Source organism: Stigmatopora nigra, chromosome 18 (genome assembly GCF_051989575.1).
Source record: "Stigmatopora nigra isolate UIUO_SnigA chromosome 18, RoL_Snig_1.1, whole genome shotgun sequence".
Taxonomy (NCBI): Eukaryota; Metazoa; Chordata; class Actinopteri; order Syngnathiformes; family Syngnathidae; genus Stigmatopora; species Stigmatopora nigra.
The window spans coordinates 10243973-10686796 of record NC_135525.1 but is presented as its reverse complement, the minus strand read 5'-3'; the positions used below and the strand labels follow the sequence as shown (position 1 = coordinate 10686796).

The window sequence follows — 442824 nt, the reverse complement described above, 5'->3', positions numbered from 1 at the left end:
GGCCTTGTGTTTGTCACAATTAGATCATGTGATAAACTTGTTCTACTCTCTATTTCATAGTGTCCAGAGTAGCCACAATCCTTCCAACGTCATTGTAGCTTCTCTTTCCTTTTCTGTGGCTATCTTTACGTTCCCCTCGCTGCCCTTTAACTGCCGGTGCACCAGTTTAGCCGTCCCAAGAGATTTAGAGTGGATGTTCCAAAATATTCCATTCCCACATCTTGAGCACGCTCCATGACTGGAATGTGCCATCAATTAAGCATCATCCCGAGCGTTGTTATTGTTGTTTTTATTTTATTTTTTTGTCCATCTCCCTTTTGGCCTCCGCCCAGTCCCGCCCTCGCCGTCTGTCTATGTAAACAACTTAATCACACTCAGAGGTTTGCGGGTTACGAGTCGCACCGCGGCTGTCAATCATCTGAAGTTGGGCTTCTTTGGAGGAAAATATTTTTTCTTAAAAAAGAAGAAGAGGGTTTTTCTCAGTCTTGTTTGAGTAAAGTCCATCTACCTGTTAAGCAAACGCCAGCAGATGTTTGCCGGCTTCTTCACGCAGATGCGCTTAATCCAAGATGATTGGTGGTAATTATAGGCTGCAAGATGATAGCGGACAACTGACTGACTGACTGCTCCATCGTTCAAGTGACAAGACTGAACGGCTGTATAATGGGAGCACCTGGTAGGCCCCCCCGCTGGGAGGACTAAACAGGGACGGATTTGTGGGTGACATCACAAACTTGGTCCGAACAAAGAAGCTACAGTATACAAATGAAATTATTTCTAATTAAGTCTTTCGTAGCTCAGCCGATCTGGGAACCTTATTTTTTAAATGCTAACATGAAGTTCAACTGAAAGGACTACTATGTTTTCACACATTAATTTAATAATAGAATCAAAGTGTATTCAAAAAAATGAAGACCGACCCCATATAGTAATTGTGCATTTAAAAGTGTTTTTGTTACTGCAAAGGTGAAACCAATAACGTATCAAAAGATTAGAATTTTGGCAGTTATTTGATAGAAACCGGTTGTCAAGACTCGTTGACTTTATTGTGTGATGAGTAGAAAGATGGGTTAAGTTCGAACTTTATTTCATCCTGTAATTGGAAAATTTCTTGGTTGTAGTTGCAAGACAGACACAAGACACACAAGACTTTGTAGACCTAGTTCAAAAAACTGGAGCCACTTATGTAGTCCTTTTGTGGAAATAGGATTCAGGTTGTAATTAGCTAAAATGGTACCCTAACCCAGTTTTAAATACTTAAAAACATTTTTCGATTCCATCCAGAAGTCTTGAGTCTCCACTCCCGGATATTTTACATCTCTCCATCGTGCAACAGGTGCACAAAATGTCACCGTGGTGGTCTACATTTGCCCCAGTGATGGCAAAACCCCTCCCGGCGGCCCACTTGTTGCCGTCACTTTGTAATAAAGTCTGCAGTGGCTGATTTAAAGGACCATTAGAGTTACGAGGGGCCGACCGGCGGAACCATGTCGGCGGGCGCAGATGGCGGCGGGATTCTCGTAAATGTTAGCGAGGAAACGATGAGCAAACTTTGTGTGGCCAATATCTCGCATCAATGGACTGGAAAATAAAAGAAAAACAAAAGAGTTACGCCGTGGCAGTGACAAAAAAGTGAGAACTGACACCACCGTCTCGGATTTGACTCTTGAGTTTTTTTTCCAGGCGGCCATTGTGGAAGGTTGCGGGGCGACCAGGCATGCTGGGATATGCCAGAGTTCGGGGATGGCCACGGGGGAGGGGGGTTATGTAGGGATGTCGGTGGCGTCAGTTGCTAGGATACGTGTGGCAGTGGCTAGCTAGCTATAAATAGGCATAACAGTAGGATGAGCTACTTGAAGCTGGAAAAATTTTAAAAAACAAAAAACTTAAAATTATTATAGTTTCCATTACTCATTGTAAAGTTGATGTGTATTTTATTGTATTATGTTTAGTGTACATTTCAATAACATGTCGTAAATGAGGGCAGTGAGATGTATATTTTATTGTATTATGTTTAGTGTACATTTCAATAACATGTAGTAAATGAATGCGGATCGGTAGTTGAGTGGTTGGTGTGTCTGCCTCGCAGGTCTTGGGTTTTGGGTTCAAATCCAGGTAGGTCATGTGTGGAGTTTGAAGGTTTTATGTGGTTTTTCTACAGGTTCTCCAGTTTCTTACCAGATGGTAGGTTGCTTGGACAATCTAAATTGCCTCTAGGCAGATTTGTGAGTGTGAATGGTTATTTTTTTTCATGGTGTCCTGTGATTGGCTGACCACCAGTTCAGGGTGCCTGAAGCAGTTCGGAAAAAAATGAATGAATCAATGTAGTTAGTGTTGGAATGCATAATATCTTCATGTAAAGTATTTCTATGAAAGAGCAGATTTTGCTGGACTGGAAACCTTCATTTTCTCACCAGCCCTTTCCACACTGTTACTAAAATAAGCAAATCCAACCTAATTACAACATCATACCCGGATTATACTCATAAATGTGCAACGCTGTCTTTGACAGCGCTCTGCAAACGTGATGAATCGGCGACAAAGACAATATCAGCAATGCGCGACGGGCTGCTTTCACGGTAAATGAATTGGCCGTCATAAAAAGCCATTTCCTGCCGTAGCCAAGGAAAGGATGGCGCAGAAGGAAGGGGGCGGCGGCATGGCTCTAATGGGATCAGCCGGTGCAAAGAATGGATCTGGATGCTTCAATCTGACTGGTTAATGTGATTTTTCCAAGTCTGGCCCATCTCCGGGAGCCGCCCCAAACCGGCTCCGCCGCCGTAAAGCACCTGCATCACTTTTCATTTGGGAACCAAGCTCCGCCCACACTTGACCTTCCCCAATTGGGGACAAGTGCTCAAGTAAACACGATAATCAGGTTCCTGGGCTCATTGACGACTCGGAGAAGTCAATCGTTAGCCGCTGTCCGCTCTGATTAAAGTCTCGGTAATATCCTACAAAATGTCGTACCGGCCAGCTGTTAATTCAACGGGACGTTTCATTGGTGGGCGAACCTGGGGGTGATGAAGTCGCTTTTCCAAGAACATTCACCCCTGAGAAACAACTTAAGGGCCTGATTCCAAACTTAAAGTTGTTGATTTTTTTTTCTTCTTGTATAGGAGAGTCCAGGTGTGTCTGGTGGTGGGCGGAGTCTCAGTCATTTATAGCTTTTTGCAATATATTCATGTTAATGAAGATGTATATGTAAATATGTAAGATTATAGGGCTAATTTGCATCTTTAGCCCTTTGTGTAGCTTGAAGATAAACAATGACAAATACTAGACCTCAGTCTCAGTCTGTAGAAGGTCCTCACCTTGTGGAATTCCTGTGTGTGGCTCCAGTTTTTTTTAACTAGGTCTACAATGTCTTCTGTGTCTTGTATCTGTATTGCAATTTCAACCAAGAAATACAAAAAAAGAGTTCTAAATTAGCCAAAGCACCTTCATACCTGAATATAAATACTGATTAACATTTTGCAGGGAACTACACAGTCACCTCTAGAGCCAGCCCTTGTTGATGTGTTGGCATTTTTTGGTACAAAATCTTGCTGAGGAGGAGGAGCTTTTTGTTGGAAGATTTTGTAAACTAAGGTGGCATCTGAATACTTATTAGTATTGTCCCATGTCTGGCATTTGTATTTTTGAAAAATAATAAAATGCAGAGTGTTTTGGTGGGTTGTGAAGTACATTTTTAGTAGAAATAGCAGCAGTTGGTAAGTCAGGTTTCCGTCCAATTTCATTTCCATCGACAGACGAGCCCAGTCAAAGCGTGGCGTGCGAGCGTCGGGTGAAAAGGCAGCTCGGGGGCTTGCAGACACATTTTTCAGCAGGGTGGTTTCTGCCGGGGTAATCGGATCAGGGCCTCTGTAAGTCTCCCAGAAGAGACCATCCCGCCTCGTTTGTGCCTTCAAAGGGGAACTTTGATGGCGGCTGCTTAGGAGCTTTAGACAAAAACAAAGAGGAAAAGGCCAAAGAAAAAAGGGATGGATAACTCAATTTTCTAAGAAGACGCATTAGGAACTGGAGTGACGCCTGTTTACGTTGTCTCGGGACCGGATAAAATCATTTTGATGGGTGGTGGGTAACTCAATCGTAGACGCTGTAGTGTCAAGTTTGAGATCGTGAGCAAACTAAACGCAAAACTGTTTGCAAGATCACCTGACTGCAGGAAGTGCAAATGTCGTAATGTGGCCACCATCTATTTCGAGCCGGGAAGCGTGTGACACCCCGGCGGGGATCAAACAAATGCGGAAGCACCAATGACCGCCGCCGGTCACCTAGCGACAAGCCCGGCCGTTTATACGCCGGTTGCACCGGCCAACGTTGTCACATCATTAAAAAATTTGTTTTAGACCTCGAAGGGGCGGACCTACATCCATCAGTGAGCTCATCGGAGTCGGCGTTTGTGCTACGTAAGGCAACTGTGCCAGGTTTGATGAGCTGACAGTCATGGGAGGTCCTATCATTAATGTCTGACCCCACAGGTGGACTTAACCTTTCAGTAAATGAATTTAAAACCAAATCTTCACAGATTTTTCTGTCACCAATGTATCTGAAAACTTAATTTTTTAGTGTATGGGCATTTTGGTTATTTTCAGTTTTGCAGTAACAAAACAACCATTCCTGGATATATTATTAACTTCTTTAGATTCATATAGTATCTCAGAAAGACCATTTTTATTAAGATTTTCCTTTCAAAGTAAAACATGTGTACTCCTTATTAAAATCATGAATGTGGAGGTGAAAATTGTGAATCAGAGAGCGGCTTATATGCGAGAAATATTAAAACTTAACGATTTTAAGGCCTTTTTAAGGCTATACAAGGGTTGGCTTAGAAAATACGGTACTTGAAGTATCTCAATGATGGCAGCATGTAAAAGCAAGGTACTGTTTTAAAAATAGCATCCGCGTGATGTGCCCGCATCGCTTCGGCTAAAATTAGCACCACTCACCTCCATGGCCTTTGTGGGCGTGACACGCCCCCGCAACATGATCAATTATCACAATGCCCGCGAGGCGACTTTCGGCACCTGAGCGTAACGGGGCTCGTAATTAAAATAGCTCCGTGTTCCCATGCGAGGTGGGCAAGGGATCGGGTAACTAGCTAGGCCTCGGCCCTGGGAGAAGGGTTGCCGTGAGGTGGGAGAGGCGGACCTCCGGGCAACTCGCGTTGGCCAGCTGTCGTATGAAACGGGACACCCGAGCCGAGCCCCCTTGTGAGCGCTCGTCGACCTGTGTTGCGCTTACCTGACACGCTCTCGATGGGAAATACGACCTGAGGGGTCAAACGTGTGGCGTCCTATCAGTGAGACAGACTCACTGCAGGGAAGGCTATTAGCTTAAGCGCTTTGGACTGTAGCTAAATATTTTTGTTGTTGTAATGGTTGAACTTTAGATGGAAAATGCGCTTTTAAATAGCTGTGCACTGCATTTTTTTACATTAAGACTTGTATTTAAAAAGATTGTGTACTTGTAGATGTCTTCTACTGTGAGACACTCATCTTTGAAAAAAAATAATGGCAACTTTTCAGAAGGATGACACATTGTTGAAGTGATTTGTGACTTTGAAAGGATTTAAGAACCTTGTTTTAACTCATATTTGCCATTAAAAAAGCAATGTTTTTTGATGAATGCCTACAAATTTAGCTGATTTTAAATGGATTAAATTGTTGGCTGTTTATAACGTAGAAGTTCCTGACTATAAGACAACACCACATTTTAAGAATGTATCAGCTGATATAAAACTACCAAAAATGTTAAAACATCTTTGAAACATCTGTCAAATTTTGTGATTCATTACAGAATAGGTACATAAATAAAAGCTGGTCCTAAATTTGAACTATATATAATATTTGTCCTCAATAATGACGGATGGGTTATGCATTCTGGCGAAAAACCTCGCATCAACCTAATCGACAAATCCGATTGGTCGTTGTACGCATGAGCTTCCCGAGAGCTCCCTTCTATCACTCCTGTGATGAATAATTGCATGTTTTAATTCTTTTTTGCATTTATATTCAATATTAATGAGCTCTTTTTGGCCCCTAAGCTACTTTTTGTATTTGTAAAAGTTGTGTGTTATGTGTGTGAGTGTAATGAGGTAAACATGTCCCGCTTGTCATTTATTCATGAGAAGCACACACGGACGGTGGGTGCAGTCAATAGGAACAAGTTGATGATGTTTTATTTAAAATCATTCTTTATTTTTTTAACAGATAATTTATTATTATTTGTTTCTGTCTGCCCTGAATTTAACAAACAACAAATGATTCAACTTTTACCAAAATAACACTGCAGTTCATAACAAGCCAAGCCCTTCTCACAAAATTCCATTAAAAAAGTGAATATAATAATTTACAATTATAGTAAAAATTAATAAGAATTAGACTCAAATGATGAAATGTTTGACTTTTAGGTCTTGAATACTGTTTTATTGTCTTGTACAAAATTGTATTGTAGTTAGTATTTGTAAATATTGATAATTGTTTGAAGCCATGTAGCTGTCCTTTAAGGTGTCCAAGGCCTTTCCGTCCAAGACCTTTCCATCCTAGGCCTTTCCGTCCAAGGACTTTCCTTCCAAGGACTTTCCTTCCAAGGACTTTCCTTCCAAGGACTTTCCTTCCAAGGACTTTCCTTCCAAGGACTTTCCTTCCAAGGACTTTCCTTCCAAGGACTTTCCTTCCAAGACCTTTCCATCCTAGGCCTTTCCGTCCAAGAACTTTCCTTCCAAGGACTTTCCTTCCAAGGACTTTCCGTCCAAGACCTTTCCGTCCAAGGCTTTCCGTCCAAGGAGTTACATCAAAGACACCCGGTTCCTGAAAATAGCCAGCGTAAAAAGCCTTAAAAATAAAATGGCTTCCCTTTCAAGTCTCTTTTGTTGACGTTTTCCAGACCAATCTCAGGCCTGGAATCAACCCCATGCTCCGTTTAACACACATTGAAGTTGGCCTCCCATTTTGCCCATGCCGTGACAAAATTCCAAGCGACACGGGTCCAACTCCCTACGGACATTCAACGCCCCGTTCTGGAAGCTTTGAGTCACCCAGCGTCTGGACGAAGTTCCCACAAAAGCCAAAACACAACGAAAACTTCTCTCTGTTTCCCCAGTATTAAGTACAGCTGCAGCACAGACAACAACTGTATCAAAAACCCACAGCTTGTAATTAATCGGGCGTTTGTTATTGTGGTCGGAGAATATTTCGACCCCATTGCCTCACGGAATAAGACGTACCAACTGACTACGAGAAACAGCTGTTAGCAAGAAACAGTGCAATTTCTAAGCCGCAACACAATAACAGACAATATTGGTTCAACGAAAACCCACTCTAAGGAATGACCGCATTGTATTCTACTCACATTTTTGGGATTTTTGACCAGGATCAATAACAAAAACTAATATACATCTGAAGACTACGATTAAAGACCTGAATTCTGAATTTCAGCACCAATTCCAAAGATTAATTAGCAATTTTAAGGAAACCAATGATGACTGAATCGAGGGTACGGCTTATATGCGCACAAATTACATTTTGATGGCTATGAATGAAATTCAAGAAGAAGAAAAAACTTTATTTTGCATAAAACAGGAACACAATTGTACTCCCTATTAAAACCATGAATATGGAGGTGAAAATTGTCAATCAGAGGGCAGCTTATACGAGAAAAATTGTAAAATTCAACAATTTTGTGATGGGAACTGCCTCTTATTTTCCGTTCCCGAAATCCTATTACCACCACAATCGCCACTTTCTCCTCGAACCTTCGCCATTTACCAACGGGAAGCGCCTGGGTGGGCGTTGTCAGACGTTCTCTCTCCAACGCCTGATTTATTTGCTTCTAATTAGCATTATTTGACAGCAAAAGTCACTCTCTGGCACGAGTGCGCCGACTCGGCTGTTTTGATTAGCTTGCCTGTTGGAGGTATTTGCTCAGACGTGGTTGGACGAGGGGGGGATTATGAGAGAAAACATACTTGCCATCCAGTCTTTGGGGGTGCTTGTGGTCGCATTCCTAGTTCGTGACCCCCCCAACCCCACCATGTCATCGTCATGTTAGGGGGGCTGTGATGGCCCACCCGTCTTGTGCGCTAAGACCCAACTCAGTGTTTTGCATGTGCGGAGATAAACATGGGGGATTTTGATGGCTTATACTGAAAGAGGGGGTCCGAGGGGGAGGTTAATTGTACACAGGTGACCTGGCACAGGTGCATGGGTGGGTGTGGATGAGTAAAGAGGGCAGATGGTTGAAGTTGGGGAGGTTAAACAAAGTATTCAAATGATGGTCTGCACTCGTGTTTGTTTCTCTTATTCCCTATAGGGATCACATTTTATTCCTCTTTATGGTTGTGATACTCAAAGAATAACCAGAGAATATCAAAGATAAGAGTGAAAGATCAGTATTCCAGGATGAACATCGTTTTTCTCAAATCAAAGGTAAGAATATCAGGTTAAGTAAACAAATAACTGTTTGAAAAGGACTATTTCAATGTCATAAGGGATTATGTGTAATGTCAATCAAAGCTTGCTTTTCTTTGGGGATATTTTGTTTTTAAACATGAAAAGGTGAGTGCAATTATGCAATGTTTTTGATTTTGACTTTCAACCCAATACTTTAATCTGGAATAAAAGAGAAAAAAATGAAAGAAATGCTGGTTTTAGTAGCAGTCTTTAATTAAATCAATATTACCTTTGCCATTATTCATTTCTACTATCTATTATTTGATATTACACTATCGTTGACTGTTTTTAATGTGCTTTATTTGTAATGCTAACTAAACATATATGTATATGTATACTATGAAGACCCGAATAATAGTAGGCACTGGAATAATAGTAGGGAGTGGAAAATTCCAAATGAATTAATAATAGTAGGCACCGGAATACTACTACTACTACTATTACTACTAATATTCATTATTTTTGGATTTTTCCACTGCCTACTATTATTCCGGTGCCTACTATTATTAATTCATTTGGAATTTTCCACTCCCTACTATTATTCGGGTCTTCATAGTATACATATACATATGTATATGTGTGTTTATGTATATATGTATATATGTATGTATGTGTTTATGTATATATGTATGTATACATGTATTTATGTATATATATACATGTATATACATGTATGTATATGTATATATATACATGTATATACATGTATGTATATGTATATGTGTGTGGTAGTACTTGACAATGTTGAGGGGTCCCTTTTTCCCCAAAGTTAGCTGGACAGGTCAAGGGTTACAAAATGGACAGTCAGCCACCTTTCACACGGACACGGGAAACGTGCCGGTTCCCACTGCGGCTTCCATCAGTGAAAAATAACACGCCACCGCTGTTATTTATTTGATCTCGATCAGGTGTCTGCTGGGAGGGGGCGCTCTGAGCAAATATTGATTCGCACGGCGTCAGCGTGTCCCAGGATGTCGGGACATTCTTGTGGCCAACACCTCCGTAATTCCACCACAGTTTGACCGTGAGGGGTTTTTTATGAAAGCAAGCTGGCGAGTCTCGGGGGGGCTTTTGAAAGAGGACACTTCAGCGCTATCATACAATTCGAAGCCCACTTATGAAATATTCATCGTCTAAAGGATCCCGGCATAATTGATCACCTGCTTGAAGCCAAGATGAACAACAACCAGCCCGCCATGTGTTTTTCATACTTCATCATCAGGTTTATTTGCAATAAATGTGGCAGGCAGAGAGACATAGGGCGGGGGTGCTAGAATCCAGAAGCTAAGCAGTTCCACTCTACCAACCGTTAATTCCAAAACTCCCCCCGAAAGGATACCCCTACTGATGAAAGCCGCTCAGTAAATCCAGACTCAAATATTTACGCCGACAAAGCCGCGCTAAGTCATTTTCTTGGCAAAACAACCCAGCGCCTCTTTCTGAACTTCCTGTTTGCCAGCCAGACTCGGCGAGGGAAAACAGTGACCCGAATCAACACAGGTAAAAAGCCAGCCATGAATGATTCACGTCCTTCGACCTCCCGCCTCCGCCATTTCGAACCTCTACAGAGTCGAGTTTTAAAATTCACTAAAGTACAGAACGCACATGTCAATTATTCATCGGCGAGGACCGAAGCTGACAAAGTGCCCCGGTTCAACGTCCCCCCCAAAGCCCTCAACCCAACTCTACTCTCAAGCTTGTTCCGGTATATTTTTCTCTTGATAAAAGCAGCTATCAACAATTATTTTTCATCTCATTTATTGGGAGACATTTGTAGTTCTATGGAGTGATTACTTAAGTTGACATCTGAGATTTTAAGCCACTGTAGTCCAAAGTCTTTGAAGCTTCTTGTACTTCTTCAACATGTTCACTCATTCGGTGAACTGAAAACGAAAGGTCAAGATTTATTGGTCAGAAATACAGTCAACTGAATTTTAAGGATCTGGAAAGTTGGTCATTGCCCTGCAAAAGAACGCTAAAACCAATTGAAACCATTTATAAAGAAGCTTTGAAAGTATTGGACCGAAATCCTGGACCTCACTTCTTGGACCAAAATTCGTAATTAGCCCAAATAGCATCACAGAGGCCACAAAACGTACCAAGTTTCGACTACAAAAATCGTTATAACGCCCCTCCACATTTAAAGTCTGCTTTAAATCACAGCTTTTTCTTCGGGAGTTGACCAAAATAAAAAAACAACCAGAACAAGACGACTTTTACAGGAATTTGGACATCATTTCCAGAACATCTCATGAACCCATCAGCCCATTAACTCCAGTTCGTCACTTGAATTCACTGTACAGCTCACAATGCCGCCATTGTAGTCCTAAGGAAAGACTCCTGGTTACCCCAATGTGTCACAAGTTTACCCCTGGCTCGTCAATGAACCTGACTCAGACATGTTAAACCCACAAATCAACGGCCGGACAATACGGCAGCCGCTTCCCGCCGTCCTCCTTCCAGGAAAGTCAAAACTTGGGACATTAGCCAGCGTCTTGTCACGGAACAAGTGGCGGTGAGCAGGGCAGGAGTCCTTCCACCTCGCACGGCAGGCCCTTTTTTTGATTCATGGTCTGGCCTAACGCCGCCAGGCAGGCATAAATACCCGCGTAACTGCGGCAAACTCCCCCAGCAGATAATCATCTTGTAATTGGCTCAATATTTTCTGCCGTTTGCCGGCCAAGCAAAGGCCAGCTCGCCCATGCTTGAACCCCGACGCATATTTTCCAGGTCAGCGGAGGAGGTCGCGTCTGACATTTCGAGTAACGCCAAAGGGGAAGCCCGCCGATGTTTTTTTACCTCTGGCGTAATCGTGCGGGAAACGGAGAAAAGTCATTCATCAAACGGCAACTCGTTTCAATGGAAATTCATTCATTTCTATGAGAAAAGGGCAAGAGATCTTAAACCCACAGTGGCAGGACAGTCTTTTTTTGATGTAAAAAAAACTAGCCGACCGCTACTTTTCCATACTTTTTTCCTGAAGCTCTTTGTGGTAAAAATGCTTGACAATTTTCATGTTGTTAAGTCAAACTTCATTTAGTGGTTTATTTTTATGAAGGCCTGAAAATGGAGAAAAGCCGAAAAACTTAAGTTATGCGGTTACAGGTTCTTTAGAAGTGAAGTATTTTAATAGTGTGGAAAATAAGGTCATAGCCATTAAAACACCCAGAGGATCTTTTATCGTCAAATTTGCTACTATAATTTTTCAGCCATACAACTATTAATTTAATTATTGATTGTTTATTTTGTAGTATTTATTGATTCTATAGCTGTTTTTTTATTTGTGTACTTTCCTACTTGTTCATATTGTTGACTGCATATTATGTTGTCTACTTATTTATTCATGACTTATTGATTATTTGTCTGTTTGTTATTGATAATTGTTCACTTTGTATTGCAGCTTAAAATCTCATTATACTTGTATAATGACAAGTATTCAATTCAATAAGTACAATAAGTACAAAAACAATAATTTAAGAGGTAAAACTTGCTTTGCACAACCCATAAATTCATTGTGTTTTTTCCTCTCAACTTGCAAGTTTTTAGTGTTTTTTCTTGATTTTTTAAATATGTTTTACAGTGTAAAGGGATCTTGGCTTGACTTCCCAAACGCATTTGTGTTTTTCGTGGTCTGCTTATCTACTTTGGAACATTTTCACCAAATGTGTCCAGTGGCATCTTTGTGCAAATATTGCTTTTTAAACAATATTTTTCCCCCTTCTCTTGAAAAGCTGATTTTGTCATTTTGGCTCGTTGCCACGGCAATCCATCTCAACTAGAACCCCGCTTGGAAAACTTCCATTTTGCCCTCAAGTATTAGACACCCTGTCGTAGACTATGTGGGAAGGAGAAAAAAATTATCTGACTTTTTTTGGGAAGATATGGATTATAAATGAACTGTGAGATAGAATATTATATCACACGCCGCCCCCCAACGGCAGAAACAACATCTTGTAAAAATAAATACTCACCTTGCCCTCTAGTTTAACCTTATTTTTCATCCTGGTCAGAAGAAACCGCCAGCATAGAGCAAAGTAAAAATTTTATAGAGTTGGCTTTAGACGCTGCGTCTTTATACATTTATTTATACAACAGGATCTGGCTCTTATTTTTTTTTCCACTTCACAGTACTTTGCCACTCCGTCCCCAGTTTATGGCGCAAAGGGGGGAGTGAAAAAAAGCTTTATCTTTACGGCAATGTGCTGGGTGAATTATTCAGCTGGACGCCGTATCAGTGTGAGGAAGATGGCTGAGGGCGAGAAAGGGGAAGGCAGCTACATATGTCATAACTCAGCTTATTGTTTAAGGAGATTGTTTTCTGGACGGAGTGGAGGCCAGAAAAACTAAATGCTAAGAAAAAATATATATATATATTTGAGAAATCATATATATAAATACATGCGTATATATATGCATGTATATGTGTATATGTGTATATGTATACATGTATATATGTATGTGTACATGTATTTATGTATATGTATATAGGTATGTATACATGTATTTATGTGTGTACAAATGTATTCATGTATGTATATATGTGTATTTATGTATATATAGGTATATATGTATATATATGTGTATATGTATGTGTATATATGTATATATAGGTGTATATATGTATATATAGGTGTATACATGTGTATACATGTGTATACATGTGTATACATGTGTATACATGTGTATACACGTGTATACATGTGTATACACGCGTATACACGTGTATACACGCGTATACACGTGTATACATGTGTATACACATGTATACATGTGTATACACGTGTATACATGTGTATACACGTGTATACATGTGTATACACGTGTATACATGTGTATACATGTGTATATATATATGTATTTGTGTATATGTGTAATCAATATTTAGCAATGATAAATAAATAATCAATAAATAGTAATAGATAAACTAGTGGTCAACATAATAAATAAGCCCTTCGAGTCCTAGTAATAATTCCTGATTAGATCGTAGGTGCAGAAGCCGAGTTGAGTATGGAAGAAACTGTTCGAGTTTATCTTGGCTGTTATGGCTCTGTATCACCTTCCAGAGGGCAGCAGGTTGAAGCCGGGATGCGTATTTTGTCATCATAGCCCCGGAGGTCCGCATTTGTATTCCGAGCTACTGCGCGATTACGTAGCCCGGCGCACTCGGGCTCGGCCGAGCGCCGAGCCATATTTCCCAACCCCGGCATTACTTTTTCATACTTCTCTGACCCACTTTGCGGCGATGACACTGGAGGAGGATTAGCTTCACTGACACTTCCTCTCATTGCCAAGTCAGCTTTTAGCCAGCTTAAGCGGCTCGCGGGAAGATAAGATACCTTAACGTTTAATAGCAAAGCTTATTTTTAACGTATTGTGCTTTCAGGGAAGTTGGCTTACATGGTCAATATGGCGTCATTAGGACCACCAGCGCCACCCAATCATTTTTCTCCCCTTCCTCCCTCTCGTGTTGAGTTAATCTGCGGGTGTTAAAATGCTACACATAAGCCCGATTTGAATACATCATGTAAAAACGATGACGTCTACAATAGAGCTTTGGGATGGCGGAAAAAGGGGGAGGCGGCGTTCTTACTATGTGATAATTAGCTAATGGCTTTTGTCTTTTTTTAAAATGGTTACCATGGACACCCGCTTTAAAACGGGTGAGCGCCAATGGAAGGAACGTTAGCACGATAACTGAGCCGTAAGCCGGAAAAATTGTTTCAATGGCAAAAAGACAATCCTATCATGTTATTGGTTGCTTCTTAGGCGCCATTTTCTTTCACTGGAAATCCCTTTTGTCTTTTGTTTGTCCTTCTGTCTTTGGGTTTTAGTATTAATGTTTTTTCTTGGGCAGAACTGGACTCTGAAGACCGGAAAAATGGACGAATACCGACTGGACAGATAATTGTCTTTCTTTCCCGGGTGTTTTTATGGCCGTAATTTGGAAATCTACAAGAAAGAAGCTTTCAGCTTGAATTAATTGAAGCGTTTGATGAGTTTCTCCTTCCTCCCTGTTTTTTTGGCAGTCTGGGAAAAACTGGGCACGCACCATTGAATTCTTTTGGCGGCAGTTATTTGACTGTCAAAGCGTACGGACTCCGTCAGCCAGCCTTTCAAAACCGTTACCGACTGTCAAAACAAATCAAGAAGATGTTTCTGCGACGGCTTTGGACTCGGGAATGTGTGTGCCAAGTATTCAAAGGAAAATATACTTTGCTTCGTTATGTGTATGTTGTATTTTTCTTGAATACTCAGGGTTGATGGAAAGCTAACTTGTAGCGAGTTTGCTTATTATGATGCGTTTAAAGAAGCTATCTTTCAATTTAAAATGGGATTTTGACAATATTTTAAGGAGGGTCGGTTAAGGAATGTGACTAAATCGCTCCCAAGTTTAAAACTTTAAATTTTTGTTTGGTTAGAAAACAGTAGTGGTTTCAAAAGGTCTTAAAAATTGAGTCTTATGTTATCTAGAGACTTTTTAAACATTATATTTGTCCCATTGCTTTTATTATCCAATCTAATTACTATTTTTTTCCCTTTCTTTTACAGCGTCCAATCCCATAGGTGGTTCTTAGCCGTGAAACTTCATCTAAGTATGAAAACTGAGAACCCCGAGTCCAATATATGACGGTAAATGTTTTAAAACCAAGTTTTACGAGACGTCTAAAGAGCGCCATGCTCCGATTTCCACCCAAAGCGACCAGTGATTTTTTTGGCGGCACTCGTTTTCCCGCATTTCTCCCAGGCTCGGAAATACAAAGCGCCTGGCAACATCCGGCGTTTTGGCGCCAACCCCAAGCCAGAGCGTTGCTAACGGGATTAGCAACTATAAATGCTCTCCACTTAGCCCCACTCAATTTAAACCTAAAGTTTTCCCTGTCCAATTGATTTATTAAGATTTTGCTACATTGCTTTATTCTTTCAAAATGACATCTCTATACGTCCAATTTTTGGATGGCAAACATTAAATGTGATCATGTTTCAATTATTGTCTTACGGTAAGAATGTTATTTCTCATCACATGATTGCTAATGTTGTTTTTCTCATTTATCTTCAAAATTTAGAAAATATTCATTTAAAAATATTTTTCACAGTAAAAAGCTTGTATGTAGCTTTAATTTTTATTATTTTTATCTAAGATAAAAATAATGAATACCAAATGGGACTACTAATTTAATTTTGGGGCATTATTTTCTCCCAATAATTATGGTTTAATTTTTAACCACAGTTTTCCATTTTGTAAGTATACAATTATTGCTAATTACCATTTAGAATATCAGTTTTTAATCTGAAACCCAACATGAATTCCCCAAATTTCTGCTTTTTTCATTCCTCAAAATGAACCAATATTTTTCAGTCATTCCCATCATACTATTTCAACCAAAAAACATGATTTTTGTCTTAAAATATGTTTCTCATTTCCCTCCATCTGACAAGTACTGCAGTTGAAGAGTTAACAACTCTGTTATTAACAATAAACAGCACGAAAAACTGGCGTGTTGAGTCTCCGGAGATGTTTTGCCATCCCAGTCAGGAAGCGTTTAAATTCCCGTTACACGACACCACCGGGACGGAAAGTCGCAGTGAAGAAAAACGGTCCAAACTGGAGCCAAGCAGTCCCTGGCGTCTCAAATGGGACCCCCAAACCGAAACCCCTCCAAGCCCTACATTGTGGAAAAACACCCGCTCTTCTTCCTCCCTAGACTGTAACGTTGTAACTCCATCCCAGAGGGTGACTAAGAAGTGGAACAGAGGACGTCGGAGTCTGACAACGTCCTAATGTTTTAACCCGTCTAGCTAGAGACGATTGACGTCAGGAATAAAATGGCATGACGGGGGCCTGAGCACAAAAGAAGCAGTGTAGTGCATGAATAATGAATATTAAAACCCCTCTCGGTATCCCAGATGGATTCATATTTACCCAGAAAAAACTAACTGCAACTATAACCAATCAACGCATTCCAATCCAAGATCCAATGCCACATCTATCCCAAAATGAAAAACTAATAGGCAGAGTATGGATTAGGTTTTTGTCGAGTCAATGATGATGACAAAGCCTATGTCCGATTATCATTATTATTATTTTGCCAATACAGATGTCATACCTATTTTTGTAGAGCAGTGAGACTAATAATGTTACCTGAAAATCATATTTTTGGGACTTTAAGGAATCTCTGCTGGTATCTCCTCGAGAAATGCATCATGAAAAACGAAGTAAGGTGCGTACATATTAAAACAAAACAATCCATTACATCAACAATGGCTGGCTCTAGAGGTGACTGTGCAGTTCCCTTAAAAAACAGTTCCAAATTAGCCAAAGCACCTTCTGTCTTTTTTGTATCAATTGCCGCAATTTCCATGGCAAAGCTCCTCCTCCACTGCAAGACTTTGTACCAAAAAGTTCAACAATGGCTGGCTCTAGAGGTGACTGTGTAGTTCCCTTCAAAAAGAGTGCCAAATTAGCCAAAGCATCTTCATACCTGGATCTCAATACCAATTAGCCTACATGAACTCCCCTCTCTGAACCTCTTGGCCAATCATCTTCAAGCCTAAGACCAACAAAATTGCTATCACAACACAGTCTAAAACTGTGCTACGTTTACATGTGTCGAATACATGTCATCTTCTATCTTCAATTTGACTTAGCCTTGGGCTACAATCTTACATATTCACCTATATATCTTCATTAGCATGAATCTGAATATGTTCATATGTTCTGTCCCCTATTAAATAAATTGAACTCAAACCCCAAACACTGAACCTCAAACCTACGACCAAAAAGATACATCTCCTACCTTTCTGCACTCTGATTGGTCACCCATGACTTAATGAAAGCTGAATGAAGCACAACTAACCAATTAAGACAATTCATCCATATTGCTTAAAGCCGCTCACATTCTCCACATTGTCCCCGAAGATCCTAAATGAGGCGTTTACCATTCCGGGAATGGACGGCATCCATCAGAAGCGAGCATTTCGCTACCCCTTTCTCCAACGCCATCGTTTTCAAAAGCGCATTAACGTCAAGATAGAACTCCGGCGGGAGTTCACGGCGGCGTAAAAAATGACGTCGCGCTTGAATGACGGCTGCCGGCGTGGAAAAACAGTTTTCTTGTCCACGCTGCAATTAGAAGAAGGAATGCTTGGGGGGCCATCGGCAATTGGAAGAAAAGCCACAAAAGCCAAATGAGAAAATGAACATTAGCAATGCATTCTAATTCAACTCGCCTGTTCACAAATATGCATCTCATTTAGAAAGATATTGACACCAGCATTTTTGCCATAATGACATAATGAAGTCTGGGAAAAATGTTCATTTATTTCAACTGCACATATGATTGAAAGTATATTCTTTTTTTAACTAGGTCTACAATGTATTGTGTGTCTTATTTAGCAAATCTTATCAATCTTGTGTAATTTTTACAATCATATCAATTGAAAAGGCTTCCAACTAACAAACAAAAAGCAGCTACGTAAACATACGTCAACAAACCAAACATACGTCAACAAACCAAATAAAAAACACCGCCAAGTCAAAATCCTCCATCATCTCCTGAAATTCAACAACCCGCTATCTCCTCTCCACGATTTATAGACCTCCCAACACCGGAAATTCTCATTCCCAGCTGACTATAATTAGATAAGAGCCATTTATTATCATTTGCCTTTCCGTGTAATGGATGCCCAACCCCCCCTTGCCATTGTGTCATTGTATAAACACACCAGAGAAGTTATCAATGTTGTCAATGAAAACAGTTCTCGTCTAGTATTCAAAGGGGGCGTGGCCTCCTCTAGAGGAATTGGAATCCATTGCTCTCTTTAAGGATTCACCTGCACCTTGATTTATGGACCTTCCGAGACAGGCTGGCGTAATTAGCCTGTATTTGTAAAGATAAATCCCTCGATCCTAGCTTAGCCCCGCCCATCCTCGCAGCCGTTACGCTCCATGACGGCGCGCGGGGGTGAAACATTGCGCTAAAGGCGCACGCCGACCCTTCCCCTGACATGTCATTTGTTACCGTCACACTGTTTTCAGGCAGAGCTAACTGTTATTTTGCACTTTCCTTGCCTTCTAATGGCCGTCGTTTCGAGACCACCGGGAGCTGCACTCCAATGTTTTTGGGGGAAATTTGTTTCCAAATGCTTGGCTATGTTGATCAAAAAGTAGAGTTAAATTGGGTAACAAAAAATAATAACAAACAAAATAAACTGACACCAGAAAATAAGTTTTACTAATTAAATTATTACGTTTGTCAGGATGCTTATTTCCATTTAATATTAGGAATTTTACAGATTTGATTTTGTGATTGGATCCCACCATATTATTGGTTAACAAATGCATTTTTTAAAATGTTTGACTTATTAGAGGCAACACGATAATAATGTTTAATAACTGTTTCAGACTTTGTTATTCTTTAGGTACAACATTTCTCCAAAGTTCAACGTGTGTTAAATATGGAAGAAAACAAGATTCTCTCGCAAAAACAAGAACGTCCAATAAGAGAGAGTAAATGCAAAGCACTTAACACGAGCGGTGAACATCGACTTGTCACACGGGAAGTGAGTGCCATCATTAATGGACGCTGTCTTGTCTTCCCGGTGAATAATGCAGCTCTGTTAATTGGCCGGGTTAAAAATGGATGAGGTTTGGTAGATAGTACTTCATGGATTTTAAAAAACAACAACAAATGCAGGCAACTTGTTAGAAAACATCACAGTTTTGGCTCATCCTCCTTATCGTCAATGTTCCAAAATACAGTCCAAACAACAGGTAACACCCAAAGTAATTAAAAATGACATTGTTAAAGATTTCATTTTTTCTAGTATTTGAAATATATTGCTTATGTCATGGTTATTTACTATTACCAATGTTTTTTGAGACTAATGCTATATTACTCTGTCCTTAGACAAAGACACCACCGGATTGTTTGTCTCGATACGAGTGACAAGATTTAATGTTGCTTGAAAGCTAGAAGAGAAAATACAAGTGTGGAAAAGATGGAACACCCACGCAAGGATGGGGGAAATAGGGATTTGACTGTTGAGGTGATTTAACCCCTGTTCTTGAGGTGTCTGCTTTTCACATAAAAGCGGGCCATAAAAACAACGGGAAGGAAAAAGTCTGGGGTCAACACCTTCACACCAGGAAACATTTGAATCAATAAGTCGGGTGTGTGTTCCAAAAATGTGTGAGAAGGCAGTGTTCTTTTTTTCAGGTGCAAATGTCAAAACTTTTGATACAGTGGTGTTTCAACATTCAAATTGGGCGTATTCTTATGCATTTTGTTGTTGTTTATTAATTGCAGGTCGGCACAGTTGTCAATTGGTCAGTGTATCTGCCTCACAGTTCTGAGATAGAGGACTCAATGCCTAGAAGGAACCTGACCTTCCAGAGTGGAGTTGGATGTTCTCCCCGTGCTCGCCCGGGTTTTCTTCAGGTATGTTGCTTTGCTAAAAAACATCAGTGTAAAGTACCTAAACTATATTAACTATCTAAAGTATCTAAACTATATACTATCTAAAATATATAAACTATATAAAGTATCTAAACTATATACTATCTAAAATATATAAACTATATAAAGTATCTAAACTATATACTATCTAAAATATATAAACTATATAAAGTATCTAAATGGACTATACCAACAAAACCATCTACACCAACAAAACCAACAACTACATCACCAACTGCACCAACTGCACCACCTGCACCACCTACACCACCTACACCAACTACAACTTGAACAAAACCATATACACCAACAAAACCAACAGCTACACCAACTAAACCAACAACTACACCAACTAAACCAACAACCACACCAACTAAACCAACAACTACACCAACTAAACCAACAACTACACAAACTAGACCAACAACAACACCAACTAAACCAACAACTACACCAACTAAACCACCTGTACCAACCACACCAACTAAACCATCTACACCAACTAAATCAACAACTACACCAACTATATCAACTAAACCATCTCCAATAACAAAACCAACAACTACACCACCTACACCAACTAACCAATATTCAGCACGATCCAACCTTTTCCGCTTCCCTTTGAAACACCTAAAAGCCTGAGTGATCCAATATATTTCAACACCCGCTTCAGCCTCAAAGCGCGGCCCATCTGCTCGCCTGTGCTCACACCGTACAAGGCCCCGGCAGGTGACGCGCAGCCCGTGATAGAGGTCACGGGGTGCCGTCCCAGTCGTTAGTAGGGCGCTCACGGCGGATGTAACGTGATCACCCGCGAGCGCTCTGGCCGCCTTCGCATCGGCAAAGTGATAATGGCGGGGTTGCCATCGTGAAAGCCAGTGGCTCACCTCCCGGGGAAGGTGCCGCCCGCCGACTCCTTGACCTCCGTCGCCCCCTTAGACATCCTTACATTCCCCGAGCAGCTGAACCTGCGAGGCCCCACGCGGGTCCGTCCAGCGTAGTGCCTGTCGGCAGCTGCCCTATGGCATGTGGGGAATGTGACCCCCCCCCACCCCAACTCCCCCTATGGGGGGAGGAGGGGGACAGGTAGCAGGTGCTTGCTCCACCTGGATCGCGAGCACCTGACACACTCGGAGCTAAAATAAGAACTGTTGTTAGGCCACTTGACTTTTTGGATGACAAACTTGGTTTTGGTGTGGCAACAGTAATGTTTTTTTCATCAATTATTATTGATAAATAAATGAATAAATATATAAATACATATATAAAGATATAAATACATATATAAATATATAAATACATATATAAATACATATATATAAATTAATAAATATATAAATAAATGGATAAAAAATACCAAAAAATATATATAAATGAAATTGATTGTTGATTTTTTTCGGTATACTCTGACGAAAAGGAACAATTTAATTATTGTGTGAAAACTTCTGTGATGGTTTAACATGGGTCTAAGTGGCCTAACTCGACGAGGGGGTCCTGGCGAACGTGCCAACCCGGGGGCCGAGCGCAGATGGCCGCCGAGATTTCCTCCTCCAGTTACATTGTTTCTAGGATTCCGTTGTTTGTTCACTTTGGGGATTTGTGTGTACATAAGTCGTGGACCTGTGCGACCCCGACCCGCCGATTCCCGCCTCAGCTCCGGTGCGCTGAGCAGCTGTTGCGCTTTTTACGAGGTATTAGCCTATATATTAACCCCGGCTTTTATTTTGGGATTCATATTTCCAAAGGGCGGGGCTAACTTTTTCCTCATCGTTGGATCGTTTCAAAAAACTTCGATTTTGTCATTGATATTTTTAATCATTTACAATTACACACAATTGAGATTAAATGGAATTAGCGGCCATATTTTAGATTGCCCTATTTTCACGACTATAAGGCGCAATGCATTTAAAGGCGCACCCTCAATGAATGACACATTTGAATATTTTTTCCACATATTTAAGCACACTGGATTATAAGTCACCCTGTCTATTTTGGAGTACATTTAAGACTTTTAAGTGCGCTTTATAGTCGTGAAAATACGGTAATCTAAAATATGGCCGCTAATTCTATTTAATCTCACCTGTGCTCTGGTTTTTGTTCCTAGATTTTAGGCTAGAGGGAGATTACTTTCCAAGTGAGTGGTGAAGCTAATGGTGGCTAAGTTCTCGTAGCATGGGCTCATCTTCATCATCATCATCATCATCCTCATCCTCTTCTCTTTAGATGAGGATTTGCATGTTAATGAAAGAAGCACGTTTGCTCTGTCGCTTGACCGCAATCGAGAAGATAGATGAAGCGTGGCGGGCAGATTAGGGGAGAGGTTTTTTTCCTTTTCCACTCACCACACACGGGCGACCAATCACCATCACTTTGGGAAAGGCAAAGAATTTGAGATAGAAGTTATGGTGTGTTTTTGATGTTGTTGTGTAGTTGTTTTAGAAGAGGAATGTTGGAGGATCGGAAGAGGAATTTGTTGGTGGGGTTATTGTGTGGTCATTCATTATGGGATGTAATGAGGCATGTCTGTTTGGGGACGGGATTGGAAATGATTGATGTGCTTCATTTGGAAAAGATGTGCTTGAAATACTGATGAATTATTACGGTAGGTATTTTCTTCATTAATAGAGTATAGTTATTTTTGGGAGAAAACTGGTCTTTTAATGAGCATTTTTAATTTGTTTTATAGGCCTAAAAATTTTTACTATTAGAAAATAAATTTTAAAAAAGCATTTTTTATTTTTTATAGTCCTAAAAATGTGTACTATTAGAAAATAATAGCAAAAATTAATACATAAAATAAATAAAACCTAAAGGTAAGGATTGGATTGGACTTTAACTTTTAATTTTCTTTTATTCTAAAATTAAATTCCCAGATTGAATTGTCACAAACAAACCTTCCTGAAAAAGAAAATATTGCCCTGTTTCAGCCATTTAAAACTTTTTTTCGCAATAAAATTCTGAACAATTGAAGGAATTCGTAAAAAAAACTTTGCAATTTTCACATACAAACTTTCAGCCCCAAAACAGCAATGTTTACCTACTTTTTTCCCCAATAAACTGCTAAAGATAATTAAATTTTTGCTGATTTTTCCTCAATCACATCACTTTAATTCATAGGTTTGAAAATAAGCAATCCAGGCTAACAGCCGAGCGGCACGCGCTGGAAAAAAAAATCCCACTTTTATGATGAATTGCGGCGTTTTGCTTCATTGCTTTTGGGCGTGCGAGCGTCTGTTTAGGGGCGCTGCCTGGAAATTCCCACAAGCCCCGCAAGAGCGAAGCGAATGGAGAAAGAGGGGGGTGCCGGAGAGAAGGAGGCCTGTTGGAACTGCCACGTCCCATTAAGAGCTTAGGAGGCGTTAAAATATGGTCGCCCGCTTCCCATCGGGGAGGGAATGGCGCCGGTGATAAACAAAAAAATCCTGCAAGGGATGCTCACTTCCAGTTTAGGACCAGAAAACTTTTTGCGCATCAAAATTTCAATTTTAAGACCAATAATATTTGATTTTTGTCCAGTTTTCATAACCTCGATTTTTACGGTACACAAAAATAATAATAAATTGAAAGATGCACGATTAACATGGCTTTCTAAGACCACTACTTCCCATGTAAAGAAGGGGGCGGAGTCAAAAGGATAGCCTATCAAAGCAGAGCACTCCACCAAATGAACTCCTTGCTTGTTTTAACACTTATTTATTCTTCTTTGCCATTCAAGGCCACTTCTCTTCTAAATGGGCAAGCACGGAAAAGGAGGGGTGCCGTAGGCCGTCCCCGGAGGCGGGCTCACGAATTCCGGGGAATTTTGGACTGGTCTTGGGATAGATGGGACTCTGGTGGGTTGAAGCCACGCCCATTCCATGCCATCTGACAAAGGATGAATAGGTAAACAGAAGGGTGAGAGAGAGTGATGGCCAAAAGAGAATATTCACAAAGAGGGAAGTGTGTGTGTGTCTTTGAGTGTGTGTGTGTGGTTTTGTGGAATTTGGAACGTAAAAGTTTAGGCTTACTAATAAGAGTTAATGCTGCGCAAAGCGTAAATGATTCCTCTTGAGACACTGGGTTGCCATTTCATTACTGCTTGGCCGTAATCCCAATACATATATTGGCTCAGTGGAGTTAATGGTCATGAGTGGTGCTTGGTGTATAGGCCTCGTTTCTCCTGCAGGGCGGCAGTAGGGAGGATTTTTAGCGGTTGTTGCGCGGGAATTAATTGGTGGAAAATTTGGACTTTGGGATTTGATGGTAGTATCTTGTTTTTGGGGGTTTATTTGGTATTTATTTTAGGATGTGATGGCAAAATAAGTTATTTTTCTCCTATTGATGTACTTTTTGTTATTTTTTTAATGAGTAGTCTTTGAATATTTGAACTTTTTTATTGATATTTATTACTTAGAAACACTCAAATATTTTTCATAATTTAAAATGAAAACCTATACAGGTTTCTAAGTAGGTAGTCAGGGTTTTTGAATGTGGGTGCTAAGCCAAGATGGAGGATTCAGCAAGATCCAGCAAGATTCAGCCAGCAAGATTCAGCCAGCCTTCCTCCTTTCCAATAATAAACTCCCCGAAGGCCACGTGTTGCCGAGATTTGGTGGGAGACAAGACCGCGGCGGATATTGCCTTACCTCTGGAGACAGACGAGCCGCTAATGACAAATGGACGCTTGAAGTGGCTGGAAAAAGATCCGTTTAACGCCGCAGACATTCCCGCTTTCCTGGAAGGCCTTCGCGCCAGCCCGACCGATGACTCGTAGGAATGTCGGAATTTGCCCGGTTTCTCACGACTCGCCGAGATAGAAAGCGCGGTTTCACGAAAAAATTTTGGCGGATGAGAAACTGGGGTTTGATTGGCAGCCGGAGAAACTCGGTTGGGATCACGGTTGATGTTATTTACTGTAATTGGTTGGAGTCGTTTTCTACAACGCCAGGTGGATTATTTTTAATTTTTTTCCTTTAGCAAACGACAGTTTGAGCTGCAAGGTAAAAAAAAAAAAGGCGGGGCAAGTGGGACTAAGTCGCGATGATGTGCGACAAAGTAGTTTACAATAAAATATAAAACTTTCCATAAGCCTCTCAGTTCAGAGGTGGAAGGAAGGGCCTTTGGGTGTCAGGACAAAGGCGAGTTAAAGCCAAATTAGCCATGCAAATCCGCCACTGCACGGCGGGATTACGCTTGAAATGAAACTTTTGGGATGAGGAGGGCTCTCATTAGGATTTTTATACCCTGGGAAGACCCTGGAGAGCAGTTGAGAGCGGCCTGGCGTGGAATGGGAGGGGCAACCCCAGCGCCCCGGCCGGCTATTACGGCTCCCGCTAGGGCGTTTAGCGCGTACACAAAGAGAAGATGCCACTCAGGGTGCGGAAAAACTAAACAATGTCATTTTAGAATGTCTCTCGGTGGACGCTGTAATTGCGCCGCAATATGCTGGAGGTAGATGGCTTTTATATACTATAAAAGAGCTTCAGAGTTTACAAAAGTAGACTCACCAGAAAGTCCAATTGACTTGAATTTATCTCAGGATTTTTGTTAAATAAAGTGCTGTATTTTCTGGAATATAAGTCGCACTTTTTGCATAGTTTGGAAATGAAATGTGACTAATTTTCTTTTCGCTCTGACAACCAGATTAGATTAGATTAGATAACTTTATAACGTATTCGTGAAATTTCATTGTGACAGTAGCATGAGGGTGAGAATACAGACACAGCAAAAGAAATTTTTGACATAAATATATAGGTAATAAATAAGATAAATAATGTTGTTTTATATATAATATAATATTTAAACAACAAAACTAAATAGGCTAATAGACTAAATAGGCACCTGTGAATGTAACATACACACACACATGGTAAATATAAATACATATATATATATTTTTTCAATATATATATGTATGTATTTACATGTACATGCATGTATATATATGTATGTATGTATATCTATATATGTAAATGTTATATATGTATGTTACATTAGCAGGTGCCTATTTTGTCTGTTGTTTCCTATTGGAATATTACTTGAACATGTTGAACATGTTTCTTCTTTGTTTCTGATAAATTAAAAAAAACGCCAACTTTGTAATGAATGTAGTTCTTGTCTATAAAATCAAAGGTCTTATGTTGCCATTGGAAATAAAAACAGAGAGCAAGACATTTCTTGCAAGCGGTCCAAACTACCCCACTTTTGTTTTTACACGCCATGTGGACTTGTATCCACTTTGTCAATCAGAAGTAATGCATGTTGTCATTGCATCACTTTGCAAACACCCCTATTTTTTGGGGGGGTAAACCCGACGGTCGCCCCCCTCAAGTTCTGCCCCTGCTCAAAAAACTTATGTTTTGTGAACAAGCAAATGTTTGTGCGCAGAACCGTCGGCTTCGTCTTATTAAAACGTCGTCGTCCGGCACGAGTGCATATTTATGTGGCGTTAAGCGGCGCCCCTGGATACTTGGCCCAGTCGGACGCGCTGTCACCTGAAGATAAGCTTTATTACTACACCGCGTGTAAGACGGTTGTGTGCATATGCATGTGTTTATGTGTGTATTTGTGTGTGTTTGTGTTTGAGATGGATGGTCCTCCATTATGATGATGTCCTGGCAAAATTATGTATTCCAGGCTCGCACACCTATTTATTAGCTATTTATTTATGTCTAAAATGTCTTTTTCTGTGTCTGTATTCTCACCCTCTTCCCAAATACAGGATGAATTAAGTTAACTAATCTAAAAAAAACACAATGATGACATTCCTTTTAAAGCATAATCATTTTTACACACTTATTTATTTACTAAGTTATTTATGACCTATTTATTTATGTCTAAAATGTATTTTTCTGTGTCTGTATTCCCGAATACAGGCTGACTAAAGTAATCTAATCTAATGGGTGAACATAAAAAGTCAAATGAAAAAACTGATAATCAATCAATTCTTGTTTAATACATAATGAACAAACATATGTAATAAACCTGCATTGTTTTCTTTGCCAGGAAAAATGACGACTTGGCGTCTTGATTGATAAGCGCACGCAATTAGCGTCCTCGACGTCGAACAACGTGAAGAAAAGCCGCTGCTGTTTGACATTTTAATCTCAGCGCGTATTAATGATACGTTGTGATAAAGCCAGACACTTCCACTATTGATTTTTTTCCCTTTGCTAAATAAATCAAACACTTCCGTTCAAGTGACAGCTTTAGCATACGTCTACTTGCTGGGGAAGATTTATTTATCCTCATTTAACGCACACTAATGAACTCACTCCCTTGACATGTTTGTAATATTTTCAGGATTAATTTAAAACTCAAAATTTAACGGACAAAGTAACAAAATTAAGATGTTGTAGTTGGTTAAGTTGCTTAAAAGAGTTGCTTGATTTTTCCTTTTATTTTGGCAGGAATATTCTTAGTTTATAATATATTTATCGATATTTAGTGCACTGTAATCAACTCAATGGATATGTTATTCATTTTTTAAGTTTTGCCATGAGAGGTTCAAAATAGTGAAATAATTAACTTATATTGACGTTTTGTTGGGAAGTTTTTGGACAAAAAGTAGGTGTCTCTAAAAGGATAACCAAGTTGTCCTCTGTGATTTACAACAGTTTTAATTGTCTTTTCTTGTGAAAGAAATCAAACTAGAGTTATTTGAGGAATTCCAAAGTGCAACTCCCCGAGTCTGTTTACAGCAGGAGGAAACCGCAGTCAAGGACGGCCAACCGATAGCAAGCGGGAGAAACCGAAGGACGACGAAGAGGAGGAGAGGCCAAAACGATAGCTGGGAAACTTGCAAAGATAAAGCAAAACAACCATGTCAGATGGACAAGTCAGGGCCTCGTCTGTTCATTTCCATAAAACCAAAAACTCGGGTAGTTATCCATTGATAATGTTAACTTCATTCATCCCGTATTTGGGAAGAGGGTGAGAATACAGACACAGAAAAAGACATTTTAGACCTAAACAAATAGATAACAAATAGGTTCGTTTTGGCCCAATTGCTTCCATCCTCTGACTCATGCCACCATATCTTGTCAATCACCTTCACACCGGTTGTCCTTTTTGTTTTTCCCGGCAGAAGGGCGTTGGGGAAAGGCGTAAAGGCAGCTGAAACCGGTCGCTTCGTTTAACTGGAGCTCGGGACGGACAAACCATGAATCTTTCCGTGTCTGGACAAGGACAACTTGTTTGGTCTTTTGTAAAATATGAGCGACACTTGCGTGTCGGGCGCCAAGCTCTCGGCCAGCTCATCTCGACCGTGTTAACTTTTATTAGCGGAGGGAGGGGGCGCTATCGCCGTTAATAAAGGTAAGTACTGGCGTCACATCAGACTGACTGTGGCGCCAGTTTGGAAGAAGACAAAGTCCAAGCGCCGTAATGAGGTCATCAGACGGCGGTGCAGCTGCTACGCGTCTTGCAGCTGCTCACACCAACAAAAAAAAAAATGTTTATAAGCGGCCATGTTTGTCTTCTCCGAGACATCCCGTATTAGACAAGTGTTGGTTGTCTTATGGGTTTGTTTATGTGATGGGTAAATGAACAAGGTCTTGGTTTGGAAGGACATGGTCAACTAGTGGTTGATTCTTGTTAGCTGTTTGGAGGTCTCTGGGTTTTTTGACTGTTTTTTGTATGTGGTTTTTCACTGGGTGAACTGCATTGCTGCCATGTGTGGAAGACGTGTATTTATTTGAAGGGCTAGTTTTTAGGTTGTTGGGTTTTTTGGAAAATTGTAGATTCGAAAATATCGTATTTTTTGGCTGGGTAAACTGGATTGCTGCCATTTTTGGAAGATGTTAGTTTTTTTTGAAGGTCTATTTTAGGTTGTTGGGTTTTTTAGAAAATTTTAGGTTCAAAAAAGTCATTATTTTTTGGGTAAGAACAACATAGAACATAGAATACAAAGGGTGTAGTTGTTCAAGTAGAAGTATCGACCTGTACAGAAAATTATCAAATATTTTATTATATCACCCATAGCTGCACTTTTATTTATTTTTACACATTCCATTATTTACATAAAAAATATTAACATTAAAAAAATAAATTAACACATTTTCTGGCCTTTTTTATGAATTTAAACCCAAACCGAAATAACATTTTAAAGTCAAATATGTATCTTCTTATTCTTAAGATGTGTTCCTAATGTACATACTTATTTGTCATTATTACAAAAGTCTTCTGAAATCCCACAAAACAAAAAACCTCAAAAACTACATTAAAAACTACAAAGTACCAATCATTGTCCTGTCCTAAAATATCAACCAAAGCACCAATTTCTTCCAAGAACGTTACCCAGTCCTCGCCTCATGTTTGGACTCATTAGTCCATTTCTTTCCCCCAGCACCCCCGTGATAGGACACGCTCGATCATTCCTGCCGCCGTCTGTTTACAAAGTTCATCTGCACACTTTCCTCCCTTTTTCTGTCCTTTCCCACCAGAGTGTTTAGCCAATTAAAGTCTCCAGATTGATTGAAAAATGCCAAGGAGTGGAAAATGTCCCAAATTCAATATCACTGGAGGTTAGCGTCCAATCAGGGACAGATAAGGTTGGAAGTCTTCCCAATGGAAAATGTCACTTTCTCATGGAAACGGTAAGCCAGTAATAATAAATGATAATGATAATAATCAATAAATGAAACTCAAACTGTATATGCACACTAAAAACTTTGTTCAGTGTTTTTTTTGTATTTTTCTAAGTGTATTGTGTACAACGTTTCTTTCAGTGTCCCGTACTGACTTGGTGTGACATCATTTCCTCAACGCATCCAAAGCACGAAAAAGCATGCGAGCAGTTCAACAGGCTAATCTAGAGAAATATAGGTGAGCCGTGGCCTAATTTCAAGCCTAACTATCCATTTCCTGCATCCATTACGGCACACATTGGACTTCATTCTTCTCCTCCAAAGCCACTTATTACCTGTCATTTATGCCGCAATACTGACCTTTTTTTTTTCACTTTAACTTGTGTGTGTGTGTACTTTTTGTTCCTCTTGAGTGTGTGTGTGTGTAACTTCTCATGTCCAAAAACATCCAGTCAAAAACATTTAAAGTCTTATGCCATAGGTAAAAAAAATATATATATAAAAATAAAAAACAGCTTTCAAAATATTATTCATGAGAGAGTTTAATATCTAAGAGAGTTTAATATCTAAGAGAGAGTTTAATAGCTAAGTACTGTTTAATATCTAAGTACTGTTTAATATCCAAGTACTGTTTAATATCTAAGTACTGTTAAATATCTAAGTACTGTTGAAACCAGTTCTCAAAATTATATTTCTGAGAGTGTAATATCTAAATATCTACTGTTTTCAATAGTACTTAGATATTAAACAGTACATAGATATTAAACAGTACTTAAATATTAAACAGTACTTAGATATTAACCAGTACTTAGATATTAAATTCTCTCTCTTAGATATTAAATTCTCTTAGATATTCAACTCTCTCATAAATATAATTTTGAGAGTTGTTTTCGTACACAAGGCCCTCATTGATATCTGTTAAAAAGGTCAATAACCTTATTTTCCTGTTATTTATTGACATTATTGCAAAAAGTGTCCGGAGTATTAATTACACACACTCAAATCCACATGGAATATCTCTTTCTGGACCTCTCCGGATTCCGCCCGTATCACGTTTTGGTCGGCAATTCCACCGTTTAAATCTCACCCCACGTGTGGCGACCAGTCATCCCGCCCTGTAAAATCCATTCCCTAAACTTTGGGAATGTTCATCTCTTCCCGCCTCCTCACTTTTCCGCCCCGACTTGGCGGTGATGACTTTTCCATGTGCTAACGACGTCTAAAGTCTCGCGACGGAAGGGAAAATGCCGTAATTTGAGGTATTTGAAGCATGGATTGGAATCCGCGACAGAAACACTCCCAATCGAAAAGGGCCGCCGAAAACATTCCCAACTGGCGGTGAAAATATTTGGCAGGCAGAAGCACCATTCCAGCCAGGCAGTTAGCGGACGAGAAGCGGGACATGAAAGAAGCCCTTCATGGATGGAACTGGCTCGAGTTTCCCAGTGGTCAACCCTACAAATACACAAATACACAACCCACAACATAGAAAAGTGTGTGTGTGCAGGATGTCCATAAAGAGATGGTGTCAGGATTGGTGCTTTCTTGTAAACAACGATGGAATTCCGCCCCATGAGAACAAGCCTTGGTCAAGAAAATAGAATTGTAAACAATAAAACAAAATGAAGTGTGCATGTGTGTGTGTGTGCAAAAATGTAAAAAACTATGTACATCAATTTTAAACATATACATTTCCCTAGAGTGCAAAATGTTGGAGTTTATGGTCTTAGTTATTAAAAATTAAGTCCATGAGAACAGTTTTCTTCCATAATATGATGCTGAATAAATTTATTTATTTTATTTTGAAAGTCTCAATTTGTTTTATTTAATTAAATGCTTTTATTGTCATAGTATCATGATATTTTAAAGGTTTCACCACAAAGTGCACCAATAACAACAACAAACAGGTAAAAATAATTAATATTTAAGTAATAATTAAGTAGTCATTTAAGGTGTGTGGCATTTGAGATCAATTTTATATTTTATCTGATTAAAATTGAATTGAATGCTTATTAATATTTTGTCGAAAAATGTGTCATCCATCAACTCAGAAGTTTTCCTGATAAATAGGTGAGTTTTTTTTTAAGATATATTATATTATGTGTATTGTGACAAGCTCAGATTTAATGTCCATTAAAGTAGTTTTGCATTGTGAAACTCTGGCACAAATAGGAACAAAAGGATTTGTAAAAAAAAAATTGAAACATGCCGCTTGTGTTAGAAGACAGGCAAGTAGGAATGTTTCAAGATATTTTACGATGTGGTTTTCTGGTCATTCCTAAAGTTTAAAAGTCAATTGGGTTCACTTTGAATGGAACCGGAGATTCACGGCAATGTAAAGTGGATTTATAGCGGGTTGAGAAGTACACAGCCGGATTAGGTTATGGGTTATGATTAGGTCAATGGGACATTATTCCTCCCGTGAAACCATAAATGTCCGGCAGAGCGGAGGAAACTCTTCACCGGCCCCGGAATTGTCTCTCCGTGTCTGCTTTTGCCATCATTGATTCAGACGGGGATGGATGGAGGGATTTCTTTTGCCCTCTTGGCGGACAAACCTCCAACAACTTGAGCCTTTGCACTTTTCCCCCAGGATTTTCTGAATAAATACGTCACCTGGCCTAACGATTGATCTGTCTAACGTTAAAGGGAGAAAAATATTAACTGCTTTTACGGTGATGTTAAATTTGCTGCCGTGAAATGTTGAAGATTACAAATGACCTTGGATGATGTAATTTTAAATATAACCTCAAAAAATTGCCATGAAAATGTTATTTTGCCGTAGATTTGAGTTATTTGCCCACATTTCTGCCATTCTGGTTGTAACATCACAATGTGAAATCACAATCAGATTCTGGTTGACATCACAATGTGACATCACAACCAGATTCTAGTTGTGACATCACAATCAGATTTTGGTTGTGACATCACAAACCGATTCTGATTGTGACCACCATATGTCATCACCACCAGATTCTGGTTGCGACATCACAATATGACATCACAACCAGATTGTGGTTGTGACATCACAATATGACATCACAACCAGATTGTGGTTGTGACATCACAATATGACATCACATCCAGATTCTGACTGTGACATGACAATGTGACATCACAATCGGATTCTGGTTGTGACCTCACGACCGGATTCTGGTTGACATGACCATGTGACATCACAACCAGATTCTAGTTGTATTCTGGTTGTGACATTACAACCAGATTCTGGTTGTATTCTGGTTGTGACATTACAACCAAATTCTGGTTGTATTCTGGTTGTGACATTACAACCAGATTCTGGTTGTATTCTGGTTGTGACATTACAACCAGATTCTGGTTGTATTCTGGTTGTGACATCACAAATAATATAGCATGCTACTAAACTACATTTTCTAGCCAACTCTATCCAATTAGGATCATTATTAAGACATTTCACTCACTTTAATGGGTATACTTGTATCCAAAACATACAATCTTATCTTTTTAAAGTCACTTGCTGTATTATTGTTGGGTTTAACAGGGGTTATTTTGCGCATCCCTCTACTGGGAGGAAAAGATTCCACAAAGATAGCCCAAGATTTATTATTCAAGTGCGACTGAGCCAGCCATATTTACTCTCACCTAGCCGGCCGGAGAGCTACCGCCGCGGCACTCTGGCGATTTACGACGGGGGTGACACAGCTTATTATTCTCGCCGGCTGGAGGGATTTGGATGTGGCATTTTTGGAGCGTACACATTTTTCTTTATGACACAGCAGCTGAGGCGCCGTGTGTGGGTCCACACGTCGGTTGGAGACCGAAGAAAAACTCCACTCCTGTCCCAAAGCATACTTTTGGCATTTGGGGAGTCCATTTACTAGTCTGTCTCCTCCTGTGTGTTTGGATGAGGCCTCTGGTGGAAAGGGGCTTCCCAAAGTGATGGATGAGCCGTGACCAATTGGGGCTTAGCCTCGGAGATAACACCTAAACACTGATAAACGTCAGGGGACTAACTGAGAATACCTGCTGTCCAATTGGCGTCAGCCTGCCAGCTTAAAATACACTGCTGTTCTGTACTCGTCGGCAACACGTTAGCTGCTTTTTTCTACACGTATATAATAATAATAGGGGTAAAAATGCACTGGCTAACTACGATTGCAGCTTTGGGTTTGCGTCCTATCTTGGGTTCTGTCTTTTCTTGGCTAAACTGAGGATTTAGATACATTTTTTTCCAAATCCAAAAGCCTCTGCAAGGATGAGTAGTTATGGATTTAAAGTTAATAGGGTGTTCTGTTGAAGTAAGTAGCTGTTATATATATACCAACTTTTATGTTTCTCCTGTATCTTATATATAAATATAGCGCATCATCAAGTCCCACTACCTACACTGTCATTTTTTACTCTTAAGTGTCCCCTAGGTGAATAAATATGTGCCATGTTGCATTTCTATAGTTTAAAAATGTATATATTTAATCTTTTAATAGGAAGAATTGCAAAAATAAGGGGAAAATTGGTTGAGGTTGACAGGTAAGTGTTATATCGCAATACCATGACTATTCTATTGTCTTATAATTGGATACACAGGTAAGTGGTCAAAAGGTACTCCAAAATTAATACTTTTTAGCAATATTACAGTTATAATGTTTTCAGATGCCCAATCAAAACAACACTGGTATTGTAAGTCAAGTCTGGAGTTTATCCTTTCAAAGTAGGCATTAGTTTTAATACTTGTATTTCAAGTCAGTGCACAACATGGGGTGGACACATGTCCTAAAGAAGATGCTTTAATAATAGTTCTTATTCTTTTTGGGAATGGTTCAATACATTAGCCTCGTGCTTGACTAGTAACAGGGTGCCTGCAATCCGGCCGGAGACTCGTTGGACAACACTAGAGGCGCCCTTGAAAATCAATTACAAACATTGGCGCATCTGTTTCTGTTGGGGAGTTATGTGGGTTGGCGGGCGGCGCTGTCTGTTTCCTGCTCCGCCGCCATTCCGACGCTGGTTCCTATGGGATTAGAGATGGCACCGCCAACCTCCGGGACAGTGCTCGTAAATCAGGGTGGTTGAAACGGGGGGATTGACAGATGAAGGCATGGTGAAGCTCTGTTTTTTTTTGGAGTGTTTGGGAGAGGGGGGTCTCTTTGCAGGTACTTATGTATCCTCAGTTTTCACTCAGCTCTTGACCATCCATGTAGGAAGGAATATGATTTAAAAAAAAGGAGCCACCATACTATATTATCATTTCATTTTAACTTAAAATATAACCATGAAACAAAATTACAATGCGTTTCAGGTCTTTGTTTGAAATGTGACTACTTATTCATGTTGACTACTACTTATTTTGTATGTTGTTATTTATTTATTATCATAATTGATTGCTTACTGTTTATAATTATTTTTTTGTTATTATTATTGATAATGTATCTGTTTTGTTGTTGCTATTTGTTTGCACTTCCTTACTTATGTTGTTGACTACTCATGTTGACAATTTTTTAATTTATGTTTTATTACTTATTTATTGATTTTGTTATTGTTTTTATTTGTGCACTTCCTTACTTATGTTGACTACTTTTTGATTTATTTATTACTTATTTTTTGATTATTTATTTGTCTGTTTCTTGTTGCTATTTTTCCACATCCCTACTTATGTTGTTGAATACTTATTATGTTTACTTCATTATGTACTATTTATCACTCATTTATTGAATATTTCTTTATTTGTGACTGATTTTTTATCTGTCTATTGTTTTTATTGTGCACTTTGTGGTGATGTTTTAAATGTCATTATACTTGTATAATGACAATAAAAGCATTCAATTTAATTGAATATAGTAACTCCTTATTTTAAATGTATTATTCAGCAGTGGGATGTCACATGCCCCGGATGTACCTTTCGCAGAAACACCCCTTGACCAAGATGGCGACTTACTGCATGTGAAGGAGACTAAGTTACAAACCTGCTGTTTTCAGCTCACGATCATGTTTAAAACGCAATGTAGCCGGCTCAATGGTAAGTTTTATTGAACGCGGACTACACTTTGCATTTTGTTACGTTGTCAAAACGACGGATTCTTCAAAACAATCAACGTTACGATGACAGCTAAGTAGCTAAGCTACCCTTCTATGGTTACCTAAACAGCTATCTAATATCTATATGTGACCTTTATTATTAGATCGCCCTATTCTACTGCTATCTATGCACATTAAATACACTTTGGCTTGTAACACGAGTCGTATTATATGCTGTTTGCAACGTATATAGCATTAAATAAGCTTATTTTGATAGCAATGTAGGTACTCTAGGGAAATGTCCATGCATGAAAACAAGGTGACATGTCAGAGAGAAAGCAATAACAGTTATAATATTGTGTCTTGTAGGTTTATTTGGATTAAGAATAAAACAGAAACTTGTGGAATGTGGTTCCCGGTGCAATCAGACAGCCTGTGGTGTTGTTTTAATTCGCAAAAGAGCAACACCAAAGTGGATAACTTATCAACATCTCAACTTCCTCAAACGTCAGGTAACTTTATTTTTTTTTATTTATAAGACTGAGTATTTTTGTATTATACTCTGCCAATGTTGTTTTTATTATGGTTATTCATCTAATTTATCCTGTTATTGTGTCATTTCACTATTAATTTATGCATTGATTTTCAATTTTATTCATTTTTCTGAAATATTTGTATCTTTTCCTCATCTAAACTTTATTTTTCAGTATGTTTCAAAGAACCTGGGTGAGCTTCACCAGCGAGCTGCCCCCAAACAAGTAACAACACTCCCCGATGTGGACGAAAACCATGTTGACGAGATACGGGTCCAAAGAATCCCGACCATCAAAGCCGAAGATGAACACTTATCCACCTTAGACGTCGTTTCAGAACCACCCAAAATCACCACCACAAAATCAGATGAGACTCCTCACGTTCATGTCGAGACGGACGAGGCCAAAGATGCCCGTCTTGACCGGCAATGGAAGCTTCTAAAAGTAGAAGCGGCAGAATTGCCTGATATTTACGGCCGACTCGCCAAAATCAAACTCACAGGTGCACAAGGGTTTGTAAAAAGTCACATGCTTGGAAATGTTCACCACTTGACGTCCATTTTCTGTCCTTGTTTTAGCGCTGGTGGTCACCACAGCGGCGGCCGGCTATGCCATGGCACCGGTGCCTTTTGATCCGGTTATCTTCCTTGCGGCGTGCCTGGGGACGGGGCTTGCTTCCAGTGCCGCCAATTCTATTAATCAGGTGAGCTTTTCTAATTGAATGTCATACAAGTATTATGTGATTTAAAGCTTCACCACCAAGTGCACAAATAACAACAAACAAACTTAGTCATAAATAAAGAATAAAGTCATAAAAGGAATAAGTAGTCACATCATAAGTTGTCCACAACATATAAAGGTAAGTGCACAAATAACAACAAACAATAATAAATAATCAATAAATGATAACAATAGATAATAAATCAATAATCAAAAAATAAACAAGTAGTCATAAGTAGTCCATACAAGTAATCCATATAAGTAGGAAAGTGCACAAATAATTACAGACAATAAATCTACATGGAAACATTAAATACTAAATACATAATTAATAAATAGTCAATAAATAAACAAGTAGTCATATAATAACTTCACAATTTAAGTAGGGAAGTGCACAAATAACAAAAAATAAATAGACAAATACATAATAAATAATAACTAGACAATAAGTCTGATTATTAATATTATAATTATTATTATTATTACATGAATAATCAAGTAGTCATATAATATGTAGTCCATATTATAAGTAGGAAAGTGCACACTTCACAACAAACACAGCAAATAATCAATACATAGTAACATTAAATAATAAATAAATAGTCAATAAATATATAAAAAGTACACATAATATTTCACTACATATGGAGGTAAGTGCACAAATAAAAACAAACAAATAGTAGTCAATATAATTATGGTAATAGCCAAGAAAGGTGAGTAATGGAACGAGCTAAGCTTAATTTTGAGGGCTGGGCATTAAGGACCTATAATTAAATATGATTGGTTAGCTATGGTATTTTTTGTTCTGGTACTTGCCCACAATGCCAAAAAGGTAGGAGACCGCCACCGCTGTTGTTTCCAACCATCAAAGAAGTGTCCTTAAAAATGCCAACAAGGGTGACGTCACCCGCTAATACTACGTTATGTCACCATACTCTGCAATGTACTCTGTGATTTTTAAGGGTTTGGTGTAATATGTGACCTCAGACACGTACTGCCAACTTGTGCTTCTTGGCCTTTAATTACTTTTAAAGGCTTGTCTTTGTCCAGCATTTGTTTTGTTCTTTAAAGTGGTTTTGGGCTGAATTTGTTGTTGTTTTTTGTCATACTGTAGACATTGTTAAAGTGAGATGTGCCTTTTACTAGGTTTCTAATTTATAGTTATTTTTATGAGTTTAATTACTGTATTTTCTCGCATATATGCCGTTTTTTCAGCTCAAAAAATTATGACACTGGCTTATATGGTCATTTATTTCAATATAGAGAAAAGATAAACAAATAATATGCTAAAAAAATGTATTTTTTAGTGGGGAAATAAGTAAAATAATCAAAATAATAAAGTATTTCTACCATTGGTAAAGTATTGTGAGAATTTGCAGTGGAAAGGCATTGAAAAGATGACTTTTATTCCTATTTTTTCAACCATTTTTCAATCTTTAATAATACCAGGCCCACAGTGCCTCTCTGTTCCCGGGTGGAAAGAACCACACAACTCCGGTATGAAGTTTCCACCCGCGTTTTAGCCGCCGCAGGTGTTCCGGCTGTCGTCACCTTTCAGTCTGGCAACTACGCCAACTAATTGGATAATTGAGTCGTACCAGAGTTTGGAGCCGGCGGATAATAGACCTCCCCCGGGGTGGGGGGGACGCGTGAAGGCAACCCCGCCGCCACGCAATTCCAAACCAAGTCTGAGTTTGCTTTGCGTCAGAACCAGCCCGTGTCGTGTCATTTCTGTTTTCTTTTGTGTCCGAGTGCCGTCTCCTGCCGAGAGGCTGGCACGTTGGAGCGAGGGTTCGCCTCCCGCCATGAGCCAAGCCCCCCGTGACCCCCCATTCCGCTCCAAACTGCATCTTGTTCAGGCATTCATTATTTAACCTCCTGCTTGTCTACATTTTTGGGGTAGGGCTCATCTTAGGGAGTTGTTCTAATAGAGCGTGTTCTGTGTGTTTTCCAAATTGGAGGTCTTGATTATTTTTCATGGCAAAGATTTGTCTATACAACAGAAATATCTTTGGCCTCGAAGGTCATCTCATAATAATACAAATGGTGACAGTGTTTACTGTAGAAGCCAGCTCTCAAAATTATATTCATGAGAGTGAGTTTAATACCTAAGAGAGAGAGTTTAATATCTAAGAGAGAGTTTAATATCCAAGTACTGTTTAATATCTAAGTACTGTTGAAACCAGCTCTAAAAATTATATTCATGAGAGAGTTTAATATCTAAATATCTATTGTTTTCAACAGTACTTCTAGTAATAATACAGTATTTAGATATTAAACTCAAGAATATAATTTTGAGAGCTGGTTTCAACAGCACTTAGATATTAAACAGTACTTAGATATTCAACAGGACCTAAATATTAAACAGTACTTACATATTACACAATACTTAGAAATTAAACTCCCTCTCTTAGATATTAAACTCTCTCATGAATATAATTATGAGAGCTGGCTTCAACAGTAAACTCTCTGTCACCAAAAGACCGGCAACCAAACGTCCGACCACCATATTATTGTGGAAACCTGTATCTAGTTTTAGTACTTGCAAAAGTAGATTGCAATCCATCACCGATTCCTCCAAAAGGCAATACCCAAACCATTGTATTGCTTCTAGCGGGGTATTTGTCATCTCTACATAGGGTTTGGGAGGGGGATTGAGCAAGTAAAGGTCAAGCACGTGACTCATTTGGCAAATCTGAAGCGTTGGCTTCCTTAACGCAGATGCTGTACTCAGGATGCCATTATCCTCAGGCTTAGCTGAAACAAAAGCACTCTGATCTTTGACTCCGGCACCTTTGACGCCACCACTTGGGAGGACACAAGGAGAGGCCCTTAAATTTGTTTTAATTGCCACGCAAAGAAGAAACCCCCCCCATGATGACCCACTCCCATCACAGATGAATCTTTAACGAGGCTGCCTTGTTTTAGGTTTAATTTATTTAAAGCCTTTTTTGTCTGGTGTCCATTCGTACTCCCAAAAATCTCCCGCAGCTTCAGATGGCAGACAGATGGATTTGTCTGATAAAGACAAACTACGTCCGCCAAACAAGCGCCTGCCTGCGGTTAGAGAAAAAGTTAACTGCATTTGCATATGAGTATGTTGGCTGTTAATTGTACAGCTTTGGCAACGTGTTGAGGGGTGAACAATTGAAAGTAGTAGCTGTTTATATGGTTGTTTTTACAATGGAATTTTTAGGATCTGCCAAAAATGTAGTGTCAAGTCTGTAAATTTAAAAGTGTGTACTGTATATACTGTTGATAGGCTTAAGGGGAATATTTGTTGCAGTTTATTTATAACAAAAAGCATACTTAAACTATGTTTGTTCTTCTTTTCAGTGTAAAAGGTATTGAATAAATTGCAGAGAATAATCTGAGGGAATAAATAGGTTCAATTTAACTGAATAAATATTCAGATTTGGTCTGGAAATGGAAATACTAGAACTTGGACCTGAAATTGACGAACCTGACTGCGCATTCCCTCCTGTTGAAAGTATAAAAATGCCCAGAAATCAAGTGGAATTTATTGGGGTGTGTTTGTTCTTGCTGTCTGTGCAACAATACAGGTGATTTATGCCAAATTAGTGTTGTACTTTGTACTCTTTGTCAGAGTTTTAACAGGCATTGTGTATAGCTTGAATTTAGTTTTATGTTATACATTAAAAAGTAACTAACGACATGTTTACAGGTCAACGATTTTGATATTTCTGGTTTTTAACCCTTTGCATGAATCAGGAATGATAAGATATTTAACAATAAACCAAAAAATATATATATATGGCCAATTTAGTTTAATGATGCCATTTCTTTTTAGAAATCTTTGCTATTTTATGGTGTCGGACCTTAGTGTAGTCTAACGAATCTTTGAACAAAAAGTTTTGGCTTGTCTCTACATGCTCCAATCTTGTTCAAACTTGTCTTACAGTACTGCCTTTAAAAAAATCTATTTAACTCCTCCTGCAGAACAAAAACACAGTGTCAGACACACTATAAATTTCACCAAGAGTTTAGGTCATCTTGATAATCACCACGTCTTTTCGTCATGCTCCAATTATAGAATTACCCCTTCTTTATTTACATATGCATTACATTTTCACCTCTTCCCATGTGCAAAAAAATACAACCTGACATAATTAGGGGTCTTTTTTTTTCTTCCTGTTCTCACACATTTGGCTGCAATTCAACAGTCATTACCTGCCCGCCTACATGCCTCTATTGCTAAGCTAATATGTGGTCTTTCATACGTATTCTGTCCCTTTTCCGACTACAAAAGTAGGCACTTAATCTCACAAATGTGGCCAACTAATAATTGCACGACTGGGTAATAACTAGGTAACTGGAATAGCGTATCTATAGCCACCCACCGTGATTTAGACATGTCTGAAAGGAATAGGTTGAGTTGGATAGGGGTATGTTGTCTTAGATTTATTTAGTTTGGGGACGATGATAATTTTTTTTAGATGAAATTCCTCGAAATCTGAAATTTTCTGACCTCTTGACCGCCAATGTTGGCCACGGCGACACTTGGCGGAATGACGTTGGCATCAGTTCAGCTGGCTTGCTCTCAGTTTTTTAGTGTGAGAGTGCAGGAGAGTGAAGTACTTGAATATCCTCATGTTAGTCAGAGCTTTAATACGAAGTTTGCTCAGGATTGGCTGTTTGATTGGTGAAAATGTAGCTGGGAAAATGGAGATTTTTAGGGCGTAAATGGCTAAATTTGGAACATTATTCTTTTATTTTTTTCAATTTGATCAAGGAGAGCTTTGTTTTACATGTAGTCAATCACATAAAGGCAAGATTTAAGAGTGAGGCTTAAAATAATAGTTTCTATTTTTGTGTTATGGTGTCCACCGTGGGGAATAAATTATGTCGGAGATTGTTACGCATACAAAGCATGTCTTTTCATTACTTATGGCAGTTCTAATGCACTAAGAATAGTTTGGTGGCATACAAAGTTGAATTTCAATGTCTATTAAAAAAATGACTACCTACCTTATTAGTTTAGTCATGATTATTGCGTATTACAGCTTAATTTCAACCTCAAATTACCATGTTTAGCAAAATGGCCGAGTCCTAACTTGCATAATTTTAACCATTTCTAGGTTGAAACCCACATTAAAGAGTTATGACTTAGTATATAGTATAAAAAGAAATATGATCTAATGAGGATTTGCCTATAGCTTATTTTGTGAGACTTAAGAAGCAGAGTTGTTCATTTTTAAGAATAACTAATGCTTTTTTACACTGTCTAGCCGTCAAAAACGCTAGAGTAAACACTTGGAAACTAGCAAGTTTTACTTAATACCATGAGGATTATAACTGTGACGGATTTTAAATCATAACTTGTGATATTCAGTCGAAATACAAACAGTACTTTTAAAAAAATATTGGTGGAATGTCTTGTCATTTGGACTATTGGGCTGGATTAGTGGAATGTGGTTTGGCGTCTTTGGGAAGCGCAAAGTCGACAGTTGATGCTGCTGAGGCGCTCAATTTTTCACTCCAGCCCAAACATGCTTGCTCTGCCAGGGAGACAAATTAATACACCCAAATTGTACTTATTCTGGTCTGGTTTGGACCCGTACAGTATTACTCTCTAGACTACTGTATGTGTTTTTAATAGAAATGAACATTATTGATAGCGAGATACAGTTTAAATCGCTCTCAAATGTCTCAGAGTAGAGTTGAATGTTAAAATATTTTAGAATTTAGCTGTATCTTGCTTTACAGATTTAAGAAATTGAAAATGAACCAATGGGGATGCAGATACTGTAGAATCAGGAATGCACTTTATACTGTTAATCATAAAGTGGAGATGGCGTCTCTGAACCAGATCGAATGTTGTAGTAATTTCTGCTGACAAATTTGGTGGCTTTAAAGGAAAAAATCCACCCGTGGAATTATTTTTATGCGGCGCAAGACTGTCCAGACACAATGATTTATCCACGCGTTTTATGGTTAATGAAGCCGATGACAGGAGATGGTGCAAAAACTGCTTTTACAGTTGGCGTCTCAAAATGAGCTACTAAGCATTTGTCAAAAATGATTCTTTTCAAGGTAAGTCTTTTGGATTCATAACTATATTTTAGTGACCCTTTGGGATGGCGGACTAGATCAGTTTTTCTTTTAGTGACACACAGATCAGGCATCTTAAAATGTATGGAATCCCGTGACTGGACGTTTGGTTGCCGGTTAAATGTACTTGGATATTATATATCTGAGAGAGAGAGTTTAATATCTAAGTAGTGTTTAATATCTAAGTACCGTTTAATATCTAAGTACTGTTGAAACCAGCTCTCAAAATTATATTCATGAGAGTGTAATATCTAAATATCTACTGTTTTCAACAGTACTTAGATATTAAACAGTACTCAGATATTAAAGTACTTAGATATTAAACACTACTTGGATATTAAACACTACTTAGTAATTAAACACTACTTGGATATTAAACACTACTTAGATATTATACTCTCTCTCTTAGATATTAAACTCTCATGAATATAATTTTGAGAGCTGGTTTCAACAGTATACTCTCACTATTTGACCATGAAATCCTGGTGTGTGTTGAATTAAAACTTTGCCTGTTTGATGTTCATTTGTCAGAAATGTTGGGTAAAGGTTCTAAATAAAATGTCATGGCATGTAAACACGCTAAGGGTCTTCGAACTTGAGCAACAAGCTATTGTTAGTAAACAAAAAAACCTTTGAGACGGCAGACATTTTGTTTTGAAAGACGATGAAAGGCAAATTATGTGTCAAATATGTCATTTCCATACACTGCTTGGATTGTTACGCTATGCTGTAATTAACTAGCCTGACTTTTGCCAAGTTTACGAGTCAATCTGGTCTTCTGTGGTTACATTCCCACTCTGTTCTGATCTGGATTGACACATTTAAGAGTCCCAAATGGAAAATCCTTCTGGAATTGACTCCTAATAAATGTTTTACGCTTTGTCTATAACCAAAGACTACAATGACGTTATCCCAAAAGCTTTTTCTCTGTTTCCATTGGTACATTTTCTTCAAAAGTACCCTCATCAAATATCATCACATAGAGTTTGGAAGTCAAGTGAGCAGATTCCTCATCACCCCAGTTAAAGTTTGGCGACGCCAGCTTGTGGTCATTTCCAAAACATCCGTATTATCTTCAAAGAGTTTGTGTCAAGTGTGTGTGTAGGAAAAGGCTGTCTGTCATGCAGCCTGTTATCAGTGGACCTCTTCAGCTTTTGCTCTTGGATGGCGTTCAGCTGTAATAGCTCAAAGGATCTTCTGATCTTCTTTTAACTTCCCAACTCGTCTGTTTTCTGTCTCCGTTCGTGACGTGATTGTCCTTATGCTTGTCTTGCACGTGTTGGGGTGGGTGTGTTTCTTAAGAGAATAGCTACAGTGCGTTTGATGATGCCACTTTTGATAGTTTATATACAATGCAATTCTTTTTGTAGCATTTTAAGTAGGATCCCCATCCCTGATTTTTTTCAGGGGAACGCTAATAGGTAAAAGAATGATTAAGACTTTAAAACGAATGTATTCATTTTTTGTTTTAGGTTAGATAACTTTATTCATATCGTATTTGGGAAATTTCATTGTCATAGGAGCAAGAGGGTGAGAATACAGACACAGAAAAAGACATTTTAGACATAAATAAATGGGTAATAAATAAGTTAATATATACATGTGTATTGCTGAAACATATATATTCATATATAATAACAACAAAATAATACTTGGGTATATTGGGAAAAAACTTAAACATTATACTACATATTTATATTTGCACTAGAAAAGTATCTCTTATGTTATTGAAATTGAAATTTTCAACAGGCAAATAGAGCAAATTTTTCAATGTTGTCACACACAAAAAGTGGCAGAAACAGCTGATGCGAACCAGATGATCTCGACCAGCTTCAAGGACTAAATACAACGAGAACAATATTAAACAATCATTAGAAAAGACCAACAACAGTGGATGATAGTGAGGTACATCTACACATTTATCCACAAGACGAACAATTCACCATATGTCCCGCATAAGGCCGACTTCATTGCCTCTCCACTTAGATCTTTCTCTCCCGACGCATTTCCTGACCCAGGAAATAGAATTAACACCTCCACCCCGACTTCCAGGTCCCACGGCCGCTTAAACGCAGCTGTGCACTCCAAACTCTTGAAGCAGAACATTGAAAGCGCCACCATGGTGGGTGTGCCATGTATTTCAGCGCACCCGCCATTTCCGCCATAGCTGCGGTGGTCCTCCTACATTCCGAGCATCGTCCAACTCTCTGCCAATTTCCCCATCGTACCCTCCCTGATTCCAATCGTCTGGTTCGTCGTTTTCACCGAAAAGTCATTTTTTAAACAACATATTCACACTTGATCTGTTTTCTTCATTAGTCCAGGCCCTGTATGAGCAAAGCACACACACATATACAAACATATGGAGACGCACATGCTATAGCTAGTTCCTGTATTTAAGCTTCCCATGTGTTTGTGTTTTAGTCACACATTGCCAATCTCAAGGGAGTACTTTGAAGCATTCTCCAGAGCGGACCATAAAATGGGAGTATAAGTCATTTTTCCACAGAGTTGGATCCCACAAGACTCGAACACATCACCAACATCACCTCCCACCCAACCGCCTTCACCTACCACCAACACCCATTTAAAACTTGAGTGTAGGGTGAGCGCTAAGTGCTCTGTTACTCCTTTAAAATTTTGGAAAATTTGCCTCAGAAGACCCGTTTAACAGCACAGGTTGAAATTTGGTAGGCGTGGCTATTGATAACAAAAAAGTCTTAAGATCTTAAACCCCTAAGATGACACTGGAAGTCTTCTACTATTTTTGATCAAAGTACCCATAAACATGTAGTAGACAGCTGGTATTAAAGTTGTCGTATTTTGGGAAGTTTTAATAGATGATGTAAATTACGAAACTATTAATTTGGAGGATTCTGGACTTTTTCAAGGGTTCTTCAAAGGAATGAATACTCCGACTGCTCACAATTTTGTTCAGTAGAGACCTTGTATTGTGTAAAAAAACATGTTACGTTTGTGAACTTCATGTAATTTGGATTTTTGTCTTTTCGCAGTACTTTGAAGTACCATTTGACTCCAACATGAACCGAACCAAGAACCGTCCACTTGTCCGAGGACAGATCAGGTACATTCCTTAGCTTTTACCCTTCATTTAGCGACCAATCTACGCCAAATGTGACTTTATTGTACTGTAAAAATGCTTGCATTGTGGTGAAAGATGAAAAAAACATTGCAAATTGAAGTTTTTGCTTCCCAACGTTTGTTTAAAAGTGGCATTGGCATCAACTGAATGGAAAATGGTAGTTTTTTTGGCTACATTGTAAATATAACGATCAGAGAACTGATGTCAATTCAAGCCAATGGTAATTCGGCTCTTTTTGCAGTATAAACAAGAAACCAAAAAGGCAGTAATAATTTTGTCAGTAGCCACAAATTTGCTCTTTTTAGCCCTGCAAAAAACTTACTCGACACAGAATTAGCAGAATCTTTCCTTTGGCACTGGAAACTTTGCTTCAAACTGACCTTGCGGCACTTCTGGTTTTCACTAAAAACAACATGAACGCGTGAAGACAAAATTAGCATGGGATTTTTTGCTCTTTATACAACAGCCCAAGTAACTCTGAACCATCCCCAAGACTCTGTATGATAAAGTTAAACCAAGTCCTGATGTCCTGAGTCCTCGGTGGTTTCCGGCCTGCTACCAAAAGCTTTTTTTTTCAACATTAATCACCTGATATCTTCATCAAAGCAACCTCAAGCTGTAATTTGTTCCGGGTTCTTTCCCTGAAGCCTATTTCTCCACACCCGCCTTACTTCACTCAGGCCACATAAAACAACACTAATTACTTCAATGCATCTGCCACCATTTAAAAAAAGTTTTTTATTTTTTAACAACAAAGCAACATTGTTTGATCGAAGATGTTAATCAGTTCTACAGTATTTTCTTGCATTTACGCCATATTTGTCACTAAAAATATTATGTCTGGATCCTGGGTACGGCTTATATGCGCATAAATTAGACTTGACATGCACAAAACGGCATTTTTACTGACTATTGTCGTTAAATTTTGCCTGACACCATTTTTTTTCTCCATTATCATCATCTTTAGCCCTCTCCACGCCGTCACCTTCGCACTGGCGTGTGGCGTGCCGGGTGTGGCGCTATTGACCTGCGCCATCAACCCCCTGACGGGCTTCCTGGGCGCCCTTAACATTGTGCTGTACACATGTTGCTACACACCGCTCAAAAGGCTCACCATCGCCAACACCTGGGCTGGTGCTGTGGTAGGCGCCATACCGCCCGTCATGGGTTGGACGGCTGCTACCGGATGCCTGGATCCAGGTACGCCATCATACTCTTGTGCAACATGAAATTTAATGTGAAAACCTAACGGCAGCAAACATCTTTCTGTTTAAAAGTAGTCAGATTTTGGTCAATTTGGATCATTTAAAAGAAAAAAATGGGTAAGTGTCAATTAGCAATAGTTTTTGAAGAGACAGTACCTTACTGGAATGTTTAAGCAACACAAAGTTTTAGTTTTGGGGGATTTTTGGTGAGCTCAGTGGAGAAAAGTGGTATTGCATCAAATTTAATGTGAAGTGCTAATGGCAGCAAAAATTTTGTTAAAAAATAGTCAGATTTTGGTCAATTTTGATCATTTAAAAGAAAAAAATGGTAAAGTGTCCATTAGCGATAGTTTTTAAGAAGACCAGAATGTTTAAGCAACACCAAGTTTCAGTTTTGGGTGATTTTGGCGCCCCCAGTGGACAAAAGTGGTAGTACTTCACACATGGGAGATTACAGCAACTACAATTTAGCCATTTTTTTTTAATCTCCGATGCAAATATTTTCTAGCGGGACAGTCGGTAGCCTTCGATCAAACGATAAGCTCCGCCTCTTCCTGCTCTTAGGGGCGCTGGTTTTGGGCGGCTTTCTCTACAGCTGGCAGTTCCCGCACTTCAACGCCCTCAGCTGGAACCTGAGGGAGGACTACTCCCGCGGTGGCTACCGCATGATGTCGGTAACACACCCGGCCATGTGCCGACGGGTCGCCCTACGGCATAGCGCCGCCTTGCTAGGCCTGGCCGCCTCCGCGCCCGCGTTGGGTGTCACCACTTGGACCTTCCCGCTAGTGTCGCTGCCCATCAACGCGTACATCACGCTCTTGGCCTTCCGGTTCTACCGGCAAGGTGACCGCAGTAGCGCCCGCAAATTGTTTTTTTGCAGCCTATGGCATCTGCCCATGCTCCTCCTACTCGCGCTAACTTGCAAGAAGCCCCTCGATAGCGGTGAAGCTAGCGATAGCTAACACTATCGGGTGTGACGGACATATACATTTTACATATACATACACGTTTTAAAGGCCTATCACTTTACTGTATTTGTAAAAATCAACACTTAGTGAAAACTGTACAGAGAATAGTTGATGTTATTATATCATGATGAACCTTGTTTCGTCTTGTGAAGTTCATTAAAAACAATAAACTAAATCCAACGGTAAATATGGAATGTTTTTTTTGATATGTAGCAAAACAAGTACGGTAATCCCTCAAAAATTGTGGGCCGCATTAATGTCAACAGTTTTAGATATAATATTTAGGTTTTTTATTTTTATTAATGGATTTTAAGGAACTGAATATTCATTTTTTTATAGATCTAAAACAATAATTATTTGAGCTTTTTTTTAAATATATTTTTTAATTTGACAAAATTATTTTTGAACTAAATACACAGACAACTTGATTAAAAAATAACAATGATTGATTTAAAAGGACGTAAATTCACAATAAGAGAAAACGCAATAATCGAGGGACTACTGTAGTTCTTCAAATATCAACCCTCCCTTCTAATTTTTATTTTTTTGTTTTTAATAATCCCAATTTAACAACAACACTACTACTAGCCCCCCGGACACCTGTTGGTCACCACGAGCGCCCCTTTCTTCCCCTTCAGACCTACTTTTTGGTGTTTGGTTACATCGCTATCGCCGTCCATAAAAGGTTAGAGTTCGGATGTGGTTACGGGGAGTGTTTGGGGGCGCTCACCCCAAGAGTTGTCCCAGGGATTTGGTCCAAGGCCGCTTGGAACCGCGGCGTCCTCGTAAAAAGCGCCCGGCCGGGGATTGGATCCACGTTTTTTTATCCGAGAGCGAGCCAGCTGTTTTTCGTACCAAGACGAAATTGTCAAATGCAAACGGTTGGTTTAAACGCTAAAGTGTATTTTCTTATTTTCATAGGGATGGAACATAATATACACACTCTTAAGTTGGCTTTTATGGGCCACATGCTAATTGGAATGTTAGCATCCCGTGGAGAAACAAGGAATCGTAAAATATTTGATAATCTATAACGCCCATCACATTAAAATGGAACCGTGGAGGAAATAGTGTAAGTTAAATGAGGCCTGGTAAGTTTTTTTTTATTAGTATAGTTTTAGTGATGTTATGTTTATATATAAATTGTATATACACAAAAGGGGTATTGTTAAAATATGATTATTGGGTATAAGATTTTAAGGAGCTTGTCTTTTTGTTATTTTGATTTACTTGTTTTTCTTTTTGTTTTGTTTTAGGTTGACTTTTGACAATTGGAATTAGTTAAATTGGAGTTTCAAATGTGCAATGTTTTCAGATGTCAGATTTTTGAACGTTACATAGATGTTAATTTTATATTTTTAACCAAATTGCTCTGTGGGTGTTAATTCTTTGAGAGTAAAATGGTAAAATAATGTTTTTTAAAACTTTTTAGAATCCCCAGAGGGCAGACAAAAACTAAATTTGAATTGAATAATGTCAATGTTATTTGATTTGTTTTAGGCTAATTTCAAGAAAACTTTTTTTTAATGTTAATAGAAATTCTGGGTTGAAAATGCGGTTTAGGATTTACATGGGCAATGGGGGAAATAATACTATATTGTATAGAGTACTTACCATTTAGCAATATTTAACTTTGTTTTAAGACTGCAATATCAAATTGATTAAGTTATGTTTTTGTGTTAAAATATTTATGCATTTCTCTGAGGATTGGTATTTAAATGATCTGTCGCTATTCTTTACGCTGACTTTAAAGATCAACATGCACATAGAAATAGTTTTATTTTATGTATTAATTTACTCATGTTTGTCATTGTTTCAAAAAGACGCTAAAGTATTTTTTTTTGACAGTTTTTCTTATTTATTTGAAGTTACTTAATTTGGGATTTTATATATCTAATGCTTTATAGGTAAACTATAACTAATTGTCCAATACAAATAAAATGGTTGAAAAAAGATAATATCCAAGATTCTAATTTAAAAATTAAATAGATAGAAATTATAACTTGCGCATGTACTGCATATATATCTATATATATATACAATTTTACTCTTTCTGTACACACACATACAATGAATAACATTTAATTCTAAAGTGAATACACATTAAACTATAATTAATTTGTTTTATGCAGTCGTCTTAATCCGTAATCTGTATGGATTAAGATTAAAGAATAAAACAAATTAATTTCAACACTAGATTTCAAAACCAGTTAATTCCCACACATTACAATTAGTTTGACATCAAATTAATAGTTTTAACTGAATAAATTATACTAAAGTGACATCAATTTTAAATTGGGTTTATTCCATTGGGATAAAGAATGTTACACTAAACTAAAAAACAAAAACACTAACTTCCAAAACTATTTTCTTATACAATGTACAATACTACAAAAGGTAAGAATGTTATATATGTACTTACTAAATTCTTACTAACAACTTTTATTGCCTTTTTAAATAAATCTTGTCTCCTCTTTTTGCCCGTTTGAGGACAGCCCGTCTCATGCCACGCCCCCCTTTCCTCTCATTGGCTCTCCTTTTCCTCCTTTCAAGACCAATCCATGCGAGAAACGTGATTGGCCACTGATCCTGTCAAACACTCCCCCTCTGCCTTATAAAGCTCCGTGCACTAAGTCCAACTACTGCCATGAGAGGTGAACCTGCCCAGTAAACACGCACAACCCAGCCTCTAACCTTCCCTTCAAAAAAAAAAAACAATTTCAACCTCAACAAGATGCCTGATAAACTCTCCCAATGAGCCTCAACTATTGGATTTATTCTCCTAAATCTTTTTCGTGAGACTTTTCCCTTGCTTTAAGTCGTTTTTTCAGGTGAGAGCCATGAGCACCGTTCTGCCTGGAGGATTAGCGGAGTGACGGGAGGCGACATGCCCCGTTGGGACATGCCTGTGAGCGGGGAGGTTTATGGAATATAGTCCGTCGCGTTTTAGCCCGTGTCGCCGCTTCCCCGGCTCCGTTAAGAAGAAAACGCTCCTTCTTAGCATCATGCTTGTTATCTGGCTTTTTTTGGTATACTCGTGCGTGGGTCCATGCTCCACGGGAGTGTTGATCGAGCGTTCGAAAGAAGCGAGCGCTCCCCCCGACGTGCTTTCCGGGCTCCGGTGGGAAGACGTGGACTACTACGAGGAGCCGGTAGCCGTCCGCGGAGTCGCTTCCAGGGACTTGCTACTCAGTGACGAGCCCGAGTCCCCCCGGGCGTCGGAGCCAAGCGCACTGTCGAGTTTCTCCAACGGCGCCGGGAGCAAGAAGCTGCCGCAGGCTATTATCATCGGAGTGAAGAAGGGAGGCACCCGTGCGCTGCTCGAGTTCTTGCGGGTGCATCCGGACATTAGGGCCGTGGGGGCTGAACCGCACTTTTTCGACCGCAACTATGACAATGGCTTGGAGTGGTACAGGTGAGACTTTTTTAAGGGTTTTTTTTTCTTGAAACTAAAATAGAATGTTTATGGATCTTTTACTGTTTTATAGTGAATTTGAAAAACTAACTATTTGGGACAGTTTTACCATTTTAACAAGTATTAACCTCAATGTAATTTTCATACACTATTTTAACACAGTTTTCGCTTAATGCAAATTAAATTACTTTTATGACAATTGAAATTCAGTTTTTGCCAAGTTTGTTGCAAGAGATTTTCTTCAAGTATTTACCAAATTCTACACTTAGTTAACTACTCATTATTATGATTGCTTTACTGTTTAACTTTGAAATACAGTGCCCACTTAATGTATAAAATATACTTTATTACATGCGCACAAAATGCATTTTTTTTCTCCTGGTGCAGTGTGCACTGATCTCTGTTGGACGCCGCGCAACACTGCAGTTTCTCTGCTTGCTTTTCTGCAAAACACTCGCAGGATTTTTGGTTTCTTGTAAGAGTTTTGGATTAAATAAGCATTTTGCTTTGAAAATAAGCTATTTATTCAACTGTAATTATAATTTTCCAATTGTTTCCAAATATGAAAATTGTTCTTATTTGGATGGCTAATTATTTACACTTACACAATATATATTTTTTGTAGATAGAGTTCTCCTTTTTTGTAGTTGACACTTTATTAACAAGAAACCAAAAATAAACCCCTAAAATTCAAAGTTTAATTGCAATCTACTCATATTCAAGTATTAAGTCTGCATTAGTGTAGTGTGCAATGTAAACAAAATTATTTTAACCATGCTACTTTATTACACAGTGTTAGTTGCTAAATTTTCTGCCTCACAACTCCAAAGTTCACGGTTCGAATCCCAGCTATGACTTTTTTTAAGTAATTTGCATTTTCAGCCTGTGCAAAAGTATCCTTAAACCTACAAAATATATATGAGAGTTTAATTGCAGAATAATTGTTTATATGTGCTGGTTAGTGTACATTAATCCACAGGTGGCGCTGGAATTTGCTTAAAACCCAACCCGTTTGTGCACAAAGTAGACGCAAAACCCTGATTGGCCTTGTCCTGTAAATCGGCTGCCGTCCCTCCGTGATCAACTGCATGCAAAGCAGGCTGCATTTGTTCTGTGCTTCCATTTTGCACCTGTTGGCGGGATTGCACTGTGTGGCCTGCTAGCTTTAGCATGCTATTGCTAAGCAAAATAACTTATTGATAGGTTATCATTACTCTGCATTTAGTTATAGTCATCTTAATTGGGCCAACACAGCTGTTTTAAAAACTGACAAATTTAATTAAAAGTTCACCAGGACAACTGAAAGCTTTATTTTTTTTATTATGTTCTTTTAAAAACATGTATTTTAAGTACCAGTTGAGTAATATGAAGCCCATATAGAGTACTTACTTATCAACATTAAAGTGGAATTAGTCCACAAATAGTTTAACTAATGTTAAGAGAGGGGGAAAAAATAATGGTTTGAAACTTAGTGGGACGTTTTTGTCCCAAAATCCCAAAGGGCACCTCCCCCTTCTTTGCCGTCCCCCGTCCTGCATCCGGGACAGTCCTGGATGGCTGCTCAGTCCTTTATTCATCCTCGGCGGGGTGCACTTTAGTTTCCTGGCAGGTGACCCCCATCCACTGTCTGCCGGCCGTGACCTTCCTTCCTTCCCCGTCCCCTCCCCAAAAAAAGGCCGGCGGATTCTTTTGTTGACAATTGTAGCGTTTCCCAAAAGCGCCAAAACGTCACGCTTATTCCCGCGGCGCCATTTTGCCAACACCGAGGCCGTCGGTCCGGAAACATGCCAGAATAACGTGGTAAAAAGTTACTAAAAACACACAAGGCTACCTGAACCGAAGCCAATATTGTGACAAAATCCTTCAAAAATACCCACATTCTTCAACGATCCAATTGGATCGAAGCATCACTAGCTTGAATAGCCCAAAAAACATGTTAGCCTAAACTTCAACAGACCTGAAGTTGACCCAGTACCAGATAAAAACTGCAATACCATCATGTATATTGTTAAACAGTTCCACAGGTTAGTCCCCTCCCCTTAAAACCCCCCCACAGTCCCTTCTCCCAAGTCCGGGGTCCCTCAAATTCACAGTCCTCCAGTGTGCATGTCACGCTTGACCCATCCAATGTGGACTGACGCTCCCCGTGGGCCTGGCTGACCAGAAGTGTGCCCCCCTAAAGCCCTCTTTGGTCAGCTCCATACCCCCCTTCCTCCCTTCCTGCTGCCTAAGCTGCCATTACAAGTGGTTAATTGTCAAAACAGGGGACCCCTCTTGAGCCCCAGATCCCACACTGATCGGGACATTTTGGCACACACTCGCGTTAGCACAAACTTAATCAAAATTTGGGGCTACCTTCCTTGCAAATTAACATTTTTTAACCAGATCGTCGCTGTAGTAAACAGTCACTTGCTAGTGGTAAACAAACATGCGTTAAGTTGCTAATGAACATCAACAATGGCGGGGATCATTCTCCAGAAGAAGATCAAGTGTTGAACGTGAGTGGTATGGCGGTAACGCCACCCTTGTTGTCCCAGAGGTGGCCATTAGGCTGCGGGAAAAGGGCGACCGCCTCCGGGAGATGCTTACCGAGGCTCTCCTGAGGTTTACATTAGCCGGGCGGTAAAAGCGCAGAGCTCATTAGAAGACCCGGAATACACCGCTTGGCTTGCTAACAACAAGCAGGTAGCCTTCATCAACAGCAAACCGGCCGGCTTTCTGGTTCAGCATGCTCACTTTGTCATAGACTCAGACTGGTTCTGTCCATTAGAGCATTAAAGTAATCTATACTCCTTATAAAGGGTGATTTATGTGTGTATGTTAAGCTTCTCTCGCTACGTTTGTCCAAACCGTACAAAGTATACAGTTGAATTTTTTTCTGGAGGTCAGAACCAGCTGTCAGATCCTAATAGATATAATTTCTTCACCTTCTCCAATTGTGTAAACTCAATATTTTATTTATTAAACACCAATTTTCCCAAAAATATACCTTTTTAACATCCCAACAATTCTCTCTCGGCTCCACCCCCTACTTATCCTCACACAAAATATTTCTCCTAAAATTCCCACATAAAAGACCAAAAGAAGACAAAAGTCAACAGGGAGAAAAAAAAAAACTATTGTTGGCCACCTGTCTACCGATAGTTCCGGTCGGTGCAAAACAAAGCAGCCTCGACCCCCAGTGTGCTTCCTCTATGTGTGTGTGTGTGGTATAGGGGGTGAGGTGCCATGTGTTTTTTCATCTTTTATTCATCTTCACTGCAGCGAGATCAAGGCGTCTCCTGTCTCCTGTCTCGTGGTGCATGTCAGCTGTCAGGAACACACTACGCTAACACACCGTGCACACACACAGTCACCTGCAGCACCTCTGCACGACTCACCGCTTTTGTGGCTTCCGCCGATAGCTATCGCCAAGCTAAACCTTTCCTTCCATGACAGTCAGTTTTTTTTTTAATGTATTTATTTATTTTTTTTAATCTCACACCGTGACGCTGTAAAATGTATACGCTGACACTGCATCCAGAAGTTGAATAATGAGATGATTCAAGTTGTAAGTACTTTTGTTGAATCAGTTTTGGTTTGAAAGTTTCAGGTTATGAATTTTTAGTTTGCTAATGAGTGACTTAAGTTAGGAAATCCCTCAAAAATGTAATGCATTTCCTTAACTAGTATTCCTTACCTTTTTTGCACTGGCTGAAACTGCAAACTACTAAAAAAAAGTCATAGCTGGGATTCGAACTGGGAACTTTGGAGTTGTAAGGCAGACAATTTAGCTATTAACACTGTCCCATGGTTATAAAAATTTTGTTCATATTACTCAATACACTAATGCAGATTTTATTTATAAATTTGAGTAGACTGCAACTAAACAAAATGAATTTTGGGGGCTTATTTAGTATTTTATTTTGAAATATCCCCTTAATAGGCAATTAAAAAAACACAAATGCAAGTTTTGTATCTTGTGCTGACCCCGCCCATCTTTCAAACTTTTAAAGTCAATGTTTGCCCACCCCTGTGCTAGCTAGTTTTTTCGAATTAGCATTTTTGCGCTTTGGATTTACGAAGGCTTTTATATGAAGGCGCCTGCTGCCTAGCTTGCGTTTTTTTGTGCCTAAGTGTCACTTTATAAAATATACAGCAGAAGACTTCAACGATGGCGAACGCACGCGATAAAACTCCCCGAAATGGACGCCCACGTCGACTCTTAAAAGCCCGACGAACGTTCCCCTTTCAAACGTGAGCACATGCCCGACACGTCTATCAACAATCGCCTGCCGTTTAACATACTTAAAGGGTCCTTGAGCAGTCAAAAAAAAGATCTTTGTGTCTCCCACTCCATGTTAATGTGAAGGATCTGGATGAGGTTGAGAGGCCCTTGAGAAGAAAGGCTGCCTTTCAGCGCTGGTTTCCTCCTTCTCCTCTTGAGAGACGTCACTTTGCCGTCGGGAAACCTCCGGGAAACCTTGGCCATCAATGGAGGCCGCCATCAATGTGGAGTGGCGCTCCACTGGCTTTTTGGATCCCACTTTGGGTGTTAATAGACCACCCGTCTTCTTATATGTGATCCATTCAGGTGTAGGTTCTTGACATGGATGGTTCTCTTAAGAAGAAATATGTATATGTACAGGGTGTCTCAAATAATGTACTCACTTTTAGAATGACCAGAAAACCTTTAGTGAGTACATTTTATTCTAAAAGTGAGTACATTTTCTTGAGACATTCTGTATATGTGTAGGTATATGTACAGGTATATGTATAGGATTATGTATAGGTATAGGATTATGTATAGGTATAGGATTATGTATAGGTATAGGATTAGTTATAGGGTTAGGTATAGGTATAGGGTTAGGTATAGGGTTAGGTATAAGGTTAGGTATAGAGTTAGGCATAGGTAGAGGTAGAGGTATTTCAGCAACACTTGTTTATGAATTAACTTATGTGTTACCTATTTTTTTATGTTTAAAATGTATTTTTCTGTGTCTGTATTCTCACCCTCTTGCTACTGTGACATCAAAATCTCCCAAATACGAGATAAATAAAGTTATTTAATATAATTTATTGGTAAATTGCACAATAGGAAGTTTTAATACAAGAATTTGTAGTAAAATATGGGAACATAATGCCTATAATATATCAATGTGGCTTGTCAGGTAAATTTGAATTCCAGTCTTACGTCATGAAAAACAAACAAAACAAAGTATCATCCTTCCCTTTCTTGCTTTCTTATTTGCCTTCATTCAAATCCAACAAAAACCATCCACGATTTGACATTCAAAATCTTTGCCCATCCAAACCCAAGCGGCAACCTTTTGTATCAAACACAAGACGACCCACGGCGCTCTATTATCGGCCAATCAAACGCCACAGGACGACGTCAGACCAAAATAACCCATTTCCCCTCTGTTTATCTCAACCTGGTTCGCGCTGGGTGGCGAGGGTGACGGCCTCGCATTCACAAAAGCATAGTTTTTAGTTTCTTACCCCAACTTTTTACCCCACTTCTACAACCGGCCCTTTTTCGGGCGTTCCAGTCCAAGCGTTACCCTCTTGAAAGGTCTCTCCGGGTTTTTGATAAGCGCCTGAGACCTTTTTTCGCCGCTACGCACAATGGAGGCGCTTTGAAAAGGCGGTAAAAGAAACACAAGAGCCGAGTGACAGCGTCTTTTAAGAGCATCGGCTCATAAATCACAAGGGAGGAGAATAGCCATTGTTTTGTCCAAGAGCCAAAGTCCGCCCGCTCTTTTTCCGAGCTTTTCTGGCAACACAAGGAAGTCAGGGGTGAAGATTTTTTTTGTTTTATTGGCAGGAGGGGGCCTCTTCTTGTGGAATTTGGTTTTTTTTTGAACTGTTTTACCATTCAAGCGTCCGATTGTTTGACGCTTGTGCGAGCGCCGAGGCTTGAGGGATTCGCTCCGCTCGGATCAGCATAATCGCTAACTCAAGTTCGAGTGGGATTAAACTTTTTCGTTTGACATTTCCAATGCTAGCGTCGCACTAAAAAAAGAACAAGATATAGACAAATCCCTCTGTAAAATCAAGGGAATGTTTTATTTTGCTTTTTATTGTGGGTTTTCATATATCTGGAAGAAAAAAAATGTTTTTTAATGCACAAGTAATGATCAATTCTGAAAAAACTGAATTTCGCTGATACCTTAACAATGAGAATTCCCATCATTATCAATGTTTGGGTGGTTTTTAGGTCCTTGAATGGTTATCATACATCCGTAAAATTGGGTTTTTATAAGTTTGGGTGACCATTTCAAAGCAGACAAAATAGATTTTTCGGGTTCTCCTATAAGTGGATTGGATGAGATTAGTTTAGATAACTTCATAACGTATTTGGGAAATTTTGTTGTCACAGTAGTAAGAGGGTGAGAATACAGACACAGAAAACGACATTTTAGACAAATAGGTCATAAGTAAGGTAATAAATAAAAACATGAAGAAATATATAAATAGATAAGTGTGTTGCTGAAATATATCTATGTAAGTACAATTATACATACACAGATGTACATGTATATAAGTGCTTATATAATGCTAGCAAGAGCTAATGCTATAATTAGCATTTACGGTAAATGTCTTGACTTTCAGGGTAAGTTAGTCTTTCACCAATCGATCTTTACAAAGGGAATCTTACAAAAGCCAAAAGCTAATCGGTTTAACCTGACAACTAATTACTTTTTGACTCCCCTAATCGGCTAAGTAAAGTCATCGATCGCCAACTCAGTCCATCTACTTGATTACACTTCTTAACCTTCATTTTTGTTTTGGTGTTCCTGGCAGGGATCTGATGCCAAAGACCTTGGAAGGCCAGATCACCATGGAGAAAACCCCCAGTTACTTTGTCACCAAAGAAGCACCCGCCCGGATTTCCGCCATGTCTCGGGACACCAAACTAATCGTAGTAGTACGGGACCCGGTCACTAGGGCCATCTCGGACTACACCCAAACATTATCCAAGAAACCGGACATCCCGTCTTTTGAGAGTCTAACCTTTAAGAACGCCACCACAGGTTTGATTGACACATCGTGGAGTGCCATCCAGATCGGGATCTACGCCAAACACCTGGACAACTGGTTGCAGTACTTCCCCATGGAGCAAATCCTGTTCGTTAGCGGTGAGAGGCTAATTAGCGACCCGGCTGGCGAGCTAGGCCGAGTCCAGGACTTTTTAGGACTCAAACGGATCATCACCGATAAACATTTCTACTTCAACCAGACCAAGGGCTTCCCTTGCCTTAAGAAGGCCGAGGGTAGTAGCAAACCGCACTGCCTGGGAAAAACCAAAGGGCGTACACACCCGGATATTCGTCCACAAGTAGTACGCCGCCTTAGAGACTTCTACCGGCCCTTTAACATGAAGTTCTACCAGATGACGGCTCACAACTTTGGCTGGGATTGACGTGGGTGGGCGGGACAACAAAAACAAACGGAAAAAACTTCGTATTTTTATTATTATTACTATTATTATTATTATTGTCGTTGTTGTCAAATCACAGATCATTGAACGGCGAAATGTGGAGATACTGCTATATATATATATGTAAAATGTACAGAAATCTATTTTATAATAATTTATTTTTATTTCAAAGCAATTAATTCACTAAGCTGCCTAACCAGATTTGTTCATAACACCCGGCTCACCCGTTTTTTTATTATTTTATTTGTTGTTAAACATTCCTCGCGCTGAATTTTTAAAAGTTACGACTAAATTGTACGAAATTCGGCTTACGATATGCTCACATTTTGGTTAAAATCACGAAAAATGCTATCGTTTCTTTTGCTAGTATCGCTACTAGCATTTAAATTGGCCAGTGGCCCAAGTCTTGTTAGCATCATTGCTATCCTAACTAACACTACTAATGATACATAGTACAGCTACTAGTGACTAGTTTCCGTCGGATCGTAGAATAACATCTAACGATTTTTATCACTAGTATCTCTACTAACAGTCGTATCACTGGTATTGTTGTTTTTGCTAGTATCGCATTTGTTTTTTCATAGAAACTAGCCGCTAATGCTAACTTCCCGAATAGCAACGTGTATCAATTGGACTACTATTTGTATTTAAAGACTTATTTCCAACCATCCTTCACTTGCAAAAGCCTTTTTCTGTCAAAAAATAATATTTACAGTACATATGCTTGTGTCACCGCCATTTTTTTGTTCTTACTTGAATTTTTTTGATGTAGAAGGGAGCTTGAGCTATGTTATTTGGCGCTTTTTGTTTGACCGTCCATTTGCAGAACGTGAGGCCTGAATGTAGCAAAAAAAAAAATGCTCTGATTTTGTGCCTCTTAAAATGCTCAAATTCCATTGACGATCTGTTAAGTTGCTTTTTTTCTGGGTGCAATGTTTGACGAAGCATTTACGCTGCTCATGTTCGGGTTCGAGTTTCTCGAAAAAGGGGGAGGGGCCCATCGGGGACCGCCGCAATCATGCAAAACATGAGATTAAAAAAAAAAAGTGACCGTCCACTGGCAAGCTCATCTGTTTATATATGGTTGAGTTTTATTCAACCTAACTTTGTCTTACTACATCAACACATGTGACAAGATGGCGCTAAAGACTTATTCTTGTTTTGGGACGGTGTGAATTTTACACATCATGTAAAGAGTGAAAGTCAATGGCTGTTTCTAGACAATTAAATACTAAACATTCATAATATTTCTTTGTATGAAGAAATAAATAAGTATATATTTTGCCAAAATATTGTGATGTCTCTTGGACTAACTTAGGGGCAATTTAGAGAGTTAGCCAGTTAGCTTAGCATGCCTGATTTTGGGATGAGTACCTGGAGAAAAGCCTGGGGAAAACATGCAAACTCCTCATAAAGAGATCCAACATGGGATTGAACCCTCGACTTCAGGACTGTGGGGCCAATAAATTGACCACTTAACAACTGTGCTGCATAGACAAAAGTCAATAGAAAAAACGCAACAGCAAAAATGCCACAGCAAAAATGCAACAACAAAAATGCCACAGCAAAAATACAACAGGAAAAATGCAACAGCAAAACTACAAGAAAAATGCAACAGCAAAACTACAACACGAAAAATGGCACAGCAATAATGCAACAGCAATAATGCAACAGCAATAATGCAACAGCAATAATGCCACAGCAAAAATGCAACAGAAAAAATACACCAGAAAAAATGCCACAGCAATAATGCCACAGCAAAAATGCCACAGCAATAATGCAACAGCAAAAATTCAACAGCACAAATGCAACAACAAAAATGCCACAGCAAAAATACAACAGGAAAAATGCAACAGCAAAACTGCAACAGCAAAACTACAACAAGAAAAATGCAACAGCAAAACTACAACACGAAAAATGTCACAGCAATAATGCAACAGCAAAATTGCCACAGCAAAAATGCTACAGCAAAACTACAACACGAAAAATGTCACAGCAATAATGCCACAGCAAAAATGCCACAGCAAAAATGCAACAGAAAAACATGTAAACAGCAAAAATATAAACAGGATTAGCACTTGTCTGAGAAAAAACCCCATCACGGATGTATACAATCTTGTATAATTGCCCAGCTGTAGCGCTGAAAGATGCGAGGAAAACAAACAAAGCGCCCGACTCGCACCTGCCGACCCTCCGCTTGATTCAACAGATATGGCGACAGAGGGGGGGAAGGCCGGGAAACAAAACAACATGGCGGTGAAGGACCAAAATGTGATGATGTGACGACAACCTCCCCCGAGGCTGTTATGGATACGAGCACTTCAGGAACGGGAATGGACACCTGGCATCGCTTGGCACGCGAGCCCACCGATTCACAAGTCGAGACCCCCGATCTGGCGTTTGATCGCATTAGCGTCAAGATCTTAACACGCAAAATTGCACAACACTGAGTAGTTGTAATGGTGGCCAACATGGCAGAAAAGATGGAGGGTGAGGGGCTGTTGTTGGGGATTGAGAGGGGGGTCTTTTAATAATTTAGTCGCCTTGGCTGGCGTCTTTTAAGGGCGGGCGAGACACACGCAAGCTTGGTTAGATGACTAATAGATCAATGATGCTTTTTTGGGGGGTGTTTTTTTATACAGTGTACTGCTGATGTGTTTACATTCCACATTTTGGGCTTATTTGATGCACCTAAAAAGGGATGTAGTGCATTTTTAGTTTGTCTGGGGGAAGATAAACATTATTTAGTATGGTAATAATGATAAAATGCAAACATTACAGTGTACAGTTATGTAACAACATTATTCTAAGAGAAAAGGTACAAATAGTTACCTATAAGTGCAGTACTTAAGTCTAAATTTAACATTTAATTAAAAAATAGCTTTTTTTAATGACTGTGTATACTTAGTACTACTATCATTTCATCCCGGCCCCTGAACTAAATAATTCACTGTCTAATGCATCTTATTTTGTTGTATTCGAGCATCACAGTCTTATTTTGAAAATCAATACACAGTGACGTCATCCACTTGCGCGTCAATGACGCACTTGACTATTGGCGATTCATACACGTGCGTGATCAGCTATGAGAATTTTAAGTTAACCAGAAGAAAGTTAAAGAAGATATTTTCAAGGAAAAACAACAAACAAAGTCTCAAACTTCCAACAAAAAGTAAGTGACACTATTCCTGCCTAATTATAGACTCATCGCAACAGGTGATCCACAAGATAACGGCATCTTTTTATGTGATATCATCAACTATCGGACGCAGAGTAATACTAGACAAACATTTTCGCTAATTCAGACAAAGTACTGTGTTTAAAGACTCATCTTTGCATTTATTTGAACAGAAAACATTACTTAAACTTGCAGTAATTATGGTTCATCACTTTCTAGTTGTAGATCGCATTACTATGTTGAAATATTGAGGATAAACGGACTTGCTATGAAGGACATCGTTTTGGAGATCTGGGCGAAAAAAGGTACGTATTTCCTCATTTTGACTACTTCCTTAACGATATAAAGTGATGAAATAGCGGAAAACAGTAGTAATATGATAGAATAAATAATTGACCATGGGATCTAATTCAATTGATGACTCATGATGATGATAACATAGCAAATGTTCCCCTTTTTTTGCCAGATATCTTCAAAAAATGGATGTGCATGAATTTTTTCAAACAATAACAAAGTTACAAGTACAAGGAAAAAAATAAACAAACTCAAGCATTCCATTGACTACATGATGGTAAGTGGATATTTTAGTGTAAAAGTACACTTATGTCTGTCTCTAAACAGTGCAGGAAAATATTTTTTTGCATAAAAATAGTAATTTCTGCTAAAAAAGTGGGCAGCTTTGTTTTAGTTGGTTATACAATAGACTTTATTTCCTTTGGATGTGATAAAAGTACACAAAGTAATATTGAAGGTTAATAATAATTGCATTGTGGCCCTCAAGTGTTTTGCTAACTACTTATTGATGCTGAATACTTATTGTATAAGTATAAGTATTGACTAATATTTCATATTGACTACTTATGTTGTTTATTTATTCCTTATTTATTGAGTTATCTCATTATACATGTAAAATGACAAATTGATTCAATTCAATTTAATTATACCTTATTTTCAGATTATACAGTAAGTATAAAAAATACATGTATCTTATTTTAGTGACAATTTTATTTAAATGGATGACTTGATGATAACATATTTCCCCTTTTTCTGACAGATATATATATTATATATTCCAAAAAGATGAAAATGAGGATTCATGATGTGCATAATTTATGCCAAATAATAACAAAACTGCAAATAAATAAATGGAAAACAAATACAAGCATCCGACTGACTACATAACGGTAAGTGAATATTTTTATACTAAATAATATTAGTGTTTTTAAATGGCCCACAAAAACATTTTTGTACATAAAAATAGTCCCTTGCGCAACTAAGGTAGGTTTATATTTATTTTTGATGTGAAAAATGCATATGCAGTAATATTATATCTAATAATAATTAAAATATGGCCCTAAAGTTGTGCCACCCACTTATTCATATTGACTACTTATCTATGTTTAATACATATTATATTGACTATTTACTCCTTATTAATTAATTATACATTATTTTTGTCTTTCAATTCAATTCCAATCAATTATACCCTATTTTCATATTGTACACTAAATATTCATTGTAGTATTTTTGCTTGTACTATAAAATTCCCCCCAAAACACCATTTTATCTTGAAATACTTCATCCATTTCTGGTATGTTTTTGTTCCAAGAAAAAGGTAAGTTTTAAGCCACTCCCTCCATCTGACTTGCGCTCATAAATCCCGCCCCTTACCCCAGGTGTTCCACTCGGATGAAAGAGAATACGTTTAAAATGGCCGACAGATGTTTATTGCCTAACAGATGCTACAAACCGACACTGTTTACCAATTAATTAGTGTCCCAAGGAAGGGAAAATGCTACAGTAAAACTGAATATTATCTTTAATAGGCTTTTGTAAGAGTTTAAGCAAAAAACCTTGCCATGTAATACTCGGGCGTGTTTGTTTGTTTACGTTCAAGTGCCACTTGAAATGTTCCTTGATGGTGTGGACTCGAAGGCGCTTAGAAAAGTAAAACACCCCCCCGTTACTCCCCTGCTGCGCCACTAAAATGGTGACGGCGTGCGGCCATCAATAATTCACGCGGCGAGAGCATCCGGACGCCGCCATCATCGGCTAACGCCGCGGGCTGGCGGGTCTGCAGAGCCATGGCAGCAATTTCCTGGGATGAAAATGAGTAAAAAACTCTTGCCTAGATAGCAGGAGATCAGTTAGCGTTAGCTTGGAATCGAACACCTTTGTGATTTTTTCTTGTGGAGATGTTCACTAAGAACATATGAGGACTTTTTATTGGTTGTTTTGCTCATTGGAATGAATGTAAATGTTAGTGAAGTGGACAAGTTGGTCACTGTTTAAAGCATAGGTCTCAAAGTGGTGGCATGGGGGCCAAATCTGGACCGTCATATTATTATGTGCGTATTATGTGTGTATTATATTACATTATGTGCGGCCTGAGAAAATTGCTGACTTTGTTTTAGGATCATGATTATAGATGTATATTATATTATATATCCTGATTTTCCACTTTTTAATATCAATAATTGCTATTTTAATCCATATTTTCATTTATTTTTAGTTCAAAAAGCATTTCGTAAAATCTATACAAATATTTTCTGATTACTATAATATTTAATCATCATTAAAAAATATTTTGGGTCATTTTGGAATAAATTATACCGTTTTCTTTATACATAGATTTGATCAAAGCTTAAAATGCTTTCACCGTTGTTTTGCTTTTCTGCAGGTTAAAAGCTAGTTCAACTTTATTATTTTTTGCAGTTCGCTAGGATTCAGTGGCTTGCTTGAAAATGTATCATCATGCATATTTTACAGCCTAGCGCTCTTACAAGGTGCGAGTGGCCGAGAAGTGGTCGCCACCTGTCCTCTCTATGCTTGCTTTAAAAGAAACCAACGCAAGTTTAGCCGTATATGGCGCAAGGGAATTGCTAGTATGACTCTACCGTTTTTGCCCATTAGCGGTGGCGCCCCCTGGGATGGATTTGGAGAGAAGGGAAGAGAAGAGCTTGTGATAATTAGAAATATTAGCACCATGTCGCGGGGGTTATTGGACAGTTTCTCCTGCCATGCCATTTTTTTTTTCCGATGCTGACATGTTGCACCCTGCTAGCCAATTAATGACTTGTCTGATAAGAGGCTTCATGTTGTTAGCTTGTTTGGGGATAGTTACCGTTAAACATTCGTATTTTTTACAACTCTGGTTCTTTAAAAAGCCCAAAAAATACAATTCAGAGCTGTAAAATAATAAAGTAGCATGAACTTAAGAAACGTATCTTTATTTTTCTATAAAAATTTACAAAAAATGATTAAAGTCGCAAGATTTTGGGTACCTGACATTAGCATGTAGCACGTATTATTCATCAAAAGAGAGGAATTTGGTAAAAAGCCAGAGTGCATCCTGGGAGAAGAGATAGTCTGAACCCCGGCGTTGCTTTTTCCCCGATGAAAATTTGATGACGCTAAATCTAGACAGACTTTTAGTGTCGGTCGGCATTACGCCGCCGGCCTGAACGCTCATCAATGATTTAGACGGGAGAGAGATCCCGCCATCGCCGCCAACGATGTCTGCCACAAAGTATAGGGACGAATAAATGGATCAGGTGAAAGTAAATACACCTGCTCAATAAAGTTTCGGATCTAGAATAAAGGATTTCGTAGCAGATAAACACACACTGGCGTACCCATCCGACACTTTGACTTCCGGCGAAAGCGCTATGGGTGGTGCCAGAGCCAATATGGAAATTAGCGAGCTGGGCGAGCCTCATAAGAGCAAGGACGAACCTCACATCCGCCGGCTTTACGGCGTCGTTAGGAAATGACACTTGGGTCTGCTTAAGTGTTGTTAATGTTGGATCTGCGTGATGGATTCATTATGCTCATGAGCTCTAATTAAAGTGGCAGGGTGCTTTAAGAGCGACTCCATATTGCGTTACTGCATTTTTTTCCCTGATAAGATTCGAGTCCAATCGCTTCAAGGTGCAGTTTTCATCTTCATCCGTCATTTGATTGCGAGGATGGTATATTTATACTTGATGGCTAACGTTTATGCTCAAGGGTGCGAGAAATGAAGGTTATGAGAATGTCGTGTATGGTGGTAATTGGTAGAAATGTTTTTATTCTTTTAGTTTATTGTGAAAGCGTTTTAGGGACTGCTTTAGAAAATACTGCAAAGAGCTAAAATCTTGTTTTATGATGGACATGCCTACCAAATGTGATGTTGCTCAGTGAAATTAGTTTAGGGACTGCTTTGAAAATGAGTCTTAAAAAGAGTTAAAATCTGAAACGGGAAGAGCCAAAGAGCCACAATTTGTGTCAAAAGTAGCTTAAAAAATCCTAATTATTTTTCAAAATATAATATATTTGTTTTGAAAGGGCCTTGAGGAATTTGAATGTGTTTTAAGAGAGAATAAAGGTAAAAAAAAAAACATAAAACTAAAGAGCCACATCAGATACAAAATATGATAAGTAAAGAGCCGGATTCATTTTGGCCAAGGAGTCGCATGCCTCTAAAGAGCCACTTGTTCACCACCCCTGCACTGGATTTCTGCACCCCCCTAAGCGCTCACCAATTTTTAGTTTACAATTTGAAACTTGCTGGAAGGACTGAATTTCTGACTCCTGATCATAGCTGGCAAAAACACTCCAATAAATGCAATTGAGCCTTGGATTCTTGACAATGGAAAAACATGAGTATTCCAAGAGCGTTTTTCTGGGGCCCTAAAGATGAAAAATTTCAAAAGGTAGGTCTCATTTAAAATATTGTAATTAGTCATGCAATTTTGGCATTTGAAGACAGAAGAAGAAGAAAAGCTTGCTTTAAAGTCATCCAAAAAACAAGTCCAGACTTCAATTCAAAGCTTGAACTCCAAACGTCAACGAATAGCGGAATCAAACTTGAAGGATTCAATCATCACCGCCAACGGGCATTTTTGGGAATTCCCACTCGGAAGCAACAAACCACAACACCTGCCTACGACTCCCGCTTGTGACCATTTAATGACAGCGCAACTTTCCCCGCCATTCGACAAAAAAACCCTGTCTCCAATCGCTCGATTCAACTTCAATCAAAGCTAGCAAACATCTCCCGTTGGCGTCTTCATTCATCCCACCTGTCATCTTTACGATACCCTCTCAGCCACTTAAAAAAAGACCTGGGATTCCCCGCATTCCTACATTCAACCCTCTCACTTCCCACCCGCATTCCCTCAGGCAAAATCCAATCCGGATACTCCTCTTGGCTTCCAACCCGCGTAAAACCAGCCTTCGTAAATCGTCCACAAGTTCAACGGCCGTGTTATTTCAACTTTTCCAACGTACGGGGGTAAGCCCAGTCAGCCTAGCCGGCCCCCCTGGCCCATAAAGTCATAAACCCCCCGCGTAGGGTCTAATCAAGAAGGCTGAGGTCAGAGTCTAGGGATCGTACGCCCAGTGGAGACCAGGCCACGACTGGATAAACGTACGCCGGTCAGACTGGAGACAGCTGGAATGACGACAGGATGCGAAACCCGAACTGAGCAAAGGAATGTTTGGAAAAGGTGAAGCGGGAGGGAACCATCACATAGTCCCAAACTACAATAATAAAATATTCTTACCTTATTACCCCGGGACGTTTTTTGCTCTTAGTTACTCCAATTTGGAACATTTGGATTGAGATGGGGTTTATTTGGATGGATTTCTGTTGGGATTAGGTTTTTGCTAAATGATGGATTTCAATGTTGCTACCAAGTCACCTAAAAATATTCAATTGAGTCAAGTTTTTAATGGAAAATGGAATTATGGTAGATCCCTGTCAGGAGTAAGAAAATGAAGAAGAACAAAAAACTGTAGTGACGCCTCTCTGAAATTGTTTTGAATTGCATTTCCATTGGAACTTTTAAATTGCAAGTTTAATTCATTCCATGAGCCGGCGAGTAATTCAATTTACTTGAATGTCAAACAAAGATTCCCTGTTGAAATGTCAATAATCTCTTCCAGCCCCCTAAACTCGACTACCATTTTCATGTCTTGTTACACAAAAAAAAAAAATGCCATTTAACTAACAAATGTAGAAAAAAATCAAGCTAAAGTGCTCGATCTGCGAGGCGTATTTCCTCACCACTCCTCCACCGTACTCCCCACATACAAAATAAAGCCTACATGGTGTGAAAACAAAATACCAGAAGAATTGCCGAAACATTATCGTCAAAACTCCAACACATGCTACCCGGTTTTATGTTGACAGGAAGCCGGAAAACGGGAAATGCTTTAAACGCGGCCCCTTGAAATCAAGCGGATTAGAAACCATATGTGAGGGTCTCTAATCTCATTTGGAAGCGCCCCCGGCCGGGTTCTCTCTCGCAGCCTGTGTTTTACATTAGTCCCAATCAAAGGAGCTCCCAACCACGGCGAGGTGGCTACGTGGGTCGCGGGATCGGCCCAGCCTTCCGCTTTAATCACCTGAATTCCATGTCTTAAAAACTCCAGAGAGGCAATTCAACATCGTTCAAGTCCAATTCGTTCAAAATGTCACGTTTTAAGGGAACTCTACGCAGGGAAACTGACACCAACGTTACTCCTCTGGGGGGAGGAGTCGACAGGAGCTTCACCAGATAAACAAAACTGCGAGACGTTCCCCTCGGAAATCAATCGCAAGTCACCGGAGCTTTAGCGGGAGATCTGAGTCTTGGTCTGTCCGTCGTCAAAGGGATAAATCTTGCTCTCCGAGATGAACCGTTTTTGTAGCCGGGGGGCGCTGAGCTTACCAATGAGGTGGAAAACCAGAAGCTTTATTTTTGAAAGCTAAATGTTTGGACAGGAATGGTCTTTGAAAGAGAGAATGGACTTCAATTGCACAACCAGTGAACCCTAAAGAGTCCAGTACGAGTTATTTATCCAGGCTTTACCCACACAAAAGTTTGCTTAAAGGGTTTTAAAGACCTAACGTTTACTGTAAGGACTTTTGCAATTGTCACCCAGTAGAAAATATTAATTTTTAGTCACTAAACTACCTCGTGTACTGCTAACCACTTTTAAAAAACTTAAAATATTAAAAATATGGAATGGAGATTAAGAGCAAAAGATAAAAACTATAATTTGGATAAGTCATTTTAAACTAAAATGACAGTTTCAAGGTGCAACATGAAATTTGGTAGGTGTGTCCAACAATCCTGAAAATACACAACTAGTCATTAATTTTAACAATCAGTGAATGCAAACTTCACCCAGACTTTTTGTCTTATTGCCAAAAAATTTAAGGGCGGATCGCAAATTACTCACAATGACGAATACATTGTAGACGATATGAGTTCCCGTTTTTTTTAAGTGAACACCTCGGCATAACTGAAATGAACTTTGATTAATTTAATAAGGGGACAGCACATATTAATGAGCATATTTATATTCATGTTAATGAACTTATATATTTAAGATTATAGCCCAGGGCTAATTTCCATCTTTAGTCCCTTGTGTAGCTTGAAGATAGACGATGCCATATTTTAGACACACTTGTAACAGTTTTAGACAGCGTTTTGATTGTAATTTTGTTGGTCTATCAGCCAGGCTTTAAGATGATTGGTCAAGAGGTTCATAGATGAGAGTTTAAGGATGCTAATTGGTATTTAGATCCAGGTATGAAACTGCTTTGACTAATTAAGCATAATTTTTTTAGGGAACTACACAGTCACCTCTAGAGCCAGCCATTGTTGAACTTTTTGGTACAAAATCTTGCAGTGGAGGAGGAGCTTTTGTCTTGGATGATTTTTTAAACTAAGATGGCATCTGCATATTTAACAGTATTGTTTCAGTTCAGGCTTTTGTGTACTTTTAATATCTATTTGACAGTAGTGGTTTGTTTTTGGCTTTCTATCCAATACTTTAAGAAATCCAAAAAACTGTTGGCAGCTTTAATGTCTTATCAGTCATCTTTATCCTCCTCCATGTCAACATCTCAAGATGTTCCAAGAGGATGCTCATATCTCCAGTAAACCCCCTGCTGATATTTCCTCAGTCTTATCCTCTCACCTCAAGGAAGTACTTTTACCCAATGGCATCTAAAGTGTCACCACTATTCTCTTCTCGGCTTGTTCTTGGGGCGATGACACGTTCTTCCAGCTTGGACGCCCTCCTTCCCCTCTGCTATGGGACTTTCAGAAGAAAAAAAAATGTCCTCCTTCTTTCTCACACCCTGTCAGATGTCTGGGAAACACTTTGCGAGAAATATACCAGAAAGTCGCCAACGGTGTCTCTCCCGGGGCGGAAATGTATCTTTTCCCGAATCGCTGAAGATGTTCTGGATGAGATGGAACAGCTTGGGATCTCTATAAAAAGAAGCTTTAAGTTGAAAGTTAGGGAAGTTTAAAAGAGCATCCAAGAAGCATGATAAAGAAACTTAGATGTTTTGTACTTGGAGTTGAAAAGACAACTTTTGAATCTGCTCTGTTCTACATGTACAATTTTGAGAAGGATTTTTAAGGAGATATCTTGTGTAGCATCTGAGAAAGTTTGCATTAGTGGATAAGGAGAGAGAAATGAAAGTTTTAGGCCATTAAAAAGTCAAATTTAGGGATTTTTATTTCGCATTCTGGTTTGTTATGGTTTAATATTTTGAATGCTGTTTGATTTTGGGTCCCACTGACTCCTATTTTTAATTTTTCCTGTTTTTCTTCATCCAAAAAGTAACTTTGCGTCTCTGTAAGTCAGTCTAAACCAGGGGTGGGCAAACTTTTGGGCCTGGGGGCAGCACAAGATATGATACATATAAAAAAGTGCATCCGTTAACAGTACATATGAAACAGAAACAGAAAAAGAGGGACTAAAGTATTAACATACTCATCACATTAAGTAAAAAGTATAAAGTACAAAGTAAAGTAAGTAAAGTAATGTATTAAGAAATATTAAGATGTCATTTAAAAATTTTAAAACTGTTTCCCTATTAGAAAGAGTTATATTGTTGTTCTAATTGAAAAATATCAACCATGTAGAATCCTTCAACTCTCAAGGAATTTTTTTTACTGCCAAGGGATTTTCCAAGCCCTTCAGCAAAGTGCGAGAATTCGACAGTAAAAAAAAAAAAACTGTCTTTGCTCCTGAACAGCTGACGCTGGTAATGATCCTAAACAAGCCTTTCTTCCCATCTCACCCCCTGCGGCCTTTTCACATCTTGTTTTTTAACCCTAAACAGGAAGCTATACTCTCTCTCTCTACGACTATAGAGTTTCGTATCTTCTCCTTAAATATTCCATTCGTGTTTTTTAAAGCCAATCTGGTTTGAAACGAAGACTCCGAATGTCTAAAATAGATTGTTTTGTATTCAGTTTTAAAACCAGACGTCGTCTCGGGGTAATCTTCCCGATCTGTAAGGATAAGAGTAATCTGTCGCTTTTACCCGCATGTGAAACCCGGGCCGAGCTACCGAGTTATCGGCTCATCTTCTCCGTGTTTGGGTTTGTCGGCGGTAGCCGTGCTGGATTTGTAACTTTTACGTTTAGTGTAATCTTCTTGCTTTCCCGCGAGGACCTCCGTTAAAGTCTTGGGTCTCCATTTAGATTCTGTCAGACCAATTTATCGGGATATCTCGGTGGAATGTTTTATGTTTGGCATCCCAAAGGTTTTAGTTGAAGTCCAGAAATATATATGGGTCTAGATTTTCCTTGGTTCTTGCTAAGATGTTTATTCTTGGAATTTGTGTATTTTGTATCTATTAGTAATGTTTCTTTATTGTAGTCAAAATAATCTGGGATTGATTTAGGAATTAAGTCATAAGAAAACATGTTCCTTTTTGAAACACAGTGAATCGAGAAAGGGTAATTCAGTTTTTTTATTATTTCATTTTATTATACATTTGCCTGAAACAAAGTTTAAGCTTATTAAATAACTTCGCGCGCCTTAACTATTCAACAACCAGGTTAAAAATTAAAATAGACACTCACTCTTACGTAAATAAGATAAAATTGACTACGACTGTGTGCTACTCTAAGTATATTGTACATGAAATAGAGTTTAAACTTTATTCAACTCAAATGCGGCTTAGAAAAATGAATTAATAATTAAAAAACAACAATTTGGATCTAAAATATTACCGACTATCAGTGTAGAAATATACAAGAATTATTAAAATTAATTACAAACAATAAAATCGGCATTCTACAATGACTTGATGTAATTAAACATCTCCCAAAAAATCCACCTTTTTATATATCAATGCATGTTTATATTATCTGTCCACCAATAAGACAAGACTAGCAATTTTACTTGTTTTTCCCAAGAATAACAAAAAGCACAAATCAAGTAATTTATAATATTTATTTATAGACCTTCATTCAAGCGACCTAAAAATAATAATGCGTCTCCACTTCGCCGCTATATCGGATCAAAGCTTCTTTAAAATTCATAGCAGTAGTTGTAGAAAAGTGTCAAGTACAATAAGGATTTTGGGATGCCAGATTGGACTTTGTGCTGAGTTTTTAACGAAAACCCGACTCGCCTCAATAACGGTAGTATTGCATCACATCCGTCTTTGGCGTCTGCTCACCATCACGGTCTCGTCTCCATTTCTGACCCCGTCCAGGTGCTTCGTCACCCCCGAGCCCCGTCTCCAGAGGTGCTTGAACTGGTTAGCGACCCCCTTTCCCAGTCACGAAGTGACTGGTTTTCATTAAAAGCAAAGTGGGGAAATTTCAGAGGACAACACGGCGGACTGGACTCTGTCAAAGGCCGTCAGTCGTAAAGTTTTCGGTGGGCGGGAGGGTGGGATCTAATAGGCTAGTAAGTGTGTGACTTGGAAGCACGCTAACGTGGAGCATGCGGCGGGGGTAATTTATAGTGCGGTGGACTTAAGTTGACCCGTTGAGATTTCGAACTTCTTTGAGGTAACTTTGACTAAAGCGCCACACGGCTCAAAAGTTTAATCCCTGTTTTGAAGACCATTGGCTGACTTGTTTTGAAAGTTGACAGTGCCAGAAGTGTTAAAAACGGCTATTGCAGCCTATGCCACGTTAGGCTAATGTTTTTGGTCCGTTTTTCTTTGGTTTGTGTATTTTATTAAGCCTACAAAAACAATGCTAATTGCTACATCTTCTCCATTGCTGTGTGGACTTGAGGGGATTCCAATTAGAGGTGTAAATTGTGTAAAGTGTGTGTGGGATTTTTGTGGGTATTCCGGTTAAAACTCATAGAAATAGAATGTTAAGCAAATTTGGAATTTTAACATTTCCGTCTATAGTTGTCTATTAGTGCCCTGTGATTGGCTGACCCCCAGTCCGGGTTGTAACCCGCCTCATACTGATAGTTACCTAGCATAGGCTCCAACACCCCCTGCGATCCTTGTGAGGATAAGCAAGATGGAAAACAGATGAGTTAGAAGTCAAACATTTAGCAAAAAGTAGCGTTTTCAATGCAATTATTTCATAGGGATTTTGTTGTAATTTTAATGTTAGTTGCAAAATTTGTCCATAGTTCGTTGTCAGTTTACCCGCCCAGTTTGGATTAGCGCCACCACTGGTGAGCATTACACCATGCCTCAGTTTAAAAAAACGACATCCATGCAATCAGCAGACATTAAGATATTACTCGATCCAGTTCAAAAATATGAGAAAGCCATGCGACTCTCAAAGTAGGTTAAATGAATAAAATATGCACTCTCGCAGCGCCATGACCATAAAAATTTAATTGACAAGTTAACAGAAAATAATGTGCCGGACTAGCGTCTTTGTACTGGAAAGTTACATTTTATGCCGAAAAATCTTAAAAGGGCCTTTAATTCGGTTGAATGTTACCTCACAGGTTAGTGGAGAGCCGTTTGAATCCACAGAAAGAGCCACACATGGCTCCCTGACCTGCAAACGAACGACCTAACAGGTCGATGTCATTGATTATTTTGTGCTAACGGACCGATTTGCGTCAAAAAAGGAAACCTGTTCCCAGATAACTGTTCGCAGAGCTTTCCTTGGCCGCTACGAAATTCTCCACTCAGCAAATACGCCGTAATAAAGCTGTCATCGTTCCTTTTTTTGCTACAAAATTATATGCGTGTAACTAGAGCATCTCAGGAATCTTGGCATGGGGTTTTCCTACTTTGGGTAATTTGTCGGTCATTCATTTTTTACGAAAATCGCAAATATTTGAGTAAACTGATTTTTTCTTCGTTGCTAGCAACATTTTTGTGTCTTAATAGACATTTTTCAACCATTTTTAACCATTACAATCCATCATTTAGAGCATAATGTGTAATATAAACAATGTATGTTGCTACATAACATTCACACAATGATTGACAGCTATGAGTTAACACCATGAGTCATTTTTTAATGCCCTTAGACCTCTTGTAAAATGCTATATGGCTCTAATTTATGCTTATTGATCTGACATTTGACTCACAACATCCTTAGCAGTGTAGCATACAATCGTTTCTCTGTATAGAACCCGAATTTGAGGCTATAGAAGCACCTTCTAAATAGTAGTATCAATTACAAGCAATGCTCCGCATTTTGTACACCCTTTTTGGCGTATGCTTCTTACACGCCGGCTGAACTGCGGCACCCCAGGCTAACTGTGCGCACGCGTGTCATCTGGTAATATATCATCGGGGCCTGAACGGGCCCCTGAGCCAGAAGTTAATGAAGTGAAATGAGACTTATTAGGCAAACAGCTTTAAAGTCAATGACAAGGAAATGTAGTATGGGATGAAATTATTCATGACAGTTGAGTACAAAGGTGAACAAAAAGAAAGACTTGCTTTTGTAGAACTTGTTTTTAATATCATTTTTAATATTTTAAAATGACAAGTCAATAAAAAGGCAGCTTTGTTTTATTTTTAAGGTTCTGTGGATTAAGTCAAAGTGGAAATATTACTCTAGGATGATCATGTTTGTCTATTTTAAAATTTCACGTACTATATTATTTAGTATTTTTGTGCATATTATAGGAACCTCATATAAGTCACACCCTTAAAATGGTTGAATCTGACAATTTCTCTCATATAAGCCTCCCCCTGATTCACAATTTTTACCTGTATTCATGGTTTTAATATTTAAATAGTTTTAATCCACATTCATGTTTTTGTTTAGCATTTTATCTATATATCTTCTCTCTATTTTGAAATAAATGACCGTATCTGCCACATTACCTTGCCTGTTATGCCTTTGTCACCTTCCAATTTCATAAATGTTGTCTAATTTATGCGCATATAAGCCTTACCCTTGATTCAGTCATCATTTTTTTATCGACAAATACGGCCTATATGCGAGAAAATACATTAAGTCAAAGTGAGACTACTATTTTTGTCCATTTTAAAACCCACCAACTATTTTTATACAAAACAATCCATAAAACATGAACATTAACACCCTTAATCAACATTTTTAGGGTTTGCTAATTAGCAGTACCAACGAACATATTTATTTTTAGCTCAACACCTTGGTCATAATGCTAATTACTTCCAGTCCTCATCAGGTAAATTCCCATCCCTTCTCCTTAAATGAATTAGCTAAATTGTCAGCCAGCTGCACGCCTGCTGCTCACAGGTCAAATCCGAAAAAAAGGGCCGGCATTATTCATCAATGTCTCCCATTTAGAATGGCCTTTCCAATTTCCCACCCTCCTGCTTTCTTGTCAACATTGAGCGCCATCGTTCTTCTACCTCAAAAAGATGCCCATCAATTAAAATCTCAAATTCCACAAGCTGGACTTTGAAGCTTGATATGTTTACTTGCCTGAAAGCTGTCCAACCCCGGCTGGACTCACTATACTATCTTCCTTTTTACCTTTTTTAGGACCTCCCTTAACCCTTCACGCCACGGGACATTCACCCCGAATTGACCCCAGAGCTGCATTTGCTTAAGGGGTCATGAAAGAGAGGTCACCCGGCCTCGGGCCCAAGTCCTCAAAGGGACTCGGTCGGGTCCCTGAACGTAGGACGACCCCAATTTTTGCGCTAAAATAATCTTGGAGTTCAGAGCAAGAATTGGATTTGACAGTGTCATCATTATAATCTGACAGAAAGGTTAAATCTACACTTGAAAACAACAAATAGCGCCATTTCTTCAATGAGTCAATCAATCAAATGATTTGACTCGACTAGTTAGTCCCTAGGCACTTTTGCACCAAGGCTAGTTAGCTTTTTTTTGGTCTAGAGTGAAGTACAAAGTAGCTTTTTTACTTTGGTGCGGTTCCTTTTCATGTTGTCATTTTTGGAAGAAGTCTAGACCTCGAATTTGACAACAAAACCACAAGTGCCAAAAAAAAATCGGGGTAACATACAGAAGCACAAAGAAAAAATATCTTTTCCTTCATCTTAGTGCTAAACATTTCAAATATATGGGTATTTTAATGGTTATTTTTTTGGCAGTTTTTATGTCTGCCTAAATATTGAGCAGACATTCAGTCTCCTAATTTATGCCACGTTGAACAGTGTTAGCCAAAGTACTGTTGGCCAAATAACGCTTGACAAACTGTAGTTTTTTTTGGGTATTCACTGTATTTGTCGCTTAAAAAATGACTGAATTGAGGGTACGGCTTATATGCGCATAAATTAGACTTTATATGCACAAAACTGCAAGGTGAAAAAGATGAAATGCCATAACGCAAGACAATGCGGCCATTTATTTCAAAATAGAGAAAAGATAAACAGATAAAATGCTAAACAAAATTGATTTTGACGTCTATAAATGAAATTCATATTTACGAACCTGCTACCTGGTTGTACTGCTCACTTAACTTCCTTTTTAAATTAATACAGCCAATAGGAATGTGAAATCCACCAATCAATTTAAACAATATCTTATAAATACCACATGCAATGATTTTTCTCAAGATTTTCCCTTCAAAAGACATTTTTGTACTCCCTATTAAAAACATGAACATAGAGGTGAAAATTATGAATCAGGGGGCGGCTTATACGAGAGAAATTGTAAAATACAATGATTTTTAAGGCAATTTTAAGGGCAATATGCAAGAAAATACTGTTTCTGATTACCCTAAAATTGACATTTTCTCTTGGGACTTTAATTGGTCTTCCCATCACCCCTCAGGCAGTCGTCTGAAGACCCCAACGGCGGCTCGGCTGGCGGTAGGGTGGGGGGGACTCAACCGTGTCCGTGTCTGACGGGGAGGGATTGCGCTTAGGGAACATGTCTGAATCACCATGTGTTTTAATTTAATGCTTAATTATTCAAGACCGCCAACCAATCCAGTCAATTAGTTGCCGGTTACGCTGATTAATTAGTTTCATTATCTTACATATGGCTTGGTGTCACGTGACAAATTCCCAGTGGGCGGTCGTTAAATATGTTTGACAGGGGACTAGTAGTAGAGTCTTTGGCAGGGGTATGGGTGTCTTTTTTTTGTAGACCTCCGGGGTGGAAGGGGGCTAGAGATAAGACACCCAGAGCAGAGAGTTGTGATTTCCTCGTTGGCCCGTGTCGATAACCCCGGCAGACCTTTTTTACGTTCGCCGTCTCAGCTGTTTACCAAGCAGGCACATTCCTGAATTTATGTCTGAGATTAAGAAAAATAGTGCAGCAATTCCAAGTACTAATTTTAGGTAACTCTGGCGAAAATATATTAAAAAAATAGACACTTGAGACCTTTAAACCTTGATAGAGAAAGTGAGTATTTTTGGGAATTAGAATGAAATGAAATGGCACAACAACAACAACAACAACAAACAATTAATTTTGGTTAAAAATGTGGGACTTTTTTTTGTAGAAGTAGATCAATTTTCTGGTGTGAACTGACATTTTTGATATGAGTCACCATACATCGTTGGCTTTATTAAATTAGATTATATTTATGAAGGTAAATGCATCATTTAAAGTAAAGGATAGCTCCAAGAATTGGCTATTTCAAGACCCGTGGTCCAAAATAAACCCCCCAAAAATGTACCACAAGAACCACTGCCTAACAGTCACCTGAAAAACTAAAGTTCGTCTGCCATTTTTTTCTAGCAAGGCCCACCTTTTGAAATTTAGTACATTTGAGCTACATATCAAACACTAGAGGATTTCCTTCTTAGACAGAAGTATATCTTGCAAGCAAGACAGACAAATGAGATCCGGTCCAAAACAAAAAACCTCCCAATCCATCCATCTTTATTTCTTGAATGCATCAAGACAAGCTTCCCAAAGTAAACACTAACTAATTGTTTGGATCACATCGAGATCCCTATCTCTACACCCCCCTCCAACCCTCCCGTTTCCAGGCAAGTTTCTCTACACCGATCTGGATCTCTAGAGGACACTTAGCTAACACCCGACCGTATCCAAACCCGGCTCTCCATCACCCCCGCCTTTGGAATATGGCGTGACCTTTTAATCCAGTGAGCGAGGCTCACAATTAACACAAACACAGATAAAGGACAACTTCCATAAGCTTTAGCACCCTGTTTTAATTGTACACTTATCTTTTAATTGGCTGCTTACTTACACACATACACACACATAGAAGTTGACTTTGAAAAAAATAAAATAAAATCTTGCCGACCCAGGTGACGAGACATACGAACATCTGGTAGACGGGAAGTAAAAGCTGGATCTGCCTTTTTTGAAGTCGGTAGAGTAAATAATGCGGCTGATGCTGTAATGGGTTCCCCCGCAGACCTCCATGGAACACATACACTTTTTTTTCGGGAAGTCCTTGATGTGTTTCTGTTAACCTTCCCCTAGGGTAGGGGGAGCAGCAGCGTTTTGGGGGAAAAAGATTGCTTGTCTTCGGGTTTTGCCTGTGGGGTTTTTGCTGTGGGCTTCAGGCTCGGAATTTGTTTGTAGCTTGGGGAAAGACACTTGAAATGAGTAGGAATGACGGACATTTTGAATGGGGGGGTTCGTTAGGGGTATTCTGAGGGAGTTTAGAAGTTGGAGCAGAAAAAATGAGTCGGTTTTGAGAACGAATACTGCAGTCGTTCGAATAAGAAAAACAAATTGAATAGAATTTTGCTGTGTGGTTGATTTGTTTTGTTTGAATTGCCTTGTAATAGTTTGTTTTGAACGTTTTAAAATGGCTAATTTTGTTGATTTAGGAGGACACATTGACCTCTGTTGGTACCAGGGAAAATAATGCATGTGTAGTTCAAAAGAAGTATTTTTTTCTCTGTTTAACATCTGTTAAAACACATTTTTATTATCGATTAATAGATATATTTTTTGATTCCTTCATTGCTATATACATCCTGCAGATACTTCTTCGATACTAGAGTACTCTGGGTACTGCACAATTTCGATTCAAGGCTCAAAATAACTTATCTCATGTTATGCTGATACAGAAATCGTCCTACAATATTCTATATTAAAACAAAACTAGCCCAATATAGTCAAAGCGTAATGTTTTAACAGATACTTTCCGACTGTAAAATGCTACGTTGCTACATTTCAAATAGTGTCGTCTTTTCAAAATGACATTTCGATTGTTACCGAGAGTATAACGATAACCTTTTGGGAAGCAAAGTGTCTTGGTAAATCACCATTTTGACACATTGTCACACCAAGTTGTCAACCCTCCGCGGGTTCAAGAGCCTCGCCAATCGCCAAGCCGCCAACTGCCCGTCACTCTGACCCGTGCCAGTGTTCTAGCGGGCACTTGGCGGAATAAAAGTGTTCGGTGTTCTGGCATTAGGGGGTTGCCGCTGTCACTAAAGCCGACAAAACTGACAAAACTGACGGTCCAAGCTTCATACATCTCCGACGTTATGATTATGTATGAAAACACAGCTGCCTTATGTTTTTTTTTTCAGTTTTTCAAAGTATGACTGTCACTCAAAAGGCGGAGTAAGAAGAAAAATAGGTCGACAAGTACAGTGAGTGTTTTTTTTGGCGTTTTAAACCGATGCTCTAGGGGTTGCTTAAGCAGCTGGGAGAGATCCATGTGGGGATTTTACTGTCTGTCTTTGTGCTTGTTTTGCTGTTGCTATGATGGTAAACAAGCAAGTAGGAGTTGAATATAAATTCTCAGCTTTTTTGACTGAAGTTTACGTTCTTTCTGGTTAAAAATGATGCATTTTACTGTAAATTAAGTTATCTTTGTTTCAGGGTCATATAGTGACGAGCTTATTCTTGTGTATTGTCCTTAATAAAATAATTAGATTAGTACAGTTGAATATTTCATACTGAGTCAGTACATTTTTGAGGAAATTGACATCACTTACCTCATAATTTTTATATCTACGATCTGTGTGTCCTGATTGGATATTTTTGCATGATAGTAGAGTTTAGTGCACTAAATGTATAGTACGATAGGTACTGTAGTACATTCTTTCTCCGTATTTTAGGCGTTTAATGAGATTTTTACGAATGCCTTCGCCCAAATCGAATACGAGATTTTGAAGCTCACCCAGTGGACGCCATTTCCCCTCCAAATCATGTAATTTGACCCGGATCTCCCATTCCATTAGCTAGCGTCCTCCCCACGGGGATGCTAATGCTTCCCCCGACACTTGAACTCTAACCCTCGGCCAATAACGGCCAGGTTGGTTTTATAGCCGCACGTGCAATTGGAGTGGTCTCGCTTTATGGAATTTCACTTTATGCCTCCAAGCCTGCAGGTATGAAAGAATCTGTCTCGTAATATATATGAAATATATGGTTGTCATGCCGACTAGGAAGGAAAAATGGTCAAAATAAAAACAAACTATCAGCAATGATGGTTTTATCAAGTTTTTTGGTGTTGGCTGTAAGACATTTCATTGAATTAGCCCTGTAATCAAGAAAAATTAATGCATTTACGCACTATTAAAGATGTCATATTAAAAAAAACACCTTTAGTTTCATGGGCCCAACAATATGGATGGAAGCAATTAAGAGGACATTTTTTTGTTTTGTTTATTGGTCGCCCATCAAAATACATTTGTTTCATTGTGAATGACCCTAGCATGCTAATCTTGTTGTGAATATTTTTATTTACATTCCAGTGGAGGGTGGCCTGTCTGCTTCATAGTTCTGTAAGTGAGGGTTTAATCTCTCCATGCTGTTGTGTGGCTTTTCTTTGGGTAGTCCGGTCTGCTGCAGTGTCCCCAAAAGATGTAGTTTTGACTGGATACTAAGTTGTGGTTTGATAAGAGCGTGATTGGTTGTTTGTGCCCTGTGATTAGCTGGCAATCGATTCAGTTCTAACTTACTTACTTGACCACAATGTGCTCTTGCACCCCAGCGAGCCTTGCAAGACTAAACTATAGATTTATAATACAAAGGAAATTGCCTAGCGTGGTATTTTGCATATTTAAAGGGGTGCTTAACTCGCCTAGAATATAAGGATGTTAGTACTAGTTGACATGGTATACGAATAAAATCTGTAAATAGTTTTTAATAAACACCTAATTTCAGATTTAACATGGTTTCTATTCCAAAAATAACAGTAAATCCCATCATTAGAAAAGTTCATGAATTTAGCACAACGTTGTTCACCAATAGCTACTGATATTGAAAAAAATAATTTAACAAAATAACTACATTCCATCATTAGAAAAGTAATAACTACTAATATAGGAAAAAAAATACGTCTTAAAGGACCAACAGGTAGATGCAGGAACAGGTATGTCAAATCTAAACGAACCAGGCACATTGAACACATCACGGATCAAAACAGAGACGCACCTTCCACCGACAAACGCTCGCCGATCCCCCTTTTTTTATTTCCCGAAGCCGATAATGAGTCCTGTGCTATGATTGACACCGCCACGTTCGGACCGAAGACTTTGAAGAGCCATCTCATGCATAATCCCGCACTAGCAGCATCAAACTCTTCACCGGCTCTGAAAAGGAATGAGTAATGCCCAACCATTCCGACGTAAGGAGCTGCCGAGGCTTTAGAGGAGATATGAAAGGACCAATGGAGGAAGTCAAGGGTCCTGAAGGGGCCCGAGACAGCATGAGTCAAAACTTGAAAGCTCAGCCAGGAGCTGAAAAATGCTCAAGAAGACTTATTGGTTGCATCCATAACAAACCTTCATTGCCATTTGCCGCTTTTCTCCAAAAAGGGCCTCCAGCTTTCGTTCTAGTGTACGAGACCACTGACTGGGAAGAAAGCGGAAAAAGACGAACGGGTTTCTGGCATTGCCGTTTCCAAGACGTGAGCGCTCAACATGAATTATTGCCGCTTTCCCGGAACGCTCTTGCAAAGATGTTTCGGGATTCTTTAAGTCCAAGGAAGAAGCTGGAGTCACGGATAAGATAGTCAAGGAGGATGGACAGACAAAAAAAAAACATGGAGACAAGACAAGAGATGTTCCTTGAAAGTGTTTTCTATTCAGATCTCAAAGCAACAGTCCAAATTGTTATTATAATTTGTGATATTCCTAAAAATTGTGACCGGACGTTTGGTTGCTGGACAAATATACTTAGATATTAAACAGTACTTAGATATTAAACTTTCTCTTAAAAATTAAACTCTCATGAATGTAATTTAGAGAGCTGGTTTCAACAGTATTTGGATATTAAACAGTACTTGGATATCAAACAGTACTTGGATATCAAACAGTACTTGGATATCAAACAGTACTAAGTACTGTTTGATATCCAAGTACTATTTAATATCCAAGTACTACTTGGATATTAAATAGTACTTGGATATTAAACAGTACTTGGATATCAATCAGTACTTGGATATCAATCAGTACTTGGATATCAATCAGTACTTGGATATCAATCAGTACTTGGATATCAATCAGTACTTGGATATCAATCAGTACTTGGATATCAAACAGTACTTAGACATTAAACAGTACTTAGATATGCAACAGTACTTGCAAAAACGCTATTCAGGATTCTTAGAAAAAGTACTTTTGTGTAGGAAACTAATGAAAAAAAAATGTGACAGTCTATTTTCACTCTTAGAAGCCCATTTATTTCCCAAAAGAACGACGTTACTTGGCCTCATTTTATGGAGAAGCGCCATCGATTGGCTAAAAAGTTCCTCAAATGATCACAGTTTCCATCAAAAAATGGACTTCATCACTTCAATCACAGTTTCCATCAAAAAATGGACTTCATCACTTTCAAAACGATGGACTAGAATCAATTGACCTTTTGACATCCCAAAGATGACCTCACATTTCCAAGTTGATTCAACGCTGGCAACTTCAACTCCATTTCAAAACAAAAACAAAGAAACTTGGACCGTTTTTCCCCGCCAATCCCTTCTTTGATCAAACCTTCCAAGTCCTAAAACGTGGCAGAAGAAAAAAAAAAAGTCATATTTTTATGAAGCTCCTTCATAACTATTAACTGGGCGATGACACCGCTGGATATTCGGATTGATTTACCTCCTCCTCCGGGAGATGGCTTGGCCCGGACCAAAGATTCATTGAGGACCCTTAATGGCTCCTCCTGCCTCAGCAGTACTTCAAAGCCCAGATCTAGCCACTCCATACTTCATATCATAACAGTAATGCTCTTATTTATGAGCTGGCCGCCCAAAAAGTACCAGAATTAGACGGATCGGAGACCTCGTTTTTCAAGAACGCCGGATGAAAGAAATCAATAAAGTGCACAACTATAAAAGTCTCATGGAACTTCTGAAGGAGATTTTTTGGGGAAGCCAACAGGAACTAAAGAACATGGAATATGATACTAATATGATGTAAAAAAAAATCTCCAAAAGTGCATTCTAAGAAAAAACATGGTTGTAAATTAAGTGCAAGCCTTACAACGACATTGAGTTTTTTTCTGAGAAGTAAAATGACAAGAAGTACCATATTTTTGCATTATTAAGTGCAACTAAGTATTTAATTTTCTATATATACATATCATAGTGGCAAATTCATGACAGCAATAGTTTAATTTTTTATATATACATAATATTGGCTAATTTCTGACAACAACATTCTTTAATTTTCTATATATACATAAAATATTGGCTAATTTCTGATGGTAGTTTATGTATAACCACTAACCACGACTACTACAGTCCCATCTAGTGTATGTGTAACACTATTACTACTACTACTACTGCATTTTATAATCCAGTGCCCCTTATATACGAATCCAAATTTAAGACAGGCCATTCAAAGTGCACTTCATAATCCAGTGCGCTTTATAGTCCAGACATACAGTACATTCATTTTTTCCCTCCATTTTTTTCCTCATTTTTAAACGTTTTTTGGTTAAAAGACGCCTTGAAGAAGTTCCCTGTCATGCTCAGCACAATCCAAAAGTAAGACGAAGAAAAATATATATATTTAAACACAGATGTACCTCAAAGAAAATACACTCCATTGAGGATTTACACTGGACGATTTCCGGCCTGGTGGCGACCAGTACATTGTGTCGCTTGGGCGTAGAGATTCCACCAGGCCACCAACGCTTCATCATCACCGCCAATTTGGTTAGCAGGAAGAGCGGCGGCGGATGTGAGCCGAGGTTACAAACCGGAGGACATCAACCCTGGTGATAACGTCCTGTTGTTGTTATTCTTATGTGTCCTTGGCCCAGCAAGGAGGACAAGAAGAAGGAGGAGGAAGAGTACAATGAGCTCCACTGATGTTGTTTGTTCATCGTGAGAGAAAGCAGGCCCATTAAAACAAGAAAAGGACAATCAAAGACAGATGAGGCTTCAATTTGTGCACAGGCAAGCAGGTTGAAGCACCCTGAAACGCCACATGGAAAAGTTGCCGGCCATTCATTCACATTTTTTTTGCGTTTTTGTTTCCCCGCATTTCAATTTAGCTTTCTCGTTAATCACCATCTCACTTAGTTTTTTGTATCTTTCATTTCTTTGACTTGCTATTCCTCATAGAAGAATTCCTTAAGTGGATTTCACCACTATTGCCGTTAATGTAGTTGTTCTCCATGTCAATTTCCCATGTTAGTCACTGCCTTGCAAATTAGTTACATTTTGAATTAGACTAATACATATTTTTATCAACATTTTATCCAATTCCAACAATTACACATCTTAAAACCTTTTGTCTTCCCAGATTTCCACTTCAAAATAGATTTAAAATCCAAACAATCTGACAAAAACTGCTAACTAAAAACCTGAAACACTTAATATCAATCTCTTCTAGCAATACATACTTTTACCGACATATTTTATGTGATTCCAACAATTCCACTTATCTCAAAGCCCAGATTCCAACCTCAAAATAGATTTAAAATCCAAACTAATAGCTAACTCCCCCCCAAAAACTTCTTTCAGTCCTTAGCAATAAACCAATAAACTCTAAATGAATTAAGCGTTATGAGATGTTTTTCGGTGTTGACAAGGAGATGAGCTACCGCTAATCAACCTGGAGGCTGTAGACTCCTCCCCTCGGGCAAACAGGATGCAACAAGTCGGCTGAATCGAGACGAGGGAGGGTAGAAGAGGAAGAGACGCTGGATGCTTAGGCCGCCAAAGGCATGAGACCAAACTGGAAGCAGATGTAGAACATGTACAAAACGTGTGTGTGTGTGTGTGTGTGTGAACATCCAGCAGTGCACTAGATGTGAAGTGCTTTAGGTTCAATGCGGACTCCACATGAGTCAAACACATCCGACCGTCCTGGGCTTTGTCGTCCTCGTAACGCGCCGTCTTCTATATCCCGTCATATAACCTCCACATGAAACATGGGTGTCAAACTGTGTCTGGTTCGCTGGACACATTCATGCCAATTAGATCTCCCGGTTATTTTTAGACCAAAAAGTGGACTTACTTGCCAATATTGTCGCAGGACATATCGGGATAAATCTGCAAAAGGTTACACGGATTCCACACAAGTTTCCATGAGTGTTATTTTGTGTTACGTCGTACCTTTGTTTTCAGGCATTGGCTGGAATTCCCACTACATACACATGCATTGTCTCTCACTGGTCACTTGGGGGGTGCCGCTTCTAGTTGTTGCCAGCTAGGAATTATCTACTTGACCGTCATTTTAAAAGGTGGGCCAAGACCCCTCTAGTTGAACACCATATGCTTCGTCCTTCTTCTGTTCTTTAGCTAAATCATAAATGGATTATGTAAAATGTCAAATATCCTAGTGGAGCCTTCCAATTATCAGCCAGTTGCTTTTTCATGCTGTTATTTTAACATAAATAGTATTAGTGGTAGTAATAAGTATTGATTAGGTCTTGGGGAAGAATTTGTGTTGAATATGGTGACTACTACAGAAGAAACTGTCCTTGAGTATGTTTGTCCTGGCTGTTTTGGCTCTGTAGCGCCTTCTAGAGGGCAGGAGGTTTAAGTCATGGAAGCTGGGATGATTATTGTATATTTATGAAGCACTCTACCCCTTTAAGGCACTGGGATTTGTTGGACAGAGTGGGTAGGGGACAGTTGATGATTCAATTCCATGTTGGAAAATTATTAGTAGTTTTTTTTGTCCGTTTATTTTGCAATGAAATCTCTCTCCATGCTTGTCCTTATTAGTTTCAGATCTGCAAATATATCGACGCCCACAAGCTTCTTCTGAAGGGCGTAACCGCATTCAATGGTTATAGTTAATTTGTGTTTTTCAATACGTCATTTGCGTCTGTCCCTCACCACCAGACGCAACCTCACCCCGGCGACTGGGAGAAATATTTCAACCTAGACCACCATCAAAAGAAAAGTGCAGTTTAGTCATAATCAAACAACCACGCTGCCCCTATTATATAAATAAAGCATGACAAATATACTCTCTAGCTAATGCCGGCTATTTCGTGGACCCGACCGATTCATTATGGCGGCAGTAAGAGTCGCGTTTGTCTTGGTTTTTACCCGCCAAAGAGACTCCCAAGTACAACAAACAAATGGGACAAAAGGCCGCTCGGAAAATAGAGACTAATGAGTAACTGCAAGGCAAACAGTGTAGCAACGCGTTGCTTGTTTGCCTCGTGGCGTTTGGATGTCAACGCGCTTTCATCAGACTATGAGTGGCCATTTGTCAATGCCACAACAAACGCTCTCGTGGTAGAATTTGATATATTAATGCCGTAAACAATAAGGGAAAAGACCGAGATTTGTCCTACGAGTTTTGGTCTGGCTAGAAAGACGAGAAATTACACTGAGAAGAAAAACTCTTACTAAACAAGGAGTTGATTTGTGTTCAAAACCGCACATTTGTTTACATTTTGACATTGATATCTTAGCAAGAGACATTATTTTAAGCCTAGACTTTGTATATTTGTAAAGAAAGATCATTTCTGTGGAAGTTAATGCAGGAAAAAATACAACTGGTTTTAAAATACAACGCTTTGATAGATTGTATTCGGTAATGGCGGCTTGACAACATCTGCTTCAATTCTTTGCCAAGATAAATCAAACACTGTCATTTCATCAGCAATGGTAGTGTTTGGAGACGCTAATTTACATCGGGAAATGCCGTAAAACCTTGCTGTATTTGTGTAATTAGACACAAGAAATGCCAAGAGATTTTAAAGGTAAACAAAAGGTTTTATGATTGTACACTATGAACAAAAACTGTAGTAATCATACACAAAAGTGATTTATCAAAGACATTGTCATCATTGTTTCCATTGTAGTTCTTTCTAAGGGTTAGGTGTCCTGGTGGTCTTGGTTCCAACCGGATAAACCAGTTTATCTTGGGCCATCTGGTCTTGGGGCAAGACAATTCCAGTTCTTGGCTAAACTGGACTATAGTTCTTGTCAGGATTAGTCCAAATGAGAGGTGGATAGGTTTCCTTCTTCTTTTATAACTGAAATATTTTTCTATATAATTCACATTGCCCAACATGCACCTGTTTCCAACTCGCCATCCTGTACAGATCTTTAAAGCCAACACTTTCAAATTTAAAGGGTTTAAACTAGTGAGTCTTCTTCACCTAAATGCTTAAATTTAACCCTTTGACTTGCAGCATGCCTGCCGTACTCTGCTTGGGATTTTATGCGGTCCAGACATGCTTGACCTATGGACACGTGTCGCTAAACAATAAACAAACACTCGGGTCAGAGCCCCTAATAAAACCGTTGACAAGTCATCTTTTTGGGGAAGGTGAAACCTGAATGTAACTTTTGAAGGCTAATGTTTTTTTGGTCTACATTTGATTGGTTCAAAAAGTTGATGTGTGATTCCTCAACTGTTGACATTTAAATATTGTTTTACATTAACGGAGTAAGTACTTAAAGGGAATGAACTTAAAAAGGGGGAAAATGGTCAGTTTAGATTTGTTGCATGGGACTTTTGACAGTTTTTAGATCAAGTTTTTTTGGTGGAAGGTTGTTTTTGCAGGTTGGTCAAAGGATTGTTCAGTAAACTTGTCTTTTTTGGCAGAGTGAAGTTTTTTTGTGAGTGTGTGATGTGTATTTTATCTTGTTTTTAGTAAGTTGGAGTAATTGCTTTGTAGGCAAACTTCGTTTCTTCTGGAATTTGTATTCAGGAATCCTTTCCAGTCGATTTAAGTGAATTGATGGTTGATGGACGCAATCATTTCTTCCAAAAAAACCTTTATCCATAAATTTATGCTTCAGTGGAGAACATTTTGCAGTCAATTTGGTTTTAAGACACAGTAAAGTTTAAATTTGTTGTTGAGAAATACTTTTTGTTCTGCATACGCCACCTTAAAATCCTTCATTCTACACCATCAACAACATTTGGAGACTTCTGACTGGAAGAAAGGTCATTCAAAATTAAATATCTGTAATCCAAGACCTTCCCAGAACTTGACTCATTGCTCACACCAACGACCAATCCTGGAAATATACGCATCCACAAAGAAATGTATTATTTAATCCATTTTTTGTAGCATTCCAAAACAACCTAGGCACCAATCCCCCTCCAAAAAAGAAGCCATCTGGATCTTTTTCGATATGTTTGCATCATGAGAATTGATTGGACTGTAGCGGAATGATTTCACGGGATGTCGAACTAAGAAAAGCAAACTGCAATAAATCAGTTGCGGTGGCAGCAGAAGAAATATGGCCGCTACGACCAAACTCTCGAGTTGTCAATCACTTGCATGACAACCATTACTACGCATTTTAGCCAGGCCTCTTAAAAAAAATCTTGGAATTCCGAGAGAACACAACAACACACAAAAAAAAAAAGATTGAAAGGAAAGCCTTTCCGTCATTTGATGTGGGGTAGTTGGGCGGGGGTCTCTCATCCTTTTCCCATGGACAAAGACATGTTTGTAGTCTAGCTAGGGTTCATCCATCGTAGGACAGTACCTTAACAGGACAAATCCGAACTTCTGCTTCCCGAACTTTAGCAAAACTTCCCTAAATTCAAGAAACCGCAATCCGAAAATCTTCAATCTCCAGCACCCCTCGTTAAGGACATTTCCCCCCAAACCTATTTGACGAAAAATCTCCTGAAAACTCTTGGATCCCCCTCCTGATACGTCGCCTAGGCGGCTGGCCAAAGAAGGCCTCCTGAAAGGCTTCCCTGAAAAGAAACCGCCATTCCCGGCCTCGCAAGATTTAAAGGGGGAACGAGTCGAAGGGTCGGCACGGTCAGCCTCAGCATAAATGCCCGCTATTGTCTCTTGTGAGGAGATGCTCTCAGCAGGGAGTCCATAAAAACCCGCCGGCAACACTAACACTCGCAAGCTCCGGGGGCTCCCCAAGGGAGGGGGGGACCTACCGCCTGGGAGAAACAGCTGAGGTGGGGGACCCCCCTTTTAGCTTCTTCTCTGCATTTTTCCTGGTCTGTTAAGTTTATCATCCCCAGACATATGCGTAAGGGAGGTCAACCTTTTGAATCGTACACCCCCCAAAAGGCCGAAAACCCCCGAAATGAAAACAGAAGCGTCATTGTAGCCACCGGACGGCGCTTTTAATTCCTCTGCTGGAAATAATTGGGCATGCCTTTTTACCTAGGCAAGTCTATATGTCTTCGCGGACTAGTCGACAAGAAGGGGGGGTCCGTGTCTTACCGGATCTTTTGTGGAACGTTCACGCCTGCCTCGTCTCCAAGCCGTGAGATGGGCAAACATGAAATCCGAGTGGAAAAGGACCACAAAAGGTTGCGGGAGGATAACTAGGAAAGGGGTGCCCGCCAGTGAGGGGGATGGAAAGGGGACGGTTTGTCCCTTGCACTCCAGGCTTCAGAAAGTAGCAAAACCCCGCAGATTGGTGTGAATGGACTCCTTATGAGGACCTGGCTGTTATTCCACAGCCGGATTAAGAGGCTGCCAACTCCTGTATGGCTCTGTCCTCGGGTTTTGTTTTTTATCTCTCACTCTCACGGGATGGACATTCTTTTACGTTTTTATTACGGACATGGATCAGATCGTCCTTGGCGAGGACTCTTTGGGGTATTGGAAGTGAAGTATTTAGGAGTTAATGACCACTTATCCCCTGATATTAAAGAAGTACCTGGTTTAAGGGGTCCAAATCTGGATTAGTTTTAAGAGATAATGCTTTACACTTTGGTATTCTGTCTTGTGCCAACTTTTCTTAGTTTTCACTATCGTCAGGTTCCAAACTGGACTCAAACCAGGATTACAGGTCATCAGATTTCCAGATTACAGTCAGTGGCCTTCTAGTTATTCACCCCAGATTCAGATCAGAACAGGTAAACTCCCAAAACCACTTTATGCCAACACAAAACCGCCCAACTTGAAGAACCAGGTGCGAAAAGGCAACCCTACCAAGAGTTGTCAACCCAGAGAACCCTACAAAATCCAACAGATGTCCCACAATCCACCCTCATCTTTGAACAAAAACATACCTAGAATCTGAGGAATGCAAAGCTGCAACGTAATCTTCCCCATGTTTGATCAACTTGTCAAAATAACAGATTCCAGGAACAACAAATCACTGTAGCGCAATCAGATCACTTCTATTTCCTTATCCCGTCACAACCAGGATTTAATTTAGTGTCCTCAAGTCCATTTTAACCCCTGTCAATTGACGAAAATCATCCTTAACGAAAGGTATCTTCACTCATCTGTTTTGTCTTTTGAATGCCGATGCGACCCATCTCCCGGAAGCCAGACTCGAGCCAGGAAGAATTCGGCTAAGCTCGGAAACCCGCGTGGATGTCAAGACCCTCCCCATACCACCCTCCTACCACCCCACTCCTTCTCTACCCTGTCGCTGGCTAACTTCTCATTCAGGAAGATTTACTGTAATCTGCTTGATCAAAGACAGCATTGCAATCCCATTCCGCTAATCCGCTTTGATGGCGACTCGCGCTCATGTAATAACACCGCTATCCTTTTTTTTTGGGGTGGTGTCAGAATCTGGTACTGGAAAACAGTCAAATATGAAACTATTTCAACTTCTTGAATCTTATTAAGAACATTATTCATCGCAACAACAACCAGCTGGGTTTTCATATTAGGAAATGTTTGATGTGAAATGTATCATAGTTAATATACAATATTAGAGAATCAGGGTTAGACTAAAGTTCATTCATTTTAAGTATAAGTCAAGTCCTTTTCTTTTAAAAAGTATATTTGAGTTACAGATTAGCAAGGTTGCAAGAAAATTTAAAAAAACACTTGTCCAAGTGTGTATCTGCAAAAAATATTTGGCTCTGACAGCACAGGTTGGAATCTTGTGGAGTATGCAACCCCTAGTGGTACATAAGAGAATTGCATGTAAGTAAAAAAATGTACACAGATATAATCATTAAAATCATAAATTCTTTGATTTTTAAAAAATATGTAGAATGTTTAAAGTATAGTATCATGATAGTAATTCCAAGTATATATATTTTTTCTATTATCTAATTCATGGTATTCCAAATTAAATAGAAAATAGCATTTAAAACAATTCGGAATTTATCTTAAAACCGTTTTAGGACAAACTGTGGTAACATAAACAAGCCCGCTTTACACCAAGTACTTCATGTTCCTGTATTTTTACAAACGCAAGCCCTGATGAGTCGCAATCGGTGTATTGCACAAACAAGCCCGGACATCAGAAAGCCCCAGTTGTCCACGCACGACATCACTTTGGATGGCGCCAACTAGTAGTACTCGTGAGCGTGGCGCTCATTTCAAAACGAGGAGGATAGGGTTGGTTGTCTTCTCTTGACAGCGTCCGTCCGGCAAGCTGCGGCGGCGCGATAAGCCGGGCTGGCGTTTTTCGCCAGCGCAGTTAGCGTCTCTGACTTGGCCCATTATCATGAGAAAGAAGCAGGGAATTAGCCCGGAACGCTGATTCATGTTCGAAATTAGGATTAGCAATCTGGGCCAGTCAAATCCCTTTGAAGGCCAGCCAATGAAACGACAACAGATAAGGACAGAGTACCAAGGTAGTACGTACGTATTTTTTTTTCATGTCGTGGAAATATTAAGCTTCATTTTTAAAGTTGATGTCTGTAAATAATAGTCACGGAATTTTAAAATGCAGTAGGGTGGATAAGTGGTTCGGGCATCCGCCTTGCAGTTTGGTGGTCTAGGGTTTGATCCCTGGTGGACTTTGGATAATTGAAATATAATATATATAATAATACTAATATATAATGTATATAATAATAATATATGTATATAATGTATATAATAATAATATATGTATATAATGTATATAATAATAACATATAATGAGTATAATGTATATAATAATAATATACAATGTGTATAATGTATATAATAATATACAATGTGTATAATGTATATAATATTATATAATGTGTATAATGTATATAATAATATATGTGTATAATGTATATAATAATATATAATGTGTATAATGTATATAATAATATATAATGTGTATAATGTATATGATAATATATAATGTGTATATATATATATATATATATATATGTATATAAAAATAATGCACATTGTTTGTTTGGGCTAGACTCCAGCACCCCCGTGAGCTCCGTGCGAATAAGCGATTTAACATGATGAATGTATATTAACAATACATATTGAATTAATTGGAATATATTCTATAGTTCTTTTTTTCAGTGTTTTTATAGGTTTCGTCCTCATCGACCTCTGATTGGTCGACTGACAGGAAACGTAAAATGTTGATGGTAAATACAATATGCACGCATATTGACATTGAGAAATCTTATTTGATAACATCCTCCTGAAGCAACATGGGTAAGTGCGAAAACTCATTAAAAAATGTTTTTTCTACTTTGTATTATACAAAAAAATACTAATCCATTATCCAATAATGACATTATTGAACTGGAAGTCGACCAACTCGTAGTCAAGCAACCAACACATGCACTCCTCCTTGAATCATCCCACCAAATAAGTGTCTCCCATTTGGCATCGCCATTTAGAATTATGATTTTTGGACAATTCCCAGCCTCTTTGAAAAATGACTTCAATGCCTCTGTTTATTGTTGGCAACAAAAAGCAATTTCTTATGCTCTCTCTTTTGTAATTTCTTTCCCTTCTCAAGCAACTTTCCCTGCCACGTGTCGTAATCATCTCAAGGAGGCAAATATGCGCACCGAGGGAGCATTTTAATTCCGCAAAAAAAATAACCGGCGTCATCGGGAGGGAGTATCCACTAAAGTCTTGCGGTTCTTCATTAAGCCCAGAGAAGCTTAGTTGCCGTTAGCCCCTCCCTTTTACTGAAACACACATTTAAGCACACACACACTTCCACACTCGCTTACCTTATCATTGAGCAGCAGTGGTTATTACACAGCATCTGTCTCTGCTGATTAAAGCAAAGGAACACACACACACATTCTGGGATGCCAGTCACGAAAAGCAAGGGAATGCTGCCATTGCAAATCATTCCCTTTTATAATATTTGCACCGTCACCGACTTTACGCCATCTACAGTAAAAAAATAATAATCGCTTCACTTACAGTGTTGATTTTAAAGTTGGTTGTCAGCTTGTAAAATGATACTAAAACCAATTGAATGTATTTGTAAGTTTGTTATGGAAGTATTGGACAAAAAGACAAAAATACACCAAGAAATAGTTGAGATATAAACATAATAATAGTAAATACATTTAAAAAATATGCTTGTTAAAAATGGTAATGCAATCTTAGTTCAAAAAATCTTACATAGTCAAGATTTTGTCCAAAAATATTCCAATTTGTTAACAATAGCTGGCTCTATAGGTGAATGTGTAGTTGCCTTAAATAACTATTATAAAATAAATCAAACTCTAAAGAAAAAATCTAATATTAAATATTAGTGTTGTACCAATAGAAGTTTACTGTGTAAGTTGACGCTGTAGTATACTGAAGTTTTTATTTTTTTGTCAATTGACAGTACTTTATTTTCTGAAAACTTAGTCATTAGAAGCCACGTTATGGTTGGCAAAATGACCGTGTCATTTTAAAATCATTATATTTTATTCTTTCATCTGATTTTAATATGGTTGTAAACGCGGGTCAAAACCTTCAAAACCTCACAACCCATATGTGAAATACATTTTCCAGATGAGACATGCAGTCATGTACCGTTAAATGTTGTTTTTATGAGCCAGATTTGGTGACTTTGGCGTCCAAAGGACTGCTCAAAAATGATTTTTTAACCAGTCATTTTGCATACCTGCCAACTTATACGTTTTTTGATGATTTTAAATTGTGTAATCAGTAAAACAACTTTTCTACAGGATTTTTTTAAGTATATTTTTTTGTAAAACCGATGTAGGAGAAAATTTCTACTTTAACGTGCACCCCTATCTGAGTAAATATGTATTATATATAATATATATTTTTAGTGTTTAATATATTCCTGAGTATATTAATTTAGTATTTAGTAAAATACATATTTTTAGTGTTTAATATATTCCTGAATATATTAATTTAGTGTTTAGTATGATAAATATTGTTAGTGTTTAATATATTCCTGAATACATTAATGTAGTGTTTAGTAAAATACATATTTTTAGTGTTTAATAATGGGAATTGCAATCATCAATAAGCGTAGCAATTGGCCGAGATTGACAGGTAGAATTTGGAGTAAATAGCCTTACAAATTAGGGCGAAACAAGATGATAATACTTCTGTATGAGATAATAAGCGACATATGGATTTTCCGTCACGCTGTCAAAGCCTAGCACGCCATGCTAAACTTTCCAATGGGAATGTCGCCACCTGGTTTCCAATCCTTTAGCGATCGCCCCCCAGGCTACATGTCGCTCACACTGGGTTCGATTGGTTATTTAACATCTACGCCCGATGAAGCCAAGTTGCCAATCGGGCCACCCCCGCGTAACCCTTATTTGGCGCTCCTCCTTCGCCCCCGACCCGACACGATCCATCACAGGACGTACAAAGGGACAAAGGAAGCGCTGTACCGCCAGAGGCCAGGCCTTCTTTTTTTGGGGGGGCGGGTAAGGTGTTACGGTGCAACTCCCCCATTCTCTGCACTCCACACAAGGGTTAATGACGGCGTGAATGAGCCGCCATTGTGGCTGGGTGGAGAGAGCATCTATTGTGGTTGTAGACAATGGACCTTTAAAAAAAAGTTCAGGGTTTTACCTCTCACTGCTCAAAGGGAACCTAGTGCTTGTTTTGTTTTTTTCATGTGCAATGGGCTGTGCTAGCACTTCAGTTTGGTTCAATGGGGACCTTTGATTGGGCGGTACTAAAGGGGCGGGGGGGAGGGGGAGTGCATCCGGGCATCAATCTTTAACCTGCACACCGACTAAACTGACAGACAAAACCCAACTCTGGTTTGTGTTAATACTCATTTTTAGGGATTGTTAATTTTTATGGGCGAGTTGAGAACAAGTGGCATGATTTTGCTGACTCAGATTTGATAAATGTATTGGATTGGATGAGTTTATTCATCCTGTATTGTTACAGTAGCAAGAGGGTGAGAATACAGACACAGAAAAAGATTTAAGGGGTAAATAGATAGGTAATAAGTAAGTTTATAAATATTTACATGAATAAATATATATATAAATGAATAGGCATGTTGCTGAAATATATATATATATATATATACACAAAAATATATATTTATATATATACATACAAAGAAATATATATACATACATACACATGGAAATATATATACATACATACACATAGAAATATATACATATACATACATACACAGAAATATATATATATATATATACATTCATACACATGGAAATATATACATACATACACAGAAATATATACATATACATACATACACAGAAATATATATGTATATATATATATATATATATATATATATATATATATATATATATATATATATATATATATATATATATATATATATATATACATTCATACACATGGAAATATATACATATACATACATACACATAGAAATATATACATATACATACATACACAGAATTTTATATATATATATATATACATACATACACATGGAAATATATACATATACATACATACACAGAAATATATACATATACATACATACACAGAAATATATATACACATACACAGAAATGTATGTATATATATATATATACATACATACACTTGGATGTATTGAGGAAAAAAATAGCACATACTAATCTCCAATCCAAAATTCGGATTAATTCTTATAGTTCTAATCCGTAAAAAAATAATCATAAGTAATTCATTGACATGTCTCAATTGTGAAGTACTTGACTTTTATTCTTTGTTCTGCAAATTCTGTTTCAGGAGTCTAAATGTATAATATCATTTTTTAGCAATATACCTATGGGTGCTGTTCCATCTTAAATGCTCAATAAAACATTTGGTCCACACATTTGCTTCACGCTGTTAGCACTACTTTATAATTAGGGTCTAAAAATCTTGAATGTTCATTGTGGTCTTTTACAGAAAGAAGCAACATATTTGAAAGAAACGGACCTTTGTGTGGCCTCATTGAATTTTTACGACTTCAGTCGCCCAATTTTCCTGCTGACATCTACAGTCCTGCCATTTAATTTCTAGTAAGTGAAAATTATTCCTACTTTTTTAATGGTCATATGTTCAGGTATTTTTTATTCCTGTAGGAATAACATAACGCTAAAGCTATTTGGCCACCTTATGTAAAGAAAAACAAACACTAATATACTTATTATAAGTCTCACAACAATGACATAACTCAATAAATCATAACATAAGCACTTCGCCTCCATAAATTAAATGAATACACATTACCACAATGCTAATCTACAACGTAAAATACGAAATCTGCATTTTAAAGTTGTATAAACCGAATTAAACTGCATTAATACGATAAAATAACACACTGTAGTATTTTTCCATTGATTAACCCAATCATTTCCTTTCATTAACACTTGAAAACAATTGTTTTGGAACCTCCAATGACCCGGCAGGTGACTTTTAATACGTAAAAAAAGATCCGTTGTCTCCATTGTGTTGGCGTTACGCGCTCTAATTGAGACTCCATCTTTAGACTTTACAGTGAAAGTTTTCGGTCAATAGGATATTTAACCCCCCCTGTTAAGCCCCCCTAGCCAGCAAGCTCCATAGCACCCCCTCTGTGACAAAGATAGTGTTTTTACAACACCTCATTAATGACAGCGTGATGTCACTTTCAAAGGAAAAGTGGAAAGTCAGAAGGGGATCTTGTGGTTTTTGGTACACCAATACCTTCTTTTCCTCTTAGTAGTATTAGCATGTAAATGTCCAGAGTAGTTTTAACGAGCTTGACGAGAGATATAAAGTCACATTTTCATTTGACTAAGTTGTTAATCGGAATGGGCACATCTGTTTTCGTCTTTAAATGTGACGTATAACCAAGACTGTTGATTGTTAAATAGTACATTAGTTATCAAGTGGTATTTAATTATATTTAATTTGATTGTGTACAGTCTTCCCTTGATTATCGTAATTATACTTCTTGGCGATTTTATTTTGCGATTAATTATTACGGTTTATTTTTTTGTAAATTCATAAAACTGAAAATACACACTGAAACTCGTAAGTGGACTTTTGCAACTAGGACTAAAGGCACTTAAGTACAAAAATAAGTTGTTATAAAACTTTGTGATTTTCCGGTTAGGTTAGGGCTACATTTTTCGCAATATTCGAGTGATTACTGTATTCTTGAAGTAATAGTTTTTATATATTTTGCAGTGCTTTTGTTGAAAGGGTGCTCTTCATAGGTTGTAAATATTTTGTCACGTTTTGAGGCTTGAATATTGCTTATAGAAATAATGAGTTGGTGGAAGGATTAAATTTCGTATGTTGCTACTTTAGATTGTTTTCATATTTGTGTACTATTCTTTAAAGTTGCTGTTCTTCAATGAAAGGTTACCCAGGTATTACTTGAAGTATTGTTATATTTCTGTATCTGTAGCCCGGATGATAGGGTCTTAAAGTACTTTACGATTAAATCTTGTTATTGTTGAGAAATTCAGTTTTGTTTAAAAAATAAATGGGGTTTGGATTTTGGAATTTTTTAAATTCACATATTCATCTATCTGAATGATTTCTTACAAAATTTAGGTTATAAAACAGCCAGGGTCATTCGCTAAATCTGTTTTTGTTAGTATCATTTGTTATGGATTTGTTGTAAGTTGGCCATTTACGAAAAACGATACATAGAGTTGTCTTTGTATATATTTTTTTTGTTGTGCAATTGTGAACATTCGCTTTGGTTTCTCGGATCAATTGTGCAAATTGTGGTGGCGCCCTTGGGCTTTTCTTTGAAGTCAGCGCGTTTTTGAGATCCAAACCATGTATGGAGACCTTTACATTGTCTCCTCTTGGAGGTCACCATGAGTGGAAGTGAAACCCAGCTGCTTTTTACGCCACATGATGACGAAACGGCATCGGAACTGTGCCTGTGCCGGTCCACCTGCCGCCTCTGTAACTCCACCCCGGGGGGTTTCGGCGCCGGGATCTCCCGCTGGGTGGCGTCACGGCAACCAAAAGCAATCCCCCCCGCCGACTTGGGCCAAGCTGTTACATGTCAGCGCGTTTTGGCGGCTTCATTAGCATATAAAGAGAAGAGAGGCAGCATCATCTGGGACATTAGTGCGCCCGAGGTGTTCTAAAATGACCCTTTGGGTAATTTAGGGTGGTCTCTGGACGGCAACAATGTGCTCGCTACACTTTGTTATTTGTCCATGAGGGTGCGAAAGTAGCCTAGATTGGATTTGGGATATCAGGAGATTATAGAAAGAAATTTGAGATTAAACTGCTGGAAAGCTTTGGAATGAGGATTTGTTGTTTGGGAAATGGATTCAGTAAAAAATGGCAAGTGAAGATGGGTTTTTTGACAATGATTTGGATATTGTGGGAGTAAGAAGGTTAATTGAGAAGTTTTAAATAGATTCGATAAATTGGGATGCGTAAAAATACTGAAAAAGGAACTTTTAAGAAGCCTAAAAATTAAATTTTTATGATAAGTGGTTCAGAAAATGGATGCAATCCTAAAACTAAACACGTGGCCCTCTATTAGAAAATCTAATTTCATATTTTGAGCTTATTTTAACCATTTTAAGTATGCCACACCCACCCAGACAGTTTAATCGTTTAACTAGTCATTAGAGGTTCAAAGGTCAAATATTCTGAAGGCACTTTGGTCCATTGTAATCACATTTTAGCGTTAAAACATCGTTAAAAGCTAATTCCTGACAAACTTACTGTTGCCTGTTGATGGACAGATGAAACTGAGGTTATTAACTAAAATAAATGCGCCAATATTAATACTAAATGTAGTACTGAATCAACTTCAACTTATGAACACTTTCAACTTATGAACAATTTCAACTTATGAACAATTTCAACTTATGAACACTTTCAACTTATGAACACTTTCAACTTATGAACAACAACTCAGAACCTAACTCGTTCGTAACTAGAGGAGCGTCTGTACTTTATCTTGCAACTCTTGTAAAACAACACCCAAAAACTTTTAATCGTTAAAACAACACCTCTGACACGTATTTTTTTTACACTTTGGCAGATAATTTACCCAAAACCGCAAGTGTTGGAATGTTAAAATAGCACTTGTAAAACTGCATCTCCAGATGTTTTAGCGCTTGTGAGGATCACTTTTCCACCACATCAGGTGGCGTCCAGATGCGGGGTTACTTCGGACCGACTCGGGGGTGACTTACAACGCGTCATTAAATAAAAAATAAGGGCTAAGAAGAAAAATAACTTTGCAGAAGGAGTCCAATAAGATGGACTTCCTCTCAGCGTGGCATTAATGTTGTGGCAGCTCGTTGCGGAGGGGAGTTGACGCATTAGCCCGGCGGGAGGGGGGTCGGAGGGTCGGGGGACGGGGGTGTCGCCCGCCACGCGTTCTGTTCTGGATCAGCGAGGGCGTGAAGTGGCAGCTTTGGGTCAATCCGGGTCTTTTGACTTATTGCCAGCTGCCAAAAAGAGGAAAACATGGTAGAAATATTTGTTTCTCCTATTGTGATGATTTTGAGTGGATGGGAAATTGAGTATTTTGTCTGAATTGAAAGTAATGGCTTTTTTGGAGGAATTTTTTGGATAATATATCAGAGATTTGGAGAAATTTTGTGATTTTGGCCAAAAAAAAATGACATGTTAAGGATTAAAATTGGTTTAGCCTGATGACTAGGTATGAAAATACAATCGTAAAATATAATAGGACTCTTATGTCTGTTGTTGCTAAACTAAATCTGTTAAAAACTTTCATCCGTGGCTTTTGCTCATTTACTGTGTCATACTTTACAGCAACATTTCCTGATTTTCAGCAAAAAAAATGAGAAAAACTTTCATTTTTTTGCCAAAAATCAACATTCATTCATCTGTGACCTTCACTCATTTACTTTGTCATACTTTACAGCAACATTTCTTCAAAAAATGACAAAAACATTCTCATTTTTCTGCCAAAAATCAGGTAATATTGCCATAAACAGCACCAAGCAAACTAGCAAAACCCACAAATGAACATTTTCAACCGATTTCATTTGTCAACAAGAGTCCTATTATATTTTACGATTATAGTTTCATACTTAGTCATCAAGCTCCACCCATTTTAATACTTAAAGTGTATTTTTTTCCTGATGATTCCGCCTTCTGAACACTGTGTTCTCCCCAAATGTAAAACCGAGGCTTCCAAGGGCGTCCTCTCTGACACGCCTAATAGAAATAATGTCTCTCTAATGGACTGGGGGGCCGACTATATTAGGTTGCCCCCAGAAACCAACCCCAATAGCCCCCCCTGACTCCCACCTCATCTCCCTTTCTTTAAACAGCAGTCATAAAAGTCCCTGAAGCGTATAGGAATATGTTGACCATATGGCCTTTCACTGCGTGCCGTTGATTTACTGCAGAGAACAACCGTGTTTTCAATGCGTCAAACTAAGTGGCTAACGTGTCACCCCCCCAAAAAAAACGCCATTCAGATGACAAACAATACACTTTCCTTCTTTTTTTAATTAAAACTGTAAAAGCTCGTTAAAGCAGTTCGTCTTGATTCCTTGCAGCAGCAAAACAACGAACAAGGATGCGCAAAAAAAATAACTACGAAAGAAATTACCTTAAAAAAATAGTTAGTAACAATTAGATATTTAAGTATGAGTAGTAGGCGGGGGAAAACGTGAATGGGTTGTCAGCCAATCAGAGAGTACAATGAAATAATCAATAAAAATGCAATAACGAATGGAATCGACCATTGGGAGATTAAATTAAAATAATCTGAAATTTAGCCCGGATTACTGCTAATACTGAAATTATTTTAAATTGTAGATTATTTGGATAGGGAAAAAAGCAGCTTTATCTCTAAAAAATAGATTATTAATGTATTCATTATAAATAGACTGCATAAAAATAGGCCATTGAAATCTACCCAGCAACTGATTAATATGTAAATAATGCCTTAAAAAACAGGTAAAACAGACTTTTGATGGGATTTATTATGTATAATAATTCCTCATCTCAACCGCTTATCCTCACAAGGGTCACGGGGGTCCCGGAGCCTATCCCAGCTAACAAGGACAACCCTAAACCGGTTGCCAGCTAATCGCCAGATGAAACAAATTCCAGGAACGAATCCTTCACCAAATCTCGCACATCTAACGAACATTGACGCAAGCTCAGCAGCTGTCAATCATTTCTTTGATGCTGACCTTGACTGGGTAGGGAGGGGGGGGGGACACTACCTTAAAATGCTGCCGGCATGGAAAAAATGTCCAAATCGTCAGCTGCGTACGCTAAATTACTTCATATCATCGGGGAGGGGGAACTTGGCGCTTGGCGACTTGTGATGGAGTTCCAGATTAAAAATGCGCTAACGCTAACGTGCTAAGGAGAAAATGATCTGGTGCTACGCAAATGGGCTTAGCCCCAGGGTTCTTCCAGCCGTGGAGATGGCGAGCAGATGGCGGACTTCTCATGCCGTGTGCCATTTGCATTTCATGAGCCTTAATTGTGTCTGCTGACCGCCACAAAACACCCCCAAAAACGCCGCCCCAACCCCCTCACTCCCACTCAAAGACCCACACACGCCGGCCAAGCTCGTTTTTGTGTCCCAGTGCATCAGGCAATCATAGATAATGGCATGCCTTCTGTTTATTGAGTATAAATGGAATATTAGATTAAATTTGTGTATTGGTTCGTCTAAATTTGATCAGATTTGTACAAATATAAACATTTAAAGTTTAAATCGTTTTAGTTCATTGAATATGATCATATATCAACAAAAAGTGTAAGTATGTAAAAACAGTTTTTTGAAACATTAGGTTTGCGTGTCATAAAAGTAAAATTAATCTGAAATTAGTCTGTACATGTTGTCAATGGTAGTATTTATATTATCATTTTTAATAGAAAATAAGTTCAACAGTAGGTTCTGTATCATACATTTTTTAAATAGCTAAATTTGCATTATTGTCATTTTTTAAATGAATTCCCATACTTGTTTGCATATTTTTAAAGTACTTCATTTTGAAAATGAATCAGAAATCAGGTTTAGCATTTTTTGCATGACTATATTTAATCTTAGCTATTATCGTTGATTTATGAAATTTCTAGTCTTTCATTGTGGTTTAATTGCCATTTTTAATGAAATAACAGGGATGCCAAATGAGACATAAGTAGGAGACGGCAGCAAGTCTCGCTTTCAGACCAGACTAATCAATCACGTGACAAGTTAATGACGTATTGTGACATTACGGAGTCCTTCAAATCTCAAGAGACTCATCCGTCTTTCCAAGTGTAGTGCTCCAATGTTAGCAATTGACCACACGAGGGCAGTGCAAGCTTTTAAAAGGTCTAGTCCTCTTTGATGCACCACACAGCTATAGCCACCAGATGGGGATGTTACTCAGGGCTAGAAATTAGCATGTATAGTCGTAACAAAACGGTACACAGATACAATATCATATTATTATGTATTGTATGTTGTCATTTGTTTAAATGTCTCATTTTCATAATACATAAGTCATCAGATGTTGTCAATATATTTAAACCACGTGTGATCCTACTTTATCGTAAATTTAGATACGAAATCCCCTTTTTTATATCTGGGAAAATGTGATAAACCCACAAAAACCAAAAATTTTGGGTGGTCAGAGAAGGTCCTCTTTATTGGTTACGCTATAAGTCACAGTTAGCTTTTGGTAACACGGCTAGCGCTACACACTTGTGTAAACATCAGACGTTACGCGCATACGTAAAGCACGTGCGGCAAAAAAATGGCCGGGCAGTCGTCATCAGAGCGTCTCTTCTAACTGAACCCGCGTTGGACAATATACAATACGTTTATTTGTATACAAGATGGCCGCCGCTTGGTGTTTTTTAGCGTGCCGGCCGGCAGCTAAGTTGTTCAGGACATGATCTGATTAGGACAAAGCTAATTGGTTGAAAATTGGCTTTTATTTTCAGGTTTGCTGCCATGGTAGTGTGTGGGTGTTGGTGTATGACTGTATCTGTTTTAATCCCACATGCATCAAGTCATTAGTGCGACTTCAGTCCCTTTTCTCAGCAAAATACATCAGCGCTAGCTAGCTATTCTTGACTTCTCATTTTCAATGACGTTAAGGTGTTGGCATGTTGTTGTTAGGCGCAAATTTACCGGTGTTTTTTGCAGTTTTCGGCCAGTCTAGTTCTTTGTCAACTTCGTTTGCGTCTATTTTGCATTTATGGTTAACAGTCATTCGTACAAAGTAGGTGTAGCTGCTATGTAAAAAAAAAAGAAGACGATTAAAAACAAACAAAACAGAGCAAAGCTGCCAAAGCACAAGCCGTAGAGTATATCTTTGTATTTTTCGTACTATTCTAGTCAACGCCCATAAATCCGAATGACCCAATTGGATGGAAATCCAATGTCCACGAGTGGCGTAATGGGAGAGGAATGATAAATATTTATAGTAGAACAATAGCACCATCTTTTGTTTTTGTCGAAAAGAAATATAAAAAGCTACAACGTAGAAAAAAAAACCCGAAAAAGGACCAGATCTATCTATCTATCTATCACTTATTGTTGTTTTGCGACCTGGCTAGCTTACAACTCTTTGTTTTTTTTGCAACTAAACACGCACACACATGAAACAACTTGCTAATCTAGTTCTTTTTAAACATGCACTTTGGTTAATGTAGGCATCTTGTTAATCCTTTGGCAAACAAAACCAACAAACGGGCAAATACAAACAAATATGGAGGCACTTAAACAAGCTAACCAAGCTCACGTGACAGAGCAAAACAACAACTATGTACACATATGTAAAAGTGTTACATTATAAATAGGTTTTAAACCATAGGTACTATATACATCTTGAAACGGAGACGCGGTCGATTTGCATTGGGTGGTGGAGAGGCGTCGGCGAGTTGGCGGTGTAGCTGGAGGTGGCGATGGAGGAGGCGCGGTGCCGGCGGCGGCCAGGGAGGGCCGTTGCCGCTTATTCTCGCTTCCGTAAGATGACGTAGATGAGGCCGCTGATCAGGGCCAGCGGGAAGGCCACCCACGCCAGGATGTAGGAATAGCCGAAGGTGTCTGTGTCGGGAACCCATTCCGGACTCATCACCGTGTAGATGATGGCGCCGCTCATTACGAACAGACCTGGGGGAAGTTGGTAGAATGGTTGGGAAGGAATGATAGCTAAGGTTTGAGTCTGATGTTGTGTATAGTGGATGATAGTTTGGATTGCAGTTTTTTGGTAGTCTTAGCTTGGGGTTGTAGTCTTTGTATACTGAAATTTGGGGGGGAATATAGGATACTTGTGTGTGATTGGTTAGAATAATTGCATTGTTTGAGTCAGGTGTGGTTCGGATTGGGGTTTAGTGGATGATAGTTTGGATTGTAGTTTTTGGGTGGTCTTGGCTTTGGGTTGTAGTTTTTGTAAATAGAAATTTGGGGGGGAAATCTAGGGTACTTGTGTCTGATTGGTTCAAATAATCGCATTGTTTGTGTCTGTGGTTTGGGTTTAGTGAATGGTAGTTCGGATTGTGTTTTTTTGTAGTCTTAACTTTGGGTTGTAGTCTTCTTCGTAAACTAAAATTTGGTTGTGAAGGCTAATGTTCAGATGCTATTTTTGCTTTTTAGCAAAACTACTCTTGGTTCATTGCAGTTTTTTAAACTAAAGTACAATCTGCCTTCTTTATACCTACTACTACTATTTTTTTTTACAAGACCAAGACTGTACAGTCTCCCAAAACTCTCCTACAATACTTTTCAAGACCCAGACTGTGCAATCTGCAAAGATATTCCCACAAATCAAGTTAAGTCAAGGCTACTTGATGAGATATTAATATTATTTAAACAACACAGGCTATAACATTTACTACTGAAGACAATATCCATAGCTATAAGTTTAGTTTCTGAGTCCTAATAATTTTTATAGTAAAGATTCGCTTATTCTATCAGCACCATTGAAGACCCAACTCAATATTTTCCTCCCAAGTCATCATACTCACTGGCAAGAATCTGGAAAGTTCCGGTGATGAAGAAACGCCCTCCCTTCTGCAGGGTGAAGAGCTGACAGAAGAAGAGGATGAGTGCCAAGCAACTGAAGATGATGGACAGGATCATGAGGGCCTGGACCGCCTGGATCCACTCTGGACATTAAAATAAGCAAGAGGAGACATAATCAATAACGGGCGGAATAAACGCCCGTCATTAAGCCGTAACGAGGGCGGCTAGCAATGTTTACTTCAGGGAGCTTGTAATGGATCCATAATGATGCGACTAGTCAGGGTATCTTGTTCTGATTCCATCCCCCATCCCCCTCAGCTCGCTACTACAGCCAATCCTCGCATCAGGACCGGCGACGAAAGATCGATCCAGACTCCGCCAAGACCCTGGGGTCCATTAACCCATTATCTGCTTTCTGATGCCTGGAATATCTAGGCCTTCATAACATGGAGTACACATTCCGTCCTCATTTAATACCAAAAATTTCACACAATCGTAATTAACAATCATTTCATACGATCCCTTAAACTACGAATCTAAGCCTGGATTTATGCCCAATCAAAATGGCCGACTATTTGTGTCTTTGAAGGCTAAGACTTGGCTATTTTTTCGTGATTAAAATACTCGCTAAATTCAAGAAATCTGGCTTTAAGACCTAACTATTAAAAAAAACAACAACAAACCGCAGACCCAAACGAAATAATCAAATTATTTATAACAATGTTGTGTTTTTTTGTTCCGAACAAAGCCTCTAGTGTTTTTTTTTTTTTTTTGCGGTATCCTTCTTCCTCTCAAGCAAGATAAAACTGACACACTCAAACTATTAATGGCGCTCCGGCCATCTCGCCAAGGGATTGAATTTTTAGCAAAATATGACGTAACCCTGATAAAATGATAGCTTGGGTGGAATGTTCCATCGGTTGGCCTTTTTAAATACGGATGCTACGCCAGGCCAGCCTTTTTCCTTCCTCCACTGTCAACACGGGACGTTTCCCCCCCTCCCGGTGTCATAAAAACATACAAATCAATCACGCCGTTGAGCATCACTCAGAAGCCAAACAGGAAAAGAATAGTTGATAAGAGCCTAGCCTGCAGTTTTCGAAACATTGTGTAAAAAGGTAACATTCTATCAAAGCTCTGATTTTTAATTGTTCGATTTATATGCAACATATTTAAGTCTTAGGAGCTGTTTTTATCACAAGAACTATTTATAATGTGCTAACGTTTAATTTTATTTTCGGAATTCTACAAAATTTTAACTAGTTCTACAATGTCTGTGTCTGAACCAAGAAATGTCCCAAGGATAAAATAAAGTTAAAACCTATTCTAACTCAAACAACGTAAATGCTAATGTTCTAACTAATATGCCCATTACAGGTTAGGACAACTTTTTACATATTTTCGGCTATATTTTAACAGACGTTTTATTACCTTGTTCCCTTACCAAATGGCTCAATGTCAACAATGATAACCCACTTTTAATTATTGAACCATTTTTCTTAATTTGCATTAATTCCTCTCAAAAAAATTCGACTAGATAATAATTTCTGAATTTCCATGCCCACAAACAAATAACTAGCCCAATTTTCTTTAAAAAAAAACCTTCAACTAGATCACCCAACCCACAATCAAACAACCCCACCTACAAACTATCTCCCTGTCATCTGCAACACATTTTCTTATTCAACCATTTTTCTTAACTTGCATTAATTCCTCCAAAAAATCCGACTAGATGATAATATCTGAATTTCCACACCAAAAATAACAATCCCAATTTTCTTCAAAAAAAACCCTCTAAACTTAATCACCCCACCCCCCCAATCAACCCCACCAACCCCAATCCACCAACCCTCCCACAAACTATCTCCCCATCATCTCCAACCCACGCCTTCCTAAATAAACCCTCTGCGTCACAATCTCTCGTAAAAACAAATCAAACTCCCCATCAAAACACTCAAGCCCAATGCACCTCTGACATCACTACCCCCCTCTCAACCCCCCCCCCCAACTCCTAGCACGTTCTTCAACATCCCACAAATCTTGTCACATGCACACAAGCTATAAAAATCCCTTCAAGAGCAGCTGCCGCCTCCCTAAATTGCGGCCGTAGACACGGCGAGCTAAGATGGGACACTGCGCTCTGACACTGGGCGTGACCCACGCGCATTTTCAGCGCCACAAACACATACTAGCGTGCTTTAAATACCCCCCTCCCTCCCTGGCGTATGCAGACATCCACCCCCCCCTCAATGGCCGATCCGGTCACTAGGCTGTTTCTGCACACGGGACCTCAATATGGACATCACGCCACCGACTATTTTTACAGGCGGAGGCCTTTCCGTCATCCATTGGCGCATTCCCTCCCTTAGATGGCGCCAGAGAGGCAACCCCGACACGCCCTCGCGATTGGCAAGTCATCCTATACACTATAAGTCCCTTTGCTTTTTAGTTCTAATCACTATTGCAGTAATATTTATCATATCGGTGAATTCCTTAATCGTAGCTATTGCCCGATCCACAAAATTGTCAAATAATATCAATATTTAAAAACTCTAATGCCATATTTTTATTCCTAATGTCATCATTATGTCAATTTAGAGGTAGTTGTCAAATATGTCTTGAAAATTTTATATTACGATTTCTAATAGGTTTTGCAATGTTAATTTCACTATGCATTATCATTAATAATGATGTTCATATTAATCTTAAAATGTTATTGGACTTCTTCATAAATCCTTTCATTTTTTTCCGTTCCCAAACATTCACCATCATAAACCTTGTTGATCTACTCAGGCCACTCCCACTGCATTACCGGTCGTAATAGCTAAGTTGCATCAGCACTGCTTTATTAAAATATGGATAAATATCCACATAATTATCCCATTATTAATAATCAGGACTCATAATAAAACCCCAACCCCATGCCTATAAAATAATAAATAATCCACCTTGCCACTCCCAGTCATATCATTGCAGATATTTACATATTTTGCAGAACCACACAAATAACAGCAACAATTTTAATATTAATAACCATACATAACAATAATATTGATCCCTTAAAGTAACGCACCTCCTTGAACAATCAAAAAATTCCCCAAAATCAACTTTATTAGCCTAAAAAATTACCAAAACATTCCCAAAACCCAAAAATATGATCATAAATCTCCCAAAAATGATATAAATTAACGAAACTCACCTCCCGTAGAGGCGCCATCGCAACGTTGAATTCCACTAATGATAGTGCAGTTGGTCCACAAATCCGAAGTCCCGATATCATTGGATGTCCACACCTGTAGAACACAAAAAAAACCCCAAAAAAACAAACCAAAAACACCATGATACATTAATTGTTTACATCAATTAAGCATACCCTGCAGAACCCCCACACCCACTACACATATTTAGTACACAGGGTGTAAAAAAAAGCCCACCCAGGGTGACTCACGCTGACTATGGTGGAGACGAAGAGGAGCACCAAAGCGGCGATGTGCAGGAGGACGATGGCCAGTAGAAGAAGCAGCATCTTGGCAAAAAGAGTCTGGAGCAAGACCAAGAGAACGAGGATGAAGAAGAGGAAGAAGAGGAATAGGAATCAGGGCGCGTGCTCGCAAGTTAGCGTGCACGAGCGAGCGGGACATGGGTGTGTCACTGCAGCACGCTTCGGACAAACCCTCTCACTTGTTACGCTCTCAAAACACTCCAAAAAACATGACTTTTAACCCTTTAAACGTCAACATTTCCACCTTATTTTCAGTCCTAATCCACTTTCACTCCACTTTTGTTTTTAAAGAAGAAGAAAAGGAAGTTGTACTTACTTGGAGCGTGAGCGTGTATTCCCGTCGGAAGAAAAAAAAAAGAAGGGTAATAAGTTTTGTCCAAACGAGGAGTGGAAGGAAGGAAGGAAAAGGAAGGAAAGGAGCGTTGTCCTCAAGCGGCGGTGTGACGGCGCGCTGACAGCCGCTGGTCTCTTATAAAGTCTCTCATTATGGGATAGAAGAGACCCGCCCCGGCCGGCGGTCCGGCCCCTCTTCCACATATGTATAGACGTACGCTGCGTAATGGGGCGCCGTTGCCCTGGTAACCAGCCTTGTGTGTATGTCTGTCTAATCTGTTTTGCTTTACTTGGAGACATATGCATGCCTAACATATATAATAGTATGTATATATGTGTATATGTATACATGTAGTGCATGTGTAGGTATATATATATATGCCTACACACATAAACATACATACACATTTATACACATGTATACACATGTATACACATTTATACACATGTATACACATACATACACATGTATATACATGTGTACCTATACATACACATGAATACACTTGTATACACTTGTATACACATGTATGCACTTGTATACACTTGTATACATGTGTATACAAGTGTATACAAGTGTATACATGTGTATACAAGTGTATATACACTTGTATACAATTCTATACACTTGTATACACTTGTATACACTTGTATACACATGTATACACTTCTATACACTTCTATACACTTGTATACAATTCTATACACTTGTATACAATTCTATACACTTGTATACAATTCTATACACTTGTATACAATTCTATACACTGTATACACATGTATACACATGTATACACTTGTATACACTTGTATACACCTGTTTACACTTGTATACACCTGCATACACTTGTATACACCTGTATACGCATGTATACTCTTGTATACACTTGTATACACTTGAATACACATGTATACACTTGTATACACTTGTATACACTTGTATACACTTGATGAGTTTGCTCATCTTTCAATTGCAATCCCAATCCACTTTTTGTTGTTACTACAAGCGGCAAATATTTTTCCTACTAAATCTGCTCAGGGTCAAGTTATTCCACTTCCACTATAAAATGATGGTGACTCATTTATACTTCTAATACCAGCATATCTTAGCAACCCTCAAGTAGCCTCTGCAAACGTGTCGCATAACATAAAAGCATTTTTACAAGGCCGAGGGGGGTTCCATCTGAGTTCCACGCTACTCGCTGTTGCCATGGCGCCCTGGGAAACAAAAATAACCCAAAAAGTTGGGTCATGAGCTCGTGACTCACTGCCAATGTTAGCATAGCGCTAGATGTGTAGGGCTCTCCCTGTTAGCTTAACATAACTCATTCAGGAATAGCCAACGCGGGTAAAAATGTCTTGCAATACCACCAACAAACTGCGGGAAATGTAGAAGAAGCCATAAATATTTCTTGCGAATTTTGGGCTAGCCGGGTTCCCCCGTAAAGACAGGAAGCGCCTAACGTGTGTCATGGCACGTGTTTCCTGTCACTACTCGTAACAACGAACACACCCGTGTTCCTCTTTAGCCACTGAGACGTGCCGATACCCGCACTTTGTCAGCTACTTATGTCAAGATGGAGGCTAGCATGTTTCTTGAAGTGGCTGCAGACGTCGTGCTAGGCGAGAATGATAGTGCAACGGGCTGAAGGCGCGTAGATCCTGGCTAATGAAATTGTTTTTCCATGCCTTATATGTCCGTGTTTGGGTTGACATGACACGGGAAGGTTCGTTGTCGTTGGAGCATCTGGCAACATTTGGTTGACGCGTGGAGATGTTTTTTTTTTTTGTTATTGTTGTCGTTTAAAGCCCTCAGGGGGAGGCGGTAATAGATGTTGGCTTGGGGGGTGGTGTCATCCACACATTTGGGGGTAACGTTGGAATGATAGTCTTTTCGAACACCGATTTTTGGGGGCATCTGATAGGTGTAAAAGTTAATGACAGCCAAATAACTACTTTTTTATTTTAAAAAAGCGTTGTGTATGTGTATATATATTTAAATATTTGTGTATATATACATACTTATATGTATATATATTTTTAACTAGGTCTACAATGTCTTCTGTGTCTGTATTGCTACTGCAACCAAGGATATTTCCCAAATACGGGATGATACATGTATACATGTAAAGATGTATACGTCTATACATCTATAAATTTATACATCTATACATGTATACATGTATACATGTATACATGTATACATGTATACATGTATACATGTATACATGTATACATGTATACATGTATACATGTATACATGTATACATGTATACATGTATACATGTATACATGTATACATGTATACATCTATACATGTATACTAGTATACATGTATACATGTATACATGTATACATCTATACATGTATACTAGTATACATCTATACATCTATATCTACATATATATAAAGTATGCATGTATATCTATATCTCTATCTATATTTATATCTATAGCTACCTATCTATATCTATATATCTAGTTAGTAGATATTTTTTATATAGTTGTTTTCTCAATTCCAATTCCAAAAAAGCAGCACTCCAAATATCATAGCATAAACTTATATTCTAAAAAAATGTAGTCACCTGTAGCTAGCTTTGGCATCAATGCCCTGTAAACGAATATAATATCGATACCACACGGAAACTTAATAATTCATAAACTGGCACCTGTATATAAGGCACAGTTTGTGAGAGACTTTAATAGTCAATCTATTGCGGTCTTGTTTTTTTGAAGCAGCTGATAGAGGTATGTCATTCAAAATGAATAGAAGTATCGATTGGTAACAGTAGTCTTCTTGCTTTGGCAAGGTGCTTGAGCCTAGCGGTCCTTACATTTCCCAACCGAGAACCGAGATAACTCGTATTATTTACTATAAAGCGGTTGGTTTTTGAAGATTAGTGTCAAAGTATGAGGAAGTATTCTTCTCCCATGTAAAAGGCCGTTGGGAAGTGGGAAACCGCAGGCTTATCTTGGAGTTTGAAGGCTTCCTCACCACGTCTGCGTTTTTGCGGCTTCTCGAGAGGCTCCTTCCACACATGTGGCAGGCCTCCAACAGCCACAGGAAGTTCCCATGAACGTTCCCAAACGCTTGCCCTCCCGAGTCTGACGTTAACTACTACGAAGATCGACCACAAGGTCCCCCTGTCCAATGCTAGCGGCTAATTCCCCTGTGAAACTACTCCTTTACAACTTTGAGTTAAAATATCTCCAAATATAACTTCATAAATACTAACCTTACATGTGTTAACCATGAAAACTCTTACCAGATGCCTTAAAATATCTTGCAAAAGTTCCTAATTCGAGTAAATTTGACAAATTTCGAGCTTTGACATAGACTGAATGTCTGTATTTATACATACATGACTTAGTTTTCATCGTATTTTTGCTCGGAACAATTGAACTGAGTACTTATTCCAAAAAGTGAAGCTAACAACTGGCAATTGCAAAGTGAAAAGCTCCACCCGGGCGACCCTTTCTCTTGTTTTTCCCCCCTCTCGAGTCTCCCCCGTCGGAATGTAGCGATGCAAAATAACACGGGGCTGTTAAAAATAACCCGTCAATATGTTTGGAGCGCCACGAGGATTCCAGCGTACATTCCGCATGTGTGCAAGGGGAGGAGGCCCTCCTGGTCTTGGATGCCTATTTGCATCCCACCTAAAAGGGGAAACTGACACCCATTCCTCCGAGTAGACTTTCTTTAAGTAATATTTGGGAATTTCTACTCATTTTATAAGGTTGAGCGATTTGAACAGGCCTTTGTGAACATTGCATTGAGTTTCCTATAAGTAAATCAAATATTAAATTCAATATCTTGGCATTGTCAAGCTATCAGTTCTCTGGTTCATGTTTGCTATGGTGAAATTTCTGCAGGTCGATATCACAAGTATGAGATACTAAATATTGTGAAATAAGCCCTTTTGTGCTTTCGTTCTAGATGAAACATGTCAACTTTGGCCAATATTAATGATATTAATCCCCCTTTTTAAGTGATAATATATTTAACTAATGTAACACGCCATATTTACTCTCATAGGGTGCTTTTTGGATGCACTAAATTCAAGATTTTGTAGATGTCGCTGTATGACGCGGATAGCTTGACTTTCTGGGTACATTGCTTGCTGGCATGCTCTATTAATATACTGACAGCTGAATTTTTAAAGTGTAACAATATTAGTAGCCAACAATGACGTTTTTAGCTACTACCAGTGACCAAGATGATCCAAATTAGAGCCAAAATGGGTAAAACCAGATCAATTGTACAAAAAAATATTTTTAAAACATTGTCTTCCCAAACAAAAGTTGTTATACTACCTACACAATTGGAACTCATCCCCAAAAAATACTAATATTGGAAATTGGTCCTAATTTTATCACCCAAATCATATTCCAAATTTTACAACCTAGAAAAACAAACCCAAAACTTCAAATTCCCATAACATATAATATAGCAAATCCTTCTAATAAATCAAACAGACATTTCTTCCTGCCAAAAATATTAAATGAATATAGCTTTAATCTAACTTAGCAGGTACATCAACACCACTATATTTTTTACTGCATACTTACGCTAATACCCTGCAATCATCTATTTAGAAACAAACCAGAATTAAACTGTATTTTTATCTGTTCAGCTCTGGAATGTACTAGGTGTGTACCCTAACCCATAGTACACACCTATATTAAACACACACATTGTGTATCTCCTGTATTGTGTGTCAAACCCATTGCTCTTTATACATATTAAGACCGAGGTTGTAAAACATTACACCCAAACCAAAGTACAAGTATAGAAAAAAATATTCGCACAATAAAACCCACATACACAAATACACACCCTGCGTTTAATCAGTGTAGTAGATCACTTTGTTCAGCGTCACCAGCAAACGCCATCGATCTTAAAAGCATCAGTATGCCGCCATCGTCTACAAGCCTACCTCCGCAGTCGGGGCGGTGGCGGCAACTCCATCGCAGCGCCTCAGTCAGGCGGGCGGGGCTTATTGCGGTGTCTCCCTTGGAGGCAAAGCGCTGAGTCATTTTTAAAAGCAGCTGATAAAGGTGTATGTGTCAACACCCGTGTGTGTCGGCCTTGACCGTGGATCGGATTAAGGTGATAAATGAGAACCAGTCGTCATAATATATGAGAGTTTTATGTGTGTATACGAGAATATCAGGGACATAATTTAGCATTAATTTTTATACATGATTGCTAAGCTCCCATACACTATTTTTTTGTTTTTTTCCTCAGTTGAAAAACGCTAGTGTGTAAAAATGAGCTCTCACACATTGTATGCAATTCTCTCACATGATACTTAAAGGTTTTGACCATACATGTCTGTAGTATTTGGGATATTGTTGCAGTTGTTGTGTGTACAAAAGGGGTAGTGTTTTAGTAGTGTGGCAAATTAATCTTTTCATAGTAGCATTTGACTGATTGAGAGTATTAAATGATTATTTTGTACTCAAAATAAGACATCCAGGTTGGTCAGGACTCAAATATTGATTGCTAACGTTGGTATTTTACATTATTTTTACATCTTTATTGCATCCATTGTCGTCACACATATTGATGTAATGGAAAATATTGAAGTGATAAGCCGTAACTAACGTAAACATTGGTAATAAACATAAACAACTGAGTAAAACTGTTATTTTTACTTCCGTAGTAGTTCTTTACTTCAAATCAATGTCAATAGTCACATGCTATTATTTTATTGTATCAAGCAGTTAGTTCCCGAGCCTGGTAATTCACTCGAAAATTATAGCGTGACATTTGTTTAAGTGTATCCCGTGAGTCTGGGCACACTTGGAAAGGTCTTGCGCATGCTCATGCACTTTTCCTGGTCCAGAAAAAGCGAGTTGGCCTTGATGGCAAGGTCATGTTCCAATGTTACTTTTGTCCTGAGCAGATTTTGAAGGCTGCTCTCAGCTTCCAGCAGCCTCTCTTGTAGGCGGCGAATGGTATCCTCGATCTCCCGTACTTCGTCTACCAGCCTGAGGATGTGCCAGAGTGTAGAATAAAGCTCAAAATGAAAAATATCTGACGTAAAACTTAAATACTTGATACCTGTGGTGCGGTGTGTCCCGGCAGAGCTCCAGATTGGGCCTTCTGGTACGTTCCTCCAGTCTGGTTTGAGCCACTTTTAATGGGTTTTCTTTGTCTCGCAGGGCTTTCTTCAGGGATTCTATGAGCATCTCCGTCTGGAAGGTCTCCTGCAGGGTCTGAGAGAGGTCAACATAAATGAGGTAAGCAGATTATAACAAAGATCGGTACTTTTAGAGGCAATGTGATGTGTTCAGATGACCTTACATTTTCTTAATGTTCTAAAATCTAGTTAGTCAAAGTCTGTCGTCTTACAAGTTAAAACAATGGAGTAATGTTCTGGAAAAAAGAAAACACATACTTTTTCTGAAATAATATTGTAGTACTACTAAAGTATGACTTTAGCTGGTAGCTAGCTAGTTTGAAACCGTGAATGGACGTTTTGGTAGCCGGATGTTTTGGTAGCCGGATGTTTTGGTAGCCCGGACTTTTGGTAGCCCGGACTTTTGGTAGCCCGGACGTTTGGTAGCCCGGACGTTTGGTAGCCCGGACTTTTGGTAGCCCGGACATTTTGGTAGCCCGGACATTTTGGTAGCCCGGACGTTTTGGTAGCCCGGACGTTTGGTCGCCCTGGTGAATATAATTTTGAGAGCTGGTTTCAACAGTAATCATGTCAACTTGTCAAACGTCCAGGGACCAAATGTCCCGAGTACCCTTCAAAACTAGTACATGATATCTTTCGGTTACGGACCTTGCCTAGATGAGTCTGTAGGCTGTTACGGGCATCAGTGGTCTGCGCCACACGCCCGGTAAAGGACACGTTGACGTTATTGAATTGACTCCACATATCGCTGGAGGTGGCATTGAGCAAGGCATCGATCTCGTCACGCAGTTTGCGTGAGGCGGCTCGTTGTCCCTGCGAGTGTAGCACGTTGTCATCGGTGAACTTGGACCACGACTCCGGCAGAGAGAGCCTAGACGGGATGAACGTAAATATTTGACAAACTCCAAAACACCAGTTTTGAGAGGCGCCACTCACGAAGGGTCGAGTCTGTCGATTCCACGGAAAAACCCAACTCCGTTGGATGCGTTTGTCAGCTGATGGCAGCGGTCGTCTATCCTCTGTGCCGTAACCTTGTCGCTTAAATCCCGTTCCAGCTCGTGTTGTGCCGCCCGGTTCAACCTGTTTAGCATCTCCCCGCCCCACAAAAGACATCAACACTTCAAAATGGCCGCTTCTAACTCGACGGCTATAATAGCACTTACGCTAACTGTGCTGTAGCCTTCTCCAGGTGTTGCTTCATCTTCCCCTGGCAGGTCTTTATCACCCCCACTTCCTATTGAATCATTACGGTTCATTGCTGGCTACACGGCTTTAGTTTTTGAAGCATTTTTGACCTTTAGGAGGTCCTTTTCGACATCATCGTGGACTAAGTCGATGGACATGCGCTTCTCCCGGTGGTACAGACACTCTTGGGCCACCTGAGGACAAGTTAGCAAACATAAATACTGTTGTCCTGATCATTAATATTACATTATATCAGCATTGTATTGCATTAACCATTCATAAAGTGTGTTGGAACGCAAATGAATTTGACAACCCAAACTATTGACAGGTTAGCAATCTATGCTACATGCTAGCAATGTTAGATGACGATAAACATAATTTATGAGTTATCAAGATCCAGATTGTTAGTTTTTGAAACGGATGGATGAGCAATTTTTGATTACTATGGTTTGCGGCATAGGTAACAATCAGCGGAATCACAACAATCCCTAAAACTTTATCATCTCTCTGACGTTATTGGCCGCCAACTCTCACCTGAAGTGGCCTCTCAGTCTCCGCCAAGGCCCTCTCCAACCTCCTCCTAACCTCTCCCAGGGCCGCCGTCTCTCCCACGACGTTATCCACCTCGTGGCTCAATTCCGACCGCCAGAAGGCAATATCATTGGCACGTTGCCCAATATCCTTACTGGTATTCTCTTGTGTACGACGGGTCAACTGTTCCTTGTCCTGAATCAACCTCAAGGTGTCCCGCCTCAGCCTCTCGGCGCTGTTGCGCGAAGCCTCGGACTGACGATAGTTGCCCTGGTTGGACTTGAACCAGTCGTCGGGTGTGTAGCGGGTGCTCAGAGCGCTCCTGTTGGAAGGGTAGAACATAACATCTGTACGGATTAGATCTGGGATCCCTCGTTGTAAACTGGGGACGGCGCCGCTATTTTTGTAATAGCCGTTTGTCCTCCATTGGTTGGACGATTGACTGGCGGGTCGTGGATTTCGGTAGCCGGGCGCTATGGTGGAGATGGCGGGCAAGAAGTGGCTGGTCTTTGGTCGAATATATGAGGATGTCAGTTCCATTCTCGGAGTTGCACCACTTGTTCCCTTGGCTCACCTGCAAATGAGCTCAAGTCCACCACAAGGTGACGGCGCATGCATAATACATTGACGTATTCCGAGTCGTTCATTGGCCGGGTTAGCCAATGGCGGTGGCAAACGGGCCGTCCAAGATTTCTGTTGACACAATGCTGGTTGCCGCGGGTTACCGACACCCTCCCCTAGTAGGCAGCGACCATGCTGAGCAGGTGTTTTTTACTTTGTCAATAAAAGAAGGCAAAGAGACTCCAAGTGTAAAATGACACAATGGCAGACTTTGAGAAACTAGAACATGGTTCAAATTTCGATTTTGAAGTACATTTTATTGAGGACATCATTTCTAAATGTTTAGATTTTAAGTTACATGATATGCTTACAGGGGAAATACATTGCCAAGATCCTGATTTTGATGTCATTTTTAGTGTAAAATTGAATTAGAATATTTTGGTATTCTTTCATGGACGGATTAAACTTTTATTCATTTAATCAAACTTAGCTGGGCACTTAGCCAAGTAGTTGATTTGACCTTGTAAAAAGCTACTATAATATCTATTAAACTGGAATGTTTTTATCAGTTGCAGAAGACAAGTTTTTAATGATGAAAGTGCTTAAATTCAATCAAAAACAGCCAGCACATGACTGACCAGGTCACTGATATCCTTTTTGTACACCAGAAAACAATAATGTAATAATAACAATCAAGTAATGTGATTTTTTTTCTTAAGTACATATTTTCTATGGTATTTCCGTTACTACATTTGATAACGAAAATGTATCAATTACCTATCACAAGTTAGCCAAAGCACAAAGTGAAACAATGTCTCTTATCCAGGAATAGCTTATATCTGACGTCATATTTAATTAAATTTGCTAGCACGAGCTAGACGGACAGCCGGATTGTTCGTTTTCTGATTGTAGATATCTTTAGTCACTTGTTGTACATTTGTTGATGTTATTGCAGGCGGTGTTGGTTGAGTATTTTTACTCAATGATGGTCAAATAACTTGAGTTTAGGGTGTAGAAAATATGTTAATATGACTAATATTCACTCAAGTGATGTTGTGGAAAGATATAATTTGTGTTGTTGTATTATTGTTAGTTATTTACTAGGGTTTAGGTTGGTTTGATGGTTGTATATCTGGGTTTTTTTTTTTTTGTTTCTTGTTTTTGCTTTAACTGGAATGACAAGCAATCTGAGCTGGGAAGCAAAGCACCTTGCTGTCAGTTTAGATTACACTCACCTGTTGAATGATTCATACTTTAGGAAGAGAACTCACTATTGTAATCTGTGTTGAGTTACAAACACTGTGAGGGAAATGAGGATCCTTTACATTGACAGAAAATGGCCTTAGAAAAACTCCACTTGTTTCGTATGAGTATCAAAAGTAACATTTGTAACATGGGGGTTGTATTTTTGGGCTAAAACTACTCTGTTCCAGGACATCTTTGATTATAAATCCAAAAAGATCCATGTCCAGATTAATGTTTCATAGCGTTGGAGGCCAAACAACCAGCAAGATATTTGCTAGTATGAGCAAAATAGGTAATTCTGATGTAATATAATTTCAGGAAATGACGAATGAGACTTTTTAAGTATAAGCTTCGCAAAGGGCCATATTTTTATTAAATAGTTGCATTAAAGGACAAGGGAGACATTGTAGTGGCCGTTTAAGTAGGCTGTTCTAGTTTCCGAAGATAAAGAAACGTAAATTTAACGTTATTCATGGTGCAAAAAGCTTTAAGAGATCGTTTAATTTGTAAGTTAAGCAGGACAGATTCGTTTAAAACCTCCTTTATTGTCCCCAAGCTTAGGAATCTATGAGAAAGCTCACATAAAAGACAGCTATCTTGCTAACGTATTGCAAATTTGGCACACTGACAAGCGAGTAAATACATAAATAAATAAATAAATGTCCCAAAGTCATATGTTAGCATCTGTCCATCATGTACCCCCCCTCCCTACCCCGTCATCCCTTACGGTCATGGCCTCTCCTCCGCTCTGCTGCGCTCGACACAGTGCCTCCGATGGAATGTGATGACCACGGAGTGGACAAAGCCCACCATTCATGGCCCCTCGGCCCACTCTGGACACCCTTAACTGGGAGCCTTGATTTCAGAGTTGGTAAATGGACAGAAAGGATGGTCTACGCCCCAATATAGCTCATTCTTAAGCAGCCAATAAATGGTTAAAATTCTTTAAGACCATTGAAAGGCCGTTTTTTTTAAGGATAGGGTTCTCCATCTACTTCCTGACTGGTACTGGAATATAATTTAGTATGTGCAGTTTCTATCTGACTGCCTACAAACTTGTTAGCGACTAATACTTTGACATGGGATATTGACACTCTTGTTGGGTGTAATGCTAAAATTTGTGTACTTTATTTGTACTAGTGTGGATGTTTGATAGGAAACAAGAGTTAAAAATCATATTTGGCATGTTTTTAAAGAAAAGTTTTACGTAGAATTCCCCTTTTCATGCAGGAATTAGGTGTTTTTCTTTACATATTAGTTACTTTAGTAACTTTAGATACTTACTCTTAGTTACCAATTATTATTTACTATTACAATATTATTATTAACTCATTGGCAGCCATTGTTAGCGCTAAGTTTCCAATCCACTTTGACTAGAAGAGTTAATGTACCATCAATAGCATGATTAAATATTTTTTTAAACTAAATATTACTTGAGGTTGTAACTAGTGTGTATTTTGTCATTGATCTTTATTTAATTTAGTTTTTTTATGAAGTTATTGGTGAAAAAATGACAAAATAGAGAATTCTGGGGTTTCCAGGTCAGGCAAAATAACTTATTTAATTTTTTTTATGCTAAAATTGTCATCCACTGTTGTATTTTGGTAGTTTAGGTTGTTAAGATTAAGTGAAGATGAATTTCAGGACCAAATGTTGTTCTTCAAATTTAGCTTTGCAGATTCTGTTGTGCACAAAAACCTCTTTGTGAGGGAGGACAGTGGCCTTGAGCAACTATTAAAGACAGGCGGCAGCCAGCGGAACCCTTGGGCAAGGTGATTAAAGACCCCGAAGAACAAAAAAAGCTAGTAAAAGCTTTAGGACGGAGCAGATTCTCGTCCTAGCGTGACCAGTCGCCACGCAACCGCTGGCTGGGGTTTGACAAGCGCAAAGTGCAGTAGGGGGTCACTATGAGAACGCCATCCTTCTGTCAAGGTCAGACTCGACTAGTTGCACTTGTTTAAAGTCTTTCAATGGCAAGGCTTTGGAAAGAGTTGTAGGGGTGTGGCAATGTAGGAGTCCTTGGGTTTTGAGGTCCTGGAAAGATAACTGGTCCCCATAGTTTCTGCTGAGGTAGTAGTGTATAGTGGTTGTCTGTGTTTTTGTCCCAATCAGGAGTTGTCTTTGCCTTTTTCACTTAAGTTTTTCCACCAAGGAAAGCTGGCGCTCGGACGTTTGGTGGCGGGTCTTTTGGTGACAGAGTTTACTGTTGAAACCAGCTCTCAAAATTATATTATTGAAAGAGAGTTTAATATCTAAGAGAGAGTTTAATATCTAAGAGAGAGTTTAAAATCTTAGTACTGTTTAATATCCAAGTACTGTCTAATATCCAAGTACTGTCTAATATCCAAGTACTGTCTAATATCCAAGTACTGTTTAATATCCAAATACTGTTTAATATCTAAGTAGTGTTTAATATCTAAGTACTGTTGAAAACAGTAGATATTTAGATATTAAACCCTCATGAATATAATTTTGAGAGCTGTTTTCAACAGTACTTCGATGTTAAACGGTACTTCGATATTAAACAGTACTTAGATATTAAACAGTACTTAGATATTAAACAGGACTTAGATATTAAACAGGACTTGGATATTAAATAGGACTTGGATATTAAACAGGACTTAGATATTAAACAGGACTTAGATATTAAACAGTACTTAGATATCAAATAGTACTTCTTGTAGTTATCTATGTTTTGATTGGTCATGCCAGACAAATAGATAATGTTATTCCATATATTCCAATATTCCATAGCAACAAATGACTCTGGGCATTCATTTTAGTTATCATCTTTTGTCCTCTTCATCTCAACCCTTCAAAAATGATTTGTCAAAACACGCCAAACGTCGGAATTGGACTCCCAGGCCCATGCCTAATCCGGCACCCCGTCGTTTCTAAACGAGTGGAACCCGATCCTGAGCTACGCGTGACACGTCAAACGACACAAACAGCTGCTCCAGAGGCATTTCTGCGTGCCTTTGGGTACAATCTGCACCAGCCCGCCTTGCCAAAAGGCCAAAGTGCGGACTGGAGGGTGTCGGATGCGCCTAGACACGCCCGGCTGCCATTTAACGGCTTCTGAACGCACGGCCGAATTGAGCCATCCACCAAATTCCTTCATCCCAAACAAAAGCCAGAAGGGCGGGAGAATCAGACCCTGCGAATCTTCCCGAAGCGGAGGAGAGGCATTTAAAAACCAAGGCCTTTTTGTTTCTACAGGCATTTTCCAAACCCCGTGGCCAAACACCCCCGGCGGCGAACATGCCGACCGACCACCTCGCTCGTACAAGTGCTCAGATTGTCCCTGGGCTTCCCAATTTTTGGGACCCGAAGAGAACGAATCCTTTGTCAAAATGCGACCCGCCTGTGGTATGTTTGCCGGATGAAGGGTGCACTTGATGAGCCGCAAGCCCTAAATTTGGCCTTAGGTCCACAACACCATGGACTAGTCGTTAATACTTCCATGCTGTCATCTCCAAAAACCTGAAAAATGTGGATTTCATTGAAATTGACCGTCATTGTGAAGGATTTGACTTTGAAAGGTTAATGTCAAGTAAAAGGTGTATTGATGTACAACAGTTGGTGACTTTGGAATGATAGTAGACCCTATTTTGGACATAAATCCATCCGGGAAAGTGTCTGAAAATACTAAACTAGATTGTAATTAGTCGCTCTTTCTCTGGTAACTTGAGGGGAAACCCACAAAAATAAAAATAATCTCCAAATAAAGGTATACTGTGTGATTTTTGAGGTCTGACAGCATGCTAACCATTGTTTTTCCATTGTCTTTTGTTGCCATTTTGTTCTTCTGTCAACGTGGATTAGTTTGCTAGATTTTTAAGCATCAATTCTGGTGCTTGTTATTTTAAGAGGATTGAAATCTTGTAAGTAATATTTACTTTTGTATTCTTAAGCATAGTTTAATATCTAAGTACTGTTTAATATCTAAGTACTGTTTAATATCTAAGTACTGTTTAATATCTTAGTACTGTTTAATATCTAAGTACTGTTTAATATCTAAGTACTGTTTAATATCTAAGTACTGTTTAATATCTAAGTACTGTTTAATATCTAAGTACTGTTTAATATCTAAGTACTGTTTAATATCTAAGTACTGTTTAATATCTAAGTACTGTTGAAAACAGTAGATATTTAGATATTTAACTCATGAATATAATTTTTAGAGCTGGTTTCAAGGACATAGATATTAAACAGTACTTAGAAATTAAACCGTACTTAGATATTAGACGGTACTCTCTGGTCACCATTTGATTTTGGGTGTGCTTACTTTAATTTCAGTAATAAATAAAGACCATGTTTTGTATTGTTTTTGAAGCACTGAGTGAGCGAGTTAGCCAGCCACTGACCAAGAGACAACCCACAGCAGCTGGGAATGCCTGTTGACCTCAAAGCGCCTCAGCCAAGGTCAGCAAAGAAATCTAGAACTCGTTAGACTGGCACAGTCCCAGTTTTCTCCGCAGCCAAACCAGCAGAAGTCTTTTCCACCACTACCCTTGTCGTCATCATCAACTTCCGGGGAAATCCTTCACGTAAACACCCGAAAATATCACAAAAACCAACCATACTTGGACGAAAAGACAAGACTCACCAGACCAGATGTCCTAATTTCACACCCTGATACTCATCATCCCGCCTTCTCCAGCAAAACCCTCGTAAAACCTGTAATACCTTCTCAAGCGTATCAAGGACAAGACTTCAACGAAAACTTGAATCCGGATTCAAAACAACGAACCAGAACATTTTCAAGTCATCACATGTACAAAAATCATCGCTCATGATGAAATAATTAGCTCAAAACTGCTTTACAACCACCATTGCTGAAGATATTACCCACCACGAACATCTAAAGCTGACGGTAACACCGAGAGAGGTAATGCGGGTAATTGCATGTCATTTTATAGGCCGTACATCATGTCAGGCTAGGTTTTTTTCCCCCATTTTTACGAGCTCATTTATTCCTTCGCTTCAGGCCAGTCGCCGCAATGTTAGCGTTTATTGTCCCGCCGGTGCCACAAGCCCACCTCTGTCCGCTCATCCGCCCTCGCTTTTTCGTGCCCCGTCGCTCGGCTCGGACGTGGGGGTGGAACCAACGGATCGTTGCCGTGTGACGTCATCGCTGCGGATTTGCTAGCGGGGGTTGTCACAAGGGCGTTGGTACTAGGAGAAAATAATGTGCCGAGGATAAGGATGGAAGTTAAAAGGGAGCTCCCCAACGCCCTCTATGGATTGGAGTTGGTGCTTGTTGTTACGATGTTTTTTGCCGTTGTGCGGCAAAAGGGTGCTGTTGCTTTTACGATGTTTTTAAAGACAAAATTGCCAGTTTTGAAACTATACTATGTCGTTTTTGAAGAGAAAAAGCTTTACTATACTATGTTGTTTTTGAAGCCAAAAAGCCTTACTATACTATGTCGTTTTTTCAGAGAAAAAAACGCCTTACTATACTATGTCGTCTTCTTAAACTAAAAGCCTTACTATACTATGTCGTTTTTTAAGCCAAAAAGCCTTACTATAATATGTTGTTTTTTTTAAGAAAAAACACCTTACTATACTATGTCGTCTTTTTTAACTAAAAAGCCTGACTATACTATTTCGTTTTTTAAGCCAAAAAGCCTTACTATACTATATCATTTAAAAAAAAAAAGCCTTATTATACTATGTCGTTTTTTTAAAGAAAAAATGCCTGACTATACTATGTTGTCTTTTTAACTAAAAAGCCTTACTATACTATGTCGTTTTTTAAAGAAAAAAACCTTACTATACTATGTCGTTTTTTAAGCCAAAAAGCCTTACTAAACTATGTCATTTTTTTAAAGAAAAAATGCCTTACTATACTATATCGGCTTTTTACTATGTCGTTTTTTAAAGAAAAAAAGCCTTACTATATTGTGTCGTCTTTTTAAGTAAAAAGCCTTAGAGAAGACCTGTTAATGGATTTCACCCCATTATTTATACTCTCTTTATTTGAGAGCTGTGAGTGGATTTGAACCCTCTCCTGGTTTGAATTTCTCCATCTCAAGTTCTGAGCAGTATCTTTGCCACTGGACCACAGTGACTTCTGAACTTCACAATTTGGAAGTTATATTTATCCTTTTCCTTACTTCAACAAAGAATTTGAGAATGGCAAACAGTGGAATTGAACCCACTCCTTACTTGAATTTGTGTCCACCTTGGCTTCTGACCCGTTGTCTTAGCCACTAGACCACTGTGACTTCTGAATTGTAGAAATTGGAGGTTATATTTATCCTTTTCTTTACTTCAACAAACAATTTGAGAATTTTTTAGAGTAGAATGTACAATGTTCATCTTCTTTTCCAATGGAGTAAAGGTAATGAAGAGGACAAATATTTGAATATTTCTTGTGATCATCATAGGTACAAAAATGCTGTATCTGAAACAAGTTCAAATCAGGAGTGAGTTCCAATCCAGCACTTAAAGCACTAAACTTATTTTCCAAAGGAGTTGAGGTAATAAAGCTGATCAATCTGACCTGATTTTTTATCCTTCTAGTTGTTGCTGTGGTCCAGTGGCAAAGACATTGGGTCACATCAAGAGGTGGAAACAAGTTCCAATCAAGAGTGAGTTCAAATCCACCACTTACATCTTTAAAATCCTTTTCCAATGTTATTGAAGTAACGGAGGGGAGAAATATAACTTCCAATCATTTCATTTCAGAAGTACCTGTGGTCCAGTGGCAAAGACTTTGGGTCAGATCCAGATGTGGAAACAGATTCATATCAGGAGTGAGTTCAATTCCACTCTTTGCATTTCTCAATTTGTTTATTAAGTTAATGAAAAGGGTAAATATAACCTCCAATTTCGTTTTTTTAAGAAAATAAGCCTTATTATAGTATGTTGTTTTTTTAAAGAAAAAAAGCCTTACTATTCTATGTCGTTTTTTAAAGAAAAAAAGCCTTACTATTCTATGTCGTTTTTTAAAGAAAAAAAGCCTTACTATACTATGTCGGTTTTTAACGAAAAAAAGCCTTACTATAAAATGTCGTTTTTTAACGAAAAAAAAGCCTTACTATACTATGTCGTTTTTTAAGCCAAAAAGCCTTACTATACTATGTCGTTTTTTTAAGAAAATAAGCCTTATTACACTATGTCGTTTTTTAAAAGAAAAAACGCCTTACTATTCTATGTCGTTTTTTAAAGAAAAAAAGCCTTACTATACTATGTCGTTTTTGGTGATAAAAAGCCTTTATACTATGTCGTTTTTTAACAAAAAAAAGGTAGTAAGTAATAGTTATGCTTTTTATCGCCAAAAACGACATAGTATAGTAAGGCTTTTTTCTTCAAAAAAACGACATAGTATAGTAAGGCTTTTTTCTTCAAAAAAACGACATAGTATAGTAAGGCTTTTTATCACCAAAAACGACATAGTATAGTAAGGCTTTTTTCTTAAAAAAAACGACATAGTATAGTAAGGCTTTTTTCTTCAAAAAAGGACACAGTATAGTAAGGCTTTTTTCTTCAAAAAAACGACATAGTATAGTAAGGCTTTTTATCACCAAAAACGACATAGTATAGTAAGACTTTTTTCTTCTAAAAACGACATAGTATAGTAAGGCTTTTTATCACCAAAAACGACATAGTATAGTAAGGCTTTTTTCTTCAAAAAACGACATAGTATAGTAAGGCTTTTTTCTTAAAAAAAACGACATAGTATAGTAAGGCTTTTTTCTTAAAAAAAACGACATAGTATAGTAAGGCTTTTTTCTTCGAAAAACGACATAGTATAGTAAGGCTTTTTTCTTCAAAAAACGACATAGTATAGTAAGGCTTTTTTCTTCAAAAAAACGACATAGTATAGTAAGGCTTTTTATCACCAAAAACGACATAGTATAGTAAGGCTTTTTTCTTCAAAAAAAACGACATAGTATAGTAAGGCTTTTTTCTTCAAAAAACGACATAGTATAGTAAGGCTTTTTTCTTCAAAAAAACGACATAGTATAGTAAGGCTTTTTTCTTCAAAAAACGACATAGTATAGTAAGGCTTTTTTCTTCAAAAAACGACATAGTATAGTAAGGCTTTTTTCTTCAAAAAAACGACATAGTATAGTAAGGCTTTTTTCTTCAAAAAACGACATAGTATAGTAAGGCTTTTTTCTTCAAAAAACGACATAGTATAGTAAGGCTTTTTTCTTCAAAAAACGACATAGTATAGTAAGGCTTTTTTCTTCAAAAAACGACATAGTATAGTAAGGCTTTTTTCTTCAAAAAAACGACATAGTATAGTAAGGCTTTTTTCTTCAAAAAAACGACATAGTATAGTAAGGCTTTTTATCACCAAAAACGACATAGTATAGTAAGGCTTTTTTCTTCAAAAAAAACGACATAGTATAGTAAGGCTTTTTTCTTCAAAAAAACAACATAGTATAGTAAGGCTTTTTATCACCAAAAACGACATAGTATAGTAAGGCTTTTTTCTTTAAAAAAAACGACATAGTATAGTAAGGCTTTTTTCTTCAAAAAACGACATAGTATAGTAAGGCTTTTTTCTTCAAAAAACGACATAGTATAGTAAGGCTTTTTTCTTCAAAAAAACGACATAGTATAGTAAGGCTTTTTTCTTAAAAGAAAACGACATAGTATAGTAAGGCTTTTTTCTTCAAAAAACGACATAGTATAGTAAGGCTTTTTTCTTAAAAAAAACGACATAGTATAGTAAGGCTTTTTTCTTAAAAAAATCGACATAGTATAGTAAGGCTTTTTATCACCAAAAACGACATAGTATAGTAAGGCTTTTTTCTTCAAAAAAACGACATAGTATAGTAAGGCTTTTTTTCTTCAAAAAACGACATAGTATAGTAAGGCTTTTTTCTTCAAAAAACGACATAGTATAGTAAGGCTTTTTTCTTCAAAAAACGACACAGTATAGTAAGGCTTTTTTCTTCAAAAAAACGACATAGTATAGTAAGGCTTTTTATCACCAAAAACGACATAGTATAGTAAGACTTTTTTCTTCTAAAAACGACATAGTATAGTAAGGCTTTTTATCACCAAAAACGACATAGTATAGTAAGGCTTTTTTCTTAAAAAAAACGACATAGTATAGTAAGGCTTTTTTCTTAAAAAAAACGACATAGTATAGTAAGGCTTTTTTCTTCGAAAAACGACATAGTATAGTAAGGCTTTTTTCTTCAAAAAACAACATAGTATAGTAAGGCTTTTTATCACCAAAAACGACATAGTATAGTAAGGCTTTTTTCTTCAAAAAAAACGACATAGTATAGTAAGGCTTTTTTCTTCAAAAAACGACATAGTATAGTAAGGCTTTTTTCTTCAAAAAAACGACATAGTATAGTAAGGCTTTTTTCTTCAAAAAACGACATAGTATAGTAAGGCTTTTTTCTTAAAAAAACGACATAGTATAGTAAGGCTTTTTTCTTCAAAAAAACGACATAGTATAGTAAGGCTTTTTTCTTCAAAAAACGACATAGTATAGTAAGGCTTTTTTCTTCAAAAAACGACATAGTATAGTAAGGCTTTTTTCTTCAAAAAACGACATAGTATAATAAGGCTTTTTTCTTCAAAAAACGACATAGTATAGTAAGGCTTTTTTCTTCAAAAAAACGACATAGTATAGTAAGGCTTTTTTCTTCAAAAAACGACATAGTATAGTAAGGCTTTTTTCTTCAAAAAATCGACATAGTATAGTAAGGCTTTTTATCACCAAAAACGACATAGTATAGTAAGGCTTTTTTCTTCAAAAAAACGACATAGTATAGTAAGGCTTTTTTCTTCAAAAAACGACATAGTATAGTAAGGCTTTTTTCTTCAAAAAACGACATAGTATAGTAAGGCTTTTTTCTTCAAAAAACGACATAGTATAGTAAGGCTTTTTTCTTCAAAAAAACGACATAGTATAGTAAGGCTTTTTTCTTCAAAAAAACGACATAGTATAGTAAGGCTTTTTATCACCAAAAACGACATAGTATAGTAAGGCTTTTTTCTTCAAAAAAAACGACATAGTATAGTAAGGCTTTTTTCTTCAAAAAACGACATAGTATAGTAAGGCTTTTTTCTTCAAAAAAACGACATAGTATAGTAAGGCTTTTTTCTTCAAAAAACGACATAGTATAGTAAGGCTTTTTTCTTAAAAAAACGACATAGTATAGTAAGGCTTTTTTCTTAAAAAAAACGACATAGTATAGTAAGGCTTTTTTCTTCAAAAAACGACATAGTATAGTAAGGCTTTTTTCTTCAAAAAACGACATAGTATAGTAAGGCTTTTTTCTTCAAAAAACGACATAGTATAGTAAGGCTTTTTTCTTCAAAAAACGACATAGTATAGTAAGGCTTTTTTCTTCAAAAAACGACATAGTATAGTAAGGCTTTTTTCTTCAAAAAACGACATAGTATAGTAAGGCTTTTTTCTTCAAAAAACGACATAGTATAGTAAGGCTTTTTTCTTAAAAAAAACGACATATTATAGTAAGGCTTTTTTCTTCAAAAAACGACATAGTATAGTAAGGCTTTTTTCTTCAAAAAACGACATAGTATAGTAAGGCTTTTTTCTTCAAAAAACGACATAGTATAGTAAGGCTTTTTTCTTCAAAAAACGACATAGTATAGTAAGGCTTTTTTCTTCAAAAAACGACACAGTATAGTAAGGCTTTTTTCTTCAAAAAAACGACATAGTATAGTAAGGCTTTTTATCACCAAAAACGACATAGTATAGTAAGACTTTTTTCTTCTAAAAACGACATAGTATAGTAAGGCTTTTTATCACCAAAAACGACATAGTATAGTAAGGCTTTTTTCTTCAAAAAAACAACATAGTATAGTAAGGCTTTTTTCTTCAAAAAAACGACATAGTATAGTAAGGCTTTTTTCTTCAAAAAAACGACATAGTATAGTAAGGCTTTTTATCACCAAAAACGACATAGTATAGTAAGGCTTTTTTCTTCAAAAAACGACATAGTATAGTAAGGCTTTTTTCTTCAAAAAACGACATAGTATAGTAAGGCTTTTTTCTTCAAAAAAACGACATAGTATATTAAGGCTTTTTTCTTCAAAAAAACGACAAAAAACGTCGTTTTTTAAGAAAAAAGCCTTACTATACTATGTCGTTTTTGGTGATAAAAAGCCTTACTATACTATGTCGTTTTTGGTGATAAAAAGCCTTACTATACTATGTCGTTTTTTTGAAGAAAAAAGTCTTACTATACTATGTCGTTTTTGGTGATAAAAAGCCTTACTATACTATGTCGTTTTTTTGAAGAAAAAAGCCTTACTATACTATGTCGTATTTTTGAAGAAAAAAGCCTTACTATACTATGTCGTTTTTTGAAGAAAAAAGCCTTACTATACTATGTCGTTTTTTTGAAGAAAAAAGCCTTACTATACTATGTCGTTTTTTGAAGAAAAAAGCCTTACTATACTATGTCGTTTTTTTGAAGAAAAAAGCCTTACTATACTATGTCGTTTTTGGTGATAAAAAGCCTTACTATACTATGTCGTTTTTTTGAAGAAAAAAGCCTTACTATACTATGTCGTTTTTTGAAGAAAAAAGCCTTACTATACTATGTCGTTTTTTTGAAGAAAAAAGCCTTACTATACTATGTCGTTTTTTGAAGAAAAAAGCCTTACTATACTATGTCGTTTTTTTGAAGAAAAAAGCCTTACTATACTATGTCGTTTTTGGTGATAAAAAGCCTTACTATACTATGTCGTTTTTTTGAAGAAAAAAGCCTTACTATACTATGTCGTTTTTTGAAGAAAAAAGCCTTACTATACTATGTCGTTTTTTTGAAGAAAAAAGCCTTACTATACTATGTCGTTTTTTGAAGAAAAAAGCCTTACTATACTATGTCGTTTTTTTGAAGAAAAAAGCCTTACTATACTATGTCGTTTTTTGAAGAAAAAAGCCTAACTATACTATGTCGTTTTTGGTGATAAAAAGCCTTACTATACTATGTCGTTTTTTTGAAGAAAAAAGCCTTACTATACTATGTCGTTTTTTGAAGAAAAAAGCCTTACTATACTATGTCGTTTTTTTGAAGAAAAAAGCCTTACTATACTATGTCGTTTTTTGAAGAAAAAAGCCTTACTATACTATGTCGTTTTTTTGAAGAAAAAAGCCTTACTATACTATGTCGTTTTTGGTGATAAAAAGCCTTACTATACTATGTCGTTTTTTTTAAGAAAAAAGCCTTACTATACTATGTCGTTTTTTGAAGAAAAAAGCCTTACTATACTATGTCGTTTTTTTGAAGAAAAAAGCCTTACTATACTATGTCGTTTTTTGAAGAAAAAAGCCTTACTATACTATGTCGTTTTTTTGAAGAAAAAAGCCTTACTATACTATGTCGTTTTTTGAAGAAAAAAGCCTAACTATACTATGTCGTTTTTGGTGATAAAAAGCCTTACTATACTATGTCGTTTTTTTGAAGAAAAAAGCCTTACTATACTATGTCGTTTTTTGAAGAAAAAAGCCTTACTATACTATGTCGTTTTTGGTGATAAAAAGCCTTACTATACTATGTCGTTTTTGGTGATAAAAAGCCTTACTATACTATGTCGTTTTTGGTGATAAAAAGCCTTACTATACTATGTCGTTTTTTTGAAGAAAAAAGTCTTACTATACTATGTCGTTTTTGGTGATAAAAAGCCTTACTATACTATGTCGTTTTTTTGAAGAAAAAAGCCTTACTATACTATGTCGTATTTTTGAAGAAAAAAGCCTTACTATACTATGTCGTTTTTTTTGAAGAAAAAAGCCTTACTATACTATGTCATTTTTTGAGAAAAAAAAAGCCTTACTATACTATGTCGTTTTTTGAGAAAAAAAGCCTTACTATACTATGTCGTTTTTTGAGAAAAAAAGCCTTACTATACTATGTCGTTTTTGACAAGAAAAGGCCTAACTATACTATGTCGTCTTTTAAGAAAAAAAGCCTTACTATACTATGTCGTTTTTTAAGAAAAAAAAGCCTTGCTATACTATGTCGTTTTTTGAAGACAAAAAACACTTAAATCCACGTTGATGTTTGATATTTTTTATGATGATGATAGGAATTCCTTGTCCTGGTGTGTGGGTCGTGGACTGGAGTGACCGTGGCGTGACTGTTTCCACCCAAGGCGAGGTCACCAAATTCTGACACGGTGTATCCCGTCAGGGCAGCGTTTCCTGCTGTCAACGGACGAGGACCCTCTTCCTTCCTCTGATAGGTCGGTTGCCGTCACAAGGATGCTTACATACTGCATGCATTGTCTTATCCTATCGACTTGTATCCAGAAATGATAGTGTGTAACACAAATTATCAACATATAAGATGATAAAATTCATACATTTGGTGATAAGACAATGGAAATAAGATGTTTTTTTGTAAAGGAAGCATGACAAAACAATGCATTTTTACATCCAAAATGGGAAAAATTTTAATAGGAATAATAATGTATGGTTTCAAGGTATTCAATATAATTTTTCCTTTGTATCCTGACACATAGGTAATTAATGGAAGTCTGGTCAATGAAATTCCGATGGAGACTTTCCAAGGGTAAGGCCATACAGCCCATTTTATAATCTGGTGTTTGGTGCCACTGTTTGGCCAAAACAGTTAATGCAGCCAAACACCAGCCATATTATATTCCAACTCTATCTTTTCCCCCTACTGCTCTACCTGTTAGTGGATTTGACCCCACTACTGTCAATGTCCCTATTTGAGAGCTGTTAGTGGATTTGACCCCACTTCTGATACTCTCTTTATTTGAAAGTTGTGAGTGGATTTGAACCCACTCCGACTCTACCCCTTCCCCCTACTACTCCCCCTGTTAGTGGATTTGACCCCACTTTTTATTGGAGAGCTGTGAGTGGATTTGAACCCACTCCTGATTTGAACTTCACCATCTCAAGTTCTGAGCTTTGTGTGGGATTCGAACCCACTCCTGGTTTGAACTTCACCATCTCAAGTATCTCAAGTTCTGAGCAGTATCTTTGCCACTGGACCACAGTGACTTCTGAACTTTACAATTTGGAAGTTATATTTATCCTTTTCCTTACTTCAACAAAGAATTTGATAAATGTTAAGAGTGGAATTGAACCCACTCCTGATTTGAACTTGTGTCCACATTGGCTTCTGACCCATTGTCTTTGCCACTAGACCACAGTGACTTCTGAACTTTACAATTTGGAAGTTATATTTATCCTTTTCATTACTTCAACAAAGAATTTGATAAATGGCAAACTGGAATTGAACCCACTCCTGATTTGAACTTGTGTCCACCTTGGCTTCTGACCCATTGTCTTTGCCACTAGACCACAGTGACTTCTGAACTTTGCAATTTGGAAGTTATATTTATCCTTTCATTCCACTCTTTGCAATTTTCAAATTGTTTGTTGAGGAAATGAAAAGAATAAATATAACTTCCAAATTGGAAAGTTCAGAAGTCACTGTGGTCTAGTGGCAAAGACAATGGGTCAGATGCCAAGGTGGACACAAGTTTGAATCAGGAGTGGGTTCAATTCCACTGTTTGCCATTTCTCAAATTCTTTGTTGAAGTAAGGAAAAGGATAAATATAACTTCCAAATTGTAAAGTTCAGAAGTCACTGTGGTCTAGTGGCAAAGACAATGGGTCAGAAGCCAATGTGGACACAAGTTCAAATCAGGAGTGGGTTCAATTCCACTCATAACATTTCTCAAATTCTTTGTTGAAGTAAGGAAAAGGATAAATATAACTTCCAAATTGGGAAGTTCAGAAGTCACTGTGGTCCAGTGGCAAAGATACTGCTCAGAACTTGAGATGGTGAAGTTCAAACCAGGAGTGGGTTCGAATCCCACACAGAGCTCAGAACTTGAGATTGTGAAGTTCAATTCAGCAGTGGGTTCGAATCCCACACAAAGCTCAGAACTTGAGATGGTGAAGTTCAAACCAGGAGTGGGTTCGAATCCCACACAGAGCTCAGAACTTGAGATTGTGAAGTTCAATTCAGCAGTGGGTTTGAATCCCACACAAAGCTCAGAACTTGAGATGGTAAAGTTCAAACCAGGAGTGGGTTCGAATCCCACACAGAGCTCAGAACTTGAGATGGTAAAGTTCAAACCAGGAGTGGGTTCGAATCCCACACAAAGCTCAGAACTTGAGATGGTAAAGTTCAAACCAGGAGTGGGTTCAAATCCACTCACAGCTCTCCAATAAAGAGAGTATCAAAAGTGGGGTCAAATCCACTAACAGGGGGAGTAGTAGGGGGAAGGGGTAGAGCCGGAGTGGGTTCAAATCCACTCTCAAACAGTGTCACAATTGGGGTCAAATCCACTAACAGCTCTCAAGTAAAGAGAGTATCAGGAGTGGGGTCAAATCCACTAACAGGTAGAGTAGTAGGGGGAAGGGGTAGAGAATCAGTGGGTTCAAATCCACTCACAGCTCGCAAATAAAGTGTCACAAGTGGGGTCAAATCCACTAACAGGTAGAGTAGAAGGGGTAGAGAATCAGAGTGGGTTCAAATCCACTCACAGCTCACAGATAGAGTGTCACAAGTGGGGTCAAATCCACTAACAGGTAGAGTAGGAGGAGGAAGAGGGAGGTCGAGTAAGAGGGGGGAGGGGTTAGGAGGAGAAATAGGGGGGGTTGAGTTAGAGGGGGGGTAGGCTAGGAGGAGGAAGGGGGGATAAAGTGAGAGGGTGGAGAGGATAGGGTAGGAAGAGGTAGAGTAGGGGATAGAGGGATAGCAGGTGGAGTAAGAGGGTAGAGAGGATGTAGTGGGAGGGCTGGTAGAGTAGGATGGGGAAGGTAGAAGAGGGGATGGGGAGAGACAGTAGGAGATGGAGGGTAGTGGGTAAGTAGGAGAGGGAAAGGGACAGGTAGAGTAGGAGAGGGGAAGGGGAGGGAGAGTAAGAGAGGGGCAGGGTAGGAGAGGGAAAGGGAGAGGTAAAGTAGGGGAGGGAAAGTAAGAGAGGGGTAAGGTAGGAGAGGGAAAGGGAGAGGTAAAGTAGGGGAGGGAAAGTAAGAGAAGGGTAAGGTAGGAGAGGGAAGGCAGTAGCAAAGTAGGAGAGTGTAGGGGCAAGTAGAGTAGGAGAGGGGAGGGAGAGTAAGAGAAGGGTAGGGCAGGAGAGGGAAGGGAGAGGTAAAGTAGGAGAGTGTAGGGGGAGGGAGAGCAGGGGAAGGGTGGTAGAGTAGGAGGGGAAAGGGGAAGAGAGGGTATAGTAGGAGAGAAAGAGAGTGTGGTGGATGAAAAAAATTACTTTGAATTTAGTGGAGTATTAATATTTTTGTTATATTATTCTATAAATATATTAATATTCCACTAAATCTTAAGTGTAACTCTTCAGCCACCAACTTCTCTTATTCTCTCAATCTAGCTATCCCTACCCTCCCCTACTCTGCCACTGCCTTCCCTCTCCTACCTTGTCACTCTCCTACTGTGCCACACCCTTCCCTCTCCTACTCAACCTCACCCTTCCCTCTCCTACTCAACCTCACCCTTCCCTCTCCTACTCAACCTCACCCTTCCCTCTCCTACTCTGCCACTCTCCTACTCTACCCATCTCTTTCCCTCTCCTACTCTGCCACTGCCTTCCCTCTCCTACCCTGCCACTTTCCTACTCTGCCACTGCCTTCCCTCTCCTACTATCCCTCCCCATCCTCTCTCCTCTGCCACTGCCTTTCCTCTCCTACTGTACCTGTCACTTTCCCTCTCCTACTCTGCCACTGCCTTCCCTCTCCTACTCTCCCTCCCCATCCCCTCCTCAACCATCCCTCCCACTACCTCTACCTACTCTTCCCTTTTCTACTTTCCCTTACTCTCTCCTATCCTCCCTCCCCCTTCTACTCTGCCTACTCCATCCCATCCACCCACTTACTCTTCCTCCTCTACCTCCTCCTTCTCTATCCCCTCCCCCTCTTACACTACCTCCTCCTACTATGTCCTCTCCACCCACTTACTCTACCTTCTCTACCTCCTCCTATTCTATCCCCTCCCACCTCTTACTCTACCTCCTTCTACTCTGTCCTCTCCCCCTCTTACTCTCCCTCCTCTACATCCTCCTACCCTATCCTCTCCCACCCTCTTACTCTACCCCCTCCCCCTCCTCCTACTCTATCCCCCCTTCTACTCTACCTGTTAGTGGATTTGACCCCACTTGTGACACTCTATTTGAGAGTTGTGAGTGGATTTGAACCCACTCTGATCCTCTACCCCTTCCCCCTTCTACTCTACCTGTTAGTGGATTTGACCCCACTTGTGACACTCTATTTGAGAGCTGTGAGTGGATTTGAACCCACTGATTCTCTACCCCTTCCCCCTACTACTCTACCTGTTAGTGGATTTGACCCCACTCCTGATACTCTCCTTACTTGAGAGCTGTTAGTGGATTTGACCCCACTTGTGACACTCTGTTTGAGAGTGGATTTGAACCCACTCCGACTCTAGCCCTTCCCCCTACTACTCCCCCTGTTAGTGGATTTGACCCCACTTTTGATACTCTCTTTATTGGAGAGCTGTGAGTGGATTTGAACCCACTCCTGATTTGAACTTCACCATCTCAAGTTCTGAGCTTTGTGTGGGATTCGAACCCACTCCTGGTTTGAACTTCACCATCTCAAGTTCTGAGCTTTGTGTGGGATTCGAACCCACTCCTGGTTTGAACTTCACCATCTCAAGTTCTGAGCTTTGTGTGGGATTCGAACCCACTCCTGGTTTGAACTTCACCATCTCAAGTTCTGAGCTTTGTGTGGGATTCGAACCCACTCCTGGTTTGAACTTCACCATCTCAAGTTCTGAGCTTTGTGTGGGATTCGAACCCACTGCTGAATTGAACTTCACCATCTCAAGTTCTGAGCTTTGTGTGGGATTCGAACCCACTCCTGGTTTGAACTTTACCATCTCAAGTTCTGAGCAGCATCTTTGCCACTGGACCACAGTGACTTGTGAACTTTACAATTTGGAAGTTATATTTATCCTTTTCCTTACTTCAACAAAGAATTTAAGAATTGCAAAGAGTGGAATTGAACCCACTCCTGATTTGAACTTGTGTCCACCCTGGCTTCCAATCCATTGTCTTTGCCACTAGACCATAGTGACTTCTGAACTTTACAATTTGGAAGTTATATTTATCCTTTTCCTTACTTCAACAAAGAATTTGAGAAATGTTAAGAGTAGAATTGAACCCACTCCTGATTTGAACTTGTTCCAACGCTTGGAATCGGAACCAATGTCTATGCCACTGGACCACAGCAACAACTGAAAGAAGATGGTTGGAAGTTATATTTCTGCTCTTAATTACCTCATTAACATCGGAAAATGACTTTAAAGATGTAAGTAGTAGATTTGAACTCACTCTTGATTGGAACTTGTTTCCACCTCAAAATCTGACCAAATATCTTTGCCACTGGACCACAGCAACAACTAGAATGAGACAGCCTCAGAAGTCAGATTTATCCTCTTCATTACCTTAACACCATTGGAAAAGAAGATGAGCACTCTGAGTGCTGGATTGGAATTCGCTCCTGATTCGAACTTGTTTCCACCAAAGATTCAAATACAGCATTTTTGGACCTATAATGATCGCAAGAAGAAATTATCGAAAGTCATATTTGTCCACTTATTACCTCAACTCCATTGGTAAACAAGACAAAGTGCTGGATTTGAACTCACTCCTGATTTAAACCAGTTTCCATTTCAGGTTCTGTCCCAATGTATTTGCCACTGGAACACAGCAACACATAAAAGAAGAAGAATCAGAAGTCAGATTTATTCTCTTCGTTACCTCAACTCCATTGGTAAACAAGACGAGCACTTTATGCTGGATTGGAACTCACTCCTGATTTGAACTTGTTTCCACCAAAGATTCAGGACCTATGATGATCACAAGAAGATATTATCAAAAGTCATATTTGTCCATTTATTACCTCAACTCCATTGGTAAACAAGACAAGGGCTCCTCATGCTGGATTGGAACTCACTCCTGATTTGGACCTGTTCTCAATTTAGATTCTAATCCAACGTCCTTACTATACTATGTAGTTTTTTGAGGAAAAAATGCCTTACTATACTACTTCGTTTTTTAGAGGAAATATGGCCTTACTATAGTATGTCATTTTTCAGAAAAATGCCTTACTATACCATGTTGTTTTATTTTAGAAGAAAAAGCCTTACTATACTATGTCGTTTTTTTAAAAACATTTTCTAAGACAACTAAACAAATTATCATTTATTTTAAACAGGCCCAAACTAAGGAGGCATCACCACTAGACGGCGCCAGTTTACCACTGATGACAAGCATTGTAAGTACTTAATATATCCTTCAAAAACTCGTTTTTTTACAGTTCTTCCATCGTAAGGTAATTATGAATGTCTCAAAACCAATTTTTTTATCTAAATGAAGACCCAATGTCGACAAAAAAATTTCTCACATCGCCATTTATTGACAAAGAAGTGTCAAATAGTGTTATTGTGCTTTAAAAAGGACCAAAAAAAACGAAGGATGGCACATATAAGAAAAAATACCTCTACACAGCTGTTGGAATATTTTAATAGACTCATTTTTTTGCAGCTTTTTTTGTCATAATCACCAAAAATCAAGTCCATGCCGTTTTCAGGTGGCATCTCACAGCAATTGGATGCAATAATTATTCGTTGTTTTGTCATTGCAGCAATTTCACAAGCATTTTTTGATGGAAAAACCAGCATTTTTTGGCACACAAAAAATTCCAAAAAACAGACAGAAATGGAACTGCAGGAAAATGATCTGTTGCTAAAAAATAAACGGATTAAATTACAACACCCGGTACGCAACATTAGGTACACCTTCGTAATTTTCGTAAATTTTTACATTTGGGTTGTCACAAATATTGGCAAAAATATCCGAACTAAAACCATATAAGATATGTAATGATGTTAACATACAATACCAATTATTTTCCATTGTTAAAAATATATATGCTATTGTGATATAGTATAAAATATAATCATTATTATTGTTTTTTTCTAAAATAGTCAAATGTGCAAACTACAACCTCTTGAATAGAAAAATAATAGCTCATATATTCAAAATAAAAGATTGGTGGCTGTAGCATGCATCTCTCTAAATATTTTATGTATTAGTAATGTTATCTATAAAGTGAATCCAAAATATTATTAGATCAAATATTTATATGCAAACTCCACCTTAAAATACAAGTTCACATTTCCCCAGAGTTGATATATTTTTTTCCTATAGTCCTATTACAAAGCAATTGTTTTCGAATGCGGGTGTACCTAAAATTGTGGCTGGTGAGTATACACACACAAACATACCCACATACACACAAACATACCCACACATACACCCACACACAAACACACCCACACACTCACACAAACTTACCCACACATACCCACAAACATACCCACACACTCACACAAACTTACCCACACATACACACAAACATACCCACACACATACCCACGCACACAAACATACACATACCCACACACATACCCAGGCACACAAACATACCCCACACACACCCACATACCCACACACCCACGCCCACCCACACAAACATACCCACACCCACCCACACAAACATACCCACACACCCACCCACATACCCACACACCCACCCACATACCCACACACCCACCCACATACCCACACACCCACCCACATACCCACACATACACAAACATACCCACACACCCACACACTCACAAACATACCCACACATATACAAACATACCCACACACACACAAACATACACCCACACAAACATACCCACACACACTCTCACACAAACATACCCACACGCACACCCACTCACACAGGTAGACACCCATCTCTTGATTCCCCGTTTAGTCCTGAAGCGAATACCGTCACAATGACGTCCCTTTAAGAGAGGAACTTCCCACTGGAGGCCATTTTGCTTAGCTAACATTATATATGAGGCCACCACCAAATCCCATACATATTCTTCTTCATCCTATCTTCAACATTCTGTCTTCAAAAGTCCTCAAGATGCAACTCATTTTAAGTGCAATCCGACCCATTAAGACTAAAGTGCTTCTCTTCATTTGGGTCACGGCCAACCCCATCTTAGCCAAGAGATAGCGGACATTTTGACAGTTTGACGGCTAAATCTAGGGCACAAATTGCATGGACAATCCCACAAGAGGACAATTTAGAGTCTTCAATGTTCTTTAGTTTCCAACATGGCAGTTTTCAAACCACAGACGGCTTCGAATGGGTTGACGGGAGGTCCTTCAGTGGAATTAAGTTCACTTATTGGTCCTAAACTCGGATCTCATCGTCTTCATCCTCGTCCATGAAAGAGAAGTCATCATCCCCACGGGGCGAGCTATACTTGGCGCTGTCCGTATCGTTGTGATGGAGGTAGGGTGTCTTTTCCTCGGTGGTAGAACCTGAACTGGACACGGACGAGCTATCCAAGTCCTGGTTCGTGTTCCTAGTGTCAAACTCAGGGCTGTACGGAGCTACCATCACTTTCTGTTGGTAGATCATCATTCGGGGTGGTCTGGCGGGTGGACGCCGTTCCTCGGGAACTGAATCGTCATCGATTAGCGGGATGTGCGCGGGGGAACCGTGGCCTTCGCTACCCTTACCCTCCTCAAAACCCAAGTCGTCATCCTCTGGGCTTTTCTTCTCCATCACGCTTAGAATGTCCCCCAACATGGAGGGACCCAAATCCACATGGAAGGACATCATGGACTCGGCATGCTTCATCCCGCCAACGCCGCCGCCCTTGGGCAAGGATGGCGGCAGATCGGATAGGTCGCCGAAGTTGCGTTCGTCGAATTCCGTGTCGAAGGTAGCCATAGCCACCGGGACGTTAAGGGACCCCCGCATGGGGACGATAGGCCCCCGCATTCTGGCCTCGTTCTCATGGCGATTAAGATAAGGCAAGGAAATGGCGTTTTTTACAAAGTTGGCCGATCCAGAAGTGGCGCCGTACTCGTAACTGTCTCCTCGGTTGACGGAGTGCGAGCGTTTGCTGCCGCGGAAAGTGCGGGCTAGAAGCGAGGACTTGGATCCCAGGGTGGAAGGTGGAGGGGGTGGAGCCTCGCCTGAGCGAGTGCTGAGGAAGGAAGTGTCGCCAAAGGCATCGCCGCCACGACCTACGTGCATGGTGTGCCGGAAGTCGCCTAGCGGGGCGCTGATCATCTCCGCCGTCAGGTCGGCGCGGGAACGCCGTTTGGATTGGGTGGAATGGACCAGTTGTTTAAGGATAGGCATGATTGACACTTGGCTTTTTATCCCAGTGAATCAAGTTGTTTTCTTTCCCAGTCCGTAAATCCTCCAATTAGTACTTTGTAGACGTCTTTGGTCAAAAACCATCCACTTGCTTGGTCATTTCAGTGGCCATTTTGGTTCTTATAGTTGGAATGACATGCCCAAGTTGAATCAGTCTGTGGAAAAACAAGAAAATGTCAGATTACTAAGTATTCAAAACAGCTGTTTGTACATAGTATGTAGCATTTTCTCTCAGCTGGGGGTGCCGGATTGTTATTTGAAGAACTTCCTGAATTCTTAACATTCTTAGTGGTTTCCTAACAGCTGAAAGGCTGCTTGATTGGAAAAAAAGCAGAGTAGTTTCATTGTGGATGGCTTAATTGCAAAATTCCAATGTGTTTCACTCATCAAACTTTAATCACAACAATTCTCATTGTCAAAACAGTGAATTTGTCACTACGCAACAACCCAAAAGATGAATTTTAAGACCAGATTCCGTCCACCGCTACTTTCCTTGAAGAGCTATTCCCTCTGACATCATTAACGCTTCTGAAAACGACAACGCCAGACTCAATTTGTCCAAATATGGACCATTGTTACTCCATAACCAAGTCCTCTACGTGTCACTGAGTCTGTAATGATGTTACATAACCCTGCAAAGAACTCCTTTGTCTCCATTTCTTTACAAAAAGCGCTAACAGGTGGCCCTGCTTGGTTCCCATTGGTTGTTACGTAACTGCAAGACTGGAAACTGAACACTGGAAAGAGAAAAACACAAAAAAATGAAGCAGAACGACATTTTTTGGGATCGTCTTACAGTCTGGGTCGAGTCGTTTCGGTTTCTGGTTTCACCTGCGAAACTTCAAAGCTCACGAGATTGTTTTGACAAATCAAAGGTGGCTATGATCCATAAAAAAAAAAATAGCGGCTAATAGCAAATAGCGGTTAAAGCGAGATTAGCTGGTCAGTGACTCCGAGATCATAAAGTACTCACTGGAGAGATTTTTTAAGAGCCACTTGTGTATGCTGCTAATGTGCTATTTTACAAGTGTTACTAATGGGATCAAGACTTCTTGACACTAAGGGTCTTAAGACAGATACACAAAGTATGGTTTCGCGCCAGAAAACTTTGAAGTTTGAAGTTGACAACTTAACTATATTTGATAAAAAAACAACGCTATTTAAACGGACTCACGATTAAGCCTCGACACTTTTGGTTCCAGCCAGAAGGGCAATCTAGTAGTTGAGCTATGATCCAGAAAAAAAGCAGCTTTTACGAATACGCTTTAGTCGAATTAGCAGGCCAGTGAGTCCTGAATCATAAAAAAAGCACACCGCCGGAGAGAGAGACGTTAACACCCGCTTGTGTGTGCTAGAAATGTACTAAGTGTTACTGACGTTGTGTTTTTAGACCGCAGGCTCCAGCCCACATATGCATAACTCTGCTGCGAATCAATGGGGGGAGCATCATGAGATATTATGACAACATTAGCATGATTGTTTTACAGCCATATGGTGGAGACTTGCTTGATGAAAAGCTAAAACTGTAAGTAAAGCAACTTTACACTAATGTAAATGAGATCTATACACACATATATACATATATAAATATATATATAAACACACACATATACATACATCTATATATGTATATATATACATATACATACATGTATATATGTATATATGTATATATATACATATACATACATGTATATATGTATATATATACATATACATACATGTATATATATATATACATATAGATACATGTATATATACATACATGTATATATGTATATACACATACATTATAGATGTATATATACATACATGTATATATGTATATATACATACATGTATGTATGTGTATATACATATACATACATGTATTTATTTAACAATATTACATTTTCAGTATTTTTTTAAAATAATTTATTTTACGGTATAACACTTGTAGTATTTTTGAAATAATTGATTTAACGATATTATATTTTTACTATTTTTAAAATAATTTAATTAACGATACTACATTTGTAGTAGTTTGTTAAATAATTGATTTATCGATATTACATTTTTAGTATTCTTTTTAATGTAATTTATTTAACAATATTACATTTTTAGTTAAGTTATTATAGCTGACAAAAAGGGCTTTTTTACGCATTTTTGGGGGTCCTGATCCCATTGAAATACACTGATGCTCAACTACTGTAAAATATTTTGGGTCGAGTCTCCTTTCTGATTTATTATGTTTGAGAACTCATCAATAATTGCCGATTGTAGTCCCTCTAATTGTCATTTCATTGTTGCTAAACGAGAGTAATTCCTTTACGTAACCGGGCACCCGCTGTACCACATGACACCAACTCAAGCGGAGACGGGCAGAGACGGGGGGGCGTTTCATGAATGATTAAGGGCATCGTGGTGTCACCTCGGCTCGCCCTGGATGACATCACAACTCTCATCCAACGTCGTTACATAACCTCATTTTTTACTTTTCCCACCGCCAATCTTCACCCGACAGTTTCCAGTCTACTGAAACTCTACCACCATTTTATTTTCGTCTCTATTAAATTTTTCATCTCCATCTTTTATTAACAACTAACCACCCAAATGGTTGACAATCGTACAACGGTCAAAAGGCAAAGTCACAGTAGACTCTCTTGTCTTTGTCATCTCCCTTGAAATAATAGACATTTATACCAAGTTACTGCCAAGACAACCTTGGCTTTATTTAACCTCTAGAAAAAAATAACACAATTGAGCCTATTGTTCGTAGCGTTGGTTGAGAACATTGACATGCAAATGAACTACAACGACAATAGCAATCTTCTCTGACAAAGAACTTATCATTTTCTCACTGTGTAATCCATTTCTACGTTTCTAACCCATTGAAGTGCTAATTTACATCCAAAAACTGACATAAAATGTGTTAAAATAGATGCTATATAGCTCAGAGTTAGCATTTGACTAGCCTAGCTTTTGACTCCAAGGATTTTGTGACCAAAGAAGTACTTGACGAATATTTGTAGGTTGGTTGCTAATGAATGAAAACCTGTTCTTCCCGTTGGGTTTCATTTCCGGTCGAGTGCTCAGTCAGATAATTATGACACCTAGGTGTGTACTAGAAGAAGTAGACAAAGGACATAGTGCATCACAACTTGGTTTTCAGAGGTGAACTGGTCTAGCATGTATGGAGGAATGATTCGTTCATGTTTAAATGCATGCCAAATTTCCTGTTGCTGTCACAGCAAATCAAAGGTATGTTTTGATTTGTAGAGCCTAACCCCGATTGGCACTAAGTACAAAGATCTGCAAATAAATACCCAGGACCAAGTTACTCTAGATTACTTATTGGGGGAACACCCTACTTTCAAAATCTGACCCTAGAAACCCAGACTGAAAACCCCAAACATCCAATCCGACATTAACAGCATCTGAAACTCTTACCTTTGGCTTTCAAATGACAAAGTTGGCATCCCAGACTCACTTTAAGACTCTAAGTTCAAAACCTATCTTAAAAATCTGACTACCAAGCTCACTTCTAAAGTCTTGACTGGTTTAAAATATTGACAACCTCTTTCAAAGTACCCAAATTACTACCTTACAACCACCATACATCAGAAAACCCCATTCTCAAAAACCCAAACCAGATCTTACTACATCAACCCCGACTTAAAACCCTAAATTCTAAATGTAAAATGTAAAAAAAACATTAAATTCAAACCAACTATCCGACCCTAAAACCCTAGTTTTAACCCATCTTACCCTTTCCAAACCTTACAGTACCTGACACCAATAATTCTAACTACAATCAGTCTTCGCTAGACAAACGGCATATATTTCTATAGGTCATTGTTTTTTCCCACAAATAAACCCAACATGCCCAGGCCTGGTTGCCCCCCCCCCCCCCCCCCCCCCACCTCGATCACGTTAGGCCCAACATTGCAAAAAAAGGCATGTCCGCTGGCCCACTATCCTCCATTTGACTGCTAAACTCTTGTTTTTGGCCGCTTTCCCGAACGCTCCGTGCAACAAAATCATCACCTGACAAGCTTGGAAATTATTTCTGTGCGCTTACAGCCAAGCTGGCCTTTTATGAAGCGTTTACTCGTGCATGACTGGACAAAGTGTTTGAGGGTGGTAGGCAGGCTGACTGGCTGACTGACTGACTGACTGGGTTGGTGGGTTTTGGCGGACATGTGGCCAGTCAAAAAAACAAACCCAACACAAGAAGGCTATTTGCTGGATGTAAAAAAAAAAAATGCAACAGAAGATACAAATGTATTCCAATGAAAAAGTGGAGTAAACTTTTCTACACCGCACCAGTTTCAGAAGAAACAGTTATTTCAACGAAAAAGTGGAATAAACTTTTCTACGCAGCACAACTTTAAGAAGAAGCAAATTTATTCCAATGGAGAAGTGGAATAAACTTTTCTACACTGCACCGGATTCAGAAGAAACAAATTTATTCCAATGGGAATGTGGAATTAACCTTTCTACACTGCACCGGTTTCAGAAGAAACTAATTTATTCCAATGAAAAAGTGGAATACATTTCTCTAAACTACACCGGTTTCAGAAGAAACAAATGTATTCTAATGAGAAAGTGGAATAAAATATTCTACACTGCACCAGTTAAAGAAGAAAAAATGTTTCCAATGAAAGAGTGGAATAAACTTTTCTACACTGCACCGGATTCAGAAGAAACAATTTCATTCCAATGAAAAAGTGGAATAAACTACAACGGTTTCAGAAGAAACGAATGTTTTCCAATAAAAAAGTGGAATAAACTTTTCTACACTGCTCCAGTTTCAGTAGAAACAAATGTATCCTAATGAAAAAGTGGAATAAACCTGGACATAATCTTCAACAAAGCAACATTTAACATTATAAAATCCCACCCCCAACAGTAAGATCTTATTCTCATATCATCAACATTTCAACGCAATGGAAACCATTACTTGTAAGCCCTGATATGGTAGCAAAACTCCCTTTCATTGAGAATAATGTTCAACTTGAGAGCTTCCAGCGTATTAGCAACCTTGACCGTGCTCGCTATGGACGCCAGAAATGGGAAAAGAAGAGCTCAGACGCAAGGGGAGGTGGCGTTGAACCTCATTACGGTCTCGGCAAAGGGATTATAGCAAGTGCGGGCAGCACACCGGCTCTCTTGCTGCGACTCTTTTGATAAATGGGGAGCATTCATGCGAGGGCCCTGTGGGCCAAGTCATTGAATTAACTATCTGAGCCACTGGAACGGCAAAACAAAGGATAATGGATTTCAATACGGAGGGTGGCGGGGTGCACTTAGTAGTTGCTTAAGAAGACAGAGTGAGCACACTCACTTTTAAAGTTTGGCTATCCGACGTGGAATAACAAGGAAACGTGATTCAGCCTGACATTTACGGACAGATCGTAAATCGGGTAAAGACTGAAGAAGCCTAGTTCTGAGAATTTTGAGGTTTTTGCATAAGATAACGTTGGGAAACACTTGGAAAGTAGCGACTCTTTATAAGGAAAAGTGCAAAGTCTGTTAACGGAAATGAAGGGATGAGTTCAAGGGTCGTTGGGTTTGTTAAAGTTTACCTGGAAAACTTTTAAACGGAGGTAGAAGTAGGAAAAAAGAAGGGTAAGACCATGTAGGAACACCCAAGGAAATGGGAAAATACTGTAAGTCAAGTTAGGTGAACGGTAAAAGGAAAATAGAATGTTTTAACTAGATATATTTTGCTGGGATGCTAATTATCAAGTCAATACAACAACAGTTTCTAGGTGTGGATGTCACTCAACACTCCTTGACACCAAACATGTCAAAGAAAGTAAACAACAAGAACAATAAAACCCAAAAACACAATACAGCCCAAAAGCTTTAACACTACTGACTAAATTAAGTTAGCATAACATACAAAGCATTTCAGAGGACGTACGATGGACAAGGTGTGCCGACTGAAGACATATTTGTCTAGACAAAATGTTCCTAATTTACCTTACGCTAATAAACCAACCAGACAAGGTATTACGGTAATGAAGTCAAAGAATAGAAGGTAAGATTTTAATTAGCATTGTGGTTGAAAGTTTTCTAGCTTTGAATAATTGGTTAACCAAATAATTCAGAGTTAGACCTGAAAAACTAGTCGCCAACAAATGTTCCAAGTAATTATTGTTGAAAATACTGCAAACTGAACATCATACAGTTGTCAGTTGGTTAAATACTCAATGCTAATCACAAATAATCCTTCCAAAGTACTCCAAAATTCTGTAAAAACTAGAACTTTCTCACTAAAAGTGGTAGAGAATCTGACTACATTATAAGATACTTTTCCTACTATTTTTAGACTAATTCCAGAAATAAATCCATCATCAAGACCATACAAAACGTCAACAAAAGCCACATTAATTCAATGAATTTTCACTGGAATCTCGAGCTAGTCACATGAATAGTATTTAATGTCTAGCACAAGAAGTTTCTGTTATTACGCTAATGTTAATACTTTTTAAAATGAGTAATTGGCTTTCTAAGAAGAATGATTACAAAAATAAAAATCTAAAGTAATAAAATGCTAGAAAAATGTATCTCCTAATATGTTGTTCTTTTGTTCCCAGGTTTCGGCACCAAGTAGCGAGTTCCAAGTACATGAAAATACACAAAATTATCAGGTAAATTGCCTCTATTTGTATTTTATTGTAAAACTATACTTATTATTTTATTTTCTGTCTATGTGTTGCTGAAACATTGATGTTCAAATATTTGTTGTTAAATACAGAAGCTGTTCTAAATACTAATTTACTTTATTTACTTTAAATTAGCATAGGCGTGGCAATAGCTTAAAGTCTATTTTATTTTATGAAATGTTCACAAGTTAACAGTTAAATCTGCTAAACCAGGGTGATTTTACACATAAAAAATAAATTACAAATATTTTTGATAACATTTTCTGCATATTAATCCAAAATAACCCAATAATTTAGACCTACCTTTGAGATATTCTAAATGATTAAAACCATTAGCATTTAGTGCGATTGTGGTATTTTTTGTGTAAAGTATTCTTGATTTAAGAGAATTTTCCTCATGCATTAACATAATTATATTTCTGGGCTATTTTCCAAATATTTATTTTTAGAATTAGTGATAATAATTAGAAGGTCTGGGCTTTGAGCCAATCCAAATGGCTTTTTAGATTTAAACCCAACTAAGATTTGATCTGTGAGGACTTTTATACAACTTTTTAATAGCAAATATGTTGTATTCTTCCATTTTTAATCAGTAAACCCCGAGTTAAGCAGTTGTACATGTCTGGTTGTGATCTCACAGCTCAAAAAAAACTGCTTGTACGCAGAGTATTACAAGTTATATAATAACTTTTGGAAAGCGAGCCATCCAGTCCATCTGTCCTTGATTAAATCATTTTATGCTGTTGGACTAAAAAAAAAACTACTGTACTTTACGAGACACTACCACATAAATCATGACCGTAAAAACTCACTAAAACATAAATCTGTCAAATAACTAATTGAATCTACCAATAAACTCCATCCACTTTATATTAAAATATAAAAATAGTGATACTTTTAATGCATATGCTTCATTTAAAGAACTCTTTTCATTGGCCGGTTGATACAGGTATTATTCCTTGATGTCATTACTCAAAAAATTTAGTATTTAATCCTTTTTTTTACATTTTTAATACTTTTAATGATATTCATGTACCATGGGGAGAAAATAATAAGGGTGAAAGGGGGTGGGGGCTTATGGATGGTTCTATTGTTGTTTTCACTCGGCCAGAGAAGCCATTTAACAATCGGACAATTCCAAGTGACGTTTAACGATCGAGAAAAAGCTGACAATGAGGTCATCGGCGTCATACTTTTACGGGCAAATAAAAATACTTAAAACAAGTCAAAAGAACTTACCTTTGGGCTAAAGTTCCTAAAGTTGTACGGTGTAAATCCTACAAGTTGTGACTGTAACAGAGTAAAGCAAAACCAAAGAAAGGAAGGTTGAGGGCGCGGTGGTTGTTGTTGTTGCCGGGGTTCGCCGTGCTTTTCTGCCTGTGTTGTTCCGCTTCTCCGTCGGCTTGTGGAGCGTCCCCCCCTTCCCGGTCCTCCCTCGGTCCTCCCTCACCCTCGACCCCGCCTCCCTCCCCGTTGTTGTTTTAAAGACACACCGCCAATCCCATAAGGTCAATTTAGTTTTAGGGCAGTAGAGGGAGCTATCCTGATAGTTAGTTTTTAACCCTTTGGAGGCAAGTGACTATACCTTATGACTTTGTGTGATTAAGTCCCTTCATTTTTCAGTTCTGCTTGTCCTCATGAGGATTGTGGGGGGTGCTGGAGCTTACCCCAACTGACTTCAGGCACCCTGAAATGAGACGGACAATTAATCATAAGGTAAGGGCAGTTTAGAGTGTTCAAATGAACAAAATGTATTTTTTGGAGGATGTGGGAGGAATTCCTGCACCCTAAAAAAACCCACATAAGTCCAAATTAATATTATCCTAAAAGTAAAAGGATTTAGAAATTATTATTATGGTGGTTTTTCCATTTTTGAGATGTAATTACTGTAAATTTGACAATGTATTGTATAATTGTAGAGCATATTCATTAAATTATCGTATTTTTACGACTATAAGGTGCATTGCATTTAAAGGCGCAACCTCAATGAATGACACATTTAATTTTATAAGGCGCCCTGTCTATTTTGGAGGAAATTTAAGACTTTTTAGTGTGCCTTATAGTTGTGAAAATACTGTACTTACTTTGGCAGCTTGAGTGGTTAGCGCTCTGAGGTCCTGGGTTCAAATCCAGGTTGGTCCACCTTTGTTTGCATGTTCTACCTGGGCTGGTATGGGTTTTGTCTGGATACTCTGGTTTCCTCCCACATTCCTGCGATCGGGATAGGCTCCAGCAACCCTAGTGAAGACAAAGCAGTTTAGAAAATGAATAAATTCAGTATTTTTTGTATTATTCGAAACTTACCGACAGCAAAATAATAAATAAATAAATTTTCTTTCAAAAAATGTAAGCAAATTTCAATTCATTCACAATTCCGAATGAACATTGAAAAATAATTTATTTCCGAAATGTACTGTGATCATATATTCATTCTTCTGCATGGTAAAGCTTTTTAATCGCCGACGAAACAAAATCACCCCACAGGAAAAATTCCAAAAACCCAAAAAATTGACAATTAGATGACACTGTTGGAACAAACTAGCTGTCCACTTTTTTTAACGGTATTATTAAGAATGTCCGGGGCTAGGGAGGGGGAGGAGCTTATTCTCACACACACACACACACACTATATGATTTGTAAAGCTCGGAAGTTGCTGTGCTTACACGAACAAAGCAATGGCGGCGGAATGGGCGGCACAATCGTTCAATGACATCATCATTTGGGGCGGGGCCACCCAAAAAAAAAGCCATTGATTCCAAATTGGGATATTCACCAAAAAAAACATCTAGTTATTGTCCATAGTTCGCTACCAGATGTCCACCTGCATGAAATTTAGATTTGATATACAAATTCATGTCTTTCAGAAATATGATTGGTCGATGTGCTCCTCGATTGGTCCTTCACACCCACAAAAAAACGACATCAATCAACAGCAACCCCGGGAAAAACAATTTTAGCCACCATCAAATGCCGAGTAAGCGCCGACTAATCCTCTAGGTATGTATATAATATAGCGTTATATTATATATCTACATATACGTATGTTTTTTATGTATATGTTTTTCAAGGAGTGACCTTGTAGTACCATTTGAGTGTGGAACCAAAATAATGGAAAAATGATAAGTCATGCAGAAAATAAACATAATAGTAATAATTTTGCTCAAAAGTAAAGATAAATTATGTAAAAAAATGTGTAAAGGTGTTCTTAAAGTTGTCAAAAACTGAGAAAAAACGTAAGAGGAGTGAAAATAGGATTTTTTGGATGAATAAAATGGTAACAAAAGATGTTTGGCCATCCTAAAAATGTGGGAAATGCTCAAATAAGTCCTATAAAATGATATAAAAATGCTGAAAAAAAGTGTAGTGAGATGTATCGTTGCCGTGTCTTCAAAAGCGTCAAAAAGTCTTTAAGTTGACAAAGGCGTTCGTAAAAGTGTGGGAATTATCCTCCCCAAAAAATCAAGTAAAACGCAAAAATCACGCCAAAAAATCCATGCGGATATTTCCGTAAAATGTCCTTTTTTTTCTTAATAACTTGCCGTTTAAATTGCGTGAAAATTAAACCAAATTTGAAAGTCATGCAAACAAAACACCCACAAAAAAAATCACATTACTTTCCCTCAGAAAGTCTCAAGTTGAAGGCGTGGCTAAATTATGGGAGAACGCCATTGGTGGGCGGAGCCCCAAAAAAAAACAATAAACGTGGGGTGGAAATTTCCAGAAATTTCCAAAGTTCCTTTCCGCTATTCTCACACAAATGAAGAAAACCCAGCGATTGGGGCCCTTGAGCCAGGTGCTAGGCTACTAGGTGGCCTGTAGAGGGCGGCATGCTGGCCTGGGGGATTGGCGCTTTGCTGGGACGGGGTAGGAGTCCGACTTCCTTTGGGCCTAAACAGGCTACCCTGACCGGTTGGCTGTCCTTGTGCCTGTTGTTGGGGTTGTGGCTGTTGCTGTGGATGCTGCTCCAGCACCCCCTGAGGGCTTGGCGAGCTGAGTTGCGGGGGTAACGGCGGGAGAGGCGGCAGCTGTGCCGGAGAGGCGCACTGTTCCGCCTCGCCCGGTTCCGATTCGGCGTAGCTGTAGGCTTGCGCCCGGGAAATGCCTTTTTGCTGGCGGCGCCATGAGTTGTAATAAGTAGGGTCGCTAATGTAGTGGTTCACGAAGGAATGAGTCTTCTGCCGGTTGGCGTCTACTTCGTATTCGTTGTCGCTGCCCTGGAAGAGAAAAAAATGGGTTTAGAATATGAATTAATAAATAAAATCGGATCCAAAAGGTCTTGGCGATGGAGGGATGAAGGATTAGCTACGGTACAGCTAGCCATGAATGGATTGTTGGAGTCCATGTTTGAAACGTATCCAAATGATGACACAAACATGCACACTTGGGGTGCTTTCACACTAACGGGAGGAGGAAATAGGATGACTTTGCATTCTGGGTAGACATTTTTTTGTTACTGCAGAAGCTATTAAGGTAGCAACCTGCACGGCAACAGATTAGATTGGAGTTTAGCACTTGAGCAGAATGAAGTGGTTAAGTGACCTTGTTTATATTGTTGGCCTTGATTTATCTATTATCATGATTTGACATATTATTTTTCAGCGCCATTTTTTTAATTATGTTCCTGAAGAATTGCCTCACTTTTTTGCAGGCTAAAAAAATAGATTGGATTGAAATAGTGGTCATTTTTCTTCAAATATTTCTTCCCTCATTCCTTGCGAGCAGTCATAAAAGAGGGTGACGTCATCTAACTTGTCTACACGCCAAAATCAAGATGGCGACCCGTGAAAGCACCCTTGAAACACATCACAATGGACAACGATATCAACAGCAATCAGAGATGGTTAAAAGCATGATGGATTACAATGACTGAAGCGCCAAACAAGATGGCTTCCGATGCTGTAAAAAGACTGAATCGCTATTGGATGAGAAGGAACTGGTCCAGACACGAATGGTATCAAACGAATAAGAGCAGGCAGCTGACAGGGACCTCACCAAATGCAGTGGAAGTGTATGTAGACCACCTGTTCCATAAGAAAACACCAGCGCCTCCTATAGGTGAACAAAACAGCGGGTTTTTACAGCATATCAACCACGAGAAGAAGAAAAACACGGGGTGCTCAACCAACTACAGTTCCTAGTCAGAAAAATGAAATAGTTTGGCTCAAATGAACAATTTAATGTTCGTTATTTAATATCCGCAAAAAAGTTTTGTCCAAAGACTTTTTATCAGATTAAATTCTGCTGAAAATTTCACTTTTTTAACCAACCACAATCTCGTTAGCGGCTAATTAGCGGTTTACCATAAACACGTGAATCAAGAGATCCAATGGCTGTCAATAGGAAAAACATTGTTGTTGTTTTTGTGTACATTGTTGCCATGTAAAACCAAGACAAACAGTATTGAGATATCTATCCAGACCGCTAAAGTCTTGACAGTATTATCAAGATGTGCTAATTCCTTCTTTTAGCAACGTCCAAGTTCATTTAAGTCAGTTAAAAATTGATTCATTCGAGGGTGTTGTGATAGATACGTTGTTAGCTAAAGATTTAAGGTTTGATAAATCGAGTTACGGCCATGTTTGTTGACTCAATCCATACGATTGTTCAATTTCTGGGAAGAATGTTGCTTAAGGGCTAACAAAAATAGCTAAATTTCTCTCGCCAATTCCACAAAACTGTAAGAAAATGTTCCTTTTGTTTTAAAAAGGGTCATTTACAGGGCAAGGGTTGTTTTCCCAAATTTGGATACCCCCATCCCGTCTGTTGTAGTCATTACAGGACAGCTTGATGTAGCCACTAGCCCCTCCCCCTAACCTCATGTCATCATCAAATCACCCGAGTGGCTCAGTCCTTTGTTTTGGCAAGTTATGGATGATAGGTCAAGTGGGGGGTTGTAGTTATACTGGTAAGCAAGCACAGCAGGGGGTGCCCCAGAAGACACCATATTTGGGTATTTCGGTAATAATACTTCACCCTAGGATGGATTTTAGCGAGTTATTTGAAAAGGGGGAGGGACTATTTGGTTGATGGTGGCATAAACATGACATAATCTGTATTAAAGTCATTCTGTGGGTGATCTACTGTGTGTGACTCAGAAGTGAGATCATTTTTATTGGTTGGGGAAAGCTTTGGAGTATAAAATAAGAGCCTAAAAAGTACCCAATGGAAGGAAAGAAGTGACATTGAATGGACCAAAATCTTGGATAGAACAAAAGTGGAGAAACTGTTGGAAATATTTAAAGGTTTTTGGGAAGGAGAGTGGAAAAAATACGGGAGTTTTATTGAATTGCCAAAGGTTATTTATGCATCGGTTCATTGGGGTGAGATGGGTTGGGTGGGGGAGTGGTTAAGGGAAGATGAGAGAATATATTTGAGGGGGCTGTGGAGTTCATAAAAGGAATTCTGCTTAGTCGGCAGACCCTTAAAAAGATGGTTGGTGGATGGCCTTGAATGAAAATCAAGGTAATGTTCAAGTTTTCCAAAACAACGAACGTTTTTTCACTCTGAAAAGCAGACCATAAGACGTTTGGACACATGGATGAAGACGGAAAAGACAGAGGGTGACGTTGACGAGAGTGTGGAAGACATCTGGGAATCAAATCTTCCAGTGAGGCATGGGAATGAGGCGAGAGAAGTTCGTCCTGGAGTTGATGGTCTCGTTCGTCAATGGCCCCAACGAATGAGGAAAGATGGAAATGGTCCATGAAAGTTCTTGCAGTCCCGTGTTAAAAGTATTTGAAGAGTTTTGGAATTAAGTTGAATGTTTTTTATTGTTAGTTGGGTCATGTTTTGACAGTGTACCTGAGAGTCCGAGATTTCCGAGGGTTTTTCGGTTAAGCTGCTGCTCTCCACGGGGATCAAGTCGTTGTACTTTGTGCTCACGTCCTCGTCTGAGTAATTGAGGCTACCTGGACTGGGCCTTGGGGGGGACCTACATTCCATAAAAATAATTGAAAAAAAATCCATTATATGATCAGGAATTTAAAAAAAAATGTAACAATACCATTGGAAATGAGCAAGATGTAAACCGTTTAACTCCAAAACAACGAATGTATTTCAATACGTTAAAATAAGAATAGAAAATGCTATTTAATGTTGGAATGCAATGACTTAACTACACAATAGCTTTATTACCAACCCTTTAATGTATTAATTTGTATTTTTAAACTACATTTAAATATTTTATCCCTTCATTTTGTTCATAGAAAGTCAGATACCAGCTATAAGAAAAGCCTCTTTTATACTCATTCCGGTGGTCTGGCTAAACAAACATAACCCCCCCACCTTCTTGGTGTCCTCTAACACATGTTGACTTTTCCCAGCTGTATGTAGAGCCGCCTCACAATTAAACCGAAAATCAACTTTAAAGTGTTCTTCCAAAAGATGCTACCTGGTGTAGACACCATTCTTCCGGCAGAAGGAGTTTTTCACAGACAACCGGCGGTTGTTGAGCTCCAGGGCCGGGAAACGTCCTTCGTCCAGGCTCACCATGTCACCGTGGGTCAACGCGTTGCAGTTGGTGTTGTTTCCTGCACAAAGGTATAGCGACACTGTGTGACCACAGGCCCAGGTGGTTCCACCTTGTTAGAATTATTTGTTGGAGAAATTGAATCTAGTGCAAATCTGAAGAAATACACTTATTAAAAAGCATTTCATTATCTGCAATTGGGAATATTAACAATAATGGCAATTACTATTGGGAATATTAACAATAATGGTGATTAGTATTGGGAATATTAACAATAATGGCAATTGCTATTGGGAATATTAACAATGATGGCAATTGCTATTGGGAATATTAACAATAATAGCAATTACTATTGGGAATATTACCAATTACTATTGGGAATATTAACAATTACTATTGGGAATATTAACAATTACTATTGGGAATATTAACAATAATAGCAATTACTATTGGGAATATTACCAATTACTATTGGGAATATTAACAATAATAGCAATTACTATTGGGAATATTATCAATTACTATTGGGAATATTAACAATAATAGCAATTACTATTGGGAATATTAACAATAATAGCAATTACTATTGGGAATATTAACAATAATAGCAATTGCTATTGGGAATATTAACAATAATAGCAATTACTATTGGGAATATTACCAATTACTATTGGGAATATTAACAATAATGCAATTAATATTGGGAATATTAGCAATAATGCATTTTTCTTTTAAATTAATCAATGTTATATTATGTGCTAACTAATTTACTATTACAGACATTTTCTAGTTATTTTCATATTTTTTTAAGGTTGTAAAACAAACTAATTCTAAATGTAATTTTATAGTCAATATTACAAAAAAGTGTAAATAACTATTTTCCAGGGCCAATTTTGTATCGTCTTACAAAATCAGTTTGTCCATTTTAAAAAGCTAATTTAACCCTCGAGACCAAGTTTAAACAACAGTTTAGTTGAGCAGGTCACAAGGTCACAGTCGCCTGCGGTGAGTTAAGGTCAACTGGTGGTTATTAGCAAGTATGGTGGGGGGACTGTTGCCCCCCGATGAAAAAAACCCAAGTCTGACATAGAAGCATTTGTCAGCAGTGAGAATGGACGCCCTTGTTTTTGTCCACCGTCACTCAAACAAGAGTGACCGCAGCAGCCTCTCGAAAAGTGCTGAGGCAGGCAACGAAAAAAAAAAAAAAAACACCATTGTCAACGTTCAAGTCCCGCCCGACCGACCTTGCGCTTTTTCACCAACATCTGTTTTGGAAAGCATTTAACTGCTCGTTAAATGAAAACAACATGATTTACGAGGACACAAATATTGGATCCATCCCCCTGGTGGACAAAGAAAGCAAGTGATAAATAATAACATGCAGCAGCCACTCACCCGACTCCGACTTCTTCGCATATTTTTTGCTTTGTCCTCGGATGATGAGGATGAAGACTAGTAGAAGGATGAAGATGAGTCCTACCAAGGCCACGACTACCAGGAACCACCATTCCTCGTAGAATGGCGCCACCTTTTGAGCTGTGAATATATCAACATATGAAAACAACGAAGCAGCAGAAGATGGAATTTCCAAACTTAGCATTCTACTTTACGTACATTGAAAATATTTGTATTTTTATTCAAGTATGTACATCGAAATTGTACATGGAGAACTATAGTGCACAGCAGTAACTTGGTATTGAAGTACTCAGTACTTTTTTAAGGCTTAGGAAAACTATATTGAAATTTTGACGTTTTGTAAAATATGGGAATATTTCTACCTTGTTACCGGTGCAGACTATTAACTGGAAAATGCCATTTTTTGGCTAAAATGACATGCATACGGAAGAAAAAAGTATATATATTTATAGATGCTAACCAGATATGGAAGGAGTAGGCAGACTTGGTGAGCCATAACCATAGTCGTTGACCCCGATGACCCTGAAGTCGTAGCTGACCCCTTGCTTCAAGATGTCCATGTTGAACGTATGTGACGTCACTTCCTTGGGGATGTCCTTGATTAGAATGTCCCATAGACCTTCATCTGGAAAAATTAGACAAATAATGTCCTTGTGTATAGGATATTTAGGACAGTGAATAAATAAGGTGGGTAAAAAAGTAGGTACTTTCTACTGTTTTCTTCATCTGTCATCTTTCAGTGAATTTTTTCAGGTTAATTTGTTCTATTTGGGATAACTTTTATGAAAAGTACTGTTATATTTACATGAATTTAGGAGAATTGAGTGTGCTGGTGTTTGTATGACCGCCCTCAAGTCAGTTTAAAAATACGAAAACCAAGTTATTGCAGTATATATGCATCATACCTGTCAAGTTTTAATCGTATTTTATATGTTGATCATTCCAAATTGTGTACGCTGTACTACTACTCTTGTACTGGATTTTTTTAAGGAGTTTTTTGTAGAACCGATCTAGTTTTACCCAATTTCGGCTCTAATCTGGATCGTCTTATTCACTGCGAGCAACGAAAACTTCATCGTCAACTGCTAGCAATGAAAATGTACTTTTTCATACAACGACATCCACAGAATCTTAAATTTAGTGCACCGACTAATTGAGCACCCTGTACACTTTGTAGAAAATTATAGACTTATACGTGCGCCCGCCCTATGTGAGTATGTACATTTTTTTTAAATTTGCTTAATAAGGGAATTGCAATGATTAATGAGGGGAACAATTTGCCAAAGTTGACAGGTATGATACATGTACTATGTATATATGTATACTATATATGTATGTACATTTTAATATGCACCAGCTTCTAAAAATAGACCTGTTCTTTCGGCTTTTGAAATACTTCAAATCCTCAGGTGAAAACTCTCAGGTGAAAACTCTTATTATGTACTGTAAATCAGAGCCAACGTTCCGTAAAAAAAAAAAATTAGGCCGACATGCCGACACATTTGAGAAAATAGGACGGTAACTAAAGATTTACTCCCTTGTTTAATTTCACACTTAATAGGTGAACAGGGACTCAAGTGCTTCTAATTGTATACAAACATTAAAAAGTCTGTTTTATATAACGCGGCCTTATTTGAGCTCAACTGTGAGCAGTCTATCCATTTCAAAGCTCCAGCGGGTATTAAAAGAAGAAAGGTATGTGCCCGTATTTTACCTTTGGAAGGGATGCCAAAAAAGCATTAATTACACGCTTCTACTTCTGCTTGTAAACAACGCGCTTGTTCTTAATAGGCCACGCGTGGACTTGAAGGAAACACACTATAGCTCATTTTTAACAATGCAATAAACACTTGGTAACCCCGCCCTCCCCTTCAATGGCGTAGAAATGCAATATTTTATGATGTGTTCAAATTGGGTGTCGTTTTGTTACAGTAAACATGTCGGGAAACAGGGTTTTTCGTCAAAAGTTGGTGTACGGCTACCCAGAACAACTACCAGATAACGTAATGTAAAAAAAATATATGTAATATAAGGATTTGAACCTAATTTGATGATTTTTACTCCTGATTGTTCCTCCAAAAAGTAGCTAGCTTTATGTTGATGTGTTGCCAAAGAGTCTCACTCCAAATCAAACAACTTCTGGTTCACAAATGTTAAAAATAGGCAACAAAATTGTTTTAATCTGGAGAAATTACAACTTTAATCCAGCGGGATTACAACGTATGATTTAGATCTCTTGATAATAGGGTTTGTCTTTTCTCTTATAGGGATTGGAGCAACTCCGCTGTTTGTGTCAGAAGGAAACAAACATCTGGTTGTTGACGATTTTTTTGGAACCATGACACCAATGTACTGTTTCGCCAATTGTTCTCAAGGTTAGTTTGGTTCTATAAAAACAAATATAGACTTGTAATCCTGATAAAACTTGAGTTTTTTTTGTATAAGTACCATCTGTGCCAGTCCAATCACTGGCTGCATTCCATTTATCTTTCCACAAACTTCCCTCTCTTCCTCAACAATGTATCTTCATCATCATAAAACTGGAATCTGACAAATCCATTACGGCCCAAAACTATTGACGACTCTCGCCTCGATCCATCCAAATATCCGATACCATCAAACCATTTGTCACCCTGCCGCGCTCTGTCAATCAAGCGCTGACGGCGATTGTCCGGACTGATCAATAAGCTGTTAAAAGAGTCCCTCGACTGGCTGGCGAGCGGCAGATGGCGTCCATTAAATACCGAGTCCCCCCATCCAAAGCTTTCCACTAAAATCTATCCCCACTCACCAGCAGGTCTGGCTTCAATGACGTAGCGTGTAATGGGAGCTCGTCCCGGGTCACCGCTGGTCCAGTGGATGGTCAGAGCTGAGCCATAGCGAGTGATGAAGGGGTCTCCAGGGGGTCCTGGAGCTCCTGGGAAGCCACAACATCGAGCATTTGAAGCAGCCACTCTTAAAGAAACCCGAATCCACAGAGTACACTACCTTCCCCAGGTCCAGTGGTGATGTTAGCCTCCACCTCAGGCCCATACGCAAAAGTCCTGGCACGGATTCGGAAGTTATACGTGACGCCATCAGCTAGGTCTTTCAGTTTTAACCAGAGGGGTCCGCCTCCCTTCACGTCCACTGCCACGGTCCGACTGACCCCTGGAGGGGAGGACGGGGAGTGGAGACAGTCGGCACAGGCCACGGAAGACTCTGCACAAACATTTAAAAGGTTATTTTAGACACGGCTATGAAGTTAAGGGAGTCAAGACCGGACTAGAATGCTTTGTGGGGGGTGACCAACCATGGGCTTGAGTTAGGAAGGCGGGGATTTACCTTCCACGGATGTGCTGGGTTCGTAGATGAGACGGTAGCCCTCGATAATGCCGTTGGGGAGGGTTGGTTCGCCCCATGAGACGTTGACGGAGGAGGTGGTGAGCTCGCTGAAGTGGATGAAGCTAGGAGCACTGGGAGCTAAAACACAAAGAAGACACTTATGTTCGTGACCGGACATTTGGTCGCCTGGATGTTTGGTCTCCCAGACGTTTGGTCGCCAAAGTGAATATAATTTTGAGAGCTGGTTTCAACAGTAGATATTATTATTTTCCTGCATTTAGTCTTTGGATGGCCTGAAATTGAAGAACCCGTTTTCAGTTTAGACATAGTCGCCATCTTTTCAGTTCTTGCTAGCAGTATAGGACTTTTTGTTTATCTTTATCAAAAACAACAGGTATTGGAGACCTTGTGCCTTCTTGTTTTGATGGTAGGGGAAGTGTTTTGTAAACTCTGACGTCCCCGACTCTTTTGCTATTGCCGGGAAAAATTTAATAGTGGGACAGAAATAAGCGTTTCTGCAGTTTTTTGAAGTGCCTGAACTTTAAGTCGGGAAAAATCCACCATTTCTAATTTTGGAAGAAGCTAGAGTAACTGGATTCCTGGTAACATTCATCCCAGGTCTAGACCTGAACCATTTGGGTCTCATACCTGCTTGCTGAGTCCGTCCTCGGATGGCAGGGCTGCGAGGTCCATCACCAGCGGCGTTGAAGGGCGCCACACTGATCATGTAGCCGGTGTAGCCGGTAAGGTTCTTCAGTTTAACGCCTCCTTCGGGCATGAAGAGGGTCCGCAGACGCTCTGTTTCATTTTTGCGTTGGGTTTCCCAAAAGTAGACCTTGATGGAATGAGGTAGATGAAGATATGAGGTCTTTTTCGTGTAGTATTTTTTCATTCTTCACCTTTTTGGAACGAATGACTAACCTTGTAGCCTTGGATGTCGCCATTTTGAGCACTGATTGGAGGCGGGTCCCAAGTGATGTCCAGCTGGGTGGCAGTGGATGATTGGACCACCACGTTCTGGGGGGGCGCTGTGGGAACTGAATGGGTAATATTCCGTTATTATGACAAGAATGGCAGCAAAGGATCAACTGTATATCAAATTTAGGCGCCCCAGTCCGGATTGAATGGTCTGCAAAGACGTACCTGCTTCTCCGACAAAGACCTCATGGGGTGGGCTGTTGGGACCCTCCCCTACGGCGTTGTAGACGCTCATGCGAATCTCGTAGCGCTTGTGCTTGCTCAGCTCTGTGGCAGAAAGGGCAGATTTCATGGATCAAATTCCACTTTAGGAAAAACTTTTTGGGACTTGTGTGTTTTGCTTTAAACTTACTGTCCAGCTCAAATTGTGTAAGAGTTGTGTCGCTCAGATTGCGGACGCTGTACGGGGCTAGAAAACGGAAAAAAGTCTTGGTAATACAAACTCATTCAGTGGTTGCTCATTTCTTATGAGAGCAACAATGCAATCGTTATAATAATTATGCATGTAAGTATAAAATATGTATTAATTCATCTTTAATAAGTTGATATTTTATACGTCATATATATAATCCAAATTAATTTATCTTTGAGGTTTAGAATCATGTCAAACGGAAAAAAATAAGTATATACATATATACACATACATATAAATATACATATACCTATATATACACACACATATACATATACCTATATATACACACACATATACATATACATATACCTATATATACAAATAGATATATATATACCTATATATACAAATAGATATATATATATACCTATATATACAAATAGATATATATATATACCTATATATATACATATAGATATATATACCTGTATATACATACATATATATATATATATATATATATATATATATATATATATATATATATATATATATATATATATATATATATATATATATATATATATATATATATATATATATATATATATATATATATATATATATATATATATATATATATATATATATATATATATATATATATATATATATATATATATATATATATATATATATATATATATATATATATATATATATATATATATATATATATATATATATATATATATATATATATATATATATATATATATATATATATATATATATATATATATATATATATATATATATATATATATATATATATATATATATATATATATATATATATATATATATATATATATATATATATATATATATATATATATATATATATATATATATATATATATATATATATATATATATATATATATATATATATATATATATATATATATATATATATATATATATATATATATATATATATATATATATATATATATATATATATATATATATATATATATATATATATATATATATATATATATATATATATATATATATATATACCTATATATACATATAGATATAGATACCTATATATACATATACATACATATATACGTATATAACTTGTAGTAGAATTATGTTCAAAAATCGTTTTAAAATTGTAAATCCAAAAACCAAATGCAAACCTTGTGCCCCCTAGAGGCTGCTATTAAAAAGCACAGGCATTCATTCATCACGCTGATTGTGATCTCACCAGTGAGGTCGGCCCACGCCGACATGCTATTGACCCCACCCCGGAGACGGTCGTATAGCAACTCCCGGTAGCGGATGCGGAAGCCCAGCAGGATGCCGTTGATCTGCTCCTCGGCGGGAGGCTGCCACGAAAAAATGGATGATGATGATGACGACGACCAGGTATGGAAAAAGCACATCACATTCAACATCAGCCATTTTGTACTCCAAAAAAGTTAATCAGTTTCCCAATAAAATTGTCTGAGATTGACTACAAATGTCCAAAAAACTCATTAAATCCCATTTTTCATATTTTTTTCCGCATCTCAACACCATTGCCATTGGACTAAGTATAAAAATAAAATAGTAATATTTTAAAATCACCCAAAAATTAATAATACATTTAAATAAACCTCTCCCCAAACAAATATAATTATGATACTACCAATTTTCTACCTTCACACAAAAAACTACAATAATAAATACTGCATATCCATTCATTTTTCGTACATGGGGGGTGCTGGAGCTTATCCCAGTCAACAGTAGACACACCTTGAATTGGACATAGTGATACAGACCCAATCATAACATCATTTAAGCCCAAAAAAATATCAAAATAAAATTCCAGGTAGGTCACATGCTTGCTTACCTTCCAGCGAATCAGCACTGACGTGGTAGTATGGGGCGTGACCGAGAAGATAACAGGTGCTTCGTCTGGTGCTGATATGTTAAGAAAAAAATAATAAAATAAGCGAGGATTAGAAAAGATGGAGTGGCATTTGTTTCGCATGGTGGCTGGCATTTGGCGAATGGAGCTACTACCATCTTGCAGAGTGGTGATAGCATCGCTCTCTTCGCTATACTCGCTGTCTCCGATGTCATTGGTTGCTTTCACCCGGAACTGATAAGACGTGAACGGCTTCAACCTTGGAGAAAATAAATAAGTAATTATTATTTTTATTTTTAATTACACAGTAAGTGAAATCTATGAATGAAGATTATATGGATTCAAACTTTTGCAATTGGTTACTGTGTATTGTGTTGTTATTCTTAAATACATTTTTAATTGATTATGTACTGTAATACCTTGACATATGAGTGCCCAACCACTAGATTATTTAGTATTTGTTACTTTGTGAGTAGGTAGTAAATCAGAATTAACATATTTTCCCGACTATAAGGCACACTTAAAAGTTTTAAATAGTCTACAAAATAGAGAGGGCGACTTATAATCCAGTGTGCTTTAAATATGGATAAAAATTTAAAATGTGTCATTCATTGAGGGTGCGCCTTTAAATGCATTGCACCTTATAGTCGTGAAAATACGATTATAATTTTGGTGTTTTTGCAGAGGGTGGGAATGAATTAATTTGTATTTAATTCATTTCTATGGGAAAAGTTGATTTGTGATACAAATAAATTGTGTCCTGAAACACATTAAGCTTGTATCTCAAGGTATTTAATACTATTATGTACATTCAATGAAAACAGGTGGATTGAAAGGTTAGTATTTAGAATCTGACTGCACAGATTTCTGATTTTATTTACAGAATTCTGGAATCTGTGAAAGGCTTTACCTTATTTGGTAAAAAAAACAATACGTATTTTTCCTTCTTTGAACCCCCAGAGACATTTGTTTTGTAAGCATTTACCGTGACACAACGTAAGAGGTAGCGTCGTGGTTGACGGAGGCCGAATGCACGGTCCAGTTGTTGTCGGGGAGCTGGCGCAGCTGAACCGTGTAGTAGCGCACGGGCGACAGACCGTCGCTGCCGGGTTCCCACGATAGGACCACGCGTCTGGCGCGTACGTCTTTCTGAGGAACGCCGGGACGGCTGGTGGGTTGCGGGCGAGCTGGGGGTAAAAATAAGAAAAACCCCAATGACTGTCAATGTAGGCAGGACCAAATTTAGTTCCTATGCTAGTGATTTAACAGACTAAATAAAAGTGGGAAAGAAGCATTGGGGTTTTAATAGGTTTATTTGCTACCTTAAAGCATGACTACTTATTTATCTATTTCTATTTATAGAGTATTTATTTATCATGACTATATATTGATGATCTATGTTTGTTTGTTTGTTACATCTATATATTGATTATTTATGTTTGTGTATTGCATCTATATATTGATTATCGTTGTTTTTTTGTTGCGTCTATATATTGATTATGTTTGTTGCATCTATATATTGATTATCGTTTTGTGTATTGTATCTATATATTGATTATCTATGTTTGTTGCATCTATATATTGATTATCGTTGTTTTTGTTGCATCTATATATTGATTATCTATGTTTTTTGTTTGTTTTTTGCATCCATAGACTCAACAACTTGGCGTTGTACATCTCCAAAACCATGGAACTCAAACCTTGGACTTCAGACAAACTACTTATGTATTTATATCTTATTTATTAATGATTTATATGTCTGTTTGTTGTTGTTATTGGTGCACATTGTGGTGAAAGCTTTAAATCTCATTATACTTTTATAATGACAATAAAAGCATTCTATTCAATGCAAGCCAAATATTGATATTCAATTTTTAGTACCTCGTTTTTCAGTGGTGACCACCAAAGCCTCGGCGGCGCGGCCCCAGCCCTTGCGGGTCTGCGCCGTGATGCGGAATACGTAGACGCACTCGGGTTTGAGCCCGCTGACGGGGTACTGTCGGGTGCTGGGATTGAGAACGTCAACTGTGGCGCTGTTGCCGTTGGATGAGTTCAGGTGGTATGTGATTTGGTAGGCTTGACGGTGGGAGGACAGAGAATTGAGGAATTAAAAATACCCCAAAATATAAGGAATATGTTTGCTTACCAAGTATGATTCCATTGGGCTGGGATGGGGACTGCCAAATAAGACGCACTGAAGTCGTGCGCACCTCTGGGAATAGGATGCCCATCGGTGGTCCTGGCACTGGGGGCGGGGTATTTGTCGTTAGAGGGGGTACTTGAAAATGTATAGTGGTGAATATACAGCTATTTAAAATTACTCATCAGAGTATGTTTACCCCTGTTAAATTCTTCAAGAGACCGTTTTTTGGACACTTACTAATTAACTACAATTTGTTGCCTGGATTATTTTCTTCAAAAAAAGCCCTTTTCTCTAAAATGGGCGATTTTGTGTAATTTATACAAATAAAAAATAATTTATCAATGATGATTCATAAAAAAAATCTAAAAATGGTTGCGTTTCTTATGTGAATTTAGTTAGAATTTGAATTAATACATTTACAATGAACTGAAATACAAACTGATTACGGCAGCAAGTAAGTTTTTAATCTTTTTTTATAGTATTTAACTTAATGTGTTTACCAGTCATAAATGGATTGAACCTTTTGCAACATTAGTTAATTAAATCATGAACCGAATCACAAATCAATCAAAAATGTCTACCGTCATCCAGGGTCCTCTCGAAGATTGGCGGTGTACTGGGCCGCCCATCTCCCACGCGGGTGAATGCCAAAACCTGGATCTCGTACAAAACGTATTTCCCCAAGCCCGCTAACAGAACACTGTGGGTGGCATTTCCCTCTACGGTCCAAAATCGGGTGCTGCTGTCAGAGTCTTTCTCTTTGTACGCCACCTGAAATAGGAAAAGACCATGATTGGGGACTCAAAACAATTGTTGTCACCATGATAAACGACATTCAGTTCTTGTCCAATCACGGAAAAGCCTGGAAAAGTGATGAGCCAGATGCCCAAGACAATTAAAGTAGGACAAAAGCCAACCTTGTAACCCAAAATGAGTCCATTCCGATCCGGTTCGGGTACTTCGGACCAGCGTACCAAGATGCTGCTGGAGGTGGTGGCGAAAGCGGAGACGTTGATTGGCCCGCAAGACGGCACTTTAAGAAGAAAAAAAATATATTTATTTACAAAATTGATCACTAGAAGACGAGATTGGTAAGTTAGCATTTTAAGATCAATTTGCTTTAGCAACAGACTACCTTAACATTTCTCTGTAAGCATTTTATTTGGAAATATTCGACACACAAATATGAAATTTTGTCTGAAAATCTTAGTTCAAGGACAATAATTAAGAATTTTACTGTTATGCAGGCCTTTTCAGTAGATAATTTTGCCTTAAATTCCATTTTTTGTAGCCTTTACAAGTCTATCAGTTCATATCTCTTCAGCAGTTATCGACTTTCAAATGTTCCTCTCAAACTTTAAAAATGTTCTTTAGAATCTCCACCCTAAGCCAATCGGACACTCATTCAATGCATCTTTTAACCTTTATCAGCCATGAGCTGTTTCGCTCCAAGCCTCCATCAGTCAATCGTCTTAAAGACCGACCTACTATCCCATTTAAAAAAAGCCCGAAAACAAATGTAAAGCATCGGAAATCAACACGTCACCCACGCTAATGTCGAAATGCAACACAATCTCACCTGACTCCCGGGTTCGACCCCTGATGGGATGGCTCCAAGGTCCCAGCCCGATGCCGTTGAGGGCTTGGACCCTCACCTCGTACTCTGTCCACTCTTCCAGGTCCTCAATGGTGAACTCTCGTTCCAGGCGGTCGGGTACAGCTTGGATGAGTGGACGACCCGAGGAACCCGCCTTGGAGTATTGGACCCTGTACCCCACCTGTTCTGCATTCCCGTTATACTCCCACTCGGGTAGAGGCTAGAAAAAAGGAGACCATAAAATCAAAGTCACTACATTGTATGCCAATTGATGTTGTACAATGGTTGGCTCTAGAGGTGAATGTGTAGTTCCAACACTAAGCTCCTCCTCCACTGCAAGATTTTCGACCAAAAAATGCCAAAACATCAACAAGGGCTGGCTCTAGAAGTGAATGTGTAGTTCCAACACAAAGCTCCACCTCCACGGCAAGATTTTCTCCCAAAAAATTCCAATACATCAACAATGGCTGGCTCTAGAGGTGACTGTGTAGTTCCCTTAAAAAAAGTCCTAAATTAATAAAAGCACCTTCTGTCTTTTTGTATGGATTAGCGCAATTTTCATCGCAAAGCTCCTCCTCCACTGCAAGATTTTGGACAAAAAAATTCAATGCCTGGCTCTAGAGGTGACTGTGTAGTTCCCTTCAAAAACAATGTAAATTAGCCAAAGGTGCCTGATTTTTTTACTTCCACATTTTACCAAGCTGTATAAAAAAATAGATCCATTACATCTTGGTCCAGACTAAAGAAAGCGAACTATGAACTTTCCTGGTGTGATTACACCCCAAAACAGATCATTTTGCAAGTAAAATTAGCAAAAAATATACCATCCATCTCAACCAGAGGCTGGTCTCGCTAGCGGTCCGTAGTGTGATGTTGGCGGGTGCCATGTCCGGAGAGGCAGGGAGAGTTTGGATTTTCCTGGAGGGTTGGCTGGGTGGGCTGCTCCCTACGATGTTCACCTGACGCATACGGAACCTGTACGTTGAATTGAAATGATAAAATTATAAATCCTATTCTAGTCTTTTCATTGGGTTTAATTGACTGTCCTTACCTATAGTAGGTGAAGGGATTGAGTCCTGGAATTTCAAGGAAACGAGCATCGGGTAGATTGGATACCTGGTGGACCATCAGCCAATCTTCGTGGTCTCCCACAGCGCCCACCTGAGGCCACATGTATGAACATCATATCTCCCAAGAAGGGGAGGAGTGGACAGGGGGCCCTAAGCTCACCTGGGCCTCTACTTGCCAGCGAGAAATGGAAGTCTTGCCATCGTAACCCGGCTTGAAAAGCAGGGTGACGGAGCGCGGACCAATGTTGGAGATGGCGATGTTAGTGGGCGGGCCTGGAAGCTCTAAGAGTAAGCAGAAAGAGGAAAATCAACTCTTCCTATTCAGAACGGTAATATATTTCATCTGTTACTTGTCAAATGTAGTGAGATTTTTTATCATTGCATTTTTCTCAAACTTGGTAGATCGGTGATATTGATTGGTCGACTCGATTTGGCTAAAGTTAAAAATCCGGGACTAACCTGGTGGGACGCCTGAGGAAATGGTAGAGGAGGACAGTAGGCCTTGTCCTTTGGACGTCATGGCGGCTACTTCGATGGTGTAGGTAGTCAGTGCGGTCAGTCCGGTGACGCGGTACTCAAGGGTAAGGCTGGGTAGGTAGTGGGTGACACGCGTGTTGGTGCGGTTGAATTCCTCCCATGAGATGCGGTAGCCTGTGGACAACAACACATGTTCACATTTAGTAAAATAGGTTTGGCATTAAAAGATGGATGAGGATTACAGTTGGGATGTTCCAAAGCTAATTTTATTTTATATATACAATATGATTTATTTCAAGATATGTTTTGCTGATACAAACCAATCTGGTATCTGAATTTTTAGCCAAAAATAATGTAACCAGTCAATAAAAAACTATATTTTTTGTACTTTAGTGCTTGTAATACTACTTCAAAAATGGTGTTTACAATTATTATATGACGCTCTGTTACTATAAAAATGGAAAATCACAATCGTACTAAAAAGTATTTAAGTAATGAACAATAGAATTTTTTTAACAGTACAACGAAAGTTGAAAACATTTGTGCTTCCGTGAGTGTGCGCTAACATACTTGTGAGTGTGCGCTAACATATTTGAGTGAGTGTGCGATAACATACCTGTGTGAGGGTGCGCCAACATACCTGTATGAGTGTGCGCTAACATACCTGTGTGAATATGCGCTAACATACCTGTGAGAATACCATTCTTCTCATTCGGTTCACTCCAGCTGACTTTGAGGGACGTGTCAAGAATTTCAGTGAAGCTCAAGTGGCCAACGGCACCAGGCGCTAATGTGGAAAAGATAAGCTAAGTCGTGTCGTCGTAAAAAAATAATAAAATGAAGGCCACCATGTGTGCTTACTGCTCTCGTGTGTCCTCAGGAGCTTGGGGGGACTACGAGGACCGTCGCCTGGCGTGGTGAAGCAAAGCGCTGAGGTGAAGTAGTCGCTGAACTTCTTTAGTCCCGTCACAAAGCCCACGTGAATGCCGTCCTGGAAGCTGGGGCGAGCCGTCACCATTGTGGATTCACGCTCTTTGCCTGGCTCCCATGCAAGCAACTATAGGTGAGAAATATGTTGTTATTATAGAAGAAAACTTAAGATATCCCATGAGGGAAAATCAGGGGTCAAAGCAAGGATATGCCATGTTTTTTGGACTATAAGTCGCAACTGAATATAAGTGCAGGAGCAAAAAAATGCTAAATGAAAGGGGAAAATATATATATATATGTGTTTATGTAAACTATTTAAGTGGTAAGGAAGTATAAGTTGTATTTTGCAGAGACTAAATAGGCAGCTGTTGTAAACTAGAACCGTTTTTTGGGGGGAAAACTGTAGCCAAAAAAACGCAACAAACGCTGTTGGAGGTCAGAGTGAAAAAATATAAAAGACATAGTCGCTACTAATTATAAAAAAGGGTAACTTGTAAAAATATAGCAGTCAGAAGAAGACATTATAGTAACGCTATATGAATATGTATAATGCAAGGGAGGACTAATATTAGTACAAGATAATATTATACTATTATATGGTTGCAGTAGCAGGACACAGAAGACATTGTAGACCTAGTAAAAAATAACGGAGCCACAAACAGGAAAATTAACCGTTATAAATTTAGAGCATGAATGTGTTGTTTAGTTATAAATTCTTCATCAGGAATGGACAACATATTTTATATTATACGTAGAGTATTGGGATATACATATATATAATCCTAATTCTATTTTTGTACCGGAGGGCTGGTAATCGGTATTCTCGGCACACCCGAATGACGACCCGAGCCGATTTAATAGCCAACCTTGTAGCCTTGGTTGATGCCGTTGATGAACTGCGGGTTGGGCGCCGTCCACGTAAAGCGAATAGCCGTGGAGTTGACGGCCTCGGCTTGCACGTTGCCCGGGGCGATGGTCGGCACTGGTGACATGGGATGGCGAAAACATCGATCAAATGAGATAGTGAGCTAGAGAGAAGGATGGATGAGTGGGCCTATGGTTACCTCCCTGTAGGGTCCATTCGGTGACCTTGCGGCTGAAGGCTCCCAGGCCCGCCCCGTTGAAGGCGGCCACTTCGATCTCATAGTTGGTCCAAATGATGAGCTCCTCCAGGAGAAGGGTGGTCACGTCTGGGCTGGAGATGTTCTTGATTTGGTAGTCCACCGGTAGGCCCGTCAGACGGTACCTGACGAAAATACGAATACAAACGTTGGCTGTTATTTCTGAGTAAAATTTGATTTTTTTTGTTTTTGTAGTAGTAGTAGTAGTAGTAGTATCAAAGACTATGGGAAGATGGTTTGTTTTTAAAGTAGTGATTGACACAAATACAAGAAGTTATTTTTTCGTAAAATTTGATTTTTTTTCATTTTTGGAGTAGTAGTATTAAAATACTACAGTCAGATGGTTTATTTGTAAAGTAGTGACTGACGCAAATACAAATACAATGTAAAATGTGTTTTTTTTTGTTTTTGTAGTAGTAGTATTTAAAGACTACAGTCAGGTGTTTTTAAAGTAGTGATTGACGCAAATACAAATACATTGGCTGTTCTTTCTGAGTAAATTTAGATTTTTTTTGTAGTAGTAGTAGTAGGAGTAGTATTAAAATACTGCAGTCAAATGGTTTGTTTTTAAAGTAGTGATACCTTAGAGATTAATTCATATTTTTAGGAGTATAATGTCACACCAGCCAAAGAATACACAATATGTATAGGTTGAAAATATTTAGAGTATAAATCAATTTTTTTTTAGGATTTTAGAATGTTTAAGAATTTTTGTATACCAATACAAAAACATATTTTAAAGTAACAACTGTAAAATGAATAATAAAAAGCCAAGTAGGCGTCTGTTGATGTTTTTTGCAGATAAGAAAAACAACGTAACAGGCTGTCGGTAGGCAGAGAACGAAAAAAAAAATGTATACAAGTCGGATTTGGGAAAAAATGGAAGATAAATGAAAGTTCTTACCGGACCGTGTAGCCTCGCAAAATGCCGTTCTGGTGGCTCTCAGGTGGCGGTTGCCATTGGATCATGATGGATTGGTTGGTGCGGCCACTGGCGATAACGTTCTGGGGAGGGGCACTAGGGGGCTCCTCTGGCAGGGACACACTATACACAAAAAAACCCAAACATTTGCATCAAGGAAAACAAGTTTGATCAAAAGTAACGACACACAAATCGCATGTGAACTCACCGCTCTGTTTCTTTGCTGAATTGGCCTTTGCCTACGTCGTTGACGGCGCACAATCGGAACTGGTAGGAGCGTGCCGGGATCAGGCCGCTGACCGTCACTGCTGAGGACTCGGGTTCGATGCTAGCTAGCAGGGTGGCCCAGGGAGCGTCTGCAAAGTACAAAACGTAAATCGTTAAATTTAAAAAATGAGGACTGAAAATTGTTTTCACTTTTTGTACCTACTTATATGAGCACTTATTTATAATTTTTTTAGATTAGAACTTTATTTTATCCTGTATTCTTTGGTTGTAGTATCAAGTACAGACACAGAAGACATTGTAGACCTAGTTAAAAAAAACTGGAGCCAAACACAGAAAGTACACAACTAGATATCTTTGTTAACTACTTATGTTGCGGACTACTTATGTTGAGTACCTATTTATTCATGTTTTATTTGTGTACTTCATAGTAAAGCTTTAAATATCTTTATAATTGTATAATAAAATAAAACATAAAACATCAATTCAAATATACTTATTTTCTGAAATATAAATTACTCAAAAGTACTATAATTTTTCTTTCTAGGGTAACAAAGTACTCATGATATAACTTCTTATATCCTGTAGTAAATATATTGTTGAAATAATTTTGGTGAGCAACTTTTGAAAAAAAATGTATGGTCTAAAACGAAATATACAATTTTAAAAAAGTAATACTTTATAAATAATATCCTATTTGAACTACAATGTTGATTACAAAAGTAAAAATATGAATAATGTTTACAATAGCCTAATTCAGTGAGTGGATAATCTGAAAAAAAATATATAGAAATGTTTCAAAATAGATACTTTTTACCACCCCAAAAACGTACTTTATACACCCAGCCCACCCACATACACAAAAATCTATATATTAAAAAATTCCCTCCTCTGCCCTGAAGAATAAAATAATTTTTCTGACGACACGCCCGATCCAACGGCGTTGGCGTCCCCGCTGCGCGAACATCAGCAAGAATATTCAACATCTCTCACGCAACCATTTTTTCTGCTTTTGTATGGAGACACTTTGTTCCCCCGCCGAATCTAAGAAGTGATGGACGGACACCCTTAACGACTGCCACTGATCTTAAATTCTTTTTTAAACTTCTTGCCCGAGTACACGGCTGACGACACGGGATCGGCGTGTCTTGAAATCGTTAAAAAAGAAACAGAAGACCTGGTCTTATGTATAAATACATTTCTGGACTACCAACTGAAAATGGACACAAAATGATGACCTACTGTTCTCGGAGACCTCCAGGACGTAGCGAAGGAGTGGACTGTTTCCGTCGAAAGCTTTGGCCCAGGTCAGTTCGATGGCCCGCCTCTCGGTGGTGCTCAATATTGCCGAGGGGTTCTCCGGTGCGTGGGGCAGCTGCCTATGAGGAACCGTGTCCACAAATGTTAACGAGCAAAAAATTTGGTGGCCGGTCTTTTGGTCCCTTTTGGTTGCCGGTCTAATAGTGACAGAGAGTTTACTGTTGAAACTAACTCTCAAAATTATATTTATGAGAGTTTAATATCTATATCTAAGAGAGAGTTTTTTGTCTAAGAGAGAGTTTTTTGTCTAAGAGAGAGAGTTTAATATCTAAGTACTGTTTAATATCTAAGAACTGTTTAATATCTAAGAACTGTTTAATATCTAAGTACTGTTTAATATCTAAGTACTGTTTAATATCTAAGTACTGTTTAGTATCTAAGTACTGTTTAATATCTAAGTACTGTTGAAAACAGTAGATATTTATATATTAAACTCTCTCATGAATATAATTTTGAGAGTTGGTTTCAACAGTACTTAGATATTAAACAGTACTTATATATTAAACACTACTCAGATATTAAACAGTCCTCAGATATTAAACAGTACTTATATATTAAACAATACTTACATATTAAACAGTACTTAGATATTAAACAGTACTTTGATATTAAACACTACTTAGATATTAATCACTACTTAGATATTAAACACTACTTAGATATTAAACAGTACTTAGATATTAAACTCTCTCTCTTGGGTATTAAACTCTCTCATGAATATAATCTGAGAGCTGGTTTCAACAGTAAACTCTGTCACCAAAAGACCGGCGACCAAACGTCCAAGCATCCATTTTACGCAATGTTTTTGTCTTTCTACAAAACAGATCCTCTGAAAATGAATATTTCCAACTCAGGACATCCCTGACAATAACATGAAGAAAATTCTCAAGCAGCGTGTGATCAATGCCAACTGTTCATCACATCACCAAGTGTAATCTGACACTCTGATTGGACGCCAAAGTGGAAATGAGACAGCCTGTACGTGTGAGCAAAAGTTTTTGTTTACCTGACACGTAGGTAAGCGGAACGGGAATCATTCCCTCCCACCGAGTTGACACGGCAGGTGTACGTGCCGATATCGCCTGACCACGTTTGCGAGATATGTAGCGTGCCGTCGGCGTCTTGTTGCATGCGTGGGATGGACTGCACGTTGATGGCCACGCCATCTTTTTCCCAAACGTGTCTGAGAAAATAAAATAAATAAAAACATGATTGATTCAGAGTGACTGTTAGAAAAAAATATGCCTGCGTGGGTCAGGAAGGTCACAAATAACGTCAAGACATCCTCGGAATGATAATTAGTTGGCATATACTGCATTGCAAACAAGTTACGGAACAGATATTTTCTTAAGTTGCACGGTTTTTTATTCAGTAGGTTCTGAAGCGGCTTTTGTGTGGACTGGACCGGAAGGTCGCCTGCTGAATAAAAGCCGTTTTTCAATGTGTCCACTTACCTGACATTCACGCTGGGATCGTACGTGACGCCACAGGTCAACGCGGCTTTGGTGCCTTTGATGATACTTTGGTCCTGCGGGGGCGCTGTGATCCGGGTACGAGCTGGGGAGGAGGTGTTAGAGGAAGAGGGGTGATGGGAAAGTTGGGGGGAGGGATGTAGTGGGAGATGGGAGAGACTTACCCCAGACTACTAGGTCGGCTGAAGCTTCGTCAATGCCGCGGGAATTGCTGGCCATGCACGTGTAGGTGCCGGCGTCGGAAATGTGGGAGGGGGAGATGAGAAGGCTGCCGGATTCCAGAAGGGTGAAGCGGGGTAGTTGTACTGAACCGCTTGCTAGGACGCGTTCGCCTAGGAAGGGGGGGAATGTGGAAATATGTAAAGACGTAAGGGAGTGGTTTCGAAATGGACTTTTGTTAACTTTCGGGGAAGTATTGCGTGATGTTACAAATGGAAAACACATTTTAAACTTATGTGAGAAAATATTTTTGATTCAGAGTCCGATAAGTTGATTGGCCACAGTAAATTCTATCACAAGAAATATATACTTTGTATTATATATATATACACATATATATATATGTATATATATACACACATATATATATACAAATGTATATACACATATATACACACATGTACACACATATACATATATATACACATATACACATATATATACATATGCATATATACTTACATATATACATATATATACATACATATATACATATGCATATATACTTACATATATACATATATATACATATACACATATATACATATGCATATATACTTACATATATACATATATATACATACATATATACATATATATACATACATACATATATACATATATATACATACATACATATATACATATATATACATACATATATACATATATATACATACATACATATATACATATATATACATACATACATATATACATATATATACATACATACATATACATACATATATATATTCTCTCATTTTTATTCTCTTTTAAAAATACTGAATTCATCAGCACCCATTAAAAACACAAATTCTATTTAAAAACAAATTTGACAGATTCCATTTTTTGTAGCAATTTCAAATTTTGGCTCTTATTGTCCAACTTGTTTGCCACCCCTGTAGTAGCAAAAAAACAAATATAGATCATAAAATCGTACAATCCTGGTTAAGGTTTTGAGGTGATCCGGAATGGCTACTGTTTGTTGAATCCTGACCCAACATGGAGTCAAATACAAGGTAAAGTTTGGTCTTACTAAGCTATAAGAAGAACACAACTAATTATCTTTTGGCTCAGACGGCAAGCTCGTGCCCGAAGAGGCGACAGTAGTTCACCACGAAAAGCAGCGAGAAGCAGATCACCCCAAGAAAGCGGTACAATGTTTTTCTCATTGTAATGCAAAACAAGAAAATCCCGCCACGGGATAAACCTGAGGATTCTATCCAGCTTTAGCCGGTAAGCCGCCGCAAACTATCCTCCCGTTTGTAATAGATAACGTAGGTTCTAATCCCGAGGTGTGCGTGTGTACGAGGCCGACCTTTCTGCCAGGTGATGGCTGGCCTGGGGGCGCCGGACGTCTCGCAGTGGAGGATGACGGACATCCCGTCGATCACCGTGCTGTCCGATGGGCCGGCGGTGATGTTGGGAGCGATACCTGTAGGGCAGGTAAGAAAAAATGGGAAGGTAAGTAATGTGGAACTACAGTAATCCCACAAATATTGCGGTTAATGTAGACCAGAAAAGACCGTGATGAACGGAAAACCACAGAGTAGGATCACCCCTATTTAAATATACATAAATGAATATATATGTTTTTTTTATACTTCAATGTGGAGGACAGGGGAGTGGCTTCCGGCTTGCGAGTTTCAATGTGGATTTTCACATTTTTATGAGTTTAATTTATGAATTTAATTTAGATTTTAAAGTCGTGAAGCTGTGATATTTGAGGGATTATAGACTGAATATAAGACGATGTTTTTTTGCATTGAAATAAGAATGGAAAAGTGTTCGTCTTGAAATTGAGGTCTGGACATTATACCAATTTGAAACACTAGTGGACGCCAGTGAGTTTTAAAGTGAATGCAGAACACTTACCAGAAGCTAAACTCGAATTTTTGTTGTTTTATCAAAGTAAATTGGTAATTATGCATTTAGGAATGTGATTGCATTTTATTTAACATATTTAAATGTTCGCAAATTATTTTTTTTGATTTTTGCATGATTTGATTGAGTCAAAATAGCTCGAATATATTTTTGAATTATTTGTTTGAGATGTGCTTTTATCACTTATTGTTTTCAAATTTAATTTGGTGTTTAAAAAGTCTTTTTTTTCAAACTAAAATCTTTAAAAAGAGAGCTACAGTAAGTGAACAGTTTTTGAATTCTACTCTCGTTTTGGATGTCTTAGTTTTTGCCCTTGGCTTTAATGCCAAAACAAACAAAATCTGACTATTTGAATTGAGAGATTTCAAAGTGAATAAAACAGAAGCGAGACATTGAAATTGATCAAACGCAAGTAGTGACGGATGTAAGTTTTGTCATTGTTTTTTGTTTTTGTTTGTGTGGTAAGAGTTGGATGGGCGTAAGACATTTTAAGTTTTTTGGACAACTCACTGGTGACGGCAAGGTACGTGTTGGTCTGGACTTCGCCGGCCGCGTTCCGGGCGAAGCACTGGAACATGCCGGTGTCGTCGGGTAGAAGGCCGTTGACTTGCAGGCTGCCGCCCGTCAGAACGCGGTAGCGTGGCGTTTTGGTTGGGTCGATGGGTGTGGCGTCTTTGTACCATACGATGTCCGGTTGGGGGACACCTGGATGAGTTAGGGGCAAAATTTAGAGGCATGGAAGAGTAAATATCAAAGTTTGTTTCTGCTGGATCATATACAAGTATTAAAAAATACTTACAGGGTTTTTTTGGGGTTCTTTGGAGTCTTTTTTGTGGTAATTTTAGTAGTAATGTAGGTAATGTAGTATGGATCGTAGTATGGGTCGTAGTATGGGTCGTAGTATGGATCGTAGTATGGATCGTAGTATGGATCGGAGTATGGATCGTAGTATGGATCGTAGTATGGATCATAGTATGGATCGTAGTATAGATTGTAGTATGTAGTATGGATCGTAGTATGGATCGTAGTATGGATCGTAGTATGGATCGTAGTATGGATCGTAGTATGGATCGTAGTATGGATCGTAGTATGGATCGTAGTATGGATCGTAGTATGGATCGTAGTATGGATCGTAGTATGGATCGTAGTATGGATCGTAGTATGGATCGTAGTATGGATCGTAGTATGGATCGTAGTATGGATCGTAGTATGGATCGTAGTATGGATCGTAGTATGGATCGTAGTATGGATCGTAGTATGGATCGTAGTATGGATCGTAGTATGGATCGTAGTATACATCGTAGTGTAGATCGTAGTGTAGATCGTAGTGTAGATCATAGTATAAATTGTAGTATAAATTGTAATATAAATAATTTTCAGTCCAACGGACTTGGCAATGGTTTCCAATTTCATCCCATTACCTCTAATATGTAGTACTTTATAGTTTTTGGCTCGGGGTAACGTTATTCCAAAAGTACTTGAACCAAACTCCACCAACAAGTTTACAAACCTATTTTAGAAGAAAAAGAAACAGTTTCAAACCTTCTAACCCTCGTTCTTACCTCGAGCTTGACAGGGAATGTCCACCACCTTCTCCATTTCTGCCGTGATGTGCTTCTCGGGTTCTTTGATGAACTGCGGCGGCTCTGCGAGAAGACGGAAGGACGGCAAGAATCAGCCTCGCTGATGTAATTCGCAATCTCGCCACCGCAATCGACACCATATCAAACGAGAAGTGACAGCTTTAATTGGAAGGGTGAGTTGAAAAAGACGGACTCGGCCCAGGGGGGCATCCAAAACAACGAAATAAGACGCCGCAAAAAACTCGGGTAAGAAGATGATATTAGGTATTCAGACTGGGTTTTTTGGGCCGTAACCTTCAAAAACGGGAATGCGGGAGACCGGCATTCGTAGGCGGCTTTCAAAAGGGGAAAAAAAAGTTGGCTCTTTGAATGTCGTGGCAACCTTGACGCCATCAAAGCGCTTTAAAGCGACTCGGGCATTTAAATGTTTTTGCCAGGGGAGGCCTGGGCTAATGGCGGCTTTGCGGGCGACACCTTTTTGTCAGGGTTTTGGATGCGCTTCAGAACCGTGACGCTGATTAACAGCAGGGGGGATGTTGGCTGGAAAAATGGCAATGGCTAGCAATGGAAACGCAATGGGGGTACTGGATTGAAGTTTGACCTCTGGCTATTCAGATTTTTGGACTACAAAACGGGATCGGTTTCCAGCAACAACAACAAAAGGTAGACAAAGTTTGGCAGCTAACTGGCGATATTTGCTGAAATTGTTCAAAATCAGTGTCCAATAGTTTGATGGTATTCTAAATGATTCAAAATACTGGCTGTACTAGTGTATTTTTCGCATATAAGCCGTATTTGTTGCTAAAAAAAATTATGACTGAATCGAGGGTACGGCTATATATATATGTTTGTATCTGTATATATGTATGTATACATGCGGATATGTATATGTATGTATATATAGGTATGTATATATGTACATATAGGGATGTATATATGTATGTATACATGCGGATATGTATATGTATGTATATATAGGTATGTATATATGTACATATAGGGATGTATATATGTATATATAGGTATGTATATATGTATATAGGTATGTATATATTTATATGTATATATATGTATATATATATATGTATATATGTATATATAGGTATGTATATATATGTATATGTATATATATGTATATATGTATATATAGGTATGTATATATGTATATTTAGGTATGTATATATGTATATAGGTATGTATATGTATATATGTTTGTATATGTATGTATATGTATAGATGCATATATGTATATGTATGTATGGTTTATGTATATATGCGTATATGTATATATATATGTATGTATATGTATATGTATATGTATATGTATATATATATATATATATATATATATATATATATATATATATATATATATATATATATATATATATATATATATATATATATATATATATATATATATATATATATATATATATATATATATATATATATATATATATATATATATATATATATATATATATATATATATATATATATATATATATATATATATATATATATATATATATATATATATATATATATATATATATATATATATATATATATATATATATATATATATATATATATATATATATATATATATATATATATATATATATATATATATATATATATATATATATATATATATATATATATATATATATATATATATATATATATATATATATATATATATATATATATATATATATATATATATATATATATATATATATATATATATATATATATATATATATATATATATATATATATATATATATATATATATATATATATATATATATATATATATATATATATATATGTGTATATATAACATAATGTTATCCAATCCAATAAAACACTAAGTAAAATTAATTTTGATGCTTATATATCAAATTCAAGAAACTATCTTCATAAAACTTCGAAAAACAATGATTTTTTTTCTTAGGTTTTAGTCACCTGACATCTTTCGGAAAAACGCAGGGGTGGGATTTAAAAAAGGGCGTGGCTTACCAAGCACGTGCAGGTAGGCGCCAGCGTTGACGGACGGCACGCTGCTACTCCGGAGCATCGCCTCGCATTCGTAGAAGCCAGCGTCGGCTACCAGGGGGCTGAGGATGGTTAGCCTGCGGTTGAAGTCGCTTAAGCCGCTGCTCACCGCCACGCCGTTTTTCCGCCAGGTGATGCTCAGCTTGATCAGGGGCCTGTGGAGGGAAATTACATATTTGTGGATGTTTGTCTATCCTCACCAGTTTCTCCCGGTGTCTTGTTTACCTAGCGTTGGCGACGCACTCCATGGTGACCTCCGATGTTCCCGAGACGACGCTAGTGTTCCTTGGCGGGATAATGATGGTGGGCGCAATTGGGTCTGCCGGGCCTCCGACATCTGCAATAAGATGAGTGGTTAACATTCTTTACAGGCATCATAGTACATTTTGTTGGAATTAACTTTTGTTTCCTTCCCCAGGAGTTTTTCTGAGTCTGAAATTATGGAAATACAGTAATCCCTCGAATATTGCAGATTCACTACATCTTTTTTCCGGGGTAAGATTTTTTTTTTAATATATATTTTTTGGAAGTTCATGAAAATGTTAAAATCCATGTTGTAACTTGCAAGCAGAAGCCACGCCCCTGTCCTCCACTTGCTGCTAGGACTTACAAAATGAACTAAAAAATATATGTACCGTATTTTCACAACTATAAGCCGCACTTAAAAGTCTTAAATTTACTCCAAAATAGACAGAGCGCCTTATAATCCAGTGTGCTTTATATATGGTAAAAAATAAAATGTGTCATTCGTTGAGGTTGCGCCTTTAAATGCATTGCACCTTATAGTCGTGAAAAAAACGGTATATTTTTAGTTTAAAATAGGGGTGACCTGACTTTTCGGTTTTTCGTTTGTGGCGGCCATGTCTGGTCTACATTATTTGCGATAATTGAGGGATTACTCTATCGTATTATACTACTACAGGGACTACTACAGTTTTGTACATTACATTATAAGGCCAAACTAAATACAAACTTATGAAGTTTTTCCTATTTTGTGAGTGTACAAAAGAAAGCAATCAGTCGAGAATGTTGGTCCGAAAAAAACTGAAGCCTAAAACCGCTACTCTACCTTAAAAATCGGATAATATGACATTTTTTTATGAAGCTATGATAATCATCTACAGGGACAGTAGAGCTAAAAAAAATGAGTGCCAATGAGAACTCTCCACAGATCCCAGACTGGGGAATAATAAAAAAATAGTGGTGACTGAATAGTGCCCAGTATAATCCCGCCTGCAGACTTCTGACACGAGTTTGCTTCTGGGAACGGCAAATTGTCAGCTCTTCTCTGCTAAACCGGCGTTCCTGTCAGGAGGTTTGGAAACTTGGCAGTCGTAGTGAAATGTCCTTCCTCCGAGGAAGGAAGAAGAAGCAACCCGAGCTGTCGTAGTTTTAGGGCATAATGGGCTGAGTACTACGTTTGTGCGGGGCCGTGTATTTTGGTTGTGTAGTCACTCACTTTCTACGGAGAGTGTGATTGGCTGGCTGGTTTTATTCTCGCCGTTTTTATCGTTGACCGCCTGAACGTAGTAGCGGCCGGCGTCTGGTGCCACGGTGGAAAGGATGACCAATGTGTTGTCCAGTGTGATTGCTCTAAAAAAAAACAAGGCGGAGCAAAGAGAGTATAAGATTAGATATATTAGTCGTAAAAGTTCCCAAAAATGAAAACAATGATATCAAAATAGTTGCAGTTTAAAAGGGAAAACACTTAAGACAGAAAAATGTGACTCAAAATTGATATTTTACACTGAATTAGTAATTATTTGTGTTTGTAGCTTTAACTAGATCTACATAGTCTTTTGCTGTGTCTGTGCTAATGCTAAAAAAACTGTAGTTCAAAAAGGGAAACACTCAATACAGAAAAATGTGACTCAAAATTGATGTTTTATACTAAACTAGTCATATTTGGTGTTTCTAGGTTTAACTAGGTCTACATTGTCTTTTGCTGTGTCTGTACAAATGCTAAAAAACTGAAAATCCACAATAGAGGAGGAATAAAAGTTAATCTAAATCAAAATACTACTTCCTAAACTCTTTAAAAATACCTCACCTCACTAAATATGCATATAACTATGATATTTAATAAATACCCTTCTTCATAATTGTACAAAAGTATTTTTGTAGAGGAACAACGACGTAGTATGGAGTGATCCTACTTTGCGGCTTTTTAATTATCCACCATATTTGATGGATTACTGCAAGCAAAAAGAAATATTTGTTAAGCCAAAAAATGCAAAGACATTCATAAATGCTTGTGAATAATAGACAAGTTTTAAAAATCCTGGTCGCATAATAAACATGTCTAAAATAAAAATGCTATTTCGAAATATATCAATTTAGGCTACCCAAAGACACTTCAGATTTAAAAACCAAAAAAAAGAATAATGTGTGTTTAGAACTAAATGAATTGTGATGTTTTGATCCAAAGGCGAAGACTACATTAAACATTTTGAACGCCATAATTGCGCTCTTCAAGCAACATTAGTCATATCGATCCGGAGTTTGTAAACAATGCTTCGGCACACGGCACATATCGACGCCCTCTTTCTTGCATCAGTGTTATGAAACATAATCTTGTAGCAGAGGGATTTAATTGGTGGGACTGCCGGATTTCCTGGAAAATGGCCACTTTTTGGCTGAAAAACAAGCAATGGATTAACTGAGGTGGACTCAATCGGGTCATTAATCAAGCAGTTTTTTAACAATGCCTAAAAAAATGTAAGCCTTTTTTAAGTGTATTCCTAATTTTACTTTCCTATTTGACTTTTTGAAACATTCTCTAAAACTCTGAAAACGAGTCAGTGCAGAACAAATCCTTCATAAAACTGTTAAAAAGCTGAGTAGTGGAAAATCACAAATGCAGGAAAAGTACTACTACATTCTTCCTGGCAGGTTTTTTTTTTTCAGATAAAACTGGAACTCAACAAAGAATGTCAAACTTTTTAAAGTCTTTTAAAATCCCCCAAAAACGTCAAAAAACTGAAGTTTGACGAACCTGCAATAATCAAAACGGCTCAAATTTAACACCATCAACTTTTCTGGTTTAGTTTGGACCAGAAAAATCACAAATGCGGGAAAAGTACTACATTCTTCCAGGCAGGTTTTTTTTTCAGATAAAACTGGAACTCAACAGAGATTGTCAAACTTTTTTTGGTCTTTTAAAATCCCCAAAAACGTCAAAAAACTGAAATTTGACGAACATGCAATAATCAAAACGGCTCAAGTTTAGCACCATCAACTTTTCTGGTTAAATTCGGACCAAAAAATGCCGCTATAAAGTCAAAAAAGTGAAAATATTATACATATAAGCCATCCCTAGTTACCAGTTTGGAAGTATTGTCCCCCCCGATCTCGAGACAATCCTAACGCTGGAGCGCCACTGTGGCGACTGCTTATGATCTATTGTAAATATTTAATGCAGTCTCTCTGGCGCGGCAGCTGCGACATCCCGCGCAAATCTATAAATTATGGATTTCTTCAACGTTGTGAGAAGAAAGGAAGTGTGGAGGGCGAGTCCCAGGTGACTCTTGAAGACCTTTTGGAAGATAGGTAGACTAAATTGAGGACTTGACTTCTCTACCTGGCCGTTGAGGGTCTTGGGACGGGATGAGTACCACAAGTGAGTACTTAGTAGTCCTGGCTAGGGACATTTTTGAAGTACTATTAGTAGGAGTTCTTCAAAAGTATGGATAGCAAAAACGTCTTTGTTTTTGAGGCATTGGGTCGGATCCAGATCCTGAGAATTGATTGGTGTAGAAGTAGATGGTTGGAGAGGAAGTTGGGATTCAGGTACTGTATTTTCTGGAATATTGACTGTCTGTACGTATAAGAAGTACCCTTAAAATTGCATTAAAAATCATCGAATTTTACATTTTCTCTCGTTTAAGATACATTTTATAACGGTGTAGTTTTCACCAAGTCTCTAAGTCTAATGGATACACATTACAAAGGTATCAAGGCTGATATTTTAATGATTGACAGCAAGACTTGGGATCAACCTTAACAACAGTGTGTTAAAAAGTGAGTTTTTTCAGGTTTTATGCAAAATTTGTTATTTTTTTCGTTGAATTACATTCATAGACATCTAAATAAATTTTGTTTAGCATTATATATCTTTATAATTTTGAAATAAATGACCGTATCGGCTGTATTTTCTTGCGTTATAACGTTTTGTCTTTGTAACATTGCAGTTTTGTGTATGTTTAGTCTAATTTATGCGCATATAAGCCGTACCCTCGATTCAGTTATATTTTTTTAGAGTTACAAATACATATGCAAGAAAGTATAATATATTTGAATGGCTTCTTTTAAGTATCTGATGGGGTGACTCAGTTCAACGGACCTTGATGTTGATGTTCCGTAAGAACTAGCTTTTCAGCTAGATAAAGTTACTAAGGAAAAAAAATCGTATATTTTTTGTGTAGTATCCTGTTCAGTAGGAGGCGGCTTGTGACTTTTCACCCAAAACGCAAAACCAGGATTCTAGCAACAGCATTTTCCGCATTTTCGATAATTCTATACCCTCACCCTGCCTATCATTTCTGGGGACGTTGAACCCGAATTACCTTGGGAGTTTTTCGTCTGGCAGTACTGCAGAATGCGAGTTCTCTGGCTTGAAATGAAATTACTCTGAAAATTTCCTGAAGCCGATTAAATGTGACGGTGCTGATGCTTTTGTTTCTCGCTTCTGGCGAGAACAGGTATTTGGGCCAAAAAAAAAAAAAATGGGGGAAAATCGAAGCTGAGTGGTCCAAATTGCTTGGCGGGTATTGGTCTGCCAAGGTGAGGTTCCCCCTACGGAATGCCGCTCCTTCAGGATGAATGATGGCGCCAACAGGAAACGGAATGCGAGGGAATGTTGCTGAATATCAAAGACGAGGAATAAATACAAATTTATATTTTTTGGGGCTTATTTTCGTTCTTTTCCAGGTCAAATCGGAAGAATCTCAGACTCCTTGACAGCAGGGGGCAGTAGAGCTTTTCTCTGACTCCCAATAGAAGCAAGTGATTTAATCGTAAGTATTTTTCGACTACAAAAACTTCTATTTTACTTTACACAATCAAAAACTGGTTTTTAACAAGCACAAATATACTAATTATCATATGCTAATCAAAAATATGCTAAATTAAGCGATTTAGTGAGACTACAATGTGATATGTTTGCTTCTAAATATAATATAAATCTCTCGAATATGTTTTTTCCTTGCAATGCAATTCATTAAAAATGATATGAACAACTCCCAACATTTTACCGCCTTCTTTCCACTTGGGATTCTTTTCAATTATAAAACAATTCATTCAAACAACATGAGACACTCCATGAAATGATGAATTTCAATCTGGCTGTGACAGGATTCACCATGAATATGATCTGTTAAAATAACTCCCAATAGGTTGTCAATTTCACTTTGATTACAAAGAAAACTCTAAAAAAAAGACCCATTTTAACGCAATATGAGTATGAATAATGCAATATTTCACTATGTAAGACACAATAAAAGCCATTAAAATGACTACCAATCAACTATGCAATATCATTTACATTCTAATGACGACAATGTGTTTCACTCCTATTTAAATATGATATTACAGCTGCAATATAATACACGCTAAACCATATTCGAACCAAAACCCAAGTTTTTGGCCTCTATCATGTACCGTATTTTCACGACTGTAAGGCGCACCGCATTATAAGGCGCACCCTCAATGAATGACATTTTTCCCATGTATAAGGCGCACTGGATTATAAGGCGCATTGTCTAATTTGGAGCAAATTTAAGACTTTTAAGTGCGCCTTATAGTGGTGAAAATACGGTAATTGCTATAGACTTCTAGGTATGAAGTACTCACTACTTTACAGTCACCTCTAGAGCCAGCCATTGTTGATGTTTGGGTTTTTTTGTATAAAATCTTGCAGTGGGGGAGGAGCTATATGATGGAAGATTTTGTAAACTAAGATGGCATCTGTATATTTAACAGTATTGTGTCAGTTCAGGCGTTTTTGTTTTTTTAATATCCGACAGTGGTGGTTTTTGGTTTTGTTTTTCCCATATATAAGGCGCACTGGATTATAAGGCGCACTGTCTATATTGGAGAAAATTTAAGACTTAAGTGCGCCTTATAGTCGTGAAAATATGGTACTTCTAAATCCCAAAAACCTTCCATTTTGTTCCAGCTGCTGTCATTGGACACTTGCCACATCCAAACCCATCAATCAAGCTTGAAATGCCACGCCAATTAGTGAGTCACAACAGGTAAGCAAACACTTTATTCACTCTAACGTACCCTTGACTCCGACGACAATAAAATATGATTGAATCCATTTACAACACGCACCCTCTAATTGTAAAACACTTACAGCAATTACAACGCAAGTCCATCCAATTTAAACCTGACGCACCTCCATTTTTACTTGGCTAAGATTTATTCTCCTCATGACGGCAACAAACAGCTTTTACATCGACCGCTGATTCACTCAAGACGGCGACATGCAGAAATTCATTCCCGTGACAAAGCCTCGAAATATGATTCGCCGTCAATCATCTAAAAAAGACAATACACACCCGGGTTTGCACTACTTTAAATAGCGGCCCTTTGGCAGGCTCTACAGGGCCATAACAGCCAAGACAAACAGACTCAAGGACAGTTTCTTCCCAAGATACCATATTAAACTGGATTTCTGAACCTAATCAAGACTTACTGCAAACTATGTTTGTACCTACTTGTATTTATCACTCAAAAAAATAATGACTGAATCGAGGGTATGGATTATATGCGCATAAATTAGACTTTACATACTGGAAACTGCAATAAGACAAGAAACAAATGCCATATTTTCTTGCATATACGCCATATTTGTTGCTAAAAAATGACTGAATCAAGAGTGCGGCTTATATGCGCACAAATAAGACTTGACATACTCAAAACTGCAATAACACAAGAAACAAATGCCATGTTTTCTCAAATATACGCCATATTTGTTGCTAAAAATGATGAGTGAATCAAGGGTACAGCTTATATGCGCACAAATTAGACAAATTGAAAGATAAACAGTTATAATGCTTAACAAAATTGATTTTGACGTCTAGGAATGACAAATACAAGTAAAAAATGCCATAGTTTGCTCAGGGCGCCACCTAGGTATGAAAAACTAGACTTGTACTGCTCACATGACATTCTTTTTTTGAATTCGTCTTAGTGGAACCAATAGGAATGTGAAATCCAGCAAACAATTTATACAGTATCTCAGAAATAGCATTTTTTAAACCAGAATTTTCCTTCAAAGTAACATATTAGTACTCCCTATTAAAACCATGAATATGGAGGTGAACATTTTAAATCAGGGTGCGTCTTATACGAGAGAAATTGCAAAATTCAACGATTTTAAGGCAGTTTAAATAAGAATAACATGCGAAAAACCAACCACAAGAATTCAAGTGTATTTGACTGAATAAATCGTCACACTTTGAGTAGAATAAATGGGATGGCGATCAGGGGAAATCATATAATAGGCCCAAATTGTCGGAAATCATTAATGGAATGAATGACATGCCGTCGAGTGGATTGAAATATATTTCACTGTAATATGAGAAATCATATCGTAATTAGAGTCAACGGGATTAAGACGTAATTGCAACAAATTGCAGATAACGCAAATGTAAACAAAAACGGGCTACGTAGACGAGGTATAAAAGTGAGAGGAAAAAAATGGCTGATTGAACGACAAGCGCCCAGAGGCATGTTGTGACATTTCGCAGCTGCTAAGATGCGACGAGACCACAACGCGGTTTTCCTTTCACGTGGAGATTTATATAATTGCGTGGTTTTTTTTCGTGGCTTTGGGCTGCCTTCAGGGGTGTGAATAAAAGCAGCCAAGCGGATCCCTTCGGAGTTGGAAAATTAAAGTTATGACACGTTAGGACCCAAAAGAGCAACCAGGAAAATGCCTTATTTTCTTTTGTTTTTTTTATTTCTGCTATCTTATCTTTTGATCTAGTGGATTTTTACTATTAATTCCATTGTGTTTTTGTTACTACATTTTGTAAGAATTATACTGTTTTGGTAAATATTGATTGACGGTATTCGTATTGCTTACACACAATGTTATTTGGGTACGAATAGTATTATATGGAACAAAATAGTATCATTGTTATTTGGGTACGAATAGTATTATATGGAACAAAATAGTATCATTGTTATTTGGGTACGAATAGTATTATATGGAGCAAAATAGTAGTTTTCGATTGATGCCGTTGGGTATTCGTTACTACATTTTCTAAGAATTATACACTTTTTTGCTAAATATTTATTGACAGTATTTGTATTGCTTGAAAATTGTTAGCGCTATTTTTATTAATCGTGATAAACATCGGTATTTGAGTATGAAGAGTATTATATGGAAGAAAATAGTAGTTTTCGATTGATGCCATTGGGTATTCGTTACTACATTTTCTATAAAGATACACTTTTTTGCTAAATATTTATTGACAGTATTCGTATTGCTTGAAAATTGTTAGCGCTATTATTATTAATCATGATAAACATCGGTATTTAACTATGAAGAGTATTATATGGAAGAAAATAGTAGTTTTCGATAGATGCTATTGGGTATTTGTTACTACATTTTCTATAAAGATACACTGTTTTGGTAAATATTGGTTGACAGTATTCATATTGCTTGAAAATTGTTAGCGCTTTTATTATTAATCGTGATAAACATCGGTATTTGAGTATGAAGAGTATTATATGGAAGAAAATAGTAGTTTTCGATTGATACCATTGAGTATTTGTTACTACATTTGCCAAGAATGCTACACTGTTTTGGTAAATATTTTAGATAGATTGACGGTATTTGTATAGCTTGAATATTGTTAGCGGTATTCGAGTACGAAAAGTATTATATGGAACAAAATAGTTGTATTTTTTATCAATTCCATTGGGTATTTGTTACTACATATTCTATAAAGACACTGTTTTGGTAAATATTGATTGACCGTATTCATATAGCTTAAAAAATTGTTAGCGCTATTATCTTTAATCATGACAAACATCGGTATTTGAGTACGAATAGTATGATATGGAATAAAGTAGTAGTTTTTGGATTGATGGCATTGGGTATTTGTTACTACATTTTCTATAAAGATACACTGTTTTGGTAAATATTGATTGACAGTATTCGTATAGCTTAAAAAATTGTTAGAGCTATTATTTTTAATCATGATAAACATCGGAATTTGAGTACGAATAATTTAACATGGAACAAAATAGTTGTATTTTTTCGATCAATACCATACTACATTTTCTATAATAATACACTGTTTTGGTAAATACTGACTGATGCTATTCGCATATCTTGAAAATTGTTAGTGCTATTATTTTTAATCATGACCAACATCATTATTTGCCTATCCAAAATATGAGAGACTTTTGAAGAGCGACATCATCAAAGAGGTTGCGTTCGAGGATTTTTTAAAGGTTTGGAAACCCCTTCATGGCCTCATTGTTATTCCTGCCTGGCCAATCATTACTCATCATGCGGATGAGGACGAGGATGGCGAAGAGCCGATAAGGAAGATTCACTTCAACCCGGGGCAAGGTCACCTCCCACTGCCGACAAATGCAGATGTGATGAGAAGATTGTGTGGTAGGGGGAGTTGCGGTGTGTTTGGAGTAGTACCAGAAATGCTATACATCTATAGATACTTCTCTTCCACCATCAATATTGAAGGATTAATTTAATATACTGACCAGAAGGTTGCATTTAAGTGATTAATTCTGGTACAATACAATGCTAACTATGCAAATGTGAATAAGAATCTGGCAATTAAACCCAATTGCAACTGTGCAAGAACAAAAAAATGGAGGAAACGGTAACTAAGGGGTTTCCAGCTGAAGTACATCAATACCTCTACAGCCCTCATTGCTATGTGCTAACTCAAATCTAGCTATTTTTTGGCTAGTGAACTCTTCAGATGTCGTCCATGGGATATACTGGGGTTACTCGCCTTCCTAGTTTGGGGATTCCTACCCACAACCACAGGGGCCTCACTAGCTTGACCTTCCAAGTCCGTTCCATCTGACTTTCCAGGACTTTCCAGGACTTTTGAGCTTCTTTACATCGATCAATGTCAGTCTGCTCTTTGTCCATCAATATGATTTCCACAGAGTTAGTTAGCCTGGAGCTGTTTGTCAATCTGGAAGTTGAGGTCTTACAAAAAACTCAGTTTCTGGTTCTCCATCTTCCACATTGTTGTATTATCTGGTCAGCCTAAGGAGCCTCAAGGGATGGAAATGCTCCTCCTGTTCGGGATTCTAACCAAACCACTGTACTGTCAAGTATACCAAGATTAGTTGGACCCAATAAGGACAATTAACTGCTTTTAATCATGACCTTCTGTTAGCATTATCCCGAAATGTACCAAGCCAGAAGAAATGGGTAAATATTTCCATCTGAGAATGGCTTAGGATCATAGCAGCTGCTACCGATGGCATCTCGCCGACCAAATTCCGACTTCCAAATTGGAAATAGCAATGAAGACAGACAATGAGCGGGCAGAGCAGCGAAAAACACAAAAAAAAAAACACAACAGAAGAGCTGAGATGAAAGTAGCAGGCTTGGCTTGTCTTTTAAAATCCTCGAGGAGGAACAAAAGGGGCAATTCCATTTTTCCTGGAGCCAAAGAGGCTTTTTTTGTTTGGAAGTGGATGCACAACATAGGCAAGAAATAGGCACAAGTGACGTTAAAAAGCAGGGCGCGGCAGGGGCAAACGTTCACAGGAGTTTAGCTCAAAGAAATGGACACAATTAGAAATGATCAAAAAAACTAGGTTAAAAGTTAACAGGTATGTGCTCATATCAGGAAATTTAAACACCTTCAACCATAACTTGAATCGTAACTACAGTACAGTACAGAAAAATATGAAACCCAGACACCTTCCACTAGCTTATTATTTTCATACCTCACTTTGAAAGCCGAACTCTGCCTTGCGATCATTATTTCCGACCCTCGCCAGAAGTTACTTTGATATGCTTGTTAAACTCGTATATTGTGGCTTCGGGTCTTATTTCAATTTCTTAACCTTGCCTACAAACTCTAATCTTAGCTATAAAGTACAATTATTAACAGCCTGGTTTACCACCCAAATCCAGATAAAAATAGAACGTGACCGGACATTTGGTCACCGGACGTTTGGTCGCCAGTCTTTTGGTCGCCAGTCAAATGTACTAAGATATTAAAAAGCACTTAGACATTAAACAGTAATTTAAAACTAAACAGTACTTAGATATTAAACAGTAATTTAAAACTAAACAGTACTTAGATATTAAACAGTACTTAGATATTAAACAGTACTTAGATATTAAACAGTACTTAGATATTAAAAAGTACTTAGACATTAAACAGTACTTAGACATTAAACAGTAATTTAAAACTAAACAGTACTTAGATATTAAACAGTACTTAGATATTAAACAGTAATTTAAAACTAAACAGTACTTAGTTATTAAACAGTACTTAGATATTAAACAGTACTTAGATATTAAACAGTACTTGGATATTAAACAGTACTTGGATATTAAACAGTACTTGGATATTAAACAGTACTTGGATATTAAACAGTACTTGGATATTAAACAGTACTTGGATATTAAACAGTACTTGGATATTAAACAGCACTTAGATATTAAACCGTACTTAGATAGTAAACATTACTTAGATATTAAACAGTACTTCGATACTAAACAGTACTTAGATACTAAACAGTACTTAGATATTAAACAGTACTTAGACATTAAACAGTAATTAGATACTAAAGAGTACTTAGATATTAAACATTACTTAGATAATAAACTCTCTCTCTCTTAGATATTAAACGCTCCAGAAAAAACCCACCAGAAAATATTGTCGCAAGTTTTGTGAATGAACGAAACAAAGACAATTGACTCACATGCGACTGCTTGGCGGGATTTTGCGTCCATCCCGGTACCACGTGACCTGAGGTTGCGGGAAACTGCGAATGCGAGGCGCCGCTATGACTGCGCCCTCTCCCTGTGAGATGGCCTGCTCGCGTTCACCCTCCTCGAAGCTGCCCATAACTGTAAAAAGACACAGAAAACGCAAAAAGGAAAGGTCAGGCGGCGTCGGACACACACGGAACGCCCGGGTCGTCTTTGATCGACGGGCGAAGGCGTGCCGTTGCCACGGTTACGGATTCTAGGCAACTCGGGATTGATGATGGCTCTGGTGGCGGATCGTCATCTGTCTTGATCGCATATCAAATGAGGGCATTTGTCAATGTCGGGGTGCTTGTTATTCCTCGCCATGTCTTAAAGCTCTAATTTGGAAGCCGCATTTCAACGTAAAAAAAACTGGAATATGATTTTTAAAACCCTACTTGGAAAGATTAATTTTAAAATGAAATGCCTTCATTTTAATTCATACTTCAAACCTTAAATCTGAGTTTTAAAAAAATCCTACTTGAAACCCACTTTAAAAAAAAACGTATTTAAAACCCATCTTTATCCACACTATCCATAACTAAAAAAATATTTTACTCTAATTGGCAAAATGACAAATTCTCGGCACTCTCTGACGACAAATCCGTGTTCTGATTGGCTAACGAGAAACCAGCTAAATTCAACAGCTGTTCCAAAGACAGTTACACGCAATAATACAAAGATTAAAAAAAAAAAAACAGCAATAATAATACCAGTCAAGTAATAATCATAATAACAATAATATGTGGAACAGATGTCCAAGCAGGTAAATCCTTTATGGACGCATCTGCCGGGTTTACTCCGTGATTTCAATCCAACAAAGTGTGTACTTAGCGTTCTTTTTCACGAATAAAAACAAACAGAAAATCCCGATTTGATACTTACAAGCCACCTGCACTTCAGTACGTCGTTGCAAAAGTGCTCCCACGCGATTCCGAACGATGCATCGGTAGAAACCGGCATGGGAACGATCCAGGGATGGGATGAGGTACCTGTCAAAAAAAAAAATAGAAACAAGTGTAAAGTTTGGCTGCAGTTTGCGAGTAGAAATCATAAAGTGCAATGAAAAATTTGGCCTAGTATTTTTTCATTCCAAAATGAAACAAAGCAAGTATGCTAAATGTTCCTAAAATGACATTTTCATCTATGTGTATGTATATGTATATTTATATATGTAAGTTGTTACTAGTAAGTATATTAGTGTTGTATACTATATACTGTATACTATATACTATTTACTATATACTATATACTATATACTGTATACCTGTTGTATACTAGTAAGTATATATGTAAGTTTATATATGTAAATATGTATGTAGGTATATGTATGTATACATGTATATGTATAAATGTATGTGTATGTGTGTATATATGTATGTATATGTGTATATATGTATATATACACATATATACATATACAAACATACATATACAGACATACATATACATACATCTATGTGTATGTATGTATGTGTATATATGTATATGTGTACATATGTACATATGTGGACATATGTGTACCTGTGTACATAGGTGTACATGTGTACATGTACATATACATGTGTACATGTACATATGTGTACAGATGTGTACATTTACATATACATATGTGTACATGTACATATGTGTACTGATGTGTACATGTGTACATGTACAGATGTGTACATGTGTACATGTACATATACATGTGTACATGTACATATGTGTACAGATGTGTACATGCGTATATGTACATATGTGTACAGATGTGTACAGATGTGTACAGATGTGTACATGTGTACATGTACATATGTGTACAGATGTGTACATGTGTACATGTACATATACATGTGTACATGTACATATGTGTACAGATGTGTACATGTGTACATGTACATATGTGTACAGATGTGTACATGTACATATATGTACATATGTGTACATGTACATATGTGTACATGTACATATGTGTACATGTACATATATGTACATATATGTACATATGTGTACATGTACATATGTGTACAGATGTGTACATGTACATATATGTACATATGTGTGCATGTACATATGTGTACATTTGTACATGTACATACATGTCTATATGTATATGCATATGCTTATGTATGTGTATGTATATGAATATATATTTCAGCAACATCTATTTACGTCTAAAAATTTCCTTTTCCTGTATTCTCACCCTCTTGCTACTGTGACAATGAAATCTCCCGAATACTAGATGAGCAAAGTTATCCAATCCAATCCAATCCAAAACGACACTTTGTACACGGGCACAATCCCGCACAACCCAAACAAGGCCTTTGAGTGCTCTCTCGTGTTCGAACAAAAACGTGTAAAACTCCAACACGGCTAGAAAAAACGTGTGTAGCCTGCACACACACCAAAACACACACCAAAACACACAACGGCACAGACTTCACACCATATAATGGATGAGCAAGGGCACAGAGGACAGCAGAGCTTAGCTGCTGTTTACTCCAATGATAATGATTCTCTAGAGGGTACCACAGCGAGGACCCCGCAAAACCATCCTCCTTAAAGAAACACACACACAAATACACACATTAGAATGTCATTTATGCAAATACACAAAAGGCAGCGCCATGGGTTGACCTTGATTACAAAGGTCGTGCCACATCCTCTTGCAAAACAGTCACGCCGCCTGTAATCAATCAACAACGTCTTTAGCTCGCTTACAAGTCTTAATACACCCGAATGTAGTCACCCCCGCCAGCAGGGGACGGGGTTTTCCGCCGAGTTTTTTTCATTTAAGTCATTAATTGCAGGGGAGGCGAGCGTCAAAACACTGTAAATTGTTAATGGGGTGCGGCTTGGGTTGGATAAAAGCGGGTTGGTATGGAGGTCACGAAAACAGTCAGTTGCCGTATGGGTTTTAATTGGGAGGCAGTGGAGCGCAACCGGTTTTGGAGGGGAGGGAAAGGTTGTGGTGGGTGGTGGGGAAAAAGTTGTTCGTAGTGGCGTACAATGGTAATTTCGTAAAGGAGTTTTGATGATGAATATGTTAGGGGAAGATTTTTTGCAATTAAAAGTTACCTGGGAGAAAGGGAAGTTTGTAGATGGGTTGTGATTGGGGGAAAATGACAGTATTCCCTCGATTATTAAATATTTACTTATGGTGGTTATTCGAAGTTCGTAGAAATGGGAAAATTCATGCTGGAAATTGCAAAAAAAAATTCAAAATGTATTTTGTTTTGTGTTTTATATGTTTATATTTGCTCTATTTTGAAATAAATGACCAAATTTTGTCATGTTAAGTCTGATAAGCCACATCCTCGATTCAGTCATTTTTAAAGTGAAAAATATGGCGTATGTGCAAAAAAATATGGCATTTGTTTCTTGTTACATTGCAGTTTTGAGCATGTCAAGTCTAATTTGTGGACATATAAGACTTACCCTTGATTAAGTCAATTTTTTAGTGAAAAATACGGAAAAAATACGTCATTTGTTTCTTGGTCATGTCTCCAAGCTCCTCCCCTTTCTTACAATTGGCCAATCAGTTCCCAAAACACAAAACTATAAAGGAATGAATAGTACAGGACTCTAGAATCCATACGAAAAAATGACCTACAAAACCTACCTTCATTCCAAGATAAATTCTAACTCTAAAAAAAAATCCCTGACATTCCAATTGATTGCAGACGATAGATGACAAGGCACATCATCAAGCTTGAGTTTAACCTCGTCAAGGTTCCAATTCCTCCCTCCGGGGGTGGCTGTCTTTTCCGCATAATGAATACAATTAACCTTTGGCGAGCGGCGGCAGGTGGACGGATCGGCGGGTGGGAAGGTGAGAGGCGGGAAGCCAAGATGAAGGGGGAGGCTCGCTTACGGGGTCCGGTCAGCGGGGGACCATGGCGCTGGACGGAGATTGATCGATGTTTCGGCCCTCGGAACGCACCCCCGCTAATAAGTCCTTGCTTTTGGATCAGTGATGAGAAACAGGACTCGAAAAAAGGACTAAGACGTTCTGTGGACAATTACATTTGAGCGGATAGCGCATCAAGCCTCATGGTTTTAGGTTCAGCGTTCGATTCCAGGCAGGTTTCCTCCCACAACCCAAAAACTTATAATAAGCCTAGGCTAAAACATGTAAGATTGAATTAAAAAAATCAATTTGTTTTCTCTAAATTGGGTTCCTCGTCAGAAAAAGACTTCGTTTTTGTCTGTGTTGGGGCGTTACGCTCCAAGCTTTCGCCTTCCTGCAGCCATTTAATTGCTTCCATATATTATATTTCGTTTGCTTTGATTTGCCCATGGGCGCCGTGAAATTACAACATCTGTAAAATATTCCTACCGGCCGTCAGGTGGATTCTAGTGTTGAGTTTAAGACGTTTTTTTGGGGTAAATCTTGGGCCACGAATGAATCAGCGCAACGAGTTTGATTTACTTTCCGTAGATCAATCGAATGCTAGCCGCCGCGCTATTACGATGGCGGTCAAAGTGCCAGTTGTATTGTCACGCTCGTTTCCACTTGGAAAAAATACTAATTTACACATTGGGGGAAGTAGACGAGGTTGTCTTTTTGATCAAAAAAAGTCAAGTTTGAAGAGCTATCACATTGTCAATGTCACGCAATTTCATCTCGCCACCACTCGGATTAAATTTAGACACTAGCTTGTGCTGATACCATTCTTTGTGGAATCTTCTATTATACTGTTTAATATCTAAGGATTGTTTAATATCTAAGTACTGTTTAATATCCAAGTACTGTTTAATATCTAAGTAGTGGTTAATATCTAATTACTGTTTAATATCCAAGTACTGTTTAATATCTAAGTACTGTTTAATATCTAAGTACTGTTTAATATCTGAGTACTGTTTAATATCTGAGTACTGTTTAATATCTGAGTCAATATCTGAGTACTGTTAAATATCTAAGTACTGTTAAATATCTGAGTACTGTTAAATATCTGAGTACTGTTTAATATCTGAGTACTGTTCAATATCTGAGTACTGTTTAATATCTAAGTACTGTTTAATATCTAAGTACTGTTTAATATCTTTGTGCTGTCTAATATGCAAGTACAGTTTGATATATAAGTGCTGTTTAATATCTAAGTACTGTTTAATATCTAAGTACTGTTTAATATCTAAGTAGTTTAATATCTAAGTACTGTTTAATATCTAAGTACTGTTTAATATCTAAGTACTGTTTAATATCCAGGTACTGTTTAATATCCAAGTACTGTTTAATATCCAAGTACTGTTTAATATCCAAGTACTGTTTAATATCCAAGTACTGTTTAATATCCAAGTACTGTTCAATATCCAAAATTATATTCATGAGAGTTTAATATCTAAATATTTACTGTTTTCAACAGTACATAGATATTAAACAGTACTTCGATACTTAGAGCAAAAGACCGGCGACCAAACGTCCGAGCACCCTTGTTGACAAACAGTTTCTTGGAGGGAACCATACGATAAAATGCTAATATTTGCTCCCACTATTAACAGTTTTCTCCGTCTATAACTGCTTGGCACAAGACCGTGTTGTGCACTCTGACCACTTCTTTTCACACTGGCGTCTCACTCTGCTTTTATCAGCCTCTGGAGATCTGCAAGACATCATCAACTCGCCATAGTTGGCATCCGCTTTTCCTTCAAAAAATTGTGTAGGATGTGTTTGCGGCGCAAAAAAAAAAACACACACACACAAACAAACACGCCTAGTGCATCTCTATATACACAAACACAACGAGCTTAGCGAGATAAAGCCATGTTGGCTACACGATAACAATCTTCCAGTTACCGTTAAAGACACTTTATCTGGCAACCCCAAACAAGCCACACACACACACCGACTTGGACACACACGGTTAGCATGCGGCGTGAGAAATGATGTTGTCAGGACACCAAGGCGAAGAAGAAAATGACGGATGACAACGCCAGCCTAACAACGATGGCTCATTTCAATGTATGACGTTAATAGAAAAATCATTAAGGCATTAATAATGGGGTTGAAATAGGTTAAAAATGGATTCCCAAACAAGCTAAACAAAATATGCACATGCATATGTCAGCCATTTCACGATATAAATATAGCATGTCAGCAATCAAGTACCGTGTTTTCACGACTATAAGGCACACGTAAAAGACTTAAATTTTCTCCAAAATAGACAGTGCGCCTTATAATCCAGTGCGCCTTATATATGGAAAAAACGGAAAACCAAAAACGAAAAACCACCACTGTCGGATATTAAAAAAAACAAAAACGCCTTAACTGAAACAATTCTGTTAAATATGCAGATCAGCCATCTTAGTTTACAACATCTTCCATCATATAGCTCCTCCCCCACTGCAAAATTTTATACAAAAAAAATCCAAAACATCAACAATGGCTGGCTCTAGAGGTGACTGTAAAGTAGTGAGTGCTTCATACCTGCAAGTCAATAGCAAGTACCGTATTTTCACGACTATAAGGCGCACTTAAAAGTCTTAAATTTTCTCCAAAATAGACAGTGCGACTTATAATACAGTGCGCCTTATATATGGTAAAAAAATGTCATTCATTGAGGGTGCGCCTTATAATGCAGTGTGCCTTATAGTCGTGAAAATACTGTAGTTTTTTGTATCGCTTAATAAGGGGAATTTCAATCATTAGAACCTTGAATTTACTGCATTCTGATTGGACACCCTGTCCACTTTGGAGTACATTTTACTTTTAAGTACACCCTATGTTAGTAAATATGTACTGTGTTGCATTTGTGGTTTTTTATATAACTTAATAAGGGGAATCTTGAATTTACCGCATACTGATTGGGATTGTAGTTTGTCAGTTTTAGCGTACAGAATTGGTGAATCGTTTTCATCATGCGCAAGTGACCCTAAAATATGAAAACTTTCCATTTTAATTACATCTCGAAACCATAAATCAGAGTCATTAACTTTGAATCAAACAATACAAAAGATGTTAGCATAATCCTTCATTCTTTCTCCCTCAAGTGGAAAGATTTATACTGCGCATAATAGCCTGTACAGTTCACTCATCCGTCAATTAAAAACAAGTTTTCCACTACTACGGTTATTGCTTTTTGTAAAATGACAAGCTACCACATCAACGTCAACTACTGGAACTTGTATAATACGGTAATTACTATCCACGTTTGACTTATTATGCTAACATCGGATCGCTTGGAGAAGAAGACTATTTAAACAATACTAATCAAATAATAATAACACTAAACCGCCCAGGAGGCTCTTGAATATATAATGAAGTATTTGTGTACACACAAAACGGCAATCACGGCGACAGCAGATGACAAACGTGCCGAGAAGTGGATTCGGTGTTCGACAAACTGAGACGCAAAAGGGCAAACAACCATGCGGAGATTTTGCGAATGAGTCGAGTTAATTTACCGGAAGATAAGCGGGAACGTTATGGGATGTCGGGGATTTGGAGAAAAGTTGACGGTGGACTTATTGGTAGGAATGAATGGGGAATATGTTTTGATTGGTCACCTGTATTCCAGGGAGAAGCGAGTAAGCTCGGTGTTGTTGTGGATCCACTTGAACTCTAGAGGCCAGCTACCCTCGGCCATGCAGGTTAGCACAAGTCGATTTCGTTCCAAGTGTAGTTGACTGCGTACTGGTTCAGTCTTGAAGTACGGTGGTACATCGTCTGTGGAAAAGGGAGAAGAATTAGATTGTTTTGTCTATAATGTCCACTAGAAATTTTGTTGGGTTGTGATGAAGTAGGTTAGGTTAGAACTCGGGAATTTCTTGGTTACAGTAGTAAGACAGACATAAAACATTGTAGACCTAGTTAAAAAAAAGGAGCTACTGCTACTGGCGGCTACTTGAGCGGCGCCATCTTGGTTGCAGTAGCAAAAATGGATACAGAGAAGTAATGATTGGACTCTGATGGGTGTTAATTTTGAGAGGTGTGGTGGGCAGAGATAGCATTTTTAGCATGACAGAAGTATTTAGTGTAATTATTTGTGAGAGTGAATTCCAAAAACTGTTAAATAAATAATAAGAACAAAATGTGAATATTTAGTTTGAGTCATAGTGACAAACTTGAGACATTTCAACAAAAAAATCACAAATTAGCTGCAAAACTCAGATTCAAAATAATGTTAGGGAAGAAAAATAAGACTAAAATCATGCTATAGTACTATAATTTTCAGAAATTGTTTACTTTTTACAACATATCGAAACACTATGGTTATTAACTAATAAACATGAGCTGCAAAATATTAAAGAAAAAGATAACAGTTTATTTTTGGTGTGTATTACATGTCCTATCACACACTAAGAGGCCATGTTGCAAACTACGGTAACCAATACCGATAGCGGAACAAATTTCACTGTTAATGTAGTCCTTTCAAATTGTAGTACAACAATTAACTTAATATCAATTTACCAGTTTCCAGATAGCAAATCTTAAGCCAAAGTTGTCTTTTGGGCTATTTGGAGGGTCGTCACAAAACCGGATAAGAATCAACGAAACTCCATTTTCCAACCCCCCATTTTTTACATCTCAATCAAGGAGTTACCCGGCGTGTCAAGCTACCCAAAGATGCTAATATCTCAACGCTGATGAACGACACGGACTCCGCGGAGAGCTCACTTGATAATCATTGTAAATATAGAAGCCATTAATTGGATGGCTGCATGATATAATTATCAAATTGACTGATAATCAGGCGACGAAATTAAACTGTCAGAATGATCTATTGGGCTTTATATTTTGCTCTCACACTTTCGGGGGTGACGAACTCGGGAGAGGAAAGCATCAGTGGGGGTGAAAAAAAATGAAGTAACGGTGAAAAAAATGGAAATGAGAAGAAAAGAATGCAATCATTTACATCTCACTACAGTTTAAAATCAATGATTTAAAGTGAGAATTACATTTATTAATGTCACTGTGATGTAAATTACGTAGTATTTTTGTGGTCATGTACAGTCAAGAGTACAAAAAAAATGAGCATATACTTATAAACATTATACCAAATAAGCAGTTTTCTCCTACGTTGAATAATTCAATATGTTAACATCCCTTTTGTATGGCTTTGATTTATTGTATTAGGTGTCATTGTGTGATAAAAGCAAATAAGTACTATATTTTCTTGCAATATGGATTATGGATAAGTTTATTCATCCTGTATTTGGGAAATTACATTTTGACCGCATTCATGTATAAGCTGTTGCCTTAAAATCGTTGAATTTGACGATTTATTTTGTATAAGTCTCCCCCTGATGCGTAATTTTCACCATATTCGTGGTTTTAATAGGGAGTACAAATATGTTACTGTATTTTTATGAATATAGAGCGCATTTAAAAGTCTTAAATTTTCTACTAAATAGACAGGGAGACTTATAATCCAGTGTGCTTTATATATGGGGAAAAAATGTAAGTGTCATTCGCTGAGGGTTAAGCCTTTAAATGCATTGCGCGTTATAGTCGGGAAAATATGATACTTTGAAGGGAATATCTTGAGAAAAAAATATGAGATACTGTATAAATTGATTGCTGGATTTCTCATTCCTATTGGCTACATGTAGATAAATTCAAAAAGGAAGTCAAGTGAGCAGTACAACCAGTAAGTAGGTCCGAGTCTTGGGTATAAGGTAAGATGGCAAGCAATTGCAATGAGTTTTTTCACGTTTTATTTAAGTATAATATGTTTTTTTCTTGAATTTAATTCATAGACGTCAAAAATAAATGTTGTTTACCATTTTATCAGTTAATCTTTTCTATATCTTGAAATAAATAACCATATTAGCCGAATTATCTTGTGTTATTTAGTCTTTGTTACCTTACAATTTCTAATTTCTTCGAATATAAGCCATACCCACGATTCAGTCATCATTTTTTAAATCATAAATAAGGCTTGTATGCGAGAAAACATGCTACATCAATTAAAAACACATTTTAAAAACAGTCAAATACTCTTAATCACCTTCACTATCAAACTGAGTTAACATAGCCAAATAAAATCAAATTGTAAAGGTACACTTTTCCATTAAAAATCCTCCAAAAACGAATCTATATGCACTTGATCAAATATTCTCTAGTGACGAAAAAGAAAGTGAAGGCGTGTTTTGTCCTTCAGGAGCTCAAGTCTCTTCTCAATAGTCTCCAATAAATATTCATAACCGCCATGTATATTCTCCGTATAGACACTTCAGGTCTGATTTGTGGCTAGCGGATACATATTTATAACGATCCGGGGAGATGGAAAACAATGCGCAAGAGAGAGAGAGCGATATGAGTCAAAGGCGTCCCTAGGGGTCGCCGCTAAGTCGAGAGGCCAAAGACAACATTTAGCGCTCATGAATTTCAGTGCTGGTCACGCTCATTAGAAAGTCTATTACAGGTTTGTACTGTCGAGAATACTTTTCTCGAGTGCGGGTGAACGTATTAGAGTCCAAACTTTTATTATTCCCAAAGGTATTTTTGGGAAATAAAGCTAGCTTGGGTCTACGTTTCGAGAACTCATTTGAATATAGACTGATCTTTTTGGATGGACACTAGACGTAGAAAAAATTGTGGGAGAGGACAAGGTGCAGGAATAGATTGGTTTCCTTACTAAGTAGAAAGACGAAAAATATAACAAGTCTGTGCCTGTGGTTTAAAGGGAAAATGTATTTTTTTTTGCTAACATGTTAATTAATAGTTATTCTTAAGTGCCTGGTTGTTTTGCTTGAGTATGTTGTAGAATAAGGATGGTAGGAGCGGGGTGCTCGGACGTTTGGTCGCCGGTCTTTTGGTTACTGGACATTTGGTGACAGAGAGTTTACTGTTGAAACCAGCTCTCAAAATTATATTAATGAGAGAGTTTAATATCTAAGAGAGAGAGTGTTTAATATCTAAGTAGTGTCTAATATCTAATTAGTGTTTAATATCTAAGTAGTGTTTAATATCTAAGTAGTGTTTAATATCTAACTACTGTTAAATATCTAACTACTGTTTAATATCTAAGTACTGTTTAATATCCAATCACTGTTTAATATCCAAGTACTGGTTAATTTCTAAGTACTGTTTAATGTGTAAGTACTGTTGAATATCCAAGTACTGTTTAATATCTAAATACTGTTTAATATCTAAGCACTGTTTAATATCCAAGTGCTGTTTAATATCTAACCACTGTTGAATATTGAAGTACTGTTTAATATCTAAGTACTGTTTAATATCTAAGCACTGTTTAATATCCAAGTACTGTTTAATATCTAAGTATACTGTTTAATATCTAACCACTGTTGAATATTGAAGTACTGTTTAATATCGAACTACAGTTTAATATCCAACTACTGTTTAATATCCAACTACTGTTTAATATCCAACTACTGTTTAATATCTAAGTACTGTTTAATACCTAAGTACATTTGACCGACGCCCCAAAAGACTGGCAACCAAATGTCAGGTCACGTAAGAGCGTAGGGAAAGCAACATTAAAGACCGGTAACAAAATGATGTTTTTGAGGGTGCAAAAAATATGTTATGAGAACAAGACCGCATGCTGAGAGTTGACAAACAGCCTCCCTGAGTAGAAATGACATCACACCAATTCTTATCTGTCGCTGACCAACAATAACTCCTGTCGCCCTGACAACAATCATAACCTGATGTTCACAAATGTCCTGAATTGTTGTTGTTCTCTGGCCTAAAATGACCCTTGTTAGGTTGTCTGGAAAATACACATTCGAGTATTATTGTCAACTACAACATTTCCACAAAATTAATAGAATTACCATGCCCTTAAATGTTAGCAATAGCCAAGATAAAAACAGATGCTGTGGTAGCATATGTGGGACGAATGCTGGATGTCAAGTTTACGGTCAAGATGTTTACAAGTCAATTACGAACAGAGATGGGCGACCAGTTGCCAGACTGGCGCCGAAAGGTCCTGGAAAACACCGAGACCAAGATTAAGAAGTACCGAAAGTATATTCCAGAAGGATGTGGCAAACGTTATTCATGCATATGTGGCTAGGGTGCGGTTTTAGCTAACACACAAATAGCCGCAACATTAAAGTGAGGATGTGAGCTGTCAATCAAAATGAAACAGACGAATACAACAACCAATAGCTGACTACAATTCGTGTAGTGATGCTTCTTATTTGCATATACAGGTACAAATATTTGCCTTCTAGTGCGAGTTTGTCGAGAAATCTTCGGGAATCTAACGAGTTTATTTGGATGACTTTTCTCCAAAAAACGGCAGGATAAAAGTGCGGTCTAACTTGGAAGTAGTCGTTAAATTTAAACAGCCACTTTAGTAAAAAAGGCTGTTAATGTACAGTAGTCGTTTCCAAGAGAGTGTGTGTATGTTTGGTTGCCCCCCTACCCCCAGGCTACCGCTAAAAAATGAATGTTTTGTCCGGGAGCGACGAGCCCCAAGAGAACCACGGTTCCCCTTTTGGGAAAGCAAAAAAAAACACATTTAAATGAGCGGTGACGCGTAAAAACAGGACCAAGACGTATTCTGGAGTTTGAAAAGGCTGTCATGGAAGGCACAAAAAAGCAAATAAATAAAAATCTTCTGATTAATTCAGTACGTCTTGCCAGCTTTGCATGGCCATCTGTTTAACGTGTTTGCTCGTCTTGAAGAAAAAAATGAAAAGCTACATCAAAAAGCTGTTTTTAGTGCAGGTGAGGGCAGAGATAAACAAACCAAACAAAAAAAATAACAAGTCATTCATAAATGATAAAGAAAATCTGGCAGCAAACAGTTGCACTCAGAAAAACGCTTAAAGTTTTATACTTCAGATTTTGCATACAAATGCCCATAAAAGCAGTTTTTCAAAAAGATTGCATATAAAATAGCATCTTTAAAATATACTAAATGAATAAGTTAACTTTTATACGTGCTAATTTGTCAGTTTATCATAACGAACAAGGCTAAATATTTTTTTTGCATATTTCTTTATGCAGGTAATGTTTTTTTGCACAAAAAATAGTCCTTCAAATATACTAAATAAATTAGTTAGCTTTTATATGTGCTAATTTGTCAGTTTATCGTAACAAACAAAGCTAAATAATTTTTTGGCATATTTTTTTATGTGGGTATTGGGTTTTTTTGCACACACAAAAAATAGCATCTTTAAAATATACTGAATAAATTAGTTAGATTTTATACATGCTAATTTGTCAGTTTATCATAACAAACAAAGCTAAATATTTTTTAGGCATATTTCTTTATGTGGGTAATGTTTTTTTGCACACAAAAAATAGTCTTTAAAATATACTAAATAAATAAGTTAGCTTTTATAAGTGCTAATTTGTCAGTTTATCATAACAAACAAAGCTAAATATTTTTTGGCATATTTCTTTATGTGGGTAATGTTTTTTTACACAAAAAAATAGCATCTTTAAAATACACTAAATAAATTAGTTAGCTTTTATAAGTGCTAACTTGTCAATTTATCATAACAAACAAAGCAAAATAAATGTTTTTGCATATTTTTATATGTGAGACAAAATCGTCCCTCTCATTAAAGTAGCGGAAAAGCTGCAAAGCATGATGGGTAATGTTTTTTTGCACATCAGCATAAAGGTTTACACGTTTTAGTCCCATGGAGACTTTTACAGTGAGGCCAGCTGATGACGCACAATACATTTACCCATAATGTACATGTAACATAGCCCGCCCACACACTGAGTTTGTTTCCCAGGTGGTTTTCAACTACTGCCAGACTTTAATGTCAATCCACTATTGGTTTAAATAAGTAGAATCTGCACAAAATCTGCCAGCTGTGTAAAACAACTGCCTAAGTATATGCAATCATTTAAAAAAATACTCTAAATTAATACGCATTGATATGCAATAGTAGAGTTTAGTAATAGTGTTGATTATTATGCGATCCCAGCTCATTTTAAGCCCAAAACAAGCGTTTTAAATCGCAATTAAGAGATAATTAACCACGGTTTTGTTTCTTCATGCCGCTTAGATGCAACCCAAAACAAGCCACAAACATTGGAATCCCATCATTGGGATTCTATTAAGACGGTCAAACATTGGCTGAGCACACTTGCTGTTTTCATGACAGTTAAAAGAAAGGAAAGCTAATTAAAAGCAAATAAATAGCCACAAAATTGGTGAGGAACAAGCGAGATGGCTAATGATGCTAAAGAGTCATTAAGGAAAATGTAATGGTGCGAATTAGTGTTGATGATTAGTGCAGGTCAAGAAGCCATGCATGTTCTTTCTGAACTTAATACTGCAAGTTTGGCTTAAAATGGCCCAAATTGAACAAGAAGTAACCTGAAAATGACCCAAAGTCAGCAGAAAGCAACCAATAAACAGACTGGAAATTCCCCAAAAAAGCAAAACTTACAGGAATTGATCACTAAGTACCATATTTTCACGACTATAAGGCGCATTTAAGTCTTAAATTTTCTCCAAAATAGACAGGGCGCCTTATATATGGAAAAAAATTCAACTGTGTCATGCATTGAGGGTGCGCCTTTAAATGCATTGCGTTGTATAGCCGTGAAAATACCCTAAAATGAAAAAAATATGTATTAACTTACTTATTACCTACCCATCTATGTCTAAAATGTCTTTCTGTGTCTGTATTCTCACACTATTCCTACTGTAACAACAAAATGTCCCCAATACGGGATAAATAAAGTTATCAAATACCAATATTTTAATTCAGGGTATAAAAATGGCGTCGACATCCAACCCAATTGGAAAGGGTGAAGGAGCAAACCCTCGGCTAGCTAAAATAAACATAAAAAAATGTGAAAACCAGTTAAATTCAATGTTAAACCCAACATTTTGCTCATCATTCCGCTGTTATATAGTTGTCCACACAGCAGGATTCCTATTGTAGCTACTTTGTGCCCCCCCCCCCCCCCTGTAGCCCTCCTAATGAAGGACAAGTCTAAACAAAACCGATGAAGTCGTGCTGGCGGCGCCGAGAGCTAATTAGTTGCCTCTTACGCCCTTCCACGGCACCCCCAAGAAAATCGATACTCGTTTGGAACGAAACGCAAAGGTAGTCGGCAGTTAGTTTCGTTTGTTGTTTCTAGTGGACGTTGGTATTTTGTTTTAGTCCTCAAAATTAGGGCTGAGAGATCACTAGAGCGTTGATAAATTACTACGGTTTATTTTGACAGCCTCGTTTATCAGAAAAAGAAGTAAATAGAAAGGTATCGGCATTTATGGTTAAAAAATTAATCATAGTAGACGTTGATTGCTTAGCTTAACAAATATGGTTCTGAAACTAAATAAATGTTTTTATTAAGGGGAGTTGATGCAATGAACTTTGTAAGTTTTACAAACTAATTCGTAAAAAAAGAAGAAAAAACTTTACTCGTATTTACTCGCATATAAGCCGTATTTTTAACTATATAAAATGACAATTGAGTGAAGGGTACGGCTTATGTGCGCATAAATTAGACTTTAAATGAATGAAATGTGTCCAATACGGTAATTTATTTAAAGAATATAAACAGATAAAATGCTAAACTTAATTTATTTTGACATTTATGAATACAATTTAAGAAAAAAACTATTACATTTATGACCATTATTTTTAACACTATTTAACACCGCATTTATTAAATCAAAATTTATTTCGTCCTCAAAATTAGGGCTGAGATCACTAGAGTATTGATAAATTAAATAATTGTAATTGTATTATATAATATTACAGTATCGCAGACATTTTTCTCAAGATATTCCCTTGAAAGTACCATATTTTCACGACTATACGGCGCAATGCATTTAAAGGCTCAACCTTCAACGAATGACACATTTTATTTTTTCCATATATAAAGCACACTGGATTATAAGACTCCCTTGTCTATTTTGTAGAAAATTTCAGACTTTTAAGTGCGCCTTATAGTCATAAAAATAACACTAACATATTTGTACTCACTATTAAAACCATAAATATCATGGTGAAAATTGTGACACCATTTAACACTGCATTTATTAAATAAAAATGATATTTATACGCATGCTACAGGCATCTTTTTCTACACTATCTGCTGCATTGATGTGTCAACTGGAAGAAGAAGACAAAAAAAACTCATTTTCTACCCAGCCAGACATGTGAGATAAAAATACAGTGGCATCTTGTTTTTCTTTTGTTTTTTTTTTGGTTTTTCTTCTACTTGTTGTCCTCGCTGAAGGCTCGTTAAATAAGTCACCTGCACGACGGCCTTTGGGGAATTTCAATCGAGTGGCGGCGGCGGTAGATTGGCGGTCTTCTGTGACAATATATGCGGCGTGATGGACGGCGCGTTGCCTTATAAAAATCAAATAAAATAGGAAAAAATATTCATTCAATTGATGGAAAAAGCACTAGCGGAGAGAGAGATTTGAATCTTGGTTTTTGGTTGTGGACAGTTGGACATAACAGTGGCGGGCTGTCAATCCCAAAAACAATGTCAGTCAAGATGGCGGTAAGCACCGGACGAGTTTGTAACTGTCTTGAAACTCGGATGAATTGACGGGAATTGTCAAAAAAAAGTTGTCCTGAAAAAATAATTGTCCTAACTCAAGGATGGGCAAACTACGGCCCGGGGGCTACATATGGCCTGTTAGGCTTTTTAATCCGGTCCGCCGAAATTGTCCATTTTTTTAAAATGTTTTTTTTTTTTTTACCCCAAGATGGCGCCGTCACACAAAAGCCATTGGCAGTAACTATGTCCACTCTTATTTTTTTGTGTTTTACAGCCCCTCTATCTTTTTTTAAATGACATTTTAATATTTCTTAATACATTCCTTTACTTACTTTACATTGTACTTTATACTTTTGACTTTAATGATGAGTGATGAGTATGTTAATAATACTTTTTTTCTGTTTATGTTTCATATGTACTGTTAACGGATGCACTTTTTTATATGTATCATATCTTTGTGCTGACCCCGCCCATCTGTCAAACTTTTAAAGTCAATGAGGCTCCCCCCCCCCCCCCCCCCCCCCTGGGCCCAAAAGTTTGCCCACCCCTGTCCTAACTCCATTCAATTTAGTACTACAAATTAAAGCCTCAGGTTAGCCTTTAAATAAATGATCCAATCCAATCAGAGTAGTCCACAATTAATGATTAAAACGAATACAAATTAAGAATGGTGCTTTAAAAATAACTTAACGATTTGCCTCCGCATAGTTGAAACCGATGGAAGGCTGGGATTCCAGGCGGAGGGTATATGACTAACTTGAAAATGGTAGTTGACTCGTTGACTATATTTTGTGCAGGTTTGGGATAGAAAATTGAAAGTGGCTGAGAAGAGGACGTAAATCCCCCAAGGCCATGATTCTAGGGAGATTAGGGAAAATCAAATAAACAACTGGCTGCCAGAGCAATGAAACTAAAGGGATGAAAAACATCACTTTCACTAAGTGAATTTGGCTTCCTGGAAATGGCGAAATGGGATTAAAACGGAGTGTTGCACATTTGTTTTTACAAGAAAACGGACTACAAGTTGTGACTCGGTGAAGTCAAGTCTATCCAAATCTAGCTGGGGTCACATGGTTTCATATTACCGTATTTTCACAACTATAAGGCACACTTAAAAGCCTTAAATTTTCTCCAAAATAGACAGTAAGCCTTATAATCCAGTGCGCCTTATATATGGAAAAAAACAGAAAACCAAAAACGAAAAACCACCACTGTCGGTTATTAAAAAAAACACAAACGCCTGAATTGAAACAATACTGTTAAATATGCAAATGCCATCTTAGTTTACAAAATCTATAGCTCCTCCCCCACTGCAAGATTTTATACCAAAAAAATCCAAAACATCAACAATGGCTGGCTCTAGAGGTGACTGTAAAGTAGTGAGTACTTCATGCCTGGAAGTCAATAGCAATTACCATATTTTCACCACTATAAGGCGCACTTAAAAGTCTTAAATTTTCTCCAAAATAGACAGTGCGCCTTCTAATACAGTGCGCCTTATATATGGAAAAAATGTAATTCATTGAGGGTGCGCCTTATAATGCAGTGGGCCTTATAGTCGTGAAAATACAGTATTTTAAGTATCATTAAAAACTTTTAGTAACTGATACTTGGGATAGAGTGAGCAGGAATAGCCCTTAAAAATAAAATGTCCAATCACAACAGTCCTAGTTTAGATAGATTAGAGCAAGTTTGTCAGGGTATCTCATTCCATCAGCATAGTGATCTTCTTTCAAAACACGACTGGGATTTCCTGAATGAGAAGTCTCATTGAGACCCAGCTCAACTATTATACGAGGAAAAGGGCATTATGGCCTTTACCAAGCGTAAGAATAAGAGCCTTGAGAAGGTTCCTTCAAAAGAATAGAACGTAGGAGAACGTTGCTTGGCCTTTGCCATTCAAGACTCACATGTGAGTTTGAACAAAGCATTTGCGTTTCCTTTGTGTTCTCGAAACTCTCTCGCCATCCCTCTGAAGGTTTTTCCATCACAAGACTCGCCAGCAGGAGATAAATATATCCTCTGTCGTATTGCTGAATACATTTTTTCTCTGAGGCGCCAGGACGCTCGATATGTATTTCCTGAGAGGAGAAGTACTTGGGTGGTAATTTTGTATTGCGTTTGTTGGTCGCTAGGGAGCTTGGGATGAAGAAATAAATATGGAGACAATCACTACGCACCAAAATTTCCATTACTTTGCTTATAGAAATGGTTAAAAAAATATATATGTTATTGTTATGTTCTAAAAAGACGGATAAACTGAAATGACGACTAATTAGCGAAAAGAATGTGTAGCAATTAGCATCAACGGGAATTATGCAAAAAGGTTTTCTAATCACCCGAGAGAGAGCGAAGATATCGAACAATAAGTCGGATGTTGCTACCATAACAGTTTCCTGGTTTTAAAAGATGTATTTGGCATAATTGACCTTCAGTTTGAACCAAAATTTTTGTCTGAAACCGTATTTTGAAGGCCTAACCTCGCTTTGAAAACTATATAATATTATTGAAACCATAACTGTGTCTGTAAAACTTACTTTTAGCTACAAAAATGTATAGAAAGCTTGAAAACTGATTTTAAAACTAATTCAGTCGTACTTCTACTTACAAAATGTTCAGGTTTTGAAATATTTTTAGTTGGAAAATGACACTTTTGCAACTGAACTTCGTTTGGGTCTTCACATCTTTCCTACAGAATTGGGATACTGATCAATTTTAAAAGGTTTAGTTGGTATTTTTGGGAGGACTATAGAATGAGGGAATTTACATATAAAGTACTGTTCTTCTTACAAAATGTTCAATTTTTGAAAAGAGCTCTGGAACCAATCAAGTTTGTAAGTAGAGGTACGACTGTTATAAACATGAGCTAAATGTTAGAGGAGAGAATGAAGTATGAGTAAAAATACAGTAGACACATTAAAAAAAGTATATATACATATATATATATAATATAAAATGCTATATGCTAGAGTGCCATTACACTAAATCTATGGGAAATATAGAGAACTGTGTAATTTAAAGAAAAACAAAGGGAAAGTTAATGAGAAATAGAAACAGCTTGTGGTCTAAGTTCGGGAACGAACAGAGAAAAAAAAAGGTCATCCAGTTTGTGCGTGGGTAAACGTGGCCGGCGGGGTGACCAAGTGGTTGCCCGGGAGTGGGCGGCAGTGGAGCCGAGTCCGAAGAGTGGGCGGACTGGTTGACTCATTTCACTAACCAATTAGAACTATTCTTCTCGTCCACTCTGACCATGTTTTCACCTCACTGGAGTGGAACGTTCCAGAACGGCAACTAACTTTTATTACATTTGTTTACTAACTAGTTTACCAACTACATCGTATAATGAGGGACGAACATGACTAATATTATTTTTTTTCCATCTGGTGTTACCCAAATAATTAGGAAGTGATTAAATATAAGTATTTCATAAACGTTGCGGGAGTCAAGTTTGAAGTTAGCTTCATTTAGGTACTTCTTATACACACAGGGGTGCTGGAGCTTAGCCTAGCCACAACTATGGACACCCTGAAATGGTACTGGTATCTAAGTACTGTTTAATATCCAAGTACTGTTTAATATCCAAGTACTGTTAAATATCCAAGGACTGTTTAATATCCAAGTACTGTTTAATATCCAAGTAGTCTTTAATATCCAAGTACTCTTTAATATCCAAGTACTGATGAAAACAGTAGATATTTAGATTAAACTCTATCTCAAGAATATAATTTTGAGAGCTGGTTTCAACAGTACTTAGATATTAAACAGTACTTGGATATTAATCAGTACTTAAATATTAAACTCTCTCTCTTAGATATTAAACTCTCTTGTGAAAATAATTTTGAGAGCTGGTTTCATCAGTACTTAGATATTAAACAGTACTTAGATATTAAACTATCTCTCCAAAAGGGACCAAAAGACCAATCACAAGGCACAAGAAGATTGACAACCAATCATATTTCCAGTCTACATGACAAGCAATCATACCTAAGGACAATATTTTATCTAAAAACAGACTAGCATGCATTTTTTTCTGGAATATTGAACATTGGAGTACCTATAGAAAATCCACAAAAAGCCAGAGTGAATATTCAAGCAATACAAAGGAAGATTAAAAGCTACCAGGTATTGAAACTTTGATTTTAGGACCGTGAGCCAGAAAAATGAACCATTACTTCACCCGATCAGCATTAAAAAATATATAATGTAATATTAAATTATACTACAAAATAGATTTAGTGTCCACTCAAGTGTTGACGATTAATACTGCACCGGAAAAAAATGGCTGACTAAGAAACGAGTAGAAACGAGGACAAAGAAGGTGCCAAGTACGTAAATTGCATTGCAATATGAAGTGATACATATATTAATATATTACATATAGTGACAAATACAGTACTGGATGGCATTTTTTTTGTAACGCTGCCTCTTGTGGAGGGGAAGAGAAATAAAAAGTCTAAGCACAAAGAAATTTCCGCTCCAAAAATTCTTGTGAAAATAATCCAGTGATTATTCCGTCTGCTCGGCCGCTTTTCATTCTTTTTCAATACAATATTTGAGTTAAGCAGATGGTAATCGCTTAATAAGATTACATGTTGTGCCCATCGTGTGTTTGTGACACTTTGAATCTTTGCCAGATTTAACAGCCTAAGCAGATGTTGCGTTAATCCAGCGGGAAACACAACTCGGTTCACCAGGACGCCGGACCGACCGAGTACTTGTTTTTATCTCCCAGGCTTTACTTACAATTTCTAAGATCGACTTTAAGGTCTCGGAAGAAAACAAATTGTAAAAAAAAAAAAACAAAAGCACAAAAGAAAATGGCAACTGTTGCAGTAAAAGATTCAATTGTTTTACTTTTGAGTTTCTACATTCTATTATTAAATACACTATACAGTAATCCCTCAAATATTGCGGTTAATGTACTCCAGATCAACGAAAAAACGTGTTTTCAAGTACACAGAATGATCAAAACGGTAAATATTACAGCGATAAGTATATAAAAAGATTGTAAATATGGAAATACTTGAAGTATTGTACTTACTGTGGTATTTTGCTTGATATTTGAATCTTATTATACTTGTATAATGACATCTATATATTTTTTTAGCAATAATTTAGTCGTATCTGCTTGGAAAACATTTTATTTTTGACTAGGTTTTGTTTTCTGTGATGTAATCTTCATTTGTTGTGTTTTTATGAAAATGTTTTACTTTTTGGTTGGGATTTGAAAAAAAATTACATTTTTGGTTGTTCCCAAAAATATTTGTAATTTGTTAAAGCAAAATATAAAGATACTGACACAATATATATCAAGGTAACGGCGATTTAAATTTTTTCGTTATACTTGATATTTAGCTTTAATTAGTACGAACATGACATTATTTACCGTCTTAGACCAGGGTTAAAAACCACTGTTGACTATTAAACCGATTTCAGTCTACTTCCATTTGTTGCAAAGGCTTTTTGACAATAAAGCCAATTGTGATAAATGAGCTTTGCCTTTCCTATTTTTTTTTTTTTTTTTGCAGATGCACAATCTGCTCCGGCAGATAACAACGAACCTATTGCGGCTTATAGAAAATCCAATATGTCTTCTTTGGATGTTGTGCTCTCGTGAAATTCTGCTTTCGACTTCTTCAAGGCGCTCTGACCGACTCAAAAGTGTAATCGATATACGGGCCAATCAGGGAAGGGAATTGGACATTTGGGGACTAGGTTTTTTTTGGGGAGGGAGAGTTTCTTTCTACTGAGGAATTGTTAGTGACTCGTCACTAAATTTGGGTCAGGAAAGAAAAATGAGGTCGGAAGTATCAATTGGGTCGAGTTTTTGTGATAGACAAACATTTTGGGGGATTTTGGTGACGCCTGTGGACAAAAGTGGTAGTGTTTTGCTTGCTCAAGATCTTAACAAGATAAAGTATCTAATTTTGGCTAAAAAATGTGTCAAAAAATGGGAAAATTTGTGTAATCCAACATCAACATGAAATATTTTCAATACTAAATCGAGTTTTTGAGATAGTAACACTTTACATTTTTGGTGATTTTAGCGATGTCTGTGGACAAAAGTGGTAGTGCGTTGTTCAGAACTAACGATAACTTGTGTAAGATTTTAATGAAGTTAAGAATCTAATTTTGGCTAAAAAAAATGTCATAAAATGGTAAAATGTTTGTGTAATTGAACATTAACATGAAATATTTTGAATACTAAATCGAGTTTTTGAGATAGTAACACTTTACATTTTTGATGATTTTAGCGACGCCTGTGGACAAAAGTGGTAGTGCTTTGCTCGGAACTATCGATGACTTTTGGCTAAAAAATATGTCATAAAAAGGTAAAGTTTGTGTAATACAACATAACATGATATATTGTCAATACTAAGACCTTATTTTTCTTTAAATTCATCTATTTTACAGCAGATATTTTCCCAAACTTTACAAACCAGTATTACATATTTAAAACCGCCTTCTATGAGAAAGTACTCGTACAAAAAAATACGCCAAGAATTCATCTTCAAAAGATTTTGCAAGTAAAATGGACAGCGCCGCTTTGCTAAAAACCCTGAAAGATTTCGGCCAATGAAAGAAGCCCTTTCTCCTGGAAACTTTGTCTGATGTAAAGCAGGCCAACGACCTTGAAGAGGCGTGAAACGCACGCACGGGTGCGTCTGTAGTCTTTGTTTCTTAAATTTATTGGTACCATTTGGGAGAATATAATAAAAAGTCAGTGTAGGGTTCGCTCTCCCTCCCACGCTGCCGCCAAACTGTTCCTGACCTATTCCGTTACTGGCATCACGCATATGTGATCTTTCCCGTTAATACACCCGGCTGAAGTCTTTCCAGATTCGCCGCGGCACCCCCTGGTGTCACGTTCGTATTAGGAAGAGGTTAAATGAAAACAAGAAAGAGCCACGGGGAGCTTTGTGCTGCCTAGCAAAAAAAAAAAATGCCATCACTATACTTTCCATAGCAATGTTTTCCTCAAATGAAATGAAAACATCAATCTTTGGGTAAGAAATTTCACGGAGACGTAAGTCACAAAATGTAAAAGAAAAAAATGGAGGTGCGGGTCAAGGTATCGGAGATTTTGAGCGGTGGACGGAAGCTGATGCGAAAAAATGTGGATGACAAAACACAATAGCTAAGAGAGAGTTTAATATCCAAGTACTGTTTAATATCCGAGTGCTGTTTAATATCGGAGTACTGTTTAATATCTGAGTACTGTTAAATATCCAAGTACGGTTTCATATCTAAGTACTGTTTCATATCCAAGTACTATTTAATATCGGAGTACTGTTTAAAATCTAAGTACTGTTTCATATCGAAGTACTGTTTAATATCCAAGTACTGTAGTACAGTAGATATTTAGATATTAAACTCATGAATATCATTTTGAGAGCTGGTTTCAACAGTACTTAGATATGAAACAGTACTTAGATATGAAAGAGTACTTAGATATGAAAGAGTACTTAGATAAGAAAGAGTACTTAGATATGAAAGAGTACTTAGATATTAAACAGTACTTAGATATGAAACAGTACTTAGATATGAAACAGTACTTAGATATGAAACAGTACTTAGATATGAAACAGTACTTAGATATGAAACAGTACTTAGATATGAAACAGTACTTAGATATGAAACAGTACTTAGATATGACACAGTACTTAGATATGACACAGTACTTAGATATGACACAGTACTTAGATGTGAAACAGTACTTAGATATTAAACAGTACTTAGATATGAAACAGTACTTAGATATGAAACAGTACTTAGAAATTAAACTCTCTCCTAGATATTAAACTCTCTCCTAGATATTAAACTCTCTCTCATGAGTATATTTTCAAGAGCTGGTTTCAACACTAAACTCTGTCACCATTTAACCAGCGACCAAAAAAGGACCAAACGTCCGGCGACCAAACATCCAGTCACATTTTTTTGAGATCAGAAACTGACCTCAAAGCCTAACAAATAAACCTAAAACGAATAAAACCCGTTCAAAACGTAAACAATCAAAACAAAGCACATTACACCCACGTCTCTAAATAATGTACATCACCCGTCTATAATAACCACAGTGTTTGCTACCAAACTCCGCTTATTAAATAATGCACATCCAGCTAGCTGGCTGCTATTGACCCATTCCTCCTCCCACGAGTCACGCTGTACCTTCATTCATCAATATTTGCCCTCAACACACACCCGTATTTGGATGTGGGAAAATAATAACACCCGCCATCCTTACAATTACAACCATGTGCGGCTAATATTTAGACTTCCCAACCCAGTCCCTTTCACCAGAGCTATTTAATTGCCAGATTACTTTCATGTCCCTCTCGATTTTTCCCCTCCTTTGCAAAGTACCACCACTCTACCTCACTAATATCCCATAACAAGTCCCGTCTCTTCCATTGTTCTATTTTTTCCCCCATCATACCCTGCCGCACCACAGCAGTTTCTGATAAAAAAGTAATAAGGGCTCTCTAATGGCTTCAATTTCCCGTCCCTCTTCTTCTCACTCTCGGTGTTCCACGGCAAGATCTCTTGACATGTCCTTTGTTGCTTCACGCCGCTTTGTTTTGCCCGAGTTGGGTACATTGAAGTGTGTAGTTTTCCCTAGTGAGTCCACACTGACACTTAGGGTTAGTAGCTCTTGGGAATGGTCGCATGAACGGAAGATGCTTCCCTGTGGGATGCTATTTGGGTCCAATACGAGAACAAGGGGACAGAAATAACTCTGTCCTAGTATAATTCCATGTCTTGGTTATCCAAAAACTTTAGACTGAAACACTTTAAAATTAAAATCATACAACAGTGAGAAACATAGGCTTCATAGTCAATGTTCTCTCTAATTTTTTTATGTAAAACATGCTGTAAAACATGAAAAACATAAGAGTGGACAGAGTTAATGCCACTGGATGTCGGGTAAACAGCGCCATCATGGGGAAAGGGGTATAAAAAATGTTTGGATTTTATTTACTGTGCGCCATATGATTGTTGCTGCACAGAGAAGACGGGTGTAGTGCGCAATTGTGCACAGTTCAGAGGGATTATTGTTCATAGTAGTCCTTTACTTAAATATTTTAGAGGTTTTTAGAGGGAAAAGACAACCATGCAGGGGTCAACAAATCCAGTCCTTCAGGGCCTGACCTAGTCTGTTTTCCATAACTCACTACTCTAACTGTTATAGTAGTGTGATGTCAGAGTTAGACACAAATATCTTTTTCTATGTCTGTATTCTCACCTTCTTGCTACTGTGACAACGAAATTTCCCAAAATAAAGTTATCAAATCCAATCCAAATGCAGAGAAGCAGTCAAGGACTATGAAGGAGTACTCTCACAAAACCTGAAGGACTTAGAAATCTTCAGAAAATAACAAGGACTCGGCATCAATTACCAAAACAAACCTGGCATTGAAAGACATTGGCTAACAAGGAACTTGAATCAAACACGGTAGACCATCCCATAATGTCAAATAAACACACAGGGCTTAAATAGCAGACAAAAGTTGATTACCAAGTACAGGTAGCTAAGTTAAGAGAGGAACGGAAATCAAATAAAACGAACTAACCCCTCCTGAATCAAAGGATCAAGCTGTTTAGTGTCCTGAAAACGATCCACATTTTTTGATTCAGCTGTGTTAAAAGGAGGGAGGTTGGCTATTTGACCTTGAAGACCAAAGTTGGTAACCTCCTGCCATCTTAAATCTATCTGGGGACTGGCACAAGTCAAAGTGGAGTCAACGTTTCCCTTCGCCGACATCCATCCTCTCGTTGAGGAAGGGGAAAAAAAACAGTTAAGTTAAGGAGCCAGAGATAGAGCAGCCAGAGTTATTAATGGTGACAGCAAGAGGCTGACAATGAAGCCTCACTCTGAAGGTACTGCAACAAAAAAAAGCTAATGGCTCCATGGTGACAAGTGAAATGACGTCGAGGGAAAGGGAGAAGAACGAAGGCTTGGCGATGGTGAACCCTGGGCCGAGGAGCCATTATCCCGTCAGCACCCGGGGTTGAGAGTTCCCTAAAAGCTCCCCGATGTTCTGACTCCGATCCGCCTAGCTGAAAGTCCCTGGGCTGGGCTAGTTTGTCAAGATAAGTGGTCCGGAGAATTCCAGGTGGATTTGACTTATGGCGCATATACAGAGAAGCTCTGAAAATAATTAATAGGGAAAAGGCAGGGTACTCATGGGGGTTCTTTCGGAGTAGTCACAAGGGCTCTCAATGTCTTCTTGCTACACCTGTGGCAGTTTTATAGTGGTACACTGAGAGCTAGTGTTGCTAGGATGCCATTAGTGAAGGGTAACATGACACGGGTAATGCGGGTTTTGGGCTAAAAGATGGATTATTTTAAGTGAAGGAAATGTAGGGAGAAGGCAATTATTATGGAGACAATATAAATATACTGAAAAGTGACATACTGATTGGGTAGGACATCCATTTTGGAGAAAATTTTAGACTTTTAAGAGCGTAAATATGTGTTGTGTTGAATTTGTACGTGTTTTTAATCACTTAAAAAGGGGAATTGATATTATTAATTAGGGTAGTAATTGGTTGAGGTAGACAGGTAAGATTAAGTCCACGGGTAGGGAACCTATGGCCTAAGGAAGCCATATGTGGCTCTTTCGATGGGTGTACATGGCTGTTTTGATGGGTGTATATGGCTATCCGCCTTTTTAAATAATATTTTTCTTAATTAGACTCTTCTGTATGCATACTCTCATTGATATTTATTGATTAGCAACAGTGAAATAATGTTCTCAAAAAGAATTCAGACTTTTGTTTACTTTCAAAGTGCTGAAATGAATCAAAAATGCTCACATTTTCATGTATTTTGACTTTTAAATTCGCAGTATGACTCTCGAGGAATAATGTTTGGAAATATTAATTGTTTATGGCTCTCTTTGTCAAAAAAGTTCCCGACCCTTGATTCAATCAGTGCAGTGTTAATGTAATTGTGGGAAAATTAGGACCGATTTTATGCAAAAAAGACGAAGTAACGAATAAAATTTTAAGATGATTGGAAACATGGCTACTTTATACATCTAGCTAATCCAGATCTGTGAACTTTTTGGTTCGATATGCTGTCAAAGTCCAATCATCACAAGAACGAATCAAAAGTCTGTATGTAAATTACAAGATGAAACAATGCCAAAAATAATTAGCGTTAACCCGACTTCAAACCTAAACATCGTAGCATCGTTTCCGTCCTTTAAATCAGCATCAAATGGTCCAAAATTCAGTTTCACATACACACGATCTCACATTTCTACAAAAAAAAACAAAGACTCAGCACTCATTTACGTATTTCCCTCCGCCAAAAACATACAAATTGCTAAAAACGTACGAATTAATCGTCTTCTTTGGTAATTTGTCTCTTCTACTTTGCTTTCCCGATTCTTTTCAAAGGCATACGCCGCTTTGCCGTCAAGAAAAAAAAACGTCTATGCTCGAGAAAGGGAGGGTTCTGAGAGGATACTTTCATGTCCTTTTTGATTAATATTTGTTTTAGTGCGCACGGAGTAGCGTACTCCGACTTGGCTAGGCGCTGCGGGGCCTTGGGTCTCCGGAGACGGCACTCGAAGAGGCGAGCGTGATTCACTCGCTATCGCTTTTATCTTTGTGAAGTGGATTTTGTTCTCCCGAAGCTTTTAGTCATAAGGCCGACAGAAAGGCTAATACCAAAGGCAAAGTAAAGTGAGGGGGAAGATCAGTAGCAGCAGGTAAAATAAAATAAAACAAACGTACCCTAACGCCTCCCCTACGGTAGTACGTCGAAGAACAATTTTGCCAAGTAGGAAAATAAGCCTCTCAAGTCCTTTTTACTTGGGTTTTCTTTAACTTTGATGTAGATATTAGTACACTTTGAGGTGTTTTTTGGGGGAAGGTTTTGGGGAATGAAGTAATCTTGCTTACCGGCACTACTGTGCGGCTTAGCACTTAGCGCCGACTAGCCAATCGATCGGCGACTCCTCTGGCTTAAATCAAGAATAGAAAACGGGCAAAAAAGTATTGTATAACGCCGTGGGCTAGTGTATTAGTCGTGTATTGCGGGTTGGGGGAAGTAGACGGGTATTGTTGAGGTAAATAAATGCCCTGTAGTAATCAAAAGAAGGATATCTTGGGTTCGGGAACCTTTTTTGACAGAAAGAGACATAAACAATTCATATTTTCAATTATTACTCATTAAGAGGGATACTGAGAATTTACTAGAAGTAAAAATACATGAAAAAAACGTAAATTTTTAGTGATTTCACTGCGTTTAAAGTAGAAAAAGTCTCAGGATTTTTGACAGAGAGCCATAAACAATTCATATTTTCAATTGCTACTCATTGAAAGGTACTAAGAATTTACTAGAAGTAAAAATACATGAAAAAATGTACATTTTTAGTGATTTCACTGCCTTTAAAGTAGAAAAAGTCTCAGGATTTTTGAAGAGAGCCATAAACAATTCATATTTTAAGTTGTTACTCCTTGAGAGCCATGCTCAGAATTTACTAGAAGTAAAAATACATGAAAAAACTTGCATTTTTAGTCATTTTACTATCTTTAAAGTAGAAAAAGTGTTAAAATTATGTTGATAAACGTGTTACCCTGATGTTAATCAAGGGGATGCATGCAGAAAGGTTTCATTAAAAACTGGACTCTAGACGTAGTGTCCAGATTTTAACTGAGAGCCATAAGCACCTATAAAAAGAGCCACATATGGCTCCCAAAGCCATAGTTTCCCTACCCTGATTTAGCGTAATCTTTACATCATCTTTAAGTGATATTCAGGAAAATATGTATTCTGTATTTAAGGTAAATTCAGTCGGAAAGGGCGCCAGATGTGTTGCTTTGCAGTTTTTTTTAAGACACCTCCCTTAATTTATTCTACATCGACCTATCTTCACCTTTAAGGCCCTCTGAGGCGCTGGACTATTTTTGAAATATGAACAACACTCCTCCGTCAAAATAAATCAATATTTACACGTACACGCCTCCTTGCAGAATACGAATGTTAACATCCGTGTATAAAAATATAGATTCTACGTATATTTTGACTGATCACAAACAGGTTTTAACAGTTACTCAGAAAAGTAAACTAAAAATAACCTTAAAGTCGGAAAGATTTCGAAAACCGTGCAGCTCTCACCGGTCAGTTTTCTACATGACATAGTTTACTTTTGTCCATTTTCCGCTTCGTCAAAACGCTGGCAACATTTTTAAGACTCCGTCCCGTACGTCGGCCCACCCTACGCCAACTTGTCGATGCCCCCCCGCCCCTCCTTCCACTCATCATGCCTCACTAGCCCCCAAGATCGATCTTCTACGAAAAAAAAGGCTGGATCAATCAAAACGCCGCCGGTAGCGTCCGAGAAGGGACCGGGGAAAAAGAAAATTGACCGTGTGTGTGAGGCAGAGTGGCGGGAAGAAATAGAAGAATAATTAATTATCAAGTCACAGCAGGAAGCAGCCTGCCAATCAAAAACGGATTCCTGTAGACCACATATTACTGTAGAGTTTACTAACTGGGTTACTTGCAATAAATAAAGTCATTTGGATGTTAAAAATGGATGTAGAATAGGTTCCTGACTGCGACTGGTTCTAGTTTAGTCATATACTGGGAGTTGGGTCTTGATCCACTAAGATATTATCTCGGAATTGGTCCTCAAGGGTAGTAGTTACTGGTTTTTGTTAGAATTTAGACAGCATAGTGTTCAACTAGTGAGGTTTCTAGTGCAGTCCATTGAGAATAGTTTGACCTCTGAGACAAGGTTTGTTAGCTAGTTGTTAGGAAATGTAAATTACATCATAAAAGACAATACATATCCTAGCATCCACCTTGTCAACCTATTGTCTTCTGGCAAAACACTGTGGGACCATAACAGCCAAGACAAACAGACTCAAGGACAGTTTCTTCCCAAGAACTGGAGTTCTAAACCTAAGACCTAATCACAACTTACACTGCTAACCACTTAAGTAACTTTATACCACTTTTCCAAGTGACTACATATCTATATTAAGTACTTATCTATCGAACCTTAGCATTCAATTCAATTAAAGTTCATCTGACTGACAGTTTGACCCCTGACACAAAGTTAGTTACCTGTTGTTAGTTAGTTTTTAGGAAGGGTAAATCACATTATAAAAGACAATACACATCCCAGCATCCATCTCTTCAACCTGCTGCCTTCTGGAAGGCGCTACACTGCCATAACAACAAAGACAAACAGACTCAAGGACCCAAGAACCATCACAATATTCATCTGAAGTTCTGCATGTATGAGGACTTAATTACAAATTACTGCTAAACACTTTAGCAACGTCTTACTACATATCCTTATGACTATGTATACTATATGTGTACTACATGTCACTACATTTTTTTCCACATTTTCTGGTCTGGTAAAATTCCATTATAGACAGTTATTTAGTTGTTAGAAAACAGGGTGCACTACACGAATGAACCACCAGAGCACAAAGAAACGGGATGTAGACAATTGTTTATGTCTGTAAAAACGCTGAGGTAAAGATGTCAAATGAATCAGTTTGAATCCTAAGCGTCTTTTTCGCATTCAATCAAAGGCAGTCGGCTTGGGTTAAAAAGCCGGCGCGGGGTTAGCGAGCAGGTAATTTCATGGCGTTCTACCGCAGGCGTGACAGTGCCTTTTTGAAGTTTTAAAGCCACAATTTAATGCGCGGATAACCCAATTTCATTTGAACTCGGCTGTAGAAAACCTTCTGTAAAAAAAACCTAAAGCTCTGTGATCAAAATGTGTGGCTAACTTGATTGTTTTACCCGCGTTCCGCTAGCTTGTCTTCAAATAATACGTAATAACAATTGAATGGTCTCAAGAGGTTTGGGTTTGGGGACTGGTTTAGCTATAAATGGTCGCCCTGGGGGTGTTTTTTAGGGTTTAGAATGGTGCTTTTAGGAGTCCAATCATGAGAAATGATATTTGTACTGCTTTGCGATTGGAGGCGGGGCTAAGAAGTAGCGCTTAAGTTTAAATATCCGTCAACGTGAGCGCGTTCCCATGCAATCATTGACCTGAAATTACGTGGTTACATCTTGTTATGGGATTGGAACTGGTTTACACCAATTTGATATACTGGAATTCGACATATAGTGAAAAAAACTACTCGCTTTTATCATAAAGAATGGATTGATTGTACCATTTTTGTATTCTTTTGTAATCAACAGTCGAACATGGTTCAATTTGATCAACAATGAGCCATTTCGCCCTCATGTGGAGTCACAAATTGGCCCTATTTTTATATCAAAAATGGCGTATTGTAGCTTTTTAGATGGCAGCTGTGTTTAGTAAGATTGGAATATATATTGTCAAGAAGTAAAAAAAGATATATATATATGATTTTGCACAGAGTTGAGGTTGTTATTATGTCTCGGTGTAACAGAAAATAACCTTAAATTTGGCATTTTTAAGATTTATTACAGTTAAAAGGTTTATTGTTATGAGTCAATATTATTTAATAATAACGATTTGACCATTTCGCCGCCATGTTACCGCAATGGGATTGACGGTGGTGCTTGATTCTCGCCCAGTAAACAAATGACCGACCGTCCTTGTCAGCGGGAAATGTTTATCGTTGGCTGGTGGTCGTCTTGGCGACAGCGCCCCCGTCTAGGTAAGACTACAGATGAGGACGATAAGACGCGGTTGTGGAAGTCGGGAAGACAGGTGTCGGATATTTAAAGATTAGCGACGAAGGCGGCGTGATTTACGCCCGCTTTCTAACACGGTGTATAATCGGAAGTCGGACAAATGTAAGCACTTTGGGGTTCATTGGTACGCTTGTCACGGAATGTGGGAGGGGGATCTTACTGTAGTGTTAAAGTAATAGATAGCGTAGAGATAAAATGAACATTCATGATCTTTCGCTTGTCCTCAGGAGGCTCGCAGGGGTGCTACAACTACTACTGCTAGTACTACTACAACCACTACCACACTTACTACTACCATTACTATTGTATATTCCATACTACTACTACAACCACTACCACCACTAGATACCACATACTACTACCATTACTACTGTATATTCCATACAACTACTACTACCACGAGATATCACATACTATTACTACTACTATACCATCACTACCAGATACCATATACCATATACTACTACTATCACTACTGTATAGTCCATATACTACTACTATCACTACTGTATAGTCCATATACTACTACTATCACTACTGTATAGTCCATATACTACTACTATCAATATTGTATAGTCCATACTACTACTACCATCACAATCAGATACCATATACTACTACTACCATCACTATCAGATACCATATACTACTACTACCATAACACCACCAGATATCCTATACTACTTCTACCGTCACTACCATATACCATATACTACTACTACTACCATCACTACCAGATACCATATACTACTACTACTACTTGAGTTCGCGTGTAATCTCTCTTCTCCTTAGCAAGCAACAAACTACAGCGTGCCTTTCCGACCCCGATATTTAGATTTTGCAAAGTTTAAAGGAGGTACAAAAGAGCTTTTCTAGCGACAAATTGGGGTTGCGCTCCTTCCAGTGACTGGACTCATCGGCGGTCCGCTACTCCAAATCCATCGGGGCAGCCGAATGAAAGCAGGGGAGGGAAGGCTTTGGATCCTCCTGGGGTTGCCAGATTAGTCCACTTTCACTTTTATTAAGTCTCGGCAGGAGGAGCCATATGTCTTTTCATCATGCTTTATTGTAATCCGATTGAAAGGGGCTGAGGTGGGTGGGATTGCTCGGACCGGGCGGGGGGGCACTGGGGGAGTAATGATACTGACAAAAACAAGAACAAGACAAGTGGAGTGGCGCCAGCTTGGTGCAAAAAGCTTCCTGTTTTTCTCTTGTAATAATCCTCCATTTGAATAATAACTGTGTCCAATTCATTTGCTTCACCCTTATTTTGAAAGCCTACTACAGAGTTAAATTCCCTGTTTTTCAACCCTCAGTTTGAAATGCCAACCCCGACAAGCTACATTTAACAACTGAAACATTACCTATGACTTTAAAAACTCCACTTAGAAAACTTTTCCAAGGCTTGCTAACCCCAATTCTTTACCAACATCTCAATTTAAAACCTGAAATTGAATCCATAAGAGTCATTTTCAAACTAAATCCATTCTTTAAACTGAAAAACTCCAAACTCTGACCCTCAACAAACATTTTAAAATGTTATTCTCGCAACAAAAAACATACTTCAAAACCCAAAACTGTCAATTTACTTATTCCACATCTTGATCCAGATTCCTTAGGCACAATTTAAATCTAAACCGACTTAAAACAACTCTAATTTCAATACCGTTTTGTTTTAACAACATTTTTATTCCATTTTAATTGGAGCCTAATCTGTTAAATACGTTAATATTTTTCTATTAACCCCCAAAAAACCAATCTGCATATAATTGTAGTAGAAGAAGACACCACGTTATAGTATACCAGCATTAAAAAAACTTATAGATACTCTTATTTAAAGTTCAAACCCTTCCAAATAGTACTAAAAATTATTCATCAAAAGTGTCCATTTGGACAGATTCACCTAGAGGACGACTTGTACTAATATTTGGATAAACAGGACGCAAAGGGTAGGTGTACAATTCCCGAGTTTACTTTACGGCAGGCCAGCGCAAACACGGTCCGAATGCCAGAGGACGTCAAGTGAAGTTCGTAGAGTCAATTTGCGGAAAAATACGTTTTCCCCGAGACATTATGAATAAAGTACTAGTATTTGCAGTATCGAGCACAAAGAACAATGACAGCTGGATAGAAGGACAAGATTCAAAAAGAAAAATAATAATGTTTCTTACCTTTTGTTGCAACGGTGAGTCGAACCGAGAAAAGAAGAGGAAAATAATTAGCATTGTACAATAACACAGTGTAATGATGAGTTTTATAGAACTGTAATACTATTTTCAAACATTTAAAACATTATTTTAAAGCAATTCAAGTCTTTGGACTGAAATAGTTTCAATTTCAATCATAAAAACATTACTTCAAAACTTCAGATGACATCCAGACACTGTTTTAACACATTTTTTTTAATCCTCTGACCCGAGAAACCCTGACATAAACCCCAATTTTAAAACCCCAACCCCATTTTTAAACCTTAAAGTCTAAAAACTGTGAATGTAAACATTCACTTTGTCATGTTAGCCTACTTTAAAACCCAAAACAACGTTTAAATTTTGTTAAACAAGTATATCGTTGAGATGGGAACATAGAAAAGACAAAAACTAACAACAAACACACGGGCTTTAGATACAAAATCACAGGCTGATTACACGCCCAACCAAAAATCCAACAAACCCTAACAAATTTCCCAATTAAAACCTTAACCATAACCAACTACAGTCTCAAAAACCTCAATCAAAAACCCCCAAAAACCGAATCTAGCATCAAACTGCATTAAACTATCTTATAATTCCTAATTTCAAACACTAACCAATACAAACCTTTATTGGAAACTCATTAAAAACCCTAATTGGAAGTACAGACGATAAAATTGACAGCGATGTTGCGCTTTATGGCATTTCCTCGACTGTAAAGCGACGTTAGTGATATAGCGTTGCGAATAAAACGTAGCTCGATATCCTGTTAGAAGAGATTCTTTTATTTGGAAAGGCGATTAACGGCGTACAGTGTGTAAAGTCTCGCCAGATTCATGGACAGAAACTAGCGAGGATGCTCTAAATGGGCGCCAGCGATAAAGTACGGTGATAAAGTGAGGCCCGTCGGCAACAATGACGCCAGTTTGTGTCTATTAAAAATGGCGAGTTGATGAGGAAGTTTTTCAACGGCCTTAAGGCCATCTTGCGGTCGTTTTTAACGGAGGGAAACGGAAAATGGTTTCGTTATTTTCGCAAAGCCTGCAAGGTTTTGTAAGGCTAACGTCAAATTGTTGTGTATTAGAATGTTTTCTTCTATTTTATTGAGTTGTTTGGTGCGAATTTTAAGATTAAAAAGCCCTGGAGTTTGCCACTGTTTGGAGTATTTGTATGAAAATCGATAACCCAAACAAGACTTATTTGAAACCTGTAGAGCTAGATTAGGGGTGGGCAAACTTTTGGGCCCCAGGGGGGCTATATTGACTTTAAAAATTTGAAAGATGGGCGGGGTCAGCACAAGATAGGATACATATAAAAAAGTGCATCCGTTAAAATTACATATGAAATATAAACAGAAAAAAGGACTAAAGTATTATTAATATACTCATCACTCATCATTAAAGTCAAAAGTATAAAGTACAATGTAAAGTAAGTAAAGGAATGTATTAAGAAATATTAAAATGGAATTTAAAAAAAGATAAGAGGGGCTGTAAAACACGAAAAATAAATAAGAGTGGACAGAGCTACTGCCACTGGCTTCTGCGTTATGGCGCCATCTTGGGGAAGAAAAAAAAACTATTTGGACAATGTCGGCGGGCCGGATTAAAAAGCCTAGTGGGCCAAATGTGGCCCGCAGGCCGTAGTTTGCCCACATCTGCGCTAGACACTAATTATTTAAAAGCCCAACCACAAATTAACGAACAGAAAATGAAAACACTTCAAATTACGAACTTGAACGGTCTTTTTGAACATAAGTACACAAAATGTATAAATCATATTTATCGGATATTTCAGTTTCAAAAAATATCACAGTTCATGCCTCAAATATGATACATTTTGGCCCTGTAAGGTTGAAATTTCTCGATTTTTCGTCTTCACCAAATGATGGAATCGTCCCAAAATGAGACATTTCATCTTCGTCCAATCCGATGTTTTATTTTTTTTAAACGTTAAGGCGATATTTCCAGTTTGCCGCATCCTGCTGCCACTTTACAAGGAATCCAATCTGATATTATCTTTGGAGCAGAGAAAGGGAGCTATCAGCAACAGTTAGTTATTTCGCGTACGTATGTGGTCTCCGTTATCTGGAGGACATCTGGCTGATCTATGAAGGAGACAGTCAGGCAGGCCGGGGAAAGCCGATTTACTCTCACTTGTGTGAGTTGGAAGAATAATGCTTTCAAAATAAAATTATATATATTAAACCCTTTGGGATTCAAGGTCAAAACAGGGTTTGAAATATAGTTATACACGATAAATGATTGTTTTTATCCATTTTAGGTCATCATAGTCACTGTAATCCTATTTTAAAACAATATTTAAAAGCAATTCATGTCTTTGGATTGAAATAGTTTCAATTTCAACCCTAAAAACTGTGCTTAAAAACTTCAAATGACATCCAAACCTTGTTTTAACACTATTTTTTTATCCTATGACCCAAGAAAACCTGACAAAAACCCAATTTTAAAACCCCAAGCCCATTTTTAAACCCTAAATCTCAAAACTGTGAATGTAAAAATGCACCATGTCTTGGCAGAATACTTTAAAACCCAAAAACATGTTTTAATTTTGTTTAAAAAGTGTGGCGTTGAGCGTGGAAGGTAGAAAAGACAAAAACTAACAACAAAAACACGGGATTTAGATACAAAAACACAGGTTGATTACACGCCCAACCAAAAAACTCCAACAAATTCGCAAATTAAAATCTTAACCATAACCAACTACTGTCAAATACTAATATCTATACTTTAATCCTGAAATTGTGCAACATTTTTCAACCAACATAACTTCAATCTTGTAACCTTATGCCAAAAGCCGTTTCGCACTCACAGACATTACGTCACTAAAAGTCAAGCCAATAAAAACAATCAACATCTGGTTCATATCATGTTAAAATAAGCCCAAAAACGACATACTCGTAATACTACAACGCATGACTTCATTCTCCAGATATTACAACATGAATCAAGTACTACGTAAACACAGCAAAACACCCAAGTACTAAAACTGAAGACAAAGTACTCTACGAACTACTGATTTCTGGCTAACTTGTCCTATTTTGAAGGTCATAGATACATAAAAAGAACATTTTTAGCAAATATTTCTTCCTAACATCTCCTACAGAATACTAGAAAACACCAGCTGTCCTAATCCGACTGTTTTTCCGTCAAAAACGGAAACAAAACACCGAATAATCAGTGTCTGTTCATTTTCTAGCCTCTCTAATGACCTTCTTTGCGCCTCTTATTAGTTGAAGGATACTTATTCAATAGGAAGAACTGGAGTCAAACAAAATAGTGGCATTAGCAAGAAAGCAGGGATGGTGGGAGGATGAGGAATGGAAATCTCAATGTCAGGATGACCGACATGATCAGTATAACTTCCGAAAATCCTCTCGGTCGGTGACAGTTAGTAGAGTCATATTTTTTTGGGGCTGGGATAGAAATAAGAGTCTAGAAGTAGCATTTGAAAACTGATTAAAAGGACTTGAGTGGAGTAAGGGTGCTAATTGAGCTGTTACAGGTGCTGGATGAGGTTAATTGTTCCCTCTGGTGAGGAAGGAGGAGTTTCAATTAACATGTTCTACCAGAGACAAAGCCACAGGAGGATATACCAGCGTGTAATTAACACCAACGACGTGAGGAGCTTCGGGGGAGTTACTTTAAAATTGGGTTTTGTCCAATGGATTTTTCACTTAACAAGGGAGGACTCTACATGAGGTTAACGGACTATCGTTTTTTGAAATTGTTCTTTGAAACATTACAAAGGGGTTCAAATTGTCTTTTTAAAAGATGAGTGGATTGAAATGTTGATTCAAAGTATTAAGGATTATTTTACGTACACATTTTATCAACCTTGAGTAGGTGGAAATGTTAATAATTATGCCAAAAGTGCACCTAAAACAACGAAAAAAATCTAAGATGGAAATTGTGGCTTTAACTTTGGAGATCCTACATAACAAAGTTGCCTGCTTTCGCCTAAAAAATAAACAAATAGATTTTTTTAAAGACTTCAACGTTACTGTTTATGCCAAAAGTGCACCTAAAACAACGAAAAAAATCTAAGATGGAAACTGTGGCTTAAATTTGTAGAACCCACATGACTAATTTGAATGTTTTAGCCTTAAAAATTAACAAATATATATATTTTTTAAATACCTCAACGTTAATGTTTATGCCAAAAGTGCACCTAAAACAACGAAAAAATCTGAAAATTGTTGCTTAAAATTGTAAAACCCACAACAAATATGCCTGTTCTAGCCTTAAAAATAAACAAATAGATTTTTTTAAAATACCTAGACGTTAATTTTTATGCCAAAAGTGCACCTAAAACAACGAAAAAAATCTAAGATGAAAATCGTGGCTTTAACTTTGGAGAACTCAAGACAAATTTGCCTGCTTTAGCCTTTAAAAACATACAAATATACTCATTTTAAATACCTCGATACACTTTCTACTGGCAAGTATGAAGGTCCCAAACCAAACCGGCCCTGCAAGTTTTGACAAAGGTAATTGGAATAAAACACCCAGCATCATCTATTTTACTCTAGCAATATTCGTTGGTCAATATGACCCGGTTTGGAGCTACCGCTTGACACTTGGCAGCTTGGAGGAAGAAACTAGGTTTGAGTTTATTGAAGCAAATCTCAGCAGCAAAGCTGCACAAGCATTTCTGCTGAAAAGTCTTCTTCCCTCGGGCAGCTGTAAAGCAGGAAAACGTTAGTTTCCATGAAGAAATATTGCTATATTTCAGGCAGTAAGTCACTTATGCCTATCAAGACTTATTTATTTACTATCCAGCCCAGGTTTATTGGCCACAAGTGGGCGGGGTAAAGTGTCCTGTCAGGGCTCCAGGGCGCTATTGTAGCTACTGGTCATGGCTTGATGGCGACTACCAGAAGGATGGGGGGCTTGACTCTCAAGGATCTGAGAGTGGACTCAACTGGGGGAGAAACTGTTCCAGATCCAGAACCAGGAACAAGGAACTGAATGACTACCATAACCAATGTTCCTTCTAAGCTTCTCTGCGCAGTAGCAGTCATATTGCATGCGGTAAATAAAATCTTTTTTAACCCTTTCCACATGATGGCGCCGCTCAAGTGGCCAATGGCAGTAGCTCTGTCCAATCTTATGTTTTTCGTGTTTTACAGCGTCTCTTATCCTTTTTTAAATTATATTTTAAAATTTCTTAATACATTCCTTTACTTACTTTACTTTGCACTTTATACATTTGACTTTAATGATGCGCATTTTAATATTTAAGCCCTTTTGTACTGTTAACGGATGCACTTTTTTATATCTATCGTATACATTTTAATATTTCTTAATACATGCCTTTACTTACTTTACATTGTACTTCATACTTTTGACTTTAACGATGAGTGATGAGTATGTTAATAATACTTAAGTCATTTTTTCTGTTTATGTTTCATATGTACTGTTAACGGATGCACTTTTTTAAATGTATCGTATCTTGTGCTGATGTTTAACATGAAAAATTAGAGGAAACATTGACCATGACCTGCTAACTCATTGGAAATGTAAAATAAGAACTGTAGAGTCGTGTATGAGACTGACGCTGAAAATAACGTGACGAAAACTCGGTCTAACTCAGATCAGGACTTCCTAAAAAACTAAAATTAACAAAAATTAAAATAAGGACCTTAGAAAAAGCAAAACGGTAAGTTCCAAAAGAGCGAGAGTACTGTTAGAATAAGCCTGAGTAAGACTCAAAAAAAATAGTTTTGTTTTCTGTCAGCGTGACAAAAGACTGCAAAGAAACAGACAAAGCTGCTGGAAATTAGAATCCTTCAGTCGAAACATTGAAAGAGACGGATCGAAGAGACGTCATAGTGCCTTATCCTCACAAAAACATCACTTTGGAAGGGGGAAGTAGATATCCCCCCCCATCCCCCTCTGAAGGAAATATCCCTTTCCATTCTGTCATTCTCTCGGGATTGGCCAAACATCTGTCTGAATCCAAAGCTTTTCCCTCCGCGGGAACTCTGGGGAAGGAGTGGATGATCGTCAAGCGAACGGCTCAAATGAAAATGCCAACAACGTTTGATTCCCAGCGGGAATCTGGGGAGATGAAAGAGTGCGGTAACAATAGAAGCGTCAAAGCCAAATAAAGCCCGACTGTCAAAATGGTTTGAAATATTAGAGTATGCGATTGTTGCTGCTTGTAGAAACGTTTGGTTCAGCTCGTCAATGCTGTTGGACTTCAAAGGAGCTCATCGGAGAATGGCGACTAATGAATCCACTTTGTCATTGGCTAGCGTTGGGGGGGGGGGGGGGGGGTTGGTAAAAAGCCTGAGACGCCGTGTGATGCATGACTGATTGTATGTTGTATGGATTATTTATGTAAGAAGATTAAAGAGCTAATAGCGTAGCTAGTATGAAAAAAGGACAGTAATACCTCGCCATTTCGCAGATGGACGAGGGCGGATTCACCTGTGACCGGATGTTTGGTCGCCGGATGTTTGGTCTCCAGGTCTTTTAGTAACAGAGTTTAATGTTGGAACCAGCTCTCAAAATTATATTCATGAAAGAGAGTTTAATATCTAAGAGAAAGAGTTTCATATCTAAGAGTCAGAGTTTATTATCTAAGTACTTAATAATATCTAAGTAATGTTGAAAACATAGATATTTAGATATTAAACTCTCATGAATATAATTTTGAGAGCTGGTTTCAACAGTACTTGGATATTAAACAGTACTTGGATATTAAACAGTAATTGGATATTAAACTGTACTTAGATATTAAACTCTCTCTTACATATTAAACTCTCTCTCTTACATATTAAACTCTCATGAATATAATTTTGTGAGCTGGTTTCATTAGTAAACTCCCTGTCACAATTTGACCGGCGACCAAACGTCCAAGCATCAGATTCACCACATCAAGGTTTGGATCTGCCAAGTATATTTGAAAAGTTTATAGTGGAAAAACAATAATACAAACATGAAATAGTTGCAGATTATTTCACTAGCCATTAGAAGGCAATATCTACTACTCAGAGTTAAATATTAGTAATCATAGAGGTCATTAAAACTCCAAATAAGATGAAATCGTAAAAACTTTGTCCCTACAACCCAGTTATTAACCAATTGCAGAGAGTCTTGCGAACCTATTAACCACCATAAACCATTACTAAATTACTCGGATGTCAAGAACCATATCAAAGTGAGCTGAGGATTTTCTTTCAGGACAAAAATGTTATAATTTTCCATCTTATTCTAGTATAAAGATGACATAGATATAGAGCTAAGGGGGTAAGAAACTATTTGTAGCAAGTCTTATACTCTCAAACATCAGGTAACAACGTACCAAAAGCTGATTTTTTTCTGAACCAGAGCCAAAAGCTTTTGACTCGTCGACAAAAAAGAGGCCCACAAATACGACCCAATTAACTCCTCGCTTGAAATGCTTCCGGTGTTTCCATTCCAGCGAACACATTTCGTTTCATACAAGAAATGCTTCGCTATGCTAGCCTATAAGAATATTTGGGCGCCGTTCTGCATGCTTAGAGCTAATGTGCGAAGGTTGATAGCAATGGCTTCCATGTTGTCACAGACTGTAGTGGAACAGATTGGTTCTGCTGACCTTGACTGGAAAAGATCACGGGAATCATACAGCATGGGATTAGGTAATAGGATATTTGTCTTTAGAAATTATGACGCAGTATATGGCTCATTATCTAAGGTTATTGTGGGTTTCCTAGTCTATGAACTTTGAAAAATACGGGGTTCTCCATGGTAAAACTGTCTTTGGGACTTGGTTTTTCGTGTCTAACAATTAAATTATTTGTTCTTCATGTTCGAGAAACCTCAAAAAAATGGATGTGTGATCTATAATGTAGTAGTTCGGACAGAAACTCTGCTATATTGATAGTCTCTTTACTCTATGACCTCTACTGTCTTTCAGTTTATCGCTGGTACTGTCTTATCGATGACCTTCTCTGGGGGGGATTTGATCCCCCGAGCTCGGCACGAGTCCCGCATTCCGATAGCTGACATTCCAACTCCGGGACGCTAGAAGTAATAAATGATGCTATGATCGAGGACTTTATATTGATTTCCAATTTACATGTGACCGCTTGAACCTTTTTGCAGACCGGGTCACTCTGTAGTCAGTTCCTAGTCTTGGGAATAATTATTTAAAGCCAATAGAGAGAGGAGACATAGTACTAGATTATGTTGTTCACTGTATTCTGCTGAAATACTGCTTTGCTAAACATTTTTCAGGAAAAGTTTAGAGTATAAAAAGGCAAACCTTGTTCTGGAACCTGGAACATATTTTTTTCTAATTAAGACTAAAATATATACCTGTAAACTTATGTTTTTTGTACGTATTTCATACGTTTTTATGATTATTTTATAGTGTACAACGTCTAACAACTTTTGTACATGATTTTTAAATACATTTTTTTGTGAAATTGATCTAGTTTTACTCATTTTTGCTGTTGAAAACTTTATCGTTGACTGCTAATATTGTCATGCTTTAAGAATTCCACTTTCACTAAGTTAATATAGCGGGTCAGCAAGCAATGTACCCAGACCTGTCAGCAAGCAATGTACCCAGACATGTCAGCATCTACAAAAACTTGAATTTAATGCAGACTTATTGGGCACCCCATCCACTTTTTGGACATTTATTTTAGACTTTTAAGTGCGCACTATGTGAGTAAATATGTACTACAATGCATTTATATGGTTTTTCTATGGGGAGCAATTAACCCAAGGTTGACATATGTATTAATTCTATACTGATCTGTCACTCAAAAGCTTCCGAGGGGTTCTCACGGGGGAACGGTCACGTGTCTTTTTGCGGCGCGACACAAAAGCTTGCTAACCCGATCCAGATGACACAGCGGGTGGGGATCAAGGTCCAATTCCTGGCAAAATGGCTTCAAGATGCAACGGGCCAACGCTACGCTAGCGGATGCTTGAAAGGATTCCGAAAGAGGAGCTAAACCGACACACGTTTGCACATTGGGCCACAAGAGAAGAAAAAAACGGAGCTCCATTACGCGGTCGGCTAAAAATAGCAATGTATATGTAACGTTTGGGATGGCGGTTGTTGAGAGACAAGGCGGTGGAATGCTTTGGAACAGAGCATGTGTTTAGCAGACACGGCGTTAGCGGCTATTTAAGGGTTGGAACTACTCCTGACCACAAGAATGTCTCTTAACAAAAGACAAAAGTCTTTAGTAGGGGTTGTAGTTTTTAGTGGTTTTTCAATAAGCCTTATTTCGTCTAACCCAAGACTAAAAACCAAGTAAACAATCGGAAACAGATATAGTAAAACTACTTTGCAGATTGTTGCTCATAGCTCAGGGGTGGGCAAACTTTTGGGGCCACATTAACTTTAAAAATTTGACAGGTGGGCGGGGTCAGCACAAGATATGATACATATAAAAAAGTGCATCCGTTAACAGTACATATGAAATGTAGACTGAAAAAAAGGACTCAAGTATTGTTAACATACTCATCACTCATCATTAAAGTCAAAAGTATAAAGTACTTCATTCCGTTTGGTTACCTTTTATGCAAACAATAGTAGCAAAAAGACTAGAATACCCGCACAGTGCGTACTTTGTTGGGGTATTCCAAATCGATGGTTTCTATGTCAGTATTTTGAAGCACAAGATATGATACAGATAAAAAAGTGCATCCGTTAACAGTACATATGAAATATAAACTGCAAAAATGACTTAAACACTATTAACATACTCATCATTCATCATTAAAGTCAAAAGTATAAAGTACAATGTAAAGTAAGTAAAGGAAGGTATTAAGAAATATTAAAATGACATTTAAAAAAATATAGAGGGGCTGTAAAACACCAAAAACAAGTGTTTCATAGCTTCTTTTAAATTGTTTTTTTTCCTGACTATCTATTTGTACTCTAATGTCGAGGCTTTTGTAGTTTTTTTCTATAATTAAAGTAAATTGTAGGATTTTACTGACTATGTACCATTCCAAGACAGTCAATATGCTAGATGTACCATTTTATAGATTGTATATAATGTCAATTTTTGACAGTTTGACTTCCTGAGCAACTCTGCGCCATTACATGTTTATTTATCTTATTTTAGCAATTGATATATCTAGGATGAATACATTTTTACAGCTATAAATTGACAAATAAAACTGCATTACCTCTATAGAAACTGTAGTCCACTGGAATTTAAAGCTAATCACGTCTAAACTAGATTCAGGTTATTATCAAATGACCCTTATTTTTTAACAACTGTCACATGACTTATCATCTATGCAACATTCCTTAGGTTATTATCCAACCACAACATTGTTTTCTGGTTATCGAGCAATTATTTTGAGTAGGATGAAGTTGAAATGTCGAATTATCTGGCCTTTGTGCCATTTTTTTGAAAGCACCGCCGTCGGAAAACCTCATTAAAAAACTTTAACGGCTGGATTCGGAAAAGCGGAACAATACGCTGGCGGTGTTTTTATTCGGGGAAACTTATGCATGTGTGTGTTCGCAATGTGAGGGTGGGCTCTTTTTAACGGACACGTTTGGTCTTTTGTACACGGCTTGCTTTCAATGAGCCCAAACATGGCCATGAAGGATGCTTGCCCTAGATAACATGCATACATTATAGCAACACATCCAGACATACACAGAAAACGATGCTGTAATCTTGACTCCAACTCATCACAAAAAAATCAATACCTTGCTGGCTTTTTCGTCCAATTACCGCATTTTAAGGTGCACTTAAAAGTCTTAAATTTTCTCCAAAATAGACATTGCGCCTTATAATCCAGTGCGCCTTATATATGGACAAAACAGAAAACCAAAAACGAAAAACCACCACTGTCGGATACTAAAAAAACAAAAACGCCTGAAGTGAAACAATACTGTTAAATATGCAGATGCCATCTTAATTTACAAAATCTTCCGTAACAAAGCTCTTCCTCTACTGCAAGATTTTCTACCAAAAAATCCAAAACATCAACAATGGCTGGCTCTAGAGGTGACTGTGTAGTTCCCTTTAAAATGAGTCCCTAATTAGCCAAAGCACTTTGTCTTTTTGTAAGGATTGGTGCAATTTCCATCCGCATTCTCCTCCTCCACTGCAATATTTTGTACCAAAAAGTTCAACAATGGCTGGCTCTAGAAGTGACTGTGTAGTTCCATTCAAAAATAGTGCTAAATTATCCAAAACACCTCCATACCTGGAACTCAATATCAATTAGCATACATAAACTTCCATCTCTGAACATCTTAGCCAATCATCTTAAAGCCTGGCTGTTAGACCAAAAAAATTGCCATCATAAAGTTGTCAAAAACTGTGTAAATGTGTGTATTTTGTGTGTTTGGTATGTGCATTATGTATCTTTTTATTACTTTAATAATCATTTATCTTGTTTTATTTCAGCAACACACATAATTTATTCATTAACTTATCTATAAACTATTTATTTATGTCTAAAAGTATTTTTCTGTGTCTGTATTCTCACCCTCTTGCTACTATAACACTGAAATGTCCCAAAAACGAGCTGAATAAAGTTATCTAATCTACTCTAATAGAATCTTCAAAACTATACAAACGTCTAAAAATGGATATTATGATCACTACTGTTTATGATGGGAAAAGTAGGCCATTTTGTTTTGAATTTACGAGTCACCGGGCTAAAAAAAACGAGAAGATATCTTTTAATATTTGGTCAATTTGCAGTTTTGTCATGTAAAAAAAAGGAACCACTTCAATAAATCAAGGCGAACCCGAGTTGTCTAATCACGGCGGCGCTGAAATGATGGCAAGCCGTTTCCGACGGGTCTTTTTCGGCAATAAAAAGTACGTTGATGAGTTGCCTTATCGTGTCGTGACGCCGTATTATGAGGGTAAATCAATCAAAAACAGGAAGGTAATGTGAGAAGGTACAGGTAGACAGGAAATGAGAAAAAAAGGGAACCAAAGTATAAGCGAGAATCTTATACAGTCAATTTGGAAAATGTCGGAATATTTCATTCTCAGAGTTACAACGTATTCTGGAAGGCCTATCAATCATCACCAAAAACTTATACAATATATTTCCTTCCCCTAAAATGTCCATAAGTGAAGATGCCACTTATTTTTTACACAAAAAATGTATAACAAGCTTAATAATCCCTCAAAACCAATAAAATATTCCTGCCCAGTTTTCCCAAAGCAAAAATACTTGCTCTAAATACCTTAAACGAACTAAAAACCTTAACCATTACTCCCTGTCTCCCCAATAGTTTTTATCTAATCCCACAAAAACTGCATCTGGATTTAAAAACACCTAAAAAAATCAAATTCGTCAATCCAATCTTTAATTTATTACAGCAACTATCTCTAAAAATCTTAACTAACGACAGTTTTTTGTTCTAAAAAACCACTCCCCCTAATCCTCTTTAGTTTCCACATTATCTAACCTTTGTCAAAAAAATGAAAACCGCTTGATTTGTAATTAAAAATCTTCCCGAACCCTGTGGTATCCGCTGGCTAACTATATTATCTCGAACAAAAACAAAATTAAATACTCAAACACTAAGCACTCATGGGAGTGCACTGCTTTTAATTAGACTCCAATTACAGAAGAGGCTTTCATCCAATTCCTTTCAGTAACTGGACAGCGGCTATAAAAGGCCATTCGGCATTAAAATAAAGACTTAATTGGCAAAATGTTTTTTTTAAATCCATGAACGGACACTAGATAATTGTTTCTCTAGATATAATTGTCTTTTTTTTAAATATATATGTATATATATATACTACAATGAACATAGTTTCTGACAGTTACTTGGAATAAAAACATTACAAAATTACAAGATTGTCTCATTATCACAAGTACAAAATACATTGGAGAGAAAATGGCGGATATTAAGCGATAATTATTATGTTAAGAGTATGGTGGACTCTCAGATTCTTGGCGTTCGTCAATTTGTTTTTAATTGTGCTTAATTGTTAGTATATACCAGGCTAGTAGTGCTATTTTCAGTGCACCCACATCTATGGCAAAAACTAGCCCAGATAAAATACAAATATGATAAGAATAATTACTAAGTTGGAAGCAATATCGCATTTTTGAAATGATGGAAAGTTCCAAATGTTTAAATTTCAGAATGAAGACAAACAAAACCTTCTTTAACGTCCATATTAGATTAGATTCGAACTGCATTTCATGTCTTGGTTGCAGTAGCAAGACACACAAGACATTGTAGACCTAGTTAAAGAAAACTGGAGCTACTAACATGAAGGTCCACAAGGTGGAGACCTTTTGCAGAACTAGACTAAGGTTACCACATAGTCCCTTAGTATTCTGGAGGTTTTAAATCTTAGATTAGACTATAATTTGTAACTGGAAATGTCTTGGTTGCAGTAGCAAGACACACAAGACATTGTAGACCTAGTTAGAAAAAACTGGAGCCAAACACAAAGTCCACAAGGTTCTGCAGACTAAAATTAAGGTTACCACATAGTCCCTCAGTATTCTGGAGGTTTTAAAGATTATATTAGATTAGAATTTAAAACTGGAAATGTCTTGGTTGCAGTAGCAAGACACACAAGACATTGTAGACCTAGTTAGAAAAACTGGAGCCAAACACAAAGTCCACAAGGTTCTGCAGACTGAGACTAAGGTTACCGCATAGTCCCTCAGTATTCTGGAGGTTTTAAAGATTATATTAAATTAGAATTTGGTTGCATTAGCAAGACACACAAGACATTGTAAACCTAGTTAAAATACCTGGAGCATTTACTTAGCATTTACAGTGCTTGACTCAAACACCCTATCTTTTGCATGGCGGCAAAGAGTTGAGTGTTCGCTATATTAAAAAGTGAACAGCTGGATTAGGAGGGGGGTTGTGACGGCTCCCGTGAAACCCGCCAGCAAATAGACGTGCCTAATTAACATAACGCCGTCTCGTGAGTGGCGAAGAAAAGCACACATGATGCACTTTCCCACAGCCGGAGAGGAACCACTGGCTCGTTTTCACACGATAAGAGAGACGTGCCGGCCTCAGACAGGCGGAGTGTAATTATTGGTGAAGAAGGAGGGGGAGGGGGAGAGGGGGGGTTTGAGGAAGCCTGTTGATAGGACGCCAAAACGATTTTGCCAAGAAAAAAGTGAAGACACTGCGTTTTTGCATTTTCACAGACAGATGATGACAAGAAAAGTGGATTAAGTCCTTTATAAGTCTGCTTGAGGCTCGTTCATTATGCAACGTTGCATTATGAAAAGTTTGATGATGTTTTGGTAGGATTTCTGTGATGATGGTTGTTATGAATGAGAACTACGCTATTGGTTATATGAATAAGTAGATTTTACACACACTCCTGGATAAGGTGGACTATTTTCTAGGAACGTAATATTTTTTGCCTATTGTTTTGTTTTTATATATTCTATGTGAGGTGGCGGCTGTCCTAATAAAATGAATTGAAAGCTTTTGTTGTCATTGTACAAGTATAATGAGATTTTAAGCCTCATTAGTGCACAATAACAACTACAAATATGAATAAATCATCAATAAATGACGACAAAACGAATTATTGAGTATTCAACAACATGAATATAGGGAAGTGCGCAAATAACAACAAAAACGGATGAATAATTAATAAATAAGTAGTAAATAAATAAGTAGTCGAGATAGATTAGTGGACATAGATAAGTAGTCCACATAGATAAGTATTCCACATAGATAAGTAGTCCACATAGGTAAGTAGTCCACATAGATGAGTAGTCCACATAGGTAAGTAGTCCACATAGTTAAGTAGTCCACATAGTTAAGTAGTCCACATAGTTAAGTAGTCCACATAGTTAAGTAGTCCACATAGTTAAGTAGTCCACATAGTTAAGTAGTCCACATAGTTAAGTAGTCCACATAGATAAGTATTCCACATAGTTAAGTAGTCCACATAGTTAAGTAGTCCACATAGTTAAGTAGTCCACATAGTTAAGTAGTCCACATAGATAAGTATTCCACATAGTTAAGTAGTCCACATAGTTAAGTAGTCCACATAGTTAAGTAGTCCACATAGTTAAGTAGTCCACATAGTTAAGTAGTCCACATAGATAAGTATTCCAAAAAGATAAGTATTCCACAAAGATAAGTATTCCACATAGATAAATATGTACAAAGTGACTAAAGTATCTTATTTGCAGAATAATAATAATAAATGGGAGAAGAATAATTTAATGATGTAACATGCTAGATGACTGGTTAGCATATCCCCAAAAATTGGGAATTTGTAAAGAAAATCACCCTTTGTCAGGCATATCATGGCTATCTATTCCGGTAATCATTGGAAACGACCTTTTAAAGATGGCCGTCAAGTTTGAACAGACTTTAGCCCGCCTAAAACAAACACGTAAACCACAACCGGGGAAACCGAAAAGATCACTCCTCACGTACGGCGTGATATTTGCAAGCCGCTCTTCTGTGGCGCGGATGGAAAAACTGAAGAAAAGGTCATTCGTTTTTTAAAGAAAATCACACCACCTTTTTTTTCGTGTCTCACCTGACAGACGGGAAGAAAGCCTTTGGGGGAAAAGAACTAAAAATATGTCTAGGACGAAAAAGAGAGAGTAGAAAGGAGAAGTGCCTTGGGCCATTTAAAAAAAAAAAAAGACCAAATAAATGAAGGGAAATGAGGGGGGGAGGAATAAAAATGGTTGACGGGAACGGACAATATGCTACGCGAGTTGGATGACAGAAAAAGTTAAAGAGGGTACGTTAAATAATACATGACAATACGAGAAGACATCAGTCTGCACATCCATAACGTTGTCAGCTACGTATTAATGATTCCCTTTTGTGGAATTCTTCAGACACTCGGCTCGTCACTTATGATTACTTGAAAAGAAAATGGAGGGCGAAAAAAAAGAGAAATAGAATTCAACGGAGCAAAAATTATTGCGGTAGAAATCTTTTTGGTTTATATTAGTGGGATAAACTCTTTGGAAACATTGAGTTTCGCCCTTGGGTAACTGAAAAGATCATTTGGATGGAATGGTTTTTAATAGATAAGCAATTATGGTCAGAAATAGATCATCTTAAGAGCAATGACAATTTCCACCTAAAATTCTGGTGCTCGGATGTTTGGTAGCCGGATGTTTGGTCCCTTTTGGGTGTCGGTCAAATGGTGACAAAGAGTTTACTGTTGAAAGCAACTCTCAAAATTATATTCATGAGAGAGAGTTTAATATCTAAGAGAGAGAATTGAATATTTAAGTACTGTTTAATATCCAAGTACTGTTTCATATCTAAGTACTGTTTAATATCTAAGTACTGTTTAATATCTAAGTACTGTTTAATATCTAAGTACTGTTTAATATCAAAGAACTGTTTAATATCCAAGTACTGTTTAATATCTAAGTACTGGTTAATATTTGAAGTACTGTTTAATATCCAAGTACTGTTGAAAACAGTAGATATTTAGATATTAAACTCTCTGATGAATATAATTTTGAGAGCTGGTTTCAGCAGTACTTAGATATTAAACAGTACTTAGATATTAAACAGTACTTAGATATTAAACAGTACATAGATATCAAACAGTACTTAGATATTAAACAGTACTTAAGATATTAACCAGTACTTAAGATATCAAACAGTACTTAAGATATTAACCAGTATTTAAATATTAAACTCTACTTGGATATTTAAACTATCTCATGAATACAATTTTGAGAGCTGGTTTCAACAGTAAACTCTCTGTCTCCATGACCGGCGACAAAAAGACCTGCAAGCAAAAGACCGGTCACAAAAATTCTAGAACGCCATTTACGTCTACACTACACAAACACAAAATACCAAAACACAACTACAAGATAAAAAAAATTAAAACTAAATTGTTCCTCTGTTGATTTACCTTGACAAGCAATCCCAATTCTTCTGATTTTGATACATTTCAAGACCATTTCTTCCTCTAAAAAAAACTTCAAAATCTAAAATCCTAACACAACCCAATATATAAAGCACAGAATTAGCCAGACCAAAGTCCAGAAACCTTAAAATAAAGACATCTAACATCTGCAAAACACCAGACAAAACTGTCCCTACCTTTACCGCTAAAGTATTACGAAGGGAAAAAACGGGGTGGATGAAAAAAAACAGTTTAGATGGCCAGTGTGAAAAGAGATTTTGTAATCACTTCAAAGCCAGCAGCTTCATAAGCTTCTTTGCCGCTGCCAAATTTTTTTACAGCCTTTCCCTGGCCCGCTGTCCTCTTTTTGATTTGCCAGTAGACTTCATTCTATTCGGGTACCTTTTATGCAAACAATAGTACCAAAAAGTCACTCCTTTGTGACCTTTTGGTACTTTTTGGTACCACTTGTTTTTAACAGCCGTGTAGCACACCCATTTCCAACTTTGCGACCATTCCTCATCTTAAAATGATCACTTTAAGGCCCCGTACAATTCTCCTTCATTAATTTGAGCTCAATTCCCGAGGCAAGGCACTTTTGAGACCGTTAAAAGGACGAGTTTTGACAGCTCCGTGGTTGGATGAGTCCAATTTGTCACTGCAGATGAAATTAATTTTGTAAGCAGAGTTTGACCTTAACTACTTTTAAGATTGAAGCTCCCTTCCACCTAGCGGGAAGTCGTCTTTGATACTTCTTCTCCATCAAAGAGACAATACTTGAAATAACAAAGTACTGTAGTACAATTTAATTCTCTTCTGTAAACTTCTTAAACCCAATAATTAATCCAATGACTTTCCCATTACTTGTCATATATAAAACACAATACTCCATCACCATTTCCATTTCCGCACTAAACAGTCGGCCATTTTGCTTGATTAGCGCATGCTAGCTGTAGCTATCAATCTCACCGTGCAATTTGGAGTATATTTTTGCATGCCCGAATGAATATTTGATTCCATACGTCGAATTAATGACCTCGTCGAGTTCAGACGTCTAAAAGAAAGGCGGGATCTGTCGAAGGGAGACGTAAATGAGTTTGCACTGAATCTTTCAGACAGTGAGTCACACTTCCACACTGCCGCTGGCGGGTAGGACGTAATTGAAGCCCGGTGAAAGATAATGTAATTTGGAAAGGATCATAAATAATGAATAGGCCAAGCCAGGCTAAAGTATATGGGAGGAAATATTATCTGCTGTTTTAACCGCTTGCTAGCTAAAGTGATGGAGTGTGTCAGTTCGGCCGACTGCTGTCTCGGTGCTAGAAAAGTTGAATTCATTTACAAAAGCTCATTTTTTATTCACTTTCATCGGGATGTGAAGATTTAATTTTTTTTCTATAAGTTTTAGAGTTCAAGCAGCGGGATACCAGAAGTTGAGAAACAAGTTACCAGCTAGTACTTGTGTCCAATAGCAACTAAAAACCAACCAATCAACACAACCCCAAAAGATCATCAACTGTCCAGCATCTACAAATTCTGGTGATTTAAAAGGGCACATAGTATCATAAAAAAAACAATACATATCCACACTTCCACCACTTCAACTTTCTTCCCACTGGAAAGCGCTATAGAACCATAACAGCCAAGACAAACAGACTCTAAGCCAGTTCTTCCCAAGACCTGTCACCATACTCAACTCAAATTCTGCAATTAGGACCTAATCAATACTTCTTACTAGTACTTTAATGCTGCCATTGTTTTACAGTCATGTTATCCATGTGTTTTTATGTTTTTTGTTAAGTCTGTAGTCGGTGTTGCACTCTCAACAACTTGGTGCCGAACCCCGGGAACTCATCCTGGACTACAGATAGGAACAAGAACAAGAATTATGTAATTGTCCGTTTGTTGCTGTTGTTGTTATTTGTGCACTACCTGGTGAAAGCTTTAAATTACCATTGTACTTGTATAATGACAATAAAAACATTCAATTCAATTCAGCGCTCTCAACAACTTGGTGCCGAAACTAGGGAACTCATCCTGGACTAGAGATAAGTACAAGAACAAGAATTACGTAATTATTTGTGCACTACATGGTGAAAGCTTTAACTTTCATTTTACTTGTATGATGACAATAGAAGCATTCAATTCAATTCTTTACAAAATTGAACAATCTACTTTCCTGTACAAACCCGGGTAGCTGGCACTGTGTTCAGCTTTTTGGATGGAGTTGTGGGGGATTAGTTGGGAGGGCAGGAATGATATCTGCTGTCAGGACATTAATCCTCATTGGCCATCATTCAGCACCTTATTATCTCATTGACCTCATAATCTGCCATTGGCTAAATTGACCCTCAAATGGCAAGTCATCAAATTTTGTTGGCCCGCACACAAAGAACAGCGCTTCAAACTCTTGCAGTTTATGCAAATTCTATTTAAATATGCCTCACATTCCTTTAAAAACATATAGAAATGTTTTGTTAGTTCAAAATATTCAAAATATCCTATGCAATGAAATAAACTGGTATTTTTGTAGGTCTATTTTCGCCTGGCTGAAGAAAATGGTTAAAAAAATTCAATTACATTCGGGAGAGTACAAAAACGACATCAAGAGTACTTTCGTATTGTCATGTGTCGGCCCTGAAAAAAATATAAGACAACAAATCTACGAGTATTCTTAGAAACAGGTTTTGTTAATTTTCAGAGGGGGCAGGAATCTTCAACACAACCACTAAAAGCCACTTTGGGGGAAAGAAGGTCTTGGCCATGGAATTTGGTGGAATTGAATGGAGGAAACTAAAAAAAATAACATTTTGAAGTGAAATGAACTTGATTTACTGTGGGAATAGACAACATGTTGACGTTGTTGGGGTTCAAAATGGCTATCTTTGGTAAGACCACAAAAACAAACAAAAAAACACAAAACCTATGCTTAAAAAAATAAATAACGCCTGTTATTCTAATTTGAAGTTGCAGTTTTAGTGGTTTTTTGGTATTCAGGTTTTGAAATTTAGTCCAAAAAATCCGGGAGTGCTTGCCTATCAAGTACAACAGTCAGATTTTAGATTATTATTCAATAAACCACCAAAAAAATCATCCAAAAACTAAATCTGCCATCATTACTGCTACTTCACGTTAACTTACAGATGTGAACTTGCATTACAGATGTTCCCCAGACTAAAAACTCTGCAAAAAAACCCAACAACATTTTTGTTCCCTTCCGATTGGCCAATAAATACGAGTAAAAACCACTAAGTACTCATCTGTTCATTAAACCCAGAACTGTTGGTTCCAATCTGCAGGGAGAACTAATTAAAAGCAAAAAATCATTTTCCGCCTCTCAAGGGACTAAAACGAAAAACTAAATTTAATTAAGAGAAAGTCCCTAAAGGATTGTGACACTGATTAAAAGAAAAACAATGTTTACAACTTACTGTGGGGTCGCTATAGAGCAAAAAAACTCGAAGAAGTATTTCTAAAGTAAGGAAACACAAATATTAGTTTGATATTTAGGTGAAGTAGTTCTGGAATGCCACTAATACTGAATACTAATATAGTGAGAAATTATATTTTAGTATATGGGAATTGAATCGAGATTCATGAAGTGGTAAAAATGAATCAATGGCAGGCAAGGTTGAGTTTTGCAATCTAATTTTGCTCAAAACTGACATGAGAATGTCAAAAGTTCAGAATATATCCAATCATATTCATTTTCTGTGTCTGTATTCTCACCTTTTTGCTACTATGACAATAAAATTCCACAAATACGAGTTGAATAAAGTTATCTACCATATTTTCACGACTATACGGCGCACTTAAAAGTCTTAAATTTACTCCAAAATAGACAAGGCGCCTTATAATCCAGTTTATAAATGTAAAAAAAATGTGCTATTCATTGAGGCTGCGCCTTTAAATGTGGTGCGCCGTATAGTCGTTAAAGTACGGAAATCGAATTATTCACTGGATCAATTACAGAAATAAAATATAAAAACACAAAAACCACCTACACCTAATCGAGTTATAAGACTTTACTATTATTTGTATGATTTATTTCTGTTCGTATTAGTACTAGTTGTTCTCGTATTAAGCATCCTGCTATAGTACAGTACATATTCTATAACAAATGCTTATTTGTTAGCGCCTCACTTACACTAATGCACCCGTGTTACCTTCTCAATGTCCTACCTGACTAATTACATGCCGACATTAGCATTAGCGCAGCATCCTGGTAAACAATGGCTACATCCCCATGAATATCCAACGCGGGTATTAAAAGCCAAAAGGAGTCCAGTCCAGGTCGGGAAAAACAGAGGGTTCTTTCATGACAGTTTTTTGGCAAAGTTAAAGTGCGCCATCACACAGGTGCAGAGGCTTTATTTCATTGGATGTCTGTATCCACAACATCAACAACAGTGTGTTGGTCAGGGGTACGAGTCTAGGGTTTTAATTCTAGTTGCCAGTTTTTTTGTAGAAAAGTCCGAAGCTGAATATTTAGGGTTGACATGGGTATTTTATACACATGGAAGTATTCGGGGATGTGTGAGGGAGGGTCTTTTGGGACCCTTGGCTTTGAAATGGTTATATTAACCCTTTTCACATTGCCAGTTTGTTGTAAGATGAACAAAGAAACGGTAAATTTGGTTTCAATAGCTCATGTAAGGAGGCTTTGGGGATTATTGCTGGCTTTGAAGGCGTAGCAGGGGGTGCCGGCCAGGTGTTGGGGGATCAACTTTATCTGGTGGAGTTCAAGTTGGGAGTGTGTTTAGGTTTTAGTTATTTTGGGGATGTTGGGGTTTTGTAGATTGCATTTTTTGGGGTTTTTGGAAGAAGATGTGTTTCAAAACTGGGATATTTTGTAAGTAGAGGTATTCGTTATGAGTAAAACTGAGAAAAATCTGAACTAAATCATCCCACTACAGGTTGCCAAAAGGACACAAAGTCATGAGCAGTACTAAAAAAAACAGGGGTGCCGTAAACCCGAAAACTAATTGGCGCTGGAGAGTCCACTTTCATCGATACGCCAGCTCCAATTCTCCCGGTTAAAAGTTTAAATCCCCCCCAAAAAACTCTTTGAAGACTTGGCAACAATGTTCCCTCTATGCTTTTGCACACTACTTGCGTCTTCTCTGCGCAGCAGCAATCATATGGCAACCCTAAAATCCAAAGTTTTTTTATAAACCTTTTTACCAATAATGGCGCCATTTACGCTCTGTCCACTCTTATGTTTTTTGTGTTTTACAGCATATTTTACATGAAAATTTTGAGGGAATATTGACATACACCTGCTTATGGCAAGTGTCATATTGGTGTACCCATGGCGAGCAATGATGATGTCACACACTGGTACTCGGTGTACTAAGGGAGGTTGTTTTTCTGCCAAAACCAACGAAAAATTAGAGGAAACATTACTTGGCAAAACAGCAAAAGTTTTTGGGGAAGAAAACTGAGATAGCAGCGCCATTTTTCCGAACCAAATTCCCCCGAACTGCAAGCCTACAGAAAAACTCCCGAATTGCGATAAAACCAATAAAGCTACCTTCCCTTCTTTCCCAGCCTACTTTGCATTTGACCCCCAAGCGCACTTAAATCTCCACAAAAACACCCGCACACTAAAAGCGACCTACTTACCCCTTCACATCCGTGGGGGGTGTCGTCACACAAGGCCCGGTCGGCCCGAAGGACTGAGGTGGCATTGATACGCTATTTATCATTTTTTTTGCATAAATTACAACAGTTAAAAGGGGGCAAAAAAAAGATCAGAAGCAAAAAAATGGGACCAGGCAACCTAGTTGGGAGTCTCATGATTGGATTCTTCTCATTAAAAGCCAGCTTTCATTAAAAAAAGGTGAACGTGGCGGCTCTGGTTGAATGTTTTTGGGCTTTTTTTTACGGTGCTGGCAAAAACTTCAACAAAATCCCTTGAGGGAAAGACTTTTTCGATCAATGGTGGGAATTATTTGTGTTATTCCAACATATAAGTGGACAGATCAAGTGTCTTTGCTTTGACTTTGACGAAAACTAATGATAGGGAGGTGATAGTAACATAGCATTGCGGCTAATTGGCTTTAGTGTCAAGTAGATGTACCTGATTGGTGTGTGTATTTGTGTATATTTGTGTGTATGGAGATATAGTGGCTTATACGAGGGTTTTTAGTCACAACCAACGTAACAGCAATGACATTTAACAGAGCCACTTCGTACTTACCGCCGAGTACTTCCAGTAAAAAGCAATAACGGCAAGTAGCGACATAAACTATAATAAAACACAGCAAAAAATACAGTGTACTTTTATAGCAGTCCATGAAACTATTTACTAGATTTCTTAGGGTTTTTTGTAGTGGTGTGCTCAGTTTGCAAACACAAAATTGTTAAATTAATTTAAAAGCAACCCTGGTGAGCTAAAATGAAATAAAAGAAATGAAGTATAATGATAATAGTTTTTTTTTGCATACAATTGATGCGTTTTTTTAGCAGGGGGTTTTAATGCTGATGCCAATCACCTCCCATTAGACTCTGGTCTATATATTTAACTATTAAAAATACATAAATAGATATTAAAAACAGTTACATTTAAAATAATTCATACCTGACAATCTCGTTTAATTGGTCCTCTTATTAATTATTGCAATTATCCTTATGTGATAACAAATTTATTGAAATAGGACGCACTTAAAGGTCTAAAATGTTCCTTAAAGTGGACAAATTACCATTTTTGTATGCAGTAAATTCAAGATTCTGTAGATGTCGCTGTTTTATACTGACAATTTGACAGTCTGAGTACATTGCTTGCTGACACGCTATATTTATATAGTTAAAAGGCATTCGTACTAATTAGAATATCATGGTTTTAGCATGACATCATTAAAAGTTGATAACAATCCGAATTAGAGCCAAAATGGGTAAAATTACATCAGTTTTACACAAAAAGTACTTAAAAATCCCCATATAAAAGTTGTTATACAACATATACAATTTGAAATAGCTAAAAAACGTAAAAATACGATAAAAACGTAAAACTCAACATGTATAATAATAAAAAATGTATCGCAAATGTGGATTCTGACCTTTCCTAACACATATAATTAAAGACACTACACATAAGATTGTGTAGATTTACTATCCGAATCGGGATTACTGAGTACTTTGACTAGTATTTCAAACCACAGAAAAACTACCATTCTACCAAAATAGCCAAACAACAACATGTACAATTTGAAATAGCCAAAAAATGTAAAAACACGATAAAAATGTAAAACTCAATATGTATAATAATAAAAAATGTATCGCTAATGTGGATCCCGACCTTTATATAACTAAAGACACTACACACAAGACTGTGTAGATTTACTGTCCGAATCGGCATTACTGAGTACTTTAACAAGTATTTCTAACCACAGAAAAACTACCATTCTACCAAAATAGCCAAACAAGACAGTTACATACAAAAAACTAAAGAAATAAAAAGCCTGTGACTTGTTTTTGATGTCCAATGATGACATCTTGGCCTATAAAAATAGTACAAATAAAGCCAAAAAGTAGTTTTTTTACTGGCTTAAATAGTTTAAAGTTTGTTGTCGATCTGAACAAAGTTGAGTGAGTACGGATTAAAACATGTCAAGTTCAAAGCGTCATCTGACAGAAGCAAATTTAGGACACAATGTACTTTACTTCTGTTCCGAGTACGATAGAAGAAAGCCGAGCTTGCATGCTAAACAGGCAATTTTTCATAAACGTCTTTTTCTGATTTGACTTTTTCTTTTCCCACTTTCCGCTTGCCTTGCTCTGCATTATTAGGCCTTGGATTTGTTCTCTTTTTCATCCTGTCTCAATTTCTACGTAATGCCCTCGCTCGAGGGATGCTGATTACTGGAAACGAATGTTTTGTAGCATCGTTAGCGCTATGTCAAATCCCGATAATGTCCAGGTAAGATGGCGGAAAAGCGTACCAATCGTATCGAGGAGTCGGCATAACTGTCTGGACATTTCCCGACACATGCCAGTTGGATTGGGAGTGGAAAATGTGGACAATCAATCGTAGGCCGGGACCACCGGATCGATAGTTGCGTCCCGCTGACATGCCGTTTGTCAAAATGTTGCTCGTTAGGATTCCCAAGTATTGGAGTAGGACCCGTTCTTTTTAATCACTAATGTTCATATTGACATGATTAGTCGCTCTGGCTGTCTGGGAGTTATGGATCGAGGGGACGGATTGTTGGGAATTGGTTAGCAAATCTGCTGAAGTTGACTGGTTCCAGGTTTGAATCCTAACTTGCCTACATGTTTAATATCTAAGTACTATTTAATATCCAAGTACTGTTTAATATTTAAGAGAGAAGTTTAATATCTAAGTACTGTTTAATCTCCAAGTACTGTTTAATATCTAAGTACTGTTTAATATTTAAGAGAGAAGTTTAATATCTAAGTACTATTTAATATCTAAGAGAGAAGTTTAATATCTAAGAGAGAAGTTTAATATCTAAGTAATATTTAATATCTAAGAGAGAAGTTTAATATCTAAGTACTATTTAATATCTAAGTACAATTTAATATCTAAGAGAGAAGTTTAATATCTAAGTACTGTTTAATATCTAAGTACTGTTCAATATTTAAGTACTGTTTATTTTCTAAGTACTGTTTATTTTCTAAGTACTGTTTATTTTCTAAGTACTGTTTATTTTCTAAGTACTGTTTATTTTCTAAGTACTGTTTATTTTCTCTAAGTACTGTTTATTTTCTAAGTACTGTTTATTTTCTAAGCACTGTTTAATATCTAAGTTCAGTTTAATTTCTAAGTACTGTTTAATATCCAAGTACTGTTTAATATCTAAGAGAGAAGTTTAATATCGAAGTACTGTTTAATATCTAAGTATTGTTTAATATCTAAGTACTATTTATTATCTAAGTACTGTTGAAAACATCTCTCAAAATTATATTCATGAGAGTGTACTATCTAAATATGTACTGTTTCTAAATTTAACAAAATGATAATATGATGGACAGTTTTGAAGCAAGTTTTGGAACAAATTTCCAACATCTTTTGTTTCTACACATTCAAATCGAGTTAGAATTGACTCCATTTTGTTTCCTGATTTTTCTGTTCTGTAACAGACAGTTAAACTAGCTTCTCTTCGCTCTTATGCCCCGGCAAAAAAGACAATGTTAAAGGTCAACGCTGTCCTACAATTGACAGCCAATTGCAGTCCATTTTTTTTCCTAACAAGATATAGGGAACTTGACAAAGTGAACCATACGGGAATACAAAAAAAAAACGCTTCAATTCCTTCTTTTTCTCAACCTCAGTCAAGCAATACTCTGCCTTTTTTTCCCTTTCTTTACGCAAACACGCCACAAGGTTTGTTTGCTTCTATTCCGATTTGGGCTAATTGCTTTCTTAAAGCAATTATCCAAAGAATCTTGTAACGACCCCCCTCGAGCCATGCAAAACTTTTCTGCTCTGAAGTCACAATAAACAAAACAAATGAATAGGAATAAGCGTAAAGGTTCTTACCTTTTATTTTTTTTTTGCAAAGCAGAGCAGGCATCACCGGAGGGAGAGAAAAATATATAAAAAAGAGAGAGAAAAACAGACAGAGAGAATAAGATTAGAATTGGCAGTGTGCTAAATCAACATGCGTCTCATCTCATGTTGCTCTCACAAACAATTTTTATATTAAAAGGCTGACAAAGACACATTATTTTATAGTCTACGGGGAAAGGGGACCGATTTACGTCGAAATCCATCAGCCCAACCTGGAGCGAGATAAATGCGAATTGCTGGTAAAAATCCAAAGGTTGATAATTGCAGATAAAATATATATAAGAGTGATAAGCTAGCGTATGAATGTTTTTTGAATATTTCCAGTTTATTCCAGGTGGACTTGATATACAGTGAGAGGGCTAAAAAACATGCTGTCGTCGTCTTAGATTCAGAGTGAAAAACACACGTGACCGAACGTTTGGTTGCCAGTCAAATAGTGACAGAGAGTTTACTGTTGAAATATCTAAGAGAGAGTTTAATATCTAAGAGAGAGAGTTTAATATCTAGGAGAGAGAGTTTAATATCTAAGAGAGAGTTTAATATCTAAGTACCGTTTAATATCTAAGAGAGAGTTTAATATCTAAGTAACGTTTAATATCTAAGTACTGTCCAATATTTAAGTACCATTTAATATCTAAGTACTGTTTAATATCTAAGTACAGTTTAATATCTAAGTACTGTTTAATATCTAAGTACTCTTTAATATCTAAGCACTCTTTAATATCTAATTACTCTTTAATATCTAATTACTCTTTAATATCTAAGTACTCTTTAATATCTAAGTACTCTTTAATATCTAAGTACTCTTTAATATCTAAGTACTCTTTAATATCTAAGTACTCTAATATCTAAGTACTGTTGAAAACAGTAGATATTTAGATATTAAGCTCTTGAATATTATTTTGAGAGCTGGTTTCAAAAGTACTTAGATATTAAACAGTATTTATATATTAAACAGTATTTAGATATTAAACAGTACTTAGATATGAAACAGTCCTTGGATTTTAAACTCTTTCTTAGATATCAAAAAGTAGATGTCAAAATACATTTCTTTTAACGATTTATCTGTTTATCTTTTCTCTATTTTGAAATAAATACGGCCTATAAGCAAGAAAATACTCAATATTTCTAGGTACATTTGCCCTTTTCACATTGCCAGCTTGTTCTTTCATTTAGGACGAGAAAGCACAACATTGCACAAATCGCGATCAGAGTGTTTGAGTAGCATCCGTGTAAAAACCACCACCACCCGACAACAACAACAACAAAAAAACCCTCCAAACCCGGACATCTGCATGAATCTCAGGTAGTCTGTTTCAGAAAAAGCATGTCATCCATTATTCATAATGAAATGCCTGCTGTATTCTGACGAGTATGAGCACAAATATTTTTTATTCGGGAGACAATTATGCAACGGAACATCTGTCGAAGTGTGCCGCGGCAGGAAGAGGACGCTTGCCGCTTAGTATTTGTGTTGTCTTTGCGTTTGTGTCGAGCATCTCATTTATAATTACAACGTTACTTGTCAAAAAGGCCAAACATGGCGCGCAAACTGACATGATGACGCCATGACACCATGACTTGAATTGCTACGAAAACATTTGTGGTGTCTGAATATTTTGTACTTGGCGAGATTTGATCAACAAATTGGGTGGTGAGCTTTAACTAAAAAAAATTTAGTCAAAAAGTTTTTGAAAAAATGTGACAGCTAAGACAGACATGGGCAAACTACGGCCCATGGGCCACATAAGGTCCATCAGGCTTTTGTATCCGGCCCTTTGACATTATCCAAATGTTTTTTTTATTTCCCCAAGATGGCGCCGTTACGCGGAAGTCAGTGGTAGTAGCTGTGTCCACTCTTATTTGTTTTTGGTGTTTTAAAGCCCCTCTATCTTTTTTTAAATGACATTTTAATATTTCTTAATACATTCCTTTACTTACTTTACATTGTGCTTTATACTTTTGACTTTAATTCCGATTGATGAGTATGTTAATAATACTTTAGTCCTTTTTTTCTGTATATATTTAATATGTACTGTTAACGGATGCACTTTTTTATGTGTATCGTATCTTGTGCTTTAAAATACTGACATAAAAACACCCAATTTGTAAATACCCCAACAAAGTACGCACTGTGCGAGTAGTCTTGTCTTTTTGCTACTATTGTTTGCATATAAGGTAACCAAACGGAATGAAGTACTTTATACTTTTGACTTTAATGATGAGTGATGAATATGTTAATAATAATTTAGTCCTTTTTTCTCTTTATGTTTCATATGTACTATTAACGGATGCACTTTTGTATTTGTATCGTATCATGTGCTGACCCCGCCCATCTGTCAAACTTTTTAAGTCAAAGTGGCCCCCAAATATTAAATAAATCAAACTCTAATTTTAAAAAAACGGAGACAGATTCCATCAAGACTGAAAGAAGCCTAAGTTAATAGAAGTATGCTGTAATCAAGCTATGGCTTATTGGTGCGAAAACACACGAGATTTAGCCGGAGATAACCGAGCTGCAGCTGGCGCCTCCTTTACGAGCGTGGCTACTATTAGCCTGCTTTTGCGTGCCTGTGTGTGTCAAACATATGCATTCAAAATTGGGTCATCTCCCCTCTCGGTTTAATGTCCCATAAAAGATGGAAGAGAATTCATCCGAGCTCCTGACGTGAGTGATCTGGAGGTGTCTATCTACCATGGACTTTTTTTTCAGTGTAGAAAAACTTAATGGACTGTTACGTAAGGCACCTGACACTCGCTGGGAAATTGTTATCGACAAGATGTGCAAAAATACTGTTTCCCGCTGATGTGCCTCTAATGTTCAGGTTTACATCACATAAAGAAAGGTTTATTGTCGATGTTTTACGTTCAGAAAATGGTAGAAATGATAGAAATGTGAGCGGAGAATTTAAATAGACATTTTCAAGACGTTATAAATCATATTATATGTAATTATTTGACTATTTAATGGTTGTATAGTGGAATAATCTTGAATTAATACCCAAATATTCATAAAATTTAGTCTTTGTTTTGTACGAAGCAAATAAAAAAGTGTGTTTTGGTTTAAATTATTATTATATTGGCATCTTATCCAAGTGTCCTTGAAAGTTTTTGATTATAATGGGAACATTTTGTGTGGTTTTCAACAAAAGCAAGGGAGAAAATACTGCAATTCCTGTTGGTCAGTTAGTTTTCTTTTAAAAAAATGAACTTGATTTATCGAGTATTTTGTCGATCGAGGTAGATTTTTCCCTTAAAAAAAGTTTCGAGCCCTGCTGTCAAAAGCAAAATTAGATTCCAAACTGGTTTTAAATCACATTGTATGTACCCACTTGACATTTTAACAATCATACAGCCTAATAATCGTCCATTACTAACAAATATCCCAAAAAATAAGTCTCTATTTTGTACTAAGCAAATAAAAAAGTGTGTTTTGGTATAAATTGGCATCTTATCCAAGTGTCCTTGAAAGTTTTTGATTATAATGGGAACATTTTGTGTGACTTCCAACAAAAGCAAGAGAAAAAAATACTGCAATTCCTATTGGTCAGTTAGTTTTCTATTAAAAAACGAACTTGATTTAACGAGTATTACACCTACCAAGGTAGTTTTCTCCCTTTAAAAAAGTTTAGAGCCCTAGTGTCAAAAGCAAAGTTAACTTCCAAATTTCCGTTTGACACGGCGCTCAAGCTGCAGGTCAATTCCATTTTTTTTTTTGAGACACAGATCCGTTTTTTTCCTCATTCATTGCAATATTTTTCACATCCGACCTGTACTTATTCAAACCGATAACAAGTGGATGTCTATCTTCTAACCTCTGCAGTATAAAAGACATTGAACCCACGCCAACATGACATGTGACATCCGTGTTAAAAGTACAAAAAAATACTGGTTTTCTAACCACGTAAAAAAAGATATCCGTTTCCAATGAAATGGCATCCCATTTTGAAGTTGTCCCGATATATTTGACTTCGTGACTTTGTAAAGAAAAACTGGTTTATCAAAAACAAACAAGTCTGAAGTGTAAACGAAGGAAAGCAATCTAGATTCCGACTCATTTATTTCCTAGCTCTATTCTCCATGTTTGCATGGATACTTCATCGTCACTGCAATTTTTAGAAGACAGTTGTCCTTGGTGGACATTTTGCGTTAGATAAAAAAGTCAAGTCAGGTTATAGGCGACTTTGAATGGTCAAAAACGCAAAAAAAACGCATAATTTCAATCTAGATGCTAGTAAAGTACCTTAAAAACTGTCAAAATACCACCAATAAGAAACCTCAAACCCAATTTTCCAATCTCTAATGAATCATCTTGGCATGAATAGGTTGTACACAAAAAAAACAACCAAAAAGACCTGGTTTATAGAAAATAAAACCCTGTTCCTAAAATTAGAGTTGCGTCTAAGCCAGCTATCATCCTCAACCACTCCGACTCTCTCGGGTAGCTTTATCCGAGCAAAAAAGCTCAAAAAGCCTAAATGAACTCATCCAGCAGTTTCCATTTAGTCAAAAACTAAAAAATAATACCAAAAAAACTTGAATCCAATGCCATACAATAAAAAAAATCCCAAAAGACGGAATAAATTGCTCAAAAACTAAAAAATAATACAAAAAAACTTGAATCCAATGCCATACATTAAAAAAAATCCCCCAAAAACGGAAAAAAATGCTCAAAAACTAAAAAATAATACAAAAAAACTTGAATCCAATGCCATACATTAAAAAAAATCCCAAAAGACGGAATAAATTGCTCAAAAACTAAAAAATAATACAAAAAAACTTGAATCCAATGCCATACATTAAAAAAAATCCCCCAAAAACGGAAAAAAATGCTCAAAAACTAAAAAATAATACCAAAAAAACTTGAATCCAATGCCATACATTACAAAAAATCCCAAAAGACGGAAAAAATTGCTCAAAAACTAAAAAATAATACAAAAAAACTTGAATCCAATGCCATACATTAAAAAAAAATCCCAAAAGACGGAATAAATTGCTCAAAAACTAAAAAATAATACAAAAAAAACTTGAATCCAATGCCATACATTAAAAAAAATCCCCAAAAAACGGAAAAAATTGCTCAAAAACTAAAAAATAATACAAAAAAACTTGAATCCAATGCCATACATTAAAAAAACTCCCAAAAAACTTAAAAAATGGCTTCCTAACAAACGCAAGGTTGCCTTCTGACTTTCCATTAAAAAAGACGCTTTCATGCATACAAGTTCCACCAACTTATTAACGAGAAGACAATAAAAATGGATAAAAACACGCCTATCGCCAACATTTGTACAGTATCGAATTTGCATGCATTTCCGCGGCAAATCAAAACTTGCGAAACGAAGCGCCTTTAATTAGATTTCACACACTCGTCGACTTGATTCAAGTGGGTGGGAATATGCGTCTCGCCTGATAAGGGAATGCCTCCATTTTTTTTTTTTAATTAACATTCCCGGGGCAGCTGAATGCAGACGACGAGTGAGGAAAAAAAAAATGGTGTTGCCGTTTTTTTGAGACGAATCCGATAACGACAAAGACGGTCTGTCTCCAAGTTTGAGGATAGCTAGCAAACAAAAGCTACAAACGCTGGCAAAAAAACTACAAGCAAAGTCAGTGGTGGCAAACAAGGGGGTCCTTAGAGCTTCTCTCCACGTGGGAAGGTCTTAAACGGCAACATTGCCTGATTAGAATTCCAATGGCGTTCGTTCTGAACTCAGCCCGTTTTGTACCTACAATCCCGAGTACTTTATTTGGCAGAACTGCAATGAGGACTGGAAGAGATTCCTGCATTGAACAAGGGTGTGCAAACTTTTTACAGTTTTTCTAGGGCTCGCAAAATATAAAAATTCAAATACATCAAGCGTGTACTTTAAATACTTACGATTTTACTTGTTGAATCACCGGAATGGAGTACAAATATATATGTATGTGTATATTTATATATGTATGTGTATAGTTATATATGTAAGTATCTATATATATATGTGTATATTCATATATGTATGTATGTATCTATATATATGTATGTGTATATTTATATATGTATTTAGGTATCTATATATGTAAGTGTATATTTATATATGTATGTAGTATGTATCTAGATATATGTGTATATTTATATATATGTACGTGTATATTTATATATGTATGTATCTATATATATGTATGTGTATATTTATATATGTATTTAGGTATTTCTATATGTAAGTGAATATTTATATATGTATGTAGTATGTATCTAGATATGTGTATATTTATATATATATATGTACGTGTATATTTATATATGTAGGTATCTATATACATGTATGTGTATATTTATATATGTATTTGGGTATCTATATATGTAAGTGTATATTTATATATGTATGTAGTATGTATCTAGATATGTGTATATTTATATATATGTACGTGTATATTTATAAATGTATCTATATATATGTATGTGTATATTTATATATGTATCTATATATATGTATGTGTATATTTATATATGTATCTATCTATATATATGTATGTATATATTTATATATGTATCTATCTATATGTATGTATGTGTATATTTATACATGTATGTATATATTTATATATGTATCTATCTATATATATGTATGTGTATATTTATATATGTATCTATCTATATATATGTATGTGTATATTTATATATGTATGTGTATATTTATATATGTATGTATATATATTTATATATGTATCTATATATATATATATATATATATATATATATATATATATATATATATATATATATATATATATATATATATATATATATATATATATATATATATATATATATATATATATATATATATATATATATATATATATATATATATATATATATATATATATATATATATATATATATATATATATATATATATATATATATATGTATGTGTATATTTATATATGTATGTATGTATCTATATATAGGTGTGTATCTATATATATGTATGTATCTATATATATATTTATGTTTTTATAAATGTATGTATTTAATTATTACTATTATTACTCTGTTTCTGTCTTTTTCTGTGTCTGTATTCTCACAGCAAATAATCATTAAATGCAATGAAAATGGAATGGCAGGTTATGAAAGATTTACTTTTTCACCTTTAGTTTTCTTGTAGAGTTGCGGAAGACCCTACGGATGAGCCTTAGCGCCACGCCAGGCGTACGGCGCCGCGAGCATATGGTGGCGAGCCCAGCAAAGTTTTCGTTGGCCTCATAAAATATTCACAATTACAAACAAGAGCGAAACTCCTCTTGGTTGGTGTGGATGTTTAATTAATAAGCATCACTTCTGCTCTCGTTCCACATTTCAGCCACTGAACTCCCACAACGTTTCGCCGCCTAGATTTGCTCAAATGTTAAAGTCATTTGGAGTGATGCCATGCAAAAATACCGGTTGTAAAAGTGGTTTTAGTCACGATCTTAAAGGCGAAAAATGTGTTTTAATTCAAATCAGCTACACAAAAATACAATAATTTTAAAGCTAGAGTCAAAATGGCTTCTCATACTATTTCTAATCGGCCTAAAAACAATGTGTGAATCAAATTGTCAAAAAAATGTCAAAAAATTGTCCAAAAAATTAACAAAAAATTGACAAAAAATTGACAAAAAATTGACAAAAAATTGACAAAAAATGGACAAAAAATTGACAAAAAAATGACAAAAAATTGACAAAAAAATGACAAAAAATGACAAAAAAATGTCAAATCCATCTACTATTTTTGTCTGACCAATGAGTACAAAAATACAAAAATTATCACTCCTCATTTAATAACAACACTATTCCTTAAAAATAACAACACCACCAGAAAGTACCAAAAACAATTATCAAAAAATACCTCAAATAAATTCCACCAATCAAATACATTTTTGCCATCCTGCCTATCCAAAATGACAAATGTATCCAAGTACTTCTACAGTAACACCATTTGCGTTTTTCAGCCAACTTTTTAGTGCAAAAACCTTCCACAATTCCACAAAAAAAACCCTCCTATCAAGCCACCATTCCCATCTCAACCTCATTTGTCTATTCCACTTCTCCCGCCCATCACCCGGATGAAAGCAGCTCCGCCAACAGCCGGCAGCCAGCGGCTCCATCAATCCCCCAGAAAACAAACCATGGGTCAAAACGCCTCTTTTATGTATCTTGTATTGGCACAACAAAGTCTACAATCCATACGACGCAGCCGTTTCATCATCATCTCCCACCATTTTCCCTGCGACAAACAAGCAGATGAAATACACCACGCTTCCCCCTTTTTTCCAACACCAATCCCGTCTTTGTCACAGCGGGAAAGAACAAACCACTAAAAAAAAGATGAAAAACACCAGAAGGAGTCGCATTGCATCGATGAAAACTGAAAAGTTTAACGCCAGAAACTCAAACCAGGTTTCGAACCACCAACTCTGATGACCCTACACCCCCAAAAAACCCAAAATACTTTTCACCCTGTAGCTACAACCCAACCAAACAGTCTTTATCCTCTTCACCATTTCCAAGCTCCCTCAATCCATCCCACCGCCATTTTCCTACATTCGTCCGTTAGCTATGTCCTTCCCTTCGTCTCTGTCGTCCATCATTTATTCCAGCCGCCATCTGTCCTTACCACAGGAAACATTCATCCTAGGGTCAACCCGTCACCCGGCTTGTCTGCTGTTTACCGCAACATCCATCTGGCCAACCACCTCTCCATCTTGTTGGCTAATTGACACCTACAACCGTCTGTCCTTCATCCATCCATAGCGTCCCTCTAGAATGATCTCACCATCTCATCCACAGCGACCAGTCTTTCTTCCGCCATTTTTCTACTCTTCCAATCCAATTCTACCATTCATCCATTCTATTCTCTTACCTCAAATCCATCTACAAATATTTATACCCTCCATTATTGACCTTTCCCGTCAAGTATCCATCTTGTAAGACCTCTACTTCATTTAACATGTATCTCAAACAGTTAAATAAATAGTTATTAGTAGCGATATCCCAATCCAATACTACTAACTTCATCATGTAAGCACTAGCTTAGTTTACCCTTAAAAAATAGTGCCAAAATCCCATTACCATTCTACAGTATTAAACCAGGACCATAGATCTAGATCTGGGGGTCCCCAACTCCGGTCCTGGGGGTCCCTAAAACTGTTTTCCATACCTCCCTCCTCTAACAAACTGGAAATAACCAATCAACTTATCAAGAAGCTATCCAGAAGCTTAATAACACTCCTAATGATTTAATTCCAGTTTATTTGTGGAGAAACACCCGAAAAACCGACTGAATAAAGACCCCCAGAACCAGATTTAAGCCCCCCTGATCTATCAAATCCCATCCAAAGGGTGAAAACCCCTAAAAAAATATTACATTACATCACGACAAATACGATAAGGAACCTTAAATCGAAAAACTGTGACTGAGTAGGAATGTCAGTAGGATGGTAACAACAACAACAACGTGATGGTGATGTTGACAAGCTACAATAGGCCTCCGGGCGTGAAGGACTGTCTTCTCCCGACCATTTGGGCGCGGTGACGGACGAACGCCCGTCACTTCGGCGACCCCGCGAGCGGGAAAGACAAACGGACACGCTTTTAAATGTGTTTTTGGCCTTGGAGCCAGAAGTTTATGAGGAAGTGCCAAATGAGATAGCGCCACATCAGACGTGTCCTCGGGACTGTTTGTTGTGGAGGAAGGACAACACCATGGGAACCAGCTGAAGGCATCCGCAAATCTTTGAGACAACCCCCTTCATGGCATGCTTAATGGTATTACTCTTCTCTTTGCTACAAGGCTAATGGGAAAAGCTAGAAGGCGGATACTTTGAAGCTTCTTCAACTTTGCTATCCTGAGCCAATCTTACAAAGGTGGGTGATTGGTCATTTGCGGTAAGGCGATTAAGGGAGAGGAGCTACAATGTCATATAAAATTAAAGTGGAGGAATATTCAGAAGGAGAGACGAAGCAGGGTTGTTAGCTTTGTCACCCAAAACAACGAAAACTAGCCACAAAATGCATACCGGTCAACTTTTTGTACGTTTTACATGTAATTTATACGTTTTTTTTACCATTTCAAAGCATGTACGCCGTACACCGACTTTTGGACGGGGAAATTTTTTGTTTAAAAAAAAATTGACAATATACAGGGTGTCTCAAAAAATGTACTCACTTTTAGAATAAAATGTACTCACTTTTAGAATAAAATGTACTCACTTTTAGAATAAAATGTACTCACTTTTAGAGTAAAATGTACTCGCTTTTAGAATAAAATGTACTCACTTTTAGAATAAAATGTACTCACTTTTGGAATAAAATGTACTCACTTTTAGAATAAAATGTACTCACTTTTAGAATAAAATGTACTCGCTTTTAGATTAAAATGTACTCACTTTTAGAATAAAATGTACACTTTTAGAATAAAATGTACTCACTTTTAGAATAAAATGTACTCACTTTTAGAATAAAATGTACTCGCGTTTAGAATAAAATGTACTCACTTTTAGAATAAAATGTACTCACTTTTAGAATGAAATGTACTCACTTTTAGAATGAAAGGTCATTCTAAAACTGAGTAAAACTTTCCCATAAACTGAATAATGTGTGGTTGTAATTTGAAATAAATCGCTTTTTAATCAAAGTCAAAATAGACATTTTCACGGGTACGTATCTTTTTAGGTTACCCTGTACATAGAGTAAATATTCTTACCTACTATGAAGACCCGAATAATAGTAGGCACTGGAATAATAGTACTACTACTACGACTACTACTAATGTTCATTATTTTTGGAATTTTCCACTGCATACTATTATTCCAGTGCCTACTATTATTCGGGGTCTTCATAGTAGTAAGAAACGAGTTACCGCGAGTAAACATGCGTCTTATGGTTTTTGTACGTTTTTTGGGGGGGTTTGTACGGGGAATCATCATCATTTATAAGGGCAGTTATCGGTTGCCAGGTACGCCAATGGAAAAACTCCAACGAATCTCCCAGACTTGATCCGATAGCAAAGTTTTAGATAATCAGGATAAAAGCCGTTCCACATATCCGCCGTTTAATATTCCAAACGAATACCCCGGCCGAGTCGAGGTAAGTAAAGACATCCCGGGGAGCCGTGAGCGAGAGAGATACTCATAATCAGCTAAAAGCCGCCTGCCGACGGGAAGGTCGCCCATCGTCCCACGCCGCCGTTCCCTGATTGGGCCTTGGATCTTTGAACTTGAGACGTCTATCGTCTTTTTCGTCTGATTGACTCATTCTCGGCTATGTTAAAAAGAACGTTCTGGTTTCGGAGACGTTGGAGGGAGCGTGATATTCCGTAAAAAAACGAGGTAGAACTGATTGGAGATCATGCGGTTAACCTGAGGGTGTTTTTTTATGGAATAACTGCGGTTAAATAAGCGCTTTGTTTTTGGTGAAGAAAGAGGACAATGCTTTTTGTTGTTATGGGGAAATATTGTGGGTTTTGTAAGAGTGTGACCCTCTTTGGGTATGTAATCAACTCAGAGGACGGCGCAATGTAAATGTATGACTTTAGTTGTTTTTCTTTGGTTTATTTCAATTTGCATTTTGTAGGGGACGCAATCATTGATTTATGTTCACTGGGGAGTGAAGTCAGTTTAATCAAAGGAACACTTTGAAAACCTTACACATGAACAATAGGAGTTAGAAATCTGACTGTGGACCTTTGGGTGTTTTTAAAGGACTATTTAGAGTAAAGTTTTAATCTAATCTGAAATGCTTCGTTTAATTAATTCACTCTAGATTTATACAGAGTCAGAAATGCTGAGGAAGATTAAAAATGATACTTTGAAACCTAAATAACAAATCCTTATTTGACATTTGAGCCCAGTTTGACCAAAAACGGAGTCTGGAAATATCAAAACCAAGGTCCTTGCTTAAAACTATTCCTTCAGAACCTACACTATGAATTAAAAACTCAATTTAAATTCAAAACTATCTCTCAAAAACTCACATGCTTTAACAACCATAGTTTGAAACCCACAATATGATTAAAACCACATTTAAACCAAAAAATCCTAACCAAGATTAAAACCCTGCTTCAAAACTGAAACCCCAAATCCTCATTTGACCAAAAACGGAGTCTGGAAACATCGTAAACAAGATCCTTGCTTAAAAACATACCTTCACAACCTAAACCATGAATCAAAAAACCCAATTCAAACTCAAAACTATCTCTCAAAACTTTAACAACCATAGTTTGAAACCCCCAACTTAACTAACACCCCATTTAAACCAAAAACTCCTAACCAAGATTAAAAACTCTACTTCAAAACCAAAACCCCAAATCCTTATTTGCCAATCAAACCCAATTCAACCAAAAACAGCCTAAAAACATCAAAACCAAGATCCCCACTTAAAACCACTCTCCCAAAACCTTCCCCACGAATATAAAACTCAACAAAAAACCAAACCTACATCCCAATAACCATAGTTTGAACCCTAAACCCTCTCAAAAAACCCTCAATCTTTCTCCCAAATCTATAAAACACCATCAAACCTCCACACCCTCCCAAAATTGAAACCCTAACACATCCAAACATAAACTAACAACCAAAGAAACCCTCTAATTGTCTTCCCGTACCCACTACACTGATCTCCGAAGCCAGCAGGTGTCTCGACAGTGATTTGGCAAGTGCTCTACACTCCCTAATGCTTTCCCGCGTATTTATGAAGCCTTTAAACGCGGCCGTAAAAAAAACATATCGGCCGGAAAACGGTTATGGCCCCCTTGCGTCAGGTTCCACCTTGTTTTTTTCCTACTTTTTTTTCCCCGTTAACGACGGCGGGCACGCAAACGATGTGCCAGGTCGGCGGCAATTAGAGACGGATGACGGGCGATGGGAAAAGCAAAGATTTTGCTAGCCTGGCACTTAAAACCTACGGAATGGGAATTTAACACACACAAACAGTTGCGATGAAAAATAATACATATTTGTTATAGACTTGGAAAGTCAAGGCACCTGTTTTTGGGGTAAATTCTACTCTTAATTTCGCTAAAACTTCAATTTGAGGAAATACAATACATTACAATGTAGGTCGAACCACTTGTGTGGAGTTTTCATGTTCCACCCAAGGGCCTGTGTGGGTTTTTTCTGGGTATTCCAGTTTTTTTCCACATTCCAAAGACTTCTTCCAGATTCTGGAGTCATATCATATCATATTTCGAAGATTTTAAGTCAAATTTTTCAACTTTTATGGAGCTACGGAACACTTTTAAACTGAAAAAATCTCAAGGCACAACACGAGCTAAAAAACTTCTAATTTAAAACTACTATATCCCCTATATTAACATTATTAAGTTGTTGGACCAATAGAAATTGAGCAAACTACAGTATTACACACACTTTACTAAAAAAATCAGTTTTTTGCGACACTAATCTCGAAAAAAAATAATAATAACTGTACCTACAGTATCAATGAGCTACAAAGTACCAGTAAGGGATCGAACCCGGCCGGTAGTGGACTAATTCCAACACCAATGGGCATGCTAAAGTATCCTCTCTTTATATTTTCTGGTTATGATTTTTGAGTTATCCTTGAACAACACGTTGAATCCATTTCAAGGCTGGTAGACTATTTAAAAAAAAGAAAAATGTGAAAGCAAGTGAGCCAACGAATCTTCCTGCCACATAGAGGACACCAGCAGCATTTTTATGGCTTGACAAATTGCCTTAAGCCAATCAGGTCTGCCCGTCAAGCCAAAGCTACGGCATGAAGAAACAAAAACAAAACAAAAAAAATAGATCTAACATCCTTCTTCCCCGGTTGAGGAATAATAGGCCGGCAAAGATAAATAGCCGCGAGGCATTACGAGCTGATTTCCCGTGACTCACAAAACATGACGGTGACTCGTTGCTGACAAAGCAGACGTTTAAACGGGTGCCGGCCCATAAATTTGCCGCTCTAGGAGCATCAGCGTAAATCACATTTGGGGATGAGAAGACAAGTAGAATGCGTAAAGCGTCGGTGCGTTCCCATTGTCTTGCTAAGTGGTGACGTACTTCAAAAAATATGCAACATTTGTCCTCAGTAGATCTAGCACCACTAGGCCACTCTACAGTTTTATTAACTACCGTATTCCCCCGAAGTATGGAAGGTGATACAGAGCTATAACAGCCAAGACAAACAGAATCAAGGGCAGTTTCTTCACAAGAGATGTCACCATACTTAACACAAGTTCCGCACTTAAATAAGTACTGAATAAAATAATTAAGTAGTAGTCAACATAAATTAGTATTCAACATAATAAATAAGTAGTAGGTAACATGAATAAGTAGTAGTCGACAAAATAGAGGAGTAGTCATCGACATAAAAAAATAGATAATAATAAATTAGTTGTCGACATAGAAAATAAGTACTAGTAGTCAGTATGATAAATAAGTACTAGTAGTCAAAATAATAAATAAGTGCTAGCAGTCAAAATAATAAATAAGTACTAGTAGTCAAAATAATAAATAAGTACTAGTAGTCAAAATAATAAATAAGTACTAGTAGTCGAAATAATAAATAAGTACTAGTAGTCAAAATAATAAATAAGTACTAGTAGTCGAAATAATAAATAAGTACTAGTAGTCAATACAATAAATAAGTAGTAGTAGTCAATATAATAAATAAGTACTAGTAGTCGAAATAATAAATAAGTACTAGTAGTCAAAATAATAAATAAGTACAAGCAGTCAAAATAATAAATAAGTACTAGTAGTCAACATAATAAATAAGTATTAGTAGTCAATATAATAAATAAGTACTAGTAGTCGAAATAATAAATAAGTACTAGTAGTCAAAATAATAAATAAGTACAAGCAGTCAAAATAATAAATAAGTACTAGTAGTGAATATAATAAATAAGTACTAGTAGTCAACATAAATAAGTACTAGTAGTCAATATACTAAAAAAGTAGTCAATATAATAAATAAGTAGTCAATATAATAAATAAGTAGTCAACATAATGAATAAGTAGTCAACATTAATATGTAGCAGTCAACATTAACATGTAGTAGTCAACATTAACATGTAGTAGTCAACATAATACATAAGTAGTAGTCAACAGAGATAAGTAATCAACATGGATAAGTGGTCAAAAATAATATGTTGACAAATACCTCTTGTTCTTCACTTTACTATTATTACTTTAACATATGTTACTAGGTTTCTACTCAAATAAAACATTAGCCCTCCCAAAAATATGACTTCTACACCAGCACGACCCATCTATTTTTCCCTAATAGTATATTCTTTGGCTAGCACGACTTACACTCCAAAAATCCAGTAAAATAGAATATTGATGAGATTCCACCTGCAGCCAAATTCTGGTTCAAATTCTTTACTACATGCTTTCCATGTGATTTAATGACAGCAAAAAAACGGGCCCAGATGGCCCCCAAAAATCCTACAAACTTTTTATACATGAAAAATTGTTAAACGTTTAAGTGAGACTGGAAAATAAGCACGCGACACTTGTCAAATACCCAAAAGTTACTCTGTCAAAACGTCAAAAATTACCGTCTTTTTGGTTTTTTGGGGAATTCCCTAGTGGCGGTAGTAAGAATAGTCTTGCATCTGTCAAAATATGAGTAAGATTTCTCCCCGAGTAACACTGCTGTTAATAATACATTTCGTTGAATGGAAGCGTGGGTCAAAAACTGTAGTTTTGAAATTCCTTTAGGATGACAGCAGAAGCTCGTATTTTAACTCTCGGAAAAAAAAAAACACGCCAAGCCTTCTATGGAATTATTAATGTTGGCAATCTTTGAATGCTCTCCCGCATTGGGGATGTCTGGGGGGGAAATAAAAGCAACACGGCGGCGCTAATGTGAAGCAGCTATAGCGCCAAGCTCTCTACAATGTCAACAAACTGACTGGTAGTGCATTGAAGGAGAAGAAAACGAAGAAAACGAAGAAAAAATGGAGGAAATGAAGTAAGAGGAGGATGAAGAGTCACGATGAAGATGAGTCGGAAAAGCAGAAATGGAATCCAGCCAATCGGCACTTGGAAAACTCCAAAAAAATGGCGCTAAACAAAAAGTCGGAAGCGCAAATAAGTCATGTAAATCTCCGCCTGTTTCTTTAAATTATGGATGGATGTCGTCAAGTATTCATGAAGGGAAGGCAGAAGTTGGAAATAAACAATGGACATGATATAAAATAGCAAAGGGTTATAAATAAGAGCCAAGATGGTGGTTTTTGGGAATGAGTCAGTTCGTTTAAATAGAGTCGGTTGTCATTTTTTATAAGGATGGAAGACTGGTGACGCATTTTGGAGATGTTTTTGTGCAAGGGATTTTATTTTATAAGGGTTTTTTTTGTTTGGGGAGGTCTTGGCGACGTCATGGGTTGCAATTTTTTGTGAAGTGGTGAGGGAGGAGATTTGGAGGACTGTTTTTCGGTGAATGGACGTTAGAATGTGAAGTTTGTGGATGTGGATTTGTGATGAGAGGAATAGTGAGTGCTTTATCTAGGATTGTTGTTCTTGTTGTTGTTGTACTTGGCGTTTTGAAGTGAAGGTTGAAAATTGCATGTTTGCGCTTATACTTCATTTAAGTGTGACAGCAATTATGTTGAACAATCTCTTTACTTCTTGTTGGGCATAAATAAAAACCTGTCCATGTTGAAGTTCTATTGTCAGGGTTTTATTTCTATTTGCGGTTAAATGTACTTTTCTTGTCATTGTTGGAATTTTAGAGTTGAGATGTACATTGGAATTAAGGTCCTGGGATTTTGGTTGGAATTTTATTTCATCCTGTACTCGGGAAATGTCTTGGTTGCAGTAGAAAGACACAGAAGACATTGTAGACCTAGGTAAAAAAAACTGGAGCCATACAGGACGTCCACAAGCTGGACTTTTAATAAAATGTTGGGAAGCTGTCTCAATATTTGTTGTCCTTTCAAGCAAAAAAATCCAGAAAACTGTCTTTTTCTTAACAGACACAAGACAATGTAGACCTAGTTAAAAAAATGGAGCCCCATAGGAAGTACACAAAGTGTACTTTTAATATAAAACAACAGAAAAATGCTGTAAACAACCGCTTAGCTTCAAGAAAACAAACTACTGTATTTTCACGACTATACGGCGCACTGCATTTAAAGGCGCACTCTCAATGAATGACACATTTTAATTTTTTTGCCATATATAAAGCGCACTGGACTATAAGGCGCCAAGCCTATTTTGGAGTAAATTTAAGACTTTTATAGTCGTGAAAATACAGTATATTCAGTCCTGAGTAGTGACAGTGTCCAAGTTAAACTTCCTTGCTGAGTCGGCACACTTTTTGTCCCAATTCGAGTTCTAATTACAGCACCAAAAAGTGCTTTGGGGCGGAATAGCTGAGGCGGGTTGTCACAGAGTAGCACCGGTGTTTTACATATAGATTAAATTACCTGAAATGACTCATCGTAGGTACCTAAACGAGCATTATGCTAATGCTACAGAACAACACGTATGTCACCATCAACCCAGTCGGGAGAAGGCGTGTCTAATTCGTCTTCAGTAACAGTAGATTAAACTTGTTTTTAAAAGAAAAATGACAAGTTTTTGAACCATGGTTTTGCTAGTGGGACACTGGGGACGTGGAACAGGTGGACCGTGGAAAGACAGGACACCAGCTGCCGGGCGTGGGAATGGACAAGAATGTGGTACAGCCACGGAGAAGGAGGGAAAATGGCGGGGTCGGAGAAGCGAAATTAACACCCCGATGGAAGAGAAGAAAAAAATGTGTCTGATTTGCAATGGTGCATGAAATAATTCGCACGACTGTCTCTCAGAAGGTGTTGGGATGTCATTGCAGTCTGTCACTGGAAAGACAATTATCGGCATGAGATGGAACAAAGGAAGCCGACTTGGTGGAATATAGCTTTGATTCGTACTGGGGATTCATTTAGTGACGGATTAGTCAGCTTCTAACCTAAAGGTCGGAAGTTAGAGGCCCTGATCAAGGAACTATGTCGAAATAGCTTGGTTTTTTTTAGAGCTAGACAACCTGATAAGGTACCAAAATATCAAAAACAGACCAAAAATCATCGTATTTTTCTCTAAAATGTCTTAAATCGTATGTTTCCTCTAATTTTTCATTGGTCTGGGCAGAAAGACAACATCCCTGAGCGTACTGAGTACCAGTATGACTGACATTATCATTGTTTGCTATGGACACAACAGTATTACACTTGCCATAAGCAGATGTATGTCAATGTTTCTTCTAATTTTTCATGTAAAACATGCTGTAAAACACAAAAAAACATACATATTTTCAAGCATTCTTCCTTAAAAGAGCCATACTCTGAATTTAAAAGTAAAAATACATGAAAATATAAGTATATATGATTCATTTCAACACTTTGAAAGTCCCAAAAAGTCTGAATTATGAGTATCAATGAGAGTAGATGCATAAAAAATATGATTTAAAAAGGCAGAGAGCCATATACACCTATCAAAAGAGCCACATATGGCTCAAAAGACATAGGTTCCCTACCCCTGGCCTAGAAAGAACATTGCCTAAGTCACTCACTGGTTTGATCAAGTTTTTTACACGATTCTACACAAGTTTTTACAATTACAAAGTGTTCAACAAGACTAAAAAACACTGAAAACTACGACCCCAACCCCAATTATTTATGCCTCTTTATGGTAGTCAACTATGAGTTGAGGAAGACTGCTGTGAAGGTCAAAGGTTACTTGCATGCCAAGACAGAGGGATTCTACAAAAAAGCAACTTTGAGTGATGAGAGATCAAATTGCAAAGGGTGTCAATGGAGGGCTACATTCTTCGCAACAGGCTAATTTAAAGCACATGTTTCCCGTTGTTGTTTGTCCACTATTCTTTGCTTTCATCTGAGTTTGTCTATGATCATAAAAAAAACAAAAAACACAAAAAAACAAACAAAAAACAAAAACAAAAGCTCGCCCAACATCTCTCTAGGAAGTCTAACTTAAAAGTTATTTCTTTGTCAGTTTGCTTATGGTTGCTAATGATGATATTTTTGCATTCAGTCTTACCAAGCGGCAATAAAGCCAAGCAGGAGACCAATCGTTCACGCTGACAGGAAAACCTTTCTTCCCAAACAGATAATTCAATCAGACGGACCAATGTTAGCGGCTACCTAGGGAGATGATTAGACCCTGCCGTTGAATTCTGTACTCCAATCAAGCGCCCCCTCTATTCTTTACGCCTACCGTGGTTCTTTCATGTACTGCTAGGCAGATTGGCGACACGTACAAATAGCGAAAAAAAAAATCACGCTAGCAAGCCTCTGATTTATCGCCATCTAAAAAACTGTTGTTTTGTTGACTACAATGACCAGTCAAAAGTTATCCTTCCTATCCCAACCAGTCCAATCCGGTTAACTATTACCTTTAAGTCTAAGGGGTGGGCAAACTTTTAAGCCCGGGGGTGTTACATTGACTTAAAAATTTGACAGATGGGCGGAGTCAGCAGAAGATCGGATACAAATAAAAAAGTGCATCCGTTAATAGTACATATGAAATGTATACAGGAAAAAAGGACTATTATTTAGTATTATTAATATACTCATCACTCAGAATTAAAGTCAAAAGTATAAAGTACAATGTAAAGTAAGTAAAGGAATGTATTAAGAAATATTATAATTGGATTTAAAATAAGATAAGGGGCTGTAAAACACGAAAATAAAAATTGGACCTACCTGCGCTAGACACTAATAATTTAAACTAAAAAATAATGGACAGAAAATGAAAACACTTCAAATTACGAACTTGAAAGGTCTTTCGGAACAAAAAAAACTACACAAAATGTATGGATATATTTATCGGATATTTCAGTTTCAAAAAATATTACAGTTCATGCCTCAAATATGATGTTTTGATACTGCTTTGAGCTCATAATTACATTGTTTATATTATATTTTACAAGTGCACCGATATCTAAGAAATCGTTAAAGAGAGATCATTAAAAAAGCTTGGCGTAAAAAGGTAGAACAAATTTAATGTAAACAAAGTGTATAAACATATTTAGTTTTTGGCAGAAAAACGGGGACGGCTTAAAATGTTTAGTTACGTTTATTTTATTGTTTTTAAACATTTGTCTTTGTTCTGGCTCATCACTGTTTGTATTTAGAAGCTTAAAAACTTTTTTACGACATAATATTAGTCCAATTTGTGTTTTTTGGTGGATCAAAACGGCCCCTCGGATGCGAATAACAAAGCTTCCCAACATTGACGGCCCCCCTAAGTCGTCTGGCAACAGCTTTTTGATTGATTTTTCATTCGTCCCAGATATTTCATTTCATTCCTGTCGTGGCTTTTTAAATGATTAAACAGCAGGACTAGCTTTTTTTTTAATGTCTTTCTGTCGCTTTCATGTCTTTAAAAACTGTGTGTTTACAACAATGATCAAACACTTGCCGTGAAAATCAACTAAAAACCCTCTCATTTTTTTTTTTTTGCCCAATAAGACACTTTAATCGATGTTTTTTTAGTAGATAAATATGCAAAATAATTTCGGTTATTAATAGATCCATCAGCTAGGCCATTTTTTTAAAGTGTCATCCTTCATTTTTATTTTTTATTAATTATTTTTAAGTGTTATTGAAATGCTGATGAGAGTTAACATAAAATGTTGACAAAAAACAACAAAAAATACGTTTAAGTGGTGCTTAATTAAATCAGATGTACAAATATACGTTTATTTATGTACGTAGTGTTTTGTGAGTAATTAGCCGAAGCTTTTTAGTCGTTCAGTTAATCATGACGACAAATGGGAATTGAAAATTTTATCTCGTGTTTGTACAAGCGCGGCGTTTTCGGTGATTTATTGATGCCCGGTTGGTGTTAGATGAGAGCCCAAAAAAAAAATGTTTTTTAAAAGAAGAAAGTGGCATCTGTCTGCTGTGAATACGTTTGCGGCGTTAGCGAATGTTAGCTTATTTGATCAGTAAATAACTACAAAGTGAAAGCAGCTGGTGTTAAAAGTTCAAACAACTCAAACACGCAAACATGTGATGCGAGACTTAATTTGAGTGAATTAATGATGGGATAGAAATGAGGAAAAGGACGTAATAATAATACAAAATTTAAAAGGGATGCTAACAAACTCACTAAAGTAGTTGATGACTAAAATTTTGTAGTAAGAGAGAAGGTAAAGATGAAGAAAATCTAAGAGAAAATGGCATCTATTGAGGAGCTCTTAATTCCATATCTGGCAACCTCGGCTAATTGCTAATTAATGACGGCAATTCCCGTTATTAAGCGATAAAAAAACAACGTACAAATGCAACAAGGCACATATTTACTCACAAATAGTGCACTTAAAAGTCAAAAAATGTCTCCAAATTGGATGGGAAGACCAATCAGTATGACATAATTTCAAGATTTTGACTGTCTGGGTACATTGCTTGCTGACACGCTATATTTATAGAGTGAAAGGGGAATCCGCAGTACATAAGATCGGTTTTACGAAAAATGTACTTGAAAAAAATCCAGTATAAAAGTTATACGGAGTATAATTTATAAAATACAAGAAAAACGTATAAATTGACAGGTGTATACCATATTTTCCCGACTATAAGGCGCACTGCATTTAAAGGCGCAACCTCAATGAATGAAACATTTTAATTTTTCTTCCTTAAATAAAGCGCACTGGATTATAAGGCGCCCTGTCTATTTTGGAGAAAATTTAAGACATTTTAGTGCGCCTTATAGTCGTGAAAACACAGTAATTCACCATTTTCTGTAAAAATGGATGTTCATTGAGAATACTTTTCAGCAAATTAGTAGAATACCTTGACTAAACCTTCAAAAAACCCACTTCAACTTGGTTTTAATGTCGGAAAATTCCATTTTACTAACAAAGCGAACCCCACCCTTGTTGGGTGGTCCTACTAGAATCAGTGTTATAACTAAAACCCTTTCATCCAAACACCAGCTCAGCCAAAAATGTTATGCTACCTTCCACTGTGGTTGTCTAGTGGGTATAAACAAGTACTTTTGCGGGAAACTGTGGGTACAAACGTCAACGCCCCGAGAGTATCCGGAATGTCCGACTCATAAAATAACGCCTTGCGTGCGGTATGTAAACCGAGAAGGCCTTTGTGATTGCGATTATGGCGGCATATGTCCGCCTTAGCATGGTGGAAAGGGGAATTGAGGGGTATTAGGGGGGTCCAGACATATAAGAGCCACAATAAGACCCCAGCTGTTGCTACACGATTGATGAGTGTTAGCCAATGGAAGCTAGGAAGTCAACAGTGCCAAAGCTCCCAATTGGCGCCTTGGTAAAGTGTCTGGGTACCCAGTTGGCACTTGACGACACATGTTCACGACACGCCAGCGTGACAGAATGCGGGACGTAAAACAGCAAAGGTTGTCAGAATGCGGGATGTCAAACGGTTGGGGTTCCCGTCGACCTACTTTACACAAAGAAACAGAAATTCTGCTGGTTGTAAAAGACTGACAAATGAAATTGTTACTGTCCCCATCAGGGAATTGTTGAAGGTTATGAGAAGTCGCTGGTAAAAAAATAATATAGGGAGAGGAAGTGATGATTCCAGGTTCCCTGGAAGCTATGAATTCATAATGCACGATGATGTGAAATGATGTACATGTCAAGAGTAGATGATTGGCTAGAAGAGTCCAACATATCCAACATTTTCATACTATTGAACAATTTTAGACTAATTATGGATACCCAATTTCCTTCACACTGACCAAATGAAACTCCAAAGGATCTTAAAACTCCATCCATATCTTTTTAACCCCTATTTTAACTCCTTATAAACCCCAATCTACCAGTAGCAAACAAAATTATTGATCCAGATCTATCCCTAAGCAAAAGATGGTTTAAAATCAAACAACTACAGTAGAAGTGCCTGACATTTTGCTTAATTCTAAGCTAAACTCTAAGTTTGTTTTATAGTGGTCCGTTCAAATCCCTTAACATACTTCCCTCGTACTTGTCATACAAATACGAGTCATGTTAAACTACCTATTGAAAATTGGTGCTCGGACGTTTGGTCGCCGGTGTTTTGGTGACAGAGAGTTTACTGTTGAAACCAGCTCTCAAAATTATATTCATGATCGAGAGGTTAATATCCAAGTACTGTTTAATATCAAAGTACTGTTTAATATCTAAGTACAGTTTAATATCTGAGTACTGTTGAAAACAGTAGATATTTAGATATTAAATTCTCTCATGAATCTAATTTTGAGAGCTGGTTTCAATAGTACTTAGAAATTAAACAGTACTTAGATATTAAACAGTACTTAAATATTAAACAGTACTTAGATATTAAACTCTCTCTTAAATATTAAACTCTCTCTCATGAATATAATTTTGAGAGCTGGCTTCAACAGTAAAACTCTCTGTCACCAAAAGACCGGCCACCAAAAGACCGGTCACGGAAAAATTTTGCTACTTGACAATAGCCAAAAACCACCAGAAAAACTTCAAACTTAACCAGAAAACGTTCAGTCTTTTTCATCAAGCATTCTTGTCTCCAAACTCTGTTTTTCATTTCAAACTTGTTCTCAACTATTGCAAATCTCCCTCACAAGACAAAAAGTGGTCAAGACAAGCGAAAATCAGTAAAGGGATGACTGCACCCTGCTTGATATTCAACAGGCTGACGTTTTAACGCCACAACATCCTGCTTCTGATATACTCGCCACTCTGCGGTTGGGAGTGCCTTTAAACAGTCCGTCTTTTCGCGTTGACCCGACTCCGCCCCCCCACAGTCCTCCTACTAGCAATGTCAGCCCCACCCCGACCCAGAACCAGACACTCAGTCTGGCCTGAACGTTGCGGTGTGACTATATATGGAGTTGAAATAGCAGGGTAGAGCCTAGAATCCCCCTTGTAAGGACTTTAGAGACTCCGACCTCAAAACCAAGCCGAACCTTAAAAACAGCACGTCATAAAAACCTCAGTGCGGAGATGATTGCAGTGTAAGAACAATATCAGAACGCCTGAAAAAAGATTTTGGGAATTCGGCTTTGTTTTTGGGGGAATATCTAACAGAAAAATGCAAGTTTTCGGTGAAAAAAACGGAAAAGGGAGAAGAGAAAATTCCGTTTAGTCTTTGAATAGCTGACAAAAGGAGACCAAAAATAACATGTTTAAAGGCAAAGTATTTCAATTTGACAGAAATGATCCCTTGGATTATCTCTAAAAAAGTTTTTTTGGGGGGGAAAAAGAGATTTAGCGCTAAAAAACTGACAAAAAAGTGGATAAAGACCTGATTTTATTTTATCTGGGTTTAGGAGTATCTCACAAAAGATAACCTGTTATTATTCTGTTAAAAAAGGAAGGAACAAACATCTTTTTTCAGATAAAATCTTTTGTGTATTGTAAATCTTCTCTAAAAACAAAAAAATGAGACATCAAGAACTATCTGAATTCTGCTTTCGCCCTTGAAATATTGAACAAAAGATCCCTGGAACCCTCGAAAGATAACAAGAACACCGTGTCTGTCTTTCTTTGGCATATCTAACAAAACATCCGAGGTATTATCCCCCCAAAAAATCTCCCAAATGAGACGCCACGGCACCAAAGCCCTCGTATTACCGTACGATGTTAGCGTCGGCATATGTATGGAGTCCTTTCAAATTGCTTTACGGTGATGAATGGCGCTCATTTGGCCTCCCAGCTGCCCGTGGGTTTCTCAGCCTCCCGGTACTCGCTAAAGGTTGGGATATTATTACCCCTGTACCCTGCCGGGAAGTGGAGGAGCAATGCGGCCAAAAAACTGCAGGCAAGATGCAACTAACTTAATATGTAAAGGCCGGCTTTCGTTTTTTTTGGAAGTTTTCGTGCCATAAAACCCGTCTGGAGACCCCCTAAGGAACTTAAAAGGTAGTTGATTTTCTGGCCTGTAAATGACTGAGTCGAGGGTACGTCTTATATGCGCATAAATTAGACTAAACTGTTTTTTTTATAGATCTAAAACAATATTGTGGGGGGGGGGTTTTGAATATATTTTTTTTATATTATACAAAATGATTTTTTAACTAAAAACACAGAAAAAAATGATTTAAAAATGACAATTATTGATTTAAAAGGGGGAAAAAATCAAGGAAATTTAATATACATCTATTTTCTTCATTTTAATTTGATACTGGATCAATAAAGTTATCCAATCCAATACAATACACCTGTATACATAAATTAGACCAGAATTCGGATCATAAATCAAAAATACTGACAGAATGAGATCAAGAGTTATGAAAAAAATGATGCGGTAAAAAAATGAGGTATTTTTTCATACAATAGTAGCGCTACTTACGAATGACTCTACATACAAAATATCCATTCAACGTTTTGTCTCAAGATACAAAAAAAATTCAAGTTACAAATGGTTATTATGATACCACCATATACATAAATTAGCCCAGATATCGTATAAAAAAAAAATCAAAAAATACTGACTAATACTTTTCTCCCAAAAACTCTTGTCCAAATCTGTTCTCCATTTGATCGCAATCCCATAAAACGATGTAACATTAAACGCTTCACTCGCACAGGTGCTCCTGTCAATCAAAAATGTCCTATCTTAAACGCCGGCAGAAAACGCATCGATTTGTTGAAACATCAAAAAGACCAGCGGACATTTTTTTTGTGCTTTGACGTGAAGAAACATTGTCATAACAGACAAGCCGCCACCTTTGAGGTGCCCATCAATCAAACGGCCGCCATGGTGACCAAGCAAAAGCGCCGTTGGGCAAAAGTAGACGACGAAATCCCTTCTCATACATAAACAAATACTTCGTTTTAAAAGAGCGTGGGGTGGGAAATGTTGGGGTGTGATGAGGCACAATGGGAGCAGATCACATCACAAGATGTGTCGTCTTCAGAGGAACATCTTTGCTAGGCGCTCGCCAAAAAAAACACACGAAAAAGTGTCTGTCGCTCCCACGCCCAGAGGAACTGCAAAAAGGAAGTATTTAGTAGACGCCGCAAAATATTATGGGGAGTATTGTGAGAGGAATACTTCCACAATTTCTCGATTCTGTACTCAGGTATTATCAGGATTATCGTGTTTTAGTACGGTTGTGGTTTTAACTCAAAATTATAGACAAATATATCTGTGTATTTCTACTACTTATCTTTATAAACGAATGATTCTAACGGAGTACTGTGTAGTATTTTTTAAATGGAATATTTCTTCAATACAGACAAGGAAATTTAGAATTTATATTATATTTTGCATTATTTTTGGTTAAAAAATATGGGTCTGCAGGCCAAAAAAATCCTTTAAAAAAAGTTGTAAGGCGTAAACAATTTGGAATAATCAAAAAAACTTAAAAAATACGGAAAAATACGATAAATTGGGACTTTTTCAAGATTAAGTTAGTATTGCATACCCTATTTATAAGATTTCCCCATATTTTTTAAGTTTTTATGATTATTCCAAATTGTGTAGGCTTTACAACTTTTTCACAGGATTTTTTAAAGTACTTTTTTAATGTAAAAACGGATCTGGTTTTACCCATTTCAACTCTAATCTGGATCATTTTAGTCTCTGGTAGCAAAATAAACCATAAATGTCGACTACTAATATTATCATGATAACCTAATGCCTTTTCACAATATAAATATACCATGTCAGCAAGCAATGTACGCAGACATTCAAAATCTTAAATTTAGGGCATACTAATTTGTCTCTCTGTCCACTTTGGATAATTTTATTGACTTTTTAGTCCACCCTATGTGAGTAAATATGTATATTTTACCGATTAATAAGAATAATTGCAATTATTAATAAGGGAAACAATTGGAAAGTATAGAATAGGGACATCTTTAGTCTTGTGTAGAAAAATCAATGTTTTTTTAGTAGTTGACATGGCTGATTGCTTTCTACAATACATTTTTTTTACCTGCAAAAAACGCAATTTTCTACAAATGCTTCTCCATCCAACAAATTTTTTTTTCTTCACCAACCTGCATTAAATGTCATTACCTTTTCTCACACAAGAGCGGAAACTGAAATCTAAGTGGACGCGCTAGACCACGACCAGCACACCAATGTCATTTGTAGTTAAAAAAAATCATTATCTGTACTTTACACAGTAGTAAATAACTGCTGTTCACCCTTCCAAAAGATACGGCAATTTGTGCAGGTGGAAAAATGAAAGCGCTTTGTGATTAAACGTCCTTTTTGAGGGCCGAGTACGTAGTATTTGTTAGCAAGTTGACGTAGTATGCCATTTTTTTGTGAAGCCGCTGAAGTTTGATGGCATGAAAGCATCGTTCGTAATTAGAAAACGGGATGTTATTTCTTTAAAGTGTGCTAAAGGGTAAAACAGGGCGGTGGGGGGTTCGAACCCTCGCTTTTGGCGTATTACCCAAAGGGAGGCTTGGGTTTGCAAAGGGTTTTTTTTTTTTTAATGAATGTCACTTTGTGAAACGAGCTATTATAGTAAGAAATTGCATTGGGATTTGATCAGAGCTCCTTTGTCCTCCATTAAAAAAAAGAATATATAAATATATATATATATATGTCTTTCCTATAGTAATTGGCTTTGAGATAAAAGTTTCACAGGTTGAAACGCTTGTCATGAGACTGAAAGTGGTTTGTGAAGTTCCGATTTTTTTTCTTATCAGACTGAAGATGAAACGTTAAGAACAAGATGTTATATAATAAATGAGTAAAAAAATCATATGGACTATAGTGCGATTGATAAAAGATACTTATTAGCTATCTGAGGTTTAAAAAAAATTAATAAAGACTATGGGGACTCGAACCCAAAACCATTCATGATTTAAAAACATGACTAAGACAATGATACTACTAGAAAAAGCCAGAAATACTTACAAAAATACCAAAAAAAATGACAAAATCTATAGCAATATAAATGTACAACAGCCAAAAACAGCAGAATAAAAATTCTCTAACACACACAATCGACAAAAATATTTCCTAAAATACTAAAAAAGTGCAAAAAAAATTGTAACACAATCATAAGTCATCAGAAAGCTACTAGTTAGCACAAAACCCAACCCAAAAATATTCCAGCATTTCTACCAAACTCCACAATAAGACCCCAAAGAATCTATAATCACAAAAACATACAAAAACAACAGATGTCAATCATCCTGACCCTCAAAAAAAGCCAAAAATTACCGACAATCCGAACCAAAAAATGCCAAAAAATATCAAAAATTGGAAGTTTGGTCGCTATTAATCGTATTTTTTTGCTATCTTTCTCGCACTAGTCTTCTCCAGATGAAATATTTGTCCCAAATGTCTAACTCACCTCCCAAATCTCCCATCCGGCACCCCCGTTTTATTCTCACTAGCGGTTTGACGTCCTTTTCCCGGCGCCAAAACTCAGCTCCAATCACAAAAGCTCCTGACCTCTGGCATCGACATTATAATCCAAGCAGGAGAGCCGCAAAAGCCCCGTGGATAAAACCCGCCTTGTCGTACGAGTACACCATAATACCAGCGGAAAATCTAGTACACAGTACTAGTACTTAAAGTCATCATCCATTGCTCCGCCAGAACATATTTTTTTGGAGGGGAGATAGAGTAAGATATTGCCATCAAAAGGTTCTTTTAGTTTGAAATTTGGACTCCCTTGACGATTCCACGTAGGTGTACACGGGAGTTTTTTTAACGATGAGCCAAGATGGAGGCAATTTGTATCGGGATTGGCTTTTATGCGATTGTTTCCGAGGGATTAGAACGAGATCTTCAGACAGATCTTAAAGTGATGTAACGGGTTTTTCAGCGTGTGCCTTTCACGTCGAGCTGGAGGAAGCGGGATATTACCGGGTGTGTTTTCACACAGCTGCTTCGGCTTCCCACACTCAGTCTGTTGTGACGGCAACACTTGCTGTCAGTCTCGGGTCTCCATCCGTCCAGGCCGAGGCTTAAAGTTAACTAATTCCCGATGGTTGAGAAAACTTAAAAAACACAATGTCATAGACAACAACTACATTTCCAAAGTTTGTCTTGGAATTGAAGCGGATTAGTGCCAATATTTGTTCATTTTCTGGACTACTTCATCTTCACTAGGGTGGCCAGCCAATTGTAAAGGTGCTGGGACGTTTGGTCAGAGAGTTTACTGTTGAAACCAGCTCTCAAAATTATATTCATAAGAGAGAGTTTAATATCTGAGAGAGATAGTTTAATACCTAAGAAATGTTTAATATCTAAGTACTGTTGAAACCAGCTCTCAAAATTATATTCATAAGAGAGTTTAATATCTGAGAGAGATAGTTTAATACCTAAGAAATGTTGAATATCTAAGTACTGTTGAAACTAGCTCTCAAAATTATATTCATGAGAGTTTAATATCTAAATATTTACTGTTTTCAACAGTACTTAGATATTAAACAGTACTTGGATATTAAACACTACTTAGATATTAAACAGTACTTAGATATTAAACACTACTTAGATATTAAACAGGACTTAGATATTAAACAGTACTTAGATATTAAACAGTACTTGGATATTAAACACTACTTAGATATTAAACAGTACTTAGATATGAAACACTACTTAGATATGAAACACTACTTAGATATTAAGCAGTACTCAGATATTAAACAGTACTCAGATATTAAACAGTACTCAGATATTAAACAGCACTCAGATATTAAACAGTACTCAGATATTAAACAGGACTCCGATATTAAACAGTGCTCAGATATTAAACATTACTCGGATATTTAAACAGTACTCAGATATTAAACAGTACTTTACTTAGCTTTACTCGGCCTACTTGTTTCACTTTGTCAATCTTGTGAACGGCAGTGAGGGTTCGGCCAAGTACGCCATGTAGATTAAAAAACAAAACCAAAATAAACCAAATACAAAACAAGATGCGGGCTAAGAGCAAGCTCCTGGCAAGACTACAGGCACGCCTTTAATTGGCAAGCCAACATACGCTTGGGCGACCACCACCAATCCGGGGCAACCGAAGGGGTAGACCGGGCACCCCGGCACATGTTATCATCCCAAGGGCCATGCCATCTGGCCGGGTTGGCTTTTTCTCCAATTTGGAAGCCTCGGTCAAAAGACACCCGTCAAGGGCAGGTGCCGAGTCCAAAATACGCCGCCAGGTCAAGCGCAAATAAATCTTCAAATACGGTTTTGAGGCTATCATTAGCAACAAAAAAACATGGGGATTGACTTGCATTATTTGACTTTTTAACCTTAATTTAATGGAATTTATGGACAGATTATACTTATATCACGCTTTGCTCATTTTTTGAGTCTATTTAGGTACTGCAATGTCCTTAAAATGATTAAAAAATGAAGGCGATCTAAGCTTATTTGACTATATTTTTGTGGCAATTATATTTTTCTGTTTTTATATTGGTACTTTTTATGCAATAGTACTTGGAAGGACAATTTATGTGAGGTTAGGATAATGGCAGATTTAATTTTGGGATATAAAATGCAAGATAATTTGGCTAAAAAACACTTGAATCAATTTTAGATTGTCTAATCAAATCAAAGGGACAATTTGGGTAGGATAAGTGATATAGTTTAAATTTTTTGAGGGGTTTCCAAGGAAATTTGGTACTCTGGATTATTTAATTTCTGGATGGCAACTTGTTCCAAAACGGCATTGTGCTAAAAATGATAATAAAAAGTAGACAGTACATGAAAACTGGTAAATAAGTCATATATAGTAAAAAAATTGCTAGATTTAAAAACTTTGAATGTATTTTTCATCGATATTTAACATATAAACAAACTTTTCTCAGGCAGAATCTATGTTATTCTACCTTTGAATTTTGAAAAGGGTGACAAAATATCAAGTTTCGCTTATATTTATACAAACTCAACCACAACAGTGAGATTCCAGATCTTATGACACGGGACAAAGACATCAGTGTACTCGTCAAATGACCGAAATAGCAACTAGGAAAGGTTTATCTAAATGCAACGTAGCAAAAAAAGCACATGTTTAACATTCCCCAGTTGCGGTGTAGCGAGCGTCTATGGCAGTGTGTTTATCCAACACCACAAGACCAGACCAAACAGGATGTCTTCAAGGTCTCTCGCTTCGGAATGAACATGTTTGGATTCGAGAAGACCAGATGGGACCCTTACTGCAAATGTTGGGAACACTTCCAGACCAAGAATCGGGACAAATGTATCCGTTGGTGGATCAGATTGAGCAAAAACTGAATCCTACTGTTCAAAATGTATGCTTCATATTATTCCACAGCAATGAAACAGACTGTTTACATCTAAGTTGTTTGATATTTTTCCATCATATTAGCCCTAAGGATGATAAATAGGGGTGCAAGCTGTATCGATTAAGCAGTTCTGTCTGGTAAAGTACAATTTAATTAAAGCAATCAAAACAAATAAGCCATTAAAAAGTCACATTATTACAACACGCTGCTTCAAAAGTTTGCTTACATTTCTCTGTTATTTAAAGAGACGTTCTAATGACTCCCTACTGTTGCCTAATTGGGACAGGACGTTTGGTCGCCGGTCTTTTGGTCTCTTATATCTAAGAGAGAGAGTTTAATATCCAAGTACTGTTTAATAATCAAGTACTGTTTAATATCCAAGTACTGTTTAATATCCAAGTACTGTTTAATTTCCAAGTACTGTTTAATTTCCAAGTACTGTTTAATATCCAAGTACTGTTTCATATCCAAGTACTGTTTCATATCCAAGTACTCTTTAATTTCCAAGTACTCTTTAATTTCCAAGTACTCTTTAATTTCCAAGTACTGTTTAATATCCAAGTACTGTTTAATATCCAAGTACCGTTTAATATCCAAGTGTTGAAACCAGCTCTCCAAATTATATATTTAGAGTTTAATATCTAAATATCTACTCTTTTCAACAGTACTTAGATATTAAACAGTACTTGGATATTAAAAAGGACTTGGATATTAAAAAGGACTTAGATATTAAACATCACTTAGTTATTAAACAGTACTTAGTTATTAAACAGTACTTAGATATTAAACTCTCTCTCATATATCTCATTTTGAGAGCTGGTTTCTACAGTAAACTCTCTGTCACCTTTGACTGGCGACCAAAAAGGACCAAAAGACTGGCGACCAAACGTCCAAGCACCTTGCCTAAATAGTACAAACCAAAAAAAACAAAAACTACACAAAGTCCATCTATTTTTACAACACCTTCCAATGTTCCACCACATGACAGCTAGACTGCCTCTAGGTTAATTAAAATTCTCCCAACTCCACCAAGCACAGCATTTTAAATCAAGACAAGCGATTGGCTTTCGAACTCTCTACCTGTCTCGCTTTGAACAGAAAATGAACGCCACACACCATCTATTAAATAAAAAAAATACTCAAAAGAAGATAAGGATTTTTCTATTCTCATTTGTTAAAAGAATCTCCGACAAACGGCGCTTTCTCACTCATGAATGAATAACAATATTCATCAGCTGCTGCGGCATTGTGCGAGTACGACTCCGGCTCACCTGATGCCTTCAATGAGCCGACACAATGCCTGTCCGCGGGGGTGCCGTGGAGACGAAATGACAAACAAAAGATGTTTTTTTTGATCGCCTCACCCTCACGACCCTCGAAACTCCCTGACAACAAACGAGGGATTTATGTTGAGGATACTCCAGCGTACTATCGGGGGTGAAGAGTTACACAGCTGCGGCTTAGCTAACATGGCGGCCTCTTGTTTCAATTAGCCAATCGGGATCCAGACCGCAAGAGTACACCACGTTTTGATAAAAACATTCCTCCAACCCTCTTCTATTCATCGAAATAGGCCACAGTGGTTCAATTAGCGGCAGACTAGAGAGCTTAGAAAGTAGTAGAGTATGTTTTTTTTACGTATCTAGGATGGTCTTGAAGTACTGGTTCTAGTACCGAGAAAACAAATAATTTCATGAAGTAGTTTAAGAGGATTTGAGGGTACTTTGTTAATAAATGTGATAAGAAAATAGATGTCAACAAAGTTCAAAGCAAGGAAGGATGGAAAATGAAAGATGGCGAGCCAGAAAAAAACTAATGAAAGTAGAAAGAAGGGTATTTTTCTAGACTTGAACCTTTTTACGAGGTGACATAGCGTTCCCATCAAAGGGCAGAATGTGAAAAAGATTGCATCGATCGGTAATGTTAGAGAGGACAGATGGTCGGTGCCATATTTTTTTCACATATTAGCCAAGTTATACCTTTAAAATTGGCTTTAAATTGTTGAATTTTACAATTTTTCTTGTATAAGACCACCCCTGATTCGCAGTTTTTGCTGCTGGGTTCGTGGTTTTAATAGGGAGGACAAATGTTTTACTTTGAAGGGAAATTTTGACGAAAAAACAGTGGACATAGATGTCAAAATATTTTTTTTTTGGCGTTTTATTAGTTTATCTTGTCTAGTTTATCAATGAATGACATTTTTCCCATATATAAGGCGCAGTGTATTATTAGGCACACTGTATTATAAGGCGCACTGTCTATTTTGGAGAAAATTTAAGACTTTTAAGTGCGCCTTATAGAGGTAAAAATACGGTAATTGCTATTGACTTCCAGGTATGAAGTACTCACTACTTCACAGTCACCTCTAGAGCCAGCCATTGTTGATGTTTTGGATTTTTTTTGTATAAAATCTTGCAGTGGGGGAGGAGCTATATGATGGAAGATTTTGTAAACTAAGATGGCATCTGCATATTTAACAGTATTGTTTCAGTTCAAGCGTTTTGTGTGTTTTTTTAATATCCGACTGGTGGTTTTTCGTTTTCTGTTTTTTCCATATATAAGGCGCACTGGATCATAAGGCGCATTGTCTATTTTGGAAAACATTTAAGACTTTTAAGTGCTCCTTATAGTCGTGACAATACAGTAGTCAAGAATTTTGCGCACCCCTGGTATAACCACTCTTGTTGTAGTAGACCGTTTTTTAGTTGGCAAATCTTCCCGAACAAGGGAACGCCTCTCGATTTAACATTCCGGCCTCGGAGGCCACGGGTGAAGCCGCCCCGCATCTCGCCGCGGGGCAAATGTACAAGCACTCATGCATATTTCACAGGGCGAAGACAGATGATGGCCACACGGGGGGTTCATTCTTAAAAATGGGAAAGAAGTAGCCATAAGAAAAAAACCAGAAGAATGATGAGGTAGTGCGATGTAGAGAAAGAAAAAAAATATGCCTGTGGCTGGGAAAGGGAAACCAGAGCGGCTCATTACGAAACCCTGGGGGGGGTTATGGAAAATAAAAGGTGCAAAATATAAAGATGTAGAAAAGATAAAAAAGATATGCTCCATTTATTTTGGGGGGGTTATATTTCGTTAGGGCGATTTCATCAAAGAATGACAGCGGCATATTTTGGAGTGAGGCGTTACGGAGGCGGTCAGCAGGTCAGTTAAGCACGCCGGCGAGTCGGTGGCGGAGACGCTAATGAGGTGCCAACCAAAAGAAGTCAACCCTTAAGTTACTCTTTTTCTGGACTTTTTATATCGTCTTGGAAGAGTAGTATAGAGGATAACAAGCCAAAGCTGGATGTATGTTGGGGTAAGATAGCGATAAACAACATGGCTTGTCGAGCCAAAAAAAAATGACAAGTCAACAATGGGTGAACGCCAAGTTAATGAAATGGTAATGGTCTCCGGCTGGAATGCTAATGTGGGTAAAATATGGTCTTAGCTTGGGTTTATGTTTGTTTCAGAAATGGTAAAGTTAAGATTCTACTGAGAAGTCAGTTTGGAGATGATATAAATTAGTAGAAAGTGGATGGATGTAGTAGGAAAGTGACCCTAAGGGTCAGGAAGAAGAGAAATAGATAGAAAGTGTGGAAGACTTAATGACTGCATTAGAATGTTCGTTTAGGTTTTAGAATCTTTAGAAAGAAGTGGGTAGATTGGGTTAACTGTATTGAATTGTGTCTGATCCTTGTGTTAAGTTCTTAAAAAGGAAAATCAGAATGGAATTTGTTTAAATGGTCTACTGTGAGAAAATGCCGAAAAGACTTAGCCTCAGTTGATCTAAATTAACGATAAAGTCAGATGATTTGGTCCTGCATGATCATTTTTGTTAAAAGTCTTCATTTTTGTCAATTCCTTTGATTGTTATCCTCAAAACAAACCATCCTTTGTGATTAAGATCCTGAGAACATAGTTTTTCCGTATTTTTATACAGTTTTCCTGTATTTTTATACAGTTTTCCTGTATTTTTATACATTTTCCTGTATTTTGATACAGTTTTCCTGTATTTTTATACAGTTTCCTGTATTTTTATACAGTTTTTCTGTATTTTTATACAGTTTTCCTGTATTTTGATACAGTTTTCCTGTATTTTTATACAGTTTTCCCGTATTTTTATACATTTTCCCATATTTTTATACGTTTTCAATCATCTTCATTTGAATTTGATCCTAAAACACAAACCCAGCACTCATAATTCAAATTCCCAGCCCACCCAAAATGATCTGGTGGTCCAAATTTGTCCCCCGAGCCTCCCCTGGTTTCAACTTAGCTCCAAGCTAACTCCCAACACAAAGAAAAGAATGTCACCAGAGATTTTCGACAATGCGAGCATTCCAAACCAATCGACGGTCGTCTCCAAACTCTCTCAATTAATGTCACTTTGATAAAGCACAAAACAGTTTAAGAGCTCCCCGATCAGACGTAATCCCGGCTAATAAGACTATCTCTGCTGCTTTCAGATAAAGAATGAGCTAAATATAGAAAGAAAAGAAAAGAAAGAAGGCGTCTCTCTCTCTCTACACACTGAATTCATTATGCGGGGAAAGATGTCATTGACACAGATTTCAGGCCGCTACATTTGTCATTGCGACAAAGTGCGCTCAAAGTTATTTCCCGGATACCCAATAGTCTGATATCCACCATTTTCATTCTTCTTCATCTTTCAATCGCGTTATAGAATCGTAAATCATCTTCAGCATTCACAGAAGGTCCAATGATTTATGCTTTCCCGCACAGCAAAACATTTTACCCTAATTTCCCTACACAGAAAGTATTAAGCCATCGATAAAAAGATGATCGGGGTCATTGTTTCGGTATTAGCCCCGCCTACTACTCATGCTCTTCGGGGATTGGCTACAGCACATACCATGAACTTAGTAAGAATAAACTATAACAAAGGTCAGACCAGAAAGTGTATTAAATTGTAAAAAAGTGAATTTCATTTAAGTCGAATGCAGTACAGATAACTATATCGTATTTTCTCGTATATAAGTCGCATCGGTGTATAAGCCACACCCTTAAAATGGCCTTAAAATCATTAAACTGTTTAATATCCAAGTACTGTACAAGTACAAGTACTTAGATATGAAACAGTACTCAGATATGAAACAGTACTCAGATATGAAACAGTACTCAGATATGAAACTACTCAGATATGAAACAGTACTCGGATATGAAACAGTACTCGGATAACAAGTACACAGATTGACAAGTTTTACCTACATATTCATGGTTTTAATAAATCTTAAGAAAAATCATAACGTGGACAAATTCAAAAAGGAAGTCATGTGATCAGTACAACTAGGAAGTGTGTCTACAGTGGGCTAGTTTGTCATCTCTAGGTAAGATGGCGGCACCCTGAGCGAGCAATGGCAGGTACTAGTGAGTTTTTATCATGTTTTATGCAAGATACATTTTTTCCTAGAATTTCATATACATCAAAATATATTTTGTTAAGCATTTTATCTATTTATCTTTTCTTTATTTTGAAATAAATGACCTAAAGTCTAATTTATGCGCATATAAGCCTTAACCCTCGATTCAGTCATCATTTTTTAGCAAAAAATACAGCTTATATGCGAAAAAAAATACTATAAATTGTTAAAATAAACTATTTACAGCTAGATAGAGTACAACGGCTGTATTTCTACCCGATAGCTATATACATGTCGGCTACAAAGGTTTTTTATTGGTAAAAAATCAAATAAATGTTGAAATATTGAAATATGACTTTATAAATGGAGACAAAAAGTACCCAATTCTGAGCAAAGTGGATGAGAGGGAGTGGGAAGTTGAAAAAAAGAGTAGCCTAGAGTACAATAATGTGTGTGTGAAGTGCTTTTTAGTGTGGGTTTCACTTATTTAGCTGTCCTTCGCTCTAGCGTGGCTATAAAACATCCAATTTTGGCAGCACATTTCAATATAGGCAGGTGGCGTGTTTTTTTTTTTTTTGTTGCTCAGGGTAAAAGCTTGAAAATGATTTCATTCATTTTGTCTTTATTGCCATTCATTTTCAAAATAACAGCCTTTTTCCGACAGTTATTGGTGTCGGATGCGAGTCGCTTGGCGCCAGAAGAGAAAAGATATCTTTAAAAGTGCAATTGAAATGAATATATTTAACGGTGGGATGCTGAAAAAGTATTAGTTCTAGTATTACATGATGAAATGTAGTAAATATCGGACTGTATGTGAAATAAAGTTCTCAAATTAGACCTGAATGAAAACTTTAGAAGTGGAATTGAAATGAATATATTTAACATTGGAATTGCCTAAGTACTACTTTGTTGACTAGTCTAGTACTACATGTTGAAATTTAGTAAACATTGAACTGTATCCAACTTCATTCTTCCAATTAGACCTTAATAAAAAGTAGAGTTGGAAGTAAAATGAATATATTTAACGGTTGGATTCTGAAAAACTATTAGTTCGTTGACTAGTACATGTTGAAATGAAGTAAATATCGGAATGTATGCAAACTAAAGTTCTCTAATCATACCTGAAGAAAAACTTTTAGGAGTGCAATTGAAATTAATATACTTAACGTTGGGATTGCCTAACTATTACTTCGTTGACTTGTCTAGTACAACATGTTGAAATGTAGTAAATATCGGACTGTACGCAAACTGAAGTTCTCTAATTATACCTGAATAAAAACTTTAGAAGTGGAATTGAAATTAATATATTTAACATTGGGATTGCCTAACTACTACTTCATTGACGACATGTTGAAATGTAGCAAATATCGGACTGGTATTGTGAAAAACTTTAAGTTCGTTGACTAGTACTGCATGCTGGAATGTAGTAAATATCGGACTGTACACAAACTTAAGTTCTCAAATTAGACCTGAATAAAAACTTTAAAACTTAAGAGGAATGAAGTTTGCGTACAGTCCGATAAATACTAGATTTCAACATGTTGTACTAGTCAACGAACTAATACTTTTTCACAATCCCTACCATTAAATATAGTCCATTCAATTCCACTTTTAACTTTTGTATTCCTCCAATCAAACCTGTATAAAAACATTAAAACTGGAATTGAAAAGAATATACTTAACATTGGGATTACCTTACTAGTACTTTGTTGATTTGTCTAGTACAACATGTATAAATGTAGTAAACATCGGACTCTATACAGGCTTCATTCCTCCAGTTAGAACAAAATTAAATGATCTTCTCTGTGGGAGGTCTAGAAAATAAACGCCAAATCTACATTACTGTTGTCTACGAGCTCGCAGATATACCGTGTGAAGGGTTCAAATGTAAATGAAGCCATGTAGGATACGAGGGGGCGTCGGTAGGGGTCTTCTTCACAGTGGGGGATCCGTCAAGCCCTCCCTTCCATATCACAGGTGGCGTAGAGCAGCAGTAGTAGCAGCAGGCCTGGCGGCAAGGTGTTACGGCTCTATTAGCTAACTAATCTGAGAGAACTTCACTTTATTAGCCTCTTAAGACTCCTGCCAAGGCCTCTTTTCATCCTTTACGGACCCCTGGGCGACCCCCCTCCCCTCTCGGTTGCCTGTCTCTTTCAATCTTTGCTCGGTTGGTCTCAAAAGCGCTTCAAACCGGATAGCGCCGGTTGAAAATTGGGAGGAAAACACCAAAGCTTGATATTTAGCTGATTAAAGCACCCAAAAAAGTACTTGATCGGTAACAATCTATCGGCGGGGTTGAAAGAAGATGAAATAAAATAAATTCGGGCTACTCTTGTGGTCCTTGAAAAAGTTTTGAAAGCAGCTACGAATGAAAATAAGGTCGTACCGGTGGCTAAAAATTTAGAAGGACGTTTCGGCATGCTCAAGTTTGAATGTTTTTTTTATTTTTGTTATATTCCAGGTATTCTGGTTTCCTGGTGGATAGTGCCAAGGTCAGTATTGTCCTCAGGTTTGAATGAGATTGATTTTTTTTCCCCTCTTTGGTAGCCTACAGTCATTCCATTGTATATATACACATATATATACACAGTACCTTATATGTATATGTATATATACATATATATACACAGTATTTTCTGGACTATAAATCACCAAAAAATGCATAAGAAGGAAAAAAATATACAAGTCGCACTGGAGTATAAGTCACACTGGAGTACAAGTCGCACTGGAGTATAAGTCGTGTTTTTTGGGGAAATGTATTTGATAAAATCGAACACCAAAAACACAGATGTCATCTTGAAAGGCAATTTAAAATTAAAATAAAATAGAGAATGAAATATCCAATGATAATTTCACATATAAGTCGCACCTGAGTATAAGGCGCACCACGGCCAAACTATGAAAAAAAACAGCGATTTATAATCCGAAAACTAGAGTAATCCCTGAAACATTGCTGTTAATGTAGAGCAGACATTATAACTACCTCAATACATGTTTTCACGCATATACACAAGTACAATGATCTTATATTACAGCTATAAGTATGTCAAAAGACTAATGTTTAACTATCTAAATATAATATATACGTAACTACCACAATACATGTTTTCGCGCATATGAACAAGTACAAAGATCTTATATTACAACTATAAGTACGCCAAAAGACTAATGTTTTACTATCTAAATATAAGGTATATATATAAAACTACCACAATACATGTTTTTGCGCATATACACAAGTACAATTAACTTATATTATAGCTAGTCAAAAGACATGTTTTTCTACCTAAATATAATATATATGTAAATATATTTAAAAATGTAACGACTTTAAATACTGTACTCAGTATCGCTTGATATAAAACCAAAATAAACATCTAAATGGGAGTTTTAGTCCAAGTTCTTTGTCTTCTTATGGCAATGTGTCCATTACCCACAAGAGATTACTGTATAATTAAATATGGGGAAAAAAGTAAACACATTTTTTTGTTCTTCTACGAATAAACTGACAGATTTCAGCAATTTTAGGCAGAAGCAGCACATTTTTTCGAACCATGCCGGAGGCAGTCTCGGTTCAACGGGGAAAGCGGCACGAGGCCTCAGGCCGAAGGGAGAAAAGATGGCTACACACTAGGAATGGTTAAATAGTAGCGGGAGAGGTCAAAAGAACGACTGACAGATGCCGTGGTCAAAACATCAGGATGCTCTAACGATGTTGGCGGGCTTTGATCGGCGTTTGCGCCAAAAAAAAAGTCTGATGGCGGCCTCCGGGAATGGCCAACAATGATTAAGTAAACAAGTCCAAAGAATGGCATGCGGGCCAATGGAGCCGGACGGATTTTTGGATGGCGAAGGCCTTCCCTCTTTTCTGCCCGTAGGCAACATTTCAAATTCATCATGTCCTTCTGTTCCGGGTGTCCATCTGTTGTGTAACTGTCGTGGTGGTATGACGGCAGCTGTCAATCAAAAAGCCTACTCTCAACATTTAAAAAATGGTGTCAGTCAAGAAGAGGACAAGTTGTCAAGGACCCTTCGTAAAGTGTCCATTATGACCGGCGCAATCTCCCATGAGCCTCGCTGTTCGAATCGGAGTTTGATTCTATTTTCGGAGTAGCTGATTAGAAAAGGCTTCAGAGGTTAAAAGGTCACATACCTTTATGTCTCCCATTTTTAAGACCTCTAAAAATATACATAAAATATAAGGAAGGACTTTTGAAAGTTGTTTTTAATTATTTTTAGTGTTAAATACTATTATTTATAGTATAAGTATATAGTATAGATATAAATTACTATTAGATATAGTATAAAGTATATAGTATAAATATAAATTACTACTATATATAGTATAAAGTATATAAAGTATATAGTATAAATATGAATTACTATAATATATAGTATAGAGTTGTATTGTAGTAGTTTTTAATTATTTTTAGTGTTAAATACTATTATTTATAGAATAAGTATATAGTATAGATATAAATTACTATTAGATATAGTATAAATTATATAGTGTAAATATAAATTACTACCATATATAGTATAAAGTATAGTATGAATATAAATTACTATTATATATAGTATAAAGTATATAGTATAAATATAAATTACAATTATACATAGTACAGAGTATATAGTATAAATATAAATTACTATTATATATAGTATAAAGTATATAGTATAAATATAAATTATTATATATAGTATAAAGTATATAGTATAAATATAAATTACTATTATATATAGTATAAAGTATATAGTATAAACATAAATTACTATTATATATCGTATAAGGTATATAGTATAAATATAAATTACTATTATATATAGAATAAAGTATATAGTATAATTATAAATTACTATTATGTATAGTATAAAGTATATAGTATAAATATAAATTACTATTATATATAGTATAAAGTATATAGAATAAATATAAATTACTATTATATATATCTACTAATTTTAAGTTATTTTGTACTCCCAATTGAAGTTTACCAAGTAGTACTCCATCTATTGCTACACTGCTTCACGCTAATAGATAATGGAAAACGCCTAAACGAGATAACGACAATTGACGTAGAAGATCCGTTACGGTAAATCCGAACATGAAACTGACTCCTACTTTAATTTAGCACAGAGTACAACAACAACCCAAGAAAACAAAAAAGCTTTCCGCCCACTAAACCCAAGAAAATGCATTCAAAAACCCAAAACGAGGGCTGGAAGTGAAGGGAAGAGTGTCCCCTTGAAAGCAATTAATCAATTAGCCAGCATGTGACTCAATAGCGACTGCCCGGCAGCTTGGCGGTCTGACAGCACTCAGGTGTAATTAAAATTGTAAGTATTGACGGGAGAAAAGATGGATGGAGCACTTCCTGCCGGCTCTACTCGGGCATGAGAGAGCGATAATCTTTGTCTGTGTGTCAGGCTAGAAATAGCCGGCAGGTACGCCGTGACACTTTTGTTGTCGCCTACGAGCTAACGGTTAAGATGTTAGGGCTGAGGTCAAGTAAAGTCGTGCCTCAAATCGGCCACTTCTCACCTACCATTACCGCGAGGTCACTCCCATTAAGTGGCAAACGCTGAGAGCGCTAAGTAGTAGCGTGACGCTAATTTGATGGATTGAAAGAAATGACCAGGGGATATTAGTAAGCGTAATACAACCTGGTTTCGGGTTTCGCTTATTCCCGGATACTGTATTTTTTAGGGTAAACTTGAAAAAGTGACTGGGTGCGGCTTATCTGTGCATAAATTCGACTTGACATGCACAAAACTGCAAGGACGAAACGCTATAACGAAAGACAAATTTATTTTGAAGTCTATGAAGGACATTTAAGAAGAATAAATATGTATCTTGCATAAAAACGTGGAAATATCACTTGTGCTTGTTATTGATCACTGAGGGTGCTGCCATCTTACCTAGAGAGGACAAACTAGACCACTACGTACACACTACCTGGTTGTACTGCTTAATTTGTCTACATGCAGTAAATAGGAATGTGAAATCCACCAGTATATATTTAAACAGTATCTCAGAAATACAATTTTTCTTAAGATTTTCCCTTTAAACTACCATATTTTTACTCCCTATTAAAACCATAAATATGAAGTTGAAACTTGTGAATCAAGGGGCGACTTATACAAGAGAAATTGTAAAATTCAACAATTTTATACGCTTATATACGCTTTTATAGGCTTATACGCAGATGCAAGTAATATGCGAGAAAAAAACAGGACTTAGACCCCCTTTTGGTGGAAAAAAATTGCCAGGAAGAGACACTAGAAGGAAAAAAACAGGGTTGACACCAAGAGCCAGACGACAGAAAGTGAAGGAAATTATTATAACGAAGCCTGATTCCACAATTTCTCCCATGATTGATTAAAGAAACGTTTTTAAGAAGTAGCGCCGCTGCTTCCAGCAGACATGATTGAAAGGACTGTTCTTTCCAGGAATGTCACGGCGACTCTTTGTGGCTTGATGCTTCAAACATGCATTGACATTTTATCCCAGCACACCTCTGTATAAAAAATAAAAACACCTCACAGGAGGAAAGTGCAATTACAAGGTTCAGGGGTAGATGTATTTACATTATGGACAAGCACAGATCTGCATGAGTGACTGGAGTCGGTCGGGGGCCCCCCTCCCGAGGCTCCAATTACTTTACGTTTCATTGAACCACGGGTGAGGTGGTCTACCGCCCTGTTGGTCATGACACGCATTAAAGAACAAAGTTCAAGTCTGGTGTTATTTTCACAGGGAGTTTGTTTTTCGGTTTTTAAGGAAATTCTTCCAAGACGAAGACCAAATTCTACAAACAAACTCGTTTTCGTAGTACCTAAAATCATGGGTTTTCAGACTAAACTGTCCAGAAAATGCTAACAGATTTAATTTTGCCCATTTTGGTGGCGTTTACGTGAAATTCAAAGAAATTCCATTGGTTAAACTATCTGAACTGGAACAAAAACAGGACCTAAACAAATATGAACATTAATAGGACCTAAACAGATATTCTACTCCTTATTTCTCAAAGTAAAAACTCAATCCAACATGTGTACACGTAGTAAAACTAATCAAAACAAAGTATGAACAAGTTTTTGCCCATTCTGGTGTCTTTTATGTGAAATTCGAAGAAGTTCCATTGGTTAAACTATCTGAACTGGAACAAAAAACAGCCCCTAAACAAATATGAACAAAAACAACAAGACCTAAACAAATATTGTACTCCTTACTTCTCAATGTAAAACCTTGATCGAACTTTAACGCAAGATATCGTAGACAAAACATGGATACGCGAAGTAAAACTAATCAAAACAAAGTATGAACAAGATTTTGCCCATTCTGGTGTCTTCTATTAGTTAAACTATCTGTACTGGAACAGAAAACAGAACCTAAACAAACATTGTACTAAAATAAAGTAAAATCTTAATACAAATTTAACTTTAGTGATCATAGACAAAACATGCGTTCGCCTAGTAAAACGAATCAAAACAAAGTACTTCGTTTTGAATTTGAAATTACATTTTACCTATTATCTTCCCAACCAAATGATATTAAACCTTATGCTAAAAAAATGCTCATTCACAATAGGGTGAACTCTAAACTGGTGGAGTTTAAAATAAATAAAAAAAACGCAGAGAGAGAAAGAAAGAAAAAAAATGAAAAGACGCATCAGCAGCAGCTTCGCTTCAAAAGCAGACCACAATACATGTGCAAGATATTAGCGCTCTACTTTCAGTATATCAAAGAGTACTTCTTTCTGTAAAAAAAAGCAAAGCTTTTATAACAAAAAAGCTCTTTCAACCTCCTCCACCTCCAGAAAATACGACATAAAACGCCAGCCACAATTTCAGTGACCCAAACGCTTCAAAAAAAGGTGCCTATGTACAACAAGGACATATTTTTACTCTATTTATCATCTTTTAACGCTAAACATTGTTGTCAAAAATCAGATTTTGAGGCTCGTTTTTTGGGCATTTTCAGGCTACTTTGTATTTAACTCCGTTTTGACTGCAGGGGGTGATAGAGCGAACATGACTGCGGAGAAGAAATTGAGAAAAAACATTCCCCTAAATCTTGTCACCCTCCATTTTCCGATGTTTTTTTACTAGGCACGACGGCCGGACGATATTGATTTTGAACGGAATCCAACGGGCAAAAAAACAGCTGAGTTAGCAAAGGTTGAATGTCAAATTGGTACATGGGCTTCACCTAAGGAAACGACAAAGTTAACATGAGTTTGGTCAGACAGAATACTACCTTTCAAACATAATAAATACATGAATAAATGACATTTTAACACCAAATTCTAATGTCTATCAATGATCTATTGATCAGAAAACCTATCAATTCTCAACTCTATTAATTGTAGCAGCCTAATGGACTCCTTATAATCATAATAATCTAATAAAAAATGCCACCTTAATTTACAAAATCTTCCAACACAAAGCTCCTCCTCCACTGCAAGATTTTCTACCAAAAAAATCCAACAAATCAACAATGGCTGGCTCTAGAAGTGACTGTGAAGTTCCCTTAAAATATAGTGCTAAAGTAGCCAAAGCACCTTCTATCTTTTTGTATAGTTTGGCACAATTTCCATGGCAAAGCTCCTCCTCCACTGCAAGATTTTCTACCAAAAAGTTCAACAATGACTGGCTCTAGAGCTAACTGTGTAGTTCCCTTCAAAAACAATGCTAAATTAGCCAAACCTGGAACTCAATATCGATTAAAATCTGTCAACTCCTGTCTGTGAACCTTTTGGCCAATCATCTTCAAGCCTGGATATTAGACCAACAAAATTTGCCATCCCAACACTGTCAAAAATTGTGCTACATGTGTGTAACATCGTTTATCTTCAACCTACACAAGGGACTAAAGATGGAAATTACAATCTCTTGGCTACAATCTTGCATATTTTCATATACTGTATTTACTCACATATAAGCCTCACCCTCAAAGTCCATTCACATGACTACAAATGCTTCTAAATATATGCTTAATAAACTAAACCAAACCCCAAGCCAAACCAAGTCCTCTGACAAACCCTATGTTAACATTAGTAGTCTTATTTTAAAAGCCACTGTGGCAATTCTCCTGCCACTCCGACTTGAGAGCTGTGCGACCCTCCAGAGAGAGGAAATAACACAAAAACAAGGGTTTTCACCAGCACAACTCAAGTCGGACAGCTATGAACCTTGAGTGGGAGGTTTTGTTTGGCCCCCACCCAGAGAGAGTGAAATCTCATTCCCTTGATAAAACTCCTACTGGACTTGGGGAAAAGATGTCTTATTTTTTTCTTTCTCTGTTACAGGACGCAGGTGCTACCAGGAAACTATCATCCCACCATCAATTACTGCAAGTGACAAATCGAAGAAATCCTGTCACCAATATTATCCAATAAGAAGAGGGCGTTTAGATCATGATAGCTTTGGGAACTAAATAGCTAAAGATGTATTCATAATGTAGATTATTTTGTTTTTGTTTAGATCGCAAAAATCAGTCTTCAACTTAATGGAGGTCAACTTTTACACTAAAAAATAAATGGTTCGTCTTTTCCGACAAAAAATACGAAATAATATTCCACGATAACCTGCCACACTTCATTTTCAAAGCAACATTTGCTCCATAAAATCTTTTTTTTTGCAACAATCTCATAAACAGTGTCTTTGTTAACTCATCGCCAGCCATCGGGGGTGCCGGAGAAGAGAAGAGGGGGGGAAAAAGTCTCATCATACGCCAGTGCGTTGGAGATTGCGCATTTGGCTGCTGTGGATAAGAACGCATCCAATTTCCCAAAGCTTGCAAGCGCGCATTTCCAATCCAATCACCGCCACCCGTTAAAAAAAAAAACAGACATGACGCCCTTGACCCACTGTTGCCGCGTCTCAATGTTTGCGTTCGATACCGTTGGAATTCCAAACACAAGTGGGAGGGGGGACGGCAGTGCCAGAAGCATTCTGGAGAATGATCATCTAAGGGCATGGCGTCAAGTGCTTGCTTGCTTCCCCCAAAGTGGCCTGCCGGGTGTCTGACATGCTAATCTATTAGCACTCATGCGTGAGTACGATGTGAGCCAAGCCAGATTAAAAACTCCGGAATAAACCCGACGGGAAGAAGCAGACGACAAACTCAGAGACATCATCTGCTTCAAAAGTTCCTTGAGTCAGAATAAAGTCATAAAAAATTAATAAAAAATGAATGTTGACTACTTATCTATGTGGACTACTGCTTATGTATTAAGTTGACTACTGCTTATTTATTAAGTGGACTACTGCTTATATATTAAGTGGACTACTGCTTATATATTAAGTGGACTGCTGCTTATTTATTAAGTGGACTACTGCTTATTTATAAAGTGGACTACTGCTCATTTATTAAGTGGACTGCTTATTTATTAAGTGGACTGCTTATTTATTAAGTGGACTACTTATTTATGTGGACTGCTTATTTAATAAGTGGACTGCTTATTTATTAAGTGGACTACTTATTTATGTGGACTGCTTATTTATTAAGTGGACTACTTATTTATGTGGACTACTTATTTATGTGGACTACTTATTTGTGGACTACTTATTTATGTGGACTACTTATTTATATGGACTACATATTTATGTGGACTACTTTATGTGGACTACTTATTTATGTGGACTACTTATTTATGTGGACTAATTTGTGAAGTACTTATTTATGTGGACTACTTATATATGTTGCCTACTTATTCATGTTGCCTACTTAATTATGTTGACTACTTAATTATGTTGACTACTTAATTATGTTGACTACTTAATTATGTTGACTTCTTATTTATGTTTGTGATAAAAGTACAAGGAAAATAAATTCATCATATTATATATCAAAATAATGGTGTCCAACACTCGTCTACATAAGTATACATGAATCAATATATGAGTCACCATGCCTAGCGGCCATTGACATTGATGAACGTCCAATACATCTTGACTACACGAGTCAGCAGCAATCGTTCTAATACATTCATACTTAAGACGTAGAAACCGAATACTCCACAATCTCACATCTTGAGCAGAGGTCAGGTGACCAAATCTTTCATCCGAGGAAGTCAAGACGCAGGAGAAAAACTCAAAGGCCATCATTAAAAAGCCATTTTGTTGAGAAAATAAAAATAACGACACTTCAATCCCTACTCGAGGTCACTTTTCGACCGTTGGACAGAGTGGCGCCAAACCGAGTATTCGGTCAGAGCCAGAAGGTGAAGAATCGGCCAATGTCGGGGCTCTTAATCCTGAGTACACCCGATTACCCGCCTCCTGTAAATGTCAGTCTCTGAGATGCGCTCCGGTGAATGATGGATACCCGCCTTGTTTGTTTTCAGCATCATGGCGACACGCCGTTATTAAGCAAGGACTCTCCGAGTCTATCTCGGCCGGGGATGATATACAACCCCGTTTTAAGCGGCCCTGAATCGGAAAGGAAAACGGCCCGGGCTAGGTCGAGGCTTTATTTCAACACGGCACATGGCCGTTGTCGGAAAAAAGACGGATAATACACGGCGACCTTGGCATCTGGCAAAGACTTTAGAGTGCGGTGACTTCTCAGAAGTACTTTTTAAAAGACATACAAGAACTTTCTCGGAAGAAAGTGGCTTAAACGGGAAGAATTACCCAAACTTTAGAATTCAAAACTAGACCTACCTTTATCAATCAACCCAATTCTAACAAAAACTTGACCACAACACCCCTAAAACATGACGATAATCATCACCCTGTGTTGAAAAACTAACATAAATGTACTCTGCAGGGATGCTATTTGTTATGCGGGTACTACATGATGACTACAAAACTACAAACATTTAATTGGACTTTAAACTGTAACGCAAATAGCGGATTTTTAAAGGTCAACTGTATAAAACAAGGTGATATCTATACGCAATCCTACAGTCTATTATCGTCCTTAACAATACCTAAATATTTTACATAATTTCATAAATCAGGTGCATTTTTTACTTAATAAAAATCCCTGCTTTAAACCTGTAAAGGGGGAAAAAATATATAAAAATAGGCTTACCTTGTCCGAGAGTGAAGTCAATGACGAAGAGTAGAAATAAAATCCACGTGGCTCGCCGCATCATCGAGCTCCGTGAGCCGTGCGACATGGTCCTGAAAGAGAGCCACGCGGGGGTACAACAAGTGCGTGGGGGTCCGTGCATGGACGCCGACAAACCTCAAAGGGTTGTCTTTTCAAGCCTAGCGTTTGTCGCCTGTTTCTGTCCCAAAACTGACTCGGTAGAGCGTTTTTTTTTAGAGTATTTCTTAGCTTCTTCCAGGCTTTTTGCGGATAAAATTAGAGGCTTAAAGTCCGTCTAAGCTCCATCTTCAAGGGAGGGGGGAACACCTGTACGCCGTATGAGTTGGCGGCGGCAAGGTCCTTTGCGGCAAGGGGGAGATAGGATCTCGGAAATCGAACCGGGAGTCTTTGGCATCCGCCCCCTTCTCGGACGGAGAAAGTTCCGTGCTATGTCGATTGACTCTTGGATGGAATCGGGGGAGTAAAGTTCACCGTGGGGGAGGAGGACACGGTCGCCGGGGTCTTGTCGGAGCGTGCCTGGGGGAGGAAGAGGAGGAGGAGGAAGAGGAGGAAGAGGAGGAAGAGGAGGAGGAGGAGAGCCCGGCTGGCTGCGTTACGGAGCGGCGGCGTGCCTGTGTGCGTCCGTTCAGGACGAGCCGGGCTTCTTTATGAGCGCACCAGATGGAGACAGTCACGGCGTGGGACATGCTGACGCCTACAGGTGGAGAGAGGAATTGCACCATGTTAGTTCTTGTGGGGAAATAGTATCAGCCAGTGTGGTTTAGTCCCTCCCCTAAAGACCGGCCCATTTGGGGCAGGTGGCAGGTGTTTTGATGTGATTGTGGATGATTGGGTGGAGAGGGAAGGGGGGCGTGGCTTAAGTGGAAGGGGGAGTTTTATTGGAGGGATTAGGTTAAGGTTTGTTTGTTGATGTTTGAAATGGGATGGATGGTTGGAGGAGAGTTTTAAAAGGAATATGATAATGATAAGTGGTAAAAATGATAATAATAATGATAAAAAAAGGTCATATTAAATTAGTGATGACTATTTTTGGTGGGATTTTGAATTTTAGGGCAAAATATTCAAAGGTAAAATATCTAAGAAGGAGGAGTGACTCTCGGGGTTCAAAAGAGTCAGGTTTACTGACTCTTCATGCATATGCCGCCAGTGGAGAGAGAGAGACGCCTCCTTCCAAAAAAAGCCGCCATCTGCTCGGCGTTTTTAATTAAACAGTAGCCCGTGGAAAAGTTGGACGGCAAATTTACAAGTTTGTCAAGTTATTAAAGAGCCTGACATTTATTCAGAAACAACCACAAAGAAGATTAAGCGGCGATTGCCATAAAAATATGTCGACAGGTTTTTTGAATGCAAAAAATATGGATGGAATACGGTTATGGTGAAGTAGTAAGATATTTTGGGGTGATCTCAACTTAACTCTTTAGCTACTATTTACGTTAATAGACGTCAGATCCATTTGAAGTGGGAGGGGCAAAGTCCAACAACTATTTCTAATATCAATTTCTCCAATTTATTAATGATCAAAACTTTGGGCTAGCAATTAACATGTTAAGCTACTTTTTGCATGCATATTCACTGTCCCCAAGATACATACTGTATTTTCTCGTATATAAGTCGCATCCACATATAAGCCTTACCCTTATTTTTGCCTTAAAAATCATTGAATTACACAATTTTTTTATATACTCACCCTATGATTCACAAAATTTTACCTCCATGTTTGTAGTTTTATTAGGAGTACCAATGTCTTACTTTGAAGGGCAAATGTTAAGAAAAATCATCACATGGTATTTCTGAGATACTGTAAAAATTAATTGCTGTGTTTCACATTCCTAAAATTCAAAAATATTATGCAAGATACATTTCTTTCCTTGAATTTCATTCATAAACATCAAAATAAATGTTATTTACCATTTTATCTGTTCATCCTTTCTCCATTTTAAAAGAAATTTCCAATTTTCGTGCATGTCAAGTCTAACTTATGCGCATATAAGCCGTACCCTCAACTCAGTCATATTTTTTACCAACAAATACTGAGTACATACAAAAAAAATACAATAAATCTCCCAAAATCCTCACATGGAACTACCATTTACCAAATTACAACACTCCCATTCCAAGTAAATCCTTGTCAAGCTATTAAAGAAGAATTCCTAGTGTCACTCAAAAACGTAAATCGTACAGCTTTAGTACCGAGTAGCTATTGTCACCGAATACTCGTAGGAAAAAGTCAAAGTAGCAGGACGGGGGAAAAAAAAAGTAGAATAAAAACGATTTCTTCATCTTCACCACTCGGCAAGCGTGACGTTGGTTTGCTTTTCTCGCGGCGCCACCTGTCTATTAGTCACTCAGGATTACGCGGGCCGTCAGAAGTCGTATAAATACAGCTGGGGGAAGCGATACGGCAGCCGCCCTCTTCATTTATTCATCTCAATCATCGGGAAGGCGACAAGAACGAGAACGCCATCACAAAGTTTATTAAAGCTAAGACCCCTAAAGGCACCTAACAAACAAGAGGGATTAAAAAATGAATGGCGATGAGCAGAAAGACAAAAAAAATCGATATAAACGGGTTGGGGAACACTTTAGTTCCAAACCTTGAACTCTTGTTTTCCCTGGAAAAAAAGGAATTGGATCAAAAACGAAGATCAGAAGTCAGTTGAACCTGGATTCGGTGTATTCTACTTTAAAAGAATGTAGGTGGGATTATTTACCAATTATTCCACGGGGTGTTGGTATCACCCGCTGTGAGGGCTCGAGGCGTGTTGGCTTTTAAGATGGGAGGTTTCCCCGTTTAGTGCACGGGAAACGCCGCAAAAAAAGACGAGGTTGTGGTTTTCTCAGTGTGAAATGTTTCAGTTCCAATTTGGGATCAATGTGAACTGGTTTCTGGGTTTGTAAATCTGTTATGGAAGCCGTTTTTCTTCTCTAGAATGTTTAGTTCCAGAATTAAACAGCCCCAAAGGACGATACTTCCACCTCCATACTTCTAAAAATATCTTTTGGAATTATGGCGTGGAAATATTATTATTAGGAAGGATTTTTGGAACGTTTTGCTAGGCTGGAGAAGACTTTTGTTCCATGGGAAACTGCTTAGAAATGCTAGATTTTTGCCATTTTCTTGCTAAAAGCTCATTTTTTTTAGATATAAAGTACTAAACTACTTACTAAAACGTTGAAGAACCAAAAGAAGTGAGGCCCAGGATTTTTTTTGTTGAATTTTAAGGCATTTTATGGACAGATTTGGGGACCAGAGAATATTCAGACTTAATAAAAAGGCAATTTGATGTTTTGTCTTTTTGTTGGCTTTGCTTTGATCACAAGCTTGAGGAGTTTTAATCATTCTCACTTTGATGTTCATTTGCTTTTGAGCGACTGTCAACCTGGAAACTCCCGCCTCGTCAAAAATCAATACTAACATGCTTTGAAAAGACAACAATGGGAAAAAAAACTATTCTTCTATGCGTACATATTAGACTTGACATGCTCCAAACTGCAACGTGACAAAGAGCAAACGCCATAACCTAAGAAAATGCTGCCCTTAATTTCAAAATAGGGAAAAGATAAACAGAAAAAACCCTACAAAAAATGAATTTTAACGTCTATGAATGAAATTCAAGGAAGAAAATAAACTGTATCTTGCATAAAACTTGATAAAAAACTCACCTGCAATTGCCAATTGTTGTACTGCTCACTTGACGTCCTTTTTTAATATGGAATATGAAATATAGCAATCAAATAATACAGAAAAATCTCAGAAAAAACAGGTGCGATAATTTTCTTAAGATTTACCCTTCAAAGTAAGACATGCCTATAAAAAAACATGAATATGGAGGTTAAAATTGTGAATCAGGGGCCGGCTTATACGAGAGAAATTGTCAAATTCAAGTATTTTAAGGCAAAAATAAGGGTATGGCTTATATGCGGATAAATATGCGATAAAATACTGTAACATTTTCTTAAGATTTTCCCTTCAAAGTAACACATCCCTATAAAAAAACATGAATATGGAAGTTAAAATTGTGAATCAGGGTGCGGCTTATACGAGAGAAATTGTCAAATTCAAGTATTTTAAGGCAAAAACAAGGGTAAGGCTTATATGCAATAAAATATAGTAATAAGTTGATAATTTTCTTAAGATTTTCCCTTCGAAGTAACATCCCTATAAAAAAACATGAATATGGAGTGAAAATTGTGAACCAGGGTGCATCTTATACGAGAGAAATTATAAAATTAAATGATTTTAAGGCAATTTTAAACGTATGGTTTATATGCAAAGGCGGCTAATATACAATAAAATACAGTAATACCCATCAATTGTAAATAAGGGTACTTAAAAGCCATAAACTCTTTCTTCTCAACTTCCAGCTTGGACAAGTTGAGCAACGGTCAGACTCCAACACCCCCGCTGACCTTCACTTTATTTAATAATTACAGTTATTGTGAAGCCCGAGTGGACTGGGCTGCCCCGAGGAGACCATTAAAGCACATTTCTCAGCTCAGTGCAAAGCAAACAGTTCTTGCGCATTAATTAGCTTTCAAAATGGCCTTGGAAGTGTGGAGAAAAAAAAAGAGGAGGATTTAAACCATTGGATAGGTGCTCATGTATTATTGCTAGCATTACTCTAGGGCACAAAAGTCATTGGGATAATTAGCAGGGGGAGTAATGATCCCAGTGAAAATCAGCCACGCCACCTGATCGTAGACGGCTCACTCATTGGGACAAATTATTCTATCGGCTTTGGATTCATGTGTTCATATTCCCACCACTAACTTTTCTACCATCTTGGGAAAAATATATATACTGTATTTTCACAACTATAAGGCGCACTTAAAAGTCTTACATTTTCTCCAAAATAGATAGTGCGCCTTATAATCCAGTGCGCCTTATATATGGAAAAAACAGAAAGCCAAATACGAAAAATTGTGACTGTTGGATATTAAAAAAAACACAAACGCCTTAAGTGAAACCATACTGTTAAATATGCAGATGCCATCTTAGTTTACAAAATCTTCCATCATATAGCTCCTCCCCTACATACAAAAAAATCCAAAACATCAACAATGGCTGGCTCTAGAGGTGACTGTAAAGTAGTGAGTGCTTCATACCTGGAAGGATAACTGACTATACCATTGCTATTTTAACACATGAATTAATACAGAATGTTGTCAACTAGTCAGCTAGTACCTGCCATAAATTCCTAGAGCTTCTTTTCATAGCTTCTTCTATAAAAATAAAAAATTGGCAGAATTTTAGGACCCACACAAAACCAAACTATATGACTATAACATTGCCATCTTAACATAAACTAATATAGAAAATTGTTGTCATCTAGTATCTGCCATAAATTCCTAAGGCTCCTTTTCCTAGCTAAAAAACAAATAGGTAGAATTTTAGGACCCACCCAAAAACTGTCTCAAACTAAAAACGATCCTATATTTTTTGCTATGGACCATAGAAAAATAATAGTGTCTCATCCTTGAATTTTGGAAACACCAATCTATATATTCCCATGATACATTAACAGATTTTTTTTATCCTCAGGTTGAAGCTACCACTTTACAATTTGTCAATAAAAAATGTACATCTCCTACCTAATTGGAATTAAAAAATTGTGCTTTCCTTTGTTTTTTTTCTCCTTTTCTGGTTCTGACTATCTCTCTTTCACGACTACCAGATACGTAGCAAGTGCAAAGTACATATGGAGGGCATTGGAGTGCGTGTATGAGAGTGCATGTGTGTGTAAAAGTGTGCGCCTGTGAAAGTGTGTGCTCTGTACAGTAAGGGGAACTAAATGAGCGCCCGAGGGAGACCACCCTGCGAGAGGAAGAGAAGGAGGACAGACAGACTGAGGAAAAGTAAGATTAATGACGCTAGGAAAAAAAATGAGTGCTCCTGCTGGCCCGGTCTGGAACCACAGCGCCAGTTAGGGATGTGTCTTTCCCCTTTAAACAAGCTCACATCTTCAGTTCGTGGTGTACTGACGGAGGAGTTTTGAACCCGGTAGATGACCCCCTTGGGGACCTTTTCTGCTTGGACTTGTCTAGTTTGAGTGGATATTACAAGACATTTTGTCAGGTTTCGCAAATGGACCTGCTAGCAGAGTCAAAATATGTTTTAGTTGTGGATAGTTTTTCGATAACTGGAGATTCTGGTGTCAGATTCTACACTAGATTCAGAATTTTACTTGCTATGTGTAGCATTGAAATAGCAATTGAAGGGATTTGTTATTTTAAAAAAAATATATATATGGGATCGATATTGAAATGACTGATCAAAATTGGCCAAAAAAATACAGGGTGTCTCAAAAAAAATGTACTTTTAGAATAAAATGTACCATATTTTCACGACTATAAGGCGCACTTAAGTCTTAAATGTTCTCCAAAATAGACAGTGCGCCTTATAATCCAGTGCGCCTTATATATGGGAAAAAACAGAAAACCAAAAACAAAAAACCACCATTGTCGGATATTAAAAAAAAAGACAAACGCCTGAACTGAAACAATACTGTTAAATATGTAGTTTACAACATCTTCCATCATATAGCTCCTCCCCCACTGCAAGATTTTATACAAAAAAATCCAAAACATCAAAAATGGCTGGCTCTAGAGGTGACTGTGTATCATACCTGGAAGTCAATAGCAATTGCCGTATTTTCACCACTATAAGGCGCACTTAAAAGTCTTAAATTTTCTCCAAAATAGACAGTGCGCCTTATAATACAGTGCGCCTTATAGTCGTAAAAATACGGTACTGACTTATAGGTTTTCTGGTCATTATAAAAGTGAGTACATTTTATTCTAAAAGTGAGTACATTTTTTGAGACACAGTATATTAGCCCAACACTACATGTAAAATAGTACTTGGTATGGTACTCCAATTTTGATGGAGCCAGCATGAAATGGCATACATTTGATAACAACCTGAATAAATGACTTCGTTTTTTTGCATTCCCGTCAGGAAAATATTTGCCTTGATGCTGCGCGCTAATAGCTAAATTAAACTCCACGCCCAGTGTGCACATGAAAGTCTTCCATTCGCTGCAGGGGTTCGCGGGGGTGACATCAAGAACACCGGGAGAGAGACTGATGCATAGGGGAGATGATGCGAGTCGACAGTCGGCCATTAGATGAGAAAACAAGTTGATAAATGCTTATTGAATTACGCAATGGGAGAGAATGTATTACTGTGGTGGCCGGTGTGGTTATGTTATGTAATTTGATGTCCTTATTATTTTCTGAAGATCCTTCTTGAGTTAAAGTTGTTGCTAAAAGACTCTATTCCATGTCCTTGATTACTTCCCTATATTTAAGTCCTTCTATGTTTAACACTTGATGCCGTTTTTAAGGTGACATTTAAAGTATGTTCAAAACTAGTTAAATTCTGGGCCAGAGATGTAATTAGAAGCACAATTTCTATTTTGGTTGAAAGTTTAAAGACTCCTTTGCAGGTGGAATTGAAAGAACTTGGTTAATATTACCAAGATTTGAGTCAGTTTTCTATTAGAAATTGAAAAATAGTCCCTCAAAGAAGGTAAAATCCATTAAAAAGCTGCAAAGTCTCAAATCAGGCGATATTGCGCTACAGTACGAAATGGTTTCATTCTATTCGATAAAATGATTGGCCAAAGACATGCTGAAAAAAAGCTGATTAAAAAGTCATTCTGAGAATTGACAGATACAGGTTTGTTAGTTTAAAAGACGCTGAACATTTTTTTTAACCAAAATTCAATGCACAATATTGTATTTGAAATATTTTGTATGTGGTATGGCCAGTAGGGGCACTATGACACATTTATAGACGCAAAAAAATGAAGTCTAACAAATACTATAACTCCATTTAACGCAGAAAAGAGTCATTCCTGGCTGAGGATAAAGAATATATGCATTTTTTTAACGTTAAGCTAGTAAGTCAAGGCAACGTTGTCTTTACAATCAAAAAAAATATGAGGACAGTCAGAAACAGGGGCCGCTTAATGGAATTAAACCAGACGACGTTAATTTAACGGGTTGGGAATTCAAACATGATTGCTGAAAGGCACGGATGTCAGTAACAATGGATGGTTAGATTTTGCTATTCTCCCGAAACGAGGTAGAACACCTGAAACATCCGCAAATGTATTCATGATCACTTCTACTCATTTGACGAATTGAAAATGGTCTTTTGAGGTATTTTATCCGGCAGTGGGAGCCGCTAGACAAAGCTGGAATCTATCAAAATGGCTCTTTTTCTATTCACCGGGGGGAATTGTGTGAAGCTACTACGCAAATGACCAAATAAGTGTCAGGCAGAACCCATTAGGAAAAGGCTTGCACACCCACGCTTCATTTGAAATGAACAACAATTACATTCCAGGCTCTCTCGTATTGGATACCTTGCCGAGTTTGGATAAGTTAGCCCCGAAAAACGGTGTAGCGGTTCCTGAAAAGTGGCATTGTGGACGCCGCTGGGCCTAAAGTTGCGTGACGGCTTAATTGCTTTAGACCACAATCAGACGCCGCCTGTTATTGGGATGGAGATGGAGCGATTTGAGATTCCGCGGAGCTAATTAAAGAGGTATTGAACCAAAGCGATTCAAGTCAGTCGTGAATAAAAGCTCAGGTGGGAACAGAGACCCGCAAGGTTAAGAAATTGTCAACAAATAAAACTACAGCGCTTTGCTTCCGTCTCATTTTTATTTATGGCGCGTGTACTGAACACTCGGTTACATGCACATGCACAGGCTAGCGCGGGGGTTGTAAAAACAGAGATTAGATGCTCGCTCATGTCTTTCTGGGAAAATGCCGCAAATATGGACGTACTGTATCATTAGAAGTAAATGGAAAACAATTGGTGAATAGTATTTGGCACTTATCTACAACAGGAACAGCCTAAAAGATCATCAACTGTCCCCTACCTACACTGTTCCGCATCTACTCGAGTTCTGGTACTTAGGACCTAATCAACTTTCTGGAAAATACTGCAAATATGGATGTACTGTATCCTCGGAAAACAATTGGTGAGTAGTATGTGGTACTTATTCACAACAGGAACAGCCCAAAAGATCATCAACCGTCCCTTACCTACACTGTTCAGCATCTACTCGAGTTCTGGTACCTAGGACCTAATCAATTTTCTGGAAAATACTGCAAATATGGACGTACTGTATTCCTGGAAAACAATTGGTGAAAAATATGTGGTACTTATTCACAATAGGAACAGCCGTAAAGATCATCAACTGTCCCCTACCTACACTGTTCAGCATCTACTCGAGTTCTGGTACCTAGGACTTAATCAACTTTCTGGAAAATACTGCAAATATGGATGTACTGTATCCTTGGAAAACAATTGGTGAGTAGTATGTGGTGCTTATTCACAACAGGAACAGCCGTAAAGATCATCAACTGTCCCCTACCTACACTGTTCAGCATCTACTCGACTTCTAGTACCTAGTACCTAATCAAGACTTTTTCTTAGCTACTGTAGTTACTCTGTAGTACTTATCTATGTTGACTACTTATGTATTATTGATGTAACACTCCTATATATTGATTATCCATATGTTTTCTTTGTTTGTTGTTGAGTCCATAGACTACAGACGGAATAAACTGACTAGGACTACTTATTCATTTCTTATTTATTGATTATTTGTCTGTTTGTTGTTGTTATTTCTACATATCTTACTGAAAGCTCGTTATACTTGAATTTAATGATAAGTTTTTCTGGAATGTATCCCTTTTTTGATCCTGTATGGTTCTTTCGAAATTTCCCCCCAAAAAACCCAATAAAATCCGAAACTAAAGTATGCTTTACAAGACTTCCCAGAGGACACCCATTCAAAAAACGATGTTGAAAACAACATTTGAAAATATATCTATATCATTGCTTCCCAGTAGAGTTGCCTTGCCGCCTATACAAAACAAAAAAAATGAAAAAAAATATGAAAAGACAAACAGAAATGACTAATTTGGCTGCTACCCAATGAAGACCTCATTTTTCTAACTAAAATGTCCACACTATGGATTCCCCACATCAATATTCTCTTAAATTCTGATTAGTGGGTGGTGGCTAGCCGACTGGTCGCCGCTAATAAACGCTCCCCCACTTGCAAAGTAATAATTTTAGGAAATGAGCAGGATGCGGACTAACAAAAGCCTCCAATTTGTCCCGTGTGGAGGCATCTCAGTGGCACACTTGCGCCCCACCGGCAGCTGAGGTTGGGATTAGTCTCCCCGATTCTCGCAAAGGAGGGTGGGAGGGGTGCATACACAAATCAGGCCAGCGGGTGCTAATTCCCATTTACCCTGCATTTCACTTCCTGCTTAGCTGAGGGAACTCTGTGGTTTTGTGGAGAGTGTTGGAGTGCTGTTCTAACTACCTCAGGCCAGCCATTGCAGTGCATCCAAACAGCTTTTTAATTAAAGCTGTGAGCAGCGATTAACGAGCCAGGACGCCCCTTCCGCTATACCCAATTCTTAGAAAATATTCAGACTTTGATACGATGCTACTGAAACACTGGTTTTAATACACGGTACATTTCTGATGAGACTATTTGTTATGTTTACGGAGACTTTGGAAAAATTAACGTTATCATTTTCTCTTCTTCTGTGCCCAATTTTCCGAAAAATATTCAAAGATTTTGACACGATGCTACCGAAACACTGTTTTTTAACACACAGTACATTTCTGATGCGACCTGGATTCGTAACTGGAATTATTAGATGACCCTAATTGTGTAGTGGTTCACTTACCTTAGTGCAAATGGTTGTCTGTACAGCCAATCAAATAACGGATTAAAAATATAACTTAAATTTTGATGTTTAGCTACCTTTTCGTAAACAAAATATAAATGTTCGTACAGTTAAGAAGTACTATTTGTTATGTTTACAGAGACTTAGGAAAAATACGGTTAAGTATCACGCTATCATTACCCGTTTTATTTTGAAGGCATTACCCTACTTAAAGACATTTACCCTTCTAATTTCTACATGCTTACCCTTACCTTCTACATTTGTAGTCGGCATTTTCTTTGTCCCGTGCCAGACTGCCATCATCAGCTGACTTGGCCGTCCGAGCCAACATTCTGCCACAGCCATTTTATTTTCCCCCTTTTTTTTCTCCATCCTGAAAGAGAGACAAAAGTATTTTAGTAAACACACCAACATTATTTACTACTTTATCTTTAGCTTCATGTCATCCTCATTGGTTAGGAAAAAAACTTTAAGTTTAGTTCCTTTTCCCACATTAGGAAATCCAAACTAACCAAGAAAACTCTTCCTCCGAGTCCTTCTTTGAATCCAGTCCTGACAAAAACAAAATTTCCGCTTCTTCTTTGAATCTTTACACAAAACTAGCCAAACATAAAACTCTTACAAGTTTCCCTCTTGGTGATGCTGAATTCTCAGAAGCCCTTTCTCCCCTAAGAATAACCGTCTTCCCCATTGATACCCGTGTGAACCTGGTGAAACTACAACTCCTGATTTATCTCCTAGCCGGCCAATTTGTCTCCTTTAACCTGGTGGAATCCTACTTTTTTCCACCCCCCACCCTCCGCCCTCCGCTCAGGCACCCCCCTCCCTGCCTGCCACCTCTTGAACTCCGAAATAGTTGATTGTACAAAGCCAGTGCGGCGCGAGTTCATTATTGCCTGGGCTGCGCCTTCATTACTTTCTTGCTAGACTCAGCATAATTTCACCTTTGGAAAATGGCGACAGGGGCAAGCACGCTCAGTGAAAGCAAATAAGGTGGAATGGGAATAACAAGGGCTGGAAAACAAGGCCCGATGTTAGAAGAAGAAAAAATTTGTCCCCACGAGAGAGGGAGGGCGTTTGGCCGTTTGGCGCTTTATCATTACGTGGCCAAGACGAATTTTAAATGTCTGCCTTGGTACGATCCGTCATCCCACTCTCTGCTCTTCTGGTGTGAATGCAGTCTGATTCATAACTCATCTTTATCACTCAGGTGCATTCCTCTAAAATTGAATGTCGAGCCCGTATCTTATTTATTGAGCGAGCGAGCCCAGTCAAAGGTTCGGCATATAAAACGACTCCATGATGGGTCCTTTTGCTGACAAGGCCATTGGCACTTGTTTGATGTTATTTTCTTTTTGAATGACTGATGTATTGGAAGACATTCCCCGCGGAGATCCGTTCTCTATTAATGGGGGTCGGGGGCGAGGGGGGAGGAAGGAAGATGGCTTGACAAAAACTCATAAGAAAGTTGATGCGAAATGCTACGATCGAAGAATTATTGATTAGCTCTCAAAAGTCACTTTGAACTTCTTGGTGGACCATCTGAATTCATAAACACGCTGAGAAATGTTGCAGGGGGTGCTGGAGCCTATCCCAGGACACCTAGAATTGGTGGCAAGCCAATCCCACGGTTCAAGGAGACGGACAACCATCCACGATCAAACCTATACTCAATTTACAGTGTCCAATCAGCTTACCATGCTTTTTCTGTGAAGGTACGAGGAAACTGGAGTACCTGGAGGAAACTGGAGTACCTGGAGAAAACCCACACAGGCGCTGAAAGAACATACTAACTCCACACAGGTGGATACACCTGGATTTGAACCCAGGACCCCATAGTTGTGAAGCCACCAGGCCATCGAAAGACAAAAAGTGACCTTTAAAATTTCAAACCAGTTATCTCAAGCACCATTTCATGGGTTTGCAATATTTTAAAAACCAAGAAGTATGAAGAGTACTGTATTGGAGCATTGGAAGGACAAAACACCTCTACTGAAAGACTTCCTGAGGGGTGTATCCCATTCATATTGATCCTGTAGTGAGCTTAAGTTCAAGGACAGTGCGGTAGATTCAATACACTGATCTTGTCTGCCCCGTAATTGCTAAGATCTTCATCTAAAAGACGACGTGACCAATCCTCAGCCTTAACCGTGAAGCACCTACACCGTTAAACTGTTAAACAATACTACAGATACTTCAATAATTGGCTTTAGACTACATTTGGGTGACCTATTTCTCTAAATGTTATTGCAAAAAAATATTGGATTCAGAAGAGCAGCAAATTGCTGAAATATCAGCGAATGAGTGGGTTGGAGTGGGCTACATTATCGAAAGAATGGGCTTTTTGGGCCAATTAAAAGACTAGAAAATACAGAGTAGAGTGGAATGCACACATGGGGAGTGCAATATTTACAATATTTAATCCTATGGTATAGTAGCAGTCCAAGGACACATGGTAGAAGATGTAGTGGTCCATCTGCCACTATGGCAGTAAATACGGGTTTGAGTAAATCTGCCAAAATAATTTAAAACGTAGTTACTATAAAGTTGAGTTAGGATTAGCCATCTTTCAAATATGATTCTTCACCATGTTGAAATTTATCGGTCCATAAAAGCTTGAAGACTACAAAACTACAAATTGGCAAGTCAACTTGTACATTTTCCCATTTTTTTGGTCATTTCGACGCGTGTACACCATATAACAACATTTGTACTTGATGTTTTTCAAGTACTAATTTTAGTAAAACCCAATTTTAGCTCTAATCCAAATTGTGTCGGTCACTGCTAGCAGACTATAAATATTATCAAGCTTCAAGCATGATATGCACAGGCTTTTCCACAATACAAATATAGCGTGTTAGCAAGCAATGTCAGAATCTTGAATTGAGTTCATATTTTCACAATTTTATCAAAATATCCTGGCCTATAAATGATAAAGATTTCTCAAAAAAGACAAAACTAGCTCCCATATCGATTCACTGACCTAGCAAGGCTCCGCCCACCCCCACCCGTTGATACTCATCGTCACGGTTCAAGGGTAGCGGTGAAAGACACAATGGTTCCACCTGCCACAATGTCCCTAAATACAGCTGGAAAGAAGTATGACCGATTGTCCAAAAACATAGCAGCCCGGACATCATTTAGCTTTGACCAAGACTTTTTAAAAAATATTCGATTTTTACCGCTCGTCTTTACTGTTACGGTCCGTCTTGAAAGCCCTTTCAAAGTTTAAAAAGCAGTTAAACCAAAGGGAAAGCTGGAAAAATGACGTGCCATGGTGGACTAAACAAGCCGAGGCGGACATTTTTCTTCCGGGGACTGATTAGGTCTGTCAGAAAGTGGAAGCGAGAACACCGTGTAGAATTTGGCCTTCTGAGATGTCACCGGGTGACAGTTTTAAGTACTTTTTTGTAATCTGGATTGTTTCGGTCATTGCTAGCACACCAAAACATCATCATCCATTGCTAATAACATTGTCATGCTTTAGAAATGATAAGCAAATGTATACATATACTTTTTCACTATATAAATATAGCTTGTCAGCAAGCAAGTATTCACTACCTTCACAGTGAAGTTGTCAGTGTCATACAGCGACATTTACAGACTCTTGAATTAACTGCAAACTGATTGGGGACCCTTTAAGTGCGCCCTATGTGAGTAAATATGCATAGATTTTTTTATAGCTTAATAAAGGGAATTCCAATTAATAATAATGGGGAAAAGTGGCTGAGGTTGACAGGTATGATATGACATTTTTTGTTATTTTATTTTTATTTTTTTAGGTGTTCCACATTGAGGAAGAGTGTGGAAAAATAGGGTAGTAGATACAAGTCAGCTGTCCAATTTTAGGCGCTAAAATAGAGCATCGGTAGGTAAAAAGAGTCGTAAATAGAGTTTTCATCTTCAGCCGTTTCCAATTAATAAGCTCAAAGCCTTTAGAGGAGGTGAGGAGACATTTGAGGTGCACTCTTATCAAAAATAAATAAATAAATCATAAAAACACACACCAAATAATAGCCAGATGGCGCTAGGAAGAAATTAATGGGAAAGTCAATGGATCAGAGGTCTAAGTCCTTGGCTAGGGAGAAAAAAAGTCAAACAAATAAATAAAAATGAGCCTTATGGGCTATAATACAGATTATACTGTTGATCATCTTAAAAAAAACAGTTGTTACGATAATTAAAATGATGAATAAACAAATAAAACTACCCTGGGCCATGCCTCTTTAATAAAATCCATGCTGTTACGACCTTAAGAATATGTTCTCCAAATATAAGTGCATATTTAGTTTAGGTATACTTGATTTCTGAGTTAATAAGACCTCATTTGTACTTTAGCTAGTAATTAGATGTCAGGATTACGGTGATATAAACGCCTAGTTAAGAGATATTACTCCGACACGCAAATAGCAACAGCTAATTAAAATGTCCTTCCGTGTGGTTGAATTGGAAATAAATGCCACTCACGTTGGCAATCTTCCAAATATTGTCAAGAAAGCCATTCGTCTGTTCGAGTGAGGTGGCGTTACCGCTTAGCGCTCGCCATCTTATTTTTATTCCCGTGTTTCGGCACCGTAGCGGAGGTCAAACGGCTCGCTTTCAATTTTTTCTCCTTCCGTGCCGTTTTACATTTTCACGGGCGTCATTGTGACAAGAAGCAGATTCCGGCACGCCATTTCCTATTTGAACTCGTCACCCGCCACCTGCGTTCTTTTTAATAGGAACGGAAGCGAGGCGGCGGGCCAATGGGATGGCGCTGCAATTTGTGAGGGAATCGGGTATGATAGGGTTTATGAGTTGACATGGTGTCACGCTTTTGGTTCTGTTAACGTTCACATTCGATCTTGGAGATGATAGAATTTGTCCTATTTGCATTTTGGTAAGATGGAAACGTACTTGCCTGTTTAATATTATTTAAGATTGACGCTTTTATTCAACTCTGGTGCAAAGTACAGTGCTTGTTTTATTTGTTTTTACTGTCATTAACATATCTTCTATTTCCTACTATGTAAAACAGGACTAGGTTTTGTTTACATATGCTAGTAACGTGTTTGTATTCTAGTAAATACTTACAAAAACAAAATTCTATTGATTAACCAATATATGGCATTGTAAATACTTTATTAGCATCAGGGATTATTATACATTTTTCTGCCCACTTATCTTTGGATAATTTATTAGTAGGCAACCCCTCCAAGACCTTAGCATGTTGGCCTCACAGTTCTAGAGTCCTAGGTTCGATCCCAAGGCAGTTCTCACTGTGCTAGAGTTTGCATATTGTTTGCATGGGTTTTCTACGAGTACTCCAGTTTCCTCCCACAAAAACATGCATAGTTAAACACTCTAAATTGCCCCTAACTATGATTGGTCGGCCACTAATTCTAGGTGTCCCCAGCCTATAGTTAGCTAGGATAGGCTCATACAGAAAACAAATAATTTTGTGCGTTTTGTTTCTCAGTTCAGAAGATTAGTGACGCTATGTAAACTGATATCATCCAATTCACCTGAACATTAGCATTTATAATTTTTATTTACTGTACAACTTACTACTCTATCGTCAATTCAAACAGATGCTAACACAGGCCACTTCTCGATAGCTAAGGGCCAGCCGGCGTCACCATTCGTCCAATCATCTTCAAGCACCATCTCCACTCAAAAACACTACACTTTCAATGCCACATGTTTATGAATCGCATCTAACTTGCCTACAAAACACTAGCGGAATATGAAGTACAACTAGCACGGCTGCAAAACGCCGGCTGAATATTTAGCGGGACGACCGTCTTCGCCAACAAAACGAGTACCAAACAAGCCACTACCAGAAATAATAGTCACCCGTTCCGTATCACTCACAGAGTGTGGAAGTCGAATCAATGCCTTATCTTATTTCCTCTATGGATGTGACACACATAAAACTCCTTAATTAAAACCGTAAAACAAAAGTGAAAAGGAGCGTTTCAATCGACCCGAAATGAAAAGGCAATCATTTCTATTCAAGGGATGACTAAGTATTCACTTGTTGGGCTACAAATGTGGCAAACTAAGCCTGGATAAGCGAGTAAAATCAACGCCATCTTATCTAAGAAGGCGCTCAATAAAAAATATAAAATGCGGCGTTCTGCGATAAGACATTCGCGGTCTGTCAGTCTTCGTCTCCGGAGACGGCGTTTCCGTTGTAAACAAAAGAGGTCGTCCATATAACGCTGATAATATCGGAGGGAAGAAATATTACGGGGAAAAGGACGGTAATTATTCATCGTGATGGTCAAGAGAAGGAAAAAAATAAATGGAGACGCTAATGATGGCGGTGGGCGCACAATACAACAGCTTGTGTGGAAATCTGTAGTTATTTTTTTGTTGTTTTCTGAGGTGGGCAGACTGAACTGTTTTTCTCCAGCTTGTCACATACTGAAGCGTAGACTCATTAGGTCTAATTAGTGGGAATCGGGAGGTGGCAATTAAGTTGTAATGGCGCTAACAAAGCCTGGTGGCTGCTGGCTGGCCGACTTGGACTGGCAATTCTCGCACTTTCCTGGAACAATCTGTTAGCGGAATTCGTGATTAAATGGATATAATGTTGAGGAAGTTTGAGGGGGGGGTTTGTATCGAAGTTGGCGGTGCGTTGAGGATGGTGGGACGAATAATCGGGAAACTGGTGGGCAGGAAACATCCATATATTTTGATGGAGTGTGGATTCTTCTGTTGTTGCTAATGGAAAAGGGAAATGTTTAGCTTTGCATCAATAGAAAAATTAATTTTATGGTTTTATTTGCTACTCATTGTCCAGTTTTAGGTGCTCAGACTTTTGGTTGCCGGTCTTTTGAGTTTACTGTTGAAACCAGCTCTCAAAATTATATTCATGAGAGAGTTTAATATCTAAGTACTGTTTAATATCTAAGCAATGTTTAATATCCAAATACTGTTTAATATCCAAGTGCTGTTTAATATCCAAGTGCTGTTTAATATCCAAGTACTTTTGAAAACAGTAAATATTTAGATATTAAACTATCTCTCATGAATATAATTTTGATAGCTGGTTTCAACAGTACTTAGGTATTAAACATTACTTAGATATTAAACAGTACTTATATAATAAACTCTCTCTCATGAATATAATTTTGATCAACAGTAAACACTTTGACCGGCGACCAAAAGGGACCAAAAGGGACCAAAAGACCAGTTACGTAGATTTAGTATGTTTTTATACTTAAAAATTTGATTCAATACAAATTTTAATGAGTTTTTCCATAGTTCTGGTGGGGTAACTAATACTGAAGGGTGACTTACATTGGTTTTGTTCTTTTTTAAAGGCTATATTTGTCAAAAGATAACTTATTCTTCATCTTAATTTTATGTTTGTTCTTGGTTTCAGGTTTTTAAAAAGAATTCTGACAAAAATGTGACAATAATGTCCAAAAAAGATTGCTTTGACAAAGGTCTACAGCCAAGACATTGAAGATAAACTCCAGTAGAAATAATGACCCTGCTTCATCTGACCTCTATTGTCGGCGGCCATTACATTAATCAAGGTTTCTTCTTCCCGAAGATTAAATTTTGAGATGGATTCAGAAAGCCTGGAGTGAAAAGATGGCAACTTCATTTCTGCCTTCCACTGGAAACTCGGAATCTTGAGCTAAATACTCCGTTCTAAGTGCAAAATGCATTTGAAATGTCTTTCAACAAAGTTTTTAGAAGGACAGCAATTTGACTTTGAAGCAAATATGCTTTCTTTTTGCTGATTTCTTTGTTCGTTGCAATGATTTGAAAGAAAAAGCTGTTTCAAGGAATTTCACAAGACATTGAGAGATAATTAAAAAGTTTTTTACCTTTCTACGGGCTTACATGTTTTCACAAGGTCTTGCACTCCAGTGACACCTATTGTAATTATTGGCCTCGAATATTCCTCTTACATTTAAAACAGAACGACTCGGCATTCATAAATAAACCAGTCATTTCATTTTATAAGTAATTTTTCTTACTTTAATGGCTTTAAAAAGTTCCACAAAGAAAATACTGTCATTGAGATTAACTAATATAATGAGTATCTAAAAATTTGCACCATAGTTTCATTTTTAAAAAGTAAGTAACTTTTTAAAAGGACTTGAAAATTATTTTTATGCTCAAATATTCTTTATATATATTTTAGGGGTATGTTCAATGATGTATAGGATGTATATTTCTGTTCAGATTAATTTTTTTGTTTGAAATTTGAAAAAACTGCAAAAAAAATGGCGGATAGTCACGTTTGTATTTTTGCTTCGGACCTTTCTGTGTAAGCCGGACCTTTAAAATTGCCTTAAAATAATTGAATTTGACAATTTCTCTCATATAAGCCGCCCCTGGATTCACAATTATAACCTCCATATTCATGTTTTTAATAGGGAGTAAAAATATGATAGTTTAAAGGGAAAACCTTAAGAAAAAACGTAGTATTTCTGTATGAATCGATTCAAAAATGTAGTCATGTGAGCAGTACAACCAGAAAGTGTGTCCATAGCAGTCTAGTTGGTCATTATGCAAGATATTTAAAACAAAATCTTCAATTTCATTCATAGACATCCAAATAAATTTGTCTTGCATTATGGCGTTTCGTCCTTGTAACTTTTTGTGCGCAGATAAGCCGTACCCTCGATTATATCATCATTTTTTAGTGAAAAATATGCCATAGATGTGATAAAATACAGTAAAAGGCCTGAAAACTGGTTGGACAAAGTCAAACGGTTTGCTTTTGGTTATGAAGGGGTCTTAGATGAGGGTCAAAGAGCCACCATGTTTCTTTTGCCGCACTATGTTAAGAACTTGAATGCCCTTGGAGGTTATCTAGCATAGCGCCAGATTTAAAGTACCTCATTATCACTCATAAAAAGAATTTCTTCTTCCAATTACAAAACATGAGTTATAAGTACAAAAAAAAATATCTTACATTTACAATGAAGTGAACCCACCAACGAAAAATGAACACCCGAGAAGACATTTTCCCCAGCGCATCTTTGGCGAGTGCGAGTAAGTAAACGCGACAGTGTCGTTTGGACGCCATCCCAATCGATACGCTTGATCGTTCCGGCGCCGCCCCCTTTGACAGCGGGCAAATGTGTCCCCGCGTCTGATGCGCAAACACGCTAGCTTGAGCGAGGATGGATGACGGTAAAGACAAACGAGGCTGCAAAACGGATGAGTGCGGGCCTGGCTATCAGACGGCGGCCATTTATCTACAGGGGGAGTTCGAAGGGCGTCCGATTTTTCAGATGTGGCCAGTCTTTACACGGATAATGGCGTGTCCCGGACGGGGGACGGTGGGACAAAGTGGCAAACAATCCTAGCTAGGTGTGCGCCCCGTTTTAGGCAGAGAGGTGCCCTTCACTAATGCTTGTGATTGATTTTTCCAGGGGTTTTTTTCCTCTTCTCGTAGGCGTCTTAATGTCGGAATGCATCGCTCTGTCACAGAGAGCCGGTTTGGCGAGCTGCCCTTTCCGCAGAGTGATCTGCCGCTCGATGAGATGAGACCGGGGTAAATAAATAAAAGGCAGGGAAGGCTGGTAGAGGTGGTCTTCACATGGAGAGGAGGGATGGGAACTTGTGCTATTATATTGTCTGGAATTATGTCTTCCAATGATGTTTTGTTTTTAGGTGGATATTAAGGACGGGTTGACAAAAATTCATGTTTGGAATTTGTTTAGGGAGTTTTGTGCAGGAAAAATGGGAATGGAAGAAATTATTGAACTTGAATTGATTCATAACTCATCTTATATGAGTAGGTTTGTATACATTAATCAAACGAACCAATGTAAAATCTGTGGAAGGGATTTAGGGAGTAAAGGCAGGGTTGAAATTGAGGGTTAGTACAAGGAATGGTTTGGGCTTTTAAATGTTCTATGAAATTCGTTAGAGTGAAATATTTTGGACTCTGTGGTGGTTAATAATGAAATTGGATTGTCATTGAGTTTTCTTTTTTCAGATGGCTTAGCTCCACCCACTCAAACATCAACAGAATAGGATGTCACACTCAGGATGACTTGCATAATTTAGTATATGTTTTTTTTCTGGAAGCTATCAATATTATCTTTTTGCTATGGAAAGCTAGAGATGATTGTCAATTCTGGTTGTGATGTCACAACCAGAATTCTTGTAAACAACAGAGATACTTTGTTTCTAATGGGATTAAAAATGAATGCCAAAATTAATCTCCACATGCAAAGTTACTTTGTTCAGTGCAATTTTTTGGAGAAATTTTCTCTATTTTTGTGAATTTAGCAGAGATAGATGTCCAATTCATTTGGACTGGGCGAGCTGAAGGTTTGAAATCAGCATACTAGCATCAGGTTTTTGACCCAAGATATCTAGCCTTAATGTCGTTCAACATTTTTGAAATCTGCCCTTTGTGCTTCCAACCTGGTCAGTGGTTCACAGTCAGGGTGTTGGGTAGGAGTTCCCTTTTGTAATAAAGACCATGTTCGGCGATCATCTTGGAGGGGGGGCGGGAGGTCCTGCCGTGGAAAATTGAGGGTCTCTTTGTCTGCCTTGAATTTACTCGCCATTTTGGCTGGGTCAAGTGCCGATGGTTGCGTAGCAGCCCGGCACTCAACTGTGTGGCGCCATTATGGCCTTTTGCCGAAGGGTCGTTTGAGGGGTTCGGGGGACCACTCTTCTAAGCTCAGTTTCCACTACTTCAAGCCGAGGGACACTTCAGGGGGGAAAATTTGCCATGTTCGTGTATAGCATGCTGGGAAAAACTTACGTAGACCCTTTGTGTCATTATTTTTCTATTTATAAAGTGTATAATGACATACCTGTCAAGCTTAGCCAATTTCTACCTCTATTAATGATTACAATAAAACTTAAACATCGACACAGCATATATTTATTCACATAGGGTGCACTTAAAAGTCTAAAATGTTCTACAAAATGGACGGAGAGCCCAATTAGTATGCGGTAAATTTAAGATTTGGACTGTCTGGGTACATTGCTTGCTGTCGCGCTATATATTTATCGTGAAAAGGTTGGAAAAGGGCTTTATATAAGTGCTTAAGTTTTGACAATGTTAGCATTTACGTTTTTGTGGGCTATCGATTCGGATTAGAGGCAAAACGGGTAAAAAACACATTGGTTTTACAGTCAATGTACTTAAAAAAAGCTTGTAAAAAAAGTTGTTATATGGCGTAATTGGAAATGATAAAAAACGTATAAAATTATCGGCGCTAAAAATCAATGGGGGAAGATTCAGTTCAGTTATTGGTTGAAAATGTCTTGTAATGGTTTTTGATTATGGATTCTATCCGTTTATCAGGAAATAAACTCTGTGAAAGAAAATAGGATATTAAAACAATGAATATTGCAAAGAGTAGATAGCATCTAAAAGTAATAAATAAATAAAAGATTTAAATAAGCGTGGCTTGTTGTTCTAGTCATTTCTCCATTACGCTGCCCAGTTGAGTGAGACCGGCTGATTTCTTGCTCTGAAAATCACCTCTCATTTTGAATAAATAAATATGAAGACAAGATGGGGAATGCTGCATGAAAGAATTATGGAAATTGGTGGACAAGAGTGACATTGGTTGTCTGTCTTAGACCTTCAAACTTTCACTAAACTTTAGCAAACTTGACGTGCGGAAGGCTGACTCACAGACTATTTTATTTCATTTATTTGTGTTGGGATTTGGTTTAAAAACTGTTGGCCAGTTAGCAGAGTACTTTCAAAATAGGTATAGATAGGCTAGGAAATGGACAAAATAAAAATTAAGAGTTTAGAGAAAAGCTCTTGAGTGGAAAAACTGAACTGAACTGAACTAGTTTTTCTGGTTTTAAATGCGCCAAAACTCTAGACTGGATCCTAGACTTTAAGATCAAGTACTATTTACTGTATTTCTCGCTTGTACCCTGTATTTGTCGCTAAAAAAATGATGACTGAGTCTAGGGTACGGCTTATATGCGCATAAATTTTGACTTGACATGCACGAAACTGCAAATTGACAAAGACGAAATGCCATAACATAAGACAATGCGGTCATTTATTTCAAAATAGAGAAAAGATAAACAGATAAAACGCTTAATAAAATGTATTTAGACGTCTATGAATTAAATTCAAGAAAAAACGTATCTTGAATTTGTCTGTGTACCCAATAGGAATGTAAAATCCAGAGGATGATCCTTTTGATTGATACAGTGTCTCAGAAATACTACATTTTTAAGATTTTCCCTTCAAAATAACACATCCCTATAAAAAAAACATGAATATGGAGGTGAAAATTGTGAATCAGTGCCCACCTTATACGAGAAAAACTGTAAAATCCAATGATTTTAAGGCAATTTTAAGGGTAAGCTTATACGCAGACGCGGCTTATATTCGAGAAAAAGCCTGAAATACTCCAATCATACTCCTTTCCTTTTCAATTTCTCAGTGAAGAGTAAACAAGTTTTCATAACAATCCCATCTTAAACCCCTAAATAAAGTTTCTGGTATGAAGTAGCTTAACATGACAGCATTTGCTCAACGTCACGTTGCCTCGCCATATTTCATCTCGGTGTCCTGCCGATTTGTCGCCAATTATTTGCTTCTTAATTCCCCAGCACGTGGCGCAAACACGCTCGTTAAACGAAACGCAGTGGTTCCGCTAAAATGACTGCTGATGAATCACGGGGACGCAGCCTCGTACCGATGATACATGCTTTCACCCCCGCTCGCTTTCCATTAAAAACGCCATGACAGAGTCGGTAATAACTGCCGCCGGCTCGGACCGGCCGCTGTGAATCAATGCCTCGGATCGTTTGGGATCTTGAGCGCAAAATAATTCCCCGCGTAAAAGCCGGCTAGGAGAACGATGACCCGTCTTTGAGATGGCGGAGAAACGCGACGCTATGAAAGAATTGAGCGTGAAGGTGGAAGTACAAAACCTTGCGGATGACGTCGCCGTCCTCTCGTTAGCTTTTTAAAGACTCTGCCTCGAAGACACTGTTCATGGGCTTTTAATTACAGCGCTTAACGACAAATTAAGAGTGCTAGGGAACAGTGAGCTAGTTAGAAAATGAAAATGACTGCTTTATTTAACACTATACTACTTATTTATTAGGTTGACTTGTACTACTTATTTGTTCTGTTGACTTGTACTACTAATTTATTCTGTGGACTTGTACTACTTATTTATTAGGTTGACTTGTGCTACTTATTTATTATGTTGACTTGTACTTCTTATTTATTCTGTTGATTTTTACTACTTATTTACTATGATCACTTGTACTACTTATTTACTATGTTCACTTGTACTACTTATTTACTATGTTCCCTTGTACTACTTATTTACTATGTTCACTTGTACTACTTATTTATTCGGTTCACGGCAGCGGTATATTAAATGGCGCACAGACGGGAAGCCCATAAAAACAAAAATCATTTAATAAACGGCAAAATACTGTAATCCGAATCATTATTATTGAAGCTTTCTGTCACCTTTGTGGGTGGATTTGTTTTCAAAATAAAGCCTGCTATCATTTTCAAGTCAATACCTAAAACCTTGACACACTTTTCGGCGCCATCTTACCTCATTGTTTTCCTCCGGGGTCTTCGTCAAAGACCTCGAAGCGTTTGGCACAATGCTCCAACGTCGGGACGTCACGGATCGAAACGGATCGACGTCAAGGAAGAAAAACACTTCCTGTAATAAACAAAGCACAAGGACAAGTTAGACGGATATTCTTTGAACAAAAGAGGTCTCTCCTGCTTTCTTTTTTCAATGGCCCTTCCCCCCCAACTCCTCACTAATCAGGTGATGGACATTTGTCATTGGCCTTGACGAGCGTACACAGATGGTTTCTGACGACATTCTGTCATTCTGTCGCCTCCCCGCGAGATGCCGAATGATGGAGGTGTCAACACGAGCAAAAGAAGGTAACACTCTAACAGTCTGACACGTTACCCACGGCGAGAAGGTTTCGGCTTTGCCACAAATAAAATGATATTGAAGGATGTATTATAGAACCTCTTTGAGGCCTCAGTTTAACGAATCCTCGTCCCAAAACGCGCATAACATAACTAATTAATTCTGTAATACTATATGTATATTAAAGATAACTAAAAATGAACCTAACACTAACATAACATAACTAAAAATAAACCTAACCATAACATAACAACAAAACATAACATAACATAGCATAACATAACTAAAAATAAACCTAACCATAACATAACAACAAAACATAACATAGCATAACATAACTAAAAATAAACCTAACCATAACATAACAACAAAACATAACATAGCATAACATCACTAAAAATGAACCTAACCATAACCTAACATAACTAAAAATGAACCTAACCATAACATAACAAATAATAACATAAACATAGCATAACATAGCATAACATAGCATAACATAGCATAACACAGCATAACATAGCATAGAAACTTAAGAACATTTAACAAAAGACGAATAACAATATGAGAAAAAGTCGACTCGGATAATAAATCTTTGATGGTGCAATTGCCAAATTTGCATTTTCATTTTTTCATGAAGTAGCCTTCAACAAACTCTACTAATTAATGACTTTTTGGACATATGGCCTAACGCGTCATTTGTTTTTTACGTTTATAAATCATTTGGCCTTGCCTGAGGTTTTTGCTGCCCTTGTTGATATTTGATTTGTTTGTTGAATATTGTTTTAGAGCCAAAAAGCAATTGTTGTTTTATTTTTAATTTAAGGTATTTAGAGGTATTTTTTTTAAAGGAGAAATTGGTCCAAGATTTTTTTGCTCGTTGACTACCAAATTTGAAGCGCATCATGGGACAGATGGTCGACAATAAACAGAAGAGAATTTAATTTTTCATCATGGCATGCGGCCGTAGTATCGTGTGCAAATTTTGATGACCGGTCATAAAACACAAAACTGTAATAACTCAACACAAGATTTTATGAAAATTAAAACCAACCATGAGCTGAAAAAAATACATGAATGAAAAGACGAACTTGGTGCCTTTTGGGATGACGTTTATGTCTACTAACCAATCTGGATTAGAACTGAAATGAGTAAAACAAAATTGGTTTAACCCAAAAAACTAGTAAAACGTACTTAAGACGTACTACAAAAGTTACACTATTTGAAATGATAAAAAAACATAAATACAGGAAAAACGTATAAGTTGACAGGGACGCTATTAGAATTAATCTAGTATATCTAGCACAAGGTTTGCGGGGGTGCCGGAACCAAAAAAAATCCCTAACAAAAATTGCACAATTTGAAATGATCCATTTTTTTATAAAAATACAGGAAAAATTTATAAATTGACAGGGATACTATTATAATTCATTTAGTATATATAGCACAAGGGTCGCAGGGGTGCTGGAGCTACAAAAAAATCCTACAAAAGTTGCACAATTTGAAATGATCAAAAAATAAAAATGTATTAAATATAGGAAAAATGTATAAGTTGACAGGGATGCTATTAAGTCATTTAGTATTAGGGTTTGCGGGGGTGCCGGAGCTTATCCCAGCCATGTATGAACAGTAGTTGGGTGACACCTTGAATTGATTGAGGAATAGCTCAATGGAAAATGACAGAATGAATGAATCCATGATGTCATTCCCTGGCATTGATGTCCAGAATGACCCATAGAAAAGCCATGTAGCCCTGGTCACCCAAAGACCCCTCCACTCCATCCCAATTTCCACCACACAACCCCATAAAGCCACTCCATTAAAAAACAGAGCAAAAGAAATAGTGGAGCATCCATCAGGTAGGAATGAAATAGAAAGCCAGACGAGACATTCTCCCTTCCCCTGGAGGGCCCAAAGACACTCGTTCCTACGTCTCCGGTGACATATGTCCACCACCACTAGCAGGCGGCCCGGTGACGAGCCGCCGGCCATCCGGGGTGACGTGTAAAAAGGATGAGATGGCGGAGGCGGCGCCACGTCTCCCAGGAAATCTCATTCCGCTCTGAAGTGACGGAAGCGTCTGGGACTGACAACGACTCGGGCATCGCTCATATTCCCCAAGAGAAAGACAACGCCTCCCGGGATATTACACCCGGAGTCGGACGCTTTGTCAAGCGCCGGTTAAACGCCGCAGATGGACCAGGAGGGGGGGGACATGGCGGTCTTTATGCTGGACACCGGCCTCCAAACAGATGGAGTAGCCAAGTGACATGACACGGTGCCTTTGGGGACTCGGGTCGATGCGGTGCAACACCGGAAAAATGTGGTCTTCACAACACCTGATGTGGTGAAAGAGACCCTCGGACTACCCCACCCACCCACCTTGGAATTCAGAATAAGTGTATTTTTAAGGGATAGGTTTGGGAGAATACAAAAAAATGGACCCTGAATTGCACGATTGATTAATAGTTGTTATCTAGCGTATTTCTGGACTATAAGTCGCACTTTTTTCGTTGTTTGGCAGGGTTTTCGACGAATACCCAAGTGCGATTTTGGGTTTTTCTACAACAAAATAAGTAATTTAAACATAGGCAAAAATGTAGGATAAAAACAACAAAATATTTTTGATGGAAAAAAAGTGACGAAAAACATGACCAAGATAACTTTGTCTGAATTTTGTATTTATAGATTACTTATTGAATATAAACATAGAACTGTAATTCTACAGTTTCCTACATTGATTTCAAAGTGCTGCCTGAAGAAGTACTTTAAAAGAAACTAGCTCCAACTAGTGTTCAATCTGGGAAGTGCAACAGAATGCAACATTATTAGTTTCGGGGTATCTTTGGTTGAGTCACTTAAGAACAAAAGCTAATCAAACATTTTAGCGCTAAATAAAGCCTTAAAAAACTCTCCCATACATTTTTTTTTTGATATTTGAAAATTTCAAAGTTCCAAAAATCAGTATCTGCTCTCAAACTCCCCCAAAAAATGTAAAAAGATGCGAAAACATAGCGTCAAAGACAAGTTACCAAACGTGAATATCATAAGAGATGAACAATAGTCATCCATTTTGTTAAGAAAAACTAATTTTCTGATTTAAACTGTCGAGATCTTATAAAAACGTCCCGACAGTCGAAAAACAAACGACTGTAATCTTCCGCTGAAAATGTGCGATTGGTCGACGTGATCGTTTCTCACCAGCTCAGCGTGAGCGAGCGCCGTTCCGCCAAGTGGCGGCTCATGCAAATGCGCCACGTGCCTCCGTCTTGCACTTCATTAGACAGATGGCGCTCTCGTAAAACTCCCTTGTTTTTTTTCTATTTTTTATTATTATTATTATTTTCTACGCAAGATTAAAAACATAAAGAGATGGCGTTGAAGACATATGGCCCCCAGTCTATCGTTTGAAATCATCTGTGCCACATTTCCAAACAACGATAATTGGTGGAAAACTAAGAATTATGGTCCCCAATGGGGTTTTTTAGTGGTTCGCCTGTGGGTGCGTTTTGAGGGAAAAAATGGGAAATTGTACTGGGAAAACTAAAATAATTTAACCAAAAGCAGCCTGGCAAATACAAATAATTCAATATGATTCAATTCTATACTAAAAAAAAGGCCCTAAATCATCATAAACATACAATTAGGAAGCAGTACGGTGGTTAAGTGGTTTTTAAGTGCGCATCGCAGTTATGAGGTCGAGGGTTCAATCCCAAAATAGCATTTTTTTTCCAAGTGGGTGTTTTCTAGGTACTCTATTTTCCTTCCGTGCAAGTCTAGCTTGTCAAATACTCTAAATTGACTAACCTGAGCTCTGATTGGTCACCCTTTGCCGTCTTGTGCCCTACGATTGGTTGGCCAAAAATTCAGGTAGGTGCATGTAGTTAGCTGGGATAGGCTCTAGCACCCCCCTAAACACTTGTTTGCATTAGCGAATCAAAAAATGAATGAATTCGAAAGAGTCTAAATGACAGGGTCCCTCTATTGGTAAAACTGGGAATTGCAACAGAATATAAACTGGATTTACGATAATTTTGTGGGTTAAACGCGATGATATTTTGCGTTAAGGTGATCAAAACTGGGAAGTGGGTTACAGGTGGACCTTGGTTCGAAGTTGGGGCGCCCCATGCTGGATAGGAGTGTCCCTCCAATTTATTTTTTTGGTATTTTTCACCCTCGATATAAATTAGTGGAGTGAAGGGTCATCAATAATAAGTAAATACGCACTACCTGCTTCCAATTACGCGTCTGTAGATGTTTTATTATTTACGAACGGATCCCATTTGCATACGCCGTCTTCTTCTCTCGATAAATACTTGTGTGGCCTGGCTAAATTAAGCAGTAAAACAAGGAGGTGTCAGGATGTGTGTGGGGGGGGCGGGGCTTGGGGAACCGACACGATGGGTTGCACGCACGTCTATGCTAATTGCTTCCTTCCCGGAGTTGGTGTTTTTTTATTTATTTTTTTGTGTGCAAAAGGTCAGGTTTAAATTGGGTGGGTTTTCTTTTAAGGTTTACCAACGGAGAATTCCCTTTGGGGGTGTTCGCTATGTACGATGAAGTTTTCTTGCGGCGCCATGTTCATTTGCGTCTTTGCTCCATTTGCTTCAATTGTTCATTTTTTTTACTGTTTATTTTTAATAAGAAAGACGCTCAACCTAGTTTTTGTGGTGATATAAATCATTTTTTTCACATTATCAGGTAACTTAAGTTTTTTTGTCGATTTTTTTGTCTGTTTTTTGGTAGATTTTTTGGTAGATTTTTTGGTAGGATTTTTTGGTAGATTTTTTGGTAGATTTTTTGGTAGATTTTTTGGTAGATTTTTTGGTCGATTTTTTGTCAATTTTTGTCGATTTTTGTTGATTTTTTGGTCATTTTTTGTCGATTTTTTGTCGATTTTTTGTCGATATGTCATTTTTTTGCGCTGAATCTTTAAAAATAGTTTTTTTTCAACAAAAAATCAACAAAAATTATTGCATTAAACAATTCCCATTGCTATCTTATATGAATTACCAAAAAGTGTCAAAGGTTGGAGCAAAAAAAAAAAAACAAATTTAACAACCCCCATTCCCCACAAAAAAATGCATTTAGGAGTCAAACAGCGAGTATGTGACAGCAAATAACGTGAACATATTTTATCGTAACCTAGCGACAAAGTCCCCTGCTGCTACCGCCATGCAATAAAATCACTCACAAACACCCCCGCGCACACGGCATCCAATCCCATCTCAGTGTTCTTCAATAAAAATCCCTTCGGACAAGCATGATGGAGAGGCACTCGGCTACGGAACAGGAATACTCAGAAAACGACTGGTGGATAAAATATGACCCTGCTGGCAGATGGCTTGCCAATCCAAATTAAAAAAAATAAAAAAATAAAAAAAGTTGGAGTGGTTGGGCTCTTCCCAATGCTATATTTCACCTTTTTTTTTAAGACCACGTGCTGACCCGCCTTCTATATCCACAAACGCTGACGTGGAGGTTATTATATCGCTATGCCTTTGCAGTAAGTTAGCAAGTACCGTAAATTCCTCAACCCAGAAAACACATTGGCAAATCCAAGTGGAAAATTTCACTAATTTGCAAGCTTAAAAGCCAAAAGAAGTAGGAAAATGTCAATAGGGGCGCTATTGCTAATGCTATTTTAATTATATTATACGTTTTTTAGATGCTTATCCAATTAGAATTTAGCTTTTTGTTAGCATTGTCATGACTTGGAGGTCTTTGATTAAAATTTGCTATGTCTAATCGTATTTTCTCGCATATAAGTCACACCCGCATATAAGCCTTAGCCTTAAGATTGCTTAAAATCGTTGAATTTACGATTTTTCTCGTATAAGCCGTATTCATGGTTTTAATAGAGTACAACTATTATTACTAAAGACACAAGTGAGTTTTTAACATTTCATACAATGTTTTTTTTCTTGAATTTCATTCATAGACTTCAAAATAGTTTATCTTTTCACTTAATTAAAATAAATGACCAAATTGTCTTGCGTTATAGCATTTTGTCTTTTTTAAGTCTAATTATGCACATATAAGCCTTACCTTTAATTCGGTCATCAGTATTTTTTTAGTTACAAATGCGGCTTATATGCGAGAGAAAAAAAGTAGCATTTTTTTTGCTACTACTGCTCCTAATCATGCTAATGCTACCAAGTAAACAAATCTATTTATGGGCAAGCTATTATTTCTAGTCCTTGATTACACTATGTTCTTTAAAAAAGAAAAAAAAATCACCAAAATTTCTCATATTTCATAATTCTGAAGACCCTAAACTAATTAGTACTCCTTGTAACGTGTTTAGAAAAAAGTATGACAACATCTGTTGCATTGACAAGGGCAAAAAATTCAAGTGTTGACATGATGGAACGGTAACAAGAATTATGTATAATTAGTCGCACACTTGAGCAAGTCTGATGATTGACAGATTGATGTCCATCATTACGAGACCCTGACAGTCAGCTAACAAATATTTACTCACACGGAGAAAGACTTTGCGTATCCGCATATTAACCATATGTATATTTTTCATAAGCCCAATCAATTAAATCAAGTGTATTGGTTGCTGGCGTCAGTTCTCCAAAGTCAGCTTGATTAAAAATCATCTTTTCAGCGAGAATATTGCTTTTTCTTCTTCGTCTGTCTGGCTGTAATGTATTTGTGTCAGAGGTTTGGATGTTTTAATAAACACAAATCATTTTGATTAAATTATGTGATACATTCCCACATGAGTTTTAATTTACTTGCTATTTTTTAAAGCTGTTGAGATTTTATAGTGAAGTTTAATTCATGGTTGGGGGACTTTATTAAGCTTTTTTTCCAATAATTTTTGACTGTAAACATACTTTTTTCATTTATTGAAGCTATTTTTATACTCTAGATTTGGCTTATGAATCATTAACAATTTGCTTATTTGCGAAACAACTTTTAGGGAATAAAATAATTAAAATTAAAAAATCACATAATAAAGGCCTATAGTAGCATTTGGTTAAAGTTTTTTAATTATGTTTAACAAATAAAAAATATATAAAATATACTTCAAATATATAGTGATAATAAAAAATGTATGTATTGGATTTTTTTGTTAATATATTGAAATTTATAACCCAAATATTTGATGTTATTTGATTATTTTGTTAAAATACTGAAATTTATAGCCATAAAATTGATGTTACTTGATTATTTTGTTAATATATTGAAATTTATAGCCACAAAATTAATGTTATTTGACCATAATGTACAATATTTGCATAGTTATAAAGAATAACAATATTTTTTAAATAACTGTATTTTTCAAGTCGCACTAGCCAAAAAATGGACCAAAAAAATGATTATTTGATGCTAAAGTTAGGCTGCTTTGCTGTTTCAGGGCTTCAGAATAAAAGAGTGTCTGCGCACAGTTGTAATAAGGTAATGGAGGATAAAAAAAAAAAAAAATCTATAAGAAAAGAGGTTGATCAGCTCGTTTTTCTGGGCTTTTCCACGCTGATGTTACACTGTATCGCCGCACACTGCGGGATTTAATTAAATTGAATTGGACGCGCTTTGATGGGCAAGTTTGCAGCTATTGTCAAACGCTCATTCCATAAATCTTTATATTTTTTTTCTCATTCAGACTTTGGAGGCATATCTAGCTGAAAGAAAAGTATTTTACACGCTTGTTCTGTTGGAAATTGACAGACTTTCTGTTAGTGGCCCGATGAAGAGATTAAATGGAATAAAAAGGAGATGAAAGAATAGAACGTCTTGCTATTTTTCGTCTTTGATATTTGGCAAAACTGGACTTAACAACATTTTAAATGGATGATTCTTATCTTTATGTGGAGTATATTTTAGCGCCCTATTTATTGGTGGGGGCCCCAAGCAACTGGCTGGATTACCCTACCACGTCAATCAATTGATGTCATCATTAATGATTGCAATTCCCCTTATTAAGCGATAATTAAATAAAAAAAATATATATAAATGCAAGTGAATTAGAATTAGAGCCGAAATGGGTAAAACCAGATTCGTTTTACAAAAAAAACGTACTAAAAAAACCCTTACGAAAGTTATTATATGTCGTAAAAAGTTTGACAAGATCAAAAAACGTATAATATACAGGAAAAACCTATAAGTTGCCAGATATGCTAAAATAACATCATATCAAATATACAATTAGCATCAAAATAAAACATAGCATTGTAGTAGGGAAACCAATATTGTGATATTCGGCATTATTATTTTTTTACGTTGCCAGATAAGCTAAAATAACATCATATCAAATATACAATTAGCATCAAAATAAAACATAACATTTTAGTAGCGAAACCAATATTATGACATTCAGCGTTGTTATTTTTTTTGTCGCTCGGCCCAAGCAAACAATCCCTTATCTTATCTTATCTTATCTTATTATCTTTATTTTTTTATCTGGCACAAACGCGACAGGCGGTCCATCTTTAGTCGGATCTGGCAACTGGCAAGACGCGATCTGTCAGCGAACGTAGCCGCAAAAAAAAAGTAGGCGAAGGAAGACGATAAATTATTCTGCTTGATGGCGCACCTGTCGCCTTACCGATTTCTTATTATTTATTTATTTTTTTATGTATGAATGCGGCGCCACGGAACTAAACAGCCTAGCTTCCACTTTCAAATGCCACATGTCTATCGGACAGATTTACTTGAGAATGCAACATTTGGACCAAACAAGAACGTCATTTTAATGGGGAAGTGACATGTTTAAAAAGAATGAATTGAGGAAAAAAGGCTTTAAAAGAAATGGAGGTTATTATTCAGAAGTTATTTTGGTTCTTGTCAACTAAGTTTGTCGAAATTTTACGCTTTTTTGGACTGTCTTATGACATTTAGAAACGATGTTTATGTCAAATGACGATTAAACCGATGGTCTATAGCTTGGATTTAAGTGGAAAGTATATATTTTTCGGGAAAATGTTGTATAAAAGATGAGTTTTATTTGGTTAGGTGACTTTAAATCGGTTATTTTTTTGTTGGTCCTCAAAGTTTACATGTATTTGGGTAAAAAAGTATTTTGACTGAATGGAATTCTTTTTTACCCGGTCACCAAAATGTACAGAGTTGCTAAAAAAACATATTTTTGATCCATTACTCACTTTTTAGAAGGTCTACTTCATCCTATTTTGGTGAAATTTCTTGGTTGGAGTAGCAAGACAGACACAGAAGACATTGTAGACCTAGTTAAAAAAATCAGAGCCTTCTGCAGACTAAGATTTAAATTAAATAAATTTGCAGACTTTCTGAGCCTTTCTGAAACTTAAAAACGTCATACTTTCTCCATGTTTATTTAAAATGTAATCCCAAAGACACTACATAAAAATATGATGTCAAAATATTTGTTATTTTCAGTCTTTTTTCATCGCCAGTAACTATTTTGTACAAGGTATTTTAATTTATGTACTGTCAAATATTTGAGTGGCCTTTGAATTTGAGATATTACATATTATTAAGTTTTTATTTGTTGCATAACAGTTTTAAATGGAACTTTGAATAAAGTAGTTTTGGGAATGTAGTAGAAATTACTTACATTTTCCAAACAGCAAATAAAAAAGTTAAATGGAGCAGCTTACACATTTCTTATACTAGTTTAGAACAATAATACAACAAGTATAACTATACCCTAAAAAGAATTAAATAAAAAACAGGCTTTTGTTCAGAAAACAAACAAAAAAATCCCCATCCAAACAAGCTACCTAAGTCCATAAAATACGATATTATAAATGTCTTGCTAAAAAAATCTTTCCATTACTAAATGAATCTAATTGAAAGTAGCGCACCGTCGGCCATTGTACTTTGAAGCGGGGTCCAATTATTTGTTCCCTTGAAATTATTTTTCAACCCTTGATTAAATTTGCCGTGCAATCAAAAATGGATCACACCACGTGTTTATTTATTTATTCATTAGGAGTCTGGCTTGCGTTCTGTTTGGTGTGTGGCGGCTCTTTTTGTGCTAATGAATCAAACCGCTGGATTGATACTACTAATAAAAGGCCTCAATTAACGAGCGCTATCGGTCATCAGCTCGCCAGACTTTTTCGGGAACCTCGTTGATGACGCGGAAGAATATTTTGAAGTTTATTTTCTGATGAATAAGTTAAGCTACGACTGGTGGAGCTGCGGCAGTGGAAAATATATATATCATTATATATTTGTAAAGTAGGTTTTATCTTAAGGGAGAAAATCGCTTTGATCTACTTGGCGACGAAGTTGTTCAAAGTTGATTTGCAAGTTTTGGACGGTATTTTTTTTGTATTGTTTTGAATGTGGCTCGTGTTCAAAATTCTTCTACTGTTTTTATACTAATTATACAATAAGAATGAGATTTAAAGTGCACAAATAACTACAAATGGACTAATAAATTATCAATCATAATAATAAATATATACTAAGTAGTCAGATAATAGGTAGTCATCAATATAAGGAGCAAAGTGCGGAAGTAGTCAACATGAATAAGTAGTAATCATCATAGACAAGTAGTCCACATGAATATGTAGTAGTCATCATAGATAAGTAGTCCACATAAATAAGTAGTCACATAATAAGTAGTCAAAAGCATAGGTATTGGAATGTCACAAAAAACAACAAAAAACTAACAGATGAATAATCAATAAGAAATAGTCATCATATATAAGTAGTCACATAATAAGTAGTCACATAAGTAGTCACATAAGTAGTCACATAAGTAGTCACATATTAAGTAGTCACATATTAAGTAGTCACATATTAAGTAGTCACATAATAAGTACTAGTCACAGAAGTAGTCACATATTAAGTAGTCACATATTAAGTAGTCACATAATAAGTACTAGTCACAGAAGTAGTCACAAGTAGTCTCATAATAAGTACTAGTCACAGAAGTAGTCACAAGTAGTCACATAAGTAGTCACATTTTAAGTAGTCACATTATTCACATATTAAGTAGTCACATATTAAGCAGTAACATATTAAGTAGGCACATATAAAGTAGTCACATATTAAGTAGTCACATGAAAAAAAGTAGAAAAGTGCATAAATAACAACAAAAAACTAAGCAACTGATAAATAATCAATAAGTAAGTAGTCATCATAGATATGTAGTCAAGTAAAGGTGACATAAACAATAGGTAGTAGGTACAGTATTTCCTTATGTACGTACAGTATGACTAAGCTAAAAAGAACAACCCAGTAGACCACGTGTTTGACCCTTCATCTTCAATTTGTTTACCTCCACTCCTCTACGGCAACCACGCCCCCTTTACCTAAACTCCTCCCCCAATTGGGCCTTTTTGTCTGACCCAATCACCTCACCTTTAAAAGACGCTCAACCTGTCCAACTGGCCGCCACACCCACGCCATTCAAGACCAAAGCAAAGCCTCGTTCGCCGTGTGAGGAAATTAAAAGCGACAGAACGCACCGGGTAAGAGCACGAATCCCTTTTTTCCCTCCTCTTCTTAATGGACCTTCCCTTCGCTCGGATGGAATTTCATTACTTATGATTGAAAAGCCGCCAACTTTCCAAAGCGGGGAAAGAGGTGCACTCAAAAAACGCCGCCGCCATTTTTCCCCCGTGGAAATAGACAATCGAATTTACCTCGGGATGGAACAAATAGGGGGGGGGGGACCCTATCCTCGCTCTCAAAATGTTATTAGTCGCCGATCCGGGTTATCGCGGAATATCCGATGTCGGGGGAGGGGCGGCGCGAAAAGAGCGTTCATCGGGGTGGAAGAATCGATTTGACTTGACGGGCTGATGTGTGGGTGATAGAGGCTAAAATGTACGGGAATTGTGTTGTAAAATAGATGGAAGGTCGAATTCCTATTGCTGGAGTGTTTTGAAAAAGATATGGCAACCAGAAATTCAGGTTGCCAGATAAAAAAAACTAAAACAAAACAAAAATACGCCCATTGGGAGGAATTCTAAAAGAATAAACTAGGACAGGGTGTGGAAAGTGAAGCTTGGTGGAGGAGAATTAGGTTGTTTATTAAAGGAAAATTGTTTTTACAAGTTATTTGAGAATAAAAGTTATTTGGAAGACGAGAAAGTGATTTTTTTTAACCTAATTGGGGATGAATTTGTAGTCTAATTTGCAATTTGTCATGGAAAAGTTGACATTTTTGGAGTTGTGGATGGAGAATACATTTTTTAAGAGTAAATTCATAGCAGTAAGATAATAAATATGTAAAAAAGATCCCAGAATAGTTACTGCAGTATGAGGGTTAAAATTGAGAAATAATTTCTTCAAAAAGTAGTATCATGAGCAGAAAACAATGAGATTATAGTCATAGCAATAAAATAAATTAAATAAATACTACAGTAATCCCTCAAATATCACGGAACATATCCGTAACAATTGAAAAACTGCAAATATATAATCACTCCTATAAACACTACAGTAATCCCTCGATTATCGCATTTTCTTCTCAGACAAAAGTAGTCGTACTACATAGAAATACATGATTTTGTCCACGTAAAGGACACATTTGGGTACATTTTGCCAAGCTGAACTCTGACTTTAAACTATTTTTGTTGTATTTTGGGTTCGAGGAATCTCTCAAATGTTGACTCCCTATTTTTTTGGGGGGGGTTCAGGAATTTCAAGTATCTTCCGGCCCCAACATGAGCGACGACGAGTGGGATGACAAGCCTCCCCCATATGGTACCCAGGTTCCTCCATACGACACCCGGGCTCCTCCGTACCAGAGTCAGCCCGAGAGGGTCCAGGTGACCGAAAGCAAACGTGACCGCGAAGGGGGTAGCAAGTGTCCGAAATGTTGCCTGAAGACGAGGGACTGCCTGATGAGCCCCGAATGTGGGCGGGCACTACAGATTTCTTCGGTCGTCGCTATGTGCGGGATGTGCCTTCGGTTCTTTGTGTGTAAGTAGCCCTACTTTTCTATTTCCGAAATATAAATACAAGCTTAGGGTATAACTTAGTTTCTGAACACAAACGTAGAATTGTTGAGGTTTAAAAATATAGTGCAATGGGTGAATTATATTCCATTTTAAAACTAGTTTTTGGGAAAATAAGGTGGATTCTGAACTAGATTGGTCCATTTAACCGGAAATTTTAAACTAAATTGTTAATTATGTTCTATTCCAGAATGGAAGAGTTCACTTTAGACTAGAAATCTGGATTGTAAAGTCAGTTCTGAGACTGTTTGGTCAAGTTAACCTGTAATTTGAGACTAAATTTAGGGATTGTTTATTGGTTTGTTTTTGGTTCTTGTTTTTGGCGCACTATGTTGAAAGCTTTAAATCTCATTTTAATTGAATAAAGACAATAAAAGCATTCAATGCAATTCAAATCAATAAATTGTCAACTATGTTCTATTCCAGAATGGACTAGTAATCCATTTTTAAACTAAATTCAGGAATAAACGGTCAATTTGGAAACAGAATGGTCCAGTTAACCTGCAATTTAAAAGCAAATTATCAATTTAAGTCTTATTTTTTGGAGGTTTCCACTTGTAAAGTTTGTTTTGAATGTTTTTAACCAGAAATCGAATTACCTAACACAACTAAGTCCAATGCAGTTGCAACCAAAACAGAGCTTTTAGCCAAAAACAAAGTATTTTGTATTGAACAGTGCTATTTCAAAGCAAACTAGTTATATTTTTTTGTATGTCTTCTTGTTTTTAGAACGTTCCATCCAGATCCAACCAGTTTCCCTGACTCCATTGAGACATCTTTGCAAGGGTTTTACGCTGCCAAAAAATTTATATCTGGCCACCTAAAAGAATGACTAATAATGTTGTGCTAGTGTTTATTTAAATGTTTTCCTGATAATAAAGCTTATGGTGTTGAAAAAAATACTTTTTCTGGTTTGGAGTCTTTATTCCAATTGTATAAAATGTCAGACAATAAAGTGGTCTACTCAATCGGATGATTTAAAGGCAGACTTGTAGATGATTGACAGCGGATGTTTGTCACAAGGGATTGTGGGAAAACGCCGTCAATGATGGCAGATGGATTTGGTGTCATGAAACATAAAACTAATTCATCGTCCGCATCATCTCGAAGTCGACCTTGTGGCCGCTAGCGGCAAGGCGAGGAAGATCATTCAAAAAAAAAGGAATAAAAATCGGGAATTGAAACAGTCTAGGTTGCCCTAAAAACAGATGAATCAGTTTTTGGGTTTGATGACGGAAAGTGCCCCCGTTACAAGATAGAAAATTGGCATTTGTTGTAAAAATACAGTATTTGGTGTAATACAAAACAATATTGAATAATACTGCGTGTTTTCTATGCGTTTTGGCTGTGTTTGTGATTAGACATAAACTCAAGTCTGTGTATGTAAACGCCGTGTGTTTCGAAAGACTTTGTGGGAGTATTTTTTCCTATTTGAGTAAGTAATTGTTTTGTCTGTTAGTTGGTGTAGGTCTACCCTTTTTTAGTTTTATTTTCGTAAACTTTATCCCAGTTTTGAGGATTTTTGTGTAGCTATTTTTCTATAAAATCCGAATTTTTGCACCATTACTTTCTTCTAGTTTTTCTTGACTACTTCATGACAAATACATAGCAAGGAATGACCTATTTTGACGAAATTTCAAGGCGGTTCTATTTAGATTCCATTCCAATATGTCTATTACATTCCGGAATAAATTCTACTCTAAAGCAATCCAGCCCAATTCAGTCGTTATCCAAGGACGAGTGTTAACACATTTTTTTTGTCAAATGAGTAGAACTCGTGTTCCGTGAGGATATTTAATCAGGAACTCCCATACGCAAATGTCAGCAATTAATATCTCGGTTAAAAACAGAAAGAGGACAAGTATAGAACGTTTTTCGCAAAAGGTCACCATCTTAACGCACCTATTTTTTTTGGGGTAGGTTGTTCGTTTCTTCCTGTAATTTTTCATTTCTCTTAATTTTCTTTCATTCTTACATGGCCTACATGTCGACTTGGGCGTAACAATAAAGGGGGTGACATTTCCAGTAGACAGATTAGGGGCTAACTCCAATTAATTTTGCCTTCTCCCGCATTAGACAGACAATCAGGCAAAGGCGAAATGTCATGGAAACAAACGAGGAGTCACCATGTGGTTGACAATTACTGCCAAGCACCTCACAAATGTCACTACATTCAAGTGTGGGGCAGTTGCAGGAGATGGATAACAGTGTGAGGGGGGGGGGGGGTCTTGCTTGGCTCCATAGGTGCAGGTATCCAGACCTGGGGGGACTGACATGCCAAATGAAAGGTCACAGGTCACCAATTCCTGGATGCCGGCCTCACAATAACAATAACAATCGTGGCCGTGTGACAGCAACCTGTCTTGATTATGGAGGACCTCAAATTATGGGCGGGACTAATGAGGGACAACTCATTTTTATTGTCCATTTTAAGAAGAAGAATAAAATTATAATGCAGAATAGGAATAAGGCTTGATGGAATGTTTGGGGATATAATTGATCGGGTTGAAGGATTTGACTGTGCTAGGTTTGGGATTTTTTTGCGGTTTGGTTTGTTTTTAAAGTGTTTTTTACGCTTTGGCTTTTTTGTTTTTGTGTGACTAGTCCTTTTGGGATTAGCCATTGATTTCACCTGTTGTTGAGTCAGGCCTGATGTCTATCCCGATTAATTTCAAGTCATGTCACCCACCTGTTCTGGATTGTCTAGTCAACCGCTGTCTGTCTTTTAGTTTTGGTTGTTTCTTTTTCATTGAGTCTCGTCTTGCAGTTTAATTTTTGTAAACAACATCCTTCCACCTCGCTATTCCCCTTCCCGTTGACCCTCAACATTTTAGAATGCAGACTAACAGACGACGATTTAAATAAGGAATACTGTAGTCTAGCCTAAAGTGGTTAATTCGGTTTTGGAATGTGGTCGAAACTAGGTCAATTTACTGTGAAATATAAGGTAAGGTAAGGTTTTGCTATCTAGAAAATAGCTTTAATTGTCCTGGAATAAAGTACAAAGTCACCATTACGTCTCGGAATAAATACCTGAACTGGAAGAGTCACTTCTCAAATACAGGATCATTCGGTTTTGGGGCTGTAACCAAGGGGCGGGGCTAAGTCGAGTCAAAAGTTCCATTGATACTCTTTATGCCCATCCCATTTATTCCGCTACCACCTGTAGTCCTAATACTATAAAACCAAATAGCCACTTTGTTCTATATATATATATATATATATATATATATATATATATATATAGAATAAAGCATCTATTCTGATATGGTTTAATGCGAAATGTATTCTATTTACCAGTCAGTTCAAAAATATATTCTGGAATAAACACGTTTTCTTTTAGCTTTTTCTAGGTTATGACGAAAGACAATGACTAACAAAAAAATAACCCGCTCAGGTATGTCAAGTAGATGTTTCCTGGTTGGATCCGGAAATATAACTTAAATCTCGTAACATAACTACTTCAATTTGACTATCGACAATATATAAATGTACAAAGTACCTAAGGGGGCGAATTGTAACCATAAAAATATACTTTTCCATAACCGGGAACAAGATTTATTCAGCACTAAAGCAAAAGTTATAGCCGACACGCTCACTTTTCCTTCTTAAAAACAAGTAAACTTTTTTAGCGGCCTCCATTTTGTTTCCAAATATGTCACCCGAAGAGATGCCGAGATCCATTTAATCCACGGCGAGCACAAAAGACAAAACAATAAAAGCAGCAGCATATCACTTTGACCGAGCGAGACAAATAAAAAGTTCTCGACACAGCGTGTACATTACGCGGCGTGCAAACAAAACAAGTCGGCCGTTTATCTCGATGGGCTTTTACCTGCTAATGGAATTTAGCTCCTTTGAGAGAGAGAGAAGCCAAACTCTGCCGTCTAAATATTGCATAAATCAAAAATCCATTAAGACGGCGGCGACGTGCTGCTTTCATCACCTGAGAACGTTCGCAAAGAACACTCGCAGAAAATGACAGCCATAAAATATAAAAAATGGGAAAGACTGACTTATTACCATCATTTGGCAGTGCGTAAAAAAATAGCTTTTTTTGCCTTTGACATCATTTAATGAGTCTTAATGTTGGTGATTATCCGGCGTCTTTGATAAAGAGAAATAAATGATGACTGTATTTTCACGACTATAAGGCGCACTTAAACGTCTTAAATTTTCTCCAAAATAGACAGTACGCCTTATAATCCAGTGCGCCTTATATATGGAAAAAACAGAAAACCAAAAACGAAAAAACACCACTGTCGGATATTAAAAAAAACACAAAGGCCTGAACTGAAACAATACTGTTAAATATGTAGATGCCATCTTAGTTTACAAAATCTTCCATCATATAGCTCCTCCCCCACTGCAAGATTTGATACAAAAAAAATCCAAAACATCAACAATGGCTGGCTCTAGAGGTGACTGTGTATCATACCTGGAAGTCAATAGCAATTACCGTATTTTCACCACTATAAGGCGCACTTAAATGTCTTAAATTTTCTCCAAAATAGACAGTAAGCCTTATAATCCAGTGCGCCTTATATATGGAAAAAATGTCATTCATTGAGGGTGCGCCTTATAATGCGTTGTGCCTTATAGTCATGAAAATACGGTAATTTTTGAGACCTGAAAAAGACCAAATGTGACCTTCCTATCCTGAAAATAAAATGCCTTGCATGGCTGTGCTAAACAACCTTTTGCAGTTTACAGATGGATAATTACACCCTCGAGACAAACGCGCTTAGCAACGTAATCTACGATAACCGTACAATAATAATTAGTCCAAATGTCTTTGACCACAAAACAACAAACACAAAAAGCCGGCTTGTTTTTTGACCATTCGAATGTGAGGGCGAAAAAAAAAAGCAGCTTTTTAATGCGCTTCTTTGCAGGTGCTCCATTGTTTTGCCATAAAAGCTAATTGTGTCGAGCTAAATGAGTCCATCATTACGCTACTAAACAGCACATTGACGTCCTTTGCCACAATGATGATGATGATGACAGGGAATGTGGTCTGGATATGCACGAGTCGTCACGCCACGGGGAAGGGGGTTTTAGAGGCCAGGGTCGGGCAGGGGGCGCTTCAGCGCGGCATCTGTCGCGGAAATTTTAGCGTCCAGCTGGAACCGAAAAATTGAGTACGAAAAATGCGGGATGTAGAGCGGTTTTTGCAAGGGGCATTTTGGGCAACTGCTCAGGGCACTATATGTATATGTACAGGTACAAAATATGTATATGTACAGGTACTACATATGTATATGTACAGGTACTACATATGTATATGTACAGGTACTACATATGTATATGTACAGGTACTACATATGTATATGTACAGGTACTACATATGTATATGTAAAGGTACTACATATGTATACGTACAGGTACTACATGTATATGTACAGGTACAAAATATGTATCTGTACAAGTACTATATGTATCTGTACAAGTACTATATGTATCTGCACAAGTACTGTATGTATCTGCACAAGTACTATATTTATCTGTACAAGTACTATATGTATCTGTACAAGTACTATATGTATCTACACAAGTACTATATGTATCTGTACAAGTACTATATGTATCTGTACAAGTACAATATGTATCTGTACAAGTACTATATGTATCTGTACAAGTACTATATGTATCTGTACAAGTACTATATGTATCTGTACATGTACTATATGTATCTGTTCATGTACCAAATGTATCTGTACATGTACTATATGTATACGTAAATGTACTATATGTATATGTACATGTACTGTGAATTGCAAATGCCAATTTTTGATAGGGTTTAAAATATAACATCTTTTAAGAAGTAAAAACCTAAAAACTTACTACAGGTCATGCAGTATTTTTTATTTTATATTTTATTTTATTTTAAGTGACCCTCAGAAGAGAGCAGAAAAATATTAATAAAAAATTGAACACCCTTGTGTTAAATTTTGGGATGTACTTGGAAAGTTTGGGTCACGATGGAGGTCAGTCCACGAGGGCAAACTATTTTATAAGTATTTTTTTGAATGGAAAATACTAGATAGCGGGCCTCGAACCCGTTTGGGTCTCCACTTCAAAGCGTGCTAAGAGCCAGTGTTGTCCTCGTGTGCTATTGTCAAATGTCCACCAAAACGCACACCCGCAAAAACGCACAAAGACAAAAGCGCCGCCTTTGTTGTGGCTCCACAGAGTGAATATTTCCACGCAGTAACTACAGTGAGAAAATAATAACTGTATTCTTTTCAAAAGAAGAAAAGAATGAAAAGAAAAGAAGAAGAACGGCACCCCGTTTTTTCCGCGTCCTCCGAGTTGTTGCTTTGGGAGTTGCGAGATCTATTTTTTTTTCTTCCAGATGCGACAAATTCAGTCGTCCTTCAGGAAAAACATTTTTTATAATTAGACTGTCATTGCAATTAATGACAATGTTTACTTTTGGTTTCTCTTCTCAAGGTTGTGGTAAAAGTTTGCAAAAGAGGGAAATATGCATCAATAGCTGTTGCTAAGGCGCAATTGTTTTGTCATCTGGTTTTCTTTTCAATCCAGAAAATTGGGCCAAATAACAAGAGGAAAGGAGGAGGAGCAGGTTTTTTTTTCTGTTGCTAAAACAGGGTTTGGGGTGGATTCAGGTCTGCAAGAATAGCAACCTGTCTTCTTTCCAAAAATCTTGGGTGTATAAGAAAAAAAAAGGGTCTCACACTGTTCTCCATTTACTCGGAATTGAAACACGGTAATTAGGTCGAAAAATAAAACAAATTACAAGAAATGAATATGTATAGGTACATGTACTATATGTATATTTACATGTATCATATGTATATGTATATTTACTACATGTATATGTACATGTATCATGTATATGTATATTTACTATATGTATATGTACATATATCATATGTATATGTATAGGTACATGTACTATATGTATATGTACATGTATCATATGTATATGTATATTTACTACATGTATATGTACATGTATCATGTATATGTATATTTACTACATGTATATGTACAAGTATCATATGTATATGTATAGGTACATGTACTATATGTACATGTATCATATGTATATGTACATGTACTATATGTATAGGTACATGTACTATATGTATATGTACTATATCTCTAGGTACATGTACTATATGTATAGGTACATATACTATATGTATATGTACTATATCTATAGGTACATGTACTATATGTATATGTACATGTATCATATGTATATGTATATTTACTATATGTATATGTACATGTATCATATGTATATGTACATATATTACATGGATATGTACTATACATATATGTTTGTATGTACTATACGTATATGTATCTGTATGTACTATACATATATGTATCTGTACTATATGTACATGTACATGTACTATACATACATGTATCTGTACTATATGTACATGTATCTGTACTATACGTACATGTATCTGTACTATACGTACATGTATCTATACCATACATACATGTATCTGTACAATACGTATTTGTACTATATGTACATGGCCTATATGTGAATGCATATGTAAATATATTATATGCACATGTAGTATATGTCTATGTACATGTACTATTTTTATATATTGACTGTGAAGGGCATATTAAATTAAATACTTTCCTAAAATTATTACGCCGTGGGTTTTTTTCAGAATAAATTCTACCACCCTAACAAAAAGCGAATGCAACTAAAATGAAGAAAAAAAACAAAAGGGACACTCAAAAGTAGATTCCCCCATTCCCCAGCCCAACCCTGATCTTTGCCAAGGTCAAATTTAGGAGTACACGTCTGGAATGTTAAGATGAACTCCCGCCACCAAAGACTCTCCCTGCTTTTTTCCGTCCAATCCCGTGGCTGAGATCCCAGCTTGGGCAGCCACCTGTCTGCTGGACAAACGCCAGAGTGGGGAAAAAAGAAGCCTCAACGGCAAACCTTTACAGCTGCTTTTTCTCCGCTCCGTCGCCGTCGCTCAGCCAAAGCGCCACGCGTCAGCCTAGTTCCGACGGCCCGGGGGAGCCCTTGTTGTCTCTACTAATTCCCCCCAAATCGCCGGCATCCCGCCCGGCCCGTCCGAAACGCCGGCATCGGTCCAGAGCATCTGTTCGGCGGACCTACGGCGCGATTACATCGTCTGTTGGCCGGCTCCCGCTGACGCCGCTACACGACCCAGCTTGGTCATCACATCGGGACGCAAATGGAGCGGTGCTTGCTCACCTTGGTTTTCACTTTGAGTAAAATCAAGGAGTGTGCAGCACTTTGATCCAAAATGGCGGTTCAAAATGTACAGAAACAGGCAGTATTAAGCCACAAGTTATACAGTCTCAATTAGATTTACTGAGCCAGAATCCCTGCCACGTGATTGGCCGATAGAAAGGAGGGAGTTCATCTTAACGTTCCAAACGAGTACCTACAAAAAGTCACCTTGGTAAAACTATTCATTTTTAGATCTAAAATTTTTAGGCGGACCGGTGCACAAGTGGTAAGAACGATGGCCTTGCAGTTTTGTGAGTGAGGGTTCGATCCCAGGTTTTGAATTTCCTATTTGAATTTTGCATGTTGTCATCTTGGCCTCTGATTGGCTGGAAATCATTTAGGGTGTTGGCCTTAATGGGCTGGGATTGACTCTAGCACCCCTTGACCAGGTTAAATGGTTTTGAAAAAGAATAACGATAAGAATTGTTACATAGTGGGGAGGATAAGTGGGATTTTTTTATTCTATTTACAGACAAATTTTTGTAGTATATTTTTCTAAATTTTTGTGGTATATTATTCAAAGTTTTTGTAGTATATTTTACATGTTTTGGTAGTGGAGGAAAACATTGGGGGTGACGTATTGGGGCTGAAGGGAAGGTGTCCGGATTTGGTTTGAACAAAATTGAACGTGTTAGGCAAAGAATTTGTGCCAAAAAAGCAAGGCAGCCAAGCGGATGTTTTGCTTGCCAAACATGACTAATTAGAACGTAATTATGGGCCACCATTGGGCTCTGCCTATATTTGATTTATGCAAATGAACATGGCTGTAAAGACGACACTGTCACTCGCGTCACTAAAGCAACATATGTCTAATTTGTGCGCTGGAATAAAAAGAATGTTTTTTCAAAATAATACAATTCTTATTTTAACAGAGAATCGACGTTAAGGTTCCCAGTACAGAAATAATTTAAAATTCTATTTACTTTCTATAGGAAAAAAACTTCACTTTGTGACAAAAAGTAAACCTTGAAAGGCAGTGAAAGTCAAAATTGAACTGATGTTGACACTACTAAAGTACTTAATACACAAAAATATAAATATACTTTTAAAAATAAAAAAGATACACAAACAAACCCCATTAAAATGCCAACTTTTCATGATCTAAACCAACTTACCTTCAAAATAAAGCTTGCCACCCATATCTAAGCTACATAATATTTATCTACATATTATTTATTGATCATATTATATTTGTTTGTTATTGTTATTTGTGCACTATGCGATAAAAGCTTTAAATTTCATGATACTTGAATAAAGACAATAAAAGCATTGAATTCAATGCATAGCTCTAATCATTACTCCTAGAACTTCCTAAAACATGATGTAAACAAACATTTAGTACTTGCACATTTTTGCATCCCGACTCTGTGCAAATCCTCAAAATATTATTAGATATATTATATTAAAATCAATGCAGTACATCCAAAAATGTATATCATCCCTTATATAAACTAATACAAACATTGCAGCATTCTGGGTAGGCATTTCCAAACAATTATTTAAGATTTTGTACTCACCATAACTTTGTTTGCAGATCTGAGTAGTTCCTCCTTTGTTTATCTTGATGCATCTCCCCAAAAAAAGCTCCCCATTCTGTGAAAAGTTATAATTTTGAAATAAAAACTATAAAAGTTTGATGCCATGTGATGAAGAAGCATATGTCCAGAAACAGGATGTCCGACTAGTGTAATCACTTGATTGCAGCCAGCTGCAAGCTCACTTCAGAATAAAAGTCACTGTTAAAACTGAAACATCCTGCATAACACTTTGTACACATATATATTCATATATATTTATATATAGCATATTTTCCCAACTTTAAGTCACACATTTGTCATCATAATATTGCCAAACCCTAAAGAAAATAAAAAATAAACAATATAATCTATATGATTAAATTGAATGCTTTTATTGTGATTCTTCAAGTGGACTGACATTAAAAATGTTGTGACTTCCTATTATGTTGGTTATTTATTTATTTATTTATTACTTATGGATTGATTTATTTACTAGTTAGTGTGATTATTTATGTATTTGTTTTTTGTTATTTGTGCACTTTGTGAAGCTTTAAATCATATACTTGTATATTGATAATTTGATTCAAAAGCTTTGACACAAAGTGCACAAATAACAAGAAGCAAATCACATGATCAATAAATCATAACAATAAATAATCAATGAATAATAAATAAATGTGTAGTCAATATAATAAGTTGTCAACAACATATATAAGTATGGAAGTGTGCAAATAACAACAAATAAACCAACATTATATTAAATTATATATATATATATATATATATATATATATATATATATATATATATATATATATATATATATATATATATATATATATATATATATATATATATATATATATATATATATATATATATATATACATATATATGTACACAGATATACATATATATGTACTCAGATATACATATATATACACAGATATACATATATATGAACACAGATATACATATATATGTACACAGATATACATATATATGTACACAGATATACATATATATATACACAGATATACATATATATACACAGATATACATATATATATACACACATGTACATATATATATACACACAGATATACATATATATACAGATATACATATATATATACAGATATACATATATATACATATATATATATATATATATATATATATATATATATATATATATATATATATACATACATACATATATATATATACATACATACATATATATACATACATATATATACATATTAAGATACTACAATGCACAACAAGAAAAAAATACTACACTTACTTTGAAAGCATGAAAACCAAACTTTTTGCAACCCGAACTCTACCCTTAAGCCCAAATATCTTTCAGGCAAATATTAAATCTAACAGGCATCAATCCATTTTTTTTTTTTGAAAATCCACTTGCAGAATTTATTGTTGATGTTTCCTTCAAGCAAGAGTAAAAAAAAAATCAAAACATCAGTGCATTCTTTGCCACAATTGAAGACTCATCACCAATTATTCGTGGCGGGGATGGCGAACGCAAACGGTCGTTTCATCATGAAAAAAAACCCCAAAAAAATCCACTTTTCTCAACGCAATTTCTGGGGGCGCAAACAAAATTAACGCTAACAAAAGAGCTAACCTCCCGTTGACTCCCTGCCGTGCTCACCGGTGTTCTTATTTCCCACTTTTCTGTCATCTCACAGCAAGATTGAAACATAGCCACCGGATACGTGCTGACACCTGACACACCCCAACAAAGTTTTTCTTGAAAAATATGGACTTGTACCAACCACCACCTGTAAACAAACCCTAAAAATATCCCATCGCACAGGTAGGGGAAGCGTTGAAGTGGTTAGGGACACTTCTGATGGTTAATTAGCCCGCTGTCCGTCTGGTCGGCAAATACGCGGGATAAGACACCCGCCGAGACGCGGGTAATTCCGTTATCTGGCCTCCAGGTGTTCCAAAGCCGGCACGCTAAAAAAGTAGTACTAATCTGCAGAAAACATTTTTTCAGTCGTTGTTTACGCCATGCTATTGAAAAGTGTATTTCTACAATTTGCAAAGGTGGCTTACAGTTCTGGGGTCGAGGGTTTGATCCCGTTTAGGTCCTCAATGTGAAAAATTTGGATATTTTCTTCAGGTTTTCTGACAAAATTCTAAATATGAGTATGCTAGGCCAGCTTTTTGAACACTTTGAATTGCCCCTAGCTATGATTGGTTGTTTGTTTCGTGTCCTGTGATTGGCTGGTAGACGATTCTGGATTTGCAAGAGTTTTGAATTTAATTGAGCAGTTTTCCATCTTCCAGTTGCTCATCGTTTGGAGTATGAAGGCAAAGTTGGGGCCACAATTGTTTTTGATGAATGGACCTCTCCATGGTTCGGACTGACAAACGATCAGTCGCCCACATGACTCGTTCATCACTGTCGGCTAAGGCCTGTTAGCCACGTCCCTGCAGTCCGGCCGGCAAGCATTTCCAACTAACCTAATGACCTACAAGTCATTCTTCATGAGGGAAACTAGTCTGTCTTTTAGGGGCTTTGAACTGGCATCTCCGTCTTCAAAATGTCTTAAACTTGTGAACTTGTTAGATAATGAAACAATAAGTAAATACATCCATACAAAAAGCTTATAATATATATTCCTTTGTACAAAAACCTGTTCTAAAAGGGCCAGAAGACGTCCACTTTGTAGTATATTTTAGACTTTTACGTGTGCCCTCTGTGTGTGTGTATCAAAATATGTGGTAAGTTGCATTTGTAGTTTTTAATTAGTTCATTAGGGGAATTTAAAATAAAATAATGGATAAGTAATTGCATTTACTCTTTGGGTATTTTGTAACTTTTTTGTATACTATTTTTCGTATCTCAAGTCACTCATTTGCATATAAAAAATGTGGTAACCTGAATCTTTTGTACTTGTAAGTAAAAGTATGACTGTATATAGTTTGATTGATTCCAAAAGCATACATTAGTCTCTCACAACATGGAATATAAGGGTCATATATTTAAAATTCATGATTATATATACTCACTTGTTGTAGATGTACAGTATATAAACACATAAAAATACATTTTTGGTTCCAAGACTTGATATGCGCATAATAAAAAACAGTCTTGTAGTTTCTTAATAATAGGCCTTTCCTGGCATATCCCAAATGAACCCACCCACAAGAGTTTTCCCAGCATGCAATGGGGAGCTGGAATGATTGACAAGCACTGCATCCATAATGTATTAAGAGTTCCCCACTGGCATTTCTGTGCAAATATTTTGCACTTTAATCCGACGTAATGGCGCCGAGCCGTCAAAGCGACGGAGGGCGTAGAGTCAGTCAAAGTGAGGGGTTGAGGGTACACACTTGGCTCGCTTCGGCACCCCCCCTTACCAGTGTGGAGACAAACATCTCGGGTCGCCACGCCAATATTTGTCCGACTAATCTCCCTTACCGCCTCTCCACCTGAGTGCTAATGGCATGGAGTGCTTTTCGTGGACGGTGTGAGAGTCTACATGGAAGGAAGATTGGAGGGTTGTGAGTGGTCCCTTAGGGGTAGCTAGGGCGGACCCCTCGGAGACCCCGGCTAGGGGATAGTAGGGCGCTTGACCTTGGCCTAACTTGGCTATTTTAAAGTTTGGAGTGAGTGTCACTTTGGGAAACTTGGTACCTGTAAAATGAGGTCAACTTTCGCCTGTAAACAAAACATGATCATTTTCACGAAAAACATGTTTTATCGTTAAAATCTGACATATTATTTATGATTTTTTAAATTTATACTTAGCTTAACATCCCAATATTTGAAATGGAGGTGTAATTGTTTCATGATTGATGTTGGGATTCGGTTGATGTAGCCATAATTACTACAGCTAGTTTATTTGAATTTCTACTCCGTCTTAGGGGTGCTGGAGCCCATCTCAACAACCTACATTATCACAATTTCTTGTACATGAGCTTTTATGTCTGTCCACACACTCATTCTCAGTTATTGTTACTTATGTCATGGATTTAATATCTTTATTTGATCTATAATCTTTATAAAGAGTGATTTTTGAGTGTGAAAGTGTATGTGAATGTTAAGATTCTCTTGCTATGTTTGTCCAAACCGTGTAACATAGGCAGTTGAATTATTTTATGGTTGCCAGAAACAACTGTCAAATCCTAATAGACAATGATTGAATTTCTTCACCTACTCTAAGTGTGTAAACTCAATCTTTTCACTTGTTGAACACCCATTTTTCAATAGAGAAGTATTTTAATAGCACAACAATTGTCTTTTGTCTTCTTATTTACTAAAGCAATAGCAGCAGGCAAATCGAAGTCTACTATCGATTAGCATGTTTGTAAACATTCCCATCGACCATCTGCTCTCAATAATACATTAAATGAGTTAATCAATGTGTACTTCTTAGTTTTAAGGCCACAACACACCAAACATATTCCAAAATTACCAGTTCCTTACCACACCTTTTTTGTCTACATTACCAACACAGCCCTACTCCATCTTTAATATATTTTTTTCTAAATATAAGCATCCGCCAATGCTTGTGTTTGCCTATCTCCAAATGCCAGCCTGTTTTGTCCCGCCACCAAAGCCGGCCCCCTTTCCGATACCCGCCTCGGAGAGAGTACTCATCCGCCTGCAAACTTCCTGCCAAAACGCACATCAAGCAGCATGAACGACGAGGCCGGTACACGCCAGCGACGCCATCCATGCGTGCCGCTCACAGATATCGGGAAGAACTTTTACCGCGGGATTGGCAGACTTTAAGATGAAAGGAGGAAAATTCTCCGGGGACGAAAGTCCCGGGTTTCGGCACCAGAACCAAGAAAGCCCAAACTCGCCGTATTATCGTCTCGGATTGCGTTTTCTTCGTTCCCAAACATCCAATTCCTCTTCCAAGGTTGTGACATTGCTAGGCAGCGCCCTGGCTGGTCCACACGGCCATTAGTTACAGCTGCTTCCTCCCGCCATCTGGCCGAGTGATGCCGGCGAGCCAAGTGGCCCCCCTGAAATCCCCACCTCGCAAACGTAACTCGCCCACTAGACAATTTGGACATTAATGAGAAAATGGAACTCAAAGCAACTGTCAACACTCTTACGCTTTGCTTCTGACAATTTGAGGCATTGCCACGCAACACTACGCATGCTGTATTAAGGGAAATAATAATTAGGGAAGTCATTTTTGTAGCTATACTCATTATTTAAGTAGAAGAGTTGTTTTATTCTCTCTTGGAATGTCACTGAAAATAAAGGCCAGGAGTCAGTGGTCAAATTAAATGAAGTTTAGGATGTGGAATTTGCAAGGGAATGGATGATTGGGTGGATGGTCTGCCTTGCAGTTCTTGGATCGAGGGTTCAATTCCGGGTTTTTGTGGTTTTACTCATTATTTAGGTAGAAGGGTTGTTTTATTCTCTCTTGGAAGAACATTGAAAATAAAAGCCAGGAGTCGGTGGTTAAATTAAATTAGGTTTAGGATGTTAAATTTGAGAGGCAATGGTTGAGTGGGTGGATTATCTGCTTTGCAGTGCTTGGATCGAGGGTTCAATTCAGGGTTTTGGTCTCCTGTTTAGTGATGGCGTTTTTTTTTGCTAGGAAAAATCAAGGCAAGTTGGTGTAAATGGTTGTTTATATATGTTAACTAATTGTATACATTAGCCTTTTTATGGGTTATTCGATTGTACATTTCTTATAGAAATATATATTAGATGTATTTTTGTATTGTAGCTATTTTTCTAAGAGAAAATGTATGGAGGAGATAATTTCATAGTCACAATAATGAATCCAACAACGGCTAAACACACTTCAAAATAGCAAAAGTGTTTTGCTTTAATACAACTGAAGACAAATGCGACTAATCAAGTGTGTTGCTCCTTCTGCATGTGCTAATAAAGCTGTCATCCTTTTAATTAGAACTCCTTTCCAGCAGCTGCTTAATGGACTTTCTTTTACACCTCACTTTAGTCCAAGCATCAGGCCACAAATCCCATTGTCGTCATATACTTTTGCAACCTCTACCAACGTGGTTATGTTTTCATGGGCCGGGTCATATTTTATCCCCAAATGTACTATAGAGATCCTCAAATAGTCTACAATAAAAAATAATAAAAAAAACTAGACTGTTTCTTTGCCCAGACAGAGTTTGGGTTCCAACCAATAGCGCAATTGCGTACTACTCACAGTAAATAACATTTTAACTTTGTTTTTACCCTTTTACCCCATGATGGCGCCGTTTAGGGGGTAACCAATGGGAGTAGCTCTGTCCATACTTATGTTTTTGTGTTTTACAGCATATTTTACATGGAAAAATTAGAGGGAACATTGGTTCCAACTTATTTCTCTTCATCCACCTGACAAAATAAATTCTGAGAATACAACCGATGTTATGACATCATCAAAACTCGCCTAAACTCGACCCTCTCAGTTAGCATAATTATTAACCTCCATAATACCTTCTCCAAAAAGATCTCCAAACCCTGTTACATCATCTCCACCCATCAATCTTCACAAACTTGACCCTTACCTTGCAATATCCAGGCGAACTTTACAAAAGTAGCGGAAAACGAGAGCTGGTGGGGAGGCTACAGGTAGGGTGCGAAGGGGGAGGAGCCTTCCACGGAGAGAATTCATTAGTGGGACCTCTGGGCTGGCCTTACGCCTGGCACTTTCCATCTCTCCGCCTGTGAAATAAAAGCTGGAGCCCAGCGTGACCCCATTACGCCGCCTCATATACAAGCCCAAGCCTCTCTAAAGACAAATAAAATCACATTACTGTAGCGCCCTCGTGCACACACATACACATACTTATGATACCTTTACTGAGATTCCAAAGCAGAGTAAATTTCTCTTTTCAGCGGACTGATATTTGTGGGTGTGTGCGTATTAAATGTGTGTGACGGAGTGCTACAATCCAGTCCAAAACTAAATCCTGAGCGTGAGTGTCTTAAGTTTAATTGGACTCGAGGGCCACAAATGAGCACATCCCATAAATTCCAACTGGCAACTCATAGAAGAATTCTTCAACACACACACACACAAGCTTAAATTGCAGTGCATAAATAAAACTTAGTTTTGCTCTTGTCCAAAGTCTCAATAAAGGCAATTAAAAATCATAATTTGAAGTGGTTATTAGTTGAGATGTATTTAAAAACTATTAACAACTTTTTTTGGCTAACATTAGAACTGAAATTGGGTTTGTGCTGAAATTTTGAAAGGACTCAAAAAACTATGTATGCATCATAATCAAAAAGCATTTAAATTAGATTATGTTACGAGTGTGTCTAATTTTAGTATACTATTAAACACATTTAGTACTATTAAACCACTGATTATTTGTTACTTTGTAAATAGATGGCAAAGTAGAACAAAAATAATGTTTTTCCAATCCAATATCCTGTTTTTGGTGCATTTTCAGAGGGATGGAACAAATTAATTCGTTTTTAGTTCATTTCTATGGGAAAAGTTCATTTGAGTTATGAGTAAATTGACATAAAAGCTCAGTCCCAGTTCAAATTAAGCTCATATCTCAAGGTACCACGGTACAGACGAAACTACAATCTGCTGACCTCACTAGGACTACTAATTTATTGATTATTTAAGTATCTGTTTGTTGTTGTTATTTGTGTACTACGTAGTGAAAACTTTAAATCTCAATATACTTGTAAAATGAAAATAAAGCATTTAATTCTATTAATAACACAATTAATGAACTACACAGTCACCTCTAGAGCCAGCTCTTGTTGACATGTTGAATTTTTTTTGGTCCAAAATCTGTCTCAGTCCATAAAAATGATACAAACTCAACACCTGTCACTATAACCCGCATTTTTTCCACCAAGTAGAATAGCTGGGATTAATACAATAGGCTTTCTAGCTCAAGCTACTTCTTTATTCAGTTTAAAAATCAGCTTTCTTTCACGGTGGGACTCGGAGGGCTTCCCAATGACCTCTTTCAAGCCACCGCACGCATTATTTCGGGGCTTTAAATTGCTCGGGACCAGATTGAACACATTTTTCTCTATTTTTCTTTCCAGGGGAAGGCGGGGTGGCGGCAGCGGCGGTAGTACCCGAGCAACAGTACGCGTTTAGGGCGTCCTCGCAGGAATACTAAGCAGTACTTTGGAGCAACGTGGGGCTTAATCTATGAAGCTGTCACGGGCCTGGGGAGGGGGTCTCAAAAAATGGTCCAGAGAGAAGCGTGCCTTTATTTATAGAACCTTTACCTATACATACTCACACGTATGTACGGTTATTTCATTGCCACCTTCAAGACCCGACGCAGAAATTTGCGAGTCAATGCCGTGTCCTCTACGAAGAAATGATCTATATGCGGCGTCCTGGCCGCGTGGCCAATGTGTGGCAAAATCCTATCAGGCGCTCGGAGGGCCCGAGGGGCTTCCGATCCCCTGCTCGGGGCGAGCGATCCGCGATGGCGATGCGGATTATGCCACGTGTTTTAAATACGTAGTACGATGGCGTCTGTTACTGGGCAACATGTTATATATTAGTTTTTTTGTAGAAGAAAATTATCCTCGATTGTTTGTCTTTATATAATATATATATGTATATGTATATATGTATGTAGTATATATATAAATATGTATGTGGTATATATATGTACGTGGTAGATATATATATATATATATGTATGTGGTATATATATATATATATATATATATATATATATATATATATATATATATATATATATATGTATGTGGTAGATATATATATGTATGTATATGTATGTATAATACACACATACCTATACATACATATACACATACATTCATATACATTGTATACGTATGTATGTATGTATGTATATGTAAGTATGTATGTATATGTATGTATACTTATGTATGCGTATGGATATATATATACATACATATATACATACATATATACATACATATACATACATATATATACACACATATATACATACATACATTTATACATACATATATATACACACACATATATATACATACATTTATACATACATATATATATACATACATACATATACATTTTTATATATACATTATGTATATATAAAAATGTATATGTATGTATGTATATATATATGTATGTATAAATGTATGTATATATATGTGTATATATATGTAACATATATATACACATGAGAAACAGTGTGGCGTATATTTCGGAAAATGCAATACTTGAAATTAAATAAATATGTTTCATACCCAACAATTGTTGAGATTTACTAGGAAGCGGACAAATAAGAGTTGATTAAAAGCTGTTACATCTCGTGAATTAGTCACAAATCTTTGGGTCCATTAGTCTTTTTGCCTTACATATTATTGACAATTATAACATTAAGTGTTATTAGACTGCTCAGTTGTACCTTGTAATGTGTCCTCTAGGAGGGCAACAACAACAACAGGAGTGAAGATAAGTGGCGTACTTGCATTTTAAAATAATCAGCCCAGCTCAAGTGGTGACGGGAGAGATGCCCTGGCTTAACCCAAATTCAATCCCCGCGTATTTTCCAATCAACTTCCCTCCTTTAAAGATGTGACCAGATTTGCCGTCCGGCAATTTTGGGAGATGGAGATTGTCGTCTGGGCCGCAGCGTCCAATTTCCAGCCGGGTAATTGAAACTGGCACACAGGGAGGTGGCGCTAATCCCAAAACTGACTCGGGCTAAAAGGCCACATTGGGAGGTTTTTTTTCATGTGACGGCCATTTTAATCAGATAGGAAATGAACATTAGCATAATTATTAACGTCAGCAATATCAATTCAAGTTGCCATCAAAGTGTCAATCAAAAGGCTGTTTATTTATATTGCTATTTTTTTTTAAAGGGATTTTCCACCAACCAAAAAAAATATACTGTAAATAATATTAATAATGTTTTCTCATTGTAATTGTTTATGTCTGTTAAGAAGTAGCTTTTCATTGGTCAATTTACATGTTCATCAATGCCTAACGTTTTTCAATCAAAAAGTACTTTAAACACGCAATATTAGATATTTTCATACACATAAAAATAAGATGTATTAAAGAAATATTCCCCAATATTAAAACTGACCAAATAAAATAAAAATGTATGAAAAAGAACCAAATGAAACAAGTTTAAGCCTTGAAATTGGATATTTTTGGTCAAATTGGAGTAAAAATGTGTGTTCTGCTACACAACAGATCTACAAAAACATTTTTTGCTTGTGGCTTAAAAATTGGATAAAAATGTATGTTCTTCTATACAACAAATCTACAAAAAAATGTGGGGTCTATTTCCCTAAAATATGGCTTAAAAATTGTATAGATTTGTCAAAAAATGGGGTAAAAATGTATGTTCTGCTACACAACAAATCTACCAAAAAAAAATTAGCACTAGTTACTCTCCAATGTAGCTTTAAAATCGGATACATTTGTTCAAAATGGAATAAAACTGTGTCCTGCTACACAACAAATCAACAAAAAACATTTTTAGCACTAGTTACTCTCCAAAGTAGCTTTAAAATGAGATATTTTTGTTCAAATTGGGTTTCTAACTAACACGGCACATTGCCATCATGCCACTACGTCAATCTGGAACATCGTCACTTCTCGCAAACACATTTAATGACCTCTCCAATTTAAAAGTTAACACCCACACTTTACGCAATGATTGACACACCAAAGCCTCCATTTTTGTCTTTATTAACTTTGACAGCGACATTCTGTAAACTTCAACCGTCTTTTTTACTTCAATTAACTTTTGTTACCCACATAAAAGCCAATCATAGATAATTACCAGTTTTTACTGCATTCCATCATCCGACTAGACATCTCCATCTGCTTTTTTTGGTATTTTTTAAGCCACCTGCAGACCTTGTTTTGATCTAGATCTGCTTGATAATAATATTTAAAAAAATAAATATCAAAACAAGAGATTTGAAAGCCAAATATAAGAGCGTGTCCGTTTCTTAATCATCTTACTCGGCAGCTTCAATGCACGCGAGGGGGTGACTCATCCCGCCGCCATAACCGGGGCGCCTGTGATTTGTCACGCTGTGATATTTGCACAAAGTCTTTCACTTCAGGTCGACTGTTGGAACAGCACATGTGGAATTTCCACCTGTTGTTTCCCCCGCGGGTTTGAAACTTCTCGAGAACGTTCGACCAGACCGCAATTTTTTGGGAAAATTAATTAATTAATTGAAGGATGATTAAAAAGTTCCAGAATTCGAGAAAAAAAATTAAATCGGGTGGGTAGTGTGTTTGCCTCGCAGTGCTGGGGTTCTGGGTTCGAATCCAGGTTGGTCCACCTGTCTGGAGTTGTTCTGTGTGGGTTTTCTCTGGGTATTCCAGTTTCCTCCCACATTCCAAGAACATCTAGATAGCCAAATAGACTTACAGTACTTACTCGCATATAAGCCGCTTGGACGAATAAGCCACGCCCTGAAAGTTGCCTTGAAAGTTGCCTTGAAAGTTTTTGAATTTTACAATTTCTCGCATATAAGCCACCTCCCGGATTGCCAATTTTGACCTCCACTGATTCCCAATTTTCACCCATTCATGGTTTTAATAAGAGAGTACAAAAATAAATTTTCTTAATCATATAATGTTAATATTTTTGAAATAAATGTCCATATCGGCATCATGACATCACAGTACACACATGGGTGCCATTTTGTTGTCATGATGTCATTGTCAAACTGCAGTTTTTTTCTCCAAGTCGTGTTTTTATGCGCATATAAGCCGTACCCTCGATTCAGTCATATTTTTTCCAACAAAAACGGCTTATATGCGAGTAAATATGGTATATTTTTCAGAGGAACACTTTTCTAACTTGAGTAGAGCAAGAAAAGTTGGCAGATAAAATGCAAGTACACCACAAAACTTTGCTTTTCAGTAAGGACGAATAGTCCAACTTTTATGTTTTGGTATTCTTAACCCGCGTAAGATGCTCTTGCCGTTTTGACGCGAGGAATGTAGTCACAGCGGGTTTCCTTTTGAACACACAGCAGGTGTTTAGTTGCGCTACGGCGTCATGTAAAACAGACGACCGCTCGTTTTCCAGGAAATGGGACATTAGGCGTCACAGTCTGTTTAGTGGACGGATTCTTGTGGGACGTGAACAGCGTTTGGCTAAGCGAAAATGTCTGCCACGTCCATTCTCCAGGCGATCGCTAACAATCTGGGCCAGGCTACTTCAGAGCCACTTTGGCAGAAAATATCAAAACAAAAATGGCAAAAGAAAAGGCTTTTTTGCTTGTTGTTGTGGCTTTAAAAGTGAATAGATTGGTTCAAATTGGGTAAAAATGTATGTTCAGCTACACAAAAGAACTCCAAAAAATTTTGGGGGATATTTACCCTTTGACATGGCTTTAAAATTGAATAGATTTGTTCAATTTGAGGTAAAAATGTGTGTTCTGCAACACAGCAGATTTTTCCCCAAAAAATATTTTTGCTATTTACCCTCCAATGTCACTTTAAAATTGTAAAGATTTGTCAAATTGGGGTAAAAAAAAAAATGTATATTCTTCTACAGATCTACCAAAAAGTTTTTCGCTAATTAACCTCCAACATGGCTTTAAAATTTGATAGATTTGTTCAAATTGGGGTAAAAATGTGTGTTCTGCAACACAACAGATTTCCCTCAAAAATTGTTTTGCTATTTACCCTCCAATGTCACTTTAAAATTGTAAATATTTGTCAAATTGGGGTAAAGAAAAAATGTATATTCTTCTACAGATCTACCAAAAAGTTTTTCGCTAATTAACCTCCAACATGGCTTTAAAATTTGATAGATTTGTTCCAATTGGGGTATAAATTTGTGTTCTGCTATACAACAGATACATAACACAAAATTATGGCTAGTATTGTCCAACATGGCTTTAAAATTCATTCAAATTGTGGTGAAAAATATATATACTATTTTCCTATTTACCTCAATACATTTCTGGACTCAAAAAATACAAAAATCTCAAACTGCCACCCAAAAATTCCCATCAAAAACTCAGTACGTTTCAACAGGTGTCCAAAAAAATGCCGACCCAATTGGTCCCGCTTCATTAGCCTTCCTGCTCCTGTCCAATGGTTGATTTACATAGCGAGCCCTTTAATTACACCATTCATCACCCTTCCCACTAAACGTGAAAAATGGCGTTAAATGCTTGCTAATTAAAGCGCGTCCAAAGGTTTAGCGTGCTAAATCAAGGCGATAAATGGCGGCATTGTAGACGTGAACCACCGTGGCTTTGCGTCCAACTTGGCGCCATCAATCCCGCTTTAATTCTCCGCCTCTTCTATGGCAGGTACTTGAAATGAATCTTAATGTTTTTTTTTGTTGTTGTTTTTTTTTTGTTTGCCGCAGCAGAACGGTAATAGGGAGAAGTCAAGCGAGAACTGACAAATCAGTCTAATTGACGAGCGGGAAAATAGAAAATAACAAATGTATCGCCAGGTTGTTTTGGGGTAATAAACATACTCGCCGTACGCCAACGGGAAAAAGGTCAACGCTGATTTGTTACGCCTCCAAATTTGCGCTTCTTACAACTTATGGAGAGTCGGACAAGTGTGTGATTTTTCTACGAAGGGTTTTTGGCTAAAGTGGCACAAGGGAGGAAAACGAATGGTTGTGTTAAGTTAGAAATTGCGACTGTGCTTTCTGTTTTTATGATTTTTGTTTAAAAATGAAGCCAATCTAAGCCAGTTTTAGACAAAGTTTAGATAAAAATGAAGTACTAGTCTACTACTAGATAAGTTAGTATTGATTTATGTTCTTTTTCACATTGTAGGGCAATTTGTCTTGAATTACAAAGTGTGGGTAATAAAATTAACAAATGGTATAAGGTTAGCTTTTTACAATGTGGTAAGAAAATAAAAATATACTTTTTAAAGGTTTACTAGTACTCCAAAAGTATTTTTGGTCAAGTTAAGTGCTTTTGTTTTTATACTTTTTAAGGGATAACTACTCAAAATTTTGACCTTTAACCCTTAGTGGTTATTTCTGCTCTTATGAAGACTTCAATTTTAGCAAAAATATATTTTTATACTATTGTAATCAGTACATATCAATATATATCAGTCATCTCTACTTAGGAATGCCTCAATATATGAAATGTTCTGATTACAAAATAAATTTAGCCTGCTTAATGTCTTAACGTAACATCTGAATGGTTAATTAAATAATTGTATGACCATTTTCTCTAATTTGTCCATGTCTTTACATCTTCCCAACAAAATCTGGACACTTATCAATTTTTAAGGGTTTAGTTAGTAGGTTTTGGGAGTACCATGGAACAAATTACAGAATTTACATATAAAGTGCACCTCTACTTACGAAATGTTCAATTTATGAAAACAGTTCTGTAACCAATTAATTCCATAAGTTGACTGTTTTTAGGGTATTTATTTTTCAAAGGGTGATAGTGTATTTAGTTATTTGCTAAATCTTAAAAAATTAAATTTGAGATACGAGCTTGTTCCCATAACAAATTCAGCTCGTATCTCAAAAGTTCCGACTGTACTCATTGGTTTTCGTCTCCGTTCGCTTTTCTGCGGTGGCGCCGTTCATATCCGGAGGCGACTCATCAGCGAATTGATTTGCGGCGACTTGAAAAATGTTTGGCACGGGTCGGAGGGCCGGGGGCCTTTTAAATGTCACCTTCTCTATATTCAGGGGGACGCCGAGGCGTTTCAAATGGCAGCGCATTAATGATCTGCGATTAAATTCCGGCTATCAAACGGCGGCTGCTCCAATTACACCGCCGCCGCCGTTGTGTGTGGCCTTCGCCGGGCGTGAAAAAGACAACGCTAGCCGGCCACAGAGTTTTTTTCCCCCCCGATGACGGCTTGCCATTTTGCCAGCGAGCCCCTCGCCGATACAAAAAAGAAGTCCCATTGTACGCCGGCGTCCCTCGCAATCCCGCCATCATTGTGGGTAAATTAAAAAGCCTCTCCGCCGGAGTGACCCGCCGCTATCTGGGGAGGCCAGATACCGGTGACAATGACAGTGGCGGTGGCTTTTGATTGGTCCGGAGAAACAGATTAATTTCCTTGCAAATGAACCGTTAATTCTTGCCTTATCTTTTGAGACGAGTTCAGGGTGGGGGGCGGTCTGGTGGGCTTGGAGAAGATCTCTCGGGCATGTGTAGTGAATGTTCACATTTTGAGAAGATCCATGAAAATATAGACGAAAAGTTTTTGGGGTAGGAACATTAATATAAATATGAAATAGGGGAAAAAACTATTTTTATTACAGTATTTCAATGGCCACTTAAATAATAGTTTGAGTTGGATATATTATATGCTAATTGCTATTGAGTTCCAGGGTAATTAAACACTATTTTTGAAGGGAACTGCACATTCACCTCTAGAGCCAGCCATTGTTGAACTTTTTGGTACAAAATCTTGCAGTGGAGGAGATTTTTTGATGGAAATTGTGCCAATCTATACAAAAAGACAGAGGGTGCTTTGGCTAATTTAGCACAATTTTTGAAGGGAACTACACATTCACCTCTAGAGCCAGCCCTTGTTTATGTGTTGGAATTGTTTAGTACAAAATCTTGGACATATTAATCCCGATTAACAAGGTATTACTGTACATATAGATGTCAAATTTTTGGCAGGGCATTTTTCTTTTATCAGAAACTAAGATCAAACATATGTTTTGTCATTTCAACCCAAAGAAAAGGTAAAATTTACAATGTGTACAAGTACAAGCCATACAATTTTGACCAAAAGGTCAAAAATATATTGTACGAATTGCTTTCCAATGAGTTAAAATGAAGGGCCTGAATTTGTACAAGGGTTAAGTCAAATAAGATGTTTTTTTTGTTTCCTATCGTATATTGATAGTTCTAAAAATAGAGCTAAAGGTGAGATGTGAAGGTGGACAGTTGATGCGATTGACGTTGGCATTTAACTGGGCTTGGCAGCTCCTTTGGCCCCTCTCGCACCTCCATTAATAAGGCAAACTTATTATTCGCTCAGACTCCTGTTGAATATTGCCATAATGTGTCACATCGTCTTTCTTAAGAAGTCATTTTTCATAAGCGAGGAGCCCTTTTTGATTGGGTCGCCGGGGCGATCCGAGAACCGGGCGGGGTCAGCGAGCTGCTGTCACGGATGGCGAGGGGAAGAGACAAATGAGCGTGCTAATGATGAATGACATTTGCTTTAAAGAGGGACGCTCGCTTGTAATTATCTTTAACGTCACTGCAAATTAAGGCACATTTGGAAGTCGTTTTTCGGAAGTTCGTTTTAAGCTTTCGCTTTAGTTTCACGATTACAAGTTGCTAAAGTCCTCATACTTCCAGAAATACTACAAAATGGTAGCCAAAAATGGGCAATTTTGCTATGATACGGCAATTTTAGGGGCAGTTTTATGTTTGTGTCTTTTTACCGAATGTCCGTTTCATTTAAAAACTCTCCAAAAAATTAGATTTGCATGATATGTAACGCTATACAAATACAGTTAAATTGTACATATGTGGTTTTGCAACATAAATCAGTAAAAAATACTGAGCTTTTAGAGTTTTCGTTCGTATTTATAATGCTGAAAAAGTATGACCCTTGACCTAAGCAACCTCAACCTTGTTGTAAAGTACATTATTCCGTTTTAATTCCATTTTAAATATTCAGATTTGTTCAACACAAAATGCACAAAATGACTCAAGTTAAGGCTATCCTTGACATTTCCCATTGACAAGCACACCCGTCTTTGCACCACGCAAAGTCATTGTGATGTGAATGGAGGAATACGATTGGACAATTGAAATAAATAGCAGTCATTTTCTTAAGAAAACAAAGTCAGCAAACATGGTCTATCTAGTAAGTGCATTCACATACAATTAATATTGCATACTGACCTTCAGCCTACCTTAACTCATCCAAATAGATGTCGGAAAACAATTTAATAACAAATTGATGAAGAGAATAATGGAAAAAGACTTACTGGAAATTCATGTGTATCAATCTTGTATTTTTCTGTTGTTGTTAGTGTTGTTGTTGTAGTAAATCGTGTATACCTTGGAAGTAAATGGAAACAAAAGGTAAGCAAAATAATACATCATAGTCCTGCTAAATAAGTAAATAGTTAGCTAAAGCATGAGACTAGCGACTTGGCTCATTAACTCTTGAATAATAATGCAACATGACTTATTATTATTATTTTATTTATTTATTTAATTTAACAAAACAAATGCCTGAATGTTAATACCAACCGTATGTATACTTGTACATCTATCTATAAGTATGTATGTGTATGTATATGTTCGTATATGTTCGTATATGTTCGTGTATGTTCGTGTATGTCTATGTATGTATATGTTCGTTGTATATGTATGTATATGTATGTATGTTTGTATATGTTCGAATATGTATATGTATGTATGTATATATATGTATGTAGATGTATGTATATGTATGTACATGTATGTATTTTTCAGCAACATGCTTATTCATTTATTTGTTTTTTTATTTTTTAATTAATGAATGTATTTAACTTATTTATTTATGTCTCAAATGTTTTTTTCTGTGTCTGTGTTCTCGTCCTCTTGTTATTGTGACAATGAAATTCCCCAAATACTGGATGAATAAAGTTATCTAATCTAATCTTATTGATACAGAGTAAACAATCCTCCCTGTTCAATGTAATTTGTCATAATTTGTTGGTTTAAATCCACAGACAGTGGTTGATAACAATCAAACAGCAAAATATGACATCCTGACTAATTTACACAGAAAAATAATTTTCCTGTCGTTTTCATTGAATCTTATTCACATGTCTGTACGATTATAATTTAAAAAACTGTACTATAACAGTGCATAATACTGCAATGAATCACATTTTAATACCAAAGATCTCCCGCTGTTAATCCTGATTTAAAAATTTTAAATGGTTCCAAAATCTTCATCAGTATTTATCCTTCAAATGTAGCCATTTGATGCCACTGTCTAGCCCACGTACGTTGATATATAAAAGAAAAAGAAGAAGAAAAAGAAGATTGAGCAGTGAAAAACAGCCAACAGCAATAATTCCTCAAAGTCCCATTTGTAGGTAGCACACATGAATTGATGCATATGAATGTGTGCATAAAGGTCATCACTCAGCAGGTTGACAAAAAATATTGCTTCTTCCACCATCACTATACACGCAAGTATCAATCCATCTGCATGAAGATGTTCTTTTAGCCAAGCGGCGTTAAAAGGAGAAGCTTTGAAGTTTAAATTTAAGGCCTTATTTTTTTAAATAAGACGCAACATTATATTTCAACAGAGAAATTTGAAATATCTTGAAATCCAAGTCAATGACTTCAAAGTGTTACAATTCAGAGTTTTTAAATACTAATTATATGGTAGAAACGTGTTAGGGAATTCAACTAAAAAAATATTCATACTCAAAACAGATCTAAAAGGAGTGAAATTGTACAACAAAACATATTTTAAGGGACAGTTTGCTGCTGCATAGTGGAAACTAATAACATAGGATTCCCTAGGAAAATTGAGATTTTTGACCGTTTTTCTCATTAAACAATTGAATTTGTTAAAGGAACAAAAAAACAACAAAAATATTGCACACCATAGCAATTACATTTTTAAAATTTGCTAAATAACTTCAGCTAACCTAGCTTCCTAAATTAATGCTGTATTTCGTTGTTTTTGTTTTGTTTATCTTACAAAGTACTTTAATTCAGTCAAATAATTCCTAAAAACAATATTTGGACTTTAAAACTACATTATTACTTAAGTTATCTTATAGTAAAAGTATTTTGGCTCAGCCTGGATATTGGTGCTCCTCCCCTGGATCCCACCCAGAAGGATTTGATGGACTGGACGTACGAAAGACGGCTTGACTTCAGGAAGATAAAGATTCTATTCTTTAAAGGTAGATAGATACACAGAGTGGATGTTAAATAACTGCGCCGCCGACTTTGAATACATTTGCAAATGTAAAGAAAGCCGAGCGGCGCAAAAGCATTTGCCCATCGTCTCGCTCCATTTATTATGTATAGATATTGTAGCTCGCGTGTAGACCCGAACGTACGTCGTGGATTTAAAAGGAGTAGAAACGTGGCGGCCTTTTGAAAAATTCAACGGCGGAATGTGAATCCCGACTGGTAATGAATCCCGAAAGACATAAAAAAATGTGGGAAAATTGTCTTGAAAAGTGATAGACTGCGAGTTAGAAAAACATTGAATAATTCACTCATGTTACCTTTTGTTACGGCTCTTCTAATTGGTCGCTCGATGAATTGAATTTACCGTATTTTCACCACTATAAGGCGCACTTAAAAGTCTTACATTTTCTCCAAAATAGACAGTGCGCCTTATAATACAGTGCGCCTTATAAATGGAAAAAGTGTGCCCTATAGTCTTGAAAATACGGTAATCTAGTTCCGAAGAAAAAAATGACTTGACAAAATGAAGCGGTTAGATAAAAACAATCTAGTTTTTTTGTCTTTTTTCGTAGATTGTATTATTTTGTAGAGGGCAAAGTAAATATGTATCTTCTCTGGTTGTAAAGGGCGCTAATAAGACATCCACTTCACCCGTACACGGCGCAAGCGAGTGCTGCATCTCAACTAAATGAAGATCAATATGTCAAGGATGCAACATGGCCGTGGATGCTGTGACTGAAAGCAATTTCCATAGTTTACGGAACTGTTTTATGCTTTTTTATTCACTAAATGATAACCTCTATGATGATCACATTGGATGCTTACAGCCATGTAACTACGGATGACATAAGATATTATTTTATAAATTATTTATTTGAGGGTTGTTTTAAATACATCGCCAAATACTGTTTACAGTAATCCCTCGATTATTGCGGTTAATGTAGACCAGACATGGCCGTGATAAACTAAAAATGCAAAGTATAAAAAATAAAAATACATTTCAGTGTTTGCAAATTTCAGTGTAGGTTTTCACATTATGAAATGTATATATATTTATTTATACTTTAGTGCTGAGTTCTATCAAATCTAACAAACACACGGTTTAAATAGACAGACAAAGGTTGATTACAAAGTACACAACAGGCAAAAAAAGTACACAAACTAACCAAAACATGGTGCCAATGCTGTGCAATGTGTACCGTATTTCCACGACTATATGGCGCATTGCATTTAAAGGCGCAGCCTCAATGAATGACACATTTTAAATTTTTTCCATATATAAAGCACACTGGATTATAAGTTTTAATAAAACTAAATTATAACTTTTAAGAGTGCCTTATAGTCGTGAAAACACAGTACTTTTGTAACTGTATTTCCCAAAGACTGGTCGCTCTACTCAAAACTTACCATCAAATTAAAAACGAGCAACATGGACCTTGGCATAGAAACAAGGCAGACGATCCCACAAAAATCTAACAAACACACGGTTTAAATAGACAGATAAAGGTTGATTACAAAGTATAAAACAGGCAAAAAAGCACATAAACTAACTAAAATATTATGCCAATGCACTGTGTACTTTTGTAGCTGTATTTCCCAAAGACTGGTCGCCCCAACCCCAAGAAAATATCCAAGAATTCCTAATGACGTCTGTGTTCATTTCCCTTTGTTGCCGCATCAACGCGGGCGGCTTTTAATAGCGGTGAGCACATGAATTCAAAGTGTGTGAATCTCTAATGAAATATACATGCACGCCTATTCAACACCTGCGCCTCACGTTCCCCCGGCGCACTTTCCAATTCTGTTTCCGGAGAAAGAAATTTAAAAAAAGAAGAAAATTGTCCATGTTCACCTTTACAGATTAGCAGAGGTCATTGGATGGCCAGATCGGAAATAAACTGTGCAAAATTCATCTTTTGTTTATTCCTAAAGTCATTTTGTGGATGCGGTAAGACAATGCATACATGATCAGATTCGGTGAGTTTATTCCTGTTGTCTAGCACCCGGAACAAGAACAAAAAAACACATAGTAACCCTCAACGTGACCTTTACGCTTCGATAAATTCCTCTCGGCTCTGGCCGTTAATTATAAAGCTGTCTGATGATACGAGTTTCATGGACTGGCAAGAGTTTGCAAAAGTTCATTTTTTTTTTGCTGAAAACAGTGGAATTTGTTGTTTTTTTTTGTTCTTGTTGTCAGTTAAAACAAGGCAATTAGACAAAGCTGTGGGACTACAAAACTTCACAAAAGTAACATCCATGAAGCTCTCATCCAGTTGTTTTTAATTTTTTTACAGTATAGTTGACAATAAAATGACTTAAATGTATTGTTATTGAAGTGATTTTTATTCTTATTTTTAGTGCGAATGACTGGACTTTTTTAGTCCGTTAAGATTGTTAGGCTATTTTATTATATAACCAGTTTTTGAATACTATTACGAGTTGGAAAGCCCTTTTTAATTGGCACACCAGCTTTTCGATTAAAGCAAAAAAATGGCAAAAAAAAAAGGCTAAACAGTTGAAAGGAAAAATTAAGTAAGTTTTCTTCTGCTTTAAAAAAAATCTATAACAAAAATTGTCATTGTTTTTCCCTGTTTGCGTTTTTCAACAACAATATATATACCTTTTAATTTTAGATTATTTTTCTCTATATTTTTTTTCCACCATTTTTTAATCCCTGTCCTATTGTATACACAGTTGACAAAAAAATAGTTATTTTACGTTACTCATTTATTCGATTAATTTCCGATTGTTAGCTATTTTGTTCATCTTTTCCCGTTAAAATCCGAATATTTTTCCCCACAGTATTATACACCCACTTTTTCCACCCGTTGTTTTTCCACACCGTCACTCCTGACACGTGCGCGACGGCTCACCTAACGACCGCCATCCATTGATTCGTTAACTTGTCATACACTGCACACACACGACAGATGGATGGCTCTACTCTGATCTGTTCGGCATCGAGCCTTGTCATTGGCTGTCACCTCGATTTGGGCAACGGGAAAAACATGCTCGCCGCCCCGAGAACGTTAAAAGCGCCGTCGCTTCTTCCGCGGAGTGGAAAATAAAAGCCACTCCCCCCCCCCCAAGTTCCTTCGCCCTGGCAACACATCTTTGATCTCCCTTTTTGCAAATGCTCATTTTATCAAGCACTCCCTAGTGAAATATATCTCTTTTACTCCAGTGCTCCCCAGTCCGAGGGAGCGGGGGGTTTTCGGGGGCCTAGCCAAGCCTCTTATTGAAATTGCCATCTTATCATACGCCATATCGCAAAGACATCACTCGACTAAAGCGCCGGTAATAAGTCTCGGTCAAGTGAGGTGCGTTTATACGCCGTCCCCCTCGGCGCGCAATTGAGTCCTTTTTTTTTTCTATTACTAGGATATTTGGGAGATAAAAATGGCGTCTGGCCGACACCGCGGGGGAACAGCTGTTGGGGAATTGCGGAGGGATGCTAATGTCTATTCTTTTTTTTTTTTTTGTCCGGGTGGAGAGATTAGTCTCAGCGGGACGCTTGTGTCCATGTATAGAAGAAACAAGTCATCGTCCTGTCATTTGAATGATTTCAAGGACGGAGGCGAGACAGAGAAATGGCGAGGTATACTTGATGTTGTTTTTCGTTGCTTTGCCATTTTGTTTGTTTCTTAGCTGGTAATGTTTGGTGACAAACTTGTCATTTGCCATCGAAAGACAGCAACTTAAAACCAAGCATACAGTTACAGTCGTAACTCTACTTACAATGTAATTTGTTCTAGAACTATTTTTGTAAGTTGAAAAATTTTGTAAGTAAAGTAGGACTTTATATGTAAATTCTCTAATCAGTTCAACGGTCCTCAAAAAACTACCAACTAAACCCTTTAAAATTAATCAGTGTTCTAATTTTGTAGGAAAAATGTCAAGACACAAATGAGAGAAAATGATTATACAATTATTTTATCTTAATCATTTAATTTATCTAATAAATGTCAAAATCTTAGCATACAGTTCAAGTCATACCTGTACTTACCAAATTAATTGTGTTGTACTTCTACTTACAAATTAATTAAGTTGAAAAAATTTGTAAGTAGAACAGTACTTTATATGTAAATTCTCCAATCCGTTCAATGGTCTTAAAAAACTACCAACGAAACCCTTTAAAATTAACCAGTGTTCTAATTTTGTAGGAAAAATGTAAAGACACAAAAATGACCATACAATTATTTCATCTTAAATCATAATTCAAATAGGTCCAAAAACAAAGAAGTTATCCCATTGAAAACTTCTACCAAAACTGCTCAATATTGATCATCAAAAGTTGCTAAGTACTTTCTATTTGCAATGTCAGTTCTTCCTTACGAGAAATGAAATAGACAGCTGTTGCTGTAAACCAGAGTTTATTGCAGTAATCGACTTTGGCGAGAAGTGATTTTGAATAATATCCCGTCAGAGACGTTTTGGCTCCTCTGCTCTTCCTTATTTATACGACTGGACTGACCCCGCCAAAACAATTAAAATTCAATTACCGGATCACCTCGCGGAAGACGCAACCTACACGTCCGTCCCTCTTTTGTCAGCGCTAATGCAATTAAACGGCGTAGTGAAGATAGCGAGCGCCCAAAGCGGAGAAAGAAAGCTACGATAACGAATACCGAGACGATAACGGGTTACGGACTAAAAGACGGCAATGGAATTCCAATGTTTTCATGTTATTTCTGCCAAAAAAATCCTTCAAATTGCCACCATCAACGAATAAATTGGCACTGCTGGAATAAGTACAAAAAAAGTTAATTTTGGAATTCTACTCTAAACTTAAACATTGTTTAAGATATGTTCCCAAGTAAGTGGAGATTTCCCATACTTTTACTTTTTATAACTCTATTAATAGTGTTTTATTCTGAAGGATTTTTGAAAATACAGACAAAGGAAAAACATTAACCATATCTTATATAAAACATGAAAAAATTAACTTACTTGTGCCTTACCATTGCTCGCTGAGGGTGCCGTCATCTTAGCTTTGCCCAAAGACTCAGAAACACTTTCTGGTTGTACTGCTCACATGACCTCCTTTTGGAATTCATCCACCTGTGGGAAAGACTTTTTAGGAATGTGCAATACAGTAATCAATTGACAAAATAAAATACCAAATGCGATAATTTTTCTAAAGATTTTTCCTTCAAAGTAAAATATTTGTACTCCCTATTAAAACCATAAATATGGAAGTGAAAATTGTAAATCAGGGAGCATAAAATCGTAAAATTCAACGATTTTAAGGCAGTTTTAAGGGTGCGACTTATACACAGGTGCGGCTTATATGTGAGTGCGACTTATATACGAGAAAATACTGTACTTTACAACGAAAATGACTATAAGTCACAATTAAGTAAAGTCCAATATATCGAATTCAGTAAAGAGTGGATACTAGAACATTAAAGTCCCCATAAAATTGATACCACGATATTTAGTGCACACGGGGTGCCGTAGCCACTGTCCCTGCTTCCCAAAAGTGTGGCCTGTACAATCTTCCCTCATTTTTTTTTTTTTTTTACCCGGAACGAACTGCACTCTCGTTATTTATGACAGTCGTTCGGAGAAACATTTTCACAAGAGTGCCATACCCGGTTATTAGACGGCGACCTGACAAAACGCCACACGGTGGGGGCGACGTGGTGCATTGTGTCGGGGGGGCGGCGCCATATCGTTAAACAGCGGGAAGCAATTTTCAAAGATAATGGAGCTGGGGATGAAAGATGGAGGCAAATAAGGCGTGAATGGGAATAGATTAGAATAGAAAGGAAGCTGCTGGACAACGGAAGAGTACAAATACACGTTAGAAAATCACATTGTGTCAACGCAATAAACACACATGGCCGTCACGGCTAAAAGAAAAGAAGTCTTCTGGTGTCATTATTGGCGTAATGTTCTGTATACATTTGGCGTCACATTCCCTTGCATTTTGGCGTGATGGGAAATTAAATTATGGGAGGAATAGATGCCATCGTCTATTGTCATTTTTTTTCTTTCAAAAGCCCCTTGTTGTATACTATGCTAACTTGTTTTCTGGTGACTGCCTAGCGAATTAGCTAACGGAGTCATTTTCGCTAATGTTTTTTTAATCACCTCGACAGTCTACGCGGCCAAATGTTATTACTGGTGGAAGTAAAGTTGTCATTGATGAGTGCCTTGTGTTGATGTTTTTTGGGAGAAAATCCCTTTAACATTTTAAATTGAAAGAATATCCACAGGTGGAATCGAGTCAAAATAGTGTTAAAGTAAAAAATGTCCTGCTATTGAATAATTGGCTTTTATAATAAAAACCAATAGTCATTCCCGGCTTCCAACACTTCTACCTGCTGTCCACTTGGCGGCACTACAGAACCATAACAGCCAAGACAAACAGACTGATTAATTATTACTCAAGGACAGTTTATGTTGACTACTACTTATACCAAACTATGTTGACTACTACTTATACTATATTATGTTGACTATTACAAATACTATACTATGTTGACTATTACAAATACTATACTATGTTGACTATTCCTTATACTATGTTGACTATTACAAATACTATACTATGTTGACTATTACAAATACTATGTTGACTATTCCTTATACTATGTTGACTATTCCTTATACTATGTTGACTATTCCTTATACTGTTTACTATTCCTTATACTATGTTGACTATTCCTTATACTATGTTGACTATTACTTATACTATGTTGACTATTACTTATACTATGTTAACTATTACTTATACTATGTTGACTATTACTTATACTATGTTGACTATTCCTAATACTATGTTGACTACTTCTTTATATATGGATTATTTATTTATCATTTCTATATATTATTTATACGTTTGTTTGTTGTAGAGTCCATAAACTCAGCGAGTAGCATTTTGTTTCATATTTATTAATTATTTATTGGCTTATTTGTCTGTTATTGTTATTTGTGGACTATGTGGTGAAAGCTTTAAATGTTATGATACTTAACGACAATAAAAACATTCAATTCTGTCAATAATTGACCAGTTCATTGGATCGATTATTTCAAAATAAGGTTCAGATACAGTTAATTTTTTTCCTTGAATTTCATTCATAACCTTAAAAATAAATTTTGTTAAGCGTTTTATCCATTTATCCTTTCTATATTTTGATATACTTACATTTTTGTTGCACTTACCTCTGTTGCCTTTTCTGTTGACGTAGATAGGCAGCAGGGTCATGATGGAGGACATTGTCATGTGTCATGCGTGGGCGATGTTCTTGAAAAATCACTTCTTGACATTTGAGAGAAAGAAAGAAAATGCTTGTTGGTATTGCGGGCTTTTGATACCAAACGTACTTGACGTTTCGTCCTCACTGTTCAGGTTCAGGGCAGAATGGGAGGCGGAGTTTATAGCCTGTACTGGACTTTCTTTGGGGGGTACTTTCTCCTGGTCCAAGTCCTTGGCCTGCATTTTGGGTGGAGAGCCTCCCTGGATACAAAAGATTTTCAGATCTCCGTCATTAAATATGTGACTTGGTTTGTCTTTCTACAACTTATCCAAATACACCACAGAAGAAACAAATATGGAAAAATATATGGGAAAAAATAACATCGACAACTTACCTGTTATTTATGTACACACATGTACACATTTTTATATATGTACACACATGTACACACATGTACATATTTATATATATATATATATATATATATATATATATATATATATATATATATATATATATATATATATGTACACACAAGTACACACATGTACACACATGAACACACATGTACACACAAGTACACACATGTACACACATGTACATATTTATATATCTATGTACACACAAGTACACACATGTGCACGCATGTACATGCATGTACACGCATGTACACTCATGTACTTATGTACACGCATGTACACGCATGTACACTCATGTACTTATGTACACGCATGTACACACATGTACACACATGTACACTCATGTACACTCATGTACACTCATGTACACTCATGTACACTCATGTACACTCATGTACACTCATGTACACTCATGTACACTCATGTACACTCATGTACACACATGTACACAAGCACACACATGTACATATTTATATATATGAACACATGTACACAGAAGTACACACATGTACACATGTACATATTTATATATATGTACACACAAGTACACACAAGTACACACATGTACACATGTACATATTTATATATATGTACACACAAGTACACACAAGTACACACAAGTACACATTTTTTTCTCTTTTTAGTTCAAAATCATTTTGTAAAATCAAAGTATATTTAAAAAAGCTAAAATAAACATTGTTTTAGATATATAAAAAAAACTGAATACTCAGGGCTTTCAATACAGTTCTTTTAATCCATTTATTAAAACAAATCTAAATATTATATCTAAAATAGTCCAGCTCACATGAAATCAAGTTTTTGAACATAAAAATTCAAAAATGACTTTCCTTCTGCATACACAAGTGATTGGTCATCCTATTCAGCCTGGGGCCAGATTCCATTTTTATAAAAATTCCAGTTGTAGGCAATCAGTCAGCAAACCCCGTTGGAAGGATTTCAGAGATTTGTTCATCCTTGTAAAATGCCGTGACCCAATAAGCGAGAGAAAAAGAGAGAAAGAGAGAGAGAGAGAAAGAAGGGTCGGACTGAAGTTTGACTCCCAGATTGATTTTTGACGATGGCTTTTCAATGAGGTTTTCAAATGTAAAGAGCGCGACCTTGGCGCCCGCCGAGATGACGAAGGAGAACGCGCTGTCACTGGAATTTGTATGGAGTGAAGAATGTCACGGCGAGCGAGCGCGGAGGGGGGGGGGGGTCTTCGCCACATTTTGGACCAACGTTTTGCCCCACGGGGCGTTCCATAATTCATGGTGAAGACGTGCACCTGTCACAGCAGCTTTGAGAAGCCACTGCGATCGGGCGGGACGCCAACGTAGTTGAGGGCCAATTAGAATGCCACGTCCCACATCCACAGATACTTAAGCTCCTTGACTTTAAAAGTGGTGCCGGAGCACAGGTCAAGGTAGAGGTCACCGTACAAAATGATAGTGGCGATAGATTGCAATGGTGCTAACTGTGGTCCTTTAACTTCAATTGCGACTTTTGGACAAAATAACCAACTGGATATAACAACCATGGTATTTTCATTCATTCATTCATTTTCTGAAACACTCGCAGGGGGTGATGGAGCCGATCCCAGCTGACTTTGGGCACAAGGCCCTCACACTCATACTCACAGGAAATTTAGTGTACCCAGACAAAACCCACAAAGTCCCATAGAGAGTATGCAATCTCCACACAATTGGACCGACCTGGATTTGAACCCAGAACCGCCACTGTGAGGCCAATGTGCAAACACTCATCCACCGGGCCACCACAACTTTTTATTTTTCTTTATTATTTTTTTTATTTATTTTAGTTTATTTGTCTTTGTTGTTATTAACCATCTTACCTTGCATTTTTGCATGATGAAATCAGAGTACCTGAAAAAAAAAACCCACACAGGCCCAGGGCAAACATGCATACACCACAAACTGACCTGGATTTGAACCCACGAACATAAAACTGTGAGCCCAACATGCTAAACACTCATCCACAAGACTACTACAATAAACCAGTCAGGTCAAATTGAATTGAATTTAATTAAGAGACCACAAATATGATGCTAGATCTAAAAAAATAGACCCCACCCCCTTCCAATTTTACTGACAACATGCTGACAATGAGGCAAAAATATTTCTTTTTCTGACAGTCCAAGAGATTTAATTCCATGGGGGTGACGGCTTCTTGATTAGCACCAACGTTTCCATATCTCACTTGCTGTTTTGCCTGGGATCATTACTCCCTCTTAATACCCGCGTACCTTCCAGCAGCGCTTTGTCTGCGGTAATTAGACGACGACGCCGAAGCAAAAGATGTTAATATGAATTCTTAGGGCACGGGTGGGATCACAGAATGAGATAAGTTCTTTAAATACCCTGATTAAGCGCTAACGTGGCTGCAGGGCTTCGTTTGGAACAATGAGGCGGAGACTCTATTTTCAACTTTGCTCTTGGATATAATGCCATTATTTGCCCACTTTGGCTAGTCATGCCTTCAATTTAAACATTAAAACTAAATGAGAGAACATCTAAAAGACCATGAGCACAAGATTTAAGAATAAAAAAAGGAATAGGTCAAACTTTATAGCAATGCTAACAAATTATTGAGATGTATTACATGCAATTTGTACATACTAGTATCTATTTTGTCTATAAACTTGAAATACTAGTTGTTTTCTACATTAAAAACAACAGAGAAAAGTCGTTATTCTATTTGACTATTATAGTCTCAAGTTAACTTGTATTGGTTGATTCATTTAGTTATTAAACCTTAAAATAAGACTCAAAACAGGTAGAATTCTACCAGGTGGTTCCACAGCGCCCCCTAGCAATGCTTATGAGAACATAATTAGTGTTTGTATATCTTCTATTCAGTTTAACTACAAAGTAACTCAAAATATTCCATCTGATTTTGTTTATTTGTATGTTTTAGCCATTTTATGTAAAAATATACAAACCTTTTTTACTTACTTTTCACTTTAGCTTTACAATTTTAGCCTTCAGCTTTTTTCCCCTAAATATATACCTGGTTTGCCTGATATTTTTTATTTTTGGCTTCTTTGAAATTGTCACTTCACATTGACCATAAAGTAAATCATTTCACAAAAAAAGAAACCAATAGACTGCATGTTAGAATACCTGAAAATCACTTTATACTAAATCTTCAGCTGAATACCGCCCCCTCGTGGAAGCCAGCACAATTGCAACCTACAGAAAAAAAAAGCACAGGAATCGTGAACTTTTTACAATGAATAGAGAAATTTGATAAAATTCCACATCAAACTTTTCAACAAGTACTTTTATAAACGCGCAAGGTATTGATTTACTTCATGAAGTCAAACTAATTTCAAATTACAAATGGTGTTTTTGACCCAGTTGTAAAAAGTATTTTTTCGCATAAATCCACCGTATTTGTAACTAAAAAATGTTGACTGGATAAAGGCTAAGGTTTTTATGTGAACTTTGACTTAAACTAGGATGGATGCTAAGTGGATGTAAAAACATACACGAAACTGAAAAGTGAAAAAGCCGAATCGCCATTACGCAGTAGGAAAAAACGGCCGAAAAGGTCAATTATTTTAAAATTGAGAAAAGATAAACGGATAAAACGCTTTAAAAATACTATTTTGACGTCTATGGGTGAAATCCAAGGGAAACTATTAACCAGATCTTTCTTGCATAAAACGTGAAAAACAACTCACTTAATTGTTCATGTCGTCACTCGCTCACGACGGCCTCCATTGTGTCTGGGGTTCAAAAACATGACCCCTATTTCCACCTCTGGTTGAATCCAACGTAACTTCCTGTTTAACAAATGTCCTTCAGATTCTTCCTTCAAAGTAAAATATTTGTACACGATATTAAAACCCTGAATATGGAGGTCAAAATTGTGAATTAGGGAACGTCTTATACTAGATAAATTGTAATTGTCTTGATTTTGGGGAAGGTAATGGGTGACTTTGTAAACTACTAATCACCCTCAGCCCCCTCAATGATACTCCCGTGCTGTCTCCATGGAAACGGACCCATCCTGTCACTCATACTTTAACGAGCGGGTGTACTCGCCTCGAGTGGGCCTCTCCTGCTGTAAATTATTGACAACATGCGTTGATCTTATTTGAAAGGAGAAAACTCAAGCAGGGCTCATTAAAGTCCTGACATAAATTAGCAAACATTACAACCGACTGGGCTGAGATTGACACCTGCATTTATGCTGAAATAAATGGGCGTGTCCGTTGTTATCGGGGGCAAACGATGCAAAGTCTGAATGCTAATTACATCTTCTTGTGAATAACAAATTCGAATAATAACTTTGATATCCCAGGGGCCCTCCAGGAACGGAGTTGGGCACCCCCGGGCGAGATGCACAAACATGGCAACCTCTGACTAGGAATTCCTGTCTAAAAACAGTGATTTGACAGTGAGATCATTTTAATAATTCATAAATTAAACACAATTCAGTACATTCATTAAATATTGGCGCACTAGGGATGTGGCAGGGATGAAAAAGTAGGTAAATATTGTAGAATATTGGAATTCAGCATTAAAATTTATGATATGAAGCCATGTAACAAGGCTGCAGAATGCCAGCTGTATTTTAAATTCTTTCAAATATTGTGTTTGATATTTAAAGGCTTCCTAGCATATATACAGCGATAAATACGCCAAAAAGTAGTAAATTTGGCTCTCCGCAGTTGCCATAGTGACGTGTATATAACATGCTAAAGCGGAAGTCCCGCCCCTTTGCATCCTTTTCTTTGCTAGCCAGGGTGAGCATCGCAATTTTTCACGTTAGCATAATTCCAAAATCTTCATTCATCCACATAATCCAAGTATAATACCCACATAATTACACAATCATATATTCCTCCCCTTCCTCTGAAATACTTAGCGCATCCATTTTTCATACAAACTGTCAATAATCTCAGTAATAGGCAATTGTCTGACTCCGTCTCTTTTCTGTGTCTTACAGCATTCTGCTAGCTAACACGGCGCCATGGTAAGCAAATTAAAATTGAGACATGTCCTTGCAAACTCATTAACTTATCTGTTTTATGGTTAAACTGTGAATTAAACTATAGTTTGGGGAGAAAACGTCGTGCTTGAATGGGTAAACTGAAGCTAGCATGAGTTACAGTTGTAATTATAGTAGCATGGCGTCCATATTGCTAGTAGACGTCTTGCTAACGTTACTACGGATCAATAAAAGTGAGAATATGAGGACCAAGAACAGCCACAAACAGTGGAAGTTCGAGTATGGGTTGTAAAGATTTCAATAATGCATGACGTCCATTTTATGTTATTAATTTGTTCCTGAGACTGAGCTGCAAGGGTCCCAAACATGCTGACTTGTACACTAACAAGCTACATTTAATACTTAATCTAATGCATGGGTGTTGAATTAAGTTGTCTTGTTTTGTTTTTAGCCTCGCAAGATTGAAGAAATCAAAGATTTCCTGCTGACAGCCAGGAGGAAGGATGCTAAGTGTATGTAAACAACAACAACAAATGTGTAACATCACTATATTATTGCCAGATATTTGTAAACAAATGTAGGTACCAGTCATATCCATAACCTGTTGTAATATGAATAATTGCTTTATATCGTCAATGTAATGTACTATTATATACTAAACCTGAAATAATGTACATATAATAACAATTCAGACCTGCCATAAAACCTGTCAAGTGACCTTTTGCTAGTTGTTTCCTTAAAGTTCCTTATTTTTAAATTCTTTTTTGTCCACAGCCGTTAAGATCAAGAAGAACAAGGACAATGTCAAGTTCAAGGTTCGCTGCAGCAGATTTCTGTACACACTGGTCATCACCGACAAGGAGAAGGCCGAGAAGCTCAAGCAGTCTCTCCCACCCGGTCAGTGCAAACAAACAAAAACTAAATACTCGCTTTATTGACCTGACAATTAACCAAATATTGGTCTAATTTGTTTGTTTTTCCTCCGCAGGTCTGGCTGTCAAGGAGCTGAAGTAAATGATATGTACAAAAAATTGTAATACAAATAAAAAAGGAGAAAACAAAAGTATTTTTTGTCTTGGTCTTTAATGTGATATTAACTGTCAGGTCCATGCTAAACATTCAACAAGGTTGAACATAAATAACAACAGATTGATGATATTTTGACGTATTGAAACATCATTTATGTTTACTTAGATTATTTGGAAGTTTATCCTATAACTTAAAACATAATATCCAAACATTTTAAATACCTTTATTCGCCACTAGATGTCAGTAAAACATTTCCTTTAAACGCCACTTTTTTAAAATCACTCCCAAATTGCAATTTCCTCCTTCGTCCGCCAGGCGGAACCAAAGCTATTCTTTAAATTTCCCCAATTGAGCCCAAAACTTGTACACATACGACCACCCAAAACCTCTCTCTCTCGTAGCATCACGTGTCGCGTCACCTCGTGGCTATGGTGCGCGCTCCCACTGACTCATGCACGCGCATCCTGGGTCCACACACCCGGGATAAAGCTGCAGCTCGTCATTCTTGACCAAGTGGGGCTTTCCACTGGATCGAAGCATTCCACTGCGTGTTTTGATCTCGCGTGCGTGAGTGTGTGCGTGTTTCCACCACTCAAGCATCCACGCACGCACCGAGGATGTTGTCATCTCTGCCTTTGTCTCACAAGAGACGGGACTGAAGGAGGACGCTTATAACTTTTGGAATTTTTGGGGGGATCCGGCTGGGGCGTGGGTCGGGATGTCTTCTTCACGCGTGGATTATATCGCTCCGTGGTGGATTTACTGGCTGCACAATTTCCCACACGTCAACTTGAGGTTGCAGCCCGTGGACAACAGCTTTGAACCCGAAGATGGAGACTACCAGCAGGTCAGCATCATCCCGAGAAGCACTTTTCATCCTTGAATGGCACTTTTTTAATGGGGTCATTCTGAAATCAATTCACGTGACAGTGAACAAATTCATTGTTTCAGATGATTCATAACATAACTAAAATCCTACTTGGAAAATAGCCATATTACTATATTAAAATCAGTCCAATGTAGGGAACATTGTTTATCAAATCTAAATCTGTCTCCGTGCTCATAAACCTCAAAAAAGAAAACCATACTTTGAATCGTTAAGTTTTACTTCAAAGCATAAAATAAGGTTATTTCCCAGTTTTAGTGGATTGGACGTCTGGTGCTGTCAAAGAGTTAAGAAGGAAATTAAACCAAAAGAATCCACAATTAATAGAAAGTGATTTGTGTATGTGAATTTGTGTGTATGTGTGTATGTGTATATGTGTATACATATATGTGTGTATGTGTATGTGTATATGTGCATGTATATGTATGTATATGTGCATGTATATATTATATGTATATGTGCATGTATACATTATACATGTAGTACATGTATGTGTATTTATATATATTATATATATTCTAATTGTATTTTTTTCTCTTAAATTGCATCCCAAGTGGTATCATGTAACATTTTGGATAATGGTTGAGGCCATCTGCCATGTGACTTTTGACCATTCTTGTTTTTTGTTTGGCTTAATGAGCGCCAACAATTCAATTTAGAGGTCGTGGAGGTCAGATGACTGAGGGTAGGCCTTCCCATTGGTGGAAAAGTTGCAGCGTGGGCTGAATTCCTCACCGGACAACGTGTTCTGGCTTTTGTCAAGCAGAAGGCATCATGTGTTCCGTCATAGTCGGTTTTGGACTTCCTAAACAATGCCTTTTTATACAGGTAGCTTAGCCTAGCATGGGTGCTAATGAGCAAGGCATGATTTGGGTTTTCGTCATTAAAGCTAATCAACGTAGACTGAGGAAGGTTTAGCACTCTACTTTGCATTTAAAAAGTATCTAAAAAAATTGCAGTATTGTCATATCCTAATTTTCCTCTCCCTTGGCTTTTTCTTGCCACAAATATATTAATTTCAATTAAAAAAATCCCACATTTTATCCTATTTTCCATCCTAAGACAACCAAATGCTGACTCTCCATGTCATCACTCTCTGCAGTAGACACAAGAAGCAAAACAACATGCCCTCCTGAGGCCAAAATCCACAATAAGTGATGGGGGGTGGGTTTCTCCTTTTGTTGCACACTCGCTTCCGGCACCCTCGAGTCTTCTGGGTCGCCAGTGTTGACTTTCCAAGAGCGATCTGGCTCAAAACAAGAATTCCAACATGGCAGAAATCAGAGAATCGGAAGGACGTCACCCCCTCTTCAAGCTAATTTGCCACAACGAAGCCCCCTTTCTTCCTCCCCCCACTATTGGGTCACCATGACCTAATGGCCCCCCTAAAAGACCCTGGTACAACCCCCCCACTTCACTGAGGATGATGACGATTGGAGGAAGGGCGCCGATGGGGGAGGGTGATGGGTTATCTGGGTAATTATCATGGCAGTAACTCAATGTTTGCCACTGGTTAGCGATAGAAGCCAGCGATGGTTCATCTGTGATGTCATAATGGATGATGGGGAGTTGGTCACGCCCACAGGACATTATGGATATGTAAATACAATTATATGTTGATAAAATTAAAGATTCTGATTGGGAAAAATGCACTAGATGCTAAAGAAAATGTTTTTGAAGAAAGAATAATTAATCATTTTGATTTAATTAGATTTGAGAGGTTGCCAGGTTGAGGAAATTCCCCCTGTTTGGATGTAAACAAAGTGCAAATGTCATTTTACTTTGGCTTTTTTGCTCAAAAATATGTATCATGAATATAAGATGAAATATCAATTCAAATTGAATAGTAAAACTCATTGCTTAATGTTGTTTCTTCTTATATGCTATCTGTCAATCAAACTAGTGCTTAATAATTGACATCATCAGCCCTAAAATCGACTATATTTTCTTTTTTTTCTCATATTAAAATAATAATAAAATTATAATAATAATACTCTCTTATAACAATAAAACAATACAATTTTCTCACTTAAACACATATTTTTTTTCAAACATTTACAAGCAGCAAAAATATATTCCATTAAAACCTGGCAGATGTTTTCCAAGTTAACAGCAAGTAGAAGTGCTTCTCTTCCCTATACTTTATTATTTAAAAGGCATTATTTCTGTAAAAAAAAAACTTTGTAGTGAAAGTGCTAAGGCGGACTGGCCGACTTGGGAATTCCCCACAAAAATAGAAAGCCCACATTTTTTGTCTTCTTCTCCCAGGCGATAACAAAGAGCCCATCTAGGATGTTGTTGACATTAGGGATGGGCGATTATGGGTTGTGGGCCTCCATCGCTCGCCGCATTCTGTCGTTCCCGCGCGTCGTCTTGGCTGCGGGGAATCACGAGATGGCTTTTGAATGGCGCCGTCACATGCTGCTCCATTCAAATAGTCGCCCACGGTTCCCCTTTTTTTGCTGGTTGCTATAGAAACGGGCCGGCGTTTCATTTGTTCCATCCTGACGTGTTTTCGTGCGCCCGGATGTCGTGAGCCGGGGAACGCCGAGTACCGGCATGGAGACAGAAAGTCGTTAAGGGCCGTAATATTTTATGAGTTCAAAACATATCTTCAGAGACCACACACACACACACACAGAGTTTGTTTATGTAGCACAGATGTGTTAAAGTGGTGGTCCGCGGGCCAAATCTGGTCCAACATGTCATTTTGTGCGGCCAGAGAAAGTATTTTTTTTAAGTTTATGTTATGTTTATATTTAAGTGAATTGGGAGTATTTGCTGTTTTTCCCTTTTTAATCAATAATTGCATTTTGTTTACATGCAAAATAATATTTTTTTCTGTTTGCAGTGTTTTTAGTTCAAAAAGCATTTTTTAATATGTGAAAATAATGATGTACAAATATTTTCCAGTTTAGTAGTGAGCATAATTAACAAATATTTTGCTTTTTTAGATTAAAAAGAATACATTAAAAGATGTTTTCCCTTAGTAAGAAAAAAATTCAAATAAACATGATTTTTTATCAATAACAAACTACTTTTTCCATTTATCACAGCCATGTCTAGTTTACATTAACCATTTCTGTTTTGTTTCTCTTTGCCGTAATCTTGGTATTTCACCCTCTTTTCGGAGCTTTTAATTCCTGGTGGGATGCATGACACTCGCCGCGGGAACATATGGCTCGGCGAGCAAAAGATGTTAAGATGTGCGGATGGGGGGGTTGTAACGATTGTGGGGGGGGGCGCTCAAACCCATCTGCTCGCTTCAGCTGATCTATTTTAGTAGCGTATTTCACAGAAGGTGGGACGGAGAAGAAGAGGAAGCCATTGCTGGGGGGTTGTTGAAAGAGTGGAAATGAAGAGCGGCATGAGGATGGGCAGGCCGGCATCCAAAGTGAAAGCCCCCCCTCCCCAACCCCCACCACCACTATGCAGTTGGCCTCATTTCTGTAGGGCCTTCTGATGTGGAGATGATGGCGTACTGATCACGGTGTTCAAACGAGGCGGAGAAAATGCCGGTTTTGTTGTTATTCTTGCAAGGAAGAGGTTGTGGGAAGTTCAATGGGGGGTGGGGGGTGTTCAAACTTCAGGTGGCGGGCTACCAAGGGGACTGCTATGTGGGTTTTTGGTGGTCTGTGGGGAATTGGGATGATTGGAATGAATGGGGGGCCTTCAAATGATGGTTGAAGTCGGTCTATTGCAGTTCTTGGAATTAACACTAGAGGGCAAATGGTTTGTTATTGTTTTGGTGATTAAATACAGTTAAATGTGGTCAATGGAGTTGTTTTGTTGGTGTTATTGACTTTTTAAAGTGTAAATAAATATATTGATTAGGAGTAGAAAGTGATATTTTTTGTGTATGTGGCCCATAGTCAACTTTTATTCATCTTTGTGTATGTTCTATATGTCAAATTGTCTGTGTGCTATGCTGGTTTAAAACCACAATGCTGTCTTATATGTGAATTATTGATCAGATGTGTGGTCTCGTTTAGTCTCTGCTGTTTCTGGGTTGCGTGGCGGCCACGGCGTTGGGCGTCAACCTGCTCTGCCTGGCCGTTTACTTGAGCTGTCTTTGCTGCCGCCGCAAAGACGACGACGACGGCGTCGAGGCGGATGGCAAGAAAAATACGTCACGTTGTGTCACCTGGGCGGCCGTGTCCGCGGGCCTCGTCACTTGGTGAGACAAACACAACTTTTGCCAAACAAAAAAATAATAACTGAATTGAGGGTAAGGCTTATATGCGCATAAAAAATGCAAAAAACTACAATGACGTCATGACACAAGCAAATGCGTACTATATTTATTTCACATTTATTGCATAGCCATCTTACCAAGTAGTTTACAGTATTGGGTCACTATGCCACAACTAAGGTTTCAACTATGCAGAGGCAAACCTTTAAAAAAAAGCAGTTTTAATGCATTATTTGTTATCACTTTTAATACTATTTATTCTATAGTTGTTTTTGCATCCTATATGTTATTGCCATTTATTTATATGGATATATTACTCCATATTTTGTCTTTTAAAAGACACATGGTCCATTTGGGTTTCAACTATGCAGAGGCAAACCTTTAAAAAAGTACTCTATTGCAGTTTTAATGTATTATTTGTCATAGTTTTTAATACTATTTATTCTCTAGTTGTTTTTGCATCCTATATGTTATTGCCATTCATTTATATAGATATATTAGTCTATATTTTGTCTTTCAAAGACACTGTCCAAGGACATTTGAGCTATACTTTGTTTCTACCCTCAAGTTTCTTCTTGTTATTCTCACAGTGTTTTCAATTTGTCCTTCTATTTACCGGCCAATGCCTTCAACGCATTTCCTTTCCGCCTCTCGTTTACTTTGTAGCGGATAGCTAGCTCGCATGACCCCATCTCATTAGATGTCTTCGCAAAGTCTGCGGACACTTCCTTAAGCGACACTCGCAGAATACGCAATGACCCGTACGCCGCTACAACGACGTGATCCGAATCGGGGAGTGCTATCAGCCAATAGCACGCAAAGTATGGGAAATAGCCGCTAACGTTGCCAGACATGCAACATACAGGAAGTGACGGCACATGGTTAATGGTTAAATCAGTGGCTCATTAAAGCGCAAAGTGGCTAATTGAATCTAGTGCAGTGGTGGCCTAGCTTTAAAACATGTGATGGTCATGCTTTTTTTTTAGTCTATGTGGGTTTTTGTTGTTGTTGTTTTGCTGCTGCCATTTCTTTTTTAGTTTTCCTTTCTATTCCCCGTCTTCTTTATCCTCTGCATTGGCATTATTCGCCATGACAGTTGTGCACCGTCTGTGATCTCTTTGGCTTAGACGCTAGCTCAAAATAGTATTCTCTTTTTTAAAGTGAATAAGCACAATTTTGATGTATGAAAACCGCTGCCTAGCGCTAATCTTGAGCTTTAGCATCAACACAATAGCAGATTAGCCAAGGGCATTAATGCTAAGTCATAATGTGTGGAATTATAGCTAGCATGTGGCTCAATTTGTGTTCAATAAAACTTTCCAAACAGCATTTTATTATCTTTCTTGGCTTTTTTATCCACTACTTATAGACTATTGTGTTTAATTTACCTGCAGGCTAAAGTAAGCTAGTTCTAATGTATTCATACAAACATGACACAATGGGCAATATAATCATTAAAGATTGGACAAGTGACTGTTCCTCTCTCACAGTGTGGCCGTGGGTGTGGGTTTCTACGGCAACAGCGAGACCAACGACGGGGTCTACCAACTGACATACTCGCTGTACAATGCCAACAACACGCTGAGTGGCGTGGATAGCTTGGTAGGTATAACGCAAAAAGTTCACAGTTGCTAATTTTTAGCATTTTGACATGAAAATTGACCTTTTCAAAGTTTAAACCTGCCTAAAAACTGCAAAATAAATCTAAAAACATCCTCCCATAGAACCCTTTCCATGTTTTTGACAGTAGAACGTAGCATAAAAACGCTACTAGGTTTGGATGTGACGGTTTTTATTTGTTAATGCCTTGCTCGGTGGATTTCTGAAGGGAGTCTATGCGTCTATGGACTGTTAAAAAGTGCTGGTTTTAATCCGGACAAAGAACCCAGTGTCCTTTGGTTCCCCACGGGAAAGCAAGCGGTTATAATGAGGGTGCAAAAGGGAAGCATTTTGAAGCTTTCATTGCAATTGGAGAAAGGCCTCGTTTCCTTTGTCCATATGCAAGGCACTGATTGGCCACGGTCTGAAAGATATGCAGATAGTTCTCACAAAACCTCCATACCCACGTTTAAAAAACCCAATCTTTTGAAAGTATTTACTTTTTCAACTTGGAAAACTTAACCATGGACAAATACCCCAATTTAAACCCCATAGAGCACTTTAGTTGAAGTAATTCCCATCCTCTTCAAACATTTATGCACACCCACAAGGTTTTTATTCACATTTAGTCGTCCGTAAATTTCCCAGTGAGGTTCGTGATAGCAATTTTATAGTTATTATTATGGTAATAAAACCTGGAAAATACTCAGTTGTGTTTTTTTTACTTGGTATTATTGCGAGAAAGTGTATAGAAAGCAGATAAAGTCACATTTCTGCTATCAAAAGGAATGATCTTACACTTTTTTTATTACACGCTTCAGTTTCCACTTTAAAGTTTAATTAGATTTTATATTCTTGTGACAAATTTAGTTCACCATGGACAAAAATGCACCAAAAGTTGTAAATCTCTCCCAAAAAGACCCAAAATTTCATGACAGGACAGACAAAACAAGTCGAAAGAAGCCATTTTGGATCTGTTTGAAGTTGTGCTCAACGCCGTCAAATCCGTCAAAAAGAGTGTGACAGTGCAAATGTTCCAAATGTCACGGTAGCTTTATAATATTCATATTTTTCTACAGCTTGTCAAGATAAAATCACAACATGAAATTGCTTTGCGCCGTCAACTAACTCAAACCAATTACGACGCTCGGATAAAATCCAAAGGGAAAATCATATCTTCCTCTACATTTAAAATCAAATTCTCACACAACTGCCGCCCTAAATATAGCAAAACTAGCAAACAATATATATATTTAACACAAAACAACAATATTCAACCACTTATCTTTACATGGAACAGATTTAATCAAAAATAACATCCACTTCCACTACGTAAACATCACATTTCCGCTATTAGCATGCGCATCGTCTTCAATAACAAAACAAATATTACTTTATTCTGTATTAATCAGAATTGCAGTGACATTTCCGAGCAAAATATTAACATTAATGAGCTCCATCAACTCCTTTAGAGAGGCCACGGGATTAAAATAACAACTAATCACTCAGGAAACAATACAAACGACTACGCTATTAGCCTCAACGCAGTCTCAGCTGAAGCATTTATTAGCCTTTTTAATTATCTCGCCATTTCATTGTAAACAAGCGCTGTTTTCAAGCTAGGCTACTTGCAGTGTGTGTGTCTGACTCATCATTGACTGAATCCTTCTGCTGTAGTAGTTGCAACTCCCTGGTATATTATGTTATACTCCAAAATGTCAGTTAATAATTTGGACTATTTTTTGCATGGTGAGCTGCAGGTGAGCACCACCATGGGCAACATGAAGAGCGGTCTTCATCAACACCTAGCCCGATTGGACGAAATCTTCGCCACGCGTGGCGACTACGTACAAACGCTGCAATTCATGCAGAAAATGGCCAACAACGTTATCGAACAGCTGGTGGGCTTGCCCGACTGGGCCCAGGCCGACATGGACTTGGCCTCTGTAGCCAAAATGGCAGCCGACATGGAGTACTATAGGTGAGCCAGGGTTTCAGTTTCACTTATGACAATAACTAGCTTTGGCTACATGCTAACGTTGTTTCTTGTGTTTTTATTTGTGTTATTCAGGTGGCTAGCTTACTTGCTACTTCTCATTCTGGATTTAATCATCTGCTTGCTAGCTTGTCTGGGACTCGCTAAGCGATCTCGTTGGCTTCTCACTACGTGAGTCTGCCATTTTTTTGTCGTGTTGTTATTCTCTGGGAAGGTGGATAAAAAATGTGTTACGATGTAATAACCATCCAGAGTCGATTGGGTAAACATTCTTTGGTGTAGACATCCGCGCTGCGTTTAATCGGACCGTTGAGCGGCGCTAAATCAAAATGGGATTGGAAAAAATATGACAGTAGGACTGTAAAATGAAAATTGTTTGCTACAAAAAGTTTTTTCCCAAGAAAAACTGCAAATCCAGAAATTGTTTTGCTGATACAAAAAATACTCATTTTCTTAGCTAACATCTTCAAGCTTGTTAGCTAGCTGGTTTGAAACTCCGACATTAAACAACTATTCTCTAACTAGCTTAAAATAACACCCATTAATTGGTTTTGAATGGCCTCCTTTCTCCGTTTTTAACCGTAAACATTGGCAGCTTGCGGTCCAGCTTTCAGTTAGCGCCTAGCTAGCAGCGTTTAGCCTCGTTTCCTTCAGGGAGAGCGTTCAGGGAGGCGTAAAAATCCAGCGGAATGTCCGTCCATCCAGCCGTGCATCGCCCTGTCGCCCTCAATCGCTCAGATTCCCTCGCCCTGCATCCCATAACAACTCACGCGTTGCCACCCCACTTCAACCCGCATTTAGCTCCAAGCCATTTTGTCCAAACATCCCACGGGATGCTCTTTTTTTTCGGCCAATTCGACTGGAATTTATAAGCGGTTTAAATAATACCATCCAATGTAGGTCACAAATCAAAACAATTACAAGGTTATTGATTAATCCAATTGTGTAAGCAAAAACACCAGCTGTACCAATCATCGCATATCAAGTATTCAATAATAACAATTAAGGTCAGAACTCAAAAACAACAACTCTGCATCAGTAATTTTGTAAACGTCCTTCCAGGTCTGCATTCCAGCAATATATTATATATACTATAATAGTATTACAGAATAACTCCAACAATGTGAGCCTCCTGGAATCATTTTTAGTGCAATTTTGCTTATTCACAGATGAAGTCATTATATACATATTTGTTGGAATACTCCATTAGGATGATGCTGTGCGGGGTGCTGACGTTGATACTCAGCTGGGCTTCGTTGGGGGCGCAGATGGCCGCCGCCGTGGTGAGTTTTTGTTTTAATCCATTTGAAGATTATTGATTTTTTAAATATCATTATTAATCCCATTATTGTGCTATTAACCAGACCCGGAAAAGATAATCCCTCCAATGAGCAAAAAGGTCTCATTAGCGAGGACTTTGGAACGAATTAGGGAATTTACATATAAAGTACACTTCTACTTACTAAATTTACAAGTTACGAAAAAAGTCTTGGAACCAATTAGAGTAGAGGTAGTCACATTTCTTCAAGCCTGGCTCGTTAAAGTTAGTTTTTCAAAGTAATATTTCAAACTAGGTTGAAGATTGGCCTCCTTTTGAGGGTGCTGTGTGCTTATTTTTAGGGTACTAGCGACTTCTGTGTGGCGCCTGACAAGTTCATCCTGAGCCAAATCAAAGGAGTCGTCGGCACAGGTGAGATCACTGACTCGTCATTGGCTATAAAGCCTCTTCACTAATTGACAGCTTTTGACAGGCGACCAATCCATTTGAACTGGGACACTCATTTGTCTTGCAGATATCGTTCATTACTATGTTTACTGCAACCAGACGCTGAGCAACCCTTACCAGCAGGTAAATTGATATTAATAGTCATAAATATGACCGAGTAAGTGAGTTTTAATATTCAAAACAGCTTTCCATTGTGTTATTTACTTTAGGAAGTGTGTTAGAAAGGCACACATACTGTTCAAAGTCCGTATGAGCAGTCGCTGATTGGTTGATGGAGAAGGCCCGAGCTCCACCTCTCGTTTCTCAAATATAGTTTTATATTTTTGGGTTAGTGTCTAAAAGATTGGTTTAAAAAACAGCTGCAGAAAATGGCCCAGGGCTTCATTTAGATGAAAATAAGGTTTAAAAGTAGGCCAAGTTTGCCTTTTTAAGCCAACACTGCTCTTTTTAAAGTAGTGTAATATTTGGGTTTTTCTGCCGTCTGGCGGTAGAAATGTGTTATTACACCCTCCAGATTTACAACAAATATAGAAGTTTTAGCTTCCCTAAAAGTCATCTGTCATCCAAAATGCTCGCCACAAATGAAAATAATCATGATATCATCCATTTTGGAGCAAAAATATGAAATTATTAAAATCTCAAATTGCATATTTAGGTTTAAAAATGGCATTTTCATCCTTTGTTTGCAGCCTCTGACACTTTTCCAGAGATCTCTAACCACCATGCAGATCCAAATCCAAAGTTTGCTCCTGTTCGCCGTGCCACTCTTCCCCACAGCGGAGGTACATGCTAACCCGCTAACACCCTCGCCAACCATGAACGTCGGCCATTTTCTCTTTCTACCACCCCGCAGAGAGACTTGGTGGGCATTCAACACGTTCTGAACTCGTCCGAGGCCAGTTTGCATCAGCTGACGGCGTTATTGGACTGCCGGGGCCTCAACAAGGTACCCACCCAAAAAAAAGGGCGGAGCCCAATCACCTAACGGCAAAGCGGTAGATTAACATAACAAAAACGGGTTAACTCTCAGGACTACCTGGACGCCATGGTGGGCGTTTGTTATGACGGAGTGGAGGGGGTGCTCTACCTGTGCCTATTTTCCATACTGGCGGCATGTGCCTTTACCATCATGCTTTGCGCCATTCCCAAGGCCTGGAGACAGATTGCTAACAGGTCAGTGTTTGGGAAAAAACGTTTAAAAATGACTTAGCGTTGGGTTTTTAAAGATGCTAATGTGTGCTAGCTGTGGTATGTCAATAAGGTTGGGATTTATGATCCGGAAAATACATTGTTGGATAGTTGCTCCCCTTATGGGGGGAGAGGGGGGTTAGAATCCTAAGAGTTTGTATGTTTGGATGTCAATCATTTTCTATCCTTAACTCCACCCCCCAGCGAGCAGGATTATGACGACATGGACGAGGAGGACCCCTTTAACCCACGGAGAAACCGAATGGGCTCCCAAAACCAGAACCACAGCACTTTGCCCAGCTTTTGTAGCTACAGCAGCAGTATGGGCAGCCATGACAGTCTCCAGCCCCCTGTGGTCCCCCTCTCCGGCGCCCCCGTGGGCGACTACATGTGAGGGTTTCAAAGCGGCCTCGTGTCCGGACCGATCCGGCTTTGACTGGTCCTTTTGTGTTTTTCTCAGGAATCAGACGGCGCTGTTCGGTGGGAACCCTCGTTTCGAAAACGTGCCTCTGATTGGACGAGGCTCGCCGCCACCCTCGGTAGGTCTTGCTTTAAATTTGAATATCCAATTATTATTATTTTTTAAATTATTCATTAATTGGGAATTTTCACTTCCAGGAATAATCCAAAATCACACAATTTAGCATTAAATGGCTCCCAATGATGATTAATTTTCACACATTATATTTAAAAGTCACTTGTTGCTAAGTAGAATTCACATAATCACAATTGCCAAAGCAAAAATTAAAGTCATGGTGTCAAAGTGACGGCCTGTGGGCCAAATCTGGCCTGCCACATCAGTCTGTGCAGCCATTCTCACGAGCAGATGGCATGGAGGGGAAGTAACACATTTAATATTTCATGGGACGTGAACATCGTTTAGCGTCAAATTCCCCCAGGAGGCGACCAGTGAAAAGCATGTTTTGCTATTCTATGACAAAAAATAGCCAAGCTGCCTCCGTCTGGATTTTTTAAAAGAGACAAAAGTCCATTTGACATTTGGATTTTCATTCACTCCTTCCCGCTCGAAAGTGCTCGCTGCTTTTCGGCTAACGGCTTCTGCTTTTTGTTTTTGCTCGTTTGTCTGTGGTGTCTCTGCTTCTTTTGTTTCGTCAACTTTCGAAGATATATTCTCAGCCCTATAGAAACCGAGTAAGTCTTCATTTCTTTCAACTCTTCCATCCTTCCTTTATTTCACATTCTTCTCTGTGCACTTTTTCACATGGATGTCTCGCAAGCTAACCAGTTGCTAGGTTAAATGGGGAAAAACAACAATTGCGCCTTATAGTCCGGATTATGCATTTGGTTTTTTGAGCTAAATGTCTCTTTCTCGTTGTGTCCGTGCAGTATTCTCCCAGCATGAGGGCCACCTACCTGTCCATGACCGAGGAGCAACGTCGACATTTCGGCAACGATTTCCAAGCGTGAACGTTTCCGATTGTTACCCCAAGGGGGCGCCACAACGACTGGAACACACTCCCAGTGCCGTAAACTGGGCGTGGCCATTTTGGGGGAGGTTCAACGAGAATACCTGAAGGTCCTAAAGACATTTTTGCGCAGAAGCTGGGAAAAAAAGTCAAAGTCAAGCCAAGAAAACACAGTTTATGACCTGATTTTTCATCAAAACGATGACACAATTTTGTTTGAATCTGCATGCCCGATGCAGATTTTTTCACTTTGACGTTGGGACACCTGGAAATGATTTTTACAACTTATTTTTTTTAATGATCTTTGTTCGTGGTGGCCGATTTGGGTTTGTATGTCATTTTTTCGTTGCCTATCGACTAATTGAAAACTGGACGTAAGCGCAACACCAAATTTGTTGTGCAACTGTCGTTAACCACTGCATTGAGGCAAATGATTTTGTTGGAGAACTTGGCTATTGATAATTAATATAAATAATAATATTTGATGCAATGTTTAACTTTTTTTCAGCATGTTACACTGTGTAGAGGCACTGAAATTAATGCCCGATTCTCTTTTTGGGGCCAAAAACCTTGTGTTGAATAAATATTTTTTTTGTATTGCTTTTTGTATGTGAATAGAATTAATTTGATACAGCATTATTATTATATTATATTTTAATCTCATTCAGATATAATCATTTTAGAATATATCTTCGATTTTGGAGGATGTATTCATTTACATTGTCGTGTTATATTTACATTTTAATATCCACTTATATACATAACTTTAAATAGATAACTTGAAAATAGGTGGATTTAGATATTATTATATATATACGTTTTTAAAATAACACACCACCATTTTAAAAAGTAAAAACTACAAATCTCAGGGGGGTGGGGGGCAGTTTACTCCAGCGCGCTCACGTTTCCAGGGGCGACGTGCGCGTGCACCAAGACGCTGTAGTACGCATGCGTACGCACACCCCGCGCCAGTCGAGCAACAGTCAGCCCAACTGCAGCGGTGAGTTAAGACGGTGAGCAGCGCACCTGCCAACGACTCAACGAGCCTTCCGCGGCCGGACATCGACGCTCTGGAGGCGGCTGTAACTCGACGGAGAGGCCGCCGAAGTGGCTCGGAAAGGAGGAAGAAAGATAAAGGCAAAATAAAAGAATAAATAAAGCATAGCAGGTGTATTTCAAAGGGAAGGGCCATGCCGAAGAGTCCGAATAAATTCGGACTGATGCACCCCGAGTGAACATGAAAGACACCGCCGAGTCGAAGGAGCACCAATTTACCGTAAGTGCCGACTAACTAGCTTGCTAACTTACTAACTTAATTAATTTAACTCGACAATAGTTTGTGTAGTAGTATCTCATTCACTTTAAGAGTATTTTAGCCACATTATATTGGAATTCTTTATTGTATTTACACTGTTGTAAACTTATTAAGTCACATGTACGCTAACAATTCCCAGAAAAAGCTACATGAGCTCAAGACGGTTTTAAGACGGACTCTTCAAGGTAAAATGGGGTTTGAAATTAAGAATTGTTGTTTTTTTTCTACGTAAACTCATTTATTTAAAATGTATTAGCAACATTCCAAATGTAGGTAATAGTGTATGTATGTACTAATTGGTTAACTGACTGTGAATGTGTTTTAGGCATTTGCTAATTGTTTCATTATAATGCTTCAACTTGAAAAACAAAAACTACTCAAAAGAAATACTAAATAAACGGACGCATGATTAATGGTTTGCGCAGCAGGCCACGTGAATTATTGAAGTACTCGTGTCAGTCGTAATGGAGCCCGGCTTCTCCCAAAACACTTTCTACTGACCGCAAGAATGTCATTTAAATGTAGCTTTCTGCTGTTTGCCTATGCATAGTGGAAACCAATGACTTCATTTTGGATTTTTTTAAGAATATAAACCAAAGTCCAACTGTTCCATTCATTCAATCATCCTCTAACTCAATGTTTCAAAAGTATTATATTATTAGAGATCATATTTATCTTCTTACTTGCTACTTCTGACGTTGTCTAATGTTTATTTTTTGTATTAATGGTTTCAGGTGGCCTTGAGGATTCGGCCCCTCAGCGATGGAGAGCAGGAGGAGGGGGCCACCATCGTGGCGCACCGGCTGGACGAACAGGTGAGGGCATCGGACGTCGGGTGAAGGTGCATTGAGGTTCTTCCATGGTCGGATGGAAGCAAAGGTCATCTTACGTCAGGATAAGATGTCAGCTGCTGGTGACTTCAAGTGTCATGTGTTTGCTGTCAAATGAAAAGTCGCACGGGTCGGGTGTCAAAATGAGTGTCCACTTTAACACAAATTCAAAATGGCTGAACGTGTCATACGAGTTTGACATAGTAAAAATTTAGCTTTTGTTTATTTTTGTAAAACTTGATCTCAAATAGTGAACCTGGATACAATTATCTCTAAAAAAATACATGTTTTTTTTTACATTTTCCAATTCGTCCATCCTCAGAAGGGCCGCGGAGGGTGCCGGAGCCTATCACAGCCACGTCAATTGTTAGCCAACCAATGGTAAGGCACATAATGGACAACCAATCAACCTGCTGTATACATTTTTGGGTTGTGGGAAGAAACTGGAATACCCAGAAAAAAACCACACAACCTGAACATGAGAAATGTAATCATCCAAGAAGCCCCAGTGTAGCGCTAGCTTGCGCTAAGAAGAAATTTTACACTACCGGCGCCCCGCCTCCTTGTTTTCACAGCAGTGGCCTTCAGGGAATTGATCCCAAGCACGAGCCCACTCGAAGCGCTACACTTTCGTCGTACGAGAGCCGGACGCAGCTGGGGCTGCCGTGTTGTCAATTCCACGCCGTCCCCTCGCGGGTTTCGTGTGTGGTGCGAACGTAATGAACAAAGGAGGCGGCGATAATGAGCGTCGCGACTGGCGCCGGGAACGGCGTCAGGCGTGACGACAGTTGACTTGGCGACATCATTACGGCCTCTCTTGGGAAAAAGAAACCCCGAATGTCGACATGGGGGCTAATGTCATCGAAATATTAGTCGTTTCTCGCGGGCCACTCCCCGCCATCATGGTCCTGATGGCGAATGGGTGTCCTTGCGGCCTGGAGAGCACTTCCAGGAAGGGATAATCCCACTTCCCCTCGGGATCAGGTGCATTTCTTTGTCCGTATCCTGCCTTGTAATTCAATTAGCGCCAGGCTCCGGGACAACAGAAGCATGGTGACATCATTATTGTCATCAATGGGAATAACATGGCTATAGATCCCACTTGGGCGCTCACTTACAATACATCCGCTTTGGAAAGCTCATGTTTGGCCTCAAGGACCCATTCAAACTCGTGGATTAAATAATGGTATCTTGCCAAAGAGTAGTGGAAGATAATCAAGAACCACATTGGCCCAAATTGACCCTCGTAAAATAGTATTGGGCGCCATTACAGACTGTTGGTGACCTCTTCTCCAAGGGTGAGGGTTCACGGTTTAGACTACTCGCGCTTGTTTGTTATCTTAGTAGGGGATTGTGGGCTTTGGATTTGAGAAGTACTTAAGGTGGCGGACAGCGTGAATGAAGAGGATAAACAACGTTACGCATGAATAATGTTGTCATAGCGTAGTTGCCTTATTTACTCGCGTATAGGCCGCCCCCCTTAAAAATGCCTTAAATGGAGTATAAATGTGTTACACATTGTTGCCTGCATGTAAACAATTTCAAAAAGGAAGTCAGATGAGCAGTACAACCAGGAATTGTGTCCATAGCCGTCTATTTTGTCAACTCCAGGTAAGATGGCGGCGCCTTGAGTGCGCAATGGCAGGCACAAGTAAGTGAGTTTTTCCATGTTTTATGCAAGATACATTTTTTGTCTTGAATTTCATTCATAGAATGTCTAAATAAATTGTATTTGTTTATTTTTTCTCTATTTTGAAATCATTGGCTCACGTTTTGGTGTTTCGTCTTATGCGCATATAAGCCGTACCCTCGATTCAGTCATTTTTTTTGTGACATATTGAAGAAAATATGGTAAATTTGAAAATAACAAACTCAATAAGCAACAGTTTTCAGATAACAATAGCCTAAACAAACAAAAAAAATATTAATTGCAGGCTCATCCAACTATAAAAAAGTGTTACTATAGTCCGTTAAATACGGTAGTGGTTTGTTAATCTGGAGGCTAATGTTTAGTATAAATTTGACACCCATTAAAAGCCTGTGTGGTGTCGCCTTGTACAATTTCTCCTCTTGAATGCACTTTTGCACACACCTCGGCAAAACATGACACCTAGCGCTCTGTTTACAAACCTTATCCACTAAATACACAAGGCCACGTAGGCCATATGGTGCGCAGGTAGCGCTCAGACAGATTAAGATATGTCGGAGTAGGGGGTACCCGCGGGGGGGCCGGCCTTCATCTCGCCGCCTTGGTCAAACGAGCTGATTGGACGTCTTGGGGCTCAGGTTAAGTAAGCCTTTTTTAGCCACCTGCTCCTTTGTAAAACTGCTACTTGTTGACCAATCATAGTTTAAGGATTTAGTAATGAGATGGTCATTTTTGTTTAGGTAGCGTTTTTTGGGAAGGTGGCCAAACAGGGTTTAATAGTGGCACAATATGGGTGAGGCTTTTATGGCCAAGGTTGGTCACCATGGAGACACCCGTCTACGAGGTCAGGGCCATTGTGTGTGGTTTCTATTCTATTTCACGCCTCCTCACGTGGGTTAATGAGGGGGGAAACGTGTACAACGGGATGGAGTATCTGGTGTTAGGGTGGGGTCTTCTCACTGTAAGAAATGGTCATTCTTGTGCCTCTTAATACATAGGTTTCTTTTATGGGCTTATTATGTTATCATTGTGTTGTTTTTGGTTTGTTTTTCAGAGGTGTGCCCACATAAAAAAAATATTTTTTTAACAAAAGGAGACATCTTCAGGTCGCACAACTTGACTTTTTCCCCTTCCAAGATGTTAATGTGACCTAGTGCTGTCCCAATGACCTCTGAGGTCAAGGAAAAAAAGGGAACTCTGTCCTTGACTTTTTCTTTTTATGAGTGTTTGAATAGGTGGCACAAGAGAGGCTAGCAAAAGGCAGTAGCAGGCAAGAGCTTCACGCTGTTTTTGTTGCAAGTGGCTCCAAATAGCCAGTCTGAGCTGGAAAAGTGGATAATCTCCCCTCTGCTCATTCCCTCTCCTGTCCGAAGTGGCTCATTTCGCACCGTTTGTCTTTCAAATTTACCCGGGGTGGCCTAATCGGTTATTTTTGCACCCATGCCGAGTTACCTGAACAAAGTAGTGGTTGTAGTAGTAGTGGTTGTAGTAGTAGTGGTTGTGGTAATAGTGGTTGTAGTAGTAGTGGTAGTGGTTGTAGTAGTAGTGGTTGTAGTAGTAGTGGTGGTAGTAGTAGTAGTAGTAGTAGTAGTAGTAGTAGTAGTAGTAGTAGTAGTAGTAGTGGTAGAAGTAGTAGTGGCATTGATAGTAGTAGTAGTAGTGGCATTGATAGTAGTAGTAGTAGTAGTAGTGGCATTGATATTGCTGGTAGTAGTAATAGTAGTATTAGTGGCAGTGATAGTACTGGTATTAGTAGTAGTGGTTGTAGTAGTAGTAGTAGTGTTAGTGGCAGTGATACTATTGGTATTAGTAGTAGTGGTTGTAGTAGCAGTAGTAGTAGTAGTGTTAGTGGCAGTGATACTATTGGTATTAGTAGTAGTGGTTTTAGTAGTAATAATAGTGACTGACAATGGTAGTAGTAGTGGTAGTGGAACAAAACCATTTGGGTCCATTTTCTTATTTTACAAGCAAAGAACCAGAATTTGATTATTTTGTACAGCGGGTATGATTTGTTGTCGCCACTTTGATTGTTGCTTGCGTTGACTTTACGGCGAAGGGAAAAGTGCCAAGGCAGAGACGTCTTACGTCACCACGGCGAGACGACACTGCGCCTGAAAGGAGATCCATCCAGGCTGGCATTGACGGGGCAGATGGCAGCTGGCAGACTTTCCACCAGATCACCGATAACTTTCTGACGACCTCTCGGTCGCATTTCGGAAAAAATGCGCAGATGAGATTCAAACCCAAAACCTCCAAACCGCGCCGGGTTAAAAGACACTGCATCTCCATGGGAATAAAATGACAGACGGATGGACAGGCTGATACAGCAAAACAAACGTTTGTACAAAAGCGCTCGTCTTAATCTTGCCGGCGCATGCCAGGAAAAAAAATAGGGGCGCCGGTGACCCCGTGACCTCAGAGGCCGACGTCATAAAAGCGTAGGAGGCGGAGTCGTAAAGGATGACGCGAATGGGGTTTGACCTTTTGTGAAAAGAACATTATCTCCCTCAACTGCTGTTCACCATCCACTCATTGAGCAAAGCGTGCCAGTCATAATTTTCCCTTCAGCAAACAAATTGCATTCCCATTTTGTACTGGTCCCCTTTAATGGGTTAACTGGAATGATGATTCCTCACATATTTTCATTTGTTTTGAGCAGGGGTCTCAAACTTGCGGCCTGAGGGCCAATCAGGATCCACGAAACATCCAATTTTAGTGCTTTTTTGCCCCCATTCATTTTGCAATAGGCTATAATAATAATAAATAATCATATTTTTGAGCTAAAATGCCTAAATTAATTGAAAAGTCCATTTTGGGAAATCAATTATAATTTGACAAGTCATGGGTGATATAATAATATCAATTATTCTCATTAAAAACACATTGAAAACCTACCTAAAACAAATGAATGTGTATTCTGCATGTATTTTGTTCTGCATTTTGCTCTACATTTCAACCTCTCATTTTTATCTCCCCTCTCTAGATGGTGATCCTGATGGACCCCATGGAGGACCCCGACGACCCTTTAAGGGCCCACCGATCCAGGGAGAAGACTTACATGTTCGATGTAGCTTTTGATTACTCGGCCAATCAGGTCAGCCACAATAAATAAACATTTGGATTTGAACCTCCCGCTAATTTTTCATTTTTTATTCCTTCCCATGATAGGAAGAAGTATATCGGGCCACCACCAAAGGCCTAATCGAGGGTCTCATCTCAGGCTATAATGCCACTGTATTTGCCTATGGACCCACAGGTTGGACACCATTTTTTTTACATTATATGTCTAAAATTTGGAATTACTTGATTCCAAAAAATATTTCTGGTATTTATACAGGTTGTGGTAAAACGTACACCATGTTGGGCACTGACAAGGAACCCGGAATCTACGTCCGCACCCTCAACGATCTTTTTCGGGCCATCGAGGAAAGCAGCGATGACATGATGTACAATGTCTCCATGTCCTATTTGGAGGTGGGACAGTTTTAAGTGAATTTGCCATTAAATGTCTCCCAATTGTGTATAATGTTACCTATTTTAAGATTAAAAGTAATTTTATTTTTATTGTATGTATATTCTTAAAACTACAAGCAGATTTGTCTTCCCAAGATGTCTTCAAAACTTCCAAAATGTGATTTATTGTAGATCTACAACGAGATGATCCGAGACCTCCTCAACCCATCTTCGGGTTTCCTGGACCTCCGGGAGGACGCCAAAGGAGAGATTCAGGTTGCGGGCATCACTGAGGTGTCCACCCTTAACGCTCAAGAGGTGACTTTCCTTTCAAATTATCCAATTAAAACCCCCAGTGACACTATGTGCGCATTCCACAGATCATGGAGTTGCTAACCAAGGGCAACAAGCAACGAACACAAGAGCCCACCGCCGCCAACCGGACGTCATCTCGCTCCCACGCCGTCCTGCAGGTGGCCGTCAGGCAACAGAGTCGCTCCCGGGACGTCTCACAGGAGGTCCGCTTCGCCCGACTTTTCATGATCGACTTGGCCGGATCGGAGCGGGCGGCCCAGGTAGACGTACATATTCTACCACTGTTCAGCGGAAAGTGGAACAAAAGTTTGTCTCTTTTTGTCCCCCTGTCAATCAGACGCAGAACAGAGGTCAAAGGTTAAAAGAAGGCGCTCATATTAATCGCTCTCTCTTGGCCTTGGGCAACTGTATTAATGCACTGAGCGACAAGAATGGCAATAAATATATCAACTATCGAGACAGCAAGTTGACTCGACTACTCAAGGTAGGAAACCCTTTTTGAGGGCTCTTTTTAGCCAGTAAATGAATGAAAAATATTTTGGATTGGCAGGATTCTTTAGGTGGGAATAGCAGGACCGTCATGATAGCTCACATCAGTCCCGCGTCCGTGGCTTTCGAGGAATCCCGCAACACGTTGACTTACGCCGACCGTGCCAAAAGTATTCGCACGAGGGTGAGTTGCAAAAATATGAATTGAATTTTATTGTCAGTATACAAATCAAATTACATTCCGTTTTATTATCATTGAAAGAAATGACCTGACTTTAAAAGTCACAGTCAGTTGAGATTATTTTTGGATGAAATACCGCCCTCCTGTGGTAACAGAATATTATGCACCGATTTTTTTTTTCTTGCTTTTGCTACTGAAACCAGTGGAGACCAACCTTTCATTTAAACCGTTATTTTGATTAAAATAAACACATTTTAAAATGATACAACAAGAATACAATTATTTTGTGTTTATAAAAATTCTTATTTTGTCCCTACACAGGTAAAGAAGAACCTTATCAATGTGTCCTACCACATTGCCCAATACACCAATATCATCTCGGATCTCCGTTGTGAAATCGAGCGGCTCAAAAAGAAGATCGCCGAGCAGGCGGGCCGCCAGATGGCGCCTGACCGGGCTGACATCCGCCAAGTCCAGGGTGAGGCCCCTTTCATCCATCTTTTCTTGTCTCATAACTGATCAAAACGTCATTTAACCACTATTACAATTTGACTATTTCCATTCTAGCCGAGGTGCAAGCACATTCCTGCCAACAAAGTCGAGCCGAGATGGACCAGCTGAGGGAGCAGCTTCTGAGCGCTTTCCGTCAGCAGATGGATATCCGCAGAAACCTGATGGAACTGGAAACCAACAACACAGAGATCCAATTGGACGCTTCCAAGCAGCTGCTTACCATCGCAGAGTCAGTTTGTCTTCAATTATCCTCCCAAAAATATGTATTTTTAGCATTAGCATATTCATGGAACGTCTCGTCCCCAGCTGGGAGCAGGAACGAAGCAGGCGACGTCATAAGTGGCGATCAGAAAAGCGCAAGGAAAGCGCTAGCAAAGATGACAGCGACAAGGACTCCGACTCACCGGAGTCGCCACCCGACGTACCTGAGACGGAAGAAGTGGGCGTGGCCAGAGATAACCTCACAGCCCTCGTAATGGAACAGAAGAAGCTCCATAAACAGAAGGTCTTCACAATTGTACTACTGTAATCTGCATGGAGATGTGATAAATTGCCCTTTTTTTGTCTGCAGGCACTACTGGAGCGCCGGTTTCTGGAAGTCCGCAACCAGGCACGCCACCTTGAGGAGCTCCTCCCACGTCGGGTGAGCTCAGAAGACCAACGTGAAATCCTGGGCCTTCTGTGTAAAGTCCACGAGCTAGAGATCGACAACGCCGAGATGCAGTCGCTGGCATTGTTGAAGGAGAATGTCATCCGCCAAAAGAATTTTGTGGTCCGCCGGTTTGAGATGCACCGCCATCTCTGCGACGAGCTCATCCGACAGCAGAGGCGGTTCATTGACGGTTTGTGTGGAATTCCGCATCCGTTCAGACCTCGTGCGGTCCTAGTCGACTGAGTGGGTTGTTCTTACTCTAGAACACAGTCTGCTGGTGCCGCCCCAACTACAGGAGCTCTACGATATGTACACCAGAGAACGAGATGAGAGGAAACTGGACCGGGCCGTGGCTCTGGATAAGGCCAACAACTATCACACTAGAAAGGTAAACAGGTTTTGATAGACCATATTGCCTCAAAATGTCTATAGCTATAGAAAGACTAATCCATTTTTTTCTCCAGGGAGGCTCTCCACCCAAGATTGGAGATGCCATTCAAGGCCCAGATTCAGACCAGGAGAAAGCACGGCCCAAAGAAAGTCCAGGACAGGCTAAACTGCGGCGCCATACGTTGCCTCCCATTCTGCCCGAACCTGAACAGTGAGTACAAAATTACCGCAAACCCACAAAAATCCTGACAAATAATTGGTTTTCTTTCTCTCAAACATCAGGGACAGCGAGAGATTTTTCCGAAACATCGCCCACTCACGACATATGAAAATATCCTCCATCATGACCCCGCCCCCTATCCACATCAACGGGAAGGGCAACAGAGAGGTGAGTGCAAAAATCAAAAACTTCAACCACACAATCGCCAGTTTGGATTCTAACGAGTTGACTTATCCACTCAGCTTCAGCCTTTGGTTCCCCTAAACTCACTAAGCTACAGCCACCTCAGCCATAGCGTCAGCAGCCAACTAGACTCCTCCCCCGAGAGCAGCGAGGCAGGAGCGGACGCCCCTCTTTCGAGAAACGGTAAGACCCCCAAAACTCACGCAAAAATATCCCCACCAACAATTTTCTCTTGTCCACAGAGAAGCAAGAACTCCTCAAAGGCGTCCGGAATATCTCGGTTCAGGCGGCGAGGCGGCGCTCCAAAGCCCGAGAACTAGAAGCCTCCCATTTAGCGCCCTCGCCTTCAGAGCCCGCTAAGCTAAAGGGAGGTCCACTGGCACGGCGCGTCAGGCAGCCCAGCCCCGAACTCCGGCACGCCACCTCAGATGACAATTTGTCCAGCAGCACCGGCGAGGGGGGCGGCCTTCACGCTACCTGGACGCGGAACCACAAGCTAACAGGGAAGAACCAAAGTCACCGAGACGCCGACTTTGAAGCGAGACGCAAGAAGAGGCGCTCCCGATCTTTTGAAGTCACCGGACAAGCAGTAAGCGAACAAATACCAGATTACAGAAGACATTTTGCAACTGTGGTGTCAGTATCACCGCCCAATATGATTGGACAATAACAATTTTGTATAGCAATTATCATAAAATGACTCTAATCTCCTCTCGTTTAGCTACCTCACTCCAAAAGGAATACAACAACAAGGCTCCGCCCTTTGGACAGCACCTCCGAGGCTCACCTTCATATCAGCGGCCAGTCTCACATCCCTGGGCTCCGCCCCCTATTCAAAGGAGTCCCGCCTCTTGCCAAAGTCAGGGTACCAGTCAGCAGCCAGCAAGCAGGTAATACATCAACAATAACTCAAATTACACACTACTAACTTTCATGACTTACACAACATAGAAATGACGTTTTTTGTCATTTTTATTTCTCTCCAGGGCCAATCTCGGACACTGCCCAGACAAATAATCATCTGAAACGCATCCCTTTCCTGCGACAGCCCCAGCCGCCAGTCTACATCACCATCCCGGGCGCATTGGGCGTTCAGCAGCGAACACGCCGACACTGAGCGCCCATTCTGACTTGAAAAAGAGCAGACGTACCGCCGGAATGTCGGGATGATGACCGAGTAAAAACGTCATCCAACCGTAAACGCCAAAGATTGTCAGGGGTCCAATTTTTGTCTTGTTGTCGTCTCACGTGTGTATATAAAATCTGGATTGTTGTGCACTTGTTTATTGTTTGAACTGCAGGGCTTTTTTTCAAAATCAACCACAAAACGCTCATCCGACTACTGACTTCATTACTGGAGTAAAACTGTGTTTATTTATTAGATTTTATTTTCATTCTTTAGCAGTTGTTGGCACTGATATGGTTTTAATCATTTGAATTGTATGTGCTTTATTTTATTTTTATTTTTTTATTGTTATACAAATAAAATTTCAAACTAACATTTAATTTACAACGGTGTACAAAGTTATGGAATAATATTTACAACTCTACAAAAGTGGGAAGTATACAGTCTCCTGTTCTTTGTTGACATTTTGTTTCAGCCAATGGCTGATCACTTTCCAAATGAATGACGTGATGTTCGACCAATGAGCGACTGGATTACTCGAACGCGACAAGGATCCGAGAAGAGCTGATTTGCAACCCGCCGACTCGCTTGCAAAGAAGAGAAAATGTCGCTCGACCCAACAAGGACCGTTCTAGGATCAGTAGCGGCTTATTAGGCGAGAACGCCGGTGAGTGGGACCACCTTCACTCACCGGTTACTTTTGGAACACTGTTGTCGTTTTAGGGGCCTTTCTACTCACATTTTCACACATTTGCCATGTCTATACCACAATAGCAAACAAAACAACTCGTCGGTGGCAGCCATTTTGACCGATCTCCAAATGCCATAATAATGGAAAGAAAGCTTACGTGTACTCTCTCAAAGTAGGAGTTAGCCAAGGTTGCCACGTCTTCATTAAAAAATCATAATTCATGCAATATAAGAGACATTGGATAATATTTAATCCATATTTGTTCGTTTGCATAAATCAGATAACATATCTTAGTCAATAGAATTCTTCCCTGTTATGATAACTGTCATGGGCGGCCATTTTTGGGGATTAATGCAGGTGTATACAGTCCAATTTATGATGCTTTTTGTTGTTTTTTTTTTACATCAAAACTAATGTGGTGCTTCTTTTAGGACGGACCTGCTGTTTCCCAAAGTGATCATGAACCACTAAAGAAGTACACCATACAGTAGTCACTTCAAAACCATTGATTAAGTAACAAAATGGAACAATCTACAAGGGTGGTTGGCCTGGATGCTCAGGGCAACATGCTATTCACCATGGTCAAGCCTGTCATGGGAATATTTCAGGTCACCTCAGACCAAACTGTGACCCAAGGGGGAATGGGTCTGCAAAGTTTAGCTGAAAGTACACTACTCCTGCCTCCCCCTCAAGACCAGGTCCAACTAGAGAGCACCCAGGTGGAGATGCATAGCATCCAGCCTCATCTTCAGCCTCAGATGGAGCTATCTACCCAAGTACAGACTGAGGAACCCATTCAAAATCAGGTGGTGGTGCAAAACTCCAGCACCACTGAAGAGTTCTCTACACAAATGCCTTTTGCTGAGGTATCATCGCTGCTGGATCCCAACATGAAAGGTTCCAAAGCTCGTAAGTTGCCTCGTTAGTGAAAAAAATTAATTGAATTCCAATGAGTCAGTCATTGATGCGCATTGCAGGTAAACATCTCATCTCCTACGATGAGATTAAGCGCCGCCTACAGGCTCCAGAGAAGATGTCGCTACGTTCATTGGCCGCCTATACGCGGGTGAGCCGAGGCCCAGCGAGCAAGAAGACGTTGTTAGAGTCCCTGGGTGTCCTGGGGCTCACACCCAGCACCACTACGTCCGTTTCATCGTCTTTTTCCAAACTAACTGAAGGCAAGAGAGAGATTTTTGATCCAAATCTTTGGAAAAATACATGTTAGCTAGTCAATAATAAATTATAATTTGATTGTATTTAAGTGATGGTTTGCTACCATTATTACTTTCTGAAGAAAAAATCATAAATGGTCATAAAAAGATTCATTATAGACATATATGTAGGAAAAGTAAATTTTTACATTTACATTTAGCCATATTTGTGACAAAAAATGACTTGCTATACTCTTTTTCACCAGTAGTAGTCGGCAAAGTAACATTTACTATTTGTTAGTTATTTTCTGTTTTGCAGCTGCATGAATTAATTCCTTATGCGACTTATACGTGAGAAATTTTAAAATTCAACCATGTTAAAGCAATTTTGAGGGGTTGGCTTATTCGTGGGGCGGCTTATATGCGAGTAAATATGGTAGCTGAGTGCATATGTGTTTTCAGGTGACACGAGAGCATTGTGTGACGACATGAAGGAGTTTTCACATGACTACATCGACTATGTCAACATGGCGAAGCAGCTTATCCCCAACACAAACACCGTCCAACACTGGTCCAAAATTATTGAGACAAAGTATGTCCCAATACCATTTTATTCAATGATACCCATATGTGAAACAGCATTTATTTTTCCAGGAATCACCTTGAAGACATGCGCAGAAGTTTCAAGGATCCGACAAACAGCGGCTCGTTCGACAGCGCCACCCACGGCCTCGGATTGGGAATGCTAGACGTGGCTTTGGACTCCATCGTGGCGGTTATCGAGCAACAAATCCGCATCCTTTCAGGCTCCGCCTCCACCGAGCCGTCAGAGTCCAGCGAGACGCCGCGACGTGTCCGTAGGCGACAACGACGTTGTCATAAGACGCCATTTGGAATCAAAGAGCAAGGAAAGGCTGTCTTGAAAAGTAAGGGGCGGAGCCGAGCCAAGAAGAAAGGACTTCAGGGAAATATGGCGGAAGTGGAGACCTGCAAAACTGATGGCGTGCAAGAGAATGTGTTAACTCTGGTGTCTGTGGGTTATGAAACAGTTTCTACTGGTCTGGGCTCTACACAGACTTGACAGGACGCCATCTTTGCTCTAATGGAAGGACTAAAAACAGTCATGAGCCGCTTGTTATCAGTTTTTAGCAAAATAACACTATCTCAGTCATTTTTTGTGTCCTAACTTTAGCTAGTTTGGACTCCTTGTACAATATACACATTTATCTTTGTATTTTTTATTGGGGAAAGTGTACTCATCGAGGAATTGAACCCAAACATACTACCTGTGCACCAGTTTTTAAAGGTACGGATATGAGAGCCATTGTGGCTTTTCAGTAAAAACTGGTGTAATACCGAAAATGCCAAAGTCTGAAAATGCCCACCCAGATGTATTTGTTATTTTGTTAACTGTGCACAATTGCAGGTCTTTTCTCTGTATTACCCATGAACCTCAAAGATTTGAAAGTAAACAATAAAGATCTACTTTCAACAGCTTCTTTTTTCTTTGCCACATGTCACATGGCCTGTTCTCACGTTTCCGAAGCTCCGTGGGAGACGCTAATACCCAAACCTTGCATGCGCACAGATGGCCAGAGAAGAGATTTGGGAGGGCGTGGGGATTTGCGTTAAGACGGGAGACAGCAAAAACACTTGACGCCTTTGCCACTCGCACCAAGACTGGAATGTCCTTAGAAAGCGAAAGGAATAAAAGACCAGGATGGGACATTCCAACGTGCCGCTCACTTTGACATACTCATGTTCCAATAAGGACAAACGGAAGACCAGTCAACTTCAACCTTACGCGCCCAATGGTAAGTGTTTTTTAAGTAACTATTTACATCCATCTTCCGACTCATAGCTTTGATTGACACTAAACTTTTCTCAACCAAGAGAACTCAACCTAACCAAGACCAAGAGCATTGTTTTCTACTCTTTCATAGACAAAATCCCAAGTCTGATCTAGCCACTCCCTTCAAAATGTTACCTAGTGTATACCACACTTTTTATCTACACACGCTCAGGCTTATGGTTTTTCTGGCCCTTTCCCCCAGACAACCTACACAACGCTTTGGGCGCCATCAGGGTGCTGGGTCTTGAGCGAATTGAAGCTGAGCTGAAACCACACTTGTGTACTGTTCTGTTGACCATTCAGGAGAAGAGTAAGTCTTCTCAAGACCCTTTGAACAGTCTTTCATTGCTATTAATATGTTTTCAAGGGGCCTACATTGTGTTGACCTATTGTTACAGACAAAGGGGCCGCCGAACAAGTGGTGATCAGCGGGATTCTTCCGATCTTGGCGCTGTTGCTGCGGGACAGGGGGCCTCTGGTACTACTGACTGCCCAACTGGTGGCCGAGCTCGCCAAGGAATGTAAATAGCAGTTCGCAAAAATTGATACAAAACATAGTTTGGCCCAAAGAAGCATGTTAGCAACGATTTGTTTCCCGTCTCTGTAGCGGTGATCCGTAAAGGTTTTGGAGATGCTGGCCTGGTTACAGCTCTGCTCTCAGTTCTGACTTGTGGGGACCAGAATCTGCTGAGACTTGCGGTCCAGGCTATTGCCCGGGTGTCTCATGACAGTTGTGAGTATCCCAAAGAAAAGCATACACATAGTAGTACATGGCATGCATACAGTAGTCTTAACACTCAAGTTGAGTTGTTATTTACATGTTTACTTTCTTTAGGTAAGCATCAGCAGCTGTTACTACGCCGAGGGGCCGTTCCTCGGCTCGTCGCCGTCCTCCTGCGATTCCCCTGCAACGAGGCCCTGGAGGAGGTTTGCCTCCGGGCCCTTTGTAACCTCAGCGGCATGAGCGTGACGGAAGAAGCCGGCATGGTGTGGGAACGGGGAACGCCCGCCCAACCCGGGGAGTGTATCTTTTGCGGGGTGTCGCCACGCAAGTGTGGCTTGGTCACCTCGGTGACCGTGGTGCGAGTGTGCCGATGGGCGCCCGCGCAGTATGCTGTCAGTGTGGAGCTGGTGCAACGTTCTACTGCCTCCTTCTTAAACTTTCAAAAGAGTAAACGGCCCACTCGATGCTTCCCCTTCTTTAGTATTGGGAGGCGCTCTAAGACGGCAAGTGGGATCAACCCCAGACGCTCCAGCCTGAAAACGTTGGTCTTCCATACCTTTATCTGATTGTAAAATGCTTTTTGCTTTGTATTTTTACACAAAGTTGGATTTGACAACTGTTTACATATTTTTAAAAACAAGGCAGCTCATTTGATATATTTAAATATATTACAGTAAATGCTCTTGTGTTTTAATTTGACTGTTAAGGACTAGAAAGTAGATCTACACTAGGAGGACCAGATTGTTTATATGTTGTTATGGATTTGCATAGATTGTCCTGCATGTTTTATTTAGTTTACTGCTTTCTGTGGATAAATAAAATAAATGTCTGAAGCCCTTTTGTGTTTTAATGTGAATAACTTTGAATAAAAGACAAAAGAAGCTGAAAAAAAGTTGTTTTTTTTATACTAGTCTGTTCGCTCAATAACCACAAGGGGGAGTATAGTTCGATACATGCGCTTAGTCTACCTTTAAAAAAATTGCGAAGAAGACGTCCTTTTCCGGTCAAGAGTTTAACTCTCTACGCAGTGTTGTGATTAGCGTAGTCAGTTGAAAATGTAAAGTTAGTTTAAAAGTCACAGTTAAAGCGGAAAACTAAGGTATGTGTTGTGTTTATAAATCATTTTATCATGGTGCTATCACGTGTCATTTTATCACTTACGGAATTGTCTATTTTTGTGTCAGTCTGAAATGAGTTGGTCATTCTACGACGACGTAGCTAATAATGCTAGCTAAGATCAAAGGTAAATTAGCTCGGCATGACCGTTTTTCGTCGTAAAGGACCGAAAATATACGTTTTATTTCCCCCAGAGTGCGTAACTTCGATGTCGGCTAACACCGAGGACGCCGTGGAGTGGGGCGAGTCAACCGGACAGGTTCGGGTTGTGATTATAAACGACTGTTTGCCGACTGGAAGCATCGAAACCGCAGGTGCGCTTAATTTCTTCCCTAAGATCTTTTTATTTGTCTCAAATAACGTGCGTAATTTTTATTCACTTTCCTCGTGAATTACATTCAAAAGACGGTCTAAAAAATGCCTTTTAATGTTTCATCATGTCTTAAGTTGTTGTCAATTTTATTCTTGAATTTAAATAGACGTGTTTTAGCTTTCCACGTGTCGAGCGGAATACATTTTTTGTTTATTAATTTGCGTATTTGTGTATTTCTTGTAACTGGTTTAGTAAGTCACTTTGTATTACACTGCAATAATTAAAACAACATTAAGGCTGAGTTGACTCCATTCCGGTAATAAAGAGCAGCTGGACCTAATTTACTAGAATTAAACAGCCGCCATTTGCATTGAATTGAATACAAATGGGATTTAAAACGTAACCACGAATTTCACGAATAACAACAACAAACAAGCAGCAGATAGATAATCAATACATAATAATAACAAAACTGTGGTATTGTTACATATTCATAAAGCTACAAATATGTGGTTTCTCGTCAAAAAGCAAGAAAAGAATATTTTCAACTGCTTTTCATGTGATACGGCGGCCATTTTGTGAAAGTCTTTTACATTCAAAAATATTTTTTATATGAATTGCTAGGCAATGATAGCCATGGCCAAAGGAATTATAATCATAAATATGTTCTCTATATTTATTTTATAGTGATTCCATCAATCCAGAATTTGCTGGTCAACAATGGCGAGGCGGAAGAAGGTTTTTGTAAGAAAGGCCATTTTTGAAGCTTTTTATTCCTGATGATTTTCTCCATTTTAACTTTTTTTTTAATTTTAACATTTTTTATTTTTTATTTTATCTTCCAGGTTGCGACGAATGTCTCGCTCTTTTTGAAGACCAAGGCGACCTGTTCAAGGCTGGAGTCCCGTCTTTTATACTGGACTTTCCCACCAATACGGGCACACCCGAGAGGGCGCTCATCACGCTGCCCTACGGCCTGGTGGTGGGCCGCTCCAGTATTCCCGGCGCAGGCGTCGGGGTCATCAATCACGGGGCTGAACTCGCTCCCGGAATGCATTTTGGACCGTTTGAGGGCGAAGAAACTAGCATGGAGGATGCTATAGCTAGCGATTACTCTTGGGAGGTCCATAAACTATTGACACCACATTAATATTCATGACTATGTTGCGGTAATGATATACAGACTGAATATAATTTATTTTGCAGATTTACAAAGAACTGAATGATTATAAATATATTGATGCCTCTTCAGAATCTCTGGCAAACTGGATGAGGTATATTAAAAAATAATAATGTTTTTTTTTTCATAAAAAAAAAATACAGCTACTTTAAAGTTTTTATTTTTTTGTTTTGTTTTTGTCAGGTATGTCAACCGAGCTCGGAACAGGGATGAGAGCAATATGCTAGCAGTGCAGTACAAAGATAGTATCCTTTACCACTGCTGTCGTAGCGTACAAGCTGGGGACGAGTTGCTAGTATGGCCCGGTGGGAAACTGCTGGCCCACTTTAGTGACGCCTGGAGGCAAATGTGGTTGACCAAGTTCCAGACTGTAGGTATGTAAAATTTAAAATTTGGGAAAAAAAATGTCTTGAAATATTAGCTTGACTGTCTGTGTACATTGCTTGCTGACACGCTATACTTATATAGTGAAAAGGCCAAAATGGGTAAAACTTGATTGGTTTGACAAAAAAACTTACTTTAAAAAATCTCATGCAAAAGTTATACAGCGTATACAATTTCATATGATCAAAAAGTTGAAAAAAAATGCCTCCATTTTCTCATTGACAATGCAGAGAGGATTTCCCCTGCTGCAACCCAGCTCTTTGTGTGCGTCCACTGTCAGCTGACCTTCACCACGGAGGCTTTCCTCCAGCGACATGCTGACTATTTCCATTCAAATTTGGAAACTGAATCCCATCCGGACCAAACTGTTGCGGAAAATCCCAAAGTGTCCGTTCCCGATGTAGAACCTGCCGCGGTCTGCTCCGACTGCAACCGTACTTTCAAGCAGGCGTCTCACTTAAGGAGGCACAAGCTGTCCGTGCACGGCAACAGACGCCCATACTGCTGCTCGCTCTGCCAGCGTAGCTTCAGCCAGGCGTCTGGTTTTATCCGACACCAGGCCGTTCACAGGAAGCCAGATGAGACGAACGCGGCAGAAAATAGCCAGCCGGTCGGTGAATCCAGAGAAGAGGCTCCTGACCCGTTAGACATAACGAGGGCAGAGCTGCCGGAAGACACGGCGAATGGGGCGGAGCCGGAAGCAGACGAGCAACGGTACATTTGCTCCGAGTGTGGGAAAAACGCCCGCAGCAAAGCGGCTCTGAAAAAGCACAAGACGCTAGTACATGATAGGCTTCACCCATATGTATGCTCCCTATGCAAACGTTGTTTCGGACAGTACAGCGACCTCACCCGCCACCTACAGCGCCATAGGACGCGCCGCAAAGGCCGCCCCAGGGTGCGCGCTCCTCCCCGGTCGCCCGCCGACATGCCCTTCGGTTGCGCAGAGTGTCTACTTGACTTCTCCACCGTGGACCTCCTCCAACTTCATGTCCGTTCTAGTCACGCAGAGGAGAGAGGCGAAGAGAACCTCCCAGAATTTGTCCCGCAGGTCTCGGAGGGGATGGATGAAAACCTTCCCCACGCGAGACCGCGGCGCCACATTGCCCGCCTTGTGACAAAAACAGACCCTGATAGCGCTGGCGAGGAGGTTGCCAAGCGCTTCTGCTGCAATCGCTGCAAGCAGAGTTATGGTGACCCGGAAGAGCTGCGGGCTCACGAGTGCGCCGGGCGGCGACACGCCTGTGTGATTTGCGGCGCCACCTTTGGTAAGTTGCTTTTCCTGCGCCGCCACGAGCGGACCCAGCACCCAGGCGAGCCGGAATGGCGCTGCGAGCATTGCGGAAAGGACTTTGCCTCGTCCGCCGGCCTGGAGCAACACCGGCGCGCCGACACCTGCCGCAAACATTACTGCGCCGCCGAAGTCTTCCCCTGCGCCCACTGTCAGTTCTCCTTCACTACCAAAAGCTTCCTAGCCAAACACGTCCGCCGCCACCACCAACTGGAAGAGTACTTGGACGAGGTCCCGGAAGACGAGCCCAAACCGGAACGGGACAAGGTGCTGACTTGCCCCAAGTGCCAGGTGGGTTTCGGTGATGCCAAAACCTTTAAGGGACACTCGTGCTTCCAGGAGGCCAAAGAACTCTCGCTGTGCACCGACTGCGGAAAGGGCTTCAGCAACCCTTATGGTCTTAAGCAGCACCAACGAACCCACACGGGCGAGAAGCCCCACGGCTGCCCGCACTGCGCCAAGAGCTTCGCCCACTCGGGGCAGCTCAACGTGCACCTGCGCACTCACACGGGCGAGAAGCCCTATCTTTGCACGCACTGTGGCGAGAGCTTCCGCCAGTCGGGGGATTTGAAGCGACACGAGCGCAAGCACACGGGTGTGCGCCCCCACAAGTGTGAAATGTGCCCCAAAAGCTTCAGCCGGCCACACAGCCTCAAGGCGCATCGCCTACTGCACATGGGCGAGCGCATGTTTACATGTGGGGAATGTGGAAAGAGCTTCTCCAGGAACTATCACCTGCGAAGGCACCAGCTCAAGATGCACACGTGAGACAAACTGGTAGGTTTAAATAAAGCAGGCGCGTTTCAGATCGCCTTTTTGTTCAGGTGTTGACGTTACCTGCAGATGGACGCTATTTTTTTGACTAACCCTCTCCAAACGCTATTGATTTCCTTCCATCTCAGGCTTGCCATCTAAGCAGGGATCCTCAACTCGTACAACGTCAAAGGTCTTGAGGTATGCTGCCAAAATACAATTTAATTGGTCTAAAAATCATATTTTGTTCATCTATGTAAGCCTGTTATTTAACGACAACACATTTGAAAATTCCATTCAACAATTTGACAGTTCTGACACTGTTTCAAATGTCTTTTGGTTAGCACACTTGTCAAAGGCATTCATATTTATGACACGCATGGAGTATCACAATGACAGATTTATGACATCATAGCTAGCATTCTAATAGGTTTACCCAGCATTCCATTATTCTTCCTCTCGGTTAGTTTCACTTACAATTCCAAGTGAATTTACACAGCCAAATGACTGTATACCAACTACAGGGTCTTCTTGTTACAATGTTGTCTTTTTTTGTTTGTTTTTTTGTTAGAAAGTTGAAATAAAAACAAACACTTAGCCCACCACTGTTGACCATTTAATCCACAAAACACAATGCAAAGCATGTGCACCGTACAAGCCTTAATCATTATTATTAGGAAAAATACTCACAACCATGCCTGGTTTCCATCATTTTAGTCATCCGCACAGATTCCACTTTTTGTTACGTAACATTTGTTCGCTTGGGGTGTGCCAGTTTTATAAATACGAAGTCAAAATAGAAGCCCAGCTCTACAAAGATGGCGGCATCTAATACAGGCAGTGTATGTATTTTGTCCGATTGTTTTTTTGTTTATTTTTCCTGGTGGTGCTGCAGCTGCTGGTTCCAGACTTTTTAAAATGTCCTCTGCTGGTACTGGCCATTTCCATCAGTAGTCACAATGAACGGAGGCTTGGCTTCTTCTTAACTCAAGAACTTTACGTACGCAGTTCTTTTCCCGTTTTTTTAAATACACAAACACTTATAGGCAGCAGGTGGTTACCATGGATACAATCAGTCCAGTTTTTGATCCCCCGGCAAAGCACCTCAGTCGATAATCTCACATCAAGTTTACCACCACGATGACCCTCCATCTTAAATGAGTTAGCGTGATGTTTTTTTCTTTTAAATGTGATGACTTGAAAACGGCTTAAACCACGACTATACAGTAGTTACATCCGGACACGTTGGAAAGTCACCAAACTAGAAAGAGGAAGGTTTGTTTTTTGTTTGGCAATTGGAAAGAGGAAGGGAAGAAGAAAAACGCTAGACCCCCCGATGTGTGAAAGATAACAAAATTAGGGGATAAAACACTCCAGGTGTGAAAGAAAATGGGTTCTACGAGAAGAGTGAACAAGATACCCTGCAGCTCCTCCTTGTGCTCTCCTTATGTTCCCCCACAAAGGCTTCTTATAAAGGTTCTGATTTGAGCTCCTCCACTCGGCACTCCAGGTCAGCCACCTGCGGACAAAAAGATATTCATCACGTCTACGGAAAAACTAGCTGAAACTAATTGTATATCAGAAGAAATGTGGAACCACAAGATCCAGAGTGCTATTTTTATCTGTATTATTTTGTCTACTTCGTCATTTGTTAACGTATTTATGTTCCTGTTGAAGTGGAAATTCTGACTTCATTCACATCCAAATCATGTTTGTGATTTGCCTTTGAAATTCTCCATGTAAGCCACCAGGAGTCACTCCAACCTACAAAGATTATCAGTAGCTCAATTCCTATAATTTCAAGTAGTACAAATAAAAAACTTAAGCCTTTGACAAAACTGTGTACATGTTTTTTTTTTTTAAATATAATTTAACTTAGCAAAGCCTAGATCTTTGCAAACATCAAAATCCTCCACTGGTCATTTTTGTTAACGCAAGCAAACTAACACCAAGATTGCAGCTTCATCCTTAGTAGGACGACCTGATTTTCATGGATGGATTGGGCTGACCTGTTCCTGCAGCTGACCCGATTCCTCCTTGAGGATGGACGCCTCGGCCCCGACTTGGGCGCTTCGTTGAGTCTCCTTCTTCAGGTACTCCATTTCCCTGCAGATTGTATCACAGGTTAACATTCAGGAAGAAGAGAAGTACTCAATGGGATGGTCTTACTTCTGCTGGAACTCCTTAATGAGACGCTTGGCCTTGCAGTATTTGCGCTCCAGAGCCTGGTACTGCGCCTGTGTTTCCTTCAGGTGTTCATCCACTGCCTGGCATAGGCTCTGTGCCTCCATCCAGTAGCCTTCCAGCTTCTCCATACGCTCCTTGTTCTCTTGCAGGGTCTGCTCCAACTGTAATTTGTCCATGCGCCAGCGCTGCTTGTCCTGCTCGGCGTGGTGCAGCTACAGGGGGAATTGTAGAAATAAAATTATCCCTCATGACAATGGAAGAAATATGGAAATGTTTCTGTCGCCTGATCGCCATACCTTCCTCTTCAGTTGCTGGATCTCGGCCTGAGTCACGGCGTGTTTTATTTGGAGCTGAAGGTAAGATGGGTGTGAGAATGTGCAGGTAATACATTAATATCTAAGTACTGTTTAATATCCAAGTACTGTTTAATATCCATGTACTGTTTAATATCCAAGGGCTGTTTAATATCCAAGTGCTGTTTAATATCCAATTACTGTTTAATATCCAATTACTGTTTAATATCCAAGTGCTGTTTAATATCCAAGTGCTGTTTAATATCCATGTACTGCTTAATTTCCATGTACTGTTTAATATCCATGTACTGTTTAATATCCATGTACTGCTTAATATCCATGTACTGTTTAATATTCATGTGCTGTTTAATATCCAAGTGCTGTTTAATATCCAAGTGCTGTTTAATATCCAAGTGCTGTTTAATATCCAAGTGCTGTTTAATATCCAATTACTGTTTAATATCCATGTACTGTTTAATATCCAAGTGCTGTTTAATATCCAAGTGCTGTTTAATATCCAATTACTGTTTAATATCCATGTACTGTTTAATATCCAAGTGCTGTTTAATATCCAAGTAGTGTTTAATATCCAAGTACTGTTTAATATCCATGTACTGTTTAATATCCAAGTGCTGTTTAATATCCAATTACTGCTTAATATCCAATTACTGTTTAATATCCAAGTGCTGTTTAATATCTAAGTACATTAGACCTGCTGCTTGTCAATCTTATTTCAAAAATTTCTGGTTTTTACAGCGTTTCAATGGCGGCAGGCATACGCACCTCTTTGTACTTATGTGCCAGTTTCTCCGGATCAGTCTCTAGTGGCGAAAGATCCTCATTTTCTGCCAAGTCGAATACTTCGATGGCTCCCGTGTACTGGGGACTGATGTCTTCGTCTTCATCCTCCTCGTCACTGCCATACTCGCCACCCTAATGAGACAAGTGGTAAGAAATTTTGAATAAGCTATTTCTAGCTAATTTTGCAGATTTGGTTAAATACTGATTCATTCATATTTTTTTTAGCGTGTTCAAGGTACATTTGTAGTACATAAGTATAGTAGTTTTCCAACCAGTTAAGTCCATTTCTAGGAATTTCTTCTTTGAAGGGTTAATATGGACAGGAAAAACAGGTGAAGTACAGTGAATAACCCATAGATGGTGCAAAACAGCTGTTATATGAAATCTTCATTTCACCCCAAGGCCCATCTTCCACAATTTCTTGATGCTTTTCAAGAACCACCCACTCTCGATGAATAGAGACACTTCCTGTTGTTGTCGACTATGGAAAAGGTCGTTTCCATGTGCGTGTGCCGCACTGAAACGACCATTTTCCTACCAAGGCGGCGCCAAGCGGAGAAGCCATTTTGCCGGAGAGGTTAGATGTCCCGCAAAGAGGCTTTTCTACATTCTAGCTGACCTCATTCAGCCAAATGCGAACCCAGTTAGACAATCGTAGGGAATAAATACAGGCTGCATTTTTGTCCAGGGCTTTTTCGCTCGACTTAGCGCGCCTGATGTTTTGATCTCGCCACGTGTATAAAAATACACACAAATGCATCGGGCCCCCAAAGTGGAAGCAATACCGAATAAATATTGATGAAACGACTCAGAGGCAGGCTGAATCCGAGTCGGTGGGGGAGGGGGAAAACGAAGGGTCGAAAAGGAGGGGTGAGAAATTGGATTACTCAGCGTTTTCCCCCGGTGGCTTCGGCGTAGCGCAACCGCTGCCCCGCCGCACATTCCACAATGACGAGCGTACACTTTAATTGCGCAAAAAAAAACAATGTATGGACCTCCTGCTCTTCCATGTACTGGTTATAACGCTGTTCCAGCATCTCCCGTTGCCAGCGCTCCTGCTCCAGAGTCTGCTGGATGAGCTGGGCCACTTCGCTCTGCTCACCCGGCTTCTCACGCCCAATGTAGAACCTGCAAAATGCAGTTGGTTATCATTTATTGCCAGGGAAATAGCTTGAACTATTGACCTTAAAATTACGCTAACCTAGACATGGGCTATACTATATTTTAAAGGTGACTTTTTTTATCTTACTTGACAGTTCCCGACGTGTTCCTGAGCACGGAGGCGGCGAAATTCTGGGTGACTCCCACTAAGCTGGTCCCGTCCACTTCTACGATCAGATCGTTCACTTGGATCCTGTGAGGAGGGCCGCAATGAGTGATGTCATAAAGCTATGTCACATTGAAGCTATCTTAAAAGGTAGTTTGATGCAGTGATGTCATAGCACACGGGCGCACCTGCCGTCACGATGTGCCGCTCCGCCATCTGTCACCGTTTTGACAAAGATGCCTAACTTCTCCAGGCCCATGTCTGCCCCAGCACCCATGCCAATGATGCTTATGCCAAGGCCGTCCTCATCTGGAAACCAGAAAAAAACTGCTTAATTCAAAGGTACGGCTTCTTTTTTGTTGTTTTTGTTGTTGTTGTTCTTAAAAGTTGACAAAAGTTTCATTCATTTCAGATCAACCTAGGCTAGAAAATAATGTGACCGGACGTTTGGTAGCCGGATGTCTGGTCGCCTGGACATTTGGTCACTTGGACGTTTGGTCACCTGGATGTTTGGTCGCCCAGGTGAATATAATTTTGAGAGAAATAAAAAGCATGGTTGGCAAAATGGAGGTGTACTCTATTTTAGTGTTTATGTAATTTTCCTCCGGAAAATTATTCATAATCTCAAGAATATGGTTATTGGAAAAAAAACAAGCTGGGGTTTTAAAGCAAAAAAGCCACAATGTTTTGAAAATGAGGTCAGATTTTTCATGGAAAAAATTCTTGCAATAGTATGAGGTTTGACATTTTTTACAAGAACAGCTGTAAGAACCCACATTTTAATTTTACAACTTTTCCCCCATTTATTTTACTTTATGACTTGAAATATTACGACAAGTGATTCCATTGTTGTCAGCGCAACCTATTTTGCAGGTAAGAAGGAAAAACCTTTTAAGTCCCATTTTGTTGGCATGTCTACATCTAAATATAGTTTCCTATAAATATGAGTCCACCATGTCGAGGGATGTTGGAGCTCAGATTCCTCATAGAAAGACAGTTTTTGCAGGCTGGAAAAATTGTGATTTTAGAGATAGGGAAAAAGGCTTTTAAGCTTATCTAACATCATTGTTCACCTTTTTCCAGCTCCACCGGGAACAGATCCAGCCGCTCCACTCGTTTCTCCAGCTCGTATTCGGCGGAGGCCGCCATGGGGTCCACGTCTTCATTACGCCGGTCGTAGTCCTCGTTGGGGTAAGTGGCAAACACCTGCGCGAGACGTAAAAGCATTTTCGTCAATCTCCCGAAGGTAAAAATGCGTCCTCGCTGATAACGATTGCACAAAGAATGAATTCTGGGAGCAGAGCGGAAGCTACTGAAAAAAAAAAAAATGAAAGACGGTTTTGGCAATGGGAAAGTTTGGAGCTATATTTAGGGTCCTTTGTACTACTCTGCCTGCTCTAGTAGAAGAATTTTCTTCTTCTAAATACTGCATAAGGAGTTGGACATAAAGACTAGGAAAATGTTTTACTGTATTAAAAAAATGATGACTGGCTATATACTCTTTATGCCAGTAGATGTTGGCAAATTAACATTTACTATTTGTTGGTTATTTTCTGTTTTGCAGTAAGATCCATTACTGGATGAATTTAGAATATCCTTATTTATATTGATGCAATAATTTTTCTTAAGATTTTCCCTTCAAAGTAAGACATTTGTACTCCCTATTAAAACCATGAATATAGGGCTTAAAATTGGGAATCAGCCAAAATATAAATCAATTTTAGGACTTTTAAATGGTAATATTAGCTAAACATATAGGATTTTAAGGGGACCTTGTAGTTAGCAAAATACAGTAATTTCTATAAAAAATAAAATACATTTTAAAAAATGAACATGGAACCTATAATGTATGAAATAAAACACATAACAAATAGCAATATTTAATTCAGGTGAACAACTAACCGCAATGGAAAGTATTTCAACTTGCCACATTCATTCTGCTTCTTTTAAACAGTGTGCTCGTTTACATAAGCACTTGCAGCATGTCAATGGCGGCCTCCTGCAGCTGCACACACACACATTCACACACACACATACACACTGACACACACACACACTGAAGACAGGAGGCGATTATGCATGCAGCACATGGCATGCTCGACTAGTCACACACCACCGAGCGACTCCTGATTTTTCCTCAATTTTCTTCCCACTCCAGCGGCGTGTTCACACTTTGTTTGGTGTTGGTTCACTTTGTATGCACACGTCTCTCGTTCCGAAGTGCGTCGAGCCGCACTCTCCGTCTCCATAGCGACCTAACAAGCGCTTGAGATTTAGCCGCGCCTCTCCTTACAGAGAGTTACAGTACGGGTGTATTTGCTTGCATCGTTGAACACTCAACAAGGCTCTGCTTCTTCATTGAAATCTACTTTAGCGCTGAGAAAAGCTTCTAATGGGGCTCTGCTTGGGCACTAGTTCAGGGGCTATGAAGTCCTTCTCCTCTCCATAGGTAGCCGAGATGGACTTCGGCACCCCCGTGACTCGTGTGAGGAATGAAAATATCAATGGCTTTTAAGTGCTGCAAAAAATGGACAGTTTTAAATAAAAAATATCTGTTTCTCATTTTGTTATCGATGCCCTGATTGTGTATTTTTTTGCAGGCAAGGCCAAGTTTGAGTCATCTAAATTTGTATTTGTTATAAATTATTTGTGGAGTAGGAAAATAAGGTTTCAAACTAATTTTAAAAAATGTTGGGGGTAAAATACTATTGCAAAATTAATAAAAATACTAATGACTTTCAAGCACTGTAAAAAATGGACTGTTTAAAATTTAAAAATATTGGTATTTCATTTAGTCCCAAAATAAGGTTTCAAACTAATTCATTTATTTATTTTTTGTAGAATACTACAGCAAAATTAATAGTTTACCCATTGTTGTGAATTGGTATATTTTTGTTGTGATTTCTTGACTTTAAAAGAAAATGTATTTTAGCTGTTGGTGGACCCTCTCTTTCCTGCAAGGTTTGTTTCAATACTGTAAGTATATTAGAAAATATCTATTTTTTTTAACATTTTACAGGCAGCCCATCATCAAAACAGATTGGACACGTCTCTCCGTCAATGGCAGCTAATAAATTCCCCCCTTCAGAAGGTTTAAGCCCAAGTGAAAGCTTTTGTGTATTGAGGTTTTTTGATTTAGGTTACCTTTGTATTTAGCAGGATTAAAAACATTTGGATTAAACACACACACACGCACATGGTCAATATTGTTTCCAGAATCCACAAACATTGAGTTTTTCCTAACTTTGTATTTTGTGGCATCCTGATCTAAGGCGCTGACATAAAGTATTGAAGTCAACGACCAATGGCGCGTCTAATTGACGACGTGGCACTTTCGCCTCGGCCTACAGACTTGTTGTCGTGTTTGGGAGACAAACAGTAGGATTAGAGACAGCCCGGCGACTGCTCCCCATTGGCAAAGGGGATTGGTTGCTTGCTTGCTTATGTGTGCCAGAGAAGGGCGCTGTTCCAGTTGTGACAGATAGTAGGTCAGAGGAGCCAACAGATGGCCAGGAAAAGTCCCTCCTCCCTCTGCGGCGGCGGCAACGGCGGCGGCGTGGGATGGCCCACTATTGCGGCGAGTTGGAGACGTTAACCAGTCCAAATGTGTGTGTGTGTGTTTTGTCTGCGAGTGATAAACAACAGTTGAATGTAGCTAACAAAGAGATGCTAAAATCAGACCCTGCTATAGGCCCCTCTTTGAGAATAGTACTTGGAAAGATGGTACTTGGAAAGATAGTACTTGGCCTTTTTAGGTTTATCAGTTGGAATGGAGGAGCAGTTCATTATTTGGGCATGTTGATTTGAGATAAGAGTGTCAGGAATGTTCTTTTCCCATGAGATAGTTGAAATATGTGTTAAGGTTTTTTTTGGGGAGGAAACATGGTAAGATCATAGGAGTGTCTTGTATTTTTTTAATTGATTCTTGGGGCTTGTACAGTAGACAAGGTTGATACTTTAAAATATTTAATGTGACTATTTGTTATATGTTTTTAAATAGTTGTAGGTTAGCGTCAATATTTAAATGCATTAAATTAGAAATAGATGGTGGTTGTGGAGCCTGGTAATATGTTAAAGTATTTATGGTATTGCACATTGTCGTTGAGGATGCTAGCCGTCCAATCCAAAAAAAGTTGAGTCTTTTTAAATGTGGCCAAGCCTAAATATTATTGGCTAATAGTGCTCAATTGGGCTGTTTAATTTAATTAAATGGATCATTACATTAAGTGAACATATTAAATGTTTTTATAGAATTGATTAAAAAAAAAAATATATATATATATATATATATATATATATATATATATATATATATATATATTTATATATATATATATATATATTTACAATTTTTGTAGACAGTAAATGACTAAGCATATTACCAATTATAATTACTGTATTTTCACGACTATAAGGCGCACTGCATTTAAAGGCGCACCCTCAATGAATGACACATTTAAAATTTTTTTCCATATACAAGGCGCACTGGATTATAAGTCGCACTGTCTATTTTGGAGAAAATGTCAGACTTTTAAGTGCGCCTTTTAGTCGTGAAAATACGGACACGGATGGCATTTCGCGTAGTCTGTGCCAGATAATCGGCGAGGTCACTCTGTGTCCCTGTTTTGTTTCTGTAAAGCAAAATGTGTTTGTGTGTGTGCCCACTCATCATCCACTCATCCAGTGAACTGCCACCAGCCAACTTATGTAATGACTCACTCTCTTTTTTTTCAGTGTGACCCCAGGTGACCTTTTGAGTCAACGCCATCTCAGACTCACCTTGATGGGATCCACGCTGAAATGGATTTTCCTGGATGGCGGCGGGTCCTCCTCGGCGGGTAGCCCGGCGATTTCCACGCAACTGGACTCGGCCTCGTAGCGGTCGTCCTCTTCTTCCTCGTCCTCCTCACGGTTGTCTCCGTCGTCTCCCGCCGTTTCGTCGTCCTCGCCCGGGTCTCCGTTTTCAAAGCGCGGGGCCTCGCCGGCTTCCCCAAGACGCTCAGTTTTGGCCTCCACGCCGGCGTCCGACACCGTCTTGACCCCGCGTTCTTCCGCCTCGGCCTTTCGAGAACCACCAGCGGGCCCCTCTCGGTTGTCCTCCTGAAGGGGGGCGGCGGCGGTGGTGGCCCTCTTGGTGATTATTTTAGAGTTCAAGACGCCCACCCTGGCGCTCACGCCCCTGGACGGCAGCGGTGGCGCGGACGAGAGCCGGTTAAGGTTGTTCCGCAGTTCGGCGGCACGCTCGAAGACGGCGCTGAGCTGGCTGACGGTAGGCGAGACGGCCTCGCCGGCGTCCAAGCTGTCCAGAGACTCGGTGCTGCCGTTAAAGCGGGCCATGGCGTCCAGCCGGCCCTCGGGCGGCCCGCCGGCTTTGTCGGCCTTGAGGAGAACCCTGGTAGTAGCTAGCTTCTCCTGCTGCTGCTGTTCGAAGATACGGCGGGTCTCCTGCAACTTCGAGTAGCTTGGCGACGAAGCCCGCCGGTGCCCGTTTTCCGGCTTGTTGTCCAACTTGCTGACCCGCTCAGAAACACTGGAACCCATCTTGAGCAGGGCGCTGTGGTCCACGTTTTCGTTCAGGCTCCCGGCCCGAGGGAGGGACAGGCGCACGCCTTTGTCGCTACCCTTGGCGTCCTCCTCGGATTCGGGGACGACGTCTGGGACGGCGTCAGCGGCGGCGTCGGCGCAAGCGGCAGTGGTGGTCTGCAGTTGCTGGAACATGTTCTTGATGCGATGCACGTTGGAGCCGTAGCGGCGCCCCCGGGGCCCGTCCTGGAGGTCGCCGTTGGCGGGGTTGTCGGCCATGGGCTTCAGGGCCTGCAACCCCGCCTCGTAAGCGCTCCTGTGTGGGGATGGGCTCCTGAGCGTGGAGCCGGCGCTCTTGGGGGTGGCTTCGCTCTTCATCATGGTGGCTCGCTCAGTCGCTCACTGGCTCCCCGACGGCATGTCTCGGCCCCACCCCCCCACCACCGCCACCTCCCTCAACCTGACCCCCGGTGCCTGAGATGCGTGGTCCGCCTCCGGGTTGCTGCGGGCAGGTGGATGGAGACAAAAACAAGGGCTCGCATCCGAGGCCTGCCGATGCGGTCTGTGTCACGCTCTGCTATGGGGAGAGCGAGCACGATGCATCTGTCATTAGCTCGAGCACATCCGAGCCATCCGATGGCTCCAGTCAAAATCGGACGGAGAAAGGAGAGAAAGAAAGAGAGGGGGAGAGAGCAAAGGCAGACGAGACGAGACGCGAGGCTTTAGCGCGGCTGAAGACAGATTGCTTACGGTTTAATCCCTTTTTAAAGGCAGCATCATTTGGACGTCTCCTTGTGGAGAGCAGCAGATTTCTGCCTGCTTCTCTGAGGCGAGGCGAGAGCCGATGCTGCAAGGAGGAGAAGACTCCTCTGGGCCCTAGTGCCCCCCTCAGTCACAATCATCATTTCCACTCTACAATGTGACATTTTTATGAATGGTCAAATCGTCTTCATCACCAACTGAAAATTGCATTGAATTTTAGAAGAATAAATGTGGCTTCCTCATTTTGTGAATCTTTGTTTTCGTATCAAGTTTGGTTACAACGCTCTACTATTTATTGAAGATTTGTTGTTGTTGAAATCTGCCAGCTGATGCCTGTCATTTTTTCCAGTGAAACAATGTTGCCCTCTTCGGGTGGTTTTGGTAGTGCAAACTAATACATACTACTCTTTTCCCAGCTATGTTGACTATTATTTATTCATATTACTATATCCTCCTAACTACCTGGATTTTTTTCTCCAATCACATTTATTTTGAAATTCCCCATTTTATGTGAAGTAATTGGAATACTGCAAAACATTACTATATACTTATAACTATTTAACAGATTGTTTGCATTTTTTCCCTCCCACATTGAGCCAAGATCAGATAGTATATGAAGGCGGGCCAGTCCAAAATAACCCTATGCACTTGCAGCTGTCAATCAAAGGCCAAACCAAGATGGCAGGTTACTACTACAGCTGCTTCTTCTTTCTCACAGGCAAGTTTGATCTTATAGTATACTATCCACTTTATTCCATGGCTGCTTTCTCATGTATAAAATGTTTCTATTGTCGTATTTCCTCTCACAGCAGCCGCCATTTTGGCTCAAGCAGAGATCAAATTTGACATCCCGGCAGGAAAGTTTTTCTCCTATGAGTTGATGAGGGAGACGTTCCAGAGTGAATTTGAGTCACTATCCCAACTCCAACTCTACCGTGAGTGGCCCCGCCCTCTTTTTTTGTGGATGTGTGTATTGTTGTGTCTTTATTGATTCGGGCAACTTTCCCCAAAACAGTGGGGCGTGTTTACGATGACCCTTTGGTCTTCAAATGCAACCAGCAGTACTTTCCCGATCTCCCCGAGTGGCTACGCTTCACTCAGAGGCATCCCTACGATAACGGATTTCTTTACGGGACACCCGCATCTCCGGGGAAAAGCGTCATTGAGGTCACTTTTCACAAATTAACTTGAAAATTTGACTTTTTCAAGTTGCCAGATCAAATCATCCCGTTTTTTTTCTCAGATTTACGCAGTCAACAAACGAAGCTACGAAACCACCAAGCAAATTCTCGTCCTTAACGTACACGCCGGTACAAATTGTCTTCATATGTTGGATTTATTTTTATTTCATTTCATTTAATTAATTCCCATTTCTCACCCACTCAAGCGAAAAGCCCACCCTACCAAGCGGAATTCTTCATCAAACTACGTGAAATCGAGAAAGTGCTGCCCCCTACTGTTCAGGATGAGATTAAGCAAGACTTCCAGAAATTATGGGATACCGAGGCCTTGGATATTGTCAACATCTCCAACGCGCTAGACCGCGGTGGACGCGTCCCACTCCCACTGGCGGGACATTTTGAAGGGTGAGCTCCACGTTGTTTTTTTTAGTCGGCTCCATCATGGAGGTTCATGGTCTGATCCCAGGATTTTTCCAGAGTCTACGTAAAGGTGGGGTCGGAGCAGAACTTTTCCTCGTGCCTCTGGCGGACTCAGACGCCGGCGCATCGGCGGCAGTGCGCACCGGGCGCTAAGGTCAAGGTGCCAGGCGGTTGCAACTTCTGCAGCATCCCCAGCAACTGCATCAGTTGGTGTAGTGCCGAGCTGGTAAGACTCTTTTTCTATTGGACGTCCCAGATTGATAGCTTCAGATGTCCAATCAAATGTGACTGGGAGGCACCAATTGCTCATCTCCAACATTTACTTACACCACTAAGAAATGTATCTTGTGGCTTGGCAACCGTTATAACCCAACCCCTTGCAGTTCGATCTGTCCCAGCAAGAACCGAGTCCACCCGCACCTACCCCGGGTTCAGGCGTGCTGGAAGCCGGCATGGACTTTGACCCCCCAGAGTCCCCCGAAGACCGTGACTTTTTGCCGGACTACCTGGTGACGGTCATTGTGCCACTGGCCTTGGCCCTCATCCTGTTCCTACTGCTCGCCTATGTCATGTTTGGACGTCGCGAGGGCGTGTACGTATGAGAATGACCGCAATTGGGAAAAACTATGTCCGTAAAATATGTACAAAAACATGCTTTTTAGCAATTTTCCTTCTAAGCTGTGCGAATGCGTCTTCTCTGCGCAGCAGCAATCATATGGGGCGCAGTAAATAAAATCCAAACAATTTTTTTTACCTCTTTCCCCATGGTGGCGCCGTTTACGTGGAAAAATTAGAGGGAACATTGCTTTCTAGCGTACATTTATTTTTCCCAAGTCAACTACAAAATATTATCTTTCCTTACAGTGACAAGAGGAACGCCAAAACAAACCAGTAAGTAGATGGGGAATTTATCAATCAGTTTGAATGTGGGGTCTCACTGTCCTGACTCTTGGGGTCGCAGAATCCAGTTGTACCACCACCACACCATTTTGGATAACACTGATGAGTTGAGGAGCATGGCTCACCACCGAGGGGCCCCCCCGCCACTGTCTACACTCCCCATGTTCGATAGCCGTACCGGGGGCCGGGCCACGCCCTCGGATAGCCCCCGTATGCCCCTCATCATGGCTCAGCAGTAAGAACCTTAATTATATAAATTGCCTTTTATTTAAATGAAGGCATGTTTTGATTTTTTTTGTGTTTTCTCATATTCACAGCGACCCCCATGTCGACTCGTTGCCAAGGTGACAACGTCGCTCTTGTTTGACAATTTCTGCACTCTTGAATGCCAATTCAAAGGCATAATATGTTGCGTTTGTGTCCATAGGAAATAAGAGAATCGATGGAGTGGACATCCTGGAGAAAAGAGTGTGTTGTTAAGAGTTTGTGAGTGATTTATCTTCTGAACTTTAAGGTACCCTTTTGCATTTATTTGTAATAGTATTATTGCTATTTTAGTTTTATGACCCCTTGCTATGCTATTTTGGTAACATCTTTGGGTTTAAATTTAAATAGACTTCTACTTACATTTCGCATGCACGTATTATGGTTGACTTCAAAATGACAAATATGATTGTCATTTTTTTATTGAATTATTCGGTCGTTTGAATTTTCTGTTTGCCCAAAAAAGCAATTATAATTCATCTAAAATATAAATGAGTTAACTTTGTTTTCACTGCTCTTGGTGGGAACCACAAGTGCAACTGCTGTGGAAATCTTGGTGTACAATTTAAGCCACTTTTTCTGTCATATTTCATTTAAAAATATGTCCAAAGTTTCACAACAGTTGCAAGACAGACCAGTGAAAAGTCTCCCACTAATTAGAACCACTTGACATGCTTTATTTCAGCACCCAGCAATAATTAAAAACATCTCGATTTATTATTATACATGTACAACATAAGTACACAATCTCTTCTTTTTCGATCATAAAAGTGGCTCTGCTCCCGGGAAAAGTTGATTTTTTTTTCTTTCTTTTTGAGACAACAATAAACAACATAAACAACAGGGCAGGAGATGCGTGCTATTTTTTTTTTTAGTGAAGATGAAACAGAAAAAGAAGATTGCAACAAGACAAACGAGGTCAATTTTGTAGCACCAAAAAGTTGTGTAAAATATGGCCCTTTTTTCTTTGATTAGAAAAACAAAATGGCTTTTTTTTTGGAATGAGGTAGCCATACAAGCAATGAAGGTGACAATTTTACAACAAGGAGACAGGTCGCACTTTTTACAATTTATTTAACACCAGGAAAAAATGGTACATATCATTTGTTGCTTTGTAAAGTCCTTCCGCAGTTGTGGTGGAAAACGGCAAAAGTCACCTGCGTTTCATTGCGTTAATTTGATTTCTTTCTCAAACTCAAAAAGGGGGATATTTTACACAAGCAAATACGTTCTTGTTGCCGTGTGAAACGCATAGATTTGTTCAATTTTTTTCTGTCCTCGTGGATTGGCAGTCCCGAAAACCGGAACAAAACCAAAAACTTTTGTCTTGAGTGGGAGTGGTTTGAGTGCCGAATGACTTTTCAATGCATAAAAAGTAGGATTTTTTTTAGAGATGACTGCTAGAAAAAAAACAACAAGGTCATGTCCATATTTCTTCCTTTTTTTTCCTCTTCTTTTTTACAAGAAGCAAACTGGGCCAACTTCAACGCCGAATTCCTGATCAGGGGCACCAACATCCATAGGAGCAATGTCAATGATTGGCAGGCGGGATGTTTTTGATGTCTTGTAGTCGATAACTGTCTTGCCCCATGAGCCAGTGTGTGACTGTTGGATGGAAACCAGAAAAAGATGCTCAGAAATACGCCAAAAAACCCACAGTTTGCCTTTAAAATCTTGTTCTTTTCATTAAAAAACAGTCTTACCGTGCAGCCGTCCTCGCCGACGCTGTACGTGAAGCGGCTGTTGCCCTCGGCTCTGATCTCCACGTCGTTGGATCCCTGGAGAAGCAGGGCCTTCTTGAGGTTGCCGGTGGTGGAGTCCATGTAGGCGATGCTGTTCTTGCAGTGGTATGTAACGTTCTGGGAAGCCTGGTTGGCCATCAGACGCATGAAGGTCATCTGGATGCTCACATCCTCGGAGTCAGCTCCCTCGACGCCGTATTGGAACTGTGGGGTAGGGGTAAGAAGCATTTGTTTAGCCACTAGCCATCGCTAAACACGTGGTCTGGATTAGAGAGTTTCATACCTGGAATCCACCAGTCATGGACTCGCTGAACCAAACGTGCTTCTTGGTGGGGTTTCTGCTCTGGTACCAGTTCTTCATGGGCACGGTGGACTGGGTGGGGAGGACGCAAGTCTCGCCAGTCTCCATGTTGCAGTGGACCTTGATGGCATCAAGAGTAGAGCCCTGGTTGGGGTCCACCCAGTAGGTGCCTGGAAGAGGAGGAAGGTCATTTCTCAGATCGTTGTGGATACCCAGGGTTCTTTCTCTGTCGAGGTCAAGATGGCTACTCACCGCTCTTGAGCTCGGGGTGGCACATCCTCAGGTCACGGCACATACGGGCCGGGCTCTTCTGGCTACCGTCGGGGCTGGTGAGTCTCTCGATTCTCTTGGTCAGGGACTCCAGAGTGGTGTCAACCTCCATGTCGCGATCGCGGAGAACGCTGGGGTCGTCAGCGCGGTAGTGGCCGGAACGGAAGGGATCGGGGGCCTTCTCCTGAATAGGCTGGCTGATGAAGTCGAATCCACCACCGGGGGCACCGGGGTGTCCGGGAGGTCCGGGAGGTCCGGGAGGACCCTGGATAGCAGAACAGGAGCTCACAAACATGTCCTGCTAAAACTGGAATTTGAAGCCTTTTTTGATCCAACTTACAGCGGGTCCCATCTCGCCATTGCGACCACGGGGTCCGGGAGGTCCCATAGGTCCGGGCATACCGTTCATGCCATCTTTGCCAGGGGAGCCATTAGATCCAGAAGGTCCCTATAAAGCCAAGAAGAAAGAAAATTCCCACACTTGAGATCTCCCCAAAGGCAGAATACGAGACCAGCACACTTTTTAGTACTTGTACTCACTCTTGGTCCAGCGGGTCCAGAGGATCCAGCGGGTCCTCTCTCTCCAGATGCACCCTGAAGTCAGAAAAAGCCACCTTGAGCCAAGACTCATCATGAAGTCCTCCCCAAGTTCAACATGGCCGCTACTCACAGAAGTTCCGGGAAGACCCTGCATGCCAGTGAATCCTCTGTGTCCCTTGTGTCCTCTTTCTCCAGCCTCACCGGCCTCTCCTCTATCTCCCTTAGATCCGGCGGGTCCCTGCATGCCAAAAACAACCGGAATGTTAAGTCAACCTATCATTTTATGTCCAAGCAAACAAGGAAATAGAGTAAGGAACTTACAGCGGGACCACGGGGACCAGCGGGGCCAGAAGCACCAGAGGCACCAGCGGGACCCTAGCGATGACAAAAGGATGTAATTTTTGATCGCTGACAAAATTCAGAGGATGAGGATATTGCAGTGTGAGCAAGACTTACAGGCTCTCCACGCTCGCCAGACTTGCCAGAGGGACCAACATTTCCGGGGGCACCGGGAGCACCAGGAGGTCCTGGGGGTCCGGCAATACCAGACTCGCCACGGTCTCCCTGTGGAGGAAATATTTAGTTGGAGGACTCAGGCACGTTTAAGTCTGTTTAAAGCAATGTCAGTAAATGTCTTTACCTTGGGTCCAGAGACTCCATCACGGCCAGGTGCACCATCATGTCCTTGAGATCCCTGTCCAAACACAGCCATGTTTGATGGTCAAAGTAGGTTCTAAATACCAAATTGATCTCAACTCTAATTAGGAGCAAGCCACCAGCTTTGGGATCTTACCTCACGTCCAGCCTCTCCGGGAGCACCAGCAAGACCAGGAGCTCCAGAAGGTCCAGGGGGTCCACGAGCACCAACAGGTCCACCAGGTCCCTGCTTTCCAGGCTCTCCCTAAATTCCCAAACATTTGTGTACAGTTTAGAAGAGCAGGACGGATTCACAGATCTCCATAGTTCAAATATGTCAAAAAACTTACAGCAGGTCCGGGCAGACCACCAAAACCGCGCTCTCCACGCAGTCCAGGGAGACCTACGATACCACGCTGTCCACCAATACCTTGAGGTCCGGGAATACCAGGAGCACCCTACAAAGGAGGACACGCTTAGGTCACTCAGGCCAACATACAACAGCCAATCATTTTTCAGACAAATAACAGCGTCTACTTACAGCGGCACCATCGGAACCGGGAGATCCTCTCTCGCCAGCAAGTCCAGCAACACCAGCAGCACCAGGCTCGCCAGGGCGACCAGCGGGGCCGGTCTCACCACGGTTTCCTCTTGCGCCATCTTTGCCGACGGGGCCAGCGGGACCTGCAGGTCCAGCGGCTCCCTAAATGCCAAGAAGTCGCATTAGCGTCACTGCTGAGATGACAGTACCCCACAATCGAACCAGAAGAGACACTTACATGGGGACCGGCGGGTCCAACTCTTCCAGCAGGTCCGGGGAAACCAGTGACACCCTGCGCAAAAACACGGTCGTTCAAACATGGAACTTGGATACAACTTTCAAATATACAGAACCTCTGTAGATACTTACAGGAGATCCAGCACCACCACGAGCACCCTTGGCTCCAGGAGGACCAGCAGGTCCCTATGAACATATACGTTTAAGAAAATCAGACTGGAAGAACATTTTAACAACAAAGACCAGAAGTAAAAGTGTTGTGATTGCAAAGAAAGTCCACCTGGGGTCCAGCAGGTCCAACGGGTCCACCGGGGCCAGAGGCACCAGCATCTCCCTTGGGTCCAGTAGCTCCAGTCTCTCCCTTGGCACCAGCTTGACCATCAGCACCCTAAATTTGAAGGACAAGACTTTAGCACAAACTCCTCGTCATGCGTCATGAACAGTATTGACAGAGTCAGCTTCTTACAGGAGGTCCAGCGAATCCAGCAGGTCCAGCAGGGCCGGCCTCTCCACGCTCACCCTTTGGGGATGAAAAGTTACAACTATAAGCCCATAAAACATTAAATATGCATCTTGTTTTCGAAGAAATGAATACAAACTTACAGAAGAACCACGAGGGCCGGTGGCTCCGACACTTCCGACTGGGCCAACCTCACCCTGAAACCACAAGCAACAGAGATGAAATCAGTTCTTGTACTTATCGAGATCTTTTCTGTTTTTGCTTTTGATGACTTTTCAGGATATATTTCAGGTACAGCTCTACTTGTATCCAAGTCAAGTGTCTCACCTTCTCGCCCTGAGGACCGGGAGGTCCAGGGGGTCCGATAGGTCCGGTCATACCGCGAACGCCATCTTTGCCAGGTGCGCCTTCACCTCCCTTGGCACCAGTCTCACCCTATAAGGAGAAAGTTGGATTTGGTCCCGATCTGGCAGCATCACAGGATACCAAAAGGGTTTAAGAAGTGGTTCTCACTCTCTCTCCCTTGACTCCAGGCAGACCAGAAGCTCCACGCTCGCCAGGCATTCCCTGCATACCGGGACTTCCGGCAGCGCCGTTGGCACCGGGGGCACCGGACTCTCCCTGTACCAAGATAAGGGTTGTCATTTTCTTGATCATTCAACAGTAACAGCTTATTGACACATTGCTTCTCTTTTTCTAAGGAAGGTCTTCATCTTCAAAATTCTATTCTTTACGCAGAAGGGTTTCTCCAGCTTACCTTAGCTCCATCGCTACCGGCAGGTCCAGGGGAACCACGAGGTCCAGTAGGACCATTGACACCGGGGGCACCACGCTCACCAGGGAAACCTCTATCGCCCTGAGAGAAGGGAACGATTGGCGATCAGTTAAGGAACCAAGGACATCATATATAGGTGACTTGCTAGATACTCACTCTGGGTCCAGAAGGACCACCGGGTCCGACCTCACCAGCGACACCCTGACCAAAGAAGAATTGGTTAGCAGTCTTCATAATACTGAGCTCTCATGAGGTACCATTCTAATCCCATGTGACTCCCACCTGCTCTCCGGGCTTGCCAGTCTCACCAGTAGCACCTTGGGGTCCGGGAAGACCCTATTTTACAAAAAAGAAACGGAACATTGAGACTCGTCCCAAAACGTATGGACCAAAAATCAAATAGTTCCAGCAAAGTTCTAGTATTCACCTGGAATCCGGATGGTCCAGCAGGACCGCCCTCACCCTTCTCTCCAGCAGGTCCCTAAAGAAGGAATGAATACTTGATAAGAAACCTCTCATTTTTTTTGTCCTCGGTCTTCCACAATAGGACATGGAATTGAACTCACAGCAGGGCCAGCGGGTCCAGGAGCACCAACATCACCATCTTTGCCAGCAGCACCCTGAGGGACACCAAAGAGTCCAACTTAGTTTGTGTAGATGTCCAAGTGGAAAGACTTTGCTACAGTAGAATGAAAGATTTCCAACTTACAACGCTGCCCATGGCACCAGCGGGTCCCTTCTCACCGGGCTTGCCGTTCTCACCCTATTGAAGAAAGCCAAAACATGTCAACATCTGATTGGAGACTAACTTCAATTGCGGGACAAAAATATTCCAAGTGTTACACTTACAGCAACTCCCTTGGGTCCGGGGAATCCCATGACTCCGGGCTGTCCTCTGGCACCAGTGGGGCCAGCAGGTCCAGCACGTCCATCTTGTCCAGAAGGACCCTAAAACAAGATCGGATTCTAGCCTCGAGCGGAACAGTTCTACTGAAAGCATATTGGGAGTGAAATTTGAACTTACAGAGGGTCCAACTTTGCCATCAGCGCCAGTGCTTCCGGGGCTACCAGTCATACCCTGTGGAGAAATTCCACACCGTTACAAAATGTTCAGTAAGTAAAGTAAGTCACTAAAGCGAAGCAGGACTCACCTTGGATCCAGGTGCGCCAGGAGCACCAGGGGCACCGGACTCACCGGTGGCTCCCTGAGGTCCGGAGGGGCCAGTTGAACCACGCTCACCAGGGGCGCCCTATAACACAATGGAGGTTGAAATTCAACTTTTGCTCCGGTAATACAAGAACGGGAACCACGCGGGAAGTTATTCTCGGACTCACCTTGCCGCCGGCAGCTCCATCAGCTCCTGGGAAACCACGAGCACCAGGGGCACCCTGGGTAAAAGAAAATTGACAACATGATTGCATGCTCAGACTTCTGTATAATTTAAAAGCCAAGAAGAAAACGAGTCAGCTACGTACACGCTCTCCAGAGGGTCCACGGCCTCCGGCAACGCCGGCCTCTCCGCGGGGTCCTCTTTTGCCTTCCTCGCCAGATGGGCCAGCAAGTCCCTGAACTCCAACGGGTCCCTAGAAAGAAAGGTAGCAGACAACTTTCATTATCCTGTTACATAATACGTTATTGTTTAAGATCTGGGTTTGCATGTTTCTATTTTGAAACTTACAGTCTCTCCCTTGGCACCAGGCTCTCCCTTGGGACCAGCAATACCGGGGTCTCCCTGATGACGGAAATACAAGCCGTTAAGTATTGGGTTCGATCCCAGACAAAGAATATCGTCGTCCGTAGATTACGTACATTGTTACCCTTGGGGCCGGGAGCACCGACGGCACCTTGACCTCCGGCGGGACCGCGAGCTCCGGGGAAACCGGGAGCACCAGCAATACCGGCGGGACCCTGTCGAGTAGCAAGAAGAAGGGGCCTGATCAAGATCTGGATGGGATCATACCAAGTATTGCCTTATCCTATACTTACAGTTGCACCCTTGGCACCGGGGGCACCATCAGTTCCTGGGGCACCCTAGAAAAGTAGCGCCATTATTACCACCGTATTTAGATTCCTCCTCAAAATGTGGCCTGAGCAACACAATGGAAAAACAAAACTCACAGAAGGTCCAGCGGCTCCAGAAGGTCCTGGGTTACCAGGCTCTCCACGAGCTCCCTGGGGTCCCTCGCTACCACGGGCACCTTGGGGACCAGTCTCTCCCTAGATGTACAAATGTTTTGATTAGATTAGAACTTCTTTCGTGGTTGCAGTAGCAAGAGAGACACAGAAGACATTGTAGACCAAGGTAAAAAAACTGGAACCACACACAAGAATGTTATGTTGTTGTTGTTGTACTAAATAGAAACTGAGGGTGCTGACAATGTCAAGGAACAGCACACCTGGCCCCACGGAACACCTAACAAATTACAGTTAAACCCTCTTTTCAGGGTGACATACCTTCAATCCAGCACCACCGGGGAATCCAGGGGGTCCAGCAGGTCCGGTAGGTCCCTAAAACACAACAAGACATGGGACGTTAACACACAATCCTAAAGAAGCGTACAGCATATCTGCAAATGAGATGACAAGTACTCACAGGGGGTCCACCAGGGCCAGAATTACCATCGTTACCACGAGCACCCTGCAAAGAAGAAGGGATTTTTTTTTAGGTCAAATCAAACAAAGAATACCAATGCTAAAAGCATGCAAGCTAGCTCATGGCTCTTACAGCAGGGCCAGCGGGTCCGGGGCGGCCTCTCTCTCCGGGAACACCACGGGCACCCTAAAAGAATATTTTAGGTTTGGTTTAGTCCAGACTGCCTCCAGGATTTCAATCTCAATGATGGCCTGGAAGACAACAACTCACCATGGCTCCGGGGATACCGTTCTCGCCAGAGGCACCAGATTCTCCCTGTTGACGGACAAGAAGGGGATTTCAGGCACCAAATTTGAAGGGATCTTCCGTGGAATTGTTTAAGTCCTACCTTAGGTCCGGCAGGTCCGGCATCTCCCTTAGCGCCATCCAAACCACTGAATCCCTGTAGGCGTAATCAGAGATGCGACGTTAGCATGAATGAGAGACCGAAGATAGCAAACTTGTGGCGGATTTTGCCGACTCACTCTGTGTCCCTTGATGCCGGGAAGTCCGGGAGTTCCGGGGAATCCACGGGTACCCTGAAGTATGAGGAAAGTGTCAACGTGGACTCTGGTGTCACTTTATAATGGACCCTGTTGGGGTTACCCACCTGCAGGCCGGAGGCTCCACGCTCACCGGGGCGTCCGGCTTTGCCAGCCTCACCCTATCGTCGTTGGACAAGGACAAACAATTAGCTTGTGCGTTGGGGATGCCAAAAGACTTTGAATAATTGTCCAAAAAAACCTCTTACATCATCTCCATTCTTTCCTGGGGGACCAGCTGGTCCACGAGGACCCATGGGGCCCTGAAACCCAAAAAAAGACCATTACATTGTAGTGAACCCGTTAGCATGATGCTAGTTTGCATGGGTTATTGAAGTGAAACAGGGTTGAGGGTACTTACAGAAGCTCCGGGCTCACCAGGCTCACCGGGGGGACCAGTGAAACCCTGAGGACCCTGGTGGAGATAAAAAAATATTGAAGGTCAACCAAACGGCATCCATTTTGAAGACTTGTTTGAAGGCTGTTGAAAAGAATACTTACAGAAGATCCAGGAGGTCCAGCAGGACCACGGGGTCCCATTGGGCCCTGTTGATGAAGAAGGGTGCAAAGTCAACACAGGTTTTAAAGATAAGGGGGGTTCCTGATTTGGAAAAGAAAGCTTTCCTACCATTGGGCCAGGCATCTGGGGGCCGCCACTGGACTTGGAGTGGTCCACATAGCTCATTTGAGGAGAGAAGTTCTGTCAAAAGGGAAATGATTGGATGTTAGGCTTTGGAGAAGGAAGGAACAGGTTAGGAAAATTCAATAATCAGATCAAGTCATTTAGCAGGACTGGGTTTTAAATCAACGTACTCCGCCACCAAGGCCAGGGGGGCCAGGGGGTCCAGGTGGGCCGGGGAATCCAGGCTGTCCGGGGCGTCCATCATTTCCAGGAGGACCCATGGCACCCTGCAAGGACACCCAAAGTTAGGGGTTTTGGTTTCTTACAAAATGTACATGTATTGCTTATTTAAATTGGGTTCAATTGACTAGGCTTTAGCTATAAAACATTGTTTTTATTGACCCAATGAACTTTTGACCCTTGAACCTGAATCTCATTGCCTGCTAGCATATAGCATGTGAGTTTAATGCTCATTTAATGGAGTCAAAATGTTCCTAAAGTGATGTTTTAACATAACCAGACCACTAGTGGCTGCTAATGTGATAGAAGTTGATTTTTGTCCCCAAGATTAAATGTTTATGTGAGATGTTAAAGGTTATGAAGATGAATTGATGACTTACCACGTCTCCCTTGGGACCAACTTCTCCCTTGTTTCCCTATGGGCAAACACAAGAGTGAGATTTTTCGGGTATGTATATAGCATGTAAAAGATAACATGTAAACATATGCGTAAAGGGCTTGTGTGCATTAGTATTTTTTGAAGTGGATTAAAAGTGGGAAATACCTCTTGAGGGCTGTAGGGTCCTAGAAAGGAATTCAAAAAACAAAAGTTAAAACCGGATTTGTTTACATTTAAAAATGGAAAACATCAAGAATTCACCAATGGGGACCTCAATGCTATTTTTTCAATTCCTTTGTCATACTGGTTAAATTATTTGGATAAAGTGGGAAATTTAAAAATGTAATAAATTACTGTTATCTAACAAATGGGGGTTTTAACTTGATTATATCACAGAACTATGGAACTTTAACTAATGTCACTTTTATATTTATCCTGTGTAAAATGTCTTCTTTCTCCATAATTTACAAACTGATGAAAATGTGTTAATCTCCATTTACAATTTTAGTTATTCAATGTATTGTTCTGAACAGTTTGTGTATTTTTACTTGAAAAACCTCTAACAGATCATCACATTTTTACTAATTACTCTTTTCCAAAGTAGTTGTTTACTAAATCTTCATTGCTAACTTCATAAAATCGTCTCTTATTTGATTTATTCGCTAACAAAACATTAACCTTAGCTCCATTGCCTCAACAAAGTAAATAAATAAAGCCATCTTTTCCTTCCTCAGGAGACTAAAGACAAACTAGGAAGGAATCGATCCATAGCACCCCCATGTACACCCACCCGTCCGATCTACGAACTTGGGTAAGTCAACATAAATCCCCCCAAATGTTGTTGAAAATTGGCACGGTAAGTCGTACCGTTTTGGTCGGGGCAGATGGGGCAGCATTCTCCCTCGGGGATGATGGGGTCGGCGCAGTCAGACGTATCCTCGCAGATTACCTCGTCGCACATCACCGTGCCGCTGTCGCAAACACAGATCTGGCACGGCTCGGGTTTCCACACATCTTTGTCGTTGTACAACTGTCCGTCGAGCGTGCAGCTGCCGAATGTGCCTATGGACGACAAATTAACCGTCAGGTTTGACCAAATGTGGCGACTTATGACTGTCAAATAGAGTCAAAAAGTTTTTTTCTTGGGATTTGGAGAACTTGTTATCATTAAAAATGATGCCCATGGTGATAAAAACTATTTTAGTGGAGTTAATATTCCTATTTCTGTGTTTTTTAGTTAATTAAAACAGTTAAATATGCGTGATTTAATGAATAGCAAACCCAACTGGGCCTTTTTTGAAATGACAAATATGTCAGTACCATGAACGTCCGTTAGAGGGCACTGCCGTCGCATAAACGAACCCCCTCCTCCAACTCTGATTAATTGACTCTATCCACGTCACGTCTCAGCAATTTTTCCATTGTCTCCACTCCTTTTTTTTACCAGCTGTCTACAAACTCCGACAGTTTTTCCACATCACATTATTTCTTTTACCGACCAACTTAATCATTCCGATACTTTTACCCGACACCAATTTAAATGCTTTTACTCTAAACCCCCTTTATCCTTTCCACATCAAAAAAATAATGCAGTGAACTTCTCTTAGTGGAATTAATAAGTACCAATAAACAAAATCCCCCTTTTTTACAAAACACCCCCCCTTTAAACTGTCAATCATCCCAAAATTTCCTCCTCCTCCTCCTCCCAAATTGACCAAAATCCACATCCACTCCTTTAAAAGTGCAAACTTTCCTTCTCCTGTTGGCCCCTCTGAACCTAAACATGTGTCAGACGGAGCAGATACAGCTGCACCCCCCCTCTGGAAGGAAGGCACGCCATGAGCGTGTACGTGCACGCCACCAAAATAAAACACGAACCTCCAAAAAACCCCTCTTACCCCCCCAAAAAAACTCAAATACACATCCTCTCTCTTTCCAGCAATCCGTCCAGTCCTGATGGGGCCCCTATGTGTCCCCCCACAGGTCCCGGGACCCCCCAAATCCCCTCACAACCCCAAAACAGCATCATAAAACTTCATACTCACTGTCATCCTCGCCTTGACCTCTCGCCAGAAGCACAGCAGCGCTGAGCAAAAGCGCTAACCGAATATCCACAAAGCTGAACATGTCTAAATATTAGACATGTAGATTCTCTGCGGCACGGGGGGGTCCTTTTTTTTCCGTCTCCTCAAACGCCACTCATACACGGTAGGGTCCGGTCTGTGTGCGTAACTCCAATCCAGACCCCAGCAGAAACTCCCTACTGCTTCAACAAATCACTTAGCGGGGCTTTTATATGGGGCCAAACTTTTTCGGGGAGGGACCCCATCCTTCCAGCGTGGACGCAGGGGGGCGGGGCTAAAGGACCGGGTGGGTGCGCTTTAAACACATCCCAGGCGCGGGGGGAGAAAAAAAAAGTGGATGCCTGACGATGGTGAGGAACGTCGAATGGCTCGATGCTCTTTAAGAGAGGGGTCTTCATTTTGGATGGGATTTTTTTAGAAGAAAACATTTTTGGATGGAGTGTAGATGTCTTCTGGAGAACATTTATGAAATGAGGTTTAGGGTGTATGTTTATACGTAAAAAGTATTGCATAAAATGCACAATGTGATGTGTTAAAAGACACTGGTTTTATTGGGAAGTGCAACTTTGCAGGACTTGATTTAGGAGGGAAGAAAAGAAGCTGGCAGGTTCCACAAAGCCTGCTTGCAGCCTCCTGAAAATGTGGACACGTTGCAGCTTCGACACGTTGGCCCAGTCTGACCTCTCAATCTCCTCCTCCTCCTCCTCTTCCTCCTATCTCCGATGCCTCCTTCTTTAGAGAGAAGAGGAGCAGTCTGGGATCAATAAGAGATGTGAACACATCACATGTTTTAGTCTCCTCGTACACGTAGGATTCGTGGGTTTTACTTTTAGGGCCAGTGATAGGATGTACTTTTGTGGGTGAAGAGGCCAGAAATGGTTGTAGAGAGTGCTATTAATAGTTCTTGTGGTCAGATTAATAATATAAACGAAATTAAGAGTCATTACAATATTGGTAGTTGTAGTGGTGGCATTTATTTTATTGTATTTTTTTACAGATGGTAATTGGAGGTGAACTTGCTACTTAGTAGAAGTAAATAAACAGAATCAATGGTGGGATTTTTATTTATTTTTGTGGTATTAGTCGAGTAATTTTACTGAGGGTGGTAATAATGTTAGTTACAGTGGTAGTGGTAGATTAGAAGTAGGAATATTTTTTGTTGAAGTAGTCATATTTTTAATAGTGGTATTCATAATAGCTGTCCATAAGGCCTGTTTATTGTTTTAACATAAGTAGTAGTTCATTTTTTTGTTCACAGTTTTGAACGCAGGTAGGGGATTCATAGAAGTAGTTGTAGTAGTAGTGGTAGTAGTGGTAATAGTGGTAGTAGTGGTGGTAGTGTTAGTAGTAGTTGTAGTAGTAGTGGTGGTGGTAGTAGTAGTGGTACTATTAATAATAAGTGGAGTGGTAGTAGTTTGAATTGTTGTGGTAGTGGTAGTAGTGGTAGCAGTGGTAGTGGTACTATTAGTAAGAAGGAGAGTGGTAGTATTTTGGATTGTTGTAGTTGCAGGAGTTGTGAATGTAATCCTGGTTTTAGTAGTGGAGTGGTTGTAGTAGTCTTAATGGTACTTGTTGCCATCAGTACTAGTTGCTAAAGATCCATTTTGGGTTGGTGGAGTGGTAGGAGTTTTAACTTTAGTAGTACTAGTCGCTGTGGTCTTTGTCAAAGATGGGCGGAGTCAGACATGTGACCTTGCAGTGTTGGTACAAAAGAAGAAAAGTTCCACTAGTCAACCAAAGCTCTGCAACTTGTAATTTTCTGCTCTGTGCCTCAGGATGGAGTCTCGCTGCCTCGCGCTAACCCATAGTTTTGTGGCCTTTCTTCTTTTTTTCTCCCTGCCTTCTTCTTTTAGGCGGAAGCTCTCAAGATCGTTCACAAGGAGAGAATACTTTAACAGATCTCTGGTCAC

At 38.3% G+C, this 442824-nt stretch overlaps 15 protein-coding genes and 6 long non-coding RNA genes across 35 annotated transcripts; 14 read left to right on the top strand and 7 right to left on the bottom strand.

Moving 5' to 3' along the window:
• Nucleotides 1-18870: 18870 nt before the first annotated feature.
• cox10 (cytochrome c oxidase assembly factor heme A:farnesyltransferase COX10) lies at nt 18871-49423 on the top strand. Of its 4 annotated transcripts, none has more exons than XM_077738617.1 (13): nt 18871-19227; nt 19364-19672; nt 19763-19894; nt 29335-29487; nt 29620-29716; nt 35322-35470; nt 35839-35981; nt 36177-36504; nt 36581-36705; nt 45809-45879; nt 46865-47097; nt 48992-49142; nt 49327-49423. In XM_077738617.1, the coding sequence occupies exons 5-12, from the start codon at nt 29679-29681 to the stop codon at nt 49102-49104; spliced, it is 1200 nt and encodes a 399-aa protein (XP_077594743.1). In that variant the 5' UTR covers nt 18871-19227; nt 19364-19672; nt 19763-19894; nt 29335-29487; nt 29620-29678; the 3' UTR covers nt 49105-49142; nt 49327-49423. The 4 variants fall into 4 exon arrangements, with proteins under 4 accessions (XP_077594743.1, XP_077594741.1, XP_077594740.1 ...); XM_077738615.1 differs by lacking the exons at nt 48992-49142; nt 49327-49423 and adding exons at nt 23628-23794; nt 47667-48257; XM_077738614.1 differs by lacking the exons at nt 48992-49142; nt 49327-49423 and adding an exon at nt 47667-48257.
• A 1143-nt stretch (nt 49424-50566) lies between these two features.
• hs3st3b1b (heparan sulfate (glucosamine) 3-O-sulfotransferase 3B1b) lies at nt 50567-60192 on the top strand. The gene is made up of 2 exons (XM_077738619.1): nt 50567-51485; nt 58272-60192. Exons 1-2 carry the CDS (start codon nt 50995-50997, stop codon nt 58888-58890), a joined length of 1110 nt encoding a protein of 369 aa, XP_077594745.1. The 5' UTR covers nt 50567-50994; the 3' UTR covers nt 58891-60192.
• Nucleotides 60193-61936: 1744 nt separating this feature from the next.
• LOC144211226 (uncharacterized) lies at nt 61937-62669 on the top strand. Its single transcript, XR_013329547.1, has 3 exons — nt 61937-62080; nt 62306-62391; nt 62553-62669. It is a non-coding gene; the product is annotated as an uncharacterized LOC144211226 (long non-coding RNA).
• A 30008-nt stretch (nt 62670-92677) lies between these two features.
• LOC144211478 (uncharacterized) lies at nt 92678-132313 on the top strand. Its single transcript, XR_013329610.1, has 6 exons — nt 92678-92919; nt 96598-96710; nt 115622-115699; nt 125650-125717; nt 125815-125882; nt 132163-132313. It is a non-coding gene; the product is annotated as an uncharacterized LOC144211478 (long non-coding RNA).
• Nucleotides 103566-109600, bottom strand: pmp22b (peripheral myelin protein 22b). The gene is made up of 5 exons (XM_077738769.1): nt 109438-109600; nt 109068-109160; nt 108819-108912; nt 105622-105762; nt 103566-104767 (listed from the first exon to the last, which is right to left on the bottom strand). The coding sequence occupies exons 2-5, from the start codon at nt 109143-109145 to the stop codon at nt 104607-104609; spliced, it is 474 nt and encodes a 157-aa protein (XP_077594895.1). The 5' UTR covers nt 109146-109160; nt 109438-109600; the 3' UTR covers nt 103566-104606.
• On the bottom strand, nt 115136-118047 carry tekt3 (tektin 3). The gene is made up of 7 exons (XM_077738770.1): nt 117319-118047; nt 116895-116978; nt 116763-116833; nt 116536-116679; nt 116248-116470; nt 115521-115675; nt 115136-115447 (listed from the first exon to the last, which is right to left on the bottom strand). The coding sequence occupies exons 1-7, from the start codon at nt 117853-117855 to the stop codon at nt 115231-115233; spliced, it is 1431 nt and encodes a 476-aa protein (XP_077594896.1). The 5' UTR covers nt 117856-118047; the 3' UTR covers nt 115136-115230.
• A 298-nt stretch (nt 132314-132611) lies between the features above and the next one.
• On the top strand, nt 132612-162963 carry LOC144211268 (uncharacterized). Of its 3 annotated transcripts, none has more exons than XR_013329565.1 (9): nt 132612-132647; nt 138311-138370; nt 142728-142862; nt 147922-147975; nt 149614-149706; nt 150856-150988; nt 155375-155530; nt 159143-159250; nt 162818-162963. It is a non-coding gene; the product is annotated as an uncharacterized LOC144211268 (long non-coding RNA). The 3 variants fall into 3 exon arrangements; XR_013329567.1 differs by having other exon boundaries at nt 162761-162963; XR_013329566.1 differs by having other exon boundaries at nt 155314-155530.
• Nucleotides 139725-149396, bottom strand: cdc42ep4b (CDC42 effector protein (Rho GTPase binding) 4b). Its single transcript, XM_077738361.1, has 2 exons — nt 149230-149396; nt 139725-141492 (listed from the first exon to the last, which is right to left on the bottom strand). The coding sequence occupies exon 2, from the start codon at nt 141317-141319 to the stop codon at nt 140357-140359; it is 963 nt and encodes a 320-aa protein (XP_077594487.1). The 5' UTR covers nt 141320-141492; nt 149230-149396; the 3' UTR covers nt 139725-140356.
• On the bottom strand, nt 151392-349111 carry sdk2b (sidekick cell adhesion molecule 2b). The gene is made up of 49 exons (XM_077738362.1): nt 349030-349111; nt 325997-326110; nt 312716-312837; nt 301716-302430; nt 199976-200135; nt 193376-193482; nt 192442-192589; nt 181955-182088; nt 180721-180832; nt 180460-180650; nt 178405-178488; nt 177353-177547; nt 176277-176393; nt 174901-175068; nt 174719-174821; nt 174271-174447; nt 173187-173323; nt 171928-172075; nt 171702-171842; nt 170741-170922; nt 170543-170658; nt 169608-169803; nt 169435-169533; nt 168729-168920; nt 168430-168551; nt 168251-168360; nt 168024-168174; nt 167182-167419; nt 166520-166635; nt 166184-166373; nt 165606-165704; nt 165341-165535; nt 164445-164646; nt 163615-163718; nt 163442-163512; nt 162815-162935; nt 161530-161586; nt 161343-161444; nt 161121-161236; nt 160848-161034; nt 160200-160337; nt 159864-160076; nt 159667-159792; nt 157336-157500; nt 156855-156995; nt 155382-155520; nt 154793-154922; nt 152984-153040; nt 151392-152205 (listed from the first exon to the last, which is right to left on the bottom strand). Exons 4-49 carry the CDS (start codon nt 301855-301857, stop codon nt 151741-151743), a joined length of 6804 nt encoding a protein of 2267 aa, XP_077594488.1. The 5' UTR covers nt 301858-302430; nt 312716-312837; nt 325997-326110; nt 349030-349111; the 3' UTR covers nt 151392-151740.
• On the top strand, nt 178231-245340 carry LOC144211266 (uncharacterized). Of its 5 annotated transcripts, none has more exons than XR_013329562.1 (6): nt 178231-178598; nt 180395-180626; nt 180725-180990; nt 185425-185510; nt 186671-186749; nt 244994-245340. It is a non-coding gene; the product is annotated as an uncharacterized LOC144211266 (long non-coding RNA). The 5 variants fall into 5 exon arrangements; XR_013329561.1 differs by lacking the exon at nt 244994-245340 and adding an exon at nt 234660-234921; XR_013329560.1 differs by lacking the exon at nt 244994-245340 and adding an exon at nt 201006-201708 and having other exon boundaries at nt 178232-178598.
• Nucleotides 337661-340148, top strand: LOC144211756 (uncharacterized). The gene is made up of 3 exons (XR_013329647.1): nt 337661-337752; nt 338926-339211; nt 339976-340148. It is a non-coding gene; the product is annotated as an uncharacterized LOC144211756 (long non-coding RNA).
• Nucleotides 349112-355508: 6397 nt separating the features above from the next.
• LOC144211773 (uncharacterized) lies at nt 355509-379282 on the bottom strand. The gene is made up of 7 exons (XR_013329653.1): nt 379228-379282; nt 378665-378733; nt 375251-375365; nt 375071-375167; nt 372862-372961; nt 365953-366025; nt 355509-355717 (listed from the first exon to the last, which is right to left on the bottom strand). It is a non-coding gene; the product is annotated as an uncharacterized LOC144211773 (long non-coding RNA).
• A 933-nt stretch (nt 379283-380215) lies between these two features.
• rpl38 (ribosomal protein L38) lies at nt 380216-381567 on the top strand. The gene is made up of 5 exons (XM_077739081.1): nt 380216-380295; nt 380499-380525; nt 380953-381013; nt 381276-381398; nt 381490-381567. The coding sequence occupies exons 2-5, from the start codon at nt 380523-380525 to the stop codon at nt 381513-381515; spliced, it is 213 nt and encodes a 70-aa protein (XP_077595207.1). The 5' UTR covers nt 380216-380295; nt 380499-380522; the 3' UTR covers nt 381516-381567.
• Nucleotides 381568-381954: 387 nt separating this feature from the next.
• Nucleotides 381955-395137, top strand: ttyh2 (tweety family member 2). 3 transcript variants are annotated; one of them, XM_077739538.1, is made up of 14 exons: nt 381955-382377; nt 386409-386593; nt 388099-388210; nt 389962-390188; nt 390279-390374; nt 391414-391486; nt 391824-391893; nt 391997-392052; nt 392619-392711; nt 392783-392875; nt 392960-393102; nt 393322-393507; nt 393578-393656; nt 394465-395137. In XM_077739538.1, exons 1-14 carry the CDS (start codon nt 382249-382251, stop codon nt 394543-394545), a joined length of 1623 nt encoding a protein of 540 aa, XP_077595664.1. In that variant the 5' UTR covers nt 381955-382248; the 3' UTR covers nt 394546-395137. The 3 variants fall into 3 exon arrangements, with proteins under 3 accessions (XP_077595664.1, XP_077595662.1, XP_077595663.1); XM_077739537.1 differs by having other exon boundaries at nt 381957-382377; nt 389968-390188; nt 392960-393106; nt 393326-393507; XM_077739536.1 differs by lacking the exons at nt 393322-393507; nt 393578-393656; nt 394465-395137 and having other exon boundaries at nt 381956-382377; nt 389968-390188; nt 392960-393243.
• Nucleotides 395138-395525: 388 nt separating this feature from the next.
• On the top strand, nt 395526-406017 carry kif19 (kinesin family member 19). Its single transcript, XM_077739740.1, has 20 exons — nt 395526-395820; nt 396594-396674; nt 401321-401431; nt 401506-401593; nt 401675-401811; nt 401983-402108; nt 402171-402365; nt 402443-402589; nt 402656-402778; nt 403097-403253; nt 403343-403517; nt 403595-403793; nt 403860-404130; nt 404204-404328; nt 404405-404541; nt 404613-404718; nt 404793-404916; nt 404976-405322; nt 405455-405623; nt 405720-406017. Exons 1-20 carry the CDS (start codon nt 395782-395784, stop codon nt 405848-405850), a joined length of 2988 nt encoding a protein of 995 aa, XP_077595866.1. The 5' UTR covers nt 395526-395781; the 3' UTR covers nt 405851-406017.
• Nucleotides 406018-406371: 354 nt separating this feature from the next.
• On the top strand, nt 406372-409197 carry LOC144211626 (uncharacterized). Its single transcript, XM_077739009.1, has 5 exons — nt 406372-406526; nt 406982-407459; nt 407528-407728; nt 408164-408293; nt 408356-409197. The coding sequence occupies exons 2-5, from the start codon at nt 407072-407074 to the stop codon at nt 408780-408782; spliced, it is 1146 nt and encodes a 381-aa protein (XP_077595135.1). The 5' UTR covers nt 406372-406526; nt 406982-407071; the 3' UTR covers nt 408783-409197.
• A 118-nt stretch (nt 409198-409315) lies between these two features.
• LOC144211745 (rap1 GTPase-GDP dissociation stimulator 1) lies at nt 409316-411125 on the top strand. Of its 2 annotated transcripts, XM_077739178.1 has the most exons (5): nt 409317-409515; nt 409756-409863; nt 409952-410074; nt 410161-410286; nt 410389-411125. In XM_077739178.1, exons 1-5 carry the CDS (start codon nt 409422-409424, stop codon nt 410841-410843), a joined length of 906 nt encoding a protein of 301 aa, XP_077595304.1. In that variant the 5' UTR covers nt 409317-409421; the 3' UTR covers nt 410844-411125. The 2 variants fall into 2 exon arrangements, with proteins under 2 accessions (XP_077595303.1, XP_077595304.1); XM_077739177.1 differs by having other exon boundaries at nt 409316-409515; nt 410161-411125.
• Nucleotides 411126-411249: 124 nt separating this feature from the next.
• LOC144211572 (histone-lysine N-methyltransferase PRDM9-like) lies at nt 411250-415916 on the top strand. 3 transcript variants are annotated; one of them, XM_077738925.1, is made up of 9 exons: nt 411250-411376; nt 411462-411520; nt 411588-411707; nt 412394-412450; nt 412552-412829; nt 412913-412980; nt 413070-413260; nt 413501-415338; nt 415464-415916. In XM_077738925.1, exons 2-8 carry the CDS (start codon nt 411502-411504, stop codon nt 415327-415329), a joined length of 2562 nt encoding a protein of 853 aa, XP_077595051.1. In that variant the 5' UTR covers nt 411250-411376; nt 411462-411501; the 3' UTR covers nt 415330-415338; nt 415464-415916. The 3 variants fall into 3 exon arrangements, with proteins under 3 accessions (XP_077595051.1, XP_077595050.1, XP_077595052.1); XM_077738924.1 differs by having other exon boundaries at nt 413501-415916; XM_077738926.1 differs by lacking the exon at nt 411462-411520 and having other exon boundaries at nt 411253-411376; nt 413501-415916.
• A 1-nt stretch (nt 415917) lies between these two features.
• Nucleotides 415918-426233, bottom strand: ppp1r9bb (protein phosphatase 1, regulatory subunit 9Bb). Its single transcript, XM_077738927.1, has 10 exons — nt 424642-426233; nt 420936-421068; nt 420051-420171; nt 419845-419949; nt 419591-419723; nt 418578-418727; nt 417798-417851; nt 417484-417713; nt 417324-417420; nt 415918-416833 (listed from the first exon to the last, which is right to left on the bottom strand). Exons 1-10 carry the CDS (start codon nt 425764-425766, stop codon nt 416783-416785), a joined length of 2199 nt encoding a protein of 732 aa, XP_077595053.1. The 5' UTR covers nt 425767-426233; the 3' UTR covers nt 415918-416782.
• Nucleotides 422882-428996, top strand: sgca (sarcoglycan, alpha). The gene is made up of 11 exons (XM_077738928.1): nt 422882-423468; nt 424597-426865; nt 426957-427082; nt 427163-427314; nt 427391-427457; nt 427535-427733; nt 427806-427974; nt 428132-428340; nt 428613-428639; nt 428710-428883; nt 428966-428996. Exons 2-11 carry the CDS (start codon nt 426790-426792, stop codon nt 428994-428996), a joined length of 1230 nt encoding a protein of 409 aa, XP_077595054.1. The 5' UTR covers nt 422882-423468; nt 424597-426789.
• A 973-nt stretch (nt 428997-429969) lies between these two features.
• On the bottom strand, nt 429970-441112 carry LOC144211571 (uncharacterized). Its single transcript, XM_077738922.1, has 51 exons — nt 440876-441112; nt 439698-439892; nt 438996-439015; nt 438832-438867; nt 438403-438498; nt 438218-438289; nt 438091-438135; nt 437951-438004; nt 437799-437852; nt 437658-437711; nt 437533-437586; nt 437397-437450; nt 437279-437323; nt 437141-437194; nt 437009-437053; nt 436870-436923; nt 436534-436632; nt 436402-436446; nt 436225-436323; nt 436094-436147; nt 435891-435998; nt 435750-435803; nt 435566-435664; nt 435439-435492; nt 435264-435362; nt 435124-435177; nt 434981-435034; nt 434842-434895; nt 434697-434750; nt 434571-434615; nt 434397-434495; nt 434153-434260; nt 433967-434074; nt 433783-433836; nt 433646-433699; nt 433460-433567; nt 433312-433365; nt 433181-433234; nt 432943-433104; nt 432752-432859; nt 432559-432666; nt 432406-432459; nt 432222-432329; nt 432087-432140; nt 431896-432003; nt 431766-431819; nt 431566-431673; nt 431208-431490; nt 430938-431125; nt 430616-430858; nt 429970-430517 (listed from the first exon to the last, which is right to left on the bottom strand). The coding sequence occupies exons 1-51, from the start codon at nt 440955-440957 to the stop codon at nt 430371-430373; spliced, it is 4350 nt and encodes a 1449-aa protein (XP_077595048.1). The 5' UTR covers nt 440958-441112; the 3' UTR covers nt 429970-430370.
• Between the last annotated feature and the right edge of the window lie 1712 nt (nt 441113-442824).

Excerpts from the sequence above, each read along its gene's own strand:
- pmp22b (XM_077738769.1), bottom strand. The coding sequence starts at position 109,145 with ATGCTGCTTCTTCTACTGGCCATCGTCCTCCTGCACATCGCCGCTTTG. Across the intron at positions 108,913-109,067 it reads TCGTCTCCACCATAGTCAGC|GTGTGGACATCCAATGATAT; the intron begins GTGAGTCACCCT and ends TGTGTTCTACAG. Across the intron at positions 104,768-105,621 it reads AACTTTCCAGATTCTTGCCA|GTCTGTTCGTAATGAGCGGC; the intron begins GTGAGTATGATG and ends AACTTCCCCCAG.
- kif19 (XM_077739740.1), top strand. The coding sequence starts at position 395,782 with ATGAAAGACACCGCCGAGTCGAAGGAGCACCAATTTACC. Across the intron at positions 403,254-403,342 it reads TGACATCCGCCAAGTCCAGG|CCGAGGTGCAAGCACATTCC; the intron begins GTGAGGCCCCTT and ends TTTCCATTCTAG. Across the intron at positions 404,131-404,203 it reads GCAGAGGCGGTTCATTGACG|AACACAGTCTGCTGGTGCCG; the intron begins GTTTGTGTGGAA and ends TTCTTACTCTAG.
- sgca (XM_077738928.1), top strand. The coding sequence starts at position 426,790 with ATGCACTTGCAGCTGTCAATCAAAGGCCAAACCAAGATGGCAGGTTAC. Across the intron at positions 427,083-427,162 it reads ATCCCAACTCCAACTCTACC|TGGGGCGTGTTTACGATGAC; the intron begins GTGAGTGGCCCC and ends TCCCCAAAACAG. Across the intron at positions 427,975-428,131 it reads GTTGGTGTAGTGCCGAGCTG|TTCGATCTGTCCCAGCAAGA; the intron begins GTAAGACTCTTT and ends AACCCCTTGCAG.
- ttyh2 (XM_077739538.1), top strand. The coding sequence starts at position 382,249 with ATGTCTTCTTCACGCGTGGATTATATCGCTCCGTGGTGGATTTACTGG. Across the intron at positions 382,378-386,408 it reads AAGATGGAGACTACCAGCAG|TCTCTGCTGTTTCTGGGTTG; the intron begins GTCAGCATCATC and ends GGTCTCGTTTAG. Across the intron at positions 390,375-391,413 it reads TCTCGTTGGCTTCTCACTAC|GATGATGCTGTGCGGGGTGC; the intron begins GTGAGTCTGCCA and ends ATACTCCATTAG.
- LOC144211572 (XM_077738925.1), top strand. Across the intron at positions 412,451-412,551 it reads CGAGGCGGAAGAAGGTTTTT|GTTGCGACGAATGTCTCGCT; the intron begins GTAAGAAAGGCC and ends TTTATCTTCCAG. Across the intron at positions 412,830-412,912 it reads CTAGCGATTACTCTTGGGAG|ATTTACAAAGAACTGAATGA; the intron begins GTCCATAAACTA and ends TTTATTTTGCAG.
- cox10 (XM_077738614.1), top strand. The coding sequence starts at position 29,679 with ATGCGAGCAGTTCAACAGGCTAATCTAGAGAAATATAG. Across the intron at positions 29,717-35,321 it reads GCTAATCTAGAGAAATATAG|CAGTGGGATGTCACATGCCC; the intron begins GTGAGCCGTGGC and ends TGTATTATTCAG. Across the intron at positions 36,706-45,808 it reads CCGCCAATTCTATTAATCAG|TACTTTGAAGTACCATTTGA; the intron begins GTGAGCTTTTCT and ends GTCTTTTCGCAG.
- sdk2b (XM_077738362.1), bottom strand. The coding sequence starts at position 301,857 with ATGCACGGACCCCCACGCACTTGTTGTACCCCCGCGTGGCTCTCTTTC. Across the intron at positions 171,843-171,927 it reads TTCAGCAAAGAAACAGAGCG|TGTGTCCCTGCCAGAGGAGC; the intron begins GTGAGTTCACAT and ends TTTTGTGTATAG. Across the intron at positions 163,719-164,444 it reads ACCTCTTACGTTGTGTCACG|GTTGAAGCCGTTCACGTCTT; the intron begins GTAAATGCTTAC and ends ATTTTCTCCAAG.
- tekt3 (XM_077738770.1), bottom strand. The coding sequence starts at position 117,855 with ATGGAACTGACATCCTCATATATTCGACCAAAGACCAGCCACTTCTTG. Across the intron at positions 116,471-116,535 it reads ATCGACAGACTCGACCCTTC|GCTCTCTCTGCCGGAGTCGT; the intron begins GTGAGTGGCGCC and ends CATCCCGTCTAG. Across the intron at positions 115,676-116,247 it reads TACAGACTCATCTAGGCAAG|ACCCTGCAGGAGACCTTCCA; the intron begins GTCCGTAACCGA and ends GACCTCTCTCAG.
- hs3st3b1b (XM_077738619.1), top strand. The coding sequence starts at position 50,995 with ATGGAATATAGTCCGTCGCGTTTTAGCCCGTGTCGCCGCTTCCCCGGC. Across the intron at positions 51,486-58,271 it reads AATGGCTTGGAGTGGTACAG|GGATCTGATGCCAAAGACCT; the intron begins GTGAGACTTTTT and ends TGTTCCTGGCAG.
- LOC144211571 (XM_077738922.1), bottom strand. The coding sequence starts at position 440,957 with ATGTTCAGCTTTGTGGATATTCGGTTAGCGCTTTTGCTCAGCGCTGCT. Across the intron at positions 437,587-437,657 it reads GTGGAGCCTCCGGCCTGCAG|GGTACCCGTGGATTCCCCGG; the intron begins GTGGGTAACCCC and ends CTCATACTTCAG. Across the intron at positions 432,004-432,086 it reads CTGGTCCCCGTGGTCCCGCT|GGACCCGCCGGATCTAAGGG; the intron begins GTAAGTTCCTTA and ends TTTGGCATGCAG.
- LOC144211745 (XM_077739177.1), top strand. The coding sequence starts at position 409,422 with ATGGGACATTCCAACGTGCCGCTCACTTTGACATACTCATGTTCCAAT. Across the intron at positions 409,516-409,755 it reads TCAACCTTACGCGCCCAATG|ACAACCTACACAACGCTTTG; the intron begins GTAAGTGTTTTT and ends CCTTTCCCCCAG. Across the intron at positions 410,075-410,160 it reads GGCCGAGCTCGCCAAGGAAT|CGGTGATCCGTAAAGGTTTT; the intron begins GTAAATAGCAGT and ends CCGTCTCTGTAG.
- rpl38 (XM_077739081.1), top strand. Across the intron at positions 381,014-381,275 it reads CAGGAGGAAGGATGCTAAGT|CCGTTAAGATCAAGAAGAAC; the intron begins GTATGTAAACAA and ends TTTTGTCCACAG. Across the intron at positions 381,399-381,489 it reads CAAGCAGTCTCTCCCACCCG|GTCTGGCTGTCAAGGAGCTG; the intron begins GTCAGTGCAAAC and ends TTTCCTCCGCAG.
- cdc42ep4b (XM_077738361.1), bottom strand. The coding sequence starts at position 141,319 with ATGCCTATCCTTAAACAACTGGTCCATTCCACCCAATCCAAACGGCGT.
- ppp1r9bb (XM_077738927.1), bottom strand. The coding sequence starts at position 425,766 with ATGATGAAGAGCGAAGCCACCCCCAAGAGCGCCGGCTCCACGCTCAGG. Across the intron at positions 419,950-420,050 it reads GCGGCACATCGTGACGGCAG|GATCCAAGTGAACGATCTGA; the intron begins GTGCGCCCGTGT and ends CCCTCCTCACAG. Across the intron at positions 417,852-418,577 it reads TGGCACATAAGTACAAAGAG|CTCCAAATAAAACACGCCGT; the intron begins GTGCGTATGCCT and ends TCTTACCTTCAG.
- LOC144211626 (XM_077739009.1), top strand. The coding sequence starts at position 407,072 with ATGGAACAATCTACAAGGGTGGTTGGCCTGGATGCTCAGGGCAACATG. Across the intron at positions 407,460-407,527 it reads CATGAAAGGTTCCAAAGCTC|GTAAACATCTCATCTCCTAC; the intron begins GTAAGTTGCCTC and ends TGCGCATTGCAG. Across the intron at positions 408,294-408,355 it reads TCCAAAATTATTGAGACAAA|GAATCACCTTGAAGACATGC; the intron begins GTATGTCCCAAT and ends TTATTTTTCCAG.